Source organism: Oenanthe melanoleuca, chromosome 4, assembly GCF_029582105.1.
Source record: "Oenanthe melanoleuca isolate GR-GAL-2019-014 chromosome 4, OMel1.0, whole genome shotgun sequence".
In the NCBI taxonomy this organism is placed as follows: Eukaryota; Metazoa; Chordata; class Aves; order Passeriformes; family Muscicapidae; genus Oenanthe; species Oenanthe melanoleuca.
The window spans coordinates 47,635,810-48,212,525 of record NC_079337.1 but is presented as its reverse complement, the minus strand read 5'-3'; the positions used below and the strand labels follow the sequence as shown (position 1 = coordinate 48,212,525).

Sequence of the window (576,716 nt, the reverse complement as noted above, 5' to 3'; positions counted from 1 at the left end):
CCAATGGCTGTATATTCAACCATGTTAAAACAAGCAATCAAAGGTCACTCGAATTATAATACTACTGCTTTGACATTTGTTAGTTTCTTCACCATTAATGTCCACTGAAAATTCCACTTACACTAATCCTGTGTGTCATCACAACAATTTCCCCAAAAAAACTTTGGTATAGCAAATCTGTCTGAGGAAGAGGAACTTTCACACAAAATAATAGGTTGTGCAAGTTTCCACCTGTGCAGTCATTGTAAACTCAGCTGAGCAAGAGCCCAAGCAATTTAATCTGCTGACACTAGTACTGCTTTGAGGAAGGGGCTGGACTACACGACCCCAGAGGTGCCTTCCAACCCAAATGATTCCCTGAGATTCCACATTTGCATTCCAAGACCTGTCAGCTGGCCAGCTTTCAATCAGTCTAACTCAGGCCACGTTAATTTTATATTGCTTGGCATTCTTAACTGCTGTCTCACGTGATGTTAAGTAAATTTGGTCATTTCCATCATGCTTATCAAACTAATTTGCCATTTAATTTTTAAAAAGTGACCATTAAGATTACCAGTATCAATTTATTTCCCATACAGTAATGATGACTGGCATTAATTGTATTTTTCTTCTTTATTTTTCATTAATGTAGCCCTAATGACCACATCGTTCTTTTGCCCACAATTCGCAATAGACCTTATTCTATCTACCAAAAATTATCCTGGATTCCCAACTCTTCCAGAGTTTCAGGAATCCCTGAACACGCGAGGAATTAGCTACTCTTCAGAACGACTCTGCTAACCAGCTTGAATGTTTTTAATGTTTAACTTCTCCTCCAGTTCCTGACAGCACAGAACTGTTTCCCCGCAGCCCTGGACGCTACCAAGTGAAGCATTCATTGAGCCCTGCGGTGCCAGGACCGGGCCGGGTCGGGTCGGGCCGGGCGGGGCTGTGCCGAGCCCTGTGGGACTGGGCCAGACCGGGCGGGGTTGGGCCAGGCCGGGCCGGGTAGGACCGGGTCAGGCCAGACCGGGCCGTGTAGGACCGGGTCAGGCCAGACCGGGCGGGGTTGGGCCAGACTGGGCCGTGTAGGACCGGGTCAGGCCAGACCGGGCGGGGTTGGGCCAGGCCGGGCCGGGAGGGGCCGTGTGGGGCTGGGTCAGGCCAGGCCGGGCGGGGCCGGCGCTGATGCCGCGGGCCGGGGCTGGGCCGTGTGGGGCTGGCGGGACCCGCCCGGCGCTGAGGCACCGCCCGCGCCCTCTTCCTCCTCCTCCTGCCCGGGAACAGCCCGGCCCCGGGGCGCTTTGTCCCGGTCCCTGCGCTTGTCCTTGTCGCTGTCCCGCCCTGCCTCCCCCGGGCGGGCCGGCCGCGCTCAGCCCGGGCTGCCCCGCCCGCTTCCTCGCCTGAGGGGCTTCATCGGGGAAAACAGCGTAACTGGGAGACTTCCTGCTCTTTCTGCAGCTCAAACCCGTCAATGAATAAATAGTATGCGATTCTGTACGGCTTAACAACAACTTGGTGTTAACAAGCAGATCAAAAAGTGCCATTTGTCATGCATAGCCCAAAGCTTATCTGTTTTGCTGGCCGATACAATGCAAATAAATTCCGGGAATTCTGACCGTTTTTTTCATTGCCTACTCTGTTTTTGAGACACTGGCTTTTGTTCACTGTCTCCACACAGTTTATATTTGTCAGTACCTATGGCACATCCAGAGCCAAACACCAATGCTCCTCTTTCCTCCTACACCATCTGCCAGTATAGACAGCAGACTGACATTCCCAGAACATCACAAACTGATATACTGAAAAAGGACAATGATATTTGTCTTTAGATTGTAGTAAACAGAAGGTAAATATTTTTAGTATTTTTCCCCATGCCAAATGCCAGTTAGTTTTGAAAAAAAGCTTAGTAGCCAGCATTGCATTTTGGTAATTTACCTTAAAAATTAAAATCATCATGCCAATTCCAAGCTTGGGAGAAAACTTGTAACTACCTCACTACCAGTTGCAAAATCTGCTTTAAATTTTTCATTGTCTATCCTATGGGCTTTCCTGTGGCAAACAGTTCTGCGCTTTGGTCTCTAGACAACCAGCGTGTTTTGAATCCCAGCTATAGCACAAAAAAATGAACTGTCAGTACTCATCATCTCTCATTCCCTGGAAGAGAAAATCTATCCAAACCCATCTTTCCACACTGATTTTAGTTGGTATTTGGAGTACAAGGCCACCCTCCAAAACGCTGCTCTTAGGCTCTCCTGATCATGACAGATGTTAAGGAGGAAGTCATGGGGAGTTTTCTCTCTCCCCTGCTCTACATACCACCAGATGTTAGGTGTCCTTAATACCAAGTTCCTTTTGCCTGAGATGTATTTTACAAACAGTACTTAAAGACATATGATGAATCCGTGGAGGATACACATCATTCACAGCCCCTGCAGCCGTGGCTCACTCAATAAATCATTGCTTTTTTTCACTGGGACATCAATCCTCTCCTCCCTAAGAGACTGTGAGACGCCCTACCCTATACAGCCTATCTCCCATCTCATTAGGTTTCTTTGCTACACCAGGAATCTTTGGACTGAAATGTAGCCCTTTCATTTGTGAGGGTTGATTCAGGATTGTCTTCAGAAACAAAAATGGTGAAGTTTCATGAGAAATCTTGTATTTATGATATTGTGTGGAGCAATATTGACTGGCTAACAATAGTTCTGCTTCTGCCAAATAAAGGTATGTGGGACGACCAAGAGATTACAGGATGGACATGGTAATCAGCCAAGTGAGTAAGTGGTCATATACACTTATTATCCACGGCCCTATCCTGCAAGAACTTCAACATATCCAGAAGAGTCCATCAGGTCCTGTTGAAATCAGGTTATGTCAATAGTAATAAGGGTGACATAAAAATGGAGCAAAAAGGAAGACACAAACTCTGCCCAAAGGCTTACAAAGGCACAATCCAGGCATGAGGATCTGCTTAGATGAGCATAGAAAAGCATCAGAGATGGATCTCCAGAGAGAATAGAGACAGATGGTGCTGTTTCAGATGGGATCTGTGAGAACTTCTAGCAGTTCCCTCCACTTTCAGACACATGCTTTGTGGCTTAGGCAAAACTCTAAGGGATAAATACGTAATATCTCGGTTTCATTCTCACCCTTTGGCATGGAGGCACCCAGAACTTTTACAAGTTCTTTGTTTGCCCCATAAGGAGATTGAGATGCATCTGCAACATGGGTGCAAAGATGCTGAACATGACATAGGAAATGCCAGGAGAGGGATGAGTAGTAAGTTAGACTTCTCCTAAAGCACCAATGCCTGAGTCCAGGCTGCAAGCAGATCCCTTCTTCCAATCAGAGGCAAGCTAAACCAGGTCAGTGACTGTACACGGAAAGAGGAGGAGGAGGAGGAGGAGGAGGAGGATGTAGTGGTAGAGATGACACCCAGTAGCCCAGTGGCAAGAGAACTCACCCTGGAGGTGGAAGATTCAGGTTTGGACACCTCTCTTCTGCCTGACTTAGGGGATTTAACTTTGGGTCTTCTGTCTCCTAAAGAAGAAAGCCACCCAGGCTCTCAGTATCAGTGGCACTGCTTTGCACAGAATTTTAAAATGTTCCTTTGGCCAGAGAGGAACGAACCATACTCTCTCACCCTGGTGTGAGATCATGCCCAGAAAACACTGATCTGGGATGAGCATTCCAACCCTCATCCAGTGAACATTTAATTACTTTATAGAAACAGATATCCTCTACTCTATTGAATTGTTCACTTTTTTAGAAGAGAACTGGGTTTAGACATAGAGGAATTAGGATTTAAATTTCTAGCATCTCTGTGTGAAGTTTGGTGGGTTTGGTTTTGTTTCTTTGGGGTTTTTTAGTTTTCTCATGTTTTGGGACAGGTGCAATGCAGAAGATGTGGTCTCTCAGATTGCATGGCAAGGTGGAGGCACTTGGGATTGTGAATGCCTTTAGTAAGCAGGTATTAGCAGCTCAGAGACATTTAGGAGGAATGATTTTATGCATCTTGACAGGAAAAATGTAGGTGCATTATAGACCTTACTTTTGTCATCATCAACACCAAAGGGCATCAAGCTAAGCAGACCGTGTGCAAGGGGTTCTGATGATCTCAGGAATATGCTAGCATCAAGTTAGCCAGATACCAGCCTAAATATCAGTCTTGCCCTTAGTCTCTGGTGTTCAATTCCACTGTGGTACAGCAGTATTGCAAAGACAAAGCTCCAGGCCATATCCACCTCTTATCCATCTGACTTGCCTGCAGAAGTACCTTCAGGGCATGTTCTAGGGCAGCCCAGCTGGCATTCACAGGGATGAACTTTAGTGCACCCAAACACACTGAAGTGCACTCAAGGGCATGCTTATTCCCATGCAGTGCATGGCCCTGTGTCTCTGTGAAGCCTCTGCCTGGCCTGTTTGCCTGTGCAAATGTATCCTGTGACCTTTATCAGGTGGACAAGAACACCTGGAGTGAGACAGAAATGTCTCTTGCTACAGGTGAAGATGGGACTCGTGAGCTATCTGAGCTCAGGCCAGCTACAAGCAAGAGGAGAGCTCAGATGCTTTGCTGTCAGAGGACCACTGGTCCAGCCCACCCTGGAGCCTGTGGCCTGGGGTTGGAGAACTCACAGCTCCACTGCCTCTGCTCCACTTGCAGTAGCTGTGATCATCCCCCTACCAGCAGCACCGTGAGGAGGAGCACAGTAATGTGTGTCCACAAAGACAGGGTATAGGCAGGAAAGCTAATCTGACAAAGCAAAAGTGGAAAAGTAGAAACTCTTTCCTGGAAACATTTCTGAGAAGCATGGAATGGAGAATAGGGAGAAAGAAATGAATTGCCAAATCCTAGCACAGTACAGCCACGAGTCAGGTTCCAAAGAATCATATGATTACTAAGCAAAATGACATTTTTGTTCTTTGTATTTTTTGTCTAATTTTTTGAGTCCTTAGGGTTCATATGCAGTCTTTTCCCTCATTAGAAGAATCAGGATAAGATTTTGTATTTGTCAATTATCTCCAGAAAATGTTGCTGTAAACAAACACAAGAAACAGAACAAGGATGCCTTGCCTCAACTGAAATGCTGAATTTTATCTAAGAAAATTAAAATCTAAATGTATACAATGGATAATCAGTGATATGGCTAATTGGTGCCTTCCACGATCCGTTTTTCTGTGAAACATGAGGTGATTTGTATTTCTGTGAACTGCAAGTCTGAAAGGAATGGAAAAACAAACATTTGAGTGTTTGCAAACATTGCATTACTTTTTTTATCTATCATGATACCAGTAAGAGAAATGTATTTTAAACAATTCACCAAGTTTTTTGTCATTACGTAGGGCACACAGATGAGGGTATTGTGGGAAATGCAATTGACATTAATTCTTCTTCTACAACATCTGCCACATCCGTGCTGTTTTCATGTCCTGGCATGCTAAAGTGCTGTGCTCCTGTTTGGGAGAAGGCCCCACAAATCACGTAGCTGAAGCGCAGATCTGAGAATTTTTATGAATGTGGCAATCCAGATGCAATTGACAGCTTACAGGAAGCAAAATAAAGAGAGTTTTGTGTCTGTATTTACAGTGTGGTGAACGGGTGAGTTTAATATGAGGCGTCAAATTTATCCAGGTAATAAATCACACCAAAATAAATCAAAGTCTTACTGAGCTGGAAACAGTCTTTTTTCTAACTCATTCTCTAACTTCTTTAACGTGGAGTCTTTGCTCCTATTATGAAACCTCATATTTCTCTACTTAATCAATTTGCCAATCAAGTTTCATGGTATAATACCATCAGAAATTTAAACTGGTAAAAAAAATCAAAAAAGATAGGGTTTTAATAATTAGTTACTGAAATGTCAGCTCAAGTTCCTGCCATTTCAACCAAGATTCAGATCCAAACCCTTCTTTCTTTTTGTGTGGCATCCAATACAGACATACTACAGTATTCCCAAGGAAGCACAAAAGTCCCTGCTCTATCTACAGGTGAAATCTTTTGAATTTCTAAACAGAAGGATTGTGTGGGTAAATGTTTTGGTTCCTTAAAAATACTGAAATAACCAGCTTCTCAAAGAGGCAGAAATTTTACTTCATTGTGTTGCTACAAGTCTTCTGCAGCATGACTGCCAGGCAATCTTTCCCCAGAGAGAACTGAAAAGAGAGAGAACTAACAAAGAGAGATTTATGGATAAAGCACATAAAACCTTTATGCACTACAGTAAAGCTGAGGACATGTTGCTGGCAGCATGGCTTTGCATGCCTGTGGGCATTTGCAGGGAAATGGAGAGGCTTGTATGGGTCAGTGAGGAGCCACACACCAGCAGGACCCCTCCCATCAGGGATCGCTGCCACCTTTGTGCCCGTGTCACCCAGGAGCCGCTGTCTCAGCCCTGCTCAGCCTGGGGCAAGGCAGGGCTCATGCACACCTGCCTGCAGGGAGCAGAAGGCTGGTACCCAGAGCCACTCACCTCGCTGAGCCACCAGGGCACACAGTGCCCCTTGTCCTTCATGGCTCTTCTACCCATGAGACATTGACATTGTTATGCATCTGTAGTGCAAGTGTCTTGTAGCATCCTCACCCGGGAGACAGTCTCTTCTGCTAGGTGGTGACATGCTGCTGGTGCCATCAGTCAGGCCAGCTGGGGAAGTATCTAAGAGCTCATCTATATTCACACCAGCTCAAGTTCACTTCCCTACACCCACGTGTCCTCTCTGCCTGTAAGAAGCCTTTCAGCTGTAGGAAACCACTCCAGCTTGCATTTGCCTCGGCTCTTTCCCAGCTAGAGTCCTTCCTGAGCTAACACAAACATGACTCAGCTTTTCCTTTGGAACATAAGAAATTTGGCTCTCTTTGCAGTTCCACTGTGGTGTAGTATGACAGAATATAGCTCTGTCTTTCACTTTGTTTAGAAGATGTGACACCAGTAGCAGTTGTGGATTTAATTATATTTCAGGATTTCAGTTATGTTTTTTATGTCTTTTTACATTCCTTCTCAGAAAGCCTTTAAACTTTAAAAACTTTAAACATTCAGAGCATTCTTTAATATCACTGATTGTGATTGAGTCTGACTTAAGTCTTCATAAAAGAAATTACTACTTATTGTTGTCCAAAATGTTCATTTTGGCAGTTAAAAAATGTCTCTTTGACACAGATACATATATGTGTGTATATATATATATATGTATGTATATTGAATAAATGTCATTGTATAATTGCATCATGAATTGTATAATTAATATTTGAATTTCATAATGAGACTGCATAATGAATGTCTTGGTACATAAATATATGTCATTATTCAAAATGTCTTTCATATACATACACCGACAGTAATCCTTAGTCAGTATAACCATGACAATATAAAAATAAAGGAAAATGTATTTATGAAGGCTGGAATCTTCCAACTTATGTCTCTTCAAAGAAAACCAACTCTGATAGTCTTCATTTTTTTTTAAAAAATAATAATATCCATTATACCTTATACATGTTTCCTGTAAGCTATTGCTTAAGGATTCATATGCGTGCAGTATCACTGCCACCTTGGCTTAGGTCCTCTGCTGTACTGTATAAGAGATGTTTTGTTTGCTAAGCTCAAAACCAACACCCCTCACTGCTTTGGTAAAATTTCCTCTTTGTGTGGAATTGATTTTTTATCACAATTTGGTGATAGGCCTTTAAAAACACCTTAGAGCAGCTCACATTGCAAGTAGCAATGGTACAAGTGGCACATTATGGTAATGAAGAGGGAGATGTAGCTACTGGAAAAAGAGGTGAATAAACTCAGTCCAGCTCCTGGCTGCAGCAATGCCTCACCTATGGCAGGTGTGGGTGACTGTGGGCAGCTGTGTGCTCCCAGCCCCACTGCACAAGGCAGGCCAGCTTCACCTTGCCATCTCCTGAGTTAACACATCCTGGGGCTCCTGGTCCTCTCTGCAGCTCTTCAGCGACCCTCCAGAACCACTCTGGGGGCACATGTACCAGTTCACCACAGAGAGGCAGAACTTGAGATGAAGTCCAGTGGGCAACACCAGCTTCTGCTCAAACCATTGCACAGAACTGAGTCCCCAGTTTTCATTAGGAACAAATTAACTTTTATCCATCACTCCCTTCCTGTTCTGCCTCTTTCCTGCTTAGTCCACTCCCATTCCTGTGTCAGTGGCATGTCTTTTGTATGTCACTTAGCTGCACATCAGTGGAAGGTAGTACACATGAAACATATATAAAACATTTCCTCTGCTGGAGAATCAACCTCCCCATGGGGGACGTTGTTTTATTTTCCTTCTTTGTTGTTCTGGGAGCAGTAAGGGAGAAGAGCTGACTCAATGGTATTTCAAAGACATATTCCCACTTAATAAAAATTGAATAAAGCAAATAAAAATAAGCAAAAATCTACATCCTTTGTAGTACTCACTCACCGTATCAAGCAGCAGCTCAGGGTTAGACTGGTGGGGGGCTTTTTCTTGTACAACCTTGCCATTGCTGGACAATGCAATGGACAAAGTACAAAGCAGGACAAAGGACAAAGCTTTGTCTCAGGGCAAAGCAATGCACCTGCCCTGAGATCAAAGGGCTGAGAAATACAGCCTTTACACTTAAAGCTGTCACTGCTGGTATGAAAAAAAAGCTGTGTATATCTGGATTTGAAGCATTTTGACTGGGACCACAAACTCCAGAAACTGATCTGCAAAGCACTGATATAGCATAAAATCACTCTGACAATTCAGATAGTACCAAAAAATCCCTGATGGGCTCACTTGGACTGGTACCTGCAGGCTCTATGCCTGACTCCTTCTAGCTTTTCACCAGCCAGACCAGCACAGAGAAGCAACAGAAATGTGCTTGGGCTGATTACACAGAAACGTGATCCTGCGCCACACCTGATCTGAATCAAACATGTATTTCTGGGAGATCCAGTCAAACACGGATCCAGTGTTAGTAGTCATGGATTTACAGCCTGAGAAGTTTCCAGAGAAAAGACTACAGGCTCAGGAAAGTCACAAATTCATGGAACTTGAAGGCAAAGCCAATCAGTATTGCAAATGATTTCTTCACATGATAAAACCTTTAAAATCGTGTTCTTTGAGAGCTATCAATTAAGAAATATTGAATTCATTTAATGCAGTCAGGTTGTACTGTTTTTCTGCCAGGCACTTTTGTTAATCCATGTCATGGGGGAAGGTGCTTTTCAGAAGTCTAACAGCTGTCTGGAGGAGCCAATTCTTAGCCCAGTTTCTAATCTGGAAGTTTAGGGGAGAGATAATGCTATCAAATTGAAATCTAACTACCATACAACTTCATGGCTGGGCATAAATCATGCAACTAAGATTTCTGCTCACTATTTGCATGCCACAATAGCCCCTCTAAGATTTTAACTGAGATCAGAGCAGTTTCCTGCAGGTTCGATCTGGTGCAATTTTCAAGCACAGCACAGATCTTTGCAGATCTCTGCAAGCCGCCTGTGTGAGCCCGGCTCCTACTCTGGCAGTTCAGAGAATCATTCCGACAGCTTCATAATGCACTGGGGAGATATTTTGGAAATGTTTAACGTCAGCAGCGTCTCAGCTGGTCGGCGGGAGCCGGGTGTGTGTGTGCCGTGCGGGCGTGTGTGCCCCAGGGCATTGCACATCCCGTCCCCTCCCTGCGGCAGCCCCGCGGGCAGACAGCTCCACCCTGACCCTCTCACTGGGCAAAAGGCAGCGAGCCCAGCCCTGGGGAGCCGGGCTCTGGGTCAGCATCCCCGCCGAGAGGCAGCACCGCCGGCACAGGCGCCTTGGTCATGATCTGCTGATCCTCCCTGGGCTGCTGGAAATGTTCTTGTTTGAGTGCAACACCCTGGCTGTAGGCTTTGGGGAGACTGCTTGCAGTAATTGCAGTCTGTCATAACATGAGTTTATTACAATAGTCGTGTTCCTGTAATAGGCAGGAATGTTTTTACCCTTATGAAATACACAGATGCTGGAAGATTTATGTGGATAATGCAAACAATAACGCCTTTGCAGATTACAAACCACAGCTAATCTGCATATACTGTACTGAAGAAATACCAAGAGCAGTTTATAAAGTCATCGGCCTAAAGCCAAGATTTCAGTAAATTATTTACCTTCAAGGAAGCAACATACTGTCTTTCAGTGATGCTTCTATTCATTGACAATTACAAGTTATTTGCTGGCACTTAAAAATAAAACTTGGGAGAAGGGTAAGGGGATTTGTCTGCTCAGAGGGAGGACTTCTGCTGGCATTTTAAAAATGATCAGGCCCCTCCAGGAACCAGGGACAGCATAAGACTGTTCAGGTGGCACAAAGATAAGCAGGTTTTAGTGCCTGAACTCTATTATTTATGGCTGCCATGGCTCAATACAGTGGTTGAAGACATTGTCTGCCATAGAACAGGCAGCCAGATCTCTGCACTGGAGCTTGCTCACAATTATGAGAGCTGAAGGTCCTTAGCTCTTAAACTATTTCCTTAGCCTTTTCAGTTAAAGAATCACCTCATTTGGGGGTGAAAAAATATCCTTAAATCATCTTCAATAGTACAGCCACAAGGATCATTATAAACACCTACCAAAAATGAGGTTAAACTGTTGGAGTTCATTTAGAATATTTTCTCTTACACAGCTTGTTTCCCCAGGTTTTCCTGCATGGTAGTGTGCACGTTATATGTGTTTTATTTGTTTGTTTCAGGAAAGCTTTTTGGAGATGTGTAGCTCATTCCCCACTCATTGTCAGTGTTTTAAAGGACAGGGCATGAAGATTTCTGTGACAGGAAGGCAGCTGCCACAGCAGAAGTCTTGCACAGCTTCTCAGGCTGCTTATTTGTGTCAGTGTCATCCAGGAGATGCTCCCAGTGTCTCCCTCCCAAACTGCCAAACTGCCACAGGAACCTCAGCAGTAATAATCTGCACCTAGCATTGAGAAAGATTCCATGGCATGCATGGAAATTCAACTTCTCTAAAACTGATATTTTTCTCTTGAAAGTTTTTACATCTGTGTGACAGGGTTTATAGCTCCACTTTCTTGCTGTCATTATAGCAAAATTAGCAAAGATACTTATTTGCATTTGGCATCACGGTTCACCTTTTTTGTACAAGCCACAGTGACACCTCTTATGTTCAGCCACCTCCCTGCACATCAAGATGTGAGCAGCACATGCAAAGAAGACAAGCATAGCAGCAACATCACTGTTTCTTGGATCTGCTGTTGATTTGACTCAAGGTATTTTTACTTGAGCTATTTTTCCTCCTGAAAAGCAACCAGATACACACCAATCAGGCACTAGAGTGGGGAGACTAATCAGTATTGCTTATCATTTAGAAAGCACCACAAAAATACTTGTCAGAACATCAATTCAGAAGTATTGAACAAACATGCAGGATAGTCCCTGTTCTGAGCAGCTCAATTTAAAAACAGGATGTAATAGGGTTAATGATAAGAAAAGAGAAAACTGAATAAATATGTTGCTAAAAAATATGTTTAAAAGTTCTGTACTGAACGAATTTAATTGCTTAAGTTTTGCTTTGGCTTGCAGCATCCTTTCAGAGCTCTCAGTGTACTTGATGCTGAACTTCCTACTTTAATTTAATTAGTTTTTGAAACCCCAGGGGCCCCCAGCATCCACAATACCTGATGCAAATTAATTCTATTTTAACAACATGTTACATGGTTTCGTCTTCTTTTATTCATTTGTTGAAATTTCCCACCTGATGATTTCATTTCATCCCACCTTAATCTTGTACCACAAGGAACAGTAAGCAGCTCTACCCACATGCATTTTCTCCCTTTCACTCTGTTTATCCTCCCTCATTACCTCTCCTTGGGCTCAGGGATCTTGGTCTACAGAAGTGTTTCTGATATGAAAGCTATTCCATATTTTAAGTAATAATTCTTTACCTTCTCTGTACCTTTTATGATGTGACCATACCCTTTTTGAGAAGAGCACACAGTATTCAGAGCAGGGGTGTATCACAGATTTATACAGTGGGGTAGTTTTATTTCTGCAAGCAATTTAGTATGTTCAGCTGCTAGTTTAATTATATTTTGAAAATATGTACAAAGATTAAAAAGGAAATGTAAGTCTTTATAATTTCAGTCACCTCAGTGATTCTGAGACTGATATTCAAGTTTAAATTTCTAAAGACTAATTACTGATTTAGGGAATCGAATTGCCCTTCTGGAGCATATAATACTAAGTATTATTGAGGCTGTAAGAAGAGACTCACATTCTTAGATTCTGCTTGAAAACTCATCTCTTGTTGGAAAAGAAGTGTAATATTTTTGTTTCCTCCTCTCTCCAGATTCCTATGTGAGACTGGAACAGGAATGAAAGCTCCTTATCTTATAAGTTAAAAATCACAAATCTTATCTTACAAGATCTTCTATCTTATCATTATATATATATATATATATATATATATATATATATATATATATATATATAAAATATTTATTGTAAGATCTACTATCTTATCTTATAAGTTAAAATCACAAATCTCCTCTCTCTTTTTCTTTTATACCAGTATTTTTTCTGTTTGCTCCTAGAAGTTAAAGATACAACCTGTTGCTGTCACTGGCCTGAAAGAGGCTCTTAGAGAACTCTATAATGCAAATATACATACATATATAATTTTAAGGGTCACACAGTAAGGAAAACTCTTCACATTATGAAGCTGGTTATAGCCTATACACACAAAGGTATAATGCATAACTACAGCACTTTTTAGCACAGAGCATTTGGGTACTTTGAACAATATCTTAAATGAGCATAGGTTCTCTGAAGGTAATGGACCCATGAAGGTTGAAATTAGATGAAATAGGATGAAGCAACTTTCTGACTGTGGCCGAATCATATCTCTCCTGTGCCTTTCCAAAGGACTTTCAAAGGCTCAAGCAGCATGATTTACCTTGATAAAGGAGGTCCAGACAGTCCTTACACTGCGTTTGCAAAGCTTTTTGGTCACAACCATACTGCTGACAAAGGCATTATTTACACTGACAGGTCTGATAAGAGACTGTAAACACCTTAAAAGTGCCATTCCTCTTGCACAATTAGCTTCTGGCTGCTGAATCAGCGCTCTGGGGACAGCCCTTCCTGCCAACCACCCCTCCTGTTGTTCAGCCTGCACCTATCTCTGCTGCCATCGCCCCATTCCACTTCTTCAGGGCTGCACATGAGCCTCAGAGAGCCCAGCAAAGCCTTTTGCCAGCCAGCACAAAATGGCTGTGCCCTTTTCTAATCCAAATAAGCTGACAAATTAAAAGTTTAGTTGGTTATGATAACTCGTGAGAATCCTTACCATACAGATATTTTCTTTTGGGTGAAGTGCACTTTTCTTGAATTACCAAACCAGCCCCCCCTAGATTAAAAAATATGGCAAATCCCAGATAACTATTGACTGGTTTATTTTTTGCTTAAGTTTGTAGGTTCCTCCAGAAGCCCCATGACTTCATCCAGATAGTAAACCACAGTACTCTGTGAGCAGAGACAGACTTACAGTGTTTGCAAAACACACAGCACCATCTGAAATCCTTCATCCATACTAGGTAAAAATCAATTGATTCAAACCACGGATAAAGACTTATCTTTTATTATCTTGCAAGAGATAACAGCAGAGCTGATGATATGCTCCAACAAGTGTTTACAATTGCATTATTGTATTTCAGAAGCTGCCACTCCACACCTGTCAGCACAGCCCTGAGCTGCAGCTACTGTGCTACAAGGCAGCAGTACAGTCTGGGTGCAGCTAACTGCAGCTGAGATGCCCAGTGAAAAGAGCAACATGGGAGTGTGAGAGAGGACAGAATCAGGCTCTCCTTGGAGATATGCACAGAAGCAGGATGAGAGACACATGCTCCAGCATGGGAAATTCCAACTAGGTGCTAGAAAATTGCTTGCTCTAGCACAGTTTGCCCAGAGAGGCTATGGAGTGTCCGTCCTTGGAGGTATTTAAACATGGTCTGAGCAAACAGCTCCAGATGACCTGCTCTGAACAGTCAATATTCAATATCCAGAGGCTCTTCCTCAATTACTCCATGATGCTGTGAGTTTATGGCCAGTTACTGTATTGCAGTTGAAGGAGTGCTAGTTAACAGGTTTTAAGGATTTTTCACTTCACTGTGACTATCCAGGGGAAGTTGCAATAAAGTATTCAAGAAAATTCAAGAACAAGAAAATAACCAATATCTATTGAAGAAAAGAACAGAAATGTAGATGTTGGAGTGATGCTTTCCAACCAAATTATCAGCTGGCAGCACAGCTTCTCAGGAAATGGAGTTCACTGAGACATGGGGAATTTCCAGCATGCTAGACTGTGTTCTTAACCAGATTCAAGATGAAAAATCAGATCATATATTTTAGATCATATATTTTACAGGAATAATAAAAAATAATTCAATGAGTAAGAAATGTTAATAGTGTTTAAAAGATCATCACACAATACTGATATGCACATACATGCATGAACATAAATAAAATATAAATACATATAAACATACAACAAGAATACCAACACCAAAAATTCAGGAAAAGTGATGCAGGGGAATCAAAATAAAACAAGGAGAGAATATCCAAATGGAATATCACAATTCAATTTTGAATTTATTTGAATTTTCCCCATTGAAAAAGCCATTTGTTTTCAGCATTCTTCTTTTTGAAATACAACCTGTATGCTGTGGAGCAGCATCTTTCAAAGGGAAAGTTCAGTATCAAAACTTTTCATCAGTTCTCTTCAGCTGTTCCTCCAAGAGCCAGTATCTTTGAGGAGTATGAGGGATACAGCTCCTATTTTATCCAGCCACGGTTTTCCTTTCATCACAATAAAGCAGTGAATTCTTCACATTTGTTACACATTCCTGTAATGTTTCACAAAACATCATCTCCAAATTTTACTGCCTTGTTTCTTTCCAGACCACCCTAACAAACAACTTCTGCTTTATTTTTAGAATTAGCCCTTCTTGCTGGCTTTTATTTTCCTGTGCCACCCTACCATGATTTACTGTAATTCAAATTTAACTATTAGTTTGCTGCACTGCACACCTGACTCTGTGGCACAAATAATACTTATTGATTTCCCTCCAAGCCCTCATCACTCAGGCTATTTGAGTACCCCCAGCACTGACGAACAAAAAGGACATAAATAATGTGAGTTTCTTACTTCAAAATATGGAGGAGAGGTAAAGAAATTAGCTTCCCAGAGATCCTAGCAATCAGACCTCTCTACATTAAAAGCTGTGACACTATGCATTATATCCCTGGGTGAAAGCATGTAACATTTGTGGATGTGAGTTATGGCCCTGAAAGGAGATTTGTGCTTCCAGTAGTATAATGCCACTAAAGGTCATATCAGAAGAACTGAAAGTCTCTATATCACAAGGTTATAAAGGCACCTGATGTTTCAAACTCATGGTAGTAAAAAATGAGAGTGGCTAGGGCTACTGCACAGTTAGGTCTGAAGCAGCTTCTGCTCCACAGTCGGTCAGGAAAAGGTTAAGATTTTCTGGAAGTGATGTCTCCACAGATGGCAAATTCCTCTTTCTGTTCAAATAAGACTGTCAAAAACAAAACAACCTCTTTCCCAGAGAAAGAAAACTAATTTTCCACGAATTCAACCCTTCTTTCTTCCACCATTTCCTCCACTCTTGATTCACTGCCAGCTCACTACATCCTCAGCCCTCACTCCCAGTGGTTCTCAGAAAAGATTGTGTTTGCTGCTTGCTGTTGATTCCCAGCCCTGGTTACCCTACTCTTTCAGTGAACATTTCATTCCCCTCCTCCCTGCTCTCATTCCTACTTTTTTTTCTCTTACCTTTGTGGTTCCATTTGCAGTTTGCAGTATCATGTGCTGTTTGAGCAAAAGATGCAACCTCTCCCTAAAAAATCTGACTCATTCATACTACTGAACTCAAAAAGTTAATTGCCTCAGGGGTTTATTCATCTCAACAGCATCAAGCTAAGCCCCTTTTTCTGATGATTCAGTTTCAAATCTGTCTCCAGCTTTTTTGCAGACCTTCTCTTTTTTTCCTGTGACACTCTTCACTTGCTTCACTAAGATCTTTAAACTCAGCAGACTCCAAGAGCTGCAGTGGTATTCCTCACCCCCCCTTCAGCCTTCCTCCAAGACTTAAAAGGCTTCTCTTACATTCTCTCTTTTGCTTTTTATCATGTAAGAGGAATCATTTGTAGATCACAACAAGTAGGAGCTCAACCATGAGAATTGTTTTAATGAAGTCCTGTATCCTTTTGTGAATGCCTGAACACTCATCTGCAAGAATGTGGATGTACAAATTTGCCATTTCTATGAGCCTGAAACTTTCTCAGTAGCAGACTCATTTCTTCAGGAGGTGTTGTAGTTCTGTTCATAGTCTTGGTTCAGGGGCATCAATAACTTACATATTACTTCAGCTGGTTTCATACTCTTACACAGTTACACAAATAAGGGGGGTTATGTTCTAAGGATTTATATAAAAATCTGCTCAATAACATAAATAGCCTTTATTAGGTAAACAAGAAAACAGAAGAACACAATTTTGGTTACCATAACTTGAATGATAATGCAGAAATGTGGAAAACACATTTATGTGAGAGTATCACATTTTTTTAGGAATTTACATGGAATTTTGAGATCTCAGTCTTTCTGTAGATCTTGGCTGCATGTGCATGCAGATGCTCATTTAGCTTGTGTCTATATACACAAATCAGATGATAAAACTGGAGCTCCACACTGGTGTGGCAGAGGCACTGCTAGTGGTGTGACTGGCAATGTTTTCATCATTTTCAAGCAGTGAAATCTCATATAGCTGCTTTTTGAACACATACAAAGACTACAGCAGAACTGAGTAAGAAAATTCCCCAACTGAGAAAGAAAATCCCCAGCTAAACTATTCATGCAGATGGATGCCTCCAGCTCTTGCAAGGGAGACATAGCAGACAGACACCTATTTCAAGCCACCTAATTTCAGTGCTGTGCTAGCCCATTGGATATGGCACTTTCAAGCATATATTCTGCCTGTAATTCCCATGCACAGTACTCACTGGGGGTCCTCTTCCAGTCTCTTTCTATAGGCAGATATTCTACATTAAATATGCAGTGTGTACACACACATGCACTGATTTAGCTCTATGTTGTACTCGTTCAGTTGATTAGTAACTTGGAAGAGAGAGGCTACATGTGCTTCAGAGCTCAGCTAAAAAGGGAAACCTCTCCAAAAAGTTGTACTTACAGTGTCAGGGCCCAGGGCCATCTTTGGTATTAGAGCAGCTAAGGCACTTGTAACAGAAAGCCCCACTTCTGTGAGAAGAGCCTGCAGAAGACACCTACATTTGGGAAAAGATAAACACTTTCCACAGGAAAATTGTGAAATCCTTTTCTGTTGTTATCACACATTTTCCAGCTATATGGCACACAAAAAATATTTCTTCACCATCTATTCCTACTGACTGCCTATGTTTTGAATGCCACTTTCACTCCCTTCCTAATTCTAACCCTCCCTAATCAGCACCTCTCCCAAAATCGGTGACCTCTGTCAGTGCCTGACTGCCAGAAGTGCCTGTGTGCCATGCCTTAGCTAGCTAGTTCACTGATGATTGTGCCAATTACTCCTGATGGGAGAGGCCTTCCTGGGCCAAAGGAATGGAAAGCAGTCTCTCACTCTGCTAATCACAATTCCAATTATCAAACAGGATCCATTATTGGTTTTTTAGCCCTGTTTTCATGGTAGTAGCCATGAATTTTCATGTAGCCTTTGAGAAACTTGTGCTGGCTGCCCAAGTTCTTTCATTATAAATATGCTGTTGGTCTCTGGGCTTTCCCAGTTCAATCAAGGGTAAATCTACCTTGCTTAGTCTTAGCTAAGGAGCAACATATTTCCCTAGCTCTCAAACAGTCAAGCCAGTCAGTTTTTAAATTGGAAAATACTTACAAAATACGTCTCTAGTAACTCTAAGGAGTTTCTTGTTAAATCAAACTATCCCATGACAAATTGGCACTTTTAAACAGAATACAGTCTCATAATTCTTGCATTTCTGTAGATAAATGTTAAATGAGGACAATGTGGCAAAATTCCAGATATCTTGTTGGAAAGCAAAAAGGTTAATTAATCCTCAGTGTAGTTTCAATCATGAACAAATAAAAATGTTTAAAGAGCTCCGGGGTTTAGGTTTTAGAGAGGCTGCTATGCATACAGCAAGACTGTGATGTTCTTCATCAGTGTCTGGTGCTCCACAGAGATTTTTCTGCATGAGTTCCAAAATTCAGGATTTGAATTTTATTCACATAACAAAGCTTAGCCACAATGGCTAAGCCAAGCTTACCAAGATGTCAGGATGTCCTTCTAATTTTAACTCCTCATTTCCCCTCTTTACCATCTCTCCAGCACCTGATCTCTTTTCCCTTCAGAGATCACTGCTGTCAGCTCCACACTAGAGACAGGCTATGACTGCAATCTGGCATTTCCAACCACTGCAGACCAAAAGGTGTAGTTCATAGCAGGAATTTGTCTGTTAAACATTGTGTCTTAAGACTATAGTGACATGAAAAACCCTTATTCTTCTTCCATGGTTTCCTGTCCTAGACACTGTGTTTTCCCAAAGGTCTGACTTTTTTATTTATAGAAAGAAAATGAGGCATTTTGCACTGTATTACAATTGGACAAACATTGAGTGAAAGGTCATAATTTCGTAGGAGACCCCCAGACTGATAGTTCTGATCCTACATCAGAGGAGCATCTTGCTGTGATTTTGGTGGGAATCAAATCAGCCCCCAAATCTCATGAATGATGCTTACAGGTTAATTTGTATTTACTGCTGGCTGTTTGAGAGTGTGGCATGTGAAACATCAGAGCTGCAGCTGTTCTGCCCAGGAGCTCAACTCTGAGCACACAATCCAGGGAGGGTGCAGTGAGCAAGGTGGCACACCCAGCATCAGTGTTTAAAGAGCTGAAATCTGATGTCTTTGGAGAAGGACAGAGAGTACTACTAATGTGTATGACAAAGCTGTAAATTTGAGCTGTGAAACAGAATTATGAGATAAGCCACAGCCAAAACTATAGATCTGAGTTTTATAGCTATCTGCTATGGGAAAATAGAACCTTGGATAAATGAACATTTAAATCCAGGGCTTAGGGTTTTGGACTTGAATCCAAGTTTTCCATCTTTGTAGTTTTTTCAAAACTATGTTCAGATTTGATCTAACACAAATTCAGGCCCAGACTCAGAATCTCGATTCAGACTCTATCAAAAATTAGTCACCCAATTTATGCCCTTTAAATCCAAATTTCTCCTAATTTCTAGGAAGTTCAACCTCAGTTAAACTGATTCTGAAGTTCTATGGAGAAGTTCAGGTTCATATACTGGAAACATCTGGAGAAATTAAGATACCTAGAGTAAGAGGAAAACATAAGGGTGAAAATCAGAAGGAAAATATTGAGAAGACCAGTTGACTGCCAAGAGAGGGGGAAGAAGGGGACACTATTGCATGACTTTGTTCACACTTCTGTGAGGTAGGACATAGTTCTATTGTGGAAGCTGTGGAGATAGCATGAAATGTCTATATTATAATAAATCTTGGTTTTCAGGTAGACTTGCTGAAATGAGAGAACATTCCCATTCTAACAAGGGATGCATATCTGTGATTGGAATTTACTTACATCTCTGTTGGAAATTATGGCACCTGACTGCTTTCACCCTGTGAAAAGGTATTTTGTATTCTAGATGGCTGACACACTGGCTTGATGGTGTTGAAATGACATGAATCTGGGGTAACAGAACCAAGCAGAAGTAACTTACTACCAGTCACATCTCTTCAATGGTGGATGACCCTTATATTAAAATTAAACTCTAATTTTAAATATGGTTTTTTCTAAACTGAAATGCTAATTTTTTTTTTCTCCAGCCCTGAGAAGGTCATTTCCATAAATGGAGACACAAGTGGAATATCACTGTTTCGGTTTTGCTATTCTTGATAGAGAAGGAAACCACAAATCCTTGCTTGCTCTGTACTCAGACAGAAGGAAAAACACTAAGTGACCACTTGCTGTGCAAGCACAGCCTGAGGTGTATGTAAAAGCTGGTAAGAAATAAAACCAGTATAAACCTCTGAGTATAAACCTCCCAACACACGGTGTCTCCTTGGTCAGCAAGATCCACAAGGGCTGTTGAACTCTGCAGAAACTGCTCTGTTAGTGCTCATCTCTCTCCTGTGCTCTCCATTGGATGTAACTCCCCTAGGTGCTGCACAGAACCAAAAATCTCATTATTTATTTAGACAAGAAAGGAACACTGAGAGTGACATGCAAAAAGCATCTTGCAACTGCCTTTAGAAGGGCAGTGACATTGCAGAAGCCCAACAAAATTATCAAACTCAACATGAAACTGTGGGTTTTGTCCTTTTCATTATCCACATTTCTGTTTGCCAGTTAATCGTTCATGTGTGAAACTGCATCCAGCCTCAGGTGGATGTATCGTTTTGCACACTTTGTGCAAAGCTTTGGCACACATGGACCAAGTGCAGATTCCATAAGACCCACACAGGGCAGTGATGATTGTGTGCAGAAACACTCAGGGGTTAGAGCAGGGCCATGCATGGAAAGGGAGCCCAGACTATGTGCCAGAGAGGCCTGATAGGATAAAGAAGTTTGAAATTGTAGGATGGCTCCAAAACTCAGCTAAGACTTGCATGGGACTGCAGCGAACAGCAGACTGAACGGATTCTCTCATAAAAAAGAGAGGAAATCCTAGCAGTGTTTAAAAATTTTGTGAAAAGCAGAAGCAGTAGCTACAGAAGAAATTGAAATCAAAGATGGAGATTTTTTGAAGGTGGAGAAGTCAAAAACTTGTTTGCATTATGAAGCAAAAAATCCCAGAACAGAAAGAAATTAATGTGGTGAGCAGAAGAGAGTAGAGATGGAGGAGTGCAGCCAGAGATCAGCCTCCAGCAGGGGAATATTCCTTGCTACTCATCCCACAGACCCTGCTACCAGCCATAGGGTGCCTGTAGCTTGCACAGCACCACCATTTTCTCTAGACAGTCTCTTAACTGATCACATTCCTCTTTAACCACTCTGGAATGTGTTTGTAGGACCTTCTGGTTGATCATTGCAGTGGGCCAAGGAGCAACAGTGACAAATCTGACCTGGGCTCTTGCACCTCTGAGTGTGGGCAGACTCTGGGCATGGCCTGTGCTCAAAGTGCACTCAACTTTCTAAAGTATGTTTTCCCCAAATTGATGGCATAGTCCAGGAAATGAAATCTTGTCTCTGGAGCATTGCACTGGGACAATTTTTAAATTTTTTGCAATTTTTAAATTCTGTGCCTCATACATAGCAATTTGTTGATGACTACTCACATAGTGAACTGCACAGTTACCCACACAGCAATTGCTGGGAAGTATCTTCCAAGTTAAAACGTTAATAGTTTTTGACAGATGTGGGAAAAGTTAAATTAAGGTGAAGTTTTCTTGGTTTTCTTTTCTTTTTTGTGAGACAATTCAACATTTGTCTCAGGACCAACATTATTCAAGTGTACTTGGTGCTCACACAACAGTTTGAGGCTGTTGAGCATCCCAGAGGGCTGGGGACACAAGTCCAAGGCTAAACTTTTCTTAAGAAAACATTTCAGGTTACCTTTAAAATTATAGGGCAAATGGCAACAATAAAACAGGTAATAAATTATTATCACAACCAGAGCCCTGTATCTCCTTTGGAAGCAAACATCTGAACAAGACCAAACTACCGGTAGTGCAATAAAACACAAAGGGTGTGGAGTTTGTGTAACATGAAGACATAATTTCTGCTTCATGGATCTACTTATAGAAGGAGGAATGAATTTCTGGGAAGTAAGCAAGTTCATTTAAACAGAAAACAAACTTCAAAGAGAATCATAAAAAGGGGAGGGCAAACAGAGAGATCACTTTGTTTTGATCTCTGTACAATTGCTCAATAAAAATGTCTGCTATTCTAATTTAATTTTTGGTCTAAACATTAAGTTTCTTTTGCTACTCTTGGCAAAATTGTGTTCTTATCCTGTAGGCACTTCTGTCATTACTCTGTTTCTTAGCCTCTGAGCTTAAGGCTTCAGAATGACACCAGAGCTCATTCCCACAGACTGGCCTCCAGGATTGTTGGTTGCTTGCAGCTTATCCTAAAGTGTGGAGTGATTTTTCAGATATGGACACCATATCTGCAAGTTACCTCAAAGTTTGAAAAACTGGATGTGTCACTACTGCGGAAAAAAAAAAAAAATTCCATTCTTCATTCTTTCTTTTCAAGCTACAATATAGATTTCAACTATAAGGAATCTATTTCTGATTTTCAACTTAAAGATGCATATATTCAGAGCAGCAGTGGGTTAGCTGGCAAGTCAGCTCCTGCTTTTTCCCTGTCTGTGATCGTAATTCCTCTTTTAAAAGACTATTTGTGATCCTCTTCAGCAAGGCATATCAAACATTTACCAACCAAAGAAAGATTTTCATTCTTATCAAATATTGTAGCTATATTTTACCCATAATTTCCCTATTCTCCTGAGATCTGAATCAGCTGACATTTATGGATTTAACTATTAGCCTACTATACATGATGTATCTTAACTTACATATGCAGTCTGCTTACAGTGGCTATGATTGCTGGTCTTAATAGTTAAATTTCCTATGGCATTTAGTGGACCTAGCTACCTATAGGGACTACCTCATTTTCCTGCCTTTGAAAATCCAAATCAATATGAACATCTAACAGTTTTTAAAGCAACTCTTTTAATACCCCAAAGAAGACAATTGGTATTTGCATACAACAGATCCCAAAGACCCAAGAAGATAAAGAAAACCAAAGCACAAAGTCCACTGGAGGCAAAGATGTGGTGTCTTGGTTTAGGGCAAATTTGGGAGGAATTTGTACTGGGGATACAAGCATCATAAAGTCACACCAAGACATATGGCATGGCCCTAGGGACATAATTTTGGTCATTAGGATCATTTTGGTCATCTGCTACACTGAAAGATGGGGGCAAAAATAAAGTTCCTCATTTACCCATAGGCTTGTCTTGTGAACAACAAACTCACCTGGAGCATGAAATGTTTTTGGATACTATGGCATTGTTTTGGTCTGGTTAATATTTCTTTTTGTAAAGCTTTTTATCTTGTTTTTCAAACAGTGCTAGCACCAAAATGACCTGCCAGCTTTTATTTTTAAAGAAGCATGACTGGTCAGATTCCTAGGAATAACTATTTAAGCCAGAGGGCATGTGGTAGCCAAAGATCCTCTACACTTATAAACAAGTAGTTCTATAAAACATTGCTTCAGCCAGAGAAATGTGGCAGATAAGGCACTGCTGGATGACAGTTACATTTTTCTTGAAGTAGGAAAAACAATGTCATAGTTCCCAAAGGCCCCATCTCTGTAGACTTGAAATAGAGCAAAAATTTAAAAAGAATGAAAAAGAAAGCAAGCACTGTTATCCATTTATCAAGAACTGCCAGTAATAAAAAGACAATGGATAAGCCTTTCTTGCACTGTAATATTTTTGCATCTAAAAAGACAATGGTTAAGCCTTTCTTGCACTGTATGTAATATTTTTGCATCTTCATAAATGTTATGTATACAAAGCATACACAGAGATGTCAAGAAAAATAATACCATCAGTGGAACCACAGAGTTGAGAAAACAAGCATTCAAAGGCAGGGAAACAGAGTCTTAAAATAAAATACTATCCCTGAACTTTACCCTCCTATATTTATTCTAAAACATTGGATTTGTTATAGAAATAAAGAGAAATATTGGTGATTCTAAGAGCATAAAAAACATAAAACCATTTTTTATACAACTCAGTATATTATCCTTCACCAAAAGTAATGTCTGGCCCTTGCACATCTATAGGCTGGAGAACTTCACCTCAGCTAGTTTTCTGCAAGTCTGTCATATTTGAATTGCAGAAGAGTATTAATTAAGTTAACTTTGGTTAAACTGTCTTATTGCTTAGTTATTCTTGCACAATGAAGGTGTGGTTTTATCGGGGGGAAAAGTTATTTAATGTGTTTAGAATGAAAAATGCAGTAGATACATTCTCCTTGCTGCAAAGGGACAAACTATGAAACTCAATCAAATTTAGTAAAATTGTACACCTTTGGTATAAGGATCTAGAAATCTAAACTAAAGATTTCCCTTCAGTATCCAATATTACCATTACTATCCTTTTTTAAGCCACCCAAATGTTAGTGGTCTCATAAATTAGGCAACACACACTCTGAGTACATCCCTTTTTTGGTTTTGTTTTTGTTTATGTGAAATAAAAGTAATAATGAATTCATTAACTGTCTACATTGATATCAATCAAGGACAGTTAATTAAGTATTTTACAAATGCACCATTGAACAAAGTGTTCCTGTAGGTTAAAAATAAATGAAATGCAATATTAATTCCTATGTTTAGGGACTAGAATCAAGGATACTTGCAGCATGGTGGAGGTTATCAACTGAAACCACAGAAGAGAAAACGGAGGATACCAAGACCACAAGGAAATCCATTAGACCCAAATGTAATTATGAATTAAGTAATGTGGTCCTGGGATATTTCAGACAAAATGTTTCCACTAGAAATGGAACAATATTCATGGAAATGTGCATTGCTTCACCTAAATCTGAAGTATATAGTATACAATTCTGGTCACTCACTGTTCAGAGGGGTTGAATTCAAGATGCAAAAGCAGTGCAGATGATTGGCATGAGCCAAAGAACGGATAGGCTGCCACACATTAAAATATAATAAGCTCATTTGTTTAACCTTGTGATGGTCATTAGTGAAAATGGAATCAAGCATAACACCAGAAAGATGAAATAACTTTTTCAGCTGTTGGATAACGCTGACACTTGATGGAAATTGGAATTCTGACATTTTTACAATAATGTAGATTCTTAACCAGCAAACCAATACATTTCTGAAATAGACACTTAGTGAAAATAGGAACCTAATTGCTTTACAGAGACACAATTTTGTGAGAGGGCTTGTACAATACAGTTGTCTGCAACAGGAGAGACTTGATGGTCCAGAATGTCTTTTTTAATTGATTCATCCTACCTAATAGGTATAAATCCAGCCATCCACAGGAGACTGGGCATCACCAACATTTCAAGGATTGCAATAGCTGACAGGTACTACCAACTCAAAATCACATTTAAATTTAAATCAAGAGCTCTCAGACAACATTTACTCATGTTTCCCTTTTCCTGAAATCACTCTGGTTTGCTATGGCTCCAAACATGCTGCCAGTGGCTAAATGCAGTTTCCAGGACATAGGTTACCCAGAGTGTGCTGTGTGGGGTCCTTTCCTGCTCAGGCTCCTCTGCTGAGTGCTGCAGTGACACAGCCCTGCTGCAAACCGCCTTGCATTGAGCACAGGCACTCAGGAAGCTGGAAACCAGCATGGAACATGCAGTAAACCTAGAGGACTGTGGGAGGGACTAGTCTAGGAGGGACTAGTGTTGAAGCAGCCAGGATTTGGAAATTTCGGCTTTCAGGAAGAGGACAGTTTGTTGACATGAACTGTGGATCCTGGAGCGTTCCAAGCCTGGCTTTTTGACTTCAGCCTGTTTTCATCAAAGACCATCTTTCTGCTGAATAGGGTCACTTTCTGGTCTATCTGCAACCTTGTCACTGCAAGGCGAAACTGCAGCTATTGTTTAACTGAAGTTCTGTGCACCTAGAGCCATTGCCTGCCATTCCTCCTGCAATCTCATTAAGCCATGTTGTGCTTTGCTGACACCAGCGCTGCCAAAAAGCTCAGCTGGCAAAGGAGCCTGTGTTAGTAATGTGGCTGGCATCCTGCCTCCTGCAGCTGAGGTCACTTCTGAACACTTCTGAGTCTCTACTGGTCTACTCAGATGGATGGCCTAGAGCTCTCTCCCTCTGTTCAGCTTCCAATGCTGTAGCAGGCTTGCATTTGGACCATTGCACTGGCCTTGCTGCCTAGCAGTGATAATATCTATAACTGCTATTTTTCTTGCCTCGTATCTTCCCTAGCCAGCCACCAGAGTTGTTGAAATACTTCATGATCCTGTGTTCTCATTCTACTCAAAAGCTCCAAGCAGCCCTGCAGACTACTGCCCCTAATTCATGGAAACAACTTAGCTTTGCTGGAAGATTTTATTTAAATTGTTTCAAATTTGGGTTAGAATGCTTCTTCAGTTCCCTTGTGAAACATTCGTCACTCTCACTCATGCAGGTCTTTTTTATTTCAGAGGCCAGAGATGTGAAGCACAAACTCTGCCTTCTTTGCACAGTCTATAAACAACCTTAACTGTCTAGGATGCAGTCCATCTCACTTCACCTTAGCCATCAAAAAGTCAGCATAAGTCAATAATTTAGATTATCTCTATAATGGTTGGAAAGGAGACATTTCTCTGAGAAGGAAAACGGTAGATGAGTCTGATGATTGATGGTTTATGTCTTCACAGTATTTTGTAACAGAAACTAATTATTTTTGGCTCTAAAAAGCTAAGTAAAACTTAGTAGTCCATTTCAGAGAAGGTAAATAGACGCACATAGAGAATATCTGACCTGTCAAAAGACAGACTGGCAATCACTGTCAGTCACAAGACAAAGACAGGAGATCCTCAATCACAATCCTGTACTAGGACCATTAAACCATGCCTTTCTATCTGTTGCCTGCAAACATATCAACAGCAGTTTTACACAGGTTATTAATTGCTTGTAGTGCCTTGCCTAGAATAATGTGGTCACACACAAAGGGCTTTCTGTAACTGGGTGGCCAGTCCATGCTCCTTAACCCCTTCAAGGCAGCTTGAAGAGAGCAGTCAGGTCTGCTCTCTGTCATCCAGAGCCATTCTAAGTGATACTTCACTGCTCCAGATTCAGTAAAATTCCAGTGGCGACACAGCTGAACCAGAAAACTGTTGGTTGATTTCTGTTTTTTTCCCCCCAGTGAAGAAGGGTCATGATCAAAAGCAATCTTTCCTCTGACCATAACTGTGGAAGCCTTGCCAGCTCCAAACATATTTTCTAGAGTAGAGCAGATCTGAAGCCTTCACAAGTATTATGTCACCTTCCATACATAAAAGTCAGGCCAGTGAACCATCAAGGTTATCCAAGCCACTGTGTGTGTATCTGTAATAATATGCACATTCACACATATTTGAGTGTACCCAGAAAAAATGTTTGCGTGAGCACACACACAGTTTTATCATTTTTAGGAGTAACTCTTGATTCTGAAATATTTGTTCTTACTAATGAAATATACAGCTCAGTAGAAATTTGTATGCACCTGTAGGGGAAATCCAAAGAGATATCTTCCACTTTATCATGCTGTACTTGGCCTTCTGAAAAGACTGACCAGATCAGGAAGGGAGAGGTATGGCTATAAAGCCAGGGTGAATAATTTGTGGTGTAATGTACTTGTAAGATCACTGGGCAAATACCTACTGTATCCCTAATCCATTGAGCTGCTGGATGTGGAGTGCATGTTGTGGAGAAGCTCAGCTGAGTCATATGAGAGGCTGCATGGCGTCCTGAATTCTCATTGCCAGTATATCAGAAAGAGTCATAAGACAAAGGAATTGCTCTTTCTCAAGCAGTTCAATAGCTGAGAGCAGAAAATAGTGGGTTTGTTTGTGGTGAACTCTGCTACTGTACAGAAAAAGAAAATGTAAGAATGCAAAGCAATAGCATTTTAATTTCAGGTTGTAAATGCTACACTCTGCTCTTCATGCTCCATGCTTCATGCCGAGGAAAAGCTGCAGCACGCCAGACAGGAGCTCTTTTCAGTGAGCAGAAACAAAACTGAGGAAACTGGAAAACAGAACAGTTTACTGCATTTAAACTCCCTTCTCATGGTAAGCAACAGCCACACCAGCAAGCCACAAACCAAAAGACACCTTAATGGTCCAGGAAGTTCAGAGATCTTTGAGTTAAATACTGAGCAATGCAGGTGCAGGCTGCAGATGGGAGGTTTGGGTGTGAAAGCATGCCAAGTGCATAACAAAACTCGATTGAAAGAAGCCAGTATTAAGATCTCAGTCTGAATTCATTGCACATAGATGGCAGGAATTCCACAGATAGCCTGTGTGAAACGAGAGTTTTCAAGGTTCCTCAGTGTGCAAGCCACTGGCATAAAAAGGGACCTGCATTGCTTTGCTCTCTCTCAATTATAATTATCACTGCTCACACCCAAGGATATCTTCTGCTAAATATGCAGGGGCAAATAACTTCTTGGTGCAACACAGCTGAAGTGACTGTACTCACAGAATCAATGTTTTTTCAAGATTTATGTCTAATTATTTCAGGATTAAGAATTTAATATTTTGGTGGTCTTAGCCCATCATGCTATTTCATCTGTTAACTATAAGAGGTAATAACAAAGGTGACTCTCACACATAAAGCTTAGTGAAGAGAAAGCCTATCAAAGTAGCCCCTTGCATTTCCTTAGAACCATTGACATACTGGCATTCAGAATCTGGGCCATTGTTCATACAGTGGTTTTGATATATAAAGCCCTGTGCCTGCACTGACTACTCCATTACTGTTGACACATACTTAAAAGACAGACTTTATGATTTATTCTTCATGCCTCACATTTCTTTGCTTAGGTTCCAATTCTTGCTAACCTTTACAGCCAGCATTTTAAATTTACACATTATCAATTATTATACCAGAAATATATGCAGTATATTAGGTTAGACACACACAAGTCTTTCTAGAATGTAGGACACTTCACAAAGACTGAAATTCTCTCTCCTGAAGTGTCTTTGAAATTACCCCTAAACTTTTATTCCAACTTAAGGATTTAAATAGGATTTATGCATGAAATGGGCTGTTGCTGGCTATTAGCACATGGATGAATTTGGTTCAATGGGTGTGTATGTTGATTTTTCACTCTAGAATTTCTGATCCTCCCAATTCGTCATTAATACCTGCCAAGATTGCTATTGTTAGGTTTGGTTTTCTGTACACCTGAAGAAAGATTTATAACCTTTTTGTTCAAAGTATGCTACATCTTATCCTTTTTCTATTTGCCTTTAACTCTCTTCCCCAACCCTGATCATAGCTGCTTTAATAAGCTTAAGTGGCTTGATGATGTTTCTATTAATTATCCATGTAACTAAAAGCTAATTTATTAACTGAGTAGGTCTTGGTTTCTAGAGTACTGAGGGGAAAAGCATGTCACTGAGGACTTCTCTAAATTGATGGTGTCCATATAAGTGGTTCTAGCTTTCTCAAGTGTTTATTTCTGGGAACTTCCACCTCCAAAGGGCTGGTGTTTGCAACAATTTTCTTTGGAAGATTTGATAGTTTAAACATTTCAGACTTTGTGACAAATATTAAAGCAAGTTGATACACCTTTTTGAAAGAAATATTAATTTGTATTTTGAGTTATGTAATTATTTCCCTAAGGTAATAAAATTCAACTGCTTTTGAAAACGAATGTTATTTTACCTCTCTTATTTTTAAAAATAGTATTTCCTTAAGCTTGATAGCTTGATTCCTAAATTAAAGTACCTTTTCTATTTTCACATTACATCTTAAATAGCTGACGCATTTTATGATCCTTTCTGGAAACCAGTAAGTAAAGCTCTGATTTGAGACTTCTGTATTATGGATTTATAGTTCTTGCCTACCACAAGCCCTCTCCAAAAAGAGATGAAACTTCATGCCAGAATATAATTCTATTCAAGTATTCAAGTATAGAAGAACAAAAAAACGAAAAGTTCAAAATTGCATTAAAAGAATCACTACTATTATCCAAGAAAAATAAATATATTTTGTACAAAACTGGAGATTCCACAAACCCCAAACACTACATTTTCAGCTATTCATTGAATACACACCTGTAGCAGATTGTCCTGGCCTTTTATTAGAAGTATGAACCTCTCCAGATGTACTCTGCAACTGCTTTATGAAGAGGAGAAAAGGCAACAGGCACAATGGAAGAGGCCGAAGGAAGTCCTTGGACATTGTTTGACCTGAAGAGATGACAAAACAGATTTGATGTCTGCATAAATAAATAGAGCATATTTATTTATAAAATACTTTATTTGTAAATACAAATTTTATTTCTTTTTAAAATTAAGCTTCAGGATTTCTACAGCAGATTTTTAATAAGTGATCACCAAAGGTTGAATTTCTTCACTGATGTGGATCTGCTTTTGCCATGCCTCACTGGTGAGGTTTTGCTGAGGCAGTTCCTTTGAGAGGTCTTCACTACAGGAATAACTTTGCTGTTCATAAGGGATCCAAAGAAGTCTGAGAAGAGCATGCCTTCAGTGTAGACAGAAGAGAGTAAACTGAAAAGCCATCTTCATGTTCTCCTAATCTTATTTTTCTTAGTCACATGCAATTGAGAAACCCCAGACACTCTTCAATATGCCCATGAGCAGCAGTGCTCTCCCAGCACCAACACACTTTAAAAGGAAGCCATTATTAACATTCCTGTGACTCTTCCCACACCCATCCCTACTAAAACCCCCTTACCAAGTTTCTGAAAGCATCTTCGGATGTTTGGAAAGTGCCACTTGGCTATGCCTGTTCCAGGTCAACTGAAGTCTAAGGACTCTTCCTCTCTTCCATCTCTCTTGCATACTGTGAAAGGATAAGGTTTGCATCTACAGTTTGTATAGATTCAACAACCCATGTTCTGATGTGACCCAGGAGATGTAAAATCCAATTTCTGGATAGTTTTCAGTAACTTTTTCCAGTTTTGGGAACTGTTTTATTTCTGTTTAAATGTTACTATAGATACTGGAACTTAGCCTTGCAAAGTTACATAACCAGCCTCTGCAGAGGCGAGGGCAAGGGTGTCTGGAGGGACATAACACCCTCCTGTGCAAATCTGATGCAGAGAACATTTAGTGCAAAAGTGCTGGGAGGGAAAGGTACCCTTCATACCTCTCTGCAGGTCTGGGAGGCCCATAAGGGACAGAACCTGGCTGAAGCATCTGGGAACAACTGGGTAAAACGAGTCAGAGAACAGTCATAAAAAAATTTTGAAAGGGCAACAACAGATATTGTTCAGACAGAAAGAGGCAGCAATACATATTAGCAGACACTCCACAGCTTAGAAACAGGAATGAAGGTACATTGCATTTGTCTGGACTATCCAGGACATGATGTGTACAGAAAACAACCACCTTGGAAGAAGTGAAGTTAGACCCAGAGTGTCAGACTGGCCAAGCACACCAGCTAACTAGCCCAAAAATCAGAACTAGTCCATTGTTGTTTCACTGCTGTGTCTGTGCTCAAGGTCTGTGATGGTGGCTGGATAATCACAGTTCAAAAATCACCACTCTCCTCAGAGCAAACTCTGAGCAATGTTACCTAACCATGGTAGTATGCTCATGGCCTCAGGCATTTTTCTATTACTCATGAATATTTCTTTATCATATGGTAGGGGGAGAGAAGTTTCTAAACCAACTTATACATGAATTTGGCTTTTTCACCATCATGTTCATAATTTAGGAAATTACTTAGGGAAAATCCGCTATCCTCAAAGCCCAGAAATTCTTTATTGCTCCACCAAATACAACTGAACTCCAAGTGGACACCTGCACGTAACAGGGGAAGGATGGTGCACTGCTTTGCCAATATTTTCAACAAACTTCAGCTCTAGACCTCTTGAAAAATTGAAGCCTAAATGTACAATTCTGATACAGATACTGATACAGATATTTGAACATTTAATAGAGTATCTACTAATTCAGACACTGAAATTTTCATGCTCCCCTGCTCACACTACCAGTTTCATGAAAATGGTGATCATGTTTTCCTATTTCAGAGCTACAGCAAAGAAATTCCCTTAGTGACTATGTGATGCTTGTCATCAAACTCTAAAGAAAAGGACTGAAGAAGAGCTGAAATGGAAATTCCTGCATCCCAGGCATATAAAATGCCCAAATGCTTTTTATTTAAATTAGTGTCCATTCTAATCTTGTCTTTCTTGGCAACTGCTACAAATGCTCCCTTTACAACCAGTGCAGATGCTGCTGCATCTTTAGTGAAACAAGGAGAGAGCTCAACAAGACAGAGACACCAGGCACAGCCATTTAGGACCAGAAGTAAGAATTAATCAACATCACATGGCAATAGCACAGGCGAGCAGATTTTGTGAACAGAAGCCTTGTTTTACCTTCCCTGCATATACCTGCTACCCCAGTTTTATATTTCACAGCTCTATCTCACTGCCAATTATACTGATTCCAGAGCTTTTAACCCATATGTAGTTTTTAATTAAATAAAGGCCATTTAGATACTCTTCACAAGCTATGAGTATAGTGCTGTACCTGCAAGTCTCCAACACCATTTGAAATAAGTACACACTTAAGTTAGATTTTCCCCAAAACATGTAGAACAGGTCAGACACAGGTCCACTGCATTTGTACATTTTAGAAACAGCGTTTATGTAAACAGAAAGAGGGATAGTAAATGATCCAGCATTGAGAGGCCAAGCAGGAGGTCCTGACTCCAGAGCTTGTAGTGAATAGAATATACAGACATTTCAATTCTTTTTCCACCTTCTGTTACCCACAATGAAATGAAATGAAATGAAATGAAATGAAATGAAGTTAAATTAAATTAAATCCCTCACAAAGAAACCTACCAAAAAAATAATTTTTAAAAGCCCAGTTTGCCATGAGATATGTCAATAGAGAACAATTTCTATGATGTACTGACTCCCCCACCGCCCAGGTTTTGACTGGCATAGAGTTGATTTTTTTACTAGTAGTTGGTACAGGGCTGGGGTTTGGATTTAGTATGGTAATAATGTTGATAAGACACATGATTTTTAGTTGCTGCTGATCTGTGCTTACTGTGAGTCCAGGACTTTTCAGCTGCCCATCCTCTGCCAGCAACCTGGCCCATGAGAAGCACGGAGGAAGCATGGCCAGGACAGCTGGCCCAAAGAGGCCAAAGAGATCTTCCATACCATAGAGTGTCACACACTCAATACAGAAACTGGGTAGGGGAGGGGTCAATCACTGCTCAGGGATAGGCCTGGCATTCATCAGTGGGTGATGGACAATTATAGTGTTCGTCACTTGTGTTTCTTGGGGTTTAGTTTGCTGTCTCTTCCTTTTGTTGCCTCCCTTTTCATTTATATTATTATAATATAATTATTATATTTTATTCCTATGATTAAGCTGTTCTTATCTCAGCCCTCAGGTTTTACCTTTTTCCCCCAATTCTTCTCTGATCACACTGGGGGCCAGGGTGCAGCAAGTAGCTGTGTCATACTTAGCTACCAGCTGGGCTTAAACTATGACTCCCACTTCTTAACACTCTACAAAACTGTTTGAAGATGCACTCTGAAAACCTGAGGACTTAAAAAGCACCTGTTTTTTTTTTTTTTTTTTTTTTTTAAATGTAGTACTAGTATGAAGTGATGTAGATTAAGGAACAGAAATGGTGAGATTTTCCTCAAAGCTTAGTCTGGAAAGTGTTTTTCTGGTAATGGCTTCATCTGATTCATGAAAAATTTTGAAGGTGTTTGGCAAAACCCACTGTACAAATGCTTTTCCTATTGCATTGAAGAAGCTATGAGCACAACTGAAAGACTTGCACATATTGTGAAATAGTTTTTTTACTTTCACATCATTTTAATGTCATTCACTTTCTTGATGAAATCCTGAACCATAAACTGAGCTGTAGGCAGGATACCTATGTAGTAAACCCCCATGACTTTGGATGTTCTGAATGCCACATGCCCTTCTCTCTCAGTACCTTTTCTTTTATAATTCCATAGGGCTTTGCTTGAATCATAACTACTGCTGGAGTATTACAAATAAATTCAGGCCACTTTAACCCCGATCAGTTCAGTGTCATTCTTTGCTCAGAAATGCCAGTGTGACCTTACTATTTGCTGACTCTGTAAATAAGTAATTATTTGGCTTACTTATTAAGGTAACACACCCTAGGTAGGACGAAAAACCAGACCTACAAGATAATCCTCATCTCAAGTTTCTGCTGGCTGCACTGTCCCAAAGAATATGCCCATACTGAATAAGTGAAATTTCATCTAGCCCTCATACTGCAGTTGGAGGTATGAGGCACAGGTGGTCAAAGCAACAGTCACTGAACAGGAGTTTTCTCTCATTAATTTATGAGTATAGAATTTTGCTCTGCAGATAGAGATATATTTTTCTTACTGCAGAAACTGTATTGCTAAGAATGCAATTAAAATTTTCTGTCAAAAAATTTTTCATTAAAATAGGTGGATCAATAATGACATTATTAGATATCTGTGTAGAAGGCAAAGAAATTAAATTTCATAGAAGAGGTCTGTAATTCACACTATAGCTGATATCACCCCATTAGCATTTTTTATATACACTGAAATTCTAAATATCATTGCTTTAAAAAAGTAATTTGGAAGTACAATGAAAACAGGAGCTAGTTAAAAAAAAGAGACATGCTGATATAATTTTTAAAAAGTTTTGAAATTATGTATTTTCCTAGATTTTTCTTTTTGTTTTTAATACTTAGAATATGAAGTAAATTAAAAAATAGTTATTATTGTTGGTTAAAATAGGGAACAGCACTTGTTTTCTGGTTTTAACCAACAGCTGCCATTCTTGCTGGAGCATATAGTACTAAATACAGGTATGGAAGATGGTAGCCACTGGCTATTCCTTTACTTTGCTGTTAATACCTGAATTATGATAATTTTAACTAGCAATTTGTTCTCATTCAGGTTTTCTTTTTAACAAGTACAGCATTTTATAGCTAGAAGTTGCCATGGACAGCCTGATTTTAAAGTACACAATGATCCTTATCTTCCCCCAACAGTGGTAGTTAATGCAGAAGCAAAGAAATCACAGGGTTGGTCAGGCTGGAAGGGACCTCAGGATGTCATTTAGTCCAAACTCCTGCTCAGAACAGGTTCTGAATTTAGAATGGATTTGTCTAGATTTTGTCCAGTCAGATCCTGAAAATCCTTTGAAAACATTTCAGAGCCTCTCTGGGCAACTTGTTTCAAAACTTCACAACAAAACAATGTTTATTCTTGTTTTGGCTAGAATTCCCCTTCCCCATTCCCTCATTTTTAGGAAACCACTGTCTCCCATTTCCACACTGGGCTCCTCAGCTCCAGTTTCACCTCCTCAGTAACCTCCAGTGCTCAGAAGGCTGCTCTTAGATCTCCTGACCCCATTTCTTCTCCAGGCTGTCACAGCCTTTACCGAAATACTTCTTTTATATAGCATTATTTTTAATTTATGAAAATCAACTGAAGATGGCAGCTAGATCAAACTGGTCAGAGTCTGCAAAGGTTTTTCAAACAGCAAGAGGAGGAACCATTATCTTAACAATTTCAGTACATTCTTCAGTCAAATGTATTACATTCTACATTTTGTCTGATAAGTCATTTCAGGGCACACAACTCAGTAAAGACATATGCTAACTTTTCAATAACTATTTAATAACATTAGAGTAAAAGAGATACAACATTTTTTAGTTCTATATTAACTTCCAAATTCTTCTAGTATATCTTTTTCATACAATACCAGCTTTGCAAGGGAAGAAAACCCAAAACAACAAACCAAACCACACATTGTTTCCCAAAATTGCATGCTTTTAGAGTTTGTGTTTGAATATTGAGCATTATGAGTCATTTGTGACTGTGGAAATTCCAGTAAGTCAATGGAGTTACGTCAGACCTGAATTGGACTCTTTAATTCCTGACAGTACATCCTAAACTACACAATCAAATAATGTCCCTAAATGTGAAAGGAGTTTCAACATCCTCCATATTTTAAGACAGCTCTCAATCACCAAAATTAAACCCACAACTTCTATTCTTGCATGATACATAAAAACCTGTGACCTCTGGATATATGAAACCTCCAAAGATCAGTCTCCTACGTGTTATAGAAAGCCATACATAATAAAACACAACAAAATGGGGAAATAAATTCTTAAATGAAAGAAACAAAAAAAAAAAACCTCAATAAAATTCTTAAAATTTATCTATTTTCCCATCGGTCAAACAAATAAATAACTGAAGGTCTAGCAGGTCTAACTATAGGCTACTATCATTAGATAGTAACTATAGTTAGTAACTACAGAGGCTACTATCAATAAATAGCCTTAACCTTCTCCTGGAAGATCCAAGACCTGGCTTTCCCCTAGGAGTAACCTGGCATTATTCCACGGAGTTGCTTAACTGAGCAAAGTCAAATGACTTTTACAATTTATGGACCCTCAATAGATATAAACTGACACATCTAAATTACTTTTTGCGCAGCAAAGTCAACTTCCATCTGTTAATAATTCCACCTTCTATCTAACTCATGCATTGCAAGATTTTTCTGAGAATAGCAAAGAGCAGAATTATTTCTCTCAATTTCCCATCTACCATTGGTTGGCCCTGCCAGACATCCACCAAAGCTATTCTATCAATCCCCTCCACAGCTGCACAAGGAAAATACCATGAAGGGCTCATGAGTTAAAGACAGAGAGAGATCACCCACCAAATACTGTCACAGGCAAAACAGGCTTGAATTAGAGATGTTAACCAAATTTATTGTTAACAAAATCAGAGCAGGATAATGAGAAACAAAATAAGGCCTTAAAGCCACATTCCCTTACTCCTCCCTCCTTCCCAGCCCTACCTCCTCCCCCAGCAGCACAGAGAAGACAGGGAATGGGGATTATGGTCAGTTTGTCACATGTCTCTTCTCAGGAGAGAAGGAGTCCCCTTGCTCCAGTGTGGGGTCCCTCCCACAGGAGACAGTTTTCCAAGAACTCCAACAGGACTCCACCTCACAGGCAGCAGTTCTCAACCAACTGCTCCAACACAGGTCGCTCTTCCACAGGGTGCAGTCCTTCAAGGACAGGCTGTTCCTGCGTGGGTCCCCAAGTCGTCACAAGTCCTACCAGGACACCTGATCAGGCACGAGCTCCTCTCTCCATGGGTCTGCACATCCCTGCCAGGACCCTGCTCCAGACAGGCCTCCCCCAGGGTCACAGCCTCCCTGCCAGGACCCTGCTCTAGACAGGCCTCTCCCACGGTCACAGCCTCCCTGCCAGGACCCTGCTCCAGACAGGCCTCCCCCAGGGTCACAGCCTCCCTGCCAGGATCCTGCTCCAGACAGGCCTCCCCCAGGGTCACAGCCTCCTCTCGGGCATCCACCTGCCCTGGCGTGGGTCTCCTCCACGGGCTGCAGGTGGATCTCAGAATCTCCCTGGTCCTCCATGGGCTGCAGGGGCACAGCTGCCTCACCTCACAGCTACAGGGCAATCTCAGCTCCAGCACCTGCAGTATCTCCTCTGCCACCTCCTTCACTGTCCTGGGTGTCTGCAGACTTGTTCCTTTCACATTCTTAACCCTCTCTTTTCTGACTGCAATTACATCTACACAATAACTTTCTATCTTCCTTCTTAGATATGCTATCACAGAGTCGTTACCACCATTTCGAATTGGCCCAGGCTTGGCCAGCAGCACGGCTGCCCTGGAGCCATTTGGCACTGGCTCTGCTGGACATGGGGGAAGCTTCTGGCAGCTTCTCACAGAAGCCACATCTTTGGTAGCCCCCTGCTACCAAAACCTGGCCATGCACACACAATACACCATCATATCAAGACTTCCAGAGCATATGCTGGAACACAGAACAAATCTTTATATAGTGAAAGTCAACAGAGTAAGTCAGTTTTTATCCATGTGTTTTCCATTGCTTTCTGTTGGGAAGGAACAGTGAACACAGACTGAAAGCAACAGACCTTTTATAACCAAATCATTGACTGCATATACTTCTGTATGAGAAAACCATGTCATCTTTCTGTTTTCTGTTGTGCATTCTGGAGAGAAATTCCAGTACTGAGGAAAACATCATTATAGAAATAAAGCTCAAGAACAGTATTAAGAGACAGGGCACCTACACAAGATTGTTCTCAATTATAACTTCATCTACACATCATCTTGAGTTCACGCCAGCATATATTTGATGAAGATTTGGTCTCCAAACCCATCAATCTTCACACATACATATCTGCTCTTGCTTCCAAAATTGTTGTTATTCTTTCTGATATGGAAACTTCAAGCATCCCTCAACTACATCTTGGACATGACTACTAAATTCAACCATCTTTCTACACTTCAAATAATGAAATTCAACCTCATCAGCCTTCAGAAGTCATTACACCTGCAAAAAAAATCATGCCTGCTCTTAAAAACATCCTTTATTCCTTGTGCTCTGTCTAGTCTCTGTTCCAGGTCAGCCTTTCCAGGTATCAAACATGTAACAAGAAATTTAACACACACACATATCCCAGTCCCCACACGTTGCCCCTGTAATTCTGATTGCTGCAGTGGGCTTGAGGGCTGGCCCTCAGAGAGCTGACTTTTGTTAAAAGCAGTCATATGTGACTTGTTTGCTTTAACTAAAAAGAGCAGCCAACCATCCTTTCCTCGTGTGAGGTGATGAACACAAGAGAACTTTGTGTCGTGATGTTTGAAATCTGTTTCTGCACAAAATATGATTTCATTTCAGGGGTGAAGAAGTACTGTAATTGGTCCACAGTCTTGGTCCAGAGGGCACAGGAAGGGACAGGCAGGAGGAAGAGCTTGGGCCAGGTCAGGCAGCAAGACTCATCATCATGTGTGGGCAGGAGAGAGGCAGGGAGGGGCTCACACAGTAGCCTCTGCCCTAGGCCCCAGGCACCTCAACACTGCTCTGCCCAAGCTCCTCCAGTGGTTTCCTCTTGTCCACACCTGTATGACAGAGCCAGGAAGCCTGGCTACTCACCCTCACCTTGCCCTTCCTCCAAGCAAACAAGAAGGACCCAATTATGCAAACATGCAGATTGACTCACAAGCTGCTCACATGGCTACGAGATGAGAGCCCACCGTTACAACACGGGACGTTTCAATGCAATAAAGGTGCACCTTACATTGTGCTTTGACACTAGCCACAGAACTCCCAAAAGAGTTTGGGAATCATGTGCCAGACAACAAGGCTGAGTCACAGAACTCACAGAAGGATATGTCTGTGCTATAGTCACAAGTGATGGTGACTGCAATACTGTGTATACACAGCCAGGCAAGCTTTACATTACTTGTCTTGGGCACTGCTACTAGTCTGGCTATTGAGTTCAGGCCAGCCTAACCACTCAAGTATTTACCCAGCTTTCTGGACATGTTCTCCAGATAGCTACAGGGTCCCCACAGCCACAGCTAGATTGCTACCAGTTCCACAGTTGGCTAGTTTTAAACCAGCTCAGGTATGTACACGACTGCAGCATAAACATACCTAAGCTTTTAAGTCATTTAAGCTTCTATTCAAATTCATACTGCCTCAACTTCTGTATTTCTAACAACTTGGACCTATGGCATGTATCCTCACTGTATTGTGGAGATTAAACATTTAGGGTGCAATAAATTAATAGCATTTTAAGTGTGAAATTTATGGTTCTTCCAAAATGTGAATTGTGTTTAATAAAAGTAACGAATATTGCTGGCTATGTGATGATCTCTCCCTCATTCTTCCCAGAAACTGTTCAGTGAGTACTAGATGTATGAGGTGACATCTGACCTGAAACTCTGCAGAACACAGTAAGTTTATACACAAAGATCCAAATGCCTCAAATATGTATCTATAGATTAAGGAAAAAGCCCAGTGGTTGCAGTGGACATTTTCCCTGCACCAGTACCACTTACTGACTATATATATGGTACATTTTGTAACAGAACAACTTGGAAGAAATGCCACCTTAACAATTGCACTGCTTGGATCCAGCAAATTACTTCCAATTTACCTCATAACCTGAAGTTGAATTAAGGACTGAAAAAGTAAAGGAATTCTTGAGTATTTCTATTATTTTTAAACTGATTTTTAGGAAGTGGAATATGTCAGAAATGTGACAGAATAGTCACATTTATCACAGTGGCAATTTGGCTGTAAGTAACAAGGGTTCATTTCAACAAATGGTTGGATCTGGTCTTTTAACAGACATCTGAACATATTATACCCTTTCATTTAACATTTTAATACTGATTTGTCCACACCAGAGATCCATACGTTCCCCTCAACACGCTCTAGGTATCAACTCCTGCTGCTTATATCAGAAACTTGTAACATGTTGCCAACACTCTTCCTAATGCTTGGGATTATGGATCCTCATGTTAAATGCTTGTCTTGTTGTGAGGGCTCAGGGCAAGTGCTACAAGCCAAAGAGCACCCAAGCAGCATTCTTTCTTTTTTTCAATACCAAGGACTTGCACTTCTTTCCATTTTGAGATAGAAGTCATTCTGTGGGTATGATGGGTAGAGCAGAAATGGAAGAGGTGTTGTGCTAAAAGATGTTAAGGGCTGCCATCAACCAGTCCTTTGATCTAGAAACACTTCCAGACCTGGTTAAAACTGCTGGGTCTGCTAACCACATGGCAAGGACTCTCTGCTTCCAGCTTCTCCCTTCTAGTTTTTCAATTCCTACTAAAATCAGTAAGATTCTATTCCCTTCAGAATTTGGACTTGCCAAAAACAAGCACACAAAGGCAACAAAATGCTGACAGATGTACAATCTTGACAGTGCAAAAGCATCATTCTCAATCCTCCCTCTCCTCTGCCACTTCATAAGACAGTAAAATTACACCAGATTACAACAGGTTTATCTCAGGCCAGAGCTAGATAATAGCAAGAAAAGCCAATGACTTCACCAGCAGCAGCATACTGGCTACTACTAAATACTTTGGCATTTCTCATGATTTGATATCAAAACAGCTCTGCCTCTGACCTAAGGGTTTCAGTTAGCTGTTTAACCTCTGCTAGTTCCCAGAGTAAAAGAATGCACACTGGGACATACCTACTTTATCTTGAGCAAGTTCATGCAAGAAAACTACAGCAGCTCCTTTTCACAGCCCTAATGAAATCTTTTGTGTCCATGTGTGCAACACAGCATTCTGTTTATTTTATAGGCTTATAATAAAAAAAATGACACTTTATTAGCTACATGATAGTACTTCAACAATACCTTGTTGTGACATGATATGGTGTAATTACTTAGCAGGAGATACTACAATTTATTGTTATGTCGCTGAGTCATACCCTTCAGGGCTTCAGATTGGTGTCTTAATTTGCTTTTTTAAAGCCATACAGAATAGCAAGCTAAGTGAAGAGATTTATTAAAACATGTTAGGAATAAAGACATAGTCTGAACTTGCGTGGACAGCCGCGTGTTTGAAAATACTTTCCCCATCCTTTCCCTTTCCTACTTTGCTTTGTTTTCACAGCATTATCGACTGGGTCAGTAAGAATCAAAGTGAACAGAAATTTTAACCCAAACATACAAAGAAATGGGTATGTTACACTAGGGTCCTATTAAGAGACTGGTCCAGCAGAGCCAGAAATACTCAGTCCCTTCCACTGACTTATGCAGGAATCAAAGCATGTAAATGAAGACCTGCCAGGTGACCTGTCCATCCACAAGAAGTATCACTGGCCTTTCATCTGTCCATGGAATTAGCACTGGACAGGGCCTTGCCAAGCACAGCATTTGCCTCCTCCTTGGTCTCAGGGCTAGGTACCATACATCAGTAAGGAGAGAATATGATTTCATATGGCACACTACAAACACTGTAAGCACACTACAGTGAATAAGTGGCAGCACTTTTCCTTAACCAGTGGAATTGATACAGTCAGCCGAGATAATTTTTTTAAAAAAGTATTCCTCGCAGGGAAGTCCCTCGATCTATTTGTGGCTGTAAGTGCGTCCCATTTTACAGAGGGCGCGTGCAGTGCACTCCGCTGAAGACTGTCTGGAGCAACAAGCGCAATCCTGGGGCAGACCAGCGTATCCCGTATCCCGTACCCCGTACCCCGTATCCCGCACCCCGCGCCGGGAGCGGCCCCGCAGCGCGGCCCCCCGGCAGCGCCGCTCCCCGCTCCGGCACCGCCGCTGCGAGCGCAGCCCGAGGAGCGGCGGGCTGGGTCCCGCACACGCACCTGCCCCGGGCCGCTGCCAGGAGCGGGGCTGGGCAGGCAGCGGCAGCACGGGGGGCGGAGGGAGGGGATCGCCGCCTCTGGCGACGGGGGTCGAGGCGAGGGAAGCGGGCTGTGCCTCTCCCCGCCAGCCCCTTTCCCTCCGGCTGGAGCGCACCCGAGGCGCGACGGGCCAAGCGCAGCCATAAAAGCCACCCCGGCACGGGCCTCAGCAGCCGGCGGTCCCGGCGGGCGAGCGGCCAAGCCGGGGCGGAGCCGGGCCGACACCTCTGCCCCACGCCCGCCGCGGCCCGGCCCTCGCCCCGCCCGGCCCCGCCGCCTCCCCCGGCGCGACGGGGCGCGGCGCGGGCAGCCCGCGGCGGCAGGGCAGGGCCGGGCAGCCGCCGCCCGGCTCCGCGCCCCCCCGCGCCCTTTCCCAGCCCCCGCCGGCGAAGCCAGCTCGGCGGCAGCGGCCCAGCGCGAGCACCTCCCTTCCTTCCCCCCGGGCGCTGGGTGTTGCTGTTGTTTTGCTGCCGCCGCGGGTCGGCCGGGGTGGACGCGGAGGGAGGGGAGCAGGGAGGGGTGCGCCGCGCCGCAGGGCCGGTGCCAGGTGCACGCCTCTGCCTGACACACGGGCGGGGAGGAGGAGCTGGACGGGCAGGTTTGTCGGTGGGGCGGCCCCGCTCCCCTCCCCTCTCCTCCCCGGGCTGCTGGGGATAATTAGTGTCTGTACGCGGCTGTCTGCCCCCGGGAGGCAGGGCGGGCGCGCAGTCGGTGCGTGCCCGGCTGTTTGTGAGCGGTGACTCGCTCCGGCCCCTCGGCGGAGCCTCCACCCCGCGGGCGGGGACCCGCCGGGCCGCGCTCCCTGCCGTGACCCTCCCACCGCCACTCACCCCGCCGGCCCGGGGAGCCTGGCAGGGCGAGCGGCGCCGGCGTCATGTGACAGCGCGGCCCGGTGCCAGGAGCCCGGAGGGAAGGCGAGCGGGCGGAGGGCGGGAGCGGGCAGCTCCTCCTCGCACACAGAGCCGGAGACACCGCTGAGCCGCCTCAGCCCGGGGACGCGGGACACGCCGGCCTCGCGCCTCGGTCCCACCGGAGCGCCCCCAGCCCCGCCACCGACCGCGACCCCCGGCGCCGCGGGAGCCGACGGAGTCGCGGCTCGCTCCGCACGCCTGCCGAGCGTAAGTGTGAGGGCGGGGGCGATGCGGGGGCCGGGCCGTGCCGGCTGCGGGATGGAGGTGCCGGAGGAGGAAAGTTTCCAGGCGCCGCGAGCAGCGCGCAGCCCGAGGCGGCGAGGTGATGCCGCAGGAGCCGCAGGCACGGCGGGGTGGCGGGAGCCGGGTCTCGTCAGGCCGCAGTTGCGGGAGGGGGAGCGGGGCTCGCCGCGGGGGTCCCTCCGCGGAGCCTGGGGAACTCGCGGCGCGGCCGGCGGAGCCGGGGCTGAGGCCCCGCTGTCCGGCGGGCGGGCAGCGCACCTGTGTGGCCGCGGGGCCGCTCGGGGGGCGCCTTCCCGGCGGCCTGCCCCGGCTGTGCCCCGCGGGAGGGCCCGCGGCGCCCGCCCCTCGGGGCCGCTCTCCCGCCCGCGGCCCCCGGCCTCTCGCCGGGCGGCACCGGCGCCTCTCGGGGTAGAGACCGAGGTGCCATGGGATCCCGGGCGGGATGCAGCGCCAGAGCAGCCCGAGCTGAAGGCAGAGCGGGCTCGCTCGGCTCCGCGGGCGGCGGGATAGGTGCCAGGGCAGGAGCTCGTGTCCCAGCCGTAGCGCGGAGCGGATCGGCCAGCGCCATGTCCCCCGTTTAACTCCTGGGGAAGTCTAGGATGAAATCGGCTCCCAAAAGCCTGCCTCTCGAATTGTCACGTCACCTTAGCACCGCTTGGCCGCCATGCAGGCGAAGGTAAAACGCGGGACAGCACAGCAGCGACGTGTGGAGTTAGAAATAACCTTTCCTCTGCTAGATGCCTTGTGTTGGCTTTTTATTTTTTAAATTTTTATTTCTGTTTATTTTTTTGTTTTTAACCGAAATGGGAATAGCAGTTACTTGCCTTGGACCGCTGTCAGGTGAGTGCCTGGCACAGCTAGGGGAGCCCTGGCAAAGGAAGGCTCAGCAACACGAGCCTGTGCTGGGAGAGCACAGAACCTAACTGGAGCTTGGGAGAAAGACCTAGTTCACAATAGCTTAAGTGGTCATTCAGGAGTTACATTAAAAAATACATTAAAGTTGTTTTGTGCACTTCCCTTTTGATTCAGGTACTGTACCTGCATATGTTTTATTCACTTCCTCACCTTTGAAAATTCAGGAAGTGTCACTGTTTGTGGGACTGGACTCTGATGGTTTAATTGTTGGGAAAAGCTGATAGGAGAGCCCTGGAGACTTGAAGACTTCATTTAAACTAATATTAATAAATATACATTACCCATATTGAAAAGAAAATTACATGGCTGCTGACTAGTGACTTTTCCATCAAATACTTTTAAGATACTAGCGTGATAATCACATGAGCAGCTGGTACTTGTGTGAGAGGAATTACATCTGGATTTGATAATCCCACCTGACCCAGAAGACACTTCAAATTAGCTTTCACCTTGTATTTTTAAGAACATATTGTATCAAAATATCAAAAACATAAAAAACCCTAGTATCAAAATATAAAAAACCCGAACTGACTTGAGTAGCCTTTTTTTCACAAGCAGGCAAATACTTCTGGTTTTTTGTTTATTTTTTTTTTTAACCTGTGCTCACTATTATAGCTATGGTAGAGATCACAAGAGAGACTGGGGGTAATGACAAGGGGTGTGGGACAGGAAAGAATGCTAAATTATCTCTCCCTGCCCTGAGAATCCAAGAAAAATTTCCTCCAAGTTGCAGAGCTGCAAGGGAGCCCTTAGGTACTGTGAACATTTGACCTAGTCAACACCTGTTTAGCCAAAAGCAACAGCCTTCAGATAAATAAAGGTGTGAGTGAGATGAGTTGAAGACTCAGTGATAATAGAGATGTTATACAGTCACCAAATTATCTATATTTGCAGTTATTCAGTATGAAGAAGTAAGGAACTGATACTATTGGCATAAAACCTACACCCACGCCTTGCTGTGTAGATGCTGTACTACCCAATTTTTATTCCGTGTTCATTATTAAACTCCGACCTTGGAACCCCCCAGCATTCATTGGTATTGCTGTGGCACTCATCCACATAATTTGCTCTTACAGTCTCACATTTGATCATATTAGATGTCCCACCCATGGTATATAAATAATGCAAGGTATCTAAGAGGAGAGAGAGTATTTGAAACCACAGCTTTGAAGGCAAACAAGTGTTGAAGTTACACTACTGCACGAAATCTAGACAAATTGTGCTGTTCCTCTGCTTCAGCTTACTTCATTTATTCAGCTTTATATGTGGGTACTTCAAAAATAAAAGTAGTAAATTCATGGGAAATCAGGTTCTGAAATGAAGTCTGAGTGCATATGAAAACAGGGATGTGGAAGGCTAAGCATGTGATGGCTTAGAAAAATATTCTTGGGTGCACTGGGTGACGTTGGTCCTCAGCTATGGAGCTGTATTCAGCGTGAGTGAGCCACTGTCCAGGAGCAGCCCCAAGCTTTAAAAATCCTGCCTGCAATGGTCTCATCCCCCAGCTGTGTCTGCGAGGAAGGTGCTTACTGCCAGGCTGGGCACTGCCTCTTTGATGTCATGAAGCCGGAGCTCTGTTTAGCTACCGGCACTCTGTAAATACAGTAATAAACCAACTGCTCTACGGGAAGGTTTCAGCGAATCCTCCTGACCTGTGGTGTCTTAAAATCTGCTGCTCCCTCACGTTAAGGGAGCCTGTTTGTAAATAGGGCAGGTCCCTGCATAAGGACAGTGTTTTCATTCACACCCAATGAACAAACACCTCCACCCACTGTTGTTGTTTTAAAAGACTCCAGCTGCTCATGAATATAGGGTCAGAGAGAGCCGCCTAAATGTTTCTCTGTGCTTTCTCCCCAGTGCAGCCAGCAGAGCTGTTTCCTGTTCTTTGTTTCAAGGCTGGGGTTTGCGTCACACATTCCAAGTGGCATATGTGGTGCTCTTTCCTGTTTCAGGCTGTTTTCTGGCAGTTCGGTAGCCTCGTCCAGGCCCCTTGTCACTGCCCCTCAACTCCCAATCCCCACCCGATGAGTTATCATGTCTCTACACACTCAGGATTGCTTAAGATGCCTGTGTTATGTCATAACGAGGTTCCAAGTTAACCTTTAACGTGCACCCTCAACTCCAATGTAGTTATGGGGGTGAACTAGAGTTTTTAGCTCTGTTCGCTGAAAACTTGAACTCAAGTGTCCAGAAAGTTGTGAGCCAGTTTTCTGCTCTCACTTGCTCATCAGCTGATCTGGAATAGCTCCATTAAAGTCACAGAGTTGAACTGATGTATAAAGAGTATAAGTGAGAAGAAAGTTCACATCTGTAGGCTCATAGTTATGACAGGGTTTTGACTGCAGCCCTTATTCAATCTGAATGGCTCACTATAAGCACTTTGTATTTCCAAATCTCTAAAGAAGTAGGTATTTTCTCCTTATACAGGCTAGAAGATTCACTGTCTTCCAGATGTAATGCAGAAAATGAGGCACTGCTAACTTTTCTTTGGCATTAATAAGTAGGGCTGTCCTGCACTTTATTTTGCATTCTTGAATGCTTAAAAGTAATTGTTTTACTTCTGGTTTTATATTTATGTTTCCCCCTCACCGTGTTGCAGGCAGACATAGTGAAAAATTGAGAGGAAATTGAGAAAAACATAAATCTTTCTGTTGCTTTGAATCTGACAGAAGAAGAGCTAAAGGATCAAGGCCAAAGCTCATTGAAATTGAGAGAAAAACTTGCATTCACTTCAGTGTGCCCTGGATGAAAATGCAAGATGGAGTATTTATTCTTCTCTGTCCCTTATGGGCTGGAATATGTATGGTTTCTGTACACACAGAAATACTTCCACCCTTTCATTTTACTCTTTTTTTTTTCCCAGTTGTTTTTAAAGTAGTCTTTTAGTTCCTGCACTTGCACTTCTGGATGCTACAAGTTAGCTATTTGAGATCACTAAAAGTATCTTTAGGAAGTATCTGAATTACACACTTTAAACTTCTTTCAGAGCTTAATTGTATGTGAAAAAAATTATTGGATTATATGCACATACTTACAGCAAACTCTTTTTTGTCTGTTCAGAAATCCAGATAAAAAGAAGTATTTGGCTACACAATTTTGGTAAGTTGTTTATTGATTATTTTAATGTATTGCTCTCAGTTGTTTTTATTTTGTTGGTTTTTTTCTGTTCATTTTAGAACACTATGGATGAGTTTACCCATTAGAAAACGATTACATATTTAAATATATTATCTTGTACTCTTAATTTGCCCAAGATTTCAAACAGTTAATCTTTTTTTTCAATGGCAGAGGAAAAGAGTTGCATTTAACTGTGTTTAATATTGGAAACTGCTGTATAATAAATGCAGTAAATTTTGTGGTTCATACCTTTTTGTAGCCAGAAGTTCTACAAACTAGGAAACTGAGGTTAAAATTATAATAATTTTTGTAAACCAACTTGTAAATATTAATTAACACTGCTAACAGGAGGTCTTTTGGAGTTCTTTTATGCTGTCAGCATTCAATCTTTGTGTTTTCATTCCGAGGGTAGTTGCTTCCAATCCAGAATATGAAGTTTGGCAGAGCTGGTTTTAGGAGAGATTTAACTCTTCCCTGTGAAGCATTCACTTGATGTCAAAGCTTCCTTTGAGGGTTTTGTAGCTGTAGGTGATATCTCCCAGGGGAAGGAAGTGTTAGTGTAGATCAGCCAATTGGAAATACAAAGCTACAACAGGTTTTAAATAGTAAACTTACTCAGAAGGGAAAAAGCCTCCAACCAAACGCATGGTCTGCCTAGCATGCAGTCTGTGTGTGTTACCAACCACCTAACCTGATCCATGAAGACATGACAGAGTTTCTACTTTTAAAGAGTCTAAGCTGCTTTGATCAGTAACATTTGTACCCACTACACTGTCCACCTCTTTTCCGTGGTTGTTTTTTGTTTTTTCATCTCCATGGGTTCATAGAAGTTCATCAGCATTTTCCCTGTATTCAGATTCTTGACTGATTCTTGTTCAAATCAGTCATTTAGCCTGTATTCATAAATGTATACTTCCTTTCTCTAGCATTAGATTTTCTTTCTTCCTTCTCATGCTATAAAAATGTTGAATCTCTTTTTCACGTTTCCTGAAATAGCAGAACCCTTCACATAAGAGAACAGTATTTTCTGTCATTTTCCCCTCACAATTAGAAGGTTTAATATTTCTCCTTTAAAATTATCTTAAAAATTAACCCCTTAAGAAAAACACAACAAGAAAAGCGAAGTTCAGTTTGGAAGGGAAAGATTATCATACCATTCCACATACTTCATTTGTTTTCAAAAGTCTGATCTTTTATCCTTACTAGACTGTTTCTCCTTCTAAGAAGTAGCTTGAGACAGGAAACCAGACAGCAGTCTGCCCTGATAAGGGGGAATATTGTCTAATGGAGGTGCCTCAAGAGCTTTTCTTTCTCCTCTTAAGTTCAGTAAGTATAGAACTGAAGGTTGAGCAGGGTTTACATGGGCCAAATTTTCCTTGGTACAGAGGATATTTTCTTAACAAGTACTTCAAGAACATTTTTTCCCAAGATTTTTACATTCAAGAAACCCATTTCCAGACACGTGGCTTCCAAGAGCCTACAACAGTATTATGAGAAATTTAATTGAAATACTGATTAGTCTGCTGCTTGTCAAAGCAGTTCTAGGTCAAACAAGGTGACATCAACAAAGTTATGATGCACAAGCTGTACAAAAACACAAGTTTTTCAGCCTCCTTGCAGTCCTGAAAGGAGGAAAAGATTTTCAAGTCTTTGCTAAGAAACAAATATAGCTTGAAATACTAAATACTAGATTTCAGTAGAAATTTTCTGTAGAAAAAGGCTTGTTTTCTTAATGCCTATCAATAAAACTTTAAGGAGAAAATTTTTGCCTAGGTGCCATTTTCTCTTACAAAATATTCTAACTTTTTCAACAGTGATTATTTTTATCCAGTGGAAATCCAGCAAATAAACAAACACAGAAAGCTATTGATCAGTAGAACATTTTCTTGGTGTGCTGGTTCTTCCTGATTGTCCTGCTCTGTTCCTCATGGTCTGGCTGCTCTGGTCTCTTCCCACAGCACCACGTCTGGACATTTGTTGCTTTGGCTGAGTCTGACTGCTGTGCTGAGCTGGAGAGCTTTGCCTGCTTCTATTTTGGGGTCAAGTGCAGTTGAGCACTTGCTTACTTCCCATTAAAGTTAATGGAACTTTAGAAACACTTTTTTGCTGACTCAGGTCTTGATGAGCAACTGGTACAGTAAAGTGCAAACACATTAGGAGCTCTGGAAAGCAGCTTTTGTACTTTCCACAGGGAATGTTTGTCTCAGAAACTGGTTCCTCTCTCCCAAACTCTTTGGAGGTTCCACTGAAGACAACTTGTCACCTGGGTTCTCACTTCCCTTCCCTTTTGGATTTCATCAGTGGAGAATCTTCTGATACTATTGCTTCTCCCTTGTATCAGAGGTAGTTTGACTTGAGGTTCACAGAAGTCACAGGTTCAGAGCAACAGGTCTGAGTCCCAAAGTGCTTGGACTGAAGAGCTTTTGCAACATGACAGTATTTGCTGCTGGATTCAAACAGTGCTGCAAGAGCTGCAGTTGCTTGCAGAGGGCACTCATGCAGTGCTAATTTAGCAGATATCATTACATTATTCTGTAATTATATTGACAATAACAATCATACCTTGAAGCTTCTAGACAAAGGCTTGCTGTACATGGGGCAGCATTCCCTTGCTTCCCCCAGGCACAAAGACTGAGGAAATAAGCCCTATGTGTTCTCAGAGTGAAGAGGGTCAGAACGTATGGTCACCACCCCCCTGTCTGCAACAAAAGTCAGTCACTGACTGCTCTTCCAGGTATTTAATGAGAGGACAGGCTTTATATTATAATAAACTTTTGTTGTTGGATGTGCACAGTCAAAACTGGCCCTCCACCCCACCCTTTCCTTTCAAAACAGGTCTGCAGAGTTGGTGGACTTTGAAGGTAGATGCGCAGGGCTGCTGGGAGCTGCACCGTGGTTGCCCTTTTCCAGCTGCTCTGCAGTGCAGATGTGTAATCTGAGTGCATTTTTTAACCACTTTGCACTTTTCATCCAGGGTAGATAATCCATACAAGCCCTTATTGTCAAAATACATGTTTAAGTACTTTTAAGCTTTCATTTAATCTAAATTATGTCTCTGAAACAATAAACCATACACCTGTCAGGAAGTTAATATTGAGAAGTGTTCAATCCTGACAAGGCGATGAACTCTAATGATGATGAACTTCCCTTCTGGAAAGGATACCTTGCTGTATGCTGGATCAGAAGGACAGAGTTTGTGTTTCTGGCTTGCTGTCTTCACTGGACTTCAGATAGGAGAATACTGAGGAACTTTGCCTGGACTTTACCTTGCACCTGTCCTTATTTGCATACAAAACCCAGTTGCTTCATTCGACTTTCTGAAGTATAGGGTGTGTGGAAAATCTTATCAAAAGCTGTGTCCTGTTTGGACAAGTTGGACTGACTTGGCAGGGATCCACAGGGTGGAGTGAATGGGAGGAGGCAAGAAAGTAAAACTGGGTGGCAGAAAAAGAGGGAGAGCAAAAAAAAGAGAGGGTGGAATGTTTGCTTACCGGATTGCAGTTAATTATTTAGTTTCAGATTACATTCATTTAAAGTTCTTTTACCTCACATGAGAAAACCCTTCAATGCAAAACAGCTCACCTAATAAAGTCAAAGACAAAAGTTCTTATTTTTTAATACATTTAACATGAATATATTTTTGTCACCTCACCAGTTTTTCCAGAGCACCTCAGGAATGAGAGAGGGTATTTTGATCTTCCAGAAATTATTTGTATATACTAAACAATTTGCAGACTTTCAAACAAGTGCATTCTGAAATCACTCTGTAAAGTAGAACCCAACTGTTTCTTCATTCCTCTGTAATAGAAACAGGCAAGACTGTTTCCCTTCACTGTTACCCCCTTCTCAAATGATTAGGAGAGAAAGACAGAGAAGTTTTGGGTTAATAGGCATGATTTTACAAATATACAGGGAAAAACTACCTACTTCTTAGTAGAAGTACCATGCTTTATTTGTGTGTCAGTATACATGCACATATTTGCTCATGAGTGTGTTCCAAGCTATCAATTTGGAGAATTATTTTTAAATACAAAGAGGACTCTTGTGAGTTTATTTACAGCCTTAAAAAAATGTAATTTTGAGCTAAATTTTAAATACCAGATCCAAAGCTGACTTAATATTGACTCTGTAGCAGTCCTACAGGACCAAGTGTTACATATTAATTAATATCCTGTTCTAGAAAATTGGTTTCCAGTCACTATCAAATGGGGAAAAGAAACTTGCTTAAGAGTAACATGATAAAGAATAACATCCTATACTCCAATGCAGCATAATAAACTTACATAAAAGTAAAGTTTTGCTCTGCTGTTCTTAGATGACTGCACTTGGGAAAGACTGAGAATTACTTTTCACTTTTGTTCAGAGTAGTACACTTCCTGTTGTCTATGTCAGTTTAATTCCTGCACAGTGATTTAGAGCTATCTCAGGAAACACAGAAATGTGTAGCATGACATGTGAAATGGGTATCAAGTGTCTTTTCACACACTTCCTTGGAGTAAAAGGTGAAAAGGAGTAATTCTTAAACTGAAGAAAATACAGTTTTAGAATTACAAAAATTATAGAAAGGATGAGCATCATTGCATTTACTTAGAACAAACTTTCTCTCCTTCCTTCCTTCCTTCCTTCCTTCCTTCCTTCCTTCCTTCCTTCCTTCCTTCCTTCCTTCCTTCCTTCCTTCCTTCCTTCCTTCCTTCCTTCCTTCCTTCCTTCCTTCCTTTCTTTTCCATTTCTGTTTCTATTTCTTTCCTTTCTTTTCTCCTTCCTTCCTTCACTAAAGTGCAAATTGGTGTGTTACTTTATCTATGCACATACAAGCTAAAAATCAAAAGTTTCTGGAAACCTGGAAGGAATTAGTTCCAAATTCCTATGTAGGAGCTCTGAGTGGCTACACTTTACTGGGTTTTTTTTCATGTCTAAAAGTACAACTTTTCTGTTTTCACAATGCAGTTGAATGTGTGAGAATATGAATGATGCATAGATATGTGGATATATTTCTGGAAAGTCAGTATTCTGAAATGTTAGTTTTAGCTATGCGACATGTTGAAACCTGAAAAAGATAATTAGATAACAGTTATCTGAATGATAATCATTCAAAGAAAATAGTATAATTAATAACCTTCTCACAAACATACTTAAGGTATTTACAGAATTATCACAACTTTTAGCAAATAGTGCTGTCTTACACGACTGCTCCCAAACTAAAACTTCATACTAACTTTAAACTGGAAATTGATTTCACTTCAGTTTTGTGATTTGTTTTTGTGAGGCCTTCAACTTTTACAAGGTGAATTATGAAGATATTGTAATTTACTCTGCTACTTGTTTGTTTCCATTATTCTAAGTGCACACTGTTGTAATATATTTCCAGAAGTCTTTTAAACTTTGACTGAATAAAATGGTAGACTTGTAACAACTCATGCCATCTTTCTCTGGAAGCTCTTAACAAATTTTGTTAAACAAATATTAACTGCAAAATTGTTCATTAGCGTAAGCTTATTAGAATCGTTTTAATTTGAGCAGGTACATCTGTAAATGTTCATTTGCATTTCTGGGAGAATTTCCCAGCCACAGCTACAAATCTGTTGGTGAGCCGTGAGTGCTGCGGGGTGAGTTGCAGATGGTGGAGTCTGGCTGTATTTGCTTCTTTCCAGTGCCATCTACTGGCCAAATTTAATTTGTGTCATTTAATTTTGGCCTCGCATCTTAAAAGAGGTCGTACCTTCCAGGCAGGTCTGAGAAGTATACAGTGCACGGTCAGAACTTGCTCCTTTGACATCAGTCATGTAATGTATAACCTCGAGTGATTTATAAACAGCTTGACAGCTTCTAAGTCTCATTGAGCAACTTCCCTTTGCTTCCCCTTAGTTTCTCTGTGTACCCTTATGGCTTCACTCAGAAGAGGTATCTCCTTTCCTCCCCAGTATCTTTCCAAGATGACCATAGCAAATGTATGACAATTATGACATGCTTTACACTAAATACTTTTATTTCAGGCATTTATTTAGAGATTGGACCAGTAAGGTTGAACACTGTAGGAAAAAAACCCTCAAGCTACACAGAATGCAAGCAGATTTTTTAGTGCTTCTATTTTGCACAGTTAGCACAAATAGTTGTTGAATTGTCAGTAAATCTATTACGTTGTAATAACTGATGCATTTTTTCTTTTAAGTCATTGTAGCATGTTGAATGTAGTCCAAGCTAGTCTTGTATTTTAATCTTTTTTTTTTTTGCTTTGGTATCAGTGTCACTGTATGTGATCTACTGAGTGTTTCTATAAGAACTCTTAGGAAAGAGAGATCCTCTCCACTATCAGTTCACTTGTATAAACAAGATTATTCTGAGGTTGTAATGCTGATGAGAAATGTCTGGTCTAAACAGTGATTTGTTAAAACACTTGACAGCTAATGAAAGTGAAAATTCTGTGGTCTTGGTGTGCTGACATGCACAACAAAAATTAAATTTGACTCTTAAAGTGAGCAAATGTCCCTTTGTTTCAATAGCAATTTAGAAGAAGCAAACTTGCAATAAATTCAGTCAAAGATATAAAAATCTGTGTTAGCAATGGAAAAATATTCACATTAATCTAACAAAATAGTAGTTTCTCCACAATTCAGAAAGTTGATTCGGGTATTTCCTGTGGCTTTCTAACACCTTGTCTTTCCCCAGCAGGACAGAACCTCAGAGGCATCAGAACAGGTGAATAAAAAAGATGCTAATGTTTGACCCAGTCCCTATCAAGCAAGAAGCCATGGAGCCTGTTTCAGTGGTAAGACTTTTCCAATATATTGGACCTAAAAATGACACTTTAGTTTTTTCACCTTTAAATTCATAATGAGATGTAATTAAGCTTTGGACTAGATTAGGAAAGCACGTGAAGCTATATTTTGATCTTTGTGCAATCAGGTTCACATTCTAGGAAAACTTTCTGTAATTTATTTATTTATTTCCTTAAATGACCTTACCAGTTGCCTCTCAGAGGAGGGAGTGTCCATGTATTCCTGAGCCACAGCTCTGTAAATATCATCTTTGTAGCTCATGCTGCTGATGGAGGTGGGTTGAAATTAAGTTGTCACACTTCTTGGTGAAGTGGTAATAGCCTGTGGTTTCAATGTTACACCTTTGAACTAAGTGAACAGCTTCTTGCTGTGCCTTTTTGTTTTTCTCTTGGTTGTGGTAACAGGTGCCCCTGTCTAGCTCTGCTCTAAATAACAGAAAATTTATGCTGCAAAAACCCAAACCAAAAATGGCTTTTTGCTGGGTAAACTGGTTGCACTACTTTAGCAAGTGAACAGCTGAGAACTAGGGAAGTGGAGAAGGAATGTGGGGGGAAAAAAGGGGAAGAGGAGACACTTCTTTAAAATTGGGTTAATTTTCCATTAACTTAGAGTATAGGGCCATCTCAAAGAAGAGTCTGATAAGCAACAGCAGCAGGGACATGTAGCTGGAGCAGTACAATGAGAATTGATGATACAGGCTGCTGCTGAAAGGGTAGGTTTTGGCTTTGCTCCCTCCATACCAGCTTTGTGTCTCCTTTGTGTGACTGAAGAATTGTGTGGTCCTAGAATGATTTGGAACCTTTGGATCAGCTCACTGAATGGTCAGAATTGCTAACCCACCAAAAATACTCATTTTTTGGTCAGGTCAGGAAGCTGATCTGACTCATTCTGTGCAGCTGCTCAGTATTAGAGTAAGGGGAGGGGGGAGGATGACAGAACAGGACCTCCCCTTTCAGCTTCTAGCCTGCAATAACAGATTAAGTGTAACATGAAACCACACCCCTAGAAAGGCTGACCCATTAAAAGGGTGAAGTCAGTGAGCATAACTCAGAGTGCATTAAACTTGTTCTCTGAATCACATCTTTTAATGGAAAGTTTGTTTCCTGTTTTGTTTAAAATAAAAAATAATTTTCATAAATTTAAATGCGTCTGTAAGCAGTCTGATTTCTTCAGTGCCATTAATAATACTTCTGGGAGTTAAGTTTATATGCATTTTGAAATTACAGTTTGACTTTTGTGGGGGTTTATTTGCTGGAGAGTAATGGTAGAAAAATAACTGTCACTGAAAGTTACAAGTATGACGAATTCCAATATTTGGGTCAAGAAAGAACTTCATTATTGGCCAGCCTGTCACTTTAATCACAATTATTATTGTGTAACTATATTAAGATTAGTGGTGATTATCTACTATAATCTAAGATTATCTAATGGTGTCCATTGAAGTCAGAAAAGAGGCTGGTTTTACAAAAGAAGTGTCATTGCTGTCTTTTGGGCCTTCTTTTGTGCACATCTGCCTTCATCTCCCAAAGAAGGTTCTGCAGTGGTTTGGGGTTCTGCACAAACACACAAGTGCCCCAAACAGTTGTGTGTTTCTGCTAGATGGGCAAGGTCAGTCCCTCAAAAGGCTCACCAGGAGAGGAGTGAGCAGTCTTTCCCAGTCCAGCAGATGAAGTGGGAAAGAACAAGGGAGTATTTCTGAGCCAAGTGCATTTCAAGACTGAAGTTCCAAACATTGGTTATTCTATACCATATCCTTCTCCTAGTGATGTGGTGCCTTCTATATGTTGAACTTCTGGAGTCTTCTTATAAGTAAGTGTAATGACTCTGACCAGTCAGAGTGACTATTCAGAGCATTTTCCCACATCTGTATGTTTTTCTTTTACCTTTTGCCATTGCATAAGGGAAAAAAAAGACAGAAAAGAAGAAGCAGAAAGTCTGGAGGAAAATATGGTTTCTAAGTGAAGTTTCCATCACTGGATGCTACTTTGTTTTCCCTCAGGGTGAGGGCCATGTATGTTTCAGCTTCTTGTACACACAGGCTGCTTAGCCCTAAGCCCTTGAGCTCCCCAGCTCCTCTTGGTCTTGTGGCTTCCTTGGAGCTCTGGTGCCACAACAGAAACTGCTCAGGAGACACCTCTAAAGGGAGGTATTGTGATATGGAGAGAACATAGGAAAGGATAGCAGCCACTGAGTGAGTTAGTTTTCTTGGCCACCTTTTGAGGAGGTGGAATGAGAGAGAAACTGATAGTGTGATGTTGAGAAATGCTAAGCAGAGCAGTATCTCTATAAAATAAAAAGTATAAAATCAGGATTATTTGTATGGCGTCTTCCATTCTGATAGAATCATTAGACACCAGATTAAATTAAGCCCCTTAGGAATAACTCATTCTTCTCTCTGAATGTACACTGTAGGTGTAAAGTCTATCTGTCTTTAAAACATTGCAGTAGTTGGAGTGGAAGGAGGAAGCTAGTAATGGTTTTGACACCACTGTATTTCAGGGTGTGTGGCTGAAAGGATTAACTATACTTCTCAGGTGACTGAAGTTTGTACCCACACTCTTTCATCACTCTACCAACACCTCATGCCATTTATTGAAGTGGATGATTGAACATATATTATGATAGTTCTTAATGAACTTCTTAATGAACTACTGACATCTGAGTCCTACCTAAAGCACTACCTATTTGCTGTGAGGACTTTTTAAACATTTGGACAAATACCATTTGATGAAACAAGTTGCTTTTTTGTTTGAATTGTAATAAACAGTTTTTCTCTGTGTAACAGAGTAGTAGAGAGAAAACTTGGTCAGGCACAAGAAGTATGACACTGATTATGTGGGTCATGATGATTAGATTTATTGATAATATAGTATCTAAATATTGCCAATGCAGTATATAATATAATGAGGTCTAAAGGTCTTATATATGTATATATATATAAGTATTGTCAGCTAGAAATGTCTTTGGCCTTGCAGAATGCACAACTGCAAAAGCAAAGCACCTGTGAACTACTTCAGGGTTTTACCTTTGTAAGTGACTGAATCTTGGCATTTTTACTTACCCATCCAAAAGTGGGTGTTCCAGTCTCTGCTGTGGGCGTATTCTGCTGGCCACCCTACTGGGGAGGGGGGATATACCTGGAAGCTGCCCATGGTCTCAGGAGACCAGTTTGCCTAGTCTCCAGCAGCATTTCTACCATTTTGCAGGTTGTGCACCAAAATCCATCACCATCATCATCGCTCCCCCATCAGAGAGCACATAAACGATGTGAGCATCCAGACAGTTATTCCTCAAATTCCCACCGGGTGTTCTTTGGATAAGCTTACACCTAGGGATAATTGTTCATTAATAGACTCCTTGGCCAAAAGCATCCTGGAGGTTTAAATTTCATAGGCTTTTTCCTTTTTAGCATTCTTGCAATGGAAGAAAAGTTCATAGGCAATGACATTGTGATTATCCCTGACAAACCTGCAGCACTGTAAATGCACTGATGTTTGGTGGTGGAATGTTTACAGTTTGTTAAAGCTGGGTGAACTCTGCGCTGTAAAGCAATATCAGGAGTTTTAGCAGAAGTATTTTAATAGAAGTATTTAATGTTTCTTACCTGTTAAAATTTTGATCTTTTTGGCTGTACCTGTTATTTGATCAGATTTAATAGCTACTAAATGCTGTTAAATATTAAATTATGTCAATATTTAGTGGTCTCCATCACTTAGAATGCTAATAATTTCATTGCTTGGCTCAGCAGTGCTGGCAAGTCTACAGACAGCACTTCTTGCAATAATGGCATTTAATAAAATTCTGACAAAACAATTGCCATCAAAGATGAATGTTTCTATAGATGATATTTGTAAGAATAGTCATAAAGAGAATATCTAACATTTAGAGATTTTAATGTAATGTTTAGTGTTTGAAGATTAATCACCACTGTGTGTGCTGCTTTATTTGAATGTTTTATGGATTGAGTGACTCAGCTTTGTTGTTTTATCACAGTGCTATGAATGCAGGAGGAAAATTTAATATTTTCCAAACTCAGTGTTTCAAATAGTAACTGAAAAGAAGAAAATTACATTTGTGTCATTTTGCAAAAACACCTCTAGTTAAGATTTCCCTCACAGGGAAGACAGAGGTCAGAAACTAGGAAGATGTATTGACAGAAGTATTCACCCTAGGAAGAAGAATAATTGAAAAGTTATGGAAATAATTTTATGAAAATACAGTAGTTTTATACTTAATGATCTGCTTCACTTTATACCATTTTGAACATTTTTCTAGTCCCACTCATCAAAAATATTTTTGGTAACAAAGAAGTAATTAGTTTCTTAATATTAGTTTATTTACCTAAAACCCAGAGGTAGCATTTTATTTTAAAAAAAAGTTGACAACACGACTAAAAATTTGTGTGGATTGCATTTTCCATATCTCACTGCTGTGTTGAAGCATCATATCAGTTTCCATTGTGACTTAGCTGTTAATAAACAACCTCAGTTTTCAACAGTTTTAAAGTACAATATTGGCCTGTGTGTTTGTTTAATAATACTGCACTATGAAGTTAATGTTAATACTTCTTGGTTTACAAAAATCACTAGATATGTGTGTGTTACTTATATAATACATACATACATATGTATGTGTGTGTGTATATATACATATATATATATATATATATATATATAAATTATTACTAAATTGTGGAGATCATCACAGGTCAAGATTAGCTTTGGGGTTTATGTTAGAATGGGAACTGCTACCACTAAAAGGAATATTTTTCCAACTCACCAAATGTTTATCCTTGTACTCATTTTAGACTGGCTAGTTAGCTGCTTTATATCTTAAAAATTAGAAAGGTTTAGATTTTACCTTTTGCATACATGAGTTTCTCACCCATTACTTACATAGTTCAGCTGAGTATTTTGTATTGATTGTAGAGTTCAGATTCATAATTTGTTTCCTTAGTGATGATTGTTTTTCAATTGCTTTAGCAGTTGATTGGGACCCATTGCTTGTAATTCTAAGCCCAACTGAACTCCCCTCTTGCCAGAACTGATGATCCTCAATATATAGTTATATGCTTGGCATAGGAGATGTGTCTCCCAGGTCAGTTAAGAAATTTACAGATTAATATATGAGAGGGAATTTTAAAGGGAGAAAAATAGTTGAATAAGCCTTGAAGATTTTTTTCATGATCTGTTTTACATTGCTTCTGAGACAGTTAGTGAATCAGAACTTGATTGACTTCCTGTGTGTGGAATCTGAGGCTTTATTTAATTCACTGTTATTTCGAAAGTACATTATAATGCTTTCTTGACACTTTTTCATTTTGCCTGTTTTATTGGCTGCCTTTCTTTTTCAGCAGTAGCTGTGTGTATGTGTTAATTTATTATTTGATTTTTTGTATTTCTTTTCCACTCCTTCTGACAGTCATACCCATCCAATTACATGGACCAAATGAAGCCAAACAAATACGGCGTCATTTATTCTGCACCAAGTATGTTGCACAATAAATTCTACTCAAACCCTGAAGGACTATCAAATGGAATCCAGATGGAGCCAGTAGACCTTACGGTAAATAAACGGAGCTCACCACCTTCAACTGGAAGTTCTCCCTCCCCACTAAAATTTCAGACTGTGCACAGGAGAAGTTCACCTGGATTGACTCTGTCCTCACCCAGCTCACCTCTGAGTAAATTCACACCATCACCCCCAGGAGTACAGCCTCTTTCTATGCCAATAACAATCCCGCCTGTCATGGCTGCTGCTCTTTCACGCCACGGACTGAGAAGCCCTGGGATACTCCCGGTTATCCAGCCTGTTGTGGTCCAGCCAGTTCCTTTCATGTATGCTCCCCATCTCCAGCAGCCCATCATGGTGTCCACAGTTCTTCCAGATGAGATGGAAACTCCAAGTAGCATGCAAGGTTGGTGTTGTCAGAATTCCTTTTTATGCTGTCTCATTCCAGCAAAATAAGACAAATATCCAAGCAGTTCTTTTCTGAGTTGTTTGTGTTTTAGGAAGTGGAACATAATTCCTGTTCATCCAAAATAAACAGGCATAGAATTTGTTGTGTAAATATTTTACCAGACTTACCAAGGTCATAGGATCACAGAATCAATTAGGTTGAAAAGACTCTGAGATCACTGAGTCCAGCCTGTGACCCAACACCACCTTGTCAACCAGACCATGAGTGCCACATCCAGCCTTTCCTTGAACACCTCCAGGGACAGTGACTCTACCACTACCCTGGGAAGCCCATTCCAATGTCTCATCACTCTTTCTGGAAAGAAATTCTACCTAGTGTCCAAACTAAACCTCCCCTGGTGCACCTTGAAGCCACTTCCTTTAGTACTGTCTCTAGTTGTCTGGGAGAAGAGACCAACGGCCACATGGCTACTACTTTCAGGCAGCTGTAGAGAGTGATAAGGTCTCCTCTGAGCCTCCTTTTCTCCAGGATAAACAGTCTCAGCTCCCTCAGCTGCTCCTCACAACATTCGTTCTCCATACCCTTCACTAGTTCCAATGCTCTTGTTTAGATCAGTGCTCTTGTGTATAGATCTATTGAGATGTGGACTGATAATAATGTCAGACTGATGAAAATGAATAGAAATGTTTTGAATCAAAGTTTATTAGGAGATAACTAAAACTGAAAGATTTTGTATTTAGTATAAATTGTCACAGTAAATGATGGATTTGTTTTAACTATAGATCTTTACGTATATTATTTATTTCTGTAACTCTTCGTAATTTTTCATGTGTTGCCTTCCTTCTCCTACCCTCTCCCCTACAGTGCCTGTCATTGAGTCTTATGAGAAGCCCACCCTGAAGAAAACAATCAAAGCAGAGCCAGGGAGTGAACCATCGAAAACTGACTTCTATCCTGAACAAATGTCACCCCCAGTGATGACCTCATTGTCTCCTCAGCAAGTAATGTTGCAAGAGTAAGTAGCTAACAGTAGTCCCAAGATCAGCAGAGGAATGGAAAGCAGTTCACTACAGCAGCTACCAGTTCTGAGGAATGGGAAGGATTGTTGCTATGCTTTATGCTTCCTGTATCCTTCTCACCACTGTCACTGTGAAATGTGATTTCTTTTCCCACTTCTTCAGCAGTATAGGAGTTGATACATATTTATACATTGCAATAGATCTGCCATTTATATAATGCATTTCTAAAGTGATGATAGGTCCTAATTCCACAAGTTACTGAAAGTGGGACTCCCGATAAGCCAGTGATAACCTATTTACATAAAACCAGCAGCAAAATTGAAAGAAACTTAAAAGACAGTTCATATTGGTATCTCTATTCATGTATTCATAAAGAAAGGTATTCATAAAATACCTTTCTTTAAAATGATTGTTGTGATTTTTCGTCTTGGAGAACCTCTGTCTTTTCAAAAATTTTCCTTGCTTGGTGGGAAGAACCTCTTCAGGCTTACAAGTTCTGTGTATATCCAGTGAAATTGCATTTTTACCTGAGGCCTTGTTCTGTGGGTGATTTTTTTGGCAGGTCAAGTAGTTTCTGAAGCTTTCTTCCCTCACAGCAACTTCTTTCCATCCAAGTATTAACTCATTGTGCTGGTATAGCTGTTTCTGGGGCCACTGCTTGAACTGGATCACAGATCTAATGTGTTTTAAAACAGTGCTGTTTGCAGAAGAAAGGATAAGGGCTGGAAGAAGAAATTAGGTCTGGGGCATAAACCTTTTAATTGAAAACATTAAAAGGTTCTCAAGAAAGTATCTGTGGAGCCATGGGCACCCTTCCATTTCCTGTTTTCCTTGGGAAAATCCTGTCAACTTACTAAAACCGTGGAATGACCCAGAGCCTGGCTCATCCCTCAGCAGGCAGAGCTCTGGGTAGGCAGGCAGGCTGCCAGTGTGGCTGTGGCAGGAGCTGAAGTTGGAAGCTGAGAAGGGCTCACAGCACAGAACCTCAGAATCCAGCATTTCCCTCTTGCTCACTGTCACCCTTGAGGTGGTTGTGTTTGACCTCACCTCAGGGTGAGGAAAGAGGGAAAGAGAGCTTCAAGCCAGACACTCAAACCCCAGTATGAGTATGGTTCAGAGAGACAAAGAAAAGCTTAGGTTGGGCGGGTGGTCTCCTGTATTTCCTCCAGAATGCTGCCTCTTCCTCCTGCTCATGGCCTTTGGGTTCAGAAGCACACCACAGCACCAGGGCTGGCTACATTCCACTACAGCCTTTTGTGGGCACCCCTTCTTGTCTTCAAACAGTCTGGATGCAGCTCCCAGACTGCAGGCTCTTTGCAATTAGTTGCCAGCTAGCTTTTATAAACTATATGGTGTTTCTTTTAAGTTGCCTTATACATTTTATTGTAATGAACATAAAATAGTAAACGTGCATGTGTACTAGTTGGTAGCTTACCTTCTATAATGGACCTACCACACAAAGGAATCAAGTCTTTATGTACCTGGAACTAACTACTGCTAGGTCAGGACTATCAAATGATTCAGTTTATTTCTTGTTTTTGTTAAGTCTCTTTAACAAGAGCAAACCAGTAAGTGCTGTTCCTGGCTGGTACCACACCCTTCCTCTAGGGCTGAGACTTCTGCAGACTTGTCACCTGCACTAGTGATTTGCATTATTTATTTCCCAATGGGTCTAGTTTCCCCAGGAAACCCATCCACTGAGCAAAAAATATAAAATTTGGTATAATGTGTAGGTAGCTTTGTTACAGAAACATTTATATGTCCATGTTTCCAAAGCATCTCCTCTGCTTGCCCATGCAGATTGTTACTTTCATGGAGATTCTGTCCTTGCATTGTAACAGCTTAAATTGCTCAGTAGCTGTGCTGTATCCAAAACAAGTTTATAAATTGTATTGGTTAACGTTAAAGAAAATATAGACAACTCACACAAGTAACAATATAGATACTTAAACCTTTATTTTAAAAAATGTTGTCTCGTAGCTTTATAGCTATAGTTAGGCATTGAAGTTTTCATCACTTTTCATTGGTTCCAACTGCCCAGAGTGTACTATTCAGATACCTAAGCTACATTAAAGGGGCATAGGAAACCTTTAGTCTCACTGAAGTGACTTAATTTAAGACTTTTAAGTCACTTATTTTGCTTTAGTGTTAGCTTTTGACAGTCTATCTATCTATATCTGGATACCTATATCTATCTATCTATTTGTATATTTATATAAGTAACGTTGGTAGCATTTCTGTAGGGATGGCTGGACTTTCTAGCATGTCTAATAATCGATGTGCAGAAATCAAACTTGAGGTAATAATAATCTCTGGCCAAATATAAGGAGCCTCATTAATATATTTTCATGCAACTTTAAAAGTCTTAACTCATGCTGTCAACATAGTGTGGTCTGTGGTAAAGAAGGAAAAAGTTGTTGAAATTTTAATATAAGTTTTGGAAGATACTCTCATCTGTTGAGGAGTGACAAATGGGTAGACTTACATGAACTTACATCTGGTTATAGAAGAGGAGATGAAATAATTAGGGCTGTTCTTTTATTATTGTCACTTACTTAATATTTACCTCTAAATTTGACACCACCCTAACAATTTTTTAAAACTGCCACACCCTATCTGATTATTGATAACATTCTGTTGACTTGCCAGCGTCCTCTCCCAAAAGGGGAAAAGGAGACATTCTCAGTGCTTTTTCCAGACATTTGTAGATTGAAAATCTAAACCACAAATGGTATATGGCAAATACTGGTTTTCTCCCTTTTCCATGTTACCATGTCCAGGACTAGGTTCCACACGTAATAATTTAAACCAAGTCCGTGTGCTGTCCTAAGCCAGAGCTTTTCCATAAAGACTGCTATGCAACTGCATTAAAACTGAGCATTGATTTAGAGAGCTGTTTCTTTGGAAGCTAGAAGCCTGCCTTCTTATTTAAGAGTGTGTACGTCTCTGTCTAACATCACCATCTGGGGTTTCCTGCCATTATAGTATTTTTAGCTAGATTTAATGTGTGCTTGAAGAGTACATCACTCAACAGTCACAGAACCACCCATGAAATACAATTTGGCTCCCAGTTTCCAGCTTCTAACTCTTAAGAAAAGAATCAATAACAGAATTCAACTTTTCCCACATGGATAATCCCCATCGGGCTGCTGTGGGGTCACAGAGAAATCTTTGATTCTTAAGCCATGCACATGATTTTCTGTCTTTAGCACATGCCCTTTATTTTGCTGAGAGAAGTAGGAATTCAGTGTTTCTGAAAATTAGGCCCTAAAGGAACTGGGAGTAAGTAGTGTTACAAAACCAGTTGATTGCTAAAAACATGTGAAATACATTAACTTAGAAAAGATGGGAGTTCTAGAAACCTCCATTCTGTTGCATGGAAGAGCTGATTTTGCAAAAAGGAATGCTAATATCTGCATGTTACCCTCTACACATAACTGTTTGACAGACATATATTTTGTAAAACTGATGTGGAAGAAAGAATCAAGGTTGTCCCCAATTCTACAGCAGGGGTGTCATTCAGCAGTCAAAGACACCTTTTAAGAAGCTTGTGTGTTTTCACACCCATGAACATTTATGCATTTGTTTATGGCAGGAGTCCATGTGTACTTTGTGTATGTCTTACCTGCACTGTACCTGTGGGCTTCTAAAGTGAAAAATTATGTTTATGAAGGTGGAGGGACAACTTCAGACATCCTGTGGGTGTGCCACACAGGCTAAGCTCTACTTTTAGGAATTGACGTCAGTGGTACAAGGAGGCCGCACCCTGCTGCCACCACCAAACAGGAAATTCTTAATTACATTCTAAAGGAGTGGCTGGAACAATAAAGATTGAGTTCTGCTTTGAAACCCTAAAGATGCAATTTCTTTAATAATATGGACTAGCTGTTTCCAATTACAATCAAATTAGTTGTATTTTAAAGGAAAAAATAGTGACCAAGTACAAGGAAAGTTCACTCAGGGTTTAAGAAATCTGGGTTTGACTGAAAAACACAAAGTTGTGGGGGGTTTTTCCTCTCTAATTTTTAAAAATGAGCTAGGAAGTAGTAAAAATTGCCACCTCATGCCACAAAGTGAGTAAACATTTAAAAATATTACTGGTAAAATGCACAAAATTTGCTAAACCCTGTTGAATTTTTCGACATGCACGTAATGTTTTTTTTTCTGCCAAGAGACAGAGTGGTAGTGAATAAAAGGCTCTGTTATGAATCATATTAGCTGAGGTTTGCTGTGCTAAATGGTTTTTATTTTTAACATTAATTTGACTTTGCAGGAATCACCCTTCAGTTATAGTTCAGCCAGGAAAGAGACCTTTACCTGTGGAATCTCCAGACACACAAAGAAAACGCAGAATACACCGATGTGATTATGAAGGCTGCAACAAAGTCTACACTAAAAGCTCCCACCTGAAAGCTCACCGAAGAACCCATACAGGTTTGAGCATAGCTATGCTTCTCTTTCATCAAGTCTATGATAAAATAGTAGGCTAAGCTTGTAATTTCTGCTAATGGCCAGGCGACCACCGGTGTAAATAACAAAATGACAGAAGGTAAATCTGGCATTGTTGTGAAAATAATTATAGGCTGAGCAAAAGGCAGAGGACATAGTAGGAAAAACCTACAGCAAGAGACTGTAAGCCAGAACGGGTTCACAGTGCATGCTGATGTGTTTTGCATTCACTGGCTCTTCACTCATTTTGTCCACTTGCTTGCAGTTTACTCAATCTGCACACCCCATTAACACCAAATCAGTTCAAATTGCACTGGCTCACCTATGACATCACTGTTAAATTTGACTGATTTCCATGGGAGTAGTCCATTTGCAGAAGTCTGGACTATATGCCAAATGCAAACACACCTGTGGAGATGCTAACCACTGGTGCAATGGTGCTTTTTATCTGAATGAGTGTTGCAGTAAACATCCCCATCTCTGTTCTCCACTGAAATGTTCATCTTGGCATGTTGAATGAATATATACACATCCAAGGTTTTTACAAAGATATCTCTTTTAGGAAAAATAAAGCCCAGTTCATTTCTGTTGTGCATCAAGCCAGCCCTTTACCTGTTGGGCAGTACAGTGGTGTTAAAGGAGGAGGACAACGTATTAGTAATGACAGAGAGAGAGTTTAAGTTGTAGTACTTGTGACAGTGATGCCAGTTATTTACAGTACATTAAATTTCAAGAAATCACAAGATTTCTACCTGTTGTTCTTTATGGAAGCACAGTCCTTCCCCCCCAAAATCTAGAAAATGAGATCCCTGTTTTGAAAAGATTTGAACAAATGCTTAAACCTTCATGCTTCTGGGCTTCATAAGACAAAACAAGTGTTAGCATGGCAGAGGGAGGAAAAGAGAGACAATAAAAAAATAAGTTGTGGCAGGTAACAATTGTTGGTCAGTTAACTTTGACTACACAGTTTCTAGCACAGAGTACCCGTCAGCTTTGAGCTGTTTGGAGGCTTTTTGAGTAAACATTGAAGTACATGCTGAAATTTGGCAAGGCAATAGAATAAATTTGTCAGATTTTTGTGTGAACTTCTGTGATGTGTTCATGTCTTAAATCCTGACTTCTGTGTTTCCTTTTCCAGGAGAAAAGCCGTACAAATGCACTTGGGAGGGCTGCACGTGGAAGTTTGCTCGTTCCGATGAACTAACGCGGCATTTCCGCAAGCACACAGGAATCAAACCCTTCCAGTGTCCAGACTGTGACCGCAGCTTTTCACGTTCCGACCATCTCGCTCTGCACAGGAAGCGCCACATGCTAGTCTGAATGTCTTCTGTCCCTGACTCCTGTCACACTTCTTTTGTTTTTTACACATGCATTTTAATTTGGATTCAGCTGGTCTGGATCTCTGAGTTTATACCATTAAAAGCTTACATATGGTCAGTAACAGGTGTTATCTAACCCTTCTATGTCCTTGCCACGGGTCAGACCTAAAGAATGTGAACACTTCTTTTTTTTCTCCTGGGGATGCTAAGCAAACCCTTTCTGCATTCAGTATGTTTATTGTATTTCATTTGTGAATAAGGGAATTTTTAAACTAACAGCTTTTGTTGGTTTCTTCGTATAATCAACCCATCATATACTGATAAAATAGTAAATGTTATTGGATATCCAAAATGCTAGTCCTTGCCAGAGACTATTATTTATGTGCCCTGTAAGGGGTACACTGTCATTTTATGCTCAACAATGCAATGAATGGACTCTCCCAGCTGTGTTGATTTCTGCAATGTGGTTAATACAACAGTTTTAGAAAGACACCTGATTTAGAAATCTCCAGTGAGTAATGCTGAGGAAATAAATCTAAACAGTATAATTACTTTACAGAAAGATTGAGTCATAGTATCATTTACCCCAGTCAAGAAGAAAAATGGGCAGGAATTGGCCCGTACATAATACTGTGCATCTAAACCAATGTCATCTGTCATCTGTGTTACAGTGTAGTATATATCCTTGTTTTAATTGCATAATGCCCCAGTGCATTTGTTAAAGGAAGACTTTGTGTGACTCTGTATGTCTGGTTTCTGTGCAAGTGTATGGATGGAATGCACACAGTTGAGGAAACAGTTGGAAGCTGAGTCAGGGGTTTACCATCAAGCAGTTTTTCACCCAGAGGGTGGTTGGGCACTGGAACATGCTTCCCAGGGAAGTGGTCACAGCACCAAGCCTGAGTTAAACGTCTGGACAATACTCTCAGGCATATGGTGTGATTTTTGGGATGTCCTATGCTGGGCCATGAGTTGGATTCTATGATCCTGATGGGTCCCTTCCAACTCAGCGTATTCTATGATTATGTTATTCTATGGTACTCTCCTGTGATTTGACATGGAAACCTGCTGCACCTCATTTCAGGGATATAGATTATCCCACTGCAGTCATGCCCCTGCATTTCTTCTAAATAATCCTTTTTTTCTTGCTGTACTTTGGAAAATAGCAATCACTAAGTCAAAAATGCTCTGAACTCTATTGTGAGTACCACTGTAATACACTGCAGTATTTAGAACTATTGATCTACAACATTTTTATGAGAAGATGGCATCATATGAAGTACTTCTGATGATAAATTGAATCATGTATCTGTTTTGGATAAAAGCATATCATCCAGGTCCTAACCCTGATCTGTGACTCTGGTAGTGTCTTGATGGTAGGTACAGCTGCTTCCCTGTGGACATGTCTATTGCATTAAAACCGTGCCTATTAGCAAACAGAACTTCATAGGTAAAATCAATTGAATTCAAGCAATCTGCAGTTGCCCCTAGAAATGTTCCTGTCTGGGAGCCCTCTGAAAGGAAGGTTTCTGTATTAGCTGGCAGACTTTGTGGCACTGCAAGGAAATAGGATGTATTTCTCTACACTAACACACAAGCATTTTCCTTCCTTGCCCTATGTAAGGTGACCACCATTCCCTGTACGTTAAACAATATAATGAAGTCGGCTTTCCTTTTTTTGGAAAAACCCAGTGAACAATGGAGGTGTGAGGGGAGGAAGAGTTTCATAGAGCTCTGCAGGAGACAGGTGGAGTGTCCATCTGCAGGTGGGTATGTTTGAGCTTGTGAAGCAGGTAGGCTGTCCTTCTATATCCAGTGAAACCCAATGCAAAATAATCTTGGAGATGCAAGAGTGTGAGTGCAAAGAGCCTTTAGTTGGTGATAGGACTTTACCAGCTGTTCTGACATCCACATGACTGTGGAATTAGAGAAGGAGAGGTCTGTATTTACTGTAGAAAGTGGTCTGACAGCAGTTGTTCTGTTCCAGCTCCATACATCCCCACCACCTCAGCAGGGCTATGTCTCGTGTCTTGTAGCTCTCCCTCATCTGCTCACCTGTGGTGCTGAAACACCTGGCACATGAATCCATCTTATTTCTTTCCTGGTAGACCACATTGTTAGTGACATTGAGAAACTTGTAGGAAAGAGACTGGTATTAATGAGCAGAATGTGGACCTCTGTTTTATATTTTTTTTTTGTCAGTGGTAGCAGAATTGGCTCTAGGTTTTAATCGCAATTTTGTAAATCTGGACGCGTCACTGGCTGAGAGGCTGTGTGGAAGGAACCCTGTGGCAAAAGTCTACAGACATTTATACCCTGGGATGAAAACAATTCTCTGTTCTGTTGTAGAGGGGGAAAAACAGATACTATAAAAATAAGCACCTTAATGGCAATTGGTCCCATTTTTACCTTAAAAATGCAAATTTAGAAAATTCAGGATGTTTAAGGAACGTTTCTTTCTAATGCTCGCTTTCTCTTTTGAGGCTTACATAAAATGTCTTCATGATTATGTTTTTTAATACTTATAAAATCAGTACCCTAAAAGCAGAACTTCTTTGTAACTAAGAGTTACTTCAGATAATTTAGTCTAGGTTATTTGCTATGTTAATTCATTAGCTTAGGTACCTTTTTACTGAAAGTATTTATGCTAATTATGGGTTCAAATACAGTGGAGATTGGGCAGAACTTTCAAATTTCATCCATATGTCTTGTGAATTAGGACAACATAAATATAAATATTAAATACAAGTATTTGAGATTACTACATGATAATGCCTTCCTTATAGGATTTTTCACTTATGTCTGTGGTGTCTTTGTGGGATGTCTAAAAGGTCACAAAGAAATGCACTTTTAGCTGAATGTGAATTTACATCTTAACCAGCTCATTGGTTCATTTTAGCAAACTTTGATTTGAGGGATACCTTGCAATCTTTAAATATACTCAAATATTTTCCAAAACCAGTCATTCCATCTATGCCCTAAAGAAAAGCCAGTTTAGATAGAAAATCCTAATCCTGGAGAATGAGTATGTTTAAACCCCCCCAACCTTCCTCCCTAACAGCATTGCACTGTGCAGTGTATAACAAGTAATACTGTTTTACTAAAATGTGCCTGTTTAAGCCATTTGGTTATAATAAATTACTAGTTTCTAATACAGTTGCAAGAAACTAAGTAGGTATTCACGTTCGGGGTTTATTTAAATATATACATGGAACTCTGCAGTCATATTTCTAATGCCACATCTTGTTCAATTATGTTGTCTCTGTCAAGGTTAGCAACATACAGATAAGTACAAATCCTTTCTAAAAAAATTTACAAAGGATTTTTACATGTCTTAAGAGGGCTACACCAGTTTTCATTCTATTTTACAGATATTAGCACTTAATGTACTTTAGAGGGTCAAAATAATCTTTTTGCTTAGCATCTCTCACCTGCAAGTATAGCAAGGATTTTTATTTACTTTAATACTTCTATAAACTATGCAGAATTTTTAAAATAAAATGTAATATATTTTATAAGCTAATAAGACAAAATGGCTAATTAAAGTTTTCTAGCATGCATTACTATAACATGCAAATATGGAGACATTTTGGTAATCTTTTCTTACTAAAGATGTGAATGTTTAATGTACTTTCACTGTTTCTACTTTGGTAGTCCAATGGGAATTCAGTAATGACATTTTGTCATGTCAAAACTGTGAAAATAAATTTGTACTGTACAGTCCTCATACTATATTTAGTATATTATTTAGTATATTTAGTATATTTAGTATAGTGCATATGTATTATACTTGTTAATAAAACACTCAGAATGTTGTCCATGGTCGTGTTGTCGCATGCTGGATGACAAAGGGCAGTGATGCTGTGCTTGGGTCAGGGAGGCCTGGAGGAGACCCCTGTGGCTCTGGGTGTTTGGGTGGCCCTTCTGCCTGGCCAGTGGCCACCTCCTGTGTGTGCCTGCCCTACACAGGGCCCAGGGCAGGAGCACAAGGAGTTTGTGCTGGAGGAGCTGTGTCCAGCAGCACACTTAGTGGCAAGCTCATAAAAATGCTTTACTCACTTCTAATTAGTCCACAGACAGGTGTGGAGCACCAAACACTTGAGCTTGCCTTTTTTATCACTCACTCAGGAGATGACTGACTGGGCCTGCTCCCATAGCCAAGCTCTGCCCCACAGCCTCTCCCAGAGCAGGGTGCCAGAGGTTGCTGACACATCACCACGTGAGACCTGCGCACCTCCAGACACACCTGCAGGCTGTGCTGAGAGATGATGATGATGATGATGGATAGAGATAGCAAAGAATGGGGTTTTATTTCATCACATCCTACCAGATGCCTAAGAAGAGGGAGCCCAGCTGAATTCACTATGCAACTCTAACGCTTCCCATTTCTGCTGAAGTATATTCATCAGGATGCTGATATCTCACTGCCTGGTGAGCAGCTGTGCAATGCCATGGTGATGTACAGAAGGGAGAGCAGGTACAGCAGAAACGAGGCATAAAAATAAAAGCCTGCAAACAGCAATCAGAATATGAGAAAATGAACGGCTTGTATTTCTTTGCCTTCTGCTTGAAAATAAGGAGTGCACATTGCAAAGCCAGACACTGCTCAGGTCGTGCTGTTGATTTCTAAGGTTCAGCCAGGAGGGACCAAAGGCACAGGGGAGTCCTGGCCACTGACCCAGCATGGCAGCTGTCACAGGGAAGAGCACTTCCTACAAGAGGCTAGTCCAGTTGCTGGGCTGATTTGTCTCTGTTTTCTTATGAGTCAAAAAGCATTGCATACATTCTAGACTGAATGATCATTTTCAGGAAGTAGTGATAATTTTATCGGCCACTGGGTGTCCCTCTTAGTCTGAGAAAAAGGCAAAATTTAAGTCTATGAGTTTGTAATTTAAGATAATACTCATTTTCTCCTGCTTGAGAAATGAAGCTGTTCCCTCTGTCTTATTTGCTATCACTGAGATCAATCTTGTCATACACAGAAATCTGCTCAAGGATTTAAAACAGATCATTATGTTCTTACTGTGATTTTTAGTCATAAAAATGCTTTAAATGTATCCTTTACAATTAAAACTCTGGCCTGGCTGAATACTAAGCCAATACACAATGTTGCTTGATGAGAAATACTATCAAATGCTTACTTAAAAAAGAAAACCAACCAACGTACGAAACCACAACAGAATTAGTGCTTTATCAAAGGAACTCAGAAGTGTATTTTAAGAAGCTGTAGTGGATGGTATGGTATGGTATGGTATGGTATGGTATGGTATGGTATGGTATGGTATGGTATGGTATGGTATGGTATGGTATGGTATGGTATGGTATGTAAATAACTGAAGTATTTGGCATGTGCATGAAAGATCTGTGAGGTGGGAAGGATGGAGTATAAAGGGCTCTTACAGCATTAATATTCCAAACATGCATGACAGACTTGAGAAAATATTTCTTTCATACCCACCTAAAACTTACATTTCAGAACAGTCTTAAAGGTGAGGGACTCTTCCATAGCCCAGTCTGTACATTATTTAGGACATAACTCCCAGTTTGCTGATGCATTAAATTTACAGAGACCGGAAGGTCTGAATTAGAGAAATTTTGCTTCCTCTTTTTTTTTTTTGTCTAGTAAACAGGATATACCACATGCCCCTTAGCCCATTAGCACTAAGTGTGACTGCTAATCATGTCCTTAGGCTGTAATGCCTGGGAGGGGGAGAAGGCTTAAAGAAAGAAGGGACACAGGATTTGTTGGTAGCATTCTCCACTTTAAAATGTCAAGAAGTCCTAGAGAGGTCAAATCATAAAAACAAAGAATCATAAGATGGCTTGGGTTGGACTTTTAAAGGTCACCTAGTCCAATTCCCTGCAATGAGCAGGGATATCTTCAACTAGATCACATCACTCAAAGCCCTTCCAAACCTGACCTTGAATGTTTCCAAGGATGGAACATCCACGACTTCTTTGGGCCATTGCTCTTATTGCTTGTATCCAACCTAAATCAGCCCTCTTTTAATTTATAACCAGTACTCCTTCCTTGTCTTATCACAACAGGCCCTGCTAAAAAGTCTGTCCTCATCTTTCTTAAAAGCCCTATTAAGTACTGAAAGGCCTCAACAAGATCTCCATGGAGCCTTCTCTTCCCCAGGCTGAACAACCTCAGCTCTCTCAGTCTCCCCTAACAGGGGAGATGCTCCAGCCCACCCACTCCAGCAGCTCCATGTCCTTCCTGTGCTGGACCCCAGATCTGGATGCTGCACTGCAGGTGGGTCTCACCAGGGCAGAGCAGAGGCACAGAATCCCCTCCCTGGCCCTGCTGCCCACGGTGCTCTGGATGCAGCCCAGGACACATTTGGCTTTCTGGGCTGAATTGATCATGGCTGGGTCATGTCCAGCCTCTCATTCACCAGCACCCCTAATCCCTACTAAATCTTAATTTTTGGGTAAGGCTTTGACATGGTCCCCCACAACATCCTCCTCTCTAAATTGGAGAGATACAGATTTAATGAGTGTGGTAATAATTGAGTGATAATTAAGATTTAGTAGAGATTTTTAGCTCTTCTTTCCAAAGCTCAGGAGCCAGGCACCTGGCATCCTACTACGATCCTATCCAATTAACCCAAACTGGTGGGTGGGTGCCAGCAGTGTCTCAGCATCTTTGGACACCAGCAGCTTTCCCACAGCTTAAATTCCACTGCTTCATCTTGCTACCACACCTGGTGTGTGCTTGGTGAGCCACCTCAGTGAGTGTTGAGGATCACCTCGTGTTTGATCACCTCATGTGCTGCTCACAGTTGTGATCACAGGACTTTACATTTCCATTAAGCTGTAAGTATAATGACACAACTCTACATCACCATTGAATTTAATAACCAATAAAGAATGAGATGTTTATTAGACTCTCAAATCCAAGCACAGCAAGTTAAAAGATGTCTCCTACTAACAAACACCATTAGTTTAATCAGTAAGATTTTAGCAGAGAGGTTATTTTCCAGGTAAAATTACTGGTTTTTAACCTGTGTGATAACTCTCACCATCTGCTAATTAAATGAGCAAAGTACCAGAGTTCAGTAGAAGCCTAGAGATAAAAGCGGGTTCACCTCCGAACATCAAGTTTCTAAGTACTAGGAAACAGAAAAAACATGCAATCCAGTATAGCTTGATAGAATCACAGCAGAAAGCAGCAATACTACAATACTATAAAAAATAATAAGTACAGGTATTAATTATGAATTTGAAGACAGTGAATAGGAAGTTATATTAAATCATGACTTGTCAGGTATCTATCTCTAGGCAAGTGGTAATGTTCAATACAACAAAGAAAGAAGAACATCAGACAAGGATAAATGGATTCAACTCAGCACTTACCCAAGAAAGTCTCTCTGTGATGAAGGGAAAGACTTCCAGGAAGGGAAAAGAGGCTAAAAGGTGGATACTGTACTCTCAACATCTACTATACTAATGTACTGGATGGAATTAAAAGAAGAGTTTCCTTCTTTGTTTTATTTAATTAAAAGCAAGAAAGCAGATACTTACAAGCTTAACCTAACAACATTCAAACAAAGATTAAACGTGTACTTTGGCAGCCTGATGACACCAAACCAATCGCTATTCTTATTACTCTCAAATATAGCTTTCAATGGGAAAAGTCCAAAACAAATGCAAACCAAAAATAAGGTAAATCACGATGAAAATTTCTCTCCCATTCTCTTTGTTAATGATAGGCAACAACAGATGACTTCTGACTACTTGGATGGCTCGAATAAGCAATAGCAATTTCTTTATGTGCCACATATTGCAACAAACTGGGAATATCATAAGAAAACAGAAAAAAATATTAACGGACTTTAATGCAAAGCAGTCGAGTCAGTTACTCACATACTAATACTACTAGCAGGTGTAGCATCATTTGCCTCACCGGATACTGACAGGTCAATGCTAATGGCTGCCCTGAGGTTAGCCCAGAATAGGGCATGCTTGCTCCTCTCCTTCGGCCACTCCAGGTACGTGCGCTTTGCCATGAGAGCTTTCAGCTTGTGGTACCTGGCAGGGATAAGGTACGGAGGGATGGGCTCCAGCAAAATGAGGATCAAGCTGTTGGAATTCTCACTGAATAACTTGTGATGGGCAAAGTACAGCTCATAGTGACACCACTCGCTCTGCACAAAGTTGGGAGACAGCACGAAGATCGACTTGTAGCTCTTCTCAATGCAGTTAATGATGTTCTCCACAATGCTCTTGCCGGGGATGAAGTTTCTCTCGTGCTGGCACAGCTGCACGCAGCCCTCCCCCTTCTCCAGGTTGGGGATCAGCTCGTTCTTCACCCACGGCGAATCGCGCTCGCTGTAGGAAATGAACGCGTGGAATCGCAGAGCGCTGCCCTGATCCCCGGGGGGGCTGTGCCGAGCTCTGCGCTTCGTCTGCGTCCACTGCCAGGTCATGCGCACGTACCACGGCACGTCCAGGTAGATGCACAGAAAGGCCACCGCGGCCACCAGCAGCAGCGTCAGCAGCAGGGCTGTCGCCAGCAGCAGCGCCGTGTTGCAGGCCAGCAGGCTCAGGTGGAAGTCCTGGAGCTGCGTTCCTCGCAGGCTCTCCGGGTACTCGCACTCGTACGCCGCCGGCCAGCCGAACAGCTTCCCCCCCGCCCGCCGCTCCAGGCGGATAAAGGCCTGCAGCTCACAGGAACACTTGAACGGGTTGTGCCCGGCCTGCAGCCCCCTGACCCTCGGGCAGCTCTGGAAGAACTCAGCGGAAGGGGTCAGCATCGAATTCATCTCCATGTTGAGGAACTGCAGCGATGGAAAGCCACTGCACCCCGGCAGGTCAGCCAGCCTGTTCGAAGCCAGGTTCAGCTCTTCCAAGCATTGCAGCTCCACCATCCCCCTGGGGACATTGCTGATCTGGTTGTTCTCTAGGCTGAGTTTCCTGACGTTGGCTGGCAAGCACCCAAACACGGCATCGGCCAGCTGGTTGGAGGACAGGTCCAGCTCAGTCAGAGACTCAGCCCACGGGCACTGCGCCTCGGCTCCATCGTGCCGCAGCAGGTTGCTGCTCATGTCCAGGTATTTCAGGGATTTCATACGGCTGGTCATGGAGCTTACCTTGAGAAGGCTCTCAAATTTATTCTTCTTCAAAATAAGGAATTTCAGATCCATGAGAGTGCCACAATTCTGGAACAATTCATCTGTCAGGGCATTGTGAGAAAAATTTATATACTGAAATGAGCTTGTCCTATTGGGGCAAAGCATGTGTGGCATATAAGCATCAGCTATTGTCAAATTGGCAATATTCATCTCTGAAAATTGTCTGTATAGAATCTCCTGATTGAAATAAAAAACTTTATTACGAACACGCTCCAAAGTTAATGCTTTCATGGAGACTTTCAAAGAGATTAATTGTTCCACAGAGCTTAATAAGGGCGGATATGCATATTCAGTCAGCTCCTCCACTGGTCCTCGAAAAGTCAAATTTGTCACAGTCAAATGTTCCACAGGTGAATACCAAATAAGCATGAAAATTTGCAGGATGATAGGCCACTGTAAGTCCACAGCATCAAGTGTGAGAGCTGTTGTCTTGATTTTCTTCAGAAGCATTAAAGGTGGAGAGGGGAAATCTCTGTAGCTCAAGGTATATCTTAAATTAACTATTTTTAAGTTTTCTGAAGCGCTCATTCCATCGTACAAGAGCGGAAAACTGAAGTTTTGGTTTGCTGCAAAAGCAATGTGGAGGTTCCTTGTAGTCAAGACTGTCAGACTCTCAGGCTCATACAGTGAAAAGTTTTCCAAAGTCAGGAAGATAGTATGCAGCTGCAAATGTTTGATATACCTGAAGTCTGACCTTCGTATCATCGTAGCACTTAATCCAAGGTACTCCAAATGAAACATGTTCCCAAATTCCTGACAGATGGGCAGGGCAGTAAACTTATTGAAAGAAAGATCTAAATGTCTAAGATATGCAAGAGTTAGACAGCAAACTTTAGAAATGTTATTATGAGATAAATCTAAGTATTCTAAATTTTCATTAAAAACAAAGACACTAAAGTCAAGCAGCATAATTAGATTATGAGAAAGATTTAATACTTGAAGGTCAGAAAGAGAAATAAATTCTGAGATACTAAGTCCAGAGATCCTATTATGTGATAAATCTAATACTTGAGTATGGAATGGAATAGTTTTTGGAACATAAGTTAGCGAACTGCTTGAATAGTTTGCAATATATTCATCTTCTACAGTTGGTTGGATATTATTCCATAGTGTGAATGTTAAGGCATAAGTAAAGACAGAGATATTTTTGAGGAATCTCATTATGCTACGCAGCTTTGTCTTGTTTTCTTACAGAAACACAGAAGCATATCTTTGTTTTCTGTTCAATATGTCTCACTGATGAGTCCAGCCCTATGAAAAAAAATACATGAAATTTAATGAAGCTGTTGAATTGTTGAAGTTGCTTTTTTAATGTGAAAATAAATTCAATATAAAATCTATGTAATAAAAATTATTTTTACATACTCTTGTTTTCAGTTCTTATCAATCATCCTCATTCCCATTCTTTAACTCTAATTATTGACTCTGTCAAATATAAATTAATTCTCTAATAATGAGTGGGATGCCACTGGTATGTTAAAAACACATAGATGTTAAGAAATACAAAATTCTCAACAATCATGAAAAAAACCAAAACTGGTACAAACTGACATCGATGCATTTATGAATAAAGGAGAACAAAACAACCCATCCATCTGCTGTTCCTATACATCCCAAGTTCACACACATTTGGGAACAAAAATCCAATAAAACCCACATGGGAACAGATGCAAAAATAACCTCTTCACTCAAAGGATATTCTTCTTCACATCCCAAAGACCCTGGACATTGCCATGCACCCTCTCAGGGTCAGGTTATCAGCTTTGTCCTTGCTAGAGAAAAAAAGACATAAGAGCCCATTTTTCCAGTAGGCCAAGAATTCTAAGGAGGAATTATACTGTCCGTTATTATATTGGGTTTGTGTGGTGAGGTTTTGGTAGCAGGGGGACTACAGGTCTGGTTTCTGTGAGAAGCTGCCAGAAGCTTCTTCTGTGTTCCATCCAGCCAGCAACAGCTGGATTCAAGGCCAAGCTCATTCACAACATTAGTAGTGCCTCTGGGATAATGTGGTGAAGAAGGGGGAAAGCGCCCTGGGGAACAGCACCTGCAGCTGGGAGAGGGGAGTGAGAATATATGGGAGAAACAGCTCTGCAGACACCAAGGTCAGTGCAGAAGGAGGGGAAGGAGGTGTTCCTGAGGCTGGAGGTTCCTCTGCAGCCTGTGATGAGGCAACTGTGCCCTTGCAGCCCATGGAGGTCCATGATGGAGCAGAGATCCACCTGCAGCCTTGGAATACCCCATGCTGGAGCATGCAGATATCTGAAGGGGCTGTGCCCTCATGGGAAGCTCCAGGCAAGGACCTGTGGTTCTGTGGAGGGAGGAGCCCACTCTGGAGCAGGTTTGTTGATAGGACTGTCCCTTCATGGAGGAGCCATGCTGGAGCAGCCTACGCCTGAAGGACTGTGCCCCATGGAAGGGATTGTGCTGAAGAGTTCTTGAACAACTGCAGCTTGGAGAACTTTGTGGAGAACTATCTCCAGTGGGAGGGACCTCAGGATGGAGAAGGGGAATAGAGTGAGGAGGAAGAAGTGGGAAATAATAAGTGATGAACAGACCACAGCCCCCATTCCCTGCCCCCCTGTGTCATTGGGAGAAGAGGTAGAGCATTCAGAGGTGAAGCTGAGCCCAGGGAACAAGGGAGGTCTGGGAGAAAGGTGTTTTGGGATTTGGTTTTATTTCTCATTATCCTGATTAAATTGTAATAAATTAAATTAATTTCCCAGGTTGAGTCTGTTTTGCCTGCAACAGTAATGGGTGAGTGATCTTTCCCTGCCCTTTTCTCTCCCACAAGCCTTTCATTTTATATTTTCTTCCCTGTCCAGTTGAGGAAGGGAGTGATGGAATGGCTTGGGTGGACAGCTGGCACTCTGCCAGGTCAACCCTCCACACTCCACACAAATGAATATTGTAATACCAGTCTGACCAAAAGCATACTACTGGTAATACCACACCATGACTAGACTATGTATGACACAGTGATACCCAAAATCTGAAAGAAAACACTAGACATTACCAAAGACTCCAGAATTTCCTAGGTGTCCTATGAAATTTCCTACGCTTTCCCACAATTGGAACTTAATAAAGAACTTCTCTAAAAATAGTGAGTGTTGATTAATCTAGTTCTAAGTACCAAACACCCAAGGATATAGTCCAGCTGAATTGATGTCTGGTCATGCCTATCAAGAGCCTCCATGGACTTGTAAAGGCATCAGTCCTTTTCTGAAACACCATGACCTGGGCATTACTCTCTTGTTGTCGAGCATTAAACAAAGCACACAGACAATATGAAGCATAAACAACTCATAAACAGTTTCAAGAGACAAACATCCCCAGTTTTATTTTCCATTCTGATTTTTTCTATGAAAAAGATCCAAAATCCCAAGGTTTTAAAATTCTGTCCCTGTGTAATCTTTTGTTAAACAGAAACCAAAAACCTATTTTTTTCAGTTCTAGGTTATAATGTATGTTAGTCCCTAATAATTTGACTAACTGATATCAAAACTCAACCTTTACCATCCAAGTTTCCTATTAGGCTTAATCAAGCTTTTTCTTAATTAAATAAAGTAAAAAATATATGCAATTAGTATCACCAAAAGCAATAAAAGAATAAATCACTAAAGTACTTCTACCTCTATTGAATCCAGTGAGAGGTCAAATTACAGCTTCAGAAAGTTGTGCTAGGTATCTGAGAACACAAAAGAAATGAAGCTGGGATGGTTGGTCAAAGTACAGGATCAATTGCAAGACAAAACAAGATGAGGAAATCTGACCCAGCTCCTTCAAAGTGCAGTCAGCTCTGTTCTTCAGAGTCCAGGCTGATAAACAATCGAACTCTTGAATCAAATAAACTTTGATCTAGAACTATCTGGAGGAACTTCCTCCCAGGCAAAAAGGATGTAACAAAGCAAAAAATGTTCTAAAGGGAGAAAAAACCAGAAATATATTCTCTGTCCATGTTGCGGCACCAGATGAGTTTTAATTTACTGTACATGCTATGCTAGACACTGCAACAAGGGACGAGCCACACTCTATAGCCCTGAGAGTGCCACAGTCAAAGAGTAAAGCAAATATGTCTAAAAAAGCAATAGTAAGGATCAAGGGTTAGCCCTCCAATGCTGTTTTAGAATGGTATTAAATTCGAGTTGGCTGAGAATTAAACTGCCATACCAAATTACTTTTCTCCCTTTCCTCTTTGCTGAAATTCAAATGAGTATTTTCACTGAAACCTCAAAAATGGAAGAGTATCTTCCAACACCAAAGAAATACCAGCAGCTGAGATTTGAAGTCCAAGATATATATGTAAAACAAAGAGAAAATAATTATAAATAATGAAGCAAATGTAACCCACCTTTTGTGCATGGAATCCATCTTCAAGTTGAAAAACCAGCAAAAGTCCTCTGCATACATGGTTAGCATCTTCAAAATAGAATTTCGAACATATGTAATGTTCAAGGTGGGGAACCTCACATGAAATACTAATTCCTCAATTATTACCTACCTCAGGACTTTTTCAAACAGGCTATACAATTCTAAGAATTAATGGAGCTGCCTTACAATGCAGGTATGAAGAGCACAATGAGAGGAAACTTTTAACAGTTCTGACTAAAAATACTTTTACTTCTGTAGTATTTACATAACTATCCAGTTTATGAGGAAATAAACCTATCTCTGGTATAGAATATTTCCCTTGGCAAGACTGTTTAAATAATTCTGCATTTCTAATTTCAAGTCTGCTTCTGATGTTGCACAGATGTTCTAGAAATCAGTCAACTGCATCTCCTCTTTGCATACACAGAAAAAAGGAAGCAGAACTCTCACTGCCAACTCTTGTTCATATCAGGATCTCTTGCAGAGCTCTGCCCTACCAAAATTTTTTGTTCATCAAGGAAAGTAAATAATGTAGCACACTGATGAATGACAGAAGTTTTTATCTCAAAAGCTAGTAACAGGGGCAAACTGATACAGCTAAAAACCTTTGCAGGCTTATCATCTTTACACTAGAATGGTTATCAAAGATACCTCACATTGTGGCTTCCTCCAAAAAATCATAAAAATTAACAGAGAATATTCCCTATGACAAGACAGCTGTAATGAAGTCACAAAAAATATGATAATGTAGGGCAATCTGGGGTTGAAAGCATCCATTCAGTTAGCACTGTGAACAGGGACATGAGCCGGGGAGAAAATCAACATCTATGACCCAAGGCAAGACCAGGAATCGTGAATGTTTCTCAATAAGCAGCAAGAGTGTTTGCCAGCTGATAACATCTAGACTTCAAGTTAAAAGAGACACTTCTATTGCTAGGCATTAATCCATGATACTGAATAGAGTAAGGCACTTGCTGACAGAACAATGATATCACAATTAGGCAAAACAGTGGCAGCTTTACTTTGAACATAATTAACAGAAAAAACTTTGCTACATGGATAAAATCAAATATACCATCAGCTTTCATCAGAACTGACTCTAGTGCACACACAGCTACTAAAACCATCTTTTAGTCATAGCATGTTTAAGTTTCTTATCACCTTTCTTTGTGAAGCTTTAGAATACATTAAAATGAACTGTTTGCCATAAAGAAAAATTTGCAATTTGTTAAAATAAAATGGACATGCCTGAATACCTCTGTTAAACCATTAGGAACCTTGCATCATTTATTTTTACTAAGCAATTCAACAGTTTTGTTTGGGACTGGTTTCAATTTACTGATTCAATCATTTTTCATTACAGGCAAAAACTAAAAGCACTGTATTTCTGTTCAGGCATCTTGAAATGTACCAGCTACATACTATCTTTTTCATAGTCAATTCACATATGTTTATATTCCATTTCTGAATTTTACACTGCTGGGGTTTTTTCAGTTTGTTCTATCAATGTTCACAAAAACACATTTCATACTTCTGCCTGTATGTCATTATTACTTACCCAGAGAGGAACCACAGCTCTCCTTGGCCTGGTACGAAAAGCTATTCAGGACCAGCCAAAAGTGTGAAGAATCTCTCTGACAAGAACTGCAGAAGGGAACTTAAATGTGCAAGGCATGGGGTTAAAGGATAGTCACACCAAATGAACTCATCAAGGCACTCACGAAAAGTTAACACAATAATTACAGTTTTGCAAAGCTGGTATTTGGTCACATCAAGGACTTTCTCTTTAACTGTAATTGTCATTGTCACCTGTATGTCAAGTAGGTGAAACACAGGCTAAATGCCACCACAAGTCAAAGTGAGCAGAGACTGTATCACATTTATGCCCAAGCCTATTTTGCTTTGGTATAAACAGACACAAGGATCAAAGCTGTGGAAATCAAACTGGTAACCCAGAATCACTTTGCAGAACACAAAATTTTCTAACTTACTGATTATAAATACTGCTTTCTCTTGACAAAACAATGACTACAAATGAGCATTATAGTCAATCTCAGCAAACATTTCCAAAAGAAAGCACAGACTAACCAGAGCCCTGAGTAAAAATATGGGTTTCACTGAGGTTTTGAACCTTCCCCTCAGCAGAATCTCCCACACACTCCATTATTTTCCCTTGAGTGACTTTCCTTCCTCTAACTCTCTGCAGCTGAACTTCAGTGAAGATGTTGTGTAACATTTCTTAAGCTATAGAGCCAAGCTCTCTGCAGAGCAGCTCACATTGTGTCCCTATCTGCCATAGTTCAGTTTCCCTTATACTACACAATATTTAAATATATATAAAAACATTCACACTTTTACACTTTCATTTCATTCATGTTTTAGGTTTTGGAGGGTGTTTAACTCCCATGTTATCAGTTTTGTCTGTTGATATTTTAATGTATGTAAAAATAGCATTCCTGCTAGTCACCAGGATGACTAGTCAAATGCCAGGAATCTGGTGTGATACAGTATCTGACATGAGAACACATTTGCACACTCCCTTTTCCTGATACCTGGAGTGCAGCAGCAATTAAACATTTCAGTGCAGCACCAAATGCAGGCACACGTCACCAGGCTGCACAGAAAAGGTTAGTTCCTTTCCAAAATGTGCAGATAAACTGGCTCATGTGCTGTGAGACTACACATGGCCCCTTGAACACAGAAAAATTTCTTCATGGATTAAATCTGGTTTTATAGAAAGGGTTGGGAGTATGACAGAGGCTGAGATAATTGTTTAACATATTCAAACTTGAGAAACTGATTCTCTCTTGTGGAATCAGAGAAACTAGCTCTAATAATCTGTGGCATGTTTAGCTCGTTTATCAATTATTTGGCACATGGAAAAAAAAGGATAATAGTATGTGGGCTTCTGGTTCCAAAGTAGAACTTCTAACTGATGCCCATGCTCATTAAAAGTCACCATTTCCGATTTATTCACTCAAGGATTTTGGAATCCAGAAACCTGTAATACTAGAGAACTGTAGTTACACATTTCTGCTTATCATAACATCAGCTTCCCTGAGGTCACATAGTTCCAAATTCTTTCCAAAGTGGCAAACAAAGCTTGCTTGCCTTGCTAAAACCACTCCTTAATTTCTGGTAATGGCTATGGCTCCCACATGAGTAACAGGAAGGTTTCTTTGTGCACTATCTGACTTTCAGAGTGTTTCTCTGTCTTCCAGCCAATAGAAGAAGACAGATGAGTTCTTAAGGCAACACACAACAAGGGGACGTTAATTTTATTGCAGAGGTTTCAAGGGTTCCTGGCCTAAAACTGAGGCTCTTGAAAAAAAATTTCAAGCAAGGTACCACATAATGCAGCTGTCCCTGATTGTGAGAAAGAGATAGGCAAAACAAGCTGTCTGATCATCAGTTTTCTAAGGGTTAAGTGAGTCACACACTGAAGCAGTACTTGGAGGGGGAGGAGGAAGCAGAGAAAACATTTATTTCCACAGTCCTGAATGAAATGTCTGCAATTTGGTAATAGGTGTGTAATATTAATTTTGAGGCTAAGTGGGATGAGAGAGCTAAAGGTGTTAAATTGGACCTTCCTTCTACAGGTCATAAACAGTCACTCAGGGTTCAAGGCTTCAGGTCAAGAAATCTCAGCCTACTTAGACCTCAGACAAAAAGAAGAATCAAAATTAAAACCTTTTACTAATAATGGAAGACACAAATAAGACAAAATGTAAGCATTCTATTCTACATGAGGATTTCACTGTAACATCACTTCTTCTCTCACATGCATGTTGAAACACATTTTTGAAGGGAAACTTCCTGCTTGATGGTCATCTAGCTCTGGTATCTCAAACAATCTTCCCTTGTTGGGACAAAGAGGAAGTTTGCAGTCTTCATCTTTAGCAGTTGTGAATGTTTGCCTAAGCCCAGCCACGTTTCTTGAAGCCAAAAGTACAGTATAAGTACAAACAGAGGCCCTGCTATATTTCTGTAAAGGAAAGAAAATATTGTAAAGGTAGTTTGTTCTTCTAAATCAGTGAATAAAGTCTTATCTGCTATCTTAAGACTTGGGAAATTTTTTCAAGCTCTGACTGGTTATTGACTTTCTGTTCACAAGTAATAGCCCTGCTACAAGAGATATGGTTTCAGCTGAAAAGGACAGATTCATTTAATAAGAAGCATAAAGTGAGATATATGGATGAGAAGACAAAAAAATAGAAGGCCAGGGGGGAAAAAGCACAATTTAGAGACATCAGGAGTTTCTCAAAATATGAAAATATGATAATATGATGAAGGCAGTCCTGTTACTGATGCCCTCCTACCCCCTCTGGTCAAGGTATCTCTCAGGATCAAAATGAGATCCTGACTCTATGGGTTTTAGACCTCTGTCTCCTCCTCCCTTGCTGCAATGCCAAGCTAAAAAGTGAAGTACCTCACTTTTTTTTTTTTTTTTTTTTTTTTCTTCTGCTTAAGAAAAAAACACAAAACTTTTCTTCCTTGCTCAATCCTTGGTTTTGGCAAGTTCAAAGTTCACAGACTTCAGTATCTGGATCCTATCGTTTTAATCTTCACCGAATTTAAACAAAGACTACTCTGAGCTCTGGACTTCAGGCATCTTCTCAGGATCTTTAATTTTCTTTCACGTGAATCAATTTCAGCAGAAAACCTCCTTTGACAAAGTCTTAATTTTGTGACTAAAGCAGTTCTGCAAACTATCTAGCAGCTGAAGCATTCCTCCACATGACTATATCAGCTGCTACAGATTTTATTCAGCTCAGAAAGACTCACTACAATATTTCAAGTCATATTTCAAAATCCACATTCAAATTCATTTGCAATTTGCTATCTCAAGAGATTTGCAATAGGTGAATTGAATTTTGACTACAGTTAGAAGGTAACACAGACAAGTTAGAAACAAAATTGTGTAACAAAAGTTAAATACATTTACAATGAATGGAAATAATATTTATTGTTTCACTAAGAAAAAACAAGTGAAATTCCATTAGAAATATTCTTAATCTGTTTCCTCATACAAGTTTTCATCAGCTTTTAACAGGTCAATGCTAACGGCTGCCCTGAGGTTAGCCCAGAACAGGGCATGCTTGCTCCTCTCCTTCGGCCACTCCAGGTACGTGCGCTTTGCCATGAGAGCTTTCAGCTTGTGGTACCTGGCAGGGATAAGGTACGGAGGGATGGGCTCCAGCAAAATGAGGATCAAGCTGTTGGAATTCTCACTGAATAACTTGTGATGGGCAAAGTACAGCTCATAGTGACACCACTCGCTCTGCACAAAGTTGGGAGACAGCACGAAGATCGACTTGTAGCTCTTCTCAATGCAGTTAATGATGTTCTCCACAATGCTCTTGCCGGGGATGAAGTTTCTCTCGTGCTGGCACAGCTGCACGCAGCCCTCCCCCTTCTCCAGGTGGGGATCAGCTCGTTCTTCACCCACGGCGAATCGCGCTCGCTGTAGGAAATGAACGCGTGGAATCGCAGAGCGCTGCCCTGATCCCCGGGGGGGGCTGTGCCGAGCTCTGCGCTTCGTCTGCGTCCACTGCCAGGTCATGCGCACGTACCACGGCACGTCCAGGTAGATGCACAGAAAGGCCACCGCGGCCACCAGCAGCAGCGTCAGCAGCAGGGCTGTCGCCAGCAGCAGCGCCGTGTTGCAGGCCAGCAGGCTCAGGTGGAAGTCCTGGAGCTGCGTTCCTCGCAGGCTCTCCGGGTACTCGCACTCGTACGCCGCCGGCCAGCCGAACAGCTTCCCCCCCGCCCGCCGCTCCAGGCGGATAAAGGCCTGCAGCTCACAGGAACACTTGAACGGGTTGTGCCCGGCCTGCAGCTCCCTGACCCTCGGGCAGCTCTGGAAGAACTCAGCGGAAGGGGTCAGCATCGAATTCATCTCCATGTTGAGGAACTGCAGCGATGGAAAGCCACTGCACCCCGGCAGGTCAGCCAGCCTGTTCGAAGCCAGGTTCAGCTCTTCCAAGCATTGCAGCTCCACCATCCCCCTGGGGACATTGCTGATCTGGTTGTTCTCTAGGCTGAGTTTCCTGACGTTGGCTGGCAAGCACCCAAACACGGCATCGGCCAGCTGGTTGGAGGACAGGTCCAGCTCAGTCAGAGACTCAGCCCACGGGCACTGCGCCTTGGCTCCATCGTGCCGCAGCAGGTTGTTGCTCATGTCCAGGTATTTCAGGGATTTCATACGGCTGGTCATGGAGCTTACCTTGAGAAGGCTCTCTAATTTATTCTTCTTCAAGATCAATGTCTCCAGCTGATGTAGGTTGTCACATTCTTGAAAAAGTAAATCTGTTAACTCATTCTTAAAAAAATTTAGGTATCGAAAGCGACTCTTAGATGAAGGACATAGCATATGTATCATCTCTGAATCAGCTATTGTCATGTCTTCAATATTCATGTTTGCAAATATTTCGTATAGATCATCCTGTGAGAAGTATAAATCCGTGATTATAGTTTTCTTCATTGTCAATGCTTTCATAGAGGTACCTGAATAGTCAAACTTATATCTTTTAACGTCTAACAGTTGTGTTACATTGTTAGTATTAAAGTATTGAATGGATGAGTGCCATACAGTCTGAAAAATTTCCATAAGAGCATTCCAATTCACTGACACATTTGTCAGTGTCAGATTTTGTAACTTGGATCCTTGTCTGAAATTAGATAATAAAGCTACCAATTTTTTTACATTTTTATTTGTGATTTCTGACAATGACAGGCTTTCTGTAGTATTCTGTATCACAACCCAACCATAATCAGTTTTGGACTGATGACTTTTTCCATACAGGAGTGGCAGGCTGTCAATTTTTTTGTTAGAACCATCTTCTGGAAAATTGTTAGAAACCGATGTAAAGAGTTCATCTTCCATGGATAGGCTGACATAGTTCCAAAAAGTTAATGCAAACAGACACTTGTAAAGAAAAAACTTTCTGAGAAAGCTCATATTTTGTGTTATACTGTTTTCTGTTTCCTTGGAGATGCTCAGTACTTTTCTTAACTGTCCATCTTTGTTCTAATCATGCTGGAAAACAAAGAAACACTAGCAAAAATCAGATTGTATTATTAAGCAGCTGTGCAGGAACCATCAGAGAGAGAGATTTTTTTAAGGCTACAATTTCTCATTTCTCCTTTTGATTCAAAAAGCAATTATTTTCTACAATCATTCAGGAGAGACATTCTTTATTTACAAAACACCACTGAAATTTTTATTTGCTCATTATGGTGTATTTAACAGATAAAGAATAGGTTTTTCACAAAACATGTCTGATTTCATAGGTGTCTAAAACTTGCTGCTTACTTATAGAATTACTGCTGTGATACAGTGTATTATGAAGGCTTCCTAAACTGTGTAATACACTTTGATTAGAAAGTACAATAATTGGGGTCAGCACAGTCATCCTCTCCTCAGATTCTCTCTTAAGGGATCTGAACTGGACTCAGAGACATTATTTAAAAATGTACTTTTGACAGTAACACTTGGACTGAAACATAGGATGAAGGTTCAAGAGCCTGAATCAAAGAAGTCCTTAGATAGCTGAGATTGGATCATCAGTGCTTCTTTTAACTGGGGAAACTGGGGCAAGGGTAGAATGATCTATATTTATGCCTTGGGAAAGTCCACAGAAGAGTTCACTTCTTGTCTGAGCTTGAGCATTTCCTGAATTTAGACTCTGAAGGTGGGGTGCTCACATGTCTGGTTTTCAGGTGTACACAGAGAACACCAGATATACACAGGGAATATTTGCAGGCTACACCAAAATACATTAGTTATAGAACCCCTGAACATAAAATCCAGCTGTGATCTAAGGATCTAAGGACACTGACCTCAAATATCTCTGTTGTGAAAGAGAGGTTTGTTTAAACAGACTTTAGAGTGAAAAAATCGTAACTGTGCCTTTGGTTTTCCCTATTAGAGGTATTTTTTTTTTTTTCTTTCTGAATGTAGAAGTTTAGGGTAACCAGCCTCCCTTTGTTTAAGTCAGCCATTGAGAATACTGTTTTAAATCTCTATTTAGGTATTGCATAAATCCATTAGACCGTCCCTCCAAAAGAGGAACTGGTAAGATCTTGGTTAACACTTTTACATTTGTAAATCTTATTTAAAGTTTTTTTTCCAGATTTATAATATCTTTTTATTTCCTCTTCTTTCCCCTTCCCTCCCATTAATTTTAAATCATTGTGTTGCCTGAAGTTTCCCATAGTACTTATTACTGACTGCACTGGCATTCAACTTTCCCTTGATATTGAAGGAGCTAAATTGTGAGTTTATATTTCTAATTACTATACAATGAGACAGAAGCTATTATCTGATGGACTAATTCACAACTTCAAGGACTACATTCACTGCACCACTAACCAATTCTCATTTGGAAAAATTATACGCATCACAGCCCTCAAAAGCATTTCGGCATATTCAGTCCTGTTCTTCCAATTGTTTGGGCAACTCTACTAATGTGGTTATAATTAAACAAAGTATGTAGCTTCAAGAGAAATCTGAAAAAAAAAATCTATCTTTAAATCATTATTCCTTCTTCGGATAAAATTTCAGCAATGTCCATGGGCTAGATGAAAAAAGGTATGATTCTTCTACATGTGTTTTATTTTCTTTGTCATTCATTTATCCTAGCAGTCAGTCAAATTATTTATGAGTAACTTCGAACTTTCTTTAGAATATCCTATGAAGCAACACAAGTAAAAACTTTTATAACATATAACCTGTGATTTGAGGGCTAATGCTGTAGAAATTATCCTTTATAGTCATATCGCTTTTAACTCAGAAGTATTCTCATGTCTTCAATCTTGATAAAAAAAGCTTAATCAAGAAAAGCAATCAAGGAAGGTAGGCAAGCCAAGAGCATAACAAGAAAGTGTCCTGTTGCTTAAAAAGTGAGGGGAGAGAGAAAAAATGAGATTTTAAGAGTTTTTCCAATATAAAATTGGTATAAACTGACTAAAGTTCCATGTAAGGAATATACAGAATATATTTAGTTAAGACAGTTCAGTATTAAGGCATGCACTTCACAAGTTACCAGCATAGCAAAAAACTCTAATGTTACAAACATGCCTTTCACAAGAATGAAACACATGATCAAGTTAGATCCATTCCTGAACTGTAGAAAAACTATTGCCATCACTCTGCCCCCCTCAACTATAGGTGTAGTGCTAATAAAAAAGAACTGTTACTTGGACAGTTTCTTTGAATAAATATTCCAAACACAAGCAACTTTACCATTGTTGCTTAGCCATACAGTTGAAAGAACACCATACACCTGCTATGGAAAACAAGGCTCATTTTCAAGTAAGATAGAGAATATAAAACAATTCCAGCTAACTAGCCTTACCACAAAGTCAACAAAATTAAAATTTTCTCACCAGAAATCCCTGCTGTCCGAAAACGTTTTCAGGAAAACACAAAAAGAAAACTTCCCGTAACTCTATCCTACTGAGTAACAATACTTAGGAACGCCCAAGTTTTTATACACGTTTGTGCCATCTACTGACAGCTTGTGAAGTGGCATTTGCTTTTCTCCAGATGTATTTTTCACATACATTAATGTAATATCCCCACTATATTATTATTGAACTTTCTGTTTTTATGCTTTGCAATATATTAAACAGGAGAAAAATGAATATTTTTACCAACTTTCTATTTTTATTAAATTAATATGAAAATAAGTACTTCTTTTGAACAAGACATTCAAACATCTTCTTATCTAAACTTAATAATTACCTAAGTCTATATGCGTTATTGTAATTTTTTGTCCATTTTGCTGTACCAATTTAGTTGTCAGGCTCTCATAAAGACTGGTTAATAAAAGCACCATTAGTCTTAGTTGAATTTCCATTTAATGGGAATGGAATAATAATCCCGCTCCTGCTCCAGCAGTGTAGTCATTGGGTAAAACAGTGAACATGGAAACACTGAGTGAGGTTTGGTATGGTTTTTTTTTTTAATTAAAACAGAGCAGTGACCTTGGTACTGAATGCCCAAACACAGGGTTATTGTACTGGCAAAGACATAAACCAATTCTCCTTATTTCTGTATAATGTGTGTTAGAAATTCCGCCATTGCTGAGATCTAAATACAGAACTGCCATACTATAACCTACATTTCTGGGTTAGCATATCATAACACATTCATGATTTAATATTTCAATGATTCAGGAAGCAGAGAAAATAATCTAAAAACTACTTGTTTACTTTGAAATCTATTCTGTAGATTATATTTAATTTCTGAGCCTCAAGTGAAAAGAGGTCATCCAAAAACGAAATGGAAAGATAGGACAGGTAGTAAGCAACAGAATATGGAAAATTCTCTGTTATAATTCTGATGAGTCATATAGCAGTACTCTATGATTTTATGATTCATTCTCCATTTCTGTCAATTCAGACAAGACTATGCACAGCTGATTTCCAAATGATACCTTATAATGCTGCTACATACAAACCTCCCCATTGCCTGCTCTTAGCTGGAAAGACTTTGCTATCCATCCTTAGGATGAGATAAAATCCTAAGGTCATCCTAATACCTTGCTTCCACCAAATATTTGTTCCTGTTTTGTAATGTAACAGCTGAACTGCTTGAACTTAGCCTACATATTTCTGTGCTGAATACAGAACCAGACATATTGGTACTATGTATTAATTGCTGTAAGATAGAGAATCTCATTCCAGAGGATCTCTTCAATTCAGTGACAGTGTGACTGCCACTGGCATTTTGTATGCCTATGCACTATAAAAACAGATGAACAATACATTAAACAGCAAAATAAGCATATTACCATTAATTGCACACCATTAACCCTTCAGATTTACCACTCAGATTTACCAGTGCAATCACTGGAGGTAGATTAATACAGTCCATGAATACCTTGCATACTTCCATGTTCTGTTAAAAGTAGCCAAATGTCTTTTCACCTTTCTTTATATTTATCTCTTTATTAAAAGGCAGGTATCTTTTCTGAAACCCATTAGAAAGATGATGACAGAGTAGTAATAAATATCAGTGACACCTGAGATGAGTAAAAGTGTTCAGTCTCTAATGCTTATTTATTCCAAAAACATTTGCAATATTACCATACTGAAACAATAAAAGTGAAATAAATTACTGAAAATTGAAAGAGAAAAAAATTAGAAGATGCTAAGTGCAAAAGTCTTAAATTAAAAAAGTAGTTTAGGAACTTACAAAATGTATGCACCCTTATATACAGACAGACATTCACATTCATGTGCATATAATGTTAATTTCATCCTTAGGTGATCACTTTGTGTTACAACAGTGATTAACTATGTCTTGCATTAATAATGCCTTGCAGTTCTATAATATGCATGGTTATATAAAGAATCTGCAAAACTGACAGCACAAGATCCACATAACAGTCAAAATTATTATCTGTCGTGGTTTAAACAATCTCCAGCTACTGTGATTCCTCCTAAGATACTACTTTTACTCTTCCACAAGCTCCACTTAAAAGCAGAGGGAAATCCCTAGGGCTGCTCTTGGATTTCCTTTTCAATAAATATATCTAACATTAATAAATTACCCAGCACTCCCTGATGCTTAAATTTTCACTGAAAGGACTTCAAAAGAAACTTACTACAAACACTTGGTCTGCTACCTACTACCTTAATGAGAAACTTCAGAGACTTAGACCTGGTAAATGTCTAAGTCACATAGGATAATCAATATTTGTGAAACATACTTGAGAACTGGGGCTTTGTTTTGTGACCTCTTGTAGTAGCACTCCTCAATGGCTCAGAATGTGCTGGTTTGCCTCTTGTGTCAAAAGTCACTTCTCTCGTTGGCAGATTAGTGATAGAAATTATGCTATTATGAACCAGGGAATTGCCTTTCATCACTGCAAACGGCATGCTTCGCCTTAAAATGAGGTGGCAAAAAGAGGCAGAGAAACAAGAACCACAGGCTGTTGGGAAGAGCCTGAAACCTGAAACTTGCGCAACCAAGTGTTTGCGCAACCAACGACTGGAAATGTGTGCACGCACCGCCGGCGTCTGTCAGGGGCATTTCCTGCAAACACAGCGGCAACGGAGCTACAGCTCGGTTTAATTCCGCAACCCCACGGGTCTGTAGGTGTTCACTTTGAGGAAAATAAATTTAAAAAAAAAATATTATGCCAGCTCAGCAATTGGACTAATTTGGACATTTTCTCTCAGAGGATGGTTGAGCACCGAACCGGCTTCCCAGCGAAGTAGCCACAGCACTAAGTTTGACCGAGGCCAAGGAGCGTTTGGAGACAATGCTCTCAGGCACGTGGTGTGATTCTTGGGATGTCCTGCACAGGGCCAGGAGTTGGACTCGTTATGCTGACAGGTCCCTTCCAACTCGGCGTATTCTATGATTCTATGAAATTCACCCCTTTTCGGCCTCAGCGAGGACGCGGGGGTGCCGCCAGCCCTGAGGGAAGCGCTGCCGCAGCCGCGCCCGACGCTCGGGGCCGGCGCTTCCAGGCGGTGCCGCCGGGCCCGGCCGCGTCCCGCGCGCCGACGGCCGTGAGGGGCGCCCATGGCGGCTCCCCGCGCTGGGCCAGAGAAGCCTGGAGCCCGGGGACGGCTCGGCAGCGGCGTGGCTCTGCTCCTTTACCGCAGGCGGCCGCCTCACACAGCCGGAAGGAGAGCGGGGGACAAAAGGCAGCCCTCCCTCCTCCCTGGGGCCGGCCCGGGCTGCCTGGCCCGCTCTGCCTCCTCCCCCCGCTGCTGCCGACGTGGCGGGGCGGGGAAGGGAAGGAGCCGGGGGCGCGCCGGTCGGGGCACTACTGAGCGGTAAGGAGCGCGGCGATTTCTGCATTTTCTGCTGCTTTTGACAGTGGCTGCGCCACACAGCTCTGACCCAGAGGGGAATTTCGAAAAGGGAACAAAAGAAAAGGAGAAGCGGGAAGCTGTGGCCGCTGCGGGCTGGCGGGAGCGGCTCCCCGGCTGCTCCTGCCCCGCCTGGGGCAGGGGGCAGAGGGCAGCGGGCAGGGGAGCTGCCGGCGGCGGGCGCCAGGGGAGGTTCGCCCTCTCTCGCCGTGCCCGCAGCGTCCCGCGGAGGAGGAGCGACAGGGAGCATCGAGCGAGAGGGGAGCGAGGTGCTGTGGCCAGAAAAGTTATTCCTCCCTCCCGCTCGGGGACGGTGATTGGTGCCCGGCGGCGGCTGGGCTTTGCTTTCCAGGAGAGGTGAAACTCTTCCGACGGACGCTCGGCAGGTGCCGCCACCGCCGGCCCCTCAGCGCGGCTGGTCGGTGCAGGCCGGGCACTCCCCTGACCCGGGCCGGGCTGGCCTTCGCATCTACCTCACCAACTCCCCGTAGAGTAGTTCCCTTTGGGCGGAGCTGTCCGAGTTGATTTGGATCCGGACAGTCTCACGGGTGACCACGGCTCCTGTGTTCTGACAGACGCGGTAATTCGCTGTTACTCGCCGCGCTCCTGGAAGGAAGGTTCAGCAGGGACCGTGGCCCGAGTGGTACCCAAAGATGACCCAGTACTGCAAAAATTCGTTTGCACGTCTGTGTGGTCCTTTAAAAGTGCCGAGCTCAGACCTAAGGCCCATTCAAAATTATGAAGTCTGTGTGTGAAGGTTTTACAGGTTTTAATGATGGAATTTTGTTGACAAATAAAAACTGTTTCTTAGATGATGCTTCCCATCACACAGCGAGTAATGTTAAAATAATAGCAATGCTTCGCTACACTAAAGCATTTAATATTTACTGAATTTTTAATGGCCATCTATCAAATGCAAAGATTCTGACTTGAGAATTCATGTTTTCTGAAGATAATTAAGGTACAGTGTAAGCTGAAGTAATACAAGTGGTAGCAAGTGCTTACTTTTTTACTTATGTTTCTTGTTCACTGATCCAAAGTGCTACTCTTGGAACTGTTTAAACAAGTGATCTACTTTCACATTAGATAAACAGGCTGCTAAAACTATAGATATATATACTTCTATAGATCTTAATAAAATTTACTCATTTAAATACATGCTTCTCTTGCAAATTTCTCCTGAATACCGGTTATGTTTTAGTTTTCGCCATTTTTCCTCCTGTTTTTCAGTCTCTCATAGAACCTCCATTCTTCTTGACAGATGCAAACCAGATGAGCCATATTTAGTTAATATGAGAGTCAATGAAAAGGCAGCATCTACAGAGGGGACTGTACAAGTCTTTTTATGCCATGGAACTCAACGTTTTGCAAGCTCTCTGTCAAGGATTGTCTTCTGAGTGCCAAGTATACTATTGTTACCAAAAAAGAAGTGTTAATAATCACAGACCAGCAGTCCTTTTGGACTCTGGCAGTGCCACTCCTTAATCAGCTGCAGAGCTTACTCTATGGCTTTATCTTTCCCCATCAGGATCCTTAGCCTGATGACTGCACAGTGGTGGAAAATACCTCCAAAATTACATTGGAAGATAAGGAAAAAATAATAGAAAACTGGTTCATAACTTACAAAAAAAAAATAAAAAATCAGTAACTACTCCATGCAAGCTTACTTTGACTTCAAAACTGAAGTTTAATCACACAGCTGGAATTTTAGGAGATGGCAAGAAGTATTGCACTCCCCGAAGAGCTAGACTTTGGGACAAGTGAAAAGTGTGAGCAATGTCTCTATGCTACGGTTGTGTCTGTGAAATAGCTCTAGGGCCCATGGACTGTCATATTCAAAGATTGTGCCCCTTTTCAAACATGTGAATATCACCACAATCCTTCCCTCTATCAGTCAGTAGGCTGTGTATGTCGCAGTGATGAAAGGGAGAGCAAGAGCTGCTTGGCTACTGCAGCTCAGATTATTTTGTTTTGCAATGGTCTTTCATACACACCTGAGAGTGAGTATAGAAATTAACCACGTGGAAACTCTTACATTTGATTTCTCCTGACAAATTAATATCCTTTCACCCTCATTAAACCATTTTTGGAAAACAGCAATGCTGTTCTTCGTATCTGAATGGGATCCTGCAGAGTGAGTGGAATATTTACAGTATTATCCTGATACCAGTGCCAGCGTGATGCATGTGCCACAGGGCTTCATGCTTTGGGAGGTCTTACATCAAGGCTGTATTGTTTTTCAGCAGTAGCATATGGTAAACACTGTGTATTTTATAATAAACACTGAGATGTTTATGGTACCTAAAAGACTTTACTTTCTGTATTCAGAACTGAAAATGTCTGAAGACATCTCTGATGGCACCCCATCCGAAGAAAAACCTGAAGTAATGGAAATGCCCAGCAATGAAGTATTGCCTCATGAATCAGTACCACAGCTTGCAGAAGCTGAGATCTTGCATGAATCTTCTCAAGATCAACACGGACAGGTCACTCAGAATGTCAGTAATAGAGAGGAAGGAGACATATTGGTTAATGAAAACCCTTTGACTGAAAAACTCGTTGACAGCCTGCCTTCCAGTGAAGAGACAACTGCAGACATGCCCACTGAGTGCATTGAAACTGTAAGCCTTGATACAGAACCTGAGTTGGAAGAAACACTGCATGAGCAAAGCAATCCAGTAAGCAATGCTTTCTTTTCTGTACAAGCCCTCATCTCCCTGCGTTGTAAGGACAGAATTTTGTGTCGTGTATGTGCTGTTTTTCAAAAAAACCTAGGGAGTTATGCAGAAAACCTGCATAGGGATAAATTAAATTGTAACACCAAGCTTTTGAAAACTGGGAATACTTTAATTTCACTTTGCCAGTATGATATTAATTTGGTTTTTCAAGTCTGGTTGCAATAGAACTTGCATTGGGTAGAGGTGATATGTTGCTGGAGACTTTCTTGAGACAACAGTTTATTAACATGATTTAAATATGGAATACTGATAATTGCTTAGCACTACCTGTTACTGTAAAAGGTGTGCAGTACCTCCTCTGGCTGTGTTTTTATTGAAATCAGGTGTTGGGAGTTTCTCTGTGCACATCTACTGAATTACACGTGTGAGGAGACTTTGGAAGAGATGCCTCCAACTCTGGCTCCTGCCTCCAACCCAGAAAGGAGACAGGTTCCTGCCTCTCCCTAATATTAGCCCTAATAGGGGCTATAGGATTGGCCTGAGGAAATATTGGGACATCTGTAAAGACATCTCTGGAGTTTAAGGCTCTTCCAGGAATAGATGATGTGAACTATGCTTCTGCTTTTTTTTTGTGCACAGGTGTTTAAACTCCCTGTAATACCCAATCTATCATCATCTATGAAATGCCAGACTTTTTTGCCTGATAGATTCTTTGTGTTTCCTCTTGCCTTTTCAGAACAAGATTTTTAGACAGTGAAGTAACATTTTTATTTTTATAGGCTGCAGACTCCTCATCTAAAGCAAGTAGATGGGGAGCTTGGGGTACCTGGGGAAAGTCTCTCCTGTCATCAGCTTCTGCCACAGTGGGTAAGTGTTCAGCTGGTAAAGTGTGTGGAAATAATTAATGATTTCTTGTGTCATTAGACAGATTAGTATTGCATCTTAAGGATTCGTAGACAATTTTGCCTTGATAAGCTTGGGAAGCATGATTTTTTAAAAGAGGAAGATGGACCTTCCTAATTATTCAAATTATGGACAAGGTGCTAAGCTTGTTTGTAAAGTTAACGAATTACTTGTTTGTGACTTCTTCATAGAAAGGATCCATAATCCAATACAATTTCTATCAGCCAAAGGCTTATGGTTTCTCAAGTCAAAGCAAGCCAGATTCGTGCTCATGTATGTTAATGGTTTGTATGCCAGGTTTGACTCCTGCCTACACAACATGAACTCACTTCTAGTAAATCATTCCAGCTTTCATTGACACCCAGTGAAACTGTCACACTGCCACACTGGTTTTCAGCAGTAGAACAATGTATTGAAACATGGGCCCCTATAATCTCATTTCCAATAGTAGGTCAGTACAGCGAAGTCAGTAGGTCAGTCTTGTGAAGGCTTTAAGTAAAACTTAATTCTTGCTCTTTGAAAACTCACAGACAAAAAGCAAAGCATAGAAGTAGGTAGTTACCAGTGGGAAATAATTTCTCACAAACCAGAAATGTTTTGTAGCAAAAAAAATCTGTTAGTCAGTTCTCATAAAGGATCCAGAGAACACCTTTAAAAGATGAACCTAGGAATTAAAATTAATTACTGTTTACTAAAAATGAGCTCAATAGAAATACTGGTTTTATGATCCCATATAAAAATAAATAATTCTCTTTATCTCCTCGGTTTCATGGACAGTAAATGGTTTCTGTCTGTTTCTCAGAGGAAGAACATTTCCTTGCCCTCTTTTTTCACTAGCATCCACAGTCAGGATTACAAAACTGCATTTTCTTTCAGACAGTCCAACCTTTCTAGTCACATTCAAAATGGGTTTCTAGGGTGTGTGGAACAAGCTTGTTTGTAGGCAGTTGGTAAGGTCATGTGATGTCTGTTTTGAATTGGCATGTCATCACCATGAATATATATTTTTAGGATTGTTATTGTCTAAAAATGAGCTTTTTTGTTCCAGTTGGAACAAGTCAAGTTGCCTTGGAAAAAGAGCATCCACATGCAGAAAAGGAAAATTTTAGAACAATTTTAATTCAACATCAAAAGGGTTGCACTATTTCACACTGAAGATCCACCTACTATTTAGCTTCTGGCAGTGACCAAGAACAACTAGGAGAGTGCACAAAACCAGATGTATATAAAGCAGCAGTTCCCACTGTTTTCCTATTTCCTGGAATCTGCAGCATAGACAGACTTTCTGACCCTGGGATCAGGGTAGATTGAGTTTCCATGTTATTGTCTAATAATTTTGAATCTAACTTTGTGAATTTATTAAAAAAGATAGACTTTGAATTAAGAAATCAAATGTACATTCTTCCATGTTTTCTGAACCCAAGGTAACTTTGGAAGACCAAATAGCTAGTCTTAGATTTGTTTCAAGAAATCAATGCACCACGTGATATTTTACATTCCTGATACAGAGGGCTTATTTCCTAGTTGTTTATTATGAAAACTTGTGCTTGATCCTGTGAAATATTTGCTGTCTCTCACTGTCATGGACAGGATATGGTACAGTGTAGTCAACATATTTCCTTCAGTATGATAATTCCCTAATGAGATATATGGAAAAAAATTAAAACTATTAATATCTGATCAGTTCAACAAACCGTTCATCTCCTATTCCACACCAGAAAATAGTTTTGCTGTTGGCAAGTCCATTGTAAAGTTGGTATTCCTTCAGTGTAGCAAATTCTGTCAGTAAAACTGCCTTCTTGGAGTTAAGACTTAGCAGCAACACCTTCAGTCTGTGATTTTTCTGCTGTTCTGTCATCATATTGTACAACACAGCTGCTTGTCTGGTGAAATATGACCAATATTTACTATTCCTTATATTGTTCTTCAAAATCATGCTTCATAAACATAGCAGAAACAGTTTGAGGTGGACTAAATAACATCTTAAAAGCTTAAACAAATACATTCTGCTTTTAATAAAGAGTATTGTAGACCAGCCAGGGTTGGACAGTGCCTTGAAAAGTCATCTAGTCAAAGCTTTTGGGGAAAGGCTTTGTGCATCTAGATGAGATTATCTAGCATATTGTCCAGTCACATCTTGAAAACCTCCAGCAATGGAGACTCTATCATATCCCCGGGTAGGATTTTCCTTCTTACTGTAATTAATTTTTCTTGCATTCCTACCTGTTTAAAACTAAGTTAAAATGTTGTTCCAATGATCTCAGTTTCATTATCCTTCAAATACTGATAGAGAATTCACAACCAGATCAGCATTTTTAATGCATGGCTATAATTTTTTTAGCACAGCTAATTTTAGTTCCCGATAATAGTGTCCATATAATTTGTATCTCATCCTCCCTTAAGTAACTCTGCACATACAGCCAGGAATTGTTTTGGTGGTATTTTTTATTTCAAATAAAATATCTGTTGTCTTTGAACTGATTTTGACATTATTTGGATTGAGGTCCCCACGACAAGACAGATGTGATACTCAACACAACAGAATCTGTAGGCCTTTGGATTAGTTTCAGTCTGAACCATGTTAAGGTCTTAACACTAGATGTCACGCTAAGCAAACCACTGAATCAGCTTCATCAATGAGGTGTAGAGATTTCTTTTTTTAAAAAAAGGTACAAGAAAGTTAGTTCCTCCTTGTGGAACCGCAATAGAGCAGAACCGCTGAAATAGTTGCTGGAATTATGAGGTGGGAGAAGAAGGCTCACTGTGATATTGCAGAACAACTTGTGCTAATTATTACCATTTTAATATCTTTTCAATTGTGTTTTTTGTAGTAAGTCAGCCATTGCACAATGCAGTCTTGTAAAAGTGTTGATAAAGCTATCATTCTCAAGAGGGTGACTATTACAGCTAAATCATGGGTAGTAGCCACTGAAATGTCTAGTCCCTCATCTGTCTTTTCCTTGCATGTTTCTTCCTTCTTCCTGCACCAGCAGTTCCTCTGAGTTCCCTCTGATCCAGTTCAGGAAGCTAAACTGATATAAGGATAACTCTAGAGGAAAGAAAAATCCATTTTCTGTCCCTTCAGTTCTGTGAACTGACTCTTTGAGACCAGTTTCAGGGCAAGCAGAAGGGACAAGCATGGAAGATGTGGTGGAGTAGAAGCTCCCATAACTGTACCAAGAATCCATTAGGTTAGCTTAGCTCTAACAGCTAACTCTTTATCCCCAGAGTTTATGTGAGGCAAAACATATTTTCAGTTTGTACTGGCAGCTTGTGACTTGCATTTTTAAAACAGCTTCTATGCTTTAAAGCGTGACTCTTAGGTTTTTTCCAACTAATCTATTGCTAGCTTAATGCAAGTGACCACCTTCTGCAGGGCTTTCTTTTCATATGCTGTGATGTTTTAAATGAGGTATGGCATTCATAAGGTGCTGAAGTTATGGTGTGATGAGCTGCATTTCCAAGCAAAGTCTGTTCCCTGTCATGCTGTATACAAATGCTTCACTCTGTGTAAGTATAAAGTGTTCTACCTTTAGGGCTGTTGCTAAGACTAGCACTTGGCAATTCATTCACATGGTAAAAGTAATAAAAAAAACAAACAGCTGTTTGAATCAAATGATCCCTGAAATTCATACTATAAGGCTGCATAATGCATCATTCTAATGTATTGTTTGTAATTAATGTTCTGCTATCTTGATTATTTTGTTCTTGTGTATATTCTCATCTAGCTCCTCAACTATGAGAATGGCACATGAAAATATCAGACACCCGTAGTTCTCCCTGGTGTACTGAAATGCACTTCTTGTCACTCAGTATGACAGAACAAAATGTCACTTGAGGTGCCACTGTATTCATGAGCTTGGATATTATTGCACATGAGTATGTCTAATAATCATCATTGCATTGCTTAAGTTGACTTCTGTGTGGAACAGAAATGCCAGTGCTGCAGATAATGTGGAACTGAAGTACTCAAACATTGCAAATGTCTTTTCTATTCTCTATAGATACTATTCCCCTCTTGCAAAATAAAGTACAATAATACAAAAAGAAGGCTGGGTGTTATGCTTGTACTTTAGTTAATGCTTGTACTTTATGTGATCATAAAGAGGATAGTTAATCTCTTCAGACTTTTTTTTTTTATTTCATAGATTCAGCTGGTTAAGGGAAAACTGCTTTAGGTTGAAATCATGGTGGTCACAACTGTTTTGTAAATAACACTTTAGGGTTGCTGTAGCAGCAAAGCCCTTTTTTATAGTTGCTCCTTTTTAAGAATGCTGAATGCAAGTAACAGATGGAAGGAAATGTGGATGTTTTTGGGGTTGGCAGTTCGTTTTGCTTTCTTCATGTCTTTTAACATGGGCTTATAGTCTAGAAGAGACTGAGAACCAATAAAATGGTGTAACACCCTTTATGCTTACTGGTATTATTCAAACCTTTTATGCTTGCAATAAGGAGGTCTGAATCTAGTCTCATTTACTAGGTTAATTGGAGTGATTCCTGATTTATAGACTAGATAGCATAGGTATTGTAAGAATCTAGCTTGTTTTTTTGTTTTAACTGCAAGGAAGAGAAATTTTCTGAAGACTTGAATGAATGGAGTGCCAATAGGAAAGCCTAAGAGGGAACACAATGGGATCTCACTTTTTAATGTACAAAACCAGAGCACAGCTGGATTTTCCACATCTCTATACTTCATGTAGTGGAGTGATTCTCTTCCAGCCAGTTTCAGGTTCCTCAGTTTCTCATCTGGTGAAAGATGCTTCATTAAGGCATCAGTCTTCATCTTTAGCTTGGGCCAGATGAGGCTTCACTCATGTTACTAGACTAAATTTTGATCAGTTCTTCATTAGATGTGCTCCCATGGTAGGACACAGGTTACAAAGGCAGTGTGGCAACCGGGAACAAAATCTCAAACTCCTCCCCATCTGTACCACTGAGTCAGAGTCCAATTGACTGTGAGTACTAGATGGACAAGGGATCAGTGATTCCTACACAGAGCATTTTAGGACATAGAGAGCTGCCTCCAGAGGTGTCTGTTTGCCTCTCTCAGCTCTGCAGGGCATCCAGAGCTTCTAAGCTGGGAGGTGGAAGGTAAGATACCTTGCAGCGAAATGGCATGTATCTGACTGAAGCATTTGTGAGTGCAGTAATCTGGCCTTGGGCAGATCAGGCAAACCAAAAGGCAGTTCATGTTGTTAGGCAGTGTTAGCAAAACCTTCCTTTTCAAATGAAAGATCCCAGCCAGGAACATGAACGATAATATTCTATGAAAATTGCCTGCCAATAGAAAGACAAGGAGCCATAGAGGCAAGAGAAACAAAAGCAACAACACAGGGAAAAAAAGCACGCTTTATTCCAAAAGCTCACGGTTAACAATGCACATTGCCCATTCTGTTTACTGTTACAGAAGAGTAAAGGGAGATGTCAGAGGTGTCAGCTCAGTTGCATTAGCACACCCAGTATAACAAAATGCGTGCATCTTTAAATTGTAGGCTTATCTCCCATGACCTCTTTTAATTCTGTGCCTTTTGAAATTACAAATAATCATTTTCATTTCCAAGGCAACACGTTTTTCTGCCCTGTTTGTGCATGTATGTTTATCTAATGGTTGCTTCAGTTGTGGTTTTCTGATCTCATCTGGTTTTGCTGCTGCAGTCAAATATACATGATGTACAGCTTAGTTGAGCAAAGGCACCCCTAGCTCACCTGGAGTATTTTCATATTATTCTAGTGCATGTAACCACAGCCCCAAAAATTCTGCCTTTTGTAGGTCAGTAAATATCAATACAGAAATTGTGTGCTTTCTCTTCTTAAATGTGTTAGCTTGTTTGCAAAACTACAGGAACAAATTCAAGACTATAAAAAAGTGGGAAATTGACCTAAAAACATGTAACTTTTGCAGACAATTCACATTTTTGCTCAATATTTATAGGATTTTTTATATTACTACAGGACCGTAGTATTTTGTTACCAAGTCAAATTGATTAAGTCAACGAGAAGATTAAGACTCTTGCTCATTTAAAAAGTAGTGAGCAGAAGCAATGGAAAGGAGTGTGACATGCAGTATCTATTATACTAATACAAAAGCACAATTAATAGTGATTTGAGTCCCAGGAATTTGGGGATTAAATAAATGATTCCAGAATCCATCCACGCTAGTATTTCATTGAGTTCATTAAAATATGTGAGAGATTGGGATTAGACCATGTGGTTCACTTTCCAGTATCTGATTTGGAACAGACTTTGCAAAAGTCAAGAAATTATCCAGTCATGACTTAAACATTGTGGTGCATAACCTGGTATGACCCACACAGGTGAACACACTACTCTTTTTGTAAGACATGAGATAAAATAGATAAAGGTCATATTTTCTTAAGACAGGTAAAAGCATTTATCTGCCTAGGCTGCTACAGTGCTAAACATTAGGACCTTGTGCAGCCTATGAAATTCCTTGTCTCTACAGTTCTATTCCTTAGGGGATATCTGTTCTTTGTGTTTACCTCCAAATACTCCAGTTTCTTTGTATATGATCTTTCAGAGATGCTACTTCACATATATTTTCTAGAGTATATTTATTACTGAAGTCACAGAGCACCTGGTGGTACTTCATCTGGAAATCACAGAATCATAAATCTAAGCTTTCCTTTTTCCTACTCTATTTCAAAAAGATTTGCTGCATCTTTCTTGAATTAGATGTTCAAAAGCATATTTGTATGTCTATACACACACACAGATAGATGTATATGTTTATTCAGAATGCTGCAGAGCACTTGCAAGTTATAGGCTATTTTGCTGTAGTTAATGTAACTCAGAAAAGATGCTTTGAACTTCTCTAATGGAATGCACAAAGTTGTGGGAAAATGTGGACAACACTTAATGAATCATTATGCACAACTTTGTGCCTTAGTTGTCTAGATATCTGCCTGACCATTAATGCCTTTTCTGAAATAATTTATCTATTTATAGTCCAGTTTAACCAAAGAAGTATGAAATTGTCATTAACATTTTTTATAAGTCATTAGGCAGATAGTTGAAGCACTCTGGATTGTCCTGCTGCCAGAAGTTTCAGGCAAGATGCACTAATAGTGTAGTGTACAAGATAAAAATCAAATCCTGTCACTGAAGCTATTTAATTTCATGCTGGAAAGAAACATTGCTCACATGGTTTGTTGTTCACCTGTGGCATCTCATCTGATACACAGAAACTTCCAGCTAAGGAAGATTAACAGCTGGATTGCTTGTAATGAGAGAAGTATATCATGGGCATACTTGTACACATATCCAGAAGCAAAATAGCAGACAGTTTTAGAGTAGTCTTTTTTAAGAGCAGCATTTTTCAACTATAGCTGATGCAGATTAGGAAGATACTGCCTCTCCTTGACTGACTGCCAGTCAGTCTACCCTGTCCTATAGTAGGATACTACCAGTCCCTGTGATCTGCTAGTGTAAATAAACTAGTGTAGAAAACCAGCAAGGCAATCCTGTTCAAAAATATTCAGATAAAAACAGTAGCAACATTTATATTTTTTTAAAAACTAGACCATTTTGATAGAGGGCTAGGGAGTCGCTGCACATGAATCATGTAAAGGTGGTACAATCTCTGTTGGAGATCACCTGCCACTGAAGCAATAGTTCTGCTTGTGTTAACTGACATCAGCAGACTTTACAAAGTGTATTTAAATACTAGCTTTGGGGAGAGATACTTCAGAATTTTACTTCAAATGAGGAACTAAGGTGCTTAAATCCTGAAATAACTTTGAGCACTGGAGTCACTATTCCTAAAAGCAGCACCTGTGCAGAGAACTGAAGAACAAATTCCTTGCCTCAGTCCTTCAATCATACACAATCCATTAACTTTGGGTAAATTGTTTTAGAATTCAGAAAACTATGTGAGGTCCTACTCTATGGCCTTAGGAGGATTGTCAGTTTCCATTTAAACTGATTGTGATAGAATATTTAGCATTTTGAAAAGCAGGGAACTAAACTTATGTGTGCCGCTGAAATAACGTTTACTTTTCAGATCCAACATAATGTGTTATATTTCAGTTTTATCATTTATATTGTTAATATAAATGTAGTAGAAGAAGTGAATTATTAACATAGGGAAAATTAAGCAATCGAGGTATGTTTAATAGAAATTTTGTTTAGAACTCATGAAGTATAAGAATACTATGCGCTGTTAGTAATAAGTTTCCAAAACATATAGTCTAAAATATTCCTCTGCTACAGGTCATGGGATAACAGCAGTAAAGGAAAAAGCAGGAACTACACTAAGAATTCATAGTGGAAGTTCAGCATCTCTGGAAACAGCTGAGCCTCCTGCAGCTGAAACACCAGTTACTCGTAAGTTCAAGTCCACTGAAATTGGACAAAACTCCTTGACCCTGCCAAATGAGTTCAGTTTACAAAATGTTAAGATTTTGGTCACAGTTTATTGTAATTTGTGACTTGTGGGATTGAAATTATGCTGTAACCTGTTTTTTTTTCTCTTCTTAGAAGCAGAAGATTCTCTGGACCAAAGCTCTTGTGAGAACATTCCTTCTTCTCCTACATCTGGATCTCGTGGCATTATGTCAGCTATCACTAGCGCTGTACAAAACACAGTGAGTCATTTTAGCTGGTCTCTCTGCTCTAGTTATTTTTCATTATTTTTAGGTTTAACTACACTGTAGGTCATGTTTTTCAAGTTAAAGGTCTTTCTTTGTAGAAGTGGTTCTTTTGTAAGTCTGTTTAAAGTCTTTTCCATGACAAAATAATTTTTAAATTAAATTATCAAATTAAAAAATAAAAAGTCAAACAGAACTAACCCAGTTGCTAAGTTCTCACCAGTTTCAGTGAAAAAAATATGGTCTTCTCCTAAACTATGTAGAATTCTGTAAATATTTGGAAAATCTTTTTTATAATTGTACCATCGTCTGATTTTAAATTTTTACAGTTAAGTCCTTCCAAAGAAAGTGTGACAGGACTTCTTACTATTTTTGAAGGCAAGAATAAGAAAATACTCTATTTGCTCATTTTAAGGCTTTTACTAAGCTCTCTATTTTTAGTTCCTGGCCTTTACCTTCAGCTCTTTATCTAGTCTCTCATTTCATGTTAGCCTTCCCAGAAGGGGGTCTGATTTTTAACTCAGTGAGGCAAAATCTTTTCTTCACAGTTCTTTCCTATTACACTGTCCTTATATTTTATGTGTTGAACTTGATCCTTTCCTCTTTTTTTGGTTTCAAATTTTGCAAAATCCTGTGCCATACTGTTTCCAAATCAATTTTTGTGTCATCTCCTTCCTCAACTTTTTTTTACACCTTTAAGTATGGTGTTTCACTTGAAATTAAGAGACTTTAACATTGGCTGTAAAAGCATAGAAGATTAATTCCCCAGTGAGCAAGTTTTATGAAATGCCAGTTCTTTTGTATTGTATATCGAGTTCACTCTGACTGCCTCATCACTTTAATATCAAAGATTTTGGGAATAGAAGGAGATTCCTATAGATTATTCCTAAGACTGTTCTACAGAATTTGGAGCATCAAATGGATTGTGAGAGCTGGCCCCAGTAAGATTACTGCATTATGTAAGATTTGCAAATAAGAGAAATATTCTTGTAGGCAGCATGGAGTGGATACTATACCACAGTGATCAGTGTGGTGCAAAAATAATCCCTTAAGGTCTCACTAAGTCACCTGTAATTCCATTTGAGACTTTGAATGTATTTTCCATTATATATCAGGTTACGTCAGCATTTGAGTATCTGACATACACATAATCCAGACTGAAATGGAAATCTTTAGCCTGTGAGACTTCTTCTTCAATGCACATAAAAAATATGAAGACACAGAAAAACATATGTATTTAAATAGACAGTTCCAGAATCATCACAAGTGTTAACATTTTAAAAATCAGGTAAGGCAGAGTCTTCTGTTCATGATGGACTTGGCTCCATATTTATTATTCATATCTAAAACAAGTTCCTACAAGCTGGATGCCATTGGATGAAATTAAAGTGTTATTCATAGAATGATAGAGACAGAGAACAGTTAGGATTGGAAGGGAATTTAAAGATCATCTAGTTCCTATGCCCCTGCCTTGAGCATGGACACCTTCCACTAAACCAAGTTGCTCAAAGCCTGATCCAGCCTGGCCTTTAATACTTCCAGGGCTGGGACATCCACCACCTCTCTGGGCAGCCTGTTCCAATACCACCCCATCCTCATAGTGAAGAATTTCTTCCTGATACCCCATCTAAATCTAGCCTCTTTCAAAGTAAAGACATTTCCTTTTGTCTAGACACTGCTTGCCCTGGCAAAACATCCCTCTCAAGCCTTCCTATAGGACCTGTTTAGGTACTAGAAGGCTGCTAGAAGGTCTCCTCAGAGCATTCTCTTCTCCAGGCTGAACAGCCACGATTTTCTCAGACTGTCTTCACAGGAGATGTGCTCCAGATCTTTTATGATTTTTTTTTTTTGGCAACAATTTTACTTTTCCTCTGATGTAAGTAGTTTAATTAACTGGAAATATTTGTATGGTTCTTTTTTTTCTTTTGGAAAATGTATTCAGAACAAAGTAAATGCATCAATCCTCATGTTAGTTAAAATGTAGGAAATTAAGGGACCTGAATGTTCAAAGATGGTGTCTACAAAAGCACTTCTCTTTACAGTTCATATTAGCCTAAACTGGGGAGAAAATAACCACCTTGCATTATTTTATATAGGGAAAAAAGTGTATTATCTGGAGGCTTAGATGCTTTGGAATTTATTGGGAAGACAACCATGAATGTCCTTGCAGAAAGCGATCCTGGATTTAAAAGAACCAAAACACTGATGGCAAGAACAGTCTCACTGTCTCAGGTTGGATATATTTAAATACTGCTCTGTCAATGCAATTTCAGATTCTTTTTCCAGAATTTCACATGCCTCAGGGGGAGGCTTTATTTATTGCAGTAGATGCTGGCTGGGCTTATGGAAATAAATATTATGTTTTATAGTTGCTCTACTTTATTTTTCTTCACAGAACCACAAAAGATAATGTAAAATCATCTTTTCTGCATAATCACATATGCAATTGCTGATATAAATAAGATAGTATATGTGGTGATAAATCATTACACTCTGGAGGCAAAATGAAATTGTTGGTATTTTGGAAACAGCTGTAGATAGATATCTTCCAGCATAAACATTACCCTACTGATTTCCTTGGAAATTAGTAATACTGGAACATGATGTATGTTTCATTAGGAATTAAACCTGTGAAAGTTGTATCTCAGTGTCCATCTAACTTTATGGTACCCTTATACAGTTGTGACCCATGTGTTTTAAAGCTCGGTGATACAATAAAAGCAGAAGTATAAATGCTGTCAGTACAAAATTATTTTAGTTGTCCAGACACTGAAAGGAGGTAAAACAGTAGACATTGAAAAGAAATTATGTTTACTGCATGTTTACTTCCTTGTAGGGAAGAGTAGGGGAATTTTTCTTTTAAGGAGATGCTTCATTTTAGTATTCATCATTGAAAGAGTTAACAGACTTATAGTATTGTAGTAGATCAAAAGCAATTAAGTCTTGTTTAAGGCCCACAGGGTTAAAATGAGCTTTTGAGAATGCCTCCTTTAACAGCATGCATGGATTTGCACATAGAATCTGAGGCAGAATACAGCATAAATCAGTTCTCATGGGTTGTGCTATTGCTTTTCAGTGATTTGTTTGAGTTAACATTTGAAGATGGAGATTTCAGAGGAAAATGTACCATTTTAAGTCTTTTGTACTAAATGAATCACTGAAGACAATACTGTAGGAATTTTGAAAGATGGAATAACATAAGTGGTGGAAGTTCAGCTGTATTCAGAGACTTGTATGTGATATAAGAAGCAGTTCAGATGTATTTACCACCTTTACTGTAGGAAATTCATGAGAGGCCATTTTATCCAGGAATAGAAGGAAGGAGTAGAAGATCCTGTTGGATACACTATTCTATCCTATTTATACACTGATACAAGTGTACTGAAAGCACACCAAAATATACCCAAGTATATAGAGGGTAGTTCTGCTCCATCTTTGGTATAAGTCAGCAATCTCTTTTGTCAATCCCACTGTCACATAAAACTTACTTTATTATTTGCTAAGAATAGTTTACAGGAAATATTTTTGTAGGTGCATTATTTATGCAAGTTGGTGGATAGCTCCTGAAAATAATACTCTTCCCATTTTGAGGTCTATGGAATGGATTTCATGGCTTTTTAAGGCTGTATGTGAAATAGTCCTTTGAATTTCATTATAATTGGTGGGGAAATTTATTATATGGTATCTATAGCTGACATTGCTTTTGAAAGTATAAGCAAGATTTTTTTTTTGTTTTTCGTTGTATTTTAAAGAGAGATGGTTAGCAATTACCATCTAATTAGGGTTAGCAATTACCATCTAATTAGTAAAACTCTGTGTAGAATACTATATAAATATTTTATCAGAGAAAATTATCAGAAAAGAAGTTAGCTATTTAATCTCTAAAATTTTAGCTCTTCAGGTGTGATATAGTCCCAAATTTTATTACTACTTGTAGACACACAGAAGCAGATAGTAATAAAATCTGTCACACTTACAGTACTACTACAGTAAAAGATGGAATGATGTATATTTTTACAGCTGTTGCGAGAAGCCAAAGAAAAAGAGAAGAAGAGGCGGGCCCAGCAAGTTACAGTTGAAAGAACAGCACATTATGGACTACTTTTTGATGAATTCCAAGGTTTGTCTCATCTTGAAGCTCTGGAAATCCTGTCAAATGAAAGTGAAGCTCAGGTACAGTATGCAGATAGCATAAATCAATATGATTGTTAAAAAAATTATCTTTAATTTTATTCTGAAGATGCATGTAGAATGAACAGTAAGTTTTCCATCAAGTTCAGAGAAAGCTGAATTTATCATGTGGGCTAGTCCTGGGTTTTAGGAACTCAGTGTCAATACATCTAAAATGTAACTGCAAATTCCTTGCAGAATTTACAATGAGGTTGAAATATTTTGGTTGAAATCAGGTACAGATACTTATATTTTGGAATTCCAGACCTACTAAATGTGGAGGTCGGTGAATTAAAATTAGTTCCAGATTACTTATTGACTTCTTATTTTGTTAGCTTTTAAAGTTACATAGAACTACACCAAGATACTATTACTGAAAGTATACAAGTGTCTCTCTGAAGATGGTAATGTTAATAAGGCCTATCTGATAAATGTGTATTTCAATTTCAACTCTCAATTTATTTGGTCTGCTAGTACATCAGTAGATCTCTGACAGTGGGCTAATAGAATTTTGTATATTCTTAGCAGTGATATTTTTGCACTGAATCAGTTTTCTAAGTAAATTTCTTAAAAACAAGTTTTCTTTTTTGTTTGTTATTGTAATTAGCATTCTTTGCCCTGTGGGATGCTTCTTAATAAAATATAACCAAGTTATATTTTAAAATATTTTATTTGCCCTCACAGATAGAATAAGTTTAGATTAATAACAATTAAATGCATACTGTCAATGTTGTTTTTATTTTTTGCTATTATCTAGATGAAAAACTATACATTCAAAATGCACATGTGAGGTTCAAGGGTCTGCTTTTGTAACAAAAGACAAAATCAAAAATGGCCCAAAACTCCCACCCACTAAACAGGAAAGAGATAGATAGGAAACAAGTTCAGGTTAATTGCATGTGTCAACGATATTTTTGCAATTTACTGTGAAATACCGCAGGGTAAGCAAGACATGTGCAGGTTGTTACCATGAGGTTTGTGATACACTGCATTTATGTCCTAGACACATACGTAGTCCTACTCAGTCCAGCAGGATTGATGGTAACTGTGTGGGTCAGCAAGTCCAATACCCAGATAAATGTTCCACTTATGCACAGATGCACACAGACACAGAATACAGAAAGAGTACTGTAGAGAAACTTGGGACCACTTCTTACAGCCCAAAAGCCACAGGAGGAGTGCAAGAGATACTGAAGACATGTGTGCTTAAGCTTTATAATAAAAGTTTCCATTAAAAGAAGTTCCCAGTTGGCCCTTGAAATGGATAGTGCTATAGAGGGGGGGTGGGGGGAAAGCCTTATATAGACCTTCACAGCCTGACTGAGTGTCACAGCTTTATCTCGCGTTTAACCCTGAGCACAGGAGCTGGACACAAGGACGCACCAGTAAGAAAGTAATAGCTGTCTCCAGCCTTGCATTGAGGTAGTCTGTACATCTGTCAAGAAAACTTTAAAAAAGTCCCTTGAAAAATAAAGGCAAAACTTCGTATCAAGGGGAGTAAGGGCACTACTCTTGGCTTCCAAAGAAGGAGCTCTCTGCTCTCGGAATTAACACCATATAACTGTAGTACAAACAGTGATTCAAAGAATCTGTTTCCATCCCTCTTAGGTGCCATCCTATTAGATATGCAGGGACTTGCAGATAGCTGAGACATGCAAAAACCTGCCAATGCATTCTTCAGACCAGGTAGACTGTCAATAATTTTGGCTGCATTTTGAAAGCAACCTTTTCCAGCTCTTCCCATGAGTGCTCAAGACTAACCATTGTGCCTTTGCTCTTTTTGCCTGCTGTCCTCATCCAGGCAATCCCAAAATGCCTATTACAGTTTGCAGTTAAACCATAGATTTATAGTTCAAAATTCATGTTCTGGAGGAAGGAGGGGACCTGACGATCTGGCAAGGCTGGTGTAATTTTTGATACTCAACAAATTCTGTTGACAAGATCTAAAAATATGTCTAAGCTGGGAGGTTAGAGGCAAGATTTGAACATAACGGAAGTTTCCGTTTCTTAGTCTATTTCGGATTCAAGCTCTAAATTAGCATTTAGTAATACTTCCTGTCCTTTCTTTCACAGATTCAGTCACATTTAGCAACACTTGATGGAGAACAGTTGGAGACCGTGAAAAATGATTTAATTGCTATAAAAGAGATCTTTGTTCCAAAGGAATTAGATGATGAAGTGGTGCAGGAGCCAAAAGGTAATTAGAAATACATAGACTAAACCATATGAATGATTGCTGCTTCTTTATCTAGTAGTTTTAAAAAATCCAGTCCAAAATGTAATTTCTGATATCCTAATAGTCTTCGTAAGGTAGTTACTAAAATTAATACTCTAAAAGTTCTAGAAGCTGATCAGTGCTTAATTTTGAATTTATGTTGTAACTGAATTGTGAGTTATGGAAGATCAAACATAAATGAATATTAAATTGTTTTGCTATATCATCAATGAAAGCAAAAACTGGAAAATAATAACTTTTCTGATAACTGAGCTTTTATTACAGAAATTGTGTAATCTGAAAGTTTTGAAGTACTTAGAAATGCTTTTTTTGTTCAGCAGCTTCATCCTCACTCTGCACCCTCCCTTGCTAGATGGGGGAAAAGATTAGAGTATAATGAAGAATTTTAAGAATCCTGAGTTTTTGAATGAAAGTGATTTGGAAACATAGTAGCAAAGCTGCTTTATAGGTATTGCTTGGCAAGATGCGGCATGTGGAGTGTCAGAAGGAAGTTGGATCGGCATAAGTGTTTCCATAACTGTGACATGGCACAACATTGAAGAGAATGCACTGAGCTCACAAAAGTTACAATAAAATGGGTGGGTGCTTTGGTTAGGGGCAAAATAGGTGTCTTAAACACATCTGGGATTCCCCCAAACAGGTTAGAACAGAAGGATAAGAAGTCAGCTTAAAGACATCATGGTTCATGTCTTCAGGCCTGTGAGATGCATACCAAACCTCTTTGAAATAACAGCAAAAATCCCCTTGACCTGACTGAAGACTGGCTTATGTCATTGGACACGATATTGTTGTGTTTTGGAAATGAAGAAACATATCCTCCTGATTTTCTCAGGGCTACTTTGCCCATAAAACCTACATTTTGCAAGATGGTGGGATACAATTTCTTTAACCTTCAGAAAAGTTAGCAAAACTTTCACATGTTCTAACAGGAGAGTAATTTCTTCTCAGATTGCTCTTTCTGGCAGTGCTTACTCAGCTTGCCTGATCCCTCTCACAGGGAGCTCATGGTTTCTGTTTGAGGGGGACAGCAAGTGCTCAGCATAAATTCTTAGTATGATAAAGTTTTTTGCTGGCTTTTTTCCCCTCTTAGTTGCTCTTTAAACCCCATTCCTCTATGGAGTTGTGAGAAATAGAAGTCCAGAAACTGTATTACCTGCTTAGGAGTGAGGATTCATGAGATGTCTGTTGTTCCTTAATTTCTGTGGAAAGTAGTTCCTTGCTTTGAAAGCGGCTCCCAGAAGAAGCTCTGTTTCTTGCACAAAGTGATGTTTTCTCTGAAGGTCAGAAGTTCTGTTTTTTTCAGTAAAGCAAAATTCCTTATCCTGCTCCTTGAAACATTTACAGGTGTTTTGAATGGGCTGCAACCAAGGCAGTGAGCACCTTAAAAAAATAAAGAGACCAAATCAAAGTGTGCTGCAGACTTGCCCCTGCAAAAGCACTTATCAGTGAAACACATTCCTTCCTCCTGTGACTGCGGAAACAGCTATGACTGTTTTCTGGTACAAGTAGCAGAAAGACACACATCCTTCTCTCTAATGTCTTCTCTCACTTTGATTATGCAAGCCTTTCATGTATTTTTCACTGCAGCTTCATTTCAGTTGTTTATGAAATAGTAAGAGGAGAATATCTGAAAAAGTGGTTTTACCTAAGTTTTGAAAGCCATTAACACCAAAAATTTCATACATGGGACATAAGACAGTAACCACAGTAAATATTCAATTGAATAGCCCAGTTGTCAATATTGGTGCATATACATGCACACCCCCACACATTCCTTTCTTGTGTCAATGTCACTGTTTTTCAAGTGCTGGAATACTTGGTGAAACTATTTCACTGGATGTATTTGATATAAATTTGATATAAATATTTGATATAAAATACTATAGTAGTAACATACTAACAAAAACTGTCTTGTTTTTTCTTGCAGCAGGTACGGGAGAAGAGTTTGTCAGCGTGCTCACAGAACTGCTGTTTGAATTGCATGTTGCTGCTACTCCTGACAAACTAAATAAGGTTAGCACCTGTTTGTGAGCTGCCTCCAGTTTCTTGGACAAAGAAGGAGGGCTTTGTTCTGAAATCTGACACTGAGCAGTACCCAGTTCACTTCAGACAGCTCAGAAAGCAAAGTACAGGAGACTGCAACTAAAATGCTGAGTATAGAAAATCTTTCACAGAAGTGACGTGAGTAAGGCAGTGCAGTTGGATGAGCCCTTTCCAGTGTTAGAAAGTTTGAACCACGGGTGTCTCAGCAGAACAGGGCTCATGAGCACAGCAGATTTGGTTTTGCATACTGGGAACAAAAGTCAGGTTCAGAATAATTTTTCTTGCTCTAAAAGTGAGATGCCTTGGAACTAGTCACATAACTAGTCACATTTGTATTATCAGGTCCCTTTAAAGCTGGTTCATCTGCTGATCTTAGGCTCAAATGAATGTTTATCTCTCTAGCTACATAGATAGACTATGGACAGCTAGCTTAGGCTTAGGTCTTAATGTGTTTTAATTTGACTTCATGTTAAAAAAGAGACAAATTTCCTGCTAGGCATAGCAGTAGTCTGAAGTTGTATAAAGCTTCAAGACTCTTCAGCTTTGATCTATTTGCATGTCAGGGAAAGCAGTCCAAGTTCAGTGATTTTATATTTATTTTTCCTGTAAGAATTTTGTGCATGTCTCTTACCTCTCCAATTTTTTTTCTTTTTTATGCCCATTTCTTATTTCCTTATTAGGGAAACTGTGTAAGAAAAATTTCTGTGTAAATTCATTTGAATGATACCTAATAAAGCTGAAATATTAACTTTGGAATGAGCACCAGCTGTATGTGTTGGTTAGGAATATTATACCTTTAGAGGAATTATCACTGGATGATCCATCTTTATGCAGTCTGAAATGTTTCATACATCAAATTTCTGAGTATAAAAAGGAAGTAATTAAATGTATTATTAATTGATGTTCAGGAATGTCATCTTATAGTCTCTTTTCAAACTGAACTTTGGGGTTGGGTTTTTTGTTTGGCAGGCTAGGAAAAAAGCTCATGAATGGCTGGAAGAAGCCAGTTTGTCCACCCCAGTAGGTGTAGAAGAGGAGCTAAATGAAAAACCTGAATCTCCTGGTGAAGAAAAGACTCAGAAAGACAATAAAATTGAAGGTGATAAAACAGAAGTAGACAAAAGCAAAACTGTGGAGGTAAAATAACTTTTGGAGGATAATTTTCATAAAAATGCGTGTACATACTTTGATAAGATTTTTTTTTTGTGTGTTGGCTTTATATGTTGTCCTTATTTTTTAAATTCATGGGAGTAGTAAGAAATAATAATACACAACTATTCACTGTAGGCCCAGTTGAAGACTAAATGACAAATATTCTTACTATTACTCTGTTTCCATAAGTAAATGCCAAAGTAACACATTCTCTATCCCATTGTTTTTATTGTTTTATATCTGTGATTTTGTGCATATGCATGTGTATACTCAACATACAGTGAACTGAGGGGTTCTGAGGTGTAATGTTAAACATTATGTGCACACTAAAAGTTGTGTCTCAATGTTTCTTAGTATCTCCTCTCAGTGACTGTACATGGGGAAAATGTTCAAACTATTTAAACAGTTTAAATCATAAACAGACAAAACAGAAATATTATTTAGGCAACTAACAACTGTTCATTCTCTTTGTGAAAAATAGCTCTTAAGGCTAAAAGTGTTCATTTGGGCAGTTCTGATAAGGTTAATTGCGATTGAGTATTTTCTGTCAAGTTAATGGCCATATTAAATGTTGTTCCTATCTTCATCGAGATTATTATTTCTAATTAGAAATTATCTCTCACGTTTCTTTACAAAAAAAGTCTAAAGAAGCAGACAGAATATATACACTGTATGTTACAGATTTTTATGTGATTGCAGATTGCCAGCTGGCATCACCTTGTGAAAGCTGTAACCCCACAGTGCTACATGGAGATTTGTATCATTGCTGATAAAAGACACTTTTTTATTGGGCACATTGTCTGTTTCTTCTCTAGAGATTCAGCTAAGGGATGACTGAGTACTTTTGGCTCCATATGAAACTAATTATGGTTATGACTTGTTCTAGAGTTTAGGTATCTTTCTGTTTGTTAGGGTAAGGTTTAAAAATGGTATGCTAGAAAACCCAAGAGCCTGACCTAGTTCCCAGCCAAGTAAACAGTAGATTTGATCTTACTAATTTTTCAGAGCAAGTAGAATGACTGTATTTTACAGTCTGTGGATATTCAATTTTCCAGTATTGTTTGTGAGGATGACATTATGGCTAATATTACTTCACCATGTATGTGTTAGTATTTCCAGTTGGGGTAGGAATGGTTCCTATGTTTGAAATTCTTTTATATGTATATATCTATAAATATATTTATCAATGTTGTTATTATTGATTATATTATTCCCATTTTTAATTTAAGGAAATCTACATGCTGTCCATTGAAAGTCTGGCTGAGGTAACTGCTCGTTGTATTGAACAGCTTCATAAAGTAGCAGAATTAATTCTCCATGGGCAGGAAGTAGAAAAACCAGCTCAAGATCAAGCAAAAGTACTGACAAAGTGAGTATTATGTACTTCAGTTATAAACATTTGACATTTGCATGAATTCATGAAGTTGCATTCCACTTGAAGGCACAGTAAGTTCATGGATCAACAAACAGTATTGGCTTTGGGGGTCCTGGTGCTATATTTTCTCATGAAATCAGGTTCTTTAGGCTACCTGACATTTTTTGACATGGCTGGCATATGTATGTTTACAAAAACATGACCTATACACAGGCTAAAAGTTGTTCCTGCTCCAGCAAGCAAATGTACTTGCCAACTTGGGTTGCAGTTTCCTGCTCCCTCTGCAGAAGATACTGTGCCTGCATATATGGAATTTGCTTTTAGAGTGTGTGATGCTGTCTTATTATTTGCCAGCAGAGTTTCATTATCTAGTGTTTATCTGCCAGAAACATATAAAAATCAATATGTAGTTCTAAACAATAGACCACATTTGTTAGCGACCTTGTTGTTAACTGTAGTGAAACACCTAGAATTTCAAGAAGCCAGACTATCTAGTGGGACTTTAAATTCAAATCTCAAGCTCTCTGTAGTTATTAAGTCTACTGGTTTCTGCAAGTTTTCATGTTAAGATATTTTAAACAGTTGACTCCTAAGTAAGTAAAATATTTAACCAAGTGTTTATCCTTAAGAATGCTACTAAGAAGAGCAAAGTCCATAGGAACACTTCAGTCTGTATGGGATACACTTGTGAATGTCTAGGAAAACAATGAAAGATTTCAGACCAGAACTAGGTCTTGTTCTCTCATATTTTAATCTCAAGTGGTCTTTCCCTTTTAGCCCAAAGTAGATGTTTTCTTGTTCACATGGAAAACTTCACACTGTTCTCATTCAAGTTTTCCAACAGTATTCCCAGAGGTTGTGTTGCTGCAATCATCAGAAAAACCATAGTTAAGCTAGAAGTTTAGAAGTTTAAAATTCAAACAAGTGGAACATTGCATTGTCAAAAAAGACTGGTGTGTGCAGCACATCATTTTGCTGCTGTAGTCAGCAGTGGATTTTTCAGTGAAGGAATATAAAAAGTTTATCATGAACATTTTATGCCTAAATAGTTTAAAAATATTTAGAAGCAAAATTGCTTTAAGAACATCTTTGCTTCCAAGATAACAATTGTCATAGGGTTTTTTATCTCTTCTTAGGTCAAGGATGTATTTTTATATTTGTCTCTCTCTTGTTTTTTTAAACCAGTTTAACAAGTGCCATGTGCAATGAAGTTTCATCTTTATCAAAGAAGTTTTCTGATTCTGTAACAGCAGCTGGGGTAAGATGACAGCATTTTCTCTGGCATTTGGGCTATTTTTGATATTGTTCACCTATTAAAAAAGGAATTCTTACGTGACTCCAGAGGCTTTATATCAGCAAAGAGGCAACTGCTTTACTCAGATCAAGAACACAGGGCATTTTTACAGCAGGGAAAGTTTATAAGCCTTGATAGATGACACTGTGTCCCCTGCCTTGTAAAATACTTCTTTCTAGAAACCGTTTCCTCTTTTTCCTGATCACCACTCAACACTTCTTATCTTCTCACATTGATGGGTCCCACATTTGAAGTCACACAGCTTGATGATAATTTCCTCTCTGACTCGGCCTATCCCTTTTGAACACATTTGTGTAAAAGTCATAACAGATTGTATTTGCAGTACATTAAGATGGTTTCAAGAGTTGTCTTCTTAGCCTTTACTAGATCCCCTGGCGTAGCACTGCCGTGTTTTCAAAAGGTTTAAGGGATTAGGAAGTCTGTTTGGTCCATCTTAGAAAAAAATACTCTGTCTTCTATCACAAGATATTCTGTTTTAAAACATCCATTTATATGTGAATATCTTTGCTAGAAATAATATCCTGCCTTTCAAGATGCTTCAAGGATGACTGACATCTCAGTATTATAGCAATATTTGGAGGTAAAAATTGTGCTGCTGCTGAAATCATTCTGTAATCGTCAGAGAAGAACAAATTCTGATTCTCCTGATTGTTCCATGAGAACATGAATGTAATTCAAAGGAAATTTTCCCAGTTTTCCATTAGCTCTTCGAGCACATCTCTGAGCCTGGTTTTTCATAGTTATTTGTAAAGGACATTATTTATTTCTTTGTTTTTATTATGAATAATTTACATAACTTCCAGTTACTGTAAGGGAAAAATGCTTATTTTACATTTTGGGATTCTACTTTAGCATACATCTGTGGGACACTTGAAATAAATACATGCACAAAATATAAAAATATCAGAATATTAAACTGGTCCACTAAACAATGTGTTTTATAATGAATTTTCTAGTAACTGAGAGTAAAAATGTACTTCTTTTCTCTAACCATCTCTCTTTGGTTCTGCCACCTTTCTCCAAACTAAAATTAAGAAGTTTTATGTTTCTGTAAAACTATAATATGAGAGCTACAAGGTTACAAGTGGAAATCCTTAGTTGAAATAATCAATATTGTGTTCCGTGTTGAAAGAAAACAACTTTTGCTGGAGGTTACTTTTGTTCTAAAGAACTATAATGCAAAGAACAATAAGAATAAAAAAGGGAGGAACTTCTGCCATTTTAAAAAGTAGAGGGGCTAATGAATCTTGATTTTCTAGCATCTAGTAGTGTAACTACTCATTGTGTGTGCTGAGCTGTTTCACCAGCTAGTCTGCACTGCTCAGCACATGTGCTGCCTCCACTTTGGGGATCTGAGTTTCACCTGATTTTCCTTCTGTGGGGGAGCTACTCTGGACCTTTCATTTTGTCCTACACAGATATTTGTGTAACTTCTAAGAACTTCATTTTTCTTCTGATGTGTCTTTTTCCTTTTTGTGTCCTTGAAAATGAGCAAGTGGTTAAAAATTTTGTGGGATGTGAAAACGTCACTGATAGACAGATGGACAGAACTGTCGTTACATAAACCTCACGCCTGTAAGAAAGTAGGCAATTTGAAACTGAATGTACATTAATTAATGAAGAAGTAAAATCCTGGTCCTCTGTAAGTTCGTTGTACTCTGTGATAGAAATGCATAGGGTGTACTGAGGTGTGTTTGAAATGCAGACACAGTTACTAGCAATACTGGGATAAACAGTCTGGGTAAGAATCAAGCTAAAAGAAGACCTTTACAGAATTCATAAAACCACATCTCAAATATCAGTATATTTCTGTTAAATGTATTTCTTGACCTGGCTTTTCATTCTGTTTTCTGGTTTACAGAGCAATATGAAGGCAGAGGTTCTTAACCCCATTATCAATAGTGTGCTATTAGAGGTAAGCTCCACCTCTTCACATTAGAAAATTTTCTAAAAAAAATATTTTAAATGAGACAGGCACATTTAGTTCTTAAGGAAAAACTATTTAAAAAGTAATGACAATATAATTCTGACTGTTCAGTGCCAGCACATAAATAAACACATAGAAGTGTTCAGCCTCTCCCACACACTGTAATAGTGAGGTTGCATTTACTGAAGATTCTTAAAAGCTGTATGACTGAAGTGAGGCTGGCCAGTTATGAAACTCTGCTGTTGTATTGGTCAGAGCACAGCAACAAATTGCAGTTTCAGACTATTCTTTCCTTTAAAATTTGGATTTTAGCTATGCTACAGTTTTCTATCTGCAGACATTTAGATTTCTACAAAGATTCAGTCTTGCAACAGCCTTGGTCAGCATATGGAAAACCATGTGTCAGACCACCAAAATATTCATGAGTGATTTCTTTCATTTGACACCATAATCTGCTTTTCTTCAGAAAAGCACAGTGAGTAAAACATACCTCAGTTTTACCAAGAAGAAATTGGGATGAAGTGATATCTTCATAAAGTCCTAAAACTCACAGGATTTGCAGCACAAGTTTTTAACTCTATTAGATCACATTTCCCTTAAAACATAAATAAACACACAGTAGTGATCATAAATTCTCATTCTGTATTTAATATTTGCATTCTTTTAAAAATAATAAGAAGAAGACTGCTTTACAACAAGCTATTTTGCACTGAATTAACAATACCCTTAAGGAAAACCATGGAAAGTTGAATAGAGCTGTAGTGAACACTATCATGCAGTTCCTTTTTTTATAGGGTAAATTTTCTGTTGCTGCTGACTTACCTTTTTGCACTCCAGGAACTGCAAAATCTAGGAATATTTAGAATTGTGGAATACATTGTTTTGTACTTCATAAATCCTGTAGTTGTATACAAATAAGTATTAATACAGCCTAGGATCATGGAGGATAACAAGCTGCTATACAGTTCAGTATTAGAAATTCCAAAAATAGTACTACATGTTGAAACCATTATAATTTGAACTGTTAATTTTAATGACACTTCTACCACCTACAGCAAATTCAAAATCAGTTCAGTTGGTGGAAGGACTAGCTGGTTTGTGTTTGAAAAGTCAAATCTGCTTCTGAGCACTGGCATTTTATTCTATTCATATTACCAACAAAACTGTCCAAGAGTTCAAACTTAGCTGCAGTCAGATTTTTCTGTATTTATTCAGGCTGTGCTATCTACAGATTCTAAAATCTTGTGTGAAGAGATATGCTAATATAGCATGGTGCAGGATGTAGAAAAAAAGAAAAAAAGAAAAAGAAAAAAAAAAAAAAGAAAAAAAAAAAAAGAAAAAAAAAAAAAAAGTACAGTGTAATTCCTGAAGTACATGGCAGCTGTACTCATGAACCACATGTTTTCTCTCCCCATTAGGGCTGCAACAGTACTACTTATATTCAGGATGCTTTCCAGCTACTGCTTCCAGTTCTGCAAATTTCCCATATCCAGACCAGTTGTTTGAAAGCCCAGGAATTGTCAGCTTGACAGCAACCACAGACCCAAAGTCTTGAGCTGTGCCAAGAGAAGAGCTGGTACAAGAGATGCCTGGCCACTAGGGTTCTTTGAAGACACTAAATGCGGTTTTGCACACACAGTACTGATCAACATTTTAAAACTCTTTCAGACTTGTAGACTTTAGAAGTAGTTAGTAAAGTGAGTAATTTCCAGTACAGTTCATGTTTTGCATTAATTTAAACAGAAGTTTATTGATATTAGCATTACTTTAATACAGATTCTAAATGTTTACCCATTCAGTTGTAAGCAATGTATGAAACAAATTGGAATGTAAAGTTTCTTAAAACATTTCATTTCAAATAACCATTTATATTGTTTGTATTATAACTGCAGTTTTAAAAGTGTATTTCAGAAGCTGGTTTCAGTATTTAATTTTCGCCAACATGAACAAATTATTATAGTTTTGAGCTTGTTAAATATTATTTCCAGTAGCAAATAATAACATCCTATTAATAGGTACCACTAACATAACACTTTTTATTGAAGGAGTTGCACAGCAATAGGTATTAACTTAACTAAATGAAAATTATGGAGGTTATGCATAAAGAATTATACTGAAAAGTAATTTTCTGAGCCAGTTAAGATTACAGGTATAGCTCTGTATATGCTGACCCATATGTTTATATTAATCTAGGTCTATTTCTTCATTTCAATGGTTGAACAACATAGGAGACAAAAGTAATCTTTTTAATATGCAAGGGATAGAAAACTTCCCTTTTGTTTGGCAATGGGAACACCTGCTAAACAACCTTCTCTTGGATGTGTTAGTAGGTTAAAACTTTGGGGTTTACAGATACAGTTCAGAAACAGAAGTTGTAATAAGAAGTTATGAAGGAATTGCTTTGGGTGTGGAGGTCATTTGTCAGATCAATCACCTTTTTGAGGCAATAGCTAGGGCATAAAAAAGCGATAGGAATGACATTTCGTAACAACATTAGCAACCATGCTAATTTGTTGTAAAATCTTTAGTTTAAAATCCTGAGCTTTGGACCCAAGAATTTGTCTAGGCTAGTTTACATCTTAGACAGGAAGAACGTTCCAATATTTTACATAACCTGTTCTCTTGGATTTTTGTCATTTATTATGTTTCTTTCCGTTATTTTGTATTTTTTTTTCTCTTGGTATACTCATGAATTGTATTTAAGTGCTAATTTTTAGAGTTAACATTTTAATACGTTTAAGTTCATAAGTTAAGTTCATACATCATAAAAAAAATGAAATAGAACGTGAGGCAGTTTCTGTTTGATAGAAAAACTATGTTTTTGATAGAAAAACCAAGTTACCATGCACATGGTAACTTCTTTGAGTCCAAATAAGAGGACAGTAAGGTGTTTTTGTATTTTACAGTACTGTGGTCCCTGTTCTTCTGTCACATTCACAATGACTTTTTCATTTTTTGTTATTTAGTGATGAAATTTTCCCTATCCCTGAAATAAGGTTTATTAGGCAAAATCTATCTTCTGGCACCCTGTAATTTAACAGATGTGAGATATCTTTCTGGGTAAGTAGAAGATGCAGAGTCTTCAAATTCGTTTGTACAGGCTGAATATAATATCAGAAGCCTCAGGGAATAATGTTTGAAATCATTGAAGGGCATTCTTAAGACAAAGATTGCTTGTCTGAGATACGCCTTGCTAGAGGTTTCACTGTCTTGCTTTAATTATGCATTTATAAAGAAAGTACCTTACCCTGAAGCAAAAGAAATTGTAAAAAGTAATGTGGAGGTTTAAAGTATTTACATCCATACAATGTAGGAAGGGAAACAGGGCAGGGTATAAGCATAGGGATATTCCCATCTGATCTTAGATTCAATCATCTTGTCCTAGGAAAACTGAATGTTGTATCTTTAAATCAATTTTAGGAAATAATATTTCAGTAGAATAGTACTGTATGGACATAGCCAGAATATTTTGTTTACACTGATTTGTATTTTTCCACCAGTTAAATAAATCATTTGAGATACTGAACTGAGACAGTACACTAAAAGTGAGGGTTGGAAGAATAATGTGATGGGAGTATGGTCTCAGTGAAGTAATTTACTTTCTGATTTTTTGATTTACCTTTGGAATGACAAGTGTGATTTTACTGGGAGTCTGACAAAAACAGATGTTGCCTTAAACTTTTAATGGAGAGTGTTCTTTCTTTCATCACCACCCTTTTCCAGGTCAGTACACTGAGTGTGCCTTGGCACTTGGCAAACTAGTAGGTTTTAAGTACTTGTGAGAATTACCTGTTTTCTTGAGCAGATGTGTTTTCCATGGCATTCCATTCATTTTTGAGCACACCTACCCTGTTATACAGCAACAGAGCAGACAGGCTTGTGCAGTGACTAAGTTTGAAATTTATCAGGATGAAATTTAAAACAGTGTCTGCATACCTACAGCCTTGCAGATGATCTGCAGTTACAGGCCATCCCTGAAGAAGGAAGTGGAATTAGACTGTTAAAGAAGTGATTTACTTTATATTAAGGATATTTGCTTCTTTTTTTTCTTGGGTTTGGGGGTTTTTTGGGAAACAAACCAAAGCAAGCTGTAAGTTGTTTACTGCTTTTTAGAGTATAGTCTATTCATGTCTATTCACATCTCTTCCCCATGAGTTCCTCCTACACTCCAGCTTCCATTGCTAGAGACAGCTGAACAAAAGAACTGTCTCTTCCACTTTTTATCATCCTGCTTAAATCACCCACTGAAGCTGCTAATACCTTCCTCCAAAATGTGCCTCAGTCATACCATAAAAACTCACAGTCATTACCAGTTGGGATGCTTTTTAATATGAGTCACCAGTAATGTCCAGTGTCACTCACTAGTCAAGATTCATAACAATTTAAAGGAGTCTGAAACACCACAGTATTTTGAATGACAAATACAGGTTTCCCCACTTTTTTTCTGATTCACAGAAGTGTTTTTATCATACAAGCATTCACCCAGCTCATAGGATTGTCTTTGAGACATTCCAGTTCTATTTCAGGTGACAGCCCCGTCCTTTCCGTTAGTCTCAGAAGAATGTAGAGCGTGGTAAAGGACTTTCCTGAGTTATTTTGAAAATCATCTCAGAGCAAGGCTTGATGTGACGCCATCATCCAGTGTCTGACCTACTTTGAAGTTCTTACAGTTGGACTGGAAAGCCCTCAGGACTTTAAACACTTATTCTGTCTCAGGTCAACCTTTGTTGCTGAAGCTGCTTTTATTGTGCAACTTGTACATTTTACATGCTGTCTCCTACTTCAGCATTCATATGTGCTGTTTTAAAATTAGATGATGGTGTGCCATTTTAGAACTAAAAATTGAAAATAGAATGTCAAAGATGCAACTATATTAAAAAGATGGGAGAGGGAAAATATTTTCAAAAGAAAAAACAATAATGTGCTCTCTGGAAATAACAATTTTCGAGGTTGATTAGAGAAAAGCCTCTATAAAAATACTTTTTCAGCATTTCTCAGAATAAACAAGAGATGACATCTGATTAGCTCAGCAGAACAGGAATAATGCGCTTCTAACGTAAAATGAACTTAAAGGTAGTCGAAGGTGAATCATTAAAAGAGGAAAAGCTCAAAGGAGAGAAGACAGTTAATTTGATCAGTGTGGATCCACAGTTCTCATTCTGCCTCTATTGCCTGCCCTGCAAAAGTCCCTGGACACACAATTCTAAAAACTCTTTAGCAATCTCCCCACTTTGATCTCTTCACAGCCTCCCTTTACAGCCTTTTGAGGACTATCCAGAATTACACCAGGTAATTCAAATAATTTTTGAACACCTTAAGAAGCCTCTCAATGCATTTAGTAGATTTGGGAAAGTGCTGCCCTGCTCTTCCTGCCCTTTGACATCTCAGAGACTGTATCAGCAGCTTATCTGGTGCTGGAATTTAAGGTGGTCTCTGCCTTCCCTGCAGTTCCCTTTGCCAGTTCAGCCCCATGTCCATTTTACACGTTCTCTGCTGCATCAGTTCCACTTTCCCCACCAGTTTTGGTCACAAACACCCCTCCTTCACCTTCATGTATCCTTCCCTTGCTGGTTTCTGAGGCTCTTCCCTCTTGCCCATCATCTTGTGCTTGAGGGGCTGCACCAGGACATCCTTTCTCTCCTCGTATGTTTGGTTCTGACAAAGCCAGAGATGAAGACAAGGAGTTACAAGGATGTGGGAGGAGAGAAACCAAACCTCAGGAGAAAATGGCAAGACACTAAACCAGTTGTTTTCAGTCCCTCCTCCAGTATAAGGAGGTCGAACCAGCAACTGCCTGAAATCCTTTTCAACCGAAATTACTTCAGGATTACATTTTTTGTTGCCATCCTTACCAATGTCCCCCCATTCTTCCATTATTTCCTGTAGTTTGGATCATAGTTAGAAGACAAAGTAAGCTTTACTCAGTAAACAAGAAGAGCTTGTAAGAGCCTTTTGACTCTTCTTGTTTATGGTGTTCTTAAAGGCAACTTGGAAGATGGAACCTTCCAGGGTAGTAAAACCAAACGCTTCAGAACTGTGAGATAACTGTGGGTAATAAAATAGCAAATCACAGTTTATTTGTCTAAGGAAAAGAAAAGAGGCAGGTTATAGGCAGAAAGAATAATAATAGAATGAAATTGTAGGAGAAAGAAAATTAAGTTGGGGGTCACAAGAAGCAGGCCTGCTCCTATCAAAATCTTTGGATTGCTGAAGGGGAAAAGTGATAGTTTAAATTACTTGAAGCATTTAAACACGGACCAAAATGGCCTTAGCAACTCTGTAGTGGATTGAGACTAATATGTCTTTTCGTCTGTAAGCTGCTCTCTATATAATAAGAAAAAACAACCAAGAAGCAAATTGTGAGAGATTTACTTTATAGACTGTATTAAAAACTCTGCTTCTGAAAACCTCTGCTTCCGAGAAGCTTTGTTGTTACCATAGACAAAAAATGAAGCCCCCAAATCAAGAAGGTATTTTTTCTCTGAATTTTTTTAATAAGATGGTGAAATATAAAACAATAGAAACAAATGCTTCGGACTTATCCAATGAAATACAAAAAATTCCATATGCCCTCAAATAATTCAGAGGCTAATGTTCACAACTATTCCTATTAAATCTGAACTGCTCAGTGTAGACTGGAAAATGCAATTTCAGAAAGCTTCAGGAGGGGAAGGCTGTATAAATGTAAGTAATGGAAGTAATGAAGTATTAACTGGATGCTAAATTGCTGCCTATCATGTTTGCAATGGGCAGTTTACAATCTGTTCATCCTGATGGATTTAGCACAAGGGAGCCTGAAGTCCTGGCAATTTCTGTCTCTGCCTTGTAATCGATGGCTAAGCTGTACCCACAAATCATGTATTAGCACCAAAGGAGTCTGGGACCCTGCTCAGCCCAAACAGCTCCACTGCACTCAGAGGAGCAGTAGTAAATGGAAAGTAAGGAAAAGTTCCAAGAGATAATGAGTCAGAATGCTGATGACCCAAGCTGGAACAAAAGATGGAAATGCAATTTCTCAAAAAGTACAAGCCCATTTAATGTTTTAATGAGTTATTAAAAATCTGTAATAACGATTTTGTGGTTTGAAGCCAAATTAGTATTTTTCCACTTTTTTTCTTTATCCATTAAGATATTGCACAAATTATGATGAACTTCCTGGTTTACTGCAGAAACTAATATGCTTGCTGCAGAATTGTTTCCTCCTGTAATACTTTGGTCCCCATTCTCAACAGCCAGAAACTGTATCTTTTAGGCATCTTTGTCATCTAGAGCATTAAGTAGGTTGAAAATTGTGCTCATTTCATGAAAGTAGAGCATAATTCCTAGCTTTATACAGACTTCTTATTCTATGGAATATATAAAATAAATTTCTGCCCTAATAAAAAAATTGTAATTATCACAAGGGTTATCTTGCAACCATAGAACTACGTATGAATCCTGAGTAAACAAAAAATAGTTCTATACTATGTATACTCTATAGATATCTATACTCTGCTATGTATAGAAATCTATGCTCTGCTATTGAAGTTGTTTATGCAGCAAAACATGTTTGTCCATCATTCATATTTTCTTAATACAAAGTAATTAGAATGGAAAAAATGGAGCTTCTCAACTAAAATGAATAATTGGCATTCCCATGAAAAGATGGATAATATAACTCCCCAAGCTGGAAATTGGGAAGCTTTCTTCTGTGCTGTATGATGTATCTTCTTTCATCCAGAAGTGCTGGTATTTCACAGAGTGATACCTGAAACTAAAGAAAATAGTATCAGAAAAAAAGCAGGAGGTTAATTAAGTTTTCTCTGATTTATCTCAGGTGTCATAATTTTGACTTTCACAGTAATGAATTGTCCTCTTTATTACAAAAGAAACCAACATTGTAACTAAAAGGCAGACAAAATAGATGATGTGCATCAGATTGGAGCAAAAGACTGATACTGATACCTGACAGCTGAGTAGTGGCTCAGGTACCTGCCCCACGAGAGTGTGATACAGGAACTTGAGCAAGGCACGCCAGGTCTTACCCACTTCCAGGGAAGCTGGCAATGGAAGGGTGAGCAGAGCCAGAAATGTTCACCACATCCACCTAGCTGAAGTGCTTTTCTGTGCCCAACTGCATTTCTCATTCTATACTGCTAGATGGCAGGACAAATTTGGATATAATTAAATGAAGGCAGCTTTTTCCAAATTCCCAAGTGAAATGCTTCTCACTAACCATCAATGATACTTTTGAACTCGGATTGCAGCTCCCAGAACTCACAGATTCTGGTTGAGGTTATCTTACTTTTTAGAGAACTATACAATACTGAGGGAGGGGAAGAGGGAGGTGAAGTGAAAGTACAGGATTTCTGTACTTCTTACTTGCACACTGAGTGAAAAAGCAAATATAGCTTGTCACCCATTCTGGTAGCTCCCATAGCTGCAGGCCTGATTACAACATCTGTCTACATTTTCTTTTTACATGATAGGAACTGGGTTCAGAAGTGTTCCTTGGCTGAGAAATCGCACTGGAGGCAGCAGCTGCCAAAGTGAGCTAGAAAATGACAAGTGTAGGCAGGATACACTGCATCAAAAATTGATGCCAGCAAATGGAGCAGAGGGTTTAAACAGCCTGCACAGTCCCTCTTATAGTCCAGTTCTGCCAGCAAGCAGGAGTGCTTCCCTTGGAAACCCTTAGTGACTCTTTTGGAGAGAAACACATCCTGGCATGCATTTAGTGCAGGACTCAATAATTGTGCCAAGTACCCTGGAATGTGCTCAGCAGTCTGTGAGCTCTTCTGCACTGAGAGGCGTTGTCATTTTAATGTGCAGTTAGGACTAGAATCTCTTACAGAAGCAGAAACAGGAGGAATAACCTTTCATGATATTTAAAAAATAAATATGTAATTGAGTGAACTCTGTTCTGAAAACAATTTAAAGCTGCATGAGGGTATACATCGTAGAATCATAGTAATCCACAGGAATTATCATGCAAAAAATGAAGTCTTACAAAAATGGCCAACCTGCAAAGCCAGTTGGTCAGTACTAGTAGGAACCTCTCTGTTCAGCAGCTTCACACCAAATTTTATGGTAAGTTTAATGACAGTACTATCACTTCAGAGCACTGAAGTTATGCTTTTCAGAAAAACTGTCAAAAGGATAATTGGAAGGATCCCAGCAATTTAAAATCACACCTACAGTTCTTCACAAATCCTGCATGAAAGCAGCTTAGCTGTAATCTTCCTCTCACTCCTGAGCTCACTCGTTACATGCCTTTGTAAGAATGTATTATGAGTTTCAGTATTTTCTCTGCATAATTTCTATCTTCTTTTGTTTGTGTGGGTGCCTTGCTTGAAGACAGATGAGAGAGAGATTCATTTAAATATGAAAACATTTTTGTAAAGCCACAATCACATGAGGAAAACAGGCAAAGAATATTTTTAGTTGCACTTTCTGTTTGTGCTACTAAGTTCAGCAATGATGGCATTTAAAGACCTCTTCAGGAAGACATCAATGGTGTGAGCCAAAGCCCAGGTAATACCCTAGGTATACCTGCACTGAAATTTCCTGGCATTAGACTGGGATATGCACAATCAAATTTCTAATTTACTATGGGAGTGTTTCATTAGACAACAGGAGATGATAATCTGAATGTTGCTGGATAAGAATCAGCTTCTCATGCACATGTTGATCTCTTGTGCCGACCCTTGCACCCATAGGGGGTTTCATGCCCACATGTTTCTCAGATTGTAAGAGAGGGACCCATGAAGTTCGTATATTTTACAACTTTTTTGACAGAGGTTTTCATCTTTTTAGCCATACACCATATGTTGTCCCTGCCAGTTACCTGTCATCTACATTATATTCCAGTTTTATAATCCATTTCACCTGAAGATATCGTACCTTAAATTCTATATTCCCTGAAGACCAACTTGTCTTACTTAGCTGTACAGCTACACTGTCACTCAGAAAGAAATACAGTGACATGAAGCACCTTATGCGTTCAAGGATCTCAAAGCTCTCTACAAAGACAGATGGCAAAAGGCAGTGTATTAAAAATCATTGGTAGCTGCTGATGTGGAACTTTCATTAGTTTTTATGCAGCCTTTGATACGTCTACTAGTTTTATTAAAAGAATTAATGGGATGCAAGATACCAATATTCTTTTATCTTGTCCTTGGGGCATTTATTGTCAAAGAGATTGATGCAGTAAATAAAATGTTTGGGTAATAGTGAACAGGTTGTGAGAATTTGATTTAGCATCAGCTCAGAGCATCACACTGGGCACTTTCAAGGAAAAAAACAATGTCCACAACAGTTGGCTTTAAGACACTGGGTTGTCTTTCTTTCTTTCTTTCTTTCTTTCTTTCTTTCTTTCTTTCTTTCTTTCTTTCTTTCTTTCTTTCTTTCTTTCTTTTCTTTCTTTTCTTTCTTTTCTTTCCTTTTCTTCATAAAATGGCAGCACTTCATCCAAGAACTGTCAGGTCTCTGTCTCTAATTTCCCCAAATAGAACACTGTTCTGTGTCCTAGTCATTCATTAAATCTATTAATGCTGCCTTTGATTCAGAGAATACAGTGCTGCTTCCCCTTAGACACAGAGGACAGTGGTACTGCAGGAGAGGGCTCACAGTTTCTCTTCATGCTACAAACACGAGGCTTTTATTCTGCCCTAACCACTGTAAGACTGAAGTGCAGCTTTGGTGTGAGAGAGCCCAGTGAGCTTTGCACAGTCTGCCCAGACTCCACGTGGCCCAATTCCAGGGAAAGACAGATCATCACAAGAGCAGGACACAGAACGTCACTCTTTGAGGGAGGCTTCTTTAGCCTCCAAGGGAAAGTTTAGCCAAAACTTTCCCTACTCAACAATGATTTCAGGGATAACCATCAACAAGACCGTATTTGTGAATGCTCCAACACCTTCATCTTATATATGGATATGGGGATTTGGCTCTTATTTGCCCACTTTAATTTCTTACTTCAATTATTCTTTGCCCCCACTGTTTAGGGAATGGCCATTGAATCAAGCACATTCAGAAGTGTTAGTTCTCATGTTTTCTCAAACCAGATATACATCACACAGCATTTTACAGCTGCTGAAAATAATAATTAATGCAAGTAGTGTTCTTAAAGTTAAAAGTACCAGTTGATGCAAGTAAAGCTTTGTTAAATCACTATGCAATCTCTGTTTAGCTGAGGATAAACAGTTCTTTCTTACCACCGTGCGAATTAGTAAGGAGGTGTCACTAGGAGAGACAGAAAAGTCGTGTCTCCAGAGCCTTATTCTAGCATGCTCTTACCTGAACAGCATTGACTCTGAATGCAAATATTTGCCCTGAATAAAATGTCCATGCTTCCAATCTAAATAAAATTGGGGTAATTAATGTCACAACCTTCTGACAGCACTAAGGAAGTATGACAGCAGTCATATGTTGTGCCAGTTCTGGCCAGGACAGAGTTAATATTTTACAGTAGCTGTGGGGGAGTGAGCCTGGAGCTGTGTGGGCATGGCAAGGAGTTTATTCTATATCACCTCAAGTCTTGCCAGGAGCAGGGATAAGGGACTCTGCTTCCAAGGAGAAGGGTGTTCCTTCCAGTGGGGAGAAAAGTGGTGGGGAAGAGCCAGTCAGTATTGTCCCAGGCTTTCCTTGTAAATTTTTTCCTTGCCTTTTGTTATTGTTTCCTTATCTCATTGCTGTTTCCAGTAAATTGTTTGTATCTCAAGCCATGATCTTTGCCTTTTGTGCTTCCAGTTGGAGGGGAGGGGAAGCAAGTTGTAGCATTTTAGCAGGACTACTAAATTGGAAAATACCATTCCTAAACCACAACATATGTAAAGTGTGTTACAGCACTTGAGGGACATGGCTCATTCATTTTTTTTCCAGGAGAGTTGCTAATATGATAGTTTAATGAAATATGGCAGAAACAGAGGATCCTTACCTTAGTACTCAAGTGTAGTTGAAATAGTTATAGTGAAAATACACAGAGACATTAAGTGATCTATGCTGAAAAGACACCTTTGGCAAAGGCACAAATGCAGTTGGTGCATTTTTTATTAGCTGAATTAGCTGTCATTGCAACAGTGAATAATGAAACATTTGGGTGCATTTCTGTGTGCATACAGATAGATGTATAGATATACCACACAATTGCATCTAAGTAATTGATAAACATGACAACACATGTACAGTCATGTTTATCAATGCATTTATTTTATAATCAACAGTATTGTCTTAAATATAAATACTTTAAAATACATTTATAGAAATAAATATTTTTCTTGACATAAAAACATCCGAGAATTGCAATGTGTAATTGATTATTGATATCTCTCTCAATCTACTAGTAAGAGCAATACTTCACTGTTACAGATTGGAGCAAAGAATAGGCAAATAGGTCTCTCCTGACCATTCCTGTGGCTAAAAACAATTTTTTCCAGCCTTTCATCTTTCAATATGTTGTGTTAAGGGCCTGCTGAGGCCATCAGCAGGTTCTCCAGCTCATTAGCTATAATGATCGTGATCAGAGTGGTCCTTGCTTTTACATTTCCTCCTCCTCACAACTGCTGTTACACCTACCATAGCTGCTGTGTAGGTAGTCTCCTGACAGAAATCAAACACTCTGTGCTGTGGTTAATGATTTCTCTGAGTGCAGCTCCAGCTGGCTGAAGATGAGGAAAAGTATAACTCATCTTTCCTGTCTGATCCAGGACAGGCATTGAGATAACTCTTACCAACCAGACAGAAGCCAGGTTTGAAGCAGGGAAGGGCAGACATTAGCAGTATCCCCAGTGGAGCTCTCTCAGGTTTCTAGCTCTGCCTAGAACCCTTCCTTATTTGAGGCTCTTTTATCAGTGGTCTGAAATGCACACGCTTCAGGGAAGCAGCTGTCAGATACAAAGATGACAGGTTTGATCAAGAAGCTCCCTGGCACATACTTCTCATCTCCACCCATACACCCCATCTCCACCTCCTCCTTCAGAGAAAAACCCACATTTTATCAAGCTGATGTAGTCTAAAACTGTCTTTGGCAATTCTGGGAATTTGATTATTTTTGCACTTTTCCAGCCTCAATACTCAGCTTTCATGTGCAGTACTTATAGCACAGCTTCTCCCCTCTGAGCACACGAGTCTTCAGCAGCATTCTAGAGACTTCACAGAGACAAACCCAGCACTGGTGCAAAAAGCAGATCTCAATTTCCTTCCCCAGCCTCAGCTACCATGAGCACTCGTAACAAGCAAGCTTTCCTGGAACTGAGGCACCCACAGACACAAGCAGTAATGACCTGGATCTGACCTTATCGAATGAAGGCAGAAGGAGTGGTCTTTTTGTAGGAAGTAAAGCAAAACTAAAGCAGAAAGTGCTTTTTATTATTTTCACAGAGTATTTAGCTCTGAGACAGTATTTCTTTAAGAAATATATTCGAAACAAAACATAATGAAAGGCAAGGTGTAGATCCAAGTTTCTGCAGCTGCATCCTTTAATAGTATTTCTGCACAATTCCATGTAACATTACAATTTACAATGTATTCAGCATTATTCCCAAAAATCACATCTGGATTTCACCTCACTGCCAGCTGTCCCACTGACAGGAAAACTATCTGGAAAACCAAGCCTGCTTCTGTACAGCACTGAAAAGGCTTTTGGGCTTACTGAAGATACCTAATCTTTTTATTTCAGTCATTCACACAGAGATTAAGGAAAGGGAATAATTAATTCCAAAGTGTCCTGGATCTCAAATATTGTCTCACAGATCAACCAAATATCTGAAAAGCTGTTCCATCTCTTCTTTCTATCCTAACAGTTAAGGTAATAAAAGCAAAGGTCCCACATCTAGCAACACAAAATTAAGTTTTATGGGAATGAGCCATGACTTTTCCCCCCTGGTTATAAAAGATGAGTTTTAGAGGAATGCAACATCCTGGAAGAAGAACACAATTAACAAAGCATGCTAATGATCTGTTGTAATACTGTATAAGTGAAGGCACTGGATACAGGTGAGTACCAGTGAGCACTATTTCAGCCTTAGAAATGTCTTATTTTTAACCCAAGAGTTTAAAAAACAGTTTAGTTGGGCAGGTACCTGGCAGACATGGATATGAGAAGATAAAGGTTTGCCTGAGAGAAAATTGACAGACATCAGACAAATAAATGGTGTAGTACTGAAGTGTCTGGGAAGAATCCCTGCAGAAAAGGAAGAAGCTGCCCTACAGAAAGGCTAATGAGGCCTGGAAAGCACCTGCTCACTGAGAAACTGAGTCCAAACAGCAAACAGCTGAACTCAGATCATCTGAGAGCTGCTTTCAGTTACATCACAAAGTTCCCAAGTCATGTTATCTCTTTGTGTCTCCTGATATCCTCATTTTTAAAATAATAATAACAACAACGTCTCATCTTTGTAAGTCTTCACAAGACCTATGGATGACAATCACTTAAACAGAGGTCAGTATTTTTAATAAGTATAATATGCTATCATATAACCCAGCTAGTCTCTTTCAAACACCAAAAAATTATCAAGCTCAGTTATTAATTTACTATGGAATTACCTCATCTTCTGTCAGCAAAGCTGTTCAAAATTTTTTCTTAAGCTCTGTTCTCAATGTACAATTTCACTTTCCTGGTTCCACATAAAGCAAAAAAATCAAACTGCTCTTCAGAAAATATTTTTTTAACACAGTAAAAACATAGCATGACATGATATTGAGTTTTCAATAAAACTCCATCCAATTTAAATAGAAATATAAAAGAAGGATTTCCTTAAGCTTTTAACCTAAAAAATTCACCATACACAATAATATAATGCATGCAAGTAGCTATCACCTGGTCTGTGCACTTGAAATATTAGTCTGTATTACTTATTCAAGTAGCATCTGTTCTTTTTCTAGACATTGCAAGTATTTTCAGGAAGAGGTATTTCTTTCTGCACATTTCAATGAAGATTTATTTCGTTGCATTTGAAATTCCTGAAACAATTACTACAGCACAGTGGCTGCAGAAGATTAGGACTGGGAGATTAGTTCTAGTTCTGAACAGAAGCCAGCCTCTTGACATTCCTTCTGAGTGGTGTAAGAACAACAGTGTGATCAATTTCTTTTGCTTAAGTAATTTCATAAAGAAGTTATTTATTTCAAATATGGAATTTTCTTCAGAGATCATTTGCAAATCTCTTTTTTTCTCTGCCCTTGTCAGAAACAAATGTCAGCATAATGCTGAAGTCTAGGACACAATATTTTACACCAGAAAAAAGGTGCCAGAATTTGCACCAAGGTCTGCAGGGACACACAGGGTTTATTAGGTTAACACATATGATTATAGATCACTTTCAGTAGCAGAAGTAAAACTGATTCTCTTTTCATGCCACCTAGCTCTCACAAAACACATTATCCAGTTTTTCATCTCACATACTTGGTTAGAAGAAGTATTAATTTATTTTGTGCAGATATCCACACCATTAATTCTAAATATGTGAGGGGAATCAGAATAATCAGGGTTGTAAGATGTTTACTTACCTTCTACAGCTGATACATATGACAGTGCTCTTGTTCAGGAATTACAGGCAGTATCTTTGTGGTCTGTGCAGGAAGTGGAATCTGTTGTTTGCTGGTTTTCACTATTGAAAGTTAAAATAACTTTTATCCACAATATTAACAGCAAATATACCTGCAGAGTGTTGGACTTCCATATGCAAGTTTGAAAATAATTTAGACCTATCTGAACACAAGATAGAGATGGACAGTACTGAAAGTATTAACCATATTTTGTATTTAACTTCCTCTTAATATTAGTAGGACTACAATGTGCTGATTCTAAGTCTACCTGGGAAGCAGCTTGAAGGTAGGCAAATAAATTTATGTGAAATAAATTTGTGAATAAATTGTAGTCAAAATCCAAAAGCATGCAAATTTGAGGTTATGTAAGAGTCCCCCAAAATACAAACCCTTACATTTGGCCAGTTAAGCAGAAACAATGGAAATTTAGAGCGTGAATTTCCTGACTCATTCTCAAACAAGGGCAGGACAGGTTGCCACAGGCACACATGGTGTGGCTTCAGCTCACTTGTCATACAGGGAGGGCTACTGGGTATCACCCAGCTGTCAACAAAGATGACAGAATACACCTCAGAAGCAGGAAGGGGTGAGATGATGCCTTTAGCACACAGATCCTGGTACAGTATCTCAGTGGAACACAGATAAGGAAATGCAGAGATAGCATTGTCAGGCAAATGCACACAGAGTTGTTTATCCAATGCATTTTTCAATGAACTCTGGTAGAACAAAATAATATTTTGTCTCCATGTCCATCCTGTCCCTGACTATCCATTACTTTTGTAATTTACTTTTGTAAACCTACAAATGGGTTTCTACTGAGCTGAACAACAAGAGGATAAACTGTGCCACTTATATCTAGCTAAGTTCATTCTCCATTTGTGCTTCTCTCTTTACAAATGCAGTTAAAAAGTAGATTTTGGATCTTGGCACTTAAACAGCTGAATGTGAAAAGCAAAGTCAAAATAAGACTGGGGTAGTTTTAAAAAAATTAACAATGGATCTTGTTTCACCCTCAGGATGAATCTGGAGAGAGTGGGAATACAGGCTGATATCCCCTTCAGTGCCTGCGTGTAACAGAGTTCTGCATGGATGCAAACTGAGCAGAGAAAATGTTCTTTGTGCATCAGTGCTCTATGGAAAGCATACAGGGGCTATAAGAAGCTCCTCCACATCCTATAGCTTTTATCCTTCTTTTTATCTGAAACGAAAGTTTTAAAAGCTCCAAAGTGGTAATAAGGCTTCACAATTTTCTTGGACATGTTGCATTTCAGAAACATTTAAGTCTGTGTTAGATATTAAATATTATGAGTAGCTTTGCTTTTGCCAGCATTATTTATGTGTGTTGCAGAGGAAAAGATAATTATTCAGCTATGTCAGGAACTGAGAGGAACCACCAAACTGATGATATTTCAGTTAGCCAAGATAAAACAAATTTCTCTTTTCTTGGCTTTGCATCTATTTGCTGCTGTAGAAGATGTGTCTTGCCTGTTCTCTTTGCCAAAAAGAAAATGTATTGCAAAATACAAGGAGGAGTAAGTCTGAACTCACTGGGATGCCAGCCCTGACACTACTGAGCCAGCATTTTCTTGTATTTTCAACATGTCAACTAATCTGAAGCTGTAGCAACACATCAGAGGGATGGTGGGATTTCCCCTACTTCCTCTAATCTTGTGGGAAATTAACTATTATTTTAATAGGACGGCACAGAAAACAATACAGGAATTCAAATGAGAGGGAATTTGTCTTATTTGTCTTATTGTTTCTTCTGTGCAAATTACAGCTGTCGAGCCCATCTAATTATATTAATGAATCTTCCAGACCCTACTAGATTCAGTTTAGGTATTAAATGCCCTGATTTATGCAATCTCATTTATCTACAACTTCTTGCCTTTTTTTTTTTTTTTTTTTTTTAAATAATGTAGCATACAGTTCACACACACCAGCCTGCTCCCAACAAGTAATTTTGTGCCATGTGCCCAGGATTATCTTTTTTTTTAGGATACAGCTACATAAGAATAACTACACTTAGTCAGTTACTAGTAATGGAAGAGGTACCAAACTGGTTTAAATGAAAACAGGCTAATGAAGAGGAATAACAGCAGGGTAAGTATAATTTTCTTCCCTTGTCTGTATTGCAGACTGATTTAAGCAGTAAGCTGCAAATGACAATTCAGCAGTTTCTATCTGAATTCCTTTAAAACTCTATGGGGAATACATTCTAGTCCTTCTAATTGCCATTATTAATTTATTAAGCTATTCTAAAACCTCTTCTACTGCCTCTTCACTTTAAGAAAGCTCTTCAAAGAAATTCTTGCAATAAAATTTTCATATGTGGGAATCTCACTAAGATTCTCTATAGAAAATGCAAAGCAAGGAAGTGGCTTCAATGAGTTATTTTCCATGTGCTATTACTATCAAGTTCTATTTGATGAAAATGCTCTATGTCTGGAAATACAGATCAGCCACTTAAAGAATATCTACTTCTTGCACTAAAAAAAGTACCCTCTCTTCTTTCCCTTGTCTTGTGGATGCATTTAAGGGCAAGTCCTTTTTTGTCAGATCATACCATTCAAGGGACAGTAATTACACAAAAATGCAATAGCAGGACCAGCTCCAAAGTCTAGTCTTTGTACAACCCAGGGTCCAGTGCATTCTTTTTTACCTTAACAGTCCAGACAATGTTTAGTTGACATTTATGACCAGGATGCTATAAAGCTCCCCTCTCCTCACTATATGTGCTTAATCCTTTGCAGTATTGTAAATTTGAAAGGTTGTAAATTTAATTCTTCCCTAGAGAACATTTTATATGTTTTCCCCCCTTTCCTCTGTTTGCTGGTCATAATGACAATGATTCATGGGTATAAAGCCACTAACAGTGGCTAACACAATTTACATGCTCTAAATTAACTTTTTGTAGGACCATAGTGACATTAAGCCAATGATTTACTGAGGTTCCTAAGAATTCACTCCCATTCTCAAAGTACGGCCTTCACTTTTTTCTTCCCTTATAATTTCTTAACTTCAAATAACCTTTTAGTAGTACCTACACATCTTTTCATCTCTATGATATACTGTCACATCCTCTCAAGTACTCATTACCGTGTTTCCAGGGTGATTGTATTGTCTTCAGTGGATCTCAATGGGTTTTTTTCTCAAGATTGCAAGTTATGCTCTAATTATAGTGAAAATATTGTCAAGGGCTGTCAACAAAGTCATCTGTAGCTATTTATAATCCATTATCGTGGTAGCAAATCCTAATCTCAGCAACTGTGGAAAGAATGAACTCTTTATATGGATTTGATTCCACTTTAAATTATATTGGTATAAACTGTGAAATTGATTGGATTGACGAAAGTGTGTGAAACCAAGGAAGTTTATATTAAAATGAATGCCATTAGTTCATGCAACTAAGCATCTTCTGGGTTGCATGGATCAATTGTAGTGGGAGGCACTTAAAAATGAGAATGACAGACCAATAAAGGATTCCTATTCTCTTCAGTAAAATTTAGCACAACCAGATTTGAATTTCCATAAGACCCCATCATCGAAAATGCTTTGGATATACAAGATTAAAAATGCAATTCCGAACATGTGATTAAACAGGTATGATATTAGTGAAGCTACTCAAAACAATAGATGTCAGAAAAGGAATTCCTTTCCAGCAGAATGAAAATAATGACCTCATAAATATATCTCAGAGGTAGCCAGTGCTTTAAGAGCAAGAAGTATAAATTGTACTCACAGGAGAGTTCAGACAGACAAGAAGCTATTCATTCTTTTCTAGGTAAAATTGAAATGCCATGAAATACTGTGCTGTAGACATAAATTATTGAGAATCCTCTTACTTCCGAAGAACTAACAAGACAAAAAGTGAAGTACTTAAGCCTAGTCAAATTTAAAACCTTTTTTTTCTTTTGCTGGCTTTGTATTTTTCTTGTTTTGAAGAGAGGTTAGTTTGCCATTCAGAGTTATTATTCTATATGTTCATGTTAATGTTTTTAAAGATATAGCTCCCTTCACAAAACCAGAATCCATGAAATTTATTAAAACACTTCACTCTTTGAGCAACGTCAGTAACACTCACAGCAAGAACTGGTAATTGGCACTCACACAGATATTTGCTGAGAGTTTTCTAGAACCCAAACTTTGAGTTTGGCCATGCCATTTAATTTATCTGTGATAAACATACTATGCTCTCTGAAGACCACAACTGTTTACCTATCTGAAACTCAAAAGTTGCATTTTGTGGGAATTTGACCCTAGAAATAGGCTATGAAGTGCCAGCAAAACAATTTTTTGATTCCTACTACAGCCATTCATTCCACACTTTCGTAGCAAATTTTACCAAAACTCACAAACACACAGAGCGTACATACACGTGTACATCTCCATATACTTTTCATACACATACAAAGCACCCAGCTGCCAAAACCTCAAAACTGGCACACAACACAACCAAAAATTTAAAATTTCAAAGTCATTAATGCAACACACTGGGAAGAATGGGAGACGCATTCTCACATGATATTTGTAACTCTTCTTATAGTTTTATTGTCATATTTATTTCTTTGTAATAAAAAAGTGTTTCCTTAATATAAGCCAGATCAAATTGGTGTAGAACCAAGGTAACTCTGAAACAAACCCAGAGCATCTCTTGACAGGAAAGTCTTAAAAGGTCATTCTTGACCTCCTCATGCCTCAAAATTTGTTAAATTTTGTTTTACTTTTGTATTACTTACCAGGGAAAGGATGAATTCTAATAGCAGATACAGTTCTTCTTGCATGCCTGGAACTCTTTCTTCTTAAAATAGTAGAAACTGATGTTGCTACTCTGTGTTTATAATCTGTTTTAAACAAAATGTGTTAGAATCAGCCCTGTTTAGAAGGAAAGCTTGTAAACCCCTTATTATTAAACTGTTGAACACTTTGGAAAGTATTAAAAAAATCAGGAAAGTGTTGGAATAAGGTGATAAGGAAAACCAAGGGCCAGATGATTTGTATCTTCCTGAATGAAATTTTCTAGTAATTTCATTCAGGTTTGTCCCTTTCAAATTTTTCCTTGCCTTTTTTCTACACTGTGCACCTTGAACAAATTTTGGAAGGATATAAAGAAAAGTACATCTTTCAGTACAGGTTTGGACTCTCACTGCTGTCAGTGGAGTAGCAAGGATGGAGTGCACTGGCACCCTAGAAAGCTGACAGATTCCTTGCTAGTGTGGGGTATTCATCTGGGAAAGCAGAGTCTGAGAGCAAGCTCCACACCACTGACAAAGCTAGAGCTTGATCAGGCTGTTCCACAGCACCCAGTTCATAACCTCTCAATCTTTCCATCCCTCTGCTGCTCTCTAAGTGCTGTCCTCCCAGTGGGTTTATTGCAGACAGAAGTTCAGGTGTTGTGGTTAGCCCTGTTCAGCAGTGACTACAGCCCAGGGCTTAGCCAGCTTCTGGTAACAGGCTCACTCCAATTCTGTGGAACAGAATTTATTTTTATCTTTTTCCTTTGAGAACACTAAAAATTCATTAAGTTAAAGGTATTTAGGTCATGCTTTTTTTTTTTTTTTTTTTTTTTTTTTTTTTTTTTTTTTTATGAATAGCCAGTGGAGATGTAAAATGCTGAAGCCCCAAGCATACATTGGAACAGTTAATGTCAAAGGAAGCTCTGGAAATTCCTGAGAAAAGAGTGGTAAGGAAAAGGCAAAACAATTAATTTCTAGTTTAGGGCCTTTGTCATGGATCGATTGTAATCTCCACCAAGTTTATTTGGATATTTTATTTTATGCACTCATGAAAATAGCTTAATGATTCAGCAAGTCTCAGAGTCTACCTAGCAGAATTATCTTGCAAGGTCTCAAGAGAAAATGAATAATTCCACATTTCTTAACAGCTTTCAGAGGTGCTCAGAAATAAAAAGAAAAACTACTAACTCAATTATGGCTGGAAAAATTCATAACAGCTGTTTAGGAACATAGTAATGTTCTGCTCTATTCTTTGAGTACCACTGAAAAAAATTAGTGTACAGACTAGCAATGAAAGGTGGCATCTTAATAAGTATATGTAAACCTCAAGTTTTGTTTTTTTATGCACTTGTCTTTTTATCAGTAACATAATGATGTTGGGTATAATGTTATGTATTATAAATTTAACTGATAAACTGACTTTTCCTCAATTAGCAGAAAATGTATCCTTGAAGCTAGCAAGTAATTAGAAGCCTCAAAAGGGCATCTTTTCCTCCCTGTTTGTATTCATGATGATTATGAAAACTTGAATTTAATAAAAAAGTCATATTTAAGAATAAAGGTACTAAATCATTAATCATCATTACTTAGAGTTCTACATTAAAAATAGAATGTTATGACTCAAAGCATAGAAAATCAGAGGCATGACATTTATAAGTAGTTTTCAAATTGCACATAAAAGTCCTTTAAATTAGAGCACTTAATAGCCCACTTATAAAGTCCTAATTTACCGTTTGTGGGGTTTTATGTACATGAAATAGGTCTCAGAAATTTGCTCTAGCAATAAGTAAAAATAATGTATTTTAAGAAACATAATATGGTAAGGAGTTCCTTTTATTGGGGTGGGGAGGGTACAAACTTGACATCTCAAGCAATTATTTTGCTTATTCATTAAAAATACATGCATAAAGTATTTACATGACGCAAAAAAATCACAGAAACAATTTGTGAGGGGGCACTATTCTTCCTTCTGTTCAGTTATGGTTAAAGCTGGACTTCTATTGCTCCTTCATGACAAAACTACCTGTGCATACAATAAGGATGATCAGGGGAATGGATGTGGCTTATTATTTGTTTTACTATCCTTGTGACCAGAGTCTCCTTTCAGCACCTCTGAACTACAGGAGGAATGGACACATGCTGATTGTCTGGAGGCATTCTGTCCGCTCAGGCAAGCAGAACATCTCTGGAAACTGCTTTGAAAAGCACCTAAGAGCTATTCCCTCAGGTTACAGTTTAAGTAATAGTCTTTTCACAGTAATGAAAGGTATTGTGCTCCTGGTACCACCTCCCTCTGACTTGGAAAGAGAAACAAGGACCAGCAGCTTACAAGTGGTCAATTTTCTGCACTGCTTTTGTGCAGCGGACTTTATCTTGCTTGCTCAAAGATCTCAAGCTCAGGGTACTCCCACAATTTTATTCATGTTTTATTCATTGTATATTGCTGGAGAAAATACTGTAAAACTGATTTCAGCCTGTATTCCAAGAACTATCTTGGCTGAAGTAATATTGTAGAAACAATGGCAAGTTTTCTCATAGCAAACTTCTAATCACTTGGAATAGTCAATAGTGATGGTTCAGAAATCACAGAAATGTTCTAATTTCTGAAATAATAGCAAAGGGATGAAATGTTATCTGGGCTTAATTCAGCTCTGGGCATAAGAAGTTGTACCTTGGTTGACCTGAATGGGATTACACCAGCAATGAATTTTAATTGTCAGTTTTTAGCACAGACAGATGAGTGTATATCTCCTCATATCTATCCTGTAATTTTTCCTGACTGTCACCTAAATAAATTATCTTCAGGAAGGAAAGGGTATTTCAATTCACTTATACTGGTCATTGGCATTTCTGCTTAAGACCTTCCACAAAGTTTAACAGTAATTGTTTCATCTACTGAAATCAGTGTGAAACCAGAAGTTCATGTCACTAAGCCACCAATCATCTATCAAAAACCCCACATTTAACTTGCCATCAACAAGCTTGGATTTGCATCCATAATTTTTGCATCCACCAGAGAGGTAAGAGGTGATACTATCAATCATCTGAGTACTTCTAAGAAGATTTTACCATTTGACAATCAAAGTATCGTTGTCCGAGCTACAGTAATAATCAACATTTTTGTTACTATAAATTAATATATTTTTACTTGCATAGAAATTTAAATTCATGCAGATTAACTTTTCATTACTTACAGTTCTGCTTATTTTCTTGGACTATTTTGTAGATGACAGCTGAAACAGTAATTACAAAAACTACTGGAATCATAGTGAGCCAAGTGATCTTCGTCATACACATTGGATCTGTCCATAAAATGTACAAGAGAGAAAATTAGGCAGCAAATTACTGACAACAGAGAAAAGCAGAACATTCCATCTTCGTAGGATTTTGGATTGCACCTATCCCCACAGATAAAAAAACAAAACAAAACAAAACAAAGAAGAGATTATGCCTTTTTCTTTTAGCCTTCTCTGTTTTTTGATGTTAGGTCTCCTGTCTAGAATTTAGCTTAATTTTTGCCTGTATTTTTACATCTATATCTGTACCTATATCTGTATCTTATATCTATATATCTTCCCACAGCTGAAATAGATGTGGATGACTAAGTGAACGAAAACTTTTCAACTCAGCCAATGAAAATGCTTCAAAGATCAACATTTATATTTAAGGTAGAACAAGGGTAATACATGTTCCCTCTGTCTGGATAGAGCATGGAAGGAATTGGTCCATTATCCAACATAGGCATATACTGGCATTCTTAACCTCCTGGTCCATCTTCATACATGAGGGAAGACAAGATTCTACACACAGAAATTTTCGTATTAAAAAGTGAGGAAATGCCACCAACAGGAGCCCTCTGGGAAATTCATTTAACTAAAGTTGCCTTGAGGAAGAATCACATGAGACTGGATGCAGGAGGTAGGCTGCTCTTTCAGACAACAGCTGCTGCAGAAATGCTCCCACATTCCACAGGGATTTAGTTCAAAAACTAGTACAAATCAGGACCATATACAACAAAGAAACCATGCGGAGAACTTTCCCCTCTGGTTGTTTGAATGGCCTTTCAAACTTCTTTGGCAGCTGCCTGTTAATGCATACCTTTGAACTGTCAAATAACTGTTCTAAAAAAACAGTTATATTACCATAACTCATAAAAAACCAGATTACAGACTGTAGCCAAACCACTGTTTCCCTTTCCCTGACTTAGAACAGTATAATTAGGCTTACTCCAACTTCCCATCTATCTTCTCCATCAAGAACTTGTGAGGCAAATGCCAACAACCCCATGGGTTGTTCCTCCTAATTTAGAACTAAAAATATCTTTTATACAGTAATCTAGGCTCCTTTTATATAGAGCACTCTACCCCATCCTGTAGTGGCTTGTAATGACTTGATTATCAGCCTTGCATAGTAAAAGCCCTGAGCACCTCTTTAGCTGTTTTGAAGTAAAGAGGAAAAAAAAAAAAGATATATTAATTTTCATTGCTAATATGAAATTAATACTACCCAAGAAAATCAGTATTAGCAAAGGGTGGTTAGCTCATAGTATTGACGCAAGTTAGCAAGGCAAGTTTTCAAATTATGGTCCTCTCATGGACATATTTATTTAAAAAAATCCCAAAAAAACAAAAACCCAAAACATCCTAAGCTGCCTTTTCTTCTCTAGGATTTTCACTGGACTTATTTAACATATATTAATCTAACTCTAAAAACATACTTTTCCCAGCAAAGGTAGAGCATAAAATACATTTGCCATGCAAAACCAAATGAATGCAATGATTCAGCAATTTCCAAATGACAAGTGTTGCATATAGACAGAATGGAAACCCTGACCATGGCCAGGCAATCAGACAAAAAGCTCTTGTGGCACAAAAAGAAATATAAAAAGCTGAAGATTGTCCTCTGGGAAATCTAAGCTTCATTCAGCTGAAGATTTTTTTTAAGCCTACTGTAGTGAGGCTATATAATAGGCTATTGCAGTACAACATTAGAATGGTCAAACCTATCTCCTGGTTCTTTTTCCACTGTAGTTAACAGGGATTATGCCATTATCAGCAAAGGGAAAATTGTGTTTCCAATTTTTTTCACATACAGTGTGTGAGTCTGTTGTTTCTAAGCAAAAAACAATGTACAGATCTTTATTTTGCTCTATTTCTTCTAAAAAAAAAAAAAGGGACAGAGCTAAATCTGCTTTAAATCAGTATAAAAATCATCAGTTATCCACGCTGGATTGTTTTTAAATAAGGGATGTTCATAATTGTATTCTCTTCTTGTGAAATAATATTTAAAATATTTTCAAATGGTTTCTGGAAGCAAATAACTATCTACTTGATATTTTTTGCATTATGTTGTTTCTAGTTTGATTTCCATTCTGACCCTCCTTTGTAACTTACATTCCATATAAGAATTCAGTTGCAGTGAAATATTTATACAGTCATTTTGGTCTTCAATCATTGCCAAGAGACAAGAATGATTTAGTTGTTCGTCAGCTGCATTTCGTCCTCCAACTATAGAATTGTTGATGTGGATTTCCATCAGGTAGTTCGTATTATGCTCCACTTCTTTCTTGGAAACCGTTGTGAAATTAAAATATTTATAAAAATAAGTAGCATTTTCTGTTCTCACTTCAAGAGAGCCTTTTGCGTTTGGAAAGAAAAATTAAAACAAAACTGTTATACAAATGGAAGACCAAGAGACAACTCTCAAAAAAGAACAGTGAATTCTCTATCTCATTTGCAAAAACATAAAGGTTTTTACATCACTCATTATGAGAAGATGGATAAATGTATACTGTGTAAAGTTACTTTGAACATATCTGAAGAGCATTGTTTATCTTATACATCTTATATACATTTTCCCTGGGAAAGTTTAACCCTTTTTTGCTTTACTATCACCTTTTTTGTTGTTGTTTTTGTTGTTAGTTGTCAAAGGCAACAGGCAAAAATCAGGCTATGAGAGGATAGAACCCAGGCAAAATCTACACGATTATAGAGATTTGAAGTGCACACATTGTCTATCTGCTCTCAGTTGCAGGAAATCCTTGCTTCACTTAAAACCACACAAGCTGTGAGACTTGTGCTATGTTTACAAGAAACAGGTGAGACATTGTTAAAAGTGTTAGTTGTTCAGGTATAACTGAGAACAGATTTTGTTAATATATAACTTTTTATTTTTCATACTTGTTATGACAGCTATTTTATAATAAGGAAAATATGCAGTCGGAAAATAACTGAATTTCTTATATTCAGGACTTGGCCAATTTTGCCTGTTGCTGACAATGTTAGAAAGAGGAAACTTCTTCCTCAAAAATTTCCAGATGTTTGCAAGTGTGTATGGCACAGAAGGGATGTGCTGCTACTGCTCTGAAAAGATGTGGGTGTTGCTACCTCTCCTCTGTATTGCTGTGCCATTCCTTAATCAGTGATGCTTTCTATAAAACATGTAAGGTCATTTCTGATACTACACAGCTGTGGATAATGTAGACTACAAACACCAAAAGGGTTATTTCTTACATAGTTGCCATTATAGTAGTTACCTACTGAATTAGTTCTTCAGATAATTGCTCACAACCTATCTTCATAATGGCAGCAATCTAAACGTAGAGCTCCACAACGACATTTAAAAGTAAAATCAGCTTGCAAAATTTTTAGAAAGTACAACTCCTTAGACATAAATTAAGTACTTTAGAAAGTACTCACTACCAACATGTTTCACTGAGAGCCAGAAATGAATGCCTCTGAGAATTTGGCACAAAATCTGCATTTTCTAGACATGCAAAGAAAAGCTAAAAACCCCCATTGTTCATAGATTTTCAAAGACCTAGAGAACAAGGAGCATACCATTTTCTTCTAAGTACCAAATAAAACCTTGTCTTTTATTTTTTTAATTAGCTACTTCAAAATCAAGTATTTCTCTTAACCTACTTACTTTTTTTAGCTGTTGATCCTTGATGATCAACATCCACATCCCTCTTGGATTCACATTCTCTCTGTTTAGGGTGGGACTGTTTTTCCCTCCAGGACGACTGGCAAACACATGAAATATTTTGGGAATTTAAATTATTTACAATGACCTTCAGCAAAATAGTCTGGTTTTCTCTTCTTTGTTGCATTGATCTTGTGTAAGAATTGTTAAAAGCACAAAGTGGAAAAGTGGTGTTACTTGATGAACAGGTATCCATGCATGACACCATTACAGTGTTAGCTGTAAAAGAAAGAGTGCATATTAGCCAGACAATCCTATAGGACATATGGATAAGTATGTCCACAGAAGCATCATGTAGTGGATATTCCAACTGTCTTATGAGGAAATGAACTTGTTTTTTTTCTTGAGGGTTATGGCAGGATGTTGATTGCATCATATGTAAGAGAAAGCAAGCACAGTCTTCCCACAACTTAGATGCTGGATTTTATTTGCTGAATTGAATTAAAACTCTTGTAATAGTAACTGGAATTTGTGATGGTATCTAGTCACATTCCTGTGTCAAAGCTTCTCCAATTTAACTGTTCTTCAAAAGAAAAGAAAGCACATTTATGCTTATTCAAAAGAAGAGAAAACTTGTTCAGAAAGGGAACTCAGCTCTGGAACAGTGCAGTTGAAACAGTCCAATGCAATTAAGTTGTAAAGTAGCTATAATCTAAATGAAAGCTTTCTTTCTAAATTACACTGAAACTACAGAGTGAAAATACACAGAAAAGCTGCTGAATCCTCCAGCCACACCCTTCACGTTCTCTTATATTCAGTCAACAAATGTACATTTTGATTATGGCCTTTGGGTTTGGTATTCAGTTAAATTTCAGTATCAAAGTACTGTAGCTAGAGTACATTAATTCAGTTCTGGAAAGCAGCAAAAATCACATAGTTATAAATTACTGTGATTTGTCTTCCACATTACAGTAGAGCTTTATCATGCAAATCTTTACTTGTGTTAACATTGAACTACTTTTTCAGCATACAAAAAAATCAAAAATAAAAAAAAATATGTGTGATCCCCAACATGAAATATGTATTTATGAATAACCACTTCCCAGAGCCAATGAAGCACTAACCTATAGTTTTATAGCTATGTTTCCAATTCTAGTAGTACCCTTGCATCTCTACAAAGCGAAAATTTTGTACCTAACTCCCATTATGAGCAACTGGAGCAATGTGATAATAAATCCTTATGTATAGAGAACAAAATATAGCCTTTAGTTGCTCCAGTGCTCAGCTGCACTCTGATGGCTTCAACAGGCCACCTGTGCTCACAGAGCAGCAGGCTGACCTCAGAAAAAGTTCAGTAAGAGATTCCAGACAGGATACAGAAAAAAAATCCAAACTCCAATGTCAAAGGCAATTATCTTCCCGCTACTAACGGGACACCAAACTCCTTATAAAACATAATAAATTGAAATGAAAACACACAGGTAAGAAAAAGTTCATTTTGATATAAAAAGGAAAAATATCAGACAAAATTTAGGTCTTGATCTTTCCCTGAGGCAAGACAAAGAATTTTCCTGGAAATGCTTACAATCTGACCCACACAACAGGTCATGGAACAGTATCTGAGATAAAATTCTGAAAGAGGGATTTTGTGTAGAACTTGTCTGTGGAGATGAGTCAGGAACAAAAATTGAATGCTTACTCTGCCCTCATGGCAAGCCATGGCATCTGGGCAACCCGTCTAAAACCACTGCTACAGCTTTCAAAGGCAATTATCATAATTCCCTAACATATCCTTTTCACCAAGAAATCTGTACATAGACTTGGTTCCCATTAAGAAAATCACAAATATTTCATTTTACATGGGCTTGACTTGATCTGCAGTATTCTGGGTCAGATCAGCAGTGTATACTGCATTTTTTATCACTTCCTAACAGAAGCTGTAGTCACCACATAATATTGTAGAGATGCAAGACCTACAGTATAAGCTGGGGAATACACAACTGATATATTAAAGGAGATACACTTCATCAAGTAGCAGGACCCAAGGGATAGGACCGGGATTGAAATAACCAGACCCCAAAAGGATAACCTCCTACTCTAAATCAGTGTAATTTAAAGGTTCAATGACTCGTAACCGAGCAAGTGGGCTGCTTTACAAATCGAAAGGAAACATTTCATTTCGGGTAATGCTGGACTGTGTTCTTTTGAAAAAAATTTAGAGGTTTTTCTCTTTTCACATAGATTTCCCGCTAAATCTTTGTTTAATGAGAAATTTCCATTTTTATTCCCTTTCCAGAATGAAAGTAAATGCTGGAACTTCCCCTGGGATAAGACATCCAGAAATAAGAAGCTTTCTGCCATTCAATTAGGAACTTGCAGAGGAAAAGCCAGTGATTATATTTCACGTCTCAAAGATTTCCAGCAGCTCTGTCTGCTGAAGCCTCATGGTGTAACCAGCAATTTGAAACGTTTACAAAAAATTCTGTACATTTTACATTTGTCACAAAATCTGAAACAAACTAGTTTTCAACAGAAGGTTTTTGATGAACCAGAGACTCAAAATCCTTAGAGATTTTGAAGAAATTGTACAACATTTTTACTTCTAATGCAATTCAGACATTATTACTCAGTTTGTTATATAGTAATTTAGTTTTTAAAACATCCAAAATGCAGCAATAATTCTAATTTTCCAAATATAAATCTGCGCTGCTCTAACTGTAGTTCTGTTCTGCACATATAATTCACAATCTTATTTTAGACATGCTGTGATTAAGACAGAATTGCAGGATCACGCTACTGCAGCCTAAAGCATGGCCAACCAGCATAATCTAGAAAAATTATCATGGAAAAAATGTAATTATTCTTTGATGTTTGACACTAAAGTTAATGTTTCCTTCTAGTAATAGTCCTGTAATTTTTTTATTTGCATAATCTGTGCTACAAATACTTTGTTTACTTCTGCATGGAGGTAAAATATTAATTATTCCAACATCTTAAACTGAATTATAAATGTTATGATAGTCAAACCTTATGACAGCTTACCAAGTTTATTCATTTATAAACTATAAAAATCTATACATATATTCAAATTACTGATATGTTCATTCTTTATGGTTAATGAAAAAAACCCTGAAATATCTTAATATGGATATTTGGATACTGAATTTTTTTCAGAAAATTATATGCTTCATAAAGAAATTATGTTATGATTCCTGAGAATACACTATTTGTCAAAAGAATGCTTTTTATTATAATACTTATTTATTCAAAAGCTTTCTTAGGAATGGATGTGACAAAACTATTTTAACTAATTTACTCATGGACTTTTAAAAAAGCACTGAATGAGTAAGTTGCATGCATGCATAGTTCGCATTTATCCTAAATTCAGTATCAGCCTTTAGGGTCACAAAGAAGTATTTGGCATTTATGCTATGAGATTTGCTTCCCTCAGTTACATCTATTCTGCTCTACTTTTTGCCAGGTTATCACTGTGTATTTCTTTCACAGACAGCATCTCATTACCAAATAGTAATTATACAAAGTTTTACAGAATTTAAGTACAAAAACTTCTAAAAGATTGGTTTTGAAGACATGAGCACCTGTTATAAAAGAGCATAAGCACTTACACTACTTTCTTCATGATGAAGGCAGTAAAAACACAATTTTTATTTTCACACTTGCATGGAAATAGTTACCAAAAGTTTTGCAGTCTATGTGAATGAATTACAAACTTGTTTCAAATTACCACATGTAATTAACTCTGTTGGTTAAAAAATCTAAAAAAGAGAGTCTATCTCCTTTGCAAATTCCACATGTGCAGCATCCTAACCATCGCTTTTAGGAAAGCACATGCCAACTTTACAATTGCAGACTTCAGAATAAATAAAAGATTATTTTAAAAGCTGATCACTCACCTTCATGGATTGTGAAAAATTCAGGTAAACACAAAATAAACACGGTAATTATTCCTAGTGTTAATCTGAAGACTACTGGGTTTCTCAAAAGCAAGCACATGTCACTGAAGCACTTGCATCTAGCAGAGTGATGGTAACTTCCTTCCTGGTTTAGCTTTTAACTTAGTGCAGACAGTATGCAAAATAACATCTATTCATTTCCTTTTCTTCCAATGACTTTCCTTTTTACTTCTCATTACATTAACTTGCAGAAAGCCACATTCTGTTCTTACACAAGCATAGATGAGGATGATTCATTTAAATACACTCAAGACAAAAATCATGTACCAAAATGACAATAAGAAGAAAAAAGCAATTATTTTATATGTTTGTGGTAGTTTTGCTTTGAGAACCCCTTAGTAACCACTTTCATATACCTGGTAAACAGTTAATCAATTATCATTGTGAAGGAATTTGTTCTCATTTGGCCAAGAAGATTTCAAAAAATTGACTCAGGCCCTCATTATAAAAATGAGTCAGGACCACATGAGTCAGTTACAGGAATTTTATTGTTTTATTTATATACATTTGCATGGGACTAGGTGGAAGATAATGTTATGTAATAGAGAGTCTTTCAGGCTTTAATAGACTATTGATTTGATCATTACAATCTAAAGTTTTTAATATGTCAGTCAGTGATATACTAAGTAAAATGAACTGAGGATGAGTTGTTCATATTATCATTGCTGCTCTATTCATAAAAGATGACAGATGTGTTGCCAATCTGTCAAGTGTCTTCAGTCTGCATTTTACTATTCTTTACACCATAAGAAGATTGGATAGAGACATTGGTATTTCTATATATCGTAGTCACAATTTTTCAGCTAAACTTTTCAGTTAAAAATGTTTAATTTTGACAACCACCATGATATTCTATAAATTTTTCTTATAGATGAGACTGCAAAGAACATTTCTGAAATGTTCTGAATAAAAGTACTCTGAATAATTAATATATAAAAACAAACAACTTGACTCAAATATAGAGTAATACAGTATAAAGAATTTCATTAATTCAGAAAGATGTCTTCTGAAGTATTTTTCCCACAAGCCATTAAATATTGAGTACTACTCAAATGTTGTTGAAATTAAAATAAGAAATGCCCTACAAACTCAAGAGGCTCTTGTCATTTAGTTATCTCAGAAGATGAGTAAAGCAAGTAGAAGCAAATACAGTATTCATTCTATAGAAAGAGTCCTAATGAAGTTGTAGTGAATATAAATTTATGAATATCATATTTTAAATGTAGCACCTTCATGCAAGGAAAGCAATGAAATGAAAACAAAATTAACTCGGATTTTTTGACAATATGTTATAACACAAGCAATAGGATACAAAAATCATATGTATGAGTTTAAAAGAAAAACGTTACTCAATTTATAAAATTATGTCATGCATTAGGAATTTAGTTCTACTTTGTTTTTGCTAATTTGCATTGCTCCTTAAGTATCTTCCATATCAGTTACTTATCTTTTCCTGTTTTCAGTGTTGTGTGGTGTTCACCCATCCTCTATGTCCAGAAGAAACTGAGAAAATACTGGGAAACAGCAGGAGGACTTTTCAAGTACTATGTGTATCTACCTCTTTCTGGTAGAGACTATCACCACTGATGGTAGTGCCCAAGGTCAGAATAGACATTGCCCTATAGGATTCCACCTGAGCTCAGGCTGATATAATATTAACGTGTGGAATATGTTGAACATCAGATTCTACAGAAGGCAGCTTCCAAGAATTCTGCAGTAAGTCAATGGGGCATATATTTTTTAGCCTATTGCGATGGCAGATTTTAGTTTTATTTCTGAGTTCGGAGTGCCCATGTATGATCTGTCTGCACATCTCTCAGGGACACGGTAAGTTTTAGACTCTGCTACCTTTGGGCAGTTGTGTGTATGTGTGTTTGTGTGTGTTTTTGTGTTTGTGTGTATGAACTGGCTGAATCAAGTGTGTGTGTGGGCTGGCCACACACCGACCTGGGATAGACAAGCTTTCTATTTGGGAGCAGGCTTCCCTCCACCTAGCTAGTAATTTTTACACAGCTGGAACAACTAGCATCTTTGAAACCCTCATCCTTCTGCCAAGTTTAGTTAACACTGGCTCAGTCATTTAATGCCAGCCGGGATGAGAACACTCAGACACGTGAAGCGCACAGCCTTGCAGGCCGTATTTCCCCACAGAACGAGGCACAGCAAGCACTGTATATCCCATTACCACATCAAACCTGCACCTCCACGCCTCAGCAATGGCCTCCTGCACCCTTAAATCAGTTTGAGCAGTTGGAGGTGCATCTGATTTTCACACAGTCTATTAATTTGGAAAATTATTCAACCTCTGGATAGCAGAGGTCACTGGTAAGGCATTGTGTGACGAGGGCAGGAAAGGTTGCCTGTGTTTGCATGAGGCAGTCAGGCCTCAGCATCGAGTACAGGGTCTTGAGAGGTGGTGAAAGGCTGCGGTGTGTATTACCACAGGTTTATTTCTCTTAAATGGGGCAGCCACGGAAATGTTTGGCTTTGTGCTTTTTTGGAAGAAAGACAAAGACACCCTGGGAAAGGATGAGGCGGACACAGACTCCTCTGCAGCTTCCCCTGCCCCGCCGGCAGGGGGCGCACGGGGCAGCCTGAGGGGAGCGGCCCCGCCCCGCCCCTCGCGGCCCCGCCCCTCCGGCCCCGCGCCGCTCCCGCCCCGGGCAGGGGGAGGGACCCGCGGGAGGGGGCGTGTCCCAGCGTGGCCCCGCCCCTCCGGGCCGCCCGAGCGCAGGGAGGGGCCGAGCGGGGCCGCGGGGACGCGACGGCGGCGGGCGGGAGCGCCCAGTGCCCGCGGCTCCCGGCGGAGCGGGAGCGCTGGCGGCCGCCGGGCGGGCCGGGAGGACAGGGCACGGGAGGGGACGGGAGAAGGTGCGGGGGCCTTCCTTGCGATTTTTTTCTTTCTCCGCCCCCTCCCAGCCGCGCCCCCTTCCCGGACCGCGAGAGGTGAGAAGGGCGGTGGGGGCTCGGCAGCGAGGGGAGGGGGCCGCGGCTGCCGGGAGGGGGAGGAGAAAGCGAGAAGGAGGAGAACAAGGGCCGGCGCCTGCCGGGGTGGGGGCAGGTTCGCCCTCACCGCCAGCGAGCTCCCGCCTACCGGCCCGCTGGGGAGAGGAGCTGCGGCCGCCGCCCGGGGGGGCCGGTGCCCGGTGTCCGGTGTCCGATGCCCGTGTCCGGTGCCCGGTGCCCAGGCTGAGCGGGGCCCGGCGGGGCAGTGGCGGCGGGAGCCCGAGCGGGGCGGAGGCGGCGGGGCGGGACACGGCGCGGGGTCCGGTCCCGCCGAGACGGGCAACCCCCGGGGCTGGCTCGGTTCAAAGCGGTCAGAGCAGAGACCTGGTAGAAGTGCACCGGCACAGCTCTCGGGGACTTAACCCCGTGTCTCTTAACCTTCACCATTACAGTATGAAATCGTGGAAAACAGTTTTTTAAAAAAAAAATTTGAGACTAGTCGAACAGATTAGAGCAGCCACCGACTGCCAACTCACTACATTGGGAACGGCGTTATTACACGGGGAACAAAAAGAAGTATAAGTGTTGAACATCAAAAAGCTGCTGATTATATAAATTACTGCTTTATGTTTTTCCTTGAAGCGTTTTTGTGGCTTAGGGCTTTGAGCTCGGACTGGTTGAGCTGCGTGAGCAGCGGGACAGCCCATCTGAAGCCCAGCCGCCCGAGGCTCGTGGTCGGCTGTTTGGGCAGCAGCGCCACAACAGTAAGAAGGGAAGGCTTGGCTTTGTTCCTTTCCTTTACTTAAAAGTTGATTATGAAATTACATGAGCTGAACTCCAAATACAGTCATCTTTTGAAGAAAAAAATTATTGCTCATGTCTTCTACAAGCATGAACGGGAATAAAAATTTGAACTCATGGTAATGTTGATGTAGCTGTTCTGTCTGGACAAACTCTATCCTTTTTAAAAACAGATCACACGATGTATTTTCATGAGCAATTCATCAATTTCATCAGAAATAATAATCTGATCATTTCTCATAAAGGTCTTTTTGCCTGGGAATTTCCAGGGGCATGTGTAGATTAATAAAAATAAATTAAACTTTAAAAAAAAAAAAAAAAAAAAGGCGCACGTTGTTCCTGAACTTCATAGATGCATTCCTGATAGGACTGATTGTATTCCTGTTTTATGTTTTTCCCATTTTCTGCTGGCTGAACAATGCTAGGGAGCATAAAGCAGGATAAAACCAAGATAATAATAATAAATAATAACCCTAATCTGAATTAAATAGTGTTTCCTCTGCCATATGTCAGCTTCATTGAACCATCCATCCCTCATTCATGTCCTCATCATGGGCAGGTCCACTACCAAAGGCAGCATGTTTACACCATGGCAGTAGACTAACACATTGCATTTTACAGAATTTAAAATTTACTAATTTAAAATAGAAAAGAATTTCAGTGAAGATGAAGAAAATGTTCTATTAGACCATTATGGTCAAACAGTAATTGCAAGCTGTTGATAGCAATGACAATTTATATTGATGGATTTGTTCCAACTCTGGACTTTTGTATCGCCTGTGCTTTTAAAAAGATTATTGTTTGCTTATGTTTATGTCTTGTGGTTATGTTGATATAATTCAATGTTTCATGATATGGTAAAGAAGATTACCTAATCAGGCATAATATGACCCAATACTGAAAGTTTCTACAGCTCTTAAGAAATTAGAGTATGATTCTACATTTTCATTACAAAATTCTTACACTTTCCTCTTTCCATAGCAATTAAATTGCTTTTCCTTACAGCAGTCTTACCAAGTAGAAAAGTGCAAAAGTTACAAATGTGCCTATCCACTGCTTGCTTTTTGTCATAAGAACAGAATCTTTCATTCAAAGTTACCAGCAAGGCAGTGCTGACCATAGACACATGTATTATTTGGCTCTGTGGCCCTAAAAAACAGTCATGTGGGAGAGATGAGGTTATGTGCTCCACATGCAAGAATGAGGTGGTATTACCCTTCAGAGACCTGCAGGGTTCTTGAAGCTAGTAAGAAAAATCAGACCATGAGAAGTTACGTATTAGGTATCACATTATGCATGCAGGTATCATGGCTACTTTCTTTCACTTCAAAGTGCATATAGTAATTTGTTTGGTGCCAAGCCAAAAGGATACACATACTATTTCAGCAGGCTAGATTTTTTGAGTAGAGTCTAACTTTGGTAAGAAAATTTTTTGTGGCCTGTAAATAGGTAAGGGTTGAGAACCACTGTGGCAGTAAGTGTGAATTTTTATAGAGCTGCTCCATTTAGGGGAGCATGTTTAGTGGTGGTACTTGGCTTTATTCACCAGTGCAGTCAGTGTTATTTTTTGGCACCGGTGTTCTGCTTAAGTGTTTCATGTGGCAGATCAGTTCTTCACTGCTTTTTCCTTCAGGGAAAGGAGTCAAAAATAAAGGTGACAGTGGACTAAGGTTATTTTTGTTTCCAAGAAGTACTGTTTTTGTAAACCAGTGTTTCTTGAGAGTTTACATATTCACATTTCATTTTTTAATTTCCTCTCTTTTTTGTGAGTCTTTGTGGATGGGTATATAACTTGAAGTTGTGGAAGGAACTAAGGTGACAGTTGTGCAGTGATACACTTTTAGAACTTCCTATTAGTAAGTGTAAGAATCACAAAACAAATTGAAAGAAGTTCTATCTGACCAGAGTAGGGAATCTGCTTTTGCGATTATTCCTTTGTTTTTCTCCTCTTTAGTGGGTGGTCCTTACTTTTTTGTACTGTTATTTTTCTTCCTCTAGATTTTTTTCTGCTACCTCAGTTTTTTTGGAAAGAGGAAAACAAATGGAATTACATGATTCTTTGAACAACTAGAGATGACTCCGGTGTTATAGGTAAGTATTGTATTTACTGAGTTCTAACAGTAAGTTATGCTACAAGGAATGTGATTTTAGCCCACAGGGTTACATAGTCTTCCTTACACCTGAAAATTCATCCTTTTCTTGTGTTATATAGGACATCTTGTAGAGGCTTCTTTCTGTCAAATGTGCATAAGCAGCAATGACTTTGCTCTTGTGGGCTTCACATGCTAGTGTTTGGACGTTTTTATGTGATTTCAACACTTGTGCTCTTTATCAAAGCATGCTTTATAGAAGACTGTCAGCATTACTGTAAAGTTCAATTTTGGTCTTTTCAAAATGCATGAGAAGCTTTTGAATCTTTTAATCATTATAGGAAAAACAGGAAAATTGATACTGAGTCTGTTAGAGAAAATACTACATTATAGAAATTCTTATGAATAAAGGCCCTCCAAATGCACAATCAAATCTCATCACTTAATACTGACTGGGCTTTGCTTTATTCCATTTTTTAGCAGGAAAGTATTAAGATTGTTCCAAGCGAAAGTAATTTTCAAAGGGAGTAGCTTTGACATTTGCACAAAGGAAAAGGATAAAAGAATGCTGAAAGCATGAATACATGCAAGAATCTAGCTTTATCTGAACTCCCTATAAAGTTAAATAGTACTGAAAAATAAGTGCTGAGGCTGACAAAAGCAATCCAATTAATTTGGAAATACTAGGTTTTACTGAAGGGAAAAGATCTGCTTTCTCGACTGTAAGATCTTTCTGCTTTGGGAATGTTGATCAATTCCTTTGGAATTTACTCATGTGATACAAATACAGAAGCAAGATGGTGTTTTTCCCTGGTCATGTCATGATCAGTCACATTGTTTCCCTCAATCAATCCATATTGTTGTTGGTATCTTCCACCATATAGAATATCAACACTTTCTTGAGTTTTCAGAATTATTAGAACTGCTAAGGTTCCTCAGAAATTACTTTGTGAACAGGCTTTGTGCTTTCACTACTTTTCAGTGGTTCAAAATGTTAGCTCCATAAAACACTGAAATAGCCAACCTCTTCCAGGCTGTCAGAATTTGTGCAGACTTGACCTCCACCCTTTCTACAGGGGTCATGAAAGTTGAAAGGCGTTTGAAACAAATGCCAAAATGTACTACAAACAGAAGGAACTGAAAAGGTTGATCACTCTGGGATATGTCTTTATTCTCATCTTACTGCAAGGTACAATGGCTAATTATCAAGGAGGGCTGCTGATTTTTTGTTATATCTTATGGCCTTTGCCGGCATTTTCCTAGAGGACAAATTTCTGTGAAGTTGATTATTGATTTCAGTCTGTTCAGAGGAATACTTTGCCAATTAATCACCTCTTCTGGCAGTTCTAAGTGCAACTAGTGTTAAAAATCTTGATGTCTCCTGTAACAACGGGATATACTTAAAAGAAAAATTTTTGAGTGGTAGCTTGGATTCTTCCAAGAGCATCCATCAGATTTGCAGAGTAATGGAAGACTGTTCACAAAATTGTACTGGATGTTTTTGTAAAACAGTGAAATTTAAGGTAGGATGAGTACTGTCTTGATTTCTTTGAAAATGCATGTGAATAGGCTTGCCTCACTGCCTTAGCTGATGTTTTTGTCACACAGCAAATATATGTTGTATTGTCTCTGTTGAAAAGAACTTAATAAAGGACATGATATCGTCTGTCTAGAAAAGATTTGAGTTGATTTGGATGGAAGTAGTCTCATTCATTACAAATAAAAAAGTTTACATCATTCTGGGGCTTACTGTAGCCTTGATCTCACAACCAATAGAACTTGTCAAAACAAGGCTGAAGTATTCCCTTAAAACAGATTAAATATTCACAGCACCTGTGTCATATAATAATATTCATGGTATAGAGTAAGACAAGACTCAGGTCCGTAGAGGTTTACTAACCTGAACTGTAAAAAGTACAAATAGTCATATAGCTGAATTAGCAAATTAGTTAAAAGTTTACAACTAGTGTGTATGTGGTGAGGAGATGTAGGAGAAGATTGTGAGATTTTTATCAGTGATTTTGATGGTTGGATTGTTTGTAAGCAAGTTCTTGCTTGTACTGTTTTATGTTGATTTTTGCACGAATAACCTATCTGCCTGACAGTTGCTGTGAAGATGATGTGAATTTGTTGATTATTCATTAGATCCATATGCATTTATCTGGTAGATAGATAAAATGTATTCTAATATTCTAAAAAGAAATACTTTTGGATATTAAATGATCACTTCATTCTTGCCAATGATGAAATCAAAGTTTAAGTCTTGCTCTTTTACATGCAGTGTGGGAAATTATATTTTTGAATAAATGAATGTAAATGTAATCACAAGCTTTTGCATTCAAACTATAGTGAGAGCATTAAGGAGGCAGGGCATTTTGTAATGTTATCATAACTTGGTACGGCTTGGCAGGATTTTCACCAAGCACCATAACATTTTAAACTTGAAAGTATTTTTCAAGGGAATAAAAGTAATTAACAGCAATTAGTCTATGAGTTTATAAACATGTGGGTAGATCAAGAGATAAGTAATATAGCTTCACTTTGTACCTCCTCTCACTTCCTGATAGTTTTTGTAAAACAAATACAAACCTAAGTTGCACCCTTGCATGAGAAGTTGTCTGATGGTTCAACTCAAGAAGAATTGTACTCAAACCAGATTGATAGTTTCAGTGAATATTCGAACATTATTGTTATTTGAAAACTTATAAGCTTAATGAATGAAAAATTATTTTTATAAATACTGAAAGCTAAGAATTTTTAGAACTTTGAACTAATGAAGAAGAGTGATGAACAAATGATTGCAGCCACCTAAATATAAGGAGATCTACATGCAATGGTACAACACATTGTTTTGTATTTCTCTTAAGAAATAGCCAGAGTTAATATGTGAGAATGGAAAAAAAAAATACTAAGCAAACAATAATTTTGTTATCAATTATGCTTTCTCCTTCTAACAGTTTAGTAATCTGGATTCAAGTTTTTTCCCTTTTTTCAGCATATTACTTAAGTAATGGGCCAGATGCCCCTGGGAGTGCCAACAGTATCCTATGTTCTTCCTGGCACTATATTTATATTGCTGATGTCTACTTCTTGCTCTCTGTGTGTAACAGGAAACATTTAGTGGTTTCTTTAAAACCAGGGGTAAGGCAACTGAGATGGGATCAGTATGCTGTTTAGGATAGTGGAAGAGTAGGAGCTCAGAGCTGTGTTTGAACAATCAGTCAGTTTTTGTGTTGATTTCTGTTCTACTTTGTTTATAAATACTGGGCTTAGGTGATATGTAGCCGACTAAGGCAGTTGTGCATACTCAGAAGCGAAAGATGGGCAGCTTTTGAGTCTGTAAGTTCCCCAGGCAAGTTTGCTTTATGTCTTGTGGTTTAGTCAGTTCTTCCCTAATAACCTTTCTGTCTACTTGCCAATTTCAGTCAAACTCTGACAGAATGGAGCCCTTGTTGGGTTTTAATTCCTGAAAAGTTTTGAAAATATGGGTAGGTAGGAAAGGTCAAATAAGTAATACTGTTTGATCTGCCAGCTGATGAGCCTGTCCTCGATCTGAATATGACAAAGAATTTGCTTGTCCTGCCTGTTCTGGTACTTGATTGGGAGGGATATGAGTACACGTGGGATAAGGGAGACTACGTGAGGTGAAACATGCAGAAGAACTGTTGTTATTGTCAGAAGACCTTGTAAAATAAATCACAGTGGGGAATCTGAGGTTACTTTCACATGAAACTGTGGATATGGAATAAAGAACCTAAGAAACCAGTTTTCTGACTGTTAGGAATATATGGTGACTTGATGTATAGCTTAACCTGAGATTTAATAGTATCCAAGTATAGAATTAAAAGATGTTTTTCCTTCTGTGCTTCAGATAAATAACACTTTAAGCAACATTGATCCAGGCAGTGGACTAGTTTTATTTTAGAGTGAACAGGGTAGTTAAGTATACTGGGATTTGTTCTGCTTTTTTTTTCCTGATAATATTTCCTTGAGCCAAATCACTAGTAAATGGAAGCCTTTAGTTAACATCTCCAATTTAATAATCTTGCTTTTACAACTTTGTGAAGCTTATTGTAACATGAAAAATCTATCATCAAGTTACAATGTTTGTAATAAAGGCTTGTATTACAAGGCATTGTATTCTCTTCTCAAGTGGGGTCACCATGAGCAAGTTGCCCAGGACCATGTCCAGACAGCTTTTGAATACCTCTAAGGATGTAGACCCCACAACCTTCCTGGGTTGTACACGCAACCTGGTTGTACACACAACCTGGTTGTACTGCACAACCTTTCTATAATCAGTCATTCTCACAGTGAAAATGTTTTTCTTCATGTTCGGGTGTTGTGTTTTAGTTGTTGCCTATTCATTCTTGTCCTGTCACTGGACACCCCTGAAAGAGCCTTGGCTCTGTTTTCTTTGAACCTTCCTTTCAGATAATTATGCACATTGATGAGACTTCCTTGAGTCTTCTCTAGGCTAAACAGTCTTAGCTCTCTCAGACAGGAAAGCTCCAGGCCCTTCTTCATTTTAATGGACCTTCTCTGCAGTCCCTCTCCAGTATGACCACATCTCACACTGCTGAGTAGAGGGGCAGGATCACCACCTTCACTTGTTGGCAGCACTCCTAATGCCAGTGGCCATTAGCATAGGGAGCCATTAGCCTTTTTTGCTGCAAGGGCACACTGCTGTTCCTGTGCCACTTGGTGACCAGCAGGTCCTTTCCTGCAAGTGCTTTCCTGCTGTGGCCCACAGTGCCTGTGGCCCACAGTGTGGGGTTGTTTCCTTCCAAAGTGCAGGATTTTACACTTTCCTTTGTTGAGCTTGATGAAGTTCTGAAGGTTGATATTGCTAGTAAAGACAGAGGGCATTCAATACCTCAGCCTTTTCCATATCCCATGTCATCAGGGACCTGCCCCATTCAGCAGCAGGCCCATGTACAGAAGACATTCCCTAGATATTCTTTTGTTATCTGTGTAGCTCTCTGTGTACTTACACAAGTCCTTCATGTTACCTGTGATACCTCTTCTGAGATTCAACTCCAGGTGGGCAAATGGTATTGAAAGGACTTTTATGAGAAGTTCGCTTTGAGATCTATGATGTTATGCACAGTTTGGTTCTAAAAATGTTGTAAGTCCAACATTGATTCTTAAACTAGAAGTTGTTTTTCATATTTATGAGACATTATGATTCTCACAAACATTAATCTTGATACTTAATAAATCTCGATAGGATTCTTATAAAGCATTCTGCCTTTTAGTGTGATAATTTTTGGTATTTTACTTTGATCATGTGTGTTGTCTTTCTGTGAACCTTGTTTTCTGCAACACTACTTTTCAGCTGCAGTGATCAATTGCACGCAAGGAATTCCACATGAAATCACACCACTTGTTTTAGAAATATGTAATAAGGTATGATATCCTCATATATTATCTCTTATGCAACTTAGAGTTTCAGTTGGAGGATGGGCTTAACTGAAGCTACTAATTAAATAGAAGTCCTCACTGAGAGAGAAACTAGTCTCTTGAGGTGTTTTTTGGTTAAATGATTCATTTAGAATGCTTAAGTTTGTGTCTTGTAATGCTTTGCTTCAGTAGCTGTGGCATTGAATAGCTTGGCATTTAAAATACAGTGTAAACTTTTTGCCCACAGACTTCCATGTATTTCTCTTAGAAGTTTGTGTAGTCTGGCATGGAGTACTATGTTGCCTTACCTAATCACTTGCAAATCTGTTTCTTCACTGTTTCTTTAATGTGTCATAACTTGGTGGATTTTTATATGGTGTCTAATTAGAACGGTGAATCCTTGTCATATTTTACCAAATAAACGTCCACTCTGCTGTTGACAATGTTGGTAGTGTTATCCTTTATCCTTTACCCATTTTTCTTTGAGTTTTTGAGGAAATGTGAATACTTCATGGTGAAATAACACTGCTTCTGTCTTGGAAAAGTGTTAAAATATTGTCTCTATTTTGCCCAGCAGATCTGCCTAGAAAAGGAAACTATCTCGTTATTTTGTTTTGATTTTCCTCAATCTTTCAATCTGTCCTCTATGGTCTCTTGCACTTTATTAGGCAATATCTTTCTAAACTGGTTCTAAAAAATGGCAATACTTTCAGAAGGGTATCTTCAAAAGTCTGCAGAACAGTGTTTTTTCACCACTCTTTCTTAACAGTGACATTTCTAAAGGAGATGATTTGTGCTGGACTATTACCATCTCTATATTGATGACTACCTTGTTTCCATTAAAATTGGTGCTACCAGTATTCCTGGAGTGGATGAACTGGGAATCTTTCTGCTTGTTTTCACTTTCTGTATTGCTACTTGACCTCTTTAGTACAGAAAACTGGTTTTGTGTTTTAAGGGACTGGCTCTTCATAGCATTGTCCATTTTGTATTACAAGTAAATTTTAACTTAAAAGCAGCCTCTGATCTGATGGATTGGAATGCTCATTTTTTGAGAATGAATAAGCTTTCTGTGCTGTTTACTTAGGAATAGCTCCACACTACTGCTTTACTTGTAGATGGTGCAGTCTCTGATGATGCTTCAGTATTAATTGAATAAAGCAATGTTAATGTTTCACTCTTAAAGAAATACAAATGTCTTGAATCACAACTTCTGCTGTGTGTGAACCAGTATGATATTTGAGCTTCTAAGAGATCTAACAGATCTAACAGAGTAGTGTTGTATTACATGTGGAAATCTCTCTTGTTCCCCATCCCATCCTTAGCTGAATAAAATAAACAGCAAACCAGACTGTTGTTGTGTACAGGTTTTTTTATGCTCTTGTTAAGCTCACTGTTCCCTCGTGTTTCAAGGGAAATGTACAATTCAAAGTGGCAGAAAGTTGTGATGAAGTACCAGTAATTTGCTCAGCTCATTTCTGCCAGTCAGAACAATGAATTTAAGTACATAAAGTCAGTAGGATGTTTTCCTCTCTTTCTCCTGAATGAACTGTGCCATTGCTGCTGATGTAAGGCACTTTTCACATAACTGTGAACTAGAAGTGTTTGCATTTATATAAAACTTTGGGATAGGAAGTGATTATTGTTTTATAGAATCAAAAAGCATTAATGTAGCAATCTTCCTGAAGTCTTTGTTGAGCTATTTCTGTAACATTGAGTCTGGAACACAGGAATAGGGAAGAAAAAAGAAAGTAAATATTTAACACTACTTCTAACATAAATGTAGCTATAAACAGAATTGCAATTTGAATTGAATAGAATTGAAGTTTGTTTATAGTGGTTTTCTTTGAGCAGTTTTAATGCCTCAAATTAATATTTTAAAGTTTGGATATCCAATTTTAAAAAGTGTTAAATTTTGAATGCCTTTTCATGCTGTAAGTATCTATTTGATTAATTGATGAGCGTCTTATGGTCAGTGAACCTTTCTTATGTTTTCAAATAAACGTCAAGGATGACTAAACATTGACAATATTACTTTTTCACATATTAATGAGTCTACTTATGTCTAAAACTTATCTTTTTATATTTAATGCTTTTGTTAAGCAGTATTTTTTCAAAACACAGCTCTTGCAGTCACAACAAAAACTGTATGTAATTATTTTGACATTTACTTTCTTAATTGGTACTTTAAAGGATCATTAATATCTTCTCAGGACTATCTGAGGTTTTATGGCCCCTTTTAAAATTCATCTGACGCACTAAATACCTTGAAAATATTACATCTGAATTGCCTTGAAGTTGAGTGGTGAAAGGTTTGGGAGCCAAATCATAGCAGTGACAGAAAAAATGTTACCATGAAAAGTGGTGTTGAAATTTACATCTTAAAAGTGCCTCCAAAAAGTATTCCATATACATGTTTGTTTATTTGAAAATTTGACTGATTTCCTTTGGCAAGAAAAAGGAAAAGTCACAATCAACAAAAGCACTAGGCCTTATTATTTAAATAATAATATTTCAATATTTTCCAGATGCACTCTAAATATGAAGTACACCTTCATATATACAGTAGAAATACAGATGTACAGTATCTGTATATTGTATATACAGATATATCAGTATATATAAATATACAGTATATACAGTAGTATATACAGTAGAAATATCTTAAGACTAAAATTGTTTAAATTTATCTAGTTATGCTGGATTGCAATCTTTCTTTAACACTTGTGTGAGTAAATGTATATAATATCAAAGAATATCACTGTAGCAAATTTTTTGGTTAGTGAAAAGATAAGGTTTTTATCTCTATGCAGATATACTGTTTGAAGATTTTGAAAAGAGCAATTTCTAAAGCTGTCATGCTGTGTTCTTGGTGTTACTTATTTGCACAGTTGCAGATTTAACATACAGCATTTATTTAGATGTTGCTTTTTGTTCACAAGTCAGAATCTGGGAAACTGTCTCCCACTGCTAACTGCAGGGATTTATAGCTTTGTGAAGCTCTTCATATGAGAGAAATTTTGTGCTTAAATGTTCAGGTGTTCCACTTGAAGGAATATCAATCTGTTCAATTAAAAATCAGAGTTCTCAAAATTGTTTTCAGAGTAACCTTACACAACCTTGTTAATATGAACAGAATTATGTTCTCAAAGGTGACAGTGTACTTATATTTGAAATGTTATTTTGATTCACCACAAAATAGAAATTGCAACAGTGCCCAAGGTCAGAAAAAGTGGATATAATCACTGTTGTTTTCTCAATAAAAGCAAACTTTTGTGTTAGTAGATGAAAAATATTTCAGAATCCTTACCAAGTCTGTGTGTACTGTGCTTGACTAAGATGGTTTTAGCAGGTTTCTCAAAATGTGTTAGTGCCTTAGGAAGATGTGTGGTGGGAGGCCATAGTGGGTGCGCGTTTGGATTTGTGAGCGCCAGTCACAAGTCTGGGTGATCCAAGTCAGTGGAAGTCCTAACAGTCCATTGCTTGAGATCTCCTCAAAAGTCTGTTAACTCCTGGCTGGGGATCTGATAAAATATATAACATTATTCATAGTAGCAAAGATTGTCCAAGAGACAAGAGACCCTCAATTATTGCTGAGGAATACTGTCAATTTAAACTGAAGAATTAACTGGCACTTGTCTTATCTTGTCATCTATAATACAAATGTTCCTATGAAACAGAGAAATGTTTTAGATATTTATGCAGTCACTCTTAGAGCTGTAATTTTGAGACTGTGTGGAGGAGCAAGAGTTACTTTAATCTTGAAAAATGAAAGAGAATAGAAAACAGTTTTGTGGTTTGGTCTGTTAAAACTACAGCACATTTTGTTTTCTAATCTCTGTTTGAGCCCATAGCTTCATAGCCAAAGAAAAGCAGTAATTGGGCTGGTCTTACCAGTAAATCAATGAAAAGTGCTGAAAAAGCACTAGAATCACAAATCTGCCACTGTGTTAGTAGACTTGTGCTGGGACAGCTTGAATTTTAAATGAGTCTGTTATACAAGAATGAGAATCCAGGTCACTCCTTATGTATAATGGATTTACCATACCAGCAGAAATAAAGGTATTTAAAGCTTACTTTTTATAGTTAAATGGATAATTAAAATATTACTGGTTTGGTTGCTTGTCCTACTTCTTCACCCTTGATGAACAGACGGCACCAATACAAAACAGGATATGATAAATAAAAATATGCCATTTTGTTTTCACTTCTTAAGCCTTTCTCCAGTTTCACTCAACTTGCAGTTACACAAATTTGGACACTACAGTTAAGCATTTAATGATTAGCTTTATATGTACAAGATGAGTGGGGCCTGCATGTCATATAATTTTGGTTAAACATCCATACAATTATCATGCTAATGTATTAAAACATTAATCCTTTCTTAAGTATTTCCCTGTCTTTCGGTGTTTAAATTATGGTAAGATCTTTATAGATTTACCTCCTTAATCATCTTGCACCCGACGTATCTTCAGCTGTTTTCTGGATATGCTGCAAAGGTCTCAGTATTTGGCTTCTGGTAGGCCAGGATGTCATCAAGGTACCACTCTGAAGTGCATCTCTGTGGAAACAGCTGGAATGCAGTTCCTGTAGAAATGAGCTTTTGCTAGTGTTTATGAGAAGCACTTAGATAAATAACTGAGCTCTGAGCAATGATGGGTGAGCTTTCCAGGTTACAACTAGCACTTTCAGCATTCTGTTTCCTCAGAAAATAGCATTCTCCTGGTATTCTCCTGGCACTGAGTTTGAAACAAGCGTTTGGGTTTGGGGTGGTAAAATTTGACACTGTTTAAGTTTTTGTGTGGACTCTGCATGTAGCCTGTTTGAAGAATACTGCAGGTATCCTAATTACAAGATTCCATATTTTGGAGTTGATCATATTCATCTGAGAGAGACTGGCTTTAAATTTTGATGAAAATTGTAGGGTAGTACTTCTTGTAAATTTGTTGCATATGTGTCGTGGAGAGTTGAACAGACTGAGTTGTAAAGTCTGAAGACATAGACCTGTGTATCAAGGACTGATAAAATCTAGTGCCTCTTTTTTGTTTGAGAATTGCTATTACAATTAGCATGAGACTGAAATAAATTTCAGCATTTTATACCTAATTAGCTTCATATGTCAGAGAGGAAATAGGTGATTTTCATGGGAACTGTGAATTGGTCATTGTGTATTTTGTGCTTTAGGCTTTCTATTCCTCATTTGAGTAAAAACTTTTGCTGGATATTTTAAGATGTAAATTACCAATCCTAGAGGGAGTTCTGTCTCAAAAGTATGCATCTCTCTTTTTCACTGTTCCATCACAGTACTTCTAAAGTGATGTGGAACAGCTGAGAGTATATGATTAGAAAGAAGCTTTTTGAGCAATTGTCTTATGTTGTTTGTTTTGCAGGGGTTTGTCTGGTGCCTTGCAGTGACCAATTCGCTTTTTCTTGCTTTCTGTTTTAATGATGTATAAGTGAATGGAAACCATTAGCTCATTTCAGATAGAAATTTTCAGTTATTGCAGACCTAGATTTTAATCAAAGCACATCAAGATGAAAGGCTTTATAGCCTCCACTACTAGTCCCTTGAGCCTTCCAAGGCTGTTCTTGTCCTTTTTAAGTTAGTTCATGTCCTGTGATGGGAAAAAGGAATTATTTACAGTTCAGTTTCTCCCCAGAATAATCAGTTATCTTTGGGTTGGTTTTAATTATTGTCTGTAAATTTATTTTTTAGCAGTGTAGAAGGAATTTAATTTGATTTTTGTCATTTTTTCTCTTTGTAGTAGCAAGAGTTAACAGAATAAGAAACAGATTGTAAGATGCAATATAGGAATTGTGTTTGTTGTTTGTGGTTTAAGAAAAGGGGGTGGTATTTAGCTCTTGATAGGGCTGTAATGAACATTGTTTAGTGTTTTTGAAACCTAATGGTCAGAAGCAGCAACAGAAACAGTCTCAGAGCTTTTAGGGTAAAGTGATTTGCATTTTTTCTGATGAAGGTGATTATTTCACCTCCTCTTTTATGTCAGCCTTTTTCACTGTCTGTTGCCTTTTGTTTATATTCAAATGACATAACGTTAAAGAAGCCTTTTTTGTGTGATTGCAGTGCTTTTTCCCCTCCTTCTGTAGAAAATCTGTGTGCCACAGACAGGCAGAGCATGTGTTTCTCTTGTCTTGGTTGGGTGCACAAATCTTCTTTTATGTGTGCTGCTTCTTACCCTGTTGCCTAGACGATCGCTGGCTTTCACTGAGAATGTCTGGTTCTCGTAAAGAGTTTGACGTGAAGCAGATTTTAAAAATCAGATGGAGGTGGTTTGGTCATCAGGCATCAGCCCCTAACTCTGCAATTGAAAACCATCAGGAAGACTTCTGGAATAGAGGACAAAATGTAACAACTGATGGCACAAAGTTTTTAGATTCGGGTAACTTACCTTTAACATCAGTTGGTTACAGAAGGTCCAGCCAACAGGATTTTCAGAATTCACCTCTTTGGCCAATGGCATCCACCTCAGAAATCCCTACATTTGAATTCTCAGCAGAAGACTGTGGAGGTGCACGTTGGCTTGAGAGACAAGAAACAGATGATAGAGCAAGTGAAGAAGAAAATGAATCGGACAGCAGCTCGTGCAGGTTAATTATTACTTTCTTATTGTGAGAAACGTGTTTTCATTTCATTTTGTAGTTAGCATGCATATATAGGCTAGCCTTTGTTCTGAACTAAAATGTTTCAGAAACCCAGCAGCTATTGTGCATCAAAAACAGAATATTAATTATAATCAGGCTCTCAGGACCTTTTTAAAAGGCAATCAGTGTGGATAAAAAAAGCATAAGCATGGATGAGGATGTGCTTGTGTTTTAAACAGTGTACATGCTTCTATGAACAAGGTACTGCCGATTACATGGTAATGTTACAGAATGCTTTCTACATTTTTTTAAGTGATTCTGATTGTTTAGTTATGTCAGTTAGAAGAAGATTATGAAAATGTAAGTTTCTTCTGATTCTGACCTCATGTTTCCATGTGTGTCTATAGAAGACGGAGAATGAACTGCAAAAATATACCTCCACTATAAATCAGAGGAAAAAATTACATCTGTTGAAAGTCAGTCAATTTGTTCTTTAAAGTGATTGCAGCAACCCATTTGGTTGTATTAAGCTGTGCATCTGACATAAAAAGAAAAAATGTTTCTATTGCATCTGTAAAAATGTTTTGGTATTCTCTTCTTACACATTGTTACTAAAGATGAAACTGTAAAACTTGTTCTTGAATGAAAATTGTTTACCAGGTGCTGTAAATTAGACAAGTTAATAACCTGTCTTGCAAAATAGCAGTTAAATTATTTTATTTCATTTACTGCATAAGTCAGTCATTCTTCACTAAAAGTATTTTCCTGTTTTGTAGTTCATGTAGTGCATAATTGCTTACCATTTCAGAAAATTTTATTATGTTTGCTTTCTCGCTTTTAAGATAGCTTTGCACTGATGTGACATTTCAGAAAGTGTGGCTACTTAAAAGGGTGCCCTTTTTAATAAGGGCTATTAAGGACAGATCAATCTACTTATAGCAGTTTAGTGTTTTTCATTCCTTAGGAGAAGAATCAATTTAGCGGAAAGGCAAAGTAGTCCATAATATAAATGCTGTTTATTATATATATGACCTTTAAAGATTCCAGGAAAGGAAGGAGAGTAGAATTTCTTAGAAGTGAACACAGTGTATTTGCTTTCATTACCACATGTGAAAATACTAGAATTACTGAGAAATCCTACATGCTGCTGCATCATAACAGCAGTCTCACCGTGCTGCAACAACTATGTAGCTGTAAGTAACATACCTCTAAAGAGAACCCATTTTAAATGACATTCAGATGTGAATTTTTAATAGCTGTATCATTGGATATGATACAGGAATAACATCACCTTCAATTTCAGCAACATATATTTGTGATGGGAAAGTTTTACTTGCAGCATTACCCCAGTTAGGATATTCTCTTCATAGCAAGTCAATCACTGTAGGGAAAAAAAACCATGTAATTTTAAAATATAAATGTGTAGATTTAAAATATTACAAAATTTGGTCTTAATTATGAGAGAATTATGGCAAAACTAATTTGTTACTTTGTAGAATTGGAGAACTACATATATCTTTTTAGGAGGTTTTAAAAATATATTTATTTAGGAGGTTTATTGGGGTCTTTTAGGTTTTTTTTGCAGACAGTTGTATACTACAGAAAATGCATGAAGAATTTGAACTTAGTAAATTGGAATTATCTTTAAATTATGTGCTTGATCATGTAAAGCATCTAGAGGTTTTTGTATTTCGGTTACTGTCTTCTAATTCATGTTAATGTTTACTTATATGCTTTAAAATAAATAATTTAGGTAAATTTTGAGTTTAGTGTCAGTACAATTAAATATGTAACTAATGGCAATGTAGGAACTTGCTTTATATTTTGTGTTTTAAAACATGCTATTACATATTTAATAACAGGGTATTGTTATCTGTATCTCTGTCTTATGGGGACTTAAACCATGTTTTGTTCACTTTGTTTGTTAAGAATGTATAAGCTCTTGGGTAGACTACATAATTCTGCCTAACACCTGGAGTTTTTCTGATATTAAGAACTTAATTAAATGCTTTTTCTTTGTAGTCTAAAATATGGCTTCTTGTGTGTTGACTCGAGGAAAACAACCCCATACCAACACTTTAATCTATGTAGTTTTCAAAGAGCTCTTTTTCCCATATGTAAACCCTGTTACCCCCTTTACAAATAAATTGTGTGCATGAAAAGTTCCTTTTAAAAACCTTTTGTAGAAGCTACAGAGTTACCTTACTTCTATTCTCCTCTGTAACTTACTGCCCAGTTACAAGCCCTAAAAACGTGAGGTAACAGAAGCAGCTCTACTGCTTTATTTGTATCAAGTCCTTCCTCTTTGCCTTCTCACAAGTAGAAAAGCATTTAGATCCGGTCAAGCATTAGCTTGAATGCTTGTTTACTGGGACAGTGAGTTTTGAATTCTTCTGCATATTTTCATCTCCTAGATTTCCTCTTTTGATGCTGTTTCTTAACTGTCCTGCATCCCTGAAGCAATGATCATCCTTTTGGATTTGTACACTTTGGAGAATTCACCAACAGCTGTGCAGACACTTATATAGAAAGTGTAAGCCTATTAGCATTAGATTTGTTTTTCCTAACTTTTTTTTTTTTTTTTGGTAGTGCATCAGCAGCAATCTACAGACCTCAAAGGCATGGTGGAAATAAAGCTGAAAATACCTAGAGCATACCTGTGCAGAATGTTGTATCTGGTTCATTTCATACAGGCATGCATTAAAATGCTGGAGTTACTTTATTGTAGATTGAAGTAGGGAAATGTATAAAAATATAATATAAAATGTATATTTATATTTGAACATTAAATACAAGCAGGATTCCAGAATTCATCAGCTGTGTGCTGACCTTGAACAGTTTAGTAAAATGTCTGTAGTTATTTAAAGATGAAGTCTGAACGTACTGGGTGGTAGTACCTCTGCAATATTGCTCTGTATGATCAGTCTTGGAGTTAGGGTGCTGTAACTTAAGTCTGCCTCCCCACCCTGAGTTTTCATGCTGCAGAATCCTTTGGTATGTATTTTGTTTTACCTCAGACTCACTGAGGGAGTCAGTTCTTTAGTTGTCATTGCTGTGGCAAATGGACCTGGAAAAAGATTCATAACGCAGTTTGTGGAAGGAGGGGCATTTAGATTTTTCATATGCATTCATGGGGTAACAGGTACAAATAGCTTTTGATGTGGTGGTTTGTTTTTTTTTTTTTTTTTTTGTTTTGTTTTTGTTTTTTTGTTTGTTTGTTTGGTTTTTTTTCAAATACCGTATACTATTAGACTGTCTCTTTCATGTTCTCTTTATAGACTACTGAACCTTAGTCTTTCTGTCCTTCTGCTCCTTCATGATGGAAAAAGGTCTGTAAGTTACTAGCTAGAGGATAAATATGGGATTGAGCATCTTTAGATGAGGGGGAGAACTAGACTTGACTCTGTTGTGTCCTAAATACATGGTTTATTGTGGGTACTGAAAACCAGACACCACTACAATTGTTTTTCCTTATTGAACAAGAGTGATGACTGAGTTCTGCATGGTAAACGTGTGCAGTTTTGTGACTGGAAATAGCTCCAGTGAGGTTGTGATCCAGCAGGTGCTGGCTTTGAAAGCTTTTTCCTTTGTTGTTTCTTCCATTCTATCTGCAGAACACTTCATAAGGTTGTAATTTAAGTAAAATCCTGATAGCGTGTAATTTTTAAAAATTCTTATTAATGGAGTTACTTTGATGAATATAGATTAGAATATAGTCCAACCAACCAAGCAACCAAACAAACCAGAAAAAACCACAACATATTATCCCAATTGAGAATGTGCTAAATTGTGATAAGGAGATACGGAATAATTTCCTAATATTTGTGTGTTGACCAGCGACCTACTCTTCCCACTTCTGTTTTTGTTTTTCAGGGCCGCTGGTTAAAGAGCTGCTTTCACTGAGTACTTCTTGCTAATTCCATTGAGAATGCCACCCAGCTGGCCAATATAATGCTGTCCATGGTTACATGGTTACATCTTTGTATGAGCCCCTGATTCAGTTTCCAATGTGGCCACAAAGAATACTTGTTCCAGCCTGTCAGAGGGCCGGGGGTGGAGCAGAACAAGTGGCTGGTGGGATACGGGGAGCAGGGATGAAGTTGACACATAAACAAATGGCTAACTGCAGCTTCAGCAAGAACATTTAACATAAAGTCCCCCAAGGGAAGTCAGTAGGCAGGTATCTAATTTCTAGATCCATTATTAGGATTAGCTCTGAATTAAGTACCAACTGCTTGGCTTTTTTAGCTTCCTGGGTACATGCAAAAAAAAAAAAGACCCAAACCAAAACATACAATGAAACCTAAGACCAAACCACAAAATTCCCCTTATAGAAAATCTTCTGTTGGAAATTTAGACTTTGGTTTTGAGGAGCTCTGTCTTGAAATGAGTATCCCACACCAAAGTTTCATGGTGGATATAGCCCCAAGCATGATGCTCGGTTCGTGACATCTTTGAGGAAGCAGGGGTCGGGTTGCAGATCTTGTGAAACCACATTATTCCAAATATTATAGTAGATCCAGAGTACTTTAAAAGTTGCCTGCATTGTTGAAAACTAAGTAGTAGTCAGCTAAAGAACTGTGAGCAAGAAAATGTGCTTTTCACAGTGTACATAATTAGGACTAATTTCCTTTATCTCCTAGGTCCATGCATTTCTTTAACATTTTCTCTATTCCTGTTTTTTCCCAATCTTCTGTGTTTGCGTATACAGATGGGAATAATTTTTTTCCCCTTCCACCCTTGCTTTTCACTTCAGTTGACTTCTGATGTGCTAGATCTCTTATCAGACACAAGGAGTGCAATAGGAGTGGTGGTGTATCAATGGCTTTCTTCCCCTGCATGCCCATATGATTTTACTAGCTGAGTTTTGTTCTTGCCATCTTAGGCTAAGTGTGAAATGTTAGTGGCAAGGAGGGGTTTGGTTCCTTTTTTTTTTTTTTTTTCTCACTTTTTACTTTTTCCACATTACTTTTTTGCTTCGCAGGGTCTTGGTGGATGTTCTTCCTTAACCATCTGACAGCGCTACAGGTACAAATTGTACTGGGTCAATCTCTGTTGTATCTCTTAGTTGAAGAGTACACCATGAAATAATCGTACTTTTTTCACTAGGGTGTAGATTAAGGTTTGGAGGGAGAAAGAAAATAGGAATATGAAGAAAAATAAAATAGCAAGGGAATATATATTTTAAAAAATCATACATATCAACTTTAAAATCATATGTGGTTTTTATTTTATCCTTTATAGGTAAAATTTCACCTGAATATTGTGTGAACTAAAATTTCTGTTATTGTCTTCAGCAGAACCTCCGACAGCAGTCACATCTTATCATCTTGTCAAACAATGGAGCCCTGTACATCAGATGAATTTTTTCAGGCTCTCAACCATGCTGAACAAACTTTTAAAAAGATGGAGAATTATCTTAGACACAATCAGCTATGTGATGTGGTGTTAGTTGCTGGTGATCGTAGAATTCCAGCTCACAGGTAAGTTTATTATAATTTGAAATAACTTCATAATCATTTACAAATGCACCTTCAAAGTGTGTCCCATGTTTTGTTAAAAAAAAGTCAGAACATCCTAAACAATTTAGAATACTTTAACATGTGTGGTTTTTTTAACATTTCTTTGGAAATGAAAAGTTAATTTGCCTGTTGTATGCAATACAGAAAAAAAACCAAACAAATTGTGTTCTTTTTTGTTTCCAAGTAAACTTGCAATATTTGCATAACAAAATTAAACCCCCAGAAGTCCCAAATACAGTCCCAGAATATTATAAGTTGTAGTGGTTTCTTTACCATAGAATGATGTAAAATTTTTTTCTTACATTTAATTTTTCTTTCTACTAGAAATTATGTTACTGGAGTCACAGTTAACAATAAGGATGGTCTTCTGTCCACATAAAGGTTTTCTTGCTCCTATAGTAAGAAGAGTCCTTTGATAGGACTATCTATTCTGAATACTGCCAGTATTAGATATGTAAACTAGTTGAAACATTACCCTCTCCATCATCTGTGTAATCAGCAGATCATATGTATGCTACTTAAAAGCTAGGAAGGTACCAAAGATTGCAAAACACAGGCACGTGTAACTGAAGCACATTACAGTATTTAATGCACTGAATTTGTAGTTTGAATGGGAACCTGGGTATAATTAAGGTGTGGTTTCCTAATTGAGGTCTACAACAGAAATAGCATCCTAAAGCATTCTTGTTTTCCATTGCTCATTCCTATTCCCACAGTGAAACTACAGCTCAGTGCTGTAATAGTAATAGGAAGATGGGAAGAGGTTGCTGGTTTGGAGTTGGTACTTTCCTTAAAAAGCTGGATTTCTGCTTTTATTCCAATATTATTCACACTGTTGTGCTGACTCAGCTGAGGGTATGACAGCATGGGGATGGGAACTGACTTGAGAATCAGGGAGGCTTTTAAACTGTAGCTTGCTGTTACTTTCAGAGACTTTGTTTTATGAAATGTTCAAATTAATAACTAAACCAAGTTGTCCCTGTGAAGAGAATGAATCAGATGAAAACAGGGAATACACACACCCCTAGCGGGCACATGCTCAAGTAATTTAGGGTCAAAAAACTTTGGAGTGGTGTAAACAGGAAAAAATAGTGATTATAATGAGGAAATAATTTTGCTTCCTTATGGAGCCAAGGTAACTCTTTGCAATATGTGTTTGGACTGTGGCTTATGTAATAGTTAAAAATGTGTAGAAAGGGTGTAGAGGACAGCTGTGAATATCTTGTAAGGACTTAAAGATTCTCTTTGCAATTAAATAAATGGATAGACAACATGATAAAAAGTCCTTTAATGTGGTTCACACTTTTTTCTCATTTATTTAGGGAACCAGCTTAGCTTCTCCAGTTTCTGCCACTGTATCTATTTCTGTAGTGCATGAGGCATATGCTACTACCTGTTATTTACTCTGGACTTCTCTTCTGAGGAGAAATATCTTGCTGTAGTTGGTATATTGTGTGTTAAATATGCATGTAAGTTAAAGCCAAAGAAGCACACTTTGTGCTTATAGCTGGAGGTGGGAGGCTTACGATTGTTCCTTGTTCACTTTATAATGTTAGAGCAACTTACAAAGAAGCTTTGCCTTTTGCATAATGAGTTCTGTTTTGTTTTCACAAAGAAGTATAGCAGTAACTACAGTCCTAATCTCAGTAGGTCCAAAGTATCTTACTGAAAATGGAATCTTAGCACAGGGAGAAAGATAAATGTGGAAATGTTAAATATAATTTAAATTTTATAGAAATTCAAGAAGATGACTGACTTGATGTACTTGTAGTAGCCAGAGCTGTAAGAATAAACCTTCTGTAATATTTTTTACTGCCTCCATGCAAGTTCTGAGTTCTTTAGTATTGTCTGGATCAGTCAGAGCATTTCAGAACACCAATGATTATTTTGCCTTCAGACTTAAAAAGCAACAGAATATGTATTAAGTAGATCTTAACTTAATGGCTTGGCATTCTAAGATGAATAAGAAAATAGAAAGTTCACATACACTGGACAGCTTTTTTTTCCATTGTTTTTTCATAAGATAAGCGTTTTTCATAGTATGTGGTCACATTGAGCTGGTAAGAAAAAAACACTTTTCATTATTAATATTAATCACACATATATAGAGAGGAGTATTCAGAGTTTCTGTTTTGAACCTGGTATTTATAATGATTTCTGTATTTTTTAAATTATCATTTTCTATTTTTATTGAGTGTTGTGAGGTGCATGATACATATTTTTAGAGAAAAGAGACGCAAGTTTGGTGACTGCCTTGGTAATAAGTACAGGTTATACATTACTGTGAAATTCTGAGAGGCTTTGTATCTATTCAAATGAGTTTACTACAAATAAAAGCATGACATATAGTCATGATTTTTCTGAATATTGTGTTCCCTCTTGTTCCAAAAGTGTTTATCTTCTTTTTCTGTGCTGAAATTATAGCTAAAAACTTTTTTACAAGGTCAAGAAGCAAGGAAAAGGGGACCATTCTCAACTAGGAAGAAATTAATTATATTCCCACCCCTTCAGCTTGCAGTTCCATAAAGAAATTTTAGATGCTTTGATTTAATTAATTTAATGAAGTTTTTCATAGCAGGTGTTTATTTTGTGTCCACTGCAATTTCAGATGTCTGCCATTTATTATGTTTGTATTTATTACATTCAGCTAACTGCTATATCCATAATAAAAGCTTGTTTTGTTTGGTAATAACCCACTGATTAGAACATTCATGTAAGAAAAGGGAAATATGTGTAAATTCCTGCCCAGAGGGCACTTAATCCTTTAATCAGCAGGCTGGGCAGAGCCATTGTCAGTCTTTCTGTTGACACTGAAAGATGGAAATACAAAAGACATGGGACTTAAGAAAAGAAGGCAAATGTACTCTAGGGTACTTATGTGCTCTAGGGTTTAGGAAGCTTGTTTGAAAGGGCTTGAACTCTTCAGTATCACTTTACAACTTCAGTGAATGCTGATAGTGAGTTTCCAAGGATGGTTTTCAGCTGTTACACAGTCACAAACAAGGAGCTGCCTAGGAAGAGTCCCTTTTATCTTTCAGATCTTAAGCAGCTTCACTTTATTCTGTCAGGTGATACGGTTTGGAGATACTAAACCTGTAAATTTCCAGGTTTGGCAGCTGTCATCATTTTACATAGTAATTGCTTTGGTGACCTAGAAAACTATCTAGATGATGCAGCTTGTGGCAATTCCAACAAGTACCAGTTTTAAAGTGTGCCACATATTTTACTGTCTCTCAGTGAAAAACCCTTCAAAATAAGATAAGCTGTCATGGTAGATCTTTCTAATTTTGGATCAATACAAACCGCTGAAGTTAAAGACAATAGTAGCCTTGGAGCCTCCTGCAGGAATAGAAACACCCAGATTTTGTCAGTATTTAGTGACAAGTGCAAATCACATGTGCATAGCAGTAATTGATTTTTATTGGCTAGTGGGAAAAAGATAGGACAAGAAAAGGCCAATTAGCTGAAAGTCTGCCTTTGTTTTCTTTTATCCTAGCTCAGTGTCACCTTGATGCATTGTCACTATATATTTTAATCCCATTTCTTTCTTTGAAAGAACATTTTTTTTAATTAGTTGAAGTAAGAGAAAAGTGTGGATACCTCTTCTAAGGCTTTTCATTGTCAAATTTAAAAAATTAAAAACTGCACTCAGTATAATTTGTGCTTTTTCAAATTACTTATATTAAACTACTTCTGAACTTCACATCCTCTGTCAGCATATGCAAGTTACTGTCTGGAACGTGAAGCATGTATACCTCCTCATGAATCTGAACACATTAGCAAAAATAGTAAATTAACATTTCTGTTAATTTCGTTTGGAGGACTCTTGAGTCTGGAAATTACAGGAAGAAATTTTCTGATATCAAACCCTCTGATAGAAGTCATTGGGACCTCATGTTATTATCTGGCATTTCTTCAGCAGTTGTTGCTAAAATGTATACAGTCCAGTTAAATAATAGTGCAGCTATGTAGTCCAGTTGCACTGCTGGGGGAAGAAAAAAAAAAGAAAAAAACAACTCCTAAACTGTGGTATTTTTAAGTATTTAGTTCTGTTTCCCATTGCAGAAGACATGTCTTTTTCAAGTCTGTTCTATGTAGAAGTTCTAAGTCAGAGCTGCCAGATGTGGATATGTTAAATTGGTTGTTTTGACTTTTTTTAAATTCTGAGTTGGACCTGCAGAGATACTTGGTTATTCAAACCACTTTCTCTTCCAGTGAGAATCCCTATTTTGTACACAGAAATCTGATCTTGTCATCTCATTCTAGCATCAAAAGCAGTTGCAGAAATTCTCACTTGATACTTGCATGAATGTACTCTCTAATTTACTCCACTTCTATAGATCTCTGGGAGGCAATATTTTCATTTAAATGCAGATTTCATTAAACTTGAGATTAAAATGCCTAGAAGTCATGCCCAGGCCCTACCTTGGCAGAAAGTTCTATTTTTTCTTAGCCACAGAAAAAAATCTCATATTTCAATAACAGAATTTCATTTTTCTTTAAAAGTACAGAACTTTGTTTCTTTTGACAAAACTTCAATCATACAAGATATTAAAATAAAATTAATCTTTTTCCCATGCACTCATAATTCTACTCTGTGGCCTCAGCAGCAAGAAAATAAGGATTACCCTTTTTTTTCTGTAAGCCTATAAGTCTGACCAAATGGTCAATGATCAGAAAATTTGTAAGAAAAATGTATTATGAAATTAATTAGTCAAAATTTTATTACTTTGCAGTTAATTAACTAAGAGACAGCTTCTTGTATTTCATGACTTTGTATAATTACCTGTAAATCCTCCCCTAAGCACTGGTGCTCACCTTTTCAATTAGTTTTGTTCTGTTTTGTGGTTCATGACCTCTGTCATTTTAACACACCAGTATAATGATTCTGCACAGCATAAACTGTCTGAAGTATTAGATTAATTGAATGTATGCATATGGACTGTTTAATGTATATCAGTAGGCTGGGTTCTTGCTGTTTGTATAGGTCACTACATATACCATGTATATTTATATTGCATACTCCATGGGCAAGGCTACAGCAAAAAATTGACCCAAGCCACAAGGCCATTCCTGGAGGTCTCTTATTCCTCCTGAAGAGTTATGGTAGGTTTATATTCCTGCCTCATATCTTTTTCTCTTGTATCCCAGTCTCTGGACGCATACTGAAACATCAAAATTCTTCCACATTTTGCAGAGTGGCATTTTTATTTGCAGTGACTGTTTTATTCTCAATAATCCAAAGAAATGTCGATTGTGCACTAACATGTTAACTTACACAGTATCGTAAAATAGTCAGGATTGTCAAGAAAGGCTAAATACATACCCACAAAAGAGATTACTCTATATCATCTCTACATTTACTGTGACAAGTTTTGTTATCAGTGTTAGTAATTGAATGTATATTTGTGAATCAAGAGTAAAAGCATTTTAAAGCACTTTCAAAAGCACTGGAAAGTCATTCTTTCACATTTTAAAAAGTATCTAACATAATGTAAATGTAGGTTGATTCAATTTATATTCCATTTCCAATTTATGGGATTTGGGGAGTTTATGTCTGTGTCTGGCTATTAAAGGTCATTGAGCTTTGAAAGGGTACTTAGTTTTGATCAGTAGCAAATATAGGTTTAGTATCTGTACTTCATTATTCATAGAGAGAAACTAGAACATGGAGAGCTTTGTCAGTTTTTAAATGTTTTTCTCATTACAGCGTTTCTTCAAAGGGCAAAGTAATGAATCATAAATGAACAAACATCAGGTTGACTAAGAGTTTTTTCTTTTCTTCTCTGTTTCTCTCCTTTTCTCCTGCATGTCATACTCAGATTGGTTCTCTCCTCTGTTTCGGACTACTTTGCAGCAATGTTCACTAATGATGTAAGGGAAGCAAGACAGGAAGAAATCAAGATGGAAGGTGTGGAGCCAAAGGCATTGTGGGCTCTGGTTCAATATGCATATACAGGTAATTGAAGTGGAGATGGGAATTTCATCTAATGAATTGTCCTCATGTAAACATTGTATTCAATTGCTATATTTCAAATTCACATTATTTAAATTCTTATAAATAATAAAAAATAAATAATAGAATACCCTGAGTTTGAAGCAACCTACAAGGATTCTCAAAGTCTAACTCTTGACCCTGCTCAGAATACCCCAACAATCACACCATGTGTCCCAGCGTGTTTTTCAAGTGCTTCTTCAACTCTGTCAGGCTTGGTGCTGTGACCACTTTCCTGGGGAGCTGTTCCAGTGCCCAGTCCCCCTCTGGGGGAGAAACCTTTTCCTAAAGTCCACCCTAACCCTCTGACACAGCTTCAGGCCATTCCCTCGAGTCCTGTCACCAGTCAGCCGAGAGAAGGGATCAGTGCCTGCCCCTCCCCTTCCCTGGTGAGAAAGCTGTAGACAGCAATTAGATCTCACTGCTGTTACCTGAGACAACCTGATAGGATAAAGTTTCTCTGATAATACTGTATTCAGTTAGTTAACAAATTATGTGAATATTATGTGAATATTATGTGAATATTAAATGTATCATGACTGACAAATAAAGGAATCTTATTAGGATTTCCGTTTCTTACTTCATTATAGATATTAATTTTGAAAACTATTAGTTATCTGATGCTGAGGGTGATGTTTATTAAGCCTTCTATTCTATCATATAATCTGTAAATAATTCTGTTGCCTTGGAGTTTTAGGGAATTTGTAAGATTATAACAGAAAATTAATGTGATTTTCTTTTTGATGTTACTAGGTCGCCTTGAATTAAAAGAAGATAACATTGAGTGCCTGTTGTCTACAGCTTGCCTTCTTCAGCTCTCTCAGGTTGTAGAAGCATGCTGTAAATTCCTAATGAAGCAGCTTCACCCATCCAATTGCCTTGGAATCCGATCTTTTGCTGATGCGCAGGGCTGCACTGACTTGCACAAGGTGGCTCACAATTACACTATGGTATGTTGTTACATTAAGTATCACCTGCTTTAATTAGTGAGGGAAATAAAGAATGTTTTCCTAAATATAGTAAAAAAAGTTTTTCCCTATAACAGGAATGGGACTGTAGAGTATGTATTTAATAAGATATTTCAAAAGCTTGTTCTTCTTTCTGACAGTCAAAAACTACAGACTTCACAGCGTGCAAGCTGCCATCACCTATTCCAGAATTACACATTACTAAATGGAAGTATAGAATTACTTTATTGTAATGAACTGGAGTAATTAGGTTCTAAATTATACTTGGAGTATAAATGTGGGCATTCAGCAATATAGATTCTGCATTACCCATAATGACTTAGCAATGGGATGTCAGGAATCAAAGAATTTAGTCTTAGGCTAGGTAATATGTGACTAAATACAAATTTGCCAATTATATTTTTGAATTAACTTGCAGAAATTCAGACCTACCAACTTAAGTAAACTTCATCTGCTTAACAGTCATCCTCACATTCTCACAAGTGTATTTTAATAAAGTTATCAGAAGAAACCAGGAGAACTATTTCTGAAGCAAGTTAGTTCATCTGCTCTTTGTAGTTTTGTGAGGCGTTTTGCTCACTTGTTGATGAAATTTTGCCAAGTAGGCTCTTGAGATCTAAACAAGGGCACGTAGATACTGCATAAGAGATGTGGGAATGAAGATAATACTTAATTTGCTTGTGTGTCATGGCATTACCTTGCCATTAAGATATTGGCTTAGATCCAAGAGTTGTATTTTGTCTTGTAATTAGTATTAGAAATCTGTGGCTCTTCCTCTTGCTGCCATAGGTTTTGCTGGTTTGAAACCATATTAAAAAAAAATAATTCTTCTTGGCTTAAATTTAGTTTAGTATAAATAGCAGTTTAGGAGAGGTTTTTTTCGTATACAAGACAATGTTCTTACACAGTGAATGGATCTCTCACATATTCAATATCATGGACACAAAATGTGCTGAGGCAGATCAATAAATAATGGGCAGATTGTAAGTTACGTGTTTCTATCCTTGGTCTTCATTATTGCACAAACAGAAATAAGGAGACTGCAGTTAGGTAGAATGTGCAGTGAAACAGTAAAGTAAATGTGGCTTATATCTTTGAGGTGTATCCGAATTTATGTTGAGTGAGACCAGTGATAGAAAAAATATGCAAAAAGAAAAACTGCTCCCTCTGACCTACTTGGTTTTTTTCAGAATAAACTTATATTTTGGTCTGGGCCGTTGTCATGTCCTTTAAAAGTGAACTGCCAAGATCAGAAGAGTAAGAATTATTAGACTAATGCATCCTTAAAGGGGACTGTTGGCATTCCAGTCCTAGTATTCTGACTGGCAATTCATGATTTAGGGCAAATAGGGGCTGTGAACTTTCTAAAAGCCATTCTTTTGCAGCATCTATCTTTCTTTTGTTCAGACCAGAGGAAAATAGTTCTGTGCCTTTTGGCTGTTGTTTACTTCAGTGGCAAAATTGTTACTTTTAAGGCTTTGATGTGAATGAAATTCAAATGAGGTGGATTTTAAAAAGCCATTTTCAAAACTAATTAGTTGTGCTAGATGGATTTTTCCCAAGGCCTCTTTTAATGTTGTTTAGTTCCAACAGAAACATTAAATTGAATTTTAGTAATAATGAGTAATAGAGAAGCAGCTTCTTTATTTTGAAATGAATGTTGCTATGGAAACTGCATAGAAATGTATAGTCCAATTGAATTTTCAATTAAAATAAATCCCCAAGTAATTTCATTTGTTTAAAAGCTGTTTGAAAAATGAAAATGTTCAACATTAGTAAGTGCTAGGTACTTGATGCTCTTTCCATTAAGATGTATTTGTATAAGGGTTAAGTACACCTGTAGTTGCTGGAAAAATTCTCTTTGTTAAAAGAGGGAATTTGTTTTATGCTGCATTGGGCTGCATAGAACAGAGTGGGATTTTACTGAGTACAGTTTAGACTTTTGATTCTTTGAAAATGCTTGTAGTAGAAGGTAGCAAATAGTATAAAATACTTAAATTTAAATTTTCACGGTATTTTCTATGAGTTTTTCTTTGACAGAAAAAACCCTGATTATCATTTAATATTTTTACAAGTGAAACAACTTCTTTGTTTTAAAGGTTTTTATGGCACATGTAATAAGTTTGTAATCATCATACCTGATTCTTTAAAACACCTTTTTACATGAAGATTTGAAAATCAGCTGAAATGAGCATTTGTTTAAACAGGAGTTTAATGAATCAGTGAGTTATCCCATTAGGTCTACCTCTGTTAATAGGGTTCTTCTGTCTGAGTAAAGTACGTTAGTCATTGGAAAGCATCAGCAATTAAAAAAAATTAATAAGAAGAATTTGAATGCTGTATTTCTTCATATTACAGTTGTATATTATGCTAGAAGGATTAAAGTATTGTATTAATTTATTGCTTACTGTGTTGACAGTTGATAAGTTGCTTTGACAGAGGGGAACAGTTTATCAAAACTTGTCGATTATTTGCATTACAAACTTAAGCTTAAAAAATCCTCAATATACATGAAGTGAAACATGAAATGAACTGAAGTGATTTGTAGTGGATTTAATGCTGTATTAAGAGCAACTCTGATTTTTACACATCACAGTTCTGAAATCGAGTTGTTAGAATAATTAAATGTATCTGAGTAAGTTTATCTTTTGGGCAAATATTATCCTGTTTTGCTGAGGTTTATATATAGTATTTGGGGCATGCAATTATAAATTTAGGACTTTTGTTAGACTAGCCAGTCTTGTATCTGTTTGATTTAAAGAATTTGTAAAGGCATTTTTGGACAAAATGTCTTCTGCTCATTTTTATTGCTGTCTTCAAAGTCAGAACAAACACCTTTTTTTTTTACATCTTGTTTGTTTGGAACAGTTGATAGTCTGCCTTGAATGAAAACCAATAGTTCCTTTTCCATAAAAAAGTAAACAAAAGGGAAGTTAATACTTTGAGATGAGGAAAAGCTACCCTGTGCTATTTCCAGAATATTAAGTATCTGGGGTGACTAGTAAGGTGTCTTAGGTTCTGAGGCTTCTTCAGTAGCCAGATTTTAACTTTCTGATTTACAACTAAAAAAGAAAGAGTGGACTTTTGAAACTTTATGTGTTATAGTGCCTGAATTAGTCCATGTATAATCATCATTACAGCTCTGCGTGCTTAAAGCAGAGTGAAAAGTCATTTTCATCAGAAGTCTTCAGAAAATACATGAGCAGTGATAGTACTGCAAGATTCAGATAAATTTAGTTTTGGATTCTGTGTTATTTCTGAGCAAGCCAATGGATGTATAAAAAGAAAAACTCAAAAGAACAGAGTAATAGATTGGGTCCAAACACAGAAACTAGGTTTTTTTGCAGAAGAGGTGTGGCACACTTAGACTTGCTTTCTCCTGTAAGGCAGTATTGGGTAACAAAAAAACATGGAGATATGATTTGGAAGAAAGAATTAAAGAGGGATAATTTGTCTTTTTTTTTTTCTTGCAAACAGCCAGGACAGTTTTTTCTTTTGTTAGTGAAGAGCATGAAGAGGGAAGAAGTTTCAATGCTTTTTGTCCATGAAGGGCCAGAAACAAAGATTGTGATAGTGCCTAAAACAAGGATTTTCCATTCTTGCACCTGAAATTGCAGTCCAAAATATCCTCCTCAGTAATCAACTGACTTGGAAAATACTCACTCACTTTCTTTTCACCTGTGAAAACCCAAGATATTTTTATCTTTCAAGTTCCCTCAGTCGTGCCTAGCACAATAGACCAGTACTGCCTTGTCAAGACTGAATAGGTTTCTAAATGCTGCTCAGCCTGTTTTGGAATCCAGAAACAGTGCAGCAAGAAGTCAAGCTACAATAGCTGTACTCTAAACAGACCCTGCACACAGTCCAAGTATTAGGTTGGTTAATTTTTTAACATATCAGTTAAATCTGACTAAAATACAGTTCGACTATTTTGTTTGACTATTAATAGTTTACCAGGAATTCAGATAGCACAGTTCTTAGTGAACTTATACTTAGTTGAAGCAGTCAGCAAACAAAATTATATTTCTTGTTTGCTCTTATTCAGATCCTGTGTGTCAAACACCTTTTGCTTTTTGGTTGCCCAAGTTCAGAGTTGAAGAAGAGCCCTGTGGTTACAACTGCCTGTTGGGCTGCCTCAGTCCCTCTCAACCTGCAGGTGTCTGATGCTCTCCAAGATTTTCATCCTTCTGACACAGTGTGCAGGGAGACTAACCACCTCAGTGCATCCCACTGTAGGGATTAAGTATCATTTAGAAATACACATCATAGCATCTTATTTTTTATGCCCTCCTAATAATTTTTTGCTCTGTTCTAAGTCCAAGGCAGATCTGTGGTTAAGAGTATCAGTGTTACTGAAGTTGCTGAAGAATGAATTTGAGGTTATGTTGTGAATGAGCAGTACCCAGCATTGAGCATGAGAGCTGCATGTCCCTGTCTTGGTTAATACATAAACCTCAGGCTACTTAGTTGATAAAGTTTCCAGACTCTTTGATTAGCTAATTTTGGGGTTGGGAAATTCTGATTACTTCCAGGACCAGAAAGCAAGGGATTGAAACTGCAGACAGTTTGTTCTCTGAAATATCCTGTTCTTCCACAGAGAGTTCCCATAAGAAGAAGGAAAGAAAAGGCTAATGAGGAGGTTAAAAATGCTAGGAGATACACTGGCTCCTTCTTTTTGCCTTCAGAATCTCTGTCTGTAAAGGAAGAGGAATTTTCAGATTCTGATTAAAAAAAAGCCCAGACATAGGACAAAGAGTGCCTGTATTCCCACTGGAATGCTTTGATACTCTGCTCAAAAGGAGTCTGCTTTAAAAATAGAATGGGAGCAAGAGGAAATTGAACTTGCTCCCATCAGAAAGCAATGGTCTGCAAGCAACAAGAAGGAAAATCGGGCTTTTTACATATAACAGCTGTTGAAGTGATGAAATCCAGTTGGAAAAAAGCTTTCCAAAGAGGATCCCTGATTGACTTATGCAAGATCAGCTTGTTGTTGCCTCCAGAGACAAAAGAAATTTTCATGCAAGTGCTTTCCCCTTCCTCTTCCTGTGATCTGGATAGACAATTTGGAAAGTTTAAGGTAGTAAGTGTTGGTGTTTCTCTTTGTCAGAGCTCACTGCCTGTTCATTCAGCAAAACTAAAAGCACAACTCCAGCTTGCATACTCTAGGAAAAAGAACCAACAAAAAAGCAGCCAGTGGAAAAAATGAACTCAGTGGAATATAAATTCCTGTGAACTGCATGTTTAAATTGTGGAAATAATTTTGATCCCTTCTCAGATTCAATTTTACTGCCAGGCATTTAATATCAGAGTGAAATAAATAGCAATGCATGTGTAGTGCTTCTGAATATTGGTACAGTCCTTTCACTGTTTTTAATCCATATATTTGTTCATTTTAATTTTATTTTGTAGTACAAATAGTTAAATGAATTAAAGAGGAAAAGACAACTCTATCTCCCTTCTAATGTACTATAGCTTTCACTTGGAAGTACTTTTTTATATGTAGACCATTGGATCTTTGTTGTAGGAAAACTTTTCAAATATTGAATATTTTCAGATATTAAATGTAAAAGTTTTCTCTCCAGATTCGATCCACAAAAGTAGAATTATATACACTGGTAATATTTTCAGTTATTTTCCTGATTTCCAGAGTTATCCATGGAGTGGAGTAACTTTGATTTTTCCCTTACGTATCTTGTTGCCATCTTATATACATGTGGCTTTCATGTAAGATGGACTGTTTACACCTAATTAGCTTTTCTTCATAGCTCAGCTTTTTTTTTTTTTTTATTACTCAGTATCTTTGGATACTGAGGTATAGATTTGAAAGCATTAGACCAAGCAATAAAAAAAGAAGTATTAACTTTTTTGCTTTGTTGTTATAATGCCCATTGTGTATATAATGCCAAACTGTACTGTCATTTTTGTTGCCATTTGAATACTAAATTCAGACCTGTTTTGCTGTGCACCTCTTGCTTCTTCTTGTTTCTCTCATTTTTTGATCTAAAAAACCTATTTTTTTCGAATATGTGCTTCTAATCTACAGGGTTTTTATTAGTATGCAATTCTTTCTTATTAAATCATTAAAAAAGACAGTAAGTAAGGCTAATTTTCATATTAGGCCCAGTTAGACTTCTGTGTTTGTGGATCTAACACATTTTGTTCTCTAGGTGTTTTAGATGTGTGATGGCAGACCAAAACTAACATCCCATTAGCTGGCTATCTAGCAATCCATTTGTGCATTTGATAAATTGACTGTAACATTGTTCTCATCATGAAGTTACTCTCAGTTTTGAGTGTTAATTTAGCTGGAGTTCAGGCTACCAAAATACAAGAATATGTTGTGATTTTACTTTTCCACTTTTGTGTTGCTTTGCTTTGCTGCCTTGTAAAGGTATATTGGGAGAGAGCATAGACATAACATCACCCTTTTCTGTTACATTCAAATTTTTCACAGTAAGTTCATGGAGCTGATTGTGTGTCTACATACTTCTGCTATTTCAGCCTAAACTGATCAGAATCCTTACAGAATATGCTTCAAGTCCTCATATCAGATATCAGTGTAGGATATGTTACATATGATGAATTTCTTATTTTGAAGTAAGGATTTGTTACTGAAAATGACAGAATGAAAGTTAAAGATTGAATCCTATCAGAATAAATATTGTTAGTGTAGTAAGGCATGTGTAATATTGTGGATTCTTTGTATATTTTACTCCCCAGTCAAATCAGTTCAATTGTATAAAACCTATAGAATAGCAAAATAAACTTAAAATCAACATTTTAAATCAACAATAAAATTGTTGTTGTCTATTGTTATAAAAGTTGCTTATTTCCTCTGAAAATTTACTGCCACATTTTCATCTAACAGTAATGGAAACAGTTACATGTGCCCAGTTGTTTTAGTGTGTTGTGCTCTTTGATTGACAACAGGAACAAACTGTATCTTTTTAACTGTACTTCAGAAAGTATTTCTTCACTTTGCTATGCCAAGATAGTAACATCCCCAACCTATGGCTCATTTCTGTCTGTACACTTCCCTCAGTTGTTTCAGCACATCTGTCTGTGAGACTGAATGATCAGGGGTGAAAATAATTCAGTACTTTAACTTCTTTGGTCTTACTCCTGAGTCAGTACTCCAGTGGGACAGCTGAGAGATGGCATGAAGGGAGGGAAAAGGGGGGAGATATGGCAGTTGTCCCATAAAATGTCTTCAAAGTATGATGTTGCCTTTATTAAAATACTTTTCTTTTTCAGGAAAACTTCATGGAAGTAATTAGAAATCAGGAATTTCTGTTATTGCCAGCCACTGAAATTGCTAAGCTTTTAGCAAGTGATGACATGAATATTCCTAATGAAGAAACTATACTGAATGCTCTACTTACGTGGGTTCGACATGATTTGGAACAGAGAAGGAAAGATCTCAGTAAACTCCTGGCTTACATTAGACTGCCTCTGCTTGCTCCACAAGTAAATTGTTCAGTTCCTCTCTCGTTTATACCATGGTTACAGTGGGCATAATGTCTACAGCATAAATATATTCATAGTGATAAATCATAAAATTTATAGTGATCTGGATTCTTAGCACTGCATGTAAAAACTTAGCATGTTGTATAGGCATTATAGTTTGTGTCTCTTTTTGAATTGTAGCATATTCTGATCCTAGGATACAAGAAGAGAGAAAGCTTCTAGAAAAAGTTGCTTTTCTTGACTATAAAAATGCTTGTCAAGGATATGCTAGTCACTAGAAGCTGTGTCCTTTTTAAATTTCTTCTGTATGGAACTTGTGCAGTTTATTTGGCTCATTATATTTCCTTCATGTAGAAGTAGCTAGGAAATGCATTTGAATTAATTGTTTGGAGTGATTTTTCTTCTATTAACTCTTGATGGGCCATCACTGGGTGCTTCTTCTTCCCCTCAGTCAATACTTTTTGTCTTTCTTGGACTTTAGCAGAAAATGTTTGGGCTCAGTTTGTTTAAATAGTTGTGAATTACAGTTTTCCTAGTCCGATAGGAGTGACTACTCTTATTAGCCTCATACTGATTCCCTCCCTGCAGAGAGGCCTCGACAGATCAGAGGACTGGGTAATCACCAACTGTACAAAGTTTAACAAGGAAAAGTGCCAGACTCTGCAAATGGCATGGGGCAACCCTGGATGTACAGACAGACTGGGGAATGAGATGCTGGAGAGCAGTGCTGCGGAAAGGCACCTGGGGGTCCTGGTCAACAGAAAGTTGAACATGAGCCAGCAGTGTCCTGGCAGCCAGGAGGAACAACCCTGTCCTGGGGGCATCAGGCACAGCATGGCCAGCAGGGCAAGGGAGGGGATTGTCCCACTCTGCTCTGCACTGGGGCAGCCTCACCTTGAATATTGTGTGCAGTTTTGGGCACCACAATATAAAAAGGATCTAAAGATGCTAGAAAGTGCCCAGAGGAAGGCAACAAAGATGGTGAAGGGTCTTGAGGGGAAGCCGTATGAGGAGCAGCTGAGGTTACTTGGTGTGTTCAGCCTGGAGGAGACTGAGGGGAGACCTTATCATAGTTACAACTCCCTTGTGAGGGAAAGAGGAGGAGGAGCAGACACTGATCTCTTCATTGTGGTGTCCAGAGACAGGACCTGGAGGAATGGCATGAAGTTGTATCAGTGCAAAATTTAGGTTGGGTATTAGAAAAAGGTTTTTCACCTGGAGGGTGTTTGGAACAGCTCCCCAGGGAGTGGTTACAGCATCAAGCCTGACAGAGCTCCAGAAGCATTTGGACAATGCTCTCAGGCACATGCTGTGACTCTTGGGGTTGTCCTGTGCAGGGTCAGGAGTTGGACTCAATGATCTTTGTGCTTCCCTTTCAACTCTGCTTATTTTGAGATTCTGTGATTCACTACCTGAAAACAAGTTTGTAAACTAGGTATGACTATTTTTATTTGTTTTTTCTTTCTCTTTCCTTGCTGGACCTTCTTTAGTAATATTTAATAATTTCTGTATAGTGAAAGGAATTTTATTTATGATGTTCAGTTTGTTTAGTGAGAATTCTCTATTAAATTAAGAAAATAGGATTTTTATGGAACCTGAATAATAAGTAAAAGTCATTAACACAAGAAAAATGGAGTTCAGTTAATTCATAGTGATAAATCACACGCACTACATTCTGCATATTACTTCTAATCTGATGTCCTCTTGCTGGATAGTACGATTCTCTACCAAGCATTTAAGTACTTATTTCCATACTGATTACTACATAATCAAAAGTAGGATTTTCTCAGCTGTGGCCTTGACTTTGTCATTCACTTTTTCTAGAAACATAATTCAGTGTAAGGCAATTGACAAGGAAGAAATAATTCTTTTGTTGAGCATCTAATTAATTGATAACTAAGTAACATCTGCTGTATTCCTTGTACTTAATTGGCTGTAATTGAAACATCTATAGAAACTGAAAGTACAGAATTTATCCCAGAAATATGTACTGAAATCAAATTATGCCTGCTCAGTAACTGATTAGGAAAATAGCAAGATGAAATAAAAAGCAAAAATATATTTTACTTATTATTTTATCTTTAATTTTTCATTTAATCTCCAAATATGTACTTATATTTCTAAAACAAGATTTTTCTGTTACTTTTTTAATTATTACTCTCTTTAACAAATTGAAGTGTTAGAGCTTTGATTTTAATATTGAAACACTTAATAGATGAGTAAACTTACTTGAAGTGCCCAAAACAGTCTTAATATTTTCAGAATCATGTTCTTCTTCACGATCATGTGACATTAGGCAATCTGACAGCCAATATAGCATAATTAAAAGCTTTTTAGTTTTATGGTTGATGAGTTAAAGGTATTTAAAAGAAATTAAATTAGAAAATTGAACACTTGCTGAAACCAAAACCATTGCGAGCAGAGATGCAGATACACTTAAAAAAATCTCCGGGAAATACTGTGAAACTGTAGCACTGGAAGCAAAACAATTGTAAGTAATTGTTAGTTTTATTGGTTGGTTTTATGCATCTCTTTGTAGACAGCATTCAGACATCTCTCTGGCTAATGCAAGCAGTGTCCTAAATACTTGTACATTTCTTTTTCCTAAAAATGAATATTTGTCAGCCTCTTAAGCTGTAAAGTGGCAAATATTACAAAAAAGATGATTTAGCAATTTCTGGATTACAAGATGGCTCAGATTACTCTTAGACAGATATTCTTAGTACTGGAGTGTCTGCACTACCTTTCTCCATATCAAATTTGCAGTTACTATGATTTCATGCTAACACATCATTTGTGAATGCTGTTAGAAATGCTTTTAGCACAAGGACCTATGTAAATAATAAAACTTGGAAAAAATGTACTTTTAATAAGCCCATTCTAACTTCTTCAAGTGAGGAATAATTATAGTAGTTTCAGTTTCAAGAGCCTGCAGACTAGGTTGCAATTCTTTTTAAACAAAATATAGTTGCTTTCAGAGGCTGTGATTCTGTGCTGTGAGAAATTCTTTTTAGGTTGAGTGGGTTAGAAACTGTAGAAAATGTAGGTTGCATCTTGTTGTTGCAGAACTCACATTCACACCTAGTGTTGCTTTAAATAATATATGCTGCTTGTCCATCAGAAAAATATATTGAAAGTCTGAATTGGTTATGTTGTATACAGGCCTTAGTACTCATGCATGCAGCTCTGGCAGTGTTTGATTTAGGAATTAATTGATTACTTTTTAATATATTTTTAAAATTTGTGCCGTTCTAAAGCATTACACACTGGCAGTTAAAAGACAGCTTTTAGTTTATTAATCACAAAGTGACCCTGTGAAGTGATACAAGTGGTCCTTTGGGTCAAAAGAAAAAACAATGGAAGGTATGAAAGTAAAGAATGAGATTGAATTCCCTCTACTAATTTACATGAGACCACTTAATTTGCTATTTTTAATAATGAGAACTTTAGCCACTTAGAGAAATGCTGCAAAAGTCTCAGTTTTCAGGAAATCACTTATGAAGGGCTTTGAAAGAGTTTTTTATTCTCTCTTATGGTCTCTGATGGTTAATTGGGTTTTCTGTCATGTTTTGTGTTATTTTGCTTGATACCAAGGTGTTCAGGTTTAGCCATCTGTACTTACGTGTATCTCTTCTGGAGCCGTGGTTATCACAGTTGCCACTTTGCAGCCCTAAGGCAGCTTTAAGCCAGGGATATTCACACCATATTGTGCACATCTATTTCACAGCAAGTTCCTTTAGTACTTCTGATGACTGAGTCACAGCAGTTTTGTACCTGTTAGTGGCTGGCTGTCAACAGTTCAATAATGACATCTCATTCTGGTTTGTGGACTTGCATGTCTAATATTCATTAAGTGTTTGAATTTTGGCTTTTCAGAGTCATCTGCCTTTTTTTTTCCTCTCTCTTTTTCTGAAAAATGTCCAAAGCCCAGTGGGGCATTTAATTTCTTTTTTCTCTGTTATTCATGCTACGTTGTGCAGCTCAGAAAAATACCAGTTTCCAGACTTCTAATAATTAGAATATGACTCTCAACCTAATAGCTTTTTTTTTCCTTCAGTTTGAGAAATATGGAGTACAAACCACTCCAGAATCTTTGAACTTAAAAAACTTCTGTTTGTAGTCTTTAGTTTAATTTTATTTAATTTATATTTAAGATTTAAAATTTGCTTGCAAAGCTTGATACAAAAATTTTAACAAAGGCTTTTATTAAGTGATACACCGTGATCTTGGTCACTGGCAGGGTGAGGAACAGAATATATATTAAAATATTCAGTGTGTGCTGAAAGGACTTTTACAGACCTCTGCATTGGTAGGATTTGGGAATAAAAGCATGAGGTTGAACTGACTTGCATACCCAGAAATTGTTTCCATTTTCTTGAACATTCCCATACAGCACTGGAACTCAAAGAGATTGTTTCTTTCCTTTGGACCATTAATCTTAAATCATTCATTAAGATCAGATGACCTTCCTCTTAAATTAATTAATTAATTAATTTATTTATTTGATTATTTCACTCAAAATGTGAATGGTCTGTTTATTAGAAGTTTATTTTTACCCTAGCCTTTTTTATATGACCATTTTGAAAATACTCAGCTTTTCAATCAGGCAGTGGAAATGTCTGTATAAAATACTACCTTGGTAATCATGGTTTTATTCTTCATGTGGTTTATAGCAATACAGTTTATTTGATTTTCTTTCTTTTTCACAGTTTCTGGCAGATATGGAGAACAACGCACTCTTTAGGGATGACATTGAATGTCAAAAACTCATTATGGAAGCAATGAAGTACCATCTGTTGCCAGAGAGACGACCTATGTTGCAAAGCCCTCGCACCAAACCTAGAAAATCTACAGTGGGCGTTTTGTTTGCAGTTGGAGGAATGGATGCAACAAAAGGTATTGGCTTATGTAATGTTCAGCTGACAAATTAGTTCTAGTTCTTTTTAAAAGAAATGTTTGGTGGATTTTTTTACAACCTGTTAAATCAAAAATTCAAGGATTCAGCAGTACACAACACGAAACATCGAAAGAGTATACTGTTTATTAGTTTAAAAAGGCCTATATATCTTTGAGAATACTCTAAATATTCTGGAATCTAGAGTTCTGATTTGAAATTACCATAGGAATAGCTGATTTCTGAGTAGTGAAATGTTTAATTGAATACAAACAAATCTTTATTTACTTGAGGAGGCAGTAATTTGGAAAAGGAAGAAAAGGAATAAAAGGCCACAAATGTGACCTGCACATGCTTTTAAAAAAAGAAAGAAAAAATATTTTGTCTAATTGTTAAATAGTCCTGTCAGAGCTACTTGGATTATTTTTTTCAGAGAAAATTCCATACTTTTTAATAATAATTAGAAGGGATCTGGTAAGTTAGGAAAGTTATGGCAGAGAAAGTGTTTTAAGTTTTTGTTTTAAAGCTGTTTCTTGGTAGTTCATGTCACATATCATCAGCTTTTTAGTCTAATATTACAAAACAGTTGATTTCAATGTATGATTGCATTCCCCATGATTGTTTATATTCCTGATGTTTCCATTTCTAAAGGCTTGATTCTGCAAAGTAGTTACAAAACCTGTCTTGAAAAACACCAAGAAAGTTGTCCTTTGTAATGATGCAGGTAATTGCTGAGGAAGTAAAAAAAAGACTATTTTTTTCCTACACAGACTTAAGAATATACTGCAGGATATCATGGTGTCTTGTGGATAAGCATGTTGCTGAAATAAAAACTGTCCTAATACTTCAGAACTTCTTTTTTTTCCCCGTATATAACTCGCAAATATTGTCATTCAGGAGCTACAAGCATTGAAAAATATGAACTTCGTACCAACACATGGACTCCAGTTGCAAACATGAATGGACGAAGACTACAGTTTGGAGTTGCAGTCTTAGATGATAAATTGTTTGTTGTTGGTGGCAGAGATGGACTGAAAACGTTGAATACTGTGGAGTGCTACAACCCTAGATCAAAAACTTGGAGTGTAATGCCACCAATGTCCACTCATCGTCACGGTCTTGGTATGTACAGTTCTGTTAAGGCTGACTGCATATTTTTTAAAGGTTACCTGGTTTAGGATTGGTCGAAAAAACATTTAGAAATAAAGTTTGGAAGTGGAAATTTTATTTTAATGCTATCTGCTTATTCAATGTCCTTTCTCGTTCAGATTATATTGAAGATTGTATTTGGTAGCATCAGTTACCAAAAGGAATTTTTTTCTTTTCCAGTTTTGTGATTCACACTGGACTGTCACTAAGAAATTCTGGTCTTTATTCCTCTTATGCAGAAGCAATTGTTTTTCATATCTGTATTTTAGGAGTAGCTGTATTGGAAGGTCCCATGTATGCTGTTGGAGGACATGATGGCTGGAGCTACCTGAATACAGTAGAAAGATGGGATCCACAGGCCCGTCAGTGGAATTTCGTAGCTAGTATGTCAACTCCAAGGAGCACTGTTGGTGTAGCAATATTAAATGGAAAGTATGTGAAGGAATTTCTGTTTTCAAATTTAAAATCTGATTATTTTAATGTAATTAAAGAACTATCCTGAATGACTATTAATAATTTCTCTTGAATGGGATATTTTTAAAGGATATTAAAATTTTTACTGAGAAGGACTAGATCAACCATGTTTACAAGATGTTTGTATTTAAGTTCCTTGGTCAATATATTTAAAAAACCAAACACTAGTATTACCTGAACTGATGACATCTTGAATAGTGCTTCATGGTAACAGCTATAAATTGTTCACACTATCATTATCTACAGTATCTAATATTGGTTTGATTCTTTAACCATCCTTAGTCTCTGGAATTATTTGAGGTGATCTCTCACTGGATTTTAGTTCTGATGCATTGCTTCCTTTTTAGAATGGCTTCTGTGTTCATACTTTTACAAATAATAGTGCTGGGCATATCTGCTGCTATGCCTAGATTGCTCATAAATTCTGCTCATAAGCTCTTTATGAAGTTTGATTATTCTCTTTAATTAATTTCAGTCAGTCCTTGTGAAAATAATTGAAATAATTTGTACCAGATGCTAGAAACTTTTTTCTTAGGACTAAGCAAATTGGGCCACCTAGTGGGTGTGAGAGATTTAAGGTAGTGCTGTCAGTCATGAGCTAAAACCCAGGTCCAGAAAAGGATTTGAAAGCCTAAGATGAGGCAAGGTAGAGATGGTGCATGCACAGATCCACTACTGAATTTGTCCTTCTCACTCTGCAATTCATATATATAATTTTGAAATTGTTAGCTATAGGCACAGGTTGGAATAGAAATGCTGTGTAAGATATTTCATTTTCTGTAAATTATTGTTGTTATGCCTTGATTGTTACAGTAGGAAAATATTGGAGCAAAATCTTGCCTGAGTTTTCACAACCAAGCAGTCTACTGAAAGTTGAAAGTGTTCTTCTAAACTTCCCTTTTTAATAAACTTGGAATCCTTCCTGTTTCACTAGAAACTGTCTTATTCAGACAACATTTATTTTCTTCTTTTTTTGTTTCGCTTTATAGGCTTTATGCAGTTGGTGGTCGAGATGGAAGTTCCTGTCTTAAGTCAGTAGAATGTTTTGATCCTCATACAAACAAATGGACTCTCTGTGCTCAGATGTCAAAAAGAAGAGGTGGTGTAGGTGTAACCACCTGGAATGGGTTCTTGTATGCAATAGGTGGCCATGATGCTCCAGCATCCAACTTAACATCCAGGCTGTCAGACTGCGTCGAAAGGTAATATCCTGATGGAGGCATATCCTGCTATGGGATTCTAACAGTGCTAGTCTATCGAGGGATTTATGGAAAGAGCTGTGAGTAGAGACCCAATAAAAGAGGTGTGTTATTTTTAGCATAAACAGAGGAAACTTGTATCTGAAAATATGCTGTGTAGTCATACTATGATTAAAAATGTTACCAGGGCAGATTATTTAAAGCAAATTCTCCTTAATGGAATTCATCTAGATTATTTAAACAATGTCATTGAATGAACTATGATTGGTAACTGAAGCAACTTGGAATTGAATGCTTTTAAAAATGGAGCAGATCTTCTTTCACACAATAAGTCTGAATCTATTAATATAACAACTTTCAAATGAGTTAAAAGTAAGGTTTTGTTCATCTTTATATACCAGATTCTTTCTTGAATCCCCTAATGACACTGGGAAACTGGCATGTAATTCAGTCATTCCTAGGTTGGTATATCTTTCTGTAAAGTGATTAATGAATCACTGTATCACATATTGTAGAAGTACATGTGATCCATAAAATAATTTTAAAATATAATACTTCATAATTCACTATATTAAAACTTCACTGGCACTTTAGATATTTCTGAGTAAAGCTTTAATTCTCTCCCTGCTCCCCCACCACCAGCTGTAAAACTTTTCTTCTTTCCTGGTATCTCCCAACATTTACAGTAAGTCTTCATTGCTCATATTCTTTTTATACTAAATTTATTCATGTCTGGACATATATTTTACCCTTAACCCCCCCAAAACCCCAAACAAACAAAAATGCCACAAAACAAAGCAAAAAAACCCAAAAAACCAGAAAACAACAACAACTAAAAAAAAACCCCGAAAACACCCCACAAATATCCACCACAAGAGAGCTATAATTTTCAAACTTTCAGATTCCTAGTAGACTTGAAAATATAGTGTGGCCCATAGCCCTTAACATGTGGAAGTTGCACTGAAAGACACCAGAACGGTTTGCAGATAGGAAGCTACTTCCCAGCAAATACCAAATTTTTAGGGCAATACAAATAATCAGAAACCCAAGAGAAGTAGTAAGTCTCTGTATTTTTCTACATTGGTATTCTCTGAAAAAAAGCTACAGAACTCATGATTTTAATAAATAGGGATCATCTTGTAATGCACTTTGTCCTTGTTCTTTAAGTAAGTTGAAATTGAAGACCATCAAATTCATGGAACTAGTTCCTTAAAATATTTAAAGAATTAAGAAATATTAATTCTAAAAATCAGGCTTTTATAACTACACTAAGCTTCTGAATTATATTTTGCAACAGAAGTTGTTATTCCCAAATAACTACAATTGCTTATAAATTATAAAATAATTGGAAAAGTAATTTCTACATGTAGTTTAGTAATCACCCTCTTCTATTTGCATATGTGCTTCAGGTAGTGTTTTCATTTTACAGGTATGCTTGGATATATTTGTGTAATACTTTGACTAAAGGACAGCAGATAAAATTGTATCTATGCTCTTCATGGAAAAAAATTAAGACTAGTGTGTGTCAACTTGTTTTTAACAAGTACGATCTTAGCCAAATAATTATTTTCTTTGTACAGTTTTTTAGAGCCCTTCAGAGTTCTGTAATTATATTAGTTCAGCTGTAAGAATCTGTAATTTTAAAAAATATTGTCTCTTTCAGTCAGATTAAAATATATTCCTTGCCATAAGCATAGCATGGAGTCTCCTATGTTATTCTCAATTTGGCTTTTAAAGAATGTTGATAATGTTCTAGAGCCACACAATTCTTTCATTAAACCATCTGCTGTTTACTGTGCTGATACTTCTGATTCAGAAGTGTTGTGAATTGTCTTAAGGGTTTTGCATTTCCCTTATAATTTTCTCAAACCACTTTTGGGGGTCATATTTTTGAAACTGGTAATCTTAGTAATGGTAATCTTAGTACCAAACTAAATTTTAACAGCCTATGCTTTGACATACAGTACTTAGAGCAAACATTTGCTCTGCTGTGGTGTAGCAGCAGAACTGTTTGTGGCATGGGATGTTTAGACATACAAAATGTACTAAGAGCAGCTGTATATGGGTGTATGACTCTTTGGAAAGCAGCAGGAAGTAGATATTTGGCTAATAGTGACTGTGTTGCCAGATGACTAAAGAAACAGTTTCAAAGGGAGGGGAATTGAGGGGGGGAATTCCTTTGAAATTAACACCCGGATCTCTACTGTCCTGTTTTCTACTACCTTGACAGCATCAATTCCAGTATTTTGTTGTTGAATTTTGGTAACAGTTTTAAAGCATGACACAAATTATCTTTTAGGTATGATCCCAAAACAGATATGTGGACTGCTGTGGCCTCTATGAGCATTAGCAGAGATGCAGTGGGTGTATGTCTTCTTGGTGACAAGTTGTACGCTGTTGGAGGATATGATGGTCAAACATACCTTAATACCGTGGAGTCTTATGATCCCCAGACAAATGAATGGACACAGGTATAGTTTCTGAGCAGACCATATATTATTATTAATATTGGTATTTCAAATGTGCCTCCTTTTGCAAGGAGAATTCAAGTATTCCTTCTCTTAAAAGCACTTTCTTGCTAGTCTGTTGTCTCTTTTTTCCCTTTGTGTACCATCTTGAGATGACTTATCTTGAACAGACAGTTGTTAATTTCCAATAAACTGCCTTCCTTTCTTTTGCAAGAGTATAGCTATTTGACAATTTCAGCTACTTTTAATAAAATGTATTGCCATGTTCCCCAAACTGTCATAAAAAATTCTATTTACATGACTTCCTGTTCTGAAGATAAACGATAAATGTAGATTTGTCTTAGCTCTAATGTATCTTTCAACATTGATTTTGTGAAGGTTTTGTCATTGTTTTGTAAATAATCCCTTCCTGAGGTGAATGCTATATGCAGTGTATGCAGGTTTCAGAAAGCCTTTACCCATTTCTCTTTTTGCAGCTTTAAAATAAAAATAGTTCTTCAGTTCATGCTCAGAAACCATTACTGTTAGTTCAGAGCATGATTACTTATATATAGCTCCAGGAATGTCTCTCTCTGTGGGAAGAGCACACACAAGGACATCCTGAGCTGACTGTCCTTTGATATTTAATGCCATTTGAGATACCCTAAAGCATCTACATCCACAAAAGGTTGGCAGATACAGCACAGAATCTGTGGGACACCAAGGCCCTCCTGGAGTCCAGTTGCAGAACATGATGAATGTCCAAGCTCATCTGTAATAAAATCAGACACTAGTACTTAGGCAACTGAATTATGAACCGCCTGAATATTATTCTGGTAATAGCCCCAAATTCTTAATTCAAAAAGAGAACAAACTGCTGTTTATAAAAATCCCTGGAGCACAAAAAACTCAGCTGTCCATTTTCCTCCATTTTATACTGCTGCAAGCTCTTAAAACACAAGTCATCAAAGAGGATCATCAGAGCTTGGGGCATTCACTGGTACTGGTAATGATAACCTATGGCATTGTTAGTCCTGCTAAAGAAAAAAAAAGAAATGTACCAGGTGACAGAAATGGCTGCTCACCAGAAGAGATAAACTACTTCTCACCATTGCATCTAAATGAATCTCACATGTCTAGGTGGTGACCATCTGTATGTACCTTTGTATCCTTAGCCTTGATCCTCTATATCTCACTGAATGCCATGATCCCAGTATATAGGGTAGTTTCAAACCCTTCCCTGAGGAATTTGGAAATATTTGTGTACCTTCCTTCTCTCTTGTTATGTCAGTGGTCTGCCACTCTTCATCTTCACACAACTCAGGAGAAGGCAGGGGAATTTTCTCAGGTGAAGGTTGCCAGAGCCACAGACAGCTCTGTAAAAGTCTGTTGTTCCTGGGGAAAAAAAGACATAGGGCAGCTGGCATAAACAGCCTTTTTTGTCTTCAGGATAGTCTCTGTACACTTGGTGTGCTATTCACATACACTGTAATACTATGAAGGTTAAAAGGGGAAGCAAAGGGTAGTGTTAGAAACTACTGCCCTCTATTCAACTCCAGTAGAATCTCTGCAGAAAGGGCTCCTGCCAGAGGTAAATTCTGTTTGCAATTAAAGAAAAGGACTGGTAAATTTATTCTGATTTCAATAACTTTTAACAGGATTTTATCAAATAATCAAATAAAAATGAGAGGTTGCCCCTATAATTTTAGGCATTTTCTGTTTCTGAGAAATGCATTATTTTACCACCCTTTACTCAATTGTCTAACTGTCTAGCTCAGGTACCGTTCGTACTATAACAAAGGTTTCTTTTTTCCCTGTAATACTGAATAATTGAAATTATCAATAAGAACTGCTTGATGTCCTTAGGGCTTGCTATTGTTTTCAGAGTGCTTCACTCTGTTATATAAAATATCCTTACCTTTTCTTTGTGTTTGTATCCAATTTCCGACCAATTTGTAAGTCATGTTTACAGCGCATGGGTGATATTGTCATACTGCTGCAGCCGTATAATTAGGGGGAAAAATTACTTAAAGCTGACTGCATTTATTTCACTGATGGCTTGTTTGTTTGTTTGTTTGTTTGTTTACAGGTTGCACCACTATGCTTAGGAAGAGCTGGAGCATGTGTTGTGACTGTAAAACTCTGAATTATTTTCTCTGGGGAGGTGACATTCTCCTGTGTAGACTCAGAGGATTACTTTTTCCTCAAGCAAACTACCAGTGCACCAATAAACACCAGGTGCAGGATATCTACCACAGCAAAGTGTTTGGTCTGAAGCTGAAGTGATGTACTTATGGACCAATATTAAGCACTTTTAAAAACTTACCTTTGTTACGCATATGTTACAAGAATTCTACTCATATAAAAGTCAGCTGCAACCTGCCAGTTGGCAGCAGAGGACTTCTGTTTAGGAAGCACTAAGAAAATGAGTGAACTCACTATAATAATCAAATATTATGATTCCAGGGCCTTGATGTTCTCAAATGCAGAGCAATGATGCTATAAATGGATACGCTTTGATATAATTGGGTCTGTCTCTGGATGAAACAAGTTATAGGATTGGACCCCATAGATTTAATTTGCCTGCAATAAATGCAAATAGATATCCGAGTGACTACAAGGCAGGCTAACAAACCAATGCAAACTATTGTAAATGGCAGGTTTAACGCCTGCCTTGGAAATGAAGTTGAGTTGGTGAATCTTTTGCACTTTTTATCATCATTCCTAGTTTAGCAAACTTTTTATTTAACCAAAGCCTTATTTTAAATATTGTCTCATGCTAACAGAAACCCGCTATTTAATTATTTCTGACATATATTTTTTGATATCCAGTGTACTTTTTGGATTTTCAAAGTTGTCACGCATGATGCAGAATATCATACCTTTTTCTCTGCTTTGGTTCTTGTATTTACTTTGCTATTTGTATGAGTTATTGGAAGAATTCTAAAGTGTGATTGACAATTAACCAATTTAAGTTTAATATTTGCACTTTGGAATTTTTGAAGCATTCCATTACATCTAGACTAATTACATTTTTTAAATGAGGCTTTGCACTACTATGAGAAGTATAATTTTATAAGATGAAGAAATTGTCTGTCTTTCCTGTAAGGTTATTTAAAAAATGTAAAGGGTCCAATCCTGCCAGGTGCTCAGCTGCCATCATTTAAGCACGTTCAGCATCTTACAGGAGAGTGAGGTATGCCTCGCAGGACTGTAATTAGTTACTTTATTTAACAGTTACCTAATTTTTTCAGATACTTTATAATTTGCCTTTCTCGAGCCCTCTGCTGTTACACCGAATTGCTTTGAACGGTCTAAATGTTCTCGGGAGAAGCCTTTTTGTATTTGCTTTTACGTGCCTTGTCCCTTATGTTCCCCGAGCAGCACCGCGCCGGAAAAACGGGAAGATGTGAACTCATTGAATGTTTTGAGTTTGTTTGTTTTTGGGTTTTTTTTAAAAAAAGTTTGAAGTGCCCGATACCCAAAGCCCTTTGTACATTTGTAATTTTAAACATGTGTTTTAACGCTCTTGGCGAACTATTTATTGTTTCAAAAGAAATCGGTGACACTTTGTGATGAAGCTTTGCAGTTGGAATACAGCTGATCTCAAGAGGCTTTGCTGGCGGGTGTGTGCCTTCATTTCCTCGTTTAGAGCCCGTTCTGCGTGCCTGCGGGCTAAAAACCCTCCTTTTCCTCTGAGAACTGCCCGTGGCGCGCGCAGGGGCCGCGGCCTCAGGCAGAGCTCCTCCCGCTGGGGGCCGGGGCCGCGGCCTCAGGCAGAGCTCCTCCCGCCGGGGTCCGGGGCCGGGGCCGGGGCCGGGGCCTCAGGCAGAACTCCTCCCGCTGGGGGCCGGGGCCGGGGCCTCAGGCAGAACTCCTCCCGCCGGGGGCCGGGGCCCGGGGCCTGTCTCAGTCTCAGTCTCAGTCTCGGCCCGCTCCGTCTCCGCGGTAACCGCGGCGCCGTGGGCGGGCGGCGCAGGCGCGGTGCGGCGCTGGCGGCCCGCGGTGGCCGCGATGAAGGTGGGTGCGGGCGGCCGCGGCCGAGGTGCAGGCAGGGCCAGGGCGGGCGGGGGCCGCGGGTCCCGACCCGCGGAGTGAGCGGGCGGCGGCGCTTGCGGCCTGTGCAGGGGAGGGAGGCGCGGCGGGACGGGCCGCCAGCGAGAGGCAGGGGGCCTGGTGTGCTTGCCTGCACTCCCGTGTTTGTTTACTTTCTCATGGAGAGACTTCGCGTAGAAGGGAGCTTAAAGCTTATCTAGTTGCAGCGGCTCTGCGATGAGCAGGGACGTCTTCCAGTAGCCCAGGTGGCTCAGGGCTCCGGAATCCAGCCTGGACTTGCGGATGAGGTGTCCGCAACTTCTACGGGAAACCTGTTCCAGTGCCTCTCCACCGTCACAGGAAATTCCTCTTAATAGCTAATCTAAACCCACTCCCTCACTTCGAAGCCATTCCCCCTCGATCTGTGGCTGCATGCCCTTATAATAGTCCCTTTCTCTATCTTGTAGGTTTCCTTCAGGTAGTGAAAGCCCACAGTTAGGTCACGCCAAAGCCTTCGTTTCTCCACGCTGAGCAATCCCAGTTCTCTCAGCCTTTCCTCATAGATGGAGAGGTGCTTCATCCCTCAAATCATCTTGGTGGCCCTCCTCTGGATTAAGATTTTATTAAATTATTTTTCAAAATCAAAGGTCATTGTCAGATGTCATTTGTGTGGCATGTGGTGCAGGTATTTTTGCTGTTCTTGTGAGCAGAACGCAGATTCAATGTGAAGAATGCCTCAGTTTACCTTGACCCAAAAGAAGGGATAAGAACCTGTAGCAGACTTGAGCAAGCCGGACTCACATTTGGTGGATAGCATGGTGACATGTAGGGATATAAATCACGATAGCAAGCTGTGAAACAAACTTGTGGGCTTTTCTCACACTCAAGTTACAGAAAAGTATCTGTGGGTGATGTGAAAGGAAAAGACAAGAAAAGTTCAGGAATTTTCTCTGCTGGAAATCAGAATCTCTTTCGATAGTGTGTTGCTTTGAGATCTTGGCTTTTAAGACCCGGCAATTCAAAGTAACAAAAAGGTTATCTCTCTAAAAGAGTGACTGTTGAGCCTTCTGTGTTTTACAGCTAAGGATGCTTTCTGATCCCAGACTTTTCCACTAAATTTAGAGAACTATTAGCATCGTGGTCTTTGAACTAGAAGGAGAGAGTCTCATGCTGTTTTTTATTTGTGTAACTAAGAGGCAAAAATAATAGTTTTAGTAGAGTCACAGTCTCTATACAGACACCCAGCAGCAGAAACTTCAATTTTTTCCACTCATATTGGAAGAACTTTTATGTGGGATTTTGGGATTTTGGTGCATTGGAATCACACAGAAGTTGTGTTTGGTGTCCACAGTACTCAGTTGCTAACCTGCTAGGAAGCTGTAGTATACTTATATCTGGTGATTTTAAGATGAATAATTTCCTTTTTTTTTTTTTTTTTTTTTTCCCCAGCAAGTATTCAGTCTGTATGAAAAATCTTGGTCTGGTTCACCTGTGCAGTTTGCTTGGCAGAAGACTTTAGGAAATTTTCTTGCTGTAACAGGGTAAGACTGCAACTATTTATTGCATTTGTCCATCAAAATTATTGATAAAGAAAGGGAATTATTCTATATATTAATCCTTTTTTAGAGGTGGTCATGCTGTGAAAATTTTTGATCGTCATGGGCAGAAGAGAAATGAAATCAGCCTGCCAGGGTAGGTACTAAGATAGGTTTAAATTATCTTCTTTGTTGTTTTCTTTAGAAATGCTTCTCTTCTGGTGAGATACTTAGACTATGTGAGAAATTTGTAGGACGATATACTATCTCTGGCAAACATACCTGTCAGAGAAGACAACTTATGTAACTAAAAGGACCTATCACATTAAGAAGGATCATAATGAGGTTGTGCACAATATATCCTTGCATTCTTGCTACAATTGATTTTCTAACAGTTTGTTTTCATGGCTTTGCTGAGGAAAGATGCTCCTTTGGTTCAGTGCTTCTGTTTACATCAGTGACATAAATGTACACATTGGCATTGTTGCTTTATGACAAGATGATACTTTTGAAGTGAGTCTTTTTGTTTCCAGTTTATCACTCTTTGGTTCACATCAGAGAGTGATATGGGAATTTACAAACTGGATATTTTCAGATTAAATTTAAAAACTTTCCTTCTTTGAAAGGTAATATTAAACTTCTTAAAAGGCAGCCAGAACATAGGCTGGATATGAGCCAGGGGGAACTTCCCTAGGGAAAAATGGTGTGACATTGGGTCATATATTGGTTTGCTCAATAAGTGCACTTATTGGGCACCATTAATACCTCATGTAATTTCATTTGTGTACTGCTCATCTCTTTGAACCACTTTAACTGTTCTTAGTCATCATGGAAATTTTTTATTTCTAGCTACGTGACTAATTTTGATTAAGATAAACCCCTTAGTCAAGGCAAAACTCCCATGGTCTTTAAGGCTGAATCCTCTAGTCAAGAATATTACTTTGATTTCCAGATCATCACTTACATAGCCCTGTGTCATTGGTAAATATGAGCCAGAATCACTTAGTTCCCCAAGAAGTCTAGAAATCTAGTTTTTGCAGTTCATGGTAGTTGCCACCTTGCACCAAACCAAGGGATGGAATTCTCATTGTCTTTACCAGACTCACTTGTATTTAGTGACCATCACATCTTGCTGTTTGGGTTAGGTGTCATTCATAACATGGTCTGGGCTGTGTCTGTCTCTTTTGGTTGGTAATATCCATGGCCCATCTCTTTCTGTGCAGTGTTTTGCACAATGTATGATAAATGCACATTGTCTCTGGAAAACTGTCCAAAGTGAGGAAAACTGTGTGGAATCAGAAGTGTATTATCAGAAAAATAATCCCAAATCTGAATAGCCTCTAACAAACCAGAACCTTACAGAGGACTTTCACTCTCTTGAAGATCAAGGTGAGAGTATTTCAAGTACTGGAACGTAGACACAAGCAGTGTCTTTTATGACCTTACTCTCAGCCTGTCATCAATGAGATTTGAGTAAGAGTTGCTATAAAACTAGTTTATGGATAAATCTGCAATCTGTCATGGGTTTGCAGGGGAGTGGAAAGGAAAAATAGGGACTCTGGCTATTTCTGTACACTTACAAACACATTTTAACATTCTCAATGATTCTTTTTTCTTCAGTAACTGTGTTGCTATGGACTGGGATAAGGATGGAGATACTTTAGCAGTAATCACAGACAAATCTAGCACCATATTTCTGTGGGATGCAATCACAAACAAAACAAGCCAAGTAGACAGTGGCATGAGGTAAGAAATTTTTTTTCAACATGAGTATTTAAAGACTTGGACCACTGTGACTTGTTGATGTGGAAGCTATATTTCAAGATCTTCTTTTTATTGAGGTCCTCATAAAATATGTACTAATTAAACTAATATGCTACAGTTCATTGCTAAATTATTTTTTATATTATTTGCTGGTTACTAAGTGTTCATTGTGAAAGGGAATTTTGGAGGTTACAGGATGTTTGTTTATTATTTGAGTGTCAGCAGTGCCATAGTCTCTAGAGAGCTTCCCTTCAATGTTTTGACTTCGTGGTAGCAACAAGTATGGGTGAATTTTTTGTGTATCTGCACTTGCTACTCTTTCTCTTAAGTCTTTCATCCATCTAAAGGGAATTTAAAAGTAAGGGAGGTGATATCAGTGGTGCTAAGATTTTTTTTCCCCTTAGATTAATAAGAGGGCTAAAATGCTATTCACAAAGTAGACTAGTTTAGGATGAAAGGAGATATCTAAGGTTCAAAGCCTTACCTTTCTGAATTTGGTCACAGGCTTTAAACACTTCTGGGATCTGCATAACCCTCAACCATTGGGTTAATAGATAAGCTTGGTGTAACAATTAAACTTTTGGCTTCTTTGAGTCTATTTCACTAAACTCTTGCATGCTACATAAACCTTCTTCCTGTAGGAAGAGAGTGGAAACAATTCTGTCCTATGTTAGATAAGATGTATATTATACACATATTATATTATGGGAGTGAACAGACCATATTGTACCATTTTCATGTGTGAACAAATACTATGGGGAGAAGAGTAACCTGCCAGTATGCAAGCAAAAAAAGAACATAGAAGGTACTTAACAGAATGGAGCCTGCAGTTAATCACAGTTCCTTCATGATCTTTCTCTCTATTACTGGTGGTAAATTGCTTACTGGAGGCAGTCTTGCTAGAACATTATATATCAATGTATGTCCCTAATCCTTTTTTTGTCACAGTGTTATTGCTTAAGCACCAAGACATAAACAGTGTGATAATGAGGCTTTTATGATATCCTTCCTTTTTTGAAATTAGGAAAACACCCTTATATGCAAACCAAATGTATTGGACGTCATTTCACATGTCAATATTTCAAATTTTTCTCAAATTTCTATTGCATGCCTACAATGAAATTTAAAAAGATGGGAGGGACTGCACTAATTAGAAAATTCTGGTTTAAATTTTTTTTGCTTAAGAGGGTCTTTGTTTTTTAACATGATGTATAGTATCTTTGTAGCCTTAAATATACATCAAAATAGGTCTTGCTCTATCTGAAACTTCAAGTTAAAATAGATCTTTCTAACATCTTTATTACATTGACTAGAACTAGACCTACTCACTTTTGAGTTGGCTAAATGCACAGGGTTATTGAAGTACAAAAAAAATACAATAAGTGACTGGAAAATTGCCAGTGTTTCCATCAAAGACTCTTGATGTTTGCAGACCCATTTTCATTTGTAATTTCATGTTATATTATCTCATACAATTTTTTATTAGTTTTACTATCTTCTGCATACTTACATAATTCTGATGTTGGTAGAGAGCATTTGCTTAATTTAAAAGTTCTCCTTGGTCTGTATGACTCATAGAAATAGAAGACAAATGCAAAATTTATTATGCAAAATGTTTTAATATGTGAACACATGAAAGGAATCTCTACTATACAAAGTAAATTTTTTCTTTGTTTTAGGGATGCAATGTCTTTCTTGTTATGGTCTCGAGTTGGAGCTTTACTTGCTGTTGGAACAACAAAGGGAAACTTACTCATATATAACCGTCAGACTTCTCGCAAGATTTCTGTTCTTGGTATGGACTGGTTTGAAGCTACTCTGGCAATGTGAAAGTGGAATTTTGCTAATATACATAATTTCCTTTCCAGTTCTCTGTATTTCCATCAGAGATATTTTTTCTGCTTGTGTTTTATTTTTGTTGTATAGGTTTTTTTCTTTTTCAGGTAAACACACTAAGAGGATTACTTGTGGCTGTTGGAGTATTGAAAACCTCCTTGCTTTAGGTGGTGAAGACAAAATGATTACTATAAGCAATCAGGAAGGGGATACTATAAGACAGGTAGTATTTATAATGCACATTTGATTTTAAGGTGTACATTAATACTTCTGGTTCCCAAGAAAGTTTGGGCCTATGGGAGCTTGTGCTTTTTGAATCCCGGTGTTTTCAAGGAGCTTTTCTTTTTTTCAGTATATTTTATGCTAACATGTCATTAAGACCAAACTGAGGTCATGTTTTCTCCAATGATTTTCTTGATTTTGATACTAAATGCAGTAGCAACTTTCCCTGTCTGTCCTTATGCAAGATTATACATGGCAGGAATAACACAATTATTTATCATCAGTATGTGCTACATTAATAGTTTCTCAATCTGTGCTTCTTTCTTGCAGACCTCAGTCAGCTCAGATCCCAGTGACATGCAGTTCTCAGTTATGAAGACTGATGAAAGAGTATCAACCAGGGAAAGCACAGTAAGAAATCACTACAAAATACTGTAGTTCAAGTGGGGATAATCCAAAGGATAATTCAATGTGAACTGCTGCCTATTCTTCTGAGGAAATGGAGCTGACTTCTGTAGGAGAAGGTCTTGAATTTGAGATGTCTGTTCTGCTGAGCTTGCATTTAGATTTATGAACCATTGGCTTACACAGGAGAATGTCCTGAAAATCTCTTCCACTGTTGAGGAAGATTCACAATTCAGATCCATGGGATTCTTAAGGATTATTCAAATTCCTAAATCTCATCTTTTAATGAAGAAATAGGGCCTTACTTTAAAGTTATGCCATTATTGTCATGTTAATTTTTCTTTTCATTCATTGGCAGGTAAGTGCAGTGGTTGGCAAGAGGACTCTCTTCCTTTTTAATTTGAATGATCCTGATAACCCAATTGATCTGAAATTCCAGCAGCCCTATGGCAGTATTGTGAGCTACAAATGGTGAGCTGAACTTCCTTAATTATTCTAATATTAAGAAGCTGAGTATTTTCCAATTAGTTCTGATAAAGACTGGAACCAAAATCATCTATCCCTTGCTCAGACTGAATTTTTCTTGCCTGTATTGTAGACCTTTCAGTAATTCTTGTCTGAACGCCAGGTAGTCTAAATTTTTAAACTGTTCTACTTTATGATTCAATAGCTATGAAAACAGTATCTGCCAACAGAATCGCTGTTGCTATGCTCAGCTTTAAACAAAAATACGTTGTTGTTTTGACAGAATTAAACTGAGGGATTTATGGGTTGTTTCCTGTTTGGATGAGTAACTGATGAAAGAGCTAGGGTTGGAGTTGTGTACTTCAGCTAGTTTGTTGGTTTGGAAAACTGTGCAAAGTTCTTGTAGCCTTCTTATTGTGCAATACCATTGGTAATGTTCCCATGAAGAAAACCTAAGCTAGAAGTTTCAGATCTGTACCAAAAAAGTAGCTGTACTATTTCTGTATCTTTGAATCATTACGGCTTGTCTTTTAATGCCTGTTCAGTCAACATTGATATCCCTTTGCACTACTACTCTAAGAAGACCTGAAGCTTTATGCTTATGACCATGTGTAACAAGGTATACCTGAGCTGTTTCCCTTGTAGTGATTTTTCTTGAAATTGAGCTAATGAGATATTGTTTAAATTCATCTTTACATGCTTTAACTATTTGTGTCTTAATCTCATTATTTCTCCTTGACACTATGAAAAGTAAGCAGAATATTCACCAATTTGTTGCTTTGGTACTTCCACTGTGTTTGCAGTGCCCTTAAGGGTACAGTGACTGACATTATTGTTTTGACATGGCTTTGATGGGCCAGAACATATGCCAAAACCTTGAAATAAAAGTTGCCATCTTCTGGTATACTTATTTTAATGAAGATACCAGAAATCTTTCTCCTGGCATCACTGCCATGTGTGCAGCTTGAAAATAAAGTGGCATTATAGAATACAGCAGAGAATAAAGGTGACTGGCAAGGCATCTGGGCATGGACATGTTTCTGTCCATTAAGGACATTTGATAGTTTTCCTTTAATCTATTTTATATTATATGGTTCAACATTATTTATATAAATTCCCATAATTTGTTTATTTTTTCTGTTACTGGGAGGCTGGACCCCAGCAGTCTGAAAGAAAATGCTTTTTGCATATTGCATTAATAGATCTCTTTTCTAAATCATTCCTTTTTTGTAACAGGTATGGTGATGGCTATATTATGATTGGTTTCTCACATGGGTGTTTTGTAGTCATTTCTACACACATTCGTGAAATAGGACAAGAAGTCTTTCAAGCTCATAATCATAAGGATAATCTAAGCAGCATTGCTATATCACAGTCATTAAACAAAGCTGCATCATGTGGAGACAATTGGTAAGTGGTAGTTTTATATATAAAGAATAGAATTCATCTCTCAGCGCTGGAGCTACTAGCCATTCACACTATGCTTCCTAAGGCTTCAAGGCTCCCTAAGAAGTGAATTTAGAAAAGATAAGATTAATTGCTCTGTGGAGCTGCTGCTTTGCCTAGAGCTGGGAGAAGCTATTATTGGCAAAAATATCTGCAAGTGTAATTAATATAATTAATTGTAAACAAAAAAGAAATAAACTTTAGTGTATATTATTCCTTTTAATTAATTGTTTTTCTGTTATGTTACTTGGCTACAAAAAAGTTCAAATTTCTTTACAGAGATTTATTGATTAAGCATAAATATCTGCTTAACAACAGGAGAAAAGTTAATTTAAATCTGTACTAAGTATGTTGATACCTGATATCCTCCTCTCTGGTGTTTGATCTTACATGCAGTCTAGACAAAAGTTGAAAAGTGTGAGCAGTTAAGGAAATAAATAATTAAATGCACTGGAGTTTTTCCAAAATATTTTGCACATTTGATAGAATAGCTCCTTTAGCTCCTCGTCTGCTAAACCCTGATTCTGTGATATCTGAACTCTTCAGCTAAAGAATTGTCTCATGGTAGAAGTCAAACTGTTCTCTCTGTTCTCAGCTCTCTGTAGGATGAGCTGCTGATTTGTGACACTTGCATATCAAGAGTGGTATAACTGTGAGCAAAACACAGTGCAACTTCAAGCCTTGAGCAGTTGTACAGTAAGGGTTATCTCTTTAAGGAGTGATTTAACTTGCATTGAATGACATGACAGCATAAGTAAACTCTATCCCTTTTATGTGCAATAGGATTGAGAGTATTTTTTGCGTCTGTGTTTCAAGCCCTGTGTGTCGATCAGTAATGTCTTTTAGAACTAAAATGCTCTAGCAGATCAAAAGGGAGTAACCGTCTATGTTTCCCAACCCTGAATTCTTTCCAATTGGATTTGTGCCTTTTCCTCAAATTTTAGTTCTTTGAGCACATATTTTTGTACTGTGATACAGTGATACACTGTTTACAGTGATGGATAATAATGTGTTGGTTTTTTTTTGGAAATTGGAGATATTTTGCATTTGTGTTCTACTTTTTGCTCCATTAGACTGTCTTGATTGGACTCGATTTCTTCCAGTTAATGGTGACTGACATTTAGATGGGTGAGAATGATTTACTCTTTATTTTTGTTTTAGCGTTAAAATCCATGATCTGACAGATTTGAGAGAAATGTATGCCATAATAAACTTGGATGATGAAAGCAAAGGTATGTTAACTTTCTCCATGGGGATAGAAATTTCTAAAAATTAAGTAAGCTGGAGTTTTGCCGGTATCTCTGTTCATGGAATGAAAGTCCTGCTGTTGGAAAACTGTGTAAATATAGAATATTTCAAAAACGACTGCTTTCCCAACTTGTATTTATTAGATGACCTGTAGTGAGCATATTTTACCTATTCAAAGTGTAGAGAATATTTGATCAGTTAGTGTTCAGTTTTGAATCTGTATTGTAATATATTCAGATTATTACAATAATACACTTAACTGGTTTCTGCTTCTTTCCATGAAATTTTTTTTTTTTTGCGTGTGTGCTTTTCAGCATGTCTTGTGTTTTTGTCCTGTTGCACAGGACTTGTACCTGTGGCTTCTAGAACAGTGTTACAAAACCATTTTCTTGAGTAGTGAGTTTCCACCTTTATCTCCTTATGTAGTGTTTGTGAATGCTTCAGTTATTGTCAAGTAGGTGGTTGCCTCCAGCATTTTTATTTCTAAGAACCTTCCTTTTTAATTTTTTTTTTTTTAAGAAATTTAGGATATTTTAAGCACAGCACTTCCCTGTCTCCCTTGGCATATTGGTATTAGTCAGTTAGAGTACTGTTTTTCTAATGGCATTTTCAGACACTGAGGAACAAACACCGTTCCATGTTTAGTACTTAGTGATTTGGCAGTAAGGGGAGTAAGATTGAATTCTGCTCAGCTGCTTCCAGTATTATGGATTACTTTGAATATGCTGCCTGAACTGTCAGTGTTGAAAAGAGGAAGAGTGTTGATCGGTTTTGTAACAGAACATCCGGTCTAGTGGAAGTGGGTTGCACCTAGATGGTCTTTAAGGTCATCTCAACTCAACCATTCTGTGAAGTCTTCACTCTCAGGAAAATGCTATATTATTAAATTATGTGCTTGATTAGGGTGATTCTAATTAATCTAGGAATTGTATTAGTTGGTTAGCTTTGAGTACATTAGTACATATATTCTAGATATTAATTCCTACATTTTCACAGTTTAGAGCAAAATAATTGCTTGTTGGTTACAATAGTAAAGGACCATATCTTTTACAAAAACTTGTGCATATTTTAGGTGTAGATCAGATGGCTTGGACAGATGATGGACAGCTGTTGGCTGTATCTACACGAAAGGGATCCCTCCATGTTTTCTTGACAAAACTTCCAATCCTTGGAGATGCTTGCAGCACACGGATTGCATACCTCACTTCTCTTCTTGAAGTCACCATAGCAAATCATGTGGAGAGTGTATGATAACCTCTTCCTTTTAAACTTCATGTAGATATAATTAAAGTAAGCATTTAAAGGGGGTGAAAATTGTCTTATTTTGTTTTGTTTTCTTACAGGAGCTACCAGTCACAGTCTCTGTTGAAGTAGAGCCCAGTTTCGTCGCTATTGGTGTTTATCATTTGGCTGTAGGAATGAACAATCGGGCTTGGTTTTATGCACTTGGAGAGAATAGTAAGCATAAATTTAGTTCTCCTAAATCTAGTGCAGCACTCTGTCTTATTTTATTAATTCAGTATTTGTGTTTAGCAGTTCTAGACATCCTACATGTACAGTAAAAACTTGAATTGCCTTATGGTCCTGCTAGGACAGGATAATAATTTTCCCAGGCTGAAGCAGTTATGGCAAGGCATTGTAAATAATAGAAATAAAACTTCTCTTGAGGCATCGGTCATGAAATATAGACTGATGTTCACTTGTTTTTTTCACATCATCTTGTAAATCAATGAAGGACTTCAGGCGTTTGAGGCATTATATATCTATGTCTTAAAGTACTAAGCTCAGCAAAGTACCTAGGAACTGTGATCAGAGAGTTTAAATTATCAGTTTGGCAGATCTTCATGTTGTTTTTATGGGATAAGGAAAATCTGGTTATGCTGTGTCCAAATTTTAGATGGTGGATTTCAGTGTGTTTCTAAGCATGCCCTTTTTTTCAGTGACAGTAAGTTAAACTATAACAATACTAGTCAGAGTTGCATAGGAGTTTCTCTTGTAGTTTCTAAACCAGGTCTCTGGCTAAGAGGAAAGTCTATGTGTGACTTGTCCTTCTCTGCTTAATTGTGAGATTTTCACATCTGTTTACTCAGCTGCAAATTTAGATAAGTGAAAACCTGTACAAAATCAAAGTATTTTTACCTTATCTTTTATTTTGAATCTTTTAGATGTAAAAAAGCTTAAAGATGTGGAGTACCTGGGGACAGTAGCAAGTATGCACCTCAATTCTGATTATGCTGCTGCTCTTTTTGAGGGTAAAGTCCAGTTGCATATGGTAAGAGCTCTGGCAGTTTGGATTGTTGAACTAATGAGTTGATATAAGCTGAACAAGTTAATGTAATTTTTAAAAATTAAATAAAATGCAGTGATCTTCAGTTAATGGAGATAAAAATTAAAAATTCTTCAGAACACTTTTGCTGACTAAGTAAAATATAGAGCTGAGTTTCTATAGACTTAGAAATACAGCCTAGACTAGAATAGATGAAGAAAAATGTTTTCTTGTCAGCTATTTAACAAGTTTTATTTTAAAGGTCTCTGGTAATATGAGAGAAGCAGATGCTGGGTTTTTAAGGGATACACATGCAAGGTTTTTTTAATCTGATTTTCTTACAGTTTGATACAAGCAACACCATGATACCCTATTGTTAACAGTGGAGTTTTTCAGTTCATTCTGTTCTTTATGTTTAGATAGAAAGTGAGGGTTTGGGTGCTCAGGAAGAACGAGAAACTCGACTTTTCCCAGCAGATGATGATAAATTTCGAATTTTGTGCCATGCTTTAACTAGTGACTTCCTCATATATGGTACAGACGTGAGTATTACTTCTTTTAAAAGATCTTTTTAGATGTAATATAATTCTGTCTGAATTTTTTTGATTACTTCTCATGCTTTCAGCAAAACAAAAACCACATCTGTGAACTTCAGAGTGGATTATTTTCTATACAAGAACTTTGAGCAAATACAGTCAAAATTGCATCCAGCTTCCTTTACTGTTTTATTTATATGATGCGCTTTGGCAGGAAGATTAAGTTTTGGTTTTACTAGTTTTTGTTGCAAAACTAGTTTGTTGCTTTTGCTAGCAGAAGTTAATTCTATTGCAGTAGTGAGAGAGATGGCAATCAAAATGTCTTCCACATATAAGAAAAAAACATAATGCTTGCCTTGCAAATTTGTTGATTTAAGTGGTGATGTGAAAAATGTGGACAAAAAAGTTCTCATGTATACAAGTATCATAGCATAAATGAAAGCCTTGACTTGCTACTGAAGCCTTTGTCCAAAAAGAATTTTTTCACATATTTCAACAAGGATAGGAATCAAGGAGGGCACTGAAGAGGGAAGTGGACATGCTTATGGATTTTTTTCTGGAGATTTTTTTTTTATGTATGAGGGGAGGTTTTTTCCTTTTTATACAAGCAGGACACTTTGGTGCTGGGAATACAGGGCACATTTGGCACTGTAGTATCATGCTCTTTGTGATACTGACTGATGTATTGACCTTCCAGAGGAAAGGCAGAACCACTATCTCTGGTTTAATAACTGGTTTAATATCTTGAGTGGATTTGTAGCAGATGAGGCCTTTCCCACCTCATCAGTACTTAAACTGATACTGATAAATTTGAAGTACTAAATTTGCAACCAATCAATTTGATGTATGTGTGCAAATTCTACCATTGATGTCAAAAGACACAATTTTTAAAATATACCTTTAATCACAGACTAATTTGATTGCTTTTATTCCAGAGTTAGGTACCTCTCTTCTTAAGAATGTATGGTTCTTCCTTGGTAGCAAATTTTACAACTTTTTTGGAAGGTTATGCTTCCCTCAGCAATGAGACAGGCATTTCATTTGTTTAGAGAACTGTACAGTAAACACTTGTCACCACAAAGCAAAGGAAGATAATTATCAAAACCAACTTCAAAAAAAAGGAGGCCCTGAAACCTCCCAAATCCTTTCCTTGCTCCCCCGAGATTTTTCTTGTTTTACCTAAAACAGGGTGTGAGAATGAAGCAAAAAAACCCACTTAGAAGTACTTTTTTTGAGCACTCACTATTATAAGATGGAAGACATTATAGCCAAATTAATTACCTACTTGGCACTTACTGATGTAATTATTAACATTTTCTATTATTTCTCATTAGACTGGAGTTATTAATTATTTCTACATTGAAGACTGGGAATATGTGAATGAATATCGGCATCCTGTCAGTGTGAGAAAGGTTTTTCCAGATCCCAGTGGAACCAGAATGGCTTTCATAGATGACAAAAGTGATGGCTTTGTCTATTGTCCAGTAAGTTAATTGTGAGATACCAATATAATATATTTACAATTAATTAATTTAAATTAAATTTAAAATTAAAATATAAATTTTTTAATCACAGCTGGGATGAATATTTTGTTTCTTGCCATAGTAACTTGGAAGTAACTTTACTTTTGCATTATATATAGGTAAATGATAGAGTATATGAGATTCCCGACTTCTCACCAACTATTAAAGGAATCCTGTGGGAAAACTGGCCAATGGATAAAGGTGTTTTTGTTGCTTTTGATGATGATAAAGTATACACTTACGTTTTTCATAAGGATACCATTCAAGGTACCATAATCTCTTTAAAAAGGTTATTCTTAAAGATTATACTATTTTACTTAATAAAATAATACATGATCTGAATCTTCATTTGTCTTAGAAATAAATAGTACTACAGAAGATTTGAAGTGCAACTGATGAACAGAAAACTAGTTACTTTGCAGTTTTCTCTGTAAGGCTTCAAGGCATTTTGGTCTCAACTCCATAAGCTTCTTGCTATTATAGTATTTCATTTGAAAGTTACACATTGTGCTTCAATTGTATTTTGTAGCATTCAAGAGAATAATCTCATGATCAAGGCGACAAAACTTGCATCAGGGTCACAAAACCTTTATTCATTGAAAGTGTTAAGTTGTTAAAACATAGCCATTTCTATATTTGCAAGAGAGAAACATTGAAATGTACCTACAAACATTTGGAAAAGGACCTTACTGGTTTAAAAACTTTACATTCTGTATATTCACTGAAAGATGTGTGCTTGAGTAGTTGCTGCTAACTGCCAGAATGACAGACCCTGAATTAATACCTTGCAAATATACAGTGTAATACACTATAAAATATATAGTTTTTAGCTGCTTGCTATACTTTTTTTACCATTTAGGGATTTTTACATGACATCTTTTTTTTCTTCCTGATCTTTGAATCTAGGATCAAAGATTATTTTGGCAGGTGGCACGGAAGTCCCCTATTCCCATAAACCTTTGTTGTTGTATAATGGAGAATTAACTTGTCAGACTCAGAGTGGGAAAACAAACAATATCTATTTAAGTACTCATGGTTTCCTTGGCAATTTGAAAGACTGTGGACCTGATATGCTGAGACAAATGCTTACTCAGACTCTAATGTTGAAAAGGTACATCTGCATTTTAATTATATTGTAAATTGTTTTGTTCTGTGCTTATAGTTCAGTATAGCATATCCTGGTGATTTTAAAGTGTCCTGCTGAGTATTGATAAATCAGATTGATCCATAAGTTCACATAGCTCTCCAGGCAGACCAAGCAAAGTAAATAACCCAGTAGTGGCTTGCCTTTTTTTCACTATCAAGTAAAAGCCTAAAGTAAGTTTTTTCAAGACTTATTTGGGGTTTTATGACAGTGGCTCCTCCAAAACTGGCTGAAGGTTCTTCTGTCATACTCTCCTCCCACTGTAATGAAGCAATGCAAAATCAGTAGAATGGAAAAAAAGCCAGAGTAGGGAAAGCAGATGGTTTCCTGAAAAAGTGTGGTAGAAACAGGAGAGGGTATGCATTTGTATTTTTCTTTTCTTCTTGATACATCTCTCTCTCCATGGCTTAGAAGTAAATTTTTTAATGTTTTCTCTAACAGAGAGAAAAAAATGTTAAGAGGGAGTTTTGAGTATATCTAAAATTAGGATAGTAGTAAATATGTGTTACCTTCTATAGGTTTTCTGAAGCATGGGAGATATGCACACTTCTGAATGACCAGTCTTGTTGGAATGAGCTGGGCAAAGCTTGCTTACATCATATGGAGGTGGATTTTGCAATACGTGTTTATCGAACATCTGGTAATGCTGGGATGGTGATGTCACTAGAGGAAATTAAGGTAAAATGTAAATAGGAAATATGGTAATTTAATTCCTCTTTAGGAATTGCAGCATTCTTGGAAGTTTTTTTCTGGGGGAAGGAGTTGTTTTTGTTCAAACAGAAGTTGAGTTGCTTTCAAAGGATATAGAGGCTAAAGTGTCCAAACTACAGACTGTTTGCTTGGTTTCTCTTGAAGTGGTTGCATTCTTTACTGGACTGCGCAGTATTTCTTTCTGCATTTGCTTGAGAACAGCAGAATGTATTCATGTCTCAGGCACTGGGAGGCTCTTATTCCTTTTGTTATTTTTGAGAAAATGTTGAAGACTGCTATTAAAAAAAATCCAAAATAAACCGGATTGTGTTTATACATCTAAATGTGAAATAGTACCTTAAAATTATATTTCTGCAAATTGTTGATTTTAGACACTGTTAGCTCTAGTGGCCCATGAGGGCTTTTTCTGGTTTATGGAATCCACTTTACATCATTGTAAAATGTAAGGATATTTGTTTTACTATTTTCCTTTATTTTTCTTACTAGATGATGTTATTTATATAGTATTTGTTTTCTTTTGGTCTGCTTCTGCTATTTTGCCTTTCTACAGGGAATAGAAGACCACAACCTTTTAGCAGGACATCTTGCAATGTTTACTAGTGATTTTAATCTGGCTCAGGATTTGTATCTGGCATCCTCCTGTCCTATTGCTGCTCTTGAGGTATTCATTTAAGAATGTGTATATTTTCTGCTGGTTTTGTTTCCAGGTTAATGCTGGAATGGTTAATATTGACCAGGACCCCCAGGTCCCTTTCCATGGCACTGCTCTCCAGCATCTCATTTCCCAGTCTGTCTGTACATCCAGGGTTGCTCTGTCCCACATGCAGAGTCTGGCACTTCCCATTCTTAAACTTCATACAGTTGGTGAGTGCCCAGCCCACTAATTTGGGAAGTTTTCTCTGCAGAGCCTCCCTGCCTTTGAGGGAATTTATTTCCTTCCAATTTAGTATCATCAGCAAACTTATTTATCGTACCTTCAGGTCTTATGTCCAAGTAATTTATGAAGATGTTGAAGAGCACAGGGCTGAGGATGGAGCCCTGTGGAACCCCACTAGCGACAGGTCACCTGTCTGATGTCACCCCATTCACTGTAACCCTTAGTGCCTGACTTGTGAACCATTTGCTCATCCATGATGTGTTTACCCAGCTGTGGGCTGGACATTTTATTTACTCTAAGAGACTGTATTCAAAGCTTTACTGAAATCCAAACAAGATTACATCAATTGACTGTCCTTGATCAGCTAGGTGGATTACCTTATAATAAAAGGAAATTAAGTTTGTCAAGCAGGACTTTGCTCTCATGAAGTTGTAGGCTGTGACCAATGACTGCGTTGTCCTTCAAGTGTTTTTCGATTACTCCCAGAATAATATTTTCCATCATTTTACCGGGCACTGAAGTGAGACTGACAGGCCTGTCGTTTCCAGGGTCAACCTAACAAACCTTCCTTCAGGATGAATGTCTCTCAAATTGTCTGAATATTTCTAGAATATTGAGTCAATATTTGTATTTAGAATAATGTAAAATTCAGAATAGAAGTCCAAATTTGATACTTTCATCAGAAAATGTTACTGTTCTTAACAGATGCGAAAAGACCTGCAGCACTGGGACAAAGCACTTCAGCTGGCTAAGCGTCTGGCCCCAGACCAAATCCCTTTCATATCAAAGGAATATGCAGCACAGCTTGAATTCATGTAAGTTCTCCTTTAGTGTAAGAATATTAAACCAATACTCATGCTCAATAGAAGAGCACAGATGTTTCAGATGTCTGCATTGCTGAGAGAGGATTCAGTGAGGTCTTGCAGCTATAGTATGAGGAAGAGGAGTTTTGCAAGGAATCTCTCATGCTAGAGGCATGTTAGTAAATCACAGTTCCTCTGACTAATTCTGGTATATGTAATTCTTTGCTACTGGTAGGTCCACTGTGTGATATCATCTACTAAATAAATACTTTGGCGCAGGCAAGTTCTTGGGAAACAGAGAAAATCTAAATCATTTAACACTTCTTACATTGGATGAAAGCCATATCTTTTGCCTGTCTTTCTTTCAATATCTGTGTGCCTTCATTTTCTTAAATCATATAGGTAGAAATGTGTCAAATTTCAAGGCTGCCAGTCCTTGAAAGACAGAAGGTATTAACCATTTGATATGATTTTAAAGTCTATTTAATATAATTCTTCCCAGATAAAACCTGGTCTGTTTAATATCTAAGTCAAGAGGAAAAACTTACCTTTTAGTAGTTTGTAGACAACTCCCTCCCCCTGGCAGTACACCTGGCATTGAGAGAGGGCACTTGCTGGTCACAGAAAGGAAGGAATGGGTGCAGTTGAAGCAATGTAGCCATCTAAAACTTAATATACTCCAGGAAAAAAAAATTGCCTTTGATTTTGTGTTGCAAAAATTTTAAATAATTTCAAAGATTACCTTCTTTTGTCTTCCAGAAAAATCTGGAATAGAGCTGAGGCCACTGAGGTGTATTTTGCAGATAGATTCTTTGCCTTTCAAGGAAAGTTTGTTGGTCTCTGTCCAGCAGAATTGAGAGATGGAATTGTGTTTTGGATTAAGAGCTTGATCAAATCCATAGGAAGAGCCATGATGTTCTGTGTAACTGTCCACCTCTCAAATACCTCTCAGCTTTCAGTTATTATGTCTAAATCAAGACAGATACGTGCATATGCATGTACAAAGTGGTAGGAAGTCAAACATCTGTTTCTATTAAAAATATTTGTCTGTATAACTTCCAGTTTTCTTTTAGGGGTGATTATGTTAATGCACTGGCACATTATGAAAAGGGAATCACTGGAAACCATAAGGTAATTCCTTTTTAGTAATGATAGCATTGTCTTGTCACAATATACATTAAGTTGTCATGTTTCTGACTTATTTGAATTCCAATTTTTAATTCAGCTCTAAATTAAATGTTATTAAGTCTGTAATACTTTGTTAGTTTGTTTCAATGCTTGATCACTGTTGCTTTATTGACCTGGTGTTTCTAATGTGTAATCTACTTTTCATGTGATTGCCAGTACCAGGAACACGATGAAATTTGCCTTGCTGGCATGGCTCAGATGTCCATTCGGATGGGAGATGTCCGTCGAGGGGTAAACCAGGCCCTTAAACATCCCAGTAGGTTACTAAAAAGAGACTGTGGAGCTATTCTGGAGAACATGAAGGTACTCAAGAGAGTTAATATAATTAAGGCTGAATATGTGATTTCACTAGGTTAGTAATTTATTTATGATCTTAATTTAGAAATTATATTTTAATGGTTTCTGATATTGTAGCAATTTTCAGAAGCTGCTCAGCTGTATGAAAAGGGACAATATTATGACAAGGCAGCATCAGTGTACATCCGGTGTAAAAACTGGTAAGTACAGGATTCAGGGAAATGTTATATTTCAGAGCATTTGCTGGGGTACTCTTTGGAAAAGATTGATTCTCTGTATAACACAAATGCCTCATTAACTGTGTTTTATTGATTTTGTTGTTCCAAATTCAAGCTTAAAGATTCTTTCAGAAATTTATGTGGTGTTAATATAGTCTTAATGTAAATGGGATTGTTTTTTCCTTTTTTTGTGTGTTATGTTTAAAGTTTCCTGCAGTTTCAAGGCCTTTGTGGGTGTGTGCACATGCACACACCCACACCGAATTTAGTGCACACTGAATATAGTAATTATATTCGTGTAGTTACTGTTTAATTAATTAGATTTTTTAGTTTTATAACATGCATAGCTGAGACTGAATATTTGGACAGTTGGAAATTATTCAAGAGTAGCCACTATCATAATTTTCTTTCTTTAAGTTAATTTGATTATTGTGAAGTCTCCATTGGAAAAGTAGAATTTTCTGAAAGATTTAAGGGCTCAGTTCTGGTCTAATTATGTTTTATGGAGTCCTCACATTAGGAACTGATTGGACAGTTCAGTAAGACCTCTTTCATATGAGTGCTCTAAAGATTAGGCTGGACTATTGTGAGCTTTTTTTTTTTGAAAAATTAGAATTTTATTTCATCAAAGAATTGGGATCAAAATGAGCTAGGAGAACACTAGGTTAAGGGGATTAGCTTGCATGTAATGACAACCTTGATTTGGGAAGGGGGAGGTACAAGTTTTGTTTACTCTTGCAGAGGGAGGTTCAGTTTTAAGAGTGCCCATCTTTTAGTCAGAGAGGTGAGATTTAAGGTCAACCTCTGAGTCTCTCATATCCTTTGTCCTGAAAGGCCCACTGCCTAGTTTGTTGGTTTTATAGATCTTTCAGATTGCAGTTTTAATGCTGTGCTTCTTCTTTGGTTAATCCAAGAACACCTGAGGTAAAAATTGTTGATCTGGCACTTCTTATGCTTGTACATCTCAGAAAAAAAGAGGAGAGCCTTCAAACCTGTATGCTCATAAAGCAAGCTGTAGTTTCTGGTTCTTACAAAATGCAGCTTTTTGAAAATACTGAAATTACTTTAAAGCTCTTAACCATTATGTTCAGTTTCTTCTATCAGACTCCTTTTCAGTGTTGATATAAATATGACAGTTTTACCAGAGAAAATTTGGAACCAGCTGTATTTATTAAATAGCTATTATCTTTTTAGGGCAAAGGTTGGTGAACTTCTTCCTCAGGTTTCTTCTCCAAAGATTCACCTACAATATGCAAAGGCCAAGGAAGCAGATGGCAGGTACTTTTGAATGCTCCTTTTTAATATAAATATATTATTGCTGTTGTTGTTACTATTATACATTAGTGTTTTTGTAAAATAAATTAAAACACATACTGAAACTTTTGCATGAAATAGTCTTACGAAAATGGATTCTAAAATATGTAAACTTAAGTTTACACTTAGTGTATTGAAGATTTGAAATGTAATCTAAGGACATTCATCTGGTATCAAAAATGTATTTCTAATTAATTGTTTTCCTGTCTAAAAATTAATATCTTTCTAACAAAAGTAATCAAAGGTTTTAAAGTACTGAACATCATTCCACTTTTAATGGCTGCAGAATATTGAATAATGACAAGTTATTAGCTGAAGTGAAAGCCCCAGATAGGTTATATTTAATCACAGAATTTAGTTCCTCCTAGTTCTTACCTGTAAGTAAACGTCCTTCAGAATAATGATACTTTAAAATATGAAACAGCATCAGAGTTTAATATTTGCATTGATGGGACTAGAAAATATTGTTTGTGTCAGTTGTGTAGTGAGACAATGAGAAATTTCTTGTCTGCAGAAGAGGAAAGAGGTCTTATTTTTTAAATTGTATGCCTATCACATTTGGATTTTATGGCTCTCTTGCTCCCAAGGGATTTCATATGGAAGAGATTAACTGTTTTTAATATATAGCAAAAGAGATGCTGGCAGAATTGGTCAAAAATAGTATTGTGGTAGACATTTTTGTGTTACTTCTGCTTTTCATTCTCCTAAGAGGAAATGAAATAGAAAAACTAAAAAGAACATAGTAAATGTAGAGCAATGCAGTTACAGGCAAACTGAAAGGAAGTTGCCACAAAGTAATCTCACGAAAGTAAAATATTTTATGTCTCCTTCACACCGTATTATAAGGAGTTATTTACAAAGTTAAAACAACTGATGTGGAACCATTATTTTGCAGGTACACAGAAGCTGTGATAGCTTATGAACATGCAAAACAATGGGATAGTGTCATTCGACTGTATTTGGATCACCTAAATAATCCTGAAAAGGCTGTTCATATTGTGAGAGAAACACAGTCTCTTGAAGGAGCAAAGATGGTGGCCAGGTAACGATCATGTTATGCACATCAAAAAGAAGTCTGTATCTATTGGGAGTTTATGAGGCTTGCTAACATACTGCACTCTGGTTATTGGTACTTGGCTAGTGTCTAAAATTCAGTTAATTGATTTGAATTCTCAAACATTTGGACAACTAAACAGGTGCTGATTTTTTGTTTTTGTTGTTGACTTTCTGATTAAAATTATATTAACCTGAAGTACTAAGTTTAGACAATAATAAAAAATTGCCATGCTGTATTATTTATGCTAAGTTAATTTTAGGAGCCTAGTTAAAATAATCAAAGTATAAAATGGATTAGAAGTGTGTCATATTTGTATGTACGTTATGTACTATATTGCTAAAACATTTGGTGTATTCATTAAGCTAATTAGTATTAAGGTATTAATTTGTCATTCTGATTAGATTCTTTCTGCAGCTTGGTGACTATGGTTCTGCCATCCAATTCCTGGTTATGTCCAAGTGTAATAATGAAGCTTTCACATTAGCTCAACAACACAATAAGATGGAGATTTATGCTGATATCATCAGTGAGTATTCCAGGCTCATAGTTTGCTTGAATTGTTTTTCTGTTTTTTCAGTAGATTTTAACCAATTTGAAATCATAAGACAATGGCTGTTAAGTTTTGTTTCCCATTTCCAGTCATTGTGGCCAGATATGGCAACATGTGTATTTCAGGCCTGCAAGCCAGACTTTGCTTTCAGCTTTGCTATCTCCTTGGTTTTCAAACCTTGCCTATCATACAGGTTTTTTTTTTTTGTTTATCTATAGAGATAAAACATTTGTCTAGACTATTTCCTTGTGCCCATTGAGAAATCCCTTTCTTTGATCTTGATATGAAACGGAGCATTTCACTGGTACATTTCTTGATTTTTGTTCTCTTTTCTCTTGTTTCCAGCTCTTTTCTGAGATGTCACTTTTTTTCCTTTTCTACTCTTTAAGACGCTTTGTGGCCTTCTCTTGTCTCAGTGAGAGACAGAAAGGAGACCTTACTGAGAAACTGTCTTTTATCTTAGGCCATCAAGCCAGTCAGTCTACCATGCCAATTGGCACCAGATTTTATAGTTTCTGTTTGTGTGAGGCATCTTTGAAGAGTGCCCTATCAGCTTCACATATTTATCTCCCAAATTCTCGTATTTTCAATTAATCTCTTTGTTTAGACATTGATTTTCTATTGTGAAGGTTATAAAAGCTTGGCAACAGTTATCTTGGAGATGTTTGGTTGCAGGTGGTTGTCAAGGTGGCCACAATTGTTCTACAGTTCCTTATGCTTTCTTACTTCTATCCAAAATGTCTTAAACTGTAATCTAAGTGGATAGAAAAGGAGTTTAAAACTAACTTTGGAGTAGTGGCTGTCTTCTTTTTACATGTGTACAGCAGAATAGAGTCTTGGTTAGAAGACTTAAGTAGTGCTACAACATGGTTGCATTGGCTGTGATAACCTTGCTTTGTGCAATACAAGTATGCTTCCATATTCTGAAATTGTGAAAGCAATTCAGGTGATAATCTCATAATCACTTGACCTGCTTTATTGTTGCCAAGACATGATGGAAAAAAATCATTATCAGATCATAGCAATGCCATTTCATTATAATTTTTTAAAAGACAATGTAGTGACAGGGTGAGGGGGGATTGGTTTCAAACTAAAGAAGTATAGATTTAGATTAGGAAATATTTATTTATTATAAGGGTGGTGAGGCGCTGGAAAAGGTTGCCCAGAGAAATTTTGGATGTCCCATCCATGGAAGAGTTCCAAGGCTAGGTTGGATGGAGCTCTGAGCAAGATGGTCTAGTGAAAGGTGTCCCTGCCCATGGCAGGGGGCTTGGAACTAGATGGTCTTTAAGATCCCTTCAAACCCAAATCATTCTATTATTCTATGATCCTGTGAAAAACAGAAATCTCATTATGGTGTAAAACCTGTGGAAACAATTATTTCACTATGTTATTAGCTCCTAAAGTCTGACATTTAGTCTGATTAAATAGAAAGAAATGTGTAAGACATAATTTGAGTCTGTCTATCTTTGATTTTCGTTGAATGTCGGTAGGAAAACAAAGTAGAATAGGAATATGTTCAGTAGGGTCTTTATCTTATTTAACAAGAACACCCTGCTATCACTCAGATCTGTCTGTTGCAGGTTCTGAAAGTACTACCAATGAAGATTACCAGAGCATTGCACTATATTTTGAAGCAGAAAAGAAACATTTTCAGGCGGGGAAATTTTTCTTGCTGTGTGGTCAATATGGACGGGTCAGTACTTAAAGGATAAGCCAGTGAAAGTTAAGTGTTTATAGAAACTGTTCAAAATACAGGAAAGTTCATATTAGATTTTAAGGGCCTTAACTGATGACATACTGATGTGGTTTTTCTTAAAGAATAAAAAATGTAAGCAAACTATTTATATTTACAGTTATCTAGCCTGTGTTCCATGAATGATACATTGCCTTGCATATAGGTTTTTCATAGCAGTAGAAGCTTGAGGTGAATCAATGATATGCTACTGTCGATGAATCTCTGAGTGTCATGATCCACAGCCACAATTTATTTACATTTCATTGGCTTGATCAGTGGAGACTTGGTTGCAGGGTAACTAATTCATTTATATGCTGCAGTGTGCCCTAACTAAAGGCTTTTTTTAAAAAAGAAAACATGTTAATTAAAGTGTGTTAATTGACACACTTTTGATCAGCTACAAGTCTTTGAACTGATGCTTATTAAAGGTTTGGCTTTTGCATACTGAACACATACCAAAAAATATAACTGATTTTTGCAAATTATGTCCATTGTAGATGCCAGCTCCTTCAACTGTGGCATGCAGAGCTTCATGACATTAAAAACATTGTGACATTAATTACATTAATCATTAATTTTTTCTCACCATATTGCTGTGAACATCTTTCACAGTTAGGAGAAGGTGTACACCAGAACTTGGCAATCTCAATTGTTTCTTGCATGAGTATCTGTAAAAGCAGCTGCTTCCTCTGTAGTTGAGATAAGCATTCGGTGTGCCACTTGTCTTATCAAAATGCAGAGAGAGACAACTTGATATAAACGAGAAAAAATTAGTTTCAAATGTCTCAGTTTTAACTTTCCTTCTGTATCATTGTAGGCATTAAGGCACTTCTTACAAAGTCCGAGCACAGAAGATAACTTGGCTATGGAAATGGCAATTGAAACAGTAAGCAACTTTGATTAAACAAGAAATTCTTCAGCTTTTTAAGAAGTTTACCTTCAGTATTGGGACATTTTCCCAGCATCACTGAGTGTGTTTGGACAGATTGCAAATAGAAGGAAAACTGAATCAGTAAAGATGATATCTAAACATATCTAAAAATCCCAACTTAACACATTAGAAAATAAATACGAACTGCTGCATCAGTCAAAGCTGATGAACCAAAGAATCATCTGATTTGGATGTACAGAACTAAAAAAAATCATGGTCTGTCTAGTGTCAGTGTATTATGGAAAGGCTTCTTATGAACAAGTTATTTTTCTCTTCTTTCATATCAAAATTTCTTGTGTCTTTTTTTAATAGGTGGGACGGGCAAAAGATCAAGTCCTAACAAATCAGCTGATTGACTATCTTATGGGAGAGGGGGATGGCATGCCCCAGGTATTGTATTTTTATCACTGCTGTAGTGTCACATTTCTGTGCTACAAGATATTTTGAGCTTACTTTGTCCTAAAATTCTTAGTAGGCACAGACTTTGTTAAGGAGCAGGACTTGTATGTTCATTCCATGAGTCATTCACCCCGTAACTGCAGATTTAGAAATATAAGAAAGGAAGCAACTATCTTAGATATAATAATTTTTCTTCAGTCATCTTTATCAAAGCAGGTAGTTGGACAGAGGAGGTCCAAATTAATGCTTGTAATGAGAGTAAGAGACCAAACTTAGCTGTCTGTTGTTGCCAGTTTGACAGCTGGCTGTTGCCTTTCCCAGATGAACAGTCAGCATGTGTATGTCTTGATCCACTTGAAGCACTGATCTCTTCCTGCAGGAGCAGTGTTGGTCTAACTTTTGCAATGGAAGAAAGGAAGGTACAAAGTAGGAGATGCAGGTCAAAACCTCAAAGTTGACCTGGCTACAATCGTTCTTGTGTTCAACATCAGTGTAAAGCATAAAATGTTGTGGACAGATTTTCAAAATTAGCAGCTCCTTTTTGGTTTCTGAATAGCTTTGATAATAATAGAGCTTATTGTATATTCAGTTGTATTTGGGCTTGAGTTTATGGAACTAAGTGGCTGAACCACTTGAAGTTTTACTGCCTGCTACAGCAGATCTGGAATGTGAGCTAAGTGGTGGAGCCAGACCTCAGGTGAGGATGTTGCAGTCTGTAATCAATTGCCTCGTCAAGGAATTTAGGGTCTCATACAAAGTCATGGTAAATACAGTCAGGTGCAATCTGATATATATGGAAGAATAGTTTATGCCTTGCTGAGGGCAGTAAAGTTTCGTAATTATGGAAATGACAGGAGCTCAGTGCAGTAAGTTGATTTCACCCCTAATATTACAGCTGTGGCTTGCAATTCTGTTAGGAAATTGGAAACTCTGTCTCTTTCCTCTCTATATGGATCAAGGGTTTGAGATTTTAGATTTTTAGAGACACTGAGCATTTGATGGACAAGCAAACTTTGCTTTCTTAAAAGGTAAAAAAAAAAAGAACCAAACCTCTCTTTATTATTTACATCTTACTTTAATATGAAATGTGAACTTCAATAAACTATGAGAGAAGCAAAACGTAGCAAAACAAAGAGAATTCAACTGCAAGAACCCAAAGGGAATTAAGCTGTTGGAGGCACTGGATGAAAAATCTATGCAGTATCAGTGTAAGCAAGATTAATTTCATATTTATGATGGAAGTTGGGTGGAGAGAGCATCCAGTCTCTTTTCTCAGAACAGCAGTCTAACCGACTTGTTCAAAGAAGTCCATAGGACTGATAAGGGAAGTGAGCTACAGTATGATCTCCATAGTGAAGAGATTCTAAAGATTTTAGAAAAGACGTAGGAATTTTTTAATGCCATTATTGCTATATTTAACATTGTTTTGAACTTCAGTGTAGAGCTTTGTTTTCCTTATTTAAAAGCTCTCTCTTGTTCTTCTGAATGCTTTAATCCAATCTACCATAGTCTCTCTCAGTGAGTAACAAAATTTTACTTTATCAAATCATACATATTTGCTTTAAAAACTACTTTAAACACAATTATTATCTTCATTATGCTATGGAGACTATTCTTGAACTTACCAAACAAGATATTATTTTTTAATAGAAAATAGAAGCTTCTATTTCGTGGCGTGTTTGTAAAGCTGAAAGTAAGAGTCAATTTAATAATAGCCATGCAGCAGAAACTTGCTCATCTTTGATCTTCAAACTAGATCATCACTGACAGGAGGCTGATTGCTTTAAATCTTTCACAGCCAACAATTGTGTGGCATTTTAATGAAGTGCCATGTTATCAAAATTATTATGCTCACCAAAATTTTGCTACACTATTGTCAGTCTAACTACAAAATATTTCTTAGATGCATGATTATGCCAACTATTGTTTGTTAATGTCAGCATATAAAGATTCTTAATTTGGCTGGTTCGCTCTTTCAGGGAGCATTAATTAGCAAGGTTCTGCTGTTTTCTGTGTGCATATTTTCTGAGTACATACATTTAAAAAGAAAAGTAAAATTAAAATTATGAATAAATAGTATTAAATCAGATTGTAGTAATAATTTTCCAAATACCTTAAGAAATTTTTTGTATTAGAAAATTCTTTCCTGCATTTTTTGCTTTTTAACTTACTGGCTTTAAAGGTAGGAGTATGAAAGTAAAACATGGAATTTTTCTTAAATTCTTAATTTTTCTTGAATTTTCTTGAATTTCTTTCACTTTTTTCTTTTTTCTTTCTTTCTTTTTTGGGGGGGAGGGATGTAGGGGTAAGTATTTAAAATATATTATTTAAGGGAAATATAGTTAGGGATATGGCAAATACCATATAAGACCACTGGTCCATGCTGGGACAGGATCCCTTCCTGCCACAGCAGGAGAAAGTGGAGAAGCAGCCTGCATGGGGAAGTAGTGCTGTTTTCTGCTAATCATAATAGAATGGCCATCTGTGGCCATTAGATGATGTCAGAAGTTGGGAAAAATTATGTCATAACCCACTACTTTTACTACTTTTTGGTTTACCCCTCTAAGGCAATAGCAATTCTTTTTAAGGCAGTTTACAGTGGATAAATAATATCTATTAATAGAAGTAGTTGCAGTTACTTTATTATCCAGATAACTATTTCATTATTCTTAAGTTGCAGTTCTTGTGATGTTCAATCTTTTGATCATGTGTTACTTAAAATTCTGCTCCATCATTACTTAATAGTAATTACTTTTGGTCACTTAATGTTTTTCCTTGTATTTCAAGTTAAAAAGAAGATTTTTGTCTTCTCTTTTTTTTCTTTCCGTGTGTGATTCTTTCGCTTTTTTATTTCTGTGATTTTTTTTCTTGTAATTTTTTATTTGCTTCTCAAGTACAAGCTAATCTTTGCAGTCTTCTTCTCTATGAGGAGATATATATTGAAGATATGTTCCTTGAATTTCTACTTTTTTTGCTCTGTCTGAGACTTACGTACAAAACCCACACAATATTCCAGAGAGAAACACAACATTGATTAATGTAATTACTGTTGTAGTAATTTTTATACCATTTTAACATAGAAAACACACTTTAAATGTTTGGATTTACTACTAATATTGCAGAATTGGTTGGTTTGGATTTTTTTGCCAAGCTCTTCATAAAGTTGCCAGTGTCTTCTTTTTTTTTTTCATTTTTACATTTAAGTTAGCACCATACCATTATATACAATATTTAGCTTAATTTAATCCAAATGTGCTAGTTATAAATTGTCATGTACAGGCTTTATTTTTTATTGACCCCATTTTAGAAATCACTGCTAGTGATATAAAATAGTGACACTCACTCAATTTTTTTTTCACATAATATTTCCTTTTCAACATAAGCAAGGTCATTTAATTTTGCTTTTTATTTTTTCTACTTTTTTAACAGCAATAAATATAATATTTTTAATATTTACTTTTCCTATTCTTTTTTTTCCTATTCCTATATTTTCTTTTGTATTTTCAGCAATTACCTCTTGAGGATTTTCTCAAAACCAAACCAACTCTGATTTGGTATCAAAAGACCAATTCTCCTTTTTATCCTTGGTATTTTTTGTACTAGTCTTCTAAACATTTGATTACACTTCCAAAAATAAAGCTGATGCTTGTTTTCTGCAATACTGCAGTTTTGTTTTTAAAATATTTCACTAATTTGCCTGCTGTTAGATTGCCAGTTTTTGGATGAACTGTTTGCTACATTTGCCTTTATTGAGTTTATAATTATCAAAAGTACCTAGTATAACTAATTATAAATTCTATGCATCTTATTAGCTGGTTGTCCCCTAATTTTCAATTTTTTAGCTGTCTTGGATGTCCAGCCTCTGGTCCCAGAACAATACATTCATTAGGGGCCAGATTTTGTCATCTGCATCCACACTAAGCAATGTTTGCATATAGATCTGTAATGCAATTTAAGCATTTCTGGCTAGACTTCTATTTCTAAAAGGAGTCCCTGGGTTCTTTTCTGACACTGTAAATGCCCACACAGCTGGAGTTGTTTGTTTTCCCTGTCCAGCTCTCCATGTGCATAGTGGTCTGTGGCTTTCTGCATCCCTGCTGACAGGGCTTGGCCAGCACCTGCCAGGACTCCTCAGACCCCCAGCGTGGGCGTTCTGTGCCTGGGCAGCAGCCAAACCCTGCAGGGGACTGTGGCATAGCTGAACATGGTCGTGCAAAGAGCTCTTCACAAAGCAAGCTTGTCTGCTTTCTTTGGAGAACATGGTGGTGGGATGAGCTTGTCGAGAAAGGGAATACAGCAGTATGCATTTGGTCAACATTAATTGCTCTTGTATGATTTCATTCAGGATGCCAGGTACCTGTTCCGCTTGTACATGGCCCTAAAGCAGTTCCGAGATGCTGCCAGAACTGCCATAATAATTGCCAGGGAGGAGCAGCGTTCAGGCAAGTCTGTTTTCTCTGATGTGATGGCATCTCTCATGCTACCTCCTTAGGTGCCCTACTTAGGGTGCTGTTATTTGTGTAGGATTATACTTAGAGAAGACATGTATCGGTGCTTTTGATCATATTCAAGTTCAGTTTTGAATTTGAAAGTAGACTTGGGAAAAGCTTGTGGACTCATACCGTATATTAAATATTGGGAGAAACAAAAAGTTGTGGAAAGTATCTGTGTTTTTTATACATTCAAGTAAACATAGTGATTAAGACAGCCTGTGACTTTACCTTTCTATTACAGGTCATAGAATTGCCATTTCTACATAGGGTTTCTGACTTGGTACTGAACCTTTAGTCTTAGCACTTGACTTTTATCAGGGAAATGGGCAGAGGAGTTGATTTCTGTTGAAGGACCAGACATTTTCTTACTTTAAGCTTGGTTTTCCTTTGTAATGGGTTGCTAAGGTTAGAAAATAATAAGGAGAGGGCTAGAAGCATAATAGTTGCCACCTCCATTATTCACACTCCACTGTAGCCATGGCAACAACCCTGCCATAACACTGCTTGCTTTTCACTTCAATTATGCAAAAGAAAAATCTATAAAGGAAAAGTAGCAGTCTCAGGAATAACTCAGGCAAATTAACATTTATGGGCTGCTCCTCAGCTGCTCCTCAGAGTTGGGCTAAGGAGTGGAAAAACCTCTGAAACCCTTGGCAAGCAAGTCTCCCAATCCATCGTAGTAGTGAATAATGTGTTTGTGCTAATTATATAAGCAGGAAATGCAAAGGCTCAAGGGTTTAAATATTTACTAGCTTCTCTAAATCTGAAAACTTGTATCTAGAATGCAATATCTTATCCTGCATTTCATATTCCCTAGTAGTATAAATGTGTACTGCAACAGTGTAATAAGAAGCACAATGCTTGTCTCATTGAAAGTGCCAATCTTGTAGTAACTGTTTCTTCTGGAGAGGCAGTTTTACATCAGCCCCCTCTTCCTTTAGCAGATTTCAGGGAGCTTGATTGTGAAAGTTGCACCAATATAGTTTGTTCTTTCCTTAAAAATCCATTTAATAATAATATTTAATTCATACTGCTTGGTATTTTTCTTTGGGTATGCCATTTTAAGCAGTTTTCCTTGAAGTTGTTTTTATGTAATCATGTGATTTTAAGATGTATTACTGAGAGTCATTAATACAATATAAAAGAAAAATGTTGGTTTCCAGCAACTAATTATGAAGTGATATTTAGCTGTCTCACACAAATTTCACAGTTTGATTCAATTGTAGTGTATAACAAAACATTACAAATTGCTCTGTAGAGCAAAAACATCTGCTGATAGAAAAATATAGGGAGGCAAAGGAAAATGTTTGCTGAAATAACTAGTATTTCCTTTAAATGCCTCCAGCTGCAAAGATCATTACTTTTTCAGCTGCTAATAATGCAAAAAATCCCAAAACAATACAAGAAAAAACAACTAAGAATAGACTAATTGCAAAACACTACTTGATTTCAGCTACATTGATAATTCAATTAAATCCTGTGGTTTCAGGACAATCCTTGATGGCAACCTTGAAGCATATAACCTAGTGAAGTAACATTTAAATTTTAACTATCCCTTGACAGGTTTTGGGTTTGTTTGGTTGCAGAGGCAAGGAACTGCCAAAGCAAGTGATCGAGTAAAAGTATGCTAAATTAACATTTAAAATGTAGCTTTTGAATATCTGACAATGAAGAACAAAAAAAACCCCAAAATATTTTAATTGCTCTAAAAACATCTTCCACTTTTAAAGTTCGTTATATTAAATTGCCATTATATATATTTTGCTACTGTTTAGATTACTTCTCCTAGAGTAAATTTTTTTTAACTTCCTGGCTGATACTGTGACAAGCAATTGCTTGTGGCTTTCCAAAGAAATTGTTATACAGTAGTTTGATTCAAAGGATCAACATAACTTCAGCTTCCCTGTATGTCATTAGTAAAGATATTAATATGAAAAATTGCATTTACTGTTAATCATTGCTTTTTTTTCTTAAGGGAACTATCGAAATGCACGTGATGTTCTTTTCAGTATGTATTCAGAGTTAAAGACTCAGAAGATTAAAATTCCTTCTGAGATGGCTACAAACCTTATGATTCTACACAGCTATATTTTAGTGAAGGTAAGGAACTGAGAAATTGAATTTATGTGTAAGTTGCACAGTGTCTGATTTATTGAACTGGATGGATGGATGGATGGATTTACATAAATTATGTTGTCATGTAGATTGTATCACAGAATCCAAGTGCATGTGCATGCTAACAGCAAGACACAGGAGAACAAGCCATAGTTGTTTCTGCCCCTTTGAGTAGCATATTTTTTTAAAATGCTGAATAATTGCAAATTACATATGGCTTCCTGTTTTTCTTTTGCATTCACGCTTACAAATAGTATGCTACTGGTACAACTATTTATTATTATTGTTTTATTTGAGGTTATTATCCATAAGTAGATCAGTGCTTTTCTGTAAATGAAATTAAACAGAGGCTCAAATGGTTTCTGTTAGTTAACCCATGGATGCCCATCAGGATATCCATTCCTCCAGCCAGCTTTGGCCTCCCTCTCTAGCAGCAGTGAGGCAAAAGCTACAAGTGGTCTTTCTGAAGGCCGGAAAGGCTGGGGAAGAGCCGTGCCTGAGGTCTCTGGTCCCTTCTGTGGTCCAGCTCTGTTTCATGAAGGAGCTGTTGGCATCCAAGAGCAGGCTGCAGGAATTACTCTCCAATGGCTGCAGTAAATGTGGTTTGTTTGCTGCATTCCAGATTCACGTGAAGCGTGGTGATCACATGAAGGGAGCACGGATGCTTATACGTGTGGCCAACAACATCAGCAAGTTCCCATCACGTAAGTGCTGACAGCAGAGGAGCTGGGCTCTGCAGGGTGACTCATTAATCAGCATTGCAAGGTTCATCTCCCCCTGTGATCCTGTGGGCAACTACACCGTGTGCTCTGCATCCTCCTCCAGGCAGCTCTTCCATACACAGCCTCCAGTATGGGATCTTCACCAGCTCTTTAATCTGTCCTCACATTACTGCAGTACTGAGCAGCTGCAGCAAATCAGGATTGTGTGTAATGAACTGACTGGCTCTGGGACTTTATCACAAAATTTTAATTTATCTTTTTTAAAAATTATTTTTGGGTACAGGGAAAATGTGGATTAAAAATAGGCTTTAAAGAGTGCAGACCAGATTTGGGAGAAATGGTTAAAATTAGAACAGTCCTGCTGCCATGCTGAGCTTCAGGAGTGTTAGGCAGTGAGAGGTGAAATCATGATTTTCTTGTGTATGGTTCCAGGAATGGCCCAAATTGTGCAACTGTGTACCATGACAAAGAAGAAAAATAGTATTTTTTCATCAGTATTTTTTTAGCTGTATTAGTTCAAAGGTTTTAAACATTAATATTGGTAAATAAATATTTGACATCATTGTTTCATTCTGTTACAGATATTGTGCCAATTTTGACTTCAGCTGTGATTGAGTGTCACCGAGCAGGGTTGAAAAAGTCAGCCTTCAGTTTTGCTGCTATGTTGATGAGACCTGAGTATCGGTGTAAAATAGATCCAAAATACAAAAAGAAAATTGAAACAATGGTCAGGTGAGTGATGTTAATCAAATGCACACCATTTTAAGGCTTTATTTGCAATGCTTTTTTTGCTCATAAAGCCTGTGGACTGTTCTCACATTATTTCACTGTCTTATATTTAAAAGACTAAGAACCTTTTCCCACCTTTCTCTGAGAATTAAAGACTTCCTTTGAATGTGATAAGCCTTAAATGCAATGTGCATTTTAAATGCTTCCTAACCAGCAACTACATTTTCCATCTTCTCCCTATAGACACAAGTGCAGCCACACAGGTTTTGTTGGTTTCTAGTTTAGAATCTACAGCCAAACTGTTGGCTACACAGGGGCAGCACTGTGCTCTTCTGTGATTTAGATGACTAAATGGCTAAGATAAAAAATAATGGGAAGGCAAACAAAATATATGAATTCCTGACATTTTCTTCTTTATCTGAAGTTTTGTTTTGATCATAGTCAATACTTTCTACCAGGAAGGAAGCATAGGTAATTGTAGAAGAGGGCATGCATATGTAACACTTCTGTCATTTATTCTACTAGTCTCTAACCAAGGCTTAGGGACTTGCTGAACTCATATGGGTGGTTTGGGTATTTATTTATTAAGTCTCTAAGCTCTCCATGAGCTTACCCAATCACTCTGCTTAAAGTCATGTAAGTATTTAATGACAGTTGACTCCTACAACAAGTTCCATTGTGTCAAGTCTGGTCTCTAGCTAGTTTAAGGTGATCCCTCATAGTTTTCCTCTTGGGAGAGACCTACCCTTTTCTGAATCTTTAATAATTTTAAACATCTCCATGTTTTATTTATTTTCCCTTCTATCAGTTGTATCTTTTCAGGACCTGAAGAGTGTCAGCCTACATAGCTTTTTTATGGATACTGGTTTTTATGGTGTTTCTCTGAAACTCTTCTTACAGCTTTTTTGGAGGCAGTTAGGAGCTGTATACCAGAAAGCCAGTTTTTTGTTACTTCTGGTCATTGTGGTCCTGCCACAGAAAAACTCTGAAACAAAGAAACCATAGCTTTATAGTCAATACATACAGACCCTGAGTTTTGGAATCTTATAAAGTATTAGGAGCTGTTACATCTTTTAAAAGGTGGTGTTTCTAATTAAATGGAAAATTACCTATTTCTGAGTTGACATAATTGTGATGAAGCTTGGGTGATAGTTAAAAGGAAGGAACTGATAGAATGTAAAATAGCAGCTGGAAGCTATGCAAGTAATTCAAAGGAAAAACACTTGCTAAATATCAAAGGCATTGTAAAACAGCTTTGTTAAGTTCAAACAGCTTCAGAGTTTTATTCACAGCTGTATCTATGTTTTAGACATCGGGACACAACTGAGACAGAAGAGCCAACAACAGCCTGCCCCTACTGTGCTTTCCAGCTCCCGGAGTGTGAACTTCTGTGTCCCAGCTGTAAAAACAATCTTCCATACTGCATTGCAACTGTGAGTGTCTGCTGTGCTTTCTGCACTGTGACAGGAAAGGCAAAGCTGCTTTCCCTTCTAAAAATAAGTTCATTTGAACTTCTTCAGTTTTCTAGTGGATCCAAGCTAGGTATTTTTATGCACTTACGGGTTTTTTTAATCTGTTGCCAAATTTCTTTTTGTCTCTGACTGTCATAGAGTGTCCTCACTTGCCACCTGCAAGTAGCAGGCACTTGAGGGAGCCAGTAAATTCAAAATGTCATTCTGGGAGACTTCAGCTTCCTGAGAAGGCAGATGCAGCACCAGGAATCCCCAGCACACACATTTGGTGCAGCTGGGAGAAGAGACAGGCCAGTGCTGCTGATGCCTTCCCAGCTCAGCCATTTGCCCAGGGGCTCTAGTGCTCAGAGAATTAACAGAAGTCCCCCTTTCCTTTTCCATGTACAGGAACTTGTGGAGGAATCAGGTCTCCTCCCCTAAGCTGCCAAGATTCAAATTAAAAAAAAAAAAAAGAATTAAGAACCAAACCAACCAAATGAACAAAAAACCCTAACAAAACTTCAAAAATCTATTTTGGGGAATTTTTACGCACATCCAATGCTAATGGTTCAGGCAGTGACCTCAGAATTTGTTCCATTACTCACCCTTACAGAAACGAGAAGTTCTAATATTTTTTTGGTTTTTTAGAGTGTACTGAAAAGCTAAGGATGCCATATATTCCTGGTGGAAGTTATTGTACAGCCGTTGTATAACTAACACAATTTTTACTGGGTTCATGTGGATTGTCATACTAAAATTGCAAGAAAAAAGATAACGTACTTGAACAGGAAACAAATGTTAGAGTTAACATTCTTTATTAAAACTAAAGAATTAAGTCTCACAAAAAAATTAATATCCATTATGTGGGGATCTTTTTGCTCTATTGGTTTAGCAGAATAAGATGACAGGTATACTTCAGGAGTAGAATCTTTAGGAAAACAAAGGATTTCAAATATAAATTTATGACCCAAACACAATGTACATGTTACTGTATGTTACACAATATTTATTTAGGCTCCAGCTTGGCCACAGTTTATGTCACAGGTATTTGAGATACTAGGACTGTGGCATTTTCAAATATCTAATGAGAGTCAGTGTCTAAACAATCTGCTGTTGCATATCATATTAGAGCATATATCTCTCGGTATAGTGCAAGGTGCTGCTGTGTTTTTGTAGTATTAAAAAGATACATAAAAATTCCTTCTATCAAAAGTAAGCTAGTAAACTGTAACAAAAAAAGAGAAAATGTGAAGAGGCAAAGGCCAGGCAGACTCACAAACTTGAGTGCTGAATGTGATCTACTGGGCTCAGGTGCTGTGGCTTAGGGGGCATTTTTAGTATGTAATAATACAACACCAAAAATGCCAGGAGATTTAGGTACAGCTCTGGATACAGATCTACAGATAGAACTTTAGATCTAGAATTGCCAAACTAAAAGAATATTAGACACTGTAATTCAGTATATTCTTAGATTTCCATTTTTAAAAGAGCAATGCAAATGATAACACTGCATCTCTGAGAGCTCCTTTTCTAGTTACAGAATTTATACAGTAATCAAGCTACAGTAACATATATATGGGGCTTTGAGTTCAAGATCTTAGAACTCAATAGCTAAGACTTTCTAATAACATAACAACAGGTCCAAAAGTAAATATTCTCTGTAGCCAGGCAGCACTTGCCCTGTAGTTACCTGCAGTTTCTGTGGGCAGGGTCGGCACATGGTACGTGATGACTGGACAGTTTGCCCACACTGTGACTTTCCTGCCCTCTACTCAGAATTCAAAAGGTAAGTTGGGATTTCTTTTTCTATTGCAGTATTCCAGTGTTTATTCATATTTTAGCAGCTAATAGATCATTGGTACTAAGAACATGTAACAGCTGGGCCGGGTGGAAGAGGATTCCCCTTACTTGGTAGTTTCACCTAAGATACTCATTGAACATTGCTTCAAAGTTGACCAAAACAATAGGATATGATAAAGAATTGGGCCAGTGATGCAGGGCTCCAACAGGAACAGTATTGAAGATGGATGATACGCTTGTATAAGTTCTCAGTTCTGTCCAGGAAGAAGGCCTGATATGGGAACAGTGCAGGGCAGGAACACAGGCACACCAGCAATCACCGAAACAAAATGCACATAGAATTGGGTACAGACTGAGACAGCAATAATGTGAAGTCCCTAACAATCATTTGTGACAATGGAATGGAACAGCTCTGTTCCAATGTCAGGAACTGTGAAGCTGCTAAAACCTTTGTTACATGTTTAAATGCTGCAAACAGCAGCCTTCCTGGTGTGGTGTTAGTTCTCAAATGTTGAAAAACATAGACAGAAGCAGCTATTGTTCTGTCCTGCACTTGTTACATACCACTGGTCAGAACTCTGCTCTAGGCTTTTTGCCTTAGGCCTAACTTCCTTTGAAAAATGTTAGAATTAGCTTTTGACCAGTCACCCTTTTCCTTTAAAACAGCATGTTACAGACTGAAAATGTGTGTCCCATGTGTTCTGAAAGGATTAATATTGTTGATCTAAAGAAAATAAATGACTGCACAGAGTACCTCAAACTAGAAGATGAGGACCAGTAAATTCAGGTATGTCCTCCAGTCTGCACTTTTTACTTAACAGGGTTCATTCTAGACGACTCTGGGAGTTTTTCCCTGTAAGGAATCTTAATTTACAGCCTGGTTCAGTGCCTCAGATAACTTGAGACCCAGTTCTATCACTCATTTGCCCTCAGGCATACAAACACCAGTAGGTTTTGCTACTGCAACTAACCCAGTTGTTAAATTGGGCTTTCACTCAGTTTACCCCTATGACCACATTAACATCCAAAGCTCTTCTGGTTTGGAACATGTTCCTGAACACCAGGTTTGCTTGAGTAGCACAGAGAAGGGTTTGAAAATCTCAGCATCATCCAAACTTCTCCAGATCTTTCAGATTTAAGTGTGGGAAGAGAGAGCAAGAGTGGTACTAACTAGAATGAGCAAATCTAAAATGCAGGTTACATGATCTTATATTGCCTATTTGACAGAATCTGTCCCAGCACCAAGTATTGGCCTGAAATACTCATACTTCAAAGAATGAGAACATGGCTCTGTCTATACCAAAGACTTAGATCCAGGACTTCGGGGATTTTTTAAAAATGGTAACTGAAAATGAGTTAACAATTTTCCTCAATAATGTTAAAAATTTCAAGGCAGATTTACTATTACAGACACCTTATGTGAAAACACAGCTCTACGTCAAAGTAATGCACTAAAATTCTTTTGGGGAATTTTTAGTTGATTTTATTTTTCCTGATCTGCTATTACAGTGCATCTCAGAATGTAATTAACCATCTCTGTTTATTTCCAGAACTGTTTGTGTTGGCTGGCAAGCAGCAAGGAAAGTTCTTCCCTACATCACACATCTCTTCCCCAGAAAGGCCTAAAACAGCCATGTCACTTCTATTTTGTCATATGTGCAACTATTTAGCTTTTGATAAATTTTGTACTTCAGTTTGTTGTAGTAATAAAACTGGTAATTATTACAAACAAAACCTGCATTTTTATCTGCACCAAAGAATAACCACAGGGCCATCTTTGTTATGTGAATGGCAGGAAGAAAAACCACCTCCCTACTTTTCTCTTTTTCAGTATCAGTTCTGAACTGTTATGAATATTTTCAAATAAACTTTTTTTACTCTTTAAATATTCCTTTCTGGTTTTGATTAATGACACAACTTGTACAAGTACAGGCTACTTAAGTTTTGGAGATAAATCCCTCACTGCTTTTCTGTGCCTCTAACTGAACAAAAGGGAAATTGTAGGAAAAGAGAAGTGCCACATCATGTATGGAAAGGAAAAACAAAACTGTGGAATAAAAGAGGGAGACAGGACAGAACAGTCCATGAACTTAAACAAAGCTTTAAAAGAGTCCTATGAAGCATTTTATTGTAATTTTATATACTGCTTAATTTCTATAATGTACAAATAGGCCATTCATGTATGGGGTTTTTGCATCATTTCTATTTACAAGACTTCACCACATAATGTCAGGGGCTTTGTATTAAAAAAAAAAAAACCAAAAAAAAAACAGTGAAGTCCTAGGAAGACTCAGCAGAAATGCCAGGTCACTAAACATGACATTTTCAGCATGTTCGCACACCTGGTGTCTGTTGCACAAGGACAGTTATAGCTTGTAACATGTTCCATGTCAAGAGTAAGCACAGCAGGGCACAAGAACTACAGCACCTCTATAAGAGGAGCATTTTCCACACTGGTTCTACTTTCCCAGCAGCAGCACTGGGTCTGTTTCATGTTCCTGGCAGAAGATAGATAAGCAAAGTGTATCCAAAGCAAGATTTTACTCTAAATGTCTTGTTTTCTCTTTTCTTTTTCCTTCTTTTTTCGTGGTTTCTTCTTTTTTCTCTCTTTTTGGCAGCTTAGAAGACTTCACCTTTTTTTGCTACAGACAGAAAGATACAGACAGTTTAAAATCCAGCTGCAACCTGACAAAAGTTTAAATCAAAATGTAGTCAGTGTTACGGAAAAAGCCTCCCTTTTCAGGTGTGAAATTTATGAATGCCATGGAGAGTACAGACTACAATATTTAATCTTAAGGGCTGACCACAGTTCCCCACAGTTGGTGATACCTACAGAGGTACAAAGGTATTACTAAAATTGTCATCTGTAGTAACCACAGGCACAGGCCTGGGTGGCTCCTTGCCACTGGCACCATCCTCATCAACACCTGAAACATCACTAAGTTTTGGAACTGTCTGCAGAATTCTTAGTTTTAGAGTGATATCTCACTTTGGTCCAACATAAGACAATGGATGGAAGCAACTAAAGACTTTTCCACACAACCACCAGTTAAAAATTTAAAAGTTGAGAGGTTTTTTTAATATCTACTATGATTTTTTTTTTCCTTAATTCATTAAAATGATGTTAAGGGTCACAGAAAGGTAACTGAAAGCAAACAAAAAAGCCCCAACACTTCAGTGGGGTGGTTTAATACTGAGGAAATTAAATCACCTTAATCATTGCATCACTGTCAAGAGTATCCTGCTCATCCTCATCAGATTGGATCTCTTCCACAATCAGGTCTTCACTCAGATCTAAGGTCGTTGCAGATCCTGACTGCCTTTTAGATGCCTTGACAGAACTAAGTGAATATGGAGTCAGATGTGCCTCCTTGTTGTAGGCACGTGTGAAAGCTGCTTTGACCTGGCAGGGTGGAAGGAAGGAAACTGAGTATCAGTTTAGGAACTGTAGATTGTTAGCTAACCAACTTACTGAGAGATTCCACATCAACTTTCCTTTGGAAAGATGTGACTAAAGGTACATAGAAGATGAGTCTCTCAAAAGGACACAGAAAGCATATGGTGAAAGCTCATTTTAAACAAGCCCACATAATCCTCAATAAAGTGTGCATCTTCAGATGCTTCTTGCTTAGGCCTACAATATTTTCAGCACAGTGCCCCCTTCAGCAGGACTGTACACTTGCCAGACTTAGCAGTGTATTCAGTCTAGGGGAAAACACCTGACAGTAATGTAGGTTTAGTTACCAGAAGGTTCTTCTCTTTCTGTGAGCACCTGACCTGGATGAGGGAAATCATTAGATCACATCTGCCTAGTTTGTAAAAGCAACTTGAGCTTAAGCTCACCTTGTACCGGGTGAGGGTCCCAGCCACTGGAGTGCAGTAGCTGGACACTGGAGGAGCAGCACACGAAGCACTCCAGGTCTGGCAGTTCTATCTAACAAGACTGGGAAAGGTGAAAGCTGCAAGGCAGCCTCTGAAAGCAGTGCCTGCTCTGTAATACAGGCAGCTGTGTGTTCCTCCTCCTTTGCAGGATGTAAGAAAGGCAGGAGCTGTGCCTGAAGGACACAGATCTTGCAGCCAGAGCTTGCCCATAAAAAGGTACCAGCTTTCCCTGTCCTTCCTGTGTTCTGCTTCTATGTCCAAGACACAACTGATGCCCAGTAATCCTTTACACCAGGAACAAAAAGTGTAAGGCTATGGAGTGAAGCACAGCCTGATTATCTTTTAGGACTTAGCCCTGAACTTTTAGTGGTGTGTGTGACAGCTGATTCACAAATCCTACTATTAATTATGGTTAAGCTGGTACACTAACTTCAGCTCTTTCCAAAGCACATCCATACCATAGCAATTATTCCAGGATTTCTTTTTTAAGATATGGCAGGAAACAAAAAAATATAACTGGTGAATTTTACCTTGGGATCCAGCTTTGAAAAAGGACTGGGTTTGCCTCCCCACGTGCTTATTTCCATGATATTTTCAACATCTTCTTTCATCAAGCAGTAAGAGTCCATAAATGTTACAGCTTGTTGCACACCATCTGCTCCAAAGTCTTTCAAGGGCTGGACAAGTGCATCCCGCAAATATGACAAATAATCCAAATTTACTGTCCTCTTGCATGTCTGAGTTCTTTGTTGAAATGAAAATAAAGTATTGAGTAAGTAAATCTGCAGCATTGACTTCTAAAGACAAGAACAGATAGGTAAGGAGGCCCTCAGTAAATCAACACTCAGCTGCCATAAGAGCAAACTGCCAAGCTGTGCTGTGCCATTCCTTTTTCCATACCTGCATTAGGGAATAACCAATGCAAGGTATTTGAGCACCAAACAGTCTGGTGACTGATATATCTCTGAGATACATAACTAAGAAACAACTTCAGAAGAAAAAAGAAAAATGCCTGTGATTATACTCAAAGTGTTTCCAGTTTGACTTGTTCAACTTAAGCACTGAGAAAAGTGTCCCCAGTAACATAGGAACACATTCACAGAACACATGAATGTGTCACTTGTTTGCACCACGCACAGCAAGGAATTGATGGTAGGTAATGAACTGCACAAGAAAGAGCTGTATCAGAGGAATATCAGTACTACCTGAGACTCATGTGCATTGCCAGTTCTTGAATGACACGATCATGTTTGCCTGTGGATGAAAATTTCCCCAGCCAGCTGGGAAAGACAGGAAACTGGGACATGTAACCCCTCATCAGCTCCCCTGGGAGAACACTTGCATAAATAGCCTGAAAAAGTAACACACATGCCAAACTCAAATCACACTGAAAGTCTCATGGACATCATGACATAGTGCCCTGCACTGCACTGTCCCCAGGAAGAGGGATAGTTAACACAGGGCCACAATGGAAACAACTTATTTTAAGAGTACTGTCTAAGCCCCTTGTACCCTGTTTTACCATGTTCTAAAATACCTGTAAAATTATCTGGGTTTCCAAACTCAAAGAAAAAAAACAACAAAAAACCAAAACATGGCCTTTTCTCATGTCCAGTTTAGAGTGCAGTCAGACAAATAACTGACTTCACACAAACAAGTGATCTCCAACAGAAAAGACATGGTGAAGGAGACATTTCCAAGGAACACTGCAATCTACATCAAGTCAGCTATGTTCCTAAGCACTTCAGCTCTTTGGACCGGTAGTGGGCAGGGGTGTGAACTAGATGACCTCCAGAAGTGCCTTCCAATTTCACCTACAATGCATTCTCTGATGCCAGTCATAATCCTTTATGCACAGTATTTCAATAAGCATTAAAAGGAGTGACCAAGCTTCAGTCCTCTGTGCTTAGAGAGAAATCCTACCTGGTGAGAGGAAGGACAGAGCAGGCTTGTAACAGCAAAAGTGATACACACCATGTGCTTCTATGCTTTGTGCCACTCCCAACTTTTTCAATTTTCAAAAGACTTCATTTCATGTTGCAGCATGGGCTCAACAATATGGATATGGGAAACTCTTCTGAGTTTCCAGTGGAACAGAGACTACTACATGAAGTATGAGCTATACAGAGTATATAATTATACTGAAACATCCATTTCCACAGATCCACCTTTAACACTGGACACCCCTTAAAGAACATAAAATGAGTGTTAAGTGCTTACCTGTGTTGGAAGAAGATTCCAGTTCTGCTTGCTACGAATCTGCCTGTCCACTATATCACCATCACATATACTATCAGCTGCTCTACTCAAGAGCACCAAGTGCTTTTTTAAATTACCTCTGGAAAGAAATGAAGTGGACTTTATTACAAAGCAGAAGTATCCAGATAGGTTTTAATGTACTTTGACTCCCTGACACAAAAGCCTATGTCAATTTAGGGTTTGGAGTAACTCACCCAGCAGCAGCTGGTTTCACATGCACATAGTTCTCTTGGACAAAGAGAGGTGCTAGTGAATAATCATGGAAGAAAAGATCTGATTTGTCTATAAGAGACATACGAGCAGCCTCCTCTCCAGTAGCGAAAACCTTCCGGACAACGTCGAAAGGGCCCTAAATAAATGACATTTCAAGAAGTCAGCAGCTAGAAGGTCATCACAAGAAGTAAGACACAGCACAGTATCAACAAAATTAGTATCCAGGAGAGAGAGTCTTGACTCATCAGTACAAGCTCCATATCCAGTATTTCCACCCTAGAATTTCACCAGTTTTAAGAACTGTATTTTATTTTTTATATTAAGAGAATTATCTCCTAAAAAGAGAACAAAGGATGCGAAGAATGAGCTTCGTAATTGCATCTGACATAAGAGACAAGTATATCAAAATATATACTCAGTCCTTGATATACTACTTTTCAACTATTTGTGGCAAATGTCATAGCTCTTGGCACCTAGGCTTTATTCAGTGCTTCAGTTCAAAAGATGTTTATAAAGCCTAGTGATTATATCAGAATATGACAGTAAAAGCCAATCGTATTTGACACTTACCAGTTTGATGTCCTTTTTGGCTCTGCTGGCATCTGTTTTAGCTTCATCATAAGTCAGTGATTTGTCTTTTGCACACCACATATTAAGATTATGTAAAACCTAAAGAACAAAATTTACAATTTGGTAGCATAATAGAATTTAAATTGAAGACACCAGAAATAACTGCCTGATTTTTATATACAAAAACACTGTTCAAATACTCAAGTCAATGTTTGTAATCTGCTATGTGCATGGTCATTGATGCTGGGTGGGTACTGACCTGTCTGATGTCCTGATTTGCTGCCAGGATTATTTCTTGCATAGCAGGAGGGGGAATTTTTAAACCTTCTTTAAATGCAATAGACATCATGGCACCCTGTAATTACAATTGAGAAACTGTCACTAGAGAATTCCTATGAATTCTTCCCCCAGCAGAACATAATGAAACATCTATAAAAGAGCACTGCATATTTTTAAAGTACACACAGCTCAAATTTTCTCTCATATACATAAACCATCATTTACCATCGGTGTAAAAAAAGAGCATGATTGTTTATAAAAACCCATTTTGGATATATTCTTAAGACAGACATCTAAAACCCAAAAGGCTTTGAGAAGAAAAATTCATACAATTCATTCTGAAAAGCAGTTACTCATTGAGACGATCCACTAAGTGGCGTATCCAATTCTGAATAAATTCTGCCACATGAAAACTGAAGTTACTGATGGTAATTCAGGGCAGCCCACAAAGCCAGAGCCTGCTTACTTTGATCTGCTCCAGACGAGGTTTCTGAAAACGAAGATCCAAGCAGTAGTGGACCAAGGAGCGCATTTTGGGGTGGTTGCGATCATTGCACATACAAATGATGGGTATCTTCGTGTGTCGGATCAAGCCAATCAACTCCTGCAATGTAAACGTGTCACAATTACATCACATAACCTGCATAAAAACAACCAGAATGTCATACCAAGCAGCATTGTCCCTGCCTTAAATCAGATCCTTGACAGGCACCAAGTCCCTAACACTCCTACTGCTGTAACCACATTTCTACACAGTGCAAACCTAGCCTTTTGCCTATATTTTTCACTTGCTGCTCTATTCACCTGCAAGAGATCTGCTGCCTACCCACTTCCACTGTCTACAGCAATTATGTTTGGAACTGTCTTCAAGAAGCAATGAAGACCAATAGCCCAGAATACAGCTGTCCACCTGCAGAACTAGACTCACTTCTCCACAAGCCAGTTTGACCTGGCTTATGCCCAGAAGGAGAACACAGCTTTCTAGCTGCGCCCTGCCACAAAGAAAGAGAAAGCAGAAAGTAAAAAGATCAGCTGATCCCTGCTCCAAGAGGCTTCATCATTTTTAGGCTTGCCAGAACAAACTTTGCTAGCTGTAATGAAGGTGAAATTCAGCTCAGTTTTATTCCTTATGCCCTTTACTGTCAAAGCACTGCATATGACTACAAGAAATCCTCAGAAGTTAAAACTGGAGCTACTAAAGAAAACAAAGGATGCTGCTGCCTATGCTACACTTTATTTACTCAGTGTTACTGCCTATGCAAAACAGCAACAGTCCCAGCCAGATTATGGACCTCCCATTGCAGGGATATGTCACCTCAGAGAGATCCTAGGATAAATGTAGCTGTTCTAAAGTGCACACACTCAAGGTCATCACTCTAGGCTTCTTCTACACAAGTATCCTTTCCCCCCACCTCTACCAATAGACAATTCTTACACAAAGACAGGCTTCTAAAACACAGACTGTACTCTGCATAGAGTTTTTTTTATGGACCATGGGTTGAGGAAAGTAGAGTGGCTTGACTATTTTATGCTATATATGGCACACACTCTTGGCAATGGCATTAGCTAGGAACTACAGTGGCTTCACCTGAATCCCTCCTCTGTCTTCATTGCCTGCCATACCATCCACTTCATCCATGATCAATACATGTTTCCCGCTAACTGATGAAGATGCACCTGAAAATGAATATGGATAAGAAAATGAGATGGGAATAAAGGAGTCTTGCTCAGAGTTCTACCCAATGCTAAGTAAGATAACCCCATCCTAGGCCACTGAGGTGGTGGTTCTGCCACTTGATCACATGAATCCATGTTCACAGATCAGACTATAACCTCACGTCATCTTCTTAGAAACAAGTCCCATGGAACAGAGGAGCAACTGCAGAGTTCTTGAGTAGTTTGTGCAGATTAACAACTCATTCTATGAATAGCAGGATTTAATTCTAAATTGAAGAAGAATTGTAACAGCTTACTACATGAACCCATCCCTATTAGAGCCAGGTCCCTCCACCTGACAAGCAAGGTAAATTCCCAACATTTCTGTGTAATAAGGAAGCTCTGTCCTTCCTCTAACCAGACTCTTAATAAAAATAAAATCTCCTTCAAACAACAGACACACCAGAATAGAAGTCCTTGATGCTGGTGTTGTTCAGTGATTCAGCAACTACTTCCTTTAGGCTGTTCTTGCTGCGTGTGTCACTGGCATTCAGCTCCACATAGCTGTACCCCAGTTCCTGGTCAAACACATAAACCATATAAAAAGTGAGAACATAGACCAGTTAAAAATCATACTGTTTGAATTAGTTTCTCCCCTTATACTCCTTTTCTCCAGCACTTGAAAAAGAATCCACCTGTGGAACAGATGGGTCCAAAAAGAGATTCTTTTTGTTTTGTCTTTGTGGTGCATTTTTTTGTTGTGTTCTTTGAATTTGGTTTTTGTTCAGGTTTTTTTGTTTGTTTTGGGTTTTTTGTTTGGTTGGTTTATGGAGTTTTTTTGTTTGATTGGTTTTTGTTTTGTTTTAATTGAGGAGGATGGGAAAGCATTGGAGCCATATTAAATTTTGGAAGATTAACAGAACTGCCAGCAGGGATAGAAACAGAGCTGTCTGTGAGCCAAGGCTGGCTAAGCTCCATGGTATTTCCAGCTGCATAACAAAGAAACATACCACAAGGCTCTGAAAGCTGCAGGAAAGAGAAGCTTTTAACTATTTAACCAATAGGAAACACATGACTCCCCCAGCAACACTAACACTGCCTTCAGTCCCTGACACAACTTAACCCAGCTGCTCCTTTATCAGCAAACTCTCCTGCCAGAGGCTGGCACTGAGCACACACAGCCTTGATCTGTTTTGCTGGCATTTCCTGTGGAGCACAGAGAAATGCACTGCAGAGTCCTGAGGCAGCTGACAGCAAGCCAGGTTGGAAACCAGAAACAGAAAAGACCATGCTTTGAGAAAAAAAATGTGCCCAAGATAGCAAATTCACCTTTTCTAAAGGTCTAGTGCTAGGTGTGGCATCAACTTTGAGCACAAAGCTCAATGCAGTGGTGGAATGGGGGGGAAAATAATTCAGAATTACTCTATACAACAGATTACTAAATTCAGATTTAGAAACGGACATATAGCCTTGCCAATTTCTCTCATCCAAAAGTAGCATTTCAATTTAGAAGAATCTGGAAAAGAACTCTGACATATAAAAACCATGATCTTAGGCTTTCAAAAAGCTTGCCAGAATTTGACTCCTGCTAAATTAAGTGCAAATATTCTCCAACTTGCAGAACTAGTGCTGAATGCTCACAATTTTGGACAACCATTTCCAATTGTTCAACATACTGTCATATGCTTCTTCTCAATGCAACAGAAAGAAATGCACACACCCATTGGTACCTTCTCAATTCAGACCTGATAAAGGTATCTAAATCAGCCACATTTTCATCTGTACCCCTGCTCTGAGCAGGTCCAACCTGGCTGAAAGCAGACCCTGGTCATTCAGAGCATACCCACCTGCACACTAGCTGTGTCCAGAACCAGAATTAATATGTAATGAAAAAGTGCTGGGAACAACCATTACTATGAACTCACCTTACAAACCAAAGCAGCTGTTGTAGTTTTACCAACTCCAGGTGGACCAGAAAGCAATGCTGCTTTAAACCCTGTCCCATCATCTTTGCTTCCAGTTTTACTGGGTTTTGCTAAAAAAAAAAAAAAAAAAAAAAAAAAAGTCAGGTTTTACCCAGGTATGTATTTATAAAACAAACTGCATGCTCCTAAAGATATCAAGTATCATTGGAATTTTTCCTCATTTAAGGCCTGATAAGAGCATCCAAAGATGCATACACAGCTGCATCCTAACCACTTGGGAAAAAGCAGCTTAAACCAACTTATAGTTTATGACTTAGTGATTTTGAACTGAAAAACAGCATAAAGTGCTATTAATGTAATACAACTATTTCAGCAATTTCCTCACAACCACATCATACACATAAAAAACCAAACCCACACACCACCACAAACAAATTAAGCCAAACCTCAAACACACCACACAAAAAAACCCCACTACGGCTGAACTAAAACTTAAACCCTCTTTTAAACACAGCAAAACCTGTGTGTCTATAGGATGACAAATTGTCTATATGACACATGCACTTCTTGCCAGAGCCAGGATCTTGACAATTCATCCCTAGACATGAGAACAGCCCTTCAGACTCGCTCTTACCCTGTATCTTCACTGTTGGCAGCGCCTAACCTATTTCCTCTTACTGAGGAAGAAATCCCCAGGCTCAACACAAGGCCATTTTTAGATACATCACAGCTAGGGTATTTTGAGTTATTTGTAAAAATGAAATCTAAGAGTTGGGGAAAAAACTCTTTTGAGACACATTTTTCTGCTCTTTTTTGTGGTGGGCAGTAAATTAAGAACTCCATTGCAAAAAAAACTTCAGGCTTGATTGCTGCTAAAAACACATCTGACTGCAGCCTTGTTCCTGATTCCTAGAGTTGCTCTGCTACCACTCAGGCCCTCTCTGGTCCAGGGAACCAAGAAGCAAAATTAGCATAAAGAACACAGAGAAAATATAGAAGGCCAGTCACCTTGTCCATCTTCCAAGGTGTTCTTGTGCCAATTCCTGAGCCATCGGAGCAGTTTGTTGGCACAGCTTTGCTCACCCTGCTGTCCAATAATTGCCTTAAGAGACACAGGCTTGTATTTATCTACCCATAGCAATTTCTCTGTGCCATCTTCATCAACCTCAGAAACTGAGCTCCCCTTAGGTTTTGGGGCTTCTCTCTCCTCTGCAGTCTGACGTTTAAAGTCCGTAAGTTTTCGAACAGCCGTGGTTTCTTTCTTGACAGATCTGATGGTATCTCCCTTTTCAGGAGTAGATTTGTATTTTTTATTATTAGCTTCCCTTTTGTAGGGGCTAAAATTCCTTTTTCCAGCTTCAGCTTTCTGTGGTGTCCTTTTGGGGTTTGACTCTGCTTTCTTTGCCTTAGGAAAATAAAAAAAATTAAAAGAAAATTTAAAAAATACAATAAATAGTATATTTATTTAAACAATTACAGGAGTGCTTAGAAAGTGACAAAGCTTATATATTGATTAAAAAGACTTCAAGGACAGATACAGAAATACTCTCTGAGAAATAAAGCACAGCTAAACATAATTGTCACCAGGTTCTTCAGTACAAGCCACAGAAAAGAGGCAGGAAGGGTTCTGGTCATTTCAAAAGCTTATTCACAAAGCCTGATGCATCCTACAATGCTAAATTGATGACTGTTAGGTTGGAACAAATGGGTCAGACACCCTTGAGACTCTTGCAAAACAACACCTGCAGAAGTTGTTCAACCCAAAGCAATTCAAAGGGAGTGAAAGTGATCAGCTAATAAGCTTAGAGTTGCTTTTTCCCTGGGACACTAATGGTATCTTTGCATAAGTAAGTCATGTCTGTACTGAATGCACCATATTAGAGATAACAGATTTTAGTAACATTCTATCAGCCACCACAACCTAAATTTAAATGTGCACAAAAAACTTGTTACTTCTTTTTTGGTATTGCCTGAAAAAATTACCTTTAATATTCTTAGTTCAAGCACCACGTAAAGGCAAGATCTGTTATGTAAACACATAGTTTACACATACACATATACAACACACATATTCCTGGGCCCATCTGGGTACTATGTGGGATCAGTCACAATTACCTATTCCAGAGAATTAATACTCCTTGGTTCAAACCTTTACCCTCTAAGGAGATGCAATTACCTGCTCTGTCGGGTACCTAAAATGCAGAATAATGTCAGAGTGGGAAAATAACCATTAGCTCCCAAGTAGAGTCATTTGTCTTAAGCACAAACAAAAAATTTTCATTTTTAACTTAGAAGGTCAAACTGATGATTGTTGTGTTACTATTACTGGAAGAGAAGACAAACTTCTTTCAATTAAAAACAAACCAAAGCAAAAAAACACACCTTAATTCCCCTAAGTTTATTATAGACATACCTCTGTTTCAGCTGCCAGCTCATATTTGGACTTTTTGCCTGGCATAGTTCGAATAAGATCAAACAGACCATCCTCATCAATAACTTTTGTACCTAAAGTTGATGCCTACAGTAAAAGAAAAAATTAAATGTGAAGTCACGTTACATTAGGATTTACATAATTAATTTCAAAGTGTTTTCCAGTAAAAACAGTGACTAGGAACACAACAAGAAGGATGCAACATATATATATATATATATATCTGTGTGTGTATGTGTGTGTTGTACATATGCACAGAAGTAAAAACAAAGAAAGCCATAAACCACTTGGCAACTTTTCATTTTAAAAATGCACTTTATTGTTAGTACTGCCTTCATCTGGCAGGGATACTGGAAATGACCAGTTAAGAGAGGAACAATTCAGTTTCACTTTGCCTTTGCCAGGCACAGGAACACACTCACCTTCTCACATTTGGACTGGCCGCAGTCCCGCCCCATCACCAGGTAATTTGTCTTCCTGCTAACATTGCCAGTTACTTTTCCTCCATAACGTTCAATCAGAGACTTGGCCTCATCTCTCTCAATACACTCCAGAACACCAGTAATCACAAATGTCAGGCCTTCCAAGCAATTTTCAGCTCCCTGAGAACCACAGCATTGCAGGAAATGCCATTACTGACACAATTCTATCAAATAACTCTTAACCATCAGCTATTTTAACCCTCTACCATGTCAAGTACCCTATGAAACTTTACAAATAAGATTATCATACCTGGCTAGGCAATAGTTCTGAAAGTTCAAATGGGAATAGCTACCAACAAAACTTCACACTTTGTTTACCTGACCATACTTGTAGCACTCTGTGTTTCAAGCACAGCATGTCAGTCAATGAGTGACAGCAATCTTCAGCTTTAAGACTAGTAACTATTTTTGATCATCATGACTTCCTAAACCAAGTTCTGAGTACAAATTTCTTTAGTACACTTCCTTACATTTAGTCACTGCTTGGCATTACAATTTAGGTTTTTCTAATAGATTCTTCCTACTGGGAAAAAAATACCAGTCTTTAAACAGTTAAGTTGCTATTTATTAAATCACTTACAGCAGTAGGTCCACCAAACACTCCATATACAGAATCCTTATATAGTATAGTAGCCAAACTTACCTGAGGTATCTCTTTGGAACCCAGTGCTTTTGGACCCTCACGATTAAGGAAGCTTCGGTAAGCTTGGTAATTGTTTCGCTTCTTTTCAGAGTCCTCAGGACTTATTGACTGGGTCAGGAGAGGGAAAAAAATAATACGTATAGTACATATATAAAAACAGCAAAATAAACACAAGCTTCACAGTTTAAGACATTTCAATGCACCAAAGGAAAAACAAGTTCTAATATTTGTTTTTAATCTATTAGCATGCAATACTGAAGCCTGCTCTGCTTTTGGTGCTTGTGTTGAAGTGTTTTTTCTTGTTCCTTTAAAAATATTTTAAAAATGTGAGAGTTTAAAAAAATATATACCCATAGTTTATTGTCAGGCTTCTGTAGATTCGTCTATTGCACGTGTACATGCTCACTTAACTAATAAATTGTCACTTTAAATTCACATCCTATTTCATTTGTGATCTACATTTACATAAAAGTAGAAACCCTATGAAGTAGGCTTTAAGAGACACTTAAGCTTCTTAATCAGTAAACAACTGTTAAAAACTCACCTCAAAAGGAGGTGCAGACTCTCCCTTCTAATTATAGCTGTTATTTAATTGTCAAAATTGGGTATTTTGTACTGTATGATTAAAAAGTTGCCAATAACTGCCAGTGTTCAACAAATACAGTCACTGAATCAGATAAAAATTTCTAAATTCTACTCCTAATGGTGTATCAACAATAAATAAAAATAGGAGACTAGGAGAGAGAAATAGAAATCTCTAAACAATGCCACCTATCGTTCTAACCACAGAACAGATCCTCAAGGTCACCATATCAGTAAGTCTTCACTCACTAAGCAAGCATCAGAATCCTGCACTCTGTTTTCCACAGAAGTTAAACAAGAGAAAGCACAGAACTGATTTCGCAGTGTACCTGCACACCTTAATGGCCATCAGAGAACCTCAGGTCCTTCACCAGTTCAATTTACACTTTGCCAGATAATTTTTTCCACATGGTTTTACAACTGCTGTAAGGAAGGAACTTACAGTCTTACCAGAATCCTTAAAAGCTGCCCAGGAGATTCAAAGTACCAAGTTACAACAGTAACACCGAAAATAAATGAAAACTATTTTCCTGCAAATTCCACCAAGACATCTAAATTAATTTTGACAACTCCTACCTCAGTCTTCTTGGGAGAAACTTTCTCCTTCTTTGGTGTTGTCTTCTCCTCTTTCCCTGAAGCTGCTTTTCCTCTTGATAGTGAATTGTGAGCACCTCTTTCCTTTTCAGCAATCTCTTCTTTTTTACCATCAGATGATTGTGGGGATACACGAGAATCTTTCAACTGCTCACATTTTTCTTGTGGCTTTGCAGAGTAATTCTTGGCTGCACCAGTTGAGTCTGCTGCTTTCACTTAAAAGGAGGCAGAGGGAGAAGAGCTCATGTATAAAAATGTATCTCAACATTATAAATTAGTGCAATGCTTTTCAGTTTCTGTGTCCTACCTCTTTCTGAGTGCTTATATCCTGCTGTTGTGTTAGGGCTGCTGTTGAGGCTCAGTGCTGTTTGCTCTTCTGTATATTTCCGAGCCTAAGTAAACACACAATGCCAAAGTCAGGGATGTGTGTCCCAAGCTACCACTGAGACACAGCAACACACTTCACTTAATTGTGACTAGAACTTAAAACATCCCAACAGAGGCATCCAGCACATACTGTCTGATTAGGCAGGACACCCTTTACTGAGCAAGGAAAAGCCAGGAGGGAAGTATAAAAAGTGAGTATGCTATTTCCATGAAAACACTTTCCTGCTCTTTTTAATCCATTTGTATGGAAGTCTCAAAACAAAGGTGTCTAAATAAGAATACTCCCAGCAGTGCAATTCCTAAAAGCTTAAGTTTAAAAAGAATTCAACCTTTTTCTTCTGTGGTGTTTCATCCAACATGGCCAGAGTTCTAGCAAATTCTTCATCTTCATGCAGCTGTCTCTCCAGCTGAAAGAAAAAATTTTAAAAATATTTTTTAGGCTAATACCAAACAAGTTCTAACTCTAGTATATTTTTTAAAAAACTCTAACCAAGCACATAGCTAGAAAAAAGGGTGTCCTACCAGAGTCAAATAAATTTCTGGAAATGGCACTGAAGAATTACTTGTTTCCCCCAGAAAGCAAGACTAGTTAAATCTAGTGAGAAAAATGGATTTGTTGCACTAGAAACATTATTAGGCCTGTATAAGCTGTTTTCAAATGAGTTTTTTGTTCATATTTCTTATTGTTGTGTACCCTTTTCTTTAAGGTAATCAAACTTTGAAGGCAGCACCTCATAACAAACAGCTTGCAACAAGATGCAACCTGTTAGCTTTATCAGAATCAGTCCCAAAAGATAAGTAGCAACTATGCCTTTTAAAATTATGATGTCTCCAGAATGAATGTTCCATTCTTAATTACTACTAGCAACATTAGATATATATATAAAAAAAATTCTGTTTTGGAGAATTTAACAACTGTCCCTAGCCCTGCTCTTAGTGTCAGTTCTATTTACTGTAGGGAACAAAATACCCTTCAACTTTCTTTTATTCATACTCATACAACTGATTTACTCTGATAGAAAAATCAGTAAAAACAAATAGTGCACGACATCTGTGAAAGTTACTAATTAGTTGTAAAAAAACCCACCAAAGTCAGCATGGTTTCATTTTTATTCCACTTAACAACATAAACCTGGCATCTCCAGTGATAACTGATCCTTCAGTTACCTTTCCTGTCCAATATGGTGCCTTGGGGAAAACCATTTCTATTCACGAATAGTGTCCATTATTGCAAATAAATATTGACCATTGTTTCAACAACAGAACAAAATTACTTTCATAACTTCAATCCAACATGCCATGCTCTAAGATCCCAATAGATGACTTTATGAAACCAGTATGCCACAGCCATGTTTGTATGTGTCCATAACACTGAAATCTACCTTCCCTGTGTTCAGTGAGAAAGGGAAAGGGCAGTGACCACCAAATGCAAAGCAGACTGAGGCAGAGATACACCTGATAGAAAGTACTTTGATGCACACAAACTCTGACTTATGGATAAGATCAGTTCAAATGAAAGACGTCATCTTATTTCTCCTCACAGGTTAACTTTCTAGTAGAGTGAAGCTGGATTCATTTACTCTCTTCCTTACCTTCAGAGGTGCAGATCTGACTGTACAATCTAGTTATTTCAAACAATATTCAATATTACAAATATATATGGGAAATCAAATTTTCCCAAAAGCAAGTAAGTACGTGTAAGTGTGCCTTCCCTTCATATCAAACTTTCCTATTTGAATCACTACTAAGACATGTAAGGGTCATTCACATTTTTTTCAACTATAAGAAAATTCAGAAGACAAGCAAAACAGATCATGGATGGCAACAACTTTTTCACTCCAGAGAATGAAAAAAAACATAACACCATCAAAACACTACCAAAAGATGAGGAGGCAGAAAGTGAATTCTGTGTGAAAGGCAGGAGTATTAGAAGCACATCAGCAGCACAGATAGATAAAGCCTGCATAGAGAGAAAATTGATTAAATGATACACTCTATTTACATAGCTGAAATAATGCCTATAAAAATAACTGTGTGACCAGGCTTGCACACACTGATGAACTTTATTACACTTAGTTATAGCATACCTGGAAAACCCATCTTAATTTCTTAAGGTTAAACAATTTTAAGTTAAACAAACTGCTCTTGATATAAAGCATAAAATTTGTAGAGCTTTTACCTCTGAATCTTCTTCAAGCTGCAGTTGCCTAGCAATGGCCTCATCATCTATCGTGTTGTCTCTGCTCTGTGAAGGCTATATTAAAGAAAAAAAGACCAACCATTCAGCTGTCCCATTACTGTGTCAATTATAATAATTGACTATGTATAGATTCTATACATATAGATTCTGTATGCTTCTAGAAAAGGACTGTGAATGAGACATGCAGCATTAATTTATAGCCCTCTAACCAAAACACTATTAAGGCTATTTTCAAGGGAATTTATTATTCAAAACAAGACCACGCTAGAATATAAATAACTCTTCATCTCTGAAGCTATCACAGTTGGCCCACTTGAAAAATACATGAATAACTACACAGGGAATTTTTATACTTTACTTGTGCTTTGTTATTCCATGAATATGTGTGCCATAAAGCTTGGGAAAACAGCCTTATCTCTCCCTCTCCTGCCTGCCATCCACCCTCAAATATAAGCTATCCCTTCCACTCACTAACCTCAGAAAACTTAATGGATTTCAAGAAAAGTCACTTGAGAAGGGGCAATAAGAAAATACTCATTTTGTACTATCTTAGCAAATCCAGAAATGCTACCACAAACTTGTATTTGAGGACTTGATGTCTACGTATGGATCACCAGAGGTCAACTTCTATGTGAGTGATCATTACTAAACAACACAAGGCAGGAGCAGCAGGTAAGCACTTCCTTGCAATCAAACTGTTCACTCTGAGCTGCCATCAGACACACAGGCAGCCTAAAGGAACATCATCAGTACTCACCTCTTTCCTTTTACTTGCCACCAGTTTCTTTTCTGAGCGTTGGACACTCCTTGTCCCAAAAAAATCAAGTGCAGAGGTGGGAGTCTGTTTCACTGGAGAGAGGGGTTTGATTTTAGCTTGTGGCTTTACTGCTTCTTTTGTAACAGTATTTGCTCCTGGACAACCAACCGCTGATGTCCCATTCTCCTTCGGTTTCAGGGAAATTCTTTCACTGGCAAAATCATCATCTTCATCTAAACACAAAGAGAATTCCATTACTTCTGGTACACAACTCAAGTTCTAATAACAGAACTGCCAAGAGAACTATTTTGGCACATTACATCAACTCAGCTCCTAAAAAAAATGCTACAGACATTCAGAAGTTTTTTTGAAAAAAAGGCTGAGTTGCACAACATGTAGTATTTAACAACTTTAATAGCATAACTCAAGTCTGAACAGATTCAGTACTGAAATAACACAATTTTTGTTACTTGTGCTCATACATTACCTCTCAATTAGACAAGTTCACAAGGAATGCCTTCCCTTCTTAAATGGGGAAAACAATAAACAGAAGATCTAGACAGAAATTTGAACTCTTTCCTTAATTAATGAATGTAAAGTGGAACAGCACAACACTTCACATTTTATGTGAAGCACAAAGGCACATTTATTTTATTACTTTATAGTATTAATCAACGAAGTAGCTAACCTAGGCTTTGTAGACATGTATTCTTGAGAATCTCTCCACCTTATGTTACAGACCACGGAAAAATATCAGAACATTTTCTTTACCAAAAAAAAAAAAAAAAATTTCTCAGGTAAGCTTTCTAATTATTTTTGAAGTATTGCTCATAGTTTATGAATGCTTTAGCAAAACAATTTCAATGCCATTTTTCACTTTTTCCCTCTTAGAGATTCTATGAGCTCTCTGTATCTCTGCACTTAAACACACTTTCCCTCCAGTACAGTCAAAACCAACTCAAAGAAATGCAACAGTTTCACAGAACGCAGAAATCGGAAGAAATCAGCAAGACAAAATTTATTTTTCAGTTTAAAGGAGGAGGAAAAATGGCATACAGTCTTACTAAGAATTATCCCCCAAACCACCAAACAAAATTTTAATCTCTCCTTTTCAGACTCTTCTCTAATAACCAGGACATGGTCTGCCCAATAAGTAACGGCCATTTATTCATTCTGAACCCAAACTCTTAATCTAGTCAATCAATCAATCAACAAAAAGATTAATACCAAGGACTTCAAAGAGTTTTATGCCATATTGTGAAGCCTTACTGACAGCTATACAAATTAAACCCTTTCACTGAGGCATACAAAATCCCACATGTACCACTGCTACGTGATTAATACAACAGCACAGTAGACAGTAGACAAACATTGTGGACAAACTTCAGACTTGTGATAAAAGCACCATCTATGTGAATTCTTCTACAAACTCAAAGTGAGCAAACACACTGAGAGAAAATTCCCAAAATTAACATCAGACACACTAAAAAAGCAGCGGAAAGATAGGAGAGGAACAGAAACAGAGGCAGTTTTATTTGCATGCCTCTAACTGAAGTCTAGCTTTATTTTTCTCAAAATAGAACTGTTTTAGACACTCACCTCAACATATCATAAACACAGATTGCTCTAAACATCTGTTTTTAACAGAACTTAAATTGACAGCATCATCACAAAAACATGTTCATTTTCCAACAACCCCTAATTTAAGTCCCTGTATTTCTTTTCATACAAAAATTTGTCTTCTTACCACTTCCCTAAGTTTAGAAGATGGTATACATCTGTCATCAGCTATTTTTGTATTCTAGACAAAGATGGAGGGAAATAATTATTTTTTGTTTCACCTGCTCTCAACAGATGGCAGTGTTTCAGAGTGTTTTAGGCATCAGTCAGAACCTGCTGCTACTGAGCACTTACTAGGCAGAACATAATGAGAACCAAGCAGGATTCCACCTATTGCTGGGAGAGAAAGTTCAGAGAGGGAAAAAACTAATGCAAAGATGCATCTGCTGTAAGGGGGTAAATTGGTTCAGCAGTTAAATTGAGAATGCCTGAAGATAAAAATTTATCCAAGAAAAAGTAGCATTTCAGCCAACTCAATTCACAAAGTAATATATGGAAGAGAAAATTCAATCCCAGGCCCTCAGCTAACAGCAGCAAGTGTTACATGAAGCTAAAAGCTTTACTATTCTCAACACAATTTATTTTCCCAATGCAGCAGTAAACGTCCTTCTGCCATTTAGCTCAATTCATAATTCACTATGAATTATAAGGGAGATTTGGACACTAGATGCTCCTAGTTTACGATAGTTTCAACTCTGAATAGGAGATTGTTAATCTCAAACAATTTCAATAATATTTTTGGTTCTTTCAAATTTTTCAGTTTAACAAAGAAACAGTATCTGCAGGAGTAAAATATTCTGCTACTGTAAATGAGCAGCCAAGGTAGATGTAATTACAGTTATTTGTCTTAAGATTATACAAATCATATTCTGCCCCCCCCACTCCAAGGTTTTCTTAAACTAAGGACTGCTCGATGCTAAAAAAGAATTTTTACTTATCATTACTTTTATCAGAAGATCTGCATGCAATATTGATTTTTTTCATTATTCACTTATAACCATAAATAGCAATAAAACCCAACAGGATATTGCTTTCTCTTAAGCAGAAAGAAGTAGAGTAAATACAATTGGATTTTAATTTAAAAATATATGGACTCAAGTAATTTATGAAGCCAGTACTACACATTATCAATAGTTAGAACTTGGTTTTAATTATGTTGTTCCAAGAAATGACAATATTAGAAGCATTTATTGACTGCAAGCAGTGGCTAAAGACAGGCAAAAGACTCACTTATGAACAGTCACTGATAAATGTAAATAAAGAAAAGGGAGAATAAGAACATGGAACTTGTCATTAGGAAACAAAACCAGCCTGATTCTATTAAGAGGGTTTCAAAACAGGCTTTAGGGGACTGACACTCAGGCTACAGTTTCATCCCAGGTACAGGAAATTCTTAAACACATCACAAATTCACCTGATCTCCAGGCACTCCCCTTATTTCAAGTACTGAAATACCAACTTCTTCAGCAAAACCTTAACTCTTTTCCTCGAAACAAACTGCTCCCACACACCTACTGCCACAGAAGGGATCAGCAAAATTAATCAGCTGCACACATCCAGTCATTACAAGCATGAAGGCAACTTTATTTACAGCTCTGAAAATGCCAAGAGTCATACTATTGCTGCTGCACTAATCAGGTCAATGTTTCTCAACACGTGGCCTGTAAAAGGAAAAATATGTGTCCTTATTCATACAAGCAAGTCAGTAATTTGTGGAAAATGTAAGTGAAAATTTGTGTTTTAACTTGTAAAAATTGTAGATTAACTGCATTCTTATAGCAGTTGCTATGCAAACCTTGAGACAGCATTACACAGGGGGCATGAACTTCACCGAGAACTAGGAATCAATCTCATCATCAACTAGGTGACTTTTCTATTGTAAAACCTTTCTATAGCAGAACATGACTATCCCAAGAACAGTATTTCCTTTTCACATTGATCCATTTTTGTGTCCTACACAATGAAAAAACATCCTGACCATACACTTCTTTCTTTTCTCCAGGAAACAGCTCAGAACTACAAACACAAGTAAAGACTATATTTTCTAGTTGAGGCTTCTAGAAATCAAGTGTATGTGACAAAGGGAAAGCTAATTATGTGATCAATGGAACACACAGGCAGTGACAATCAGGAGATTGCTCTTAATTATTTTGTGAAATGCCAACATTTCACATGAAGCAGGGATCTATTATGCCAGGCAATGTAGGAGGACAAACTTCCCTAGCAACAAACAACTGTCATCCTGGGGGTTTTAAGAGCTATTCCATGACGTTAAAGCACAGCTGGCTTTCATTTTATATACTGTTCCACCAGTACCACAATTATGTTAATAAACCAATGCCAGCAGGTCACCTGTAACCCTTTGTTATTCCTTTTCTTCCTTCCTATCCTCACTCTTTCTCAAAAGAGTTTCACCTGTTGATTACAACATCTGCAGTTTTCCCTAACTGAGCCTGACAAAAATTTTCTAGGCTGTTTTTAACAAATTCAGATGCTTTTAAAAGCTTGGGTACATGAATTCCTCAGCCAATCTAAAAACGGACCAATCTATTGTAGGCAGGGACAATGGCAACAAACAGCATAGGACAGATCCTCAGATGGACTTCAGAACAATGTATTTTATCAATTTATTATTTCTGTACTGCTGAGTTGGTCATCACTAGAGAATATAATTCCCTGGTTCCTATTCTATTTAGGATACAAAATATTTGAGGCAGGGACCGCCTCTTACTATGATATCACAAAACCAACACCAAATACAGGCAGGGGATCTACAGATTATAAATAACACATATTTATTAAGATGTATGTTGAATGGCATTTGTAGACTACTACATAAGGATTTCTGTATGGAGCTAAAGGACTACATACTTAAATCATTAAATCTACATTACTTGTAAAAAATGACAACTCTGGACATTTTTCAGTTTCAATGACACCTCTTCTGCACAAGTACTTAAAACAGTTCCTATCCTACAGAACCTGCCATCTCCAGCAACAGTGCCTGCTATCTAAGCTAAAATGAGAGTGCAGAAAATAAAGTTTGCCTACAGTTCTATTACTGATTTTATTTGCCTTACCTATGCATGGGTGTCAGTACTCAATACTCCCAACACTTGGCAGGATTGAGTTTTGTACTCCTCTTTTGCCTAAAGTAACTCTAAGAAGATTACCTTTAAGATAACCACTTCTCAAAAAAGCCAGCAAGTCTATTTCAATCCAACCCCTCTAACTCCTTCCAAAGAGCAGATGCTATGTGTGATCAGCAAAGTGTATTTTTTCTTTCCCCTAATTTAAAAAAGATAGTAGCTGCAACCTACATTTAAAAATTTAGATATTATGCCATTATGTCATTTTAGATTTTTCATGCTATTGCTCAAAAAGCTAACTGATTTTAGATGTACTACAAACATGTACTTTAAACCACAATTGTTAGCACTTGGCCTATACTGACATGTCAAGTGTCTGTGCTGTTATAAAAATATAAAGCTTACCTGAATCATTTCACCTTTACACCCCTGAAACGAATTTACCTTTGGATTTTTCAGTTATAAAAGGTAAATCTTAAAGTTGTCTCCGCTATATTTTTCATTTTGAGATAAAAAGCTTTAGGGATAGAAGACTGAAATGCAAGTTAAGTATCTGAGTTAGACACTTGAGTGCCCAACTACACAGCCTTTGATATCCTTCGTCCAATACGTGCCAAATAAAATTGTCAGTAAAGTCCGTATGTTTAGTTTTGGGACCATTAATATAGGTAAGAAAGGTGAATATATTTAAACCAAAGTAAATTATGTCAATCTGCAAACCCATCAATTATAGCAACTCCTTCCAAATGAAATGCTTGCACTTGGCATAGAAACAGCTGTGTGTATTACCTCAGCAAGCAATTAGAAGGGATCAGTCCATTAACTCATTCCAGTTTATTATTACTGAAACTTTTATTCGCTTGAGCAGGTTACTTTTCTACAATAGTGGTTCACAGAAGCAGATCTGAATCCCACCATGCAATGGAATTTCAAGTTCTGGTCTAATTCCCTGAAGTTACCTGCATGACAGGAATATTCAGTAATGCTACATGAGTAATTATAAAACAGGAAAAAAGTAATTTCAAGCAATCTAGGCAAGTATAAATGTGCTAATTTTTTTCCACCTACAGCTCAGGCAGCTCAACTTACTGAGCCTCTCAGGACACAGTGCTCTGTTTTCAGAGCAAATCAAATTTGCTCAATTTGGTTTTGTTTTCAAACAAAATCAATCAGCGTAGAAAAAAAAATCCCAACACAAATCCTCTTTTTATATTTTGAACTAATCCAGCAGATTAACCACATTAAGACCAGTTACTCTGGCAGCTCAATAAGGAGATTTGAGGGAGAAAAAAGGTCTCTAGCACAGAGAATAGGAACAAGCAGAGAAAAGCAGGAACATCTTGAGCTAATGCAGCTACATCTTGAAGAGCTGCTACAGAGACTAAACTAATACTAACTTTATTTCATGTCATGCCATGTTTGAAATACAGGCTGACAAGTAATTCTAATGTCTTCCAATAAATTAATTCTTTTTTTTTTTAGTCAGAATTACATTTATTTCTCAATATTGCTGTTATCCTAGTTTCTGTAGAAAGAAAAAAAGACCACTTCTATAAGAATAAGATTATATTTTACTTCATCCACACCTACACTTACACTTACTCTCCTGTTTAGGGAATTAATTACCATCACACATTCACTATGTTCATACAAGGCTCCTCTCAACTCTTAAAAGTTTGTGTACAAGAGCACAGTTACCATAACAGGACATCCTTATGTTGTACTACTGGTATTCCCAAACAACCAAATCAATTTTAAACAGTCTCACTCCTCAATAACTTTTACATTCTTCTCTACAACACCCATCCCTGCTTCTTCAGAGGATTTCTGCCAGAACCCACTCTCATTCCTCAAATGCATTTCAAACTCCCTTAAGGTTCAACTACATCTTCTCAACTGACCTTTCAGAAAACACTTTAGAGGAAAGCTGGTACACAGAATACTATTTATCTCCTCCTCACATTTACACTTAAGTAGAACACTTTTTTTTTTTAAATTTATTTCCATAAGTAAGTAGAACACAAGTATTGCCCAGGAAGTGCCAGTGACAATATTTTATTTCCCCATGAAATATTTCAGTCAAAGACATGCTTATTCACTGACAACCTGCTGCTCATTTGAACCTGTGCTTGGATGTGGGGACTATTTTTTTTGCCCACTAGTATTAGCACTTAGTTTTTTGTCTGAGGTTTTTTGGGTTTGTTTTGTTGTTTGTTGCCTCAATATTCTCCACATTAAAATAATCTATATTCACCAAGGACCTTCACAAGCTAGTCTGTTTGTCCTGTCCTCTAAGCCATAAAGAACAGTTTTCCAGTAACCTGCAGACCTCCTTAGTTCCTATCATGTCGGGTTTTCTACCTTTACAAATAACTCAGCCTACCACTACAATAAGGCTTTTCTATTTTTAAAAATATTCAAGCAATCAAGGCAATTGCTATGTATACATGATTACCTCTACACAATGTATATGAAAGATTAAGTATTCACTTCAAGCGAGGCCAAAACTCTTGCTAAATAGTTACCTGTGATGAAACCAGATGAGGTTCAACAAACCACACTAACAGGTCATCTACAAAGTTCAAGGTTCCATACTTCATCAAACAGTGCAAGTCTTATTTTAACAAGCACAATGAACATTTGGATTTTTCCCAATCCCCCTAAGACTCTACTACCAATAAAATAAGGCTTGGTTTTTTTCCCCTTGTTACTGTGCAGAATAACTTAGTTTTATCTTTGGTCATCACTAAACTTAATATTTACTTAGATGAAATGTATCAATAAAAACAAAGAGCAACTACTCTTGCTTTGCTCTTTTGTCTTTTAAAAAATTAACTGGCTCACAAGCCAATAAGAAACAAAGTAACACAATAATCCAGATCAGTCTACTCTTATACAAAGAAAAAGGATAATTTCCCCAAATACTTTTGGAGAAAGCTGTATTTTGCATAGATATATAGATCAGCTGAAAAGAAATTCAAGCAACAAGAGGAAGAAAGTTTCAAATTAAACTGAAAAATAGGTTGAGGCAATTAACTACCAAACTTCTACTGCTTTCTTGATGCCAAAAGGCTCTTTTAAACACTGCCATGGGCAGAGGATTTTAGAATGAGATTCTGACTTCTGAGTGAGTCCAAGCAGCATATTCTGGATTGAAGTTTCCAGCTCCATAACAGTGAAAAACAAGAAAAGGACAAATGTCCACAAATTTTGTGAGGACCTCTTCTATCTGTATGGCTATATTCCCATTCTTGTAACACATACTTATCTCAAGCCAACTGCTGTATTGATACCACTTAAATGCACTCAGCCTGACAGTTCCATCAAGCTGAAGAAGCAATTTATAGAAATTAAATGTAAACAAAATTCAAGCATTATGTCTCAAGGTTATAAAGGCATTGTTTTAAAATACACTGTTAAATCAAACCTGTGTGTACTTAAGCCTCTTTTGATAAAAGTAACCTTGAGCCCATGGTTTTCAGGGATTTCACTAATAATCTTGACTAGTGTTCCCATGGTATCCCTATGCAGAAAAACCTGATTACACCACTTGGAACTGCATAATAAACCTAAATATATGCTGTTTATTCCCCAGGAATCTGATCATTTACCTACTCTGGGATAAATGCTTTTAAAGATCCTTTTAATTAGGAAAGAATTATGGGAAAAACTGTCAAAGGAAAGAAAGCTTTGAGCAAAAGGATAAATAAGACAAATAAAATCTTCATGTTATTTTGGAAAACTGAGCTCATTTGAATAGTGGATGTGGTACAGCAGTATGCCAGGTCAACTACCTACTACAAGCAATATAAGCACAATGTATCTCAGACACAGAAAAGACCCCAAGGAGGAAGAAGGGCAGAGAAAAAGACAGCTGAGCCACTCTTCTAATGCAATACTGCAGCAAACAATCCCTCTTCCCTTTTGGTTTTAAAAATGCAGGGTATTATTACAGGGAGACAATGTTTATGTTCAGCAATAAACTTACCAAAAAAACCCTACCATACCTGGGACAGTGTTCACTCTTCCAAAATAAGTGTAATAAAACTCAAAGACGGATTACAGAAATTATGGAAATTCTATTACTTAAAAACCATGTTTTACCAAAACAGATTTGGATTCAAGTCTGTTAATTCAATCACACTTTCTTCAAGAAGTACTGTGGCTTGTAAAGAACTCTACTCCAGAGACAAATACAGAAGGCAGAAATTACAGCTTCAGCCCAACTCAGATTGGGTGTAGAAGTACAGACAACCACTGCAGCAACTGGCAAAATAAATGTTTGTGTTGAGAAGTAAAAGACAAAACCCAAGAACGTTTTAGTCACCAACATATTATGCAGAGATCAGACATGGAAGGTTATATACCAGGTAAAATAAAAATCCCTGTTTTCAAACCTGCAGACATACATTTCCAAGTATGCTAGTGAGCAGCTAAACTATATTAAAGATACTTTCTTAACTTCCTCCCCCCTAAGTCTACAGAATTCTCTTAAACAAGGAAGCATTACCTCATTAAACTATATGCCTATTTAAATCAACCTAAGCCACTACTCAACATCACCTCAGTTTTCACCCTGCTCCTGACATTACAGTACTTGAGGCTAAACTTCTGAAGTGTTTTTGGTTAGCTTGTTTAGGGAGAACATAATTTGTCTTCCTCAATATTAGGTTTTATGGTCACATTTGAGTCAAACAATCCATCCCACTGCAACAAAACCCACCCCACTAAAGGTGAACATATAATGATATATTGCTTCCGTTACCTGTCTCTGAAATATAAACAACAGGATCCTGCTTTAGAACTTTGCCAAGTTTTGAAGTAGCTGCTTTTTTCTCAGGTGACTTCTTAGATTTTTTCACTGACTGCAACTCCTCTTCTGAATCTGTATTTTGACCACAACATAAATGTAGATTTCCTCTACATACACACAGGCTTTAAGTAACAGATCACATAACAGTTAACATGTGTTCATATATATTCAGCTGAGTGAGAAAAAGACTCCACATTCCTACCACATGGAAGGAAGGTCAGAACATAGCTTCCCTTTTCATCCACCATATAAATGGCTAAATAAAAATTTGGTCAGAATTCAGTCTTGGACAGTATTTTTTGTTTACATAGCAATAAACGCTTTGGGTTGTTTTTTTTTCAATAACTGCTATATCTGTACAATAACCTCTGCAAAAAAGAATGCAACCTTCAAAAATGCCACAGCAATTTACTTAAAAAAAACCGAACATCCCCAACAAAACAAACAAAAATTTAAAAGAATGCCCACAAAAAAAACCCAACACCAAAACCACAAAAAATATAATATTATGCTGATGTGTTCCAATAGGTGGAAACCTATTTCAAAACTAACAATAGGCCAAAAAAAAAAAAATCAAGACGTGGTACTTTGATTTTTCAGGAGAATAGTGGCGAATTGCCACTCACATCACCAACCATTCTCCATATGCCAAAAGCTGTCGAGATGACAGATATACACTACTGTGGATTATGGATCCCACATGAATAAACAGGAGAAACTGAGGAAGCAGAGGCAACTAACAAGTATTAGAGAGGGCTAACCTTCAGTCTATTTCTTTCCATGACAAACACAAATAAATTGTAATTATATCTAAATAAAAGAGTGGCTATAGTCAATTGACTTGAGTACTGGCACCCTGCACAAAACAAAACCACCATCAACAATACCACCAAAAAACCACAGAGTTCTCCTTCTTGAAGAGCTTAGAGCACTATTTCTCTTTTTCTCTCCAACTACTGAAGGGTTAGAACTTGCCAAATCTCCAAACAACATCAGTACTTTAAAGGTAGCAGCGATATATTAATTTTGTACTCCTACTATTCCTCACTGCTGAACAGGAACTGTTTATAAAACTCAAAAACTTTCAGATGTACAATTTACCTAAACAACTGTGCATAACGATGCAAAAAAACAAAGGAATATTCAGAAACAACTGTGAACACTACCTGAATCATAGATTATTCTTCTCTTCTTTTTTGTCCGCTTTTGTTTGGAATCATCTTCACTGGGTGAATTATTCACCTAAGTGTAACAGTCCATTAGTTCAACCATTAAACAGATCCTCTCAGCTTTTAGTCAGTCATACATTTGAGAGTTTCAAACAAATTCTAACAGAAATTATTTATTTTCCAAATAAATTTAAATTTACAAATGGTCTTGTGCTAACTTCTGCATGGGAGGGGGAAAGATGCAACACAGAGAAAATAATGAAAAATTTTCACATTTATTTAAGTAGCATCTTCTAAACTGTTATGTTTCACAGTAAACATTTCATCCTATTAGAAATTCTTCCACTCTTTAAGTGATTTTAAAACTAGCTTTAGCCAGTGCTTTATTTTCCATACAGCTCAGATGATTAACACATAAAGTAGTCTGAAACCAGAACCCAATCTAGTTTAAATCTGTCATTTTAAAGAACTGGGGCTCTGCAGAAGGTTTAGAGAAGTGATCCCAACAAACACAAATGTTCATGTTTCCTGCACAGGTGTTAAAAAAACTAGTCAGCAGGCACTACACCACAGACTTTTACCTCATTTGTAAGCATGACACCTTTATGATATGTCTACATCTACTGGGCACAAACCTTGGGTTTATTAGACTAAAAATTACATCAGCAAACCTACTTACAGAACTGTGGCAAATAGTCAGAATAACTTCAAATACATCAGACTGTTCTTATTCTAGCAGTTAGCTGTAACAACTTCTACCTACCTTTGTCCTACAAACCAAATTTTTTAAATTATCAGTTTTCTTCACCACCTACAAAGTTTTACTGATAGAAGTTAATTTTAAGTGGCAGTTTCCTCCCATGCCTATAAAAACAACTGATATATAGTCTATTATTTTAGTATATGAGAAGAACCATGACTTTAAAAAATGCTAGATCCACAAACAATTCAGCATCAGAGAAACTAAGCACTTCATAAATATAAAAAGCAAAAACTAACCTTAGTCTCCTTCTCTCTTTTCTTCCCACTTGAAGGTCCTTCGCCATTTTTAATTTTTTCACTCTTTTTCACAGTCTCACATCCTTGTCGCTTTCCAGGAGGTACAACACCAAAGAATTTCCGGATATCCTAGTAAAAGTGAAAAGAGATTTATAAACTTTTAAATACACACAGCTCTTCACACTACAAAATAGCAATGCACTGAATTTACCTTCTCAGCAGCTCCATTACACTTATTGATTTTGAAATTTTATTTACAGTTCAGAAAATGAAGCCCAGCTACTTAAAAGTAGCTACTCAGACACCCACACCACCTGACTCTAGCCTTTGAATCATTCAAAAAAATTTATTTCTTCCTTAGGGCATCTTCACAAATACATATTACAAGACAAACTTCCAGAAATACAATGAAAAAGAAAAACAATGACTTAAGACAAATGTATAATTAGAATTTTTTTCTGATTAATTATAGCAAACCTAAGCCAAAGTATTTCTATAGTTAAAATGATTAACACAGCTGTGAAGTAGTGTCCCATTTAGAAAGAAAGAAAAGGACCAAAAGCTTGAAACAGTGAATAGCACATATTGCATTCTCCACCTTCTCATAAATTACACCTCACTAACAAACTAGCCAGCAAGAAACTTATAAAATTCAAATAAAGAAAAATAACACCAAGATCTATTTTGTTACCTTATGTTAGCACCTGACCACAATAAAGCCATAACAAGCTTTCAAAGCATGTAAAATCAGCAGGTGGACCTTAAATTTTACAGAATCACTACTGTACACACAAAATCACATCTGACTACTCTTAAAAAATCTAGCAATCCAGTTTTATTAAAAGAATTTGAGAAAAGTGGTACCTGGTTAGTATCACTACCTCCAGGGTTAGCAGCCATTTTAGAGAAAGAAAGTGCCTCCTGTGGCCTAAACCTAAATTGACAGCAGGTAAAGGATGGGGCTCAGGACCCCACTGGACACAGCTGAGAGCTATTCCCTACCATGGAGTTCAGCTGGCACTTCTTTGTTATCACAGGGAACCACAGGTAAAGCAGAACATTCTTATGAACCTGGCATCAAGTCTGACTGATAATAAGGAGTCTTTGAGGCTTTTTTTCTCACAGTCAACTCCTGTCAGTTTGGATTTAGGGCTTCAAATCAATGTAACATGTAATTTGAAAGCAAACAAAAGATGGGATGTGTATAGGTTCATTTAGTGCACTTAAAACAATTTTCGAAAATTGGAAACGTTGTTTTCTGTAAAAATTGAGGCTCTTCATGTTTTAACTGCATATATTAATATGGATTCAGCAAATGGTAGATTGAAAATCATTCTTCTTCCATGCAACTTCACACTTTTCCATCCATGGAATTTATGCCTTGAAGCATAGATTTTCAACATTCTACTATTTCACATATATTCCCACAATATAAATTCACTACTATATAAACTCTGAAATTTTTTTTTATAGCTAATGAATCTGAAGAAAGTATCTATTTAAAAAGTCTTCAAGTAGATATTTGGACTTAATTACTCAATTACACTCATTACTGACTTCTTTTTAGGCTCAAGGTAACACAGGCAAGAGAAAAACAAGTATTAGATCTTTTATGTAGTAAAATAATTTAAATACATAATAAAGTGCCGCAAAATAAAGTGACTTTGAGCTTCTTTTCTTTTAATAGTTGTTACTTTAAAGCTTAAAATATTTGAGGATTTAAGTTCAGATCAAATTCCAGATCAGGCTCCATTCATTCTACTGTTTTCAGTAAAATCTTAACTGAGGTTCTCTGCAAATCTATCTTGCTCTGTCAACCTCTGTGCTACCTGGATATTGTTACATGAGGGAACATGAAAATGTCCCAAAATTACAGTCATCAAGCTTGTACACCTTAAAAGTGGTAGCAGAGAATATGAATTACACTGGTTAGCCCAGCTTAAACCATGTCTGCTTTAATTTATTTCTAAAGTTTTACATTAGGCTTCTCCAAAGGCTTTTTAGCAAGATTTACTAATCCCTACTTTTCCTCTACCTTGATCTTGAGTTTGGATTCTGGTTCTGGAAGCAGTTTTAAAGTAATTCTGGCAGAAGTTTTGCAGAACCTTTTAGTGTTTTGAGAATAGGCAATAATACTAGAATTCTTTAAGATCATACAAGGTTTATGAAATGCAAACTTGTAGCTCTAAGCTACAAAGGAAGACTGTCATCTGTGCACAGCCATTATAAATTCACCAATCTTCTTCAGTTATCCTGCTCCTTGCAGAAAAAGGTAACCTTGCTGTCATAGCACAGTGAATAGATAATTGCTTGGGAGAAAAGTATGCCTCAGGGCAACCATAAAATTACCTTTCAGTGAAGCTTTTATCCAGGAATCATGAAACAGGTTTTTCAGGCTTTTTATAAAGGCATGCCAGATAAATTATTAATTAATTGCATAACTAAATGCAGAAATCAAGCCACACAAGTATCTATCACACAAGCTTAGAAGCCAGACAGGATTCCACTTTCCTCCATTCTAGGCTTATCTATCTAACATACTCTGACTTCCTTTTAGACTATTATGCCATCCATACATATATAGGACCACTAGGTGGAAAACTGTACATTCAGCTTTTATCTAGGCTCTTTCCAATGCGGAAAGGCTGAAACTGCCAAGTTTCCTTCCAGGACATGTCCCCAAAAACCATAGCAATGTGCCCTGTGTATTATCCTGGACATACTCACCAGCATGGCTGTTCCCTTGCCAAAAGGCTAAAATTAAAAAAAGTCAGCCTGTTCTGGTGTGGGTCTCAAGGGCTGTTTCAGCAGCAGCACCAACAAAGAATAAATCTGAGTAGTTCCACCAAGGTAGGAGCTGTAACTATGAATGTCTGATGACTGTCACTCAGGGAGGTAATTAATGCATAGCATCTGAAAGGCCTAAAAAGCTGCTTCCTACTTAGCTAGCTTGGAGTTATATGGCTGTGCCATCTAGTCCTTGCCTGTTCTGATGCTGCTCAAATCCTCTAATCTCACACTGCAACAGAAGACCACAGTAATTAATATGCAAGGCTGCAAGTTTTCTCTTAAAAGATTTGTGTGTCTGTTCTATTGGGGAGAGTAACACAAACAGAAACTGAAACCCATTTGTCAGGTAGTACAAAGTCTGGAAACTCAAAGAGTGGTTTTGCAAGACTATTGTTCAGTAAGTTAGAATATTTTCCAAAGTAACATCATATAATCCAGTCTGCACCTCAAAATACAAAGTACAAAACTGAACTTCACCAGCCTAGCTCAGTGACTGCAGTAGAAAGCAATGAACCTTACTTCAGGTACTGTGTGTGTCTCAATGAGAGTTTATATCAAAATAACTCTATTTCCAGTCTGCATATTTCTGTTTGCTCATGTGTCAGCTCTGACACTTGGCACTCTCAGAACAAGTGCACTAACTAAAATCAGATTTATGCCTTCACTTCAGTGAAACTGCTTGGCTAACTACACTTAATGAAGAGTTACTGATAGTGGTACCTGCAGCAGCTTTGCAAGCAGTATCACAGTTCAAAGTGTGTCACAGCTGATGCTCCAGCTCCAGCCAGGAGAGTTCCTCTCAGCAAGAATAAACTCAAGAAACTGCTACTCCTGCTTGGGAACTGGGTCATGGCCACTAATCTGGGTGAAAAAATAAATCCCATCTAATACAAATCAGTCTGTTGTGTAACTCTGCACACTTCAGTTTAGAACAGCTGAGAATATGCTGCAGAATCAAGCTACTTATACTTGGAACTACACGAGAAAAGTTTGCAATGGTGTGACACTGACTTGCAATAAACTCATGCTGCTGCTGCACAAGCAGAACAGGCTGCACCATTACCAGCATCATTGTGCTTCTGCCTCTATTTCCACAGCTGCAGCAGAGATGGTTGAGCAGCCACTTCAGCACTCAAAAAGGAATGGGATGAGGCAACTTCTATGCTCCCCAAAACGATGGCTGTCTTCATCCCTTCTAGACAGGGCCAGACACTGTGAGATGGGTGACATTCAGAAGATCACACAGAGAGAGAATGCCTTTGTCCCCAGAAAAGAGGGAAAGGAGGAAGCAAGCCTTTTAAGAAGATTAATTTTCTAAAAAGGTGTTAGAAGGGACACATGAGAGGCAGATTTGTCCTCCTACATAAATCTGAAGTCATCAGCCAGCCCAAAACAAACCATGGAAATATCCCAGTTTAATAGCGCCAGGAATCTTGGTGCTGGCAGACCTCTGTCAGTACAGCAGAGGACTCAGATTCTATCACCCATCATTGCAGAGCACCAGGTGGAAGCTATAAACAAGCTTAAACTCTTTGGAGACTCCAAAACTAGAGTTGCACCTTAAGCTGCAATATGACATCTGTAGTTAAACCAGTAAGAGATGTGCACAGGGATTCCATTTGAATAAAAGCAAACTTATCTGTGCCAAAAATGAAAAGAGGATTCCATCTTATGGTGACTGTACAGGTGAGCAGCACTTTGGAAAGCACAGTAACACGTATATGTTTATATTGAAAATCTCTTTATATCCTACAGAGGGTTGCATCGCTATCTATAAACAACTGTCTACTTCCAGAATTTGAAGCTCATTTTTTCCCCAATCGGATTGTTCGTCTGCAAATACTGCGCACCCTCCAGCTCGGCATCAGGAACGCCTCGTGTGCTCCTGCTGGAATTAATGGAAGAGATAACATTCCGGCACACCCCGTTTGCAGAAGGTTGGCGCCTTCTGTAAATGCGCATTCCTTCCCCGGACGAGCTCACGGTCCGCGCCCTCCTCCCCGCCCGCTTTCGGCGGGAAGGGAGGCCGGGAGGCTCAGCCGCATCCCTCGTCCGGGCAAGGGCATTTCCTCGGGCACGGTTCGTGCTCCCGGCAGGCGTGGGCAGCCCGGGCCCTGCGGGCGGGAGCGCGGCGGGGCAGCCTCGGCCCGGGCCGCCCGCGGGGCTCGCTCAGCCGCGCCGGGCCCGCGGCCCCTCACGGCCCCCGGCCCGCGGGACCCTGCGCGCCGCCCCCGCCCCGCGCCCCCGGCCCGCCGGGGAGCCCTCACCATGGCGGCGGCGGCGGCGGCGGCGGCGCGGTCCCTGTGCCTAGCGGGACGCTCCCGGCTCCATGCTCCCGCCTTCGCGCCAACTCCCGCGGCCCGGCGCGCCGAGCTGCCGTCACGGCCGCGACGGGCGGGGCTGTGGGGCGGCCGGGGCGTGCCCCGCACCGGGGCCGGGGCCATGGCCGGGGCTCTCCCCAGCGCTCCCGGCCCGTGCCCGTGGGCCCCGTGCCCGTTGGTGTGCGGGGGCAGCGGCCCCTCCGTGCGGCAGGGGTTGAACCGCTGCCGCGGGCGCTGCCCCGGCGGGACCCGCAGCGCTGCAGCTGCAGCAGCAGCTCCGAACGGAGCGGCGCGGGCGCGGGCAGCCCCGGCAGAGCGGGCGGGCCGGCAGGCTGCACCGCCGGGTGCTGACAGGCGGGACGGCAGTGCCGGGCCTCCATGACTCCCGTCTCTCCCTAGGGCACTGAGCCAAATACAGCACCCAGGCTAGGCGGGCAGCCAGGCCCGGGGCAGCGCGGCACTGAGGCGTTTCCCGGTGAAAACGTGATAGTCCCTCCTTCTGCTGCTGGAGCTGTCGCTCCGCTCATAGTGTCTTCTCCCGTGCGCTAAGGCTGGGTAGAGCTCGGAGCTTAGGAGTCCAAGAGAAACCAGGGAATTAATTAACGCTGTGTCTTCTGCTACTGACTGCTTAATTTTTCTAATTAATTTCTAATTAAATCTATATTTTCTTCCACTGAACACACTTGCTGAACGCTGGAAGGGAATAAACTTGCTCAAGCCAGATAAAAACGACTCCACTCAAATACTGTCTGATGTTTAGATTCTGTCAACCTACTGTTTGCTAATTATTGTTGGACTTTGAGAAGAATGGGGAAGACAAACTGAATTTGTGATGTTAAAAATTCTGCCAGTGATTCAGGACATCCTTTATCTAACAAAAACAACCAGAGTACAAGTTCAATTTGTACTTTTCTCATACTGCAATCCCTAATGCTGTCACTTGTGTTCCCACTTGTGTTCCCTGTCTACTTGCTCTCATCCCAGATAGTTGTTAATGATACCTATTGCCATTCCTGTTTTACTCTTGAAGCTGAACTTTAAAGTAAGATCCTGTTTGTAGAGAAAGTGCTACTGTTCTTTTATGAACACACATGGTTATGTGGGCCAGTGTATTTTCAGCATTAGCATAGCTTTTGAATTTGGGTTTCTGCATAAGGAACACAGTGAGCAAGTAAACAAAGACCCACAGCACAGGCTGTCCTTTTTGGCCTGTTTTGCCAAGTTATTCCATATGCACTCAACATAATGGCTATGCAAACAAATCTGATACTGCTTTAGAAAAACATCTCCAGTGCTAAGTTTGTATTTACATATTTAATTCTCGTTATGTAACTTTGAAAGCTGTGCGTACTCCCGATACCAGAGCTAAAGATCTGTTAAAATGGCTGACGTTTTTAAGAGCCAAACTGTTCAAATAAAGCTAAAAGAGTTATTGCAGGTGGTTATCTCTGTTTGTGGTTGATAAAGCTACCTAGAGTAACATCCAGCAGAGGAGTGAGTCTGTGGGTTTATGACATCATATTTCATGGAAGACGAGAGTTTAACCCTTTATGAAGACATCAGACTGAACACCTGGAATGCCCCAATTCACTCCTGGCTATGGTGGGCAGACACAGGATATCTCTGTTCCTATGTACATGCCTATGGAAACAGTGGAAAAACGGGTAGGAAAAACCTTGCTGCACCACAGGGAAGAAAACCGAATACTCATTGTATTATGATGTGCTTTGCAAGATAAAATTAAGGCAAAAGCCCTTCTGAGTCTATAATCGATCATGGGTCGTGTTTTAAAGACCTATTACCCAACTAAAATTACAGCTTTTTGAAAAGTAGCTTGATTTCTCCACTCTATTTACAACTATGACAAGTAATTTTTACAAAATTATTATTGTTTACTACGTTTCTGAAACTCACAGACTATTTGGCTTTTTGTATTTTTCCAAAATACATTTTAAAAACTGAGATATTAAATCTTGAACTTGAGGTTTTTTCCCCTATGTAATAAGCTCAATGATGGCAGTCTCAGTCTCACTCAGTCTCAGTCCTGTTAATATTATTAGTGAAGGCTTTGTCTTGCTTATTGAGAGAGGAGGTTTTTAATAAGAAAATCACATTTTCTTATATTGAGAAATAAAAAATAATCTGTTTCTGTAAATATCATGTTTATTTTCATATTTTGTATATTGCTATGTTGATACTTTTCTGAAATTGAAATAAACTGTTAAAGTGAAATTTCAGATTAAATTCTAATTTTTTGTAGTAATAATGGCATTAAAATACTCATTTACTAGGTTGTAGTCTCTATTTTGGAAGAATCCTCTAAGGAATATTTTTTTACTAGACTCTCTAGTAAAGAAAATAGTTTTTTTTTCTGGCACTGTAGAAGCAGAAATTAGCATTTTGTTACGAATGAAAAATTCCAAAAATTCTTCATAAAGCTGTGGCATAGTTTCTATTTACATTAGGCTTTCTATAGTATCCATCACAATTATGTGTCTTTAGAAAAGACTTAATCCCATCTCAAACAGTTTTTGCTGTATAAGGTAAAGATAAGGGATTTGCATGATGCTGTTGGGGGCAATTACATAAGTTTTTCTTTGAGCACCTAACACTAGTAGATCTGAACAGCTGATGTTAATGCAAACATTACACTTCTTCTGAGTGAACTTTGTCTTTAGGCCTTTTTCTTCATTTACATATCTAGGCAGAATGAATATGTCAACTCAGATACTCTAACATTCAAAGCTCTATCCTTTCAAATAATGTGTTTGGCATTTCTGTAGATCAAACCCCAGATTTTCAAACCAAACCCCAAAACAAGGAAAGTACATATTCAAGAGTCAAGTGAAAAATTGTTTTCTTCATTTGATTCACATGCCTTGGCAAAGGTAGAGAAGAACAGGAAAACTGATCAGTAAGAATTGAACTGGATAATCATTAGGCTTCCTAACTACTGAATCTGTATCAGCGAGTGCTTCTCCCAGTCTTGATTCATTCTGAATCCAAATTTATTAGATGCAGAGACAGAGGCAGGAAATCCCACTGTGCAGCATCACACTGTAAGATGTCCTCCTGCAGCATCAGGGTTGGAGCCTGTCCTGACTCTGCCACTTGAGCCAGTGGAATCATTAATTCTGTTCCCCTCCTTTCACACCCTTACTTCCCAACAGCCCCTGATCACATCTCACTCTTCTGTGCTGTTTGCTTTCCAAATTAACAGTCACAGTATTTCCTTTCCCCAAGTCTTTGCCCAGGTAATGAAATCCTCCAAAGTAGGATCTTGGCTGAGAAATGTAGATCAGTTACTTCAGGTAAGAGGGGAGGATCATGTTAGATGTCAGTTGCATGACTACCCCACCACCAGGAACCTGGAGGGCAGAAGATGTCAGTGGGAGCTTCTATCATCATCTGTGGTAAAAATGCTTCTTGTAAAAGCTCTGCAGAGAAATGCTTACAAACATGGACGTTTTGTTGTTTATCCTAAAAATAAATAAATTGGCTTCAATTTGTATTAATTAATCAGCTTTAGTGATAAATTGAAGGTATATGTCAGTGGCATTCTGCAGTGCTGCAAGCATGCTCTCACAGGGAGCAGGAGTAGTGAAGTCCAACTGGATTTTCATGTCCTACATGGCAGCAGGGCTAATTCATCTGAACAGAGTGCTCTGCTCCAGTGATTAATTGTTCCCATGCTCAGATTTCAGTGTGTATCTTTCTTGCATGCAAAATTACTTCATACTTCTGTGTTGTTCCTCAAGGATCTTCTGCAGCTGTGCTCACAGTTTCAATTACTATATTTTACAGACTTTATATTACTGTAGCTCAAGAAAAACAAAAATGGCAGGCATCAGTCTTACTATATTGAGTAAATTGACTGTATCTCAACATGCATACTAAATATGTTAAAAGATTAAATTATACTGCAAAATTGCTCCATAAATATTTGCTCTACTGATGCTCCAGCTGTGTATATGAATTGTTAAATTAATCAATACTGAAATAGCATCTTCCAGGGCTAATTATCTTTGCTATTTGAATTTATTTGAAGAAATCTAGGAAAATTGTGTAAGAACTGGAACAGGCCCCTGATTTTGTACTGCTGCTGTGTGCAGTGCTGTGTAGGAGACTTTTATATAGGATGGAAAAATGGTTGCATGTGTTTGAAGAAATATTTACTTGCTTTGTGTTTTTATATTGTTAGTTGGATGTGTGTATATCTCTTGTTCACAACAAAATTTCTCACAAGTCCAGGAAGAGTTTTTCAGCAGAAGTAGGTTGGTTGAGCTGGGCAGGATTGAGGAATCATGCACTGCCCTTCCAGCCATCCAATGACATAGATAGGATAAATCTCCTTTAAACTGGTGATTATGTAGTGTGAATTGAATTAATATTTCCTTGAAATACAGCTCCACAAGAAACAAAGGATGTGATAGCTTCTTAGACCCTCTGTCACCTGTATTATCTCACCTGAATGACTGACCTTTAAATGATGATAAATTAGTTCCTAGCATTTCTGTTGTTCAGGCAGCCTGCAGTAAGAAGCCAGGTAGGTGTCCCAGTGGTCATACAGAGGCCACCTCCCTATAAATTACACCGTTCTCTGACCTGCTCTACATCTCACAGTTCAGGCTAATCATTGACAGGGCTTTTACAATCACAAGCTTTTAGTGGAGCTTTGATAAGACACTCCAGCAGCTTGTAGCAGATGAAGAAGGTCTGCACGGCGTGGACTCCAGCAAAATAATGGAATTTTTTCAACATCAGTACAAGAAATCTGATGTTTTAACACTGGCACTATAAACTGGCATTATGTGTGGCCAACGACTGGAGATTGCTGCTTTTTGGACATTATTTTTCGTAAGGATAGTTACTGGGCTTGCTGGAGAGGGAAGATCTGTGTGGAAAAAGGACTCCCACTTCAGCCCCGTGAGTGAAACACAGATGTTTTTATATGACACTTTCCCCAAAGAGTTTCTCTGGGGTGTAGGGACAGGAGCTTTCCAGGTGGAAGGCTGGAGGAAGGACGGGAAAGGCTCCTCCATCTGGGACCACTTCACCCACTCGGAGTTCAGGGATGCTGACAGCACAGGCACCTCCAGTGACAGTTATATCTTGTTGGACAAAGATTTGTCTGCTCTGGATTTTTTGGGAGTTTCTTTTTACCAGTTTTCAATTTCATGGTCAAGGCTTTTCCCCACTGGAGTGGTAGCAGCTCCCAATGAAGAAGGACTTCAGTATTATAACACCCTTATTGACTCTCTACTACACAGAAATATTGACCCTGTGGTTACACTGTACCACTGGGACCTGCCCTTGATGCTGCAAGAAAAATATGGAGGATGGAAAAATGAATCTATGATTGATATCTTCAATGACTATGCCACATTTTGCTTCCAGACCTTTGGGGATCGTGTTAAGTATTGGACTACAATCCACAATCCATATTTAGTTGCTTGGCATGGATATGGCACAGGTATTCATGCTCCAGGAGAGAGAGGGAAAATAAGAACTGTCTACTCAGTAGGACACAATTTGATTAAGGTACAGTATAATAAGATTTTACAAATTGATCTTGCACTGCTGTGGGAAATAACGGGAGGAATTGGTCCTGTGATCAATGTTCTTTAAAAAAATCACCTACTGTGAAAGCACCAAGAAATAGCCTTTGGCTAAGGCAGTCTTTCTGTTAATCCTCAGTTTGATTTTACTGCTTGTCACAACAGCTGACTCAGTAATTATTTGTTTTAAAGTGCTTCTTAATTATTTTATTTAAATTAGTTTTTACATACAAATTCTAACTATGAAGGAGCATTCTTTGTTCTTTACATTTAGTTAAACAGATTTGGCCATACTGAAATGACTATTCTATTCGTTTAAAAGGAAATCCATTTGTATTTGCATATTGAATCAATTTTACTGGCCACAGAATAAGTATATGTAAGTATGATTGGTTCTAGCTTAGTAAGATCATATTGCAAAATGTTTGCTTTTAAACTAGTAAGGTTAGCTCTTTTTGGGTTCAGAAGAAAACAAATGTCTTCTTCAGTGCTTGAGAGTTTCAAATTACTTCCATAATGCACAGTATTTTTTTGCATCTGCTGTGCTCAAAGTACTTTACAGAGCAGGTCACTATCCAATCTCTGCAGCCAGTAGTCTCAGCCCTGCTGAGACTATTCTGAACTGTCATAAAGAGAATTTTTCTACAACTTGCTATACATTATACATGTAATTAACAAATAAATCTGAATGAGTTTATCCTACAGAAAGAAGTATTCATGTGGAAAAAAATTATTTGCCAGAGTAGTTGAAATAATCTGCAACTGACAAATTCTTGTATTTGCTTCTGGCCTTGAACCTTCAGAACATCATTTTTCAAAAAAGTCACACTGCAGTCAACAGAAGTTTTACACACAGAAAAATTGTCAAGCATCCTGAGTCACAAACTGATTTCAGACTTAGCAGAAGAATGATTTAAACAGTAAAGATTTGTGAAGCATCTGAAAGAAAACCAATGACAAATTATTCTTTTTATTTTCAAGTGCTGTTTTATATAATGCATGTAAAAGATACCATATATGTTTGTAATATTTCTTGCCTTCATTTCTGAGTGTCACAATCAAATGTGGAGTACCAGCTAGGCAGTCTCTGCACTTTGTGTAAAATCCATGTAGGCAGCACACCACATACAGGGAGCAATACTCCTCTGTCAAAGAATCAATCAGATTTTCCAGGAAACCAAGCACAGCTGGGTCTGATACACAAATTACTGACCTAATTCTCTTAGTCAATATTATTTCTCTCTCAGAAGATTTGATTTGATAGTTGCTTCTTATTCTAGAGTATAAATTAAATCACATGGATAAAAGAGTTAAGGAGACTTTCACACAATCACAGCACACAATCTTTAACTACTGCTTTATTATCCTTGGGCAGGAATTATTTTCCTATGGTACCCTTCTTACAACCCCATGAACATTACCTAAAGTATTAGCAGTTCTCTCCGTACCACTTTAAATTTCTGAAGATTTTTAGATTTGAGATCAATGAAAAATCTCGAATTTGTAGAAAAGTATTTGAGGAGTTGGAGTTTTCTGGTTGTGGTTAGAGGTGGAATGGAAACTCTTGAGGTGCCAGTCGATATGGGTCAATTCTTCTTATCTTTAGATATAATTATTTATTTCTCTTAATAATCTGTAATGCCAGCCAGCCATTCCACAGAAGTCACAGCTGGTACTGTATGCTTCAAGCCAACCAGCCAGAATATTTCTCAAAGATTTTCATGCGAGTTTAAATGTTCAGTTCATTTTGCATTGTTGACAATACAGTATTAATACAATGTATTGAGGCACAATCAGGATTCATGTGTTGTGAAATTTCTCTCCTTTGAGAATCAAGAAAAGTTATAAGATTCTCTCTTTAAAAAGATTTCACATGGGTGTTTATTTAATGACCGGTCTGTTTCTCACACACTGTATTATGGCTATCTTCTAATTTCCCACTGCAAACCAAAAACATTATCCCAAAAATAAAAGATCAACCAAAATGTCAGGTTTTAGCAGTGTTGAAGCAAAGCCTGTTAAAGCTCTTGAAAAGACTGCCATTTATGTCATCAGCTTTAGGAATGAATCACATTCTCATCCATGTCAAGGCTTCATTTTTGGACAGGCTGTTGACAGACAGGGTCCTCAATACCACCCTGTGCACAAACCAGGTCTATCCATTAAATATACAGAGCAGGAAAAACAGGTCAGTAATGCTGAAATGAAGCTAATCTGGCCACCACACTGCTACACAGCAATTTGCTGAAAATCATTCTAAAACTTTTTTTGTATTATCTTTGGAGAAATTAAATGAAACTCTGGCATGAATCCTACTTTTAGCTCAATTTCCTTGTGTATTGTTTCAGTCATGGTATTACCAGAACTAATCACTGTTTATATAAAGGAGTGTTTTTATGTGACACATCAATCATAACCTGAAGCTAAGTTTAATAGAATCACAAAAACAATATAACAAACCACAAACCTCTGCTTTTTTGAACTTTGGAATATTTTATTGGAAGAACAATTTGAAAGTTGCTGGAGATCTTTGTGTCCTTAGAAAAGGGCTGAAGAAATTTCTCTTAAACTATCAATTTCATTGCTTTCAAAAGCAATACAAAGTCTTAAAACTCAAATAATTGGCTGGCATATGGAAAAGTTCATAGACTACCAGGTTGGAAAAGGACCTCAAGGATCATCTCCATGATGAGACGCATTTTAGAACTGATTAAAAAATTATCTGCTTCCATGAATTAATTCATGTAGGTAACTAGACAGATAATAATCTTACTGAGTCTTTCCAACAAAAGTAGGGTTGGTCTATCTTCATCCAGCCCCCGAGCTCTGTGTGTTGGCTGGCACTGAATTGCTGATGCTGAATCACCTCCTTCCTGAGCTCCCCTCCAAGCCTTGCATCCTGTTAAGGGAATGGCTTAGACACATCTACTTCAGAGATAGCCCTGCCTTTTACATGGGCCTTGCTATTCAAGATCTGTAAAGAGAGGTGGTGAATGCAGAATCAAAGGCTGCTAAGCAGGGTGCTTTTGGAGATCCACATTGGGAAAATAATCCAGAAGAATAATTTCAAATTTCAGTTTAAAAAATTTTCAATTTTAAAAACATATTTGCATGTTACTATGTATTCTATTCATACACAGAGGGTGATCATTGCTACTGACCATGTCGAAGGACTTAATAAGGAATCTGAACTTTGATGCTTATTAATTATAAATAACTAAGGGAGTCTCTTAGATAAATCTCTCTTCAATTGTATGGTCATTATGAGTAAGAAAAGGAGCATTTGGAATTGTATACCAGATGGAGAGTGGCCATCAAAAGTGTATTTTTGTTCTTCATTAAAGACTGCACTTCACAAAGGCAACATCAGAAAACAATTAATTATAACAGGTAACTTGCTATGCAACATTTGAAAGATGCACCGAAGAAAATAAAAGAACTTTGAGCTTGCTCCTGAGGCAGATGTCATACTGAAGCAGAGAAGAAAAAAATGGGACACAGAAAAATTAGATTGATTTCTTTGATTTATGAGTAAATAAATCTGACAAGAAGTAATACAAAGCAGATGAATCATTGTGGCTGGACCTATGTGAGACGTATACCTGATATATTGTTACCATTTTCTCTATATCTAGTTATGTTCTTTCATACTTGGATTGAGGTTTGTAAATAGCACAAGCACAGACCAACCTGTCTTCTTTTCCTCCTCTGTGTCAGTGCCACCCAGGAAGTTCTGCCTTTGCTAGTAGGCAGAAAGGGGCTTTATTATTACTACTACTACTACTACTACTACTACTACTACTACTACTACTACTACTACTACTACTATTATTATTATTATTATTATTATTATTATTATTATTATTATTATTATTATTGTTTCCTGTTAGAAATTATACACACCCTTTATCATCTGGCAGAAAAACCCAGGAGAGAAATGTCATAATGAGGTCTCCCTAAAAAATGTCTTCATCACATAGATGGGGGAAAAGTAATGAATTCACTTTTAAGCCTAGTGTGTCCTTATAGGTCGATTGCAGATCAGGTTCTTTTCTGTGCCCAGCTGCATTACTCCTGGCTCTTTGATAGATCTCACTGTGCCAGGATTTCTTCATGGACACTGCTGACTTTGGGATCTGTGGATGAGTGTGCCCCAGGAAAGCCCTATAATTCATTCTCCTAAGAAACAAATTTCTGCTTCATGAATAGGAAATAATTATTACCTCTGTGTGCTACTAGACACTTCCTTCCCTTCCCCCAAAGGAGACTCCTTTCCTCAGGATTCAGCACGATGAAACTACACCAGCACCTGGTATTTCCTACAGGAGAAGGGAAACTTGTCTCCATCAAGTATGGCTCTATGGTGGACATCAGAATCATCTATGCTTGTAAATGTTTTTGCTGAAAGATTTTTCAAACAGTAGTAGCTATCAGTGATGATGTAAAATTCAGGATTGATTCATAGTTTTTTGAGGATTTGTTATTTTCAGGTTAGCTTTCTTAAATTTCTTGGTAATCGTTAGGGAAAACACAATCCAAGTGCAGGACAGTTAACAAATTTGATAGTAAAGCCTCAGTTCTTCATAACATCCTCTCAAGAAGTGTAGTTGCCTGCTTCTCGAGATGCAGGATTGAGATTCAGTTTGCAAAAGAAAGGCTTTAGTTCTACTTTAGTTCTACTTTAGTTCTACTTTAGTTCTACTGATTATGGGGCATCTTTACCACAGACCAAAAAGGCTTTGAGACAGAAATACACTCTCCAAATAAGCCACACACCCCTGCCCTTCTTCTGAAGTGTAACATCATCATCAGACTCTATATTCTAGTTCTTCACGCTTTAAACACCAAATAAGTAAACAAAAAGCCCAAATAATTTTAGTAGCATTTTTTAAATTCCTTTTCCTAACTGTTCTTGATTTCCAGCTTACTAAAATAACTCCATATACCCCTGACATTGTTTTGTAAACTCATTGCTGTTCACAGAAAAATTGACTAAAGTATGTTAAGAATTTGAAAGTATTGTCCTTTCTGTTGAAAGCTCTTTGCAAACACATACGTTAAATTACAGGATCAGAATCTGAGGGAATATGAGAATATTTCAAAAAGAGTGAAGAACAATACTGTTGTCTTCAGTTTATTAAGTTGACTTTTCTAGCCTTTTCATGGGGTTAGTACTAACTGACATAGCACTCTCTGTGACTTTCAAGACTAAAGAATATTTTCTACATTAATACCAGGAAAATATGCTGAAATTAATGACTCATACGTATCTAGAATAAATACCCAATATTGATCCTACTTTGACTGTGTATTTAGCCTTGACATTTGTCCTTGCTCTGACAAGGAAAGTGAAAGATTAGGGATTAAACTCTAACTGAAAAAAGATTAGTCAAAACTTACTGAAAATACCCAATTTGATGTACGATATGGCTTTTAAATTGATGTTTGTTTCATATCTGGTCTTAAAAAACAAATTATATAAATCAGATAATTCCATCAACAATAGTTTGCATTTAGCAAACACCCTCTATCTGAGAATGTTAAACTTTTTTACAGATAATTAACAACTCAAAACAGAATAATAGGCAAGCAAATTATACTATATCTGCTGTGTCTATAAAACCCTTCCTATAGACAGTAAGAGTTAATCCTCAGAATTAAGTCATCAGTAATACATACAAATTTGTATATGAGGATTCTATCTTGACTCACATTAAATGTACTTATTTATACTTGAGGTCTACTCCTCTAGAATTATACCTGTGGCTGTATTCTCTACTGTACATGTTCTTTTTAATAGTAACTTTATTGTCTTCTAATCACCTCCTGAAGATGTGGGTGAATATAAGTTATCCTTGACTGGCTTTTACATGTCAATATCATATTGTAATTAACTGGTTTTTTTGCAAAGCCATCTTTCTCCACTTCACCTAGAAAAGTGTGATTGCTATGATTTACCTGGTGCTATTGTCATGGTACTTGGCACTGTGCATTATGCAGCTGAGTGCAGTGGGGGGTTTCTGGTTAAGCCAATGCAGCCATATGCCTCTTATTCAACAGTGGTGTTTATGGGCTGTGTCTGGAGAAAAGGTGTACAAACCAGGTGAGAAAACACTAAAGGCAGAGCACAGACTAAGTCTGGCCCCAGCAGCCACCCCAAGCTGGAGGGACTTTGAGGAGAAGACAGTGAGGGAAACTGAGGAGATGGCACTGGCCACTTAAATTTTCTGCTAAGAAATCCATTTTATAATACTTTAATTCTATTTTGCATTTTTCCTCATGAGTCCATTTTTGCTGGCTTCCCTCTTCAGCTACAGAACCTGCATTTCAAAGGTTAGTGCCACTTTATCAGTATTTTCAAAGACAGACCTTGAACAAATGTTACGAGCATGACCTTAGAAACCATAAACAACTGATACACAAAATTTCACAAACTGTAATTCTTTGGTACTCCCCAGTTTAAACAAATACCTGCCTGACATCAGGCCTTTTGGAGATTTTTTAAACTGTCAAGGTTGTGTGTTTCTAGATAAATTAACTGAAATTATTGTCAGAGGTAAGCAATACTGTTTGGCTTAGTAATGATGGCAATCTAACTCAGCACTCAGTGTTTCACAATGCTCCTAATGTTTTTTTCTGGGTGCAAACTATTATTTTCTTTCCAGCTTAAGAGTATAAAGCCACACTACAGGCATAAGGTAAACTCTGAGTTACTTGACAACTCTTCAGCTGGGAGAGGTCAGCTCCCCTCCCGTATCTGATCACCTGATGTGATTCACACTGCAGTGTGGAGTCACTTTTCTCTGACCTACCTGTCCTATTTCCTTATAGGACTTTGACAATGCTAGTGGTTTCTCAGTCTCCCATGTATTTCTGGTTTTGTGTAGGTTTTGTCTGCTGTATGCCCTTATTTAAGAAACTAATAATGCGACATTTGAAGCTAATTGTGATGTGTGACAATGCTACACTTTCTAAACATGATAATAATTAGAAAAGTGGTATTAAGATGTGATACAGTGCAGTGGCCATTTCAAAGAAGAAATCAATTAAAATCCTGAACAAAATTCTCACTCAGAAGTGTCAAAGTTGATATTTGGCTTCAAATGTCACAGCTGGGTCCTTTGCCCAAGTTTTTACATTTAGGGATTGTGCAAATATCAAAACTTGAACACTTGCTTTTATGACTAGGTGAAAATAAAACAACTAAATCCCAAGAAGAGGGATGGCGTGGATGTGGTTTGATCAGAGTAAGTCCAGGTAACCCCCAAAGCATGGAGCAGTTAGTAGCACAGAGTCACCACTGACAAATGAAATATCACATGAGATGCATAATTGATGGAATAATCATAAAGATGCTTTGAAATTTTAACCATATCAGGAATCACCGTTCGACAGAGAAAGATGGAACTGGCCAGATCACAGGGTTCAAATCCTGCTGTTAGAGCTTCTCCAAAGTGTCTATGTAACAGCTATTCTCATCCCTGCTGGGATGTCTCCTGAAATCTAGACCTATGCTAAAAGGCAAAAAGGCACAGCCCTAAGGTGTCATAGGAGCAGCACACGAGTCACTGAGCACTGCCCTCATGCCAAGGAACCTTGCAGGGTGACAGCGATTGCCCATTCAGCTGTGCAGGGTAATTCATGTGCCTTAAATGCTACCTCTGCGTAAGCCTGCAGTGACTCAGAGGGAGCTACCTGCCTCTCTAGCTGCCAAGGCACAAAGAGACTTCTTACAGTTACAGTCTAATGCTATTTTTCTCTCATCAGGCTCATGCAAAAGTTTGGCATACCTACAAAGAACACTTTGAACCCTTTCAGAAGGGGCTGGTATCAATTGTATTGGGATCCCACTGGATTGAACCTAACAAATTGGAAGATGAGTTGGACATTTCTAAATGTCAGAAGTCTATGGAGAGAGTACTTGGATGGTTTGCTAAACCTATCCACGGGGATGGGGATTATCCAGAAGAACTGAAAAATGAATTCTTGTTTTTGCCACACTTTACTGAAGATGAAAAAAACTACATAAAGGGAACAGCTGACTTCTTCGCATTTTCCTTTGGTCCTAGCAACTTTAAACCTCCAAACACTCTACCAAAAATGGGACAAAATTTGTCACTCAATTTGAGGGAAGTACTGAACTGGATTAAACTGGAATACAACAGTCCTCGAATCTTGATTGCAGAGAATGGCTGGTTCACTGACAGTCATGTGAAAACAGATGACACCACAGCCATCTATATGATGAAAAACTTCATTAATAAGGTTTTACAAGGTTTGTACAGAAATTACTTGTTGGATTTTGCAGAGAACATTTTTGATAATTTGATATTTAGCTCTGTAATAACTTAATCTTCTTTTAAAGAGATAATGGCAACAAAGTTAATCATTAATTATTTATACTGCATGAGTATAGTCATGGATCAGATCTCCTGGTGCTAGGTGTTGTACAAACAGAAAAAACCCTGTCCCAGAAAGCTAAAGTCCAACATCTGCATTGGGTTAGGGTTGGTTAGGGTTGGTTAGGGTTAGGGTTTCCATACTGAAACTATTACCCCTGCAGGAGAGCAAGGCTCCACCTATAGTAGGGACAAAAAAGCCTTGAGATCTTCTTCTGTGAATGTCGCCTCTGGTAACACAGGGAGCTTGGCTAACTCCTGACCTTCCTTACCGACAGCCCCTTGTTTCTGCCCCAAACCTTCCCCTTGTTTTTCAGGAGGCTTTTCTCATCCTCACTCTAACACTCAGTCAGGATCCTGACCTGTTTCTGCCTTCTCCTTCCACTGTCCCTGCAGACAATGCTACAAATATACTCTCACTCTGATCTGCCAGGTCTCTACCTATCACCTGTTTTCTTTACCATAAAGTATATGTAAAATAGTACTTTTTCTACTACCCATTTAAACTGCCACAAAATCTCACCATGCACCATCTCAAGTGCCACAGCATCTTTTGCTCTGACAATTAAACTTACCTCAACGATTCAACATACTTCTACAAACTAAAAAAACTAAAACAGTTTTCACTTCTTTCAGTTCTAAAAACAGTTGTCACTTACTCTGTCCCTAGATGTCTGCTCCCATTTGTTCAACCTTCCTCATTGCAGACATCAAGTACTCATTTTTACTTTCAAGGCCATTCTAGCTTCTCTCTTTATCCTTTACATCATTCTCTGCCTCTGCATTTTCTAGTGGGTATTTTCAGACATTTTTGTACTTTCTCCGGTGGTTTGCCTAATTTAAAGTTGCTTTCTTTGAAAATACATGCCACTGCATTGCTTCGCTACATTTCCTCACCTCCTTCCCAGTATTCTGGCCTTGTCTATCAGCTTCTCATACACTCACATTGCAAGCTCTTGGGCTTTTTGATTTCATCTGGCAACTAGGAAAACATCCACTATGTAAAACATCCATCCATGGACTATGCCCATGCTGCTGGGTACCTTGGAACTCTGCTGCATCAATACCTGCACTGTGAAAAACTGCTTTCTGCTCAAGTTGCAGCCTGGTTTTACTAGGGCAAGAAAGTTCAGTGGAAATACAAAACTATGCAAAATGAAATGTCCTGAGAAAATGATGCTAAACAATACTGGGAAAGAATAAACCAGAAAACTTCATTTTTATTCCTTGGCTTACTGCTGTGGTGGACTACAGGTAAAATATGGCTTATCCACCTGTGTCAAAATCCTCAGCAACCCCACTTGGTCACTGTTTTGCCTTGGGTATTCCAGCCCTTATAAAGTTAATGTGAAGAGCTATCTCATATTATTTCCAGCTTAAAGCTGGCAACAGGCACTGAACATGACTGACCGTGGAGTTTGGACTCTTTCTTCCAGACTGCCAGCTGGCACGAGCCTGCACAGGTGAAAAACATTGTTGTTAGTTGGCATCTGCTGAGAAGCTGCTTTGCAGGCTCTGCTACCCTTCCTGAAGAATCAGGTTCCACATCTGAGAAAGCAGTTGTGTTGCCATCTTTCTCATATATTGTATGTAAAAGATCATATCTAGACTCCTTTGTAAGAGGGACATTAAGATTGCCTGAAGAAATCAGCATGCACTGTACCCATGATGGAACTAAATCAGTCTCTAGGTTGGTTAACCCAATTTCTCTTAAGTCACTAACAGTCTCATGCCAGCAAAAATAAATTTTTCAATTTACAAGCTGAGTAGACATTCACAAATAGAGTTTTAGCTTCATGACAAACTTACAAACCCAATCAACCACTTCTTCCTTTAGTTTGACTCATCATTCTCTAATTTTTCTGGTATTTTACTGGCAAATTGTCAAATGCAACTTCAAACCTGGATTTGGTATAGTGTTTCTTGTTTGCTCAGAGCAGAAATAAAGCATCCTACAGTAATTTAATTTAAGGAATTAGTGACACCTTTTTTTTTAGTAAATAAAGACTTAAGATATATATGTCAGTTTTGCAATTAATTACCATGGGTCAATAACCCTACAAATGTTGAGAAGACACTCAAGATTTTCAAAGTAAATAGCCCTTTCTCATAAATATCCCTTATATATGTTAGAGTACTAAATATGAGACTCATGGATGTTACCTTCTCTTATGCAGCTATTAAATACGACAACATAGATGTGTTTGGTTACACAGCCTGGTCCCTCCTTGATGGCTTCGAATGGCAACATGCTTACAACATCAGGCGTGGGTTATTTTATGTAGATTTCAAAAGCAAAAAGAAGGAAAGGATCCCCAAGTCATCTGCTCTTTATTATAAACAAATCATACGAGAAAATGGCTTCTTCCCGAAGGATTCTACCCCAAACTTGCAAGCTCAGTTCTCCTGTGACTTCTCCTGGGGTGTCACCGAGTCTGTTCTCAAGGTAAGCATAAAATATTAAAAGGATCACTGGAAACAGAGTGATCAGCAACTTCAGCTTTGTAAACAAATGACCGTATACAGCACCTTGCAATGAAGAATTTCAATGCACACTGCCAACAGACCCTGCTGCAGGAGCCCTTCCAGGCGTGGCCCTCCCTCTGCTTGTGTCTCCATGTGGCAGATAGGATGAGGAAATTTCAGACCAAGAAGTTGATCCAACCAATTGTTACTGGGTTATTTTTCAACCAGGGGTTTCCAAATCCAGTTTGCAGTGTGGCCATAGGGATGCTTGTGATGGCCTGATGGAGAGTGACAAAGGGCAGGGACAAGGTGATCACACTGGTAGCAGCAGAGCGACCCTGCAGGCTCCAGGTCCTGTCTACAGCAGAAACACACTCCTGGGTTAGGCCTTGCTCTAAGTGCCACTTAGACAAGTGGGTAAGAAGCCATTCTTTTAAAAGACACATAGCAGAGGTGAAGGTAACCAACCTTGAGGTTTTATTATCTGTGCTCACACTAGAAAACAGATCATATGACCTTTTGTTCAAACTGGTTCCTACAGGACCTATTTATACTTTTTTCTTCTATTTCTGCTTTAAACTTAGTAAATAAGCTAATTGTATGTACGGCCAGTGTCAGGATACCCTTCTCGTCATCACACACAGACAGTCCCACGACAAATATCAGCCTCAAAAAATAACAAAATCCCATCGTTTAATGTATTCACTGACAACCATAGGGGGAAAAAAATGTTAAGCTTCTATATATCTTGTTAATACACAGAAAAAAAGTGCATTTTTTTTTTTAAAAAGCAATCAAAATATTTTAAACTCCACTATATTGTACTTTGAAATCTAAAAACAAGCATTTAAAAATTTGAATATTAAAAAAAATGTGCTACTCAGAACCTTTTCAACCAGTAAGAGATAGAAAGATGTAACTAAATGCTACAAGCTGTTTGTATCAGATTACTATGCCTCAGTTTGATCAAGGTTGATCACAGCAGCAGTGCCAAAATGATCTGTGCCTGTCTCGTACAGCCCTGGTGCTTGTTCACCACCCAGTCTCCTGGCAGCTGCCTGAGAACTGCTGCATACATGACCAGAGTGAGCTCCATCAGAGAGAGCTATCTGTGTGAAAACAAGTCATGTAGGCTGGTGGCAGGGCAAGTGCCCATGTGTAATCGGAAAGAAAAAAGTGCAATTTTGGTGTTTTTCATAGGGAAAGGAACAGAATGATAAGCTGACCACTAGCACAAAGCCCATATGGGTGATTTGGTTATCCCCTTCCCCCTGGAGCATCTAAGCAGGGCTTTCTGACATCCAGCACTAATCAACAGCTAAACACATGCAGACTACAAGCATTACATTAGTTTAATTAAAACCCATTGTAACATATTTTTATTTTCACAGGCAGAATTGGCAGCTTCCTCACCACAGTTCTGCGATTCCAGCTTGTACCTCTGGAATGTCACAGGAGATGGGCTTCTGCACAAAGTTGAAGGAGTAAAGCTAAAAACCCGACCAGCACAGTGCACAGATTTTGTCAGTATTAAAAAGCAACTGGATCTCCTGGAAAAAATGAAAGTCACCCATTACAGATTTGCACTTGACTGGTCACTAATTTTACCCAATGGAGATTTGTCAGTGGTCAACAGGCAAGTTCTTAGGTATTACAGATGTGTGATTAGTGAAGTCCTGAAACTGAATATTCAATCCATGGTCACCTTGTATTACCCAACTCACACCTACCTGGGCCTGCCAGGTCCTTTGCTGCAGACAGGAGGATGGCTGAACCAATCCACTGCCTATGCTTTTCAAGACTATGCAGCTTTATGTTACAGGGAACTTGGTGATTTGGTTAAACTTTGGATTACAATAAATGAGCCTAACCAGCTAAGCAATGTCTACAACAGGAGCAGCAATGACACCTATCGGGCAGCACACAATTTATTAATAGCACACGCCATGGCCTGGAGAATATACGACGAGCAGTACCGGTCCTCTCAGTATGGCAAAGTGTCCCTGTCCCTGCATTCAGACTGGGCTGAGCCTGCCAACCCCTTCTTTGAATCTCATTCAAAAGCTGCCAACAGGTTTCTTCAGTTTGAAATAGGATGGTTTGCCAATCCCATTTTTAAGACTGGGGACTATCCAGCTACTATGAGGGACTACATCACATTTAAAAACAGAAAAGGCCTCTCACATACTTTGCTGCCATCTTTCACAAGTGAGGAAAAGCAGCTTGTCAAAGGCGCAGCTGACTTTTATGCACTGAATCATTTCACCACCAGATTTGTGATTCATGAACCTCAGAATGGAAGCCAGTATGGCTTTGATCGTGACATTCAGTTTCTGCAGGATATCACCTGCCTGAGCTCCCCATCTCGTTTGACGGTGGTGCCGTGGGGAATGCGCAGAGTTCTCCGGTGGATCAAAAACACTTATGGTGACATTGACATTTACATCACAGCAAATGGAATAGATGACCCGTCTTTAGACAACGATGAACTTCGAAATTATTACTTGGGCAAATATGTACAAGAGGTTTTAAAAGGTGAGTACATGACAGATTCAAGTTCCCCAGAGCCATTCCCATGGCTCAGACCCAGGCACAGCCAAGTCCTGCCGTGGACAGTGAGCAGTCCTGGTTCAGATGCAGGACCCAGCAGCACTGAGCCTCCTGAGGGGCCTGACTGTGCAGTCACACTCAGGGCAGCTACAACACAAAGGAATGGCATCAAGTGCCTTGCACAAAATGCAGTTTAAACCACATGAGAAGCTCTCTGGGCATGCATATACAGCAGGGTAATTACTCACAAGTTATTAGGAGATGGCAGCCAAATAAATCCCAAGAGACAATTAAAATGTCTACTCTCCAAAGAAAGGCAAGAGCCTCCTTGCTTGCTGAACTAGTCATTGGATAGGAAAGTGCAGGCAAGTCCACAAGAGACCTGGAGGGACACACAGCAGAAATACAGCAGGGCACCAGCAGCACCAGCTGTTGTTGAAGGGAGAGTCCAACTCTAGTTCTTGTTTTCTCCTGGGTGCATATGGAAATCTACTTCCTCACTTTAGAGAAAAACTAGTAAGAGTTGTGGAGATAGAGAACAAAAACATTCAAGGCAATGATCTTCAGCAACAGCTCATTGCATTAGAAATGCTACAGGGACCTCACCCCTCCCCTCCCTCTTCCTCCAACCAATCATTGAAGAAAAGCAGTGAGATACAGACACCAGCAAGGCCTTGGTACCTGAACCATACAGGCAAAATGAGATGTGCAATACACCCCTGCCCTCACTGTTCCCTCCTGGTGAGCATTAGAGAGATCCTGATCAGGACATGGGGTTCAAAAGCTTTCCTGAGGCAACTGACATCAAACACAGTCTAGGTATCTTGGTTTCTCCTCTCTAGGAGTTAATAAAAAAGGAGACAAATCTATGGCTAAGCATGGTTTCAGATTACTTGTACACACACCAAGAAACAAAGTGTTCTCTCTCCAGTGCTTAGCCTTCTCAGTTACTACAGGCATTTGCCAATTTTCCACACTAATTTCATATTGGAAGCAAAAGAACAATATATTACCGGAAAAAGTAAATTAGTAAATGAAAGGGTGGTTTAAAGAGCATTTCATTATAGTATAGCAGTAAATATTTTATGATGTAAGTCCACTTTGGTAACAATTTGAAATCTGAACTACTGACTAGAAAATGTAAATTTCTATTAACACTTTGTTTTGGTTTCTTTTCCTTCTCAGCCTACCATATTGACAAGGTCAAGATTAAAGGCTACTATGCGTTTAAACTGACTGAAGAAAAATCTAAACCGAGATTTGGATTCTTCACCTCGGATTCAAAAGGAAAGCCTTCAATAAAATTTTACAATAGCCTGATAAGCAACAATGGCTTTCCTGCTGACTACTCAGTCTGTGGCCTCTCTACCCATGAAAAGCAGTGTAGCTTCTGCTTGTTTATTTCTCAGAAGAAGCCATTAATATTCTTTGCCTGCTGCCTTTTCTTTACCCTCATTTTGCTTTTAGCTTTAATTTTTTTTCACAAAAGAAAAAGAAGGAAACGTTTTAGGGCAAAAAGCATTAAGTGCATCTGTGTCTCATTTTAAAAGGGGGTATAAGCCCACTTTCACTGAGATCCTTCACTGCACTCTACGGTGGATGATGCCACCCAGACAACTGTGGAAAAGCACTGAGTCACTCCAGTCACACACACCAAGCATTCAAAAACAAAGCAATCACATTCACAGGAAGAAGAGCCATGGCACTTTTTTCTGGTGAAATTACTTTTATCCACCTACTGTACATAGAAGACAACTTAATCTATTAAAAAAAAAAAAAAAAGAATTGACTCTCCTGTGCCTTGAATAACCTTTAAAACAGCTTTACTTGCAAAGAGCAACTTTTGAGAACTGATATGCACTTTTGTATTAATAAATGTGTCTTGTGATGTGTATTCATGTTATGAGTGTTGTTGAGCACGAAACTGCAGCTGTTAAGCTTTAGAAAGTGTTATCAAACCCCACAAACCTTCAACTAAATACAACACCAGGACTGAAATGTGCCAGGCCAGCTTCTCAAGATACCCCTAAAGAACAAAACCAAGTTAACTCCATTATTGACCAACAGACATCCCTTACAGATTCAGTGAAGTAGTTTTAAGCAAATATAACTGGAGACAAAACCATATACAGTCACTATTTTTCATCTCCAAACAACTAGCCGTAACAACTTTCACTAGCAGAGAACATCTTAATAAATAGTAACTATTAATCCACTCAATGGAGTGATGAATATAAACTGCACTTGTCATTATACAAGTGGCTCTTTGGGAAGTTTTTGGAATTTCTTAATGTGTGGGATGTTACCAACCTGTTGCCAAGTACATTTCTGTGCTATCCCAGTATTTAATATATTTTTTCCAAATCCAATGGAGCAAGTGACAATGTGGATTTTACTAGAACTAGTACAACCTCCTAGTTAGATGTTGCTACATGGCAAGATTAGTAGTGAAGAAACAAAGCTGTATTCCCAGATAACACAAATCACTGCTGGTGAAACTCAGCAATATACTGAGCTTTGAGGCAAGTCCTTTGTTTTCTTAATTGAGCAATAAAAATAAAGCATCATATTTCCAGACTTCTGCTTCTATCTATGTATTTAGTTTAAATGGTCTTACAAATCTAGTTCTACTGATTTCAGTTTTGTTTTTCAGCTACTACAGATTCTGTCCTTACAAGCCTGAGGCTTGAGAAAAGATGTGAAAGAACACTGGTATCCCCCCTGCGAGAACCATGTTTTTACAATTTCTTAATACTATGACTCAAAAATGCCACTTCAAGACTGTCATGGAAAGATCATGGTAGTATGGCCTACACATTGCCCCCAGTCTCTGACTGCACTCATTTTGAATGAACAGTCTGAATGAAATCTGATGGTTTGAAAACACTTTGGTAGTGTGGACCCAGTGTGTAATCTGCTTCTCCAAAAGCCATCAGGTTTCATGCAACCACATTTAGTTTTTTATTAAAAAAATCAAGAAAATAAAAACAAAACAAAAAACAACAAACCCAAGATATGAAATATGGTTTATTTTATTAAACCTCTTGTGGTGTTTAGGTTTTGTACCAGCTGGCATTGCTGGTATAATGTCTCATGGTTGTTTCTATCAGGATCCAGAAAACTGTAAATAAAACATTAAGAGTTTTAGAAAGGTTTTAGCAGTGCAGAAGTGAAACTGAAAGTTTATAACCATTTGATGTTAATTCACCTGATTTTAATGCATGACAGACATTAATAGCTCACAGAATTTGCTTGATTTTACACAGACAAGATTACTTAAAGATGCCTTCAAACTTAACAGCTCAACTGTTCAACAAATGTAGTAAGTTGTTCCATCTCTTAAGGCACTTAGAACTGCCCCAGAAGTTTTTTTCTGGAGGTGTGCAAATGTTTGGCATCTGGAAGATGATTTTAAAAAAATGGGTTTATGAAACGAATTTCATCTACATCCTGCCTCAAGCTTAGGTTCTGAAGGCACATAACATAGAATTTATTTGCAAGTCAAGACTGTCCCGCACTGCACAGGTGTTTTGTACTATGCATAGAATCACAGCTGAAATATATCAAATTCCTTTAGCAGTTAAAATTCCTAAATTATCCCCAAATCCTTGCGCTCAACTTCAGTAACAAATGCCCACAGACAATGTAAATAGTTATCACTGTTGAACTAACTGCTCCCAAGACCTTCATATACAAATTGGGCGCTGTCCACTATTTTAAGAAGGGCAATGTCCAGTCATGAGGAACATTGATCTGAGGTCTTCTCAGCCAGTACTACTGCTTGCATTCACAGTGCAGCACTGAAGAGACAGGTTTTATCCATACAGTAGCAAAATGCCAAGTTGATGAAAGATTGTTGAAAAATCTAGCAAAATTCAAGTCTTATGATGCACCTTATGACACCTTTTGCAAACACAATTCCCTGCTGGGAACCTGTTTAACCATGGCTGTGTTGAAGCAGATAAACCTTGTCAAGTCCCCATCTCTACAGAGAAGATGTACAATGATATCAAGATGATACCGACCTATGAGTTTTACTCATCTGCCTGCTGCACTGTTCCTTTCTCAGAGACATAGATACCATCCAAGAATTTCCTGATATCCTTGTTCTTCACTGTGGTGGCTTGCTGGATCAAGGCAGCTGCAGACAAAGTGAGACAATTAGCACAAAAACAAAAGGTCCAAGCCAACTTGTAGCCTTTTTTTTATACTCCAGTATAAACAGGACTGTCATCTAAAAACAGGAATTACCAACTTTAAATCCTGTAATCTTTAATGAAAGTAGGATGCATTTCACTGAACTCATCTTGGCAACTCAGGCCAGTGGCACTTCATTACTGCACAGATGTACAACTGAAAAGTTTGGTGCCAAAAAGGCCGTAAGTACTACTCAAAGAAGAAGGTTCTGCAGACTTGTAAAAACATCTTAAAGCTTAAAAATAGAGTAAGGAATTACAAAAAGCAATTACAGTGACTAGGGAAAAAAACCTGGGCTGCTGTTTACCTCAGGGTTTGAGGTAAAGAGTTTGCTAAGCTGACATCTTGAGATAAAAATTTCCATATAATCTTCCACACATCTACGTTCACAAACCTGAATTGGAGACCAACTCAATGTCATTGCCTTCAAGGATCAGCTCATCTTTCTGGGCTTGAGATACTGCACAGGTAACACCTACAGAAAGGCAAACACATAATCCACACTGTTGAAGGTGTTTAGTGTATTAAAGAAACAGTATTAATGTCCTATCCCAACTTTCGTACTTAGACACTAGTATTCAAGATAATAATTAACATCTATGACTTTGTTAAAAAGAGTCCCTCAAATCTATCCCAGGATTGTCCTCCCTCACACAGTTTCAAAATTTTAAGACTAGTGGAAGCCATGCTCTGGAGTAAATGATACATTCTCCTGCTTATCCATTATAACATTAGAGTATCAATCACCAACACTGTGTACAAAACAGTGCTCTTGCCAGCATGGCTCTGTCAGCCAGGTGGTGCCATTTCACACAGGCTTGTGCTCACTAAGACAAAACCAGAGTCACCTCGACCAAAAGCCATCAAAAACCACCTGCCCCATGTCATGTCATGTACTGTGTTCATACTAGCAATGCTGCAAATACTCACAAGGAGTAAACGCGACAGCAATCAAGAATCGAATGGGAAACTTGAATTTGTAAGGAGACCAACAGAAGTTTTTACAGTGATCTATTTAATCAACAGGCATCAGATTTTTAGCCAACCCTTTACAAACAGTACGTTCTGCCTTAAAAAAAAAAAAAAATCTAATAACAATCAAACCCACCCTGAATGTCTCATAGTAAGTAAAAAACCCTGTTACTCTGCACTGTTACCTACCAGTGTTTTGTGACAAGTCTAATACATTCCTCTACTGTCATCCCAAAACATCATCAGTCACATTAAATGTCCTTACCCATGCCCTCACCAGGTGGAATTAGAAAAAGACAAATGGATAAAGGAAGTCTTTCCTACACTTTTTTTTCCTTCCTTTTCTTTAAGTAACTCCGTTTATGATATAGTATGAACTGTTTTGTTGTCTCCTTTCAGAAGTTTAACAAGCTCCATGAAGTGCCTGCTTTTCTGTTAGACATTTTACTGAAACGCCAAAGTGTGCAAGATGTAAAAACAGCTAATAGGATGATAATTTCTAAGTTTACTGTGCATGCTCCTAGATAATCAGCAAATTCAAACTAGAAGACCTAAAAGACCAAAACTATCATGTGGTATGAAACTAGTTCACATATGTTTTAAAACAGAAACGCAAATCTAATACTAAGTACCTGCAGGTTACCACCTATAAACACTGCTAAGATCTCCCAGTCATAAAAGTAAATCCTGGATTCCTTGTATTGCAGTAACTAACTCCAGACTGGCTATTAGCTAGTTTTTGTTAGTAAAAATAAGTTACAGAGGCATTATTAATAATGAATCTAAACAGTGAGAATGGTATCATAAAAAGACTACATAAATTCAGACAAGCATATGCTGCTCCAAAAATTATTCATCCTCTCCTGCTCTCAGTGGCAGAGCAGAAAGGAAACAGCTTGGAAAGCCTAGTTAAAACCAGCAGAATACATCTCCAGAAATGCTCACCTGGCCTCATCCGCACTCTGCGAATGTACTTCTCTCCCAAGAAGTTCCTGATCTCCACGAGTGAGCCATTGTCTTGAATGACTACATTGATTGGGAAGTGAGCGTACACCGACCTCATCTTGTAGCGAAAGCCCTGGGATACAGAACATAATGGATACTGAAGGCAGAATACGCCCAAAAGGCACAACACATGTACGAAGCTTACAGGAAAAACTAAAGCCAAGGTGTATCAACAGCTTCTGAAAAAGGGCAGGACCGAGCCCAAGAGACATTCGTGCTTTCCTCCACCTGCAGAACTTGCCTGACAGCATGGGCAAGACAAAAACAAAAGGAGAAAGAAGCATTTTCTAAGCATCTTGGATGCTTAGAAAAGCTCTGCCTCCATGAATTAAAAGGCTCTCACTGCAAGTAACAAAAAGGGCAGCAGTTATCCTGTTCCAAACGCAACTTACCAGAGTGACTCCCTTGATCATGTTCTGTACATGGCTGCAAATTGTGCGAACTGTTGCCAGCTCCTTTCTGTTACCCCACCACTTGTCAACACGCAGCTGCATCAAAAAACACATTAACAAAGCTTTAAGCTACACTTCAAAACAGCAACAAAATAATTTTGTGACAAATGAGAAGCAAAACTTTCAGATAAACGACTTAAAGCCCACCAAACAAACCCACAAAACTATTCTGTTTCTCTGACAGACTACTAAAGGCCCACCCGGCTCCAGTTTTTTAAATCCCAACCCTCACACATGTGACAAATGTTTGTTTTCTTCAGCTCTTGTTACTAACAAGTCTTCAAAAGAGCTGGGGTAGATAAATACAGAATCTTGAGCTAAAGGATGTATTAGCAACTGCTAAGCATACTGTTTTAAAGTCTACTTTCTATGAATAACCAACTTAAATGAAACTGTGTGTGTATCCACTATTTTAATGAAACATTCCGTGTTTGGGAAACCGAAGCTGAAATCAATCACTCTTGATATTTTCTTATACATGCATTTACTTACAGAACATCTGCTCTCCAGTTTCTGGAACTCCAATAAACTGACTTTTATCCTCTAAAACAACCAGTTTGTAGAACAGCATACCATGGTCAACCCCTTTGCCTATAACCGACTGTCACTACATAAGAATGCAATCAGCATATTCACTCCCACACTGCCCGAGAAGGCCCCATGCCTCCATCAGACCAACCTCTCTCAGAAGACACAGGAATAAGCAAGACAACAACACAACCGACATTACCAAACAACACATTCGCAGCTGAACATTTCTGGTCACTCTCCTCGACCACTCATAAGGTTTTACGCCAGCTGTAAAGCTCGCCTACCTCTCCGGGCCTGAGCAGCACTCACCTTCTTGTGCTTCTTTCCTAGGAGGGACAGCTCCACATTGATGTGGTTAAAGTCCCTCCGCAAGGTTCCTCGGGGCCCCTTCACAATGACCGTCCGGCCCTTCAGCGAAACTCCCACTGCGAACCAAAGGCGGACACGCGTTACGGGCTGCGCGGCCGGCACCGCCCGGCGCCTCCCGAACGCGGCGCGGACTGACCTTGCTCGGGGATGTCCACGGTCTGGTTGCTGAGGATGGTCTTCATCCTGCGGGAGACAACGAGAAACGCTGGAAGCTCCCTCGGCCTTGTGCCCGCGGGGTCCCCGCCCGCTCCTCCCCGGCGCGACCCACCGCCTCCCCCCGCGCCGCCACCGCCGGGCTCCGCTCTCCGCACCGGCGCCCTCCGTCCGGGCCCGGAGAGCGGCGGGGCGCAGCGGCCTCAATGGGGCCTTGCCGGGAAGGCGCCCTCCCGGGGCCTCTCGCGCGAGGTGCGGGACAGGAGGCTCCGGCGGGCCCCGGCGCCGCCGCGGAGAGCTGCCCGCGCACGGTCGGGGCGCGGGGGGGCCGCGCGCCGCGGATGATCCCGGATTTTCCCGGTGATCCCGAGCGATCACGGCGCCGCCACCCAGCCTCACCTCGCAGCGCGCAGCGCCAAAAGAGACAGCGCGTGACGTCATCGCGTACTTGTAGCCGCTCCCTGGCCCGTGACGTCATCGCGCCGCGGAGCCGGCCGATAGGCGAGACTAGCCGAGCGGGCCGAGTGCGTCGATCGGGCTGGGTGCCGCCATGTCGCTGCTGCTGCCGCGGGGCCGCTGCGGAGCCGCCGCCGCCCGGGGGCTGCTGGTGCCGCGGGGCCGGGCCCGGGTGAGTCGCGCCGTGTGCCCCGGAGCCGCCGGCAGCAGGACGGGCCGGTGGGCGGGGGGCGCGGTACGGTAGGACAGGAGCAGACCCTGCGGGGCGCGCCGCGGTGCCGGTGCCCAGCGGGTCTGTGCTGGTGGCGCGGGACAGCGCGGGGTGGCCGCGGGCAGAGCCCGGGAGGGAGCGTGCCAGCCCCGCACGGGCACAGCATCCCCAGGACACCGAGATCCGGCTCTGCTCCCACGGGACAGCGCCCGGCAGCCACCGGAGCCATGGCAACGCCGCTTCCTTCGGCCCCGAAGTAACACACAGCGTTATTTCACAGAATCCGTTGGGTTGTATCGTCGAGTCCAACCTGTGGCCCAACACCACCTGGCAGCTACACCTCATCCAGCCTTTCCTTAAACGTCTCCAGGGACGGTGATGCCACCACCTCAACTGGGCAGCCCATTCTACTGTCTAATCACCCTTTCTGGGAAGAAATTCCTCCTCATGTCCAAACTAAGCCTCCCTTGGTGCAGCTTAAGACCATGGCCTCTCATCCTGTTGCTGGTTACCTGGGAGAAACAGCTCATTCCCTCCTGGCTACAGCCCCTTTTCAGGCAGTTGCAGAGATCAGTCAGTTTCCCCTGAGCCTCCTTTTCTCCAGGATAAACACCCCCAGCTCCCCCTTATAAGCTTTGTGCTCCAGACCCTTCCCCAGCTCCAGTGGCCTTCTCTAGACACACTCCAGCAGCTCAACATCTTTCTTGTAGTGACAGCCCCAGAACTGGACACAGGATTTGAGGTGTGGCCTCAGCGGTGCTGATGCAGTGGAATTTTACGTTACACTGCATAACTTAGTGTGGTGTTATGATACATAGGTCTGTTTCATGTGATTTAAAATAAAAAGATAATTATACATTTAACTTAAAAGCCATTGGGAAGATGCTTACATAAAGCATGTGTTAACCAGCAAATTGTTGTTTAGTATATGATGCCAGCATATTTGTTATTACATTACACTTTTGCTTGTTTTAGGTGTCAGGGAGCCATTTGTGTAACCAGTCTGGAACATCAGGTTCTTTGCCGGGGGAAAAAAAAGAGTTCCTGCAAAATGGACCAGACTTACAGGACTTTGTCTCTGGAGATCTATCAGATAAGAGCACGTGGGCTGCGTATAAAGGCAATTTAAAGCGAGAGAAAGGAGAAAGGTAATAGTGTTTTTAAACAATTTTAGTTGCTTCCCAGCACAAGCTTGCACTTTTAGTAACTACAAAATGTATGCTATGTATCTTTATTATATTTACTCCTACTGTGTTAATTAATATTCAAGAAAGGACAAGTGTCATTAACTTCAAATCCATAACAAAATGTGGAGATGTGGTGGTATTTTCTTGAATACCAATAATTAAATTCCAAATGTTCATCAGTAGTTGAATGTGTTGAAAAAATACTCCTGGTAGACAAAACAAAAAAGGAAGACTTAAGTTAGAAAAATGTTTAGACCCCCATATTTTCAGTTATAAATTGATCAGACTTTGTGATAGCTGTGCAATATCCACTGCCATTAATTGCAGTCTCCAGTGTGGCACTGTTCAATCCCTCTAGAACAGTGAACAGTTTTAAACATTTTAATGACAATAATTCCCATGCTTGAGTCTTGGAATGATGATGAACAGGGAAGAGAAGTCTGATCTGCTCATGAATGATGTTAACATTAATTGCTGAGTTGCATCAGTTTTCAAGGGACTTGTTGGAATCTTGTTGGAATCTGTAACAAATTAAAACAAATCTGTTAATGAAACTTACCATAGAAATGGTTTATTAATCTTTATGTTTGCTTGGTGTTATTCAGGCTGCATCTTCCTCCATGGCTGAAAACAAAGATACCCATGGGAAAGAACTACAATAAACTAAAGAATACCTTGAGAAGTTTAAATCTTCATACGGTAAGTCTGGCACCAGCCAAGTGTTCCTGTAGAAATAACGCAGATTTTACATTTTTCTCTGTGGAGGACAGGTAGAAATCATGCCTTGCGTGATCTTCAGTGCTGAAACCAGGCCCAGTGCTGATCCTTTTTGCTAACAGTGAATTTTACTGCTAAAGAATAAGGGGAAATCCAACAGATGTAGTGTTTTACTTACTGTGATTTTAAATACTGGGGTTTACTACTTACATCACCAGAGATCAGAAGATGCTATATGCAACTGTTTTTAATGGAAACACACACAATTTCAGAGTTACTTGATTTTCATGAAAAGGAGCTGTACAGATTTCATTAATTGTACTTTCCAGACAGTAAGAAGCAGTGGGAATGTGTGGCTGGGATTTTTTTTCTTTTTTTTTTCAGACTAACTTCATGCTTTAATTAATCACATACTTTGTGAACATTTTATCAGTTCTTAAATTTAAAATATTAGTGTTAATGATAGTATGTGCTAATTAATAAGACAGTTATGTGGCTGAGCAGTTTTTGCAGTTTTCCTGTAGAGAAAATAATGGTAATGGGTATCAGGAAGCAGTTATCTTCCTATCTATTCTACTGACTTATTAAAAACAGCAGAGAACTGTTAACTTCATTTATCACAGAAGGAATTATGTTTTGTTTGTAGGCTACTATTAAAATCCATCAATAATATACTAGTTATTTTCAAAAATAATATGGAAAATCCAGGTACAGTACAGCCTTTCACCTTCAGGTATGTGAAGAAGCACGTTGTCCCAACATTGGAGAATGCTGGGGAGGTGGGGAATATGCCACAGCGACAGCTACTATTATGGTAAGTCATTAACCATTTCTTGAGTGTTTGTACTCTATTGTTGGATCTCTACTGTAGTGGAGTGGGTTTATTACAATAAATTTAGAGTATACCACTGTCCTAGTATTTTTTTGCTTACTGTTAGGATTTATCTGATGTAGCTTATGCAGCTGTTTCCCAGCTGAGCAATAGTGATACGTACTGTGTAAAGGTAGGAATGTCTTTCATGTTCCAGCTGATGGGTGACACGTGCACCAGAGGCTGCAGATTTTGTTCAGTAAAGACTGCAAGAAACCCCCCTCCACTGGATCCACAGGAGCCCTACAACACAGCCCAGGCTATCGCTGAGTGGGGTTTGGACTACGTGGTGCTGACCTCCGTGGACAGAGATGGTGCGTGCCCTGCCTCTGCTCACCCACTCACAGCTCTCTCGGGTGTTCCCTGGCTACACACAGGCCCCAGAAACTTCTGTCTGCTCAGCTGCCCAGCAGCTCTCTTTTAAAGGGGACAACAGTGCTGAAACAACAGTGCTGAAACTTTGCACAGCTCCTAGGTACTCTTTGAAGAGCTCCTACTTATTCTTAGAGTTTTGCCATGTCTGGTGAAGTACAACAGAAATTACACTGTTAATAAGCATCAATAAATACTACAACAGTAAATATTTTATAACTAATTTTTAGTAGAATGCATGCATATACACCATGTTCTATTACTTGGTTAGCAAAAAGACAAGCATTTATGTCTAATAGCATTACAGAACTTCTTTCCAAACACTAAACCTAGAAGAATACACTGTATGTAGCAAAACTGAAAGTTGTGTTTTCCTAAGGAAATAGGAGATAGCTCCCTTGTGGTGACACCATATAGGTGAGCAAAACCATTGTAAAAACTGTTCAGTCTGATGGAAAGTCCAGTAGCTTCAAAGGGGCTTAAAAGAGCACTAATGTAAACTTCTCAATTCTTGTACAACTGTTTTTCAGACCAGAATCATAAATAGGTAAAGCCAGTCTGTGCTCAGGGAGATAGGGAACCTAGACACAGGTAAATGTGAACTCTGTGGTAGACAATCAAAGCTAGACTTTGTGTAGAGGCTTGGTAGGATATTTTTTGTAAGCCCTTGGCATAAATGGTGAGATAAGACTGGGGTTTGACTGTTTTATTATTTTGCATTTAAGGTTTGAATCTGATGGGTTTTTTGGCTTTGCTAGTAAGTAAATACATTTCTTGAACAGAAAGATTAACTGAATAATTGGAATGCTTCTAGATTTGCCTGATGGTGGAGCAGAACACTTTGCAAAGACAGTCTTGCATCTGAAAGAAAGGTATGTCATTGATGTATTACTGTTACTGTTAAAACTTTAGAATGTGGTACTGCCTGTAGGTCAAAGCTCCTTTAGTTGGGCTGTTCCAGGGGCCATGCAAATACAAAAGTCTGCCTCTAGCCTGTCTGTGCCCCCTTTTTTTCCCTTTTTGCATCTTTCTCATAGAATGGCCCCAAACTGTTTTGAATTTGGATGCATTTCCAATTCATCCCAGGCCTATTTAAAGCTAAGTACTGGATTTTTTCTTTGAGCAGACAGCTGGTTTACCAGGAAATGAATACATTCTTCTGAGGTATGTTCATTCCTGAAGCTTGGGGCTCAAACACAGCAGTTAGGTAACACTGTCACATGTGGCTGAAGGAATCTGGTTTCTTATTCACAGTGATCAAATTCTTTTTCATTTTGCCTCAGTGGCCATTTCCAAGTCTGTGATTGTACCTTCCTTGCTTTCCCTGGCTGTGCTGCCTGCACCCTTGCTGCCATGTATACTATTTGATAGCACACTTCTCTGCCTGCAGAATTCATTTGTATAACCTCATTTAAGTCTTTATCCAGTGTATCTTGGGGCTTAAAGGGTTCCTGAAGTTTTCCCCACCTGCCTTTTTGAGCTGAAATCAGGCTCCTGATTTCAGTTCCTGAACCAAGACTAGATTGTAGACTCAGAGTCTTCTTATTCTAGTGGCAGTAGCTCCTCTGTATTTTGGAGTTATGATCTTAAACAAAACCAGTTCCTGGTTTTACTAATGTGAGCTGAAATACAGCAAAAGCCAAATAATAAATATAAAAGCAATTCCAACAGTGTCTCAAACATTCACATGCACTGTTTATATATTAGTTTTTAATGTGTCTTTGTTGCAGGTTAACAGGAGTTTGTTATAAAGTATTTGCAGAAACCCATTGGTTTAGAATTATCCTGAATTAACTTTGTTTTGCTTATTCGAGTGTCATGTCTTCAGTTATGGAGGATTTGGGGTTTTTTTGCTATCTTGAGTTTTTTAGCAACAGTGACACAAAATGCCACAGGTGTATTCCTTTTGTCTCTCATTTTAAGGAATCCAAAAATCCTGGTGGAATGCCTAACTCCCGATTTCCGAGGGGACCTTAAAGCAGTGGAGAAAGTCGCCTTGTCGGGGCTGGATGTGTATGCCCACAACGTGGAGACGGTGCCGGCACTGCAGAGGTGAGCAATGGCCCTGGGTGTGCGGGATTAGGGTTTAGGATTTAGGGATTAGGGATTAGGATTAGAGCGGGGCCGCGGGCGCGGAGCGGGGCCGGGCGCGGAGGGGAGCTGAGGGGCCGCGCTCAGAGCCTTTCCCGGCGTGCCCCGCGCACGCCGCCGCCGAGCCCGCCACTGCCGGCAGGGGGCGCGCGCAGCGCCCCAGCCCGGCCACAGCGCCTGAGGCGGGCCCGTCCCCTCGCCGGCGTCCGACTGCGCGGCCAAAAAACCTCGGCTCTGCCGCTTGGCAGAACCTGCAGAACGCGCCTGTCCTGTTGTCTCTAATTTCTATATGCCCTTCCCCGTGTTTTCCCCCCTTGTGCTGGAAATGTGCGAAGGAAGGTCCGCGACCCCCGAGCCAACTTTGACCAGTCAGTCCGTGTGCTGAAACACGCCAAAGAGGTGCAGCCCGGCGTCATTTCCAAAACCTCCATTATGCTGGGGTTAGGCGAGACGGATGAACAAATATATTCCACAATGAAATGTAAGTTGGTGTTGAAATAGATGCCAGAATTCACAGGTGTGAATTTTGCTGTGCTGGAAAACAATTGTAAATATCTTTGCCTCTACGTGGAATTCAGTTTGCTGGTACAGGAAATGTTTTCCAAGTTCCACTGAAGAATAAAAGTTTGGTTAAAAAAGACTGAATTTCTGAAATATTTTGTCTTCAATTTGACAGGTAAATCTATTATTTCCTTGTGATCCTTCTGCCCACTAACAAGGAATTTTGTTTTTACAGTATTGCGGGAAGCAGATGTAGATTGTTTGACCCTAGGACAGTATATGCAACCAACAAAACGTCACCTAAAGGTAAAAGTGCCTTTAATTTACAAGCAGAATTATGGTCTGTACCTTGCACAGTCATCCTTACTCTAACTGCAGATGTTGGGAAAAATTTCCTTCCTTCTTTAACCTGACAATGATTATCTGTTAGGGGCTCTTCACTAAAAATGACCTCAGCCATCTAACCCCTTCCATCTTCTGCAGACTTCCCAGTGCTAGTTTCTACTGTTAGCCAGGGAGACAGCTGGAGCTGAGGCATGATTCTGGAAAACAAGAGCTTCAGTGTATGTCTCAAAACATAATTGCTCAAGCCAGCATCCCTTCACTGTCTTACAGGCTCTCCCTTAATGGTGCCACTTCAGCTGGGAAATTTACCATTTTCTGCTTCTGCAATCTGTCTGGAAATTTTCTCTCTGTGTTGTTCCAGTGTTTCACTGAATTAACTGTTAGGGAAGAGATTTGTAGGACTATTGTGGTTTTTCACTGACTTGAACAGAAAAAAAGGTTTGCTCGAAAGGACCATTCAAAAACAGAATAAAGAAAATTATAAAGTAACAACTAGAAATTAAATTCTGAAGTTTTCAGCTAAATATGTAAAATAAGTAAAATACATTTGTTTGCTGGAAAGCAGAGTAAAAATGCAGTTTGTGACTTAACTGATGAAAGCTTTGGAGTGAAAAATTTTGAACTTGCAATATAGCTGTATTTCATTTCACTGTATGCTAGCTATAGCAATTCTCCTTTGCAATAATATCTGAGCAAAATAAATTCTTTTCCCCCAGGTCGAGGAGTACATAACTCCTGAGAAGTTTAAGTACTGGGAAAAAGTAGGAAATGATCTTGGATTCCATTACACTGCTAGCGGGCCTTTAGTGCGTTCTTCCTATAAAGCAGGTAAATTACTGAAAGGCACTGGATTATTTAGCATGTAACATTTTATTATACAAAACTAAAATGGGGAAGTAATGTACAACAAAGCTCACCTTATTATCTCAAGGACACTTCATATAGTTATCTGGATTTCAGAAATTATTTACACTATTTCCTATAGGTCATCCAAGTGCATCAGTATGACAGTAATTAGTGTTTGTACAACTGCAGTGCTGCTTAACCTGATTCTTTTCCAGACTTATTCTGTACTATACTTAATGTGTGAGGCAGGATAAAGGGTACCAAATTTTCAAGTTTTCCTTCATATTCTGTCTTCCGGGCTCAACGAGGTCCTTGGTTGTTTGTGATGCAATTTTGTTGCTTTATGCAGCATTTATTAACAGTGCTTTAAAAATAATTAGAGGCACTTATGGCCGTGCTGTTTAAAGCACTGGGTAGAAATAGCAGCTGATATTAATGGAAGTGGTGTGTAGGTACAGGTAAAACATCCTGCTTTTTCCTAAGGAAGGAGCAAAAAAGACTCATTGGGGTACTGTGCTGCTCAGTCTGCTTTAATGCCAGCTCAAACAAGATTTAGAGCAGGTTTCACTATAACTTGCTGATACTTTATGAAACAGGAATTAAATTTTAATTAAATCAATTCACTTTTGTCTATTGTAATGCACAAAGCAACACAGCTATTTCATAAAATTGGACAGGAGGAAAATCAGCATTTTGGGAGTGGAGGGATTGAGTGTTGGGTTATAGTTTTGAGGGTTTTTTAGATCCCTGCTGCATGTATTGGAAATGCTGTTATATAGAATTTAATTCCTAAAAAATAACTGGAGAAAACAACTGTATAATATAAGCACTCACGTTAAATAAGACTGTATTCTTTTGCCTTATTTTATTGAAATACCTACAAATAATTTTGGTGGTTTTTTTTTCCTTTTAATTAGGTGAATTCTTCTTGAAGAACTTAGTAGAAAAAAGAAAGACAAAGGCCATCTGAAAATGAGAGTGAACCTATTTAAAGCTGCCAGTTTTAAGAATCCTTTTTCTCAGTGCATAATTATACGCAGTTCCAGAAATGCAGAGGAACAGATGGTGGCTATATGAATAAGCTTACTATCTTTCCAGAACAATTTTTCTCATCAAAAGAGATTATTTTACCTCATTTCTGCTGGCAAGGCTACAAAAACAGAGTACTTCTAGTGTTCAATAAAAAGACAGAAGATAGAACTAATTTCGGAAGAATGATGGAACTGAGGTAGAAGAAATTAATGTAAGCTGGGAACAAAGACTGGGCAGATTTATAAGTCTGCTACAACAGTCAGCGTTGCTGCAGTTAATACCTGTGAAGGTGCTGATAGTAATTTGAAAGGTACTGATACTTTGGTGTCTCTTACTATTATGTACATAAGCTTGCATGGGCTCTGGGAACTATAGGAGTTCTAAAAAAAGACTCTGTACATGATAATGTGCCAGATTAGGGCTTTCTTGAACTGCACCAGAGCAGGTATAGTGATACTTCTTCAAAAGATGGTATCTCTTACCTGCATTAGAGAAATTGAGCTGTACCATTTTGATGGCTAAACCTTTTCCAGAGCTTGGATGTGTGTGAGCATCTGTGAGCCTTGGTATATACAAGGTATCAAGCTAAAGAAAACAAAATGTCCTTTCTGGCAAGACAATTAACCTTATGTAGATACCATTAATTTAAACCATTTGGAAAATCAGAGTTGGTATAGGAGCATAAGCAGAACTCCCCCTAATACATGACTGTTACAAACCTCACTGAGCTGTACAGATGCTTCTTTAATACTGAGTATGCAGAACTGCTGCTATTCAGTACTGTGCTCCTCTTGCATGGCTATTGTCTTGTCATTAAAGGAAAGTCAAACCCCTAGTGGTTGTGCTTGGTGGGTCTGGTTACCTGCCCCTTGAGGCTTGGTCTGGCTGCTAAATCTGAATGCAGAGAAATGAACCACATTGTGGTTGAAACGTGAAATCCACCGCAGATCACATTAAGCTCAAGCAGAAATAAAAACATGGCATATGGTACATTAACAGGTCTACTTGCCTCTCTTTACAGCAATAATACCAATGATTGTCTCTCCCTAATGCTCGGCTATGGACATTAAATACCATCTCTGAACTAATATCACCTGTATCTTTGTGAAGTTTTTTTGCTATCTGGTCCCAGACTCTCATCATGCAGGTAATTCTATTACAGGCAGTAGTATTCTAAACTCCTGGAGTCTGTAGAAAGAGAGTGGACCCTGCACACCCACCAGCTCAGCAAGATGACAGAAGGAAGACAACTACCTAGCAAGATAATATATAGGAGTAACTTGTATGAACATAATATTATACCACTAAGGCCACTGATGCACAGGTTACACTTCACAAAATGAAGTACAGCAATATTAAAGCATTATGAAGACAAAATGTTAACCAAGAAAGAATGTACTAATTCACCAGTGTAAGGGGAAGAGAAATGTGAACCATAAGGAACAAAGGGGAAAAAAGGATAAACAAAAGAACAGCTGTACTTTGTAAGGTCAGATAGGCAAGGCTGTTTTGGTTTTTTTTCCTAATAAACAATATTATTAATAAATTTTAAAAATTAGATTAAAAGGTCTGATAGTCATGGAAAGCCCAGGTATATTTTGAGCTAAAAATGCCCTGCTTCAGCTAAAGTATACTTGAGTACTAGAGCAGAGGAAGGTTATCAACCATTGCAAGGAAATTCAGCACTCCCTCCACTGCAGCAGACAGTGAAGGTTGCAACACTACCTCCAGGATACCCACATTTGACAGCTACTAGCCTTTATTAGAGGTCCTACTGTAGAGAATGGTTTTGACTTGCCTGCAGAGCAGATTTAACAGAACATGACTGCCAAGTTACTGCTCTTTCAGCATATCAACACCAGAAATACAGAAAAAGGAGCTCTGAGCCATACAGCCATTATCAAACTGAAACAAGAGAACATTGCACAGGGACTTCTTTACAGGGAGAAAAAGAATGCTTCTTGAAACACAGTCCAATATTGCATCATGTTAAAATTTTCTTGTGAGTTGCTGCTGGGTGGTTCAGAAAATGATCTCATGCTCTGACACAACTGTCTACCAACTGTCTAGTACCCACTGTCAGAAGCTACACAAGCTTTTCAAACTGCATGTTTTACTGTGGATTCTAGTGAAAGTCATATTTCAACTTCATAGATTGGAGATGGTCTTTGCCTGTTTTTTTTCTTTTTAACTATGTTTGGGGACAAGCCCTGAAGGTCTTTTCCTAGTTACAAATTCCTGCTTGTACAGGCATCTGACTTCCCCTATTGCCCATTCAGTTTTTCCATAACTATATGTTAAAGCAGCAAACTCTCACAAACATGCTTTTTATAATTCAGCACAGGTTTCATGACTCTGTTTAGTTGAAGTTCTATGTTTGATGACATTTTTGTTTTGTATGTCAATCACATCATTCTGTCAGTTGGTTTCACAAAGCAGCTGTAAAATATTTTAAGAAACTAATCATCCTTGCAAACAAGGAAGACATTAAACTGAGTTTTGGGAGTAAGATTTAGAGTTGACAGACACATTTAAAAGAATGGTCTTTTTGGCATCATCACATCAATCTACTACATTGTCTGAAAGGTAATTAAATGTTATTCCTAGAAAATTGCTGCATCTTCCAGTAACTTCAAGTCCTTAGGTGAACTGAACACTGGCTTTGCCAATTTAAAAAGTTTTACATTTTTTCCTACTTGATGAATAATTAATATTGGTGTCACCTCCATTAAAAAAGTGTCAAGCATTTATGCTTCTTTACTATAACATGTGGTAACTTATTGCAGGTGTTCAGCTTGGAGCAGAAATTTTAGCTTGATTCCAGCATTCCTAAACCCAATCTCCATTATGCCTTCCTACATTGCTCAACAATAAAATTTCAAGTTTAGCTGTTGAACAAGAATATAGCATTACAAGAACCTCAATTGAGAAGAGTAAACTTTTTGGCCAGTACAAAATCTCACCCCTAACTGCTCCTATAACTAGTTCTGGTCAAAAATGTGTGTTCTATTCATTTGGACTATTCTTGGCTGTTGTATTCCTGGAAACAGACTAATTTTAGCTTCGCAAAAACATGAACACACATTCTCAGAACAAAAACATTACATCTTGAGTGGCACATTTTGTCTGTGTACATCTTGGGTAAGACCCAATTTATGCATTCTGCATCATACTTCTAGATTTGTATTCAATCCTGATTTTCTTCAGCTGTTGTATTCACATTTTTGAAGTGTAAAGCAGTGTTACCATGGGATTGCATTTTAAGAACCCCATAAAAAAAAGAGACCAGGAGTGTGTCGGTCACATTACACAATTCTCATCCTGAATGACATGCTGTAATAGCTATACACAAATACTCGATTAAACAAAAACCCATCTCTTACGTGCACTACTCAAGCCTTCACAGCAGGAACACAGATGCTCTCCAGTTTTTATTTCCCAGACAACTGTACTCTGAAGATGATGGCTCAAGGACTGCCCCCCACTGGATTCATCCCCCAATCCCAGTTCTCCCACTGAAGGAATGCAGCCACCAAGAAACTAAGTTGACTCTAAGAAAGCAAGGGAAATGCCAGTACTAGTTTTACCTCTTACTGCTCTTGAGAAAGGATTTGCTGCTTCCTGCTTACTAAGAGAGGGAAGTGATAATGATCCCACTGTAATGAACTTGGCCATTCTGTAATATCTTTATGACTAACCCACAAGTCACAATTCAGGCTTTGACTAATTCTGCAGGAGAAACAGGGTAGCAGTAGGAGTAATGACACTATTTTTCTCTTTGAGATGGCTTGTGAAAAACCACTGGAATCTCAGGAACACTTGCACATTCCTAAAATGAGCAATACTTCACACAAGAGTAACAGTTTACCATTGCCTTCAAACTGAAGAAGACAGATTCCATACAGAGACACTACTATTAGAGGTGCGTCCAAGTTTCAGAAAGGCATCCTGATTTTCTGACCCCTCTACTCACCCTCCTGGTTAAGATGGGCCCTGAAGCAGTGCTGTGCTAACCTTAACAGTACAGTACTCTGTACTCCAAGAGATCCTAGGAATACAACTTGTCAGCACCATCTTCTTAATCCCATCAGAGCAGTGACTAGCCTGCCCTGTCAGGTGCTACAGGGCCAGAGGTAGCCAAGAGGACACACCTGTAAAACCAGGGTGATCTGCCCCTTGGATCATAATGCTTACAAGGGCTGCACTGCAATCTTTGCTGCATCCCAGGGCTGAAAGCAGCACTAGTCAGTAAGGAGGAAAAAATGGCATGATGAAAGATGACAGTTTGATTTTAAGCCCCCATAATTCCCACTCACTTTGAGTGGCTTTTGATGTGCAAAAAATCTAACATTAGGACAAAAAGCCTCAGGCATATTTGCCCAAAGTGCCAGCTGATTCCTGCAGAATAAATCCCTATGTGGAAACCATTAATATGCAGAATCTGGAAGCATCTGGTTCAAGGACACAGCTATTTCAGTCAGATAACAGTCTCTTGTATTGTTTTTCCAAATTGTTACAAATTCCTTCAATCTTCAAGTAACTGTCCTAAAGCTTAAACTGTATCTACATTTCTGTGGGTAAGCAGTTACAGTAATAGCACTCATTACCAAGACACTGATCTTACCTCCTGTTTAGCGATACACCATGCTTGAAGGCACACCAGTTGAATAATTCAGAGGGTATTATTTGACCAGTTGCAGGATAATTCTCTACTATCCCAACACTATTATTCAACTAAGATGTCTATACCTTCTAGTCTGATACCTGTACATGGTCATCCTGTTCTATCTTCCCTCCATTTCACAACCGCATGCAACAAGCCAAACACTGACAAACACTGTCATCTCAAGGATTTTAATAGCACTGGCCAATTGAGAATAATAAAAACAAGTAGAAACAAAGTAACAGTAAAGGCAAAAATATCAAGAGAACATTGGAACTATTCATTCCTGCTAGTCAAATGAGGTAGGAAGCTGATTTATGGGGCTGAATTTATTTTTAATAATTTCTTCCCAGCAGAGATTAGTTTTTTGTAGATTCATTAAAAAGGCTGCTTTCAGACGGAGTATGTAATGAAGGAAAAAGGTAACTATCAGGTAACTTCTACTTGGGCTGATACCAAATTAAGGCAATTCTTAAATTCAATGTTGAAACAAATAGAATGCTCCTCTGCTGAAGACAGGTTCTGTTGCTGTAACTTAGGGAACACTTGCCCCAGGAATCTGACTAAATCAAAAAATGTGTGGCTGCACATGGAATGTAGGCAAGACAACCAAAGAATGAAAACTGAAGATCTGCCAGTGAATCAGTTTGTAACTGCTGTCCACTGGCACTAATTACACAGCTGTTGCCTGCAGAACTATCTGGTTTCCCAACAGATGCAGTTTAGACTGCATCAGCCAATGGATCCCAACCAGGACTGGAACATTATTGTTGAAGTCAGTTCTACCTCAGGGCTGGACGTAAACCCTACCAATTTACTTATAAATGATCTTTGACTTCAATGCTAGTTAGAGCATGCATTTAACTGGGCAAAGAATCCCCCCAAAAGAAAAGAATTGGTGAGACCAAAGTTCCAGTCTATACCAAAGTTCAAGACTATAGTTCCAGTCTGTAGACTGATTACAGTCTATAACTGGACTAAGGTAAAAAGATACTCTATTTCTTTTGTTTTCTTATCATTTGAAATATTTAAAGTGCTGTTTAGGAACATTTCTGGAAACAGAAATCTGCAGTTTGAAGGTAACTTTTTCACTTAAAAGATGATCATTAAAAACAGGTTTGTACCATCTTGAGTAATCAAAAAAAAATTGCTATAAAAATAGAGATTTGAAAATAGACTGAATTCACATGTACCGGGTACCATTTCTAGTGTAAAATTGGTTTAGTTTATGAAAAATATATTTCCTTAAAAAAAGCATAGGATTACAGTATTATCACTAAGGACATCCACAGAATTCCTTCAGTATCTATTAAACATTATACTCTAGGCTTTTTGACAGGTGGATCCTGCAGGCTGAATTTAGGAATTTCACATGAAGAAGCAAAAGGAATTCTTTTGGCTGACACCTTCTTCCCAATTGTTTCAATCTGAAAAAAACCAACACATTTAACAAGTGAGTGTGGCAAGCTAACAATCATGTAAACCTATGAAGAATCTGCAAAGAACACATTTTATGAACATTAGAATAAAACAAACCACAAAGCATAAGGAACAAGCCCAAGGACAGTTTCTGTGACTGGAGCTGCAGAGTTTGTTTAAAAACCAAAACAACCAACCAGCCTTTTACAAGTGCCTGCTTTGCCTACTTAAAGCTGCATCTTGACAATTTGAATGTTCATCTGCCTCGTCTTCCATAGGACTATAAATACAAACACCATAAAATGTTTCTGGGTGTTTATAAAATGGGGGTTCAGATTACTTTTCCCAGAAATATATACTAAATTAGCACAGAAAAAGCTTTTTCCCTCCATAATGCAGTAGGCTGCTTTTGAAGCAACACAACTCTGAAAAGCTAAAGGCAGCCAACATGACAGCTAAAATCCTGTAACAAAACCAACACACACAAGCCAGGTATGGCATAATTCAAAGAGCAAGGCAAATTCCCCTAATTTCTAGGTCAGAATAAAGTGAATCACCAAGGACAGAGCTTGTAGAAGACAAAACACCAACTAGGTAAGACAGTTCTGACACTCAGTAAATAAGCAGAACTGCAGCTTTCCTCTTAAGTAATGCAGGTCAAATGCAAAGCTCCAAACAACAAAATACTTCAACTATTCTATTTCAACAAAATTTTGATGACTATATTCTAGGTAGACATCTAAGCAATGCTGAAGAGCATTGTTTCAACAGTCAAGAGCTATATGTACCCTATTTGTCCTTTAACGTCTTCAACTGCCTTGTTAAATGGATTTATACAAGCTGGTTCACAGTGTACATACCTGTAGCTTAAACATGGAAAACATCAAGAGAGAAATCCCATGGCCATTATGAGAGTAAGCACAGTACTCAGGAGCACAGAGAAGGAAAACATGACTGAAACATGCATCTGATCTGGCTTGGAGATTGTTCTTATGGTGTCTGGCCAAGATGCTTTTATCAGATTATTCTGGGACTTGGTGATTTTAGTATTAGTCAAATTCCATCTATGCTGAAAGTGCTTCAACCCTTTCAATCTGCTTTCCCTGCTTGAAGCCTGAGCAGACTTTTTTCCCAAATTAGAAATTACTCTGCCTAGAATCAGAAAGCTTCCCATTCATATTTCCTGAATTAAGCTTTAACTATGGAAACAGGTTATAATTGAAATGGTAGGTGTGTTTAAAGTTATTTAAACTCCAGTTTGAGAAAAAAAAATTAAAACTACTCAAATTCATAGGTTTGGATTGTATACAATGGAATTGCTATTAGCATCAGGCTGTCTAATGCAACAGCTTTTAACAAGGCAAGTTAAAACACTAGGGACCTAAAATCTTAAATTTTGGGAGTGTCCGTTTAAAACAAAATCCTTTTTATTATTTAATGCAGAAAATATAGGTCAATTGTTAAATGCCTTTGCAATGATATTCTGGATAAAAAAATCTGGATAATAAACCTGGATGACTAATTGCATTCTGGATGGCAAACTAACAAACTGGTTAAAAATTAACTAGAATTTCATAGAAGAAACACAAAAGTACAGTCTCTGTAAACAGAGACTTTATCTGTATACAGATCTATAAAGTCTTGAAGCCACAGAAGACTTCAGAAGAGAAATTCCTAGGAGAAATATCACACAGATTAGAATTTGCTATTAGCTTAGCTAAAGTTAAGCTTCTGGGTCCTCTCTCTGATATAAACAAACACCATTGTTTGGATCTTCTGGCTATCTTAAACACAAAGGATTAAAAGGACTAATCAGTCATCTCCTCCAGCCTCTCATGTAATACTTGAGCATATCACTGACTATCTTCAGATACATCTTTGCATTCACTGCTTTCACCTCCAGTATCAGCCAGCTTTGTTATGCAAACCTCAGGGAGAAGAGTCCAAAACTTTCTTTAATAGTTTGCCCAAGTGAAGATCTCACTGGCTGATAAACATTTATTAGCTGCATTACATCTTGTGTTGAACTCTCATGTCCAGTAAACCTGCTTGTCTTTCATGAGGAGCAAAAATGGTACTTAAAGCTTACATTTACTTCTGCAAGAACTGTGTTTTGCTATGCTTTTTTTTTATGGTGATATCAAAATAAGATTCCAAGTAGGGCCTTTGGCATAGATTGTAACATACAAACTCAGCCCTTCAGCTGGGTAGGTAGCAGTAAAGACTGCAGGTCTGGAGGAAAGAGTGAAGCAGCCACAGTCAAATATTATGCCTAGAATAAAATCAGGCATGAAATTTAGCATTATCTCCTAACTATCTATTATTTCCCTGCTGCAGGAAGGGCAGAGCAGCATTCAGATGTTACATTTATAGTTGCACTCAGGTGTCTTTTCCATCCTGAATGATTCTAGGGCAGGCTTATACTGCAGAATATTGGTGGCATAGCCTCAACTTTAAAAGCACATCAATTTATGAAACTAGTAAGACAGTGGAGGAAGACAGTACTAATGAACACTTAAGAAAAGACAGGTTCACATTTAAATCCTCACCTCCAGAGGTTATTTTTTCCTTTGCTACTCAGTCACTGAAGAGGGAGAGCAATAGAGAAGGGAGCAGAAGGAAAGAAATATAAGAAGCATCACCCAGATGATTACCTGGAAGCCAATGACTTGCAGCTCATTGTGAAGATCATCTAGAACTCTCCTGCCATCAAAGATAAATGCAGGCTTGAGCATTTTCTTATGAATACGTTCATAATCCAATTCCTGTAACGAGTAATTAAAGCAGAGAGAATAAATAAGTAGCGTAACACTCTTTTTGTTTTAGTTTAAATTGAAGATAATATTTACCTTAAACATGTCCCATTCAGTGCAAATCACAAGGGCATGAGCTCCATCACAGGCTTCATAGGGATCTTTACTGATAGTGACCAACCGAGACACTGTAACAGAAGGGAGTGAGTTTTATTCTGCATGTCTTTAGTATCAATCAGGCACTTCTCTGGCAAATGTCTCTTTCCTTGCCTTACATAAGCAAGTGGTTTCAAGTAACTCACCTAGAGATATTTTCTACCAATTTTGATTTTACTTATTTAAATTAAAGCATATAATACTTGGCATGAGTAGTCAGAGCACTTAAATCTTTGAAGTCAAGCATTCAAATTTGATGTACACAGTCAAACATCAAGCACATTTCTAGAATTTGAAGGTACTATGGAATGCTCAAATGCCAACTCTCACAAAGGCCATTGCCTGTACAACAGTAGTACATCACAGTTTCTATTTAACACTCAGTTCACACCAGAGAAGAGACACCTGGCTCCCCAGGGACTGCCTAAGCAGCTGCCTAGAGGAAAGCCTTCCCTTTCCCTCTAATTCAAGGGCATGTCTAATAATGTACACCCTTCATTCTTCATCACAGCTCAATTTGCTCCATTCTCTTCACCTCTAGAAGCCTCAACTATTCTCCCCATCCATCAGCTCCATTTCCCCTCTCCCCAGTAAGAAAATAGAAGTCCCAAATACCCCTTACCTCTGTAATCACAGGTGATTATTTTGAAGTTTTCTTGAATGTAATGGAACAAAGTAATTTGAAAGTCATATGAGGGAAGGGAGAATGCTCAATAGTGCATTCCAGAATCACTTCTTTATTTCTATTTTAGATACGTAAGAAAGAACTAAGTTAGAACTCTGGGCATGAAGTAGCTGTCAGAACTAGTCTGTCCTCCCGGACATTCTTCTTTCTCTTCCTTTTAATTATTCAGAGATAAAATTCTAGGCATCTATTCAAATGAGTGTTTATTGAAAAAAAAATATACAGTAATTGAGATTAGCATTTATGTACAAAAGCTACAGGAAAAGGAAGAAGAATGAGAGTAATCCTCTGAGCTATAACAACTTTCTAGTAAGTGCAACCAAGAGCACAATGACTTCATGCTGAAAATGAATCTATAATATTTAAACAGACACGTGTATATTGAGAACAGGGTGGTAAGAGGGGAAAAAACTGTATATGAGAATTCATACCTTGGTTATCTTCTGAGACACCCAGATGTGAGAGATCAAAGATTATTTGCTCCTTAGGTACTTTAGGGTCATAGATATGCAGCTTTGCTCCTTCATCCATTAAATACTTGCTAATGTAGATACTGGATGACTCTCTACGGAAGAGAATCAATAAGTTAAAGAACCAGATGGCACATTCCAGGTAAGGAAAGTTTTCAAGTTTCATGATATGTGATGCCAGAGCTTTTATATCATTTTTAGATAAATCTCTTAGTGGCAACCACACAAGCAGGAAACCTGTAATCTTGATGGACACCAAAGAGAATAATATCAAAAGGCTTGTCTCTCTCTTGCTGAATCATCCAAGTAACTCCTAGTGACCAAAATTATAAAGGCCTACAGTTTATAAGCTTTCCCCACAAACTGCAGTTGAAGAGTTGTATCAAGTTCGACCTTTACAGGTCAGAATTAAACACTTCAGGAAATAAAGCTGAAACTTTGATCTCACAGAGCAACTTAGAACCACCTGCAAAAGTGTTTGCACTCTTTTCTGTGGAGAATGAAAGAAGTCTGTCAAAATCTATCTTTGCTTGTGCAAGTTAATGAGGACTAGAATTATCTGCAATTTCTGCATGATTTGGGTCTATGGTACAGGTCAAGAATCAGTTCTCACCCATTTAAGAAAGATTAATCCTTATTACAAAAAAATTCAGTCACAAGAAAAAAGAAGACCCACATCCAGCTACTAATTTAATTTAGTGGTGAGCATTAGCTGGGTGGCTGGTGACAGCTGTAGGGAATCCATGCTGGTGAACTAAGCTTGCTTGCTTACCTTGTGTCCCCAGTATCCTTTTTGAAAGCAAACCCTAAAATAGCAATCTTCTTGTCAGTGACAGTATTAAACAAACTGTCAATAATGCGGGAAGCAAATCTTCTTCTCTGATAATCATTCATGTCTATTACCTGAAATTATACAAGCCATGAGAGTACAGAAGGGAGCCATTTTAAACTATAAAAAGATTCTACCAACAATCAAATCAAACTACCCACACAAATTTAATAGTGGCTTAAAAGAGAAAGCTAAGCATTTTTACTCAGTATTATAAGCAATCTGAAGATAAATTTATTTAGTTTAACAAATTCTGAGAAAAATCTTATGTAATGAGTGAATACTGATGCAAATATACACATCTTAACATGTGTTATCTAGTTTAAAGGCTAGGAATTTTTTCAGATTATTTTTTAAAAAAAATAAAACTTACTGCTTTCCATGTCTCTGCCTAGAAGATAATTTCAGTATTAGGGTACTTGCAGTCACATGGACATCCCATTGCTAGACCTACACTTTTTTACGTGCCATATGTAACAACTGTGACAATATTTTTAGTCTTTTTAATCCACTCTAACAGATGCCAATACAAAAAACCTGTATAACTCAACCCTGCTTTTGTTATTTTGTTATTACATGCAATTGTTCCAAGTGTTCCTTGGGACAGAGAAGAGTGAAGGGAGAAAAGGCTAACTAAAATGAAGACCAAAAAAAGCAAAGCTGCTAATAAGGTGGGCAAATCATGTACTTGGTATTCCAGGGCAAATCTGCTAGGCAGACTTATACTTGACCACCACAGACAAATCAGGAAAATAAGCCAAAGCGGTTTTTTGACCACACCACACATCTCAAAGCTTCTCAGTCAGGACTAGAAAGAAAGGTGAGGTGCTTTCACTGGTTAATAGGGAAATGCTTGCTAGTACAGACTGGGTATCATCGCTGCATTGGAGCCAGGCCTGAGAGCATCCATATCTTCCCAACCATTCCTAACATTAAACCCAGGAACAACAGCAATCATGTTTATTTAAAAAAATACTAAGATCTACTGAGTTCTTTCAAAACTGTAAAAGTAGACCCTGAGGAAAAGATGACAAGATCTGAATTCAAAGTGGACAGAAACCCAACTGTAAAAGAAAGACAGGAGACACAATGCTCATACTTCCCATTTTCTACTGCTGCTAGACAGCTTCGCAATCCATTTGATCCGAGTAACTTAATTCACCCCAAAAAAGCCTGAGCACCCACAAGTATCAAATGCCAGTGTTAGGCTGAGGGCCCTGAAATATAAAGGTGAACAGCTCTGAGGTATCTGCTCCTAGGAGCTGAAACAATGTTTGCGTGGACAATGCTTTAAAAGCTCAACACCTGAAAGCTGAGTGCTAAAGAAACACCACCCTCTGAAACAATTGGTGAAGAACTTGTACCTGTTGCCAGTAGCGAGCTACCTCAGGTAAGTTCAGTGCCTCACAGAGGTACACTAAATTCAAGACATCCTTCTGAAAACAGCTGCCTCCAAACCCTGAAAGAGAAAGCAGTTGTTTTACAAGTTGCTAAGGTACCAATCCAAGCCAATCTGTGGAACCAAATACATTCTGGCAATCACTGACATAGTACTATAAATTTTCCCAGTATTTCACTGCTATCAAATGAAAAACCTTAAACTATTAAAATCCAACTCCTGGACCTACTTACTTTCTCAGTTACAGAAGGCTTAATTATGCTTCAGGTTCCACTGAAATCAATGGGAGTTTTTACACAGAAACCTGAACCTTTATGAGAAAAAGCAACTATGGGCTATTATTAAAAGCAGGTAGACAAGCTCCTGGGGCTGTCCTCCCCTCACCACACCACAAGATTTAGACTAGTATTTCTCAAAACAAGTCTATTAGGATTAAGTTCCTTCCTCTTGCACCTCCAAGTGGATATCTAACCATTGCCAAGAGCCAAAGATCACCTCAGCTGACCAAGGGAGAACTGAGACAGAGAGATCCTTGAACCTAGGAACTTTGCTCAGCAAGCAGAGTCCCAGAAACAACACACTGTAGAAGGAATTATAACAACCTAGTAACAGTTTTTGGTAATGCATTTGCTGTCTATTTTCACTCTTGCATAGACTCTAGGACAGGTTATATATAATAAGGTTATTTTAATGTCATACCTTCTAGCATGACATCATACAGAGAGGCTTTAGTTTTGTTCTGAAGTTTGAAAGCTTGATGCACCAATCACCACTTCATCACGTTTTACTATCTAATCTAGAAATGACTGTACATGGTATTTAGTGCCATAGCATAGTTGACAAGGTGGTGATTGGTCAAAGGTTGGACTCAATCACGGAGGTCTTTTCCAACCTTATGATCCTATGAATTCATCCTACAGATTGGAAGCTGTCATCACACATTCTGAGCTAGAGGTATTCTCTCCCTCAAGCCACTGGGAGCAACTCTCAAACAAAACTGCACCAGTTGCAATTGGGAAGATATCTTAGAGAGCACTATCATCAGTGATGCTCCAGAAAAAATTAAGTCACAGCTTTTCTTTCCAGTGTCACAAGCAGGGTAAACCATTACTCTGAACTCTCCAGTTTTAGGTTTTTGGTCTGGAGCAACCTCAATTCTACATATTTTAACAGAAAAAATGAATTTATACTAGTATAACACAGTAATATTTTCATATATTAAACACTTCTAATGATGTAGAAAATTGTGGAGAATCAGATTACTTATTTCGAAACACTACTGCACTATTGAACAGAAGCCCAGCAAGAAAAAAGAAAGGAGGAATTTTTCATTTACCAACACTGGCTTTGAGAAATTTATTTCCAATTCTTTGGTCTGTTCCAATAGCTCTTGCTACTTCTTCAACATCTGCTCCTGTAGCTTCACAGAGAGCACTGATTGAGTTAATGCTGCTGATTCTTTGGGCAAGGAAAGCGTTAGCTGCCTGCAAATAAAAAGCATAGTAAAGAACTTCACTTTTCCAGAAACCAGGATGTCCACAGACCAAAGGGATTTGCTACTGAAAGGATTACTTTAGTATCTATGAACTCCATTGACATACAAAAGGGTAAGATAAGTTCAATATATAGAAGCCAGTTAATTGGATTTAAGCAAAACAAGATAACGCTTAACTTGCAGAGTTTGAACTGTTTTATGACAGTAATCAATTTCTGCAGCATTGGAGGTTTGCTCTTAGTAATAACTAATAGCAATAAAAGGGAGAAAAGGACTTCATAAAGTCGAAATCATCTATTAACTAGGTCAGCTGAGAACTGGAAAAGATGAATAACCTTTGACATATTAGGTCCTCCCAACCTCACCTGTCTTTCCTAGCTGCATCACTCAGTGTCAAAATTCTGCTTCTGAGCTTTGCCTCACACCCCTTGCTCACTGCAGACCAGAGCAGGGAGCAACACTAACCAGTTTAGAAAGTTCTGATGACCAGGTATTGGTTGTGATGATTTTTTCTTTGGGCACCCAGTGCTCATAAACAGCACATAGAGCACGGACAGCTTTCTGTCCCTCTGGAGAGTCATCTCCACCAATAAGCACTCTGTCCGGGTTCTTCAGGTCCTTGATGGCTGTTCCTTCAGCAAGAAACTCTGGGTTAGACAGCACCTACACACACAGGAAGAAAACAACAACTGGTAAAAACCAAAAGCAACACCCAACCTTTAAATACACAACTCAAAGATTAGGTTTACCTGCAAATCCAAGTTAGGCTTAGTATTAGCATCAAATATTCGACGAATGCTTTCTGCAGCACGGACTGGGACTGTGCTTTTCTCAGTGACAATTTTATAGCCATTTGAATTCTGCACAATTCTTCTAGCACAAGCTTCAATGTATTTCAGATCAGCTGCTCGGCCCTTTCCCATTCCATAGGTCTTTGTTGGTGTATTAACCTAATCACAAATATTAGAAAGGGGAAGAAATGTTACAGGTCAGTACCTCTTGTGATAAGAGGCAAGGTGAAATTGTTAAGATTGATGGACATTTTCCTTCTCAGAGGAAGGAAAATGCTTCTACCCCAGAATTATTCTGGCTACCACATCAGATGAAGAGGTATTATCTGTCTCAATTACCCATTTTGTTTTCTACAGAAAGCTCACTGGTCTCTATTCAAATAGGATTTCAACAAGAGCAATTCACAGCAACTCTGCAGGCTTTGGTGAAACAATCCTTATTCGGGCAACACCAGTAATTTCTTCATGATTATACCCAGCCACTTTTTGTTACCTGTCCTGCACCAGGAGTGCAAAGACTCATGTAAGTATCTTGTGGCCAGTGAGGTAGCTATAGCTTAAGCTCACTTTGCAATGAAACCTAAGTGTAGGGCTGATGAAAATTAGCTCACTGATGTACACAGAAAAGGCAACATGAGGGAAAACACGTAGTTTAGACTAAGACAGAGGGTCCCTTTCATTACAAATGGAAAGAAGAAATAACAGCATGCAAAACACAACACTTGTTTTGAACCAAGGACAGGTGGCAATATATGGGCTGTATTAGTGGCTGTCATCCAGCCACATAGCATTCATTTCAGATCTAATGAATGAAGAAAAATACTGTCAGAAAGGGAGCTACATACTACAGTGCCCTAACAAGGCGGAGACCTCAAGAAAAAGGGACCTTAACAAAAAACTTAACTGTGACCTACCAAGGCAAATAGCAATCAGTTCTTTTGGATTCTGCTTTACTAACAACCTCAAAATTACAAAAGCTTCATCTTTGAAAACTCTTTCTAGTGATGTCAATAGCTATGAAATATTAAAGCCACCTCTGCTTCCATTAATATACTATTTTGAAAAGCTTCTAGAAATAGGTCATCTTTGTAACCAAATAACCAGCATATGACTTTGCATATCTGTCTAGGAATTCTATCATTATTATCAAGGTCCCACAGATTTCACCAGGACACTGCAATGACAGAGCTGTGCTACATTCTGCTCTGACTCTACACACCTAACCAAGTTAAACATCAACATTACCATTTTGACTTAGAACCTGTTCATTTGTCAAAGGTGCTACTGGCTATAAGAAAAACAAACAAAAAGCTTATTTAATACTTTCCCACAGTACACAAAAAGACAAGAAGAAATCTGTGACTCAATGACATGACATTGCTAACTGAATCTACATGACAAAACAAAGGCAACTTCCTAAAAGAAAAGAAGCATAATGATTTGATAAGAAAGAAAAAAAAAACAAACAACCAAACAAAACAGTAAACACAACCACCTTCTTCTCCAAAACTTACAGAAATAAATACAAGATCAGCTTCTCTAATGGCATCATCAATACTGGTAGAAAAGAAGAGGTTTTTTCCTCGACAGGATTCTACTACTTCTTGTAACCCTGGCTGAAAAAGAAGCAGAAAAAAACCAGTTAAGATTAATGCAGTTAGAAGAACAGCAAACTCTATGCCCAAAGAGAATATAATTTCAGATACATAAAGATTTTATTTTTTCCCCGTCAGTGCAGCATGTTTTAAAGTAAAAACTTCTGAAGATTTACACAGTAAAAAAAATTAAGCTCTTTCTTATTCAAAAGACTCACAATGCTGTCCTGATACTTTCAGCCACACTGAATTGCTTATTTGCACAGACAGATTTTAGCTTTCAGTTATTCCCATACTCAGTTCTGCTACCATGGGAAGCAATGAAAGAAACACCTGTAGAGTGATGTTAAGTAGATTCAAGAAGTCTTACAATATTTCCTAGACTTCAAACAAAAGAGGTGGTCTCAATTCTCCTTCTCTCTCTTCCAGGATGCTTTCAATATCAGATCTAAAACTGCTTCAGCACGAGAAAACACCCCACGAAGTCTTCCACCAAGTAAGCAAGTCCACACCCAGTAAAAGATAGGCAGCAGAGGCACACAGGAAATCAAGACCACTCCTTTCAGCAACCACCCATCTTTGGGCCAGATTAAACTTATCATGTCACCACTCCTACGGTGTGGAAGAATCACAACAGCCATAATATGATGACATTCTTTCCAGAGATACATATGGTGCTGTAACACTTCCCCTTAACACTTCCACTCAGAGAAGAGAGGCAGCAGGAGGTCACATATAAATGAGCAATCCTCTGTACTAGAACGGTCTCTTCAGAAATTTTAACCAAGATATAGTTGTCACAGATAAAACTGTCACAGATTAAAAAAAGCTTTTACTTTTTGTTTGAATAGTCAGTCACACACTTTCACGTGGCAATCATATCTCCAACTTGAGACACCTATCATGACATAAGATATTTAATTAAATGCCAAAAAGGCAAGGGTTCACTGGATGGAGAGGAGAAAACAAACAGAAGCTTTCTCATGCAAGACATTTTTACTGTCTCATTTTATATTAAATACCACCCACTTAGAAGAAAAACAAAGGTCAGAACAGGCAAAATAACATGCCATACATCCCATTGAATATTCCAACTATGGTCTTACAATGGTATGTAAATAGAAAGGCAGCCCACTACACAATTTCTGACACTGAAAAAAAAATCCAACCCAAAAACCCACAAAAAGCTCACTGTGCAATGACTCAATTTTGCAACTGTCTGAACTAACTCTTGGCAGTTTTTGTACGTTCTTTGTAAGCAAACGACGCCATTCCAGGAAACAGATGTTACAAGTTTGGTGGTTTTTTTTTAAAAAAAACATGCCAAGTCGAGCTCATTCAGTCTAAGTGTTAAGAGAAAACAAAGTACTTGCTTTCAACTTTATTCATGTCTCACCTGCTAATCTGAACATTTTATACAGTTTCTTTTGAATTTACCTAACAAAGGAGGTCTATTCATCTTGACTTAGTCACAGTATAGTTCTGGTTTTAAGAGAGAAGACTTCTTATAGCAAAAGAGCAACTGTTAGCACCAGTCGGTTGCCTTGTCTTTGGGAGATGAGTGAAGATAAATTTTTACTCCTATTAAAGAACTCAAATCCATAAAAACTGTATTTCATGAAAGAATGAAGAGAGACTTATTCTATCATGATGAAAAAGAGTGGAAAACAACAAATGCTAAGAGAAGCAAAATAGAAAATGCTTTATGCATTTTCAAATTAAAGTAATTCTGTAATAAGGGAAAGACAGTGTGGTACATTTATCTGGCCTAGTCTTCCTAGGCCAGATTAAAGATTTATAATACAACTGAATCAGAAATATGACTGTTCCCATCGTTCCACATAGTTCAAGTTGTGCAGCACAGATTGGATTTCGGCAGTATTCAGAATGCAAACAAAGCTTACAGCTCAGTATGACACATTTATAGTGTACTACAACACATCACGTAGTATCTGTAATTGAGCAAGAGGACAAGGTCATGGCCAAATCAGGTCCCAAAGAAAGTCAGCATGATTTAGCACAATTCACTATATATAGAATTACATTTTCCTTATTTGGCCCAATACACATCTGCACCAGCTGCATTAAGCTATTTCCAAATTCTGGTTTAATGAGCAGTAGTGACAAGCAGCTGTCCCAGAACATCCTTTTTGAAGGACATCACTGATGTGCTTGACAAGCTTCAGAAATGGGCTATGGGGAAAGAGTATTTCCACGTAGTAGGTGACAAGCAAAGGCAACACTGGCTGTAAGGAGAGACAACAGATGCTTACCTCGTAGATTGGGAGCGTGTCTGAATTCCAGGCATTGATTCTGGCCTCGTTGACATCCACAACAGTAACTTTGATACTGGGGCACATTTGTGCAATAACACTACAGGTTGGCCCACCGACATAACCAGCACCAATGCAGCAAATCTTCTTGATTTCAAACATGATTGCTCTAGTAAGAGGAGTGTGAAATGTAAAATCAGGAGTTACAAATTAAAACACCGGCCAGCAATTCAAGGAAAACAAAGAGTATTAGTAATTTCAGATTTCATTAAGCAGCGGCCCACACAAGCGTTTCCTTTCGGCTGTTGTCTCGAAATGAACTGCTACTCCTCTCTCCAACCCTGGAAGGTTTGGAGCCTGTCCTATCCGCAGCGCCAGCATCCACAGGCCACCAAAGGAGCGTTTCTGTGCCCGCTTTGAGCCTCGGGCCCCGGGATCGCTGCTGGCGCGGCACCGGGCACGGGCAGCGCCCGGCGGGCCCCGGGCTGCGGCCACAGCCGCGCCGCGCCCCGCAGCCCCTCGGCCGGGAGAGGGAGGCCGCAGCTCCCGCCTCCTGCCCGAGGAAGGGCGCGGGCCGGGCCGACCCCGCGACTCCATCGCCGGGAGCAGCGGGAAGGGAGCGGCCCCGCGGCCCGGGCCGCGCTCCGGGGCGGGAAGGGCCCGGCGGGGCGGCAGCGGGACTCGGACAGCACGGACACTCACCGCGGGCAGGCGGGCGCGGTCCGGCCCCGGCGGGAGCGCTGCGGCGAGGATGCGCGGCGGGGATGCTCGGGAGGATGCGCGCCGAGCTCAACGCGACGCGCCGCTGCGAAGGGAGCGGCAGCGGCGGCCGCCGCTATTTAAAGGGCCGCGGCGGGCCCGAGGCGGCCGCTTCATGGTGAGGACGCCGAGCGGGGCCGACCCGCTCCTCCTTCCCCCGGGGGCGGAGAAGCGGCGGGCCCGCCCCGCGCCGCCCGCCCCGGCCGTGCCGGCGAATGGCCGCGGGACAGCTCGGGACAGCTTGGCCCGCCCGGCCCGGCCCCGCCCGGAGCGGCCGTGAGGGCCGCAGGGGCCCCGGGCACGGCTGGGAGCTGCGGGCACCGGCGGCCCGGCTGCTCCTGCCTTCGGCCTCAGGGTAGTTTTGTAAGGGAGCGTAATTGGAGCGGTTGGATAATTTTTTTGTCCTTCAGCTATGGTTACTGTGAGGAAAGAAGGCGGTGTTCATTCTCTCTTCTGTACCGTAGCACCGCCTCAACAAAGAGAAGGGAAGGGAAACGTGGGTAGGTTATAGTGAAGTTCAGTGTTTAAAGTCGAGGTGGTGAACATTGCCCAGAAGAAGGAAATAAAACGAGATTGCACTCTTGCCCATGTGACCTGGGCACTGCCCAGGGACCGCTTGCCTAGCAGTAATAAACTTCTCAGATACTGCTCTTGCCTTTTATGTAAACATGGTATGGTATTAGTATACCACATCTAACTGTGGGAGCAGAAAAATTGTGAGAAATCTGCTGCCTTTTCTTCTCTGGCACATTTAAGTTCACTTATACTACCTCTGCTAGAAGCTGGGTGTGGGATTTTGCTCCATCTGCATTATTACAGTGATTTAGAATCTTTAAACAGATTACAATATCTATGTTCAATGTTGACAGACTAGGTGGATAAGACATGCACATTCTTATCAAAGTGACTAAAGAATTGCCTTGTGCTTACATGACATTTTCATCCATAGTTCTTAAAATAGATTTTAAAAATTTGAATCATTATTTCTGTTTTATATTTTATCCCATTACTACTTTGGAGGATCTAGTCCTTCCCTAGCAGAATCTCTACCTATTTGAGTGAGTACATACAGGTTCTTTAGAAATGCCTGTAAAACACGTGTGTTTCTACTGAAAGAGCCTACTGAGCTTTGCAGTCAGTGCAGGAGCCTGGCAGATTCAGCGTGGTTAGCCTGGCGAAGGCGCAGGGTTCACTGTGTTTATTCTGAAGTAAAAACAAGTCATACCTTTTCTCACTGCTTACTGGCACAGATGTCTGTTTTAAACACATCTATGTTGTTTTCTTTTCCCCCAGGGAAACCTAAGCAAAGCAGCTAGAAGCTCAGTGAGTGACTCAGAAGCCTGTCTCACCTATACCATCCTCTTCAAACCCCCATCTGTCTCCTTAGGTCTCAGAATAGCCATGAATGCATACATTTGTACTGCGAGAATGTTATCTGGTCCCTCTGTAGCAGCCAGAGCCAAAACTGCTTCAGGTCCTTCAAGTGGTCCCCTGAGGACATTGGTAAGTGTGCTCAGTGTGTGCCTGGCGCACAAGGAGTGGATTTTCTAGGAACAGGAAGGGTACAGTGGTTGTGTGCAAGGCCGGGTGTGTGTGAGGAGAGCTTACCTCTGCCTGCTGGAGTATGTGTGGGTAGTTAGTAGTTCATTAGAGTCAGCTAATACTTCCCAATTACTGAGGTTGTTAAGGAGAGGGTAAGAGCTTCCTCGGCTGGGGATGCTCAGGCAAACTTGCCTCAGGAGAGTGCTGTGTCCTAAGGATTACAAAGAAACATGTGGATCTAACTCTCCGCTTGCATTCATGCTACTTGCCAAGGAGCTTCAAAAGGGATATTTTTTGTATCTGGTAATCATGGCCCTTTCCTGGAGGAGAAAGGTCTGGGTTGCTGTCTATTATTTGAGAGCTGTTTAAAATGTCTGAAGAGCCCTTGGAACAGGCAATGGACCCCAGTCCCTTTTCTCATAGCAAAGGACCTTCACTGACAGACAGTCACACCCCTGCCAGGGATGTCCATCTCACATTCTGTCTAGCAAACAGCACAGCTTAACCTGAAAGGTTGGACTGCATGATCTTGGAGGTCTTTCCCAGCCTAAATGATTCTGTAAAAGGGTGATGAGGGCTGCTTTTGTTTCCCTGTAGCCTACACTCCGGTGGTGAGGGCATTGTGGGCAGATTAAAAAATGCAGGGCTCAAAGGCATTGCAATAAAAATGGTGTGAAATTTAGGTCTCCCCTCTTACAGAAAAAATACTGAATTATTAGATAGGATCTTCTTGGTTTTTCCATTCAGGAAGACCCATCATTTACCAGGATGTAGAATTTTTTGCAACAGCATGCAGAGACAAGAAAGCTTATGTAAGGCTGCTGCAAAGTGGCGGATCCACTGTTGGCCATTTTTAAAAATAAAAGTTGTGAATTCTGCCGTGGTTTTTTGAAGGCTCAGTATAGACTGTGAATAGTTTTGCAGTGCAGGGTAAGTATAGTAAATAACAGTAGGAATGGGATTTCAGGTGTATGTTTTTCTTTAGCATTGGCAATTGACTTGGTGAGGTGAATCCCTCTTCCAGTATATCAGGGAGTGGGTTTGAGGCCACATCTCTGCTTTTCCAGAAACCACTGAGCAAAGAGTGATCCGAATGCCAAAGGCGGGTGGAAGGGCCACTTTTCAGCTCCTATGTACAAGCTGTTCCATTATGCAAGGGAGAAATCCTGATTTGTGAAGGATTTGGGGGATGAGGGGAAGGAGAGGGAAGACAAAGAGCAAGTGAGTGCATGATTGCATAATCTCCTGGCTGGCATCCTGATGTTGGAGGTGGGAGGAAAAGCCAGCAAAGAGCTCTGGATATTAAAGAAGTTTTGAACCCTGTCTGTTTAGTGTTTAATGTCAGACTGATCAACAACAAGATTTAGCTGATCATTAACTAAAGGCAACTGAGTTTGTGTGATCAGTTTCTGACACTAACATTTGACACAGATTCAACAACCACTGTTGTGTCAAGCCTTTCTTTATTTTTGACAAAGCACGACTGGGAGGTAACCCCACCTGTAACCAGGAAATCTGAGGTACTCGGCAGCACTCCCAGGCTGAGGCACAAAAGCACCCAGAAGACCAGTTGGATCAGTATTTGAATCCATGCTTTGTATTTTACGATGTTAAGAGGAAGGAAGGAGATGCAGCTAAAGAGATTATTCAGGACTATGGGACTGGGCATGCGTGTTGAAAAGGCTCCAACAGCTGCATAAAGCAGCCATGTGCCATTTTTGACACAGGCAGACAAGAGCCTGAGCTCTACGTGTGCTCAGAGCCAACACGGTCTTGCTACAAGAGACATTTTCTGCCTGGCATGTCCCTACTTACATAAACCCTCTCCTCATCACCACCACTCCGGTTCACCACAACTTTGACACTGCTAAACAGTCTGACAGTTTGCCTAAACATCTAATGCAATACTTTTTTTGCTGGTGACAACCAGCCTATCAAACTGCAATTATTGGTAAAATTTGTTGCAAAGTGCAGTGAATTTCTGGTCAGGTTCAACATGCCTGTTTGCATCTGGACAATAACTTCATCAGGTCTCCTGTACAATATTGCTATGTAAATAAAACCCCTAAAGCCATGCAGGATTAAAATTATTGAAAGTTGGAGGAAGGGCACTCTGAGAACTCTGATGAAAATATCCTGTCAAACCCCTTAAATTCTTTAAGTTACTGTACAATATTTTGTTTCCCAGCACATGACCTTCCTCTAATTATATTATTTAAAACTCTCAGTATACACAGAAGTTATTCACGCTTCCTTCCAGGCATAATTACGTTTGGTGGCCTATCTGCTGTTTTGTGAGTGCCTCTGTTTTTCATTCTCTTCTGATGTTTTTCTGGAAGCCGTACACTTCATACCAGACATCAAAGCTGTTCTTCCAGAAGCAGCACTGTGGGCAGCAGCATTGCTTTTCTGATCACAGGGTACACTGCAGAGAGCCATTTCAGGCTAACAGCCATCTCAACGAAACAGCAAGGAAACATTAAATGCTAAAACGAATGCAATGGAAGTAAGAGCAGCCAGATAAGGCACTGCTTTTCATTACTGCCCCATTGGAGAGAAATCATCTTGTAGCATCCCTTCTTTAAAGGGTTTTACTCAGCTGAGCTGTCCCATTACCGTAACAGTTGTTTGCATAAAATAAGGTCAAGATTTGACCTACCCTCACAGTATAGCTAAAAGCTAATTTGGCTTCATCCCTTCCCCTTACATACTGAAGCCCAGCACAAGCATACAGCAGGAGGGGTGTCAGAGACAAGATGCATTTGTGATTTAAATTGCAAGCTAATATTTTATGAAGGGGGCAATGATTACTTGAATTTTCTATTTCAAACAAGACTGCATGAAATCACTAAGGGAGTTGCAGAAGCACAATTTTTACTCATCATCCCAAGAAAGCAAATTTTGATGCATTACCTGCAGTGTTCGGTGTAGTGCGAGTCCTGTGGAGGCTTCTTTGGGTTGTTTTCTTGCTAATCATTTCTATCTCATCATTAATCATTTCAAGTTCTGCCCTAAACTGAAGACCTTTTTTAAGATTTGCTTTTTATATCAAACCAATGGCTGTGACTTCAGAATGTTGTACAGTGGTGGGGTTTTTCACTGGTCTGCTAAAGGAAACATATTTTCTCTTTTCTAGGATCTTCTATATTTTAAGGATAGTTTTTGCAGCAGAAGAAATTAATTTTAAACCAGTTATAAGTCTGGAAACTACATAGTCACAAAAATTATTCCTCAGTTTCATAATTTATAGCTTGGAAGATGTAACAACAAAACCTATAAATGCGAAGGACTTTTTTCTTAAACCTTGCTACATGTGATCTTTGATTACAAATTACCACTTTATTTTCAGTAAGTATTTTACAGTAACTTTTTTTTTTCATGAAAGCAAAAAGAGTGAACCTTTAAAAAGCTGTATATATATCTGGTGAATTAGTATATATTGCCAATTATGAAGCACATTTGTTTCAGGCCCCCCCTCTGGCCAGTGCTCTGACCTGCAGATGTTAAAAAGGTAGTGTGGAAGCCAGATTCTTCTAGCTATTATATTCAACTACAAAGTGTCTGCTATGGGAGTTGGCAATTTTGATACAAGTGTTCAGTTATTTTTCTTATATTAAAAGAAAAATCTTCAGCTGATGTTGCCTAGAAGTTGGTAAGAATTGTGTTGTTTCACAAGTGAGGATGTGGTTCAGCACAGAATTTTCTGCTTCTTCCCCACCCCAAGGTCCAGATCATTGCAGTGAATGACACTGTAGGACATTGTCTGGTATCGAACAAATAAGGAGAAGGAGAAAAGGATATAAGTAGTCCATTTTTGCAAGGAATCCACTTAATGGAATATTTTTCTACAATGATTTGGTATATTTTTCCCAAATATCCTAGATAGTGTAATTTTTTTCCAGGCTTTGGGGCAGAGTAATTTCAAATTATCTGGTGATCTTGAACAGCAAGGCCTTGTACAGATCCATTCAACAATGTGAATTTAGATTTGTGGCAACTTCCTTTCTGCATCATTTTTCTCAATAGGCATCTGCAGCCTTAGCAAACATTTTAACAAGTGTGCTTAGAAGTTCAACTTTAGTTTTAGGGGTTATTTATAATCTCATGTTTGATAAAAGGTAAATTTTGATGAGCAGACATTAATGATATTTGAGTAAGATCTTGTACTTTCTAGATTGACTCAAATGCCTAAAACATTTCTTACTTGTTGTTATTATTATATTATTCTGATTTTGTTTCTGATTATCTGGTATTTATTGCCACTATCTCTGAATAGCTCTGTATTATTTTAAACCTTAATGCTCCCCTGGTTCTCTTTTTCTTCCTCAGATTAACACAGGAATTCCTAATGAGGGATCTGAGTTGCTGTTGAGGCAGTGCTCAGAATTTTGTGCTCTGCTTCCAGAGAAGAGTGCTGCACTTCATGGGAACAGTGAAAAAGCAGCATGTCTCTACTACTCCTACACACTGTCTTAGAGCCATTGCAGCATCTTCCTTCCTCAGGGCAGCTCTGGGTCCAACACTGCCAAGATCTAGAAGTAGAAAATAGATTAGAAATTCCAAAGTAGTAGGATTTGATCTAAAATAAAGTAACACAATCAGCATATTTGTCATTACTTTTCTTCCTGTATTATTTCTAACTTCCTAGGTTGCATAACTGCTTCAAAGAGCAAAAGTCAGAGGTATCCATATTGGTCATCAAAGACCAATAAACTTGGAAACTGCTTTTTATTTGTTCTGACTTGCTTGAGATACATACAGTAGACAAGTGTCTATTAGAAAAGTTAGAATTTACATTTTAAAAGTTACACAGGTGACACACTAGTTTTACTGATTCTTATTTTTAGATGATTTCAAATTACCTTAGAAATTGATAGGTTGGTGCAGTCCTATAGCATATATAAAAACTAAAAGACAAAGACAAAAGTTTACTAATGATTGCTATTTATTTTGTTAAGTCAATAAAAAGTGCATAGTACAAGCCCTTTATCCCAATCCAAGTACTCAGTAAAAGATTACTAGGAAACTGCAAATGGCACAGATGATTTTTTGTTTGGCATAATTCAGATATTTTAAACCACCGATTTACATTAAGTACATGACATCATCACTCTTCCTTTTTCAATCATGAATGTTACAAGGCTAAGTGATCTGCAGACAGTGCATGAATACATATGATTTCTCATTTCAGAGTATAGTAATTGTGTTAAGCAGACTCTAAAAATACTATTGTTTTAACAAAGTTAAAGTATAATTGTAAATTTCCTTCCATATTTCCCAAGTTGCTACAACTTGCACCTCTTACTAACCAAGCTTAAAACCATCATTACAGTACTGATCATATCCTGGAGCTTTGCACACCACTAATCTCTTCTACACTTCCCAAAATTTACCATTTACCACATCTGTAACCATGATACAATTATTTAATCACGAATTACATCACTAAAGGCCAGATTTCTGCCACCCTTACTAAAGCTGCTACTAGTACATTATCTCAGAGTAGTTCCACAAACTTCAGTGCAACTACTTGATGAGTAAGGCACTATTTAACACAAATAAGAGTGGCAAAATACAGTCCTATGGTTACTTACTTTTATTTTAATTAAGAGTGCTGATCTGAAGTTTATATCTTGGAGAGAGTATCTGAAATTAAAAGGCATACATTTTGATGTGGGATAGTGGCCTGGCTCTTTAGTAAAACATGGCCTGGCTCTTTAGTAAAACATTTTACAATAAAATATTTCCAATTTTTTTTTCTTCTTTTACATAGAAAATTTAAAATAGCAATTTACATGAGAAAAGCATACATGTATAAAATCACTGGGATAATTAGAGGAATTTCAAGCAAAGACATTTCATTTAAAAGTAAACCACAACATTCCTCTGAACAAAAAGTTCATTTGCCAAGACTCTTAGAGCTGGGTGCACATGGTAAGTTTTATAAATACATAAACAGACATTTCAGGGAGACTGATCCTTATGAGTGAGGAGTATCTCCTGTAAATCTCACCAACTCCCAACAGGATGAGGAGTAATGCTGTGTCTGAATAGAAGCCTTTTTCAGTTGGCTTTTTAATCAATTGGAAGCTTGTTTTATGCCTCCAATATTCTGGCCAAAAATCCTTGGAGAAAAAAGGTCAGTGTGGGAGATTATATGTTTCCATGTGGGTTCAACAAAATGACGCTGTATTACTTGTTCTGAACAGTATCCCAAACATAAATGTACATGGAAGGCAAAAAGCAAGCACTGGTAGAGTGCTTGTCCCAGTGACATCTTTACACAGTGTCTGTGGCCTGTACATTATTAGACATAATGGGACAAATTCTCTCAGCTTCTCTCCTGCAGTTTCATTGCTTTACATGCACTGATGTCACTGAGAGCACCTGGCCCAATATTCTTCTTTTTTTTTCTTTTTTTTAACATGCTCCTATGCTTGGGAGCACACTATTCCATAGAAATTCAAAGGTGAATTACAGCAAATTACAGAAGCCCTTCTTCAGGTCTACACTGTACCTTTACAAGGAGGCTTAGCTGGCTCATCATTTAACCTGAAGAGCAAAACCTTGCATCTGTCAACCATGGGATCTGATGTGAGATTTCTGTTAGAGCCCATTAATACAAACCTTTTTGAACTTTAAGAATTAGCTCCTTCAGCTCCATAACTAAAGTCCTCATGAAATAAAGGTTTGTAGACTAAGACTTAGAATTTCCATATGTCTGTTCTACTGACCTTTAAAGAAATAAGTATCATGTTGGTAACATAAAAATTCTTGTAAATGTTCTTTACATTATTCTGATCAATTTTTCAAATTGAACAAGAAAAATATACAGTGTTGTTTTTCTGTACATCTTTAAAATGTTCTTAAATTAATGTACATAAAAAAAGTAATTCCCATTTGCCATAATGGGAGAGGTGCACAGGTGTGTGCACAGCCACACACACACACTTAAACACACCACACATACACACAAATATTAGAGGGAAGAGACATGCCATATGTAGTCACCTGCAAGTTTGTAATTCTACAATTACAACTAGTAGATAAGGATGAAATGTTAGGAATTGCTGTTAACATAGAGGTGAAAAAACCTGAATAATCCAGTATATGTTGTATACCAAAAGTTGGTAACTATAGTAACTTCTTGATATGATTTCATCCTGTCCAATATACATTACATCATGGCTAAAAACTTGCTAAGATACCAATTACAAAGAGACTATGCCAGGACAGAAAATTCTACCAAGTTCTTATTAAATTTCTCATTTGTTAAAGTCTGTAAGTAAACACCTCTGGGTTTAGAGTACGTTTTTTGACAACGTATTGAGTAAGACATACAATTTATTAATGAAAATGGCTAAATTAACTTTTTTGGTGGTATAATCTTTTGTGTAAAGTTCACAATATATAGATCAAAGCTTTTTCAATGGCAATCGTCACATTCACTTACGTGTGCACACACACACAGAGTATAATTCTAGTGGACAATCCATGCTTTTGCCAGCAACCCTGAAAACTGTGTTAGTGGTCCAAAGACCAGAATAAAAGCTGCTCTGAAACCAGGGCAAATATAAAACAATTTCTATTTTTCAGCACATAACTAGGTACTCCCAACCATAATGTAACTCTCAAAAGCATATTGAAGAAGAAATATTAATTAATTAATCTGAAATCAGTAACCTTCCTTTCTTCTAGATAGCCTGGGATTTTGTTTTTCCTTCAATGCATATCAGAAATCACAGCAAAGAAATTAGGATCACTGTAACAGAAAGAGACTGAGTGGAATGTCCACAGTAACAGTAACAACCAAAAAACCCCTGCAATGCCTTACCATTATTCAAATTACAATCTTACAGGAATTGCAGTATCATACAAAGCAAAAATGAACTTAAAATTGAAGTTGCTAAAAGCAGTTCATGAAGATTATTGGCGAATGATAACTCTGCTCTATATAAATGAGAAAAGAAAACCATATTGAGTGGGGTTTAGGAGTAATCTGGTCACTTCGTTCATTTGGTCGTGCAAGGTTTTAGCTGCTGAACTTTTCCAATTCTGAATGCTCTAGTCCACTGGTGGGGCTGGTGGTTCTTGTCCCTTGGGAGAAGAAAGGAGGAAAGGAAAAAAAAAAAGCAGGTATAGAATTAGAAACAGTGCTTCCCATAGGGGGATTTAGCAAAACAAGAATTCAGAAGCGTTACATTGTGTTTTCTTTCATGGTTTTTCATTATCCCTTAAAATTATTAGAATAAATGAGCATCAAAAAACTATACTTTTTCCTGTATTAATAGAGTTTTTTCATGATCTCACATCTAGGACAAAGATCATCCTTCTCAAAGTACCATGCTGTATTTTGTTTACTGACTTCTCTTAAAGCTGTGCTTGACCCCTTTCACCCAAGAAGGCAGGAGCAGTTTCAACCAGGGACAGACAGTGTCCAGAGGACACTGCACCTGCTCTATCCCACAGCAGGCCTCACACTTAGCCTTCATGATTCCTTTCACTTTGGTTTAACTCATTTTAATTTTTGATGGAGTTCCAAGAAAATACAGGGAAAAAATGGGGAAAAAAATTGCTTTGAGATAGTGTGTATTAAACCAAAATAGATGTAAGTTATTACAGAATCTCCCTACAGGGCACTTGAAAATGCACTTACATTGTGTTGGCTGGTTGGCTTTCCGGCTGTGTTTGATCCTCTTAGATTACTAGGTCTCAGTAAGAACAAGACAAGTGCAATCACCACCCAGGCCATCATTATCATGGCAAAGCTGATACCATTGTCACTGGAGGAGTTTGGTCCTGGCACTACAGACAAGGAAAATTCAAGTTATAACAGAGCAACAGCAGAGTTCTTTTCCCTGAGTGAAAACAAAAATGCAATCTCAGAAGAAAATCCCTGAAATATTTTTCAATTAAGTGTTCTGATCAGTCCCTCATTTTGGCTTTGAGACAGTAATACTGTTTTTTTAAGTCACATTTCTTATCCATTTGAAAAGAGAATTATCTATTTTACAACATTTCACTGGCATTCTCAGAATTATCACAAATGTTGCTTAGTTCAAATTAACTAGTGAACTGGAGATGATAAACACACTCTTCACATTTAGGAAATCAAACTCAATTTTTTAAGAAATCAAACTTGATGCAAAATATATTTCTGTAGAAAAATCCCCCATATGTATGTTGGTCTTTGTTTTTTTGCCTCAAACAAATAAAACAATAAGACTAAATTGATGAAAGCTTAAGGTCCATTGTTAGGCCCTACACAGAGAACATGCTAATTCTAGCTAATTCTAGCAAGAAGGGAGCAAAGTAATGGTAATCAATTTCTTGACTCTAAGTTATTTCTTGAGAGTTTGTTTGAAGATTGTTTCAGTGTCAATATGCCAGATCTCCATGACTGATCATCCAGGTCATGTGGTATTTATGCTAGCAGTGTATCTGGCAGGATGCAAAAAAAGTGCTGCAGATATGTGAAGCCCAGGAACACAATACAAAATTTTACACCAAATTTCCATGCCTGAAACATCAACACATGGAAATAAATTTAAGAAAATACCTTTAAGGCTGGGAGCGGCTGGTTGATCTGTTTGGATCAAGAAACTCTGTACATTTTAAAATGACTTTTCTCCTCTGAAGCATAACTTCAAATAATCAAACTAACTAATCTTGTCAGCTGAAGTGTAAACTCGTATAGATAATTACCTATGGTACTTACATGAATCCATTTATCATAGTATCTAAAGGCCTAACATCTTTGTTAATGATCTAGATGATCAACTGATACAAAGCAATTAATTCAAAGCTATAATGAAGAACTTTCAGAAAGATGAGAGCTATTCTATTTTATTACTCAAGATGAAAATTTTAACATCAAGAAAACTCCACAGAGATACTCATATCTGTCATATTTTCAAGCTGTCGTACATGGATCACCTGATTACAGAGTCAAGTCTGGATTCAGTAATGGTTGGATTGTTCTTATTTAACATTTAATTGATAACCTATACCCTGCTGGAATCATTTCCTTGAAGGTTAATGCTGATACCACAGAAACACCCTCATCACCATTACTCTGGCTAGCATTGCTAACAGAGGCTCTTCTAGGGAAACAGAGCAGAGGGGCCCTGCAGGGAAGCTTACAGCTATGCCATTCTCCACACTGCTGCTCTGGGAATAAGATTTCATGACTTGGGGCTGTTGGACTGATGTCCTTTACTGACATCACATGCACTTAAAATTGTCAAGGAAGGAAAAAACCCACACATTAAAGAAGTTCATGCTTCTCACAGCACAAACACCATCATTAACATGTGTGAGCAAATGAAACTGCTTTTGCCTTTTAAATGTCCAAAATATAGACACTCAAGAAGTTGCTAATGTAGATGAATTTTATGATTAGAATTATATGCAATTACAGGTAAGAATTCTTTTGAAAATCTGAGAGAATAAAGGGCTTTGTATATGAGGATATGTCATTGTCATCAGAAAATAAATAAGAATGCTACAGCCTTTAATTCACCAAACTCTTACACATTGATTTTGAAAGCATATGGAATTGTGAAGGTAAGAGTTTAGACCTTCAGTTTTGTTGACCAAAATATTATTATTATTATCAGCAGCATATATAAATATTTTAAATCTTGGAAAATCTTTATATATGCAGTCCAGGAGACTAGAATATAATTTGGCATGAAAAGAACAACTGCTGTATTTTGAGGTTTCCAGACACCATTAATAGCCACTCTGAGATTACCTTCAGCAACAAGTAAGAAGGCCTTAGGTACCTGCTTTGGCAAATATTTCTGTTAGAAGACTGAAAATTGAGATGACTTCTTAATCAGGATTCCGCTTACAATGCAGAGAAACAGAGTAGTCCAACTGCCTTCTGGAATTTTTGCTGAATATTAGTGCACTTAGGATCTGTGGTGGCCAAGCAAAAGTTGGGGTAAGCAAAAATGCCAGATCAGGTCGTGCTACAGGCCAGGGAAGGAAGCAGTAGGGACCACAGAGGGAAAACACAGGCCTTCATAGCAAGACACATTTCTTTCCAGCCTGTGTTGTAATACAGTTCAGATGGAACCAAACGTGCTGAAACACGTCCTGAACTAACTGGCCCTTCACTACCTATTCAAGGCATGCCAGACACAACAATGTTAACACTTTCCAAGAACCATTAAACCCGCGTCTCTCACTAATGACCATGTGCAAGGATGTGAGAGATTTCAGAATCTGTTACTTTAATCTCTTACAGGGAAGAGGATAAGCAGAATTTCACACAGCTGGGATTCAATCCAGCCCAAAGATTTTCAAAGCTTTGCATCACACATCAAGAGAACAGACAGGAAGCTATTTTAGCTACTGGAAGCAGTTATATGTAGGAGACAACAATCTTGCTACAAAGACCTCCATCCCTGAGATCACAGAATAATCAAATAAAACCAGCTTACGGAAAAAGAACAGTTGAATGAAGAAGGTGAAACGAAACAGAATGGAATTCATAGTGATGGGCAGTAGAAAAAAAAAAACATTTTTTTTTAAGTTTGCAGCCACAGTGCCTTTATCTGTAACTGGTATTTTTTTCAAGTAATTTAGAAATGATGTTTTGATTCCTTGAAGAATAAAGGTTATCCTCTAAGAGCACCTGTGAATGGTATTTTCTAATATTTTCAGATGGATGGAAGATTGTCCTGGCCTGAGATGAATGCTCCTGCTACCACCCATTTTGATGGATGGATCTGGTTATTTATCTCCAGTGCTCCAGAGACACCAACTAGTACAGAATTTAACAGTACCTATTCCCATGTCACTGAGAAACATGACACACAGTCTATAACCTGCCCTTCCATGCAATACTGAATCTAGCCCAAGGTCTTTATTTTCAGAGTATCTGGTCCTCTGGGTTTGGCACACATATATCCACACACTTGGAATGACGCCTGTGAGCAGTTCTGGCCCTGTGGTTATCTGGAATTTATTTCTTTTACATCATGGCTGAATTATATCTCTGCAGGAGAAACCTTTATGAAGAACTGGTCTGAGATTGTGGGATTAACAGCCATGGAAGTTAGTGACTATGGTGAATCTTATCTGTTGTTCCAGAATCTTATCTGTTGTATGAGATACAGTTTTTGGACTTGCTTTTTCCAACAGAAGCAAAGACTAGGCCATGCAAACTAGTCTTCTCTCAGAAAGAAATGGGAAGTAGAAAAAAAAATCCTTTGTGACAGATGTTTGCAGATTGATTTGAGGCTCTAGAAGGCAGTCAAAGCTACTAGAATTATGAGTTTGATAAAAGCAGTTTTTAAAGATTAAAGGTCAACCAATTCCTGATTGTGCAACTAAAATTTCAAGAACACAATTTTAAAACTACTAAGTGCCTGCATTAAATACCTTTACATGAACTTACTTCTCTTAAACTGCAGTTTTTTCTTCAGAGTGAGACTCTAAAAAAAGAGGAGAAATTTAACTTCTTTTACTTTACAAGTGTATTCTATGTGCTGCTTTTTATCTGCCCTCTCATGGTAGAAATATCTTCTTCTGTAGTACAGACAGATTGACCCTGGTAAAAACTGTTAAACATCTGCATTTTGGAAGGCAAAAGCATTGACTTGTGTCTTCTTTTCATGGTGCTTTAAGCCTTGCTTGTTCTGTGAAGGAAAGGCATAAAACTGTATTTTAGAAGGTATTTTAGAAGTGAATCATCAGGGAGGACACAGAGCCCATGGGACCTTCAGCAGATAATGCCTGCAAGCTGACTCTTGCAAAGGCAGGGATAAGGAACCCAAAGAAAGCCAAAACGGACTTAAGCAGAGAAAGGAAGATGAAAATTCCTAGAAAAGGGAGGGAAGAGTTGGCAGACATTTCAAGCTGTAAGGTTAGGCTGCTGTGACTGCCCTACGTGAATACAAATCAAGATGAATCACAGATACGTATTCATTTTAAATTGCATAAAAATTTGGAAGTAGAGTAGACAACATTTGAGACAGTCATCTCTGACCACATTACAACCTAGCAGAGCACTGAGAACGGTGCTGAAAATACAAATGTGGTAAATTGAGGTCACAACATCTGGGAATTGCTAGAACACAGAAAAAACTGAGGCAGTAGCTCCTCATTTCCTCTGACACAGAAGGCTGACTGTGAAGGGCCATGAGCCATCGGAGCAGATCAGTACCAGCTGGGATCCTCCCTAGGCTGGGTGAACCGCTGATGTTGCAACTGCACTCGTCAGAAAACTTCCATTAGACAGAATTCAGAAAAGAATTATCGCTCTTATTCCTCATTTCAAGGGAAACTCTAAGATCATCTGATTTGCTGAGCATTAACCATCCCAATAGAACATTAAATGTGTTGCCTATTCAAAACTTACAGCCTTTTCTTTTCTGCAAGGCACTCACTGAAATTGAGGGAACACTAACCAGACTCTGACACATGCTTTAATGTCACGGCAGATACTCTGATGGAGAACCAGCAGACGAACAGCCATCAAGCAGAGCACCCAAATGCTTGTTGAAGTGGTGCTCATATCTTCCTGTACCTAAATCCAAAAACACTGATCCTGACCCTGGCAGAAAACTCTGCGGGGGAAGTCACTATGACATAATGGTGCCAACAACTGTATGTAAGAATTTATAGATAATAACACCAAAAAGGGAATGAGGGAGACCTGGTACTACTGCCTTTATATGGCTCCAAGAAACAAACAAAAAAAAAACCCAACAAACAAACAAAACAAAAAAAACCACTAAAAATAAGAAATAAAGGGTTGAAAAACCAAAGCATGCTCAGGAAGAATCAACAGAGACTTTCTGAAAATTTCCATCTGGTAGCAGCAGCACAACACCTGATGCTGCTGTGACATTGGCTGATCCCCAGCCCTGACGTCTCCCGAAACAAAACCACATACATCTCACCAGTTATTCCACAACCTTCCAACTTAAGAATCTGTGTAGGACAACATTCCTAGCTGTGCTTCCAGAAGGAAGACCAAATTCTGGGAATGAACAAATTGGTGAGAGTGAAACAAACTTGTTCATATTGAGATTCTGAAATGAAGAATCAAAGTCAACAAGTTACAGGAAATGGAGCTGTGGGACCTAGGGAAGAGGAGACCCACCTCAAAGGTAAGCTCATCACTATACAGCCCATAAAAACAGGATGAAGCAATGGACAGAAGACTGGCCCAGAATAATTTTAACATGTTTCTGAAAAACAGCTCTAGAAGCTTCTCCAGGCTCAATCTGTTTATTTTTGCCTTTGACTCCCGGGGTCTTACAGACAAGCACAGCACAGCATCACAGAAGCACCACAAAATAATATGACAAATATGCAGGCTGTGTCACTGCATCAGCAGAAAAATACCTTTGCTAGAACTAAATTTAAGGCAATATAATAACATAGGAAAAGCTCTACTCTGTAATTTTTGCTCTGGTTTTTGAAACAAACCACTGGTTTGGAACAATTGTTGCCAAATTGCTTGCATCTGCACAGACAGTTATTGCAAGAATCTCAGAATTGAAAGCTATTTGTTGCAAACCATTGAATCCCCACTGTATTATAGCTTAGTAACATTAAAGCTATCCCACAAGCTTTGTGCCCACACATATCAGAACTTACTCATTTATACAGTCTTTAGTCTAAAAGCTTTATAAATACTGATGACTCAAGACTCCCAAGGCATGAGTGAGAATGACCTACCATTGCTTGGTTTTGACAGTGGACTAAAGCTCAGAAAGCTCCACACGCTGACTGTGCCTCCTTCTAATATAGAAAATATTCTGTCTCCCATCATCTGCCTCTTTCCCTCTCCTATATGTTTGTGATTTAAAAAAATATATAAAAGTCTAAGGTGTGGGAGACTAAAAAGTCTGCCCTTGGACAGGTGTATTTGGAAGAGAAGGATGAAACTCACAGAGAGCGTAACTTGCAAAGTCCATAAAGAAGAGTAAACTAGCACCACCGTACAGCATATGTGCACCCACACCATCTTTTCCACAGGGGTTCTGTGGGACAGCCCAGTTTTCCCCCTTCAGCTCAACATGGCACTGAATCTGAGACTTTCACACTGGCAGAGCCCAGTGCAAGTCTGAGTTGGATGCCCATCTCTAAACAGGCTTTACAGAGGAGTGAAGAGGAACATGAGGGTGAACAAAGGATGCACTCCCTCCAAGATCCTGGAAACCCTGCCTGCACTACTCCTAAACCTGTAAAAGATACAGGCACCAGCAGCTCTGGCTTACAAGAACACTGCTCAGGTGCTCTCACTGCTCCCTCAAAGCATTACAGCAGTCCTGATGCAAGCTGATTGAATTCACACGCTCAACTGGTAAAGTGATACAGGAGAAACAGATCCACTTCACTTGTATTTATAAACATTTGACAACATTCCCTCTAGCTCACAGAAAGTGTCTCAGGGAGTGTCTCAACGCCTCAGGGCATGCTCACATTACTGCATAACCTCCACACAGCTATGCTTCAGTGCCGATTCTGGTAATGTTTGACTGGCCTAGTACTGTTGACTAGGAGAGGTTTTCTGATGCATTTCACAGCAAATTCCAAGGAAGTGTACACATCAGTCATCTGCTTCATAAACTACACAGACGCCAAACCAACAGAGATGCAGTCATGGTGTATGTCAGCTTATGAGTCAGAGCCTCCTCCTCCTCCCAGTGGAGTAGAGGGGTCACAGTACTGACAGTACATCACCCAGCCCCAGTTGTGAACACGTGTGTGTGTCTGTGTGTGTCTATACTCAGTATCTAGTCTTCATTGGTTAGGCTGCTCTGAATCTGAGGAGGACAAATAAAGCACCTTCCAAATTTTCCCCTCTAATTCCCCAAATCATCCTATTTGGAGGCTAAGAATAATATTCAGTAGTGCCTGGGGGCCTGATTAATGGTTATGCTAACTTATTGATACCTCATCAGTGCTGCTTCTAATGTACAAATGCTCATCACAGATTTTCAGAAATTACCTCCCCAGCATATCAATTTTATTACTGTAGTATTAGATTTAATGTAATATGTTCCTATAACACTAAATCAACTGCTGCATTTTAAAGAACAGTCAGACTGTGTTTTAATTACTGCTGTTCATTTTACTTCCATGAAACTGACATAAACAGATACTCACATTCCTGAAGGCATTCTGTGTCTGTGCAGTACGACTGGGATTGTCTCAGCTGAAACAGAGAAAAAGAAAAGCATGACACTTAACATTAAGTCTTGGCCGGTTTTTACTGAAATCAGGATTTAATATATTGTCAGAGTAAAATTCAAGTATAACTGATCCTTTACTGGATCACACTTGGCTAATGGTATGCCAAGAATCCCAGGTATGGAGATAGTTTCTGAACACTATTTACATAATACCTTTAAATCACCTGGCTACAGTATTATTGCTTCCAATTCAGCCATTGAATACCTTTCAAAATTCAAGTAAAAAAAATCTGTAGTGATATAGGAGCTATTATATACAGATATACTCTCTACAAATATTTTGGGATTTATAATGGACAGGTGTTTTTCTTATTATCTAGATGAAGTAACATTAAAATACCCTGTGATTACATCACAATAAATGATCAGATTGTGATAATGGTTATTCACAGAGAAGTTGAATTAATATTTCACATTTAAACTTAGTACTTACTATTTTTTCCCAAGACCATTATTTTTAAAAGCAGGTTTTAATATGCATTTTACTGTTTTTTCTCTTTACTGATGGGTAAAATTTAAAGCATTTTTAGTGACTGTGATAACTATTTGATTTATAGACTAGGTAAGCTTGCCAACTGCAAGAAAAGTCAACACTGGCTAACCTGCAAATCAGTGCAGCTATTTTACAGATGACAAAGCCAAAAAAGGAATACAAATATCACATTCTTTATTAGAGATGCTAAATGGATGGGATTTCATGCACAGCACTATGGAAATAGATTCTATCCTCTGCTTAGGTAAACTACATGGATTATTAGTAAAAGTATTTAAAAGTACAGAATTGTTACACTGTCTTGGTTAGAAATGACAATTGCTTTTTCGCAGGTTTTATGACACAGTTGTGTCGCAAATACCAAAACTTTGTGTCACAACAGGCTAACCTATTTATTATCAGTGTAAATATATGAATATTAAAGAGAAGAAAACCTGGTGTTCTTTATGTAAGAAATACATGAATCATTTCTAAATAACCCATTTACCCTTGTATTGGCATAACTGATTTAATGTATGTAGTCATATTATGCAAAACACATCAAGGAAACAGCTGAAGTACTGAAGAAGGAAGACATCTGGGAAAGAATAAGTTCCTCCTTTTATCATGAAAATTGTCAGTGACTGACACATTTGAAAGGCGGAAAAATGTAATTGGAGATCGATCACGTTAATTCTTTCATTAATATATTAAGATCTACTAGTAAATTTGCTGAGACTACAAAGAAGTCTCTTAGGAAGGAATTTAGAAGGCTAGATTTAACCTTCAGCTATTTCTATAGCTGAAAATAGAGTCGAGGAAATTCAGGCAGAATATTTGTCTTTCTTACTAAAGGCAAAATCTATCAAACTATGCATTTCCTGTCCATCTTATATAAAATTTCATTTTATTTTAAAACTTTGGAAGTAATTTACGAAGGGGAGGTTTTATCTTAGCAATAGCACCCATTTTAAATATTCAAAAGATTTCCGAACTGGGAAAACTGGATATTCCTATACCCATATTTTAAAGAGCTCAGCAACATAATTATCTTCTGTTTGTATAAGAGTTTAATTATGAGAGGGGCTTAATTTATAATCTCTACTTAAAACCCGTTTATAGATATTCAACACAGAAGGATGACCAGAATTAAAACGGGCAACAGATATATGATCAGAAACATTGTACAAGCATCTCATTATCCCACTCTGTCCCCATGATGGCAAGTCCTCATACAGCTTATCTAGTTTGCCTAGATAGAGCACACTGCCTGGGGATGTTCTAGCCACAATATCAGTTATCTCCCATTCTAAGTGTCACACTCTGTCCAATTACAACTTTTTTAAGTGTTAGGATGGCTCTCTGAGCCAGGTAACAAATCTGTTTTTAACAGCTTGGCAAGAGGCTTCATATTGTCCTCGTGGGATGAAACTCAGCAGATCATGAAAAAAGAGCAGCAGTAAAAAGAGGTTTTTCTTAATTCACTTGGGTCAACAAGTCCCTTACTGTGTAACCCAATATGAATCTGATTCCTTGTGGTCACTCATTTAGTCAAAAGACAAGAAACTATTCTGGCACGTGTATGAAATGCTTACATAAATTGAATGGCTGGGAAAGGTAATGCCTTTTGCTGAAACAAGAATCTTCCTTCTACCAATGAGCTCTCTTTTGACAACGACACCCTTTAAAGAACACAGCAACTGTTGGGAAAAACTGAATGTGCAACATCTCAATAGTAAGGCCATTTAAAAAAGAGCAATTATCAGGGATTGGAAATAAATAGTCCTTTGTATTAAGATTTTTCTAATCCGATATAGAGGTGGAGTTTCAATTAAGGTTTGTGGAATAATGGTAAAAAGTTGAACCAGACTTCACCTGTTCTCAACAAAACCCTCAAAAAGACTGCAAATATACTCAATGTTTTTCATACTGGGAACACTACAGAGCTGATGAGAAAAATCTGAACAGACAAGTAATTCTTCAAATACATTAACTCCTAGATACTTAAGGACAATATTATTAACAATTATTTTGATTTTATTAATACTTCAGAGATCCTTTTGTGGCTGAAAGTAGGAATTTAGTGGAAGATTAATAACTGACTGTCTGATCTAACATCTACTAAAGTCAGCAACAGCCTTTTAATATTTTTCCATATCCTCTAAAACAGACCCTTAAGAAGAACACAAAAATCTGGCAAGTGAAACATCAGGGCATATTCAACAAAAGAAGAGAGTGAAAAATGTTACAAAACTAAATATTTCTACTATTTTATTCCATTTAAATAAAAATTATTATATCTGAATTTTAACATTCTCTGTGCTGTTTGTCATTCAAATATAACAAATTGCTTAGTGCATGTAAGCCAAACAATGAACTACTTCATTTTTTATTGTCTGAAATGAAGTAAACACGAATTGTAAATAGCATGAAAGCTAGAAGGGACCTAAAAAGAATCAAAAATTTACTTTTAATACAGAACAAACTTGAAAAAATAAAAGTAAAAATACTAAATTACAAATGTATATTATTTAAAATACAACTGTGAACTTTCATTTCCTCCAAGTACATTTAAAGTCTTGAATAGCCTAAGTTAAAGTAATTTACATTAATAATCCCCAAACCACAAGAACTCTTGGTCAATAGGAATATTTGGTTTCTATGAAACTCCTGAAAAGTTTCTGGAAGAGGCAGCAGTGACTGAATCACAGCAAATCAGTGCCCACTTACCGACATATTGTGAATGTAAACTCAACACAATACCAAGAAAAAAAGAAGAAACCAAGTGACTTCCAGTAGTAAGAGAAAAGGGCTCTCACTCTTTCCCTATGATGCTCAAATTTTGCATTGCAAAAATAAAAAGGGCAAATTTCAAATGGCTCCTAGTTCCAATATGAAACTGTTCTTCCTCTTTCTTTTCCAAAATATACAGCTTTTAGCCTCAGTTCACACAAACACAAGAGTGTTTAGATCCTGCTCCTTTGAGATCAGGACAGTTTTAACATGCCATCTTGTGGATCAACAGCATCCACCCATCAAGCACACCTGAAACCCATGTGCTGTTGCTCCTCTTTCAACAGATGCCATGTCATGGTAGGAGTTTGCACAGTTCTTAGCAATGAGAGCCTCCACTTTTTACAATCCCCAGCTGTGAACAAAACATCAACAGCCACAGTAAAGCAACACTGCTAATGGCTTCTGAAAACTCTTTTGTGAAGACACCATATTAAGTAAAGTTTGTTTTGTTTTTTTCATGTGCACATGAACATGCCACTGTGTGGTGAAAACAGGGTGTGAAGTTCTACTGCTTTTTAGCTGCTGCACAAAATCACTGAATTCCAACTGAAATAGTAAGCCCAGTGAAAACAACTTCATCTAGCTAAACAGAGAACTTGTTTTTCCAACACAGGGACCTCAGCCACCAGCACAAATTCAGTCTTCCTTGAAAGAAGTTAAGTTAATTTGCACCGCTCATCACAGATACCTGCTACGGAGAAGGAAATGCAGTTCATGAGACAGGTCAGAAAAATACCTCCATACAAGAAACTGTGATGGATTAAAGCCCAGAGAGATGTGTAGAAGAAATAGATGAAACAGATACAGGTACAAAGATAAGACAGCAAAATGGATAATGGTGGGAATGAAAAGAATAGTTAGGTAGGAAAGCAAGGACAAATAACTAAATTGATATGGTCACTTACTCTATGAATACAAGTAAATTTAAAATGGAATAAAAAAGACTGTTGATAGAAAATTTTATGTGGTAAAGAGGGCAAAGTATCATCCCTTGTGAAAATACTTTTTTTTGCTATTTAGACCAGCTGGAAGCTCTACTTTTGCTCTCCAACAATGCCAGAAGATGACAACACAATGGCATACTCCTGATTGCATTATCATGCTTCTGGGTAATGAAATCATTGTTTAAGCTTTGTTGGCAGCCACGTCTGTTCTCTCCAAACTATATAAACAATCTAGTAAACAACACGATAAATAAATTGCTATGGTAGGATATGCCAATCCTGAATACATGCCAGGTTGTAAATTGAATTGCAGCATTATCTGTAAGAGTTCAGAGTTAAAGATGCAAAAAATGACACCTACATGCATTTTTTCTGCTACAAGCTGGCAAAGAGAAGTAAGAGGGTAAGAATGGCATACGGATGGAATTTAATTGTCTCAAACTACGTTAGCTTCTCTTAGAGGAACAAGCAAGGAAAAAATGAACACTGCCTTCCCCACTCCTTCACCTTCTCTGTGTACATGCAGAATTAGAATAAATGATTGTTCATACAAGGACAGAATAACAGTCTGCAATAAAAATATAGAGCCTGGTTCTGTGAGGTGGTAAGTAATTTTCTCTCCAATTCCAAGTGAGAGAGAACGATGGTTGCTACATTTCAAAATAATATTCCTAGATTACAAACCAACTTTTAAGACCCAGAGTCAGCAGCTGGTTGTGAAAGAAGGAGAACATTAGCTTTCATATTGAAAGACACAATATTTTAAGGAGGAAGATGCATCAGAAGTCCCAGGGGCTACTGCAATCTGGAGCCCTGATATGGACACATTCTTCTTTTCATTTTTTCATTTGTTCTGGGATTGCTGTTTCACCTTGGTGTCATATAGATCTTCCTTTTCCACAAGTGTCTGACTTGGTGGTACTTCATTTTATAATTTTGTTGACCTATGATATCAATGACATCCTCCTTTTACTGAATGCAAAGCTGAATGAATTAGTAGTGAAAAGAAGATGAAACAGTGATGATCAGGATTATTTCAAGGAGCTCACAGCATCTCTGACCATGTGAAATACCAGACAACAAATACACAAGGCAGGATATTAAACAGAGGCATCTGAAAATGTGTACAAACAACATACATATCTCCCCAGAGGGCATTTGCAAACTTACATCTAAAATGTAAAACCAAAATACATATAGGCTTTTTGGCCAAACAGTTGAGTATCTTCTGCAAAAGGAAGCATATTAGCAAAAGAAAAGTGTACTCCCGCATAGACAGCCTTGAGGAAAAGGCTTAGAACTTGCAATTCCAAAAAATAACTACAGTTTTCTCTAAGTGCTGATTCCATGAGGCCTGAGAGAAAAAGCACAATTTTCTCCTTTTTCCTCAAAAGAGATGGCTGCAACACATCTCTGATAATCAGAGTTCAGTCATTCATAGTACAGATTGTACCTATTAATTATTTCTGGACTATCAAGATGAAAGAATTTTCAATGCATGATTTTTTACACTACTTGCAATACACTATGCATGCATTGAGATGATCATGAGATGTGACTGAGATTTTCTTTTTTTTTTTTTCTAAATACATATTGGTTAAGAAGGACCAGTTTCAAGCATACTACAAAGCTCAGGAATGGGAAATGTAAAGAATAATAGACATGTTCAGAAAGCCCTGATTCCTAATCCCTTATATACCCAAGTGGACACCACTTTTCAGAGTTTTTTTCTTTTTTAACATGTATAGTCACCATTTGCATTGTTTGATGTAGAACTAGACTCCAGGTTATGACATGCATTGGCAGTACATGAATTCTCTAATACAGTTTTGTGGCCTTAACCTGTGCAACACCAGTACCTTGAGCACTCAGTGAAAGGCAGGAAAAGGGAAGCCAGTGGAGCACTCAGGTACAGTCTTATCCTCTGCCACTCCAGCCCTGTGTCTTATTCTTTTGGGCTGGTGTCTAAGCAGGTGCATCAAGCCTTTTCCCCTGAAACTCTGAAGAATGACAGCTTCTCTGTCCTAAAGAACAACCTAAAGTTCAACTGTTGGGAAAGGCTTTCTCTGAATCAGCTTGAATGCAAAGGAAAAAGGGGCAAGTGAGAGCAAAATGAAGTTTCCTGCTCTTGGAATGTTTGGCTAAAACTATATACTAGAAGAAGTTGCACCTGCTATCTAAAAAAATAGAAGGAAAACACCATGGGAGAAGTCTTCAGAGCAACCTTCACATTTAAAGGATGTTTTAAATTATAAAAAATGTATTTGGTATAGCTCTAGTGTGCTTTCAGTAAAAGCCTGCATCAGTAGGGAAAGCTGCTTTTGCTGACTATTTAAGTTGGGCTTAGCTGTGCTAACATCTTGAGAGCTTTTCAATCATTTGAAGCACCTATCTATTTTAGTCATCTGTATTTATTTTGTGCTGTTTACATGAAGTTTCCTTCAGCCAAGACTTGTGGCTATACTGGATACTATTTTAGACTATGCCAGTTTGAAACAGTAAGTCTCTAAAATTACCTGGTCCAGAGAATTATGCAGAAACTTGATTGACAAAAGAGTGTTTGGACCAATTATGTTGAAATAATTTGAGAATGTGCATTTTTTGCTATAAAAATCTAGTGACAAATCAAAACACAAGAGAGATTAAAATAAATAATTATTTTCTCTGTATGACCCGAAGTTTTGATATAGCAACATAACTCAGCATGGATCATTACTTTGCAGCTAGCTACTGAAGGACAAAACACAAGGTTGCAATTCCCACAGTGGTTTGTAAGTAGAACTGTTGGCAGTTTATCAAAATGGGTCCTTTTACATGGTAGAATTAGAAATGTTTTGGGTTAAAAAACATTCTGCTCATTTTTGTAAAAACTAGTGAGAGAATTCTGAACACAGTTTTTGTAAATAATACTTTACCAGAAGGAGACAGAAAAAGGATGTTCATTTGACACAAAGTCGTGTGTGTTACTGGCTTGCTTAGACATTTCTGGCCACTCTAAGCAATCATAAACAGGTTTCAGTCTTCACAGAAGATACTCTATGTATGATTATTCCTCACTACTGCATAAACTGTGTTTTCAGTCTAGTTTTCAAACTTGAACTGACCCTTGGGCATAGATCAGCCATGCCTACTCAGAGAGCATCAATACCCAGAGGAGTAACATAAGGGAATCAGATTTCTGTACTACAAAATAAGTGAAAAAAGAAGAAATAAAAAGGTTTAAATACAACATTATTCTTATCTAGGGATTTGCTGTGTTTTGCCAAAATTAAGTCAGGAACCATTTCCTCTGGGTACACAGAATGTCCTTCATCCTGATTCTTTCAAACAACTATCCCCTTGTCTGAGAGATTGCCCCAATAAAACCACTTGCTGTCATTTGTTGTTCCTCATTCTTCAACTTTGGCTCTTCTTATCAAAATAAGTTTTGCAGATGGAGGAGACTGAATAGGAGATAAAGTCATGAAAGTTAACAAACCTGTCATTGTCTTTTGACAACTCTTGTGTATCTGCAGAGGATGGAAAGTCTTGTGATATTTTTCTTCTATGCTTACTTCCTCTTATGGAAGTTCCCAATTAACTGCTATATCCATAGAGTAAATAGTGAACCAACATACAATAGCCAAATTGTTATTACACAACACCACCAAATCATAACCGATGGTGCTGTGGGATTACATACTAGAAATGATATTTATCGGCCAAAAATGTTATATTTCTAGTGTTTCCTAGGAATATCTGGAGATCATAAAATCTGCTTATTATTTACAGTGGCCATACTAAAGAAATTTACACATGTGAGATGTTCGTATTTCGACACCAAGGAGAACCTTGAAAAATCCACTTCAGGAAAATGACAGAACATTCAGCATAAAATAATTCAATGCCACTTAAGCATATATATATCCATTGTAAGAACTCTGTGTATGAACAATACCTCCAAGTTAATCTAATAAGCAAAATATCTTTTAAAATATTATGCACAGGGATACACAGTTCACTGACCATAAAAATCTTCATGGTATTATGAATTAAGAAGGAAAAAACCCAACAAAACAAAGCCCTGCTTAGTTAAGGAAAATGAAAGACAGATAAATAACCAATCCACATAACTAAGTAAGTAAGAGGTGGACTTTTTTGTCCACTAGCTTTCCTGTTTGTAAACATAGTGGAGGAAGAGTTTAAATGACAATAGCTTTTCTTTTTTCATTGTATATGCTTCAATTGTACTATAAGATGAACTGAAGTTGGCATTTCAAATAGAGATTTAAACTGTATGCTGTATAAAACCCCCAAAGTAATGTATTCAACCACAAATTAAACCACATACATTTTCTAAGAGTTTTGAGGTAAATATACCAATTAAACTAGAAGTTAAAATCATCATATTGGAAATTAAAACAAGACCTTCAGGTTCTAGAGGCAGACTTTTTGACCTCCTCCAGATTTTGGAATAGCAGTGTCATTCAAATCTCCTGTACAGTTAATTCTGACAGAAATCCTGTGTATTTTACTATGCTAACTCTACACATAATAGTCGTGACTGAATATATCATAACTTCTTTATTAGGAGAAGCCTTAATTCTTATCAGTGTTGGAATTCTTATCAGTGTTGGCTTAGATAGGTATAAACAAATTAGTTTGTAAAAATTAATTTACTTTACCTCAAATGCAAGTTTAAAAAATCTACAGTCAATCATGGGGGTTTTGCACAATGTCATTACTGGACTGAAAGATCCTAAAAGTAACATTTTACTTGGGCATCTCCTATAATTACATTATAATTCTGTTAAATTTGATTCTGTTAAATCTTATTGCTGAACTTCTGCATTTACAATGCTCAGTCTGGAGGCAATTGCAAACACAATGTTATACAATCTGCACCAAAATCCTGTTGAGTACTGCCAGCTATAATACCATTCAAATGTACTCTGGTGTGTTTTATACCTACCTAGGTCAAAAAGAATCAAAAATTAAATACATATAGGGAACCATTCTGGGTACATAGCATGGTTGGATATCTTTTTCTCACCCGAGAGACCACTTAGCTTTGTTCATCACAATGATTTTGAAGTTAGCGTTTTGGGGATCCAACTTTTAGAGGTACTGTGTACCCAGTCTCCACTGAGACCTGTGGGGTTCAGCAATTTTGAGAACCAAAGTCCAAACTCTCTCCTTTAGTTCTTGAGAAACCAAATTAGCTGCAAATGTATCATCTAACAGCTAAAGAGCAACAGAATGATGAGTTTGGCAGGGTTATAATAGTGGAAGGAGGTGTGCTTTTTAGCACAAATAGTAAAACTTCTGTTTGCTTATGTTGTGTAAGACTGAGGGACAAAACAGCAACTTAGATGGCAAACTCTTACTGAAGCATAAAAGTTACAGATGCAAAAATGGCTTAGCAAATCTCCTGCTGAGATCATACAACAGGTTACTTGAGGATAGTCTGGCTGCTGACTGAGACTTCTGAGACTTTTCTACATTCAGCTAAATTATCCTAGCTAGTGATTTGGTCTTATAAATATTTAGGAGCATCTGCTTTCCTTTTAAGGAGAAATGAAATCTGGAATTTCCATTTACTCCTCACAGTTTCAAGTGCTAATTGGTATGATCTTTTTGGAAGGTGGATACTGAGCAATAAACTCCATTCTTGCAACTAGACAGAATATTGTTAGACTGCTCTTGGTGACTGCCCAAGAGCATGCTCCTATTATGTGGTCACCCACATCCATAACACAGGAACTAGTGTTTCTCAAAATGATCCATCTGTACCCACCTCACACTGCATGGACCATCCCAGGAACAAAATCTCAGACATTTGTGGCATTTCTTCTAACTTTGGACACAATTCGTCTACATTGCTCATAACTAGAACCCTGCAGCCACAACAAAGAGAACTGGCTGACCATAGCCTGTCAGTATCTTCCAGCAAAAACCAAAAAGATAAAAAAATGCTGAATGGGGGTCAGAATTCTGTACAGTGCTAGTTTAGATTTGCATCTGACAAGCCTGAGGAAAAAGGGCAGCAAACATGTACCCTCCTTTTCCTCCTCCCAACTTTTGAACTTGGTCCTGGGGGTTCCTTTCTCACCATTTCAGCATGTGTTCAGAAGCCTCAAGGTTCAGCATCAACACACATGGCACAAATATCACGTTGAGGACAAAAAGGAAATCCTTCTTGGGAAAGAACATAGAAGATTTTGAAATTGTGCCTCTAACTGGGAAACACGAGCTAGGATGGCTAGGCCTGACGTAAAGGCTCCACAGAAAGCACAACCATTCTCCGCAGAAGCTTCAAATTTCTACACCTCTGTGTCAGCAGCACCTTTCCAAAATACTGTTAAGAAGCCTCTTGAAGAATAACTGCCTTGAACAGCTGATGTACTCAGTAACTTAAAATGATATTAATTTAGGCCCCAAGAAAGAAAATGTGTTAAAAACAAGTATATGAAAATCAACAAGGAGAAGTACATCCAATGAAGTTGACGTATACTGTAATCTTAAAAAGAATTTAATCAAATTAGAGTTGTAACCAAGTTCACCTAATTGCTCACAGTTCATAACTGTTAATGTTATTTAAAATATATCTATATTTACTTAGAAAAAAAAGAAGCACTTGTAGCTTATTTCTCAATAGATATTGAACTAAGTTCAATACAGAAACAAACATAGATATTTTACAGATTACAGTTAGAGAAATGTACGTAACTTGCTTGAAGTTGCTCAACCTATCAATGACTTGGCAAGAAACAGAATTCAAAACTCAGAATCACTGGATTCTCAACTTCAGAACTTTTTAGAGAGTAGTTTTAAAATTTTAGACATCGTTATCTTGACATATGAGTATGTGTGGAATTACCTTGACCACAAAGACTTTGCTGGGTAGTTTCTCTGGTTTTATGCAGACTGATAAAAAGGCATATAAAAAACATTTCAACAGAAACAGTGTCAATGGTGTCAAAATGCAGCTCTGGGAAATAAACAAAAAGCTATAATTTGCATTGACTATTGAAAAGCTCATCAGAAAGCTGGATACACAGATTCTAACTGTACATGCTACTGAATAAGCAGAATCAAAAGCACCAGTAACTGCAAATCTGCAAGAGCTGTTAATGTCTGAATAATCACCCTTCTGAATATCCTCATGTTATCCTTACCAGATTAATCAGTCTTCTCATTGCATGTTCATGCGAGCAAATGCATTCACAGGGATCAAATCCACCTTCTGCCATGGCTCTCTGGATAAACCTGAACTTGTCCGTGAACACCTAAGAAGAATAAGAATAAAAGGATAATGAACTCTTTTTTCAACTGACCTTATTTTCCAGAGACTCACACATCAAGTTTCAGTTGGTTTAATGCCAGGGTGAAAAAACAAAACAAAGCAGGGTAATCCTATTATTCCTTTGGCAGTATGAATCAAGAAGTCTGGTATGTGCCATTACATTTTGATGCTGCTGAAAACACTGTCTCACACATTTTTTTCAAGACTGTGTGTATCTCTCCTGGGTTTTCTCACATACCAAAATGAAATACATCCTAACAACATGAAGCACAAAGATTAAATTCTTGTCTCTCATCTGCACAGTGGGACTCTTAAGTGTACATATACAAAGAAAGGTCAGGGGAACTTTTACCCCTAAACCTTAATAAACTGCTGGCCTTCTCCCTCCAAATCAATGTACAGGAAAATAATTTAAAATTCAGTAAGTTTTTTGCTAAAGGAAACAATCATCTTTGTTGATAATGAAAGCAAGCAGCAGGGGTACAAAAGTGAATGTACTAGGAAACACTTTAAAAATGGAGCTATGCACATTAATTTTAGATCAAAGTAGTACAATAATCACTTAGCAATACAGAGTGTTAAAAGAAACTGTAATAGACATGGTAGGAAATCAATTCTAGATTATTCACCTGCTAAAACCACTTATACCAGACATGTCAGGCATGTTCAAATGTATGTTTACTATTTACCCATAACTTTTCAGTGATCTAATTGAGGGTCAGACTGTGCAGCAGACTGCAAAGCATTTCTACCCTTGTGGCCAAATCTGGGATTGATTTCTCTCAAATGAGGACTCAGGATATATTGGGTAGTTCTGCAAAACCATACTTAAGAAATATTTTTCACTTGCCATCAGTAAAGCTGTATTTAGAATGTGTTAGTGTTGCATGCACTCAGGCTCTAATGTGAACACAACTGGCAAGCTTAACAAACACAGCAGCACAGAGCAGATACAGCCTCTCAATTCCTAAAACAAGTACTTCATGAAGGTACCAGCCATTTGATAAGGTTGTGCTCAATCAACAGTGCTCTGCAGTCATTGCCTATAAAAACTTACAGCCTTGATCACACATGAGCATTTTAATGTTTCAGTGTCACTGGAAGAAAGAGGATTCTCTTTTTGAGAATTATTGTAAGGCTACTACACTAACTTTTATGAAATTATTTCAGAACCACTAGAACCACATGATAGCAATGGAATAAATTTTTTAACTAAACTGAATAATATACCACACCAAGCAGAGGAGCCTTTCTAAAACTATCTTAGGATAAGGAACAGATAAAAGCACTGATGACTAAACAGTGCAAAATAGCTTCTCTGGATATAATGCTGACATCCACAAGAAGGTATTTGAACAAGTGAAGTTGCAAAAAAGTATTTCAGTGTAACTTGAAATAATTTAATGGTCAGTAACACATAATAATGTCACAGCAATTCACAGACAAGTGTTTGTATTATAGACGACTGAACAAAAACCAAACACCAAGTAAGAGCCACCAGTGATAAAACCAGACTAACATTCTCTGTAGAGAATACAAGTGAAAAGAAAAAACCAAACAAACAATAAATGGAAAAAGTTAATCTGTCATATAACATCATAAAGTTAAGCGGAGGTAAACTACAAGGAATTTACCCCAAGGCACCTGTACATGACAAGTTACCTCAATGACCTAAAGAAAGCACAAGACACATCACCAAGTAAAATGCCATCCAAGCTTTGAACAAAAGACTTCTTACAAGCTTTCCCACCTTCACATGATGCTGGAACGAATCATCCTTTCTTTCCTCCAAGCCTATAACAAACTGTTTCATTGGCAAAGAACCAAAGATTGACCATGTATTTTAGGAACAGCACCAGGTTTTCCCCTTAAAAAGATGCTAAAATAGGGTTTCTAAAGTATGCTTAAAATCTAGGATAATTCCCTTTTATGCAATTATATTTTGATGGAACTGAAGGAAACTGAGATATTATATGTCTGCCCAATTACAAAGAAGATAGAAACACTCTATACTATATGATGATTTTCACTTGCAAAATGACACTCTCATGACTTTATTTCTCTTTATAATATTCTTGACTTAACTGGGTTCTTTGTAACACACTTCAAATGCATAACGTACTAAGCTCTGCAATCAGATCTTAAGGTTTATTAGCATTTTGTTACCCTGTCTAAGAAGAAGAGACTAGTATTTTTATACACCACAAAGCAAGATTTCTTGGCTCCTTACACAGCCTGTTTGTATCAAAATCCTGTTCCAGAATTGCAGTGTGCTTCCTGCCTGCCTCCTGGTACTTGCAATTGTCTGATCTCACGTCAGCAGCTAACTTGTTCTGCTCAGCTCTGACCTCTTTGCTGTGAGTCACACAAGCCCTCCACCTTTGGCAAATACAGTCGTTCTACATACAATCTATCACAGAAAACAGGAGTATATGCTCTACTCTTTTCCTCCTGACTTGGAGAAAGAAATACAATGCTTGTATTTTTTCTTTACTTATTTTTTCATGTATGTTTTTCTGTTTATTGTCACCTTGTTTTCCTTGGAGTTGACAGAGTTGGTTTATGTCAATCAGTAGGGCTATGATGTCAAATACCTCCAAGTCCTCTGACTGGCAGTGTCTTTTACTCAACTCAAAATGACTATATTTTGGGTTGGCCATATTATTGCTAGAACAGTATTTAAATCACAGCTGGAAGACATGGTCAGTAAATACGCCAAAGCTCGCTATGATAACAGCTGAGAAGACATGTATTATGGCCTCCAGACTAGCAAACTGATAGCATAATAAAGAAGAGAATTAGTAAACATGGACAAATATGATGTACTATCAGAGAGACAATATGACCATTCCAGTGTAAAGAGGCCCACAGAGGTAATCATAAATAGAACTGCTGAAATTAAAATACTGTGGTCGGAGTTTGAATTACTATAATTCAGGAGTGGAGCAGAGGATGGTCTCTGATGATTTAAGTCAGAAATAAAAGCCTCTCATTACTTTTTGACTTGAGTATCTATTTGAAATTGTAGCCGGTGAAGCCATATGGAAAATATTTCTAGTCTCTCATGATTTAAAAAATAGCATTCTCAATTATAGTAACTATTGTAAATTGTTTCTTTTATTATCTTTCCCACTCCCAGCCCTACAGCAGTGTGTTATATTTTATACATCCTACAATCAAACCCACAGTCTTTATGGCTACAATCTGGCTGGGGGGGGTAGTTGTCCCTGGAGACTCTTCTGTATTTTGAATTATTGCAATGACTATACATTATTTCCCACTTCTGCAACACTGCTCCTGAGTAAATAGCATGCAGCTGGTGAGCTCTGGGAGGCAGAAATTATACTCTGCCTTGCTCTGCTGTAATAATTACAAAACTGGATTCCTTCCTATCATGAAGGCAAACAAGAATTTTTGCCCATTTTCCATGTGCCAAATGCCCTCCAATGTGATTCTAATACGATGCTGATTAGCAAGATGGTCTAAGAGTACACACTGGTCAACTCTACTCCTTAGAGAGCAGAGTCACCTCTACTCCTTAAACACAGTATATCACTTCGGTATTTGAAGAAACACTCACTTTAAATTATATAAAAATCAGAGTTACTACAGATTTATCACAGACTAAACCACGCATCTTCAGCATCAAAACATTGAGCTCATTAACTCTTTTCTTTCCCGGATTCAGGCACTTAAAATGTAGACTATCACAAACATGAAAAATACAATGGCTGAAGATTCCCCTGCTAAGAACTATTTTCACTGTGTTGCCATTTTCCTGAAGACTGAAGGTAAGAAATCCTTGGGAGCAAAAATATCTCCTAGCACAGCAGGCGAGTAACAGAATCTTGCCACATTATTTTAAAGAGAAACAAAATCCTATTCAGATCATTGCTACTGTTTTTCAGCCAACTGCAATAACTTGGAACACAATTGCCAAACACCTCTAAGAATCCATCAAATTAATTTTGCTTCTGAGTTCATTTTGGGAGAAGTGTGGCAGAACAAATGAAAACATGTATCAAATTTAAAATAAAATTACAGGAAAAGAAAAAAGCAAATGAATTGCTCTGCCTCTTACAGGCATTCTGAAAAATTGTAAATTACTAAAATAGTAAAAGCCATACACAAAGCATGAATGATTCACTGCCCCAAAAGCAAAATGCTCATTTTTATCTTACTGTCAGAGGCTGAAACCCTCCCTCTTGTACTCATCCATTATCTACTAAAGTATACAGGTTTCCTTAAAAAGTAAGTGTCCCCTTGCCTTTTTACCTGCATCTAAGCCATAGTAGTATCCATGTCTTCTTCTTCAATAACTGATCCTTTTTGTAATTCTTCTATTCATGCATGCTCCAAGTTTGGTTCTTTCATATAATCTTTCCCGTCTCCAAATAACCTCCAAATATTTTCTCCTAGAATCTAAAGCATCCTGTACATTGGCCTCATACAGCATAACATAACACCCTTGCAATCTTGCACATCAAGTCCTGTCCCAGAGAAACTACCAGGCACTGGGACTGTGCAACCATAGCACCCATTAATTCAGGGAGTGAAAATTTGCTTCAAGTAGGAAAAGACTGGTGTGATAAGCTCCTCCTAAAACTCCTGGTCACTGCTTTCATAGGAATCTCTTCTCCTCCTTGGCCACTCTGCCCCCTAGGTACTTCAATCACCCCAGCTGACTCATTACTGGGCACTTCAAAATGCCTCTGGGTACAATTGGTTACTCCAAAATTTGTGTCTAATCCTGCCTCTTCTAGGGAGTGGACCCATCAAACCCTGCCTAGTCCTACAGAGTCCAATTCAACATCTGTTAGTTGTACAATAAAATAACAGATAAAGGTATATGCAACAGGGCAACACTGTTTACTAGTGACCAACCAAGTGAAGCCAAAATATTCCAAAACAGTGAATCCCAAACTCAGACTTTTTTGTATTTGTTATATAATGCATTTTCCTGTTAATTTCCATCTTTTATAGTATTTGTATTTCATGTACATCTCACCCTCCCACAGAATCCCGAGTGTTTTGTTACTCTCCTGATGAACTACCTACATCCAAATCATTACCCTACTATTTAACTTCCCATTATATCAGCTGTACAGCTAAACTTTGTAAGACAGGGCAGGGAATTTTATCCACTGATTTCTGCATCGTGTTTCTTCAGACTGGATTGCAGCATAGAGTGGGATAATAGTATGTATGAATTTTGGGGTTTTCTCTTTTAAAAGCCAAACAGATGTATGTGTACATAGGACTGGCTGATTTTACCAGCACATAGCTTTGTGAAATTTCTAGTTCAATTGCTACTACCAGAAATGCAACACATTTCCTATCACCAGAGCAGTATAAAGGAGGAACAAGGCAGAAATGCTAGCAGAGCCATTAAAAAAAGCAAAGGAATGCAAACTAGACACTGGATAAAACTACAGGACAATGTAAGGAAACAAAGGAATCAGTAGTTGAACAGAGAAGAAACTTCACAAAAGGAACTATAAGATTAGGGAGAAAACTAAAGAGTACTTTAAAATAAATAAATGCTATTCTGTCTGAAGTTAGCAGGGGCATGATTCTAAGGCAAAAGAACCCGCACTAAAGACAAAGACACCACACTAAATCAAAATTAATCCAGAACCCACACTAAAGACAAAGACACCACACTAAATCAAAATTAATCCAGAAGCCAAGGGCCTGGCATAAGTAACCAGTGGAGATGGTTCTCATATTTTTTAAAAAAACTTTTAACTGTTGGGGTTATAAAACTAGCAAAAATAAGCTTGAATTTTCTAGGAAAACTTCCTCTACAAAGCAACTTCCTCTGTTCAAACAAGGCTAAAAATAAGTTCTGTAAAGAATCTTGTATACAAATAGACACTAATTAAAACATTCCAAGGATCCGTTCTCCTCTATTACTGTAATTTAGATAGTTCAAGTAAATATTCTCTCAGAGAACTAAAGTCTGAAACATGGCAACATTATATTTGGCTTTTTTATAATGTTGATTTTTAATCCCTTTTATTAATATCCCAAGAGAAGCTCTCTCTCATCATCTTTTTCACACTTACAGCTGCACCCTATTTTTACTGGAACAAATACTATCACTCTCATCAGATTTAGTGTGCAAGTAGTTCTCCATGACCATATGCAGTAGTAGATCTGCATGATCTCTAGAGAACTATTGATGATCTTTTTCTACCAGGCCTCCTCCTGGGTGTAAAACTGAATTTTCAAGACAAAAGGAAACCAACTGGCTAACTGGGCAGCAAAAGCAAAACAGCAGGATATGAGTGTGGGTCCTGCCAGAAGGAGAGCTGCCACAGTCAAGCGTGGCTCCAATTACAGCTTTCTTCAACTAATTGTCCCTGCTCAGATCACCCATTTAGCTTTTCTAGGGAAAAGAGCTGCAACAATTTTGATAGCTGGTTCAGAAGCAGGTTCCTAGGCATAGCAACACTTTCACAGTATAAAGCAACTGTCTCCACTCTCCTTATAATTCCAGGGGGTGGGGGGAGAGCAGCTGGTTTTCTATTTGAAAGCATCAGCACGTCTCCTTGGACTTCCAGCTGTAGCCTAATGAGTTGGCAAGTATTTTTTTGCCCTTCAACTTTTCTCAGGATAATTAACAAGATCTAAGATGAACTCTACAATGCAGATTGAGCTAAGCCAGTTCCCTTCCTCACGGAAAGTCAGTGCTTACCCACACACACAGATGGAGGCAACTGGTGGAGCTCTTGTTGGATTCAACCAAGTTGACTGATGCTGATCAAGTAGGAGCTAGAGACCCCAGCAGGAGCTCCACAAGAGAAATGCTCACCCAGCCACATCCTGCTCAAGACATACCAGGTTGGGTAATTTTGCTACTGTCCCACAAATCACCTCATAAGTAAACAATGAATTAATTTTCCAGTGTCATTCATCTAGTGATGACATTCATCTGGTCCTAAAGATGCAAACATAATACAAAACAACTCCTTAAAAAGAGGACAAAGCCAAAGAAACAAAGAAATGCTGGGCCAGCCACTGAAGGATACTACAGTGACATCTGAAATCAGGGAAGGAGCTTTTGAGCAGGGACAGACTTGAAGCTGAGAAGTAAGTTGCAAAGGTCTCTCTGAGTTGTTTTTTTCTTTTCTGGTGGACTTACAGGACTACTAGAGTACTAATACATCCCTTGTCTCCACAGCACAACTCCACTACTGTGTGACCACCACAACATTCTGAGCATTGCTGGGTTGCTAACATTTTCACCCTGAAGTGGACATTTGGAGTTGCTCTGAGTAGGGCAGAATATTCTTCTGAGCCAATCTGCCAACAACAGTGCTAGCACCTAGAGCACTGAAGCAGGAATCAGAGCATAAAAACTTCAACTACTTCAACTACTTATAATTATGGTCAAAGCCCTTTCATAGCCAAGCATCACAACCCTTCTCAAACTGAAGTATGTTAAAAAGTTCACACTCCTTCAAAGAGTGGCAGGATCTAATAAGAACCTGGCAGGAAACTTACTATTTTTGGGCTGGGCTAACCAAGGTTACAGGTACACTGAGGCACATCAGTTCAACACAGAATGGCATATGAGGGAAATACAGAAGATTATACAGATGCTTCTTTCAGCTTAGTTAAGTCTTGTCAGTGTCAAGTACAACTCTCAGAGGACAAGAACCCACACACTGAAACTCCTCACTGTTACAGCGCTGTTTCCCCCCTTCTCTGTCATGGTCAGACCCCAGCATGCCAGGACAAAGAGATTTCAGGCTTTAAAGGCAACAAGACTGATGTCAGTGACCAAAACTGAACTCCCTAAGGGAGCTAAATAAGATGAAAAAAAGCTGTTTACTTATTCTCATGCAGGTGGCTCAACATTTCCTCTGGGCAACACTTAGGAGCTAATTATGCACATACAGTCATGGATCAAAAAAGCAGTCCAGCTATTTTAGAATTCATTTACTGATATTTGATACAGAATGTTATTACCAAACTCCAGCTGTCAACTTTGGTCATCCTTTTGTTAAAATGATGACATTTTTCTCAAAGAAAGCTCTCAGAATATGAAAACTAATTAAGAGAAGATGTCAATGACACAGAACATTGTCCATGAATAATACCCTCTTTCTGCTAAGTAAATGCTTCAATTTCTTCTATGACAATGGTCTAGGACAACAAAGTTATTCCTATTGCACTGAGTTACTAATGCCTATTAATAATTTCATTTCACATATGTTAACGCAAAAAGGTGAGCTACCCTCTGTAAAATTACTAACACACAGTATTTCAATCAAAAAGTTTACAAAGCAAACTGGGAGTCCTCTCCTGTGGTCTTCAGTAAGGCAAGAACTCTCACTGACTTTCATGGTTCTTCCACTTCAAAACTAAGTAGAAAAACTGGGCGTATTAACTCGCTCTCCTGCTTTTGGTTAGTGTCTCCAGCATTACAGACTGCCTCACTGCTTGCTGACATTCCTCTTCCCATTCCCAAACATCTGCCAATCTCCCAAATTCAGCAGTCCTGCAGCTGTACGAGTGATGCACTGCTGCAGGAAGTAACACATACTAAACCCAAAAACCCTGCTGGAAGCACTTCTGCACCAGCCCTGCAAGGATCCCCGTGCTGTGCCACGCCAACCAGGGCCAAAGGCTCGTGCTGCTTTGGCAGACCACATTCTGAGCAAGTGGCTACACATGCAAGAGGAGCAGATCTTCCAGGGGGCAGGCCTGCTTTTGCAGGGAAGCAAGAATAAAGAGTACCCTTGCAAATGGAAAATGGCAGAGGTGAGGATCTCATACCAGTCCCCCATTAAAGCAGGACAGGGAACCTGACTTTGCTGTTTATTACCCCACCCAAAAGGTATTTTGGGCTTAACTTTTGGGCTTCATAATACAAAACTAATAATTTACTTTTAAAAGTATTTAAAAAGTATGCTCCTGTAAGAAGCTATATAACCTATTGTGCTGGTTTTGACCATTGAAACACAACTTTGCTCAGTCTGCAAGAGAAAAAGGTTACACTGAGACACTCCAGAGTGGTCCTGAGCTAACCAAGAGCAGCCAGGCAGTTACCACAGCTCAGGTGGCCTGCAGGAACTCATTATTTCAAATTCGCTTTTTTAAAGTGTTAAACCATTCAGAAATTTTTAGACAATTTGTCTCTTTTCAAAATTACATGTGAAAAAAGTCTCTTATTCACTTCTTTACAAAAAACAGTTCAAAACAAATTAAAATGAAAATTTTTCCAACATTTGAGGCAGCAAATGCAGCCCTAAACTATGAGCTAAGAAGCTTTTTTATACTTGTATATTAAGAGTACAGTTACATTACAAAATACCTGACCAAATCCTTAAAACTGTAAAAATACACTATTCCTTAATGTTACTCCAATCACATACAAACACAAAATTATACTGAAATTCTCTGGAATACTTTCATTATTTTTTTCTCCAGGGATGACATATGTTTCTAATAACTTGCCACTGAGCAAACAGATTTAACAGGGTAGCAGCATGCTGAGAAAGATAGCAGGATTTTCAATTTTCAGATGAAAGCAGCTCTATTCCCTGGCAGCCCTACTCCTAACCCCTTTAGGCCAGATGAAATTTTATCTGAGGCTAGCTGGTGCCTGTCTTCAACTTCAATGGAAGTTGAATCAGGTTTTTTACATACCTGCAGTAAACAATTTGAAGCTTATCAATTAGAATTTTTTTAATCAGTACTTACACCAGAGGGAATCCGTAGCAATTAACAGGATTTCTGGACTTGGTTATTTACATATATTTAGCTAACAGATGACCCAGTTTTTACCAGAGAATATTATCCATCTAATTCAGCAGACTCACAGACTAGTTTAGATTATCAAAAGGAAAGTGTTATGCAAATTACACAACTCTCCCTTGTACCTACTAGCAACAGATTTTTAAATCCATTATATTAATTTTCACAATAAAAATCTATGGTACTGTTTCACAAGATCAGGATTAGTTTGCAACACACATTTTACCTTTGGCTCCACCATTTTCATATAAAAAATAATGAATCTTTCATCTTTAGACACCTTATTTCTACATACTAATTTGAAGCTAAACCATCTGACAATCTCCATGGCTCAAAAATGTCTCTTTTATATAAGAAATATAATAATATAGTAAGAATAGTTCTACATTTCACAGAGCTCTCTGATAAAATGTTTACCTAGTATTTTCAAATGGGGATTCTTAATTATGGGTCACATCTGATCAGTCTCACCTACATACCAGGGTGAGGAACCCCTAACAACACTGTAATCACTTGCACTGGAATTCTTGTTAAACTAAGGCTGCTCACATCAGGAAGCTTTCTTTCACACTTGATTTCGTTCAACTGTTTGAAGGGCTAACCCCAACTTTTCTTCACACCTTCATGTAATCTCCTTCAGACAGCTGTTTTTTTCCCCTAAATAACTTTTTAATGTGTGAAAAAAGACAAATTATTTTACCAAGTTGTCTAAAAATATTGCCCAACTAAAAATAAAGATTTTATTTTTAACTAACGGGAAATATATGAGCATACACATGTGAACATATGAACAAAGAAGACCAAAGCTCTAATACTAGAGGTCTGTATTTGACAAAGATTCAACAAACAAAGTAAATGAGCATTGCAGCTGCTTATATAATGGTTGCTGCTACATTTTTGTCCAGCTTTCCTGTTTTTTTTTTTTCTGATAAAATCTTTTCTTTCTGAGGAACGCTCAGTGGTTTGGATCTGACATTTGTCTAGAAGCTTTATAAAGTAAGAATGAAACTATATTTAGCTCCAGAAAGCTATACTTTTTAATGCAAAGCTGCAGAAGAATCAGAACTAATCTTAATGAGGAGAACTTTTATCAAGTGTAATTCTATCTGCTCCCACCCAAATGGGACTAATTTGTTCAATTATCTGTAAAAATACCAGTTAGACACTCAAACGAAAGCTTCTGAAGCATATCTGTTCAATTAATAACAATGCAAATGCACAATCACTCAATCATGCCAAGGGCTGCTCCCCCAAGCATCCTCAAATCTTTCATGAAAAGTCCTATCAATCATCACTAAGGGACCTTTTTCTTGCCCCAGCCTCAGCTAGTAGTGTGGAATAGGTGGTGGGAATAGGGAAGAGGATAGAACCATATTTCTTCACTATACTCCCAGCAGAACCACTGTTCTGTCAGCAGAAGCAAGACTAATACAGCTAACACACACTGATTCTTCTCATATCTGTATTCCTTCATAATGAGGAGCTAAGGAGTCTTACTTCAAATTAGGCTCATTGGGAACTAGGGAAGCCAGCTGTTGATGAGTCAAGGCACACAAACAAAGGAGCTCTTCTGAAAAAGTAATTCCTTTTTCTTTCCACCTGAACAAGGACTGTAAGATTCTGTGACAGAGCCTTAGGAAGTTTTCTTAGCTTCCATTGTACTTACAGAGGGTTTGGGAATAGTTGGATTTTCCAAAAAGTATTAGCATTGTGCAGAATCAGGTGCTTCATTAACAACTGGATTCATAAATTGACTCTCTAACCCAGGAAGTAAAGACAGCATGTTTAACATCAAGTGTAATATCAGGTATGTAAGTGCAAATATGCAGAGTGTGTAACAGCATGTTTGCAAAGTAGGCTCATAGGCTCTTCAAGCTGCGTCCCAAGCAGAATATGGCCAGATGACAAATAAGCTTTATGTACACAAATGCATCTGCCAAAACATTTCTGTATTTGATGTGATGAGGAATCTGATAAATGTTCAAAACAGAGAGAGTAAGAATTTGATACTTGGTATTGTCAGGGCACCGTACACCTTTGCCATTCATACGCATTTATAAGAAGATAAGATCTCGCTATTTTCATTGTACTGGCCCTGTGAAGTCTCATGATGTTGTTAGGTCAGATTCTGGTATGAACTTTCAGCAGAGACAAAACTTGGTCTTTAACAATGTACGTCAAATACCTTTAATATCTAGGAGGGAAAATTCTAAAGGTACAAATGTAGTTTCATTACACATCTGTTATGCAAATAACATTCACACACCACTTATTCTGAAGTTTAAATATATGAAAGTAGGAAATGAGAAGTTAACAACAAAACCAGAAGTCAGTTAGAAACTAACTTTCTCCAAAATCAAATACCAACTTTCTGAAAGCAGGTAAAAGAGTTTAAAAATCATTGAAACATAATGAATTGTTTTAAATGTAAAATATTTCTTTAATAACAACTGTATTATTCTCATTTTTCCCTTAGAACAAAAGAATGTGGACTGCAGAATATTGCTCATGTAACTGGGCCATGCAGTTTGGAACTTAATGACTTGACTATGGTTTAGGTAAGGTGTTGCAAAACCATCACAATGTGCACAATATAAAGAATTTCACAGAACCTTGTCTATTATATTTATTTCTACAGTCAGCGAAATAATATCGAACTAGGCTAAAAAAAGACCCACCCAGAGCTACAAAACTGCTGCTACCATCATCTTGGTTCTACAGCAGACCTCAGGGCTTATGGTCCTGAGTGGGTCAGGGACACCCCTGCTGGTCCGAGAAACATGCACAACAACATGGAATTACCAATAACACATCCAGTACAGCTTAGCTGTTATTTAGCTCCTTCTACAAAACAATCTTAAATTACTTAAAATACTCAGTACAAATGCTTAAAAGAACTCTGTACAAGAGTTAGGCAAACATTGTAAATCTTGTCTTTTACAAAGGGCAAAAAGAACCAAAGGTGTTGGACTCACCCACCACAGTTGCAGGGGAAGGAACAGTGGTTAGAAGTGAACCAACTAAGGACTGCTAACCTTACAATTAATTTCATTTTGCAAACTGCTTCTACCATTTCAAGCCTCACTGTCAGCGATAGGGTCACTTTTTCTTATCAAAGACTGATTTCTCTCATCTCATTGAGTCACAGGAATTGGATGAAATTATCAAGGATATAGGAAGAAATAAAAAAGTAAAACTGATCTCCCACACTTCTGATTTTTTTTGAGCTTATGTCTGCTTTTGGAATGTAACATAAATGAGTAAAGGTGGAGAGCAGTCTAATAGCTAAGCATTTAAGGACTTACAATACATATCCCACTAGTACTCACTAAAGACACACACCTTCCCCAGTAGGTACACTAACAACATCAATGTAAAATGCTATTAAGACTCAAATGTTAGATGTCCTTGCCTCTAAAACCTGGAGTTGGTTTTCAAGACTTATCTGCATAGATCTGGATGTTCAGTATTAAAACACAAAAAGTTTGCAATCTAAAAGGCAAGCCTGAAGACACTTGACTAGGCAAACAGGTGTTTGTCAGGAAACCAAAGTTTTTGATGTAGGTCTTGCACCGCATCCAAGTGCTGATTAGCCAAGGCCTCAGAACTGCCATGGAAGGCAGCAGTTGAGCTGCAGGACAGGACAGCTGGGGAACCCAGCACAGTGACAGCAGCAGAGAAATAACCGTATCTTGTGGTCTCCAAGGCCAATAAATCCCTTCTCCACTGATTCCATAGGAATCACATATTTCAGCATATATGAAGAGCTCCTGGCAGGAATCCTATCTTTAATAAATTAACAGCAGTGTGATATCGTCCTTTTCTCGAGATTATATTTCACGTGACATTGTTTCATCTCTCCCACTTCAGCTGCACCCTGTTCGTAAAGCGGCGAGCAGCCTGGGAGCACATACCCTGTGTCTGCACGCCACTGCCAGCTTCTTTAAAGAGAGAAAACTAAACCTCCTTGGCTCCAAGTATCAGACTGAGATCCTTTAACAAAAAAAACCGAAAATCAACAGAAGAGTGCCACTTGGCACTAAAACCCCCAACAACCAGAAAAACCACAATCGAACCAGCTGATAAAAAGATGAGACGACGTTTCTCCGGTTTGGAAAAAAACGAGAGCTGCCTGACACCGAGTGGAGAGGCTCCGGCTCTCCCGGTGTTTACCTTCCCCGGCACCCGGCGAAGAGCCCGGCGGCGCGGACGTTTCTGCACTTCAACAGGCTGGAAGTTCCCCCGCAGCCCCCACCGGGGCACCGCCGCCGCTCCCCGGCCCGCGCCGCGCCCGCCGGACGGAGGGTCGGGGGTGTCCCCGCCAGCCCTCGGCAGCCCGCCCCTCCCGGCCCCGCCGCGGCGGCCCCGCTCACCGTACTCCGGAGGCCGTCGCGGAGGGCTGCGGGGGCGGGGGCAGGGGCAGGGCGGCCGGGCGGGCAGGGGCGGCCCCGCGGCTCGGCCCCGCGGCTCGGGCCGGCTCACACGTCAGCCCGCGCCACGAGACCCGGATCTGCCGGCTGCCGGCGGCGGCGGGGCCGGGGCGGCGCCGCGCGCCCCCGCCCCGCGCTCCCGCCGCTCCGCCCGGCGCGGGAGCCGAGCCCTGCTGCGGGCGGGGGCGGCCGCGTCCCGGGCCGCGCTGTCCGGCAGTGCCGAGTGTCGCAGTGCCGAGCGACGCGGCCGCCATAAAATAGAGCTCCGCTAGGTCAGCGCAGTAGGAGAGGACGCGGGGACAGGAACTGCTGTGGGGGCAGGTGTGCCTGCGGGGCCGCCACAGCCCCCGCCACCAGCGCCCCTCGCCCCCGTCACGAACATGGTCATCCCCACCGAAGTACGAGGGAATTCACAGTGTAGTTTCGTATCTTGAAATCTAAAGCCTGTCCAGGAGCTCGTGACTCACGGGCTTCTAAGCAATTAAAGCATCCATCAAAATAGGCATTTAGATGCTGTACATGAAGTTAGAAAGGAAATTCAGATTGTGGCTTCTCAGTCAGCCAAGAAGAAGGAGTGTCATGCTCCAAGTACAGAAAGATGGACCACATCCTCTCTTGGGGACACTGATACCATGCAATAATGCAGTAGGGATTATATAGACAAGAAAATATTGTTGTCCAATATTTTCAAGGCTGTATTACCTCCCCCAAGCCAGGAAACAAGGACAGTACTGCAATTAGAGTGGGAAAGGAGGGTTGGTTAGAAGTAGCAAGTGCTCTCAGGTTGGTACCTCTGACCAGTGCTGCATAATCTCATATGACCCACATATGGTGTTCTCATTACTATTTGCAGTTGTCATGGGGTTTTCAAGCCTCATTTCATGGCTACAGCTTTTTTCTGAAAGTTTTTTCCTGACTTTGGGTTATGTTACTTTGCCAAGTCTTGGATGCACTGCTAGTTGGCAGCCTTGCATGTCCAACCATCACTGGTGCACGGAGTCACCTCTCTCAGAAAGATGCAGGTAGACTAAATCTGCTCAGTTATGGCTGGCTCTGGACATATTCATTCCATTTCTGAGAGACAGCAGGTAGGCTGCCTTTGTCTAGCAATGCCACACAGTCCTGATTTGCTGTGGATCTTGCATCTTCTTTCCCATGTTTTAGTCCTTTCTCTTATCTTAGCACCCAACTAAGCAGTGAAATACTGAAAAGGGAGGCAAGGCACTGGCCAAGCCATCACACAAAAAAGCTAAAATATGCAGAACTTGTATAATATTGTTTACCTCAATCCAGGGAACTAAACCTATGGTAAGGCACTAAAGATACTAAAACTTACCTTTAATTTGGAAGTATGAAACTATATCCCTACAATGTTTCCTGGGAGAACAGGTTTCTTGACAGCCTGTTCAGGAGTTTGGACAGCAACAGGAACCATGAACATCGGCAATATCAAAGTACACTTGGCTTGAAGTAGTCTTTGGCTGTCCTGGCCAAACACTAAGCTAACCTAGACAATGGTTTCAGAGGTTAGTCATAGGAAGAATGATCAACTGTTAGCTGCATCCTTCCTTCCAACTCTCTCAGCTATTCTCCTAACCTTTCACCACAAACAAGCCACCCTTGAAACAAGCAAAGGCAGCTTCTCAACACCGTTAAGCAGTCTTGCCTGTCTCCCACATCTCATACACAGGGCTAGCCTTTGTTCCAGAAAATGGATCTGAGATGCTGAAATCCCCAAAACAGACACAGCTTAACCATTAGTCCTGAACAAGAGAGGAGAGAAATGCCAGCTGCACAATAGCAGAGAGGAGGGTTCCTCCTGCCAAGCTAAGGCAGGAATGCCGAACACTTCTATTTTCTTGCCAAACAGCTCTTGGACAAAGTCAAACAGCAGTTGATAAAATTATAGCAGGCATATTTGGAGGAACCATTGAAACTGATAAGAGAATCTCAGCGATTTATTCCTAGAGAACTGAATGCGAACAATCCTAGAACTGGAAAGGCAAGACTAAGTGAGCTGGACCAGAAGCATGAGATGTCTTGTCAGAAATAATATGACCCCGCAAAGAGTTTTTATAGGAGGGGCAGGAATTGAGAGTGGTGACAACTGAGTGATCTACAAGAAAGCAGTATGTAATGGTGGCACAGCTAGAGGTGGGATGTCTTCCTCACGTTGAATCAAATGCAGCCTCCTCAGACCTCAGTGCATCATATCTTTCTGGCTCATTTCTCACATCACCCCATCAAGGTACTTGTATTATGTCTGGTAATGTCTTGAAATTGTGCCTTGAAGAGGTGTGCAAGCAGCATTACTTAGCTGGCCAGCCAGCCTTGCTGGGTGAGATAAAAGCTACCCCTCCCTCCTCTCATTTCTTCACCTCATGTTGTTACTGCAAAGCTCAGCATATCTGAAAATTGTTTTACATAACTGGTCTCAATAAAAAGCTGATGGTTTTTTCCAGTATCCTGTATTATTTGCACAGCCTTTTGACAGCAAAATAGCAACTGTTTTCCTGATTATTTTTCTTTCTTCAACATATATGTTTCCATTGGCATACTTGGAAATACAGGAAGCTAATGGGCCTAATGAAGGATGGATTTGTCCAAGGGTTATCCTCATGTATGAAACCTTAGAGGATGAACTGTCAAGGAAGAAGGGCAGGCAGCAGAAACCACAGAAAGTAGAGACCAGGAGCAAGAGAAACAATGCATAAGCTTATTGCTTTCAAATCAGCAAGAACATACACGTGAGCAGAAAGTAGCTGGGTATTTTACGTAAAACATTCTGCCAGAGCATCCCTCAGAATTTGGCCCTCCTGGTTCCCACGGGCAAATGAACAAGCCACAGCAGGCACTGATTCTATCTCAGCTTCCTACTCCCAGGCTTCAGCCATCTGCTCCCCCTTACACTCACAATTTTAGTGCACAATACAGCAGTAAAACAAGATCCTGATATGGAGGCTATTTTCAGGCTCACTCTATGAAGTTTCCATTCTGGCAGTCAAACTATGATGAAAACAGTGATGACTTAGACTACTTTATGAGCAAAGCCATGAGACGCATTCAAAATCAGCTAGTAACAAGGACAGAATAGTGAATCTACTGATTTTGGCACACTAAAAGAATTGTGCTCCCCATTGCCAAGCTAAAACTATGAAGACAACTCTGATTAAAGAGCAGAGGATGGTAATAGTCCTTCTACTAAAACCCTGTACAATGAAGGAGGGTGGAAGTTGAGCAAAACTTACTATAACATTCTCTACATCTGTCATCTGAATGTAGTGTGGGTTGGGCATTTTGTAAAGCAGCAGGTGTCACATTCCACCTCACAGTGCTAGATTTCAACTTTTCTACCCCCATAGGCAATGGTTAAGAAGGAGTCATGTTGGTGATCTAACTTGCCAAATAACATTACTTTTCCCATTCTCAAGTTCTTCTTCTGCTGATGTTCTGCTCATCTTTGCTGCATAAGTCCTGTCACTAGTCATTGTCTTGCTGACATCCAGGTACTCTGTGGAGCAGAAATTGTTCATCTGCAATTCATGCAGTTTCATCAGATCTGAAAAATGACCTAGAAATGGCCGCTCCCTTTTCTTATATGCAGTCTAAAATAAGTAGATAATGCTATTCCTAGAAGGAATCTGCAGGAAACTCTGCTGCAAATTTTGATACCAAAGAGCCATTTGGAAGAGGTCTGCAAAATGGTCTGAAAATGGCACCTAGGAAGCAGAAAGGAAAATATTATTAAATATCCTTGTAATATCAAGGTAAGAGACGCCTTTTGGCAGAAACATTGGAATTTTTGGAAAGGGAAATGTAATTTTGGAAAAGGAAGCCAAGTCCTTAGAAAAGTTGCCTGCAAGCATTCCTAGAATTCAGCTGGGCTGGCATCTCACAAAGCTCTGGAGAACTAAAAAGCACTTTGGGACACTAGGCAGCAAGCCTGTGAATTGGCTGGCACAAAGAGTATATTGTGTACTTACGTTAATTTAACCAATATTTACTCATGTAATCACCACTGAACCAAATTTATACTGCCAGACTTTCTGTCAATGTGCAGAATACTTAATGAATACTCAACCACAATAGCCAGAGCTCACAGAAAAAATTAGGCTCAATGGAAACAAGAAACTCCACTGAAATTGTCAGAGGACCTATGGAGGATCATTTGTGCTCCTGAAGCATCAACACACCAACACAGATTTTTGTGATCAATTAGCCACAGTCTAGGGAAAATGACCACAAAGGATTGCTGCAATGCTGCCAGGCCACAGCTGCCCAGTTAAGTTTTCCAAACTAGGAAATGGATGAAGGAAATCTGAAGTTGAGGAGATGACAAGGATTATTTTACACTTAACTAGACTAATGACAAGTAATTTAGAGTAGCTGTGAAATGCAAGCAGGCCAATTGGGATGCTCACAAGGTCAGGCTTGCAAAAAGCAATTTGAAAATATAGGATTAAGTTCTGAGCCACCAAATTGTTAATGATAATACTCACTGGTAAAGATACACCATCTGAATTAGGCCGAAATGGTTCTGTAGTAATAGAATAGTGTGTTCTCAGTAACGATGTAAGTTAATAGTCCACTAAATTTCATTGATAATTATCCAATCAGTATTGGGAACATTATTTTGCAATTGCTTTGAGCAATCCCCTCTAAAAATGTAGTCTAAGTGAACCAACACTGCTATAACCTTAAAAAATTGTTTTTCCTCTGGAGCAGAAATCATAATAGCAGCTGCACAATTGTGGTGGCTTTCTTGCAAAGAAAAGATGAAAAACAGAGTGGACTGCTTCATAAGCAACTGTAGTTCACATAAGCTATCTGCAGCCATAAATTTACCAGCAGCTAATGTTGTTATATTCATCTGAAAACTGCTGCCACTCGGGAAAAACACATCTCATGTCATCCTCTATGTTCAGAGCCATTTCAGCATTTAGTCTCAAAATGCCTCTGAACATGAGTCAGAGCCATCAACTGTTACACTTCTCACAGACTTGAAATAAAAATGAATCCCTGTTCATTTCCAAGTGAATGCCTAACAGAAGAAGCCATATCTGATAGACAAACCACAAGCTAAAATGCAAGCAAGCAGATTTGATATTAGGTGCAGAAGTGAGAAGAAAAAATTAAAACAAGATCCCAGTGGATTTTTTAAAAACACTTTACTACATATAACTAAGAAGCAGCAATGAGTTAAAATTTTCTGGTCATGAACTGAGAGTTACTCTGATCTGAAATGGATATATGCAGTTTGCAATTAGTATTAAGTACTTGGTATATGACTGAAATGTAGGAGTGCCATCCATTAAAAAGCCAAGGCATTATTTAAGAAAAAGGGATGACAAAAAGAGAAGACATTTCATGTGTCACTGAGGAGATGTATCAAAAGGCATAACTCTGCCATTCAGCACTTGAAGATCAGTATTCTATCACATAAAATGTGGCAGAATCTCTGTATGGACTACAGACAACTAAATCACATTGTTGGAAAAAATCTGATCTGTTATCACTGTAAGCGATACTCTGGTTTCTGTAGCACATTCAACCATACTTTTTACTTTGCATATTAGAACATTGACAAGTGTACCTCTCTCAGCTGGGCAAGATCTCTATAGACATAATGCATTGTGCACATTTGCTTTTAAGCAAATTTTGCTTGAGGATGTTGTATGATACAGCTGGTATGATGTTTGCTGTAGTATGTCACACCTTTTGAAGAGGAGCTGTAAACCCTACAAGTGGTTTAGCGTAAGAAAGAAAATTCAGCTTTACAGAACTTGACAACACTGTCTGGTCAGGAAAAAAGGATTCTTCTGTAGTATACCCTCAGCAAGTCTGCTGAAAACACCAAGCTGAATGGTGTGAACAACACACTGGAGGGAAGGGATGTCATTCTGAGGCACCTTGAGAGACATGAGTGGTGAGTCTATGTGAACCTCATGAAGTTCAACAAGGCCAAGTACAAGGTCCTGCACCTGGCTTAAGGCAGTCCCAAGGACAAATACAGGCTGGGAGGAGAATGGATTGAGAGCAGCCCTGCTGAGGAGGACTTGGAAGTGCTTGTGGGCTGACCATGATCCAACAATGTGCACTTGCAGCCCAGAAAGCCAAACGTGTCCTGGGCTGCATCAAAAGTGTGGTTTGTAGGTCAAGGGACATGATTCATCCCCTCTACTGTGCTCTTGTGAGACCCCACCTGGAGTACTGTATCCAGCTTTGGGTCCTGCAACATAAAAGGGACATGGAACCTCTTGGAGTGAGTCCACAGGAGAGCCACAAAGGTGTTGAGAAGGATGGAGCACCTCTCCTATGAGGAACAGCTGGGAGAAGGGTTCTTTTTCTCAGTTTGGAGAAGAGAAGGCTCTAGAGAGACTTTATTGTGTTCTTCCAGTACCTAAAAGGGTACAAGAAGGCTGGAGAGACTTTTTACAATGGCTTTATTGGATTGAAGTTTTTTACTGTGAGGGTGCTAAGACACTGGAACAGGTTGCCAGAGAAGCTGTGGATGTCACATTCCTGAAAGTGCTTAAGGCCAGGTTGAATAGGGCCCTGAGTAACCTGGTCTAATGGAAGGTGTCACCCATGGGGGTTGAAAAATAGGTGATCATTGGGGTACTTTACAACCCAGACTGTTCTATAATTCAATTCAACTCACACTTCACAATTCATAAATTTTGCAAAAACACCACACAGATTGAGGAAAACCATTTTGGTGTTTGAAAGTATGAATTTACACTTTTGGTGTTTAAACAGGTGTTACCTTTTGTTAGGCTACTAAGGTAATCATTAGACATAGATGATGTTTCTAAAACTCAAGGAAATTACTGGAAAAAAAAAAAAGGCTGGAAAGATTGGAACCCAAAGCTGTACTATAGCAGAAGCTCAAGTCCTTTGTAGAGAAAATACTGAGGGAGACCCTTCACAATGGTGCCCAGTGATAGAACAAGAGATAAACATAAGAAAACACTTCTTTATTCTAATGCTAACTGAATGTTGGTAGAGGTTGACCAGAAGGGCTGTAGTGTCTCATATCCATAGAGATATTCAAATGGACATGATCCTGGCAAGGCAACTTGCTCTGTCTGACCCTGCTTTGACAGGAAGGGTGGTCCAGATGATCTCAAGAGGTCCCTTCCCACCTTGACTCTGCTGTGATATGGTGCCACTCAAGAGTGGGGCCAGGAGCAGATATACCTGCAAAGAGCTTTCACTGCAATTTCTGTGGAAGTAAAACTATTTGGACTGAGTGATGTTAAGATACAGGGATAGTATGGCACCTATCAATATGTCTGCTGGCAGAGTTAATATTATTTTATGACTGTTCTGTTGTTTGGGGAAGGGACCAACAGTGTAATATCACAAGACTAAGAGGTAGAATCTGCAAAATCAAGAGACAATCATACAGCATGATTGAATACTTCCCAGTATAACTAACCTCTGTCTGGGGAAAAAAGATACGGTATAGAATAAATACTGCCTTTAAAAGCTGGTTCCAATTCACCATGTGATCTTTTTGCACTGTCAGAAAGATGGGAAAGCTGTAACAGGGAAGTTTATGAGATGGGTTATACTTCAATGAAACTGCTGTAATTGCTACCCTTTGTTTGAGAAGAATGTTCAAGACAAGAAACTCCTTACATCTAAACTAGATCTCCCTCCTAAACAAAGGCATATGCTATTACTGAAAATATAGACACACAGAATACTAGGGATTTTCTAGATACTGCTCTGTGAAACACTGCGTGCTTGGCAGAAATCCACAGACCAGAGAAATGGCTTGTATCTGCTGTGTTCAGGGAAACTGTACATTACTCAGTACAGGACACTATTTGAGCCTTGTTTGTTTAACCTGACTTTATCCTCAATGTTCTCTAATAAATTGCCAGGTGCAGTGTTCTTGTTTGCCACGTGGACAAACTGAAAACAATCAGGTTAGGAAAACAACAAATCAGATTGTCCTGACTTCTATTCTTGAATTGATCCTTACTGATTTGTATGATTTGAAATCCTGTTCAATTAACTTTTTTACAGAACTGTGGTGCAAACACTGACTAGGTGTTCAGTCTTAATTTAACTCTAAATTATTATTCTACTGTAGTAAGAGCAATAGAAAAACTTGGGATTTTTTCCTAATACAAAATTGTTCGGGTGTCCAAAATGTATCTACTTTAGGATGGTATCAACATATCTAAATTACCCATCTGTCACAGCTGAGCTTTTTCTGGATAATCTCAGACAAAGTTCACTATTTTGTAAATTTTCCAAAAGACTTCCTTCAGTTGTGGATGACAGATTATACTGTAGTTAGTTAGCAAAATGGCCATCATTAGAAGTAAGTTCAAATTCTAGATATAATTTTCTAAAAGCCTCAGAATCAAAAATTGCTGGATCAAGTAATAATAACTGAATTCAAGAGTTCCAGATTGCTCTTTTATTATTAGTCCTATCTTTCTGGATCGCTGAAAAGTCCTATGCTTTACAAAACAGAGAGACCATTGAAGGAATTCTTAACAATTGATATGCAAAGTATACTGAAGTATGCTTTCTCTGTGGCTTGGCTTGTAGTGGTTTTCTGATTTTACTGCACATATTCTTGTATTATACTGTGGTTATTCATACCTCCTTAATGCATATTCTCTTATAGCTGGAAATCTTTTTTGAGGTGGGACCACCTTATAAGACTATTCATAAGATATTGCCTGCAGGAGCTTAATCCATCTCTGCAGCCTGTGTTGATGGCTCTATGTCTCAGGTAATGTACATCAAGAAGAAAGGTGTCCACTCTTATCCTTTTCTCCAGAGAAAACACGGCAGTGATGCAGATCAGTTTGCAACATAAACTCCCTGAATTAAGTGTTGCCTATCTGCTCAGAGGAAAATACAGAAAGCCAGGTGGAACCATCCCAGAGACAGTGATAGTGATAGAGATAGATAGTGAGCTTCCCCAGCAGTCAGCTTATCTACACTGTTAGGAATATGAAAATATTTTAGCAATAAAGACCACTACTAAAGAAAGTGGGTTTATTTTTAATTTATTCTGGATTCCCATATACATTCAATTACTGCTTCACAACTTTTTGCTGCTCCAGGTCTAATTCCAAAAGCAAATCTCCTAACTCCATCCCTCAAACAATCACTTCAAAATATTACTGCCATTTTATCTTTTCTCTTACTTACTTACTGCATCTAGGTACTTCCTTGGCTACTGCTGCACTTAACAACAAATCTAAGCTTCTAGCTAAAAGGTCTGATATACTTCAGTCCTGGTGACTTTTATGAAATGAAGGTTTACTGAGTATCAGTCTGGATCTGATTTTAGCCCCTACAGTCATTAAAATAGCAGCAATTGTTAGTCAGTCACAAATCCTAAGGCCATGAGGAGAAGATTATGTCCAGTTGGCGAGGAAAAGCTGTCCAGCTGGGCTTTTAAGGCAGCTCTAACTCCCTTTTGTATCCTTCTATGAAAGAAAGTTCACAATATTTAATTGAGTTACATAGATTTGATAATGTACTAAAAGTCATTACATTAACAGATGATAATACAAAATACTTAAAATGGTACAAATTCTTCACTCAAGGTAGAAAATATCTTTGGGTGGACAATATACCAGCAACATAGCATGGTGACTAAGTTCTTTATACCATTGGTCAAATCCTCTCTTCCCTTATAACTCTAATAATCATAGAACTACTAATAAAGCCATATTAGGTTGTGAAAAAATTTCTATATTCACAGCTTACTTTCATTTTGAAAAAGTCCTCAGAAAGACTGCTATCTTCTTTTTGTAATAGGAAGAAAGGAGAACAGTTTTACACCCTTTTCTTTATAAGAGCTGCTTCTAGTTCCCTGTAATCAACTTGACAGTCTGTGGTTGCCAAATTTTCAAGGTAGATGCCTGATCACTGAGAATATTAATCAACTTTGGCGCTCCTGCAAAATTACAAGAACTATTTAATAGCTGAACCTAATTTCCCCCCCCCTTTTTTTTTATTTCATGAAGCCACAAGAATTGGCCCATGGACTCCAAGGTGTATGTACCCTCAGTTGAAAATTGCTCTTCCACAAAAAACTGGAAGCTTAAAACCCCAGTAATTTTGCTAACAGACTCAAAAGCATTGGGTGTCTTTGTATCTAGGTTTTCCTACTAGAAACACCAGGTTTAGATATAACATTAATTTAGAAGATATTGGCAGACCAATATTAAATTGTCTGGGGCAATATTTAATTGACAGGGTGTCCTGTCAATTTCTAATAACAGCCCTTAACAAGTGAAGGACAATAGGGGTGTTATTAAACTACCAAAAAATTCTGCACATTCATTATTTAATGAAAACTTTGCTATGCCATAGATTGATTTCTGATGTAACTCCACTAATTCAGATTAATTGCATCATACAAATTCAACCTGAGTGATTTCACATGACTCTAATATTCAGTTAGAACCCTTTCTACCTTTTAATGAATATAAATTTAATCTGTTAACAACATGAAAAGTATAACTTGGTAAGCACAGGCATCTGGAGTGAATACCTCCTCTCTCTTCCTGAGCACCGAACAATTTCTGTTCTAGTGGTTTTGGCATTTCTGCCTACAGAACTCCTACAAGTTCTTCGACAACATCTTTTCAGGTAAGGCTGGACAAAGCAGTGACAGTACCTTGAGCTGTTGTAAGGCTAGAAAAGCTTCCCGTCAGAGGAATCCGCCAGCCGAGCGAGGCAAACTGTCCTGTTCCACCCAGGAGAGGGCACTCTTACACCTGGCCACGCAACCGGACATGGACACCTATAGGAGGAACAGGAAAGTTAAGATGACATCTTAAAACTCGGTCAACTTGCACGACCAGTTAGTTATTTTGATGATAACGCTAATCCCAGATAAGTTGAATCATCCAGACGCTGCCACAACAGGAACACAATATGACAGACAATAAACGTGCAGCCTAAATTTATTCTTAGTCTCTGAAATGTGCTGAATGATATGCAGATAAAAAAGACAATTTCTGCATTTCTTTGTTAAAAGCTGGGATCATAGGAAGAGAGCTGCAGGTGTACCTTCCACAGAAAATGAAGATTAAATTTAAAAATTACCTAGTATATTAATATTAATTGTTGCCTTTTTTAAAAATAAAGCACCATTATAAATGAGCATACAAACATTTAAATGCAAAGTGCATATAATCTAATACTAACACAGCCTGTGAAGTTAATCCTTATATGGATACCTCGTGAAATAAACAAAATAAGAATTAAAAATGCTACAGGTTCAACCCCTGTTTCTAAAGGGATAGAAGTGAATATACACATCTCTTGAGGCAGCTTTCCTCTCCAATAAGTAATCCTCCAGCAACAGAGAGAGACGATCAAGCCTGACATTTTTGATTTTTCTAAACTAAAGAAGCCAAGATGAGGAGGTGGTAGGTTTGTTATGCAAGACATAAAACAGTAAAAGAATGTTGCATACTGCAAAGTTAATGTTTCCAAAATCTCATTTTCCTCTAATCACAGGAGGCAATCTCAATAATTCCAAATTTTCTCTGAGTAGTTCTACTAGAAACATGTCCTACTGATATGAAAAGAATAAAATTAGGTAAATATGGAAATGAGAAAAAGATCACCGAGAATCTTAACTTGAAGAACAGAAAGTAAATCATACTTAGTGCTGTCATAAGCATTTTGGAGTCCCCAGGCAGTACACTGGGGCTGGAGGAATCCACAGTCAGAGAAGAACTGTGCACATGGGGCTATATTGGATGTAGAGCAAGTGAGTCCAATGTGCACAAACTTTGCATGAACCATAGCCACTTTTCCATGAAAATGTGAGGAACTGTTTCCTATATATAGGTTGCATGATAGACAGTACTTCCCACATTACATGGGACATGACATAGTGTTTAGAATGTTCAGTTATCCTAGCATTGGCTAATGAATATTGTTAGCCTTTCCATATTGAGAGCTTGGGCTGAGGCCTTACAACCACTGACCCTATCAACTTTCCTCCTGCAATAACCTTACATAGTTTGAACTTCAACCATATCTCTTCCAGAAGTCTTTCAAAACAATATGCTAAGCATAATAAACAATGCATAGATACTCAGAATTGTATCTCCCACTCTATTAGTTGTGATCAACACCAATCGGCAAAAGCATAAACCAATCCGCAGCCAGTTTTGTAAAAGCTGTGGTTGAAAGAGTTGTTCAGTATGAGACTAAAATGACGATAGGATCAATGAAAGAACAATCTCCTCATCATATATACTACACATTTTTTTAATCCAAAAAATGAGCTAAATTCAAGGCTTTATTATCAACATACCATAAAATATATTAGGGAGTCAGATATGGAAGTCACTGAAATCATACAAAGAGGCTATGATCTCAATTTTTGTCTAAGGCAGCATCTTTTTTAAAAAGCAAAAATAAAACAACAAAAGAACCAAAAAAACAAAAAACACAACTAAACCCCAAAACACTTATTCAAAATATGTGGTCGTGTTCTACCCTAAAATCCTGTAGAGTCTTCTGTAAAATAGTAAACTATAAAAAAGTATAAAACAATGTAGGAGACATAAAATTATACTCCTAGCTTGCTAATTACATAACATACTGATTTTTATGTAGATTTTAATCCTGGCAAAACTCACCACTACTCTGTTCTACCAGCCAAAACGCCTTTCTATATCTGTCTTTCAGCAAAGAGAGAATTAACACAATATATGGTGCATATGAAACAGTTGTGAGGTAAGTGAAAAATGCCTGTTTAAGGACAAGGGAAAGGAATAGGATATACCAAGGAAAAGAGATACAGTAATTCATATTAATCTCATTTTTGCAGTAACAGACTCTGACATTTGTAATCCAAAAGAGCGCATGAAAATGAACCTAGGTACAAACCAGACAAAATCATTGCCCTTTACCGTGGCTGTTATTGGATGTCTACCACCTATAACATAAAAGCATACTCACAGGAACACAAAGGACTGTAACACTTGATAAAGGTCATGTTTTCCACACCCTTCAGAGCAAAATCTGGATATTGGAAGCTTAGCTTCTTTCTGTGAGCTGTCTGAAAAGACATGAAGGATTTAACCAGGAGATTTTATTTACTACCTTTATTATTTTTGTCTATAGTAGTCGTAGTTGCTCAGCACACTATAAACCTAACTTTCATCTAAGAGGCAAGAAAGAGTTATCATTTCTTTACTGGTGAGAGCTGAGGGCAAAGAAAAGCCACGGCTTACCTCCTCAAAAGGAATTTAAGACATATCAGTAGAACTCAGGTGTCTAAATTATTCTGAAAATGAAGGTCCAAAATCACACTATTAAGTCATTAAAAAAGAAGCCAGGCCTACTGCAAAATGGTCCTTTTCATAAAGGTGTTAAAAACCTCAGCTGAAAAACTGGATTGTATAATACATTTTAAAATTTCCATCTGAACAAATTTGATGAACAGAATCACACGAGCGACATTTTTGCAGAAAAATTAACTTTTTTCAGTCAAACTACAGGGGAAGAGTAAAAGATTAAAAAAAGATTAAAAGCACTATATGCATCTGTATACAGCTGACATGTTTAAAAATTTTATTTTATTTTATTTTTTTGTTTGTTTTTTTTTTTTTTTTTGTTGCTTGGGCCTATACTTATTTTATAGTGTTTATAATAGTCAAAATGCTGTGTATACTAATGGGCATTAATGAACAGCACTTGCAGATAACAACTCTACCAGAAGTCAACATTTGCTGAGATAGATGTCCATGTTGTATGTTGTCCCGCACTGCACCGTTAAAAGGGGACCCTATAAAATGCTTCTGTAAACCTTAATGTCTTGAAAGCCTCTAGTTCCTGAATAAACAACAGTTCAAAATCCAGTCTCATGTTGTCTGAGAATCAAAGGTCTTGGATAACACCTTATTTTATACATCTCAGATTAGAAGTTATGGTTACTGTTACCCTATTACAGATTTTAGAACAGAAGAAGCATCAGTGGGTACTCCTGTTTGCTTCTGCAATAAAATGTCCATAGGACAGGGCTGACCTTTACCTTTTACTCTACTTTTAAAACATTGTAGCAAAATCTGTGAAAACAAGCAGTTCCTTTCACTGTCCCCATTAAGTAACCTGTTTCTGGGCCTGCAAGTTCCCCTGGTCCCGTGTGAGGAGTCTCCAGGGTGAGGGGGGAAGAGGACGAGGAGCAGGTCTGGGAGAGAGACATGTATGGAATAACATTTTTCCCTGCACAATAGCGAAAAATTAGATGAGAACCGCTGTTATGGGCCCGGGTGAGCAGATTCTCAAGTTACATGAGAGTCCCCTGGTTCTTTTTGCTCGGGGGCTTCACCAGCAGACATAGCAGCTGCTCCTTGAGCCAGCTGTTTCCTCAGCGACACCTTAGACATTTCTCCTTCCAAAGCGGACCCGGCCTAGCTCTCCCAAGGGCGCTCCTTTTGCCGCTCGCCGGCCTGGCGCCTCAGGGCTCACCCCGCCGCCGGTGTAGGGCCGGGCGGGAGCCATGACGGTACAACGGCCCCACTGTGCCCGGGGCTGGCCCGCGGCGGGGCTCTGCCTGAGGCGGTGCCTCCTCACGCTCTCGCCGCGGACACGCCCGGCCCGTGACAGGGCGAGCGGCTCGGGCAGGTGTCTCCCGGGACAGGCGGGTGGGCGGCCAGCGGGGCGAGCCTCTGCGCCTCCACAGGTGGGCAGCGCACCCTTTCTTCGGGGTCACAGGGAGGAGACGGCCTGGAGCGCACACGCCGCAGCCGCCCCATCAGCAGCGTCCAGCCACGGCCCCCCCGGCCCCGCCGCCGTCCCGCTGCCGCTCCGACCGCTCTCCCGCGGCCCCTCCTGAGGAGCGGCAGCAGCCCTTGCGCGCATGCTCGGCGCGGGCGCCATTTTGGTAGGGCCGGGAGTTCTCCAGCGGAGCGGCGGCGGAGCTCGCTGGGCCCGGCGCGGAGGGGGCGAGGGGTGCCCGCTGCGGAGATGGCCAACATCGCGGTGCAGAGGATCAAGCGGGAGTTCAAGGAGGTGCTGAAGAGCGAAGAGGTCAGAGCCTCTCCCCCCTCCCTCTGCGCGCTGCCGCCACCCTCCCCCGTGTGAGCGTGGGCAGCAGGGGACGGTGCGGGCGCCCCGCCGGCCTTCGCGGGGACCCCGCACCCCCCTCGGCCCCACCTCCCCGTGCTGGAGGTGGGCCCGTCCCTCGGCATCTGGGAGGGGAATGGCGATTCCTGGGGAGACGGGGCCCGCCAGCCGTTGAGAGGAGGAGGAGGGGGCCGCGGGCAGCGCGGCGGCAGGGCCCGAAGCGGCTGGGCGGGCCGGCCCCCGGCGAGGGCTCCCGGCGCTCGGTGCTCGGGAGCGCCGCCAGGCCGGAGGCCACGGGGCGGGGCGGGTGCGGCCGGGCCGGCCTCCGCGGAGCCCCGGCACGCGCCCTCCCGCGTCCGCCCGCGCGGCACCGGCAGGGCCGGGGGGATGGATGAGGCGGATTGGGGAGGGCGAGGTGGGGGTACGTGATTCCACACATCCCCCTTCAGCTGACCCCTTTGGCTCGCCAATGCCAGAGGCTGCAGGGTACGGGTTCAATGTTTGGGGTTTTGAGCGGTTGCTGTTAAATCCCCGTTTAGCTTTCCTGTATACAGAACTTCCTTTATCCCACTGCAGGCTTACTCAGCTTCAGATGGATGCTTTTAAGCCTCACTCATTTCAGTCATGTTACCTCGTTTCCTTATCAGTATGTTCAGAGGTATGTGGTGGTCAGTAAGAGAGGCTGACTACTTTCAGGGCAGCAGTAAAGAAGTTCTGATCAGTTTTGGGGAATATATAGCACTGTTTGCAGGGTTGCATCAGTACAGCTTTAGCTGTGTCTGTGTCTCAGCTGGTGGACGTCAGCCAGATAGGTTTTAATGGTTGTGTCGTCATTGTCCTACTTGGGATGATGTTGCAGGTTACATCCTTGTGAAATATTAATGTGAATATGTAACTCTTAAGGCTGATGTTTCAGAAATCTGGACGTATTCACTAAGAAAAAATTGAGAGGATAGTTTTTGAAAGGTAATAACAGCTTAAGGAAAACATGTTTAGGGTTGCAGTAGTTGATGTACTTTTAAATTGTGTGCTAACAACATTGTTGCTATGCAGCTTGAACTTACTAGAAAAATGTAAGGGGCTTGTTTTACAGCTGCCTTTAGAGTCCTGGCTGATTTTGCCAAGCTATTGCACAGCAAATACAGAATTGTATAGAGACCAAGAGAAATTTCTAGGTAGATACTGTTATACCAAAGCTAGAGAATGTAGACCTCATACCCTGTATAACCAGCTGATACTGTGGGAACAAAGAAATCTATTTGGAAGTGCTTTCTAAAGGCTTCAAAACCTTTTCCTTTTGCTTTATGTAAGGAAAAAAAAAAAAAAAAAAAAAAAAAAAAAGAAAGAAACCTTAACTTACATAGGATTTGGGGGCGGTCCATAGTAAATTTTCTTACTGTAAAAGTTGGATCCAGTGTGCACATTTTTGATTATTTCTGTTTGTTAGTCTGCAGGACTCAGTTACAGAATTTTGGAAATAGATATTATTATAAAATAGCATTTGAGCTGCCTAAAGCTAGCCAGTAAAAATGTCATAATTCTAAAGAAATTCAATTAATGGAATTTCAAAATCATAATACAGCAGACTCTTGATGGTTCTTTTCCTTCTGCCATTAGCAAGCTACCTGAGTGTCATGCTGATATATTAGTATGTATAAAATTGCTGTTTACAGACTGTACTAACTCCTATGTCTTGAATGCAAAATTTCAGCATTACTCAGTGGTTATCAAAGTGGCAAGCAAAGTTTTTTGTCAGTGTTTGTACATTCCAGGGCATGGTGTCATTATCACTGGGTGCGAAAACATGTGGAGTGGGATGATGAATGAAGGTCCAACTAAATACAACAAATAAAAAAAAAATTAAAAAGCAGTTTTCTTACTATTTACTAAAATTATTATTAAACCTGGTTTCTTCAAAAAGAAATAAATATTTTAATGAATGGCGGTGCTAGATTTGTTATTTAGAAGTTTGTAAGTCCCTTTCTGAAGGCAAAGTGGCTCACATTATCTGTTCTTAAATTATTCTTGATTTAATGCTTTGAACTACTTGAAGAGCAGCCCCTCCTTCCCTGTTTCCTCATAGATGTAATAGGAGCAGAAATGCCTGGGAATGGAGTAGAAAAGGGAGAAGGGAGAAAAGTACATAGGAAGTTTCTCTGTCTTCTTCCACTACTCACCTTTGTGCTGAAATAGAGTGGTGGAACCAGAAATGTTTTTAAAAGGGAGCAGCTGGATGGCAGTTATTTCTGCATTTGAAGTATGTGTTTGTTGGAAGTGCTAATTCTAGATGAAGAAAGAATTCTGTAAAGTGTGTTTATCTTTGCTATGGATAAGGATCTGTGGATCCTTACTACTCAAGACTAAATATACTTTTCATATTACTTAGCACTTCCTGTTTCCTTGAATGCAATTTCTGGGAAATAACAAAAATGTGAAATACTACATTGCTCTCTGGCTTACAGATAAGAGATGAAGGATCTTCCATATTTTTAAGTTGAGTCTAGGACTTCTTGAGTATTTTAATAGTTTATTAGTGTAAAAATATTTAAAGTCTGTTCACTCTTGAGGAAGAGAAAAATGCTTCTGCTCTGCTTGCTTTATTATTTCTAGTTTTGTTATAAACACAACATTATGTTAAGAAGTTATTTAAGAGAGATACCTGTAACCTTACATCTCTTAAATATTTGAATTAAGTAGATAAAACTAACTAAAGTTTCTTTGTCAGGAGCGCTGTCTAAAGTATGATTTTTCAACTTTTTACTTCTGTGTGTGGAGAAAGCTTTACAGTTCTAATGTAGGTGAGGTATTGTGCATTTGTAACAAAGATGAAGTTGTTAAGTTAGTCTGGGTAGTAACTTGACTGGTTAAATATGTGTAGGCAAGGGGTTAGATGTTCCAGTTTATCTTTCTTCTTGTTCTGTCATTTCATTAATGTGTTATCTTGTTGGTTTTGTGGGCTGAAATTCTAAGGCTACAAAATGTATTTTGAACAAAAGTGTGGAGCTGCAGCATGATGGAGAAACCAATAAAGAGGTGGAAGGAGAATAATATCCCACTTTTACTAAGTAGGAAAAAGTTTTAGTGAAGGTTAGCTGGTATTATTTTTGGATTAAATTACTAGAATGCTGCTTTGGGTAGCCAAATGCTTACCTGCTCTCTGTTTATAAACAGCTATCTTATGAGAGGGAGAATTTCCCTGGGATTTAATAATGAATATTGAAAGATCTTGTGGTCACTTAAAGACTGATGCTGAGACATGTTGTAATTGATCAGTATGTTAAACATTATGTGTGACTTGTTTTTGTAATTTAATAAAGCATCAGTGTTTACTTTGAAGAAATTTACTTTGCTAGCAGTGAAGGATTCAGTATTTAATTGGCCATCCACTTTCTTTATCATGTGGAAATATAAGGTGTTTTCTACTAATTGATACCTTTTGCAGTGAAAACTCCAATCTGATATTGAAGGTGACACGTTGGGAAACATAGCTTCCCTCTAGCAAGAAGAGAATTGCTGGTATATCTACCATGAAGTATTCTTCTCTTACAATTATGAAGAGACATTTGTGGCAGGTAAATCCAGGTAGAGCTGAGAGTAAATTTAATTCAGCTGCAGTTATGGAATATGAGTATCTTCACAAACTGATATCTGAAGTATCAGTGTAAATCTGTAAATTGATTGAAACCAAAACAGCATTCAAGTGAAGATAGTGGGTTAACAACAAAGACTTAAAGGACTTGATTTCCAAGAAGGAAATGAGTGTTTGTTTTGGAGTCTGCTCTGTGTTTCAGTGATTTACAGGCAAAAGGGAAGGGAAAAATATTTGTAGTCTGCCATACCTTTTTTTGACTTGTAGAGATCTAGTGAGTAGCTCTCATGTTGGCTTTTATCGTTGACTGTAGTGATCTTGTGATTTATGTCCGAATATAGCAAGATACTAAGTAACATCTCTGAAAATTTCTTGCTGTTTGGAAGAATCATAGATATTTAATCTTTAGGCTCAGAAAAACTTCATTGCTTTAGTTTGTTTATATTTGGGCAGTTTTGGGTGTAGATATTGAATCCACTAATGTGAAGAGTTCGAGCTGTAGTTGTGGTTTAGTGTTAGCAGGATTCTAGTTTTTCTTCCTGTTTATCATGTAGCATCAATGCAGGTATTTATAACAATGAGATGTCATCTATTATGCTTGCTGAGTCAGCAACATTTTTTTAACAGTATCGATTTTATGCTGATACATGTGCTTAACTTTTGAATTGTAAGAATAGCCACTTTGAAGTCAGTAGAGGTTTAATGAGCGTGGTGGAATTATTGTCATTGTTTAATCCCAGGGGGCTGCTGCTCAGTCAGATGCCCTGCTCCCCACAATGGGCTAGGAAGAAGAACTGGAAAAAGGTAAAACTCATGTGTTAAGATAAGAGGAGTTTAATAATTTAAATAAGGTAAAATATAGTAATAATAATAATGAAAAGGGAGATTACAAAAAGAGAGAGAGGAATAAAACCAGAGAAAGACAAGGGATGCCCAGTGCAATTGCTTACCACTTGTTCATCTGTTCCAGCCCATCCCAGCAACAATCAGCAGCTCCCACCCAACCCCCCAGTTTCTATACTGAGTATGACATTCTATGGGATGGAACATCTCTTTGGCCAGTTTGGGTCAGCTGTCCTTGCCCTGCACCCTCCTAGCTTCCTGTGCATGGGAACCTAAAAAGTCCTTGACTTAGAGTAAACTGTACCCAGCAACATCAGTGTGTTACCAACATTATCCTCATTCTCAAAGGCAAAACATAGCCCTGTACCAGCTACTAGGAAAAAAATTAACTCTGTCCCAGCTAAAACCAGGACAACTGTTTGTGTGAATAAATCTTGAGTGTGCTTAGTCAGTTAAAAGGCATAAAGGTATAAAAAGGTGTAAACATAAGAACATTTTGAGTGTCATTATTATATTGGTACCAGTCTCTCCTCAGACTCTCAGAAGGCCTGCATATGATTAAAAAAGTGTGTGAGGAGGGTTTTAGCACACTGGAGCTTGGAGCTGCTATGCAAAAAGGGATCCTAGTAGGCGGGAGAAATCAATGTCCTGGCAGGAACCTTTTGAAGCTCAGCTGAGGTAGGTGCCAAGTCCTGCACCTGGGAGGAAGTAATTCTACCCATTCCTTTGTACAGTTGGGAGACTGACTGGAAACGAAGCAGTCTAGCAGGAAAAGAACATGACCTGAACGTGATGTGGCAATGAAGTCAAACCACGTACTAGGTTGCATTAGCAAGAATATAGTAAGTGGATTATGGGAAGTGGTTCTTCACCTCTGTTCTGTCCTTGTGAGAACATGTATGGTGTTCTGTGTTCAGATACATGCTCAAATGAACTGAGCAGAAAACTATCAATGTGGTTAAGGGACTCCACTACAAGATGTGTGAGAGGAAGGTGAAAGAGTTTATATTGTTGAGAGAACTGTTGAGAAGGACATCTTCCTGTTATCTAATACCTAATGCAAAGCTGAGAAGAGCCAGACTTGTCTCAGAAGTGCATGGGGATATGGAAAGAGGTGGCAGACACAAGCTGGAGCATGAGGAATTCTGACCAGGCACTGGGGAAAAAACATTTAAGCAGCATGGTTAGCAAGATTGCAGTATCTTTGTCCTTGGAGTTGTTCAAAACTCAACAAATTCTTAAACAACCTGCTCATATTGGACCTGCTTTGAGCAGGAGGTAGGGACTAGAATCCACCCAGCTGTCTCTACCTGCATGATTACAGAATCTCTAGTACAAGTTTGGTTTTTAATTACTGTTTCTGTTTGTCAGAGAAAACATAAAAGGGTTCCAAGTCTATTGCCACATCTGGTAAAACCCTCTCCTGTAAACAAATAGAAAAATTTTGAAGTAGACCATTTCTTTTTTGTTTAAATGTTGTCACTATTGTATGACAATAGTGAATCCTCTTCCCTTTCAAATTGGAGGCTGGGTTTTTCTGGTATATGCAAAGCTTTCAGGATTTTTATTTTGAACAACTTCTGGTTTGAAGCCCTGAATGTAGAGCAAATACAAGATTAGTACTACTTCTTTAAGCTTCATTTCTCTGAAATGTGACAATCATCTTAACTTTAAAATTGTTTGTGAGATCTTTTGTACATTGCCAAAAATAATTTTGTCTGCTGTGTTTTTAGCCATGCCTACAGTTTTAGGCAAGACAAGGTTTAGACCTGTTTCCTGTAACTGCTTAGTAAAACACCATTACTGTGCATCTTTGGTTTTCATAATTCTGTCCTTGGTGTGTAGGTTATATCTTCTAGTTTGTACTGGAAGAAATGGAGAATGGTTCTGTAGGTCTTTGCCATTAAACAAGTTTGTCCGTAAGTGGTGAGAAAACTGCATGCTATTCTCACATCTGGGATGATCTTTCAGAATTACTAGTTTATTTATAGTTAACTCCTCTTTACCTGTGCCATATAACTGTTTCCCAAGTTCTATGAATATAATACCGGTGCAGTTTTAGGATCAGTATTATGTAGATACTTACCAGTACTAGTATTAAAAATACTACTTAAACCTGTCATTTAAAATATACAATGTCAGTGATCATTTGACCAGACGTATGAGTTTGCCAAGTACTGGTAGTGGGAATATTTGTGCAGAGAAGGCTAGATCTATTCCTTTTTCTGTGTTCAGTTGGTGACTTTTTTAATGTTAATATTTATCCAGTTGGGTCCAGATTTCTAGTGAGTGGTCTACATATCAGTTGGCAGAATCCTAAAGATCTTGGGAGTAAGTGGAAAACACAAAGAGAAAAGCTTAAGTGTGCAGTGGAGGCAGACTCACTTGATTGTCTTTGGTAACACCATAAAAACCTGAGGAAAGAGAGCAGTCCCTGGTTGCAGGAGTGGATTAGTCAGTTTAGGATGAGGGGATCGGTTGTAGCTGATGATGGTACCCTCTGATATCAACTCTCTGTGGACCTAAAGCAGTGTTAGAAATTAGCCAATCCTTTACCAATTTCAGTCTTGCACTCATTCTTCTGTGCTTGTTTCCAGGAGTTTGGCTTTAATAAAAAGGAAGTGTACGAGTCCTAAGGTTAGTTCACTTTATGTAGTGTAGAGATTTAAATAAAGCTAACATTTATTCATAGTAAATTTGTGTAAGTATAAACTACAAAAAAGTGCTGGTTAACAGTCCAGTGGTCTTTATTTTGCATTAAGCTAGTGCAGGTACTTAGAATAGTTCTTATATTATTTACCTGTTAAATGGTTTTTAGATTCCTAGATTTCATAATCCTAATAAAGACCATTGTCATTATTATACTTCATCACTTTTACACTAATAAGTGCTGCTGGTATTAAATTGAAAAAAATGCTTTATGTTAAAGTTTCTCATTAAGATACAGGCTATCTTTTTGTCTTTGACAAGCTAAGTAAAACTATTGCAATTTCGATATAGAAAAGGAATCAATTTAGTTATTTTATGGCAAAGAATAGGAATTTTGGCAAATAATATTCTATATGGTACTCTAGGGATGTTTCACAGAATCACCAAATATTTGAGTTGGATGTAGTCCAACAGGAATTCTGCACTCTTGACTTATCCAGCATTTTCCCTTAAGATTATATCAGTGTTAATTTTCGTAATATTTGAGTTAGGTATATTCTTGCTCTGAGTATTTAACAAAATAGTATATGCATCACAAATAAAGTTTCTCTGTGAGTAGCAAAAATAAGTTTGTTGAGTACCAGATCTGTGTTTGTTAATCTAGTATATTGCAACAGAATTGTGCTAAAGTTATGGATTGCTCCTGTCTATCCTTCAAAGTGTCTGCACAGGAAGGAGATACTGTGAATATCAATGGCAACAAAAGAAGCTTCATTCAGTGTTATGCTTTATTGGACACTAAAAGTCCTGCAGCATAACTCCAGTTTGGCTGTGCCAATGTCTGAGAGAGGTGGGCTTATCCTGTGTATCGTTCTGCTATTGAATTGCTAATAGGGACTGTCCTGTCTACCTTGTCACAAAACACATAGGAAACTGATTGAAGTTCATTATTTAATAATTTTTATTCATTGTTAGTCAGTATGATCAACAGTTCAGATTGGGAAAGACTAATGAAAGACTGTAAGTCTAGTTACTTTAAAAAAAAAGTTTAAGGTAGCATGCCTTCAGATTCTAGATATGTCTATGGTGTGTTTCAGGAAGGGAGGGAAAAACTCAAACCCACAGATACATTAGTCCATATTTTACTTAAACAGGTATTTTAGCTCAAGCTGGAGGTATTTCACTTTTTATTTTTAGCTGTAAGGGAACTGTGAGAAAGTATTTTTGCGTTTTTGCTATGTTAGGTTGTGTTAAAGTACGGGAGGCTATGATGAAATAAGGTAGCCTACATGAATGGAAATCATGGTAGTTGTGTTGTGTTTTCCCTGGAAGCTCTTAGAGCTTTCATGGCATTTAGGTAAGCCCTTCCACTTTGGAATAAGGGTATCCATGTGGGAAGCTAGTACAGAAAAACTGTTCTGAGCTATGTTCACAAGTCTTCAAGCTCTGAGACTGAGAGTGAATTAGCATAATCAGTTTAAAATGAACTGAATCCTGTGATTCCTTTATATGTAGACCTGCTAACCGAAGCAGGGGAGATACAGAGAATTGACTGCAGAGTCTGCATGACATGGTTTTGTATGTTCATAAAACGACTAATTCAAAGGATGGTTCAAAATTATTATTAAAGCACGCTTTATCTTCAGGGTATTTCAGTTCTACATCTAAAACAAAATCATGCATAAAAATATGGGAAAGAAGCATCTTTTTCTTTCTCCCCTGGTTTTCCTGAAGGGAACAGGAGTCCTTTGCACTATGCCCACACTGATGTCGAGTATCTTAGTGGGCTCAGATCACATTTGGGTAACTCTTGCGCATGATTTGTGCTTTGAGGTACTGTAAGTATTTTGCATAGCTCAACATAGCCTCTGCAGGGACCCTTAGAGGAGTACAGGAGAGTATATATGCACTTATGCACACACCTTTCATGGCACAACTTTACCAGTTTAACCACACTATCCCTTAGTGGGACAAGCAGCGACTATATAACTACTGCACTTGGGGCTTATGCCATGAGAGCTGTGTCAGTTACTCCTCTGGTCTCCCTGACTAATGCGATTGTTTTGTTAGAAATACTTTAAACAGACACTAGAATTGAAGTTTCAGAATTCTTTTAACTTGTCCTAAGGAAGTTGCAAGAAGCAGCATTACATTCGTCTTGCAGACTCATCTCTTTTTCCTGCTTTTGTGCTGCTTCTCTTACTTGCAGTGTTTGTGGTGAATTAAATCAGGGGTTGGGTTAAAATGAAAGAGCTGTCATTCTAATATGTGTTTATTTCAGATGTGTGCTGTACTTCAGATGTTTGTAGTTGTTTGTTTACTTCAGATGTTTGCAGTTGTGTGAATGCGTACACAAAATCTTACCCTCTCCTTTACATTAATTCTGCAGTCAGAAAGGAAGTAGGACCTTAGCCACTGTTAGACTGGATTAAGGTGCTGTAGAAGTACAGTCTCTTATCTGTTTTGGTAGAGTGATGTTTTAGTAGCTGAATTAGCAGAAGTGGTTATTTATCAACCTTAAATTTAAAAAAATCTACTAAAACTTTGTGGTGCTCCAGATCTAACTCTTGCAAAATTAAAATGGTTTTAATATTTGAGGTATTTTGTGTTCTGACAGAAAAAGAATATCCCTCAGTATTGTTCTTGTGTATTGTGATAAATACGAAAATTCTAGGCTGTCTAACCACCAGTAATACAGATCTCACACAGTTTTCATACTTGTAGCTTCTAAGATACATTAAAATACAAGTTACTTATTAGTAACATAGTATTTTGATCATTAAATGAAACAAATAGTATGCAAAAACAATGTCACCTAGTTTTACTAGAACAGATGTAACCCTAGAAAGTATATGTAGGGGGGTGAAATAGAATGTGAAATATGGTAAAACTTCCATGACTGAAATTGTTGGTAGGTTTAAAGAACATGGGAGCATTTTAAGGAAATGCATTTTTGGTATTGACCCTTTCTTATCTAGAAAAGTGCTCTTTACTGATCTTTAGACGGAAGTGTTTCCTCTCTTCTCTTTGCCCTGCCCCAGACGCTGGAATGTTTCACTCTGGCGTTGCTCTGTGCTTTGAAGGTCAGCAGGCGCTTGCTCTAGAATGCAGATGTGATCTGCTGATCTCAGCGGTGTGCAGCGTGTGTACTTCATAGCACTGTGGTAATTATGTGGCGTTTCTGCTTCTCTTAATAATCAAGCTCAGGATATGCACTTGATTTTGGCTTTTGAGCTGGACTGAGTCTGAAGAAATATTTTGGAAATATTGAACTATTCCCTCTTGCTTTGGTAGCTCTTTGAGGGGGTGGCAGTGGGATTATAAAACTTTTTTTTTCCTTTTTTTGGTAAGTTGAATTTGCTACTTTGCTGCCTAGTTGAGTGACACCTCCTCTGTTTTTTGTGTTTTCCCATTTCTTGTGAAAGAGGGAGCCTAATAGATGCAGTGTAATATTCTGGCCTACTCTGGGATAGCAAGGGGGTTAAGAAGGGAGATGGGAGGCTGTTATTGGCTTCTTAGACAGCAGCTGAAGAAGCAAGCCTTAATTAAAAATCTTCCTTTCTGGCGTATCAGTGAAGAAGGGAGACCTAGACCATTTGGACTAAGTTCAGAATGGTACCTTAGCAAAAGAGAGTAAGAAAATAACAAGATAAATATTGCAAAATAAAATTCCTTTGAATATTTTCCACAGACTTGCAAAGAGTTGGTAAATAGTTTAAGAATGAACTTGGTTTTGTTTTTTAATTTATTTAAATAATTGTTTAATGGAGTAAATTGCTGTTGAAATAATGGAGTCTTTTGCTCAATACAAGTTGACTCGGAGTAGTTATGGCCTTGTGCAAAAATCTCATTACGGATTTCACTGGGATAGTCAGGTGATCTTTTTCTGTAAATCTGGTGATTCATGCCAGATTTTGGTGTAGAATAAGACTGTTATGTTAGAATATAAAATGAGTGCGAGGGTAAAAAGAGTTTATAAGGCACTAGTAACTTTACAGAATAACAGTTTAATTGTGCTAGCATGGCTTCAGACTCTTTCTTGATGTGTAAGGAACTAGTCTTAAAGCCCTGAAGGATTACAGAGGTTTATTACATAGCTAATTTTAGTGCAATGTTTATATACATAATTTATTACATATACATGTCTTTTCAAGTCAGTTTTTTATGGATTAGTTTTTGTTTATATACGTATATACACATACATATATATATATATGCATTATATGTATATACACATGCATTTGTTTATAGAGTTTCCTATGAGTTCCCTTCTGCCACAAAGTAAATTAAAACAAAGTAAATTAACAAAAAATTATAGTACTTGATCCAATATAAATATGTTCCTCTTGATATTGAAGAAAATAATTTTACAAGACCAGTAAAATCACAGACTGCAGGTAATTAATTCCTGTATGGGTTTTGTGATTTTGTTTGGTTTTGTTTGTTTGTTCTTTTCGTTGTTATTGTTGGAGTGTTTTTTTCCCCTCTACAAAGTAATTCAGAAGTAGCCACTGGGTTTTAAATTTCAGATCTAGTTCTGTTTAAGGTGGTTTTGTATGTGTTGTTTTTTGTTTTTATAAATCCTATTTACTACCTTGGCCCTTATACCCAAAGGTACTTGACAGGAATTTGCACATGGTGTCAGAATATGTAAGAAGAGACAGACAGATCTAGAACATGCAAATAATAATTCAGTTTGACCCTGCTTTATTATTTTAAAAATGACATGCTGAAGTTATTAATATTGTTAATAAACATGATTTCCTTTTTTAGTTTTGACACTAATAGTTAAAAAGCTAGTATGTTTGCTAATGAATGCATTTATGTTTCTGTAGACTAATTTATTGTACAGGGATTAATGATCTAATGTGAAGATATTGTCATGGGTGGAGTAAGTAGAGCTGGTTGGTTCTAGGAAAGCTTCACTCAAAACTTTTCTTGTATGTCATCATCATCCAGTATTAAATTTGTCATATTTGGTGGCCATGGCTGACATGGAAATGTGTGGGATTTATTTGGAGTTTGGGTTTGTTTGTGGTTTTTTGCTTCTACTCAAGAGAGTTCAGCACATGTCGAGACTGCTGGCCATGTAATTAAAGAAAAATTAATTAGAAACATTCTATTCTTTCATTTTTAGTTCAACCTACCAGCATCTGTCCACACATCACCAGCTCTGATAATAAACATTTTTATGCTGATTGCTTGAGATTGATTCTCTGGTGGTCTCCTTATCGAAATAATTGAAGAATTTGGTGGCTTTTTTAGAAGGCATAAAAAGTTCTAATGTACTTATAATTCGTATTTCTAAAAAAAGCAATTTGCTCTACTTCAATCTTCATGAAGTAGACTTACCCCAGGATCAAACTTTGGAAGTATAATTATTTTCTTCTTTTAGTAAATACAGTAAATAGTATTTTGTTTGTGAGGAGTAAAATTTAGAAGAAAAATGCAGTTTTTAATAGCTTGTCTTAGTATGCTTTTTTGTGTTGATATGTAATGATTTTGTCTGTTTACTTTGGATTTTTAAGAGTAGAGGTACTGAACTAGTGAAGAGGATAATAGGCCATGGAAGAAATGAAAGAGGTTTTTAAAGGCAGGTTGACGAAGAGAGAAGGAAATTGTATTGAAGGCTCAGGAAAAAGGTTGGGTTTACTGCAGAAAGCAAGGGCTCTCAAATTGGGCAGGCCCTTATTACTAAGGCCTGTAGACTATGGTGAGTAAAGAGAACAGAAGAGCTTGTTATATGCTGAGAATAATATTATAGAGTCCAGAGCAGCTCTCTAAAATGATTTTAGTAGAAGTGAAGATGTGTGTTTAAGTCTTCACACTGGCAGAACTTACTCTTCAAATTTTCTGCTGGAGTGGATTGTGTGTTTTTTGCAAGGAAGTTACTCAAATATGAAATTAGACAGTATACTTCTGGATTTTTTTTTAAAAGAGGAAGCAAGTAAAGACAAATCAAAATATTATCAATTAGTGGTTGCTGTGATAAATGTGATTGAGTATCCTGTCTTTGGAAGATGCTCACAGAATGACACTTCTTGAAGGATTGATTCATTTGGGTTTCTTTTTAGAGATAAAGATTTTTGTAGTGAATAAAAGAACATAATATGAATCTTCCCCAAATTGTCTGCATCATACTTTTAGTTTAATCTCTTAAGCTTGGGTTTAGTTTCCACAAGGCAGAATAGAATTGCTTGAGCATGACTATAGCAATGCAGAAAGAATCTTAGTAGTAGAGTTGGTCTAAAAGACAGCAAATCTTTTGACTACACCCTAGTGTGAATTAAAGGATGCATTTAAAAAGAAAAGATGGCTATGCATAATCCATCTAGACTATCAAGAAAAAAAGAGGGAATTGCATCATGCATTGTGTAGTATGTTGAATCAATTTTTACTTTCTCTCTGTTTTGTGTTCTGTTTGTTCGGGATTTTTTTTTTTAATCAGTCTTGATCAAAATAATTTTCAAGTGTGATAATGGAAAATTCTGCTAGTGTTGGACTTGTAGATTTCTAGAAAAGAATTTTGCTGATGGATTTTTGGGCATTGCATTGTTACAGAATTTAGCTCTGAAATTCTGGAAATAAATGCTGTGAGTAATGGCATGGCTCATATTTCAGGAATTGCTAGCCCAGTGATTTAGTCACTAAATGGTTACTGGATCAACAGGAGGTGATGCTGTTTTAGACTTGGTGTGGAAATGTATTGAGGCCTTTCTAGAACTGCTTCTGGAAAATCAACTTGGGGTGTGAGATCACAAATTGATTCTTAAACATTGCGCTAGGGTTATTGGGGTTAGAGAATTTTTGAAGACCACTGTTGTTGGTAGAGGTGGAGGCCAGGGATTTATTCTGTTAGAACTTCTAAAATTAAGTAAATGTATCCTATGTGATCCTTACTGAAGAGAAATATTGTAGAAAAACACTACAGATTAATTTTGATTAATAGTGACTTTGCTGCTGTTTCTCCAGGGTTGAAGGATAAAGCAATACTTGTCAAGGTGAAGCTGAGGTGAACCTTGAAAAGTATCAGAATAACATGAAAAAAAGGATCTTCAGCTCTATAAAGAAAAAATTAATTTGGTATATGGAGGATGTGGTAGAATTTAAGCATAAATACAAAATTAAATTAATCCCTGCAATTAAGCAGTGCAGTATTGCCTGCTGTTTCTCCTTAATGTGCTGTGCAAGGCAAATAAGGGCATGGAGACAGCTACAGCTGTAGTAACACGAGCAGTCACCTCGAAGTGGGGATCCAGGATTACTGACTCTTGAAAGAAACTGATTTTAGTGACAGACTGTGTGTTTGATTGCTTTTAAACAAATTCACGGAGTTGGGAAGGATTTGTTGTGAAAACCAGCTAGTATGGTACTAATTGAAACTGAATATGAAGGAGAACATCCAGGCTGCTACTACAAGTGTGCAGGTCACTGAAGAAAAGTAGAATGCTAGGCAGAAAATGAAGAAGCTGCAGCATGGCTTAACCATAGATTGTATCATGGAAATTCATTCTGTTTGCTATCAGTACAGTCCTCTAAAAAGTTACTTGCAAAGAACAAGAACTCCTGCCATCAAGGTGATGCCAGGTGATGTTGGCAGAGAGAGAGCAGGAGAAGCTCAGGTGAGGTTTGAGTGACTGCAGTACCTGTGCAGATAGTTACAGTGACTCACCTGTATTGGTTATTTAAACCAGTGTGCTGCTTTGGGCGTGGAGAGTCTATGCACAGTACCTCTGACAAAGCATTGTGCAGTCACTGGAGAGGACAAAAACTTCTGCAGGAATCCTTGCTGGGACTCTGGTTACTTGATCTGAGCCTTGTGTCATGCTGCCATGAAAAAGACATATTTTATCTTTCTTAGGTTATGCTGGCTGTGATTTATCTTTAGTGAGTGCAACAGAGTGCTTGTGGCATGGATTCTTGTTTAAGCAAGTCTGGGTAGGTGGTCATGGGACATAGTAGAGAACCTTTCTTTTAAAAAACCAGTATGGTGAGATTAGAATTTTAGCTTATTTAAAGCAAAATTAAGGCTGGAAAAATCACTGTAAATGCCCTGTATTTTGCAAGGGGAGAATAAATACTAGATATATAAAAAACTTGTTGAAGCTGGGAGACAATGCTGTCACAAGTGGGCATAAATAGATTGTAACTTCCAATTGTACTTAAGAAAGCTTTTAAAAATTGTGAGGTGTTGGAACAAGCTGCCAGTTGAAAGCATGAGAGCAAAAAAATTAAAAGGGATGTTGGAAAGCTTGCAAGAAGATATGTCATGTAAAATCAAATTCGGATTCAGAGAGGGAATTTCTTGGAGTGCCTGGCTGTTGTGGAGTGCTGCAGGTGCTGCCTCATTTGTGTGAGTTGAAGGGATTTCAAGTTCTAAAGACAAAGGTATGTAACTACAAATGTTAAAAGCTCCCAGTTCACTATTGGATTAATTTAGTGAATTAGGATTTTTTACATGGTGAAACTTTTACCTAATCTTTGATTTTTCTTTATATTGATGAACATCTCTGATCAGAAGAGCACTCTTTGTTTTGGTGGGACTGAATCAATGGAATATTTGCAGGAAAGAAACAGAAGTAATTTCCCAGCTGTTGTCCAGTGAATTCTGTGTGCTAATGGTTCATATCACTGATAGAGTCAAGAACCAGCTGATGGCACCTGTCAACTTTATATGACTTAATACTTCTCTAGTAGCTGTCAGTAACCAGGTTTACTTTGAGGGTGAAAAGAAGCACAGCTATGTAGAAGTAGTTGGAACAATTTTGAAAGATCTGAGAAGATGCTAAGAGTTCTTGCAAAAAATAACACAGCAATCAGGAAATCTGTGTTGCAGTCAGTGAGCACAATATGCAGAAGCAGCAGAATGGAAAAACTTGTCATTACTTACATCTAAAAACTTGATGGTGCATCTTTCTAAAAGGAGATTTTGCTTTGCAACCCCCAATAAAAGTTACTGGCTGGGAGATTTATATGAATTTCACTGGCACTGCTCTCTGGACGTGGAAAGTAAATTCAGTGGCATGAGTAGCTCTGGCTGAACACTTCTAAGAATCTGTTTCTGGAAAACATGTTTTCTCCAGTATCCAAGTACAATGTTTTTATTTTGTAGGGAATTTGATATGGGGTGTGAAAATGTTGAGGAGGTGACAATGAAATTCACGTGCATAAAGTAAACAGTATCTTATGCCTAAATATTAAAGGTATACATGGTCTTAAGATATTACAATATTCTGATCTTAATATTTACAATATTCTGTTTAGATCATTGTAATGTTAAAAATACTGTTCCATTGGAGGAAGTCTTTCTGTGTTCCATTGCAAGTGACAAACATGTCTGTTATTAAATTGGTCTAAATATGAAAAAAAATTGATGTGTAATTTGGTCAATTTAATTTTATAGCTTAGATATGTAGAATTAATAGGTGATTTGAAAGATCATGGTCATTTCAAAACATAGTCAACTTAGAAGTACGATTTTAGATATATTGCTGGATTGCTTTGCCTATTCTAGTGATAGTATAAATGATATTGAAGTTTCTAATGCTTCACAAGTAGTCTATTTTTAGTGAAGTAAAATTTCAACTGGAAGATAGCTATTAAATTTAGGTTACTATATTTTTGAATGTTTACTTACTTTAAAGTACTGTTTTAAAAATTTAAAACAGCATATTTTTGGGGAAATTTGTAAAATGCTTACTTATGATTCTTTGTTTCTCTGTTTATTTTTAAGACGAGCAAAAATCAAATTAAAGTAGATCTTGTAGATGAGAATTTTACAGAATTAAGAGGAGAAATAGCAGGACCTCCGGACACACCATATGAAGGCAAGTAAAGTTTTTGTGTATGCAATCGTTGTACATTTCAAGTCATGTGTCTTGAGATGCTTTGTTTGTAAAAATAATTACATCATAAAATGCAGAGGTACGTGTTTTCAAATAGTCTGATTTTTTTAGATATATATAAAAATTTTAAGCTTAGAAAGCTATTTCAGTTCAGCTTCTGTGTTGCCTGAAGAGGGATCTGTTCTACAGTAGGATAGGCTATCCCATATCAAGGTTAATTTACAAATATAAATAGTGTGGTTTAATTGGTATAATTCTGACTTTTAGGTTGTTTACTGTCTTGACAGTTTGAGGTCCTTAACCATGAAGCATTAAGAAACTGAGCTTCAGACTGTACATGTGCTTCTGTGATTTAGAGTGGTGATTATTTGTAAACATTGCATTTCTCCAATCTCAAGCAGAGATGCTGTTGCAAGTTAAAATTTGGATTAATTTTGGGCATCTGGGTGTCCCAATACTTAATTTATACTGACAGGGGGGACTCTGTAATAGAACTTCGTATCTTTAGCTGTCTTCAAAAATTGTACCTGACTTTCGAGTTTACTAAAGCTGATACCAGTAATTATGCATCTCTTACAGTCTGGTAAAAGCAAAGTAACTTCCTTAAAGAAGCTTTAACAAAGGCTAATATAATCTGCTTCTTCAGAGTTACAAAATTACTCAATAGTACTGGTACTTGTAAACTTCTTGTATAATATATGTGGAACTGGCAGACATATTTTCTATTTAAAGTTCTTTCATTTTTAAATTTATTTTTAAAGTTTTTGGATAGCTTTAAAACATTGTTTTACTTGACTTTCCCATGCCAGGTATCTACTTTGATTTGAATCTGTACTTTCAATTAAAAAGTATCAAGGAGTGCTTCAGGCAAATAAATTGTTATGTTGGAATATGAAACAGTTTTGCAAGTTCTTCGGTTGCTCTAGTTGCTTTTTGCCTTTGAGCTAAGACTGGGACTTCAGTATTCCCCTGACACATGCCATTGTTATTATTTTGAAAAAATAAATTCTCATCAGGTGGGGAAAATACCTGAAAATTGTTTTGTAGCTATAGAAGTATATGCACTCGAAAGCATTAGTGACAGCTAATGAAAATCTGTTTGTCTCATCTTCCCTAATGGAGGACATCCCTTGTGATTTGCTTTTCTGGACTAGAAGCTGGTGCAGTGACATTGGACTTGAGAGCAGGGAGAGTCTCCCCTCTTCTACCTTTGGGACCCAGGACAGGAAAAGCATGAGGAAATAGCCTAACAGTGGTTGACATGGAAGAATATTCAGCAGGGGTAGACATCAGAAGCTGACAAGAAGGGAAATTAGTCTGGAAGAAAGAAAGTAGAAAAGTGGAAGCAGCTGTAATGGTAGGGGTGCCCTACAGAACTTTATTTCCAGAGTTCCTCAACAGTCTAGTAAATAATGGTGGTTTTCCCCTCTTCCTCCCTTCTCCCATGTGTCTCCATCTCATCAGCTGCTGATGTATACTTGACAGATGATAATGTCTGGAAACAATTTATTCTACCTTCAATTTAAAAGGAGTACTGTTCACCTAAAATACAGACTGGTGCTGGTGATTAGAAGTGAATCATTCTGTTTAGAATTTAGTACTATTGTTTTGCAATAATATAGTTCATCTCTAAATCTAAGACTTAGCATTGTAGTAACTTAGCATCTATATATAAGCAATTGAAACTAGAAAACATCTGAATAGTGGTAGAAGGGTGTTGATTTGGTGTCTGTTTTCCATCCTGAGAGAATTGAACCTCCTTGGGTGAGTTAGTTTGTCAGAGCTTGCCATTTTTCCCTCCCTCTAGGTCAGTATTACCTTGGCTTATAAAATGAGCCTTTTTTTGAGAATGTATTGAGAGTTATTTGAAATTAAAGATGTGTCACAAAAATTAAAAACTATATAGCAGGTCATGAAGAGGGTAAAAAAAGATTGAAATGTCTATCTGCAGAACTGGGTTCTGTGTGATGCTGAATGATTCAGGTAGACAAGAATTTCAAAAGCTGGCTACTGTCTGCTCACCTATTCAGCACATCCTGCTAGTGCAACACAGCTATATGATTGCTTCAGAATTTGTTGATGTGAAATGCATGCATACTTACCTACCTTTGAGTACATTTAATTATGAGAATATTGTAAATAGCCCTTTTTATTCTGATTATGGCAGGGATCTCATGGAAGAGTAATGTGATTGTATGCTTACTTTAATCTAGAAGTCATATGCTTCAAGGAACAAAATGAGAGTTACTGCCAGCCCAGTTTCTGGTGTTTCCTGACATTAGAATAATTTGCTGTGGAATGTTCATTTTTCTGTAATATAGTTATGTGCATTTATTCCCTTACATAATTATGAAGGGCGTGCCAGTGTGTGTCATCTTCCTTTTATGACTATAGCAGTAATGCATACTGCATAATTACTGGCTGGTGTTTTGTCATCTATAATCTGAACACTGACACAGCAAGAAGTGCTTTATGAAGAAGTTTTATGCAGTAGTTCTGGTTAGACAGTCCCTGTGATACAGGAGTGAATTCTAGAACCATTGTGAAGTGAAAGAACAGTTGTTAACCATAGTTGGTGAGGTATCTGAAACCAAACTGCTGCTGCAAAACCTTTCATAGGTAGTGCTGGAACATTAGTTAAGAATGACTGAGAGGAAGAATGCCATCTATTGACAAAATTTACAGCTTTTATTTTTCTGTTAGTAGTGTCAACTCATATTAATCAATTATCAGAATATTGCAAGACTCAACTTTAACTGAAGCGTGTTTACATCCCATGTTAAAATGTATTTGGAGAGAGGACCTTTGAGAGACTTGATTAATGGCTGCTGGGTTTTACTTGATTCAAGAGCTTTTCAGTACATAGATTGGGGTTCTGTGGGTTTGGATTTTTTGAGCGTTGTGCTTTTTTAAAGCCTGTGTAATATTGGTATTAATTTCAAGCCAAGCTTGCATGTGAGCCATAGCAACTGCAAAATTTATAATAAGGTGTTTCTTCAAGGGAAATAGCTAAAAATTGCTCAAACACTTGTGAGACCTGTTCCAGTAGGACTACAGAAGGAATATTTTGCCATTACTACTTAATTCAATTTCAGACATTAAATAGCCACAAAAAAAGCCATTCACATGTATACTCTTTAAAAAAAAAAGGAAAAATAATGGCATGCAGAAGTTAATATATTAGTCATTTGTATTTTAAATTTAATATTTCAAAAAAATCACAGATTTGTTTAGGTTATGTCTTTAAGCCTGTATTTTTAACTGCAAAGTTTAGTGCAAACAATACTATATAAATAATAGTACCAGCTCGTCAATATCTGGTGTAAAATATTGGTGGTTGAATACTCTGTTAGGCAGAAAACTGTAATTGTGTTAAGCAGAAGAAATGGTAACACCTAAGGATAGACTTCATATTACCTTACAAAATGTTGTGTCAGCAAAATCGTAGAAGGACTGATAAATTTTTGTAATCCAGGCAGAGTGTAGCTGTTTTTTTTTCTTGAAAACGGTTGCTGCTGAATTATGCTTCAGTTTAAAGAAAAGGAAAACCAAACTTCCTTAAGGTCTCTTACTGATGTAGGTGTCTTCAAAACTCTTTCTCCTGTGCTGTCCTGTAAGCAGACCAGCAATCAATTTAGACATTACTATTATAATTTTGGATTTATTGGTCTTTCTTTTATAGTATTTTCTGTAAAAACTTCCCAAGTTACTTTAGCGTTAAGTGAAAAAATAACAGCTGTAGACAACAGTAAAATATCAAACTGATGCTAACTAGTTTCAGGTGGAGTGTATTAGAACTGAAATGCATTTTAAAAATGAGAGCTGTTCGGAGCTGCTAATGTGTTTTTTGGCACAGATAAAAAGATGCCCTATACTGTAACTGCTGAGAGGAATACTTATTTTCCCTGTGTATCTTGCTGCCAAGTGCTGTAATTACTTGTGAGCTAGTTTTGTATAGCTTGATTTGCAGAGTAAATCACTCTGGAAATCTCAAGGAAAATAGATTGCAAATAATTCAGCTTTAATTCAAGAAATGGTGTAAATTGTAAAACATTATACTGGTAGAGGCAAAAGGTTTCTGAAAGAAAAGCAGCAGGTTGAAGAAAAAACTTGCAAGAGAGGATAAATGCTTTCAGTTTTTATAAAAACTAGATGTCTAATTTGGTGTGTATGTTTTCTTTATACCCTCTTCTTTTTGTCATTGAACTGCTTGGCAAATGGCCTTCACTGGGCAGGCAGAGATAGTTTGAGGTTGCTCCAGAAGACATAAGTATTGGTAGTGAACTTGAAAGTTAACAGAGCTATAATGGAAATAGGATAGGGAATGATACTGTGACAAAAAGATAAAACTGAGAAATATTTAAAATTGGGCAGTAGGAGGGGGTTCTGTGTTCCAAGCTCCTATTACCCTTTATCATATGCTCTAGCCCTTCATGTTATCTTAATGGTACTAATGTATTAAAGTGTTTGCAGAATTGAAACAGAAGTAACACTTCAGGTGGTAATGTAGAGCATAATCAAATTTAAACACTGATACTTCCTTTATTATTTTTTTCCCAAAGTGTGTTTTCTGAGAGTTATTTGAATGCATTTGAATTCCAAAAAGTTTAACATGAAATACAGGAAATTTCAGTTGTGTTATTTGAAGAGAATTTGTTGTGGGGTATCAGAAAAGAGTTAAAATTATGTAATATCCCATGTTCAGCATGAATATTCCTGTGGCCTCTTTTTTCATCTGTTTAGGAGATATTTGGTTCATATTTTGATATATTTTGCTAAAATAAAGCATGGGAATGACAAGGTTGGGAATGAGAATGTGCACATTAAATATACCTAAGAAGTATACGTACTGATTTGCATAAGCAAACACAGTTTTTCTAACTGACTTTATATACATTTATTTATGAATCTAAATGTATCTCCTAACTAACGCTGCTGGGTAAATTTTAATTATTGAAAATCTGCTCATTTAGAAATACAAGTTCTGTGTCATGAAAGACTTAAGTTTATGTTATATTTAAAATATACATTCTGGTATATAATCATACCAAAATGTTCTTTTGGTGTAATTTCCGACTTGTTCTTGTCTTTTGCAGGTGGGAGGTATCAACTAGAGATAAAAATCCCGGAAACATATCCATTTAATCCTCCTAAGGTACTGCAAACACATATTTTTGGATAATACAATGTGGCTTACAAGTTGGGTTTGAGTATTCTTATTTACATGTTTGCTTGTTTGTTTTTTTGTTTGTTGGGGTTTTTTGTTTGTTTTTAAAAATTCACTTCTAGACAAGGATCGGAACTGTTGTGTTTAGATAGAAATAAAGCAGGATGCAAAACTGTGTCCAATCAGAAGTACACGCTGATTGTTCCTAAAAGTACAAAGTGGGGAGGAGCTTGGGCCTTATTATTGACCCTAATGTAATATTTTTCTGACAAGATAAATACAGTTTTCAAGTAGTTTAAATATGTAGAGAATACAGCTGTCTTCCCTCCCCCTCAGCACTGTTGAAGAAATTTCATAATAGGGAATTATTGGTTCTTTTAATTTCTTGGTCTCCATAGGTTATACTTAAAAGGTCCTTGAATCTAACCTACCAAGTTTCTAGTAATAATTAGGTAGTGACTTGTACAGTTGTGTATCTTAAAGAACCAACAGACAAATAGAATAGTCTTACTGCTTCTCTGTTGAAGGAATAGATAACATACACATGAATGAGAGATGAGAAATGGCTGTGGTAAAGTTGCTCATGTATTTCTCACAACTTATTGGCCTTTTAACTTTACTACATCTTTCTAGAATTTCAGTTTTGTGATTCCACTATGAATAAAGTTCTCCCCAGCCATGTGCAGCTGCAACTGTACATTCCTGTGCCCTGATTTAGTCCACTCTTCAGTGGCTTCAGTCAGTAGATGCCTCAGCTGTCTGACTCAACTTCTTCATTGGTTTTATGTTTGTCTGAAAGATGTCTTTGAACCAAGAACATGTCCTAGATTCTTATTATTTTCACCCCAATGTGTAATACTGGGAAGGAACAGGGGAAGAGGAGAAAGAGGGCAGTGGCAGTAGCTCTTCCATATTTTGAATTACTTCCTTGAGGCTGAAGCAAAAGACACAGAAAATCTTAAAGAAATATCTGTTGGTCTCAGTTTTTCAATCTGTACACGTTGTGGTGGGAGCTCTCTCAAGGAGAGCTGAAACAGGTTGTAGATGCTGAAAGTCTGAATACCATGATTTAGTTGCTGCTTTAGGTCTTGGTGGTCTCCATTTCCAGAGTTCATAGGCAGCTGTTAGAAAGTCAGTGTGTTGTAGCATAGTACTGTTGGAGTCTTGAATTGGAAGTGGTTTTTCACTTGTGTCTGGCCCTGCCTTTCATCTGAAAGATTTCTTTAGCTTGTTCAGTATGTGCTTTGACAGCCATTGTTAGTAGTCATTCACTGTGAGAAATTATCCAGTATTTACATTGCTTTTTACATTTTCCAAGTGATTTGTAGAGTTGAGGTAGTTAATAAATGCTTCAGCTGACATGATAGGCTATTTTTGTCCTGGAAAGCATAACTGTTCTGGTCTTGCCTATTTAGGCACCAGCATTGCACTGATTTTATTATAGCCCTGTATGTGTGGTCTTTTGCTGTAGTGCTTGACAGATGATGTGTTCTCTTCACTGATTTGCTTGCAGGTCAGGGCAAAAGTTGAGAGATCTGTGCTGTACATAATATGCTTTTCAGGAGTTTGGTGTGAGGAGGAGATAAGAAACAGATGGGTCAAAATCACTAGAACGTAGTTAAAGTGCAACCTGAAGAAAATGAAAGGGAGATTTCCAAAAGCACGTATGTCCTTTCTGAGGACAGCTTTGGTCTCCAAGACTTTTAAGAGAAAGTGCTGCTTTTACCTTGCTCAGTGTCTTAAAAAAACCCAGAAAATCCAAACCACCAAAACCTGATTTTAATATTGCATTGTGAACATGAGTACACTTTAGTATAAAAACTTGGACATGATTAATGAATGAATGCTGGGACTAGATCTTTTCAATAGCAAAGAAAAATAATAGTAATCTAGTTAAGTTTTGGGTTGGTTAATAGCTTTCTGCATATGAGGTAATGAGACAGGGTGGTTGTAGACGTGGTAGATTCCACCAAAGAAATTTTTCTAATACTTCTGTAGCCACCAATTTAGCTCAACAGTGAGTGATATCTAGTTCCTATGTTAAGAGTTCAGGATTTTGTGAAATCTAGAAAGCCCATTTTTAATAAAGTTAGAAGTTTTAAGTCTGTGTTTGACCATCTGCTTGTCAAAACACTTGTATACTGGAGGGTATTTCTAACTAGCTTTAGGTGGAGCAGGGATGTGAACACATGACACGTGAGAAAGCAGTTAGGGATGAGTTTGGGGAGCTGGAATGGGCAGCAGTCAGTTTTGAGCAAGGTGAGGCTCTAACAAACAGCCTTACAAACTTGAAGCCTTCTGAAACAAGCAGTATCACGTCTTAGTTCCATTTGTAGTACATTTTCTAAATTAGTATTTCTTCCTAATATGATTTAAAATGGTGGATTTAAAATGTTTATTTCATATACTGCATTTAATTACTGTTTTTTTTAAATAATTGATTTCTTTTTTAGGTGCGGTTTATCACCAAAATATGGCATCCTAATATTAGCTCAGTCACTGGGGCCATTTGTTTGGATATTCTGAAAGATCAATGGTAAGATTCCATGGGGATTTAAATATGCAAAATCAAGTATACTGGTGTCCTGGATAGGAGGCATCAGCTCACCTTGCTTTTTCCCTTGTGCTTATAATTTGAAATGTCCTTAAAGCACACATTTTGGTGTAGTATTCTGAGGTGGAAATATGCAAATCAAAAGATTGGGCGATAATTTTGGAAAGCACTAAGTATCTATTATATACACAGAGAGTTCTTCCAAAAATTTTTGCACTAGAATGAACATTTCATTGTTGACATTTTGGATGGGTGGTTTTATATGAGTTAATTTTTATGTTAGTTCTTTTCTGTTAACAAATACTACATATTGCCTTCTTTGGGCAGTTTGTTACTGCAGAAGTTTTAATAGCCAAAATCTGTGGAATAGACTTGTGCCCAAACTAACAGCTGCGCTCGTTGTTCATTTGTTTTACAAAGTAATTGATTTCATGTGGTTTGAAGATTGTGTACAACAGTTGTATGATAGACATGATACCTAATACAAATGGTTATTTTCCTCCATGTCTGCCCCAAAAGAATAGGACTGTAATTCCCCAGCAGATCATTCCAGTATCTAATCCATACAAATTTCAAATGCTCTTGGCCAAGCAGACATCAGTTTGGTTTGAAACAGAAACTTAGAGGAAAACACTGAAGTCTTGAGGTCTTGCAGGTGACACATCTAGGGTATTAATCTTTTACAGTTGTATGAGATTATAGAAATCATCTGGCACAGTATAGTGTAAATTACTGAAATGAAATTGTAATGGTCATAAACTGTTGTCTTTCTAACTTCTGGAATGGCATATATTTTCTTACCATCTCAGAGCACTTGGGGTTCATTCAGGCAATCAAATGTTTCAATATGCATGCCATGGTGCCTGATATAGTTTTTCATATCAGTAAAGCCCGTGCACTTTTGTACCTGCATCTAATGGATCATACCACCCTACAGTTTTACTGGAGATTAATGAGACTAACTGTTCAGGTACAGTCTCTTGAGAGATTGTACTCTGAAGCAGATTAATGAATGGGGATGAGGTTGTCTCTAAGTATCAAAAGGCAACAAAGACCTAAAAAAAACCCATGAGCTTCAACTTAATTTATGTTATTAAATTATTTTTGGAGCTGTTAGTCAAATTCTTTGATATTTGAGAAGGACAAACAGGAGAGAAGAGTTTGACCTCTGTTCTTGTAGTCTTTGAGTTACATCTAGCACAGATAACGAAGATCTATGTCTTTATTTCCATTATTTCTGCTTAATGAAAAACATCCAAACATTAATATCTTCCTTCTCCAAGATGTATACTTAATAGGAGTATTGGAACAAGAATTTGACTTCTGTATATTTAAACCAGCTGACACAAGAAACACCAGTATTATGCCAGTTACATAGTTCTAAATTCTTCCTTTGAAACAGGGTTTTCATTTGGAAGCACTAAGGAGAGGATTGCACAGGATCTGGTGGTGACAGTGGGAGATTTCCTGTATGATATTAATCCTTCTTCAAATGATTCTTATGTAGGGTGATCTCTTCATTTTCTAGTGGTGCTATTTGTAAGTTTTGTTTCTTTTCACATCATAGAATGGTATATGAAAATCACTTGAGCACTGTTAAAGTGCTTGTCAAAGCTTCTAATACTTTGATAAGAACAAACTTATAGCTTCCTCTGTTGTTTAGTGTTAAAACATATCTGTATTGTGATAGATAAGACTGGGTCTTTTTTCCTGAGTAGCTTTCTAAAAGTCACTGAGCAATATGAATGGTTAATATTCTTTAAATAAGTTGTTTATTGTTCTTCAATATATGCAGCTTTAGTTAAATAAGAAATGCCCACAGCGTAAAATCATAGAATGGTTTGGGTTGGAAGAGACCTTAAAGATCATCTGCCATGGAGAGGATCAACTTCCACTAGACCAGGTTAAATCTGACGTGGCAACATTCATGATGTATGTGCACAAAAATAAATATATACAAAGGTATACTTAAGAACAGTTACCCTTGAGTTCAGTGAAATACTTGCAAATGCCTTTGGATCTTCTCAGTGGGAAAGGATCAAGCTTTGAAGGATGGTGAGGGTATGGCTTTCTATGGCTTTCTCACAAACTTGAGAGTTCGCTGGCTCTGAGAGTCATCCCATTCTGGGAAATGCTGGTCACAGCCTGCTGTGGTCCAGGACAGCTCAAAGGGTCTCAGTACCACAATTCATGGGGTCACAATATGATTGACTTAAATTATCAGTAAATTTCCATCCTGGCCAGAAGGATGAGTTGGTATTTACTGGAATATTCCTTGAAAGTCCAAGAACAAAAATACTATTCTACTTGGTCTCTTGTTCAGATAGAAGAAGGAACTCAAGGCTATTTGTTGGAAAACAGGAGCTTGCTAGACAGCAGAAGTTCTGGGAGCAGATAGTGGTTTTGATAAGCTCAAACCTAACTGTCCAGGTGTCATTAATACACGCTGAGACCTAACGTGTGTTCTTGAGGCCACAGCTGGCCTAAGGAGGGAGCCAGGGGGAGGATGTACCACCACACACCACCAAAAATAAGTTTTCTGTGTGTCTTGAAAAGTGGTTTGAATAAAATAGTTTCATTAGAAAGCAAACAAATAAACAAAAAATAAGCGATCCAAATTACCTCCCCCCCGATTAATAATTTAATATTTATTTCATCAGGCATTCAAAAGTAAATTGGATAAATGCAATTCTGAAATATTCCTGTGGAAATATTCTAGAAAATATATTTAGTTCCACAAGCTTTTCAATAGTGCTCCTCTTGTTGCTGTGTTTAAGTGTAAGTCTCAAATTTCACTGCATATCTGTTTTTCAGTGAGGTTTGAGAGTTAAAGGACTGGAGAAGTTTGGCCTGTGGGCCTTAGCAGGATTTCTGAAAGAGTTAGTTAGCTGATAAAATACTCATTTATAGGTAGCAAATACAAATATTTTAATGTGTTTGTATAGTTTTAAAAAGTCTCTTCCCTGCTCTCCCATCCTGTGGTAATGATTTTATGTTCTAATGAGCATAGTTGAGATGATACGAGGTTTTGTCAGTTTGCAATGCAATGTCTTTAAATTATTTTTAATGAGGTTTATGAAATTCTTTTTCCACATTGCCTGCTAGATACTGAAATTCTTTGCAGCTGTGGATTTTCATCATGTTTAGATTAAGTACCTGTTGTGCTACTTTGTTTGCAAAGCAGCTACTGTTTGCTGCTAGAATTAAAATAGAGGTATGATTTTGTGAAAGGAATACTGTTTATGCTTATCTGACATAATTTGCATTATGTGGTTTCATTTACTCTGGCCTATATTTATCTTCTGGGCTAGTACTCTGTCTCAAAGCTTTAATCTTAAATATACAACGCATCTAATGCAGTTCATTGAAACCTGAGAACTAAATTACTTGAAAGCTGTTCCACATAAATCCCTTGAGCAGAGATTATTAAGTGAGTGTGTCATGACTGCATATATAGCTGCAAAAGCTCTTGGCTTTTGTGGGTTTGACAGTTGACAATGAATAATAAAAATATTTTTGTCATAGTGACTCTAGTGGAGGATTTGTGCTTTGTTTTTACATGACGTGCAGAATTCATTATAAGAGATAATACAATTTTAATAGATAAATAAGCAGTAGCCAGCTTGTAATCTTCCTGGGTACCCAGTGCTGCTGGGTTTTGTTCAGGGTATTTGGGGAGCACTGAAGATTCTTAAAGCTTTGAGAAAAATGCAGAGGATATTAACACGGTTTTAGGGAGCCCTTCAGCAAGCAGGTTGTCTTCCCCCTCTATGTCAAAGCTATCCTATTACTCTTTTTTTAAGTTTTCTCTGATGGGTGCCTGGTCTTGTAGTTGTCCTGTAAATAGTGACTGTGCAACGGGCTTCTACTCAAAGGCCTTATTCATTACCTTCCAGATTCCGTAAGCTGTTGGTACAAGGTCCCAGAGATTTTCTCTTGGATTAATAAGCTTATTTATTTCCCAAATGGAACAAATATTGCAGATTATTTAGAAAAAAATGTTCCCGTAGCCATTTTTGGTTGACAAGAGTGGAGTAGAAATCTGCTGGCTGCAGCTGTTCCTGGCATTCTGCTGGGTTACCCTCTTGGAATAATGAGAGAGATTGTTTCCTAGAGAGTAATGTAAAGAACATAAGTAAAAACTTCCTAAATGGAGAATTACTTAGCCTTTAAAAATGAAGCAGAAAAAGAAAAGCTGGCGGTGTTTTGTAATCCTCTTAGGACTTTCTCTTCTCATCAAAAGGTAAAAGAGATTTCTTTCCTCAGGCATGCTGGGCACAGCTGGCTTGCTGTGCCTTTTAATGTTAACACTATAGTCACCCAAAATAGGGGTGCTCTTTTTTAATGGAAATCCCCTCTAAGATATTATCTAAAAAAAAAGAGGAAAAAAGTGTAAGTGAACAAAATGTATATCAGCTGTCTTTGTTCTGATTCAATCCAGATTTTCCTTGTGGTTTAGCAAATGCAATGCCAATAGAAAGCTGAGCTTTTTGGTTTGGATGTCCAGAGTGGAGGCTTTTAGTTTCAAGTCCTCTGAGGCACAGTGTGTCCCTGTAGGAGCTCTCTGCAGCTCACTGGTGCATGATAGTGGCCTCCTCCCATTTTGCAGATGGAAAACCTGCATGATAGCTAAGCAACATTTTGGGATGGGAGTGGAAGTCAAGGGTTATTGTAAGCTGTAGGAGCAAGCAGAAGCCAGTAATGTCATGGGACAAAGGCAATCTAAGGTCATGTACAAGGCAAATGGAAGATTTTACCTGTAAAACTCACTATACAACCTGGCTGCTTGTTGCTGGTGTTCGGTCAGGTTTCCATTGGAGTAGTGTACCTGCTTGGAGAGCTGTTGTACAAGAAAGGTGGGAACATAGGAAAAATCCAGACTGAAGTAACAACAGTGATGGTCTAAGCAAAAACAACATACAGTGAAAGATTGGAAAGCCATCTCAGAGTGCAGAATATCAATCATGTTGCAGAATTGAAGTTGATACTCCAAGAGCCTTCTGAGGCTTGAGTTAAGAACAGATCATATGGAAGTCTGTCAGGAGCAATATCAAATCTTGCCTTTGGAAGGAAGAAGAGAGCAAATCTAGAATGTAACCACGCAGCTGGCTTGAGAATTGATTGAACTCCATGATTTGTTGCACATAAATCCATGCCTAGAAGTAAACATCAAATGTAAGAAGAGTTGGCAATACCTAATTTTTTCAAGGTTCTATTCTAGGTCAATAAACCTTTGAGGTGCATTGGAAAATTCACAAGATATGTATCTTTGCACTGGAAATTTGTTTTAAGGAAAATTCAGCTTTTTTTTCATTCTTCCCCTGGACGTTATACTTTAGCTTGTGAAGATGTTGGGGAGGGTGTGAGTGTGTGTTTTTAGCTTTGTGCCACTATCAGTATAGATTTTCTTTCAGAACTGCAGATGGGAATTGGTTTTGCTTTTTGCTCATGAGGAACAGGTCCTGCCTTACTGATATCTGGAAATATAATTCTAGGCAGTCATCTCCATTCACTGTATTTTCCCAAAAGAAGGTAACGGGAAGAAAGAAGAGCTTTTAAGTTCATGGGAAATCAGAATCTATTTTTAGCTGTTCCTTCAGTTTCTTCTGTGAATCTTAATATATATCTGAAAAATTAAGACTAATCTATGTAGAAAATAACAAGCCATTTTTACTTTCTTTGATTCAGATTTAAAAGTATAAGGGTTTTTTTAAGATTTAAGTCTACTACGTTTAGCTTAAGGGGCTTCAAGCTGGTATGGCAGTTGGAATGAGACACTATGTGCTAATTAAAATCTCTGTCATTTGGGATGTTTCTCACTTGCATTTTGATGTAGAACACTGCACTGCGAAAGCTCAGCAATAATTATCGAGCTAAAAAATAACTCACTGAGAAAAATCTTCTAGAATTAGAAACAATTAGGGAAGAATGGCATGTTTGGATGGTTAGTGACATAGCAAGAAAGCTGTGGATGTAAGCATCTAGGAAGATAATATTTGGGTACCACAAATGTATACCTCTGACATTTTACCAGCATCTATTCTAGGTACTGCTAGAGTACCTTAATACAGTGACTCAGTACAGGAAAAATAAATAAATGTCTGAAACTAAGCCTGGAAATGCTTTGCACACTGTTTCCTTTGTAGCTGGACCATCAGGTAAAACTGTTCCCCGCTTACTCTAACAAACTCTTTGCATTTATTTGCAATCTTCTGAAAACAAGACAAGTTTTCTGTTGATTGAAAAATGGTTTGTTTGTAAGAAGCTGGATGCCTGTTTCACAACTTTCCTCTGGCATTCATGTGTCATAATCACTTTGCTCAAATATAAAATACTGCATTTTCCCCACTCACCTTGCTACTAGTTCTTAAGCAGAGTAAACAGATTTGTGTATTGGTTTGAAGACCTGTCTGTGCTATTACTACAATGATTTTAAGAATCTAGTTAACTGTTCAAATCAGAAATACTCAATTTTCCCAGAGTCTTTGGGATTCTTAGTTGGTTTCCAGTGTATGTTAACTGAAATAGTAGCTCAGAGATGTTATTTATGATCAAAATCTAATGAAACTGTGTAAATGTTACAACTTCACAGACTTCTGGTGTGTAATAATTTCATATGATTACTTCTGAGGGTGTATTGACTTCTCTGAGCATACTGGGTTTTCTCTTACTAAATTATTGAAGTGTCTTATTCTAAATACACTTTGAGATCAAGATAAATGATAAGAACCTAAAATCTTAGAAGTTCCAAGTCTGGGACTGTGGTTTTTTCGACAGAGTTCTTTCACAGGGGCAAAGAGTGACTTTACAGGACCATTGTGACTATATTGTGACTGTTTTCCTGCTGCCAGCAGTCCTGTCAGGTTGTAGTAGGAGGAAGCCAAGGAAGTATTTTGATTGCACATTCCATAATTAGCCTAACCCTTTTATTATTGTAGTAGTAATTAACTATGTAAATGGTTCAATTTAATGAAAAAATGTAATGTTAAAACTGGTGCAAAGAGATGTAGTGTATAGAATTCCTTACCTGCTATGCATGTTTAAAATGTAGGTCACTTCTCCTGCACGGAGAGTGCCGGCAGAGGGAGCATCCCCGGGCTGCGGCCCCGCCCCCGGGAGAGAGGTGCTGCTACCGGCGCTGAGGGAGAACGGCACAACCTGTTTTGACCTTGGTTTTTTGTGTTGGATTTTTTTCCCCCAGATGAAGTGAATTGCATTAAATGGGCATTGTGAAATATGTAGGTCCAGGTACTTTCCAAAACTTCAGAAAGCATTGTAAATGTGAAAGTCCACATTTAAAGCCTTACTTAAATATATAATACAGAATAGTATTTTAATAGCTGTAAGCTGCAACAGTTTAAAATAATGTTTCTTGGACTTAAAATCTGTACATGAATTCATGTCTTCTATGATAATGCAGCCACAAAGGTGAACTATACAGACACAGGATATGGTAAAGGATTTTTTGAATTTTCAATTTTAGGGCAGCAGCAATGACTCTAAGAACAGTGTTGTTATCCCTGCAAGCATTGTTGGCAGCTGCAGAACCAGATGATCCACAAGATGCAGTAGTGGCAAACCAGGTAAGATACTCAGTTGCCTGTGATTTTTGTAACACTTCTGTAGTCTTTGCTGACTCAGGTTAGGTTCCAAGGTTTACAGGAGATAAAAGATTTTAAACAATTTATTGTAAAATTGCATATACTAAATGTGAGCTGCTACAGTGTTTTGTGCTCTTTTTGAATTCCAGAGCGAGAATTATTTACTCTACAGTGTCAGGAAATTTTGTTCTTCATTTATATCACCTTGTGAGAAATGTCAGGAGATAACAGCATAGTTAAGTGAATTCCAGTGTAACTCATCTTTTAAAATCTAAAGCTTCCAGTATAAGAAAAGCAATATGCTATTGATTTTAAATGAGTTTTTACTTGTTGGTGTTAATTGGATTTGGCTTGGCATGTAGCTTCTTGTCCAGATTAATATGAATGTTGTTGAGCACTGTAATTGTTTAATATCTAAATTTTATGAATAATGATTTGGGGATAACTGTTTTAATCACTGATTGAATTGCTATCAGTAAAATTTTATTATCAACGAGGTTTGTTACCTTTCAGACATTAGTAATAACTTTTAATACCAAAAAAAAGTCAGTCGAATCTTAGGCCATACCAGGACTGTTTAAAGGACTGGTTCTGTTTAAAGTGTTGCTGAAGGTTAGAAACAGTCATTCCTCTGACAATTCTCATCAAAGTCCCAGGTGTGTGTCCGGGGAGAGAGAAGGGCAGCCTGGCTTTGCCACTGACTGGCAGCAAGGGTATATTTCAGTAACAGAAGAACAAAGCAAGTTGATGCTGGAAGAACCTTCTATAAGTCAGAATTCTCCAGGATAGGGTGACAAGGTGTGCACTCCTTCCCTTTAAAACTCAGTGTAGAATGATAGATAAGCATTTTTTCAAACCTGTCAGGATTCAGGGGGGATCATGGAGATTAGATGTAGCCCATTGTACTTCTGGGTGCGTGAGAGCTGTTTGCTACTGTTGTACTCAGTAAGTACAGAAGGCTTGCTTGTGGGATTCTGCAGTAAGGCTGCTCTGAATAAATGTCCTTGAACAGTTCTGTCAGGCTGAATTGCTCTGCCCAGGGAGAAGTGTTGCAAAGGCCAGAAAGACCACCTGGCATGTCCCTGGACTGGATTTTTTCCTGGATGTATACACTTGCTGTCACACTCCTTCATTAAAAACAACCACTATAACCTATTTTACAAAGAACAAATATAGTGTTCCTGTTCTGGCTCTGATGGTAGAATTTTGTGTGAGAATTATAACAGTAGAAGCACTTGAGCTGGCAAGAGTTTTTTTCTCAGGCAAAAATCTCCATGAAACTTTGTAGATTCCAAAGAGCAATTTTCCAGGCTGCCTCTCAGGTGCTTGTGGGAGTGTGTCCAGTGGGACTGGCATGGCTGATGTGGGGAGTTTATCCTGTTTCCTGCATGAAAACTATGCTGGGCTTGGCCTTGAGTTACAGGCATTTGTATGTAAGTAGAAAGTGATTATAATGGTTTTGAGAGAGATGTTGGTACACATCTGCTTTCTTCATCTGCTTGTTTGGTCTTGGAGTCTCTTTTACTTTGTTTGTGGTTAATTGCTTTTTCTGTGACAAAATTTCACAGGGAATTAATTATTCTCCACACTTGTGCTATTTTATCAAACTGTGTGTTGTCCAGGTAAATGGCAGTGTCCTACAAGATCTTGGGAGAATCCCAGGGAGAATTCCTGTTTTGAGTAAGAGCAGTATTTTCAGACGCTGTCTGGTGTATTAGTTGCTCTGGTTGCTGGGGTTTTTTTTTTGGTACAGCAACATGAACTGCGTCAGATTTCTGATACTGAAACATCTCTGAAAGTTGCCTTTAGGCTTTTCTAAATTCAGTGAGAAACTGGATTATTTACAGATATCTAAGTAAGGAATTCTATTAATAGAACACTGAAAGCTAGTTCAGAGTAAAATGCAATTATGACTAATCCTTTGCACTTCAGCTAGTTGCTTTCTAGGCTTGGCAGTGTTCTCAAAAATATTTTTAAAAAATTAATTGGGGGAAGAACTCTTAAGAGCATAAGACAATAGTACTTCAGGATGCTACTTGTGTTTAACTTAATCCTTCTTCTTTTTTAATTATTACATCAAAAGAAATTTATTATAGACCACTGTATTTGTAACAGTGATTTACTTCCAACAAAAGATTGTTTGTTTTAATGCCATTAATGCAGCCAGATGGTAAATATACAAATTATGACATATGGATTAGAATTAGAGGGAGGTGGACAAGGCATACAAACCAGTGTAGTTGGTGTGGGTTGTTGTAGGAGAGGCAAAACGAAAAATATAGCATTTTACAACTTACAGATTTTTAGATCTATATAGATTAGATTTATAAATGTAATTATTATTTTAATATATTAATGAAATGTCTAAGAATGATAATTAGCCATGTTTATGTCCTTAAAATGTACCTAAATATTTGTAAAATATACTTCCTACTATCTTGTCTTATTAAAGTAATAATCTAAGGGTAGAGGGTTTTTTTAAGACAAAAAACTTGATATTGCATACAAAAGTTGTTAAAATGGGAAAATAATTTAACTTTTCTGAGTACGGTTTATGACAGATGACCCACTTTCTTGGAAGTTGAGTTCTTGGCACAGGCTAAAAATTCTCTGCAATATGGTCCAGTCTGTTGTTTATTGGAAAATTGGTTAGTGAGAAGATTGGTGAAAAATAATATAGTTACATACTGCCATGATAATTTTTCCTGGTACATAATAGTTTTCATGAAGAGTTGGAGCACCCTAGCTTTTTGCACTTGCTCACCCATTTTTTAGCCCTTTCTCTGACACCTGTGTGATCAAGATCCTCATTCTCAAGAAGAAGTCTAGTAGCAGAGTATTAGCCCAGACTGAAAAACTGCAGGCCTACTTGCAGTGCATAAAACCATATATATTTTTAAGTGATTAGAAAATGCATTAGAGTAGTACATAGCACCATGTTCAGGAGATGTTAACATAGGGATAATTTGTACTCTGTCACACTGAATCTAAATTTTCAGCAGCTGTGCTAAATATAGCTACTTCACTTTGATCTGTGTGATTGAGAGCAGTACCTGGTTACACACATCAAATACAGATAGTGCATAATTTAACCAGAAGGCAAACTCATTATATCAAATGCTTGCATAGGTTTGCTCTTTGTGTCATCGTCACCTCTAAATTTACTTCAAGAATAGCAGCGTGATCAGTATGAAACATTGTGGAAGATATAGTAGGAAGAATGATGGGTTGCAGTCTGCCATATTGTCTTGCTGTTTGGTTGGATTGCTGAGTTGATTTAACTTTCTGCTTTCCCCCCCTCTCTCTTTTTGTGTAGTACAAACAAAATCCAGAAATGTTTAAACAGACAGCTCGACTTTGGGCACATGTGTATGCTGGAGCACCAGTTTCTAGTCCAGAATACACCAAAAAAATAGAAAACCTTTGTGCTATGGGCTTTGATAGGGTAAGTATAAATAACTTAAATATTTTCAGTAAGGGCAGGGTAAGTTTATATGTATAAATACAGGGAGTCATCAGTATCATCAATCTACTAAAGTAGATTCTCTACTTCCATGATGTTGTGTAGGTCTAATTATTCTATTTTGCTGCTTTTTTTTAAGGATTGGAATTTTAAAATACTGCATTACAAATAAATCTTGTGAGCTACCCCTGTCTTTTTGAAACCATTTTTCTATCAATTATTAGTTGGGATTTAAGAAATAGTAAACTAATGTGTTTTGATTTTCTGGGAACTTTTCATTCCACTTCCTGGAGCTGCTGAAAATATTATTGCTTTTGTTTTCTCATTGCAGAATGCAGTAATAGTGGCCTTGTCTTCAAAATCATGGGATGTAGAGACTGCAACAGAATTACTCCTGAGTAACTGAGCCATATAGAGAGCTGCTTCTGTAGTCCAGCTTGCCCCTTCTGGAGGAGCATCACCATCTGTTATTCCTAGGATTCTATATAGATTCTCTTTCAAAACTGGCACTCTTGCCTGATGATGCTATCTAGGCACTATTGGAGACTGAAAAAAAGCGCTCTGTAAATAAAGCTAATTAAACGTCTGTGTAAATTTAAAAAGGGGAAATACTTTAATTTTTTTTCTTACTAAATATTGTAAAAATTCTTTGAGCTCAGCTAAGATAATGGGAGAAAACAATGCCTACTTTAGTGTTTAGCAGTGTGACAAAGACTAGCAGGAACTTGCTTCAGGATTTTGATTTAGTAATTCAGAAAGCAACATTTTGAGTGTTAGTCATCAAAATTGTTGGTGCCACTCATCACAGTTATCTTACTGTTTTTAACATGGATCCTATGTGCCTGTGGATTGACCTATATTTGCATGCTTGTACTTAATAGACATATTAGGTAGGGTTGCTGAAGAGAGCACCATTGAAATACTCAATTGCTTTTGTAACTTTTTTCCTGACAGACTTTCAAGACTTACCCAAAGTTCCAAATGGTGACCTATTCAGAGCCATTTTCTTTCTAGCTTATTAATTGGGAAACCTGATTCTCCTCTCCCTTACATCATACTGTTGATTATGTTTCATCATCTGTGGCTATTATGTGTGCCATTGCAGTAGTCTAGGCTCCCCTTTAAAAATATATATTTTGAATTATCAGTAGTGATTTTCATCCATTATATTTTCTACACAATCATGTAAGGAGTATGCCTCAATACAGCACAAAAAGATGGAGCTGGTTTCATTTCCTTTTTTTTTGTCTTAAATAGCTATAAAGTGTTCTTCAGTACACTCTGGATAATATGATTTCACAGGGTTTGAAGGAGGACAAAGCTGATTCTCCAGTGTACTGAAAATTAAAAAAATAATTGTTTTGAGTACTTGATATGATGCAATCAGCTGTTTTTTGCAGCAGTTTTCTAGCTTTATTTTGGGCTTCAGTTTAAGGATTGCTTACCAGGTACTTTAAAATTCATCCTTGCTTGCATTTTTCTCTGGTTAACACATGGAGGCTGTTTTGGTGTTTTTACTGTACATACTTCAGATGCACATAGAAGTAGAAGTGTGTTCTCAATTTAGCTTTTTTTTGATTGATGTTTCTGATAAACGAGAACTGAAATCTTACCTTGGCTTGTACATACAGTCAGTCTTTTTATTTGTATTAAAATGACATTTCATCCTGAGTGCAAAAGCTTGAAAATTATTAGTCTTGCAACTTCAAACACTAGTACATCTATTTAAAGAGAGCTGTAGTGTCTTTGTGAATATGATGCTAACTTTTGAGAGTATATCTGACAAGGAAGTTCAGAGAAATCCTGAGACTAGAGAGTGGGGATTGTGGCTAATGGAGTACTGTATCAGTCATCTTTTCTATGACTCTCTTGTTTTATTCTGTTTTTGTCTTTTTTTTTCCTCCTAGGCTGTGGATTAATGGGGTGGGGAAATATATGCCTGCTTGGGGTTTTACTAGAGCTGTGAAGTACAAATTTTAATAGTTTTGCACTTCATGGTCTGTTTATAACTCATACTAGATGAAATCAGGAACATTGTGGTATCTGTTAAATACCTGGAGCATAGTAGTAGGGGAACAAAACAGAAAACAGAGCTGTCAAGACCTGGCTAGTTCTGGGATGTTCCCTGTACTGCTCTGTCTGATGTGTCCAAACTTAAAACAGGGCACAGACAGTAAATACTTTGAACTCATATCAGTGCAATACTAAATGCATTTGCTTAGTCTTTATACTTACTGCTTTTTAAGGTGTAGTCAGTGACCAGTTTTCTTGGGTTTCTTGAGTTAGTGTAAATCATTTGCAATGATGCCAAAGGAAATGAGTTATTTTTACTTTCCTTATATTTATTTATTTTTTTAACAAGAAGCTGCTACTGTTCAGCTGGTTTGCTAAGTGAAAACCAGGGACAGTAGGAAACTGGCAAAATGCTACTTGTGTTAATCTCAAGTTGCTGTCTTTTCTGTTATACAGGCTAAGAACTTCTTGATTACATCAACACCTTTTTTTTTTTTTTTTTTTTTTTTTTTACCCTGGTGGTAAATATGAATTGCTGACTACTTTCCCTTGTTCTTCGCTGCTATTTATCAAAAGAAAGAACTTGGAAATCATTGTCGGGGACATAGAACTTCTCAGTAACGGGCTTCTGAACGTGTCTTTTGATAAGACCAGTCTCCTAAGAACAGCAGGCTTCTCCAACACTATGTAAAGTGATAAAGGAAGCCATGGAAAAGGGAGAGGGGGAAAAGAGGTTTAGATGAGCACAGTCATCTCTGAAAGAATGCCCTGTTAAGTTTTACTTCTCTCATGAAGTTACCTCATTTTCTTCTCTACTGCAAGACACTTGTCTTCCCCTTCGCCCTTATGTGTAAATGTTGGGTTCTGGGTTTTGCTCTCCATCCATGTGCTCAATAGCTTAATGCTAGCTCAGGTGCTGGCAGGAAGCTTCTCAAGAAGTGAGCTGGGAAGGAAACATGACCCAGCATTCAGGAGACATCTTTGGTCTGAAGTCCCTCTGAATTTTGACATGTGACTCCTTTATAAGGAATGTTTTTGTATTCTTGGTAATTATCAGAGTTGAATATAGGGATAATGTTGTATGAGGTTAGTTTAACTGCAGCTAGGGCTGAGCCCTAGGAATTTTGCTGTTAGTGTTCAGCTTATCATTGTGAGACAGTGTACATACAAATGGTAGTTCTGTTTTCTGTATCACTGAACATTGCTATATTCAGGGCCCTGTGCATTCACAGTCGTGGAGTTGCCGCGCAGCCCACTCCAGCTGTGGACTCAGGCTGCACATTTACCACTCCTTGCAACAAGAACATGAAACATTAGTACAGTGGATAAATCATGCATTGTCTTCCTCTATTGTGCCAGAAGATGGCTTGAAACAGTCTTTTTGAAGTCTAAATGGCCCCATTTTTCTAAACAAGGTATTGGTAATACTTGGTAATACAATTGGTAACACAGATTGCCAGAGCATCTATTGCATTTCACTGCTGAACATTTTAATGTGCATCCAGCAAAGTTGTTTATCCTATCTTACCTAATTCCTCCAAGAGCAAAGTCCAGCTTTGTTCAGAGGTAGAGAAATGCCCTTTCCTGTTGCCAAAAGCCTCCGTTTTCCCATGAGTACTAAAAGCCTTGACTGTATTCCACCCCCTTGCCAAATTCACAGCTTCCTCCCATTCCTTCTGTGAACAAACTCTGTTCTCAGTGTGACAAATTGGTGCAGTTTGGAGACAGAAAACCTTAGGAACATATCCTGGAAAGATGCATTATTTAGTGCATTCTGCATCTTTATTATTTTGTTTAAAGCTTGCAACAGAGTACATGGGGCCTTGACTATAATTGGTTCGGTAGTATTTATGAGCCATTAGGTACTGCTGGTGTATGAATATGTCTTAGTTTTTTTCTAATTATCACTGTATTCAACTGTTTTCCATGTAAACTAGTATTGGAACACTGACATAAGGAATATAGAATCTTTTTTTGTTGTTGTCTGAAAGGAGGAATTAAATAGCCAGAAGAATCTTACCTTGTAACACCAAATCTGCATTATATGGTGTAGGTAACAGAAACATTTAAACTATGCAAATTTAAGCCTAACAGCTGTGACTCAGACTAGGCACTTCAGAGCTTATGGATTGCTTATGTCATTTGGGAAGGAGAAGGGGAGTGGGGGGAAATCAAAACACAGATTCAAGTAAGAGTTCTTGTTTACTGCATTGGTCATGCACTGTGTTGTGAAGTTCCATTTTTAGCACAGGAGAAGTCAACTGTGCATGTCCCTTGTTCCCTTCTGAAACACCACCAAAAGCTGGCTTAGGCTTGGAGGCTTGCCGGAAGTGGGAAACATTAAATTATTTAGCAAATAAATTGGTTTTACTTAAATGCTGATGAGCAGAGGCAATGAGGAGATGAGGTGTCCTCTCCTGCTGTTTTGTTGATGGGGCTAATGAGTAGGGGCAGTGATTTGTGTGCTTAGTTTTATATGGTTTTGATGAGCAGCTGGCTCAACAAGAAAGCAAAAGTGCATTTCATCAGCATCTGTTGCATCATGGAACTAAAGCATGAAAGTCAAGATGCTTGTGGGTGCCTAAAGCCTCTTCTGGGAAGACCAAATAGATGTTTTCAGTGTTACCATCCTTGTTTTCCAGGCACAGCTTTCTCCTAGGGCTAGGCAAAGGGGCAGTCACTTCTTTCTTGCTAGTTTTCTGATCTGTTCCAAACCTATCTGTGAATTATGTCGGTAGCTCTTCCTGCTTGTGGTGTTTGTGTCATCAGCTGACTCATCATCAGACTCACAAGACCAACTGTTGTCAATGTATTTGGCTTCTGGCTTGGTTGTTCCAGCTGCAGTGCTCTATTGGCAGCAACGTGACTTTGGATTTGTTCTCACTGGACAAACCCTTGTGAATCATTTGCCCTGTACTGTGCTGTTGGATCTGTGCTGTTACCTGCTTTGTAGGCATCAAACTGGCTCTGGGATGGCTCACGGTGCTGAGCCCTTCATCGATAGCGTAAGCTCAGATCACAGCTTGACAGACGAGGAGATATCCTGTGACAATGCTGTGCTTGTCTGGTGTACGACCTGCAGCGACTGCTGCGGTGCCTGAAGAAGGCTGCCATCACAGGAATGCTGATGTCAACTGCTGAAGAGCCCTGCTTTTCACTTACCTTTTCCATCCTAAATTCTGACTTTTCTAGTAAATAAATATTTACCTCTAAGTACTGCAGGAGGTTGGTTCCTGAGCACCAGACTTCCTGTGGAGGTGGAACAGGGGTGGGGAGGCTGGAATGCAGCATCAGTGTTTTTTGTCTTGAAAATAAAAACTACACAAACACTTTTGTACACAAATGATTTTTTAAATAAACACACAGTTTAAAAGATGTTGATTTTTCGCTGGGAATGCTTAACAATAAATGCATGTTTCCCTGAAAACAGTTTTCATTTTATTTCTGGCAATTCAGATTGTTCTAAGATGACAGGGTTTGCTGCCTCCATGTCAGTAAGAAGAGAGAAAGGGATGATCATTTTCATGGTGCGCATTAAAAATTTTTGAAGAAGACGACTGTAAATAGGAGTTGCATAATGGAAGTATGTGTTATTTCAGCTAGGACTGCCTTGTGCTGGCCTGACCTCTTGTCTCCTTTCAAAGGCTGCATCTGAAGAAACAAAGCCAGTACCACAGAGGAAAAGTTCTCTCTGGATCACTACACCACTTAAGTTCATGTCAACTTTGTACATTTTAAACTGTGTACCTCAAGCTGTGGTTGGTTCATGCACAGGGAGGTGACAGCATCGTGGCTAATGGTACTGCCCTACTGCTCTAGAAGAATCTAGAGGGATGATGACTATGGATTTTCAACCAGTACAAACTTCATTTTTTTGGCATTTGTCAACATTTAAATGAAGTAAAGCAATTTGAAGACAGTGGCTGCACAGCTGAAGCAACGAAGAGTGAGTTTGCTGTGGAGCTGGTTGTAATTCTGTGTTTCAGATCTTTGTCCCATCTTCAGGTGCGTGTCTGTCCCTGGGCAGGTTTTGCAGGTTTCTGGGCAGGCTTTGCCAGCTGGGATAGTGCTGCAATGTTTAATGGTGTAAGATGTTGTTTGGGGTTTTTTTGTTTAATTTTACTGTCATCAGGAGCTGTGTCATATTGTGGTACCTCATTCTTAAAAGAGGGGTGAGGGGAGGAAGCACTCTCCAGTCCCTCTCCTGCAGGTCTTAGCCTCACATTAATTCAGAGTAAAAAAAAAAAATAAAAAAAAATAAAAAAGCCCAATTTCCCCAGTTCGTGTAGACACTGACATGAGTAACTGAGAGCTGCTTTATACTGAAATTCTTGTGAAGTTGTCCAACAGCCTTGTCATTTCTTCCAGCACCCCAAAACTGGAAGTGAGTTCACAGCTGAAATTACTGATGGTGCTTGCTAGCTTGACTCGTCCTGTACTTAGTTTTCTGTTTCAGTGGCTGTAATACTGACACATTTGGCTCTCGGATGGGTAACTGATACCTCCAATACAGCAAATCCAGGATTTTAAATTGTTTTTAAGATCAAGTCTGGATCTGGAGCACCTGTGTCTGGTAAAATGTCAAATAAATTACATTGCTTCACTTAGTGGCTACTTTGTGTTGAAATACATTAATTCTTTAGGTGGGTTTATGACAGCCTGGTATAAAATAAAGGGTAATATGCTGGGCTGGTGAGGAAAATATGGGGGGAGAGGGGGAGAGAATCTCTTTTGTGCTGATACCCGAGCCACCAGACCCCTTTAGCACCCCAAGCTGTCCATGTACAGCTGCCTTTGCTTGCAAATGATGCAGGGCATGGGCTTGTGGCCACCTGCTCCTGTAGTGGCTGGGGAGAGGGACGTGCCACGGTTTCTTCCCTTTGTCTTTCCCAAAACCTCTTCTCTAAACTGGCAGTTCAAAAACTGATGATGGTCAAAGCTCCTGCTGGTCCTGAGAGCTTTGGGAATTTCCCTGTAGCACAGCCACATTACTGTATCAGGGCAAAGCTGCCTATACTTCTACCTGCTGCCCAGGTGGAGAGGTGGGTGGGGGAGTGCCTTTCTTGAAGGAGGAACATTCTGCTGGTTATAGCCTCCCAAAATAGGAGCCAGTTATGCACCAAGATGGATTTTGGTTCAAAAGCAGAACTGGTTGCACCTTTCACACTGCAGTCAGACATAAAGAGTGGCATGGACATTCTGTCATTGCCACAGCTTTAAATTTCCATCTACACAAGGCTGGAGAACAAACACCAAACACAAAGTGGGTCCTGGGTATTTTTGGAAGTGGTGGCTATCACATCTTCACCTTACTGCAAGAAACAGCTGGGTGTGAAGTGGTTTATCTGTGTAGAAAGTGGCTTGAAGGATCCAAAGCTGTCCGTGCAAATGGAATGAAAACATCTGATGTTTGTGGCTTTTGCTGTTAAAGAGGCAAGAAATGAATCCTGTGTATGAGCAACCTGCTGGGATGGGGACTTGCTCACTCTTTGCTTGGTATACGTGTTGCTCACTACAGCTTATTCCATATTCCAGTCCTTTAATGGTCTGAACCACATCAAAAATAGCAGGATAAAATGTCTCCAGGCCATGCTTATCAGGAGAGAGAACTATTTGGAAGAAAACATGTATGAACAAAGTAGTTACCAAAGTTCAGTGGGTCAGACAATGATGAGGTGGAAGGAGAAAAAAAACAAAGCACAAACCAATCCCAAACATTTCTTAAAAACAAAGAGGAAAAGTAATTATTTGTATTGTTTGTGAGCCATTCTTTTCACCTGTGAATGGTTTTCATCTGTGAGGAATTCAAGAAGGGGAAGTGCAGAGTCTTGAACTTGGAGAGGAAAAACCGAGGTACCAGTGCAAGCTGGGACAACTGTGAAGCAGCTTGGCAGAAAATGACCTGGGGGTTGGGTTCTGGACCAAGCTGAATGAGAGCCACCAGCCTGTGCTCATGGCAAAGGCAGCAAACTGTGTCCTGGGCTGCACAGGCCAAGTGTCACCAGCAGGCTGAGGGAGATGATCCTGCCTCTCTGCACAGCCCTGGTGAGGCCACATCCAGCAGGAATGCCAGGCCCTGCTCCACTGGGATAGGCTGGAGGGAGCCAGCTGCCCACACACCAGAGTGTGTACTCAGAGGACCTGGGTCTGTTCAATGGGACTGCAAAAGAAGCAGAGAGACACAAAAGGGGCCACATCCTGCAAATGTGAAATGACAAAGCCCTAATAGCAAAAAGATTAAAAAACCCCACCATCAACTCAAAAGAAGAAACAACCTATATTTTGGCTTAAAGGTATGTTTTGGAAAGAAAGCAGTTCAGTGATGCAGAATCAAATGGCATTCTGCTATCATCTTGGCCAACTTCTTTGGGCAGCTTCCCAAACCACCCTCATGAAAGAATGCATGCAAGGGAAATGCTTAGAGCAGGAACCCTGGCAATGAGTACCCCTGGTACGTGGTGCAGCTCCCATGTGGCAGCAGGAAGGGGCTTGGACACAGCAGGGTAAGTGGTCTCCTGGAAGAGAAACTCATTACCATTTCAAGGCTGAAGAGTGATCAAATGAAAAATAGACTTGAGCTCTTGAGATTCAAGGAAGCTGGCACATTTGTCTGAGTAAACTTAACAGAAGGCCTCTATGCCTCTGATTGCAAGTGGTGGCTCTGGGGATAGAGGTGCCCTCAAAAATGGCCAAACAGCACCAAATACATAGTGGTTATGTGTGAAAATAGTGTGTTGGTCAGACACAACATGCTTGAAGATGTATAAGGAGAGGGAGTGAGGCAGTGGGGAAGAAGTGGTGCCACAGCACTGGCAGGGCCCATCCCCCTCTCCAGAGGCACAAGAAAAGCCCCACAAAGAAGAAACCCTACAGCCACCTTGGGGGGTGTCAAGGGAGTGGATGCAGTGATGGATGTTTTGCTGTGACCAGTCACCTACAAGGGATGTGATTTCAGGCTGGTATTAATTGGTTGGGAAAAAGTTTGGCCTGGAAATAGGAAAATTTTCCAACTTCCATTCATTTCTCTAGGGATGTACTCTGGCTCTATTTGTTTACATTCAGAGCAAGAGGTACAACCACATCTACCTCATGGTCAAACACACCAGGACTGCTATGAATGCCACCATGATCTTCCATGATCTTCTCATGTGCAGTCTGTGAGGGTTTGGTGTTTCCTACATGGATGGAAACTAGAAAGGATTAAAAATACACCCTATTTCCACATGGGGAGATGCTGGATCTCCTGTCATGTCTTGTAATAGTCCAGATGACTAGAAAACTTTCCTAAAGCACTGGAGATGTGGCCATTTAGTACACTTTGACAGACAGAGGTAGCTCCAGAGGTGACTATGACTCTCACACGGGTACATGAGCCAGAACCTGTATGGCAGGTGACTGTGGGTAACAACCCTCCTGACAAAGGGAGTGAGAACAGCAGGAACTAGGTGCTGACCTAGGGAGGATGGAGGATACCAGCGCTGGAGATGGTGTCCTTGTGGGAAAACCAGACTTTACAAGCTTGTTACTAAAGCAGAACCTGATAAACTGTGACACACAAGCCCCAGGAAAAAAAACAAGGCAGAGTCTGCTTTCTTCCCAAATCCTTTTATGCTCAAGGCTAAGCTAATTTAGATTAAAGTGAGAAGGCAATGCAGAAGACACAATATGCAGGTATGGATGGATGGATACTGATGCCTTGGGTTTTAGCTTTTATATTCTTCAGATTCTCTGCTGCTTAGTGTGTAACTCAAACTTTATATTAGGTGTCAGTAAGTTCTCTTCACAGGGTAGCTGGACAAAACAATCCCTTCCCAGCTGGAGAATCAAGGACAATCGTTATCCAAAAAGTATAAACAATGGCTAAGGGCAGGGGGCAAGCCAGGGGGCTGAGACTTCATAGCCTGGGGCTGTGGTTGGACAATTGACCCCCATATGTAGATGAACCAAAATTTAAAAGTAAAAACTCGTGACTGGGATTCATCTTGGATTTGATTTGGGTGTAGCCTTGGCCAGGCTCTTGCACTGCCCAAGGTGTATCCCTTTCAATAAATACCTGTTTTATTCCTTTTGCTCTGTCTCGTCCCTCTTCCAGGTCAGCCTTTCCAGGCATCAGTTCTGACACCCCAGATGGGACTTCAAGGCATCTGGAGAATCCCTGGACTGGAGGAACACCCAGCTCCAGTTTTGTCTAACTACCCTGTGAAGAGAACTTACTAACATGTAATATGAAGTTCCAGAGTTACACATTAAGCAGCACAGAATCTGAAAATAAAAAAGCTAAAACCCAAGGCATTAATAAAGCAAAGAGGGCCTTGAAGAACAGCTCTTTGGAAACAATGTACTACAAGGGTGACAAACAGGAACTGGAAAGAGCACTAGGGAAAGGCACCAAGCTCTTCTGTCATGCTCACACACCGTGTGTGCAGAGCAGCTTCCTTGTCCATATCCCAGCCTGAATCCTGTCCTGGTGTAACAGCATGAGGTAAAACAAACAGTGGTTGCTGCTACCATCATCCAGAATAATTTATCCAGATTACATTCCCCTTTCCAGGAAACTCTCAGGGATGCAAGCAGGTGATAGCTTGAATTATGTGGGCGTGACAGTCTCTCCTAATTCTACAGGAAGCGAAGAGCTTACGTGCAGGCAGCAGGGAGCAGTGAGCAGTGCAGGGCAGGCACCCTGCTCTGGAAACAGCACATAAACCTCCTGAGAGACCAATGGCTCAGACTTCTGCCATCAGCATAAACCCAGCTTGTGCGGTACCTAGGGCACTGTGACTCTCAGTTGCTTTACAGCCCTTGGACCTAACACCAAAGAAACAGCCAGAACCACCTTCCACCTCTCCCTTCAAGAGCTCTGGTGCAGTCAACACATCAATTCCTGCTTCCAGGGCAATATGAGAATTAAATACTTAAGAAGCAGAACATGTATTTCTTGTTCTGGAGCATGCCCAGCTTGCAACACTATGAACACACATCTGAGCTCCTGTGGCTGGCAGGGCTGTAGGAGGATGCTCAGTATTCCAGAGCTATTTGGTCAGGCGTTTTGCCTAAGCTGGCACATTGCTGACACTACATGGCTGCCAGCATGACCTAAGTAAGTCACAAACTGGCTTGGATAACCTCTGTGCTCCCAGTGAAAAGCAGATGCTTCCTCATGGCTGTCCCTCCTCACCAAACAATACAAGACTCAACTGCATCACCCACTTGTGTTGCCCATGGAGGTCCTGGTTCTGCTGACCATGGACAGAGCTGCACAGTTGGTGATGACTCCAACAGGTTCAAAGCTGAACGGCTCCTTAACTAATTTCTTGCCACAGCTGAAGGGGTCACCATGGCCTGACTTCCTCCTGTTGGCTTGCAACGCCCAGCCACTGCAGGCCAGCAGTCCTGATACAAGCGTCAGGATTTTCCCTAGGCTGAGAGAACATGGTCTGTTGCAAGTCAGAAAGGTCTTTCCAACAGATGAACAGAAGGATTTGTTCCAAAGGTATGACAACTGCCCTTTGCCTGACATGAGACCAGGGCTCTGAGGAACACACTCACAGCATCTTCCAGCTCGTGTGATGCCCGAGTTCGGCTGCAGAGCTGCTCCTACCAACTGCTGGAGTACTTATGGCTGCGCCTTCAGTTTTTTTTGTGGAGTGAGTAGGAGGTCTGAGCTGCAGCAAACCTTTGGCTGTGGTCCCAATCATCCAGCAGGTGCACATGCCAAGAACTTGCTTATCTCCTTTCAGACTGCAAAAAATAAGGCTGTAAAGTTCCCCGGGCTCAGAGATGTTCCCATTCTGGATCTAATGTACGCTGGGGAGTAATGTGTAGAAGCAGTCATCCTGTGGGTCAGCACACTGACTTGGTGCTAAGGAAACTCTGATGGGAGTACTGGGTCGGCCATTCACCTGCTTTGGTCTCATTTAGAAGAAATAAAAGGATATCCTGGATCCACTCTCTTGAGTCAGGCTGTGAAGCTAGGAAGGGACAGGTTGACAGCAACCACTTCCAAGTTCTGCTTCTGAGGAAGTTCTGTCTGTTTTCTGTCTTTGAGGAACTGAGGCAACTCAATCCACAGAATGTGTGGATTAAAATGTCTTAAGGAATGGAAGCTACTGTTGGTCTTTGAAGTTTTATTTTATAGTGTTGTTCGAGGTTCCTTCTGGCCATCTGGATACCCGGGTACTCATCAGCATGACGATTCCCTCCTGTCAGAAATTCAAGGAGGAGAAGCCTTCAAGGGACACATGAAGTGCTGCTGTACAGAAGGATTTTGCTCCCTGCTTTTTAACACCTTGCTTCTCCCTGTGCAAATCTGTTCCTGCACCCAGATATACAGTGCCCTGGGCTTAGACCAGCCACTCTGTGACTAATGCTTGGTTATCAGCTCTGTGCACCTGCAGCCAAGCTGGCAAGTAGATACTTCATAGCCCAGCTTCTTTAGTTTGGGCCATTTCCCTGAGCACCAATTTGAGATTCGATTTTCAGGCACAAACAGAACTATTACTGCTGATAAAGACAGTAAAAAAACACACAGGCAAGAAAACAAGGATCCACACGGATGATTTCTTCAAGAAGCAAGTCTCCTCTGTATTGCAAATATTTGGTCATCACAAATATTTCTTTATCTTTAGAGGAAACAGTTCAGTTGTTACAGCCCCATCAGTTACCTTGACATTCAAGAGCCAGTCTGATGCTAAACTTGGTCCAACAATATGAGCTAAGTGTCTAACAGCTGGAAGCACATTTTAGATAGCATTTTGTTATTTATCAGTTCTAAAACTTGCAGAACTTGCCAGCATGTGCAGAAAAGGTTTGTATTGCATACTATTTCTTCTGTTTAAGATTGCTCTAGACAACATTATTTTTTATTCAAAACTATTATTTAGTTTTGCTGAGTAGTAGAGCAAACAGCTTTCCTGTCTTACTGTGATGAAAGGTGCGCAGTCCAAGCATCAGAAGACAGAAAGAAACAGAAATAAATGTATGTCTGCAAAGAAACACAGCCAGACTTTTATGAAAATGGGAACTTAAAAGATGATAAGAACTTAGTTCTATCTATGTAACTGAATGTGAAACCTCAGCACCTTTAAATCCTACACTGATAAAAAGCCATAAAGACTGGTTTTATCAAGCTTCCTATTAATTGCACATTAACAAGTGAAGAACTCTGAGCATCAGTTTCCTTATAATAATGGGAGAATCCCCACTCTTATGTACAGTATTTGAAAACTGACACACGGCCAAGTACACACACACTCCACCCCATCCCCCTTTTCTTTGAAATACCCTACCTTCAATTCCATAGTTTTATACTCTTTAATAAATCTTGATTTTAAGGCCTCAGCAGCACTGGCAACATATCACTTCTGTCCGTGTACGAATGTCTGGCTCTCCAGGCTGCCTCTTGCATGCTGTCTGGCCTGGGATGCAGCTCTGCCACAAAGGTGCCCACCCATGGCTGGGGCAGCTCCCAACAGCACCACGGCTGCCCCAACAGCTTCAACGAGGGAATGGGGGCAGGCAGGGAAATTCTGTGCACAGCCTTGCCTGGGGCAAGTTCTGGAAAGAGTCAGTGAGGGCCCTTTCTGGTAGTTCTTGTAAGCTGCATTTTGGCTCAGCCAATTATGCCCAGCATAATTTGCTACATGAATGTACCAACTGATACATTCTGACTCTACTGATAATCAACATATGAAAATAACTCAAATGTCCACATTAAAAAAAAAAAAAAAAAAAGCCCAGAAAAAACCTCAACATAATTGCATCTGGAGAAAGAAAGACAATGGAAAACCATGTTCTGAGCATGGCAGTGAACCTCCAGAAACCTCTTCTAACATATATTATTCTATGATGCTTCATTAAGTAATGTGACATTGTAATTAATTAAAAACTGACAAAAAACAATAAAAAGGCAAAAATCCAATAATTATCCACTTAATAAAAAACAAAACTTTCGGAAATAAATATTAATTACTTGAAAGATTTGTCAAGTCCATATTTCAGATCTCTGTTAAAGCCACATCAATCACTAATTTCTAAGAAAAAGCAAGTTTCTTTTTCAGGTAGAACCAGAAAACTTTGAACCAAAACATTTTAAAATTAGTTTAAACCAATATTCTAAACTTTTGTGAGAGGGAAGTATTTGACCAGAGCACTAAAAAGAAACTGCATTACAATCAGTAAATTCACCTTGTGAAATTATTTCAGTTTTAGATTTTAAAATCTTCTGTCAAAAGCATTTCAAAGCCTTCAGGTCAAAGCACTGCAGATTGCTTTAGAAGGAGAGCTGCACACACTGCTTTATGCAGTGATCTCCTGTTAAAGAAGAAAAGCAACACCAGCTGTACACTTGTTGAGAGAGACTCAAGTCATGTTGAAGAGCACACAACTGCACCCTATCCATTTTAGGAGGACCAGCAATCTCTAATACCACCAGTATCCAGCTCTTCTATATGAATCAAGAGATTTCAAAACAGCTTGCAGAAGAGAAATGGGGAACTGAGGCAGTGGGAGGAAAAACTTCACTGTCACTCTGCAGACCAACCCAACCCAAGATCAAGCACTGTAACTTCACTGAAAAAACTTAATTTTTTAACTACCTAACTGTCTGCATTACAGCTCCATTGCTCTGTACAGTACTTCTGTGAATGTCCAAGCCCATGCACAGACACGGCAATTAAGTTTTCTGTGAAAGAAAAAAAAAATTAAAAAAAAGACCTCCAAGTGACACCTAGAAGCGTTTATTTTATGCAACAAACTTAAATATGATCATGTGTACATAAAAGTGTACACTGTATCTATGCTGAACAATGCCAGGAAACATAATATTGATGCAACAATCTTCTAAAATAAACATTAAAAAATGAGCCTGGACAGGAAGACAAAATGCAAAACAGACTTACTTCCAATCAGCACAATGCTTAAAATTGAGAGCAATCCTAAACATTTCCAACTTTCCTTACAAAGCTGCCAAAGTCCAACTATTTTTAAAAACTGATTTTTTTTTTTCTTTACATCAATAATAAAAATCTGGTGACAAACATTATAAAATCAAATGCTGGACTGTCTTTACTCCTTTAAAATTTAGAATATTCCAACAGAACCGCAGGAGTAAAAACACTTAAAAGTGATATATGTTTTTATAAAACAAACATCAATATGTACATTTATTGCAAATTATATTAAACTAAAATGGAGGGAAAATTAAAAAATGAAATGTCTACTTGCGAATTAATAATAATTTTAAGTGATTACTTTCCCACTCTGATAAAAATCAGAAAGCAACATTTATAAAATTGCCACCACATGACTTTTCATAGCAGGGAACTGAAATCTGTACATCTTATTTTTGCAGAAAAGTAGGCAGGCAGAAAGAATTATACATAAAACAGTCTCCAAAAGTAAAGCCAAAAAAAAAATTTTTGTTTTTTTTTTCCTCTAGTCTTGTTAAAATCCATTCAGTAGACTTCTACCTTTTCTGTGAAACATGAGAATACCTGGCTCTAGGATAATGAATTTTCAATGTCAGTGTAAGGACCTTCTCTGACCTTCTTTAAAAAAAATGCAGCATGAAAGTTAATGGTGTAAATACACTTTTAAACTCCAGAATGCAGGAACTGGAACCAAGTGTTAAGCAATTTGCTTAATTATTGACTTTTCATAAAAAAAGTCTCTGGGGAAATAAGTACAGATGCTTTTAGCCTCTTTCTCAAGAGTTTCTGCTTTACATTTCCATTGAGAAGGATTAATTTCATGTGAAAGGGAAGCATAGTTTTCCTTCTGGTTTCAGAGCTGAAAGCTGTGTGTTTTGAAGTAATTTCAGTTCCTGTACAGGAAATTTCTGAATCCTAGTTTTTGCAGAAGCGTGGAGCATGCCTTTATTTGGCCTTCATTTCCTCCCTTTTCGAGCAAGTTTTCTTTTTACCTTTATGAGGGGAGAAAAGGAAATGAATGTTAATTGTAAGGACATGGAAATGACAAGTGATTCTGAATCAAAATCCTACCATAAATTGTTTACATTTTAGCTTTTACACTTTTTATACTGTGATTCTTCCAGCTTCATCTTGTATCTTCTCAACAATTACATAATTAATTGAATACAACTAAATTTCCTTATTGTATAGCACAATTTCCTGATAAACTTGAAACTACACAACTTGCATTGTACATTTTATAATTCCACAAGCGAGTAATGTTTTTTCAGCATGAATATAAACTGTTATCCACTGCTTTCACTGGAATCAGAGATTAAGAACAGTAACTTGATCTAATTAACTGTAATTACCAAGGTTTATAAAAATTTTTTTTTTGAGAAAAAAAAATTTTCTCATTTTACTTGAGAATAGGCACTACTTCAAATATTTTCCAAGTATTTACAGTAACTTGTATATGTCTACTTAAATGCTAAAAAGCTATTAGAGCTTTTTTACACACAAATTTCTTGGATTTCATACTGTATAAACTACAATAAAGAAATAAAAGCAGAGAATTGTCCTATATAAGATGCCTGCTACACCTTAAGGAAGCCTCCCTCTGCTATCTCTGTATCCTCAGAATCTTCCTGGCTGCTCCCACAGGCCTTAAAAAGATCCATTGCATTTTGAGAGTATTCTGAACTTGAGTCTATCTCCAACAGTGAATCTCCATCACTTCCAAGCACCTGGCTTCTGAAAAACGTTAACAATGTTTTGGTATTTTGTCCAAAAAACACTGAGATATTATACATTTTAAAGATGTTATTTGATACAGTAGCTTATTAAAGGCTATGGATAGTGCAATTTGTTCTGAAAACTTGAAAAAATTCGACATATTAAATCAGCATTTCAAGGCAGTACACAAATATTACACTCTTGACAGCGCATTATACAGGTGTATAAAGCTTACTCTGAAAAGATAAAACTGTTTTTGTTAAAGACTCTCTGCAAGATCTTCAACTTACAAATCTCTAGAAAGAAACTATTCCAATTATTCTTTTTTTCCTTTAGATAAATTTGTGATTTCTAAGAGCACACTGGTTTGCAGACCTTATTGCTCTACCACTTTGGACACTTTTGCATTAATTATATACCAGATCCAGCAAAACAGAATTCATGTGTTTATGAACATTATGAATTACTTGTATTACAAACCAAGTAAACACCTTTAAACACTGAAGTAGCCCAAGTTATCATCCAAAAGCTCTTTCGTAGTTTACAAAGATCCAAAGGTTAATTTTCAGTTAATTAAAATATACATTACAGTACTAATATTAAAGCAAGCACAGACCCAACTTATCAGGAAATAGTTACAGCTGGAATTACAAATTTTCCTGTGATTTAAAGACAGTTTCCAAGCCTTTGCTATCAATGAAGGGAGGCATAGCAGAGTAGCCAAACGTCTGTGTGCCTGGCATTAAAAATGCACTGAAACACCATCAAATCTTAGTTCCTTTACATAGCAATGCTAGTAAGCGGAATCAGGATGCATAAAAATAACATTTGGTGAAAACAGGTTAAGTTTATCCTGTTCTGACCAAACAAATTAATTTCTCCAGTTCCAGCTGCCCAGGTACTTTGAAAAGCAGAGCTCAATGCAACATATGGTGGACCATGGTATCCCTGTGGTTTAGTTGTCCCCTTAACTATGTTAAGGTCTGTTATAATTTTAAATTACAATTTAGACAGGAATTACTGACTTGAGACAGGAAAGGATCACCCACCCCCCACACCCCCATGTATTTCATTATTTATTTTTACCTCTGTAGATCAATTTGTCTCTGTGCTGCTGCTGGCTTTTTTGCTGTGTCTTGCTGTTTTGGTGCTTTGGCATTACCTGCCTCTAAATTCCCTGGACTTTCTTGGTTGGCTGCTGCCCTCTTCCTTCCCCTGACAGGTGGTTTATTTGTCTCCTCGTTTTTTGCAGTGGTACCCTGAGGCTCCGGTTTGGTTGGTCGCCCTCTCCTGGTTTTTGCTGCGAGCGATGGGCCTGTTTCTTCTACACTTTTTTCTTCTGTTTTTTGATGAATATTCTCTGTTCCAGATGCTGTTGCTGTTCTTTTTTTCCCACGTTCAGTGCTATTTCCTTGTGTTGTCTGATCAGAATTTATCTCCTTGAAAGTAAAAATCATTAGTGTGAACAAAAAAATATTTCCAAAGGTAAAGCCAAATTGCTACCTCCCCTCCAACAGAAATATGAGTTTTTAAAACTAAGTATTGTTATGAAAACATACCAGTCTTAGACCTAGCAGTAGGTTTTACTAAATGGGATTTTGGACCTTGTCCTTGCAAAAATATTTTCTACATTGTGTGCAACATTATTACCTGCACCTAATGTATCTTTTAATGGTGTGAGAAAGAGATGACAGTAATTATCTTGATGAGCTCCTCCATGATGTTTTTTTTGGACAAGCTCCTTCAACTGTCTCTTTGTCAAATGGCAGGAGAAAACTGAGAAGCAAAAGAATTATTCCAATACAGCAGTATTTATTATTTATTTACTTCCACACATGCAAATTTTGAGACCGACATTTAATAAAGGTGCAGTTTACTGAAGATCTAAGTGTCAGTAAAGAAAAACCCAAGACTTGTAGGGAATAAAGAAGTAAGATCACACCGAAAATGAAACTTGCTGTGTTTGTTAAATCTTTGTCATGTCTGAATAGGTATGGCCTACATGCATGTTCTTCTCAACACACTGAACAGGGTAATGAAGTGATTAAACACCAAGAAGAGGTGTCTGTATATGTGACACATAAAGGGTTAGCAATGTACTTCTCTACACAGAGCAGTATTCATATGGAAAAGAGGAAACAACTGGATACTAAGCCTTCATTTGAACACTGACTTCCAAACTACTTGGGAGAAGTGGTAGAGAAAAAGATTCTGATGAAGTATGGCTGGGATGATTTAGCAAGTTTTAACAAATCAATGTCACTACTCTAAGAGCTGTATCTGAACCAAGGACTTTTTCTGTTAAATATTCTACTATTATTTCTTATGTGTCCAAATGAGTCAGGCAATCTCTGTAATCTTCACTACTGTTCCAGCAGCTTCATGGTAGACACTCACAACTGCTATCCATATGAACTTTACAGATCCTCTGAAATTTCAACTTCAAGAACCAAGAAAGCATTGTTGAAGATTTACTTTATATGTGCTTTCCCTAACTTCTCTATGTGATGATACAAATCCAAAACACCTGCTTATTACTCTGACTTCATCTAATAAAAAGAGATTAAGCAGATATATAACTTCTTAAAAAGCCTAAATCATCTATGTATCCCTACATTATTACAAAAATCTGTTTTAAATCACAGAATCATCTAGGTTGGAAGTGATCTTCCAAAATCATCTTGTCAAACCTGTTGACAGCGTAGCCTCAAGTGGTTATGTAGGCCCTTGACAAGTCAAGCCATGAACACTGATAATCCACTACTTTTCTGGACAGTCTGGTTCCAGTGTTTAAATTTCTCCACAATGCAGATTTTTTTTTGTATTTTTTTTCCTGCTTGCATCCCCTGAGGCAACTTCTTCCAGTAGACTTCTGTCCTTCCAGCAAGCAGCCTTCAGAATATTTCCATCCATCTTTTCCATAAATACCTTTTAGATATTGAAAAACTGATTGGTCCTCTCCAAGGCTTCTCTTCTCTAAGGTGAACAAACACACTTCAAACCTTTTTTCACACAATTTCTCCATGCCTTAATCATCCTGGTGCCCCCTGCGAGGCTCTTCCCAGTTTTTCACTATCTGCATCGAACTGGGGAGGACACAGTAGTCCAGGTATGGCCTATTGAATGCCAAATGGGGTGGAATAAGCACATCTCTGTATCTGCTGACGACTCAGGACACGGCTTGCTACCTTCACTGCAGCATGGCACACAGCCAGCTCACACTCTGTTGGTTATCCACTGGGGATGGTCCCCTAGGTCTTTCCCAGCCAACCTCCACTCCAGCCATGAAGATCCCAGAATGTTATACAGCTGCTTGAGTTTAATCTATCCCAGGTGGAGGACTAAACTGCTATTGTATGTTTTGTAAGTTAAAACATCATTATGATTAACACATGGTGTTTCTCTCTTTATTGGTTGGGGGGGAGTGAATCATACAATATATTTTTAATACTTTAATTAAGATTTTAATTGTGGCAAAATTCAGAAGTTAGATGTTTATTTCATGCTGTAGGACCACTTGACATTTTCTTGGCAGTAATTTCAGTTAAAGCTACTACAGGTGTGAACTTTCACTCTGAGTTCCAGGCTCACTATTACATATATTGGAAAATGTGGAATAAACAGGGGAATACTTAGGAATTTTAGAAAAGAAGAATGAAATCCACTCAAATGAGGTCTATAAATTACTCTGGATAAAATAAATGGCTGTTTTGAAGATAAGGGGTCTTCTGTTAGGCTAGAAAACTGACGAAACTGTATTAAATGAAACTGGATGTTACGAGTTCCTCAGAGACCACCTGCAATGACACGCACTGAAAAAAAACGAAATGTCAAGCTTGTTACAGACATACAGTCCATAAAATCCCTGGACATACCTTGTTTTTCACAGGTTCTGTCTTTGCTGGTGTGACTGAAATAATTCTCACAGGATTCTCATCATTTTCACTGACTCCGGTTTCTGATATATCTGAACTTTGTTCCCTGGGAGCATCATGGAAGACATAACAAAACAAAAATATACAAGAAAGAAGAAAAATGTTTGGAATTATTTGGGGTCAAAAAAGGGGGTGTGGGGGGAGGAAAGTCAATGCCATCAGCTAAATTAGTTTAAAAACAATTGTATTTGCCAGAGTCTACACTTATATTTTCTTTCCCAGAACTGGGAAAGATCTGAAAGGAATTGGCTGGTCATTGAGCCAAGTCCCTTACTGCAGACACACCACTGTATAATGACTTTTGCAAACTTAAGACCAGAGCTCTAAAATAGGCTGTGTTTGTTTTCCAGATAGAAAGAGCCGATACTGGAAAATGCAGTGAAGAATAATAAACCCCAATAATGCCCCAACTTCATAGAAAACGAAAGAACAACAAAGAAAAAAACAAGATTATTACAACTTACATTATGCACACTTACAGAACAAATTTTGAACATAGTTATACTTCCCTTTAGTCTTACAAAATGTAGCAACTAGAGCTGACTTTCTCTGCTTTCTTTAACCCTTTTAGTCAGGTAATCAATTCCAAACCAAATGAAACAATATTAAAATCTGAAAGTGTAAACTGTTTCTCCAGGTTTAGAACAGATTTTAAAGCTCTGCATCCATATAAAAATAATGCTTGATAGAAGAAACACTGAGTATTTGTAATATTTGATACTTGTAGTAGTTGATAAACACTGAGTATCTGATATTTGTAATATTACATATGTCGCATCTTTCCACTGAGACCCTGGTCTGCTTAACAAGTTTTTATCATTTTCAATCTTACATAGATCAGAAATACGTCATCTATATCAAAAAAGTTTCTTGTTTCCAACCAGGATTAATCCTAATCCAAACATCAACCACACAAACTGAACCAAAAATCAAGTATGAAGATTTTACCTATTGAGAACTACCACATTTTCTAAAACTGGACAAAATAAGGACACTCTTCAAACATGTAAGCACACACACCAAATAATCTCCTGTCCTAAAACTTGCAAGCACAGTGGAAAACATGAAGTAAAGGGCTGATGAAAGAAATTTTGGACTCCTGTACCTTGATCTGTTTCCTGCAGAAGAGCTCAGCTCAGAGTTTACACTGCTTCCAGTCTCTGATCCTGTTGTCCTGATATATGGTCTCCTTCCAGTTGCAGATAATGGTTTGTTTACTGTACCTAATACACCGGTTGGTTTTGGCTAGAAAAAAATATTTAAATCTTTAAAAATGCAGATACATACTTGATTTTACAAATATTTGCTTGGGTATTTAAAAATACATTTATTGGATCAACAGTCTTGATCACAATGAAATCAGTTTAGAGATATTAACCTTATCTTTACTTCAAAAAGACTATTTATCCTTTTACCTCTTGCAATTTAAGAACATTTCATCAACTGCCCTTCTCTCTCTCACACTTTGAAAGCACAGCAGCTGGAGAAGTCTCAACAAAAGCCAAAATGTTAGGCAATATTACAGTTGAGAGCCTCTTAGTAAGGATGAATGGAAAAGCAAATAAAGTGGATATTGTTGTGGGAGTCTACTATTGACCACCCAGCCAGAACATAGCAAGAGATAAATCTACAAGGAATTACAGAATCTTTCTGGAACAACTGCTCTTGGCCTTATGGACAAGCTTAGCCCTGTATATAGGGGACAGCAGATTTTAGGTGCTGTAAGACTTCTGTATGCTCTGGGAATCTGCTTTCGAGGGTCCTGTGATCCATGAACGCTGGTCACTTTTTAGGAACCATCTCTTAAAAGCACAGAAGGCAACTGCAAAGTGTAAGATGTCAAGCAAGTGAGGCAGAAGTTCAGCCTGGCTGAGCAGGGATCTTCTGGAATTTCAGGAGAAAGCAGAAGTATACAGTATTTGGAAGCAGTGACAAACAACACGGCAGGACTACAGAAATGCTGCTCACCACTGTAGGGAGAAAATTCCTGTGGCCAAAGCTTGATTACAGTTCAAGCTGGCCAGCACTACAAAGGCCACAAAAAGGGCTTTTAAAGACATGTCAAAAGCAAAAGGAGATCAGAGATAACACTGGGACTGGGCCATTTCTTGATGAGGCTGGTCACCTCACAAACAGGTGGTGGCAAAGCAGAAACATTTAACCTCATAATTGCCTCTGTCTTCAACAGCAGTGATGGGCCCTAGGACCCCCAGAGCCCTGTGTTAGAACACTGGTCTGGGGGGAATGGTAACTCCAGTTCCCTCAGTTGCTTCTCATAAGACTTGTGCTCCAGACACTTCACTCATTTTGTTTTCCTTCTTTGGATATGCAGTAAACTCAGCTACTCAGTAAATGGAGCAAATAAATTATTTTATTAAAAGAATAATATGTATAAGTAAATACTGTGCAGAATTAGCACTAGGATGATGAAGCCACTGAACATGTTTCCAGTAACAAGCCTTTTCTACAGAGATAACTGCTTTTCTTCCTAGCCAATGTTTTCCAGCATCTATAGTACCTTTATCCTGTCTACTCCATCAAAACTTCCACACATGGGAATTATTTTTTCTTCTCGGGAATGTCTTAATTTATTAACTTGGCCTCTAAGGAAATGCAAGATTGTATGAAGAATGTGACATGCCAGTTATGAAAACTTCCTTGACTGTTCCCCAGGGTCAAAATAAAAAACTTCCTGTTGCCTCCTCAGCCTGAGCACATAGGTCAAGTCATCAGCCACAGCAAGATCTAAAATGTTGTAACCGTATCCGAGAACCCCAAAGAGACAGTGTTTACCTCTTAATCACCTTTCTGCATAATTATATAATATAAAAATATATCATAAATACATAAATATAATAGTTCACTTAAAACTGAAGCAGGCCATTGCAATGGAAGATGATAAGAAGTGTTTTCACAAATACATTAACAAAAGGAAGGCCAAGGAAAACCTCAGTGCTTCACTGGACATGAAGGGGAACATTGTAACCAAGGACAAGGAAAAAACTGAGAGACTTAATGCCTTCTTTGTCTCTTCTCTAACAGAAAAGTCAGTTATACTCAGGCTACCCAGCCCCTGAAGAGGTAGACAGGGACAGGGAGTGAAACAAATCCCCTGCAACCCAGAAGGAAGTAGTCAGTGGCCTGGTGAGCCACTCAGACACTCACAAGTCTATGGGGCTGGATGGCATCTCCTTGAGGGTGCTGAGGGAGCTGGCAGAACTCACCAAGCAATCCACCATTTTTCATCAGTCCTGGTTAACTGGAGAGGTCCCAGACCTCTCCACAGCTCCAGAGATGTTGGCCACTGTGACGCCAATCTCCAAAAAGGCCAGAAGGAGGATCTGGGAGATCTACAGGGCTGTCAGCCTGATCTTGGTGGCCGGGAAGGTTATGGACTATCTGTTGGTTATCTTGAGTGTGATCACAGGGTGTGTAAAGGACAACCAGGGGATCAGGCCCTGCCAGCATGGATTTAGCAAAGATGGGTCCTGTTTGACCAACCTGATCTCCTTTTATGACCAGATGACCTACCTAGTAGATGAGGAAAGGCTGTGGACTACCTGGACTTTAGTAAAGCCTTCAATGTTGTCTCCCAAAGCACCCTCCTGGAGAAGCTGGCAGCACACGGTTTGGACAGGTGCACTCTGCACTGGGTTAAGAACTGGCTGGGTGGTCAGGCCCAGAGAGTGGTGATGAAAGGTGCTACGTGCAGCAGTGGCTATTCACTACTGGGGTTCCCAAAGGAACAGTGTTAGGGCCTGTCCTGTTTGGTATCTCTACTGATGATCTGGACAAGGGGATTGAGTGTCCCATCAGTCAGTTCACACATGGCATCAAGTGAGTGGCAGTCCTGTGCTGGTGGGCAGGAAGGCTCTGCAGAAGGACCTGGACAGGCTGGATCAATGGGCCAAGGCCCGTGCTACAGGGTCCAACATGACGAAGTGCTGAGTCCTGCACCTGGGTCACAAGCAGCCCAGGCAGCACTACAGGCTTGGGGCAGAGTGGCTGGAAAGCTGCCCAGTGGAAAAGGATGTGGGAGTGCTGGCTGACAGCAGCTGAACATGAGCCAGTGAGTGCCTAGATGGCCAAGGAGGCCAATGGCATCCTGGCCTGTGTCAGCAACAGTGTGGCCAGCAGAACCAGGGCAGTGACTGTCCCTCTGTACTCAGCACTGGTGAGGCCACACTTTCTGATTCTGTGTCCCTCACTGCAAGGACACTGAGCTGCTGAAGTGAGTCCAGAGAAGGGCAAAGGAGCTGGGAAATCTGGGAGCTGGGGGTGTTTAAAACTCTCTACAACTGCCTGAAAGGAGGCTGTAGCCAGGTGGGGAGTGGCCTCTTCTCTCAGGCAGCTAAAGACAGCAAAGAGGCAACAGCTACAAGCTGTTCCAGGGGAGGTTGAGCTTGAAAAATCAGGAAGAATTTCTTCACAGGAAGGACTATCAGGCATTGGAATACACTGGCTAAGGATGTGGTGGAGTCACCATCGCTGGAAGTATTCAAGAAATACTCAAAATGGCATTTAGTGCTGTGGTTAGTAGATATGGTGGTGTTTGGTCAATGGCTGGAACCGATGATTCTGGAGGTCTTCTCCAACCTTAATGATTCAGCAATATCTCCTACTGTTGCATTCAACCTAATTCTGCATTACATTTTGGAAAGGATCTCCCAGAGGTACTTTGCTTTGCAAATACAGAATAACTCCACCTGGGACCCGCTGAAATAGATGTTTGAAAGTGCATAGACACTTGCAGCTGAATTTAACAGCATTAAAAGCTGTATTAAAAAATACTACAACCGAAAATTTAACATCTCCAATGCTAGTGCTATCACAATTCTCCATATGCATCATAACTTTACACCAAGCTTATTTCAATAATATAAGAAACTGTAATCAAGAACCTGCACCTCAGTGCACAGATAACAATCTTGGCATTGTGTACTCATCAGGTTGTATGTTCAAGAAAACAATTACATGATATTGAATAAAATGGTCACAAATTACTGTACATGAACTCTTAATATGATTTTAAACTACAGCAGTCCAGAATATTTTAGAAGTCACAAGTAACATTCAAAGACTTGCAGCTTGTCAAAATACAGTACCTTTCCTGTCAAAAGAAGAACCCTTGTCTCTTCTGAAATGTAATTCCTGTCATTGCAGAAATCCTGCATAAAAAAAATAAATTAGTTTGTGTTTGATGTCTAAATCTCACTTACTTTTTATATACTTGACTGACTTCTCAGATTAGATACAACTATCAAGTGTTACACATACTTTACACCATGCAACCTGCTGACCAATGAATCAACCCAATAAAGATCTGCCAAACTCGTATTTTCATGGATATTTACAGCAAGCATTACTCAAGGACTGAAGTATGCCATATCTGAAATTTGGATGAACATTTTTCCTTCTAAAGTGACATGAATTGTTTGAAATGATGCAAAACTGCTCTCCCTATTTGTTCACAGTTTACACAGACTGAAATCCTGTAACTGAATAAAGGCACCAGTTCACTGTTACATGGCATTTACCATTTCTCAATTACACAGAAAACCAAATTTTGCTTAAACAGACTCTGGAAAGGCTTTTAATTAACAGTCTAGGGCACTGAAAAATGTCACGCAGTACATTCTCCAAGACAACTAAAACATCAGGTCTGGTTCAGAGCTTTACTTGTGCTCCCTTGACACTTTTCAGAAGTAGGTCTGTTGGAGAGCAGTAGTGCCGCTGCTGACAGCAGAGATATACTTGCCAAAGTTATTACTAGGCAATAAGAGGGCCAACTAATACAGCAAGCAGAATAGCCCAACAGTTACTAACTAGAAACATACTATGGGTAACATAAAATAATGTTCTCTTTTTTTGTCTGATTTGCATTCTAATTCAGATATACAGTCATAATATACATGTATTCTCATATATGCAGATGCACTTGCAAAACACACTAATGAAATGATTCAGCAATACTTGCCAACATATCAGCATTAATTCCAATTAGTTCTCACCTGGTTATTGTCATGTCTTCATAATACATAGAAAGTGCAGTATAGAGCTGACATTAAAAAATTAATTGCTGATAATAAAAGATGCATTTTCCCACTCATTATCTTACAGACATAACCAGCTCTCAATCACAAAAAAAACCAACAAAAACATATTTCCCCCTATTACTTTGGAAATTAAATTAACAAATTTACCTTTTCAGGCTGTGTAAAAAATTTGGTTGGCAATACAGGGTCCTTCGGTGAATCTGCATTGCACAAAGCACTTTTGCTGTTGATTACACATAGTGCTACATCACATACTGTGTAAAGTTTCTGGAGAAAAAAAAAGAAAGCATGCTTTAGGAATTATTTACTGTGTAGAAAAAATGCAGTACTTTTAAAAGTTTATACTAGGTGTTTAAATAACCACCCCTAAGGGCATATTTTGTACTTATATCATTAACCATACTGCTGAGTCTTAAAACACATGGAGAAGTCCTCATTTTTCATATGGTATTATTTATATAATCTAGTAATACCTTACATGACTACTGTACAGTTGAAGCTCCTGCTCAATCAAATCACCTTAAATGGTTTCTCATCTCTGCTAGAAACTAATGGGTTTAACAGTAGCTGTATAACACAGTATTTCCTCCCCCAATAGCAGAAAATACTTATGTCAGGAAACTAGGCAGTTGTTAAAATAAGGCAGGCAGTAACAGGAATATTTTTAAAAGCTGCAGGTATTATGTACAGGGTGAGGTCAGCAAGGTTTTACAAGAATGAGATTGGAAGCATATATACAGTGCTTGCAATTACCAGTGTGTCTAAAAAACCATAAAAATGTCAGAGATAGTTCTTTCAGACTTCCTGCAAATCCTGCTTGTGAAACCCTCAGCTCATCACCCAGCACTAATCTCAATGACATTTCTTACTTCATTGGCCTTTGGCTCATCAGGAGACTGAGCATCTCGGGTAAGCTTGATGTTTTCTGACATCTTTTTCATGAAGGCATGGCTATTGTTTTCATTCTTTGTCATTAAAACTTCAAGCATGAACCACAGGCACCTAAAAAGCCATAAAATCACAAGCAATTACACTCCAGCTTTTATTCTACTGCTCCTACATACAGCAAAGCTTTACAAAATTTTATTAGCTGTACTAGCTTTTTTTCTTAAGAAACCAAAATCAAGTTGAAGACAACAACATTACATCATATAATCATGTAAACAGAGTCTAGGCCTTTACCACACACAGTCTTAACTGTACTCCTTGGAGAAAACCTGTCCAATAAGTGTGCTTATTATTACATCTAAAATACTGCCCAGCCAATCAACTTTTATCTCTTCTACATATGAACAGAAACAGGAATTCTGGTGCTATCATCACCCAAATCAAATTCTGTAATCACTACTTTGAGAACCATATCCCTATCAACAATGTACCATGAGCACACTCAAGGCAGGCTTAAACAAATCATCCTGCTGCTAGTCAGTTACCCACAATAGATGGATTAATATTGCAGTTCAAATAGGAGAGGAGATCCAAAAAGCAGGTCAGATTCTTACTAATGCTCCAGATGTGAGGAAAATTCTCCCAAGTAAGACTTAATGGAATGAGCTTTCCTAGGTTTCTTTCTTTAGATCTAGTTTACTTCTAATGAGACTACACTTTATTTTGACTCAAAGTTTGTTTTAAAATTTTGTCAATTATGATATAAAGCGCAACTGGTCCATCCATACAGTCACTTGCTATCAAGCTCCACCATTGCATATGATTAAAGGATCTACGGTCACAATATGGTAAAACAATACTCAGTTGGGACAGACATACAGGTGGTTCTGAGAAATGCAGTGTATGCCAGCAGCTAATTTAATTCTGAAGCCTTGGAAGAGAGACTATTTTGTAGAAAGAGGTAATAAAACCCAAGAAAAATACATGACTGAACATTAGAATTCCCTGCTCACAAAAATCCCCATCTTCTTACCTGATACAAACTGTAATGAAAGAGATGAAGAAACATTTCTCTCAAAAGCTCAGAAGCTTAAGCTCCATCAAGATACTTACAGAGCTATCTGATGTTCAAGAAACCAAGATGTCTCTAGTCTAACTTGCATCCATAAGCTACAAAGGCTATGGTAAATCAATCTGTTAGAGAGCTTTACATACATCAACGCACTATTTTCAAGAACTTAAATAGCATGAATAGAGGACCAGTAATACACCACCCTGATCCACGTTCTGCAACATCTGTCACCCCAAGATTACTACTGAGAACACATTATACTCTGGTAATTCCAGTTAATTCGGGTCAAACTGAATAGCTTGACTTTCTCACTAATGAGCAAATTACATAAATAATTATCAACTTTGAACAAGACCTTTCCAAGATACCAATGGGATTTTACATAAAAAAGAATGCACCTAGAGGAACACAGTCACATAAAGTCATTCTTTGTATCCATTTCAGTAATTTTGGAATATGAACTGGGAAGAAAAAGACACTTGGGACAGTATAAAGATAAAAACCAACTAATTCCAAACATATCCCTGCAGGATAAACTTTAAAAACTTCATCAGTAACAGTAGGTACTACAGATTATGGTTCAGGAACTGCTAAGCATGCATTTACTGTGCATCACTGTATCTAGGCCATGTAAACCAAGATGAACTAGGGAGACACCAACAAAATACACTGCAAAGTCTGCTTTTCCAACTTTGCAAGCATCTATGTTAACACTAAGAGACACTAAGAGCTGTTGAAAGAAACACTGTATCACATTAAATGGGAAACATTTTTTTCATATCTTAGAAGACTCTTCAGAGAAGTATTCCTGCCAAAATTCCCCTACAGAGTATTTCTTTGTTTGGAGCAGTCCCTTCTGGTTAGTTCAGTCAGTCTGTGACAAACATGAGGGAGGAAACTGGACAACAAAGAAAAGCTATACAAGGAGAGTCCAAAAAAGCTCTGTGCACTAGAAGTGCTTTTCAAAGAAAGTATTAACTCAGTGACTGCAAATCAGAACTTGTTCCCATGCATTCTGGATAAAGTACATGCTGGAGGATGCTTTCAGATGTTGCCAGGAACAGGGAGAGCTAGGACAAAATGTAGACTTGTTGATAAGGTAAAAAATCTTCACCGACTTCAGGTCTGACCAGGTGTGAATCAAGTAGCCCAGAAATCAGAACACACAAAGCTTTTCATTTAGAGAAAGAATCAGACTTGGACTGTGAGAAGTGAAGGTGCAAAAAGCATTAAGATCTGAACTAGTCTATTGGTGCCAAAAAAGAACTGCTTTTCAGATAATGTATATTGATTTTAATATGTAGTTATACACGCCTAATACAAACCCAACAAAGCTCAGTTTTTATTAATCAAAAATTAATACAACAAAAAAATCAAAACACTAAAACTAATAAGTTTCCAGTCAGGCAGGGCTTATCCAGCCTCAGTGTTTTCAAGTCTTGGAGAAGCATTCTATTTTAAGTTCCAAAATATTTGAACTAACATTACTTGACATCCTATAAATACTCCTAGGCACAAAGACAAGACTCCAAAATCATTACTTACTTTAAAAGAAGTATACACTACTCACTGATTTGATATACTACAGGATGACCTAGAGGTTACCATAGGGACTTTCAGAATATACTGCTAAGCAGTTGTTGATGTGTTCTTCCCATGATTAAAGTGTTCAATATTTCCATTTTTTCCATTTACTGGTTTGCAAGATACTGTTGATAAAAGAAGTATTTCTTCTTCCTAAATAGCTTTTTGCTCTTCCTAATCAGTTTCTTTCCAAGTGCAGAACAATTCTCAGCATAAGAATTCTAGAATCACTTGACACTTACTCTTTGACATCACGAAGCTGATCAACATCCTGAGGTTTTGTGAAATCTGGATCATGTGCCAGTAAGTGAATCATATACGGTACCACATATTCAGGCAGCAAGGACAGCAATTTTTCTACAATAACAACAACAAAAAATTGTTTCTCTATTACACACATACATGTGCATCATAAGAAAAGCTTTTTCAAAGTACAACTTTTTCAAATACAAAATGTAAAATTTTGACTTGCATTTTCTTCCCACAGAATTTACTTCTAGTGAACCATTAAGAAAAATTAACAGGTTTTACTACTACAGAACTACTTGTCTTGCTTCAGGAAGAAGGTCATAAAGCCTAAAAATATCAGGACACAAAATTTTATTTTTTGAGCAAAACAAGTACAGCTGTAGTTGTAGAGCACTATATTTTACATCCATAATTCTCAGAAATGTACAGAGGAGCATTTTCTGGTTTATGCTAATATGGAACTAAGTAAATTTAGATTTGAATGTGTCCAATATAAAGACAGAGAAATAGATTCAACTTATCTAATGTTTCTTTAGAAAAGCCAATTGCTTAGGGTCTAATAATTACTCCTTCCAACTTAGTATTACTGTATTCTTAACAATTTTATTAATACTAACCGTTAGCCATAGGATTCTGCTTAATGTATTCTCTTCGTATACTGATGTTTTTGAGCAAGCATTGTCTAGCATGTGCTCTTCTCTCCTTCACAGGGTCTTTGGCACACAAAGCAAAGATTGCCATATATTCCAAAGGGAGCAGTAATTTCACAAGTGCCTTATGCAGCTTCTGGGCAAATATCTGCCTCACCTGGTAGCACTCATCCTGCAGCAACACAAACCATAAATGTGCAACCTTTAAAATCCTGGTCTTTAAAAAAAAAAAAAAAGGAAAGCATTCGAAGTGGAATTATGAGGAGGCTTTTAAAAATATGAACAGGAGCAGCACTATAAACATTTGAAATTGAAACTTCAATAACTCTTGTGAAAGCTGCTGTGAGGAACAGAATATACTCAGTGTAGCAGCAACAAAAGCTCAGGCACAAGGACTCAAAACTCAATTAAGGGTCACTTCAATTCTAATGCAATTACTTACATTAATGACGAGTGCACAGAGCTGGAACTGTTCTGGGGTAATTATTTCATGGTAACAGGGCTCCTGTGCAAGCTTCATTATTGCACTACCAGCAGCTAATCTCAGTCGAGACATATCTGATTTACTAAACATGGCAGAGAAAAAAATCCAAATAATTAATCACAGCTCACCACAACTATCCTTAAATTATCTGCATGTCTCAATTTCTTCTTTTTACAAGATCAATGACCAATCAATGAAATCCCAGTAACATAGCTCTAGATCAAGCTAACCATAATGAATTTGTGAAAAATAAAGTGCTTTACTTTCCCCACCAAAAAACTCTACTTCCAGTAAAACAATGAAATTAGACTAGTCAAGTTTCTTGTTTTCCTATTACTGTCTAAATGAAAGCAACACTTTTGCCAGTTTTTCTCTTTCCTTCCTTCATCCTCAAGATGAAGTTGACATGCAGTTACCCCACAGTTGGAATGAAGAAGCTCCACCCAAGATAAAATCTAACATGCTTGGGGGAAGTGGTTATCACTCAATTGTTTTCAAAAATCCTTCTGGATGTGTTTTACTCTCTACAATGTCTTTTACTAGGAAACTTATCTAATTTGGAACTGGGTAGGTATTAGCAAATTGCAAGAAAGGGAGTATCTAACAATTTCATGCTGCCACGCCACTCCACTCCTAATACTACTGCTCTGATCAGATCTGCAGCCAACATTGTGCTGACCTTAACATTCCACAAGCACTCTAAAAGAACCAAGGTTCTTTGAAATTCTAAAACAAAACTTATGGAAGCCTGCAAGGAACAAAATCTGACCTGATTCGCTTCTGTTCTGTCAAGTCTCCCTCGCTGACGAGCATGGCTGACAATAACCGGAGTGTGGAATTTGCAGATTTGGACTGGTTGTTTTTCATACCCAACAACCAGCGTACCAAAAGTTTAATTGCCTGCACCTATCGCACACAAACAAATCAACAATCAACTTACTTGCCAAAGTTGGCATGTTACTAAAACCTACTGTTGTCAAATTGAAATTCCCACAGATTTCTGTGAATTAAAGCTGATACATTTTTAAAGGAACAGAACGAAGCAGCAAATATTTAGACTGAAAAAGGAAGAAGTAGTTAGTATTGGTGACCTCAGAACACTTCAACTGTGGTCCACTGTCTTTGCAGATTCGCATCTGCAAAGGATGCAGGATACTTGATAGAGATTAAAAGCAAAAGCAACTAGACAAAAATTCCAGAAATGGCCGTAATTAGATTAACATTCATCAGGGTCTTAATTTCTTTCAAGTATATTTACAAGTCAGTAAAGTCAATGTAAAGTTACCTTTCCTGGAAGCAAAATTAAAACTTTTAAATTTTTTTATTTTCTCAATGCTCTGAATAATTAATATCAGTAAGTGAAGACAACAGAATGCATAGTTTCTATCAGTTTTATCAGTTCTGTGAATAACCCACAAAACCAATAATATTCTAATAGGGCTAATACAAAAAAAACTTGAAGGGATTTATTCTAATGTTCCCCATAGCACAACCGGAAAAAAAGTAAATTTTTAATTGTAGATATACACATTATTGCTGTCAGCAGATAACACACCTTTGCTAGTACTTCTGGAGAGACTTCTTCATCTGGAGACCACAATTTTCCATTTTTCTCACCTGTTGACTATAGAAATTCATGTCAGTTTACAAACTGGTTCAACTCATACAGAAAATGAAGAAGTAAAACCAGAAAGAATGGATTAGGCTTTCTTTTACAAAAATACCTTTTATAATGCAATTATCACTGTACTAACCACTCACAGAACACTACTTTAAGGACTAGTTTCACAAAGAAAGGCTCTACTCCCCACAGAGTTCATTACAGGTTAACAGCATAATAAGCACTTACAAAAAGAAAAAAAAAGATAATCTTACCCTGTCATTCATTAAGAGATCTTTCACAATGAAATTTGCAACAACAGATTTCATCGGAGAAGCAAACTGGTCTGGAGCCAACATAGAAATATGACCCAAAGAGACCAAGGGAGTTATAAGCTGTTCTGGTACATCAGCATTCAAACTTCTACTAAGAGGCTGAGGAAGGAAAAAAAAAAAAAAAAAATCAAAATTCAACTTCAGGTAATAAATTATTATGTCTTAAAACAGTTTATTTAACTGCTGTACTGCTGACGCATTTCATCGTTTTTCCAAAAGAATTAATAAAATTAGCAATCAGAGGTATAAAGAATATAATTTCCTATTCAACAGAGTAAACAAAAATCTCTGATAAGGTAAGGCAAAATCAATTCTATATTCTCTTCTAACATGAAGCACATTCAAACCTGAGAGACATGGGAAAAAACTTTGACTCAACTCTGTTCAGAATTGTGAAAGCCTGAATCCCAGCTGCCAGTGGTAGAAAACAGCAGCCAAAACCTTGGAAACCACCAGGGACATTTCTACTAGCCATCAGTATTTACCTTCCAGGTAAGAATCACCAGGACAATTCCTGTATCACCCCACACCATGGCATCAGGTTCTCGTATCAGGGAGGGAACAAGCACTCTAACAGAAGTCTAAGCAGAGATCGAACTCTGCAAGCTTAATTCAAAGCTTTTCACACTTATAAATTATGCACGGGCTCAAAGACCGCCAAGATTAAGAACCTAAAATAATTTACAAGTGCAGATTAATGTTATTATTTAAAAGACTAGGGTGAGAAGTAATAAACTCTCTGCTCTGTATAAAAAGTGTTTTTGCTAAATAACTTGTCTAAGGAAGCAGTAAGTGGATGTCTGAGCTTCCAGTCAAGTCGCTCTGCACTAACTGCCTTAGTGAGGCAAGGCTGTATGTGCAAAGACCTTACAGCTCCATAATTCAATACAGCTTGAAAGCAGGGGATGTTATCTCTCATTTAGTATCTGCTAAAGGTGTCCCCATGGGATTTGCTGGGGATCAGGCCAGCATATTTATCTTATTTCCCCCAAACTTCTCCCATGCAGATAAAAAAGAAAACCTTCATCTGTCAGACACGAGAATTTTAGTAAATCATGACTTTAAGACACAAATATTAATAACTTGCTATTGTAAAATTAATAATTTAAGTACCATACATCTGTAGGCTTCCTGACCGCATAAACTGTTATCTGTTAATAAGCAGTAGGAATTAATTTTGATTACCAGTATCAATTAATAAGCAAATATTTAAAACAAAAAGGCAACACATACCTCAAAGATCTGTGCAAGTTGTACTTCTTTATTTGAAAATATGGCATGTATACAGTGAACAGCTTGTTTTGCCTGATGAGGAGTGCCTCTTTTTGCTTTCTGATGCAAAATCGGAATTAGTGTTCTGTGTGAACATTAAATAGAATACTTTAGAATGCAATTTGCAGTCTACCAAAAAAAAAAAAAAAAGTATCTTCACACATACAAATCTATCATCACTGTCTTATAAATCATGAATTCCTTTGAAGTCTGTTCAGGAAAGATCACAATCATGAAGCAAAAATCAGGATGGAATTGTATTTACCAATACTTGTTGAATATCTGACTGTACACATACCAGAAGGAAACAGATGACACATTCTACATAATTAAAATCAGCAACTGGAGGCTGAAGAGCAACTTGCTGGGTTGAAAGAATCAAACCTCAAACAGTTTCCTCAAAATCCAAAATCAAACCGAAGACCCTGAGAAACATGTTAACAGTAGCCTGAAGTAGAAAATCTCTTCTCAAATCTGCCAAGATTCCACAAATTGGATTAAGAGTCAACACAGGAAAGAATTCAGTAAAACTTACAGCTAAAATAAACTTCAATACCTAACCTACATGTTAACTACATGCACATTTCAGTGTCTCTACCAAACGCTGGTGCAGCAGTTACAAACCACACCTCAGCACACCTCAATTGACAGATATCTGCTGAAGGTGAAACCTGAAATGTTGACATGCACCTTCACATGTTTCCATCTACATGTTTATACATAGTCCACCGGCTCTGGTGGAGCATGCCCAGTGCTTCCACTAGGCTCCTGAATCATATGGTAGTCTTTGTCCATGAACTGGTACAAAAATCCTTATTCACTTCCTATACAAAGAAGAACAATTTGAGTTGCTGCTGTTGAACACTGCTTCAAAGGACAGCAAGTAACCTGTCTCAGAAGCATTTAAAAAAAATCCAAAACATGAACAGGTCCCTTGAAATAAACTATCTTGTTGATTGTATCAAGTCATTCATTTATGACAAAGATTTCTGAATACATGAAATCTGGAATATCTACTTCTCCTGAGACTTCTTTTTCTTTGTGTCAAGTGTAAACACTGACATGGCTTTTCAGAATGCCAACTTGACCTGCCTGGAAACCATGCCAAAGATGCCACCTCCATTTTGACAGTTACATTTTAAAGTTGAGACCTCCCAGACTAAACTCCACCAGTAATTGCCTAAGGCACAACATCAAAAGAAATGTCAGCAGTACCAGATCCTTTGAGAGAACATGATATAGGCCAGCAATAGAGTGTTGATTAAATTCTGGTAGGGAACCAAAGACACTTGGGACTATACTAGGAAGTGTACTGACAATGGGGACTGCTGGGCTTTTCCTTCTCTTTATTCCTACAAATGTCTTAAAACATATCTCATATACCTGTACTTGTAATATTTTTCTTTTGTCCAAAATCTGATCCCCATTCAGAAGAATCGCTGAGGTTACAGCTTTAATTTACAGCAAACTTAAAAGTGTACATTGGTATGCATTTTAGCATGGCAATATCCTAAATGTTATTTCAATATGTGAGAACTTGAAACCTGTGATTTATTATTTGGATGAGTCAGTTACTGACAGGGTGATTTTAAGGTTTCAAATGTTACTCATAAGGTATTTAATAGTCTGTGAATATCCAGTAGATTATTCAGTTTTAATCAGCAGTACAGTATTAACTGCATGACAACTTACAGCCAGCCAATTGTTCTTTGCTAGAAATCCATGCCTGCTTTTAGATTTTGTTTCCCATCTTGTTTAATAACAAACAGACATGTTAGCTATATCAGAGATTGGATCTGCTTTCCTTACAAAGATAGAAAAATCATGTGAAGGACAGATATGAGTAGAAATTATGCCAAGGAAATGTATTTTTGCTGTATTTTTGCTGTTGTTTATTTTGTAACCTCAAAGATTTGCTATGCACTGATTTTAATGTGCCTATTATAATAAAGACGATTTTTAAGAAGTACCTAACACGTTCAATAAATAAGTAAAAACTGTGAGAGCATAGAATTTAAAAATGAAGGGACAGGGACAGAAAGGTGCTGAAGGAAATCAAAATCATGGAAGAGCAGCTATTCATATTAACAAATCTAGATAGGGGCAACATATTGAATAAACTATCAAGAGGTAGAATTCCAGATATGAAAAGCAGCACATAATACTCACGATCTTATCTGTGGCAAGTCTGTTTCTATTTTGTGACCCGTGTTTCTGAAAATCTGTATGGCTGCCTCAGCTACCTTATCATCTTCCATCCTGAGGCACTGCAGTAGAGACTCATAGGTCTCTGCAGAGTGGAACGAGGTAGGATGTGTAAAGGACAGAACCTGCAGACACACGTTAAAACAAAGGTATATTTATTCACAGTAAATGAATAATCAGAAAAACAAAATGATGACTGTTTATGTCCATTACCATTAACATAAATAGCTGTTACATGCCCATATGAAACTATTACATTCAGTAACTACATTGTGGAGAAGATTATATATAAATTTTCAAATAAATTCATCTAGGTTTTGTTTTTCAGGTCCTCATGTCCTACAAGTATTTTGTAAGATATTACATTATTTGAATATATAAAACCACACTTCTTTAAATGAACACTTAAGAGTACTTGTTTATATTGCACTCTATTTAAGAACACTTCTTTTCAACCTAATTTAAATGAACTGAAATTTTAACTTCTCCAGAATCTATGGTCCCTGAGCAGAAAAGAAACCAAGAAAGTTAAGATAGCTACAAATAAAACATGGGCTACTGTTTTCCAGATATTTAAAATCCTTCTTTCTCCCCCTTCCACTTCTCAGCACCACTGACAACACAAGTTCCCTTTTTTCTCTACATAATGTGGCCCTTGAGCTAACTGCTTGCTTTCCTTTCTAGTGTCATACACACCCCAAAGAGTCTCTCCCACTTTCCCTGTTTATCTTCCTCTCACTTTACCTCTATACCTTCTTCTCTACTACTTCTCTAAGCAGAAACCAATTTCTGCTTTAACATGTCCATTTCAATGCTCACCATCCTTTTCAAAAGACACTTCTCCCAATAAACCATCTCTTCCACTATTCTTCTTTCAAGAGAATATTAATTACCAGCTTCATACATTAAAAACGTAATTATCTAAGGAATGACTATTACAGTCATGCTAACATTAATTTGTTACTCATGCCACTTTTGTCCCTTCCACTACAGATTATAACTGTGTTACTGTAGATTACCTTGAGAAGTTCAAGTCCTGCACGAATAGCAGTATCAGGACTTACACCCTCCTCTTCATCATCAGCTGTCCCCTCTATGGATTTATTCATTAGTTTTACTAGTGCACTGAAATGAGAAATACAAAAAGGAACAAACAATTAAGCATGACAATGTTAAAGGCTGGAGATATAAGCAAGATTACTTGGTTTTCATAACATATAAAGGGAATGCAACAGTCCTTTGGGGGTGGTGTTGGCTGTTGGTGGTGGCTGTTTGTTTTTTGCTATTTTTAAGTTATTACATTAGTCCTTTTCCTCCTAATTTCACTTTCTGCAAAAAGAATTCTTTAGGGGAAAAAAATCCATCCAAAAAACCCCCACCATGCTGGCGGCATTAGATCAACACATACTCGCACAAGTTTCAGAATATAATTAGGTTGCCAGACAAGTCTCAAAAGGAATCAAAACATTCTCTTACACAATCCCACAAAAGCTAATTAATTCAGATGCTATATGGAAGAGTGTGCTGCAGTTAACTATGTGAAAATTACGTTCACAGCTTTCACCTGAAGCCCCACAAATAGAATTTTCACCATGAACTGCTACATTTTAAAAATAATTTTTCAGGCAGCACTGTAAAGCAGCATCAAAAGAAGTTGCATCCTCTAAGTTGCTGGGAATGAATACATCTACATAATTTTGATTTAAAACTACCTACACATTTAGTGCTAGGACAGACCAATTTAAATCCCAAGAAAATTATTTTTTCTTTTGCCATTTCTGTCATCATTTTAATAATTTATAAGTCAATTGTTCATGATCTTTCAAACTTACCTAATGGCTTCTGAGTCAATATGTACAGGGGCAATTCTTTCCAGAAGAAATTTGACCATTTCCAGAAAAGGATTTGTTGGCTGCTTAGGATTTGCAAGTTTCCGGGCTATCTCCCTCTGCAATAATGTTAGATACAAACAAGAATTACACTCATTTTCCTTACTTCTTTAACATGTTGAGTAAGCTAAATATAGTCACTTCTTTTTACCACAGAATTTGTGGTAAATCAGAAAAATAAATTTAAATTTTTAAATATAATTTAAGGAGGGGGGGGCTGTTGGTATCTCCACACCTCTCTTTATCATGTTATATTTAAAGCAGACATACTTTACAAAACTATTTAAATAGGTTTCTAATTTGTGTTCTTCAGGGGTTCTTAAGAATTGAAGTCAGGATTCAAAATAGATTTAAGGAAGAGTGAAGTACAATGGGCAGCATGTATATGTCTGTTGTAAAGTGTAATCCAGAAAACTGTGGGTAACTCTGTAGTACATGAGATTTCGTAACAATGAAAAAATTGTCCTACTCCCTCTTCCCTGTAAAATTTCTGAGCCTTTAGACAAAACTCAAGAAGTCTATGTCTGTTTGTAGATGCTCTTTGTGATCTTTGTAATTTCTGTCAATTAAATTGCTTGCTTTGCCTTAGACCATTTAAAAAAAAAATAAAAATCTGTGGTGGTTGGCAGAATGTAGAAAAGTACAATTTCATATTAAGGTGTGTATTGTCATCAAAGAGGTTACATAACATGAGAAAAAGAAAGTGATCTCAAAATACTATTCTAGGATGAGAAACAAATTAATAATATGCAGATGGTAATAGATGACTTGCTGGTACTTGAAAGCTGAACCACTGTGAGAAGACAGTTTGGGAAACCTACCACAAAACAAGCACTTGAAGCATTTTGAAGAAATAAACTGGTATTCTAGACATTATGCTCGAAGGTCATAATCCCAGGAAGGAATAAAGCTAAAGTTTTCTTAAGAAGATGAATGATCATTGTCATGATCTTTTCCCTAATATCTACAAGTCAATCAAAAAGGCATTTTTTGAAAATTGGAAACATGTAAAAACCATGTTTAGGTAATTGAGGCAACCATTAACTCCAAGTAGCTGCTTTAAGCATAAATACTTATGGTATAAAAGTTTGCCTTTCCAGTTCCTTACCACACAGACATCTGCCTGTTTACAAGAACATGTAGGGCTAATTAACAGTTCAAGCTGGGACCGAAGTTTCTCATCATCGCCCAAAACCTGATTGAATTTCTTCACAAAATCTTGTGCTTTTCCAGGATCTGGGAGGTTTTCTGTATGATTAAAAACAATTTAACATGAGATAAATTAGCAATTTCAGCAGGCCAAGATTCACAGAAATACAGTTTCCAGGAATGCTGTATTAGTTTATAAAATGTTTATAAAAAATTATTAACACTTACTTGCTATGGTCATCAGCTTTCCGAACATGGCAGCACTGTTTGCTTCTGACTGAGGACAACAGCAAAAACAAACAAACAAATCAGCAATATCTCCTTTATTAAATAAACCTTTAACCTGATCTGTTAGTTCTTCTGCAGCACTATTTCTACTCCTGAATCTTAGGTTTTATGTTTTTATTTAAGAATAGATACTGGAATAGTGTGACTATCATTAGCAGCTACCACACAGAAAGGGAAAAAAATCTTCATGTAGCACTGAAGAACTGCAAAAATTCATTAATTCACAAAACATGTCAAAATCAGGAAAAAGACCCCAGTACCCCCCCAAAACAGAAAATTCCCACAAGACCACTCTCTCACCAAAAACTCAAAGCAATGCCCTTCTATTTAATATTTCTACTAGTAAAATTCCAGTACAAATACATAAAAACTTATTTTTTCTAACCAACGAAGAAATCACTGCTTTATGTTACAACATATCCCATTTTCAAAATCCCTTAGAAAGTAAGAAAGAAAAAAGGTCTGACAAAAGCAATCAAAAAACCTTTGAAACTTTTAAAACTTGTTCCAAAGTTCTTGGGCAGTACTATGAAAGAATGATCAACAGAAGGAGGTCATATACCTCAAGCATTACAGAAAGCAACTTTACTTCAGGAGAAAGGAATGTTGTCGACATACAGAAATCAACAAATAACAAAGTTACACTGAACTAACAATACAGTACTAAAACCCCCCCAGTAAATTAGTCCCATAGATCCACTGGATAAAGTATAAATATTTTCAAAACCGTACAGTGGGCTGCTTATGCAAATCCAGCAATTCTCGTACATGACTCCTCAGCATGTTCTGGCACTTCCACATCTCATTCAGTGCTCTGCAAAAATGGGAAATCAGAAAAGAAAAACTTCATAACAAGAACATGCTGGATGTTTTATTAAACAAGATTGATCATTTATTTATCTTAGAAATGCTACAATCAAAACCTACCAAATATTAAAAATAACTGTTGAAAACAAGATGGAACTGATTTTGTCTTTTTATAGAACATCATCTCATTTATTCTTCTAGGAACAATTTAACATATGCAGGACACCCATAGCATTTCTTACAAGCACTCAAATAAAAAACAGGCCACCATCAACCAGAATTCAATTACAGGTACCCTCATCATGGTCCCTAATGCAGAGCAAACCTAGAAGTCATCACCTGTGCACTTTCTGCATTGTTCTCATTTGATGGAAATGAATGGATAAACCTACTGTTCTCAAACATCATGGGATCTTTCTATCTAATGGATGTGTCGGGCTTGTATGTAAAAGGGATGCATGTTTTCAAATACTATGCTACTTGCAAATAATGCCAAGCATTCATTATTTGTATTTTTATTAAGTAATACAAGTAAGATAACAGAGATGTTAGAAAAGCCTAAGAAAGCAAGTATTTGTTGAATACACACTATACTTACTTGACAGCATTTGGATCCAAGCTAGCATACAAATAGTACAAGCACTTCATTCGCTCTTCTGTTTCCAAGTTGTGTGGAACGAGATACTGAGCAAAGATTTTCTCTACCAGTAATCTGCAGGAATAGAAGAAAAAAAAAAAAAAAAGAGAAATCACTTCTGTACATGGCAAACAACAGCGATACCTTTCAGACAAGCTGAAAAAACAAGAACTAGTGGAAGTTATTAAAACCAGATTTTTCTACAAAGAAAGAAGATAAAAAAGTAGTGGCCTTTTTCTCAGCTGTAAAGATTCCTTCCACTATTGACAGAAAGATTAGTAAGAACTGCCCCTTGAGAGCTTTACCACATTCATTCTCTTTCACCTCTAAGAGGGAGTCACTTGTCACCATACAAATTCTCCTTGCCTTTAGGATGTGAGAATCTCCCTTTGCTTATTCAAATATATAGAAGGAAGGAACACAGACAGTAAAAAGCTCAAAAAAAGGAGAAAGAATACAAGAATGTAACTCAAAGGGGAGGAAAAGTAAAAATCTGAAATATTGGAAATGGAAAATCTGAAGTTGAGGGAATGGTTAAAATTGAACTGTAGTACTGCAGAATCCATTCACTCTAATACACAAGCTAAAAATCAGCAGTAGAAGGGTAGAGATGAAGGAGCATCAAAACATACACAATTAAAGGGTCAGAAGGCAAACTAAGTGAGAACAAACCAAACTAGCAAAAACTATCTCCAATAATCTTTTTAAAATACACATTTGAAGTTTTACATTAAAGACCAACTTTGAATGACAAAATACAAGTAGTTCATCTAATTATAGCCCCCCCATGAAAGAACATTCAAATGTTAATTTAATTCATACTAATAGATGTGCACAATGTTCAGCTATATAATTTTATATTTATTGACAAATATTGTGTGTTTGAGTTTTAAAACTTTTTCACTATGTACCAGTGCACTAGTACCAGCAAGAACTCTGCAAGCACCTTGTACACAGACCACAGCAGCACAGATCAAACACACCTTACTTCTGCTCACACAGTTTATTTTCTTGAAAGAAAATTCCAAGAGACATGAGGGCAAGGCAGAGGAATAAAAGGATGACCATGAATATGGATGCAACTATCTCAAGACAGCCCATTAGTATTAAAGAAAACTTGGCTTTGTCTCTCTAAATGTACACTTTTCCTACTCTTGACTCCATGAACTAAACTGTTTGGAGAACAGATCTTCAAATCTCAAGGGACTCCATCTGTTTAACATCCTAGGAGATAGGAGGCATCAGAGCTCTTACTAATTTACAAACATTGCTCTAGTCCATGTCTCTATAGAAACATGCTCTAGAAAAGCTGTCAATACAAATGGAGAGACCGCATTATCCCTTTCCTGGTCCCAGCTGGTTAAGGGTCAAGATTTACAAAGTGGGAGTAACTGCAAGACACACTTCTCTCCTGTTAAGAAAGTGACTGGCTAGCATAACAATAAATGGCAACAGGGCACATCTGTCCCGTTCACTACACAACTTTGATTCATCCTCTGTCCACTATCAAACCTGCATACTGAAAATGAGATGTAAACATGATAGAAAAACCAGAAACTTTTCAATGAAAACTAAAGTATATTTTTATGATATGCTGAATTATCTTTGTATAAACTATGTGAAGATTTCCAGATTTTCAAAAAAGATGCCAACTAATCAAATATATAACTATGGTCTGCTTACAATCAGCCACATGAACAAAGTGAAAGCCTTCACCACTGCAGTGTTTAAAAATTTAGTATCAGAACCGGCAACTGAAGGAGGCTATTGGCCCATTCAGACTAGTCACCAAGATAACAGAACATACTGAAGTAGCAGGCTACATAAGCACGGCACTCAGAAACACTGTAAAGAATTTTCTGAGTCTACCATATTAAAAATCTAGGCTGAAATTCTGCCTTTGTATGATCTCATAGCTTCTCTCTTTCTGAAAGACTAATAATAATCTTCCAAAACTTTGGCCAAAATACTTTTTTTCAACACCAAAACGGTATTTCAAAAAACCAAAGGGACTGAGTGACAAAGCAGAGATGAATCAAATGTCAAAGTGCCTCTGATGTTTCTTCAGCTTTTGGTCTACCTAAACGTCCCTACTCAAAAGAGAAATCTGTGCATGTACTGTGGGGTGTAGACACACATCACACTCACAGATGACGGATTTTAACAGCCTGGCCTCTGGAATGCAGTAAGGCAAACAAGAACTGGCACAGTAAATGCCGAATCTACCATTTTTTTCTACACAGTAGTTAAGGAAAATCTGCTATCATCACAGATCTACTTCCATCAGTACATAAAAATGAATCCACGAACAGATAATACAACAATCCTGAATATCTGCATTCATGTCTTAATGATTAATTAAATATATCATACATCAACCCATAAATACAGAAAAATAAACACAGCTTTCACAGGATAAGCATATGTTTTCAGAGTATCTCTTATCACTATACAATTAAAATTAGGAAGACTTAGATTGACTCACTTGTCATCAATGCTATTTTGATAATATATGTGCAAAAGTTTATCCTTTATCCAGCTCACTTTCTCTGCAGCATCTTTTCCAGCCTCAGCATGAAGACAATACTTCTTGTACAGCTGGGCAAGACCCATCATAGCTTCTTTTCTTACTCGCCACTAGAGAGGGAAGAAATTAAAAGAATTTGGGGAATTGGTTTTGGTAAGTAAAAAAATTAATAAATAAAATAAAAAAAAGTGAAGCTGTAGAAGCATGAAAGATAAAATAACCACCTTCTAATTTCCTAAATTTAGATACTTCAAAAGCTGAAAAATGCTGTTTGAAGCCTCTAGATGAGAATTTGCAAAGCCTGTGCAAGGGTTTTCTTGCCAGTACTATGCAGATTAAATATTGTCAGCACCCAGGATTTCAATACTTCTCCATGCTGAGCAAAGAAAATCTGGGAGCTAGCCAGCAGAAAAGAAGTTAAGTACAGCTTAACACGTATGCCTGAGTAAGTGTATTACTGAGTCAGGATTTGGAAGGCTTATTTATTCAGAGACAGGCACCAGAAGTGGCAGACTTCTTTCTTCCCACTGCCTTGCCCTACCTTATAGCACCCCTAGACATGGGAGATGTGGAGCCTAGGCCAAACCAAACCTGCTAGGCTTGAACTCTTAGGCCACCTTCCAGGACAGTGGGAGAGGCCCATTCTGCTGAAGCCTTGACGCAATCGCTCTAAAACCGCAGGGATTAAGGGAAAAAAAAACCCTGGAGTATAACAGCTACAGGAGGAGTTCATGGGTTCTCAATCTTGCTTTTGGTGGTCATACTTTATTCCCTCAAGCAAATAACAAGTATCCCATTATTAAACAACTTAACAGACAAATCCATAAGCCATCCTGTGCTGATTTGTGTAAAGAATCATACCAGAGCCAACTTGAGGATTAATTTAGGCAGCATAGTGTCTAATGCTGAATGATTTACACAGTAAATCCCAGAAGACACTTGTTTTCCCACATCATTTAGAAGAAATGTATGAAACAAACTGAAAGAGGTAATTTCTTCCAGAATACACTAGGTATCACTCTTGGCCTTGAACTCCCAAGGACTAACAATACTCAGATCAATTCAGCCTATGAAGCATAAATTTAGATACTATTATTCATACTGTAACTTCCTCAATCTTGTTAAACTGAAGGCTTGACTCAATAACACTGAGGTACTGTACATTTAATTTCTTAATAGTTTTACTGAATGATTTCCTTTTCTTGAAGGGCAAACAAAAGACAAATCTTCAAGATAATATGGCTCATGCCACCACAAGACACGAGTAGCTGTTCAAGTAGGTTGTAACAATAAGATGGAAAAAATAAACTTGTATTTTGTTACATATTTCTTAAGTATTAAAACTGTGACAGGTCTAGATAGCAATGACTTTGCTAGAACATAAGACAGTAATTAGTTTTCACGAACGAGAAAAATTTTAGCTATAAATAGACGTTACTGTTTAACCTTTCTGCAGGAATTTGTTTGCTTCTGTTGCAAACTAAAGCACATTTTAAAGAAAATAAAGGCCTGAAAGGGAAAGATTTTCAGAGAAGCATTAATATTTTTCTGCATTCAGATATACCCTTCTAATGCAGGTGACAGCTTCATCAGATCTCCTATATGAGATAAGAAAGATGTCAAAACTTCTCAGAAGAAAACAAAAAAGGATTTCTAGAAATTATTCCAGAAAATTTAAGCTAAAATGCAGGAGTAAAAAGGGGTTACAAAAGAAAAATGTTTGGATTGCCAATAGAATTCTGATTCATGAAATTGCTGTAGAGTAGATCTCAGACCATGGAGAAAGGAAGTTGAAGACTGACAATAGCAGACACTGGACCAAACCCCTAAGAGAATACTCTGAACACCATGGAAGCAAGTCACTGAACAGAAACAAATAAGATGCTTCTGAGAATTAAAGCTGTAACAGCAAATAAACACAAAGAGGAATGTAATAATGAGTTCCAAAGGCAGCATATGAATAAACACAGGTAACAGAATTACCACCCTGATTTAATTAGCAGAAAAATTTTGATAACCTTATCTTCCTTGGTTGATCAACATAATTAAATTCCTCCAATGATGACTGTTTGGCTGAGTTTTGAAAAAAAATTGCTACTGAAAGTTCAATACAAGCCCTTACCCAATAGAATAACTAACCCATTCCTTCAACAACCATCTTATTCAATGAAGTCAGCTGTCAATATTCTCACAACTTCTCACGTTCCTAATATTATTCCAGTAAAATGGAAAAGAGTATTTTTGTTATTTGTTTTTAAAATGTCTCTGAAAAGTGAAGATGCTGGAAAGACCCTTGAGACAGTGTCCAATGGAACTTTCCTAACAACAATTATTACCAAATACTAGATTTCAGTTTTCGGGAAGCATCTGTTACCAGAGTTACTTTTCCATGTGGAGCAATAAAAATGGATTTGAAAACTACTGCTGCAAGTGGGGCTTGTTAGTTTGTTTTAAAATTGTTGTTGTTTTTTAAATAATTTAAATTTTAAATAATTACAATCATCATGCAAATGTCTATATAGAATAAATCAGGTAAGGATGTTCCTTAAAAAATCCAAAAACATAATGTCTTTTAGTCAGAAACTTTTACTGTAGAAAGTGTTTAGACTATCCTTTACCAATACTGTGTCAATTAGAATATGGTCAGGAGAAAGAAAACGGGTCACTTCAATAGCATACCAGTTACAATTTAATTTTTTTCCCTGCTTTATAAAGGTAAGAGGCAGAACAGAAATGACAGGTTGGCACCTTACTTCAGCCTGTTGGACAAGCATTATTTTCATAGTAATAGCGATACTCATTTGATAGATGACTGCAGGCCTAGAAAGATGAAGTCAAACTGATGAATGATCATTTAGGAGTTTGCTGTAGATGTGTCCAACAGAAACCCAGCTACAAAAGGGTAAACAGCCAGCAAAATCCGCAGCTCTTTTAAAGAAAAAGAACAGTCAAAATAGATATAATGCAGTCAGCCTGGAATTGAGAAAATCCTACATAGAAAACATAAAGTGCTTCTCTCCCAAACTGAAGAAAAATCCTAAAAATATAAAAAACCACCACAGATGAAAGTTCACAAGTCCTTGATCTTCATTTTACAGCACTAATCACATTTACCAACACATCCCGTACTGCTAAGGTCTACTTCAAATGCTAACTGTTTGTTATAGCAATTTCTAGTCAGTGCTCAATTTTATTTTCTCCTCAGGATGTATTTTCATTAAAGCTCTCTCCAGAGATTTTTACAAGAGAAACATCATGTACAGAAGCACCTAATCTTGAAATGCACCATATCAAACCTATGATTGGTGTGACATGACTTAGACAAACATATGAGGAACACTAAATGCTGCCACACTAATTTAAAACCTCACAAAAAAGACCTAGCTCTGTAGAAATCAGTATTCCAGCTGTGCAGCAATAGCTGATGGCCTCTAACTGACAGAAGCATGATAAAGGAAAATAGAGACACTGTGTTGAAGACACAGTAACAACCACCCCATTCTCACTAAGTGGAAGTCCCAGTGGGAAGTGGTGGCTATACTAAAAGTTTTTAGATCTCATAAATGACCTTTTGGACATGTTTAGCAGCTGAAAAAGTGTTCACTTCTGAGAAACAAGCAATGTCAAGATCCAAGTACAACTAATTGACGAGGATAGTGAACATACTCAAAATCAGTATTCTCTGTGTAAAGATGACATCCTTTGCTCAAAATCCACTATAGTAACATTCTCATGTAAAAGGGGAACAAAAAAATGTAAAATTAAAAAAAAAATAATTAAAGTAACTAGCTAGAACGACATAGGGGGTATCCTTTCTATAGCCTATCAAAAAAGAACAATAATAAGGAAAAAAAATTCAACACGGCTACATAGCATGGAGAAGTCTGCTATTAAGCATCACCCTTCAAAGAGCATGGAGCCACATCCAAAAAAATATAAACAGGAAACAGTATAAGCTCTGGCAAACTGAAAGTAAATCCTTGATGAAGCATGAGCAATAGTTTCAAAATGAAGTTATTAAAAGCACACTAACTAAACATCTTCACCAAAGGTTCCAGAAGCAGGAAGCCTTCCAGACCGTTTCTGTATGACTTGAAGACAAAAAGATTTATTCCAGGAGAGAGGTCTGAAGAGGTTTCTTAAAGTTTCATTAAGAGATATTTTAAAAAAATTAATAAAGCAAACAGGAACAAAATCATTAAGACCAGGTCATAACCCATCTATGACTTTAACAGGAATATAGACATTATATACCAGATGCTAATTATTCTATTATTGCAATCTATCCATAAACAGATCGAAGACAGCAGATGTGAAAGGAACCAAAGGATCTGAAAAGGAACAAAGTGCCACTCATCAGAACATCTGATTTTGAATGGGCACACAGGTTGAAATAGAACAGTAATGACAACAAAGAGCTGACATTAAAATAAAAGAAGTTGAAAAATAAGTTACGGAAATGTGTCATTGAACTTTATATAATGGGAAGTTATACCTATAAAAACAGTAACTTTTAGCAGACCCAGAAGTACATCAGTAAAACGCATTAGGATCTCAAAAAACTTTCAAAAAAGTCTCATACCAGACAGCCTTTAAAATAAAAATTCTGTTGAGAATTAATGATTGACTAAAACACAGGGAAAATGAGTGAAAATAAATGACTGATTTTTACGATGAAGGGAACAAAAGAAACCTACAAACAAAGTCAGAAAGGAATCTCTGACCCTTAACATATGAAAAATTATTGCAAAATGAGCTGAATAGCGAGCATAAAATTTACTGAGGTAGTCAGATGTAAATCGTAATTGAGAATTGCAGAAAAATGTCATGCTACTGAATTGTTATGATATGAAAAGGAAGAAGTTCTGATAAAGGACAGGTTTTCCCACCAGTATTAACTGAATTTATAGTATTTGGCAGTATACCATCTAAAGTTATTCAAGAAAAACACTGACATCAACACGAATGTTTTCCAAACATTCAGCTCAGTGCTCAGAAATAGCAGAAGAGACAGACAGAATGTTTCAGAATAAAAGTTATCATGAAGTATTGTACAACACGGTGCAAACTGGGAATGCCATTCAAAATCAGATGTTCTGATGAGTGGCACTTTGTTCCTAAGTCTGGTCACCTTAATTCCAACAGGACAGAGAACATCCAGACAAGAATGATCAGAAATATGCAACAATCAATTTGTGTCAAAATTAATCAGGTGATTCTTGAGAATGGAAAACAAAGAACTGGAGAAGATATGATATTCATATTTATTAAATATAAATGAGTCAAAGAATATTCATTATTTTATGTAATCCAAGAACTATGAGATATCCAGTCAAATCATCAGACAAGTTTAAAAGCAAACAAATGAAGTTACTTTTCCCAAACATGCATTAAAGGCATGGAGGCTTCTAAAGAACAAATAAATTCAAGAAAGAACTTGATTAATACATGGAATAAAGTTCTGTAGAAAGTTATTATGAACATGTGCCAGCAGACTTGGATCCTTACATCACAAATTGTTGGAAGCCAAAACTGACCACTGTGAGAATTATAATGGGTTATAGCAACCTTTGGCTTTAACATGTGACCATTCTTATGTTCTTACAACATAACTCTGTTTGTCACAAGTCAATGACCCTATTTGCTTGGCAACACTTGATGCCACCATAATACGGAATTTTCATTAACATGTTCTCATAAGAAAATTACTTTTTTCCTGGCAGTATTCCTGTTAATAGTCAACTGTGAAGACTCTCTGATTCTTTGGCTTTTTTATTTCACTTTGACCAAAGTATATTAGAAGTAGATAATTGCTGAAAATACAATACTAACACTTACCCGTTTGTCCAGCGTTCTTTCCCTTACAAAGCCAAGCAGCTGGTCATTGACTAAAGAGAGATCTCTCTTGCCCGCAGTAATAATTGTAACAATAACATCATGTCGAATGGCTTCTTCTGGGTCATGTGATCTAACCTTCAAATACTCTGTTATAAGCAGAAACAAGGAAAAACTTGGTTTTTTTATGCAGATGTGATGTGTTCTGATTTATTAATAATGTTTAATCAATTAAATGTCAGTCATATCACAACCATGCAATCTATTAAATATACAGCTACCCAAAAGAAACATCTATTCTGATGTTTTCTATGTTAAATATAAAAGAGCTAGATAACTGTAAATATCAGAAGAATATTGGAGTTATATGATATTTTATGGTGTGATAGCTTTTATGACAACCCCATTTTCTAGAAGCAATAAAGTGAAATAAAGTCTACTAGAATATATTGTAAGGGGAGTTGAGGGAATAAGAAGAAACAAAAAGAAACTCTTCCCAGAGAGTGAAAAATGTAAATAATAAATCAAAAATACTGACAATTGTAAAATAGCTTGCATCAAAAAACAGCAATATTTTCAGTTAAGCCTGAAAATCTTCACATAATTATGATACTGTAGAGAAAGAAGGAACTTCATAGTTTAGATCAGCAAAAAGGTATTTTCTGAACTCAGTGGAAGAGACTAGTGGGGAACTCAATGATTGGTTTTGAAAATAAGTAAGGATGTTGCACCAGTATTTGCTTTGCCTCACCCAAAGTTTCTTTAGAACTTGAAATTACTTCAAAATTAATTCTGCAATGGGTAGCTTCTTAACAACTCACTCTGACAAAGTCCACACAAAATCACACACTCCTCTTTCTAATAACTAGCACTTGAAGAGACACCAATTACTCTGCCATCCTGCATCAAGCACTCGATTTGATACATTTCGGAACTACACTGCTATGTACAAAATAGCTACACAGTTCCTTGCTCATTTTGTAGATTATTCTAAACCCCTGTATGAGCATCTCACCAGTGAGGTCTTTTGCTAAGTCTGGATGGTTCATTAAACAATGACTGGCGAATTTCACACTCTCTAATCTCACAGGGACATGGATATCATTGAACCTAGAGGGACAGAAGATGATTAATGTTAATTTTTAATTAGCTTTGCAAATCAGTACTATTCTCTATGTAGTAACATGTGTTGACAATATATCCTCTTAACTATTAGAATACTTTTATATGGCAAAATTAGAGACTATAAATGTTTTGAACTTAATCTCCATAATGTACTTCATACAAATATTTGTTATTTCTTGTGAAATTCAGTAAGGACTAAAATTAAAGAATTAATATGGTGTATGTGGATAAAAAGTCGACCCAATGGATTTTGCTCACTGACTTCTGAACACAGTTCTCCATACAATGTCAACTGTGTGTGTGCATATATGCACACACAAAATTACAGAAATGTAAACTTGCATCAAAAAGGAATAATTTGAAAGCCTCCACTTTTTAAAAAATTATGAACTTCTACATTTACGTAAAAGAAAGTATTTCTTCACCCAGGTAAATGCCAAGCAAAACAGAGTTGCAGATCCAGTTGAACAGTATGACATTTCAGACAATGCTGGCATACCTATTGTGTAAATTCTGCTATGCATATAATGTGCTGTCTATCTAACTTAATGCCAATAGCTGCAGCTGTCCTTCAGGCTTCTTCCTTCTATAAAATATAACTGTAGGCAGTTTCCTGCTTTGAAGATTTAATAAACTAACTTGTTCAAATACAAACAGTTACATTCTCTAAAAAGCCAATGAAAAATGCAATACTGTAATAAAACAGAAAAAAGAGCATAAAAAACCCCAGAAATTCAGAATTCTATCCCATTTCTCCTACCGCCCAAGAAAGCACTGCCAAAGAGGTCGATTTTGTGTGGCCAGATCAGAATCTTTGGAGCCAAAGAGTTTAGCCAGAAGTCGAACAACAGCCAAACGTTCTTCTCCATCATTGCTCTAAAAATCAAAATATAAAAAAGGACCTGTAAACCATTATCCATAATACCTTAGTAAAAATGTTCAGTTTTTGAAGGGTTAGATTAGAAAATGAGTTTAAAAATACTTCTGATAATCCTCATTCTCTTTAATTATCATATTGGATTAATATGAGGCAAAATATACAAACACCTATTAAGCTAATACATTGCAAATATTGCATAGAGATGTCCGTGCCTTAGAAGGACATTCTCCTTCAGGGATAAAAACCCATACAAAGTACTCTAACATACATTTGACAATATAAACAATTAATGATTTGTTTTAAAACTATTTTATTAAATTTTAATTTTTTTAAGACTATGTATGTGGCAAAGGCACCAATTAAGTTGTTTTAAACACATGTGCACTAATGAAAGCTATATGTAATTTCACTAAATGCCTATTTCTTGGTTACTTTTGTTTGTTGCAACCATAGCCTACATGTACATCCCCACACACAATCCACTTACAATTCTAGGAAAGACAAACAGCTTTTTAATTAAAACCCCCACAGACTTCCAAATCAGGATAAATTATAAATTATTTCCAAAAATTCAAAAGCAGTCAGCTGACAATAACAAATCTGATAAAATATTAGGAAATACTTCCCCTATTATTAAAACATTATTTCATAGAAGAAAATCAATAGTGAAGCTAACACATTTGCATTTCCTAAGATAAGCCAACCACAACCTAATTACTTTATAAATTTTGGGTGCAATCCAAAGATTAAGTACATAAAGCCTTTGCATTAGACTGCATTAATTTATCATTATAATGATTATATATATTTTGTGTGCATAATACATGTTTGCAAGCACAATAAGCATATAATTGCATACAAATTTCTAGTATCCCTTCTTTAATACTATATTTGCTTTCAAAATAAAGCAATAAATACAGAATTTTTATCCCCCTAGTAGAACACATATTAAATCTACAGTTCTGCACTCTTAACACCCCACAAATTTTACTGACTGTTCAAAGCTACACTGTAACCCACCTTCAGCTTGAATTCCAGCTGTGGCATGACAGACAGCAGTAAGTGAGGATCTATGGCAAAAAGCTCTTGTATCAAGTCAAACACATGTTCTGATAAGTCACTTACTGAAGACTTCCCCAGTACCAGAACCTGGTTAAAAAACTAAAATATCAACAATATTATGTAGTATATTTTCCTTCATTAATGCAAACATTATTTTTAAAAATTATTTTAATGTAGTATCAGTAATGGTTTTACACTAATGAAAGGCATTCAAAGCACAATTCCTTCATTACATCAAAGCATTCCACCCTTACAATTTTGGCTCAAGCAAATTACAAACACCCTTCTCATTCTCATTCTATTAATTCTATCAAGATAGTTACTGAGATTTGAAATTATCAAAATGTCATGTATTAAACTATCTCCCAAACAAAATTAACAGGTATTAAAGAACTGTTAACTTAAAATGCATCTTCATCCATTAGAACATTGACCAAAAAAAAAAATCAGTACTTTTAAAAAATATTCTTATAATTGAAACCAAATCCAACTGAAGATCATCAAATGCTGAAAATAAAAAGGTTCTCTGCTTCAAATCCCTTTTAAAAAATGCCAGATGTCTTTATGTTATGTCTTGCAATATTTGTTGGGTAATGTATCAAGGTCATTAGTGATCTAACAGAAAGTGAAGTAGTCTAAATTATAAATTACTTATTTTTGGATTTATATGAAGTATATTAAAATTTAATACTTCCTTTTAGCTATTGTGGGTTAATATTATTTAAGCAGTGCAAATTCAAGAGCAAAAAAAGCTATTACACACTTGAAAAGGAAAGTAAGGGAAATAGTATTAAATCAACTCAAAAGTTACCTTACGTACTATCCTGTTTCCAGATATGACTAATTAGAAAGCTTAAAAAAACAAGGATTCCAAAAACAATAGAATGTGGTAACTGTTAGTGAGACTTCTCGAGCTTTTAAATACTTACTGATTAATCTTTTACAAATCTGCCTAATTCCCTTTTAAACTACTCTGAATTTTATTAAATCTATTGGCTACAGCACCAAGGAAAGGCAACAGAATAGATCAGACCACACTCAAAGACTGCAGTAGCTGTATTAATAGGCAGAACATACAACACATTCAACGAGAAGGAACTGTAATTTGAAGGAAGCCTTGTAAAAAACATAGTTCTTTTACTCTTTATGACTACAATCGTAGCAGGTTTAGGAGGGAAAGAAAATCAACCAAAGAGCCAGTAGCTTGAAATGCTTCATCCTAAAGCTTAGGATGAAATGGGGCTGTCTGGCTGCTGGACATAGAAGTAGTAATAATTCCTTTTGTTGTAACAGGATTTTTGGTGGTCACCTATTTTCACAGCCTAGATTTAGGCTTAACATTATACTGAGATGGATAAAAAAATAATTTCCTCTTTGCTTATTTGAAATACTCCACACACTTAACAACTAAGTCAACAATATCCTATTAAAAAAATTGTAGTAGCTTCTATAAACAAAACTCAAAAGACTAAAAATTCCCATCAAATCTCCAATAAATCAAGACAGTAACAAGAACACTTGTTACTTGCAGGTAACACAGATTAATTAATTTACATACATTGGCAATACATGGTTCAATGGTCTGGACGGTCCTTTTCAACAGGACTTTTGCAAGATCAAACGCTTGTTTGTTAAGGTTCTGAAATAAAGAAAATATAATAAAATTTTGCAGAGTTTTCCCACGCAATAACAAGTTTTGAAGAAACATTATCATACCTCCATACTCTGGAAATTAATGTGCACCAAATCCATCACTGAGAAATTAATGAATTTAAATTAATATTTAAATGTGGCTTGGTTTGCCCCTCACATATTCATTAAAGGTACACTCTGTTGCAAGTTCGGCCTCGTCTAGAGAGTAAAATTGTGCACTACTTCTCCACAGACTAGACCATGTGCTCTGAGACAGCCCACATTGAGACTACAGACAGCACCTATGCTTGGGCAAAGTTTGCAGTTAACTTTCCAAGTAAGCATTTGATTGTAACATGACAAATCTGAATACTGTTTATATTGCTCTTGAGCAAGAACGTAACTGCACATCTGAAGAATATGACTGTTCAAGTCTGTACAAATCCCATTTGCAGTATCTCAGATCATCTAAGGATTAACACAACTTGGAGGAAAAAAATAGATTTGGACGAGCTGACTACTCTGAAAATCACAAATCACTGCAGACAAAATGCAGGTAAAGCCTAGGGATGACTGATTCTTGGAAATACAGTATTTGGCAAGTCTACATTGAGAACAACTCCCTCATATTCTTTTAACTAATGAGATGACACAGACAGCTCATCAACAGATAGTAAAGAGAACTAAGTGGCCAAAGGCTCAAACAAATATCTCCCCAGTCACCAAAGCATTCAACTGATGTCTCATTATAGAAGACAGATTTGTACAAATTCTTCTCAAAAAATATCCCAACACTTTCTCCCCAAACCTATCCATGAGTAAAATCTTGTTCACTGGTATGCTGGTATTAAAAAGTAAAGAACTGCCAATCTGAAACTTTAAAATACATTTTCTATGTATCTTAAATACACCTTCTTCCACACAACCAAATCAACAACCCAAATATACACACAAAAACAGAACACCACAACACCGAAGAACCAAACACCACAACAGCCTAGAAAAGCAATATAAAACTTGATAAAACAAATAATCACTATTTCGACTATTAGGAGAAAAGAAACCTTGTGGAGTCTGGATTACCCATGCTGTAGAACACGCAGAAAAAAAAAAAAAAGATTTTTAATACATTAAAATGTTTTCAAGGAATAACTTAAGTAAGACTGGGAAGAAAAATGTTCACTGAATAGCTCTACTTTTGAAATTAATAAAAAGAACTACAATTTGAGGCCACAGGTCAGAATGTGAGCAAAATGTGACATGCTACTGCTATTGAAAACCTGGATTTACTAGGTGAGAGATACATTAGCACACACAGAGAACAGTGTACATCACACTATCACTTTACTAAGAATGGACGCACAAATCAATATAATCTAGATTCAGAGGTAGACTGTATATCATGCCTAATTAAAAAAAAAACAAAACAACAAAACCCAAACAGACTGCATCATCCAAAACACATTATTTCAGCTTCTTTACAAAGATAAACATCCATCAAGTCTTGCCAGACTGATATTTGCCTTATGTCATAGCAGAAAATGACTGGTATTTGTTTTGCACAGACCTAAACCTATTGCTATTGTATTCATCCTACAAGAAAATCAACTGTGCTCTTAAGGCAACTGTGCTTCTGATTTACCTATGTAAAGACAAGCAATATAACCACATCATTTTTTTGAGAATCTGTTCATGAAAGGAGAACAACAGTCAGACTCTACTAGGCAGAGCAGACAAAAGAACTTTCTCCTTGCAGTCCTTTAAGTGCTGTTGTTACAGGAAACGAAGTAACACAGACCAACACACTGACCAAATTACAATACTGAGCATTGACTACAGGTTATCATTTGCTCAGTCATCAGTAAGTGCCAGCAAGAGTGGCACCAGTCCTCTAAGTGATACTAAATACGCATTACAATCCAGTATTTACACCAGGTTTATCTCCCTCTTTATCAGAGCCTTATTTCTTCATTAGGCAAAACTATAACAATGTTAATGTTAAAGGATCACATTCACTTTTACTTTGGCTAAATCAAGTGGTCACACCACACTGTAAAATTGTACAAGGTTTTACTGGGTCTTAGTACCCTCAGAGCAATGCCCATCATTGGTAATAGCATCACCTCAGATCACCACTCTCTACTTCCATTCCTTGTATCTACTGCCTATAATTCATCAGAAGCAACGTACAAAGAACAGTGTATTTTCACAAGGACTCTAGTTATAAGAGTGTTACCCATTTCAATAAGACATTATCCTACTTCTGTCAATAAATATTATTTGATAGAATGGCATTACTGTCCCATGATTATGACAAAAGGAAAACAAACTCATCTCAGACAAGAGATACTTTTATAAGCTTGATGAGATTTCACAGGTAAATGACAATGGCCACAGCTTAGTCAATCCCATGCTACATATTTCCATGAATTCTCCCTCTTTATGCAACCAAATGAATAATCCTTGCTTTTATGGACTAATTTAATTGTGTAGTAATGGGCGGACCTGCCTTATTTTTTGTAATTATTTTAAATTAATAAATGAACAAACACATACTTGGTAAACAGAACACAGTTCATCTACTGTAACTAGTAACTGAAACTTACAGTACTCCATACTATTTTTGATAAGTACAAGTGTTTTAAAACACTCTTGGTCAGTGTAAGGCATCACCAGCCTGCACCTTATTTTCCCTTATTTGACAGATAAGGAGTTGTATTAATTCTCCTTTTAAATCTATTACGGCATTTCAGTGAAGGTACTTTAAAAGCTCATGCGCAGACCCAGTTATCCCTTCTTCAAAGAACACAACATTCCTCCAGCAAGGGAATGTGTGCGTGTGTTCTGTGTCAGTGGACAGGGTGGGAAGCACAACCAGAAAGGCAAGCTGGGGAGAACAGCAAGACACCACACATGTCTTGTTAATATCTTACCCGCCCCTCTTTTATTTAATTAAAAAATATTTAGTAACTTCTCTATTTAAAAACCTCAACCTATGCCAAAAGCAACTACATACAATCCTTAAGATAAAATGTTTTTCTATTATATTTGCTTGAAAACACTCCATTTATGTTTCAGTACAGAGACACTGAGGTGGCATAATCTCCTGGTATTGAATAATCTAGACGTGGCTAATCAACAGCACCAAGAAATTCCCAAATGAACGTGAGAAAATAAGAGAGCTGAAGTGTATAAAGAGATAAACGACATGCAAAAGGTAGTCAGAATTATTGTTATTATAACAGTATACTACTGGCAGACCTTGTGTGCAGGAATGAGGTTAATCAAAATTGAGTCCAGCAGCTCCTGAGTTACTCCATCGCCTTCCATGATGATAGAACTCATCAAATCCAGCATATGCATTTGTACCTTCTGGTTGTGGCTATTACTGAGATCATAAAGAATATTATCAATATTAAATTCTCAGACTCTGGCAAATACTAACAGTACAATCAAGAAACAACATCTAATGCTCTCCAGTTTGCCCTCTTACGTGCCTTTCCTCTCTCGTATAATGGTTCAAAAATCTAGAACAACCTAGCTCTGCCTTAAGAGAATCAAAATAAAAAAGGACAATAACAACCAATACAAAAAAAGTAGAAAAACTAATCAGAATGAAGTTTACTGCTGTAATATGGTCAACAAATTTTAAAACACATCTACTTTCAGACACACGCCCCTCCATAATGTCAGTAGTTCACATTCAACTGCTTTCCTGGTAGCTCTTCAGTTGGGGAAATAGAGACTTCTGTTCAAACGTATTTATCTGTAGACTATACAATGATTCAGTCTACCCCCAAACCTGATGGTATTTTGACAATTAATATAATGGAAGCAATTCAACTTACTTGATAACTGAAAAAAGAGTCCTAAAAAGCTGAATAAAAATGTCATTGCAATCTTCCAACTCAAAGCAGATGTTGTAAGATTTGACCCAAGCTAAATTCTAAAAGAAAAATTAGAATATTTAGGCTAGTACAACTTCACATCAAGTAACATAAATATAATCATGTTAGCTATGGGCTTTTTTATATTTAAGGAAAAATAATATACAATAAATGCAAATGCTTTGGGGAAATAGACTGGATATTTGCTTTGCATATGAAGAGCTCCTAACACAGAGAGGCTTTGCAAAATATATCCAGAAAAAGCTAAATGCAGAATGATCTGATTTCTTAATTATAAAAGCTGATTTACAGAACTTTTTAATATAAGACCTTATTTTTGATTCATGCTATGAAACAAGACCATTTCAAACATCATGTTTTAAAATTAAATATCTTGTTTATAAATGAGATACTATTTCTAAAAGCAGTCTGAAGCCCATCACTTAGCTCTTGTCAAGAGTATGGTTTTGCAATGTTTTTAAAGCAAAAATCTTACATTCCTCCTCCCATCACCAATACAGGCCCATCTGCATTTTAATCAGCCTTTGAAACTTTCTCTCTTGATGAAAAACCTCCAACATATGGAATTGTGAGATAAAGGCTACAATTTAATAAATACCTATTGTTTTACAGATTGACAAACTTTATTAAACACGAACAGCATTATAAATACTAAAAGAAGCAATTCACTAAACTTCCATGCAACTGGTGTGATTTACACAGATAAAAGATATTTGCCAGGCATACAGGCACATCAGGAGAACAACTGATTACACTTCTTAGGCTTACAGAGCTAATACCATCTACTGAAAGTTACAACTACTGCATTACCTCTAACAAGTAAAAGTATCTGTTAAATTGAGGGCTCTTCGTATCCTCCAAGCCTTTTAATTGTCTTGTAATAAACAAGAATATGTCCTGTCAAAAAACAAAGTTTACAAGCTTTATTCAGCACAAAGTGAAAAAATAATCCTTTAGTACTGACATCTATCCACACATTATCAAACTCATAATGTCAGAACATTAAATTGTCTTTTTTAGGTACTGACAGAAAGCTATCACCAACCAACAGAGACACTGGCCATCTAGCATTCCTTTACAAATCTCTGGCCTTGAAGTATTACACTGACTTACAGGATCAAAGCAACTTCTCCTTAATAAAACTAAAACTCAGTATACATAACATTTTTCTGTTGGTTTTGGTTTTTTTTTGGGGGGTGGAGGGGGCTATTTATATTTTCTCAGTTAGAATAAGGTAGGAGAAAATCCCTTATTTTATGAAGTATTTTTACCTTAAGTTTGTCATGTGAAGTATATGGAGCTTCAGGAGCATAGATACGAAAGATATCAGCCAAGCAACATGCTACAAGGAGGCGCACATCTTTATTGGGATTCCTGAGGAAGAATTCAGATGCAAGGTGCAAGGCTAATGGGAGATACTGCTGCTTCTCATCTTCTGAGTCCTGGTCCATATCCATGAAGGTTTTTACCACCATCTGAAAAACATTGGAAAAAAAATTGAGTTCCTACTGCTTTTATTCCTTATTACTAACCAAGACTTTTTAAAAGGATGCAGTGCTATCAATACATGTTCTGCTGCATAATCACAATTAGTACTTGAATTTTTTTGTTAAGATAAATATCAGAAAAAGGGAAGTGTTAATCTGATACTTACAGGTTTATTGAATTTGGTATTTCAAATTAAGACACTGAAAACCACTTTGCAGTTCTGCTTATTTTGCCAATCTTGACCTGAGATACAGCACAGAAACTGCTGTGTACAGATGAGGTTGGAGATGGCAGCATCTCTTCCTCAAAGCAGTCCCATTGCAATTCCAAGTGAGGATCACCTCAGTGTGAATGGTTAGAGGGACTGTAAACCATCTGGCCTAACACATGGCTACAATACAATGCAGCTGCTTTAGAGCTGTGCCAGGACTAAAGGAGACTAAGAGGCCACTCGTAATACTCTGCCTCTACTGAGGCACAGATCTCACAAAGTACTTTACATACGCACAATACTTCTATCTAGTTTAAACAAACTAGATACTGGATAATTTAATCCCTCATGAAAAATAAGTCTTAACACTGGCGATCTCTCTGTGTATTTCGAGCTGCATCTTTAGCCTTATTAACATAATGTAAAAAATGAACCACACACATGGTTTCCTCGCTTCTTCTAACACAGCTAAGAACTACTAATTCCTGTGAAATGCCACCAGAATAGTTTAATTTAATTATTATACAACCCCAGTTAATTGAAACTTCTCAACATAATAATTTGGCAAAACTGAAAGTTAAGAATTTGGTTTGATTCTTCAAATAATAAAAAGTTGCAGATTTAACTTTTGGAATAGTGTTTGCTAAAGGATGAGAATGACTTCTAGGATGTCACTACAGAACAAGTGGATACGCCAGAGACTCTTAGAATGACCTTAGTGAAATCAGTCTCCGTGTTCCATTCCTCTATGTCACCTTGAGCGTCCTTAGAGTTAAAAATGTGAAGGACAGGCACACTGCATACCAATAGATTTGGTATGCCCACTACAGACATAGTATACACAATGAACACAATGAAGAGATACAAGAGAGAACACAGAATGATAAATCTTGATGGGTCAAATTCACCTCTAAAATAATAACAATAAAACACAAAAGAAGACCGAGCTCACGCAGCTAATAAATACATCTCCTACTCTAACCAGAATTTTTTTGTTATGGTGTCATTCAAATGATTCTAGGATTACTTCTCCATTACTAAGCATGTCCCTGCTTCCAACATGGAAATGCTGTGTTTCAGCTTTCTTTCCTTCCTGAGTTTTGAAATATAGTTTTAAATGCAGATCTTATGAATGAAATGTCGACAGCAACCTCTCCTACAGTACATTACTTAAAAATCCTTCTCCATTTCTGGAAATGTGTAAGTATAATCCAATTTGCCATAAAGACAAAAAAGAGAAGACTAGAGACAAGAAAAACTCTACACAACAACAAACAGAAAAAAGAGAACTTTACACCTACAGTCCAGAAAAACACAAATTACATCTTATCGGTCTGTTTCCTTAAAAATATTCTTACGTTATGTTTTAAAGCCCTAGGTGAAAGCACAAAAACCATTCTTCTACTGACAACTCAGGTTTGCCCAGTTACAGGGCCATTTGTCACTGTGTCCTGGGCTGCATCAGGCACAGCATCGCCAGCTGGTCAAGGGAGGGGATTGTCCTGCTCTGAGGCCAGGTGACCTCACCTGGAGTTCTGGATGCAGTTAGAAAGTTATCTGCTAAAATAATCTAATAATGAAACTGAAAACCTAAAATAAACTCTATAGATACAAAAGGCTAAAGTCCAAATAATTTAAAGTTTAGAATGCCCAAACTGGAAATCACTGCCATGCTAAGAGTTTTTATTCCTCAAAAAATGTGGTCAAACTGTAACAAGAACTCACTACTTTTTCAGATTACAGTAGCACTGTCTAATTGATGTCTGGCTGTACAGTTGAAACTATCTAGAACACTAATACTCATTCATAAAAAAAGCATACAGACTTAGCAGCTTTCACAACAAAGATCTGTTACCATACTCTGTGAAAAAACAAGAGACAGAAGGATATTCTTTAATAATATTAATATAACATCATCCATTCCTTTCAAACAATTGAGCAGACAATTTAAATACTAATTCTAGCAAATGTAAACAGAATACAGGTATGCACATTTATGATTACACTCATTCTGCATCACTTTTGATTGAATGCATCTCCATTAATTTGTCACATACTGGTACTTTAGTTAGCTTGAAAAAATAAAGCATTATAACTTTTCTAGAAATTGACATTATTGCCATTTTTACCACAGTACCCTGAAATTCTAATTATCAAAGCAAAATTTTACTCTCCCAGACTCTACAAATAAGTGAAATGATCAGATTATAACATTGAAGAAATGCAAATGCCTTCACTCAAATTAGCAAGAACAGCTAAATGAAAATTTATGAAGTCACTCTCAGCATGTTATGAGCATACTGACAATTGAAAAGTTAAAGCCTTTGGGAAGGTGTTAATCTGATTGCATCAACCATGTAGTGTGCAAGCCAGTCACTCTGTGTTACCCTTTCACCCACTGGAGAGAAATACACAGACCCTGAGTTCAAGCACAGATGTCTATGATGACATCTACAGATGTTGGCTCAGTTTTGCCCCAGAACTCTGCACCAACCATGAAAACAGCTCAATGAGACTAGAGACCTGAAACCAGGCAAAATTAACAACACCTGCAGCTTCTTGTGAGACTGTCAGCCTTTCGACTGCACTGAAACACACACGAGGTTGCCAAAGGGCTCTTCACACTGCCCATATCTCACATGCAGCTTACATGTGGCCTGTTTCCAAAGATGAAATCAGCATGGTAGCTTGCCCGTGTGTGACTCAGCTGTGGCTCTTGTGCAAGAGCTATGCCTCAGGAATACTAACTTTTGCTGTTCCGATCTGTAGGATTTAGGAAAATAGTTTGTTGGATCAGGAAGCCCATCTACTGCTGAAATATACTGATGACTTCAGCAATACAGGGGGCAGAGGTATATAAACACCAAGAGAGGACAGGATAATCAGTACAGACAGAGAAAAGACTCAAACCAGCAGCTGCAGAGGAGAGGAAGCAGGCAGATCTAAAAAAGCCTTGCTGCAGTTGGCAGGACAAGCATAAACCTCCAAGCCAATCACAGCAGGGGGAAGGCGTGTACGTGTTGCATTTGTTTTACTGTTCTTACACCAGCTTATTCACAGGGTTCCAACAAACTTTGGCTTGTAAAAAGACCAGAGAAAAATACTCAGTATTTTAAAAAACCCTTTGCAATCTCTGAAAGAAGAAATTCAACAACTGAGAGAATTTGATATCATTTGTTGTAACAGGGATGATACTGTAAATTAACTTCAGTACTAGGATTAAATTACAAAATATATTTGAAAGTAAAACTTAACCAAATGGATGTGAACTCATGACACTTCAAGAGCTAGGACAATTCAAGGAGAGATGCCATGAAAAGGCCGAAATCACAACAGACTCAAATAATGCAACTCTACCATCAGAGTGTTTTTATATCTTTCCTCACACAATTCAAGGAGTAATACAGGTGATTCTTGCCATTAACTATTAACAATAAATTATATTTTTATCTCAGATCTCACAGTAAAACCTAGCAAAATGTTTCACAGACGTGTCTCTGAAAAAAATACTTCTATGCAGTGGAGATTTAGGATGAGAAGTCTTCATCAGCCTCAGGTAAGAGTCCTACATATCAGCCAGAAGCACCAAACAAACATGGAAAAAGGAGACATTAAAGTGTGAAGAAAAAGAATAGAAAAATACTCAAATCAGGATGACTAGATGATTGTTATTTCAAAATCTTTAAATTCCTGACAAATTAAATCACAAATGTAGTAACACAGGTTTTGTTGGCTTTGCTTTAAACTACAAAAAAGCAAAATTATCCCAAACAACAAACTATACACACACACCACCCAAGCTAATGCCCAAACGAGGGAGACACCAACTAAGCAGAAAGCACCAAATATTGAGGTAATAATCAAGAAATGACATCTTGCCAATACATCCAACAGGCTGACACCAAGAGAATTTTCTAACACAAACCAAACCTGGAAGGGGCAAATAAACCCAGAAGCCAAGAAGAACAGGGTAAAACATGAAAAGCAAATTACTTTGATAACCCTTATCTCAAAACAGCTCATGTCTTTAATAAAGATAATTAACACTCTATACAAGACTGACCATGACAAGAAACTTAGTTTGAGTGCCAAGAACAGCATCACATTGAGCCACATGGAAACTGAGGAACCTGAAAGAGATGAAAATTAGGCCAATATTGTCTCCATAGCGCCTTCCTAAAGTCATAAACTGAAAGAACATTTTGGAACTGAATGAATTCATCGGTGGAGAATGGTGTTATAGCTGACCCTATTTCCATAAAAAACTGTGGTACAAGAAGTAGGAATTGATGGTGATGACACAGTTACAGAATGACAGTGGAGGACAGGATACTCCATGAGAAGAACAGAAATACCAAAAAATCACCATTGGTAAATCATTATATGCTTAGTGCTTAAATCCATGAACTTATGCTATTAAGACCATATCTGCTGTAAACAACAGAAGAGGAGAAAGATGAACATTCAGTAATCAATTGTAAAGAATTTATGACCCAACAATGGCTATGTACATGAAAACAATGAAAATGCAATTGCAGGATATGAGAGAGGAAGGAAAGGAAAAATCAGCAATACAACTCATGAAATGCTAAAAATACCAAATGCTGATTGGAAACACATTACTTAGTCCTGATTATTCTCACTAATAAAAAAAAAAATAAAAAAATAAAAAAAAAAAATTAAAAATTACACAGGCACAGAAGGTACCTGCTAAACGAGTCTCAAATGCCTTTTCTTGTAAGGAGACATTTACCAGACTGTGCTAATTAAAAACAACAGCTAAAAACCTCTCTTTGGGGCCAGTACTGCATTAATGATCTGGACTAAGGGATTGGTGCACCCTCAGAAAATTCACAGATGACACTAAGTAGGGTGGGAGTGCTGTCTGCTGGAGGGCAGCAGGCTCTGCAGAAGGTCCTGGAAAGGACAGACTGGTGGGCCAGTGCTATGAAGTTCAATAAGGACCCTGCCAGGTCCTGCACTTGGGTCACAGCAACCCCAGGCAGTGCCACAAAGTGGCTGGAAAGCTGCCCTGTGGTAAAGGGCCTGGGGGTGCTGGTCAACAGCTGCTGACCATGAGCCAGTGTGTTCCCAGGTGGCCCAGCAGGCCAATGGCATCCTGGCCTGTGTCTGCAAAAGTGTGGCCAGCAGCACCAGGGCAGTGACTGACCCTCTGTATCTGGCACTGGTGAGACCACATCCTCAATCCTGTTTCCAGTTCTGAGCCCTTAAATTCAGGAAAGACTTAAGTGCTGGAGCAAGTTCAGAGGAGGGCAATGCCCCATTTTCACTACAAATTCTTTAATCTATATTCTCTGACAACACATTTAACTGGCTATGGATAACCTGGGGAAGGGAAAAAAGGAAACAAAAAGTTGAACAGAAGATGATATCAAGCATATACAGGGGGGCAAAGACTATTTGCTTTCTTCTTTATATAAATCTCCTGCTCACCATGTGAAGCCAATGAACAGGGTTTCCAGATGTGATTACAAATTTATCATATGAGATGTAAAGTTGATGCAAAACCAGAAGTGGTAGCCATAGCGACACATCTCCTCTTCACTGGGCAAACACTTTAACTGGCTGTTCTTCCCCTGGGGACTGACCTACACCAGGTTTTTCTTTGGAGCTCCAGCCAACTGACCAATCACAAGCAAAGTCACAGAATGGTAATTTACCACTATCTTCTCACTGGTGAAACAGTATATTCTGTATTATTTTACTTGCATCAAGCAAGTCAGACTATTTTCCAAGAACCTATTTATTAAATCAATCTGACACATGAAAACCAACTCCTATGACTACTACTTGTAAAAAAAAAAAAAAAAAAAAAAAGGTATATGGAGCAGATAGTTCATGGATTACTTGAAGTAACCGCCTTGATACACATTCTGAACTAACTACAAAATGAATTAAAATATCACATAAATAGGACAACATGGTTACCAAATTGGAAGAGGGATGGTATAACTACCTACATATTATATCTTTGTAATCAACACACAGTAGAATTCCAGTTCTGTTGTAAAGCTGTAAGAATCCTCATAGTAATATGAATGCAACAAAAGAGGGGAACAAGACAAATAAAATGAGAAAAATCAGATGCCCTAATCAAAAATACTTTTCATGGCACAAATTAGAACATTCTTTTAAAACTGTGCTTCAGTATTTTGCTCTGCAAAAACCAGTCACGTATTGACAATCAGATTGACATCTTGGTTACAGCATCTCATATGGACTGCTGAAAGGAAAAGTTCCAAGAAAGTATGCTTCTCAAGATTACAGTGGTGCAAAAGGAAGCAAAAGTCTGTCCTTCCTTCCCAGCAGACAATAATCCTAACGCTGTCATCTCTGCATGTGATAAATCCTGTACTCTTTGGCCATGAACAAGCCCATGGGAAAAATCAGATTCATAATGTACAGCAAAGAAAATATTACATGCCTGTTCTTATCACCACAACGTTGTCAAAATATATTTTGTTCAGAACTGAGTATTTTAGACAATATCACTGATTTCAAATTTTTACTAAAGTAGATTTTGAAAGATTAAAACTATTTTTGTATACCTTCAGTTCCTTCGCCACTATGTGCAACCGTAACACGTGCTTTTTCCTCCAAGTAAACGTACTTTAAACCCAAGTAAATTTCTTTTGTGTTTAAGCAGGTACCACTATGTTTTGTGTTTAAGCAGGTACCACTATGTTTTGTGTAAGAACAACCCATAAGTTCAATTACATTCACACTATTACAACAACACAATTAAAAGGAATCTTTATAATCTGTCATTTCTTTTGAAATTGACTATTGAGTAATTAATCACATGCAACCAAAATCATAGGTGTTTGGAGACAGGTTTGAACTGCGTACTGCTAAGATTACTGGTTGGCAAACAGGTCTGAATTTCTGTCTGGTTTTGGCTTCATATGACATGGAGATCCCGTTTAACCACTTGCAGCCGCCATCTCCTTCTCCCTTTCCTGTTACTCACCCTGCCATGCTTCTGGCCACGCAGTGCCAGCACACTTGTTGAACAACTCCATGATTAAATTTAATTTACTGATCTGTCTGAAAAGCCTCTTGGGAAAAGTCCCGGATAGTTTTCTGACAGGCATAGTTAGATCTTAGACAGATATTATAAGTTCCAGTAGCAAGAAGGTAGTAAGACTTCAATGGCCAAGACCAGCAAGGGAAGATTAAGCCTTACCAGTGCATAAACTCTTAACAACCAACCCAACAGAATTCCTAACCTTACTAGTGGCAATCACAGGAAGTATGAAACTGGCAGCTACAGATAGCTGAATCCTACTAGATCCCCCGAAAATTTACTTCTATTTAGTAACAACTGGCATGAGATCACCAATGATTTTAAATTCAAGGTCTCAGAAATGTGTTGCTACAGTAATTTTCAGGACTTGGATCCAATGTGTCAATTAATGTCTTCATTCTAATTTAATCGTCTGTTTCCTGGGATTTTATCATGATCAGAGACAGCAGAGGTTTCCCCTTTACCTTTTCAAGTCACCATTTTCTTTTCCTTCCAGATTCTTATTTTCATCCTATCCTCAATCTCATACCTGGAGGTAAAGGCTCACTACAACTTCAGTATTGCACAGACTACATTCCCTAAGTATGTAAATAAGCATACCTCTCTGATTCATATAAAGGAAGCATAAAACAGTATTCACCATCTGCATCCTTAAGCACCACTAAATTCTATAAGGTTTTTCAACAGAAATTGTTCAGGTCAAAGATTCCATTGAGTAGCCTCAACTGATGGATCAGAATTCCCTTATTTAATCCTTTACAACTTGATGAAGTCAGTTTTATTTTCTCTCATTATTCCTCACTATGTTTTAATCAACATTAAGCCTAAAAGCTCCCACTGGGTCAATTCCACTCAAATTATTTCACTTAATACAAATTCTCCTTGGTGCGATGAACAAAACCAACTCACCTCATCACATTTCCCAAACAGCTAAAACGTTTTCAAGTGTGCAAAGTACTACCTGACATTAGGTCACTGTATGGTTTGTGACCAACAAAATTTATTTATTGGTATCTACTTTTTATTTACAAGCAGCTTTGGATGTATGACAATACTTGGCTACTCAATTCAACACCTTCTAAAGTCATAAATAATAAATAATATAAATAATATAGTTATTTTAATGCAAGAAACATTGAGAAATGTTGCTAGTTTGGGTGTACCAATATTACAATCCTGAAGGTATTTTGCTATCCCAGTTTTAAACTGGTTCATACAATTTTTCAATTATACAAACTTTAGTCACAATCAAATCACGCATTTTACCAATGTATGTATACTTCCTCTCGAATAATAAAGAGTGCTCATATTTATCAGCACACTATGTTTTCAGACTCACACTATTCCCTCTCTCATACACATCTATGATTTAAGTGTGGTGTCACAGCACCAATTTTAATTTTATTTTTTTAAGTGATTCAGTTCTCAGCATTATCTAGTCTTTAATACTGAAAAGATTTGTAATTGTATTCTTCACAATTTTTCTGCCAAAGACTAATAAAAAGGTTCCTAAAGTCACCCAAATTCTCAGAAATTTTGCTTCCACATACACAGATATGTAACAGAAGAGTTCTGCAGAAGGACTAAAAAGAGCCTATTTTTTAAATGTTCTAATGATAATTCAAGACATCATCAGTTAGAAGCATTTCCTTACAAAGTCCTCCTCCCCTAGGTATAATGGCAAGTGTATATATGGCTGGGGCAAAACCAAAAAATTCTTCAAATCTTATTACCCATGGCAAAGGAATTTCTATTTCCATATGAAGTTTTGCAAATACTCTGATAATAGCCTCCAGATGTGAGAGAAAGGATTCTTCATAACCAGCTCAATAGTGTTCTCTTCCAAAGAGAAGGTGGTGCTAGACTAAACTATGGCATTTGCATTTCTACTGTGAATTGACTGAAGGATTCATTCTGAAGTGATTAAGATCAATTCTTACAATTCAATCATGTATTAGGGTTTCACATTAAACACACCTAGAGAGCTCTGCTGCCAACAGTACTGATGTTGTAAAGAGTATACCCATGTCTATTTCTACATTATGGCATGGTACATCCTACATTCTCCTGACAACCAGAAGCAGGGCATTTATAAAGAGCAACATGCTTTTTCCTGCTTGTGTTTTGTAGTAGGTTGACCCTGGCTGGATGCCAGATACCCACCAAAGCCTCTCTACCACTCCCCTCCATAGCTGGACAGGGGAGAGAAAATATAACAAAGGGTTCATGAGCTGAGATACAGACAGAGAGATCACTCACCAAATACTGTCACAGGCAAAACAGGTTCAAGTTAGAAATACTGAATTTACTACTAACAAAATCAGAGCAGGATAATGAGAAATAAAACTTAAAAACACCTTCTCTCCTGTCCCTCCCTCCTTCCCAGCCCTACCTCCTCCCCCAGCAGCACAGAGAAGACAGGGAATGGGGATTATGGTCAGTTTGTCACATGTCTCTTCTCAGGAGAGAAGGAGTCCCCTTGCTCCAGTGTGGGGTCCCCTCCCACAGGAGACAGTTCTCCAAGAACTCCAACAGGACTCCACCTCACAGGCAGCAGTTCTCCACCAACTGCTCCAACACAGGTCGCTCTTCCACAGGGTGCAGTCCTTCAAGGACAGGCTGTTCCTGCGTGGGTCCCCAAGTCGTTACAAGTCCTACCCAGGACACCTGATCAGGCACGAGCTCCTCTCTCCATAGGTCTGCACATCCCTGCCAGGACCCTGCTCCAGACAGGCCTCCCCCAGGGTCACAGCCTCCCTGCCAGGATCCTGCTCCAGACAGGCCTCTCCCACGGTCACAGCCTCCCTGCCAGGACCCTGCTCCAGACAGGCCTCCCACAGGGTCACAGCCTCTTCTCAGGCATCCACCTGCCCTGGCGTGGGTCTCCTCCACGGGCTGCAGGTGGATCTCAGAATCTCCCTGGTCCTCCATGGGCAGCAGGGGCACAGCTGCCTCACCTCACAGCTACAGGGCAATCTCAGCTCCAGCACCTGCAGCATCTCCTCTGCCACCTCCTCCACTGTCCTGAGTGTCTGCAGACTTGTTCCTCTCATACATTCTCACCCCTCTCTTTCTCTGGCTTCCATCAACGCAAATAACTTTTTCTTTTTCCTTCTTAAATCTGTTAACACAGAGGCATTACCACCATTTCTAATTGGCCTAGCCTTGGCCATGCAAACCCAATTCATGTTTCAACACAATCAATAAATGAGACAAAAAAAAAAGTTTCTGCCAAGAAGAGCTTTTCTCATTCAGCAATCTTGCAAACTGTGATTCAGCTGAACACCTCATAAAGCATAAAATTACGTGAACTTTTTGTACCTTGATCTTTAACTGACTGCACAGTCTATTTCTTTTAAAAGCAGGAAAACATTAAAATTTCTTTTATCTGTGACAGTAAGAAAAGAAATAAACTAGAATTTCTTTCATGCATCTTGTTGAGTGACCAGCAATTGCACATAATGACATCCTACACAGCAACAGAACAATGGTACCATGGGTTGACAAGAAAATACTCTTTAGTTATGACACAAATTTTCTGGCTTGTTTAGGAGCCAGATTCCATTTCACCTCAGAATTGAAAATCAGGGGGCAAATCATATGAGACCCTAGCATGAACCATATTTAGTGACCAAACTTCACTGAAGGATTTTGTCTCTTGCCATCTACTGGAGTCCCAGTACAATACTGTCATAATAACAACAATTACACAGAATGCAGAAACTGAGAGTTTCCATTCCCAGTGCAAAAGGCTGCAGAAAAATCAGAGTTGTAAAACTGTAAAAATCTTTGATCTTTCACACTCAAAACTCATACTACCAACTAGTAATAACAAAACCAAACCCCTAACAAACCAGCACATCAAACCAGCTCCTCAAAAGGTACTGACTGCTGTGGAGAATCTCTGCCAGCAGCTGGTGAGGCGCCAGCTAATGTGCCTACCAAGCGAGATGCTGCAAAGAATTTCTGACCAGACAAATTATCTTTCTGCAATGAAGCACTGTCTTACTAGATTAATTTTGCTACCTATTGAGGACTATTACCTGTATCAGAAACACAAAACCCCACACAGCAGGGGTTGTTGTCTTTAGGCAGGTACCAAGCTCTAAACTAAGGCATTACAAAATGGAATGAACACAAAATGCAAGAATATTACTTTGTGTGTGTCTGGTAGTTTCATTTCATTTTTAACTAGGCTCATCAAAACCAAAATTTCTGAAAATTCTTAAAGCACAGGGAAAAACTGATGTAAAAAAATTGGACCTGAAACTTATCTGGAGTGGTTTTTCTGGCTGTAAGTCTTAATTTTTTAAGAAGGAGGAAAGACAATAATTTCTAATAAATGTACAGAAAGTATTGTATTTGTAGAATTAATTTAGCAAGCCTAAATTATTTTACTGTGCATGTCAAGTACCCCTAAGTAACAGATTAACTTCTGATATATGCAAAATGAATCATATTTTTAAGACGCTTTCCATTTAAAAAATTGTCATTACAATGGAATGGGAGACCGAAGGAAAAATAAAAGGCACCGATATTACTGATATAAGGTCAGAAAAATCAAATCCACAGTGCTCAGCAAAAGGATGATGTTAAAGACATAATGATTATGTGTTGGATATTCAGTTTCTGAAGAGAAATAAGCCTGTAAAATCAGTACGATGCATCTATGCACATGATTCTAACATAGTTAGCAAAGAATAATATGGTAAGTCTTCAAGAAATTCATATTACTATCATAATTGCCAATATCAAATGTTGAAATATTTCAAATCAAATATATTATTTATAGAAAGTATTTTCCTGGGCTTTATAGGACAGTCTTTAAAATGTTTAATGTTATAACTGTTGATTTTATCATATGACATGTAGACTTTTCCATTTTGAGCATGGGAGTAATGTGCATATTTACATCCAAAGAAAAAGTAAAAATGAAAAGGTAAGGACAGGAGAGCAACAACAACAACAAAAAGACAAAAATCAGTTTTTCCCAATTGTGCCTCTGTATCATACCTACTTTTATTTCCTGGGTCTTGTCATTTATACCCAGTCACCAATAACAGGATTATGTTTTCACTTATTTCCAACTTTGTTGAACATTTTAATACTATTTTCAAGCAATATAGCTACCTTGAGCTGATTGAAAGTTATCCCAAATGCAGAATAGATACTTTGTTTATAAAACCATGACTTTTTCTTACCTAATTAAAGAAAAAAAACCACAAATTCCTGCTTTTAGAGAGTCCTAATATAACCCTTCTGGACTAGCAATACTGTTTTAGAGGATATTATGTCATGTATCTCAGAGAAGCGGCGGCTTTGCTCTGATTTTCTGCAGTTATTTTAGTGCCAAGCTAATAAAGTCTTGACTGGGAATTTTTCTCCAGTATTTTGAGAACTTAAGTAACTCCTTGTTTCCATTATAAGAGTTCTGCAACTATTCTGCCTATCAGTTCCATCAAATTCCTTCCTTGTAGATAGCTAGAACAGACCGTAACCACTGTACCTGTCTCTCAACATTCCTGCTGTGTAATCACAGTTTTATGGCTATTGATTTTGTTAAGATAAGAAGCAGGCAGTATCAGATATAAAGTGACTTTTTTTTTCTAAGAACGTTTTCAAAAAGTGACTGACATTTTTTTAAGTAGTTCCAATAAGGAGTGTCTTGTACTAACACTTTATTTTTGAAAAACAGACCTCTCACTGAGGTCCCAAAAATCAGAGAGCACCGAAACTTCAGATAAAGATATATTTTTATTTAAAAATATACCTTATGTATTTAATGCTTGATTTATATATTTAAATACATCATTCATGTTCAGTCTTACAATTCATGACACTGAATTTAGCTGAAAATAACATTTCACTAAACTACATTACTGGAATCAGCAACTTGCAATTATGAAACGTGATTTAAACAGCTGCCAGCAATATCCTCATAAACAATGCCTAAAACAGGAATCGCACAAAATTTCTGAAGGTCCAGCATACTTAAAAAAAGCACTTGAGGCATAGTAGCTCTGTATTTGCAAAACACTTCGGCATGGTCATACAGAAAAATCAGTTATTCTCACCATGAGAGAATCTGAGAAATTTCAATGCCAAAAGTACGAAACCACACAGGAGGTGAGACTTGAGAGAGGTTCTTGAGGTTATACCCCTTAAATTACCTTAACATCTAGCTCAATACGTCATTAGAAATGTTTTGTTACTCACTAAATTTTACAGTTCCTGAGTTTTTAAAACTACAAAGAACTATGGTCAGGAAACAAAATCTGTCAACTACAATCTTCAGTGCCTAAAACTCAAACATTAAACTGAAGCCACCTAGCACCTTAAAGAAAATGGCTGAGACCTAATATTTTACTATTAATTTTATGGGAGAATAGTGGAGGTGGAAACAAGCAGATGCTGACCAAGTAACTGATCTTGAGGAAAATGCTTCAGTCCTTTTATTCGATAGTCCCAAAATACTGATACATTCATGATGAGATTAATTACAGAACTCTGTTCCAGATGTTGAGAGCAGTGCAAATAACCCTAATCCAGATGGGGCTCCAACTCCCTACCAAGGAGAGAGGCCAAAAGATGTAACTCTCAGATTTCACTATTGGCAGTTTCCCCATTAAAGGTAAGTATTGCTGTACTAAGGACCAAAAAGAAGTATCAAAGGGAAACAATCCAGCAAAGACAATTGAAGTATGGAGGGGAATGCCTCCTGCTGTCTGCCTGAAACCATCACCTTGTTTAACTTCAGGCATTTTTCTTTTCCCAGAGCTCTAACTGCTCACATATAGGGTTAAAAAATGGTTAAATCACGGGGCAGCACTTACATCAGGTAGTTGCCACCTGCATATTGTTGACATTGTGTCTACAGTATTTGTTTTGAATTTGCCTAGGAGCTGCCTTCAGAGTTCAGAAGACACTAGATTCTTGTGTGAGTCAGGTATTGAGAACCCAAGTGGTAGGAAAGTGGTTTTCCATCAATGAATTCTTCCAACTTAACTCTTCCAACTTAAGCATTTTGCATCCTATGTGCTCATCACTTCTCTCAGGTGAGAAAGCAGAATCTCCTACTCAGCAGTCGTAGAGAAATCCAGGAAACCCAGAACATCTTCCCCCCTCATTTTCAGTATGATGGTTTGCAAGCATTCTGGTCACAATTAAGACAGCACAAAGTTTAGAACAAAACAGGTATTAGCCTCCATCTAGCTTCCCATAAATGTACCCAAATTTCTTTGTGCTGGTCAAACCTATGAATATATGGTATCAGTTACTCAAGAGGTTTTTTACATATACTATCAAAGACTTGCCAGATAATACATATACATTTTTTTGAATCAAGAGTCACTTAAGAGTCTCCAGAATTTATAAGCAAACAAAAAGACTGAACTCCAGGAATCCAAATATACTACTCAGATATGAATATATGTAAAGCATATCCACACATTCATTTCTTAAGCATTATTCTGAAGTTTTCTGAATTGAAGAGTACCAGTAAGGACTTATTTCAAGAATATAAAATAAAACTACTAAACCTCACAAACCACAAACCAAATGATATGAGGTGAAATCAAATTATTTCAAAGTAATCAAAATTATCTACATAACTTCATCCAAAAGTTTCTGGCAACATTCCCACAACTGCTATTTTCATAGAAGTTTCCATATACAAACAAATTGCTACTAGAAAGGCAAGCGAAATTCAGCTCCAAGGTTAGCTGAAGTTTGGCAACTACAGAATTTCAATGCATATAGCCACTAAATAATTGCAAACTCCTTGTAAACAGTGTCACTAAGCAAATAAGCAAAATTATGTTCAAACATATTTCAACAGCAGCTGGATTTTTGGGACTCCTATCAAAGAGTCCGTAATATGTTCTGCACAACTCTCAAGCACAAGTGTAAAAAAAATGTTACTTAAATGAGTTAAAGAAGAAGAGTTCTCACTTTCTATGAATAATTCTGGAAGTGCTTCACGTGCAAAAGTAAACTTGGAGTCTATTCCAGTTGTAAGCCCTGTGAGCGTTAATAACTGGCTTTGATATGACACACACACAAAAAAAAAAAAGATTCCACTCCTTGCATTTTACTAGTTCATGCTTGGGGGAGAAAGCTATTTATGGTGCCTATCTGCTGGATAGAACAATTTTTTTTTGCATTATATGTGATTATCTGGAAATAAAATATTCATCTCTGTCTACATGTACGTATGCATATAATTACTCCCCTACAGACAGACACACATCCTGGAAGTTAGCATGTCTTTGTTTAAAGAACAATCAACTACAGCAGGCATTAGGAAGGAAAAAACCAGCAAGAACCAGAGCCAGCATAAAGACAAATCCATCTGCAAGCACTGGCCTGTACCGCCTACTCTAGTCCAAGTCACAGCACAAGACTCAGGAGTTTGGACTGCAGAACAGGAAAAGACCAGTCTGAACATCACAGACTGCATCTTATAACCATAATACTGGTACAAAACTGTGAGCCATCATGCTTAGGAAGGCCTGAAAAAGACTTGAAACCTCAAATTCCTTCTTTTGCACAAATAGGACAGACAATAAGAGAAAAAGAGAAACAAAACAATCCTAGAGAAAGGAGATGTGAGATCTAAGTATTTAACTCTACTTATTATTACATAAATTCTGAATTCAAATATAAAAATCTATTAATTTTGAAAGCAATTGGGATTAGTATTGAAAGTATTAGGATGGTACCTATCACTGCATTTATTCAAATGAACATCAGAAAATTTATTGTGGATTCTCCAACATTCATGTTTGTTCAAAATTACTGGTGCTAGCAAAATCCACACGTTTGTTTATAAATATGGCACTGATCTCAATTGTTTGTAATCAGAGAATATTCTCCCCTACTTCTTAGCTTCTTCTTTCAGACGTAGGAGGCCAGTACATTATTTCACTGCACCGACATTTGCAGCTTCCTGAAACAAGGGAGACACTTCATTTTGTTTAGAGATACTGCCTCACAAATAGAGGGGGTGGAGAGGTGTTTGTAGAATTTCTTAGGGTGTAGTTTCATGGCTGTGTGAGTCAACCCAAATCTGCCAGATCTGTCCCTCCATTATGCCAGCACATAAGTGCCTGATAAGTGACACTACTGAAAAATCCCTTCTTCTGCCCAGGTTACTTTTCAGATATATCTCCTTCTTGAACCAGCTCATTACATGGCTATAAAAATGACAAGGGGAGGGTGAGATTACTTCAGCCCAATCTCAGGGTGCAGTTTAATGACTTAGAAGCTGATTTAGTAAGGTCAAACTCAATGAACAGTGTTCCAAATTCAGCTGTCACTGCAAGTAATAGCTCACCCCAATATTGCCACAGAGCTTCTGCGAAAGCAAGGACAGGGTAGTAGATGAATGCATAAGTCACGCTGATCCAAATGAAAACTTACCTGGAAAAACTGCTTCTGAATTGGATCAGTTCCACCATCTAGTATCCTACAAGCCACAGATACACCTGGATAGGCATGAGGAAAGGCATGGCTCACAAGCAGCAAGAGTATTTAACTGTCCCAAAGTGCTGGCTCTGGTGCTTGTGCTTCCATAAACCTGGGTTTGATTCAGGGCAATTCTCCACCTACTGGTGTAGCAACTCCACCCTTTCCAACTACACCAATTTTTCCCTCTTTCCCTACAGTCACTATGTGCCTTTATTTTTTACTTTTTCTCCTCTCACTCTTCACAAACTTGATTTGTTTCTATGACTTCAGAAGTACTCAAGTAAGGAAAATTACTTTGAACCATTAATCTTCCTGAACAGCAGTGGCAGCAGCAGTGAAAATGAGCAACTTCTTCAGTAGCAGCATCACACTAAAAGTACTCAAAAGTAGTCAGAAACAAGAGTGCCAGGAAGACAAGCGTCCAGAACACAATTCTGGCAGACTATAAAGAGAACTAGCCTTTTAAAAATTATTTATTTATTTAAAAGATAAACTAAACTGATTTAGACTGTTGAATACCCACTGTGCAGGTCAGCTCAGTTTACTAAACTGACTGTAATACTCTACAAAACCAGCCTGTCATTACTTACTCCTCCACATTGTTACATTCCTGATGAAATTATTTTTGCCCACAGTTTTGTTTTTGAGCAGAAGACTGATAAAGATGATGAAAAATCGTAGGAAAACTCTCAATTCTAAAATTTTGAGGTTAGTTTAAAAATCAATGTTCTGGAGGCATTTCATGATGCCAGGCTTTTAATGAAGTATTGAGAGGCATCCACTCCAATTCTGTACAGAAACAAACACGACAGCCCTCATACAGACTGAAGTTAGAGTAACTTTGAGGAGTCTCAAGACAGTGTGAATTAAGGCACAGCTCCACAGTATGAATTCTCATGAGGCAGAGCCTGTGAAAGAGTCCCTCAAGGTGTTTCTCAAACCAGCTCCACTGCTAGATAAAAATCTAATGGTGAACTCTATCCTCACAGACATACACAGGTATCAGAAACTAGTTTTAGCATCAAACATGGAGTTACACACAGCTCCAATTCTAGGATGAGTATTCTGCAATCTACATATCCAAGTCAGGCCAGAATGCTCCAATTTGCACAAGAACCTAAACAAAAACAGTATCTAAAAATGTCAAAGTGAAACAAATTAAATGGCAGCTTTTTAATCTGTAATCTGACTGAAGGTGATTTAACCTTTAAAGGGAAACACAGACTAGAACTGAGACCATAACTTTGGAAAATATTACACACCCCCCCTCCCTTTCCCAGTTGAAATTTAGAAACACAGACACTAAACTTCGTTTCCACTCTCATTTCAAAGCGATTTTTTAACAACTTATTAAGTTTTCTACTGACCTACTTCCCGTTCTATTAATGTGTATATATTCTACAAAGATACAGTTTTTGTATTTGGTGAACCCTCCATCTCCTAAAGCAAAATTTTCATGATTTTACAGCAGTCTAGACTACCGGTTTCAAGTGGAACAAAACTGAGATCTTATTTCCAGATTTCCTAATTTCACTTCAGCTACAGTAATGCCTACTTTCATATTCTACATACATTTTCTAAGGAAAAAAATGTTACTAACAGCTCACAAATGCAACTCCTAAACCTTCATTTAGTGACTTCACATGAGCAAAACCAGTACTTCTTTCCACTGATATTCTACTGGAAATAGCAAAAGAAGGAGCTTTAGAGAAGAGATGGATTCAAATTTTTCAGGAATAATAAGACATGCCAAATACATTTATAAAGGATGATTGAATTAGGCATTTAAATAAACATGCATTTTCAAGGAGAAAAAGCTTTAAAGCTGCCTTGCACTCTTAATTTGCATTCCAAGTGAATGAATGTTAACTCTGCAGCACTTCATTGATGAGAAAGAAATGCCCACTGCTAAAACCCACACATATAGGGCACTTTTTCCATCTCTCACAGATCACTGAGTTGTTCTTTAACCATCATAACAAAATACTAAGTTTACCTGCTTTATTTTTATTACTGTAACAGCTTAAGAATTAAACTTCCCTTCACATACCCCACAATACATTGTGACATTGTGCAAACCAAGCAGTATAATTTCTGAATTATTCTTCTTCACTACATCATGTAAACAAAAGGTTTTGGAAAAAAAATTATTTCCTTTATGACTGAAAGGAATAAGGCCCACAGAAAAGCACTGCAGTCAGAGTGACTGAATAACAGATTTTACTCTCTTAAATCACAAGAAAAGAACAATACATATATTCTGCAGAATTTACTTTCAAGTAATTCCCTACTAAATTATGAATAGTTTGATTAAATTTCAGTAATGAGTTTATTACAGAGCATCATTACTGCATTTGGATAATTAAGTACATGCATGTCTTTTCAAATGGTACCAGAAGAAAAGCACAGTTAAAACACAAAATTGTATTAAAATTACAGAATTTACTATACTTTCACTACCCTAGGGACCAAAAGACAGAGTAAAAATTTTAAGGTGAAACATGCAACCGCATCTTCCTTACAACTGAATATGTAACAAGTCAATTAGCTTACTTTTTTAAGAACAACTTATAACCACTTTATTTTCATATCCACATCAATACTGGCATAAACGTTAACAGTCATATTGCAAAATTTCTTTATATTAAGTACTTCTTAAGTTCAACTACAGTTTCATTGCACACATTCTGCCTCAGCACTTGTACCATACCTCTGATTCTAAGAAGCCAGAAAAAACTGAAAAAGGTAATTGCATAAAAAAGCCCATAACAAAACATCAGTTAAAGAATTTACTGTTTGTCTTTTGAGATTTTAAACTACTTTTGAGTGATTTGGGTCTTGTCGGGATTTTAGATTGGCTTTTTATAATTATTGCTTTACGTTTTCAGTAATAACCATATTGCAAAATTTTCATTAAGATGATCATGGAATAAAAGTATTATATCCAGTTGTTAAAAACAAATCACTTTCAAGTTTAAAAACTAGCAATATTTTTGAATACCATGAACCACCCACTACCAGTTTGTGGGTTAAGAGCGTACTAAAAACTTTTTGTGCTTTGTTTTCCCTTTTTATCTCCTGTACTGCTGCTATTTGAAGCTGATTTTATCACAGGCGGCAAAATTACCACTGGCTGGTTTCCAAGAGATCTTCTCCCCATCACCCTCCTCTCAGAGAGCTGCTGCATCCCTTGCCTTGCTCTCATCCTCCTGCATTACCTGCCCACTTTCCTTTGGGTGCCATGTCTAGAAAGCTGGGGAGCAGGCAGCAGATCCCCTAAAACATTTGAAACACCCATGAAACAATTAGTTGAATTTATTCCAGCTAGCACATGGGCTGCTGCCTTTTGAAATGTTTAACAATGCTGGTCCATGTTGCTTTGTGCAAACAGAATTAGGATGTCTCTATTCTGTTCAGCACCAATTAGACAAGTGTTCCATCTCTAAAACCTCTCTCCAACTGCCAGGAAGTTTTGAACTAATGCAACTTCAGGGAAGATCAGTAACAAAGAAATTAAGCTTATTTCATTAGAATAGCGAGGTAAAAATATTTTCTCAGGCTAAGTTGTATCATATAAAGTAAATTGAGACACACTAATGTTTTCCTCCAGTTTTTGAGAGGCTGATTTTTGGGTACTTAAAACAACAGTAGTAAGATTTTCACACTAAGCACAAGTTTACAGCTGGTCTTTCAATTGGCTTTCACATTTATCAGATGCACTGATAAAACAGTTTTAAGATCAGTAAGTTACATAAGATTTTAAAAATACTGTGAAACTGCACATGTTAAGCTACTTCCTCAGGGTCAATTAGGCTATTTCCACAGAGAACCATAAGAATGAGAGAGACAACAACTGCAGAGGAATGGGAATTCTTTAATGACTGCAAGCAAATTCTAATACTACTAAGTACTAATCTAGATTCTTTTTTTTAAGCATATGCATTTTTCAGGTGCTGTAGACACCAAAGAATGGTATGTGAGAAACTCCAGAAACATCCAAAATATTAAAAAAAAAAAAGTTCTTTCTCCTTCTTTTTCATCTTCAATATCTGTTAAAAAAATATTGGTAAATAGAAGAGACATCTCTCTTTAGTGTTTATGAATATATTTTGCTAGTACAAAACTTTTTCTTTATTGTTTCAATAGTTTGGAAAGTTTTCATAAATCACATGGAGAAAGATGTGCTAATTTCTAGCATTAGAAACTGAAGACATGAGACCTAAAACGCCAATGACTACCAAACTGCATTCCAGTAAAATGTGACAGGCTGTACACATGGAAGACAATAGAGTACCATTAAGATTAGGTAATATAATTAAACAACTAGAAAGAAACAGGAAATCACTTGACAGTAAGACATTACAAAGGCTGATCAGCCTTCACAGTAAGTTTGAAAGAATTTTTCCCTCACTGCGGCTGTAAAGCTGATCCTAATACTGAAGCTCTGAAACCTCCGTCAGGTAAATATGTATCTTCTGTCTTGCATAAATAAAATATATGTTTAGAACATATACTCAAAGACCAACTTTCTTGTTTATCAAAAATGGAAAATACTTGAAGAAAAGGAATATTCTATGCTGTATTTTGAAACGTAAAGTCTGAAGACTTGCACGCCAGCCTCCCACCTATTACAAAGTTTCTATACAATGCCTGTAAAACAGCCTGTAACACAGTTTTCAGAGAAAACATTAGTCATTTTCTGGGTTTTTTTAGAAGAGATGATGAGACCTGATTTAAAGAAGCCCTGGGGCACTCAGAAATGTAACTGAAATCAAAGAAACTTTCAGTTTGAACATATAAAGTGTAACAGAATGCAGTTCACTTCAGAAGTCACAATTTAAAAATACCAAATCAGCATATGAAGCCAGCTTGTCTTTCTGGTATTGGGGTTTGTTTTTTTCTTCTCACTAACTCTCCAGTTCCCCATCTTTTAACTGTGATTAACACCATGCAGCCACCTCACAAACAAGCATTTGCGTAAGAATTAGATTAAAAATTCTTTGAAGTTTATGGTAGAATAAATAAGGGCATAAAGACTTCTGAACTACTCTGTCCGTTTCAGTGGTCAGACATCAGACATTATCATTTCTAATTCAGCAACCTTTTGGGCTCCCCCCTGCCCTTTCAAATGGGGGCTATTTTTCCTTTCACAACACATCTATCTCAGTGTTGCTGGGAAACCATTAGAATAATATTGTACACGTGAAATTGCCATTAATTACTGACGCACTTGCAACAATAGAAAATTATCAGATACAAAAACAAAGGGTGTCATCATCAATCAGTTTGAAATCCAGTAACATCTGGGTGAACTTGGTAAGCCTACATGGCCTGTCCCTCAAAAGACTGAAAAAATTGGGACATTTACAAAGCAATTGGTTAATATTCTATTGGAAAAAAAATCAGAACACAATTTCTTCTTCTCTGACTAGTGGTCTGTCCTAGTTAATGAAAAACTTGATTGTTACAAGACTCAAACTAATTAAAAAGATTAAACTATGAGCAAAATCAAATTAAAAATTTGGCTTTAGGCTTACGTGGCCAGCAATAGCTCAAGAACATTGCAATAGCAGTCTGCAGTTAAATAGAATTAATGAAAGTTTAAAATTATTAGAATAATTAACTGTTGATCATTTCTGTAACCTGCTGCATAGCCTCCACAAAATTATTTATAATTCTTAAATATAAGCATGTAAATACATGCAAGTCATCCATGTCATCTAAGACTTGCCAGCAAAGTGCAGTTATTACTTAATATACTATACAACCTACTTAATATGTATATACCTTTCCCTCTCAAACATACCAAAATCTTGTGGGCGACGCTACCAGATATTTTAATTTGTATTTTTTAGTATTGTTTAAAATAACTACCTAGGTAAAAGCCAGGTCAGTTCAAAGGTCCACCTGACTAAACAACCTCAGAGAGCGGCCATTAATTTACACAGAAATATGAGGGCTAGTTAAGAGTAACCTTTTTTTCCTCTCACATAACTACAGCACACTCCAAAACAATTATATCAACAAGTAACCTTTTTCAATTTTAACACAATGTAACAGAGGCCTAAAACCCACTTGGTACATGATATAACAAATTGCTAGCATTAGTTATTTCTAGTGCTACGGAAATCAACAGGCCAAACTACAAAGGGGCCAAAAACTAATAACCAGAGGAACATGCAGAAAGACAATGGAAAGGAGACAGAGGGTGTTAGTTTTGTTCTCACAAAATACAAAATATAATTACTGAGAAATGTCAAGCGACAAGATGGGAAAGACTTCAAGGCACACCTGGAGTGCTAACTTCTCCAGATGATCACAAGGTGATCATGAGGTGGGCATGGCAGGGGGAGAATTGGAGAAAGGATGAAAGGGTGTGGAGGCCATTGAAATCAAATGCAACTTTCATAGTGAATGCCTTGCCTAACTGTCACCATGGGAAAAAGAACAAGACTACTGGACTCATTGAAAAACAGAAGGACAATCACTCCCCCAAAAAATCCTAACGCCCACAAAACAAAAACCAGAATCCTAACCTAGCTAAGAAATGTATCTCCCTCACTAAATCCAGCTTATAAAACTTTATTTCACAGAAACACATTTAAACGCTGCCTTAAACCTGTGTTTAAAATTTCCATGCTGAAATAAATGTATCACTTCTTTTCCTCTGAAAAGCTTCAGAAACATTTTTGTATATTTAGTATCTGATTAAATAATCATATTATTAATCATATTATATTAATAATATAATAATATTAAATAATCTGCTTTTTACAGATTTCATGAGTTATTGTTTACACTGATATCTCTAGGTAAAAGAAAATGCTGCAGTGTAAGTATTCTCTTTCTTTTCTACAACCTTGTCTTATACTTCACCAAACTGTTCAGTTTTTAGTACAAAGCTTTATCTGAACTCACCATCATTCATTCTTTCACATTAAAAACTCTATCAGGCTGATGGTTTTCCAGAAACCATGCAAACGTCCCCATCTCTACCACAAAACATTCGCTAACTTTCACATTCATATCGACTCTGAAGTTCCTTCAACACTCTAAGGTAGGACTGCCACAAAAAGAAGTTAGTTTTTCCCGTGTGCTAGCCCAAGTATTTGTGAGTTCTTGTAATAAACTACATGTGAAAATGGTTCCAGTTAAAATTAACATAATTGGAGAGGGGTGGGTGCTGAACCCTTCCATTTTGGTGTGCAGCAAAACAAAATGCCTGTGAATAGGGTACAGAATAGAGGTTGGGACAAACACGTGAGAACGCCACATATTTTGGTGGCAGTTCTGGCTTTGCCTGCAAGGGCTGTTTATGTCAGTCACTGAGAAAATCAGTCTATGCATTTTGGATTGATGGAGCTATTTGTAATGTATCTGACAATTAAATACACAACTATTAATCCTACTCATAATGACTAAAATGTTTTATATAAATGACATTTAAATATTCTCTTGTGATCAAAGTTATATCAGATTTAATAATTTGCTGCCAGCAATACACATGTCTGACGTTTAACATGGCAGTAAAATACAGTCAACTTTGAAAAAAATTCAATAGTCATAAATAAGCTTTGCAGGAAAGCAGATGCCAAGTTTCTAAAACTTCTTTCAACCTTCAACCTTTTCTTTATGGAAAGAAATATAATACTGCTAACACAATTGCTCTCAAGTTTTATTTAGGTTCTGGTTTGATCTTGGAACTGAAGGAGGGCTTCTCGGGTGCCTTACAATTGCTTGTTTTCCCCTTCTATCACTTGGTTATGTCAAAGTTATCACCCCTCTTCACAAGCCTTACCCAAATTGTCAAGCATCTGACTTGATGCAGCTCTAAAACCAATCCCTACATAACTTGAACATCAGAAAGACTGACCTAAAAAAAAAAAAATTATTTTGTAGTCAAAAGTACAGTAAACCTCAACACTGGCTGCCTAGTTTGTTTAAACTTAATTGGGTCTATTGAATGGACACTTGACCCCAGCCACAGCATCAGTTTAAATCACCTCCTCAACAGCTGAAACTATACATCACATACTGTCCCATTCTAAGAAGGCACCAAACCATCGATGTAATCTAACACACCAGAAACTACCTTTGACTCCATTAGGCACCTGAACTTGTGTTTCATTTGCTGTGCATATGCAATCCCGAGGCATTTCCTCTCTACAGCCCTTAAAAGATGCACGCTAATTTTAAAATTCTCAGTACTTTCATTTTCAGGACAATGATAATGTTATCATACAGATATATCAAAACACTTTGAAAGTATCTGGCCTACATTTTATTACCCACAATCCCTAGCAAAAGGAGGGAAAGGATATAAAAACATTCTTTTTAAAAGTCCTTGGCACAAAAGCTACTGCTCAGGCACTCTGGGACAGGTGCCCAGAATGTCTCAAGTTCCAGTAATAAGAAAAGCTTTCATTAGGAGAAGAGGTCCGGACACAAAAATACAGATGCGATATCAGAAAACTTGCTAATAAGGACACAAATTTGTAACCAGTTAAGTTGACCACGGCTTCAACAAGCTAAAAGAAAAAGAATTTGCAGGAACTGACCAACATCCTGGTGGCCAAAACTCATTTTGCACATTTTCTGTGAGAAACATCTCCCGTAGGAGCATCTTCCACTGATGCATGGCCAAGAAAACAAAAAATCTACAGTTTCAGGAACTGATTCATGCCCGAGTTGGTACATTCTGTTAAAGCTGCCTTTTATCACTATTTAAAGTTCTGGAAAGTTATCTTTTGAAGAAAACTAGAAGAAATTGAACTAAACTTTTTCAAGTATTTCCATCCCAAGTACAGCATCATCATAATATTCCACATTCCAAAACGAATTTGCTGTTGTAAACTAGGTTGATATAAAGAAGTCAAACTTCACAAAGAACATACACATTATACAAAAACACCAAAAAATATACTTGTTGGTTTAGTTCTAGAATGGACAGTACTTCCCATTTTCTTGATGCTTCAGTAAAGTCAATACCTGACAAAAAAATTCCTTAACTCAGACTAAATAGTACCAATACAGTATGAAAAAATCTTTGCCTGTCGTTTCAGTGATGGTAGATGCAGTAGTAAAGTATTTGTTTCCATTTAAAGTCGTTTGGCTGTGTGAATTTGGTAACAATACATCATTTAAAAAATGAAAAAAGTCTGCTCTTAGCCTGAAAATTATGCCTAATACACACACATATGAATTCAGTAAAACATATATACATGATTTTGAAGTTCTATTATTCCTATTACACAAGAATGACATAGTTCACCACTGCAAGTCCACCAACAACTGGGACAAAATAAAATACCTGTTTCAAGTATCACCTCAAAATTGCATTCCTCTACATTCCAAAGTCTTTGATCCAAGGTATCTGTCTCAACAGTCACAACTCTACTATCCTCTCCTGTAACTGGCAATATTCTGCTGCAGTCTTGAAAATTCGAGACTGGACTTGTCAATAATTTTCAAAACTGTAAATGTACAAAACCCCTCATTTTCAAAAAAAACCACGGACATGTTCCTTGCTGCTTAAAAAGCAAAGCACAAAGCCTATGTTCTCTTCATATTTATAGCTAAGAAAACTTCGCAATGTACTAACTGACCAGCCAAGACCATGATTTCTATTTTTCAGTCCTTGTGGAATCACTGCTGTCATGGGAAACAGATCATCAGATGACAGAGTATTTCCAATCTCTAAAAATTATTACTCCACCCTGGGCATAGGACCAAATCCTAGGTTACAAAAACCTTTGGTCCAAAGACCATGGTGTTAACAAACGAGCTGTGTCAATATTTGATCAATGCTCAACTTAATTCTCTATTTGGACTTAAGAAATAATACTGCTGTATCGCAGTATCATTTGGGTTTTTTTCCAGTGGAAGAAGGCATTAATAAAATAAAAAAGAGGTAAGACTCACACTCCACCAGGATACTGTCAAACAAGCAGAAAACGTGCTTTTCTAACAATCCCTTTTGCTTATGAAAATTTAGCAATTTTGTCACTTATATTAAATAGGAAAAAACCACTATGTATTACACCAAGTTAAAAAATCTGAGGCAGGTTTTACATTTGAAACTATTTCGAAATTCCATTCATAAACTCCAGAAATGAAGTTGTGGTTTTTTGGTTTTTTTTTTGCAGCGTGCAAACAGTGTGATCTTTTCAATCAAGAATACCCTTACGTAGATCTACTTGCTTCCTCCGCTGAACTACACTTTCTTCAAATGTCAGAATAAAAAAAAACAAACACCTAGCTTGCAAAAAAATTTTGCTAACATATCCTGTCATTATTACTTATGATTCCACTTCAGATCTCTCCTCTAAACTGTGAATATATTTCATGGACAAATTAGCAGTTAATGTATCAACTCTGGCATTGAGAGAACTCACAAGAGAACAGTAATGAATTACAAAAATGGGAAAAAATGGGTCCTCCACATCTAAGGAAAAGCAATAAAGTCATGTTCCCTTAAAGGTCTGCAGGCAGGAAGGACAACAAAACTCTGGCAATTCTCCATTCCAGTGATAAAATGTTTACCTTAACAAGTAAAAGTTGCAGGGAGGGGTGTGCTGGTCAGAATTGCTCACCTTTAACCGTTTAACCACCTCATCGTTGGTAATTTTGTCCGTGATCTCCTTCACTCCAGGAGGATAGTAGATGATTTTACCGTCGGCAGCAGGTTTTGGTTGGGTAGCAGGGAAGTCCATCCTGGCGCTGCTGGTTATAAACTTTCCTTCTCCACAGTCCTCTACCGGCCTCTATCGGTCAGAAAACAAAAGTTCAGCAGAATGGAAACGACTTTCTAACCCTCTTTTTCCATTCCTCACCCTCAATTCGCTGAAGGCCCCGGCTATCGCCCCGCCGGCCGCGCCCCCCAGCGCTGCCCCCGCCGCATCCCGGCGGGAGCGAGGCCCGGCCCGCCGCCGCTCCCCGCGACTCGGGCCCCTCCGCTCCCCTCGGGCGCCTCCTTTCATTGCGGGGCTGCTCCAGCCCAACACTGTTAGTTCGCAGCCGACGGTTTTACAATGAAATTTGGGGCCCAATCGAGGGATACCCCGCGGCCGAGGGCCCCTTGCGGCCCGGGGGGTGGGCCGGGGACACCTTTCCCGGCCCCAGGGGTGGTTCAGAGCCGGCACACCGACCCCGGAGCCGGGAGACGAGGCCTAAACAGTTAGGCCTCAAAACTATCGGGAGGCAGAGAAGCCAACAGGAGAGGGGGAGGGAGGGAGGAAGGGAGGGAGGCGGCGGCGAGCGCAAACAAAACCCCCCCGCGACCCCCCCATCCCCTCAGAGCCCCCCGCCCGCCCTCCCGCGCCTCCAGAAGCCCCCCCGGGGAGGGGGCCCGGCCACTCGCCACTTTCCATTTGTTCCCGCAACTTCATGTCCCCTCAGCCCTCGCCCCGCACCCCCCCCGCCCCGCCGCCCCACATTTGGCCGGGCCCACAAAGAGCCCCCCGCAGCCCCAGCTCCGCGCACACACCCCCGCGGCCGCGGGGAGCGAGGAGCGAGAACGGGGGGAAGCGGGACCCGGAGCCGCCTTTACCTCATGCAGCTCCGGAAGGTGCAGCATTGAGCAGCCTCCGTGCCGGGTGGTGCTCGCCGCTCCGCCGCCACCCCGCCGGCCGCTGCCCTGGGCGCTCCCGCCGCCTCCTGCTCCGCGGCGCGGCAGCTCCTGCTCGGGAGCGCTGGCTGGGGGAGGGGGAGCGGCTCGGTGGCGGCAGCAGCGGCGGCGGCGGCGGCCGGGAGAGGGGGAGGCTCGGGCGGAGCGTGCGCCGCGGGAACCCAGCGCCGCTCTCCGCCCGCCCAGGGAAGCGCAGCCCGGGAGGAGCCTCCGTTCCGCCCCCGCCCCTTCCCCTGCCCGCCCGCGGCCGGCGGCGACGCCCGGCCAGGAGCCCCCAGCCCCCGCCCCGGGGCAGAGGGTGAGGCCGCCCAGTAAGTCGGGCGCAGCGCGGATCCCCGTGTAGGGCGGGCAGTAGCGGGTGCGGGCGGCGCAGCGCTGCTTCAGCTTGGCGCCTAAAGCCCGGAGCGGCCGGGCCCGGCAAGCTCCTCCGGGACGGCGGGGGCACGGCTGGCGCCGAGCGGCGGTGCCCGGCTGCCGGCAGTGTCAGCGAGCGAGCCCGCGGGTTCCCGGCTGCAGGGCGGGAAGGCGAGGGTTCCGCTGGTGCTTCCTGAGGGAGCCCGGGCCGCTCATGGCTGCGGGCTCCTCTGGCCGGTCCCTCAGGCGTGTGGGGCCTGGTCAGCGTGATGGAGAAGACAGTGTGCGGAAACGGTGTGTGCGGTGGCACGGAGAGTGCGGTGGCAGGCGAGAGTGAACAGTCCTTCTTCAGGCAGATGAGGGGAACGAGCAGTATCCACACTTCGGTTATAAATCTTAAGGAGAAACTTGAATATGCAGACCAAATGAGCCTTCGCCAGCCAACTCAGGAAATCCTTCCGTGCAAAATGTCTTTGTAATTTAATATTCTTATTTCCAAGGAATGGAGTATGTCTGGAAAGTCAATAGCAAAGTGGGATATATCTGTCTGTTTTGAATCTGCAGTATGTACCCAGTCTGTTTGAAGTGTAGGTGGCTATGAAATGTTTTCTAGGTGCCCGTGCTGCTCAGAGAAGGTGTGTGACAGCTGAAAGATTACTTTTAACTGACCAAGAGTAATTGCGCATCTTCAGCTGGTTATTTTTGTTATTCAAACCAGCTAAAGGTATTATTTTTCTTAATTTTATGAATCTCTGCTGAATTTTCTTTAGAGCAAATTGAAGGTAGGAGGTCAGGACCAGTCTCTATGCAGGGATTTTTCTCTCTGTAGGGTTGCACAGGTATGACAGGAGCCTTGCTAGGCACAGCAGCGTGGCTGGCATGGCCTTGCAGGGGTGAAGGAAAGATGCAGGAGGATGAGAGGATGGGAAAGGGGTAAGATTATGGTGAAGTATGCCAAATTCCAGCTTTACAAGGTGTGGGTGGAAAATATATGAAGACTGAGAAGCTCTCTGGAACTTCTGGTGTAATAGCATGTGGGTAGGAAATTGCTCTCCTACATTTGTGTTCCTTGTCTCCCTGCAGTGTTGTCCTAGGGGAGTTAAAGCATTGAATGTCCACAGCCTCTATGAAACCAGCTTAGAAGGAACTATAGTGAAAGTGACTGAGAGTTGCAAGAACAACTGGAGGATCTCAGACACCGATTTGGAAATTTAGAAGGCTGTAATAAACCAGGCCTTTAAATCTGCTGTGAATCCAGACTTAGATTAAATTATTCTCTCCAAGCATAAGGATCGATGGATTTGGGCATTCGCAATAGACAGGTGACACTCAGGTTGTACTGATTTTAGAAAATAAATAAAGCCAATTCAAAGCATGTAATCTGTTTTCTGAATCCAAACTAAAGGGGCCATTTAGATTTGCCTTAGCATTGAAGTACTCAGACTAGCTATCAGCTTTAATTTGTTGTCAATCAAATAAGATGTACTGTCAGAAATTAAATTACATATATTGAATGTATTTGGGTCTTCTATCCTTATATTTGTTACATAAGGTACTTCCTTCTCAAATCAAATTACCATTTGGTGTAGGTTTCTTATTTTTAATACACTTCTATTAGCACAATAAATTAGAAACAAATCCTAGAAGATTATTCTGTAACTAAATAAAGTATATATCAAAAATCTATATGGACTGGTCTCAGTTTAAACAGAAAAAGAATCTAATCAGTAAAAATAATGCAAGAAATAAATTTGAAGTGTCCATTGCTAAGGTTTTTTTCATGAACCAAAGCTAGAAAGATGTTGGGCAGACCTCTCTTTTGGCAGAATTGAAGTACTGTGGATTTCGCATTCCAGAAATTTCACGTAAGTCTCTGAACTTTCTGGATTTAAATATTTCTTTTAAAATATTCTTTAGTTGTTATTGAAAAGTGCTGTTTTATGTATATCATTAGTGTGATCTACAATGTCATAACCTCTTGTTGTAATCTTGTAGTTACGAGATTTTTAATTTTTTTTTTTTTTTTCACAAACTGACATCTTTATTTAGAATTTTTTATACAATGGGTCATGAAGTAGGACTAAGAAGATAATGGTCAAGGGCTATGCTCCCACAACTTGCTTTTAGTTGAAGTTAAGGACAAACACAGTGCAAAGCCTCTAGTATGCACTTCTGATCACTTTTATTTTTCACCAAAGAATAGGATAAAGTCTTGCATTGTAAGGAATATGTACATTGAAAGTAGCATGTGGTTAGACAAGGCAATTCAAAGATTTGACATGGGAGTGCCAGGCAAGGTTTGCTCATTCAGTTAAAATTCTGCTTCATCTTAGGCAAGTTCTTTGTGAATCCCCACACTGAAGTACTTTTGGTTGTGGACCAAGATCTCTCTGTCTTCTTGCAGGTTTTAGATGAATAGTGAAGTTAGAATTGTACAGAAAGTCTTGAAGGGCATCAGTGGAAGGTTGACTGTCAAGGAGTTCACATAAGATTCTTGCTTTTATGGGTAGTGAGTGATTAGTCGGCAGTAGGTTAGCCAGATTTGTGGTGTTTTGAATGAGTCTTGGACACATCATATCAGCAAAGTGGCTGAGAGGAGTTAGTGCAAATTCCCTAATCGTGAGCTGATTAAGCAATCGTCCTATCTTTTCTCAGAAGAGAAGCAGTGGGATTTGTACTTCTGCACCTTTTGAAATTCTAAAGGGCTAAAACAGAGCATGTGGTTCTGATATCATACCCAATTAAGGGAGGTATGAATGAACACTTAAATGCCAATTAGCTTGAATATATGCATGGCTTTTTCAGAATGTAAAAACATAAAAGCTTCAGATAATCTGACCTGTGGTACTCTTTAATCTGAATAGTCCTGAAATCTGCTCTCATCAGATACGATTACAGCTGCTAGTGTCTGGTTTGTTGCTTTTGCTTGTTTGACCTTCACTCTTCTAATTTCAGCAAGCAGCTGAGATCTGACTTGGACTATGCTTGTACAGCTGTAGCCAGGTTCACATGATCCCTTGGGTTTTACTGGATGGCTCTGTCTAATCATATGACCGAGTCCTTTAGTCTTTACCCAGATTTTTGCTGTTTCCATCAGAATTTTATTACCTTTACTCACATTATTTTTATTGGAATGTATTTACTCTGATCTGCTCATTTGTTTTGATTCTATTTTAGACTATTCTGGCAAGTGTTATTCATAAACAGACTGAAATAAAGGGTGCTGAACACCTGTGGGGCAGCTTTGTGAGGTGTTTCTTTCTTTGTATTGTGATAGCACAGGTTCAAGGCAAGTATCAAAAAAGGAAAAATGTGTTTTTACTGGTAGGGAAAATAATGCACCACAGGGTTTTCAGAACAAAACACTTTCAGGTGAAAAGAAGAGAGTAGGAAGTGATTACTTCAAGCACAGAAAATCCTTTAATTCATGTTGATCAAATTAAGCTATGCTCACATGTTTCCAGGAACTTCTTAGTGGTTCTCCTCAGGTCTTTGTTAATACAGTAATCATGGATAGTAACAATGACTAAGAAGTAAACAGTCACATTAAGACATGACACTGTGTTGTGAACTGCAATAAGTAATATCTGGCATTGCAGTATAACATACCTTTGATAACACCACCTAATTGTTTTAACTGCCTATTTTAATAATTGATGTATTGTATATCTGCTGTAAATTGAGATAGGTCAGAGGTGGGCTTCTTGATAATGTGCATTGCTATAATGAAAAAGCTCCAAAAGATGTTCCATTCCAGAGAGTATTTACAGTGAAATTACTCTTAGAATAGCCCAGGAAGTGAGCTTTGTCAGAAGACCAGGGACCCCTGTATCTCCCATTATCTACATTCACAAGATAAAATCTGTAAAAGGGTGCAGGAGAACTTAGGTGTATTGTATCATAAAGACAATCAGATGGAGACTGGATGATTTGTCCAAATGTTATTTTTGCTCTGGTTTTGGTAAGGAGGGCTTCTCCATTTGCTGCCTAAAAATGTCTTTATTTTGAATCATGCTTGGAAATAGGGCAGTTATCATAGAATTATAGAATACTTCAGGTAGAAAGGGACTTTAAAAGTCACCTAGTCAGTCCAGCCCCCTCCACAGTAAGCAGGAACATCTCCAACTAGATCAGGTTGCTCCAAGCCCTGTCCAGCATGACCTTGAATGTTTCCACAGATGAGACATCCATAACCTCTCTGAGCAACCTGTTCCAGTGTTTTAGCCCTCCTGGTAAAAATACTTTCCTTATATCTAGACTAAATCTACACTCATTTGGTTTAGAACCATCACCTCTTGTCTTATCTCAACAGGCTCTGCTAAAAAGTCTGTCACCATCATTCTTGTTAGTCCCCTTTAGGTACTGGAAGGCTGCTAAAAGGTCACCCTGGAGACTTCTTTCAGGCTGAACAACCATAGTTCTCTCAGCCTTTCCTCACAGGAAAGATGCTCCAGCCCTCTGATCATGTTCAAGGCCTTTCTCTGGACCAGTTCCAGCAGCTCCATGTCCTTCCTGTGCTGGACCCGAGATCTGGATGCTGCACTGCAGTGGGGTCTCACCAGAGCAGAGCTGAGGGACAGAATCCCCTCCCTCCCCTGCTGCCCATGGTGCTCTGGACACAGCCAGTGAAAAAGTGTATATTTGTGAATACCTTTTCTAATTTACAAACCACTCTATTGACGGAATGATTGCACTTCTTTAATTTGCATGCAAGTGAAGTAAAATCAATTTATTGGCACCTGCAGAATGGTGACTTCGCAGGAGAATTTTTAGAAGCCTCCATGATCTATTGCTAGTTTTGAACATTAAGAAACTAAAGTTACAGCAGCCTACTGCATGCCATCTATCCACCTCCCTTCTAGCTGCTCTCAATTATGATGACTTGTCACTATTCACTCCATAATTACATTCTCAAGGTTATTTCCATCTCTGCTCCTGATGTGTCCAAAGCACATACATTTACACCTATTTCTGACAACCAAGTCTACTTTTCTCCAATAATATATTTAATATGTGCATTTATCATTTTTCTGTCCAGAAGATACGTAAGTCTTTGCTTGCACCAGACTGCGAAAGCTTCAATTTTCTTTGTCACAATCAATAATTTCTCAAAAGTCACATTCATAAGTTGCTACAGCAAAAAATTAGGCATATCACCAGTCAAATCTTTCTACTTTCATGGTGATTTTTTTTTCCAGGATTTTATAAGGGAAGCCATGGATGGATCAACTATTCTTCAAAATATTCCAGTTTCTATTAGACAGGTTCTGATTGAGTAAATTTGATTCCAGGTAAACTGAGTTTATGAACAGTCTCTATAGCTAGACCACTAATAATTATTTTTATTTATTTATTTATTTATTTATTATTATTTATTATTATTATTATTATTATTATTAGTAGTAGTAGTAGTAGTAGTAGTATTAGTATTAGTATTAGTATTATTAATTTTATTTATGACATACTCAAGAATACCCTGTATTTTTCATTAGCCTTTTATTGTCTCTCTAATACTTGGTGTACAGCAGACATGGTTGTGACAGAGTGCTATGTCATCAGCTGAAGGTCATTTAAAAGAAGTCAATTTCAAACTCAAATTTTCCATTCTGTGAAGTCCTTCTGAGATTTTTTTTTTTTTTGTCCCAGCCAGGCTACAAGAAAATTTGCAGTTACCTGTCATTTTTAACAGTATAAAATGGTTCTTTATACTGACTTGGTATTTTTTTCAAATAGCAAGGCAGATTTGGAGAAATTCTGAGTGTATGGGACTGCTTAGAAGAAATACTACTGGGGAAACTGGGAAAGTTTGGCAATATATTTAGCCCATAGCAGCTATTTTCTGCATGCTAAACAATGCCCCGTGTCCCATTAAATAAGAACTCTCCTATGATATTAAAAAATGAGAACATATATGGTACTAACAAATTCTGATTAAGAGGCTCATATGTGAAAAATATTGATTGTATTTATAATGCTGCTGTTGCTAATTCTTCCAACAGATATACTGTCTGCTTCTCACTAAAGAAAAGAATGATATGAAATTTTACAAATTAATATGAACATGGAATTTACCATTATGGTCAAAGAAAGATGTTTGATGACTGGATGTGCAGCCTCAGAGCTATGCTGTAATGACGAGGTCATTTCACATTGATGGATAGGTTATGTGGTGTGTTCAGAGGCTTAAAAAAGGGTTGCATTTGTCAAACACAGGGAAGCATCAAAGTGTGTGGGTATGGCTGTGTGAGCAACAGAATCATTATAGTTTGCCTTTGAACAAAGTCAGGAAATATATTGATCATATAGGTTTATGCACTAGGGGAGCAACTAATAATGATCCAGTCAATGTGTTCTGTGAACGGCTCAAGGGGATAATCATTAAAACATTACACCACTACACCATTTTGGAACCTGAATATGAAAACTGGAATTTCAAAGCTCATAAAAAACAATTTGCACTTGAATTTATGAAATGAAATTATTTCTTTGGTTTGTGCTGCTCCAGTCACTTTATCATTACAATTCTACTTCAGTTAATGCACTGGACATTTGCATCCAGGTCATCAGCCACCATGACAGTAGCAGCACACTGATAACATAATGATCCAGCAGCAGGGAATACTGAGTATCAGTGGAAGAAAATTTCCCTAAATTCAGGATATGTGGCAGCAGAGAAGCTAAATAAGGTTATTTGAGCCAGTCCTTGCGTGGATGCTTGACAAAGCAGACATTTAATTGGTGTCTGAAGAGAGCACATAATATCAAGTATTGAGAAAAGCCAGAAGTAGCCTGGACAAGGCACGAGCAAGTAGAGAAATGAGAAAAGATCAATCTTGACAAAAATGCTTAGAAATATAAAAACTGTATTAACAATATACAGATTTTTAGCCCAAAATTTTTCATAATGCAATATAAAAAAGTCCATAATGGTAGAGGGATCAATGAAGGTGATACTAATGCCAGCAGAAGGATTTCTGCTTGTAAAGTAGACTGGTATGTATCCACTTAGAATTTCACCAACATCTAATACCACTATATCCTATTTGAATTTGGCAAGGCAACTCATATGTACTCTGTGTAATATACTGTAACTACAATGTATCAAGCACATAAACACTTGCTTTCTTAACTATATCTCTGTACTGTGCTTTTTATCTTCCAGACACAGCATACTCATACCTAATCATTTATATTTTTGGGGAAGCACTAACTAAAATTGTAAACTTCCTTTATCTAAATTCTTTAATAAGACAGAAAAAGAATTTTAGCCAGCATGTGAACATTGAAATCACTATTTTAGATGTAGTCAGGTTTTGTTTATGAATTGCCATTGACTTATACCTAATCAATAATTTTTAAACCTTCAAGATCTGCTCAGTAGCAGCCTCTAATCCTGATGAAAACTGGAGTGAACCATATTTTTCATCCATTTTCAATATCATTCAGCTGCTTGGATGCACTCTGTTAGGCATGAATTTTTCCATTTAAATGAAAAAATATGTTGACAAGTCTATCAGATTTTGAATATAGTAAGAACAGAATAATGTTACTTCTAGGGGAGGAAAGCAATAGATCCTTAAATACCCTAACAATGTTCCTTCATATAGCAAGTACAAAATAATGCTAAAAGAAGTACAAAAATGCTGACATAACCTATGAGCAAAAAAAACCCCACCAAAGCCTCTAGAGTTTCCTTAATTTAAGCAGACTTGCAGTAATATTTTTCTGTCTTACCAAAGCTTTATTTTGGTGTTTGTTTCTCTGTTTCTTTCTAAAAGATTTGTTCCTTGACCTGCTGCTGGGTATGGCAAATGGGAACTCAGGAAAAGGTATGAATGAACAGAAGAAATGGGATGAGCAAAGATGAGCACATGTAGTAGAAAATCTGCAGCTGGCTGGGCAGTAGGAGTTTCATGTGAGCAAACAAAAAATGCAGAGATAGAACGTGAAATAAACAGTACACAGTGAATTGTAAGTATCTTTTAAATATTATTTGTGATCTGTAAGTACAATTTTGCCAAATTCAAGATGAACTGGAGAAGCCAAATTCTGAAAACAATATAATTAAATGTTCTGTTATAGATCCTAAAATGAGTTATACCTACAGTTCTATTTACTTAATATAAAGGCTCCTTTCAATTTTTATTTTGGCTTTCCATATTTAGCAGCTACTATAATAATCTCTTTGGAAACTAGCTGAACAAACTTGCAAGAAGATTTTTAAAAACACAGCATACTATTAAAATTCAAAGTTAAAAAGACTTGTGGATTTCTTTTGCCCCCTGTTTACATGTGAAGGGGAGTTTAAGGTCAGCTGGAGAGCTACATCAAAATATAATGTGAGCTTTTATTTGTGTGTATACATCCTGCTTATTTTGACGCTGCATAGTTAGTCTTCTTGCTGAGACCTGGGAAGAATATATGTGTGATAGTGACTGCAGTCACTAAAGCAGTGAACCTGACAGTGTAGAGTTTTGAAAAATAAATGAAACAAGCTTGAATTATGGAAATGGTTTTTTTCTATTTCATCCCATTAATGGGTATAAACATAATTTAGACACTGATTTACTTGTATGTGCCTTTTATAATTGCTGAATTTGAAAAGTACATGTATAGCCAGAAACAACTAAAAAAGTCCAAAAACATGTGTCTTTAAGAGTTGTCAAAGTCACAAACTGCATAACACTGCTGAGGAAAATAATTACTGACACTTGTATGGCTGTTGTGCTTTAACCCAGCCAGCAACCAAGTCCCATGCAGCCACTCAATCATCCTCTCACAGTGGTATGGGAAAGAGAATTGGATGGGTAAAAGTGAGAAAACTCATGGGTTGGGATAAAGACAGTTTATTACGTAAAGCAAAAGCCTCACACACAAGCAAAGAAAACCAGGGAATCCATTGACCACTTCCCATGGGCAGATAGGTGTTCAGCCATCCCTAGGAAATCAAGGCTTCATCACGTATATTTGGAAAGTACAAATGCCATCACTCAAAATGTCCCCCCCCTTTTTTTTATTCTTCCCCCAGCTTTAAATACTGAGAATAACACTGTATGGTCTGGAAAATCCCTTTGGTCAATTGGGGTCAGCTGTTCCAGCTGCATCCCTTCCCAACACCTTGTGCACCTCCAGCCTTCTCACAGATGTCTTGACACTGTGTAAGGGCTGCTCAGCAATAACAAAAACATCTCTGTTGTATTATCAACCCTGCTTTCAGCACAAATCCAAAATATAGCCCCATGCCAGCCACTGTGAAGAAAACAAACTCTACCCCATGCAAACAAATTGGCAATTTGTTCTGCTGATTATTAAACCTTTTAATTTTCTACTTTTCTGCCATGTAGTATATTTAATTTATATTTTGTTCATGAAAAATAGGCAAGTTCAGAACAAAAACTGACACAAAGATAAATCTCTTAAATCACTTAAGTTTTAAGGTACACATTTTTGTCTCCTAACCATCACCACTGTACAGAAGAAATACCGACTCAGAAATTGAAGAACTACACAGGAAATATTAACTACTCCCACCTTTTAAGTTAGTGTGTTCATTCTTCCAGGTTTTGGGGAACGTAATCAGAGGAATAAAGCGGTTGAAAGACTTCAGTGTTTGATCATCTACTTGAAAAAAACTTAAACATGTTTTCATGCTGGTTGTATCAACTGTTTTTGTTTGGGGTTGGTTTGTTTGTCTGGGTTTTTAATAAGTTGTCTATTACAGATGGGCCTAGATCCAAATGACACCGCCTCTGCTCCATCCTGAATTGTGTATATCAGGTTGCAGATATCAATCTGAATGTCATGAGCTAGAGCAGGGTGGAGTGGAGCTTGTCTTAAGATATGATTCCCTCATTCTTTGAACTTGGAATTGTCATGAATTTGACAGGTACAAGCTAACTAATTTTTGCCCAGTCCTTAAATAAATTGGAAACTGTAGACTCTCCCATTAGAAGGAGTAACTGTCCTTTTATGTCGCTGAAACTGTAAGATGGTCCTCAGCTGCCTGTGGCTTTCTAAATTTGAGTTTCTTTTGTTGCTGGTGTTATTCACTGGGAAAGAATGTGGCCTCGTTTCCAGTGAGAGAGGGTATGAAATGTTAAAAAACAGAAGTGATAGGTGAATTTTAAAGGGACTAAAAAAACCCCAAAAGAGGTCAGAATTTACAGGAAAGCAAAAGAAGGCCTTCCGCATTCAGCAACAAGCAAATAGCGATCTATTCATTTCCTATATAAATAATTAGATTCTATCATGTGACAGTTACAAAGAAGCACATACTAAACACAGGATTTTCTTTAAAAATTGTAGTCTACACAGCTGTTTTTAAATGCACATCACTCACTTGTTGCTCCCTCCCCCCACCTCCTTGGCTTCTTGTTTCAGCATAAGACATCTGGCATACAAGTTATTCAAGTTCAGAAACTAGTTACTGAAATCTAATTAATAAATGAGTGCTAATGGGTTAAGACCGTAACAAGTTCCCTAATTTATTTTTACAAGCAGTTGCAGTAATCCACAAATGTTTGTGACAGATGTCAAACACAAGGATTGCTGTAACTAGCAGCTTTTGTGTAGCAAATGGTAAGTGAGGAAAACTGACACTAAGCAGGATACCTGCAAGATTTTTTTATATTGTAGAATTTTGAAGCCATTCAGTTGTGATATCAGAAAATTTTGTAAAATATTCATATCTCAATAGGACATGTGCATACCTGTACTTGAGAATAAGGCCTTTATGAAACTATTTTTAGAAAGAAATAACATAGATTTTTATATTGTTTTAATCTTATATTAATTGAAGGTCAATCACTGTGAGGCAAACAGGTTCATAAATCACTTGTGATTGGCAAGCAATTAACTTCTGGTAAATTAATTGCACAGGCAATGGAGTACAGTCTGTCTTAATAGGTAAAAGCATTTTTTCATTAGAGTAACATTAGTAAATGATTGAAACTTGCCTAAGATCCAGGTTTGCATGTAATATTAGATCTACTTAGAAACTCCATCCTGCAACAAGGCCTGACATTTTAACATTTAAAATTTCTGAATCAGAGCAAACAAGACATCTTGAAATTTCCAGTAGAATGAAAGTACTGTTTTTTATTTGGAATCACTGAAGAGTTTTAATGACTTTTTCCCAGAATTTAATAAGGGTAAATGGACTGATAATATCACAAAACCCATAAAATACAAAAATACATAAACTAAATTTTACTTATAGTATTACATAAAAGTATACTTCTAGTATATTAGACTATAGTATATTATATGTAGTGTTTTGTATAGTATATTATAATACTAATAGTATTACATATAGTTGAAAGAAAAAAACTGATAGCTTTTTTGCCCCTTTTCTTTCAAATTTTAAATGGTTAGTTCAAAGTGTTTATTTCTGCATCTCAGTATGATGTGGCCACATTAAGTAAACTTGGGAATTAATATATTTGAGGAAAAGCAAAATATTTATTTCAGGAGATATAGAGTACCTTAAAGTGATAAAATCCTAATATGAGCAAGGTAGTTTGTAGTTATTACTTGCTATCTTGATGAAGGTAAACAGGTAGGAGCGTAAAAATATTTTAACCATCTAATACATATAATGAGATATTGTTCTAACTAAAGGAAACAAACTTCTTTTCCTTTCTGCCTTAGTGAAGACTAAGTCCAACATGGAATTGTTTGGAATGAGTTGCTATCACTTATGCTAGGGATTTGGCTCTTAGTAAGACATCTCAGGAGAAGCTGAGCTGCCCAAGAACATAAAATGCTGAGGTGTGACTGCAAATTCTTGAATTATTTTAGTTCTGTCTTACTGTAGAATATTTTAGTTCAGTTCAAAATCAGTGACATTTCTTCTGCAACTGTGCCTGTCCTCTTAACAGCTGCCTAAAGGCAGATACCTTGCAGAGTGGAAACCTGGAGATTTTCTGTCCTGGGGCAGTATTGTTCTTACAGCTCTGGCTTTACGAATGAATGGAGGCCATTACTGATACTGTTCCATGGAAATGTCCTCTATCTTAATCAGCAGACAATAACTGTTTTGTAAAAAACAATAAGTAAACTTTCACATCCCAGTCAAATTCCAGTTTAGACAACAGCACCCTGCTGACAAAGTTCCTGCCACTTCAGATGGATAGTAACTGCCTATTAACCTACTCTATGTTACTACATGGCATAGTTAAGCAGCTGTTGCATTTTGTTTGATGTAGATGTATTTAAGCGAATCCCTCATGGTTTTATTGTTTTGGTTTTTTTTTAACAAAACGTTTTGGGAATGGTAGAAGTTGCAGAAGTGTCAATCATTATTCATTTTTTGCCATTAAGTTTAATTCCTGCAATGATATACATGAAATCTGTTTTTTAAAAAATAACAAAGAAATGCAATTTTACTGCTAATCTTGTTCTTAGGCCACTAAAATATGTGGATCTGATATGAAATATCTGATATTAAATTTACCATAGGATAGGATCAATGCAGTTTTTAAAAATAAAGGAAGTGATATTCAACAGATAAAAACATGACAGTTACAATGAAAGTCAGCTGATTACTTTTCATCATGTGCCAAGGTGAAATATTAAAGATTGTTTGTTCTCCATTTCTGCAGTTTAAACAGATTAGGGTGGATTTTTGGTATCTATTGAATTTGACGTATCAGATTGATAAAAACAGCAGAGCAGAGAACATCCAATACAGGAATCAGTCACCACAAATCAAATCTGAAGTGTGAGCTTATTTCAAATTCAGAAGGACCTTGTAGCAGTGAGGATTCTGTCAGCTATATAAGCATGACCTCATTTTATGCCTGCAGAGAAAATACAATCCTTCAATTCTTGGATAATAGCATTTATTGTCATTATCTCTCTGCACCTCCTTTCCTAAAACCCAAGCATCTTTATAGTTCATATATTCCGAAGATGTTTAGCATAGCAGGTATAATGGGCAAATTTTATTTCTGTTCTGCAATATAGCTGGAGTACCTCATTAAAGTCCAGGTACATTAAGACTAGTAATATGCTGCTTTAGAATGCATTTAAACAAGAATTTGAAAATTTGCTACTATTAACCTTCAGTGGTAATGTTATAAACTCCTTTGATAGTTTACTGATGGATAGGTGAACCAAAGTACTGATTTGTTAAGTGACTTATTTAGTATTCATTAGTGGTAATGCTGGAATAGCTATGATCTGTTTACTTAAAAATGCAATCCTATTGATACCAGCAGAATTTTTGCTATTGTCTTCAGTGGGGCAAAAAGTGCCTTAATGGTCTAGATTTCTGCTGCTTCTAAATACTGTTTTTTTCCTGTTTAAAAAAATGGTGAAATAGAACCCTGTATAAAGGGAATTGAGGCATTATTTTAATATAGATAAAATAAATCTGTATTATTTGGAATTTAAAAATGAATGTGTGAAATAACCAACATTACTGCAGTGATAACAACCTGTTTCTTCAGTTAACTATGCAATTGATCACGATATGGAAGAGAAGATCAATATCCTGCAAGTGTAGAAGTCAGATATGGAGTTTCTTAATGGAGATAAAATACCAACATCCACTATGCATTTGACTAAAGTCTAGAGATGGGTGGAGGAGAAGAGACAGGTATGTGAGTTACTCTACACACATTTCTTTCTATAAAACTTCTCTTTTTTTTTTTTTTTTTTTTTTTTTTTCCTTAAGGAATTATATTTCTACTTCAGAAATCACATTCTGGCAGAGGGTGTATTTATCTTTTGAAGGAACACAAAGTCTAAGATCATCGACAAAGTAATATGAACAGGAGACAGAGACATTCCAAGAAGCCAAGTTAAACATCTTAAATCAGCATTAAGGTAAATGGATTTTAAAAAATAGAGAGGGATAGCTAACACTCTCTAGTTTCTGCGATGTTAAATGAAACCAAAAGCTGGCAATGGAATGTGGAAGGGTCCTTAGGAAGAGGGTTACAGCATGGAAGACTGGATCAACTTTTGTGAAAATGGTTTTTGCAGGAACTAGATGAGGCCTATTTTCATCTCTCCTTTCTGAAGGAAAAACCTATGATAGTCTGGGGCTTTAATTACATATATTAATGGTCCAAAGTAAAGTTCTGAATAATGATAAAAACTATACCTTAAGCTCCTGGAAAGATAACTTATTTCAGATTTACTGCAGCAGGCATTAACTTTTAATGCACACTTATTCCTCAGGCCTTTTTCTACAGTATTTGTTATTGTATACTCAACACGTTACTGTAAGCAATAAGGAGTTTTTAAACTGGTAAAGTTAAACATGTCTTTCTTGCCACACCAGTACACTCTTCAAGCCAAAAGTTTAGTTGCAAATTGTTCTTGCAAATCAAAACCTAATTTTTTTGAACTATAAAGACATTTCAAATGCAGAAGAAAGGAAATCACAATTTGCTGAGTAGATGTAGGCTGTATATAATCAGAAACAGTATAAGGGACTGACATTTCCTTGTTCTGTGGCTCCACTCTGGTAATATTACTACTTTAATGTGACTTGTAACAAAAGCAAAAACATATTAAAGTATTTTTACTTTAAGACGGCAACACTGAAGAAACTAAAATGGAAAATCTGTTGTTAAAGTACTCAGTAAAGACCAGACTAAACACTTTAGACAAACAGCACAGATTACATGCTGTATGTTCAAGCCACTCCAAGTAAAAACAAGCCAAGTGTAGACATAAGGAAAGGCAAAGGAATGGAAAAAAACCCCAACCCAAACCAACAACATATATAATAGATGATTATGGTGTTGTTTGAAAAAGCTGTGTGAAAATTTGCAAAAAAAGGACACAATTACTTGAAGGAACCTCTATTACAGTGATTATAATTTTCTCTTCAAAAATCCTTCCTATTTGAATCAAATCCCTCCTATTTACAGTGTTAACTGTGGTAGTGAGAAATCTGCCAGTGCCCAAATTAGTCTGGTATTTTCATGGTGTCAAATACTGTAATATGGACAATTGGCAAAGAATGACATAGTTTCATGCGTAAAGTGCCAGCAGCAACACCCGTCTAGCAGTGCAATTTAATGGAGGCTATCAGACTAGAGCACACTGGAAAACTCTTCCTCTTCTTTTTTTTTTTTTTTTCTGGCAACCTTAAAAATATAAAGACACAGTCATTACACAGGAATTTACATGACCCATTTTTCCAAACGTATGATTAACACATTGCCAGCATCACACCCTTAAAGAAAAACGATTTTGTTTCTGATACTTGTTCAGACACTGAACACATGAAGTAAGGGAACAGTTCCTGGTACATGCATGAAACTGTCACTTGACACCACTTGCACACACAAATTCCGATCAAGGCAAATTTTCCTCCAGATTTTTTGACACATATAATGGCAGTGTATTGAATAATTATTTATTTTGCTTTGTGAGTCATGGCAAGAGACAGCTTTTTTGAGGTTTACGAGCACATCCCCTGCATGATTATGTATAGGTTTTTTGAATTGTATTAGAAGGGTAAATGTTTGTCCTTGTTTATTTAAATATTGCCCACTATGTAGCTACAAGATAAGTATTGAAATGGCAAAGTCACAGGCAAACTAGCAATGCCTAAATCAGTTTATTTCCTAAAACATTAAATGTTTTGAATACAAATTTCAAATTTTCTTACATTACTCTTATTGAGGAATATATACATTGAGAAATCCTACGTAAAAAACCTAATTTTCCTTTCTGTTGTGCTACCAAATAGTCAGCACTTTGGGATGATCCCTACAAGCTCTAGACAAATTACCCCAAGCAACCTTCTGCAGTTTTCACAGGACAACTGTGTTGAGCTACCCGTGCGTACATAGTTCACCCTAAAACCAAATATTATTTTTGCACTTGCTTATTCATTTATAATTAAGTTACATCTATAATGGAAACAATTGGGTCCCAGTGGCAGATGGAGGCTCTCCAGCAGGCCTAAGGAACCAGAAGTGGGAGTACTTGTGATTAAGACACAAAGCTGGCCATGACTTCTTGGTCCTTCTTGTGAGCATCTAAGATTAGGTGCTAAATAAGCAGACCTTTAGTAATCTTCGGAAGGCCACATCTTCCATGTTTCCCTCTTTGAAGGAAAATGAAGGACAAATGAGGCTCAGGGATGCCACCTCTTTTGACTGGGATGAATCACACCATGAGAGATCTGTGGGTTGGGAGAAAACCTTACTCCCCTTGAGGAGGACCAGGCACATAAGCATGTTTTGTCTCAAACATGGGAAAATGCTTCTCCCCTTTCACAGAGCGTCCTGTTTCTGTTCCCTAGGGAAGATCACAGTGGGACATCTCCAGCAAATGTCCTCCTGAGGCACTGTGCCCAGATGGGAGGTGGTTGCATGCAGATGGCAGGGAGGTATCTCAAGAAATGGGGCACTGGAATCCATCTCCTGAAAGCTGCATGTACAAGCATGATGTAGTGGAGACCCTGCCTATTAGGCAGGGAGACAGAGCTGACAAGAATGCCTATGGCAATGTAATAAAATCCTATTTTCAGAGATCAGTAATGTTTAAACTTCATATGTAATTTTACAACTATATTTTAAAGCCCATTTGGTGACCGTGAAATTTCTCAGATCAATGAAATTCTATAAAAACGACAGAAAAGTTCTCCCAGTAAAATCTTCTCATCTTGAGTGTTGTTTGACTTTTGCTTGGTTGTTTTTTATTTTCTGTTTTTAAAATAACTTTAAGAGCTCTGCTCCTAAAACCCTTTTGCTCCTTGTACACCAACACGTGTTGATAAATTTAATTCAATTCTTGTTCTCTTAGTTCTTTTCATGGTGACTTCACAGCAGTTCTAATTTAGGGCTATTTGCCATCATTACAGTCCATCAAGAGCACATCTCTTTTCTGTCATCTTTCCATAACCTTCCACTGTCCATCTCCAACAAGTGTCCATTGCTTGTTGGAGATAACGAAGCTCTCTCCTCCCTAATCAGCTGTTTCTCTATTCTGCTGCAGCTCGTAATTTCCACAGCAATCACTGATGCCAGATCCCACGACACTACTCAGTTTGCTTAAAAACTCTCGTCCGCCGTTTACATGTTATTTCCCCTTCAGTATGAGCCTGCAGACCCACAGCAGCATTCCAGACTATGGCACCTACCTCTACCCAGCGTTAAAAACTACCTAGTAAAACTGGGCAGCAGCAGCAGAAACGGAACACTCACGCTTTTTGTTACAAGAGTGAAACCTGCCACTACACGGCTGAGAGATGTCACCGTGCTAGCTGTCGACGATCCCGCGCCGTTCCTGACCTCACCGTACCGTACCCAGCAGCGCGGGTCCCACCACACAGCTGTGCCCTCCCGGCACGCTGGTTGCCCAGCCGGCTTGCAAGGCGGCACGGCCCTCAGGCCCCAGCCCTGAGCCCTGAGGCCTCCGCTGGCCGGGGCGGGGCCGCGGGCGGGCAGGGGAAGGGGAAGGGGAAGGAGAAGGGGCGGGGCGGCACCTCCTCCCGGGCTGCGCTTCCCCGGGCGGCCGGGGAGCGGCGCTGTGTCCCCGCGGCGCACGCCCCGCCCGAGCCTCCCCTTCCCGCACCCGAAGCCCCGCGCCCGCCGCCGGCGGCAGCGACCGAGCCGAGCCGAGCCGAGCCAGGTAACGGCCGGCGGGTCTGGCGGCGGGGCCGGGGAGGAGCTTCGTCCTCCCCCCGCTCCCGATAGGGCGCGGAGCTGTTCGCCGCGGTCTCCCGGGGGCGGGAAGCGGGCGGCCCCCGCGACGCGCCCCGTACGGCGGCGGGCCCGAGGGGCCCGTCCCCAGCGTCACTGCAGAGGAGTTGCCCGCGGGTGGGAGGGGAGGGGAGGGGAGGAGAGGCGGCGGGGCAGGGGCGGCGTAGCCGACCGCCCTCCCGCCCGCGGCCGGGCCTTGGTGCGCGGGTGGTCGCTGGCGAGAAGCGGCTGGGGCAGTGTGGTCGTCGGCCGGCCCCTCCGCCGGGCCGGGGCCGCCGCTCGGGCCTGCTCTCCGCGGGCCTTGCTATGGCCTCGGCGCTCCCGCCACTGCGGTGAGCGCCGCGGTGCCGGCGGCCTGTCCCCTCCTCCCGCCTGCCCCCTCCGCCCGCGGCGCCTCCTCGCCCACCACCGAACTGCCCGGCCTTCTGCAGAAATCCCGGCTGGAGCCCTGCCTGCAGCTGTGGCCGCTGAGGGAAGGGTCAGGGCTGGCCAGTCGTCGGACGGGCTTCGGCCACCTGCCCCGCAGCAGGCAGTGCGGAGTGCTCGTGAACTTCATCTCGCCAAGAATAGAGCCCGCAAACTCCCTCCTTTCAGAATGAAATCAAAGCATTCTCAGTACTCTGAGGGCTTTTTCGTTCTTAGCAGTCGAGAACCTCCTCAACGAGTTTATCCGTGAGGTTGTTTGTGACCTCTGTAGCATAGTTATCTCTGCGTGCTTTGGACAGGGTTTGCAGTTTTGCTGATCAAATACCATAAGGTCATTGTATATCTACGAGTACTGTTCTTAACTTCTGTACTGAAAGACTAAGCACAGCGTGACTGTTAAGAGGCACTTAAATGCTATTTTATACAGTGCCTTGACAAAGTTTATTCTGCATCTTAGTCTTGCAGGAGGAGAACCTTATAGTGAAAAGTTGCGAATAACTCCTATAGAACTTAAGCAAAAAAACTCCACAAGGGGTAAAAGTTTTAGATAACCCGTCTCTAGTTGTGATTTGAGAGCCAAAGGCTGAAATATAAACGGAGAAAATTACAGAAAGGCAGAAAAACTTAAGTATGGTATACGTTTGTCAGGTTGAAAGTTTTAACCCTCGTTCTTCCTGGCGTAGTCAGCCTGCCTGGGACGGGGCTTGCTTGTGTCACGTGGTTGCAGCACGTATTTGCAGTTTGGGTTCCTGTAGACTGCCGGAAGAGCCGGTGACAGAAATTTAACAGCATCAAAGCACATCTTAAAGTCCTGTGTTTTATTTTTCAATAGGCTTTTTCTTATTGTCCCCTGGTTTTTGTTTTGTTTTAGCTGTGGAGTTGCCCTCAATTTCTTGTTGCCTTGTTTACACTTTATATAAAAAAATAACCCTCTTCCTCTGTTGTATTCATCTTAATGTATTTCATCTGTGGAAGCCACTGATATAGAGGGAGTATAGGGGCCTTGAGGAGTTTTAGGTCTGAGGTGTTGTGTAGTCTCTTGTCTTTCACTCCTACCTGTGTACTGATCTGTAATCTATGCTAAGTGGTTGACATAGCGGAATAATTGTTTCAGGAATGTTTGTAGAGCTAAATTCACATGCAGAAGAACTCCATTAAAAATAATAATCCTTAAATTTTAAGAAATTGCTGCCTTAGTTTTTCTCACAGAGGCTCTGCCACTATAGAAATGCCAGTAGGACATTAATTAGCTGTCAGTTATACTGCCTGTCAGAATTGAGTAAGGCTGAGTTTTGAATAGTCTCTGGAAGCATGGTGTAGGCAAGTTGCAGCTCCAGGACTGCTGGAGTTCTCTTTCCAAATACCCCTCTGTGATCTGTAGTGTGGAGTTGGAATAAAATCTTAAGCAGCAGTACTAATGTCAGGTAGAATTGCAGAAGCACCAACGTTACACAAGTTTCATCTTCATTTCAATGTGCAGCACTGCTTTGGAGGCTGGGCATAGGTCACAGTAACACAGCTGGGCTGTGTGAAGTCTGCACTGTGGACAGCCCAGGTAGCCCAAGAGCTCTGCATCCTGGAAGGTCTCCCCTCAAAGCCAAATTTGCCATGGGAAGCCCTTTCTTCAGCATGCTTTAGAGGGCTGTGAGCTGGGGAGAAGGATATAGGAGGGAAGCTATAAAAGAATTAAATATCTCTGAATTCCCCTAGAGGTGAAAATATACTTTGCAGATATCTTACTATTTTCTGAAAAGACCCCCACAAACTCAAAAGAAGAACCTCAAGCAACAACCTTATAGCTAAACAAGAACAACCGGTTGTTGGTTTGTTTTTTTTTCTGGTTTGTCTTGCTGCATATCTGCACTCTTCATAATACTAAGGCCACTTGCACTTTTTAACCAAAATCCAAGCTTTCTTCTTCAGTACACAGCAAAAGGAAGGTGACTACGAAAGTACTTCCTTAAAAGCAGACCTGATGGAGAACACACTTACTGGTGGCTTTCCTCCTCCCACATCCAGCAGATTGGCCTGTCCCTTTCTGGGAGCTCTGTGGAAGAGCTCTAGCAAGAGCAGCTTCATGGCTTGAAAGTAAACTGCACAACGTAGTGTTTGACAGCTTCTGTCACCCGTCAAACACTTGTGACTTTCACTGCAGGTTGGCTTCTCATGACATGGCATGTGCAGAAGAGCTTTTGAGTCCTTCCTAGCAAACAGGGCTCTGTTCTCCCTGCAGGTTGTGTTTGCTTCATAAGCATCTCCTTCAGATGAGTTTTGTGCTGGATTTGTACTCTTGAACTGTGCGTGGAGTTGGATGAAGTTTTTGTTTTGTACTAAAAGGAATACTTATTTTTGCAACAGCTTCAAAAGAATCACCTGGACCAGACTTAAAAATCATGAAAGTGGAAAAAAATCCTAGCCGAATAGATTGCATAAAGCAAGTGTATGCAGGTTAGTTAGGAATGAGACCTATTTGTCAGTGTCTTGCACTTTGACAGAACTTGATGATGAAAAAGGGATCTTTGTTAAAAGTATTGAACAAGACCTTGGAACAACCAGTAGGAATAACACTGAGTGGAAGAAGGAAAGAGTAGAAAAGATCCTTGAAGTGTTTCTGGAAGCACTGTCTTCAGCTGTGTATAGATTTTTCACATTCAGTAACAAAGTGGCCTGTCCCCTTGCTGAGGGCTGGCAGATATGGAAGAGTGCAGAAGGCTCCCAAACCATCTCCTTTGCTACCCCTGCAGTTACTGAGAAAACTCTGCATTTCCTGTTTTTCTCTTTCCTTTTTTACCTTCCAGTTTTTAGAGGGGGGACTCAAACATTGTCCAAAATAGAAAAGCTTATTTTATAAATACTAGAAAGTGAAGTGAATTGCTGTCAGTTTGATTTCATTGGCTGCTTTTCCTCTTGTGCTTGTATTTAAATACTTAATTGTTTTCCTGCATTCAGGAAACCTCAAAGTGCGAATGAACAAATGTGGAAACAGGCTTTGTTGAAAGTTTGTTCTGTCAAATGATTGAATGGCTTTTCAGCTTTTCCTGGTATGGTTTTTCTGAAGCCACTTTATTGAGGTGAATAACTTTCCGTGTCTGCAACATGTCCTTTCTTTTGCAAATTTGAATTCTCATTATCAAGTTATTGCTTAAGTGAAGTGTTCTGTGTGTTTTGATAGCAGTTTTAAGTTATTTGGAGCACTGAAATAAGGTGAGATGTAAAATGTGAGATGAATATCTCCATTTCTTGTGAAGATTTCGGCCATCAGCTTGTCATGTTAGGTGTATGACAGAATAGTTGTTCCAAATTCTTTACCTAATTAAGGTGTACATGTTCAGTTTGGTTTTGGTGGTTTTTTGTGTGTTGGGTTTTTTGTTTGATTGTTTGTTTTGGGTTTTTTTTTTGTGGTTTTATTGCTGTTTGGAAGTTTTTTTAAGTTTGTTTGGAAGCACAGGACTAATGAGGTGTAAGTATTAGCTCTAGGCTAATATGTACACTGGAATTAAGTCAGACTTTGAGTAGACCAAACATCTTTGGTATGTACACAGTGGGTTAGGAGTTGGCAGATGCTTTGATGGAATGAAGTGTAGTTCTTTAGCATCAGCAGGACTATACAAATAAGTCGTGTACGTAACATAATCTTGTTTTGATGTGCCAGGTTTTATTTGCCTAATTTCCCACATGATGGAATGAATGTAATCTTCACCAGCATGGATATGTAGACTTTTTCAAGATGGTTAAGAACTGTGGCAAAAAACCAAGTGGAATGACAAGTGAGGAAACTTACATTTATTTCTAACTAATTCTTCTGCTATGTTATTCTTTACTTGATGTAAGCCAGTTTTTTAAGATAAGAAATCATCTAAAAACTGAAATCAGGTAGATGTTCTTATCCTTAGGAAAACTTACAGTTGAGCTCAACTTGACATTTTGGGTACTTATTTAAGATATTAGTTGTGCTTAATCTGCTCAAACCTATTAAGTGTATTGCTCAGTGTTAAAACTTAAAGTTTAAAGTGAGCAAAATACAAATTTTAATTTGTATTCTGATTATTCCTTTGTCAGGAGGAAGCAACCACTTCTGCTGACATCTGATTTGTATGTTAGAAAGTATGGTTTCCTGAGAGAAGAGTGCATTATAGTTTTTAACAGCAGATCTTTATTAAATGTGCCGTGAGTGGTGGTTTTGGAAAGATGAGAAAGGACCCACTGTGGAGCAACTCAGTGAAGCTGAAGATGTAAGTTCTGTGCCATTGCTATTTTATATGTATTACAAATAGAGATTTTTTTTTTCCCAGTCCCAGCTTGTAAGTATATATGTGCATGTGGGTTTTTTTTTTGGTTTTTTTTTTTTGTTTTGTTTTTTTTTGTTTTGTTTTGTTTTGTTTTTTTTTTTTTTTAAAGTCAGAAGGTTTGCATGGACATTACACGATAAATATTTTATATAGTTTGAAATTAAGAAATTGTTCAAAAACCCCAAAAGCAAACCAAACTAAAAAGCGGTCACCACCACCCAACCAAAACCAAACCAACCTCTTTTATATATATGGTGTAAACTACCTTGAAGTATTCAGAGAAATTTAAAAATAGATACAAATTGGGCAGCTTTGTTCATATGTTTTGCCTCTTGTGTTGTGTCAAGTCTAGATACTTCTGTCCTTAAAAGTTGAAGAGAAGTAATAAATTATTTGCCATTTGAACTTGGTCACAGTTAAACCAGAAGTGTCTTATGCTGCTTAATGATTTTAGTAAACATTCAGTAGTGGTTAGAATACTTCTCTAGTCTGCTTAAAAAATAAGGACTTGTAATGACTTTGAAAAACTATATTTGCTGCTAATGGTTTCCTAATGCAATCTCTTTGATTTTAAGAATTTTGTGAATGCTTTTGGTATCAACTTTAACTCATTTATAAACTATGAAAGTAGTTTAGTATTTTTCTTCCTCTCTGTGTGTTCTGCCTGCTCTTGAATACTACCTGTTTGCTTCTTTTCCTATACTTGAGATGTTATGTGTAATAGGACTTGCAGTCAGAGCGTGTTTTTCAGCAGCATGTCCTTTCAGGATTGATCATTATAAGACTGACAAACACTGACAACACTTGAAGTGTTCTGTTTAAAGACTACTGCTGCACAGTAATGTCAAGGTGCATGAATAACTTTCTCTCTTGCAGGTTCCTTGCTTTGTCACTGAAGTTTTTACTGAGGAGCAATCACATTTTTTAACAATGTCAATGTTGTTTAAGTTAGGACAGCCTTTTCTACGGCTAGAGGATGAATCAATTAGCTACAGAAGTTTGAAAAACAAGACCTGCTGTAACATTTTTTTGATCATTGAATACTTCTTTATGACAGTAAAGAATGGTGTAAGGATGGCTAATCAGAGAGGTGAACGAAAAAAGTGTGATGAAAAAACCAGCTGCAATTTTCCCAGTTCAGTCAGGCCAAATAGCATTTTCCACTATGGTTTCTCCTTTATTTTTGGAAGTCTGCTTCTTCCTTTTCCTGTGTATTGTTTTCCTTGTCATGCATTTCAGACTTCCTTGACCTTGTTGTTGTTTCAGAGTCAGTCTTATCTCTCTAAAGTCCATTTACACCTGATAGAAACTCCTGGGATCCTAGAGTTGTCTGTTTTGCTTTCATAGATTTCTGTGACTTGAGAACATAACAGTCAACATTCTGCTAAGCATTCAGTCTGTTGGAAGAGATTGATTGAGGATAATGGAGAAATGCTGTTTGAATCTGGCATTAATCTGGCATTGTTGTTTGTGTGCCAGTGATCCAGGGAAGGACTAAGTGAAAATGGAAGCACTGCCATTGATTTATCTGCGCATGTTGAATTGATCATCACTGGCAAAATACCTGTTTTATATAAAACCAGGTATTTTATGGCCTACTCAGTAGTTGTTACTGGTAAATAGTGACTCTTTGCTGTAATTAACTTCAGGTTTCTGAGCCTTACTGAGGTTTGCTAGTCTTCTGAATAATTATTTGTAAAAATATAAATTGGTTTATTATGATCACCACAAGAAATCAACAGAGCTTTGATATTGATATAATGAAAATAAAGGAGACCATGAAACAGCCTGGTTCAAGCAGGGCTGTTTGGTCAGGTTTTGAGAATGTGTGGCGTCACAGATTCTACAGCCTCTCTGCCAGTGTTTGAACACTGAAGAACTTTTGTTTATTCTTAAAATATCATGGGTGGGGGGAAGTCATGAAAGACTTTTGAAGGTTTTGGTAACATGGTACGTCTTCCAGTACTTTTGTTAGAGGAGTAGTTTCTGAGTGTTAACACAATGTAGATTTTCCATGTTTACTGGTCCTCAGTGTTGGGTGTCTGGAACAGAGGCCTCTCTGAGTTATTCAGAGAGAGATCAACAGGCTGCAGGAAGAGCTGAAAAACATAGTCCTAGATACCAGTGTAGAAAACAACTCTTAAAAACAAGTCTCTGTGAAGGCTCCAGTTGTAGACATAATAAAAGTATAGTAAGAATATTGCTTACATTTTTTAGATAGAACAGACATGCTATACGCGTAGTTTATACGTAGACTTTCATACTAAGAAACTAGAATTCTAATAGGTTAAGAAGAAATGCTTCAGATTCGTGTTTTTTGCTTATTGGGTATTTTGTGTACAAGAATCTATGCATTGGGGAGAGATGCTCTCTCTTGCTTCTCTCTCCTCACTGCCATCATCATCACCTGGAAGAAGACAGGAACTGCAGCTGCAGCTTTGGCCATCCTGGGGTCTTCCACTAAGAGCTGCTTCTACTTCTGATGGGGACTTCACTTCTATTTAGGACTCTGTGCTGAAAGCTTTCAGCGCAGATCTTAACGCTTGGGACTCTTTGCCTGCCGAGACTGATGCGCCATTACAATAAGCAACTTTATAGCAACTAGTAACTGCTCAGTTCTTTTAAGGGAAACAAATAACCCAACACTCAGTAGCAGAGGAATGTTTGTGAACTGGCTGCCTGGCATTGCACTTTACTTTGCTGGGTTTCTCTTTTAAGCTACATTTTATTTGTTCTGCCTTCCAGACACAGATTTAGTGTCTAGTTAACTGGAAAATAAGGCTGCTCCAGCTGTCAGCCATTTGAAAAGAAGAAAGGCAGACATCTAGAAAACGCCTTCCTGTATGCTTGTGTATTTTTTTTTATCTTTTAACTATTTAAAAAGAAGACATAGAAATGTGATTATGTATTTTATTAAAATTTTTCTGTTGTTTTTTTTTAATTCCAGGCTTGCAATTTCTGTTCGGTCTATCCCAGTTAGGAGAGCTTTTTTTGTGATTTTTAAGCTTGATGCTGTCAGCCTCATGTGAACAAACCAGAAAAAAAGCACGCTGGGTATAGAAAACAAAATGCCACGGAAGAGGAAAACTGGTGGGAGTCCTTCTCAGAAGAATGGCAATTCTGACAGAACTTCTGCTGCTGTATCCCAGGGGGACCCAAGCCACTTAGTGGCACAAGCAATGCATTATGTCAATAAGGAAGAGCTCTTCAACAGCATGTCAGAGATGTTTTCTGACCTAGATCCTAGTGTGGTTTATATGGTTCTGTCTGAATGTGATTTTAAAGGTAAATAATACACAGCTGACATGAGTTTTGTTTCATGTGCACATAGCTCTTAACTAGTGCAACTCCAGGAAGGTTGGTGGGTGTTGCAATCATCTTTGTGAGTTTAACTTTTAATAAGTAAGTGAGTAATAATACTTTGAAATTTTACAACCATGTAAGATTCTCCAACAATGTTTCTGTGAGGCTGATGAATGGAGCAGTATGCTTCATAAATGGAGGTACTATTTAAAGTGGATTGTTCTGTGACACAGAGTAGGTGGTGGTGGAGTTGTGAGGAGAATCTGGTTTTTCCAATTAGTTTCTGTGCTTTATCTGCAAGATGCCTAAGCTGTTTCTGCAGGAAGGATATTTTATGTTCTAGATAACTATTTGTTGCTGGTATTCCATATGTGGTCCTGGCAGCATTTGCTTTTCCTAAAATTCTTGAACTGAGCTTTCGTTTTACATTTATTTTGCATTGTCGTCTTACTGTGTCCACTGAGGATTAGTTTCTGCAGGATAAATTCTGTTTGCTGTGTTTAGTTCTCTGCAGCCTTGCTGGAACTAAAGCAAGGAACTAGTTTCTTTCCCTGCCCTCTGCCAGCCTACATACCCAACTCTCCTGGCAGACTATTTTCTTATTTATGCCCAGTCCCTTCCATTCTTTTGTGATTTTAAAATTCCCCTATATGCAAGGTCATTTGCTTATGATAAAAGTACTGCATGAGGTACTGGATAGCAATGTCTAAGGAGTTACTTGTCAGGGGAATAAGCCATATATGGAGCATTTTAATCAATTTGTAGTCATATGATCAGATGTGATTAACTGAGATTATTGTAAGAATATGTGCAAAGAAAGCAGATTTTGGCAGTTTTTTTTATATGTATGAAAGCTAGGTAGCCATTAAAAGGACTTCTTATTACCTAAATTGTAAAGAGTTTATAACTTAAGAACAAATGTGAGAGTGCTGTTACAATTTTAAAATCTAATTTGATGGAATTACTGATTCATGCTTTGATCTCTTAATAAGAGATATATCTTAATAAGATTAGACTTTATCATAATAACAGTTATATCTAGAATTCATAGCCTTGTACTGCTAACAGTAGTTTAAAACTGGAAAAGTTAGCATATTTGAGTGCAATGAGTTGTTTTCATGCAGTGGAGAAGCTGCAAGGGTGACAAAGTTTTTGTTTAATGAGTGCGGACAGAGTTGTACTGAGGTGAGCTTAAAGTTTTTGCTACACTGTCTTTCAGGAAAACAGAAGCTTAGCTTTAGGACTCAGATGATGTTTGTGCCTGCTTTTCATTTTGTTCATGTTCATCACTGGCGCCCTCTGCTCCATTTAGTGGCTTTACAAGGAATTAATGCAGAAACTGCATTTAAACATCCAGCTCTGATATGTTTTCCAGTTACAACTGGTAATTTTTAGGTAGTATTTCCTTAGTAATTTTTAAGTTAATTACGTTGTTATTTTTCAATATGTCTGTATTGAGTTCTGCCTTTACTTCTAATGAAAAATTGATCAAGGATATTTCAGAATCTGTTTAAAGGTGAATTGGTGAACTGTCTTTTGGTTGTTTCTTTAGTTGTCATAAATGCTTCTTCAAGTAAAAAAATTGCATGCATATCAGCTTGGGTTTGTTTAGTTGACCATCCTTTATTCTGTTTTCTTACCCAACAGTAGAAAATGCTATGGATCATCTTCTAGAGCTGTCCACTCATGCCAAAGGAGTAGCATCTTCAAAAAAGTTGGGTTTTGATTTAGCAGCATCATCATTACCTCTTGTTAATCAGCAAAGATCTATTGCAAATGAAAGACTGAGGGAAGGGGCTGCAGCACATAGTTATTCTGGAGCAGCAATAGAAAAGGTCCCATCACCTGATGTGCAGCTGACTGGAGATCTGAATTCCTTACCAGAAACTGCCTTTCAGAGTTACAGGTTGAGTGGGGAATTTCCTAATTCTGCCAATGACCAAATAGTGCTTGAGCACCCTATGGAACACGATGGTTTTACCGAATTTCCCGAGTGGGAAAAATCTGATGCCCTACTTTTTCCACAACAAGCAGAGACAGATAATGTGGTTTTAGAGAGTTCCTGCTGTTCCCAGCCACCGGTGAGTCAGCTGAGCATCCGGACAAGCTCACCGTCTGCATCAGACAGTTTTGCACAGATACTGGAAGATTCTGATTTGTTGGAAATGCATGTTCAAGATGATGTGGCTTCAGAAGTATATGAACTCTCAAATGGAGAAATATCATGTGAAAATTCTGATCAGACACAAGATACTGTTTTGGATCAAAGTAGTGTGACTGCTGCTTCTTGTGGGTCCTCCCAAAGACCTAAGGAACTTGGAGTAGCTGTTACTGGAGATCCTAATTCAAGGTGCCTGGGACAACACAAAGATGCAGTGACTGCCTTTAGCAGCTACCAGAGTGCTTCTCTTCCAGAGGCATATATCTCTCCTGAAACATCCAGTTTCAAAACACAGAAACCTGCAGATACTCAGCAAACTCAGCAGGGTTATAACTTAAATTTTTTTACACCATCAGGTCAATCTCAACAACACTGGAATCTCATGGCTCCCGTGTTTTATCCATCCAGTGGAAGTCACAGCTTTGTAATTCCTGTGGCTGCCAGTCCAGGGCAGTGGAGACCTGTTTCTGACTGTAGAACTTCGGAAAAAGGACTTTTTCTTTCCTCCCCAGTGGTTTCAAATGCCTGGGATGGCAACCCTTCTCTGAAGGTATGGGGAAATCAAGATAGAAACCCAAAATTGAACCTCTCTCAAGCACAGCAACCACGTGTTTGTCACATGATGAGAAAAAAGATGCAACTTATAGGTCAAGTACTTGTCCTTCTCAGAGGTGTTCCAGGATCAGGAAAATCATATTTGGCAAGGTAGAACATTTATATTGTGAGCTTCTTAAAAAAAAATTGCTTAATTGTGTGCAGGATTTGGTACAGGTAGAGGCACAGACAAAGGAGTTTGTCAGCAGAGCATCATTGCTGTAGTGTTAGGTCTGCTGTATTCTTTGAGTCCATTTTATTTCTAATGTTTTCTTGGAGTAACACTGATGGAAACACACCAGCTCTTTGCAGGCAGAAATTCTCCTTTCACTTTATGACTTTTTTTTTTTTTTTTATAGGTAGTATATGTGAAGCTTCTTTTTTTGATTTTTTTATTTCTTTTCTTTCTCTCTAAAAGCCTAGTTTGAACTTAGACTCCTTTTGACTGACATCTGAAACATTTGATGCAATTAAAACAGGATATTTATCAGTGTGAAAGTATGTCATTACATGTAGATGGAAAAATACCTCCCTTGTTTTGAAATGAGAGACTTGTAGGGAAACTGTATCAGCTCTCTCCCCTAGATAATCCTCAGCCTTTGGAGAAAACAAAGGAGGGAAATTATTACAGATTGTATTTGCTTGGAGGTTGATTTTTTTTTTCTTCTCTTACCTGCATTTGCTGCCTCCATTCCAAATAATTTTGGTTTTGAGCAAAAGACTAAAAGAAGTATATATGGTAGTAGACATTGGAACCTGGGAGGAGAAGGGGAAAAAGCTGTTTATTTCTTGATCTTTCACAGGAATTTGCTTGAGGATAATCCAGGTGGAATAATTCTTAGTACTGATGATTACTTTTACAAACATGGACAATACCATTATGATCCTGATTGCTTAGGGGAAGCACATGACTGGAACAGGAAACGAGGTGAGATATAAATAAGGGATTAGCTTGCTCATTTACAGTTCAGTGCTTGTGTGCTGTTTAAAAATCTGCCTGGCTTGTTATGTGACAAGTATTTATCACATCGTAGAAGTATTTTTTAATATGTGCAGAAGAAATATGAGCACAAAGATGACTCATAAGTCATCTATTTATTGTGAGTTTTGCAATTAAAAATGCCAGTGTCTTTGTGAAGAGTATGTTTTGTCCTCAGATTTTATTATGGTATGTATTTGGGGTAGTGTCCCATTTCCAGAGTGGTTACTTACACTGTCTCCCAGAAATATTTCTTCTGAGATGATCCATAATATGCATATGTAGTAAGTAATGAGGATACAAATAAAACACAGATATCTTCCTGCTCTTTGTTGTCTTTTTTTTTTCTCTTGTACACAAAATTGTTGTCAAATTTGAAGAAAGTTATAAGACCAAGACAGAACAAATTATTTTTTTCCTCTTTTCATAATTGTGTGGGGTTCTTTTGACAGTGACCTGTGCTAAACCCACCATAGAACAATTCTTTTTAAGCTTTTACTTCCTAAATTTGAACCATGATCCCTTTTCTGCTGTCAAATTTCTACCAGTGGAGAAACTAATTAATAAATGTGGGACTCAACAAGAACTGTGGTTTTTCAGACACATTGTAACATGGCTGCAGAAACATGGTGCTGTGTCTTAAAGTTAGTGGTTCTATAAATTTCATTACTGTGTAATTAAATTACAATAATTCTTTTGGTTTTTCATATTTTATACAGTTTACAGAGTGGACTAATCTTAAGACTGTTATAAAGTCAAGAATTTTGTATTCTACAGAGAAGTCCACTTTAAGGTGATCATGTAGTTTTTTAGTTCAATTTACTGATTGATTAGTCATCTTGGTGTATTTTACATCTGCATTTTCATTCCTTGATTATCATACATACGTTAATTTAAAAGCTAATGCCATATCTCAATAGCTTTACATGTGAGGGGGGATTTCTGAGATTGAGGGCCTTGAAACAGGTTAAGCTGGGGCAAGAGCTCTTCACACGGTGGTTAATCATTATGGATTATCCACATAAAAATATAACAAATGTAGAGAATTAGTATTAATATTATGTTCACCCTATTGTAATGAAATTAACTGTATTACATTGTTTTGTACATGTGTATTTTTCAGCCAAAGAAGCATTTGAAATGAGAATCTCTCCTATAATAATTGACAACACAAACATACAAGCATGGGAGATGAAGCCTTATGTTACTTTGGTTAGTATTGCAATTTGACCAGTGAAAAGAGATTGACTATCATGGCAGTAACATATGTTTTAAACTGGGAGTGTCTTTCTCAGTCTAGCTGCTATTCCACAGGGAAGTCTGGAGTAAAAAAAAAAAAAAAAGTGTTGCATGGGATCATATTGCCTGGTGTCGTGTTGTGTGATTCAGTGTCATGTGTCATGTGGTATATGAGCATTAACCTGGCCTAGATACCAAAAGCCAAAGGCAAGTGCTTTGTTCTTGAGGCCAAAAGCAGATGTTGTTGAAGAAACTGAATTTTGTACCTCTTTTATATGATCAGTAAAATTAGAAGCTACTTTAAAAATGTAATCAGCGCTAGTGGATGAGTGGTGTGATGGTCTGTAAAACTTGAAAACTCAGTTTCATCCTAAATATGAAATAGAGGCAGATACCAGTTGGATGCTAGAGTTACCAAATATTACTCACTTGCTTGGAGTTATGCAGATTTACTTAATACTTTTTATTGAAGTGATCCCACCTTTTCACTTAATAGTTTCTAAATGGACATCAGCACTTTTAGAGTCTAGAGCATATTTTGCTATTAATCATTGACCATATCGGTTGGTAGTTAGAACAGCATTATTCAACTGAAATAATACATTGCAAAAAAGTATTATACTTTAGATCTGGGATTTCTCCTTGCCTGTTACAGAAACACAGCAGAGAGTGTAGTACATGTAATTGGCAGCTGTTGAGCAGATACCCTTCATATGCTGCATGTGCTAATGGATTAATGAACAGTGAGACTTTAACACAGATAATTTTCATTAATAAAATGTTTATTTTATTATCCTTGCATTTATTAACAACTGTCAGATTAGTAGTTCTTTTATAAGTTATGTCTTTCATTTTGCTGTATACTGAAATCAAGATGCAGCCATAGTTCTTCCAGAAGTGCAGTGTTTGGTACAGTGATAAGAATTTTTTCTGAAAACAGGAAGAAACATCACAGTACTTGCAGTGTTTCAAGTGACTAGACTTTAGGCTCCATGATGAGACTGGACTATATAGAAACCATTTACTTGCAGCTTGGGCAAGTTTCCTATGTGGCAGGAAGGCTGTCCACAATAGCTGTGCTAATGTATCTGAATTGCTGGTTTTGGAACTGGCTCACATCTGGTCAGCTCTGAATGTAAGCTGTGCACTTTCCTCTGTCTTGGAGAGGCTGTGTATACATGTGCATGCTGTATCTGGGAAGAGGAGATGTTTTGCAGTATTGTCTCAGGGAAGACACGACATGGCACATATTTAATTTTATGGTGAGAAATACATATACGTGTTTTTAAAAAATCTCAGTTATATAAACCAAAATGCAACACTGAACAAAAGTGTTATTTCAAATGTTTTATAGGTATGAAAAATGCAAAAAACAGCTTTGAAGAAGCAAGCTAGGCATGTAGTGTGCTTTGTCATAGAAATAAGAAATGGGAGATGTGGCATGTTCTGTTTTATATCTCTTTTATTCAGGCTCAGCAGTTCAAATACAAAGTAATGTTCCGAGAACCAGACACTTGGTGGAAGTTTAAACCAAAAGAACTTGAAAGGTAAGAGTGTAAAGGAAAATAACATACTGGGCATAAATGATTTTTAAAAAGTTATTGTTTAGTACCATGGCTAGTGAAGTAGCAAAGTGTCTGTCAAAATTTTTGTGATAATAAGTAGCTTTTTAATGATATTTTGTGGTATGTATGTATGATAAGATCTTTCATCACTTCAGTTACCTGCAAAAGGTACTGTTAGCAGTTACACTGTAATGTTTTCATTATTAGAATTCTTTGCATGTAAGGTATAGTGACTGTTACTTTGGGTTACTGAGGTTGCAAAAATTATGCCATGTTGGGGCTGTTTTTGCATCCTGGTTTGTTGCTTTGGTTGAAGTGTTTCTGCTGTCATTGAAATTAGGGCAGTCAGCACCTTGTGGCCTAGGAGGGACAAACCTCTGTGCATCATCATTGATGCTTAGCTCTTCTTTAGCAGGACCATCTATTACTTGGGACTGAAATCACCAAGATATAAACCCTATGTAAGTGAATAATAAGACATAAGAAAACTTAATGAAAAAATTGGCCAAATGCCAATTGGCCAATGCAGCTCTTTAATGTCCTTTTTATGACTTGGATCCTGGGACAGAGTGCAGTCTTAGCATATCTGTAGGTGATAATGGAACTGAGCAAGAGTAGTTTATTCAGCCTTAAGCAGAGATCATTGAAGAAGAATCATATTGTTGTTTTCAGCTACCTTTTAAAAGGTTATAGAGAAGACTAAAGAATACTTGTGCAGGGATAGGACAAACCAAAGCAAAAGTTGGAACTTTTGATTACATAAAAGAAAAAAGCCCAACATTTACTTTAAAGGTGGTTAGGTACTGAAAGAGTTTGCCCAGAGAGTTTGTAGATTTTGTCATTTCGGATATTTAAAATTGGACAAAAAGCTCTGGGCAGCCTGATCTAGCTGCGCTTTCTCTGAGTAGGAGACTGACATATGAGACTTCCAGAGATCCCTTCCAGCAGAAGTTATTTTGTGATTTTATAGTATCTGTTGTCATCTGAATTTGTATGTTTAGCTTAAGGTTGGCTGCTTTTTAAGTGAGGTAAGGTAGATTCTTTTCCTTCTTAGAATAAAAGTTAAACCTTTTCTTCAGTATTTTCAATTTCTCTTCTACTATCCTTCCACCTTCTAGGCGGAACTGTGGCAGAACACGGTGCTAGTTGGTGCTTAGCAGAGTTAGTGAAAATTTCTGGCCAAAGGGTGTCTGGAATAATGGGTGGATTGGTTTTCTTCAGTGCTCAATGAGTTCTCAGTTTAGCAAAACCAAAGAAAGAAAACTGAATTTGGAAGGCTTCTATTCCCAGTCTGATATCCTGTATTGTTATCAGAATCTGATATAGTATGTTTTCTGAAACTTACTTGAAGAAGATGCATTATTAGTACAGTTTTAGATTTTAGTATTGTGCAAAACATCCCAACTGCAGTACAGGCAGACCAGATGGGGTGGAGAAGTGGAGCTGCAATTTGTCTGATGTGTCCTGTTGCAGCACCTTACAGAAAGAATTGCTGTTTCAAAGCTTTTCATCTGGCTCCCTGAATTATTTGGTTAGTCTTGCTAAGTATTCAATTTATTAAATTATTCTCTTTTTTCATTGTACCCCACAAATCTGAAACTTCCCTTTTTGTTTGTTTTCAATTCTTAGGAGAAACATTCATGGTGTATCTAAAGAAAAGATCAGAAGAATGTTGGAACGGTATGAACGCTGTCTTACTGTTAGATCAATACTGGATTCTTCAGTTCCAGACAAATCAGAAGATGCTGGTTGGAGTGAAGATCCTTGTCAGGAGGAAAGCCAGAGGTTAGATTCTTCCACTAGCTTTGTAGCATCAAATAAAAGGCTAAAAATGAGGCCTTTTAGCTTCTTAGCAACAAAACCTGAACAGTGAATGCATTAAAAAAGATAGTTAAATAACAAAAAAATTCCGTATGTCATTTTCTTAATTTTTAAGAATTTCAGGATTTTCTGAAATGAGCAGTCAAGGTATCTAGTCAACTTTCCAATGCTTTTGAAAGTGTCCCATTATGGCTGTGTTACTTTCCAGGAAGCCAGTCTTGACTGAGTTTCTGTTATCTTAGAAATGTTGTTGGATGCATGCTATAGATACAAGCACTTAAAATCTATAAATTGTTTTTAGAAGAATGTAGTGCCAAATAAGAGCAAATTACTGTTTCCAAGTTTGTATATTGATGTTAGATTATATCTTTGTGGTAGAAGGTGGATTCTTTGTGCAATAGTAACAGGTTACCTACTTGCTCCTCAGTATACTTGACTTAAACTTGCCTAGGTTTCTGGTGGTTGTATCCAGGACTGTTGTGTAGTTGCCAGTCTGGATCATGCTGTGTATTGTAATGCAGAGTGTCATGGCTCAGGAATGGCACTCCCCACTTCAGTGCCCCACTGAGACTCCCAAACCACACACTGCTTATTCACTCCCCTTCCTCTTCCCATTCCTCCTCTAGCAACAGTGTAAGGTGGTATAGAATAACCTGTGTTCTGGCCAAAACTAGAACACACAGGAGATCAGATTTTATTTCATTTGGGTTTTGCATGTGTGATGTATTCAAAATGATAATTAATGGAATGTAGTTGATTGTGAAAAACTGTGACAAGAAAAGGCACATTCTCTCCTAGTTAATGTCTAGACGGTCTTTTGCATTAAGCCAACAGGAGAGAGCAACAGTCATTAGATAGAAGTATATTTACCGGACTTGCTGATCTAAATGAGGAAATGTCTGGCAGCAAAGTGCTCAAATACAAAACTGAATGCTGGAAGTGGGAAGGGGATGAGATTGACCCCTGAGAAAGTGTTCTTAGTCCTGTGCTCTAGTAAGAAGAGGATACTTAGTAAAGCAAGTTCATCTTTGCTTAGCTCCTTTTTTATCCAGGAGTGTTGGAGTTACAGCTAGTCATAAATTTGTTTTCCTCAGTAGGAATCTAACTAGGTTAAACTCTCTACTCTAGTTCTAACTGGAGTTAAAAATGTGGACAAATGCTTTAAGAATGTTTGAAATGCGTTTACATCTCATTTCAATTTGTCTTTCAGAAAGAGAGAGGTACATTCAGATGCAAAGGAAGAAGAATGTTTTGCTTCTGAGGCGGAGCCGATTGAATTAACTGAAGTTGATAAAACTTCTCCTGGTATTTCTCTAACATTAGAAAATAATAGTGATCCTGAGCATTTTCAGAAGGAGGAAAAAGAAATGGAAGATAACTCAGTGGAACACAATTCTGAGAACAGCACTGTTCAAGATGACTTGGAAATTAATTTATCAGATTGCACAAAAAAAGAGCTGTCCATGGAGAAGAAAGAAGAGAAGGGATTAAAAACAGAAAAAACTGAAGCAGAAATGGATGAGGTTGATGTGATCCCAACTGAAGAGACTGTGAACTTACACACAGGTGGAGCTGAGGAACACAGTGATAACAACAGTCTCAAAGTTCAAACTGCAGTTGAACAATTGGGCAAAATATGTATGGAACCAAAATCAACACAAATGAGTAACACAGTGGAACCAAGCAGTTTGGCTTTTGACGCATCAGGAAAACCAGAACTGCTAAACTTTCTGGGTGACTGGCCCGTGGAACAAACAATGGGACAGAGAGTCAAAAGATCTAGAAGACTAGAAAAATCTCTTCTGAAGAGTGATAAGGAAGGTGAAACTCCCAGTCAGCAGCATTCTGAGATAGATAAAGAGCAAGTGGGCCTGCTTGAGACATGTAATGTTGAGAAAGGACATGAGGACGAAAATCTACCGTGTAGCTGTTACTCGGTTAGTTCAGATACAGTTACACCAGAATTGCAAATGTTAGGATGTTGGCCTGTCTCAGCCTCATTAGAACAGAGACAACAAAAATCAAGGAGAATAAGAAAAACAAATTTAAATCAGTGTGATGAAGACAGAAATACTGAAGACGACACTGATATGAATGCTCTTGAAACTGTACATGTGATTTATGGGTCACCTGTGAACACTGGAGAGCAACCAGATACAAGGAACTTGCCTGTGCACCAAGAGGAAATAGTAGCTAGTGAAACAGTAAGTGAGGAAAAATCCCAGCAAAGTAAAAGAACAAGAAAACATCACAAATTAGCCCTCACTTTTACAAACAGCAGCTTGCCGCATCCCAGAGAAGAGGACCACTTCTCTAAACTTAATGTGACAGAAGAGAAACAGGACACAAACTTATGTAGGCAAAAAAGTAGCCATTCACAGACTGAACCACACGACTTTGCTCTCCTGTGGAGATTAGAAAAGAAAATGCTTTTTCCTGAGACAACAAAAATATTGTATGGCAGGCTAGATGGCTTCAAACCCAAAGATATAGATAATGCCTCAGATTCTCAGGAAAAAATACCCTATCGAGTTACATATGATAAAAGTACTTTTGTGGAGGAAAGTGAGCTTATCAATATTGATGAGTCTGAAAAACTAGATATGCTCTGTAAGCTCTTTGAGTCTGTTTCATTTGAAGCTCTGAAAGATCTGTATGAAAGATGTAACAAAGACATAGACTGGGCCACAGGTCTGCTGTTAGACTCTGATGAGAAGTTACGTAAAGCTGTTGATACTGAAAGACTTCAGGTTAGTGAAGCTGAGCCAGTGGTCACAGACCTTGATTTCAAGGCAAGTACAAACTATGATGAGTATCTCAAAGACTTCAAACAAGCCCCTCAAGTACTTGGCACTGGTGATATCGTTGAGGCTTTAGAAGGCAAGAACTCATCACTCAGCATTGTAGAAAGTAGGGCTGCCAAGACAGCTGATGTGTCTGACTCATTCACTGCTACCTCATTGGATAATTCAGTGGAACTGAAAAATTCTGTGGATTCAGCCCCTAGAACTGATACAAGCAGCTTAGCAGCAGGTATCATTGAGCTGCCTGTTTCAGGAAACCAGATGGGAGAGAGTGAGAGTCCTCTTGAAGAAACTGTAAATAAGCCATCATTTTCACAACTTGATGCAGGTTTGCCTCATGACCCTAACACAACTTCTACCAATTTGAAATCTGAATTAATCAATGAAAGTGATAGTAACCCTTCAGAAAGCAATGCTGAAAATTCCAAAGGGGCTGGTTTGTTACTGGAAATAGATGGTGCACCTCTGCTCGGTCCTAGGAGCAATAAAGAACTGGAGATGGATAAAAAAACTCAGGAGAATTCCAGGGAGATATGTGGTAAAGAAGAAATTGAAACTCCAAGCTGGCCTGCAACTAAAGCCAAGAGACAAAGCCCTGTACCAGGATCACATACAGCCTTCAGTATAGATTGCCTAGAACTAACATTGCCTCCTGAACTGGCACTCCAGCTGAAAGAGATATTTGGACCTGTTGGCATTGATGCAGGTATTATGTAATTATACACATGTTCTTATGGGGAAAAAAAAAAAAAAAAAAGGGTAGGAAACCTGTCTTTCCCTGTACTTTTTTCCCTTCATGCTTGATTTTTAGGGAATAGATTCCTGTAATTCCTCATGATACTGTTGTTAATGCAGAAATGAAGCTGAAGCATGGCATAAAATATAAGTGCAGTAGTACACTTCTGCCTTTGTCTTTTTGTACATGCACATACTTAAAAATAAAAAGAAAATATATTGGCTTATTTGCATTCTGGGCAACAGGCCTTTGAGCTTATATTCAAATGCTAAGAAATATTTAGATGATAAGGACTATGCAAATTGTGGCTGATTAGGGAAGAAGTAAAGGAAAAAAGAACCTTTTGGCATCAGTTAAGTTGGGGAACAAGAAGAAAGATGGTTAAGGGAGATGAAATGTGGCTGTATACTTAAAAGATGACAACAGACCAGTCTGCTGGCAAATTATAGTTAAGGAAGCCATAAGCAGCTTGAACATGCATGTCAAAAATTATAAAGTGGTAGAAAAAGGAAAAAAGAAAATAGGAGGAATATACAGCTTGATGTTTTTATCTCTTTTTTCCCCACACTTACTTTTTCTCATTTCCATCTTTCCTCTTGAAGATTGCTTTATGTGAAACCCTGGATACATGATCTGTTGGTGGGTTTGATTGCTGGCCTCTTTGTCTTACATACCTGTCTCCTTAAAAAAAAAGTTTTTTTTATAGCAGAAGAGTTTTATTGTGCCTCAGGTGTGCCCAAAATTTGTATTTGATGCATACATACTTCCTGCTTTCTTTTTATTTTTGAAAGGGTGAGAAACACCTTTTTAAGGAAAAAGAGCTTTTGTTATGATACCATAATAATTCCTGCTATTTTCTCTAGAGTTTGGGGGGATGCTTGGAGTTTGTTTCTCTGACTTTGTGTGTTGGTAAGGAGGGATATGACTGCTGTTGGGCTGTGGTGGGTATGTTGTACAGAAAAGCAGTTGCCATGTGGATTGCAGTGGAATAGGGGGAATCACAGTTCCATGGATGAAACTATTGTTTTCAATTAACAATGGCTTTGTAAAAGAAGAGTCTGCTAGAAAAATGGAAAACAGGAGGAAAAATACGGATGTCCAGGTAGTCACGTTTCAGCAATATACAGTTAATGTTAGCTTGCTTCTTTCCTACTCTTTCAGAGTTTTTGAGCACCCAAAAACAATTTCTGTGGAATGCTATTTTGTTTCATTTTTTTCAGGCATGACCAGTTTATTTAGAATCTCCAAAGTTAAAATTAGTAAGTCTAGGATACTGTACTTTAATTGCTTACATACGTTTTTTTAGAATGCTTTTAATGAATATATTCTCTTTGTTCCGTAAGGTTCACTAACTGTTGAGGATTGTGTGGTTCATATTGATCTGAATTTGGCAAAAGTGATTCATGAAAAATGGAAAGAATCTATTCTGGTCAGTAGATTTCTTGCTTATGATACAGTGTGGCATGCCTGTATTTTGTCAGACCATTTGTCTCCACATGTCTTGGTCTAAAGATGTTATCTTTGCAAGAACAGTGATAAAATGTAATAGTAGTTCATAAAATGTGTGGAGTGTATCAGTATGTCATAATCATTGGAGCTGTTTAAAGACATTTTAAGTGATGTCATGAGAACCTCATAATGAAAACAAGATTCTTAAAAAAGAAGGATCATAGTGCACAATTTCACAACAAGACTGATGAAAAATTCCCCTGGCCAAAAACCCATATTGTAAAAAGGATTTTTACAAAAATCCTTATTCTGTAAAAAGAATTCTTTTATTAATTATTCCCTATACAAAACATCTTTGGGTGCAATAATGAGTTCTCTAACCTCTGTTCCTTCACAGGTCTGTCAAATTTGGAATACCTTTTGGCAAAATTTTTGTTTGGTTTATATAATTAAGGCTATGAAGTCTTAGCAGTGGGCATGTTTCTCTGGTTTGATGTGTTTTTAGAAAGATAATTCTAGCTTACAAATTTCATTTCATAATTATCTTTTCTAAATATATTTATTTTAAAATACTGAATCTTTGAGAAATATTGTGTGATCTTATTTTGAAACTGCTTTAACGAGAAGCTAACACTTGAAAAATTTTCCTGCAAAATTTATAACTTATAACATTAATGATTTTACTATTTTTATTTAGAAGCGTCGGAGGAGAGATGAATCGTGTTCATCTGCAGAAAGTATGTTCTGTTTTTCTTTTAATTGTAAAAATACTTAAAGTTCATTATAAAAGATATTAATTATTTGAAACTTAACATTGCAAATACTCTATCAGTTGAAAAAATGATGACTTATTTATTAGGGTTAATTTTATTGCCTTTGGATCCATTTACTAATCTCTTATGATGATGTCGGGGAGGTGAGAGAAGTTAAGCAGAATCACTAGTTCCAGATGAAGACTGTAATTCTAGGTTGTTCAGACAACTCAGAGAAGCTCTGGTTGAAGCAGACAGCTGTTTGGTAGGAATTCTCTGTGTCAAGAAAAGGAGCAGGCAGAGAATTACTAGCAGAGTAGAATTTCTGCAGGTGAGGAAGGGAGGTCAAGAATGCAATATTCACATGTTGTTTGTCAAAGGTGATTTTAGCAGGAAGATGGATGCCTTGTTCAAAAAGTGTTAACATCTCTCACAATCCAGTTCATTCAGCTCCCAGAAGAAATGTCCTTCTATTGCAGAACCCCACTGCAGACTTGGATTGCAGTGTGGGTGCAAACTGGTGACCAAACAATGCTGTTGCCATTAACTTAACATTAACTTGTAGAAGCATAAAACCAGATCTGTCCTTAAATTCTAGAAAAAAGGCAGATAAACATACAAGTCAGTGATTCTTTTATAAAAGCAAACAACCCCCACTTAATGTTTGTGCAGGGTTGTTTACAGATGTAAGATATGTCTTAGCACTTAAAAATCTGGTGAGGAAGTCTGATGGTTTTCTTTTGTTTCACAAAATAGATAAAGATGATCACACAGTCTTTGGAAAATGGAAGTGAAGAAGATGAAAGCAATGTGTTGGTTTCTGTTTTGCATTAATAATCTTGTTGGTTTCTGTTTTAGCATTAATCTTGTTTTAACAAAACCCAAACTGTATAGGTTGAAAAACTTGTCTTAATTATATTGGTATTGTATGCATATATAAGCTAATAAGTGTTTTCTCACCCTACTTCTATTGCTTTTGAATGTCCTACAGTGATTCAGCAGATAGATACAGATGACTCAGAAATGCTGTTATCTCACAATGCAGACAGCAGAATACAGAAGAAAAAATTGAGCTCAGCTGCAGACACATCTAATGATGTACAGACCAAAACTTCAGCAACATCAGACATTTTTCCTTTTATGGATCACTGGAATGCTCAGATTCAGAAAGTTTCTCTCAGGCAAATAATCTCTGAAGAAATAGCGATCCAGGAGAGAGAGGACCTGGTATGGATAGCACCATTTTTAAAATGTGGTGTAGATGTGTTACTGTTTAGTGAAATAGAGTATGTTTTACTTGGTGGCTCATCCCTTACAGCTTAAATTTGTGAGACAAATGCATGCTGTTTAGTATTGCTGATTACTGTGATACAGCAGTTTGTTTGCTTGAGGTAGATGGCTCTGTTTGAAATATACAGTCTCATTTAGAATGTAATATTTTGATTGTTTCACAAAAAGATTGTGCTGCACTTCACTATCCAGGTTAGCATTTGTGTTTGGTTGAAATGTGTTTCATTGCTCAGCTAAGACCAAAGATGTTTCATCTTCCATGCTTTTTATTGTGCCAGCAGTATCAAAAAGAGTTCTTAGTTGGCTCCATGTCTTGTTTGTTTAGAACTGTACTGAATTAGTTTTAATTTTTATTTTTTTTTGTAAGGAGAACCCACAACATTCCCAACAGATGAGACATGAAAATAAGTACTTGAGGTTAATCTCAAACAAGATTCTGTGTTTATTTCTGAGAAAACAGTAACTCTTTAATAGCTTTTTACTAGTTCTTTGTTTTCCACACAGAATTCTTGTACCCTGCCTGTTTGGCTTGTGCTTGTTGCTGCCCTCTACTGCTCCACCGATGTTCAGAACAGGCATTCTTATTTGTAATTGTCTCTGATAAGCAGCTGTCCTAAAGTAGAGGAGCTCTGAACTGGTGTAGAAAGTTGTATGAATTACCCCATACTTTGAAAATAGCTTGTGGATTCTTTCTTTGAACTGCATGTATGTGCCTTGCTGATAACAACTACTGTCATGTCCACAGCTTTATTTTCAGTTTGGATTCATGGAGCTTGGCTTTTATTTTGACCACTTTTTTTCTTTAAAAAAAAATCAGAATATTGGAATGATCATTCCAATTGATTCTAGGCTATAATAATGTCATCTTCTCAGATGACTTCTCAAATAAAAGCACTTAACACAGACACAGCTTCAGATACACCAAAGCAAAATTGTTTATGCTGCTTAATTAACAAAGTGTTGTTTCAAACCCAGACCCCCTCAGTATAGAGAAAAGAGTTGAACTTTGCACAAGCTTAACACTGGACTAGATGGACTGGCCAAAACTTAAATCTCTCCTAAAAAAAATCATCTTTTTGCTTTGTCAAAATTATGAGGGAGCCCCAGTTGCATTACTTCAAAAGACTGCAGAGTACTGCAGTGGTGTATAATACGACTCACTTGTCCTTACTTTATGCTGATCAGTGTGGCAGGCTGATATGGCACATTGTCATTGCTGTGGGTGCATACCAACTGAGTAGATAGTTTTAAAATCATAACAAATAATGGCAAGGTTGGATTAGCTACACCTTTACTGTATTTTGTTCTAATCAAGAACTTGTAATATATTTCTTTTGTCTTCTGGGTAGAATCGTGTTCCTTCTACAGCTAGAAAAGACTGTGCTGCTAAACTAAAGGAGAAGCAACTTTTTGAGATGTTTCCAACTATTAATCAAGATTTCTTAATGGATATCTTCAGAGACAACAAGTAAGAAATCTTTTTACTTCTTTGTAAAAATGGTACTCAGTTACACTTATAAATATTGAGAGTTAAAATAATGCTAAAGAATGGCTTTTTCCAAAGTAGCACTTTTGGTTAGTCTAAATACTGGAAAAACTAGCAAAAAGGGTATAAAAACTCTCAGTTTAGACACATTTCCTTTTAGGGTGGAATAGACATTTTCTTTCACTGGGAGAAGAACGTCTCTGGTTACTGACCACTGACTGACTGTCAGTGGAACTGCATATTTTCTCACGAGCTGAGGTTTAAACCTAGTGGGAGAAATTAGTGGGTGTGGTAGTAGTAGGTTCACAGGAAATGGCATCTCCCCAAGGGGAAAACACTACTATCACCTGGTGTTACCTGTTACTACTTTCCTGGTTATTATAGTCTCTCTGAAGGAATGAGCCATCTCTCCATCTCTTCCTGCTGACTTCCTTTTCTTTCTTCTGCATTATGTTTCTGGGATATGTGTCTACCTTCTTAAATCCAAGTTTCTGCGAAGTGAACTTTTTTTTTCAAGAGAAATATCCTTTTTCATTCTTGGCCATTTGAATGTCTGTCTCTGCATATGGGTTTGCATACCTGCTTGTCAGTCATGCTGCCTGTCCAGGTTGTTATAAAAATCTTTCCTGTTTAAAATATATCTTTAATCCATTTCTATAATTCAAACATTTCAGCATATCATTTTTCACATTCTAAATTGTTCTCATAGTGTTGCCTTTCCCAAAATCTGTCTTTACTTTTGGTCAGTCTGCTCTTGTTAGCTTACAAAAGAGGAAGAATAAAGAAGAAAAAGGACTTACTAGAAAGTTGTTGGCAACTGATGTCTTAATTAAATTTGATAACCAAGTTTGACTAAAAATACAAGGATTTTCCTTTATTAGGGTTTCAGAAAACTGAGCTATTTTTGAGTTAGTTCAAACTATCTAACTCTGACCAAAGAAGATTTAAGATGAACTATCTTATCCAGCCCAAAGATAAGCATTTATTAATATCTCTTTGATTAAGGTAGGATGCAATTTATTTCAGTATGTAATTTTCCTTTTAATGTTCAAGTGCCCCTCTGTTACATTTCAGTCGACCAAGACTGTGTTGATGCCAGTAATGCCCTATAAGGAGTCTGCAAGCCTTTCTTTAATAAACTGGCATATTCAATTGCATTGTTTACTTTCATTGTAATCTAGTTCTGTAAAAACATCAAGGTTTGGTATAATGAATTTAGATAAATATAGCAGCTATTAATATATATATTTGTAAAGTCACAGATTTTATTTATCCTTTACAGCTATTCTTTAGAACAGACTGAACAGTTTCTGAACTGTGTTCTGGAGGCAGATCCTGTACAAACAGTTATAGCTCAAGAAAGTGGTCAGCAAAATGAAATTGTTTCTTCCTACAGTGCTGCAAAGAACCGTGAGAAGAAGGTATTTATATTTTTTTAACCATAGTTACAAACATAGCCAAAACTATGCTAATGAAAACACCCTACAATGCATCCATAACTTCAACAATGCAAATTCCTACAGGCCAAAAAAAGTAAGGAAGAGGATGATCCTTTATGTGAAATGTTTCAAGACTTTGAGTATCCACAGTATGATGATTTAAGAGCAGAAGCTTTTTGTCACCAGCAAAAGAGACAGGAATGTTTGAAAAAGGCTGGGGAGGCCTATCGCATGGGTATGAAGCCTGTGGCAACTTTTTATGCACATCAGGTAAACAGTAATATTGTGCTTTTTGTCTGAACTTACAGAGGTACTTAAACACTGAATTGGAAATGATAAGGAAAACATCATGCCTACTAGAGTTGATGAATTTGGTCACTGTTCCCTGTGTGTTATATTGACAGTCACAAGTAAATTCACTTCCACTGGTAACGATACTGGCACAGGAAGCTAATGTAACCAAATCCGGTGTGAGATCTCATGAGAAGTGATACCTAGTAACACGTACTCCTTTGTCTTAGATCTCTCTCACATCACATCATATACTTGTAAACACCAAGATTTGTCTCCAAGTGGTCTGGCTAGGTTCACTGCAGTGTGACATGGACTGCAACAAACACATTTTTTTTTAATCTTCTGTATATGTTGCTGAACTGTTTTTAGACACATCTTCTGTACTTTATAGGAGTCAGACAGGTGTTGTCATCTTTTGCAAGGATCTTGCTTGCTTCATCCTCCATAAATCCTGGGCAAGATTGCTGCCTGCTGTCTTCACTTCTTCATTCTGACTATCTTTATGGCTACAGTTTGTCTTGGGTTGGGATAAATGAGGTGTGTATGTCATGCTTTTCACAATACATCTTGGTTATGGAGTGTAGATCTGCTGCTGATCAATCTTGCATGCTATGGCCTTGGAGCACAGGCTCTTTGGTCTTGATTCAGGCACATTTCTTAGTATGTACCAGTTTGAGTACTGCTGATCAGTGCTACTGATCATACTCTTGGTTTTAAGCCTCATCTCTTCCTGCAGTCAAAGTTCCTCTACATTGGTTTCTTGGTGCCTTCACAGGAGACCCATCCCTTGACATCTCACTTAAAAAATTGTTATGAATATCTTCAAAGGCTGTAGTTTTTCCCTGATCTGGTAGCATATAAAAATTTGGTAAGAATTCACATTATAGAAGCATTTAATTCTCAACATATTATGACAGAACAAAAATGTAATAATAAATCATTTGAATTTGCTTATTCAAAAAGCTTTCATGTAAGTGGTATAACTCTAAATGTTTAGATAGTTACTGTGCATGTAGGAAGTACTAATTATCAAACTTTATAGTGAACCTTTTATGTTTTTTATTCATATTCTTGAATTTTTGAGACTAAAGGTGTGCATGATTTTAAATAGAAATGTAATTTCAAGTCATGTCTTACTTTTGTTCTTATCCATAAGAACAAATACAATGTATTGCAAATCTATTGAAATTATTTATTATATACTTTCCTTTAAGTAATAAAAAGGCTAAGCTACCTTTATTCATAAAAACTACTTTATGCTTGGTGGCCATTGTCTTGGGAATCCTTTGCAAGTGGATTACAGAGCTGCTGTCTTGGGTCTGACACTAATGCACTTCAGATGATCCATTTTAAGAAAGCGTAAGACAGACTTTCACTTTTGTTCTCTTGAGCCTTTGTCAGTCCAATACCTGGAGTTAAATCTTCCATTCCTTTTCAGCCTGTGCCTACAGATCTTCAAGGACATAATTTGTGACTTTGATCTCTCAGATATCACCATTGAAAGGTTTATGGTAAGGAGTTGGTACTTACTCACTCTGTAAGGTGACTAAATGTACCACTCCTTGCCCTCGTTCCAGAAGAGACTTATTGACCTTGCATGTCATAAAAGATGTCAAAAAGTATTAGGAGAGATAATAGGCATTGTTATTACTACAGACATTGCTTTATTTTTAGTAGTATTAGAATTAAAAGTGTTTACCCTTGGCTTGTCTGAAATTTTGGGAATGCATTCAGAATAATTAACCTCAAATACAACAGTCAGCAGGCTTTTCCTAATCTGTTGGGCAGTTTCTCTGGCACTGTTTCAGTATAATTTTAGCAAAATACTTGCAGAAAATAAAAATCTATTGTTAGGAAAATAAATCTGCAACTCAGTATGGAGTGTAACCTTATGATTTTGTGCCTTTTCTGTCTTTTTTTTCTCCTTGTAAGGCTTTTGTTATAATGTCTTCTTTGTGCCATCTTTAAGTAGTTTCTCACAAACAGATTTAATGAAATCTTGTGAATAGGTCTCACTGAGCATCTTGCAGAAGTTCTGCTAGAATTATAAACTTTAGTGGTTCAAACTTGAACTCAAAGCACCCTCCCAGTGCTGTCATTTTGAAACCAATGACCAGTGTGGATCCTAAATTATTTCTTAGTGTGTAACAGTCACTGTGCTTATGAATAAAGGGTCGCCTTCATGAGCAGAAGATGAAAGAAGCTAATCATGCTGCTGCTGTGCAAATCTTTGAGAGAGTAAATTCTTCCTTGCTGCCTATGAATGTGTTGGATTTGCATGGTCTCCATGTGGATGAAGCTGTGAATCAGTTGTCCAGAGTGCTGCAGGAAAAAAGTGAAGGTAGGGTTTAGGTAATAATTCTTGGCCCCTAAAAATGATTCTCTTTTGTTATTAAGAAAGCATGATACATGGCAATATTAATGTGCTTTAATAACATCTGTGTTAAAAAAAAGCCTAAGCTTTGTGTTGTCTTGTTTTCAAAGTACCCCAATGGAATTGGTTTTCTTTGACCTGATAATGATTCTTGTTGCTTTCTGTCTTTCCCCACCTCCCTCTGCTTCTTTGTAAATCTTGTAAATATTTTTCTTTCTGTTTTACCCTTTTTTTTATTACTGTTATTGAATACTTGGTCTGTCCTTCCTGACATTTTTAGCTGAGATGATGATGCAAATATATATGTCACCATTGCATTGCTTGGTCATAACTATGTTGCTTTTATAATCGTAAAAAGTACCATGTTGGAATTCTAACCACAATGATGATGTTGTCTTCTACATGTGTGTATGAGATTTGAGCTACCTTTTAGAAACTTCTCTGTCAGTTCTTGGCAGCATTGCTTGAGATCAGAATACTGCTGCTTCCAGAAATGTCATTTTTTGCAATTTAGCTTGAGAGCTCATTTTTTCTCATAGTGGAGAGTTCAAGTACTTAATGAGTGTCCATGCTGTAAAATAGATACATTTCCACATTACTAGTTTTCCCTCTAAATTTAAGCACACTGGGAATCCTTGTGTAACAAACATTTCTTACACAAGCTACTGCTGCACAAACCTTAATTTTTGAGTCAGCTACTCCACAGAGTATAAATAAAAGTGTTCATTGGGGCTTTAGATAACCTTTGTCTTTCAGTATGCATCAAAGATAATTAAATTCCATTATCTCATATAATTCCTGCAATGACATTTGTGTAATTTAAACTGTAAACTAATGCTTTTTAGAACTAAATTTCCAGAACCGTACTTAAATCAGGAATGCTGAAATTGATAGTAGAGGCTCTCTGTTCAATCTATTCACCTAAATCTGGTAAAAAAAAAAAAAAAAAAAAAGTAAGTTTCACTGTACATACATGGGAAAGGGATCATACGTGGAATTTTTTTTCTGGCAGAATCAACAGTAAATAAATATAAAACCTAAATAAAGTTATGGTGTGGGGGAGAGTAGTTGAAGAAGCATGTCATGTGAACTGATTCCAAACTGCCAAATCTTGACTAGTTATGAGAATCCAGCTTAGTTTATCTTTTTCTTCTTTTTCCGGCTCTTCATCAGTTTAGGTTGCTGTTACCTCTGGGAAGAAAACAATTTCTTTTGTTATTAGGAGTAAATGCCCTAATAAAACTCATGGAATGTGTTGATCTGTTGATTTTCATGCTCCAACATAGCAGAAGATAGTCCAAATAATGTGACGTGTCAAAAGCTGGATTTATGTTTTCTTTCTTCTTAATTTCTTCATGCAATAAAATATTGTTTGTTTGGGTTTTTTTTTGTTCACAATTATTTAAGATAAAACATGAAACAATACAGAAGCACCACTTAAAAATTTGGTGAATGGCACCCACCTCTTTTAATTTTGCAATTTAAATTTATATCACAGAATGTAACTTCCAATTGATTATTAGATTACAGAAACAGTGAAGCTTCTATGAGATAGAAAGGATTTTGTGATGATCACAATATGCATCTTGCATGCAATCTAGATTTTAAAAATTTGACTTTTTCAAAACAGGGAAAAATTGCTATTTGTATCTAAAATATGCATATAAGCATGGGAAAGCAAAGCTCTAAATGCATAGTGAGAGTTTTCAGAAGAATGCATGGAAGGGTTGCACTGAATGCCAGGTCTCTGCTGAGGATAACTGTAACGGTTACAATTCCTGCTGTTGCAGAGTACCAGCAGACTGGTGGTAAACCATATCTCATTGTTATCACGGGAAGAGGAAGCCATAGTCAGGGAGGAGTCGCTCGCATCAGACCAGCAGCTATCAGATACCTCACAAGCCACAACTTCAGGTGAGTTTAGATTTTTGTTACTGATAATTTTTTTTTTTTAACCCACATTTAACTAACTGAAAAATTGGAGTTTAGTTTTAGAATGCTGTTAAACTACTACACAGGTTAGGGCAGGTCTGCTGTTTCAGATTAAATTAAGTTAGTTGTTTTTTCACAAATCTGATGCACCTTGTATAGCACCTATTAAAAGTGAGATTCTTTTCTCTGAGATAGTTTAATTCTGTATATCCATTCAAGATTGTTAGCTTTACTATGAAAAGTTGTTAATCCTGCTTTTTATTAGTTCCCAGTACTTGCATTTGTGTTCAGTAGTTTATGAGGCATAGCAATTTTGTAAGTCTGAGCTGGCAGCAGTGTGTTTGCTGCTTTTTATATAGAGCAGTGTAGGAAGGTGAGCATGAAGGTGAGACTCAAAAACAGCAATGACTTCCCATTTCCTTCTTGGCTTCTGCAAAACAGAAGGATGAAGATCCATTTTGAAAGAAGAGGGACTGAAAGGGGAACAGCAATAGAGGAACAGAATGAATATAACCAAGAATATTGGGCAGCTTTTTCTTTTCTCAAATCTTCATCTTAGTTTCTTCTTTTTCCAGGTCTTTCGCATGCACATATACTTGACTGAGAACCTTACCACATTTTTATGTTTGATGAGATTGAAGGTGATGGCATTGCATGTAGTTCACATGTTGAAGCTTCTTTTTTCTCTTGTTTCATAGGTTCACAGAAATAAAACCAGGCTGTCTGAAAGTCATGCTGAATTGAAGAGTTGTGGAAAGAGGAATATAGAAACTGAGGTGTCAGATGACTGCTGGGCAACAGAAAAAAGCTCCATGTTTTGAACAACTGCACTGGTATTTTGTAATCTGTTTTAAAGGAAGGTGTTTTATTAGAACTGGTCTTAATTTACAGCAAGTGGATTTGTCAGTATGTTTCCAATAAATTTTTGTGTGTAATAGATAGTTTTTTGAACCTGCAAAAGGAAGATACTTAAAAAGATTTGAAATCTCAGAAATGCAGATTAAGAATTTTGCTGAGAAATATATGCTGTTTTTAAGGGAAGTTAAGGTACAATTTTTAATGTAACTATCTTGTTAGCATACCTAAATCTGCCTTTTGATCCTTGCACATTTTGATTGCTGTGGCTTCTGTACTTCTAAAACGTATTGTACAAAGTTATTTTGTAATTCAGAACTTTGTGCTAAACCCTTCAAAAGAGCAAAGAAGAAGTTAAAAATTGGGCAGCTACTGGTATTTCAAATCCAGTTACATCTGAGTGCTGAGTATTTCCAGGTTTCTTCAAAAATCTGGTGTCTTTTTAATGATGATGTTATGATGGGTTAACCAGTTCTATTATCCTTACTTCATTCTAAACTTCTGCAGCTATTGAAGGAAGTTGCATATAAGGCCAGCTGTGTGTTTGGTAATTTGGCAGATTTAGTTGATCTCTTAAGGGGAAAAACACAATGCTGTTATTCAATCTGTTCTGGAGATACACTTACCGGATTAAAATTGTTTCTTACTTCGTGGCTTTTTAAGTGCAGCAAATGCAGTACTGTTTCACTTTACAAGTGTCTGATAATGATGTCTTCATTCTCTGTGTATTGTTTGGTGATTTACTTGTAGAAAATATGATAATGAGACATTTTAAATGTATTTTCAACATCAAAGTGAATGCTAATATTGCAATAGTAATTGCCTAACTGGAAAATCTGGGAGTACGAAAGTTACTCTGATTTTGGTGGTGTTGCATCAGCATCTAGAAATACCCATGTAAAAAACCAAAACAACATAAAAAAAAACCCCAAACAAAACCCTTCAAAAATTAAATATAAACATCTGTACTAGGCAAGTGTTTCTAGTAAACAATCAGAACACTTTTTAAATAGAAATATCTTCAAGAATGTAATGTTATTTTTATTTACATCTTTGCCTCCTGAAAGGCATATGAATTTGCCTCCTAAAAGGCATATGAATTTTTGTTTTAAGGCTTTTTCAGAACAGGTGTGAGTTGTGTATTAGGAATAATATTCATAGATTAGGGGTTAATTTTAAATTTTAAATTTTTAACCACTTTGCAGTAAATTTTATCCAGGAACTACATGCACACAGAGTTTGTATATGAATCCATATGTGTGTGCAAGTTCTGCAATTTGTATGCATGAGTACTAATAAACAAAGAACTTCTGTGAGAAAAGCTGTCCACAGAAATAGGTTTCACTTGAAAATGTGTCTGCATAAGTTGCTGACAGGCTGAAAGACATGATGTTTCCTGAATATATCTGTATTTACTCTAATACATACACAGTGAATACGATGCATGGTAGACTTAAAAATGAGTTTGTCATGCTTCAACAGATACAGTACTCTTTTCCTGGTGATTTCAAGTGGAAGAATAGCTTGAGTAATACTTAATCAAAGAGACTCTTTCTATAATAATAGACTGCCATAATAAGTTTTATATTTTTTCTGGGTCGTTAGTTAATCTGAATTGTGTCCTTTCTCTGTTTCCTTCTCTCTGCACTGCTCTGGGAATCAGTGGGTGAAATAGAAAAGATCTGTTGTCCCCAAATAGCACTAACAGAACTGTTTCTGACACTGCATGATATCCTGTGTGGTGAAGTCTACACTCCATCCTCTGTGACAGTGCTTAAAATGGACTAAGATGCCATTTAGGCACTTGGCCTCAAGACAGTAGTTCAGACTATCAGCTGTACAGGGTTGCAAATGCTAGAATTGTCTCAGCAGAGCCAAAATCTTAGTTTTGGACCAAGGAACTTCCTTCTGTTCCTGAACAGGTTTTCCTTAGTGCTTTTGTTGATAATGGAGTTGCAGCTCTCTGGGACAACTCTTTGTAGTATAGTCCCTGTTGGTTGGCCTCGGTGCCTGTTGTGTGTTGAGCTGCTTGGGTGCCCAAGCCCTACAGAGATGTGCCTGTAAACAAGGAAGTGCCAACACTTGTGGTTGTTTTGGGAGGCAGCCTGATTCACTCAGCATATTCACACCATTCCCGACATGGACAAAGACAGATTAGATTTTAGTTCAAAAGACAAGCAGAAAAAGTTGTCGTCTTGCCCATCTGTTCATCATAATCCAGTCGACAACTTTACCCTAGAGATGAGAAACACAGCTTTTTGCCTTCTTCTGGCTTAGCAAGTGGATGATGATGATTACATGACTCTCACTTCCCCAGAAAATGCCTGGCCAATGTGTTCAGGAATATTTTTGAAGTCGCCGCTTCCTCTTTCAAAATTACCATTGCATGCTAAAAGTGCAAGTTTAAGGGGACAAAAGAGATTAAAGAATTAAAAGTGCATAAACACTTGGAAGTGGGCTAGGATTTTTCAGAAAGGAGCTGTTCCTGGAGAGCTTCAGTGTCCTTTCATATTATTTTTTCATCCCTTACTCCTATTTGGATAAATACATGAAAAATATTCAGGGCAAAATCAGCTTTACCCAGTGCTGAAAGAATTTTTCTCCAGTCTGTCAAAGTCAGCAGAGAAATACACAGCTCAAGAGCAGTTTGGAATATTTTTCTCTCTTCCTCCTCTGAATGCCCTGCCTGGTGTAGATTGGTCATTTACCTAGCGTGCATTGTTTGACTACCAGCTGAACTTTGATGGAGATGATGGCTTAAAATCATAACACTGGCAGAACCAATCTTGCCTCTATTGAAAATAATGACAGAGCAACTCAAAATGAGGCATTGCAGTTCTGACTCAGAAAAATAGGATGATCCTCTGAAGGATCTCAATCATGTGCTTAAAAGCTATGCTGAGCTGGATACAGAATAGGTCAGAAGATCAGTGCACAGAGTAAAAATAAGTAGAGTTTTATCAGTAAGTATCTCCATGCCTTCAGCTACTTGCCAGTATTCCAGAAAAACAACACTGGAGTTCTTGTATTTCTCTGACTGATTTTATAATGTATTATAGGATGAATTATTTGAAATACAATTATTTCAATATGGTATTTCAAAATAGGTTATGTTTTAGAAGTTCCAGCCATTCTGATATCTCTTGCAGTTATATCAATAAGAATCCTGAGGTATTGTGTAAATTCTGTATCATCTTAAAATTAAAATAGCAGTATTGCCACCAGCACTCTAAAATATAATGTGCAACTGTTAAAATACCTATTTTGTGTACCACTTTATATTCTATTCTTCAACAGCATGTGACTGTGATGAATGGTAGCCTTTAATATGTGACTTCTTGTGTCTTCTTTTACAAAACATTTTAATAGTTATGCCAGGTTTTAATTTTGGAGAATTATAATTTTTTTAATATACAAAATTAATGCTCATGCTAACATTAATGAGGGATCTTAGAATTAAAAAAAAGGCCAGAGGTGCAATGAAGAAAGTTGTCTGAAGCAATGTGACTTCAAAAGCATTTCAGTTGATTGTGAAAGTAGTAGGGCAAAAATTTCTTTATAAAAATATTTCAGGATACCTTGACAATACTTAATTACTTTGGCTTTTGCTTTTAATATCATGTGGTACAACCCCCTCAAAACCCAAACAAAGCCCAACTGCCCGTGCTATTTCAGCTAAATAAACTCTTCAGAGGATTAAATGACTAGATGTGAATATGCATGTGAAAACACCTAGCATTGCAGCTACCAATTGTAAAAGCTGTTAGGACCAGTACATTGGAAGATATAAATTTATATTTTTAAATTAAAATTTTAAAATGAATTTTTTATTTGTATAAAGTTGTACTTTTGCTGTTCTTAACTATAATTTTGTTTTTTACTGAAATAGTTTTGTAATTTGGATTTAGAATTTCTAATATGAAAAGGAATTTACAAAATCTAGTTTAATAAAGGATTTTTGTCACAAGTATAGCCTTCTGTCTTTCCTTGGAAAATTATGTTTCAGCTTGTATAAAATTTTTTCAGATAGTAGTCTTGGAGTTCTGCATGAAAGCCACTTGCTTGGCTTCAGGATACCATCTGTAGGGAGATGAAGCAACCATCTGCAGGCATAAAAAGGAACAGATTTGTGGCCTGAATTTCAGTGTTGCGAGTGCGAGCTGAATGCTCAAATTACTGAAAACGAGGGTCATGGTTTCAGGTTTTTTTTGGCCTGAAGTAGCTGAAGAGATGCTATTCCAGGCTGGTTTACTCATAGGAGAGTGAGAGCAATGGTGTATGTCAGGGGGAGGGACAGTCTGACCACTGCAACAATGGGAGTCTGGGGGAGGGAAGTGTTCTGCAGAGACTACATTTAGCAGGGTCAGGGTCAGTGAGAGGCAGGATCCTGAGAGAGCACAACGCTGTACTGTGGTGGATACAGAGCTACTAAGCCTGGCTTTCCTAAGTCTGCCCTGTTCTGGTCAGGTGCAGGTATTCTCCTGTGTATTGTCCTGGAAGTGTGGAATGACACCTGAGACAAAAGTGCTGGCTGGAGTCTAGCCTATTTTATTAGCTCAGTTTGAGGACAGCTTCCTGTGACCTAAGATGACTCCTGCAGAATCATTTCTATGGCTTTGTTGCCTTGCAGGTTGGGTTGACTGCAGAAACAAGTCAGGCTTGTGCATTTCCACAGCAAAGCCCTAACTCAAGCTGTTCAAGAGAGCAAGGAAAACAGGTTTGGGGAACACATGAAAGCTTAGCAGATGCTGGTTTAAATGTGACGTGGCTGATCCTGAGCCACAGTTACTAGACTACAGCATTGCTAAATGTCTCATTGGTTGTGTTCTCCTTACTCACAGGACTCCCTGCTCTGGCAGTGTGGCTGAAGGTCCAGCCTGTCCATCCTGACTGTCCATCCTGACTCACCAGCTTCTGTTTCAATTCATGCCCCTCATTTCCTGAGAGCTGCGGTAGTCTTGAGCACCTCTCTGCTTCCAGATGGGAGTTTGCTCTTCAAAAACAACCCTGGGAACTTCTGAGAGTCTGTCTCCCTATTTAAATAAGAATAATAGGATATTGTAGTCTTCCCTTACTTAGGAAAATTATTTGAACTTTAGGACTGAAAACTGCTTGAGACATTTTGTCAGCTCAAATTATTGAAGCATAATTAAATGTGTCTGCTGGTGGAATGTGTGAGGTAGCTTGACAATAGGTGGTGCCCTTGCCAACGGCATAGAGTGATGGTGGCAGCAGTTCTTTCTGTGCCCCTACCAGAGTGGAGTTGTTTGTATGACAGGTGCTAAAGGATGTTATCACACATCACGTGCTGTTCATTTTTTCCTCAGAGGGAGAACACTGCATTTAGAGTATTATTTTGGTGATTTTTTTTCTTCTTTACAGATGGGTGGGGTAGAGTTTGTTTTCAAAATATGCTTGCTGCTCTGTGCTAGAGATGGGCAAGGCAAGTTCATTTTTGCACACAGGTTTGAAGATGATAATGTCAAGGTTTCTCCATCAGCTACCCTGGGTTAGTTTTTGTAGGTTGGATGCTTGGACAGATCAGTCTGTTTGGAGACTGACATAAAGGCAATGTGCTGTTTGGTGAAGTTTTGTGCCACTGTGGATGTTGCTGGTGGCACAATCTTCTTAAAAACCCTGATGGGGAGGGACCCCCTTGATGTTGCTGGATTTTCTGCATCATGGGCCTGGCTGGGTGGCTTCTCATTAGTTGCCACTAATTGGTAAGCAACTGCATGGATCAGTGTTATTTTTGTATTATCTTGAGAAACAGTACTCTCCTTCATAGACATCTGTGGCTAGTCATACACACTGGCCAGGAGAGCAAGCAGTGGAAATCCTCTGCTAGTGCCACAGATTTAATCAGTTTGGTCTGTAAATGGAGAAATGGTAGCCCTGTGAAGTTGGCCTGTGGGAGCAACACATGTTGGTGTTTAGTCCATATCAGCTAACTCACAAGGCATTGCCTTGGATTCCTGCCTCTATATCAGGGTAAAAGAAGGCTTCTTCACCTGTGTGCCCCTCTTGCCTTTTCGGATTATCTCCTTTTACTGTCTCGCAGTGCCATATAGACAGGTTGGGCATTTATCAAGATAGCCACGTGAAGTGGCTACTTTGATACGCTGTAGATGGCAGAACATTCCATTGCAGGGACGATGCACTCTGGTTGGCAGGAGGCTTCCCTTTGGGAGCAGGTCAGGCCACCTATGTCAGGCTCCTGTTCTGAGTCTTCTTTTGGGGTAACGTCTCCATGTTTATGGACTAGAAAGGAGAAACTAGCCGGTGAAGCAGAGAGCAGTGTAACTATCCCTATCTCCTTCGAAGCAGGAGCAAGTGGGAAAAGCACATTCAAAACAAAACCAGCGTCTGCCTTCAGATTTCTGAGTTTCCCAAGGGGAACCCCAATGGCCTCTCCCACAGCTGGGGCAAGAGGCCTGGTTAGTTTTCTTTCCTGATGAGACGAATGCAGGGTCAGCAGCACCAAAGGGGCTGGGCACTGGGGAGAAGGGAGCAGAGTGTCCGTTCCCTCCGTGTGCCGGGCGATCACGGCGGGCCCGGAGCCGGGAGCTGCCGGAGCTGCGGCGCTGCCCGAGGCCTGAGGCAGCAGGGAAGGGGCGGCCCGGGGCGGCTGCAGCGGCGCTACTGAGGGAAGAGGCTCCCTCCGCCACCTCCCTGCTGTGGCACAGCCCAGCCTGGCGTCTTCCGGGCAGAGCCAAAGGAGGAGCCTACGAGTACCTCGGCGCTGGTTCCCGTGCGGCGGCTGCTGGCCCGGGCAGCCGCGCTGGGAGCGCCTCGGCGAGTCCGGGCCCTGGGCCGGGGCCGGGGCCGCCTCAGGTGCGGGTGGTTTCACAGAGAAAACCGCTGCAGCCTCCTCCACGCTTACAGCAAAGCCACTGGCGTTAGTTTCGCATTAGATCCAGGTGGGGGAAGGAAGTGTGAATGTCCCCCGGGAGGGAGAAAACTGCCAAAGTCAGAGAGTTTAGAGAAACAGATGTGGGTTTGTACGTTCTGCACGTTCTCCCTTTGGAAATTTAAGGAAAAAAGTTGTAAATTTTAAATTAGGCTCTTTTAAAACAAAACAAGCACACTTCTATGTGTTGTTTATGTCTCTGGTGCTAGACGTAAGCAACAATTAGCTTTATTTTATAATGATCATCTAGGACAGAAGAAAGGCTTGTAGGATTAAACACAGTGGATATCAAGAGTAGTATAGTTTACTTCCTGAGCATTGTACACACCACACTCTTTGAGGCAGCTTCTGCCAGTCGGAGAGGTCTACCCTTAGCCCCACTTCTGCCCCGTAAGGTGCCAAATGTCTTCCCAGAGTGGCAGCAAAAAAAAACATAACCAGGCAAACACAGAGTCTTGTTCCTTCAATGGAGCAGATGGGTATTTTGGAAACAGTACCCGATTTGGGGGAAGAAGATTGAATTAGTTCTTAGACACTGGAACAGGAGGGAGGCTGTTGGACACCCCAACATTTGGCACTGTTCAAAGCCAGGCTGGATAAGACCTGAAGCAATCTGGTCTAGTAGGAGGTGTCTCCGCCCGTGGCCTGGGGGCTTGGGACAGGATGATCTTTAAGGTGCATTCCAGCCCTTAAACATTCTGTGATTATATTATGTGACTGCAAATGCTGGGCTCTCTCAGAATGAGAGACGGCGGAGTTACGTAACCCTCAGTGCAGTTCCTAAGCATGCTTCGCTTTCAAGAAACGGGATGTAGGTTCTCATGTTGCTCTGGAGGAAATAATTTCCCGTACATTGTCCACCTGTTCTGCGCTGACATCACGGGAGGAATTGTGCTACCAGATTCTGTGTATCAGATTCCAAGAAAACGTTAATTATGTCAATGTTAAGTTTTGTCACACAGTCCATCTTGCTGACAACCTGATCTCAAGAGAACTAAAGAAATAGTTAATTAGTAACCTCTATGCAGTGGGGTAACATCAAACTAATAAAGAATAGTTCAGTAGTTGAGGTAGCAGAAAGCTGTGGTCTCAGAAAGTGGGGAGATCTCTGCCTGCCTTCCTTCAGAAGTGTATGGGTTTAATGTATGGAGCTGCATCAGTCTTGAAAAGGGGCTGGATGAATGGAGATGACCACACCCAAATCTTGGTGCCAAACCCAAGTCTGATCATTGTTTGCACAACTCAGTGTTTTCTGTTTTGGGTCTGAAGATCTGTGCTACTCAGACATGCCCTGGCCTGAGTTGCTTTGTGCCTTCCACCCATTTCAGAAGTTCACCCAGAAACTGGGCAGCTTAGGGACAAATCCTGCAGAACAGGAGTAGTTGGAGGGATGCTCTGTGGGCACCTGAAGCATAGGGCTAGCCTGTCACTGAAGGGGAAGAGGCAATGGCATGGGAAGGGGCTCAGGAGTTGAGTTGAGTTAAAAGGTGAGCTTTGTAATTAGGAGGGAGGCAAGAAAGTCCACAGGGAGAGGGTGGCATTTCAAGCATGTTCCTTCATTTTGGCTTCTCTGTCAGGCATGCTCCAGTCTGAGTATTCTGTAGGGCTTTGACTCAGCCTCTGAAGGCCTCTAGTTCTGCCCACACAAAGTGTCAGGAACCTGCCTCATGCTAGATTTTGGGCTCTCTTATCAGCACAGACTTCAGTTTGTGCCACTTCACTATCAAACTTGAGGGGTGTCTAACCCACAATGTTAGGCTGATGATGAACCAAAGCCTAAACTCGTTAAGGCATAGTAAATAATGTGTGAGAGTTTTACCAAAATCCATATAGGAAGTGCTTGTGAGACTGCATTTTCATTTCCTCTTTCAGACTGAGTGCTCTGCAGTAATGTGAAGTTACTGTGCCTGGTCTTCTTTACAGACTCCCTTAGCAGTGCTCTTTGCCATGCTGTGAAGTAGCCTCCCTTTTGCTGAGGTACCTGTTCCTGGGAAGGGAATGACTACACCCCCAGGTTGAAATGTGTCTGGGTGCTCTATCTGATTTCCCCTATACTGCCCAGGATCTCAGGGGAAAACAAGTAGACACATCCCAGTTTTCCCAACACATAGCTGGCATCTTGGCCACATACATTTTTCCAGCCTCCCTTTGAAAATGATACCAAAAAAGAATTAGGCTCTTTTTTCACAAAATCAACATATTTTTTCCTTGTGTTTTGTTTATATATCTGGTGCACTGGCTAGACATAAGCAACAATTAGCTTTATTTTATGTAATTTAATGATCATCTAGGACAGGAGAAAGGCTTGTAGGGTTAAATACAGTGGGTATTAAGAGTGTCATGGTTTACTTCATGAGCATTGCACATACCACACTATCCAAGGCAGACCAAAATCAGAGCTGAGTGAACCTGAGAACAAAAAGGAAATCAGGCAGGGGGAACAGGAACAGCTTCCTTCCTTAATCTCAACCCCCTTCCTAACACCAGCAGCTTTCTTTTTTCTCCAAGAGGGATAGAAAGCAGTGGATTAAGAAGGAATGTGACTTTTCATTGTGGACTGACCCATGTCAAGACCCTGGGTAATGTTATTTTACATTTTAATGTTATTTTTGTTATAATTAATTATTTTATAATTTCTTGTAAACCCTTATTTACCTGTGGTTTAAGACTTTATTTTTTGCTCTCAGCCTAGTTCTCAGTTCAAAATTAAACTGCAAGCCTTTGCTCCACCCCCATAAATATTTTCTGCAACAAGGTGTTTGTTTCTGAAAGTCCCAGATAATGACTCATAATGAGTTTTTTAAAAAGGAGAAGCAATGTATTTTTTAATCTATTAGCTATTCTCTCACAGCCAGATGTTCTCCTTCATTGCACAGCATGAAGACATGAAAAGGAGCAGAAAAGCTGCAGTAAGAAAGACAAAAAAAATCCCAAAAGCCTACCCTACTAATAACCAAGGATCAAGAGAAACAGGTCAGGTCTCAATTTTACATCTAACTTTGGAATTACCTACATGTGCAGAGTGCATGGAGCTGAAGATCTTTTGTTGAAGTTCCAGGTCTCTTGGAAGTGAAATAATGGATCAAATGTGTGAAGCATGTGTATTACTGAGAAAAGTCTCAAATAAATAAAATTCAAATGTTTTTGGGAAGTTATTGGGTCATAATCATTCAGGAAATGTCGTGGAGGGAAAGGGGTGGAAATCAAGGCGTTAGAACATGTTTCTTACTCTACAGTTTTGTTTCTTTGCTGCGTTCACTCAGTTCAAAAGTTGTTTATGAGGTATTTTACAGATGGATGCACTCTTTCCAAAATGCAAACTACTTAGCCAGATGGCTTCACATCTGGATTAAACTTAGCACAAAACAGAGAAGAGTAGTTGCATTTTTAAGTATCTGCCCTCTGTAGCAGACCTAAAATTGGTGATGATCACCAAAGACATTTATATCAGTATAATTTGCAAATAGTATTTATTTCTCTACTTCTGACAGTTCTGAATGTTTCAGATGGAAACATTTCAAAATGTTTGGGTGTCTGATTTGCTCTATCACAATTGCAATGGAAACTTGCTGCCTGATTGCTTAAGCTGGTACTGGGAAACTCAAACCAGTCAAAAACAGATTAATAAATGTTTAATGTGAAAATAAGGAAACACAAGTTCTCACATAAACTGGTGATGTGCTGAAGCCCCTTATTCAAAATCTTGTCTCAAACTAAAAGGAAGATTGAAGATTTTAAGAACAAAGGATTCCCAAAATGCCTTCTCTGAGCCTTCCTTACCTTCATCACTGTTGATAATAATCTAAATTAATTTCATTTTGTAGGGAAAATAAAAAAATTGATTCCCTAGCTTAACTACTCTGCAAGCTTTGCATCAGCAGGTTTACAGCATGTTTACATAGGCTATATTATTTTTATATTTTTGGTACAAACTACCTTTCATCTACACATAAATTATCTTTTTCTTTCCTTTTTGCTTTATCTTGTAAATTATTCTGTTGGTTTTTAATCTTTCTGGGAAGCAATATGACTTTATCTTGGAATGCATTGTACTGTCATAATGTTAACGTGAACCAATTCATTAGCTGTCTTCAGAAAGTTTCCATCCTGCAAAGAACATAAAATAATGGTGTTAGATCCGCATCAGGCAGTCTGCTGCTACTGTTTCATGAGAGATGAAAAGAGAGATGGTCTGAGATAAATTCCCTGAGCCCAAAATACTTGCTGAGAAGGACTTGGTTTCCACTTCTGTGCTTCTGGGTTTCAAGGCTGCTTGGGAAGCCAGTGCTCGTGCTCTGCCTGAGCAGACCAGACATTCCACGGCACTGGTCATCTGGGCCCCTTGCCTTCAGCTCAGGGGCAGCTCTCCTGCTGTGCCAGTGCACTTGGGCTGCTCCTGGAGAATGGGGCAGGAGTGCCCTCCCTGCAGTCTGATTGCCTGATGATGTAAAGTGGGCAACCTCTTGTGCTGATGGCTCCTAAAGTATATACCATAGACACTTGAAATCCTGAAACTACCATCACAACTTTGCTTTTGGTGTTATGGTAGCTGGAAGTGATGCAGATCTGGCCAGCTCAGTTTGTCTATGCTGGGAAAGGTGGGAGTCTTAATGTCTGTGTTGCCTCCACCTGCTCAGCCTCCTTTTGCTGGTAGAAGAGTGGACATATATATTGATCAACCCTGAGCAGTGCTTCACAGGGGTCCTCACTGTATTATAACAAAACCATGTACACCAGTGTTGAATAAGCCCAAAGTACCTGCCTTTGGATGTTTGCACAAAGTCAGTTAAACATGCACACTCTCATTTGTAAAGGCAGGGCCATGTTCCAGGTTGCAGAAAAATCCCAAGTGTTGTTCTGCTACTGGAGAGTGAATCTCGTGTAGCCGTGCTGGGCAGTTTCCATCTGCTCCTTTTCTCCTTGCACGTGTTGAGGTGCTGGGCTGTTCTGTGCCATTAGCCCCCGTAGCAGGGAGGAGGCAGCTGTAGGAGCAGCAGAGTGCAGCCCCTTTCTGCAGCCTGGAGGGTTTGCCTCCCTCCCCCATCTTCAAGGTTTTTACATCTGCTCCCATAGTCACCAAAGAGAGAAAGATATACCAACCCACAAGAAACCCACAGAGGCAGAGCTGTGAAGCTCTCACCAGGAAGCTGACTCTTTCTCGTCACACTGCATCTGGGTCTGCTATGACTGCTGCCTCCAGATGAACTACACCCAGTGGCCAGGACTACTTTGGCCTGTATGCACAGGTGTCTCTGGTTAGCTTTAGAGCTTTTGGATTTTCTGTCCTCTCCGTTATATAATTGTTCTAATCTGCTAAAAAAGAAGGCAATCTGAAAAAGCCAGGAACATAGAACACCACTCTTCTTTATTTCTTCCCTTGTCTCGTCTAGGATAGTTGACTTCCGTAACATTTATTTTCAACAGCCTCTTTCAGCTTCCTGCCTCTGGTGAGTTCACTGCATTTTCTTTTTTTTTTTTTCTAAGAGTCTTAATGTGAATTGATGTTCTGAATCAAATTCAATATATTTTGTTTTACTTTTGTTAATTACTTTAATTAATAAGTTTGTAAAATTGGTTCATACAATCAGTTTTACTTTTCTGTTAAATACCATCTGTTAAATGCTCAGTGTTGAGATATACAATTACACACTGGCCTAGATCTTGCATTTTCTGGATTTTCATTTGTTCTAGAGTTTCTTTTCACCTCAGCAGAAAAAGGCCTTATATAAAAGTAGAAAAAGGGGTGTGATGGGCTGTACCATGCCAGTTGCTTCCATGTTAACTGATATAAGAAAAAAGAAAAAATGGCAGTTACTCTTAAGATGGTGGATCTGATTCTGATGCTCTTTTCTGTTGTACAAACTATGAACTCAGGAGACACAGACGTATAAATCTGCAGCATTTCAAATTATGGTCTTCTTCTCCATTTGTGAAGTAGATCATGTGTTTGAGAAAACTGCTCTGCTTCATCTTAAATATTCCCAAACAAATTCAGGTGAAGATTTTGTTGTGGGAATTTGAGAAACGCATTCTTAGGATTGAAGCAAGATTCAAAGTATTTTTAATTTGGTGACATATCTGTGGCTGGCTCTGGCTCCAGCAGCTGTCTGGCCCTGCTGGGTCTAAAAAATTCCGGTGCCACCTTCTGAGATGGAAGATTTCCATCTAAATGGCCATGTCTGTAACTCTGTGTTCAGGTCGCTACCACAACTTCTTCTCTGTTTTTTGAGCCAACTGTGGCATGCTTGTGGTGTGGAGTCCCCTTATAGAGGAGTATGTGTGTATGTGCACATGTGCACATCTGTGCACACCCATTTCCAGATTCTCCTCATAAAACCTGCATCTTGTGATGCTCTAGTGATGATGGGATGGTCATGTTACATTGCCAGTGAGATGCAGTTAATCTGAAAGGTGAATGATGACAGAGCACACTGAGAACCATCTCTCTGATACAAGTCCCCACAAAAAATCTGAATGTGGACTTAAGATTGTCTAACTTCTCCTTTCAGCTGTGTTTGCACCTCTGGATGGGGCAGGAGTTGAACTGTGGAATCTGGCAGAGGCCAGCTTTAACGTGGGATTTGTCCTGAATAAAATATTTGCAGAAGAAAAAGGTAGGGTAAATGAGATAAGTTAGTTGTTAACAGGCACATCTGGCAGCAAATTTTGGTGTCTGTTGTTGGAATAAGGTGAGATTGTGCTTTATATCATGCTGTTTCCTATTCCACATTTTCAACCCCGACATTTAGATCACTGTGTGGTGTGTTTGTGGTTTCCCAGTAGGAAGGACCACATGTGTATTCTTACTTGACTTTAAAATGGGGTTTGATGTAGTTTTTCTGAGACTGGCCTGAAGATCTGTCATACAAATTAAGTCAAATTACCAGAGAAAGTGGGTACAGAATTCATGTGAACATCATGTTTGAGATTTGGGCAGTAACTGCAGGGTTGAAAAGTCACATGTGCACTTGCTTCCTGCTAAGTTTAGAGAGTAGGTCTTAGTGAGGCATAATGCCACGTTTTACATTCCCTATATTAGGTACTGCAAACCAGGAAAAATTGTAGATTTTTAGTTCTAGAGAATTGGTGTTTTTATAAGTAATTTGTACTTACTAAGTTCCAGAGCAAATAATTAAATTTAAAAATGGGTGTGATTTTCATGTATAGCAAGACACAAATTCATAGGCCATCAGCAGGGCAACATGGCTGTAAATTACTGTCATTTAATCCCATTTTAAGATAATTTTTTCTGTGCCAAAGCAGTGTGAAATCATTTGATATCAGAAGAACATCAGGCCTCAAAATGGAGACACTGATGCTAAAGTCACATTGCTGGTAACATCTGCTGGTGCCAGTGATGTTAGGGAAGTAATCTCTTGTACAGTGAGGGGCAAGCCATATAAATGCTCAAAGATGTAAGTGGGTGATCTGCAGCATAGCCAGAGCACACAGGAAGTGAGCAGCCAGTGTGGTGGCGGTGTCACAGGCTGTGCCCGTTTTGCAGAGCAGTGGGTCTGTACCAGCAGGAGCTCCCAAGGAACTTTTCTCAGTGACATTTTCTGATAACCAGACAGGAGGACACGCAGGCAGGGAGATTAAATTCTGCTGTTTCTCGTCTTGCTTTTGCTGTTCTATTGGCTATTTTGCTATAGTTCTAGATGTACATCGACAGGTGGGTTAGGCACTTTAAAGTGAAAGATTTTCTGTGAAAATTACCTCTTAACTGCCCATTTTCTTTGTGAAATTTTGGTGCTATGATTCTTTAGTTTTCCCTGAGAAACAGTCAAATGTTACTGAATGCATCATTCAAGTGATTAATTTGACATTGACCATAAAATGAAAAATTGTAGATTTTTCTATAGTGCTTTTGATTATTGTTTGAAAAGAGATCAAATAAGTAACTGTGAAACTTACATTTTTTAAAGTCTTGGTGTAACATTTCAGACATCACACCACACATCTTAACATCATTCCCAAATTAGGTTCTCATGTTTTTGGCTAGTAGTGTATGGTTTTATTAAATAAAAAATTTTCAAATGTTTCTATGCTATGACACAACTTACAGCTGAAAAATATTTTGAGATAACCCCAGCATAGCAATTAAGAAAGGAAGTTGGCTGCAGCTGTCTCAAGCCCACTATTAAAGCATTATGGCCTTAAAATACTGGACAGGATCACACAAACACAACAACAAAATAGCTCTGCTCCACAAAACAGAGTTTCATATTTGCTTAGCAGGATTTAGTTGTCTTTCAATTTTTATGTCAGTGAAGAACTGGAAAACCTTTCCAATCCACCAGAAGGATCAGGGTACAGTGGAAGGGGGGACTTTTGGAGCCTGCAAAACCTCTGTAATGCAGCAGTGAGTGTGAGTATTGAAACAAGGCTACAAACCTTGATGTATCAGGTCTAGTAAGAGCAAAGTGGCAGGGAGCAATAGTCCCCGCAGTCCCTGCTGGCAGGGTGGCTGGAGGATGGGGGGAAACAAGGTCTGAGCACTTAGTGCGTGCGTGCATTCCTCGCAGAGCAGGCACAGGAGTGGTTAGTGCCCAGCCTTGCTGTGGCCGTGCCCTGTGTTAGCACAGACCCTTTATCACTCCTTTTTGCACGAGCAATTGCATTTGGTCTTTGGTTACAGAAGCCAAGGAGAAGTGTAAATTG

At 38.3% G+C, this 576,716-nt stretch overlaps 17 protein-coding genes and 2 long non-coding RNA genes across 42 annotated transcripts in view; 10 read left to right on the top strand and 9 right to left on the bottom strand.

Moving 5' to 3' along the window:
- Positions 1-42,441: 42,441 nt before the first annotated feature.
- On the top strand, positions 42,442-70,427 carry KLF3 (KLF transcription factor 3). 6 transcript variants are annotated; one of them, XM_056489603.1, is made up of 8 exons: positions 43,489-43,770; positions 43,908-43,934; positions 47,070-47,108; positions 53,796-53,892; positions 59,324-59,819; positions 60,687-60,837; positions 65,115-65,275; positions 66,429-70,427. In XM_056489603.1, exons 4-8 carry the CDS (start codon positions 53,836-53,838, stop codon positions 66,608-66,610), a joined length of 1,047 nt encoding a protein of 348 aa, XP_056345578.1. In that variant the 5' UTR covers positions 43,489-43,770; positions 43,908-43,934; positions 47,070-47,108; positions 53,796-53,835; the 3' UTR covers positions 66,611-70,427. The 6 variants fall into 6 exon arrangements, with proteins under 6 accessions (XP_056345575.1, XP_056345576.1, XP_056345581.1 ...); XM_056489600.1 differs by lacking the exons at positions 43,489-43,770; positions 43,908-43,934 and adding an exon at positions 42,442-43,058; XM_056489601.1 differs by lacking the exons at positions 43,489-43,770; positions 43,908-43,934 and adding an exon at positions 42,442-43,058 and having other exon boundaries at positions 53,793-53,892.
- A 1,540-nt stretch (positions 70,428-71,967) lies between these two features.
- LOC130252626 (toll-like receptor 6) lies at positions 71,968-84,991 on the bottom strand. 4 transcript variants are annotated; one of them, XM_056490398.1, is made up of 4 exons: positions 81,676-84,991; positions 80,098-80,165; positions 79,379-79,434; positions 71,970-77,000 (listed from the first exon to the last, which is right to left on the bottom strand). In XM_056490398.1, exon 4 carries the CDS (start codon positions 76,908-76,910, stop codon positions 74,478-74,480), a length of 2,433 nt encoding a protein of 810 aa, XP_056346373.1. In that variant the 5' UTR covers positions 76,911-77,000; positions 79,379-79,434; positions 80,098-80,165; positions 81,676-84,991; the 3' UTR covers positions 71,970-74,477. The 4 variants fall into 4 exon arrangements, with proteins under 4 accessions (XP_056346371.1, XP_056346372.1, XP_056346373.1 ...); XM_056490396.1 differs by lacking the exon at positions 81,676-84,991 and having other exon boundaries at positions 71,968-77,000; positions 80,098-80,619; XM_056490399.1 differs by lacking the exon at positions 79,379-79,434.
- Positions 84,992-85,064: 73 nt separating this feature from the next.
- LOC130252627 (toll-like receptor 1) lies at positions 85,065-89,591 on the bottom strand. Its single transcript, XM_056490400.1, is given in 4 exon segments — positions 85,065-85,541; positions 85,544-85,625; positions 85,627-87,156; positions 89,508-89,591. Coding segments are annotated over 3 exon segments (1,947 nt in total). The 5' UTR covers positions 87,079-87,156; positions 89,508-89,591; the 3' UTR covers positions 85,065-85,128.
- Positions 89,592-92,836: 3,245 nt separating this feature from the next.
- FAM114A1 (family with sequence similarity 114 member A1) lies at positions 92,837-122,882 on the top strand. Of its 2 annotated transcripts, XM_056489582.1 has the most exons (14): positions 92,837-92,915; positions 95,280-95,629; positions 96,409-96,496; positions 104,762-104,875; positions 105,029-105,152; positions 107,235-107,370; positions 109,159-109,311; positions 111,382-111,505; positions 113,472-113,557; positions 114,557-114,724; positions 115,969-116,108; positions 117,300-117,372; positions 119,291-119,344; positions 120,775-122,882. In XM_056489582.1, the coding sequence occupies exons 2-14, from the start codon at positions 95,288-95,290 to the stop codon at positions 120,883-120,885; spliced, it is 1,713 nt and encodes a 570-aa protein (XP_056345557.1). In that variant the 5' UTR covers positions 92,837-92,915; positions 95,280-95,287; the 3' UTR covers positions 120,886-122,882. The 2 variants fall into 2 exon arrangements, with proteins under 2 accessions (XP_056345557.1, XP_056345558.1); XM_056489583.1 differs by lacking the exons at positions 92,837-92,915; positions 95,280-95,629 and having other exon boundaries at positions 96,438-96,492.
- Positions 122,883-123,138: 256 nt separating this feature from the next.
- TMEM156 (transmembrane protein 156) lies at positions 123,139-150,555 on the bottom strand. The gene is given in 7 exon segments (XM_056489584.1): positions 123,139-127,109; positions 134,843-134,943; positions 139,621-139,725; positions 142,812-142,919; positions 145,011-145,286; positions 146,545-146,820; positions 150,456-150,555. Coding segments are annotated over 6 exon segments (963 nt in total). The 3' UTR covers positions 123,139-127,109; positions 134,843-134,845.
- A 2,709-nt stretch (positions 150,556-153,264) lies between these two features.
- Positions 153,265-202,087, top strand: KLHL5 (kelch like family member 5). Of its 4 annotated transcripts, none has more exons than XM_056490199.1 (12): positions 153,265-153,461; positions 156,261-156,353; positions 173,659-173,841; positions 179,703-179,839; positions 180,629-180,825; positions 188,098-188,310; positions 193,020-193,206; positions 194,102-194,326; positions 194,623-194,785; positions 195,817-196,029; positions 198,326-198,497; positions 200,563-202,087. In XM_056490199.1, the coding sequence occupies exons 3-12, from the start codon at positions 173,699-173,701 to the stop codon at positions 200,617-200,619; spliced, it is 1,707 nt and encodes a 568-aa protein (XP_056346174.1). In that variant the 5' UTR covers positions 153,265-153,461; positions 156,261-156,353; positions 173,659-173,698; the 3' UTR covers positions 200,620-202,087. The 4 variants fall into 4 exon arrangements, with proteins under 4 accessions (XP_056346174.1, XP_056346173.1, XP_056346176.1 ...); XM_056490198.1 differs by having other exon boundaries at positions 173,656-173,841; XM_056490201.1 differs by lacking the exons at positions 153,265-153,461; positions 156,261-156,353 and adding an exon at positions 167,968-168,364 and having other exon boundaries at positions 173,656-173,841.
- Positions 202,088-202,368: 281 nt separating this feature from the next.
- On the top strand, positions 202,369-240,561 carry WDR19 (WD repeat domain 19). Its single transcript, XM_056489181.1, has 37 exons — positions 202,369-202,493; positions 203,958-204,049; positions 204,135-204,200; positions 205,664-205,789; positions 207,487-207,602; positions 207,751-207,866; positions 208,196-208,276; positions 208,629-208,741; positions 209,972-210,145; positions 211,343-211,413; positions 212,502-212,674; positions 212,773-212,887; positions 213,595-213,701; positions 214,115-214,237; positions 215,566-215,715; positions 215,874-216,021; positions 216,661-216,865; positions 217,417-217,576; positions 218,160-218,270; positions 219,192-219,301; positions 220,363-220,420; positions 220,634-220,780; positions 220,892-220,974; positions 222,187-222,270; positions 223,202-223,348; positions 223,765-223,889; positions 225,497-225,609; positions 226,469-226,537; positions 226,895-226,972; positions 231,327-231,423; positions 233,450-233,574; positions 234,212-234,293; positions 234,893-235,043; positions 236,350-236,473; positions 238,201-238,277; positions 238,958-239,078; positions 239,842-240,561. Exons 1-36 carry the CDS (start codon positions 202,488-202,490, stop codon positions 239,070-239,072), a joined length of 4,038 nt encoding a protein of 1,345 aa, XP_056345156.1. The 5' UTR covers positions 202,369-202,487; the 3' UTR covers positions 239,073-239,078; positions 239,842-240,561.
- Positions 240,393-274,161, bottom strand: RFC1 (replication factor C subunit 1). Of its 3 annotated transcripts, none has more exons than XM_056489182.1 (25): positions 273,899-274,161; positions 268,842-268,970; positions 267,840-267,915; positions 266,626-266,745; positions 257,152-257,384; positions 256,374-256,448; positions 254,524-254,601; positions 254,115-254,199; positions 253,790-254,022; positions 252,632-252,739; positions 251,929-252,108; positions 251,489-251,593; positions 250,084-250,480; positions 249,076-249,185; positions 247,614-247,728; positions 247,083-247,171; positions 245,961-246,098; positions 245,475-245,570; positions 245,216-245,314; positions 244,627-244,781; positions 244,394-244,511; positions 243,379-243,524; positions 242,704-242,917; positions 241,503-241,694; positions 240,393-240,933 (listed from the first exon to the last, which is right to left on the bottom strand). In XM_056489182.1, exons 1-25 carry the CDS (start codon positions 274,073-274,075, stop codon positions 240,832-240,834), a joined length of 3,570 nt encoding a protein of 1,189 aa, XP_056345157.1. In that variant the 5' UTR covers positions 274,076-274,161; the 3' UTR covers positions 240,393-240,831. The 3 variants fall into 3 exon arrangements, with proteins under 3 accessions (XP_056345157.1, XP_056345159.1, XP_056345158.1); XM_056489184.1 differs by lacking the exon at positions 273,899-274,161 and adding an exon at positions 272,695-272,836; XM_056489183.1 differs by lacking the exon at positions 266,626-266,745.
- A 4,408-nt stretch (positions 274,162-278,569) lies between these two features.
- On the top strand, positions 278,570-295,502 carry KLB (klotho beta). The gene is made up of 5 exons (XM_056489185.1): positions 278,570-279,493; positions 287,278-287,785; positions 290,087-290,355; positions 291,767-292,910; positions 294,111-295,502. The coding sequence occupies exons 1-5, from the start codon at positions 278,762-278,764 to the stop codon at positions 294,470-294,472; spliced, it is 3,015 nt and encodes a 1,004-aa protein (XP_056345160.1). The 5' UTR covers positions 278,570-278,761; the 3' UTR covers positions 294,473-295,502.
- Positions 295,503-295,941: 439 nt separating this feature from the next.
- RPL9 (ribosomal protein L9) lies at positions 295,942-301,054 on the bottom strand. The gene is made up of 8 exons (XM_056489188.1): positions 301,004-301,054; positions 300,588-300,634; positions 300,392-300,507; positions 299,492-299,587; positions 299,040-299,172; positions 297,517-297,597; positions 296,951-297,066; positions 295,942-296,046 (listed from the first exon to the last, which is right to left on the bottom strand). The coding sequence occupies exons 2-7, from the start codon at positions 300,631-300,633 to the stop codon at positions 296,960-296,962; spliced, it is 579 nt and encodes a 192-aa protein (XP_056345163.1). The 5' UTR covers position 300,634; positions 301,004-301,054; the 3' UTR covers positions 295,942-296,046; positions 296,951-296,959.
- Positions 301,055-301,082: 28 nt separating this feature from the next.
- LIAS (lipoic acid synthetase) lies at positions 301,083-310,323 on the top strand. Its single transcript, XM_056489186.1, has 11 exons — positions 301,083-301,232; positions 302,247-302,419; positions 303,064-303,157; positions 303,909-303,989; positions 304,204-304,360; positions 305,233-305,290; positions 306,342-306,470; positions 306,845-306,990; positions 307,246-307,316; positions 308,072-308,183; positions 309,119-310,323. Exons 1-11 carry the CDS (start codon positions 301,155-301,157, stop codon positions 309,169-309,171), a joined length of 1,152 nt encoding a protein of 383 aa, XP_056345161.1. The 5' UTR covers positions 301,083-301,154; the 3' UTR covers positions 309,172-310,323.
- A 3,748-nt stretch (positions 310,324-314,071) lies between these two features.
- UGDH (UDP-glucose 6-dehydrogenase) lies at positions 314,072-328,549 on the bottom strand. The gene is made up of 12 exons (XM_056489187.1): positions 328,464-328,549; positions 327,762-327,930; positions 325,408-325,509; positions 323,852-324,052; positions 323,568-323,765; positions 322,944-323,091; positions 321,573-321,667; positions 320,152-320,282; positions 319,341-319,474; positions 318,165-318,256; positions 317,970-318,080; positions 314,072-315,323 (listed from the first exon to the last, which is right to left on the bottom strand). Exons 2-12 carry the CDS (start codon positions 327,921-327,923, stop codon positions 315,213-315,215), a joined length of 1,485 nt encoding a protein of 494 aa, XP_056345162.1. The 5' UTR covers positions 327,924-327,930; positions 328,464-328,549; the 3' UTR covers positions 314,072-315,212.
- A 6,440-nt stretch (positions 328,550-334,989) lies between these two features.
- On the bottom strand, positions 334,990-372,056 carry SMIM14 (small integral membrane protein 14). Of its 2 annotated transcripts, none has more exons than XM_056489189.1 (5): positions 371,921-372,056; positions 357,652-357,762; positions 346,197-346,245; positions 338,719-338,867; positions 334,990-338,159 (listed from the first exon to the last, which is right to left on the bottom strand). In XM_056489189.1, exons 2-5 carry the CDS (start codon positions 357,724-357,726, stop codon positions 338,127-338,129), a joined length of 306 nt encoding a protein of 101 aa, XP_056345164.1. In that variant the 5' UTR covers positions 357,727-357,762; positions 371,921-372,056; the 3' UTR covers positions 334,990-338,126. The 2 variants fall into 2 exon arrangements, with proteins under 2 accessions (XP_056345164.1, XP_056345166.1); XM_056489191.1 differs by lacking the exon at positions 371,921-372,056 and adding an exon at positions 371,721-371,857.
- Positions 372,057-380,998: 8,942 nt separating this feature from the next.
- LOC130252036 (uncharacterized) lies at positions 380,999-386,792 on the bottom strand. The gene is made up of 4 exons (XR_008840285.1): positions 386,459-386,792; positions 384,947-385,046; positions 382,641-382,766; positions 380,999-381,441 (listed from the first exon to the last, which is right to left on the bottom strand). It is a non-coding gene; the product is annotated as an uncharacterized LOC130252036 (long non-coding RNA).
- On the top strand, positions 386,475-429,386 carry UBE2K (ubiquitin conjugating enzyme E2 K). Of its 4 annotated transcripts, none has more exons than XM_056489177.1 (7): positions 386,475-386,672; positions 403,870-403,963; positions 409,078-409,136; positions 411,602-411,684; positions 419,186-419,285; positions 422,620-422,748; positions 423,098-429,386. In XM_056489177.1, the coding sequence occupies exons 1-7, from the start codon at positions 386,490-386,492 to the stop codon at positions 423,170-423,172; spliced, it is 723 nt and encodes a 240-aa protein (XP_056345152.1). In that variant the 5' UTR covers positions 386,475-386,489; the 3' UTR covers positions 423,173-429,386. The 4 variants fall into 4 exon arrangements, with proteins under 4 accessions (XP_056345152.1, XP_056345153.1, XP_056345155.1 ...); XM_056489178.1 differs by having other exon boundaries at positions 386,478-387,019; XM_056489176.1 differs by lacking the exon at positions 386,475-386,672 and adding an exon at positions 387,413-387,713.
- An 8,111-nt stretch (positions 429,387-437,497) lies between these two features.
- Positions 437,498-511,504, bottom strand: PDS5A (PDS5 cohesin associated factor A). Of its 2 annotated transcripts, XM_056489175.1 has the most exons (34): positions 511,254-511,504; positions 510,298-510,468; positions 482,762-482,965; positions 482,301-482,387; positions 481,431-481,528; positions 480,844-480,970; positions 477,509-477,589; positions 475,909-476,049; positions 474,769-474,884; positions 473,899-473,993; positions 472,887-473,032; positions 467,007-467,158; positions 464,483-464,596; positions 463,810-463,891; positions 463,018-463,066; positions 462,749-462,888; positions 461,584-461,699; positions 460,771-460,876; positions 459,716-459,876; positions 457,508-457,631; positions 456,215-456,373; positions 455,895-455,963; positions 455,109-455,245; positions 454,298-454,421; positions 453,823-454,027; positions 453,199-453,313; positions 450,282-450,414; positions 449,560-449,679; positions 448,462-448,524; positions 444,462-444,601; positions 443,297-443,402; positions 440,508-440,860; positions 439,289-439,439; positions 437,498-438,697 (listed from the first exon to the last, which is right to left on the bottom strand). In XM_056489175.1, the coding sequence occupies exons 1-34, from the start codon at positions 511,278-511,280 to the stop codon at positions 438,662-438,664; spliced, it is 4,248 nt and encodes a 1,415-aa protein (XP_056345150.1). In that variant the 5' UTR covers positions 511,281-511,504; the 3' UTR covers positions 437,498-438,661. The 2 variants fall into 2 exon arrangements, with proteins under 2 accessions (XP_056345150.1, XP_056345149.1); XM_056489174.1 differs by lacking the exon at positions 439,289-439,439.
- A 51-nt stretch (positions 511,505-511,555) lies between these two features.
- Positions 511,556-529,111, top strand: LOC130252165 (uncharacterized). 4 transcript variants are annotated; one of them, XR_008840306.1, is made up of 4 exons: positions 511,556-511,642; positions 519,464-519,514; positions 525,137-525,285; positions 525,423-529,104. It is a non-coding gene; the product is annotated as an uncharacterized LOC130252165 (long non-coding RNA). The 4 variants fall into 4 exon arrangements; XR_008840307.1 differs by lacking the exon at positions 511,556-511,642 and adding an exon at positions 513,730-516,976; XR_008840304.1 differs by lacking the exon at positions 511,556-511,642 and adding an exon at positions 513,730-516,976 and having other exon boundaries at positions 519,464-525,285; positions 525,423-529,111.
- Positions 529,112-529,174: 63 nt separating this feature from the next.
- Positions 529,175-562,044, top strand: N4BP2 (NEDD4 binding protein 2). 2 transcript variants are annotated; one of them, XM_056489447.1, is made up of 19 exons: positions 529,175-529,286; positions 533,436-533,550; positions 533,843-534,015; positions 537,020-537,357; positions 539,023-540,241; positions 540,934-541,058; positions 542,233-542,321; positions 543,819-543,895; positions 545,543-545,698; positions 546,945-549,244; positions 550,618-550,703; positions 551,421-551,460; positions 552,467-552,702; positions 554,115-554,233; positions 555,534-555,672; positions 555,775-555,960; positions 558,157-558,325; positions 560,149-560,272; positions 560,989-562,044. In XM_056489447.1, the coding sequence occupies exons 4-19, from the start codon at positions 537,141-537,143 to the stop codon at positions 561,032-561,034; spliced, it is 5,328 nt and encodes a 1,775-aa protein (XP_056345422.1). In that variant the 5' UTR covers positions 529,175-529,286; positions 533,436-533,550; positions 533,843-534,015; positions 537,020-537,140; the 3' UTR covers positions 561,035-562,044. The 2 variants fall into 2 exon arrangements, with proteins under 2 accessions (XP_056345422.1, XP_056345423.1); XM_056489448.1 differs by having other exon boundaries at positions 552,521-552,702; positions 560,989-562,018.
- Positions 562,045-573,212: 11,168 nt separating this feature from the next.
- The window catches only part of RHOH (ras homolog family member H), an 18,480-nt gene continuing 14,976 nt past the window's right edge, over positions 573,213-576,716 (top strand). The window contains exons 1-2 of the mRNA XM_056490765.1: positions 573,213-573,502; positions 574,565-574,669. The gene's annotated coding sequence lies outside the window, so the exon portion shown is untranslated. The remainder of the gene's footprint in view (positions 573,503-574,564; positions 574,670-576,716) is intronic.

Coding starts and splice junctions, on each gene's coding strand:
- FAM114A1 (XM_056489582.1), top strand. CDS start 95,288: ATGTCTGAAGACATCTCTGATGGCACCCCATCCGAAGAAAAACCTGAA. Junction 117,373..119,290: donor ATTCTGTAACAGCAGCTGGG/GTAAGATGACAG, acceptor TCTGGTTTACAG/AGCAATATGAAGGCAGAGGT. Junction 119,345..120,774: donor TCAATAGTGTGCTATTAGAG/GTAAGCTCCACC, acceptor TCTCCCCATTAG/GGCTGCAACAGTACTACTTA.
- LOC130252626 (XM_056490398.1), bottom strand. CDS start 76,910: ATGAGATTCCTCAAAAATATCTCTGTCTTTACTTATGCCTTAACATTC.
- SMIM14 (XM_056489189.1), bottom strand. CDS start 357,726: ATGGCAGAAGGTGGATTTGATCCCTGTGAATGCATTTGCTCGCATGAA. Junction 346,246..357,651: donor TGAGAAGACTGATTAATCTG/GTAAGGATAACA, acceptor TCTCTGTTTCAG/CTGAGACAATCCCAGTCGTA. Junction 338,868..346,196: donor CACAGAATGCCTTCAGGAAT/GTGAGTATCTGT, acceptor CCTTGTCTGTAG/TGCCAGGACCAAACTCCTCC.
- KLF3 (XM_056489606.1), top strand. CDS start 53,836: ATGCTAATGTTTGACCCAGTCCCTATCAAGCAAGAAGCCATGGAGCCT. Junction 59,820..60,686: donor AACTCCAAGTAGCATGCAAG/GTTGGTGTTGTC, acceptor TCTCCCCTACAG/TGCCTGTCATTGAGTCTTAT. Junction 60,838..65,114: donor CAGCAAGTAATGTTGCAAGA/GTAAGTAGCTAA, acceptor TTGACTTTGCAG/GAATCACCCTTCAGTTATAG.
- PDS5A (XM_056489175.1), bottom strand. CDS start 511,280: ATGCTGCACCTTCCGGAGCTGCATGAG. Junction 456,374..457,507: donor AACTTGCACAGATCTTTGAG/GTATGTGTTGCC, acceptor TTCCTTCCTCAG/CCTCTTAGTAGAAGTTTGAA. Junction 440,861..443,296: donor CAGAACCTGTGAAAAACAAG/GTATGTCCAGGG, acceptor TTTACTTTCAAG/GAGATAAATTCTGATCAGAC.
- KLHL5 (XM_056490201.1), top strand. CDS start 167,988: ATGTCTGGTTCTCGTAAAGAGTTTGACGTGAAGCAGATTTTAAAAATC. Junction 173,842..179,702: donor CGTAGAATTCCAGCTCACAG/GTAAGTTTATTA, acceptor TGTCATACTCAG/ATTGGTTCTCTCCTCTGTTT. Junction 179,840..180,628: donor GGTTCAATATGCATATACAG/GTAATTGAAGTG, acceptor TGATGTTACTAG/GTCGCCTTGAATTAAAAGAA.
- LIAS (XM_056489186.1), top strand. CDS start 301,155: ATGTCGCTGCTGCTGCCGCGGGGCCGCTGCGGAGCCGCCGCCGCCCGG. Junction 303,158..303,908: donor GAAGTTTAAATCTTCATACG/GTAAGTCTGGCA, acceptor TTTCACCTTCAG/GTATGTGAAGAAGCACGTTG. Junction 308,184..309,118: donor GCGTTCTTCCTATAAAGCAG/GTAAATTACTGA, acceptor CCTTTTAATTAG/GTGAATTCTTCTTGAAGAAC.
- WDR19 (XM_056489181.1), top strand. Junction 204,201..205,663: donor AATGAAATCAGCCTGCCAGG/GTAGGTACTAAG, acceptor TTTTTTCTTCAG/TAACTGTGTTGCTATGGACT. Junction 216,866..217,416: donor CAGACTCTAATGTTGAAAAG/GTACATCTGCAT, acceptor TACCTTCTATAG/GTTTTCTGAAGCATGGGAGA.
- KLB (XM_056489185.1), top strand. CDS start 278,762: ATGTGTGGCCAACGACTGGAGATTGCTGCTTTTTGGACATTATTTTTC. Junction 279,494..287,277: donor TAGGACACAATTTGATTAAG/GTACAGTATAAT, acceptor TTCTCTCATCAG/GCTCATGCAAAAGTTTGGCA. Junction 290,356..291,766: donor TCACCGAGTCTGTTCTCAAG/GTAAGCATAAAA, acceptor TTATTTTCACAG/GCAGAATTGGCAGCTTCCTC.
- UGDH (XM_056489187.1), bottom strand. CDS start 327,923: ATGTTTGAAATCAAGAAGATTTGCTGCATTGGTGCTGGTTATGTCGGT. Junction 323,092..323,567: donor CATCAGAACTTTCTAAACTG/GTTAGTGTTGCT, acceptor TTTTATTTGCAG/GCAGCTAACGCTTTCCTTGC. Junction 320,283..321,572: donor TAGCTCGCTACTGGCAACAG/GTACAAGTTCTT, acceptor GTATAATTTCAG/GTAATAGACATGAATGATTA.
- N4BP2 (XM_056489447.1), top strand. CDS start 537,141: ATGCCACGGAAGAGGAAAACTGGTGGGAGTCCTTCTCAGAAGAATGGC. Junction 555,673..555,774: donor CAAAGAACCGTGAGAAGAAG/GTATTTATATTT, acceptor AAATTCCTACAG/GCCAAAAAAAGTAAGGAAGA. Junction 558,326..560,148: donor GCTGCAGGAAAAAAGTGAAG/GTAGGGTTTAGG, acceptor CTGCTGTTGCAG/AGTACCAGCAGACTGGTGGT.
- RPL9 (XM_056489188.1), bottom strand. CDS start 300,633: ATGAAGACCATCCTCAGCAACCAGACCGTGGACATCCCCGAGCAAG. Junction 300,508..300,587: donor CGTGGACATCCCCGAGCAAG/GTCAGTCCGCGC, acceptor TTTGGTTCGCAG/TGGGAGTTTCGCTGAAGGGC. Junction 299,173..299,491: donor TGATCAAGGGAGTCACTCTG/GTAAGTTGCGTT, acceptor TCTGTATCCCAG/GGCTTTCGCTACAAGATGAG.
- UBE2K (XM_056489176.1), top strand. CDS start 387,447: ATGAGGCGGATTGGGGAGGGCGAGGTGGGGGTACGTGATTCCACACAT. Junction 403,964..409,077: donor TCCGGACACACCATATGAAG/GCAAGTAAAGTT, acceptor TGTCTTTTGCAG/GTGGGAGGTATCAACTAGAG. Junction 411,685..419,185: donor GATATTCTGAAAGATCAATG/GTAAGATTCCAT, acceptor TTTCAATTTTAG/GGCAGCAGCAATGACTCTAA.
- RFC1 (XM_056489182.1), bottom strand. CDS start 274,075: ATGGCCCCGGCCCCGGTGCGGGGCACGCCCCGGCCGCCCCACAGCCCC. Junction 254,023..254,114: donor ATATAAGCACTCAGAAAGAG/GTAGGACACAGA, acceptor CCTCCTTTTAAG/TGAAAGCAGCAGACTCAACT. Junction 245,315..245,474: donor CAAATCAGGACATCAGACAG/GTCAGTACCCAC, acceptor TTTGTTCTTTAG/GTTTTACATAATCTTAATAT.